Source organism: Geotrypetes seraphini, chromosome 1 (assembly GCF_902459505.1).
Source record: "Geotrypetes seraphini chromosome 1, aGeoSer1.1, whole genome shotgun sequence".
NCBI lineage: Eukaryota > Metazoa > Chordata > Amphibia > Gymnophiona > Dermophiidae > Geotrypetes > Geotrypetes seraphini.
This window is the reverse complement of record NC_047084.1, coordinates 393,881,472-394,388,872: the sequence shown is the minus strand read 5'-3', so window position 1 is coordinate 394,388,872 and position 507,401 is coordinate 393,881,472. Positions and strand designations below refer to the sequence as shown.

Below are 507,401 nucleotides of genomic sequence, written 5' to 3'. Positions count from 1 at the left end.
TAATTTTTTGGTAATGTAGATGCTTGAAATTAAGAGTATATGATATTGAATCAAGTAATGGTCCGACCAGGGAACTGGTTGACAGAAATTAAAAGTGTAGTTATCGATTTGAAATGATGATAAGTGCCATATCAATAGTATGTCCTAAATTGTGTGTAGGTTCCAGTATGAGAGGATGCATGTCTAATTGATCAATGTGTGTTAGAATGGTTTTAGTTTGAGTAGTTAGGAATGTCGAAATGGATGTTAAAGTCTCCTAAGATTAAAGGGTTTAAAGTAGAGGAACCGAAATCAAAGAGCAAAGATTGTAGTAGAATTAAATTTTCACTATTAACTGGAGGAGGTAAGTAAAGGAGTAGAGCGTCAAGTTTAGGCTTAGTTTGAAAAGAGAATTGTAAAAATTCAATAGGAGAATTAGAGGGGAGTAATCTATAGCTGTTATTAGAGATGTACGGAAAATGATGGCTAAACCTCCGCCACGTTTATACTGGCGATGATTGAAGAAATATGAGAATCCAGAGGGACAACTGTAGGAGAGGTACGCTTCCTCTCCATCGGTTAGCCAAGTTTCAGTTAAGCTCTCTCCCTTCTCCTCACCTTAGTTTGCAGGCTTTCTTTTTCGGCGACCTGCACGCTTTTCCAAAGAGCCGCGCACGCGCGCTTGCTCAGTGTTCAATCTTCTGCTCTGCTGCAACTTCCTGTTTCCGGTTGCATCAGAGCAGAAGATCGAAACTGAGCAGCAGCGGGTGCGCGGCTCTTTGATAGCGTGCGGGTCGCCGAAAAAGAAAACCTACAAACTAAGGTGAGGAGAAGGGAGAGAGCTGGCTAATCACTAGGATCGATTGGGCAGGCGGGTGTGGGCTGCGGGGACCGCGCGATCCTTCATGCCTCACTGCGGGGACAAGACCTTTCACCGCTCCACGGGGCGGTGAATGGCCTTGTCCCCGTCCCCACAGCGACTGCTAGTTTTTGTTCCCCGTTTTGGCGGGTTACCCGCGGCTAAATGCGGTGGCCGCGGGTAAACCGCCACCGTGTCATTCTCTAATGCTGGGTAATCTCTTTGGTCAAACTTCTTCTGTAATATAGTAGATCAGGGGTGTCAAACTCTATCAAATTAAGGGGCCGAAATCCAAAATACAGGTGAAACGAACGGGGTCCGTTTCTTGGTCCCGAAACCACCTTGCCCACACTCTGTCGCCCTTTCAGATATCTGGAGGCAGTCCCCTTAGGAAGGAAGGATACTCAGACTTGTCCTAAAGAGATTGCCTGTTTATTATTTGTCTTACATCCAGTTTTATACCTTTTTACATGGGTCAGTGGTATTAGCAGATGACGTGAGTACAAACCATATCTGGTGACAGGATATATAAACTTCAAAAAAGTAACCAACACAAGAAAGGGGGGTGGGTGAACAGCATATGTGCTTCATTGTCTAAAATCTAAAGGTGCTGTTTTAGCAACGGTGTCTTATCTAAAGCTTCCCTTATCTCTCTCGACCAGAACACAGCTGTGGGGGTCGAACCTCCATTGTCCCAAGCAGCTAACTTTATAACAAGATTAAATAACCTTGTCTCAGAACATATCAGCACAAACAGAGTTAGAAAACTTATAAGACATATGTGTGTCCCTTCAACAGGCTAAGTTGCAGGCCAGACCCCGTCTAATCTCTGCCCCAGACCCCGCCCCATAATAGTACTAATTATAACCTATTTTTTCCATTCATTTTTCATATATATAGACACACAATATAATCTATTAACACATAGGGCTCCTTTTACGAAGCCGCGTTAAGCAGTTTAACGCGTGTAATAGCATGCGCTAATTTGCTGGCCACGCTAGCCATTACCGCCTCCTCTTGAGCAGGCGGTAGTTTTTCGGCTAGCGCAGGGGTTAGCGCATGCTAAAAATGTGCATGTGATAAAGCCGCTAACGCAGCTTCGTAAAAGGAGACCATAATGGTTAACCACAAAATTAAACTACACAAAGTACACTGTATGCTTCTCAACATTCATTCCTACCAGAACACAGATAACCCCTATGCAAATACAGGACCAAAAACTAAAAGTACTAATATATAAAAAAGAAACCCTAAGATTCAAGAATGCATGCAGTAGAATCCCCAGTGAAAAAGAAACAAATGTATTTCTTTCTGAGCAGTGCAAAATATAGACAGCATATTAAAATTCTCAAAATGAACACAATTCAAACACTAAATTGAAAATAAAATAATTCCCCCTAACTTTATTGTCTTCCTCCCTCGATGCTGTGCCTCCCTCCAGTGGGTGTCTTACCTTCTGGCTGGCTCCCACCTGGCCGTTTTATGCGGCCCACGATCCGATGCCCCTGGTGTTATCTTGTGGCCGGCTCCCTCCTCCTCACACCATGCACGAAGCTGCATGCAGTGGCTCCTCGCGTGTTCTGTGCCTGAACTGGAAGCCTTCTCTCTGACGTTGCAACGGCAGAGGGAATGCTTCTGGATGAGGCATGGGACGCGCAACAAACCATACATGCGGCTTCGTGCACACTGCGGCTGTGAGGAGGGAGCCAGCCACAAGATAACACTAGGGACATCAGACCGCGGGCCGCATAAAACAACCAGGCGGGCCGGATTTGCCCCACAGGCCTTGAATTTGACACCTGTGAGTAGATTGTCTGCAAAATTCAGAGTTGGTACTACAGATACATCTGTACCAAAGAAACTGGGTGAATGGAATGCTGATCTTCATAGCATAAGGGTTCATACTATTAAATTGTCTGTGGGCACATCCGTGCCTTCAACACATGTGGGCTTTATTTTCCTATGGTCGCAATACAAATTTATGTGACATCTTGAGCCCAAGTGTCCTTAGATTGATATTGACTGAACAGAATTTTACAGGTGAGCTGGGACATAGATGTGGTCGTTACTCACTGTGCCCCCAGATGATGGAGTCTAGGGTGTTCATTCATCCCGGGATGAGACAGGTTTTCAAACTATGGAATGTGAGTTCATGTTTGACTGAGGGGGTCATTTACATTATTGTATACCCCTGTTCTATGTTGTATGTGGGACACATCTCTCGTCAGTTCAAGATCAGATTACTGGAGCACAGATTGTGCTTGAATACCCGACGTGTATATTGCTTGGAGGTTCAGCATGAGTTCAGTGCTTTGCGCTGTACTATCAATGAACACCTCCCTTATAAAACTAGACGCGGTGATTGGAGACACCAGCTGAGACAAGGGAACAACAATGGATTTACACACTGCAATCTGTCCATCCTGCTGGATTGAATGCCCGGATTGAGTGGGCGGCGTTGTTTGGTTGAAGCTGATTGTGGATTGGTCTGCTGGTTCAGGGAGCGGATTTTGGATAGGTTCAACAGCCTCGAACTGTAGCGTTTCTCTGCGCTAGAAGTAGATCGTGTGTAGAGTTGGTATGAGTTCTGCATGGAGGGTCCTGACCTGTTGCCTGTGATGTAGTAAGATTCAAACCCCTGACGCAGCAGAGCGAAATGGAGATTTCCCTGTCAGGTTAATTGGCTGGGGTGTCCGTGTGTAGATGCACTGATTGAGGGTGCCTTGGAGATAGCTGGGACTTCATTGGCAGCTAAGTTTTTTGCCTGTTTCTGCTCATGTAGCAATGTTGGTGAGTGTTGTGCTGAGGTGCAGATTTTTCCACACGATTGATTTATGAGATTTTTTGGCATGCTGTTCTGTACGGTGGTTTTTCTGAGGGCTGTTACAGTGCCCCTTTTTTTACCTCTCTCTCACACATGTGCAAGTGGTCTCATTTTGTCTGCTTGCTTTACAAGAAGTGGATCTTTTTTGCCATATGAAACTGAACTGAGGCTTTTTCTCCACTTCTTTTTCTGTTCTTGAGTGAGTGAGTGAAGCATGTTTGTATGATGGTGAGGCCCTGCAGTGACCCAGAGATGTGTAGGGCATAGATTGAGTAACTTTTGATTGTATATGTCCTTTTCCTGAGTTGTTTTGAGTAATTGAAATCACCCATTATTATAGTGTTGCCAATTTCTCTAGTTTTCCTAATCTCTGAAAACATGTCTTCATCTGTCTGCTCATTTTGTCCCGGGGGACGGTAGTATAACCCTACCTTTATATTCCTTCCCTTCACACATGGAATTTCTATCCATAAGGATTCCACACTGCTAGCTATGTCATGCAGAATGTTTATTTGATTTGATTCAATTCCTTCTTTAACATATAGCACAACCCCCCCTCCAATTTAGTAACATAGTAGATGACGGCAGATAAAGACCCGAATGATCCATCCAGTCTGCCCAACCTGATTCAATTTAATTTTTTTTTTCTTCTTGTTGTTAGCTATTTCTGGACAAGAATCCAAAGCTCTGTCCAGTACTGTGCTTAGGTTCCAACTACTGAAGTCTACTCTATCCTTGCAATATAATTTGTACCCAGGTAACATTGATTGTCCTCCTTCCACCAGGTCTCCGAGATGCCTATTATATCTATCTCATCATTCAGTGCTATATACTCTTAACTCTCCTATTTTATTTTTTAGGCTTCTGGCATTTGTATACAGACACTTCAAATTGTGTTTTTTCCTTGCAACTACAGTCTACCGAGAAGACGGAAAATTTGAGTCTTTTACTCTACCTTCCTCTTAAACTCTCCTGGCTTTCTTTCACCATTATTGGAACCTCTCTACCAGGACTCCCTAAATATTCTGTTTCAATAGTATCTTCGAAGGATACCTCACACTGAACCATCCCCTCCTGGGCGACTGTCAGCTTTCCCACATCTCAGTTTAAAAGCTGCTCTGTCTCCTTTTTAAACATTAGCACCAGCAACCTAGTTCCATCCCAGTTAAGGTGGAATCCATCCTTTTGGAACAAGCTCCCCCTTTCCCAGAAGGTTGCCCAGTTCCTAACAAATCTAAATCCCTCATCCCTGCACCATTTTCTCAACCACACATTGAGACTTCAGAGCTCTACCTGTCTCTTGGGTCCTGCATGTGAAACTAAATGCAACCCTAGAGTATCTGGATTTCAGCTTTCTACCTAAGCCTAAATTTGGCTTCCAGAACCTCCCACATTTTCCTATGTCATTGGTACCTATATGTATCAGGACAGCTGGCTCCTGCCCAGCACTATCTAAAATCCTATCTATATTATGCATGAGGTCCACCACCTTCACACCAGGCAGGCAAGTGACCAGGCGGAACTAGCTTTGTAGAACTTTTGACTGGTCTGAAAGTGGACATAATTGCAATAGGCGCTGATATTTGGCAAGCGGTGGTTGACATAAAACAGGATGTACAAGAGCTCACTAAGAGGCAGGAGGAAGTGGAGGCCTGAATTGATGAGATTGCAGAGGAGTTGGTGAATGTTCACTCTGATACTGGGGTCCTCCAGGCTGAAAAGATGGAACTCTGGGAGACGATAGAGGACCTGGAAAACCATTACAGGAGATGCAACTTGCACTTGCGAGGGGTTCCAGAAGAAGATAAATATAAAGATGTTCGGCAGGTGGTGAAGGACATTTGCGGGAGCTGCTACAGTTAGCAACTGGAGATTCAGCCACTTGCCTGGATGTAGTCATAGAACATGCACACAGGTCCTTGGGAAAGCCGCAGGGCAACCTGCTGCTAGACATTGTGATTCTTTTGGTGTGAAAGAATCCATTCTACAAGCGGCGAGATATCACAATAACTATCAATGGAATGAGCTCACTATCACAATCTATCAAGATCTGGTGGCAGCTACACTGCACAAAAGAAGAGAGCCTTAGGAGGTTACTAAATTTCTAAGACAGGAGGTCTACAAATACCAGTGGCTATACCCCTTTGCGATGCAGCTGATGGTTGGTTCCACAACTAAGAAAGTTAAAACCCCCGAGGAGACCTGGAACGTGCTGTCAGCATTATCCACAGAGCACTTGCCTGAGGAGGCCTGGAGAAGTGTCAGGCTGGCAAAAGGAGGAGCCTGGACAACATGGCAGAAAGTGCGCCCTGCGCAGACACAAGCTATCCCAGCTGGAGGAGCAGCAGTTGACTGGCCCGGTTAATAGGCCTTTACAGTGAATTGTAAATTACAGAGGAGGCCTTTACTATGAATGATAAATTACAGAGGAGCATCTATGCTGGTGGTTTCAATATTGTCTAGCATGGACAATGTTAGTCTGAGTATGAGTATTATGGGGGGAGGGGAAAGTATGCGAGGAGGTTGGGATGTTGATGGGTTACAGGAAGTAAGTGGGGAAGTAGGGGTGTTATCTTGGGATATAGGAAGATTTCTGGGGCAGCCTTGTCACTGAGTGGGCCTTACTCTGTTTGGAACTCCAACACCGTTGGTGGTTGTTGGCACGTGATCTAGGGGAGAGTAGGGTCTCGGTGGGGTTGGGAGGGGGATGGGGAGAGAGGAGAGGGAGGTGGGTTTGGTAAGGAAAGGGATGGATATTTTGCTTCCATCAGAGTTGGGAGGTTCTGGGACTGATGGGGTGTTACTATATAGGATTTGGGAGGTAGCTGGGGGTTGGAAGCCGCATCTCAGTTTTGCTGCTTTGGTGGTGGACAGAGCGGATGCCTTTTCCAGAATAAATGGTGAAAGTGGTTACCTGGAATGTGGCAGGCATCAACTCACCCATCAGGTGCTCCAAGATATTGTTGCAGCATTTGCAGCGTAACAAAGTAGATGTTGCAATGTTGCAGAAGACCTATCTAGATGGGATAGAGCAGGGTGTCCAACGTTTTGGCTTACCTGGGCCACATTGGCCAACAAAAAATGTTTCTGGGGCCGCACAACGCTGCAGCAAGACAGAGGAGGGAGCCGGCAAGACGGTAAACACCCGGGGCAGCAGAGGAAAACACTGCATCGCCCTTGACCAGGGCTGCACAAAATACTTCATGGGGCCACAGGTTGGACACCCCTGGGATAGAGCATGGGAAACTTAGACACTAGTGGGTGGGGGGATTGTATGACAGCAGATGCGGTAGGGAAGAAACAAGGGGATAGCAATCTTATTTTGGAAAAGGATGGTACAAATTAAACTGCTGGAATGGGACGGGGATGGGAGATATGTCCTATGTCAAGGGGAGGTTAATCGAAAGTTCTTTCTATTTGCTGCGTATTGTGATATGCAGGTTGTGCCTGCTAGGTCTGGCCCTAGTAGGAATCCTATTTCTAAAGCTGACAGGTCTCTAGGCTGTCCAGGTTAAATCTCAATCTTGCATGTTGACTGACTTTCCTGCTGTGTTCAATAGAGGGAGCCTGGTGGCTGAGCTGTAGTTTTCCCCCCATGCTATCCCAGGGTTAGTAACCAGATATCCTCTGCAATCTGAGAGTTTGGGGCGTGGTTGCAGGACTTCTAACCTGAAGTCTGAACTATTAGGGAGGCAGAGGGAGAACTGAGGGTAGAGGAGCAGCTGCAGTTGAAGAACTGGCAGCAAAGCTCAGAGCTGAGAGCTCTGCAAGGGCCGCCAACAGCCAGATATGCATGGAGCTAACAGAAGCCGGAGCAGATTTATCTCCTAACCCATTAGAAGTCTCTCAAGCATTGAGATGGAGCTAGAGCTTAATGCTAAGGTCCAAAATGAAGTCCAACCCATGGAAGTATGCTGTTCCAAGGCAAGTAAGAGAAACCTGCCTAAGTGGAGTTATAAAAGCTTGTGTTTTGTGTTGGACTATTTTTTTCTGATAGCTGTGCTTTTAATTGCCCTGTTGTGTTTGAAGCAGGGAAAGTACAAGGATTAGGACTGTAAAGAACTTACGCTGAATTGTTTGGGGGGTTTTTTTCTTTTCTTCCTTGTTGGGAAGTTGGACTATTCTAATCCAAGGTGGTGGGGGTTTGCCCCACGTTATTGAGGTGGGATAGAGGGCCTAATTTTGGCAATTATCACCACATGGAGCACACCGCCTGGCCAGCACTTTTCATTGTGGGGAAGACCAGTGCTGTGCACTGGCAGTAATCCAGGTTTACTACCTGAAGGAAAGACTGTTTCTTTTTTCAGTATTTTTTTCTTTTGTTGTTGAAAGACTTTCAAGCTGGGACTCTGCTGAACATAAGGCCCATTATTGCTTGGGAATAAAGTTTTCCTGTTTATGAATTTGAAACTCAAGGGTTTAAGGACTATATTGTTTGCTTAAGAATCCTGACAAAGTTTTATTTTTTCATTGATTGGTGACTGGTATATGAACAGACAAGTGAAACAGCCTGTTTGCTTGGATGTTAAAAATAAATCCAGTCCTGGTTTTGACCAATACTTACCTGATTCTGCTGGTGGATCCTTACACTAAATCTTTTGTTTTTCATTTTCCTTGTGTCGCCCACAGCAGCAACACAAGAGTTTCTCCTTGTCCTGGCGGCCCTGGACCCATTGCCCTGAGGCTGCCGGTGACAGTATATGCCCCTAATAATCATGACGCTAAATTCTATTCTACTTTAAAATAGCTCATTTTGAGATATTCCGAAATGCCACTGTTTTGGAGGGTGGGGGGTGGATTTCAATGCACAGATCCCCAATTGGACTGCACAGAGGAGACAGGACATAGACAATTCTCGAGCGCTAAGGAGTTGCAGAATCTTAATCATTTGAGTGACCTGGTGGATGTCTGGAGGGTGCTAGACCCGGGAGACATCTCAGTCCAGAATAGACTATTTGTTGGTCTCCAGATCCCTGTTTGGCTGGATTAGTAGAGCTGATTTGGAAAGTGATTTTGGATTATGCTTGGGTGTGGCTGGTTTTGGATGGGAATGAAGTAGGGTCACTCCTTAAATGCTGGGTTTTTCCTTTATCACTTTATAAGGATGCTATATTTCAGGAGAAACTTAAGGCCACTTGGAAAGATTATGTGCATAATAACACAACATCAAGGATACCCAATGCTTTTCTGGGAAGCGGCTAAAGCAGTCCCTACATGGAGAGGAATCATTAGCTATACCAACCACACCCATAGGATAAGAGATAATGAAATATTGCGATTGGAGAGCAGCTATGAGGGCAGGCTCGTGCTGTTTTACAGGAGAGCCTTATACAGTGGAATCAAGGGAATAATACCTGGAGCTACAGGCGGCGTCTTAATGAGCTATTGCATCAATGGGCCAGGAAGTCTATTTGCATGCTATAAATATCATGGGCAGAAGGGGGTAAAGATTGAGGCACATTTGGTGGGCCTCTGATTGGGGCCACAAACATTATTGATACAAGAGGGAGGAGGTAAGAGGGTCCTCCGCGGACCAAGAAATATACAATGGTTTTCATGGTTTATGGGCGGCTGTATACGGCTCCATAGGCGAGGGACTGAGTGCTTCCAATTCAAAATATTGTTACACCTCAGATAACCACGGAGGAGAAAGCGAAGCTGGAGGCCCCTTTTACACCTGAGGAGGTATACTTGGTCATTTCGCAATGCCCTCTGCTGAGAACACATGGAAAGGATGGGTTTTATAAATTACTGGAGGAGGAGGTGGCAGATCCCCTTGCACAGGCCTTTAATGTCATGGTGGGGGCTGAGGCTCTGCCAGAGAATTTAAATGTTGCTCACATAATGGTCTTCCTAAGCTGGGACGAGACCCAGTGCCTGCCCGAGTCATACCACCCCTATCTCATTGTTGAACACAGAAGTTAAGATGTTGGACGAGATTATGGTGAACCATTTGTCTAAAGTGTTGCCTAGGCTTCTCATGATGCTTAAGAAGGATTTGTGCAAAGCCGGTCGATTGTAAAGAATGTGCAGAAATTGTTGCTTATCTCTGGAAAGAGGGCCCATAAAGAAATGAGCTCGGTGTTGGTTAGCTTCGACGCCAAAAAAGCTTTCGACTGGGTGCAGTAGGGATTTTCTTTATGGTGTTACAGGATTATGGATTTGGGGGCTTTTTCATTTCTGGTGTGCAAGCCTTATATGCCTCCCGCGGAAAGGGACTCTGAGTTGTTATTTGATAGGCAGGAGCACTAGGCAGGGATGCCCACTGTCACCTCTGTTGTTTGCATTAATTTTAGACCCATTCTAAATGGATGTGGACATGATGCCGGCAATAGCAGGCATACCTTTCATTTTAAAATGTTTTGCTTAAGCGGACAATCTTTTGGTGCACTTTCCCGAGCCAGAGATCTCTTTGCCTGCAATTTTTTTTGAAATGGTGAAGGAATATGGTGATTACGCAGAGCTACGACTTAATCTTAATAAATCGAGGCACTTCCCTCAACTACAGAGATTTGTGAAAGTTGGGGGGTAAGCTTCCCCTTACAATGGCCATCGGGCTCCTTCCATTATTTGGGAGTGCAGATTGCTATGGAGGTGACTTCTCTATATCGACTAAATATGCCTGCATTGTTAAAGGAGACTAGTCAGATGAAGTGCGTTCCTGCTCTCACGTTGATTGGCCGCGTGAATCTTGTTAGGATTTTTATACTGCCAAAATGCTTGTACATGTTGCAGACACTTCCCGTTAGGCTTCTTAAGAAGGATGTTCTAAGCTGAATAGAATGTTGGCACAATTTTGTTGGGCATATAAAAAAAAATCTAAATTAGTTTCCCTATTTGGTGGGCAATTGGGCAATAGGGGGGCTAGGGATGCCTCATATACTGCATTATAATTATGCATGCCTGTTATGTCATTTGGGTGATTGGTTAGTCCAAACGGAGCAATATACTCCAGTATCTATGGAGAAGGAATATTATGCCCTGGATTGCAATTTTTCCCTACTGCATCTGACAGAGCACAGATGCCACCGAGGCATACTCTACACTAGGCCCACACAACCTACTAACAGGCGATCTAAATATTCACCTAGAGCAGACAGAACAGGGTGACTCCAAAGATCTAATTTCCTTCATTTCTTCACTTGATTTCTTCGTGCCACCCCCAGAAAAGACCCATCAAAAAGGCCACCAGCTAGATATAGTCACTTTTTCCACCATAGAACCAGCCAATCCCAAGATTACAATGGAATCAAGCCACATGGACCAACTCTCTATGAGTCCGACCACCGTTTATGCAGTTTCCAACTCAGCTGGCTAGTAAGACGCTCCCCATCCAAACCCAGAGTGGCAAAAAGACCTAATAAAATGGTAGCTAGCAGAGGTAGGGTGAACTCAATAAAATTCTGGTCACACTATGAACTAATGTCTAGCCCAGACTCAGCCTCCTTCTTGGCGGACTCTTGAACCAACAAGTGTAACGCAGTTATTAAACAAAATGGCCACCCACTAAACTAAGAAAAATAAGAAACAAGAAATCTGGATGGCTGGTACGATACCGAGTTAGGAAACATGAAAACGGGAATTACGGAAACTCGAAAGACAATGGGTTGAAATCAGGGGACAGTGTGGGGAAGTCAAATTGGAGACTAAATACTAAACGAATACAAAAAAACTAATAACAAAGAAGCGCTACAACTTCTACACCCAAAAAATCGGATCGCCCAAACACCAATATTAGAAATCTCTTTGAATTAGTCAATAATCTCTATGACACACTCTATATCTCTATGTCTCGCTCTACCCTTGATTCCCCCCCATCTGCAGATGAACTGGTGGAATTTTTCAACAACAAAATCATCAAATTGAGATCAAATCTAGCGAGCTCCTCAATCAACCATTTGAACTACCCGGTTTGCCCAACACAAAGATGACCCTAGGGTAGATATGGCCTGGAATAACTTCACTACACCATCCTGGCAACAATTCTCCAACCATTACGTGAAATTCGCCGTCTCCTACTGCAGATTAGACTGCTGCCCCCCAAACATTATGAAAGTCGCGCCACTCTCTTTCAAAGCCAAGCTATTCACTGGCTCTCCTCTCTCCTGCTAACCGGTACTTTCCCTGAGGATCTAGGCCAGATTCTGATCACCCCAATCGTAAAGAATCTACCAAACAGACATCTAATTACAGACCAATTGCGAGCACCTCCTTTTTCGTCAAGTTAATGGAAGGTCTGGTCAACCAGGAACTAGTAATGTATCTGGAGAAATTTAGCATACTGCACGACAATCAGTCTGGTTTCCACTCTGGATTCAGCACCAAAACTGTCATAGCATCACTACAGGATTTCCTCCACACCTTATTCAGCCAGGGTACCAGTGCTCTTATTCTGCAACTAGACTTAAGTAGTGCCTTCGATCTAGTTGACTACGCTATTCTGATTGACTGTCTGGAGTCAATTGGTCTTTCAGGTAATGTGTTAAAATGGTTTCAAGAGTTTTTGAACAAACGGTCATATCAAGTCTACAGTGACAATAAAAAATCTGTTAGTTGGGTCAACTCATGCGGAGTCCCGCAGGACTCTCCCCTCTCCCCCACTCTGTTCAACATCTACCTTGCCTCATTGGGGAACTTACTTCAAAACCTAAGGTTAAATTCTACATCTAAGCAGACGATATCACCATTGTTATTCCCATTACCACTCTGACCTCCAAGACTAAGACTCATCTTTCATCCATTCTAAAGGAAATCGAACTATGGATGACCAACTTCAAATTGAAGCTCAACACCGACAAAACTAAATTTTTCCTCGCTACCCCCAATGACAAAATCAGCGACCCATCGATCTCCTTGAACGGTCAGGTCTTCCTTATTGACCACTCCATAAAAATCCTAGGAGTCACCCTGGACTGCCACCTCACTCTTAATGCTCACACAGATCTATTAGTTAAAAAATGCTTTTCTATACTATGGAAACTCAGAACCATCAGAAAATACTTTGATGTTCTATCCTTCCGCTTACTGGTTCAATCTTCCATCCTGAGCCTGCTCGATTATTGCAACATTGTTTACTTGGCATCCTACAAAAAAACCATCCTAAGACTCAGAGTCATTCAAAACACGGCAGTTCGGCTGATCTTTAGGCTGAAGAAATGGGAACACATAAGCCCCTACTATCAGAAACTCCATTGGCTGCCCCTAGAGGCGTGGATCCTGTTTAAGTTCTCTTGTCTATGTTACAAATCAATATTTGGCCTAGCCCCCACTTACCTCATTTCCCACTTCAATCTGGCCAGTTATCTTAGACCCACACTAAGAATACATCTGTTCTCCTATCCGACAATAAAGGCCTGCCACTACAAAAGATTCATGGACAGAACTCTTGCCTTCCAGGCTTAGTAACATTTTCGCGCTCTCATTATCCTACTTCAATTTTAGAAAACAGGTAAAAACGAGCTTGTTCAATCGATTTGTTAACTAAGAATCTTCTCAGCTCTGCTTAATCAACCAGTAAACCTAATGAACTAAACAGCTTTCATATTCCTTCTTTATGTAAGATTGTATAACTCTCATATTCCTTCATTATGTAAGATTGTATTGCTGACTTTGATTGTAACCTCTTCGCTGACTTTGACTGTAACCTCTTCGCTGATTGTCCAGCACTTCTTGCTGTAAACCGCCTCGAGCTTCTATGGCTTTGGCGGTATATAAGAATAAAATTATTATTATTATTAAAGATAGTCTTTTGTTGAAATCCTCGGTGGCGGCATGGAGATAGCTGATTAGAAGTATGGATGGGCACCCCTTTATCATGGATTTGATCCTATTGAGAGGTCACTCGCTTTTCCTACTGGGGAATGAGAATACAGTGTTTGAACGTTGGGAGAGGGAGGGGTTAGTAAAACTGGATCACGTCCTGACTGAAGCTGGTGGATTTTGAGGCCCTACAGGATAGAGTTGGGGTGCAATGGAGGACTACCTTCGCCTATTGCCAGCTTAAACATTTTGGGGCAACTCTCGACCCAGTACCCTTAAGTGCTCACATGGGAGCCTGCTTGAGGAGTTTTTATAGGTGAAAGCGGGAGATGTGAACTCGGTATCTAACATATATAAGAAATTAGCGAAACTGGTAACAGATAAAGGGATGGACACTTATTGTAAGGGGTGGACACGGGAGCTGCAATTATCCTTACGATCCTGGGATATGCTTACACAAATAAAAAGCATCCCTGATTTGACGTCTGTGGCTTCCCTTTGAGAATGTTATTATATGGTGCTGTATCGGGCATATTGATCCCAACAGCAGTGCATTATTGTGGGGGCTAGATAGTGCATTGTGTATTAAATGTGAATTGGCTGAAGGAACACTGGGACATATGTTGTTGTGTTTTATACATATACAGGGGTACTGGATGGAAATCATGCAATATATGAGACATAGCCTGGAAATACATATTTCAGGAACAAAAGAACAACTGGTATTAGACCTCCCCAGGGCTTATAAACATATGACAGGGGGCAGAGACAATTGTATCGTAAACTGAGTCTCTTAGCATGTAAGGGAATCCTTAAGAGTTGGACCTCCCAGGGGAAAGTGACATCACCAGCAGTATGGAAGGCTGAGAGAAAAGCTCCGCATGCCGTCAGGTAAAAAAGCGGGTCTGGGTAAAACCAGGATTTGCAGGATCTCCAGGATCCTCATAGACTTGCATTGAGATCCTGGTAAAATTGCAGGATTTCCCGGATTTTCCAGGATCCTGGTCCATCTTAACAGCAGACCTCCTCTTTTTTTGATTGCCACAGCTCCTGCTATGCATATTTACTGGAGTCCCCTACAACGCCGTCTTCTCCTTCTCTGCCGGTCCCGCCCCTTATGACATTTTCTTCTCTTCCTGTGTGGGCGGACCAGCAGAGAAGAAGACGGACTCACTGCAGAGTGTGACAACAAGAGGGGCAGTAAAAAATAGGCTATAACTTATCACACAGAGAAAAAAAAAAGAACAGCAATACTTTGGATTTAGAATTTCAGTAACCTGGTCAACCTTATTGAAACTAATTATTCAGAATTATTCAATTTTTTATACTGTTCACCCAGGAGAGCTCTGAATGGTTTACATCAGAGGTGCCAAATGGTCGATCGCGTTGCCTTTGCGATCTTTTTCTCCCTGCTGCTTCTCCAAGCCAGGCCTGGTGCCTACAAGCGCCAGACTCACAAGACTTCACCTCTGACGTCAATTCTGACGTCGGAGAGGAAGTTCTGGGCCAGCCAATCGCTGGATGGCTGGCCTGGAATGTCCTCCCCAATGTTAGAATTGACGTCGGAGGTGAAATCTTGTGGGCCCGGCGCTTGTACGCGCCAGGCCTGGCTCGGGGAAGCAGCATGGAGAAATTGCATTGGTGGTATGGGGGTGGGGGTAGGAAAAGAATCGGGGAAGTGGAGAAATTGGCACGAAGGCTTGGGGGGGCAGAGGAACAGAGAAAGAAAGGCAGAAATAAAGAGGAGGGCAGGGGAATAGAGAAAGAAAGGTATGCAGGCAGGGGGAGAGAGAAAGAAAGAAATATTGGCTTTACAGAAGAAGGAAGTGCAACCAGAGATTCATGAAATCACCAGACAAAAAGGTAGGAAAAATGATTTTATTTTCAATTTAGTGATCAATTTGGAGGAGAGGAGGGAAAGGAATCTGGGAAGCTGCTGGGCCAGGAAAAAAGGGACAGCTGCTACTGGAGAGGGAGAAGGAGAGATGCTGCTGGGAGGGCAGGGAAGAGAATTACTGCTGGACAGGAGGAGGAGGGAAGGGAGAATGAAAAAAGGAAGGAAACAGCTGGCAGAGAGATTAGAGAAGGGGAAGGGGAGACACAGGCATGAGAAAGTAGAGAGATTGATGATAGGAAGGGGTCAGCAGAAAAATAAGCAGAGGGACAATGATGATAGATCTGGTGTAGGAGAGATAAAAATGAAGAGAGCAGTGAAGCTTGAATGAATCATAAGAACATAAGAACATAAGCAGTGCCTCCGCCGGGTCAGACCATAGGTCCATCCTGCCCAGCAGTCCGCTCCCGTGGCGGCCCAAACAGGTCACGACCTGTCTAAATCACCAGAAGGGGCCCCCCATGCCGCCTTGGTTTCCCTTCCTAGCCCTCCGGTCTTGCACATGCACGACCTGGGTTTCTATACTTATTTTCTGGTTAGCTTTCTCAATATCCCATGATCCCTTTATCCTTCAGGAATCCGTCCAGTCTCTGTTTGAATCCTTGTACCGTACTCTGCCTGATCACTTCCTCCGGTAGCGCATTCCAAGTGTCCACGACCCTTTGGGTGAAGAAAAACTTTCTTGCATTCGTTTTGAACCTATCTCCCTTCAGTTTCTCCGAATGCCCCCTCGTACCTGTTGTCCCCTTCAGCCTGAAGAATCTGTCCCTATCCACCCTCTCTATGCCCCTCATGATTTTGAAGGTCTCTATCATATCACCCCTGAGCCTCCTCTTTTCCAGAGAGAAGAGCCCCAGCCTATCCAACCTCTCGGCGTATGGGCAGTGTTCCAGCCCTTTTACCAGTTTCGTTGCTCTCCTTTGGACTCTCTCAAGTATCGCCATGTCCTTCTTGAGGTGTGGCGACCAATACTGAACGCAGTATTCCAGATGTGGACGCACCATCGCTCGATACAATGGCATGTAAAAAGGAGAGAGGGGGCACAAGCTGGATGGAAAGGGGAGAGGGGCATAGAAAGAAGACAGATACCATATGGAAGGGGGAGAGGACAGACAGTGGATGGAAGGGGCAGATGCTGGATTGAAGAGACAGAGAGGGCAGACACTGGAAGGAAGAGAGTGAAAAGAAAATTGAAACTTGAAAGCAGAAACCAGAGACGACAAAAGGTAGAAAAAAATAATTTTATTTCTATTTTGTGATTAGAATATATCAGATTTGAAATATATATCCTGCTAGAGCTGGTGTTAGACATAACTGGGGACTGCAAAACCCAGGCAGTGCTTCTTTAGCTTCCAGCTGGCTTAGGGCGCTCTCTGACCAGGGGGCAGTTGCCCTAGTTGCACTCCCCTAAACTATTCCTGTCATGTGTGACTGCAGTATTCTGTTAGCATGATATTTCTGTGTAGCATTCTGTAATAATTTGGCTTGTTCAGTTTTCTTGATAGTAGAGGGGATATATGTGAAGGGGAGGGGAGACAGGGGTTTTGTTGATCCTGCTCTGAATTATTTGTATTTATAAAATGACAATTGTACAGAATATTGTTTCTTTTTATACTTTAATAAAATACATTCAATATAAAATCATAACTGAGGCTTGTGTGGATGGGATCAGATGATTTGTGGGGACCGACTCGCGGAGATGGGGCGGAAACGGGGTTTTTAAATTTTAGTCCTAGTAGTTGCCGGTCCACAAAATAATTCTTTTTTTTCTGCCGGTCCACGGGTGTAAAAAGGTTGAAGAACACTGGGTTAGACTATAATATAGAACAATCCATAAAAATATTGGGTGTGACTGGATAAACATCTCACATTGTAGCAACATACGGATTTATTGTTTAAGAAATGTATCTCTGTTCTTTGGAAGTTTCGTACCATTAAGAAGTATTTCAATGAAACTTCCTTTCGTTTACTGGTACAGTCTTCTATCTTAAGTATTCTTGATTATTGTAATATATCTAGGTGCTTACAAGAAAATTTTCAAAAAATTGAGAGTGATTCAGAATACTGCCGTTCGCCTTATTTGTGGTTTTAAAAAAAATGGTAGCATATCACTCCTTTTTATTTAAAACTCCATTGGTTGCCGATAGAGTCGAGAATTTTGTTCAAATTTTCTTGTATTTGTTATAAATCAGTTTTGGGTTTGTTACCAGGTTATCTTGTGTCTCATTTTTCTTTGAGTCACACCAAAAAGACCACATGTAGAGTGCACTTGTTTTCATATCCCTCCATAAAAACCTGTCATTAGAACAAGTTCCTTGAGAGAACCCTCTCATTTCAAGCCGCTAAATTGAATGTATGGCTTGGAAAATTTATGTTAGAGGTCTCTTCCTATCTCGATTTTAGAAAATTGTTAAAGACTCAACTCTTTGATAGGCTGGTATCTTAATGAATTCTGCTTCATTTTTTTCAATCAAGTTCCTTATATTCAACTTGATGTATTTTATCTGTACTATATATTACTTCTTTCCCTGCCATGCCGGTATTTTCTGCATTATATTGTAAATGCTTTCTGTCTTTATCTGTATTAGAGAGCTGCACGGGAACGGGGACGATGGGAATCCCAAGGGTTCCCCCTTCGGGTCACAGGGATCCAGTGGGGACGCCCCCTAGGGTCACGGGGAACCCGTGGGGACGCCCCCTAGGGTCGCAGGGATCCTGTGGTGATGCCCCTCATGCTCTCGGGGATCCCGCAGGGTTCAATGCCGCGAGGCTCATCTGATTTTCCTACCTGCTCTGCTGCGAGGCTCATCTTCCATTTCCTACCTGCCCTGCTGCAGCACACATAGCCAATCGAAAGTCTTCTACGATGTCATCGCTGACGTCGGAGGGAGGGCTTAAGCAAAGCCCTCCCTTCCTCCGACGTTAGCGCTGACAGCAGAAAGACTTCCGGTCGGCTGTGTGCGGCAGGGCAGGTAGGAAAAAAGCAGTGGCGTACCAAAGGGGGAGCGATCCGCCCCGGGTGCACAGCCGGTCAGGTCCCCTTACCTTTGTGGCGCTTCCCCCGACCGACCAACAACAGGCCCTGCCGACAAACCTCCCTGCTCTGTAGCCGCGAATCTAAATTACCTTCTTACAGCAGCTTCAATACTCCAGCTGCTGTAAGAAGATAATTTAGATTCACGGCTACAGAGCAGGGAGGTTTGTCGGACCGGGCCTGTTCTGTTGTCGGTCGGTGGGGAAGCGCCACAAAGGTAATGGGCAGGAAGGGAGAAAGGGAGGAAAGGTGGAGTGGAGAAGAAAAGACACTTAAGGGAAATGGGTAAAACTGAGGAGGGAGAAGGACGCTGAAAGCACTGGGGAAGACAAAGGGGTGGAGAAGGACGCTGAAAGGACATGGGGAAGATGGGAGGGGGGGATAAGGACGCTGAAAGCACATGGGGAAGACAGAGGAGGGAGAAGGACGCTGAAGCACATGGGGAAGACAAAGGGGTGGAGAAGGACGCTGAAAGGACATGGGGAAGACGGGGGAGAAGGACGCTGAAAGGACATGGGGAAGACGGGGGGGGGAGAAGGATGCTGAAAGGACATGGGGAAGAGAGAGTGGGGAGAAGACACTGGCAGGGAAGAAGACAGAGATGCCAGACTATGGGGGGAGCGGAGGGAAGAAGATGGGTGCCAGACCAATTTGGAAGGGGGGAGAAATGGAGAGGCACAGTAACAAAGCAAATAGAAGATGCAGAGAGAAGAGAGACAGTGGATGGAAGGAATTGAATGAGAACATGAGATAAGCAGAAACCAGGTAACAAAGGTAGGAAAAAAATTCTTTTTTTTTTTTTTTTTTGCTTTAGGATAAAGTAGTATATTAGTTGTGTTGATAAAAATTTATAAACATTAGAGGCTCTGGTAGAAACCCATTTACAAATTATGTATTCTTCCCAATTAATATTTCCAAATTAATAAAGTCTTTTTGCTTATTTGTAAATGGGTTTCTACCAGAGCCTTTAATTCAGTAGCATAATTAACAGAAATAACTATTTCTGAAGTTTATAGGGACGGACGGGGAGGTAGGGGATTCCTCGCAGGGACAGAGGGGATTCCTCGCGAGGACGGGTGGGGGACGGAGGGATTCCTCGCGGGGACGGGTGGGGATGGGTGGGAGACCTCACGGAGTCCTCCCATGTATTAGCTCACCTTGTTGTGAACCGCCTAGAACTTTTTCGGTATGGCGGTATATAAGAATAAAATTATTATTATTATTATTATTATTCGTGTACAGCGACCAGTGCTGGACGCAGTACTCCAGGTGAGGGCATACCATGGCCCGGTACAGCGGCATGATAACCTTTTCCGATCTGTTCGTGATCCCCTTCTTTATCATTCCTAGCATTCTGTTCGCCCTTTTCGCCGCCACCGCACATTGCATGGATGGCTTCATTGACTTGTCAATCATAACTCCCAAGTCTCTCCTGGACATCCTTTATTTGTGCAGGAGATTTTTGTTACCGACATGCATCACTTTATACTTATCCACGTTGAATCTCATCTGCCATGTTGTTGCCCATTCCTCGAGCCTGATTATGTCACGTTGTAGATCTTCGCAATCCCCTGTGTCTTCACTACTCTGAATAACTTCGTATTGTCCGCAAATTTAATCACCTCACTCGTCATACCAATGTCCAGGTCGTTTATAAAGATATTGAAGAGCACGGGTCCAAACATGGGAGCTTGCTGGTGTGTGAGGAGTTGGATTCCTGCAGCTGAACCTATCCTGAGGCTGGATGTGTACTGAAATTGCAGTCTTAAACTAGGCAGTGAAGACGCTGCGATATTGTCAACGTTTAAATGACCTCACACCAACAACCCAATTGTTGTATATAATATATGTTTAATAGTAATAAACAAAAGTCAGCTTACATGAAAAATATATCAAAGTAGGATATAATAACAGCAGTTAGGCCAACGGAAGAATAGCACAGAGGGCCGGCCATCTATTGATATTAGTCCATCCTAAAGCTTAAGTCAGCACCTATGCTACTTTTATACCCAAGCTTAGTAGCCTGGGGTTAAGAGTACTGTATTGCTACTAATTACATACTTAGTTTCTATTGGATTGTCACACTTGTCATTTTTAATGATTGAATGGTATACATAATGGCAGTTGAGTCATAATGAAGCTTGGTGCCACTTGATGTCAAATATGACTTCTCTATTTTCCCTGACAATGCATTCTTAATATTAAGGTCAATGATCCCTGAGAGTGAGCCCCCTCCCTCCTAAGCTTGATTGTAGATTGTCAGCAGTTTCCACCTGTAGTTAATGTTGACCATGTCGTCCTGACATGGAGTTATGTGGTTTCTCTGGTGACCCAAGCATTTCTTGGAAAGTCTCAGAATAGAATATCCAACACTTGTCACAATCAGCAGATAATTGCTAGCTTCTAGGGCAAAGATGAAATTCTCTCAAAAACATGTTATTTGTGCTGACAGGGAAAGATATGCATTTGCACTGTTCATAAATCTTGTATAAGTTTAATTCAGTAGCACAATGTCTCTCTTGAATGTCTCTCCTGAGGGTTTCATGAAGGTCTTCTCCCCTCAGCAGTGGAGACCCTAAGTGGTTGAATGCAGAGTGCTGGTAACTACAATAAATAAGAGGATTGTACTTGAAACATCTTAGGCTCTAAACCTAAATCACTCGGCAACAAAATTACCCCACTACATTCAAATAGAATGCTTTTGTAAAAAAAATTTTAAAAAGAGCCCTGTTTTAAATTTCTGGAACAATATCTCAAATTCAAATAGCTTAACAAATCATTCCAAAGTGATAGGGTTGTGACTGCAACCGAATAGATTGGAAAGAAGGAATCATTGAAAACTTTTGTAAAAGCCTACTGAATTATATAGCATGATAAAAAGCAAAGCTGTCCAGTGTATGCCACAAACAATCAAGTTCTTCTTTGACAAACGTAACATGGTCAAAATTTTGTGATCCTATAATAAGTTTAATGGCAGTTTGTTAAATATTGTATGCCCCTGGATGCTATATATTGTGCCCAAACTTGCATACCCAAATTTATGTGCATGCCCAAGATGGCATGCTCATATTAATTGCTTAATGAACTCAATTACATCAATTATTGGGTATTAACCAATTATTGATGTTACTTGGTACTCAATATTTGTAGCTGCATGCTATTCTATAAGGCAGTGCTCCTAACTCCCATAGGGCTTGATCCTATATATGGCACCTAAAAAATTGGTGCCAACTAGAATGGCACATAGTGTAAATCTGCAAGGTGTGTATACTTTGTATAGAATTGTGCTTAGTACATGTGTCAATGCATAACTTATATGAAAGCATTGAGGCCTGATTTTAGATGGCCTAAATGCCTGCATCTAAGCTGTGCTCACATTGGACATATACTATAGCAATGCGCCTCACTTTTAGGAATGCCCCCAATCTGCCCTGGCCACACCTACAACTTTAGAATTTGAGGGACAGTGCATATCTCAAAAGAGTGCATGGCCATGGGCATATCGGAGGTGTTCCAAAAATTTGCACACATTTAGTTATAGAATACTTGCTCAGTGCATCTAACTTGGACACCAGCATTTACACCAGGTTTCAGCAGGCATAAGTTTGGCACCCTAAGTTAGGCACAAGAGCTGCACTTAAATACTATTCTATAAAGGCACGTGCCCTTACAGACTAGCAAGTAACATCAATTTTTCCAATGCCTAATTCTGAGTGCCATTAATAATCTGACCCAAGATGTCTTGGCAAGGTGAGGAGCTATGTAAAAATTAGATTTTTATTTCCTTCAGCATCACAGTTACATATTATCCCATCTTATTTCAAAAGGCTCTTCTGTTGGTTTTGGACTTCTGAGGTCAATACAGATGCCTGAATTGTTCTGCTCTGCATGCTGATGTCGAACTTCTTAGGTTTTCTGAGAGTAATGAGTATGGGGTTATTCAAGAGAGTGTATAGCAGTTGCCACCTTATCCCAGCCTTATTTGAGACTTGAGGAACTGCAATAACAAAAGTTGAAAAAAAAAAACAACAACAGTTTTAGAGACTTGAGTTTCCAAAGTGTTTTCAGTTACATATATCAAATTTGAGGATTTTTATAGACTGGTTATTCTAAAACCTCAAGTAGAGTAGAGCGAAGTGGAGGAATAGCCTAATAATTAGGGCAGTGGGTTGAGAACCTGAGGAACTTGGTTCAGTTCCCACTGCTGCTCCCTGTGGCTCTGGGCAGCAGGTACAAAACATAGGGCCCTTTTTACAAAGCCAGAATAGCAATACTGCCATGGTAAATGCACCAAAACCTATTCAATTCCTATGGGTTTTGGAACATTTACTGTGGCTTTGTAAAAAGGGCTCTTAGACTGTAAGCCAGCTAGGGACAGAGAAGGTGCAAATAATGTATGTAATCTACATTTGTTGTACCACAGAATGGTGATATATCAAATCCATGACCCTATCCAATTCCTACTGATTGCTATGGTTTAAAAAACACTATTTACTAATATTGAAAATGTCTGCAGCAGCAATAGCCTAATTGTTAAAGCAGTAGGCAGGAAAAGAGGAGAGAAAAGCAGAACAGAGAACAGGAGAGGGGAAGAAGGAGCAACAGAAGGCAGGAGAGAGCAAGGGGCATCGGCAAGAGGTAGCTCCACCTACCCCTGACATGATCCATCGGAGCTCCTTTTTAAAAGGGGAGGGGCCAACAGCAGAGCAGAGAACAGGAAAGGGTAAAAAGGAGCAACAGAAGGCAGGAGAGAGCAAGAGGCATCGGTGAGAGGTAGCTCCGCCCACCCCTGACATCATCCACCGGAGCTCTTTCTTAAAAGGGGAGGAGCCAATGGAGCTCAGTTAAACATGCTTGGGCAGGCAAGCAGGAAGCAAGAAAAGAGAAGGAGAGAAAAGCAGAGCAGAAAACAGGAGAGGGGAAGAAGGAGCAACAGAACGCAGAAGAGAGCACGGGGCATCGGTGAGAAGTAGCTCCGCCCACCTCCTGACATAATCCACCGGAGCTCCTCCTTAAAAGGGGAAGGGCTAATGGTGCTCAGCCGTTCAGTGCGCATTGAAGGCGAGCGTTAATGGCGCTTGCCTTAGCGAGAGCGCCTTTGCGAAAGGGCCTTGAGAAGGGACGAGCCACCGCTACAGGAGAGCAGAAGGAGACCACAGCAGGCACAGAGAAGACACAAACAAGTAGACAGCAGGTACAGAGGACACAGCAGGCGCAGAGGACAGCCACAGCAGGCACAGAGGACACACAGCCAGGCAGACACAGCAGGCGCAGAGGACACACAACCAGGTAGACACAGCAGGCACAGAAGACACACAACCAGGCAGACACAGAGGACACAGCAGGCACAGAGGACAAGCCACAGAAGACATCCATAGCAGACCGGCAAGCGGGCAGAAATGGAAGCAGCAGACAGAAGCAGGATGTTGAGCTACCCAGTTTTCTGCACCGTCTGCCATATGTATGACTACCTCTCCTCTGGGAGGCGGTCTTACGTATGCTGTTGACGAGGAGAACTGGAGATCCTGAAGAAACAAGTCAGACTCCTAGAAGGCAGAATACTGGAACTGGAGGCACTTCAAGCAGTGGAGGAGGAAGACAGAGATGCAGAGAACATGAAGACCACCATCGAGGAAGAAGTCCGAAAGCTGGAGAATTTCATAGAGGAGGCATACAGGGAGGCCATGGAAAGTCACTAGCAACAGTGGAACTGCCGAGATACACCTACAGAGAGTGTGGACCACCCGACGGACAACCACCAGGAAGAAATTGGTGACACAGCAGCGAGATCTGGAAACAGCAGAGGGAACCCACAAGAAGATGAGTCCAGTGCAAGCCAACGCCAGGATGAGAGAAAATGGATGGGAACGAAGGACACGGACCTACAGCTGGAGAGATGGACATAAACCAGGGACACGGACCTGCATCTAGAGAATCAAGAGAAGATAGAGAGGACAGCAATCGTCATGGGGGACTCCATCATCAGAAAAGTCGACAGCCACATAGCGGGAGGAAGACGATCGGCTGGTGACCTGCCTACCGGGAGCTGAGGTAGAAGACAGTGAGCCACATCGACAGGATCATCGACAGTGTGAAAGATATGGTGATGGTGATCCATGTGGGGACGAACAAAGTGGGCAACAGGAACTACAACAGGAAAGTACTGAAGGACTAGTTCCGGATGCTAGGAAGGAAGCTGAAGGCCAGAATGCAGAGGATAGCATTCTCAGAGATCCTATCAGTACCCAGGGCCGACGAGAAGAGGCAGATGGAGCTGCAAGCAGTCAACACGTGGATGCGGCGCTGGTGTGAGTAAGAAGGATTCCACTTTGTGCGCAACTGGATGACGTTCTGGGGGAAGAGCAAGCTATTCAGGAAGGACAGACTCCATCTCAGCAGAGATGGAATAAGGCTACTTAAAACCAACATCAAGAGAGAAGTTGAGAAGTTTTTAAACTAGGAAGAAGGGGAAAGCCGACAGTCGACCGAGAGAGAGAGTCGATGGTTCGGGAACCCCCCGGAGGATACCGTGCAGGAAGATAGAGGGGAAGACTCACCGGATCACAGGCAAGACAGATTGAAAGGGACACAAAGGGAAGGTAATGCAAGAAAGGAACATGCTGCAAACTCAAGTGTATGTACACAAACGCAAGGAGCCTAAGGAATAAGATGGATGAAATAGAAGCTATGGCACAAAAAGATAACGTGGACATCATCGGCATCACGGAAACATGGTGGACTGAGGAAAATGTCTGGGACACTGTGCTACCAGGATACAAACTATACCGCAGAGACAGAGTGGCTCAAAAAGGTGGGGGCATTGCCATATAGGTCAAAGAGGAAGTTTAATCTACTGAAGAGAACACGCCACAACAGACGGATAAGTTAGAGTCTCTATGGGTCAAAATTCTGGGAACAAATGGAATGGAAACGAAGATCAGCATCTACTACCAACCCCCAGGGCAGTCTGAAGAAACTGATGGAGAAATGCTGGACGAGATTAAACGCAACTGCAAGGGAGGCAACGCAGTTATCAGGGGTGACTTCAACTATTGTGACAAACCCAGCACCAACACTAGTTCGGTCCCTAATAGGATCGGGTGCAGAAGAGCTGATCAGATTGATTCTGGTGCTCAACTTGAGGCTGACCTCCCTTGCCCCTATAATCAAAGCAGTAGTGATCTGGAGCAGAGGCAGGCAGACTGTCAACAGCAGCCTCCGGGCTTTAGGGCAGCTAGAGAAGCCACAAGGAATATAGCTGCATTAGATAAACCCAGGCAGAGAAAAGCTGCTTTAGAGCCAAAGCCCATCCCCCGCTACAGGCTGAAGGGGATTGGCTCTGAGCTGTTTAAAAGCAGGCTGAGACAAGCAGCAGGGGGAGGAGCGAGTGACCAGGGCGAGTCATTCCCACAGCCCAAGGCAGGTGAGGAGCTGTGGAGCAGAGCAGGAGAGACAACCGTGCCAGATTGGCCCATGCAGGATTTGGAAGAAATCCTTCCCACTTCAAACTTCCAGATTCCAGATCGTGTGGAAAGCATGGAGGTACAAGTAGCTGGCCCTATGCTAGAGAGCCAGACAGAATGTATGGACACTGAATGAAGGAAGTGAGTAACTGGGAAACCATTAGTGGTTTGTGTTTTTTTTTTCCTTTTGCCTATGTTTTCCTTCTGTGCAAACCAAACCTGAAGAATGTGAGATATGTTTGGGCTTTATGAGTATTTTTGGGTTAAGAATAATACTTACCTGAAGCCTAAACTATTGGATTGATTTAAAGTCAAGTTTGGGAACAAGAAGCTCAAGTTAGAACATTTAAGTTTGTGGTTTTATACTTTGGAAATCCTGCTGTGGCTCCCGTTCCTGAGAAGCTATTAGCTTATCTCTCTCAGCTGGTTTGTTTTGCCTTCACGAGGGAGCTGAGGAAAAAGCTGAACTGTTTGCAAGACTGTGCTGTGGCTATACTGCCTAAGGAGGTATTTCAATATGATTTATGGCAAGGGTTTATTCCAAACTTCATATAGCTACTGAAATCTGCTGTTGCAGGTCTCTAATATTAGTGCTGAGAGAAAGTTTGAATTATGTGTGAACACCAGTGTAAGGCAAGCCTGAGTCAGAGCACATGATCTCAGGAATAACCAACTACAGGAGATTGCTGTTTTGGTTAAAGCTTTATTTTTACAATTGACTTTATTTTTGAATGAAATGCAAAAGTGATTTTTGTTTTATGTTGCATCTTTTTGACCACTGGGTCAGAATAAACATCATATTCTTTCTTAAGAACTTGGTTTGACATGTGATATTTTGAAACCCTTTGCTTGCCTTGTCTCTCCCAAGCCTAGGCAGTTGCCTAGTGCTACCTGAAAAGTCCTGAAGGTACCCCTGGTTAGAGGGGACACGCCAGAATCCCGGTGTTTGTCACACGACAGCCCTGCGCTGCGGAGGGTTTGTGACAGATTTGGTATCAGGAGTGCGGATCTGGTACCTCTTCAGGTGAAGATTTGGGTGTGCAAAGGTGGAAATTTTTTTTTTTCTCCTACTACTGTTTGGTTTCATGTTGTGAACTGCTGGAGTGGATTGCCAGTGCATCTTACCGGTGCTGGTGGAAACATTGTTTGGGTTCATCGGAACCGGGATTACAAATTCTGCTGAATGGAAGCGGCTTAAACATAGCAGTGCTGTGCAAGGATATCGGTTCCAGTGTCCTGAGTTAGGCGGCTGCAGGAGGTGCGGATAGCAGACCAGGAGACGAGGCCATCGTCCGGAGCTGGCGAGGAGCCAAAAGGGGGACCAGGAGGTCTCTGAAGAAGGGTGGTGCACCCTGTAATGAGCACGCAGGCGATGATTCATCAGTGCCTCTGGTAAGCATATTTGACAGAGGGTCTGGTGAAGACAGTTCTGGGGGGAAAGAAACTGAGTGGTATCGCACTTGGATTGTGTGTTTGTGATTTCCCTACAGAGCCAACATGGAGCCGGCGGCATTAGCAGTGGTGGCAGGAGAACGACAGCGGCAGAATGAGGACTTAAAGAAAGTTCTTGAGACTAGTCACGGACTATGGCAGGCAAGCCAGGAGGCTAGTGAACGTCATCAAAGTGACTTTATGAGAGTTATGGAGCAGCAATCTCAATTGATGGTGCAACTATTGAAGCCTACGTCTGGTGGACAGATACCTATGCCGGTACTGGGAACTGGTGGTACTCTACCTACGGTAGGACAAAACTCTTTAAATTTATTGAATCTGAGTAAAATAACACCACAGGATGCTCCAGATGACTTTTTAAATTATTTTGAGAGAGTTGCTGCTGCAGCAGGTTGGCCTCCAGAACAGTGGGCGGTTCGCCTTCTGCCATGTTTGGCTGGCGAGACCTTTACGGCCTTCCAGACCATTGCTGCAGATCAGGCCAATAATTATCCAGCTGTGAAAGCGCATATCCTGGATTTTCTGGGATATACAAGAGAGTTTTACAGACAAACCTTTCGTGCGCTCCAGTTAAAAGTAAAAGAAAGACCTAAGGTGCTGTTACAACGCCTAACGAAAGCTGCAGAGAGGTGGTTACAGCCTTTCTTGGCAGACCCCCGAGCTATGTTTGCTGAGTTAGTCAGGGAACAATTCCTGGAAGCTCTGCCCCAGAACATAAAGGGGTGGATCCAGAAACAGGGATGCCAGGATCTGACACAGACCCTCTCTGTGGCAGAGGCTTATTTGGATGTCCAGGGGCTTCCCGAGAAACCAGGCCCAAGTTATAGACCCCAGACACAGTTCCAGAGGGACACTACACTTCAGGCTCCTACTAATACTAACATGCCACCCAGGAACCCTCAGAATTGTGCAAAGAAACCCTTTAACCCAGCTCCCATCTATTGTTTTAGGTGTGGGGGAAAAGGTCACCGACAGGGGGATTGTGGTGAAAGAAAAGGTTTTACGGTAGCCTGTGACCTAGAAAAGGGTAAGATTACACCAGGGGGGAGATATCTGGTGGTGGTATCAATAGGAGGCAAAGACATGGAGGCCTTACTTGATACAGGGGCGGACCAGTCAATGTTAGCCCACCGGTGCTGGAACACAGTATTTCCTAAGGAAAAGGGGCATGACTTTATTGGTAAAGTAAGAATCAAGTGTGTTCATGGGGATAGTAAACAATACCCGTTGAGGCCTACCACAGTTAAGTATAAGGATAGAGTGTATCAAACTTCCTTTGCATTAGTGCCAGAGGCACCTTATGATGTTATACTGGGGAAAGATTGGAAAGGGTTCCCTGTAGCATTGAAGGAAAAACAGTGTTTAGTTAACACAAGATCACAGGGACCCTCTAATCCTGAACCTGAAGGGGGGTTAGGCAGGATATTTCCCTTTACGGGAGAAGCCTTTCAGGAATATAAACAAAGGCAGGAGCGTAGGACCCGGGCCCAGAACAAGAGACAACAGCAAGGGAGAAGTAGAGCCATGAATCGGGCAGTTGAAACTAGAGAAGTCCCATGGCTCCCCAAGGAAGTTATGGATGCCTTCCCTACATTTCGGGAGGAGCAAAAGACCGATCCGACCCTGAAAGAGGAATGGCAGAGAGTAGGAAAGGAGCGTATAGAGGGTAAACGCTGGGTCGTGAAACAGGGCTTGTTGTATAGAGAAGGCCCGGGTGACCTAGAAGGGGAAATGGAACAACAGTTATTGATTCCCCAAGGGTTTAGAAAACTGATACTCAGGATAGCCTATGATCACCCTTTATCTGGTCACAAAGGAGCAGAAGCCACAGTTAAACAGATAGAAAAACGGTTTTTCTGGCCTGGATTAAGGCAGGCTGTGATAAATTTTTGTCAGGCCTGTTCCACGTGCCAAAAACTGTCTTTGGCGAAACCGGCCAGGGCACCCCTCATTCCGGTACCAGTAGTAGAGGAACCATTAAGGCGTTTGGCCATGGATATTGTGGGACCCTTAGAGAAAACACCTAGGGGAAATAATTTCATTTTGGTAGTTATGGACGTAGCCACACGGTTCCCTTGGGCTTTTCCATTAAAGAAGGCCACATCTACTACCATTATGAAAGAACTGTTAGGATTGTTCTGCATGGTAGGGTTTCCCCGGGAGATCCTTACGGACCAGGGTAGTAATTTTTTATCTAGCGAAATGAGGATGTTTTATGAGGGATTTGGCATCCGTCATATTAAAACGTCTGCCTACCACCCTCAAGCTAACGGTATGGTTGAACGTTTTAATCAGACAATTAAGCAAATGCTGAAAAAGGGCATAGAAGGAGACTCTAAGAACTGGGATATGTTTATTCCTTTTGCGCTCTTTGCGGCGCGTAAAAAGGTGCAGGATTCTTTGGGACTTAGTCCTTACGAACTACTGTTTGGGAGACCGCCTAGGGGGGTGCTGGACATGTTGAAAGAGAAGTGGGTTTTTCCCGAGGAATCGGGGAGTAACATAATCACATATTTAGCTCAGCTTAAGGATAGGTTGCGGAGATCCCTTGAATTCGGAAAAGAAAACTTGGAGTGGAGTCAGAAACAGCAAAAGACTTATTATGACAGAAGGGCAAAGGAACGTGAATTACAGATAGGTGGTCAAGTCCTTATATTAGTACCCACAGACCCCACAAATTCTTGGCACAATGGAAGGGCCCGGCCACCATTGTGGAAAGGATAGGTGAGGTGGACTATCGTGTCAAGGATGACAAGGGGAGACTGCAGACCTATCATGTCAACCTATTGAAACCATGGAAAGATCAGGAGGTATTGGCTTTGGTAGCACAACAAGGGCAGGAAGATGACATAGGGCCTCAGGTTACGGACTTCAAGGCTGAGGGGGAAGTTAATGTAGGAACTGCCCTCACACAGATACAAGTCCATCAAGTGAAGGAAGTAGTCCAACAGTTTAGAGATGTGTTCTCTTCTGTTCCAGGGAAAACGGGTGTAGTATCCCATGATATTATAACAGTACCAGGGAAGGTGGTACGGGTACGCCCTTATAGACTGTCAGAGGAAAAGAAAGCTCTGGTGGAGGAGTTAGTACAAGAGATGCTAACTTTAGGGGTTATAGAAGCCTCGCAAAGCCCATGGTGTAGCCCTATTGTTATTGTACCTAAAGCTGACGGGACACCACGTTTTTGTATTGACTTTCGCCAGGTAAACGAGGTGTCTCAGTTTGATGCATTTCCAATGCCAAGGGTAGATGAATTACTGGATAGATTAGGATCAGCCCAGTTTTTGACTACCATTGACCTTACAAAAGGCTACTGGCAGATATCGCTTACCGAATCGGCTAAGCCTAAAACAGCATTCAGCACGCCACGGGGCCTATTCCAATTTAAGCGCATGCCATTTGGCCTTCATGGGGCGGCGGCTTTTTGCCAGCGCCTAGTCCGCGAGGTGCTACGGGATCACCATGAGTATGCGGACGCTTACATTGACGACATAGTGATCCATTCGGGTACATGGGAACAGCATTTGCAACACCTTAAGGCTGTCCTGGAAGCTCTGAGGGGGGCCGGTCTCACAATAAATTCAAAAAAGTGTTTCATAGGTCAACAAGAAGTAAAATACTTGGGATATATTGTGGGAAAGGGACAGATAAAACCTATAGTGGATAAGGTGCAATGCATTCGGGAATACCCGGCTCCTAACAACAAAAAACAACTCAGGGCTTTCTTAGGACTGGTAGGATACTACAGGAGGTTTATTCCTCACTTTTCGTCCCAGGCAGGACCCTTGACTGACATGTTGAAGAAAGGGAACCCAGAGACACTGTGTTGGGACAATATGAGTAGGCAGGCTTTTCAAAGATTGAGGGCTAGTTTGTGTGAAAGGCCCGTGCTCAAAGCCATTGATTTTGACCAACCATTGATTTTACAAACTGATGCCTCAGGCACAGGCTTAGGAGCAGTCCTAAGTCAAGAAAGCCAAGGGTTAGAACATCCCATTCTGTACCTGAGTCGTAATCTCCATCCTAATGAACGAAATTATGCGACGGTGGAGCAGGAGTGCCTAGCGGTGAAATGGGCTGTTCAAACTCTAGAGCATTATCTACAGGACAGGGAGTTTACGCTGGTGACTGACCATGCAGCCCTGAAATGGTTAAATACCATGCGAAACAATAACGCTAGACTTACCCGATGGTATTTAGCCCTTCAGGTGTTCAAATTTAAGGTGGTGCATCGGCCAGGTAAACTTAACACCAATGTAGATATTTTGTCACGTATTCCTGAGAATATAGGGACTCCTCAGGGTACAAGTGAGGGTCATCCTTTAAGGGTGGGGGAATGTGACAAACCCAGCACCAACACTAGTTCGGTCCCTAATAGGATCGGGTGCAGAAGAGCTGATCAGATTGATTCTGGTGCTCAACTTGAGGCTGACCTCCCTTGCCCCTATGATCAAAGCAGTAGTGATCTGGAGCAGAGGCAGGCAGACTGTCAACAGCAGCCTCCGGGCTTTAGGGCAGCTAGAGAAGCCACAAGGAATATAGCTGCATTAGATAAGCCCAGGCAGAGAAAAGCTGCTTTAGAGCCAAAGCCCATCCCCCGCTACAGGCTGAAGGGGATTGGCTCTGAGCTGTTTAAAAGCAAGCTGAGACAAGCAGCAGGGGGAGGAGCGAGTGACCAGGGCGAGTCACTCCCACAGCCCAAGGCAGGTGAGGAGCTGTGGAGCAGAGCAGGAGAGACAACCGTGCCAGATTGGCCCATGCAGGATTTGGAAGAAATCCTTCCCACTTCAAACTTCCAGATTCCAGATCATGTGGAAAGCATGGAGGTACAAGTAGCTGGGTACAAGTAGCTGGCCCTATGCTAGAGAGCCAGACAGAATGTATGGACACTGAATGAAGGAAGTGAGTAACTGGGAAACCATTAGTGGTTTGTGTTTTTTTTTTTTCCTTTTGCCTATGTTTTCCTTCTGTGCAAACCAAGCCTGAAGAATGTGAGATATGTTTGGGCTTTATGAGTATTTTTGGGTTAAGAATAATACTTACCTGAAGCCTAAACTATTGGATTGATTTAAAGTCAAGTTTGGGAACAAGAAGCTCAAGTTAGAACATTTAAGTTTGTGGTTTTGTACTTTGGAAATCCTGCTGTGGCTCCCGTTCCTGAGAAGCTAATTAGCTTATCTCTCTCAGCTGGTTTGTTTTGCCTTCACGAGGGAGCTGAGGAAAAAGCTGAACTGTTTGCAAGACTGTGCTGTGGCTATACTGTCTAATGAGGTATTTCAATATGATTTATGGCAAGGGTTTATTCCAAACTTCATATAGCTACTGAAATCTGCTGTTGCAGGTCTCTAATATTAGTGCTGAGAGAAAGTTTGAATTATGTGTGAACACCAGTGTAAGGCAAGCCTGAGTCAGAGCACATGATCTCAGGAATAACCAACTACAGGAGATTGCTGTTTTGGTTAAAGCTTATTTTTACAATTGACTTTATTTTTGAATGAAATGCAAAAGTGATTTTTGTTTTATGTTGCATCTTTTTGACCACTGGGTCAGAATAAACATCATATTCTTTCTTAAGAACTTGGTTTGACTGTTGATATTTTGAAACCCTTTGCTTGCCTTGTCTCTCCCAAGCCTAGGCAGTTGCCTAGTGCTACCTGAAAAGTCCTGAAGGTACCCCTGGTTAGAGGGGACACGCCAGAATCCCGGTGTTTGTCACACGACAGCCCTGCGCTGCGGAGGGTTTGTGACACTATCCAGGGATAGACTGGAACCTAGGCACCTCCGGCTGCGCTAGAGAGACCAAGTTCCTGGATGCTGTAGGCGATTGCTTCCTGGAACAACTTGTCAAGGAAAATACAAGAGGAAATGCAATTCTGGACTTAATTCTAAATGGACTGTGAGGACCAGCACAAGGTGTAGAAGTAGAAGGGACGCTGGGAAACAGAGATTACAACATGATCCGCTTCAACCTGGACGCAGGGACGAAATATCAGTCCAGAACGACGGCCACGGCACTGAACTTCTGAAAAGAGAATTACGAAGGGATGAGACTCATGGTGGGGAAGAAGATTAAGAAGAGGATAAGCACTGTAAAAACGCTAGAGCAAGCTTGTTCCCTTTTTAAGGACACAGTCACCGAGGTGCAAAATCAACATCCTTCATGACTCCCAATCCGGCTTCCGCACAAACCACAGCACAGAAATTGTCTTAGCTGCCCTTCTCCATCTGTTCTCACTGGGCAAAAGCGCCCTAGTCCTCCAATTCGACCTGAGCAGCGCCTTCGACCTGGTCGACCACGATATTCTGCTCAGCTGCCTTGACTCCATCGGCATCACCAGCCAAGTACTAAACTGGTTCTCAAGCTTCCTAACTAACCGTACTTACCAGGTCCACAGCAACGGAACCTTCTCCCATTACTGGCGCAATCCCTGTAGAGTCCCACAAGGCTCCCCCCTATCCCCTTCCCTTTTCAACATTTACTTGGCCTCTCTGGCACGGACACTAGCCGACTTAAACCTAAAATCATTCATATACGCAGACGACATCACCATTATCATTCCCCTAACTTCATTCACACAGCAGACGGAACAACTCACCTCTTCTGTCCTCACCAAATTAGAACTATGGACCTCACAATTCAAATTAAAACTGAACACCGAAAAAACAAAATTTTTCTGGCAAGTCCTACCCATAAACTAACAAACACCTCCCTGAAATTGAACGGCCTAGACTATCCAATCAACCCCACCATAAAAATCCTTTGAATCCTCCTAGACAGATGCTTGACCTTCGAAGATCATACCAGTGCCCAGGTCAAAAAATTCTTCTGCTCCCTCTGGAAACTTCGTACCATTAAACGCACTTCGACCACCTTTCCTTTCATCTTCTGGTCCAATCATTAATCTTAAGCATACTGAACTATTGTAACATCATATACCTGGGATCCTATAAAAACACCATCAAACGTATAAGAATAATCCAAAACGCTGCCGTCCGCCTCATCTTCGACCTCAAAAAATATGACCATGTTAGCCCCTATTACACTAAACTCCACTGGCTGCCGATGGAGGCAAGGATCATCTTTAAATTTGCCTGCCTCTGCTTCAAAACCCTACCTATCTGAGCATCTCGAAATTGCAGGCCCCTCTCGTACACGAAACACTTACCTGTTTTCCTTTCCTTCCCTGAAGGGCTGCCTCTACAAGAAATTCCTTGATAGATCCCTAGCATTCCAAGCGGGCAAATGGAACAAACGCCTTACTGCCCTCATCTCCAATTCCCCCACCTATCAAATATTCAGAAAGTCAATCAAAACTTACCTTTTTGACAAATTCCTCTAACTTCTCCCCCCCCTCTTCCCTGCCTCCTCCTCTTATCTCGACTCACCTCCAGTCTCTCCGACTCCCCCAATCTTGTTAGCCACTAAATGGCTTAGCAAAATGGATCACTGAATCCAACTAACTATCCCGTCTTCGTTACTCCTCATACTAAATGCCTCTGCTCTACCATATCGAACATCACTGTAAATGTAGCATCGCTGAAAATGTAACTTCGCTGTAAATGTACAGTCTCTTCATCTGTTAACCGCATAGAACTTCCATGGTAATGCGGTATACAAGAATAAAGTTATTATTATTATATATACCGCGCATCAACAAGGGATCCAAGAGGAAAAAGAACAAATAACTGGCGTGGCTCACTGTAGAGGTGAAGGAAGCGATCAGAGACAAGAAAACTTTGTTTAAGGAATGGAAAAGGTCAAGAATGGACGAAAACTGGAATAAGCACAAACAACATCAACGCAGGTGCCATAATGCGGTAAAAGGGGCCAAATGAGACTACGAGGAAAAAATAGCCAAGGAAGTGAAAAACTTCAAGCCGTATTAAGGGGAAATGACCCGCGAAGGAAGCGGTGGGACTGTTGGATGACCATGGAATAAAGGGAGTGCTAAAGGAGGACAAAGCAATCACCGACAAACTGAACACATTTTTTGCGTCTGTATTTACCGAAGAGGATATATACAGCATACCGGAACCCATCAGGCTATATGCTGAAAACGAAGACGGGAAACTGATCGGAGAGGGTTATCATGCCGTTGTACCGGGCCATGGTACGCCCTCACCTGGAATACTGCATCCAGCACTGGTCGCCATACATGAAGAAGGACACGGTACTACTCGAAAGGGTCCAGAGAAGAGCAACTAAAATAGTAAAGGAGCTGGAGGAGTTGCCGTACAGTGAGAGATTGGAGATACTGGGCCTCTTCTCCCTTGAAAAGAGGAGACTGAGAGGAGACATGATCTAAATATTCAAATAATGAAGGGAATAGACTTAGCAGATAAAGACAGATTGTTCACCCTCTCCAAGGTAGGGAGAACGAGAGAGCACTCTTTAAAGTTGAAAGGGGATAGATTCCGTATAAACGTAAGGAAGTTCCTTCTTCACCTAGAGAGTGGTATAAAACTGGAACGCTCTTCCGGAGTCTGTTATAGGGGAAAACACACTCCAAGAATTCAAGACAAAGTTGGACAAGTTCCTGCTAAACTGGAAAGTACACAGGTGAGGCTAGATTCATTTAGAGCATTGGTCTTTGACCTGGGAGCTGCCACGTGAGCGGACTGCTGGGCACGATGGACCACTGGTCTGACCCAGCAGTGGCAATTCTTATGTTCCATCTCTGTTTCCTTCCATGTCCAGCATCTCCCCTCTATCTGTATCCATATATTCCCAAGTGTCCAACATATCATCTCAGTCTCTCTATGTGCTCCTATTTCCTATGCCCCTAACTTCCTATGTCTCCCCCCCACCATGTCCAGCATCTCACCTTCATTTTCATATGCCTACCCCAGGTCTTGTGTCTTCTTTCCATTTCCATATATCCTCCTTTGTCTAGAACCTCTTCTCTATCTCTCATTTCCCACCTCTCATGTGTCCACTATTGGCACTCTCCTCATAAGAACATAAGAATTGCCTCTGCTGGATCAATCCAGTGGTCTATCGTACCCAGAAGTCCGCTCCCGCGGCAGACCCTAGGTCAAAGACCAGTGCCCTAACCAAGACCAGCCATACCTGTGTATGCTCCGGTTCAGCAGGAACTTGTCTAACTTTGTGTTGAATCCCTGGAGGGTGTTTTCCCCTATAACAGCCTCCGGAAGAGCGTTCCAGTTTTCCACCACTCTCTGGGTGAAGAAGAACTTCCTTGTGTTTGTACAGAATCTATCCCCTTTTAACTTTAGAGAGTGCCCTCTTGTTCTCCCTACCACAGACGCTGGTGCCGAACAGCAGGAGGAAGGAGAGCCGAAGGAGAGCCGAAGACTCGGGGAAGCGGCGAGAGTACGCTCCGCCCACCCCCTACACGTCAGAGGCAGCGCCGGACCCCCCCTTGAAAAGGGGAGGAGCCAACGCGGCACACAGACGCTGGTGCCGAACAGCAGGAGGAAGGAGAGCCGAAGGAGAGCCGAAGACTCGGGGAAGCGGCGAGAGTACGCTCCGCCCACCCCCTACACGTCAGAGGCAGCGCCGGACCCCCCCTTGAAAAGGGGAGGAGCCAACGCGGCACACAGACGCTGGTGCCGAACAGCAGGAGGAAGGAGAGCCGAAGGAGAGCCGAAGACTCGGGGAAGCGGCGAGAGTACGCTCCGCCCACCCCCTACACGTCAGAGGCAGCGCCGGACCCCCCCTTGAAAAGGGGAGGAGCCAACGGCGCCCAGCCGTTCGGCGCTCGGCGAAGGCGAGCGGTAAAGGCGCTCGCCTTAGCGAGAGCGCCTTCGCGAAGGGCCTTGCAAGGGACGAGCGCTACACTCTCAAGAACACCAGAGGAGAACAGACCGGTAAGGAACCGACAGACACAGAAGATAAGAAAGAGACAGACACAAAAAGAAACCAACCTGCACATACAATCAAGGTGAGGTAGAGCAGAGACAGCACACACGAGAGAGACAACAAGACAAGCAACACAAGGAAGCAGCAGGCAAGGGACACAAGCACACAAAGGCACAGGCACTGTAACATAAACAGACTCACTCAAATAGGAAGCCTGCAGTCAGGAAGTCAGAAGGTAAGGGGGAGGTAGGATCAATAGGAAAAAGAGCAGAAGTAGGTCACATCAAATCACTCAGACAATCCACGAGTAAAGCACGAAATGGAAGCCCAAGGAAGTCAGAAGATGAGCTTTCCTGTCTTCTGTATTGACTGCAATATGTATGACTACCTCCCTTCGGGGATCCAGGCATACATTTGCGACCGATGCATGGAGATGGATAGCTTGAAATGTCAGGTAAGACTATTGGAGGGAACAGTGATGGAACTAGAAGACAGAATCCGAGTACAGGAGAAGATTCTAGTGGAGTACGACCCAAACGACGAGGTCAAGGATCTAGAAATGTTCATAGAGGAAGCCCATCAGCACCACGTAGAGATCCCAGGGCTGGAAAACTGTACTCAGGAAACCCATGTGAATAGAGAAGACACCCATGCAAACACAGAAGAAAACGAAGACGAGGTAGGAGACAACCGCACACCAGGAGGAAAAATGAGAGCACAGGAAGATGTCCCCCCGCTCAAAGAACAGGAAACAATTTCAAGAGTAGCATTGGAGGAAGATGACTGGCCCTACTCCAAGGACGTGGACCTACGCCCCCCAAGGAACTCCCGAATAAAGAAGATGGGGATCATCGTAGGCGACTCCATCATACGACACGTGGACAGCCACACCGCAGGAGGAAGAGAGGACAGAGTCGTCACCTGTCTGCCTGGAGCAAGAGTAAAGGATGTGACCAACAGGATCTCCAGGATCATAGATGGCGCAGGGGGAGTGGACACCGCTGTGCTTATCCACGTGGGAACAAATGATGTGAGCGGGCGGAAGTATGACAGGGAAGAGATGAAGGGCCAGCTCCGCTCACTCGGAAGACAACTGAAGATCAGGGAGGTGAAGGTGGCCTTCTCTGAAATCCTCCCTGTACCAAGAGCAGATGGAAAGAGACAAGGGGAATTGCAAGTGATCAACGCCTGGATGAGACGATGGTGCGAAGACGAGGGCTTCGACTTCGTGCGAAACTGGACGGCGTTCTGGGGAAAAAGCAAGTACTACAGAAGGGATGGACTACACCTCAACAAGGAAGGAGCAAGAGTTTTGGCAGGCAACATGAAGAAAGCAATAGAGAAGGCTTTAAACTGAAGGACAGGGGAAAGCCGACAGTCGACGACCGGTCGATGGTACGGACAACAGGATGCCCTGACGTAGGAACAAAGGACTACTACTCATACACAAGAGAGGTCAACCTCACAGCCAACAAAGGAGAACAAGCAGGAAAGGACAACCCAGACACAGGAGGGGATGACCACACAACAAACATGGGAGATAACACAGGAGCAGTAAAGGATACCGTAAAGGAAACTGTAAGGACAACCAAGAGTAGAAAGTCCAAAAAGGTAACACGAAGGGAACTTAAATGCATGTATACAAATGCTAGAAGTCTAGGAAACAAAATGGGAGAACTAGAGACGATAGCAAGACATGAGAACATGGATATCATTGGCATAACAGAAACATGGTGGAATGAAGAGAACAAATGGGACACCGTACTGCAGGGATACAAACTATATAGAAGAGATCGAGTAGGGCAGAAAGGTGGAGGTATTGCCCTATATGTTCAGGAAGGAATAAAATCTGTTGAAGTGGCTACAACGGAAACAAAAGAGAAGCTAGAGTCCCTCTGGGTCAAGATTCCTGGCCAAAACAGCGCAGACACGAAAATTGGCCTTTATTATCGTCCCCCAGGACAGGCGGAGGAAACTGACTCAGAAATGATAGAGGAAATCAAACAAGAAAGCAAAACGGGCAATATAATAATATTGGGAGACTTCAATTTCCCGAGGATAGACTGGAAACTAGGAACCTCCAACTGCGGCAAGGAGGCCAAGTTCTTGGAGGTGCTAGGGGATTGCTTCCTGGAACAATTGGTAAAGGAGCCGACAAGAGACAACGCCACCCTGGACTTGGTACTTAATGGCCTCACGGGACCGACAAAAGAAGTAGAAGTTACGGTACCGCTGGGGACGAGCGATCACAATGTGATCAACTTTAAGCTTGACATCGGGAATAGAAAACGTGCCAAAACCTTAACCAAAACCTTTAATTTTAAAAAGGGCAAATACGATCGCATGAGAGCCATGGTGAAACAACGACTCAAGAAAAAGGTGGACAAACTTGAAACGGTAGACCAGGCATGGTCCCTACTGAAAAATACTATCTCAGAAGCACAAAATCTCCACATTCCAAGGATCTCCAAAGAGGGGAGAACAAAAGGTAAGGGAGAACCGGCATGGCTTACCAGACAGGTGAGGGTAGCCATAAAAGAAAAGAAGGACTCTTTCAAAAAATGGAAACACATGAAAACAACCGAAGCATGGAAAATACATAAAGAGGATCAAAAGAAATGTCACAAGGCGGTGAGGGAGGCCAAAAAGGACTATGAGGAAAAAATAGCGCAAGAAGCCAAAAACTTCAAACCCTTCTTTAGATACGTGAAAGGGAAAAAACCCGCAAAAGAGGCGGTGGGACCCCTGGACGACCAGGGAAGAAAAGGGTACATCAAGGAAGATAAACAAATTGCTGACAAACTAAATTCCTTCTTTGCGTCCGTCTTTACGGAGGAGGATACCGCTAAAATACCAGAAGCAGTGAAAGTGTTTAGTGGAGTAATAGAAGACAGCCTCACCACAGTTGAAGTGGAGTTGGACCAGATATACTACCAGATCGACAAACTTAAAAGTGACAAATCCCCTGGACCGGATGGAATTCACCCGAGAGTTTTAAAGGAATTGAAGGTTGAAATCGGAGAGCTATTGCAGAAACTTGCCAATCTGACAATCAGAACTGGACAGATACCAGAAGACTGGAAGATAGCGAATGTCACGCCAATTTTCAAAAAAGGATCGAGAGGGGAACCGGGCAACTACAGACCTGTGAGTCTTACGTCTGTCCCTGGAAAGATGGTTGAAGCACTGATCAAGGATAGCATAGTCCGGCACCTAGATACACACGACTTGATGAAACCCAGTCAACATGGGTTCAGGAAAGGGAAATCATGTTTGACGAATTTACTTCAATTTTTCGAGACCGTGAACAAGCAAATTGATAGTGGAATGCCGGTGGACATAATATATTTGGACTTCCAGAAAGCATTCGACAAAGTTCCACATGAAAGGCTTCTCAGGAAACTACAAAGCCATGGAATAGAGGGAGATATACAAAGGTGGATAGGCAAATGGTTGGAAAACAGAAAGCAGAGAGTGGGCATAAATGGAAAGTTCTCAGACTGGGAGAAAGTGACTAGTGGTGTGCCCCAGGGCTCCGTGCTTGGGCCGATCCTATTTAATATTTATATCAATGACCTGGAAGACGGAATATCCAGTGAGATCATTAAGTTTGCAGACGACACAAAGCTATGCCGGGCAATCAGATCGCAGGAGGATAGCGAGGAACTCCAGAGCGACTTGTATCAGTTAGAGAAATGGGCAGATCAATGGCAGATGAAGTTCAACGTGGAGAAATGCAAAGTAATGCATTTAGGTAGTAAGAATAAGGAATACGAGTATAGAATGTCAGGCGCAACTCTGGGTAAAAGCGAACAAGAAAAGGACCTGGGTGTACTGATAGATAGGACCCTGAAGCCGTCGGCACAATGCGCGGCAGCGGCAAAGAAAGCAAACAGAATGTTAGGCATGATAAAGAAAGGAATCACGAGTAGATCGGAGAAAGTCATAATGCCGCTTTATAGAGCAATGGTCAGACCACACTTGGAATACTGTGTCCAACATTGGTCTCCCAACCTAAAGAAGGATATAAAACTGTTAGAGAGGGTGCAGAGACGAGCAACGAAGTTAATAAGAGGTATGGAGAACTTGGAATATGAGGAACGACTCAAGAAACTAGGACTGTTCTCCCTTGAGAAGAGAAGGCTGCGAGGGGACATGATCGAGACGTTCAAAATGCTGAAAGGCATCGATAAAATAGAGCAGGAAAATAAATTATTTACATTGTCCAACACGACACGGACAAGAGGACATGGTTTGAAGCTAAGGGGGGACAAGTCCAGGACAAATGTCAGGAAGTTCTGTTTTACACAGCGAGTGGTAGACGCCTGGAATGCTCTCCCAAAGGAGGTTATCAAGGAATCCACTGTGCTGGGATTCAAAGGCAAATTAGATGCACATCTCCTTATGAGAGGCATAGAGGGATATGGGTGACTAAAACTACATCAGGTGTATACCTGACTGGGCCTCCGCGTGTGCGGATCGCCGGACTTGATGGACCATGGGTCTGATCCGGAGATGGCAGTTCTTATGTTCTTATGTTCTTATGTTCTGTCTTTATGTACTGTCTATTCCCTTCAGTATCTTGAATGTTTCGATCATGTCCCCTCTCAATCTCCTCTTTTCAAGGGAGAAGAGGCCCAGTTTTTCCTATCTCTCACTGTACGGCAACTCCTCCAGCCCCTTTACTATTTTAGTTGCTCTTCTCTGGACCCTTTCGAGTAGTACAGTGTCCTTCTTCATGTATGGCAACCAGTGCTGGATGCAGTATTCCAGGTGAGGGCGTACCATGGCCCAGTACAGCGGCATGATAACCCTCTCTGATCTGTTCGTGATCCCCTTCTTAATCATTCTGTTTGCCTTTTTCGCTGCTGCCGAACATTGCGCGGACGGCTTCATCTACTTGTCGACCATTACTCCCAAGTCTCATTTTATTTATTTAGATTTTTATCCCGTCCTCCCAGTAGCTCAGAATGGTCTACAAGTAAACATTCACAATGGAGTGTAATTGGATATACAAGATTATACAGTAGATTTAAATGTTTGGACATACACGACTGTGCAGCAGTTTAAATACAGGGACTATACAGCAAATTAAGAGCAGTGGTTTAAATATAAGTAATTTGGTTTAAATACAAGTTATTTGAGTACAGGCTGAGAGAGGACTATATAGGAATTAGGGGGAAGATTAGAAAGGAGAAGGAAGAGTAGAGGTGGGGCTTAAGGAGAGGGGTATAGACTGAGGTTGACTAAAGTCGGGCCTCACCAATCAGGAACTGCGTGTCAAAGCAGCTCCTGATTGGTAAGGCCCGACTTTAATGCAGGAAGAGGCAGTCGGAGCATACAGCGAGTGATTTCCTTCACTCTCCAGCGCTCCGGCTGCTCTCTCCTACCTCTCCAGCTGTCCTCTTCTGGTAGGCGGTCGCGGTCGGAAAATACCATGAATGACTGGGACCGCTGACTGCGAATGACCGGGGGAACACTGTACTTCAATTTTTCAAAACAGTAAACAATTTTTGTCTACCTGTTCCACTCCACTCAGTATTTTAAATACTTCTTTCATATCTACTCCCAGCTGAAGAGTCCTAGAGCTATATGTATTAAATAGGGTCGGTAATACCGTGTGGGTCCACAGCGATCTGATTTTTGGCCGATTCCGAAAAAGTGTTTCATGCACAAACAAGTTTGCATGCACATGATTTGCGCAGGAGGTTCGCCGTAATCCCAGTCTCTCCCATCTGATGGATGGCTGTGAGAGTGACTCACACATGCGCAGAATGGTCCAGTTGATACAGCAACAATATACACATGCACCAGGTTTGCTATATCAGTCATAGGTGTGGATTATTGTAGCGCATCATATGCGTATGTCATATGGGGTATAAATGAGGTTGGTGCTGTATAAGTTCTGGCCCAGCCTGTACATATTTTAATCATCAGGAATTAAAATTTTAGCCTTCTCTCATTGGCCCCATCTTTTTGCTGCCCTCTCTTATATATTGTATGCTGTTTAATGAGCATGCATAAGCTACGCCTTCAACACACATGCTCACAATGCGCATACAACTCTTATCTGTATCCCTGCTAATACATCCTTGCTATTGTAAGAACATATTTATGTTATAAATGTTATCAATATTATATAAATTTCAGGTTGAGCTATCGGGAAGCCATGTTAGAGCATCAATTGTTCTGCTAGTTTACATGGTATTTCAATATTAATGAGCTTATTTGCATGGCAGGATTGGAGAATGAGTGATTGTGCAGAAGACCACACGGTGTGCTGTTTCTGCATCGAGTCAGCAAATGCAATCATCACTAAATCAGTGAAAACTCGCTTATTGCTGCCTCTACTCTGCCAGCTTCTTTTTGTAGTGGAAAGTATAAAGGTCTCCGTGGTATCATGAGACTGGCAGAGCTCACTCAGGTCATTGTCCTATAGTTAACATGAGGGGCCAGCAAGAAGCCTTGCTTAGTGACTCCTGCTGATGAAAGGGATCAGGTGATGATTTATAGGTTAGAGGTGTTGATATACTTATTAGAGAATGACACGGTGACAAAATTCATCACCGTTCCCCGTCCCCGCGGATAACCGCGGGAAACCATCTTCATGTTATTCTTTAAGGAGAGAGAGAAGAATCGGAGTATGAATGGCCACAACCAATGACCCTCAAGCTTTGCTTTGAAGAATGCTGGTGTAGAACAACCTGAGGTTGAAATAGACACTAAAAAATGACATGGGATTGTTATCCACGGGGACAGGGACGGTGATGAATTTTGTCACCGTGTCATTCTCTAATACTTATGTTAGGGGAGTGGGGATATCAAGGTTTTTAAAAAGGTGTTTATATTGTGGTAGGGAATTGGGGGGGGGGGAGGAGGAAACCACATACTTGTTTGCCAAAGGCAGGGATGCAGGAGTTCAGGCTTGAGTGCTTAAAACAAGCTAGCTAGATCTACTATTTCCATGGTTTGCAAATATATCTCTTGCATATTCATTAGAGATTCCTGAAACCCTGGCCTATTTCTGACACTCAAGGCCTAAATTGTTGCATCTCTGACCCAGGTGCCCACCAAAAGGTTAATTCTTTCTGCTTTTCCTTATATAGTTTCCCTACTAGAAGGAAATAGTTAATTCTTTCACAGATAAGTCTATAGGAGTGTAGAATTATAACATGGATTCCAAAAAGTCAAACTATTTCACTAGATATATATCTTATAGGTTTACTAAAATTAGTATTGTAAAGAGTGATTTTTAAAAACAGGAAGCCTCACTAATTGCTCTTAGCAAATCTCACCTGTTGAATTTGTGAAATTATACCAGGGTGATGAAATTATACCTCTCCTTAGCATCTTTTCACTCCTTTCACTTAGCAAGATGTGACAAAAGCTAACCAAAACAGGATTATTGTGGTAGTGATCCACAAATAACATTCCAATCCAAGTGTTGTATCCTGCATAGAGAAGAAATAAATTTAAAAAATACATTTAAAAAATGGGACTGCAATTTATTTTAAAGGGAGTAAATAAGTAGGAATGGAGTGATGAAAGGGAGGATGAATATATTTTATAGATGTAGCCCCTTTCATGTGTCCTCAGTGTGAAGGAGGGGGAAGAAGGGGCTCTTGGTGAAGATCTCTTCATAAGCAGGGAGCGAGATTAAGGGGTCAGTGTTCAAAGTAATTTAACCAGTCAGGAGAAACTCCTGCTTGATTAAATTGCTTATGTGGGGCTATCTGCTGATATTCAGTGCATGCAGAGGGGTTGGAAAGTATTCCATAAGGCAGCCATGCCCTGCTTGCTTTCCTACTTGTTGGCTCTTTAAGGTTACCACATTTGGACATGAATAAAACATTATGGTTGCAGTTGTTCAGGTGATTTCATATTGCATATTTTGAAAGTCAGTTTATTTGATTTCATGCTTCATTGACATTTTATACATTTGTATTTTATGATTCTCTTTTTATGTTCATGTTTTTTCTGCATAAATAATGATGATTTTACATATACTGTATATATTTTTGTAACCTTATGTCGCCCCTTTATTAATATGCAATATGTCTATAGTGTCTCCTGAAGAAGGCATTCTTTGGACGCCAAAACTGGGATCCTTGTTGGCACCACTATTTACAATAAAGACTTTATCACTGGTTGGAAAGACTCCTTCCTTGCCTTTTTGTTTGACTATATACAGTATATCCCAAGGCGAGGTGCTCTACTACTTGCCTTTTATCATTATAGTCTACCAGACATTTCTAGGGAAATTTCAAATATAAAGTAGCTCCAATAGCCAACACTTTAGATTTTAATTGCAAAAAAGCTTTCATCCTTAATTGGGTTGGTCTAGAGACATTTGGGAAAACTCTTATCTGTCCACAAAATAAGGAATCTTTGTAAGGAAAATAAACGATCATAATATTCAACTTCTGTTTTTCAGACTGAAGAAGAACCAATAATGTTGTCCTTTTACTTGTTTGACACTTTGCATAGATTCAAGAAATTTAGAGACATCTAAACTATCTGGGGAGGAGATAACATCCATTTCCCTCTCTTTCACTTCTTTAACCATACAAGGTAGATAATAAAGATGCCTAGTGACGCCTAAGTTTACTATATCTTTTCTCCATCAGGTAGGCATTATTAGGCATTGGAGGGCACCTTGACTTAGGTATTGCTAGGTGCCAAGTGAATATATGTATGCAATCATATCAATAAAAATAATTGTTTTTAATGGGTTTTTAGTGGTGTGACCAATTGCTGTGCAATTTAACCCATTAAAATTAAATTAAGTTGCACACAGATTTTCATTAGGCATTGCTAGGTATCCACTACTAACTAGGGCGCCTAGTAGCACTGTTTGTAAAACCAGGCACAAAATGATTGTTTAAAGAAAAAAGTCTTAAGGTACCTATTAAAATGATTTAATGTCTTAAATAATGGGCTGTCAGGAGGTTGTGACTTATACAAAATATGACTGTGATGCTATTAACATCCTCAAAGTGATATGATCATGAAACTCCTCTAGTGAATAACCAGTATTGGCTTTAAATAATTTAAAGCTAAAAGCAGACTAGATGACCACTTAGGGCTAGACATCTACTTCAGGAAAGGGGCAATGCAGAGTGGCAGAGCAGCAACAGAGCACCACGCTGCTATCAGTGTGGCAGTGGGCCATTACGCACCCATATGCATGTGCATGCTCAAAGCTTGCTGCTCCTGCCCCATCTCATAGAAAATTTGCATCAGAAGGCCCTGAGTATGCACAATAAAGAAGGCCCACTACTGCACTGAGTTTCTTCTTGATGTTAGTTGTAGCTACTAGGGAGGATGGAGGTAGAGTAGCACAGAAAGCAGGCTAGTAGCAATGATGGGAAAAGGGAAAGAGGGAGATGCTGGATTCCATGGAGGGAGCTAGGAAAGGAGCAAGGTGCTAGACACGGGGGAGGGGGGAGGGAAGGGCATAGATATGCTAGATATCTTTGATTGGGTATGAAAGGGAGATGCTGGACACTTGGGGATAAGAAAGGGAAGGAGAGATGCTGGACACCTGCAAAACTATGGAAGGGGAAAGAGGTGCTTGATACTAGTAGGGATATGGAAGGGGAGGGGAAATACTGGACATGATGGAGGGGAAATGCTAGGAACCTGTAGGGAAATAGGAGAAAAGGGAAGATGTTGAACAATAGGAGAGGTAGGAAAAGGGGAAGGAAGATGCTGGACATCTGGGTGGATAGAGAAGGGAAAGAAAGATGCTGGACTATAAAGCAAGTGGATAAGGTTTTGAGCTAGTCCTTGTTAAGGGATAGTGCATGCCTGAAGGTTCACTAGGGCATCAGATACCTTTAGGCCAGCCTTGCATATAGGCTGAGACATTTGCTTCTCTTAATAAAGTTTATTATTAAAAGTGCAAAGTATGGGGGTCCTGTTAGCTTCAAAGGCAAGGGAAAAATAGCACAAACTAGTCCTTAGGTGTAAGCAAAGTCCTCCCATGATCCTGCTCCTGCAGGTCACAGCATGCATGGGTTTCTAATCAGCAAAAGTCACCAGTCAGCCTGTGGCTGGATCAAGCACTGAGACTGATTGTCATTATTGCAGGTCACACATAGGTTGTTTCTTCTAGTCCTCCTTAACCTTGTTGGGCCCTGAGATTTTATACTTCCTAATTCCTGCTCTCCTAGCTTCACCCCTCCTGTGTCACTTCTCCCTTGAGCAGGACTATGGGTAGATCTAACACTGTGAAGGAGTATCCTTAAGAGGAAGTGGCAGCATCCTATAGACTCTCTCACATGGCTCTTCTGCTATAGTACTCCCCTTTCCTCCAAGCCCTGGTAGGCTGCATCTCCCTGTTGCTGTAGCTGCTGGGATTCTGGGAGGAGGTAAATTTTAAACCATTTTATTTGTTTATACAATTAAGGGTTAAGTGACTTGCCCAAGATCACAGGGAGCAGCAATAGGAATTGATGCTTGGCTTCCCTTAGGGTTACCGGATTTTATGTATGTAAAATCTGAACCCATAGACCCGCCCCCAGGTCCGCCCAGTTCCACCCATTCCCGCCCTAATATGCCCATGCCACACCCCAGTCTTACCCATAGACCTGCCCCTAGCCTATCCCCGTTAGCCTGCTCATCTCGGTCGGGAGGTTATCTGCGCATTGTCATACCTGTGCCCCAAAGAGCATGGTGAGCAGCCAGGTAGTGACACACAACTTCGTTTTGGCGTGGTCCCCCTGGAACTAGGGGAGCCCTTCAGGACTTTTAACCATAGGCAACAGCCTAGACCTGATCTTTCAGTAACATAGAAATAGACGGCAGATAAGGGCCACGGCCCATCTAGTCTGCCCACCCCAATGACCCTCCCCTACCTTTCTCTGTGAATAGATCCCACTGACGATCCCATTTGGCTTTAAAATCAGGCATGCTGCTGGCCTCAATCACCTGAAGTGGAAGACTATTCCAGCGATCAACCACCCTTTCAGTGAAAAAGAATTTCCTGGTGTCACCGTGCAGTTTCCCGCCCCTGATTTTCCAAGGATGCCCTCTTGTTGCCGTGGGACCCTTGAAAAAGAAGATATCTTCTTCCACCTCGATGCGGCCCGTGAGATACTTGAACGTCTCGATCATGTCTCCCCTCTCTCTGCGTTCCTCAAGTGAGTATAGCTGTAATTTATCTAGCCTTTCCTCGTACGGGAGATCCTTGAGTCCCGAGAACAACCGTGTGGCCATTCTCAAGACTGACTCTAGTCTCAGCAGATCTTTGCGGTAATGTGGCCTCCAGAATTGTACACAGTATTCCAGATGGGGGTCTCACCATGGATCTATACAATGGCATAATTACTTCAGGCTTACGGCTGATGAAACTCCTGCGTATGCAACCTATGATTTGTCTAGCCTTGGATGAAGCTTGCTCCACTTGATTGGTAGTCTTCATGTCCTCACTGACGATCACCCCTAAGTCTCGTTCTGCTACAGTTCTTGTTAGGATCTCGCCATTAAGGGTGTAAGTCTTGCATGGATTTTGGCTGCCCAGGTGCATGACTTTGCATTTTTTGGCATTGAAGCTGAGTTGCCAGGTCCTAGACCAGCGCTCCAGTAGGAGTAGGTCGTGTATCATGTTGTTGGGCATTGAGTTTTTGTCTGTTGTGCTTTTGCCTACTATATTGCTTAGTTTGGCGTCATCGGCGAATAATGTTATTTTACCTCGGAGCCCCTCTGCCAAGTCTCTTATAAAGATGTTGAATAGGATCGGGCCCAAGACCGAGCCCTGCGGCACTCCACTGATCACCTCCGTTGTTTTGGAGGGGGTGCCGTTCACCACTACCCTCTGAAGCCTACCTCCAAGCCAGTTCCCAATCCATTTCGTCAATGTGTCGTCCAATCCTATAGAACTCATCTTGCTCAGCAACCTGCGGTGTAGTACGCTATCGAATGCTTTGCTGAAGTCCAGGTATACGATGTCCAGGGACTCCCCAACATCCAGCTTCCTCGTCACCCAGTCAAAGAAGCTGATCAGGTTGGATTGGCAGGATCTCCCCTTGGTAAATCCATGTTGACGGGGATCTCGTAGATTCTCCTCGTTCAGGATCATATCCAATTGGCGTTTGATTAGAGTTCCATTAGTTTGCACACTATTGATGTGAGACTTACTGGTCTGTAGTTTGCTGCCTCCATCCTGGATCCTTTCTTGTGGAGTGGAATGACGTTAGCCGTCTTCCAGTCCAACGGGACTCTACCTGTACTAAGGGAGAGATTGAAGAGCGCAGATAGCGGTTCCGCCAAGACATCACTCAACTCCCTGAGCACCCTGGGGTGTAGGTTGTCAGGCCCCATAGCCTTGTTAACCTTGAGCTTAGACAGCTCACAGTAGATACTGCTGGGCGTAAACTCGAAATTACTAAACGGGTCTACTGAGTCATCCCTTGTCTGTAGCTGAGGGCCAAGTCCTGGCGCCTCACAGGTAAAGACTGAGCAGAAGTATTCATTTAACAGTTTGGCTTTTTCCGAGTCCGTTTCTACATAGTTTCCGTCTGGTTTCCTAAGGCATACTATTCGCCTGAGTTTCTATTTCTGTCGCTGATATACCTGAAGAAGGATTTATCTCTCTTCTGGATGTTCTTCGCTAGAGACTCCTCCATGCGGAATTTGGCCTCCCTAACTGCTGTCTTCTCTAGAGTCCTGCTTCCCTGATTGTTTGTAAGAGATGAATGCTTTTTTCTTCTCTTTGATGAGGTCTGAGATCTCCGCAGAGAACCACTATAGTGGTTGGTTGCCTCCTGTATGGTGGCTTTCAGAGTCGACCACATTTCTTCCACGTTATCGGTTTCTGCTTGGTTTTGCAGCGCCTGATGAACGAAATCTCCCATGTCTTCGAAGTTTGTGTCCTTGAATTTGAGGACCTTGATCAGTGTGGTAGATGTAGTGAAACCTTTCCTGAGATTGAACCATACCATGTTGTGGTCACTGGAGGCCAATGTGTCACTCACCGAGACCTCTGTGACACTTTCTCCATTGGTAAGTATCAGGTCCAGTATTGCCTGATCCCTTGTTGGTTCCAACACCAGTTGCCTGAGTCTTGTTCCCTTCATAGAGTTTAATAGCCTCCTGCTGCTGCTGGAAGCAGAGGAAAGTGTCCCAATCCACATCAGGCATGTTGAAGTCACCTAACAATACTGTGTCCCCACGCAAGGTGATATTCTCTATATCTCCGATTAATTCCATATCTAGGTCATCCTGTTGTCTTGGGGGTCTGTATATTATGCCAAGATACAGGCATTTGTCCTTCCCCCTGGCCAAATTTACCCAAAGGGATTCCCCTGTGTACTGGACATCTGCGATTCTGGTGACCTTAATGTCATCTTTAGTATATAGTGCTACACCTCCTTCCATTTTGCCCTCCCTGTCACAGCAAAGCAAGCTGTAACCTGGTATGACTATGTCCCACCCGTGGGAGTCCGTGAGCCAGGTCTCAGATATCGCCACCACATCCAGGTCGGCGTTCCTCATTTCTATTTCCAATTCCAGGATCTTGTTTCCTAGACTGTGGGCGTTGACGTACATAGCCCTCCTTGTTGTATGTTTGTTACGTCTCAGTGGGGATATTCCCGCTTGAGCTACTTGGACACTTTTAGCATTAATTGCATGTTTTGTACTCTCCCCAGACCCAGAACTACAGTGTGCACCTATCCCAGACTCGGAAATGTGTGTACCCTGTGGGGGTATTCCTGCTTGGGCTACTTGGACTCTTTTAGTACAATTTGCAATGTGTGTACTCTCCTTATACCCAGAATTACAATGTGTACTCCCCCCCCTAGACCCAGAATTACAATGTGACCCAGAATTATAATGTGAACCTACCCCAGACTCGGAAGTGTGTATACTCGCCCCTGACCCAGACCCAGAATTGCGGTGTTTACTTACCTCAATCTCAAAAAAGTATTGGCAGCTTAGCTCGCCAGGTAGGTTGTTTGTGCCCGTACCCTCCCCCAACTTACCTAGTTTAAAGCCCTGTGAAGTAGGAGGGCTAGTCGTTATCCAAGGACGTTCTTCCCTCTTCTGGTCAGGTGTAACTCGTCTGGTCTCTGTAGTCCTTGTAATACCTCTGCATGGTGCAGGAACCCGAAGTTCATCTCTTTGCACCACCCCTGCAGCCAGTCGTTTGCCCTCTGGATGTGATCCTCCCTGGCTCTACCCTTGCCCCTCACTGGGAGGATCGAGGAGAAGATCACCTGTGCATCCATCCTCCTCAGCTTCTCGCCCAGGGCTCTGAAGTCTTCAGGTATGCTCTCCAGGGTGTTCCTGGCAGTGTCGTTGGTTCCAACATGGATGAGAAGCATGGGGAAGTGGTCTCGGGGCTTGATGAGTCTGTCCAGGCAAGCTGTTACATCCCAGATCCTGGCCCCTGGCAAACAGCAGACCTCTCTTGATTGCAAGTCTGATCTACAAATTGGTACCTTGGTGCCCCTCAGCAGCGAATCCCCTATGACCACTACTCTGCGCTTCTTAGGGGTGGGCCGACCTGTTGACTCCGGAACTGGAACCGTTTGCTGAACAACTTCCTGTACCTCGTTGTCAGGACCTTCCTGTAGCAGCTGGTATCTATTCCTCAGGGTGATTTGCGGTGTCGATGTAGAGCTGCCCTGTATGTGAGAGAAAGAGACAGAAGAAGGTCTTCTGCATTTTCCTGTGGAGGAAGTCACCAGCTGCCAGGAATCAGCGTCTCCAGCCTCTTCCTGTATTTCAACGGTTGGTCTCAAGGTTGCAGGTTTGGATGCTTTGGGTGTCTCTAGGATGGTCTTGTCAGGTTCCTGTTCGGCGATCTGAGACAGCTCCTGGATGACCCCATCGATCAAGGTCTCGTCATCTCAGATGCTTCTTAAGCGCTGAACCTCCTCTCTCAGGCTCCTCAGCTTCAGCAAAAGGCTTCCATCTGGCTGATCCATTGCTTCCGTCTGTGTGGAGACTGTAGACATCTTTGTGGGGATGGCCTCGGTCTGTACAGAGACCTCTGCCCTCCATCCTGGCTTCCCCTACATCTGCACAAGGACTATAGCCATCCCCTGAGTACTTTCAGTGACTTCTCTGCCTGTCTTGATTGAAGTCTTGCTGCTTCTAAGCTTTATTTGACCACTGGCCTCAAAATTAAAGTTAATAGGCTTCAATGAAAGCATGAAAATATAATCCAAAAGAAAAGGTTAATCAAATCAAGCTTTTTAACTCAGTCCCAAGCCCTGGGCTTTAGGAGGTAAACCATACACAGTCCTCTTCACCAGAGTCTCATTTTAGGAATTCTTGAAGTTGTGCAAAAAACAACATCAATTAACGCTCCACTATTTACAGTGGCAAAGAAAGCAATCCTCTGTCCTGAACTTCAGGATGGATTTACTACAGTGACTCCCAAACCAGCAACACTGGGCTACAGGCAGAGGTAGCCATGAGAGAGAGAGATAGCATGTTTTATACTTCTGTGAAAAAGGTTCTTATCAAGGCACACAGACAGCTTTATGGCATTCATTCAGTAGACAGCAGAAACTGGTTCTTAAAGATAAACTTAATAAAAACCAGGATGGTGGTTAACAGAGAAAACATACAAGCTTTAACCTCAGGAATTTTCAGAACCTTTCTGAGAAGCATGCAGACTCAGTGCAATCAAAGGAGCTGGTGCCTACACACGGAGCTCTGATATCAGTGATATGATTATAGGAACAAAGCACGCTGAGTTTCCTGCCTAGTTTGATTCAGTTTTAGCCACTGCTCTGGTCAGCACAAAAATACAGTTCCTTAGGTTTAAGGCACAAAGAAAAAAATGCAAAAAACTTTACAGTCCAAAATATACTTTCTCATGCAGCACCTACAGTCTGCATACCAGAAAAAAGGCACAAAGAAAACATCAAGCAAACTCGCGTTTGTTTCAAGCCACTTCCATTTTCTCCAGCCAAGCTTCAGCTGCAGCACCACTCTTTTCAAAGACTGAGATAAGAGAATCTGGAGTCAAGTTACCCTCTGCTTGCTCCTCAGTCATCTCCCAATCAGTGCTGTGTACCTCAGCTGGCTGGTCTGTATGAAGCTCTGTCCTGCTCTGAGCTTCTTCCTGTCTCTCCCTGCTCTCTACTCAACCTAGCTGTGGAAAACCACACCCCCTTGGCTTATGTGGGGAGAAGGGCTTTCCTTCCTCAGCCTGAGACATTTCTCTGAGAGAAAACTTTCTTTCTGGTTTCTGCTTTACAGGAACAGGGTAATAGCAGGATAGAAATTTCCTGCTCTGCTTTGGCACTGCCTCAGGTAAGGCAAACCTTTCCTGTTCTTGTCTATCCTGCCATTCTGTGTCAATCTCATCTTCACTGCTCATTGGGTAGTCAGCTATTTTACTGTCTCCCATTTCCTCTCTTAAAGAAATATCTCACTTATGAAAAACAAGCACCTGTTATGGCTCATAGATTTGCTAAAAGGGGTTACCCCCTGGAGGATAATACAGTATAATACATCGCGTTCTTTCCGGTCCACTAACCAAAAACTCGTAGTAGTCCCCTCTTTGAAAGTTATCAGAACTCGACGACATGATATGTTTTCAGTGATGGCTCCGCAACTTTGGAACACTTTGCTTTAGCATATAAGAGAGGAAAATGATCTCAGCCGTTTTAAAAATAACTTAAAGAGTTTCCTTTTTAAAGATGCTTTTAATCTTTAAATTATGTTTGAATTTTATATTAATTACCCACCAGGTTTCTACTTTTCCCTCCCTAATGTTCTTTCCATCTATGGTTATTTTCTGTACTTTATAACATTGAATTGTAGTTCTATCCCTCCATTCCTTGTGTATTGATTAGTCTGTAAGTCTGTTGGACTACTCTAACCCATCATTTTAAAATTTAAAATGGTATGTCTAAATATATGTTTATTTTTCTTTTACTGTAACTCGCTTAGTAAATTTGAATAAGCGATTCATCAAATTAAAATAAAACTTGAATAGGTCGAAGGCTGCTAAGAAGTCCAGTAACTCCAGCAGTACATCTTCTTCTTTCATATTGTGTTTAAGGACCAAGTTCTGTACTGCTACTAGCACGGTTTCCGTGCTTAGGTGTCTTCTGAACACTGATTGGGCCTGGTCTAGTTTTGATGAGTTTTCTAGGAAGTCTGATATTTGTTGGCAGGCTAGTTTGTCTGTTAGTTTAGATATCTGTGGTTGGTTGGCTACTGGTGTGTAGTTGGAGGGATCTTCTAGGTCTTTGTTTACTCTTCAGGATGGGCCTGATGACTGAAAGTTTCCATTTAAGTGGAATATGTCCAGACTGTAATGATTCATTGATAAGGTCTGTGAGGTGGGAGAGTCCTGGGCCTTTGAACTCTTTCATCAGGGGTATCAGGCATGTGTCAATGTGTGCCAGGTTTCACTCTTCTCAGAAGTTTCTTCACCTGGATCTCTGTAATGGGTTCAAACTCTTCCATTGTGTCTCCTATTTCCCCTGTCTCTTTGTCTATTAATATGTTGTTATTTAGGCCATTACCTTTCTGTAGCTTCATTATTTTCTCTGTGAAGAAGTTGCTGAATTCTTTACTGGTTAAGGAACATTTGTTGGTGATTTAGAAACATGATGGCAGATAAAGACCAAATGGCCCATTCAGTCTGCTCATCAATAGTAACCATTATCTCTTCTTCTCTCTAAGAGATCCCACGTGCCTATCCCAGGCTTTCTTGAATTCAGACAGTTTCTATCTCCACCACCTCTTCTGGGAGACTGTTCCATGCATCTACCACCCTTTCTGTAAAAAAGTATTTCCTTAGATTACCTCTGAGCCTATCACCTGTTAACTTCATCCTACGTCCTCTCATTCCAGAGCTTCCTTTCAAATGAAAGAGACTCGACTCATGTGCATTTACTTCAAGTAGATATTTAAACGTCTCTATCATATCTCCCCTTTCCTGCCTTTCCTCCAACGTATACATATTGTGGCCGGGCCAGTCTCCGAGTATGTGGGAAAGCTCGGCTCGGACCACAAGTAAGAATTTTGTTGCGCCCTTTATGTGGTCAGATGAAGGAAAACCCGGATACTGGATTGCTGTGAACCTCACCAGGTTTATTAGTGTTCCCAAATGAAAACAAGAAAAAAAAAAAACCCATTTAAACGGGGTCTTAGACTCTCTTAGGTGCTTCCTGTACTTTCGTATAGTTCAGTCCAGGTGAGTCATATGGAGCTTGACTCAGGAACTGGATAGTCCATCTTTATCAAAATAAACATAATTCAAAACTAAGATTTCACGGTAGTCCAGGGCTTTCACTGTCTCATATTCCCTTTTGGGATTTATCAGTCTCTCCTGACCACAGTTCCTTGCCTTACAACTGAGCACAGCTCGTGCCAGTCTTCTCACGTCTCAGCTATTTTTTTTATAGTCACAATATAAACAAGATTAACTTTGCTTCTTGCTTTAACCCACCCTGCTCCCAAAGAACCTTCACAGCCCTGCCTGACAGGCTGTGCGGGCCACGCCTCCCTTTTGTTTTAAGGTCTCCAGGCTCTCCCGATATAACCCTTATCTGCTTTATCTTCTGCTCCTAGGGAGTCTGGATACCGGTTTATTTACAGAAGCATTCTCACATAATTAAGCAGGCTGCCTCAGCCCTGCTTGCAGCCATGCTCTGGCTTGAGTTTAATCGAAACAGAAAACTTTCCTTATAAGAATGGATGGGACCCTCACACACTGCACCCTTCCAGGTCCATGTCTTCATCACACACACTATCCCTAGGGTCACTACACATTTCCCACTTACACTCTTGGGAATCCTGGCTTTCCATTCCCACATCCATCCCAAGCTTTTCCTCCCATCCCCCTCTCTGCAGGCTGGCTGGCTCTCCTGGAACATTTAACTCCGGATAAACTCCCAGCCATTCTCCCTGAGTATTGCTGGGCCAGTCCCCATACCTTCTGAGGTTTACACTGCCCCTCCTTGTGAACTGGCCTCTGGCAAGACGTCCCTGCTGAGGATTGGGCTGCCTGTGGAAGCTAGGCACACTGTGGGTTGTTTGGCTCCCGCAATCAGAGCCAGCTGTGTCCTTCTCCTTCTCCAGCTGATTTCCTCCCTGAGGCTTTTCAACCTGCTCCCTTCAGAGGCTGACTCCACCCCCTCCTAGGTTGGGTTTATGCTTCTAGGCTTGGGGAAAGGATTGATTGGGGAGATCATTAGTTTTCAGTGCTCTCCCCACCTGGCTTTTGGGCTGTACTACAACCTGTTTATGCACTTTCCCTCCTGGCTGAGCCTGCTGTCCTTGCTCTAGGCCAGATTTTACAGAGCCCCGTGCTTCATGCTGGGGAGGTTTAACAGTCCTTTCCACTGGGACAGGGGCTTCCCTGTCACAATATTGAGATCTTTAAGTCTGTCCCCATATGCTTTATGACGAAGACCATGCACAAATTTAGTAGCCTACCTCTGGACCATACATAGTATGGTATAGGGTTTTTGTGGAGTTTTTGGCTTTAAGAATCATTTTTGAGTAGAATTCTTTCTTTTCTTTTCTTCTTGATGTAAATTCTGTTTTTAGACCCCCTGTCCCTTTGTCCCCACACACAGCTTCGGGACGCAAAAATGTCCCATTTTCAGGGATAGCGTCCCGAAGCTGTGCATGGGGACAACAGGACAGGCGATCGCTTCCTGTCCCTCCCGCACAAAAAAAAAAAAAAGCCTTCCTCCAGCACCTGATTTAACCCCCCCCCCCCCACCTCCCCGGTCTGCCACTGCTGCTCTCCTTACCTCCCTACTGCTGCTAATCGCCGCCCAGAAGCCTTCTTCCCGATATCAATTCTGATGTTGGAGAGAACGTTCCGAGCCAGTCGGCGATTGGCCACGAAGGTAAGGAGGAGTGAGGGAGGGGAGCTGCTGAAAGACATCTAGTAATCCTTGCAGGCTTTACTGTGCAGGGAATTATTTTTTGTAAAATCATGTTTTGTTTTGTGACTGGCATTATTTAGACTTTAATTTCTATGAATGAATAGAATGAAAATGATATAAAATTGCTTGCTTATTTTTATGTGCGTACGCTGAAGGGAAGTGGAGAGAGAGTGGGCTGAGGACACTGAAGGGAAATGGGGACGAGAGAGTGGGGAGAAGACACCAGAATATTGTTTCTTTTTATATTTTAATATAATTTCAGTGTAAAACTATTCGAGGCTTCTGTGGATGGGATCAAATGGTTTGCGGGAACCAAGCTCGCGGGAACGGGACGGAGACAAATTTTTTCCCCGTGTCATTCTCTAGGTTCTGCCATGAATCAATTTTGACTACGTGCGGGTGAGCAGGGTGTCAGTCGGGTTGAAGTAGCCGTCGTAGCGCAAGCGGGCGCAGGGTATGGCTCTCAAAAGAAATCTTAATTGTTGTACTGCTGATCTTTGGCTCTTTTGACTAATGAGTTTGCCTACCACTGGTCTAGGTTTTGGAATCAGAGTGCGATGTACAACCTCAGCCTCTATGAGACAGACTTTATACTATTTAATGTATAGAATATTTTGGATTCCAGTGAGATTACAAAACCATATTTTATTTCACTGTCCTTTAATACTTGGGTTCTGGAAGTCCATATAGGAGGGGCTAAGGATCGCAGATCAGCTTGCTTTCAGCTTGTTCTGAGATCGGGGCAGGCAGAGGAGGAGAGGGCTGAGGAGAGAAGCAGAAGGCAGGACAGAGGAGACACGTGGAGGCAGAAGGGAAGGAGCAGGAGAGAGCCAGAGGGTGAGGGGCTGAGGCGAGAGTTAGCTCCGCCCACCCCCTGACATCACTGGAAGCAGACCCGGAGCTCCCCCTTAAAAGGGGAGGAGCCAAAGGCGCGCAGCCGTTTGGCGCGCGGCAAAGGCGCTCGCCTTAGCGAGAGCGCCTTTGCGAAGGAGCCTTGAGAAGGAGCCCAGGCAGCCCAGCAGCAAAAATCTAACTAAGGTACTTTTCTTCTCTTCTCACACTTCTCTCTCTCTACTCTTTCAGCTAGCTGCACGCCAGGCACCACCCATACGCACCGTGGGACATAGGAACAGGATAGAAGAAATGGAGGCAGTAGGAGCCCAGCAGAGCTACCCAGTGTACTGCATCGAATGTCATATGTATGACTACCTCCCCTCCGGGAGGCGGGCGTACATTTGCAGTCGATGCCAGGAACTGGATAGCCTGAAGAAGGAGGTCGGGAGACTGCAGGTTCGAGTACAGGAACTGGAGGGACTCTGCACCATAGAGGAGCAGTGCTGGGCAACGGAAGACACCGCCAGAGAGGACCACATCACAGAACAAGTTAGGGAACTCGAGAAGTTCATCGAGGAGGCCTGCAGGATGGTGGAGGCACAGGACCACAAGCACATCAGGAGGGAACTAACAGACGGACGACAAAATCTACCAGACGCCATGGGAGTAGGACCTTGCGGAGAATCTGGACAGGCAGATGAGGAGGAGACCCGACAGAACCCGGAGGAGGGACTAGAGGACTGCACCACCGATTCAGACCTGAGACCAGAGAGACAGTTGAGGAAGGGGAGATCTGCTATCGTGGTGGGAGACTCAATTCTGAGAGGAATGGACAGTCACATAGCTGGAGGGAGAGAGGACCGTCTAGTGACATGTCTCCCGGGGGCAAGAACGAAGGACGTCACCGACAGAATAGAGAGGATCCTGGAAGGGGCCGAGACGGAGGAGACAGCTGTAGTAATCCATGTTGGAACTAACGACGTCAGCAGGAGGGACTACAACAGGATTGCACTAACTGATCAGTTCAGGATCCTGGGGAGGAAACTGAAACTGAGGGCAAGGAAGATAGCCTTCTCAGAGATCCTGCCAGTACCTAGAGCGGACACAAGGAGGCAGAGCGAACTACAAGCAATAAACGGTTGGCTCAGGAGATGGTGCGAGGAGGAGGGTTTCCTTTTTGCACGGAACTGGACAACTTTCCTGGGAAAGAATAAGCTCTACAGGAGAGACGGACTGCCACCTGAGCACGACTGGGACAAGGATGCTGGCACGCAACGTCCAGAGCGTCATTCATTTGGCTTTAAACTGAGGAAGAGGGGAAAGCCGACAGTCGATTTGACACATCGGACAAAAGTATCAAGTAAGGATACTGAGCAGGGACATTGTAAAAGAGGGCTGGGGACTGAGTGGGAACTTTTGGGAAAAGGACCTAAGGATACAACACAGGGGCCCAGGGCCATGGACATAGAGCAAGGACATTGTAAAAAAAGGGATCGGGACTGAGAGGGAACTTTTGGAAAAAGAACCTAAGGACGCAATGCAGGGGACCTGGGCCAAAGATATTGAGCAAGGACACTGTAAAAGAGGGCTCAGGTCTGAATGGGAACTTTTTGAAAAAGGACCTAAGGGAGAATTGCAGGGGTCTAGTGCACGAACAAAACTGGCAAGCAGCACTAATAGAGAACAACGGAATCCAGAGGGACAACCAAAAACAGGGGAACAGGCTGAGGACAAAACAGACACACCACAGGAGGAGGATGACCGAGACGAGGCTTGGGGTCTGGCAACTCACGAGGGAGCCAGGAGCGCCAAACCACGAGGAAAAACAGCAAGAAAGGCAAACAAACGGGACTTACTTTGCCTATACACTAATGCTAGGAGCCTAAGGGCTAAAATGAGAGAGCTGGAAATCCTAGCTAGCAAAAAGGGCCTAGACATAATTGGAGTCACAGAAACGTGGTGGACTGATGACAATGAATGGGATGTGGCTTTACTAGGATTCAAACTCTACAGGAGAGATAGGTCACACAAAAAGGGTGGAGGAATAGCGCTATATATAAAAGATTAAATACCTTCAACCAGGATGGAAACAACAGTAAGGGCGGACGACTTGGAATCACTATGGGTTAAGCTACCAGGAGGAACTGGAGCAGACATAAAATTGGGTCTGTACTATCGCCCACCTGGACAAACGGAAGAAATCGACCAGGATCTGGAGGATGAACTGAGGCAGGTATGCAAAAGCGGAAGTGTGGTGGTGATGGGAGACTTCAACTACCCGGGAATAAACTGGAGTATTGGGCACTCAAACTGCATGTGGAACACCAAATTCCTGGAGGTCACGAGGGATTGTTTCATAGAACAGCTGGTCACGGAACCAACACAGGGTGATGCCACTCTTGACCTAATCCTCAACGGACTAGGGGGACCCGCTAAGGAGGTGGTGGTACTAGCCCCACTAGGAAACAGCGATCACAACACGATCCAGTACAGGCTAGAAATTAGATCATCAAAGGTGAAAAGAACTACAACGACTGCACTTAACTTCAAAAAAGGGAATTATGATGCCATGAGGAAAATGGTGGGAAAGAAACTCAACGACAGCGCAAGGAAGATGGAGTCCATAGAAAATGCCTGGACCATACTCAAGGGCACAGTGCACGAAGCACAGAACCTGTGCATCCCCAAGTACAGGAAAGGGTGCAAAAAAATAGAACAAAAAACCCAGTCTGGATAACAAATGTAGTGAAAAAGGCGATAAGTGACAAGAAAGCATCATTCAAAAAATGGAAAAAGGACAAAACAGAGGAGAACCAAAAGGAACACAAAAAACACCAAAAGGAGTGTCATCGAGTGGTTAAGAAAGCAAAAAAAGAATATGAAGAGAGACTGGCAGGGGAAGCAACAAACTTCAAATCATTCTTCAGGTACATTAAGGGGAAGCAACCAGCAAGGGAGGAAGTGGGACCCTTGGATGATGGGGACAGAAAGGGAGTGGTAAAAGAGGAAAAGGAGATAGCTGACAGGCTAAATAAGTTCTTCACGTCAGTTTTCACGAGGGAGGACACAATCAACATTCCGGAGCCCGAGGAGATCGTAAAAGGAGAGCAGGATGAAAATCTGGTCCAGCTAGAGGTGAGCAAGGTGGATGTCCTCAGGCAGATAGACAGGCTAAAGAGCGACCTCGGTCCCAGGAAAGATGATGGAAGCACTGCTTAAAGACAGCTTCTGGGAACACATCGACAACTATGGGCAGCTAAAGTCGAGCCAGCATGGCTTTTGCAAGGGCAGGTCATGCCTCACGAACTTATTATACTTCTTTGAGGGGGTAACCAGCCAGGTGGATAAAGGGGAATCCATAGATATCATTTACCTTGACTTCCAAAAAGCCTTCGACAAGGTGCCACATGAAAGACTACTAAGGAAGCTATGGAACTATGGGGTGCAAGGGGAGGTCCACCGATGGATCAAAAACTGGCTGGCGGACAGGAAACAGAGGGTTGGAGTAAAGGGACATTACTCAGACTGGCAATGGGTCACGAGCAGAGTTCCACAGGGGTCGGTGCTGGGACTGCTCTTATTCAATATATTCATTAACGACCTGGAGGCAGGAACAAAATGTGAGGTTATTAAATTTGCGGATGACACCAAACTATATCGCAAGGTCAATAACATGAAAGACTGCGAAGATCTCCAAAAAGATCTGACAACACTGGAAAAATGGGCCAAAAAGTGGCAAATGAGTTTCAACATAGGGAAATGCAAGGTCATGCATATAGGGGGAAAAAATCCGATGCTCACTTACAAAATGGGGGGATCAGCGCTAGGGGTGAGCGACCTTGAAAGAGACCTGGGAGTGATGGTAGACACAACATTGAAGGCGTCGGCTGTCACAACCCCAGCCTCAAGACTAGGGTTGTGCCAGGTCTATCTCCTCCAAATACAAGCCTTACCCTAAAAAGGGCTAATCAGAGAGACAGGCTAAACTCAGACAAACAGATAGGGTCAGAGTTCCTGTCAAACCATCAGGTTACAGAATCCTGGGGAGGGGAAGATGAGGGTGAGAACAGCCTGGAGCAGCGGGAGATGCCTTACAAAAAAGAACAGCCTAAGAGGCAGGCTCCCAGCACAGCTAAGGCACAACTGCTGGGCCCAATTAGGGCTAATCAGAAAGCTCAGCAGAAGCAACAGGTTGTACCTCCCCCTTACAGGTTAGGGCATGTCCAGCTTAGGGCTTTAGAGGCTCAGCTGAGGAGAAACAATTCAGTCTGCCCTGGGTCAGCCCAGGAAGAAGGCTCGAGTGACTGGGCTCCTGAATCCTCACTGTGTCAGGATGTTGAAATGCTTGAGGCATCCACTGTCCCTGAGGCAAACCAGCCAGCCAGCCAGGACGCCATAGAACCTATGGATACTTCCCTGGAACCAGAGGACATACACATGGATCAGAGCTAAGTTGGATTTCCTTGCTGTTTGTTTGCTTTTGGAATCTAATTTTCTTTTGAGGCTGTCTGGAAGCACAAGGCAAGTGCAGACAGCGTGAGCAGTGCTGGGCTCACTGCTGCAGCTATGCCTTATTTTGGGGACAGAGAAGAAAGTGTTTATTTTGAACATTTTGACTTTTGCCTTTTTCTATTTTGAGAGGACTTTGTGAATGACTGTGTGAAAGGGGTAGTAGCGAGGGGAGAATCCACGTAAGATCCTCAGGGCGGGATTGTGGGGCCAATTCTTTGGCAATCTTTAAATAAAGTGGATTCTGCTACTCCCCTCCCCCACCAGCTGTTTGTGAAGTTGGTTGGGGAAGGCCTGTTAAAGACCAGGCCTAGGCAGCATGTTCTGGACTGTTTAAAACCATTGGGAATAACCAGGGAAAAGGCTGGGTGTTCCGGTAGCCGTATTTTGCCTTCTTTGATTGTGAGACTGTTAGGGCAAGGCTACAATAGAACCATTTGAACTTACCTGCAAGAAAGGTGTGGGCTGTATTTTTTACAAGTCCCAATTTTCTGTTTATATTTGATTTTTGAGTTCAAAACTTGAACTGTGGCACTTTTGCTATTTGGAGAACTGTGAGTGAGATAAAGTTGGACTCAATTTTGTTAAAAACTTTATTGTTCCTGCCATGTTTTTGTTTCACTCATAAGAACCAGCAGGACCTTGAACCTCTTTTGAAGGCACGACAGAACTCGGTCTTTGTTGAGCCCTGGTCAGGAGCCGTTTGCAAATCCCGGCACCGGCAGGCTCACACGGCGCAGTGTGCCACGGCCTCAAGGAAAGCAAACAGAATGTTGGGTATCATTAAGAAGGGTATCACGACCAGGACAAAGGAAGTCATTCTGCCACTGTATCGTGCTATGGTGCGCCCACACCTGGAATACTGTGTTCAGTTCTGGTCGCCGTACCTCAAGAAGGACATGGAGGTACTTGAGAGGGTCCAGAGAAGAGCAACTAAGCTAATAAAGGGCATGGAGGACCTCTCATATACTGACAGACTGAAAAAGCTAGGGCTTTTCTCCCTGGAAAAGCGGAGACTTAGAGGAGACATGATAGAAACCTTCAAGATCATGAAGGGCATAGAAAAAATAGACAGGGACAGATTTTTCAAATTAAGGGGATCAATAAGTACAAGGGGGCACTCAGAGAAATTGAAAGGGGAGAGGTTTAGAACAAATGCCAGGAAGTTCTTTTTCACACAGAGGGTGGTGGATACATGGAACGCGCTACCAGAGGATGTGATAAACAGGAGCACGCTACAGGGGTTCAAAGAAGCTTTGGATAGGTACTTGGAAGATAAAGGGATTGAGGGGTACAGATAAGAGTAGAGGTAGATTATAGGGATGGGATTAGAGGTAAGTTACAAAATTAATCAGGGACCACTGTTCAGGCACTAGGCCTGATGGGCCGCCGCGGGAGCGGACCGCTGAGTAAGATGGACCTCTGGTCTGACTCAGTGGGGGCAACTTCTTATGTTCTTAAAATAATTTCTATTCTTGAAGTTTTCATTCCGTTATCATATGGAATTATATTGTTCGGTACTTCAGTTATGAATAGGATCCTACTTAGTAAGTTGTAGGGATGGAGGTCTGTTCTGACCCAGGGCATCAAAACACAGGCAAGGTCAGCACACAGGCAGTTCTGAACCAGGCCAGGTCGGCACACTGATCTAGACCTTGTGTGCGGATCTAGGCCCTGATTAAGGCTTTGAGGCCCTGTGTACATAAGAACATAAGAAACGCCTTCACCGGATCAGACCCTAGGTCCATCTAGTCTGGCGACCTGCACACGGGGAGGCCAAGCCAGGTGCTCCCTGATGGAGACCTTGATTACCCGTATCCCTCAATGTGATTTGCAAGAAGGTGTGCATCCAACTTGCGCTTGAATCCCAGAATGGTAGTCTCCGTCACAACTTCCCCCGGGAGTGCATTCCAAGCGTCCACCACTCGTGCGAAACAGAACTTCCTAACATTTGTCCTGAGCCTGCTGCCCCTCAGTTTCAGTCCATGAACTCTTGTCTGTGTCACATTTGACAATGTGAATAACGATGTTTCTTGCTCTATTTTGTCAAATCCTTTTAGTATTTTAAAAGTCTCTATCATACCCCTCGTAGTCTCCTCTTTTCGAGGGTGAACAGTCCCAGCTTTCCGAGGCGTTCTTTATAGCTCAAATTTTCCATACCTTTTACTAGTTTTGTGGCTCTCCTCTGCACCCTCTCCAGCAGGGTTATATCCTTCTTTAGGTATGGAGACCAGTGTTGGACACAGTATTCCAAGTGTGGTCTGACCATTGCTCTGTAAAGCGGCATTATGATGGTTGCCGATCTACTCGTGATCCCCTTCTTTATCATGCCCAACATCCTGTTTGCTTTCTTTGCTGCTGCTGCGCATTGAGCCAACTGCTTCAGGTTCCTGTCTATCAGTACCCCCAGTTCCCTCTCTTGTTCGCTTTTGCCCAATGTTACACCTAACATTTTATATTCATGTTCCTTATTTTTCCTACCCAGGTGCATCACCTTGCATTTGTCTATGTTAAACTCCATCTGCCACTTTTCCGCCCATTTCTCCAGCTGGTTCAGATCCTTCTGGAGATCCTCGCTGTCCTTTTGTGACCCAACTGCCCGACATGCAAGGCCAGCCAAAGGGAGACTGTAGGAGCTGTGCCTAGTCCTGAGCACATGGTAGAACAGTCCTGAGCACATGGCAGAACAGTGAGCGGAGCAGGGAGCAGAGAGTGTGCTAGCAGGAAGGAGCAGAGAGAGCAGCAGAGAAGGCGGTGCTAGCAGGGGAAGAGGCGAGAGCTAACTCTGCCCACCCCCGACATCACCAGCCAAACTCCCCCCATAAAAGGGGATGAGCCAACGGCCTTAGCGAGAGCGCCTTTGCGAAGGGCCTTTGTGAAGGGCCTCAAGGAAAGGCTCCGGATAACCGCCAAGAAGGAAACCAGAGAGTGGATCAGTAGAGGAGGAAGGAGAAGGAGAGCAAGGCAGGGAGGCGGAACAAGGCGCTAGGAGCGCCGGAGCACGAGGGAGACTTCGGGGCAAAGGCAGGACAAGCTCCGCCCACCCCCCGCCGCATCAGCAGCTCGCGACCGGGCTTCTCCATTAAAGGGGGAGAGCCAACGGGCGCTTCAGTGCTGACCGGCAGAAGGAGACGAGAGAGCGGATTGGTAGAGGAGGAAGGAGAAGGAGAGCAAGGTAGGGAGGCGGAACAAGGTGCTAGGAGCGCCGGAGCATGAGGGAGACTTCGGGGCAGAAGCAGAACAAGCTCCGCCCACCCCCCACCGCGTCAGCAGCTCGCGAACGGGCTCCTCCATTAAAGGAGGAGAGCCAACGGGCGCTGCAGCGCTGACCGGCAGAAGGAGACGAGAGCGGATCAGTAGATAAGGAAGGAGAAGGAGAGCAAGGCAGGGAGGCGGAACAAGGCGCTAAGAGCGCCGGAGCACGAGGGAGACTTCGGGGCAGAGGCAGGACAAGCTCCGCCCACCCCCCTCCGCGTCAGCAGCTCACGACCGGGCTCCTTCATTAAAGGAAGAGTGCCAACGGCGCGCGGCGAAGGCGAGCGGCAAAGGCGCTCACCTTAGCGAGAGCGCCTTTGCGAAGAGCCTTAAGAAGAGCCTAATCTTTACCCTATTCTTTAAACTTTATTCTAAACTTTCACCCTAACTCACAGGCAGACACCCTCTCAAATACCCTAATCTTTCAAACTCTATTCTTTAAACCTTATTCTAAAATTTCACCCTGACTCACAAACAGACACCCTCTCAAATACCCTAATCTTTCAAACTCTCACTCTGATCTTTCAATCTCTCACTTTGACTTACAGACAGATATTTCTTCTAACTCTCTAACTTACTTACTATCAGGCAGACCTACAACTTGGTTATGGCAGGGAGAACAAGAAGCGCCATGTCTGCAATCAAGACCAACTGTCCGATAACTGGGAGGACCCAGGGGGCGACCACGGTATGCGTGCAGAAGGAGGAGGACCCAGGAATGTGGACAGAGATCTCCGTGCAGACCGAGTTCATCCCCCTCTCCCCCCTGTTCTCCACAGTCTCTACACAGAGAAGGTCGACCAGCTAGACGGAGACATCATGCAGGAACTTAGGAGTCTCAGGGAGGAGGTGAAATGCCTGAGAAGCATCCGAGAGGATGAGGCCTACATTGACAGAGTCGTCCAGGAGCTGTCCCCAATCACCGAGTTGGCCCAAGAAATGTCCTCCCTCGAGACACCCAAATCACCAGCTTTGAAACCAACAATTGGGGTACAGGAGATGGCTGGAGACGCTGACTCCTGGCAGCTGGTGACCTCCTCCACGGGCAAACACCAGAGATCCCACCCCCCTCTTTCAATCTCTTCACCCTCTTCTTCTTTTTCTCACCAACAGGTTAGCTTTACATCCACCCCACAACTCACCCTGAGGAACAGATTCCAGATCCTACAGGTAGAAGATGTCGACAAGGAGCAGGAGGATGCCGACAAGGAGCAGGAGGTAGTCCAGCGCATGGCTCCAACTCTGGGGACAACTAATCGGCTCCCCCCAAAGAGCGCAGAGTAATAGTCATTGGGGACTCCATGCTGAGGGGCACCGAGGGACCAATCTGCAGACCGGATATGCAGTCAAGAGAGGTTTGCTGTCTGCCTGGAGCCAGGGTCCGAGATGTCACCGCCTGTCTTGATAGGCTTCTCAAGCCCCAAGATCACTTCCCCATGGTCCTCATCCACATTGGCACAAACGACACTGCTAAGAACACCCCAGAGAACATAACTAGAGACTTTGGAGCCCTAGGTGAGAGGCTGAAGCAGACAGGAGTGTAGGTGGTCTTCTCCTCAATCCTCCCAGTTAGAGGCAAAGGAAGTGCCAGAGATGAGCGTATATTGAGGACTAACGAGTAGCTTCAAGGATGGTGCCGGGAAATGAACTTCGGATTCCTGAACTATGGAGAGGCATTGCAAGGACTTCAGGGACCAGACGGACTCCATTTGACCAGCAGGGGTAAGCATGTCTTTGGACACTGACTAGCCCACCTGCTTCGTAGGGCTTTAAACTAGGTAAGTCGGGGTAGGGTACCCACTCAGATACAAGTGCAGTAAGGAACGATCCTGACGAGGTGAGTCAAAACTCCGATTCTAAGTCCAAAGTAAGTGCCCCCATTGCAAACAATTCTATAGGAGCAGCACTACCCCAGGTGGGAAACTCCCCGCAGGGACTTAGCAATCACGGGGTATGGAGGGCTATGTATGTTAATGCACACAGTTTAGGCAATAAGATTCTAGAATTAGAGACTGAAATAATGAATGCCAACCTTGACGTGGTGGCAATATCCGAAACTTGGTTCACAGACTCTCATGGGTGGGATATGGCTTTACCGCGATACAACTTATTTCGTCAGGACAGAAAGGGAAAGTCAGGGGGAGGGGTGGTACTATACATTAAAGAAGACATCAAAACTACCAGAATCACAGATGTCAAGTACACCGGGGAATCCCTCTGGGTGAACCTGGCCAGAGGCAGGGAAAAATGCCTGTATCTTGGTGTATATAGACCTCCAAGACAACTGGAAGACAAAGACTCCGAATTAATTGAAGATATAGAGAATATCACTCTACGGGGAGACTCTGTTCTGCTAGGGGACTTCAACATGCCTGTCGTAGATTGGAACTCATACTCAGCAACAACCAGCAGCAGCAGGAGACTGTTAACATCCATAAAGGGAGCACGACTCAAACAAATGGTATTGGAACCCACTAGGGCCCAGGCAATCCTGGACCTGGTACTCACCAACGGGGATAGCGTCTCGAAGGTCTCGGTAGGAGATACGCTAGCCTCCAGCGACCACAACATGGTGTGGTTCTACCTCAGGAAAGGTTTCCCTAGATCAAACACGAAAGTACTCAACTTCCGAGGCACTGACTTCGAACGCATGGGAGATTTCGTCCACCGGACACTGCAGAATCAAGCTACGATCGATGATGTGGAAGCTATGTGGTCATCCCTGAAATCTATCATACATGAAGCGACAAGCGTCTACATTACATCAGTACACAAATGGCAGAGAAACAACAAACCCCAATGGTACTCCGCAGAAATCTCACACCTCGTCAAGGAGAAGAAAAAAGCATTTATTTCCTACAAACAAACGGAGACTAGGGAAGCTAAACTAGAACATAGGGGGAGATCTGCAGCGGTCAAAATGGCAGTCAGGGAGGCCAAACTTCGAGTGGAAGAGACTCTGGCACAGAACATGAAGAAAGGGGACAAATCCTTCTTCAGGTATATTAGTGATAGGAAAAAGAACACAGACGGGATAGTATGCCTTAGAAAACCAGATGGGAACTGCGCAGAATCAGATTCCGATAAAGCAGAACTACTGAATGAATACTTCTGCTCGGTCTAAACCTGTGAGGTACCGGGGCACGGTCCGCAGTTGCAGGCAAGGCCCAGCGTGGAAGACCCGTTTCAGAATTTCGAGTTCACACCTGGCGATGTCTACTACGAACTGGCTAGACTCAAGGTGACCAAAGCCATGGGACCGGACAATCTACACCCCAGGGTGCTCAGTGAGCTGCGTGATGTCCTGGCAGAACTGCTATTAGGACTCTTCAATCTCTCCCTAAGTTCGGGGAGAGTCCCCATAGACTGGAAAACAGCTAATGTCGTTCCACTGCACAAAAAGGGTTGCAGGGCAGAGGCTGCAAACTACAGACCGGTGAGTCTCACATTAATAGTATGCAAACTCATGGAAACACTAATCAAACATAAATTAAACGCAATCTTGGATGAGGAGAATCTACGGGATCCCAGTCAACACAGATTCACCAAGGGTAGGTCCTGCCAATCCAATCTCATCAGCTTCTTTGACTGGGTAACAAAACAGCTAGACTTGGGAGAATCCGTGGACGTCGTATAACTAGACTTCAGCAAAGCTTTTGATAGTGTCCCACATCGCAGGCTGTTGAGCAAGATGAAATCAATGGGGCTGGGAGAAACACTAACTACATGGGTCAATGACTGGCTGAGTGGCAGACTTCAGAGGGTGGTAGTTAATGGTACCCGCTCTAAAACTTCAGAGGTGACCAGTGGAGTAACGCAGGGCTCAGTCTTGGGCCCGCTCCTTTTCAACATATTCATAGGTGACCTAACTCAGGGGCTTCAAGGTAAGGTAACGTTATTCGCTGACGACGCCAAACTATGCAATATAGTGAGAGATGGCAATTCACCCGATAGTATGACACAGGACCTACATTTGTTGGAGCTTTGGTCCTCAACCTGGCAGCTGGGCTTCAACGCTAAGAAATGCAAGATCATGCACCTTGGCAGCAGAAATACATGCAGAACTTACACCTTGAAAGGTGAGACCTTAGCTAGAACTTCAACAGAACGAGACTTGGGAGTAATCATCAGCGCAGACATGAAAACTGCTGATCATGTGGAGAAGGCTTCATCTAAGGCAAGACAGTTGTTAGGTTGCATCCGCAGGAGTTTCATCAGCCGGAAGCTTGAAGTCATAATGCCATTATACAGAACCATGGTGAGACCTCATTTGGAATACTGTGTTCAATTCTGGAGGCCACACTACCGAAAAGATGTGCTGAGAGTAGAGTCGGTGCAACGGATGGCCACCAGGATGGTCTCGGGGCTCAAGGATCTATCGTACGAGGAAAGGCTGAAAAATTTGCGGCTGTACTCCCTCGAGGAACGTAGGGAGAGAGGAGACATGATCGAGACGTTTAAGTATATTACCGGCCGTATCGAGATGGAAGAAGAGATTCTCTTTCTCAAAGGACCCTCAATCACAAGAGGGCATCCACTCAAACTCAGGGGCGGGAAATTTCATGACGACACCAGGAAATATTTCTTCACCGAGAGAGTGGTTGATCCTTGGAACGAGCTCCCGGTGCAGGTGATTGAGGCAAACAGTGTGCAAGAATTTAAGAGCAAATGGGATGCCCCTGTGGGATCCCTTAGAGAGTTAAGCAAAGGGAATCTGTCACCAGGAGTTGGATCCCTAGGATAGTAGAGTTGGGGGTGGGTCAGTAGAGTGGCCAGACCTGATGGGCTATGGCCCTTATCTGCCATCATCTTCTATGTTTCTATGACATAGTTTTGTGTCATCTGCAAACTTGATTATATCACTTGTTGTTTTCTCTTCCAGGTCATTTATGAAGATATTGAATAAGATGGGCCCAAGAACCGAGCAAGCAAGGAAAAGGTTTGCACCTTGAGACAGAATGCTGAGGCATTCCCCCCTACCTTTTGTCACAAGACTCTTGCCACATATTAACCTGACACAGGTTTACCCTTATCTTATCTCTTATCTTGTTTAAGCATCCCTTATATGGGCAACAATCAGACTTTGCTTGAGCAGGCCCTGACTTAAGGCTAATCAAGAGAGTTTAAGGAGCATGCATTATAACCTTTGGACTGTCACATATCAGAAATGTACATATTGAGAATCACTTTATTGTAACTGTTATTATGTAATAATAATAATAACTTTATTCTTATATACCGCCAACAATCTTGCGACTTCTAGGTGGTTTACAATAAAGAGAAACTGTACATACAGCGAATTACAGAGTATAGCAGTGTACATCTGATAATGGGAACATTAATGATAATAACAACAGTTCGTATGCTGCAGGGCCTTGAAGTGCCATGCGGCTTACAAAGAATTAGAAAAATTCCATAAATTGAATGGGGTATTCATAGTTTGTGATTGGGGGTTAACAGTTTACAAATTCAGTTTTGGGAATGATATTGCGAAGGGGGCTATTGTCCTGGTTCATTACCTAGGTGTTTCGAGAACAGGTACGTTTTTAGGTGTTTTCTAAATTCTCCATAGTCATTTGTGTGAGTAATTAGTTTTTCTAAGTCTTTGCCCCATAAGGCTGCTTGATATGTATTCATATGTCACGTGAGATAGTAGCTTTGAGAAGCACATGAAAAATGTAAACAATGAATTACCTAATCCTCACTGTAAATGCATTATAACCTTGTAGAGCATTAGCTAAGTAATTAAGGGAGCTATGATTCTCAATAAAAGGGGGAGAGACTATTCATTTGGAGCGCCTCCTTCCCGACTCTAAGACTGCGTGTGTGTTTCCTATGTGACATTCCTACACTAAGTCCAAGGATAAACTTCTCATTATGACAAGAGTTGATTTACAAATGATTACAAGGAATTGGAAGCAATGGGATCAGTTAAATATACAATTTTACTGGGGGACTCTGCATGTATTATCAATATGAGAAAATGCTAGCAGAGAAATTGAATGAATCCCAAAAATTCATAGGTGAAACGAACAAGGTCCATTTCTTGGTCCCGAAACCGCCCTGCAAACACCTTGTCGCCTGTTCAGACATCTGGAGGCAATTCCCCTTAGAAAGAAAGGATACGCAGACAATGTCCTAAAGAGATTGCCTGTTTTATTATTAGTGTACATCCAGTTTTATATCTTTTTACATGGGTCAGTGGTAACTAATCAGGAAAAGGGGGTTGGACAAGAGAGGGGGGGATGAGCAGGATATGTGCTTTATTGTCTAAATCTAAAGGTGTTAAAGCTTCCCTTATCTTTCAACCGGTACATGGCAGTGGGGGGTTGAACCTCCATTGTCTCAAACAGCTAACTTCATTAACAAGATTAAATGGCCCTGTCTCAGAACATCAACAGAATAAATACAAACTGTGTCTGTGTTTGAGCCCCTCCCAGCTCAGACAGAGATAGAAAACTTACCTTTCAAATGTATCCTTTCAATCCCCTCTTACGTTATGAAAATGAAGTCATAAATGCACAGCATGAGCGTGGAAGGAGAGATATTCTAGATATGTCTCTTGAGGAGGGGTTTTAGGAGCTGTACAGAGACTGCTTCTGTGTTCTTGTGAATGAGAGAGAACACACAAAGAAAGAGAGAAAAACAGGGGGGTGGGGAGGGCGATGTCCCAAGCTTCAGGTAGAGTGTGAGGGGGCTTTTATAGTTTTGTAACTTATTCTAAAATACAGAATAAACATAGTAATAGGCTTGCAGTCAAATGTAATTTCCAGTATGCCTCTGACGATAGTTTCTGATTAATCTTAGTTGTCTGTGCACCTGGACCCACCGTACATCCCAAGCTGTCCATTCCAAGCATCAGACATCAACATATTAACACCTTTTAGCTAAGCACTCAGGGTCTATCTGCATCTACATTCCAGAGTCAGATTGATATAATTTTCCATAGGCCCTTGCCGACATTAGCTATGCCAACCGAAAATGCTGATTGCTAGCAATAGCTATGCTAACATCTCCCATACTTTGTTTATTTTTTATTTTTATTCTTTGAAATGAAGACAAGCTTGTGGTACCCTTCTATAAACAGCCAGTCTGCATTTCGCAAGATGCCTTGCTTACCTCCAACATTATAGCAGCATGTCCCCTGTCCTGCAGAATCTCCAAGCTATGAAGATAACCAGTTCCCATTATGAGTTCAAACCTCTGTCTTAGGTTGTACAGTCCATCATCTGGGCGGGGATCCCAGTATGCTTATATCTTACCCGTCGTTGAGCGAATGAACGGTGCATAAGGGATGCAGGAAACTTTTCTCAGGAGGTTCAGGCATAAAGGTACAAAGATGTCATGAGAGAGTATGCAAGTATGAGGTAATTATGTCTGACCCTGGTATGCAATGCAATATGCCAGATTAAAACCAAATTAGCCAAATTAGCAAGTGTCAGAGAAGATACTGGAAATATATATATAACTGCCTTAAAAGCTAGAAGGAACTTTGTATGAAATGCGTTGTAAAGAAATGTACATGTGTTTCACTTTACAGCAAAGGAAAATCATAACAATACATAACAAAATTTGTACAATAATTAAGATAATGATAGGGTGAATTAAAACATTAAATACAGTGGTGCCTCACACAACGAACTTAATTCGTTCCAGGAGCAAGTTTGTTATGCGAAAAGTTCGTTATGTGAAACGCGTTTTCCCATAACAATACATGTTAAAAAAAATAATTCGTTCTGTAGCATAAAATATGCTAAGATGACATAAAAAAAGATAAATTTTTGGTTATTATTTTTATTTAGATACATCTAAAAACATAATTGTTTTTTAAAACAACACACATTTTTTAAATTTAAAGACAGACTAAGTAGAGTCTAATTTTACAGTGAGAGGGCAGAGTCTCAGCGGCAAAAACTGGGACTTAACTGTTCATTTTTTTTTTTTTTTCTACCGTGTTTCCCCGATGATAAGGCAGGGCCATCAAATAAGACAGCCCCCCCTTTTTAGAAAAAAATGTAAAATAAGGCACCCCCCCCCGCAAATAAGCCACCCACCGATACCTGCGCTTACCCGAATCGGGTGGTACGGTGGGTGACTCCGTGTGGTCCCTGGCACTCCCGACACGATCGGGGCAAGAGGGAGCTCAAGCCCTCTTGCCCCCCCCGACTCCCCGACACGATCGGGGCAAGAGGGAGCTCAAGCCCTCTTGCCCCCCCGACTCCCCGACACGATCGGGGCAAGAGGGAGCTCAAGCCCTCTTGCCCCCCCGACTCCCCGACACGATCGGGGCAAGAGGGAGCTCAAGCCCTCTTGCCCCCCCGACTCCCCGACACGATCGGGGCAAAAGGGAGCTCAAGCCCTCTTGCCCCCCCGACTCCCCAACACGATCGGGGCAAAAGGGAGCCCAAGCCCTCTTGCCCCGCCGATTCCCCAACTCCCCACACAATATCGGGCCAGGAGGGATCCCAGGCCCTCCTGCCCTCGACGCAAACCCCCCCTCCCCCCAACGACCGCCCCCCCCCAAGAACCTCCGACCGCCCCCCCAGCCGACCCGCGACCCCCCTGGCCGACCCCCACGACACCCCCAACCCCCTTCCCCGTACCTTTCTGTAGTTGGCCGGACAGACGGGAGCCAAACCCGCCTGTCCGGCAGGCAGCCATCGACGGAATGAGGCCGGATTGGCCCATCCGTCCCAAAGCTCCGCCTACTGGTGGGGCCTAAGGCGCCTGGGCCAATCAGAATAGGCCCGGGAGCCTTAGGTCCCTCCTGGGGGCAGGGCCTGAGGCACATGGTCGGGTTGGGCCCATGTGCCTCAGGCCCCGCCCCCAGGAGGGACCTAAGGCTCCCGGGCCTATTCTGATTGGCCCAGGCGCCTTAGGCCCCACCAGTAGGCGGAGCTTTGGGACGGATGGGCCAATCCGGCCTCATTCCGTCGTTGGCTGCCTGACGGACAGGCGGGTTTGGCTCCCGTCTGTCCGGCCAACTACAGAAAGGTACGGGGAAGGGGGTTGGGGGTGTCGTGGGGGTCGGCCAGGGGGGGTCGCGGGTCGGCTGGGGGGGCGGTCGGAGGTTCTTGGGGGGGGGGCGGTCGTTGGGGGGAGGGGGGGTTTGCGTCGAGGGCAGGAGGGCCTGGGATCCCTCCTGCCCGTAATGTAGTGCAGGGTGGGGTTAGGGGGTCGCCGTGGCCAGGAGGACTTGGGCTCCCTCCTGGCCCGATATTGTGTGGGGAGTTGGGGAATCGGCGGGGCAAGAGGGCTTGGGCTCCTTTTTGCCCCGATCGTGTCGGGGAGTCGGGGGGGGCAAGAGGGAACCAGGCGGAGAGAGGGCAGTTAAGCGCAGTACCTGCGCGGAAGGATGCAGCTCGGGCGACTTCGTTGTGTGAAACGAAGTTCGTTGTACGGATCAAGACATAAAGTTCGTTGTGCGCAGCGTTCGCTGTGCGAGGCGTCCGTTATGCGAGGCACCACTGTACATGGTTTGCAGTGGGCGAATAACCAAAGAAAAGTTCCCAAACTGAGATATGAGCGTCTCGTAGCAAATTTTCTACAGTTTGTGCAATCTGTCCATTTTAAAAAGTGATAGTATTATTCACTTCTTTGGAGGTTTTCTTAAGTTGTTCAATAAAGTTCAGCAGCTTATGAAATGTCTAGAGGTAGTGGATGTACAGCATATGAAATAAAGTCTGGAATGTCCATAGCAGTAAATAAGTTGAACTGTACAGCAAAGCGTTCTTAGGAAAGTGGCTATCATGAATCCGTAGATCCAATGAACAGGAAATAGCGAACAGGAAACATTGTGTACAGCATGTGTGAGAAGGTAGAGAAGTCTTTGCAGTCAGGGTGCAGGAAGATGAATTAGTCCAGCAAGAACCGACCCTCTCTTTAAACTGGTGAGATGCACGCTTGGGATGAAACGATGTCTGCACAGGATCTTTCAGTCACTGGAAACTGGTGGTGTTCACCCTTGGGATTAAATGATGTTTGTGCATACAGGGAGGGATACACCGGCTTGAAAAGAGTCCAGATATCATTCAGCAGCTGTACTTCAGTGTGATCCAAATAAGAGATAGAAAACGGGAGAGAAACCATGTTGCCTGTACTGAATGTAGAGAGAGAGAGAGAGAGACCAGGTTGCCTGTACTGAATGTGGCAACATGTGACAATATTAATGCATTTACTTGGTATAGTTATGGCAAAAGAGAGACAATATTCAGTTACTTAAGGTTCTTAATCGGACATTCCAAAAAGATATGTTTTTGTGTGCTACATATAACTATTATAGCACTTTAGAGAGACCATAATTCTGTACTGAATGTATTTGGAAATGTATACTGAATGGTTCATATCTAGTGAGCACCATAGAATAAACACTTTTCTTAAACATATAACCCCTAACTAAGCTACATTTAGAATATGAAAGCTATAAGTAAAAAGAATATTGCGCAATTAGGCTAGTAAAAGTGGGAAAAGAGCTCTAGAAATGGCCAATGTTATGTATCCTGGGGTACCCACTAAACTAAAACAAGTGGACAAAACACAGACCACTTGGCACAGACAAAACATAAAACACAAAGTTTTAGGCGTGAAACTATTTTTCCATCTGTCAAGTGTGCAGGGCTGAATTTAACTCTGCAAATAAACACATTGTTATAGAGAACCAAAATAAAGATGAACACATGAGTAATACAAATAATGCATATCATAACCATCTCATATTCGGAAAAGGCATAAAGCTAATATTTTCTTTGGAACGTCTCTATCTCTGCAGTGATAAAGAGGATCCTTGGAAAACACTAGAAATATCTTTGAGCCAAAACTTATCTGGGATGGCTATGTATATATCCGAACTGCTGCTAAGAAAAAGAAAAACATTTTAAGTTGGCAACATCCTAATTTCAGCTAAAACAATAGGAAGGAAATTTATTTTCCAATTCACAAACGTGCCAGCTGTGGCTTTCCAGATTTTGTCTTTAATGGTCCTGTTCATGCGTTCGACAATACCGGAACTCTGTGGGCGATATGGGAGATGAAATTTCCACTCAATGCGGAGTGCGATAGCTAAATCTTTGCATACTCTGGCAGTGAAAGCAGGACCATTATCTGAGTTGATGTGTGTGGGACATCCCCACCTAGGGATGATTTTGCGAAGTAAAATGTTCACCATAGTCTGAGCAGTTTCATTTGTAGTGGGAAAAACTTCAGGCCATCGGGAGAACATGTCAACAATAACAAGGGCGTAATCCTGGCGAGTCCCGGTGGGATGAGGAATATGAGTAAAGTCAATCTGTAAGTGTGTAAAAGGAGAAGTGGGGTAAGTAAGGTGTCGAGCTATATATGTCTGTATCAGGGAGTGAAGGTCAAGAATGAAAAAATCACTGGCAAGAAGTTGAAATGTCAAGCGAGCACTGCGGTGACCAATGCCATGATATTGGGCAATGAATAAGGGAGAGCTAGCAGCTGGTATACAGGGTTTCCCCTCTTTGCACCAAAGTCTGTCCGAAGGGCGGCTTTGGGCACCGGCCAGATGGGCATTGATTAAGCCAGTGACCAGGGTCCCCACAATTAAAACATACAGTACTTCTGGATGGATTATTACCACCTCGATCGGAGGCAGGGGCCTGCCCCCTACGAAACCTGCGACCCCCTCTTCCGCGAGGAGCGGACAGACGCGGTCCCCAGGTGGGTAGCTGGCCCTGATAATGCAGGATTTCCCGAGGCTTAGAGATCTCAAAGCAACCTGCGGCTTCTTTTTCCAATAATTTATTCGGAAATTCTGCACGAGAACTAGTGGGCCATTCTGAAATCATTTGTTTGACCAGAATTTGCAAGGGAGAACGGAGGTTAGAAAGGAAAGTCTGAATAAGTAGGGAATCCATATTTGCATGGGTACTAAGACCTGCCTCTTGGGTCCAGGTTTTAATAAACCTCTTCAACACCTATCAAGCTCTGTCTGCAATCCTGATCGAATCACATTAGATTCCTGTTGCTCATCGCATTACTTTTAAAATCCTACTTTTAGTTTTTAAAACACTGTCTTCGAACGAACCCCAATTCATTAATAAACTACTTATTCCCCATAGTATATCACGTTCTTTAGGGTCCATTAATCAAAAACTCTTAACAATTTCATCACTGAAAGTTATTGGAACTCGTCTTCATGATATCTTCTCTGTAATGGCCCCACAATTATGGAACACCTTACCTAAGAGAAGAAAATGACCTAAACCATTTTAAAATCTGAAGAGCTTCCTTTTTAAAGACTCCTTTAATTTATAATTATATTTAATTATTACCTTTTTTTTTTAATATCTTATTCCCCTTTCCTATTGTTTTCACCATTCATGTCTTCTTTTGTGCTTTATTAATACAATTGTAGTTCTGCCCTTTTTCCCTTATGTATCTGTTAGTTTGTATGTCAATATGTCAAACTCATGTAATTTATTATAAATAAGCTTATGTGTACATCTTTTGTTTTTATTTATAAATCACTTAACAAATTAAATTAAGCTATTCAATAAGTTAAAAATAAACTTGAAACTTGAATCTCACAAATTTCCATATTTTTCTGATCTCCAGTAGGAGGCGCTCTATCTTTAAAACTGATTCTGGCCCTTCTATTAATCAAATTTAATTTATCCTGACCCTCTATGGTAGTATTAACATTGGGGCAGTCGGAAGTGTCCAATACCAAAGGTGCCACATACCTCAAGCTGAATTCAGAGTCTGACTTCTTTCCCTTATCCTGCGTCTCCAAAAGTGAGTCCACAGGTAAGTGAAAGGAGTCCGGCTGGGCTGTGAAGGCCTGAGTCACCTTGGTATTTGGACACAGAGAGTCAGGACATCCCTATGCACTAACACTGTTTTTCCTAGCTGTCAAATCACTTTTTACTTTTTCCAATTCTATCTGCATTGTATCTCGATCCTGTTACAATCTCTTTTTCTAATGCTTCTGTCTGTGCTCTGAGCTCATGGAAAGGAATGTAAGTGGAGGCATTTCTGTAACTACCTCTGCCATGCTCTCTATTTCCTGTGTGTGGTGTTTTCTTGTATTGGGGTGCTCCCTCAGCACACTACCTCCTAGCTTCTGATACTGAAATAATTTGAGCTGGCTGGGTGTTCCACACAGACCCAATCCTGAGCAGTAAAGTGTAAAAAGGGTAGCTTTAGGATCCTCCGAAAACAACAGAAGGTGTTTAGTAATCTCGGGGGATAATAATTAAATCCTCTTATTCATTCGCTAGTCATTTCATGTCTAGGCTATAGCAATGTATTATATAAAGGCATCACTAAGAAAGAAAGATAAAGCCTCCAAATTATTCAAAATACTGCCATTAAAATCATTTCAACTTAAAAGCTCAAAAATTTGATCATGTCACACCACTTTTGATTAACTCCCATTGGCTTCCCATAGATCATCGAATTACGTATAAAATAATGTTACTGATACATAAAACCATAGCTTCCGGTCTACCTGATTTCATCAACAGGTTATTAATCCCCCAAAACCCCTATCGCACATTACGTTCTTCTTATCAAAACCTGTTATCCATTCCCTCTTTAAGACACATTGGCACCATGCGTACTAATATATTTTCTGTGACGGCCCCTACCATCTGGAACTCAGCACCAAATTATATAAGAGAAATTTCATCACTTGATAAATTTAAAAGTAGCTTGAAGGCCTTTCTTTTTAAAGACGCATTTGGAGTATAATAGTCCTTTTAAGGATTGTAATGGAACTTTGCTCCTTGCTTTTCTTATTCATTTTAATCTTTTCTACAAAGTGCTAGATTATTTATTTTTTGTTCCCTCCCTTTTGTTTTGATCCTTCTCCCTCTCTTTTTCATTACACAAATGTATTTCTACCCTTTTTCATTTTGTTTCGGTAAGTTAATGTTCGTCTGTGTCTGACTGTCTGTTTTAATAATTATAATTTGTTTTTGTTTTGTTTTGTGTTTTTTTTTTAATGTATGCCTTTCTACTCTTTGTCTTTATATATTATGTAAAACCGCTCTGAACCTTGACAAGGTGGTATATCAAATCCCTGAAACCTAAAACGGAATTTTTTTTTTTTTTCCAGCAACACAACACAAGAAACAGCAGAAGTTTCCTTCTTCGGCAAAAGGGAAGCAGCCGAAGAAGGAACTCAAAACATGAGTCAGAGTCAGACTATTGTACGTTCAAGAGGGAGACAAGAAACAGTTCTTGTGTACAAGCTGCGAAGGAAAAATCTTAAACTGAATACAGCTATCAAAATTCTGCTTGCAATTCAATCCACATAACAGCATGTCCTACCTCAGTGTTAAACTTATAAGCAGTGCAAACTGGTGACACAGAGAGATATGAGCTGGAAGGAGAGTGTCACACACACGGGCAACATAAATCTTACAAGTCTCATCTGTCTAGGAGGGGGAGAATCCTAAGTGCTTTTATGACCCATAACAAAAACAATATAGCAATGTACGATGCTCGCTTACCTTACCTATAAGCGAGATACATTAATAATATACAATATAATCTTATACTCTATAAAATCTTATCTAAGCGATAGAAGAGAAAAGCGCATGCAAAGAGAGGTACAGACGACAGAGTGGGCAGGCGTTTCTATAAATCCACAATAGAGAGACTTCCCAAAAGTCTTCACTTAATTTCATTCTTCCTGAAAGAACGGCAGCTGCAATACAAATAGGCTTCTCAAAAGCCTTTACTTAAAAATAAAGGGTTGGAACAGGACGCCAATACCAGTGAGTATTAAAGAACAGAATTCAAAATTCAGAAATACTCACAAGATATTGGTTATGTCCAGCCCATCCCAGACCGAGCCCCCAAATTGAAACGAACAAGGTCCGTTTCTTAGTCCCGAAACCGCCCTGCAAACACCCTGTCGCCTGTTCAGACATCTGTAGGCAATTCCCCTTAGAAAGAAAGGATACACAGACAGTGTCCTAAAGAGATTGCCTGTCTTATTATTAGTGTACATCCAGTTTTATATCTTTTTACATGGGTCAGTGGTAACCAACACAGGAAAAGGGGGTTGGACAAGAGAGGGGGGGGTGAGCAGGATATGTGCTTTATTGTCTAAATCTAAAGGTGTTAAAGCTTCCCTTATCTCTCTCAATCGGTACATGGCAGTGGGGGGTTGAACCTCCATTGTCTCAAACAGCTAACTTCATTAACAAGATTAAATGGCCCTGTCTCAGAACATCAGCAGAATAAATACAAACTGTGTCTGTGTTTGAGCTAGAGAATGACACGGTGGCGGTTTACCCGCGGCTACCGCCGGAACGGTGAAAGAAAAAAAGCAGTTGCTGCGGGGACGGGGACAAGGCCATTCACCGCCCCGTGGAGCGGTGAATGGTCTTGTCTCCGCAGTGAGGTATCAAGGATTGCGTGGTCCCCATAGCCACCGCCCGCCCGTAGCATTTAGCCAGCTCCCTCCCTCCACCTCACCTTAAATTTTGAGTTTTCCGGCTTCCTTTTTGCCGAGCCGCACGCGTTCAAAAATCCGTGCACGCGCGGCTGCGCGAGTCAATCAATCTTCTCCTCTGACGCAACTGGAAACAGGAAGTTGCAGGGCTTTAAACTAGGTAAGTTGGGGGAGGGTACGGGCACAAACAACCAATCTGACGAGCTAAATTGTCAATTCTTTTTTGAGGCTGAGGTAAGTGGTCACCGAAATTCTAGGTCAGGGGAGAGCATACACAATTTCGGTTCTGGGGTAGGTTTACATTATAATTCTGGGCCACATTGTAATTCTGGGTCTAGGGGATATACACATTGTACTTCTGGATCTAGGAAGAGTACACATTGCAATTCTGGGTCAGGGGAGAGTACACATTGTAATTCCGGGACTATGGGCAGTACACATTGTAATCCTGGGTCCAGAGGGGGTACACACATTGCATATTGTACCAAAGGAGTTCAAGTAGCCCACGCGGGAACACCCCCACAGGATACACACCCTTCCATATTTGGGATAGGTACACACTGTAGTTCTGGATCTGGGGAGTCTGGGTTAGGTACACAATATACTTCTGAGTCTAGGGAGAATACAAAATATGAGCATAATGCTAATAGTGTCCAAGTAGCTCAAACGAGAAGTAATAAAAACACATGGAGGGCTATGTACGTTAATGCACACAGTTTGGGTAACAAGATCCTGGAACTGGAAACAGAAATAAGGAATGCCGACCTGGATGTGGTGGCAATATCTGAGACCTGGCTCACGGACTCCCATGGGTGGGACATGGTCATACCGGGTTACAACTTGCTTCGCTGGGACAGGGAGGGCAGAATGGGAGGAGGTGTAGCATTATATACAAAAGATGACATTAAGGTCACAAGAATCGCAGACGTCCAGTACACTGGGGAATCTCTTTGGGTTAATTTGGCCAGAGGGAAGGACAAATGCCTGTATCTTGGCGTAATTTACAGACCCCCAAGACAACAAGATGACCTAGATATGGAGTTAATAGGAGATATAGAGAATATCACCTTGCGTGGGGACACAGTACTGTTAGGTGACTTCAACATGCCTGATGTGGATTGGGACACACTTACCGCTGCTTCCAGCAGCAGTAGGAGGCTATTGAACTCTTTGAGGGGAGCACGTCTCAGGCAACTGGTGTTGGACCCAACAAGGGATCAGGCAATACTGGACCTGTTACTTACCAATGGGGAAAGTGTCACGGAAGTCTCGGTGGGAGAAACACTGGCCTCCAGCGACCACAACATGATCTGGTTCAATATTAAGAAAGGCTTCACTAAACCTACCTCACTGACCAAGGTCCTCAAATTCAAGGACACAAACTTCCAGAACATGAGAGAATTTGTTCACCAGGTGCTACAAAGCCAAGCAGAAACCAATAGCGTAGAAGAAATGTGGTCGACTCTGAAAGCCACCATACAGGAAGCGACAAACCGCTATGTTAAATTAGTAAGTAAACGGTGTAGGAACAATAAGCCGCAGTGGTTCACTGTGGAGATCTCAGACCTCATCAAGAAGAAGAAAAAAGCATTCATCTCTTACAAACAATCAGGGAAACAAGACTCTAGAGCAGAATACCTGACCAAGTCAAAAGCCGTCAAAACTGCAGTCAGGGAGGCTAAATTCCACATGGAGGAGTCTCTAGCAAAGAACATCCAGAAGGGAGATAAATCATTCTTCAGGTACATCAGTGACAGAAGAAAAAGCTCGGGAAGGATAGTACGTCTTAGGAAACCAGACGGAGAATATGTGGAAAAGGACTCAGAAAAGGCACAACTATTAAATGAATATTTCTGCTCAGTCTTCACCCGAGAAGCGCCGGGGCAAGGCCCTCAGCTACAGACAAGGGTTAACTCGGCTGACCCATTTAGTAATTTCAAGTTTACACCCAGCAGTGTCTATGATGAACTGTCAAGGCTCAAGGTTAACAAGGCTATGGGGCCTGACAACCTACACCCCAGGGTGCTCAGGGAGTTGAGTGATGTCTTGGCAGAACCGCTGTCCGCGCTCTTCAACCTCTCCCTTAGTACAGGCAGCATCCCGTTGGACTGGAGGACGGCTAACGTCATTCCACTTCACAAGAAAGGCTCAAAAATTGAGGCAGCAAACTATAGACCGGTGAGTCTCACATCAATAGTGAGCAAACTAATGGAAACCTTAATCAAACACCAATTAGACACAATCCTTGATGAGGAGAACCTACAGGATCCCCGTCAACATGGATTTATTAAGGGGAGATCCTGCCAATCTAACCTGATCAGCTTCTTTGACTGGGTGACGAGGAAGCTAGATGTTGGGGAGTCCCTGGATATCGTATACCTGGACTTTAGCAAAGCATTCGAGATAGTGTACCACACCGCAGGTTGCTAAGCAAAATGAGTTCTATAGGATTGGGCGAGACATTGGCAAAATGGGTTGGGAACTGGCTTGGAGGTAGGCACCCCCTCTGAAATGACGGAGGTGATCAGTGGAGTGCCCCAAGGCTCGGTCTTGGGCCCGATCCTGTTCAATATCTTCATAAGTGACTTGACAGAAGGGCTCCGAGGTAAAATAACATTATTCGCCGATGACGCCAAGCTAAGCAATATAGTGGGCAAAAGCACAACGGACAAAAACTCAATGCCCGACAACATGATGCACGATCTACTACTGGAGCGCTGGTCTAGGACCTGGCAACTCAGTTTCAATGCCAAAAAATGCAAAGTTATGCACTTGGGTAGCCAAAATCCATGCAGGACTTATACTCTTAATGGTGAGATCCTAACAGAACGGTAGCAGAGCGAGACTTAGGGGTGATCGTCAGTGAGGACATGAAGGCTGCCAATCAAGTGGAGAAAGCTTCATCCAAGGCAAGACAAATCATGGGTTGCATACGCAGGGGTTTCGTCAGCCGTAAGCCGGAGGTCATTATGCCATTGTATAGATCCATGGTGAGGCCCCACCTGGAATACTGTGTGCAATTCTGGAGGCCGCATTATCGCAAGGATGTGCTGAGGATGGGGTCGGTCCAGAGAATGGCCACCCGGATGGTCTCGGGACTCAAGGATCTCCTGTACGAGGAGCAGTTAGAAAAATTACAGCTATACTCACTCGAGGAGCGCAGAGAGAGGGGAGACATGATCGAGATGTTCAAATATCTCACGGGCCGCATCGAAACAGAGGAAGATGTCTTCTTTTTCAAGGGCCCCTCGGCAACAAGAGGGCATCCGTGGAAAATCAGAGACGGGAAACTGCGGGGTGACACCAGGAAATTCTTTTTTACTGAAAGGGTAGTTGATCGCTGGAATAGTCTTCCACTTCAGGTGATTGAGGCCAGCTGTGTGCCTGATTTTAAGGCCAAATGGGATCGACACGTGGGATCTATTCACAAGGTAAAGGTAGGGGAGGGTTATTAGGGTGGGCAGACTGGATGGGTCGTGGCCCTTATCTGCCGTCTATTTCTATGACTCGCGCAGCCGTGTGTGCACGGATTTTTGAACGCGTGCGGCTCGGAAAAAAGGAAGCCGGAATACTCGAAATTTAAGGTGAGGTGGAGGGAGGGAGCTGGCTAAATGCACGGCTTTTTGAACGCATGCGGCTAGGGAAAAAGGAAGCCAGCAAACTCGGAACGAATATAAGGTGAGGTGGAGGGAGGGTGGGGGCTGCTAGACCATTCTTCATTACCTTGCCATACTAATTCCATTCTTTGTTAGGTGCCACGGACTCAGATTCGAGTCCTAGCGACGATGAGTTAAAGATCCCAAAAGAAGCCAACTTCTAAATCCAGTTGTTAGAGCTACACTACACTCCTTGTGACCCTGGGCAAGTCACTTAATCCCTATTGCTTCTGACACAATGGGCAGTTCCAAAGACCAAGACTGGCCAGTGTCAAAGACAGGATGCTGGGCTTGATAGACCCTTAGTCTCCTCTGTTTTTAGTGATCAACAAAGTTCTATGTTTCTATAATCACCCTAATTCTGTTATCATTGGACTAGATATTCAAAATGATTTAAATGGCCAGGACAGGCTCCTGGCTGTTCAAATCATCTGTCCAGGGCTAACCAGGCATTTTCAATCTTCATGTTCAGCCCAAATGGTGTCACACAATTCAGCAAAAATACCCAATGTTGTTCCTCATAATTTAAATATTGCTCATAGAAGGAACAACATTGGATATTTTTGCAAATGGAAGTTGGAGCGTTAATTCCCTTGAAACAGCCAATTGAGTGAAACATGAATTCATGTTGGGACACAAGATAGGTTGAATTTGTTTTGAATTTAAAAGGAAAAATGATCAATGAAGAATACTATAATGGCAAGAAAATATAATGATAAAACAGCAACTAATTTTGCCTATTTTTATATATTAAAAAAGTACTACATTTGAAATGTATATCACCCAGTCCATAAGGTGAATGTCCATATTGCTGTCTGTTGTTCTGCTGAGCACTGGCATTGAAACAGCAAAATGCATTTATTGCATACTTGTCCTCTGTCGGAAACATTATGGTGGTATATTAGTTGTGTTAATAAAAATTTATAAACAAAGCCCTGCCAGCTGAACATCTCTTTCTCTAGTTCAGCAGCAGGAACTTTGATTTATAAGAACGGAATAAGCTAAATATTAGAGTACTAAGGCTTATATGGATGCTGCGGAGACGGTGACGGGGCGGTGAATGGGATGGCAGTGGCGGTGACGGGGCGGTGAAAGGGATGGCGGTGAAGGGAACGGCGGTGACGGGGCGGTGCAGAGGATGGTGGGATGGGGACGGGGCGGTGACGGGGACAGATTTTTTCCCCGTGTCATTCTCTAGTTTGAGCCCCCCCAGCTCAGACAGAGACAGAAAACTTATCCTTTCAAATGTGTCCTTTCAATAGGAATAGGATTCTTTTGTTAAACAGCTTTAAAAGTATTCTTGAACCTGCCAAATTAAAGATTCATATTCTACATACAAATCCAGAGAGAGGGAGGGAGGGAGGGAAGGGGTTTGTTTATTTTTTGTTTCATGTATAGTACATAAGTGCTTTTAAGAAATTTTGATGTTTATTTTGTTGAACTTTCTGTAAGATGTTTTTACAAAATCAATAAACAGTTTAAACCAAAATAAATTGTTGCATTATTTGTGAGTCAGTTTTATGAATTAACCCATTGGAATCTACTATGTATGAAATATTAATACAATTATATTTCGTCTTTACATATTGTGTTAACATACGTCCAGATTTATTATTCCCTGCATAAGAAGATGATTTTTGAATAAAGACAGAAGTATGGGCCTCTTTAGTTAGATTGTATTGAATTTATATTTTTTAGAAAATAAATGTTGATAAGTAGTGGGAATTGGTACTATGGTAGTATCATTAGATTAGCATTTGATCTAGTTAATCATGAACTTTTATTAAATTTACACCATGAGATCATTTTAAAAGGAGTGGTTTGGGATTGGTTTGCAGCTTTTCTTCGAGGTACTTTTAGAGTAGCTACTGATGGATCAACATCTAGTGATAGATTATTGGTCTATGGGGTACCACAGGGCTCATAGCCCTATCACCTATTTTGTTTAACATATTTTTGAGTCCTCTTGTGAGATAAATTCAGGAATTAGTACATACATCTATGCAGATGACATTTTGTTGGTCTATAGATTATCTCCAACACTGGATTTGAGTTCCCTTTTGGATGGTCTAGAAAGGATAGAGGGTGAACATGGATTAGTATAGAATATGTCAAAATCAGTAGCATGTTGTATCTACGGTGATAAGGTAACACCACAATTAGATCTTTCATTACATCACCATCATATAAAGAGGATAGATAGTTTTAGGTATTTGGGAATTATAATTGATTGTCATTTGAATTTTGAAGAACAGGTCTCATCTGTAGTTGCGAAAGGATTTAGGGCATTAAGACAACTTAGAACTATTCGAGATTTTTGGGATGAGAAATCGTTACATAATTAATTCATGCTTTTGTTCTATCTAAGTTGGATTATGGTAGTTTGGTATATGCAGGAATAACAGCAGGGCAATTGAAATGTTTACAAACAGTACAAAATGCCGCAGTTCAGTTAGGCCATGTACATATCTATGATCATGCAACTCCTTTATATTTGAAATTCCATTGTGTACCATTAAATTAGAATTAAATTTAAGATTTTGATGTTGGTATATAGGGTATTGTTTGAGTTACAATCATCATATCTTTCCAACCTAGTGTTGTTTTATGTACCTAGGTGTTTATTGAGATCTTTGAATGATAGAGTAGCTGTTCCCCATATTTCGAAGGCTCATCTTGCTGTGATTAGAAATGGCACATTGGGGGTCACGTGATGCGCGCGTGGTGATCGGACGTGTGCCGCTGAGCTCCGCGCTCCGATTCCCGTATATCAGCGAATAACAGCATTTATTTTTTTTTTCTCTTTGCCTCCCTGCGCGGCCAGCGCAATTCGTCTCCCGCCGGGAACCTCGGAGGGAGTTTGCCCATTAAAGCGGCCAAAGTTGTTAAGGGCAAAATCTGCACGTCGGACCTGAAAATGGCGTCGGCTCCCTATGCTGCACCGCCGGAGGTGGGAGACTGGGCTCAGGAGATATCTCGCCTGGTCACGACCGCTCTGGAGGACCGACTAAACAAATTGCAGTCGGCGGTGGAGGGCATCCACGAGAAATTTGAAGCCCAGGCTCAAAGGTTGGGGGCGGTGGAACAGCGTGTTTCCGCCCGAGAGGATGAGGCCCTTGAGGAACGGAGGCGAGTTGATGGTCTGCAATCCCAGGTGACGGCCCTCCAAGACAAAGTGGATGACCTGGAAAACCGCCATTGGCGAAATAACCTGAGGGTTGTGGGGCTCCCGGAGCTGAAGTCCTCCGATGAACTTTATAATTTCTTTCATTCGTGGCTGCCGGAGCATCTCGGCTTGGAGGTCTCGGCGGCCAAATTTGTGTGCGAGAGAGTGCACCGGCTGGGACCGGCTACGGGGTCTAACTCTAAGCCTAGAGCGGCTATTGCCAAATATGTGAACTGGCGAGAGAAAGAACAACTGCTGAAAGCCTATCGGGCAGCCGGCAATCTGATGTACGAAGGAAGCCGGCTGCTGCTTTTCAATGACTATTTGGCACGTGTTTCTTCCCAGAGGCAGGAAATGGCGCCCATCTGCACTTCCCTACATCGCAAAGGGGTTCGCTTTGCTCTGGTTTACCCTGCCAGCCTGCGGATCTGGAGGGAAGGCAAGGTGCACACTATGCTGACCAAAGGGGAGGCACAGCGATTCCTCAACGCCCTTAATGCTGCCGGTCCCTCTGGGGAGAGTGGTGGAGACTCGGCTTCCTAAACTTGGCGATGGCATGCCCATGCAGCTGCAGGGTGCATGACTAGTTGCCCTAGTGGTTTGCACTTCTCTCTGACTGGCTGTCAGGACCGGTGCTGCTTGAGTCTCCTCTTTCTCCCTGTTCTAGTGCTTTAGCATTTCTGAAGCCGTCGGCACAATGTGCGGCAGCGGCAAAGAAAGCAAACAGAATGTTGGGCATGATAAAGAAAGGAATCACGAGTAGATCGGAGAAAGTCATAATGCCGCTTTATAGAGCAATGGTCAGACCACACTTGGAATACTGTGTACAACATTGGTCTCCCAACCTAAAGAAGGATATAAAACTGCTGGAGAGGGTGCAGAGACGAGCAACGAAACTAATAAGAGGTATGGAGAAATTGGAATATGAGGAACGACTCAAGAAACTAGGATTGTTCTCCCTTGAGAAGAGGAGGCTGCGAGGGGACATGATAGAGACGTTCAAAATACTGAAAGACATCGATAAAATAGAGCAGAAAAACAAATTATTTACATTGTCCAATGTGACACGGACAAGAGGACATGGTTTGAAGCTAAGGGGTGACAAGTCCAGGACAAATGTCAGGAAGTTCTGCTTTACGCAGCGAGTGGTGGACGCATGGAATGCTCTTCCACAGGAGGTTATTAAGGAATCCACTGTGCTAGGATTCAAAGGCAAATTAGATGCACATCTCCTTATGAGAGGCATAGAGGGATATGGGTGATTAGAACAATCAGGTGTATACCTGACTGGGCCTCCGCGTGTGCGGATCGCCGGACTCGATGGACCATGGATCTGATCCGGAGATGGCAATTCTTATGTTCTTATGTTCTTATGAGATATGAAGATGAGCTCTTGGAGGTCTTGCTGGTGCTGGCATTCACCTCTCGAGTGGAGAGTGCTGTGGGCGGTGCGTCCTCCTCGAAAACAATAAGTCATTTTGTCAATTAAAGATCAGGAGGGTCGTCTTCATACTGGAGCAGGGGACATTCAGTCCCAATTTGTGAAATTCTATGAGACTCTTTATTCCCATCGCGAATCCCTTGATCACGATCGAACGGAGTTTTTCCGGGATTTAGCTTTGCCTCAAGTGACAGCTGCCCAACTTGATCTTTTGAACGCGCCGGTTAAGGTGGAGGAAATTCAGTTGGGTATCAAAGCATTGAAACTCACGAAAGCGCCGGGACCTGATGGGTTTGGGCCCAAATTCTATAAGATAGTGGCAGACTTAATTCCTCCGGCATTGGGGGAAGCTTATAATGCGATGCATTCGGGACAGGGCTTAGGCCTGAGAAACATGGCCCATGTGGTTTTGCTTCCTAAACCGGGGAAGGATCCAGCACAGGTGGGATCCTACCGCCCGATATCTCTGCTTAATCAGGATGTCAAATTACTGGCTGCTATATTGGCCCGCCGTCTGAATGCTGTCCTCCCTTTGTTAATTCATGAAGATCAGGTGGGCTTTATTCCGGGCAGGTATGCCTCTATGAATCTTTTCCGGGCCTTGATGGCATTACACTCGAGATGGGGGACAGGGAGTACATCAGCTATAGTTGGTTTAGACATGGAAAAGGCCTTTGACAGCATTTCCTGGCATTATTTATTCTGGGTTCTGCAGCAATATGGATTGGTCGGCCGCTTTCATGAATGGATTCGTAGTTTATATCTCAACCCGCAGGCGCGTTTGCTGGTGAATGGGGGTCTTACCGCTTCTTTTCCTTTGGGTAGAGGCACTCGGCAGGGGTGTCCTCTTTCCCCTCTACTTTTTGTGTTAGCCCTCGAACCTTTGGCGGCCCGGCTGCGCACCGATCCTTCCATTCGGGGAATTCGGATAGGTGACAGGGAGAGTCGGATTAATCTCTTTGCAGATGACATCTTACTCTATCTTGATCATCCCCTCGATGATTTGGAGCGAGCGCTCGGGGTGGTTCGAACTTTCGGTAATTTCTCGGGCCTGCGGGTTAATTGTGCCAAGTCCGAGCTGTTGCCTCTGGATTCAACTCATGGGGAGGCATGGCACTCCGCTCTTTCAATACCGCCTGTCAGAGGGCCGTTGCAGTATCTAGGGGTGTATTTGACACCTGACTTATCCCTCCTGTATCAGTACAATGTCCATCGACCTCTTGAGCAAATCGCGGCTCAGTGTGAACGTTGGAGGGAGTTACCGTTGGCTTGTGGGGTAGAGTTGCCCTCACCAAAATGGTTCTCCTGCCCAAGATCTTGTATCCCTTACAGACTCTCCCCCTCTGGCTCTCTGCCCGGGATGTGCGGGCTTTTCGTTCCACTATTTCTACTTTTATTTGGAGGCGCAAGAGGGCTCGTATTAGCTATACTAAATTGATGCTGGATAGATCGCAGGGGGGCTTGAATCTCCCAGATGTTAGACATTACAATGTAGCGGCTCTGTTTCGTTTCATTCATGAGAGTTGGACTGGCCATTATAGGTATGCCCCGGGGGGCTGGCTCGCTTCCTGGTGTGCGCCGCACTCCTTCTTGGCCCTTTTACATTTGCCGCCTTTGGCGGTTCCCGGGGGCTCCTCGACACTGGCTCTCCTCCAGCCGATTCGGTTGGCGTGGAGATGGTGGAGGCGACAGCAACAGAAAACACCTGCTGCGTCGATACTCCTGCCTTTGTGTGGTAATCTTGCTTTTGTCCCGGGGATGGGCCCTTCTCGACTCAGGGTGTGGGAGGAGCGGGGGTGTCGGACCTTGAGGGATATTTGGGATGGAGGAGACGGGGTTGTATTTCCTTCTTATGCTCAAATTCAGAAGAGATGGAATCTGCCTCACACTCATTTTTGGGTGTACCTTCAGATACGCCACTATTATACTACGCTAACTCAGAAGTGGGGGGATGCTTGGCTCTGTGGTCCTCTGGATGCATTATTCTTTCTGGTTCCATCGGCTCAGAACAGACTATCCACATGGGGTTGGCTGTTGCGGGCACAATTGTGTGTGGGCGCCCTTGATGGTGTGGCTGCTGTATGGCGGAGGGAACTGGACTTCCTGGGGGATCGGAGCGCGTTTCTTGCATTGTTTGGTCCTCTTAGAACCATGGGGGGCTCCTCCGATCTCCGGGAAATGCAGTTTAAGATATTACATAGGGCATATATTTCTAGGATGCATGGGGCTCGTATGGGCCTTTGGGAGGGGGATGTCTGTATCAGGTGTTGCCGTGCTGCTGGGACTTTGACCCATCATTTTTTGGAATGCCCGTCAACTGATTTGTGGCTGCAGGCTATCCCTTTTTTGGAGCGCATAGTGCACCGTCCTATCCCACGTGATTATGGCATGCTCTTGTTGGGCGACTTGAGAGTATTGGAGGAGGCTGGTTTTTCGACTCCTCAGCAGAAATTTCTTTATTTAGCCTTCCTTTTGGTGAAAAAACTTCTCTTGCAATATTGGGTGTCTGATCAGGTGGCCTCTTTTACTCATTGGCTTCATCGGATTGCCCAGGTAGCACAATTTGAAATTCACCTTTCTCCACGGGGGGACGCATTGACCAGCGCTGCTATGTGGGGCTCTGGAAGGCGGCTTTGTTGCTGTGTCCCGGGGATATGGGGGCACAGATGGATACCTATTCTTGATTCTACAGTTCTTTCTCTTTCTTACTCTCTGTATCTCGTTCCTCTTTCTTTCTTTCCCTCTTTCTTCTTTTTTTCTTTTTCCTGGGGGCCTGATGGTGGAAGTTCATTGTGAGGGGTGTGTGGGGGGGGAGGTGTGGTTGTGGAGTGTATGTTGTGTTTTGTATGGAGTGTTGGAGGGGTGTGTGCATCTGGTATGGCTGGGGGGTTGCTTCTGTTCTTTCTTTGAATAACTAAAACTTTGCAGATTGTGACTGGATGGCTCAGAGCTTGGCCGCCTCTATTTTCTTTATTCTGAGTTTACCAGATCGTTTATTGTTAGAGTTTGTATTCTCTCTATTTGGAACTGGTGTATTTGTACTGCTGGTTATCTGTGTTGCAACTGCTTCTAATAAAAATTATTAAAAAAAAAAAAAAAGAAATGGCACATTTTTAAATTTAGGGCTCCTTTTACGAAGGTGCGCTAGCTTTAACGCACGCACTGGATTAGCACATGCTATAGCGCGCACTAGCCGAACAACTACCGCCTGCTCAAGAGGAGGCGGTAGCGGCTAGCCCTAACGCACCTTTGTAAAAGGAGCCCTTAATTCCAATATTATGGAACAATTTACAGGTAGAAGAATCACTCCAAAATTTTAAAAGACATTTAAAGGCACATTATTTTCAAATGACCTTTTTAAATTGAGTAATTGAGGGCCTGTTTTACAAAGCTGCGCTAGCGGCTACAGTGCATTATCGGCCCCGAAGCCCATAGAGATTTAAAGGGCTTCAGGGCCATTGCCGCGTGGCAGCTGCTAGTGCGGCTTTGTAAAACAGGCCCAGAGTCTGGGACTGCAGTCTACATTAATTTGTATCAGTTGGTATTAATTTATATAATTTTATATTTTATTAGCAATGTTATTTTTCCTTCTCTTTTTCTTTCCTATTTTTAATGGAGTTCTTATCACAAATTTGATTGAGTTGTGCTGTAAATTGCTTTGATCCTTTTTGGCTGTATAAGCAGTATATACTTTATGTTTCAACATTTTATTAATTTCTTTAAGAACATCATACAATAATGCATGAAAGAAAATAACTAACAATAATTCCATAAAAGCACTTATAATCTTTACATGAAACAAAAATAAAGAAACCCCCCCTTCCCATTTCTGGATGTGTGTTAAGTTTCCAAAATGGCAGGGACATATACATAAATTATTTTAGTATAGGCAGTACATAAAGATTTTAATAAACATAAACATTTAAATACTGATTCTCTAATCATTTTATTTCTTGTTCCAAAGACTTCAACTCCAATTTTTTAAATTTATTCACCCCTGCAGAATAATTTATGATTGTTCCTCTGATGGAAGCCTTAAAGGCATACCACCATATATGGATAGGGTAATCTTGAACTGAGTTGTGGAAAAAATAGTTATCAATCACCTGAGAAATAGATTGAATAAATGATGCATCTGATAAAACAAATGAGTTAAACCTCCATGCAACATTATGGTGTGGAGAGCAAATATGAGAGATAGAAAGAGATATAGCAGAATGATCTGACAGAGTTTTACAATGAATCTGAGAGATGATAATGAAAGGTAAGAGAGACTTGGAGACAAGAAAAAAGTATTTTCTAGAATAACTAGAATGTGGAGGAGAAAAGCAAGTAAAATCCCTTTTGGTAGGATTACGAAGTCTCCAAGGATCTACAAGTCCAAAATTTAGTTGAATATTATTCAAAATAATATTTGACCTAGTAGGATGATATCTACATGTGGAGTGTCTGTCTAGAATATAGACTTGTACCTGATTAAAATCCTCTCCAAAAATAATATTAGACAATGAATTGTTGATAAGCTCTGAAGCAATAGAATTAAAGGGGAATCATGATTTGGAGCATAGATATTACATTGAGTTAAAGTGGAATTATTAATAAGGACATTTAAGATGATCCATCTACCCTCCAAATCATGTGATTGTGATATAATATATAATTGAGTGAATTTGTAATATAGTATAGCAATACCATTTACCACTACAGAATATGCAACCAAAACTGGTAATTTTTATCAAAAAGATTTTTTGAAGCTGAATCACTCAAATGAGTTTCTTGTATGAAAGCAATGTCAGCATTAATATTAGATAGATAAAGAAACATCTTTTTCCTTTTTAAAGGGTTATTTAACCCTTTTATATTAATTGAAACAATTCTCATAGAGCAATAAGTAATATATGTATAATGAATAGAGCATAACAATGCAACAAGAATTTAAGAGTAATGCAGCACATAAGATACTAATCTTATATAATATATACAAAACAAACAAATCAGAGAACATATATAATACTCTCCAAAAGAAGCTCAAAATTTAAGCAAATAAGCATATCAGGGTGTGGAGAGATTACCAGGAGATTACGACCTTTGTAAAGAAAAGAACATTTGCTGAATGCATTAGAATTCAAATCTAATAATGTTTGCCCTGTGTGAAATAAGCAATCAACACATTTACTGTATTTTTTGCTCCATAAGATGTATTCCCCCCCCCCAAAAAAAAAAGTAGGTGGAAATAAAAGTGCATCTTATGGAGCAAATATCCCCTCCCCCAAGTACCTTTAAATTCTGGTGGTCCAACGGTGTATGGGCAGGAGTGAGCTTTCCACCCTCCTGCCCCTCTCTCGCTGGACAGCTGCCTCCTCATTATCTCGGGGCCAGCGGCACACAAGGCAGAAGTGAGCTTCTTGCACTCCAGCCTGGGCCCACGCCGCTCCCTGAATGGCTGCCGTCAATTCTCACGGGACTCACGAGAACTAATGGCAGCCATTCAGGAAGTGGTGCGGGCCTAAGCTGGAGCGCAAAAAGCTTGGGCAACACTGGCCCCAAGATAATGAGGAGGCAGCTGTCCAGCGAGGGAGGGGCAGGAGTGCGGAAAGCTCGCTCCTGTCGATACACCGCTGGACCACCAGAATTTAAAGGTGCCAGGGGGGCTGGAACTGCCTACCAGAAGGGGTACAGGTAGGATGGGGAGGGACAGGGTGCAGAGCCTGGCAGGGAGAGGGGCTGGCTGCATAGCCTGGTAGGGCAGGGAGGGAAGGGGGCTGAGTTCTGAACCTGGCAGGGATGGGGACAGGGTTCAGAGCCTGGCAAAGAGTGTGGGATTGGGTGCAGAGCCTAGCAGAGAGTGATGGGGACTGGGTGCAGAGCCAGGTATATATTAATACACAATTTGGGGGAGTCACGTGATGCTGAGCTAGAGAGCAGACGCGTGTGCCTCGAGCTCCCGAGCCTCTCCCGCTTTATCAGCATTTTGCCCCGGCGAGCGCGCGTCCTCTCCCGGCTCCCACATCGTTTTGTAACAATTCGCCTTTACCTGCTGCAGTTTCCCGCTGCTGAACGTCTATGGCTGCTAAGACGCTCCGGAGGGAGAAGGAGAAATTGAGGCCCGCGGATCCCAAAATGGCGGAGGGGGAGGGCTCGGAGGGCCCACCGGTGAGCTCGGCATGGCTGCAGGCGATTGTCTCCGAGGTGAAAGACGTTATTAAGACCTCTTTAGATCAGCGTCTCCAATCCATCACAGACAAGCTAGAGGTGGTGGATGGCCATTTGGAGTCCTTGAAAGGAGAGTTTTCGGGGTGTTGTCAGCGCGTGTCCATGTTGGAGGACACTGTATCTCAGGTCACCACTGCGCAGGCTGATATGCAGTCCCGGATTAGCACACTTGAAGATAAGCTTGATGACATTGAGAATCGCTCGCGCCGGGGGAATCTGCGGCTGGTTGGCTTGCCGGAATCCATCAATGAGGGGGAGCTCAGAGAATTCTTGGAGCGCTGGTTGCCCGAGACTTTAGAGTTGGGCTCAGGGGCGGGACCTCTCCGGATTGAGCGAGCGCACCGGCTAGGGCCTAAGCGTGCCCCTTCAGAAAAACCGAGGGTGGTGATCTTTAAACTTCTCAACTATGTACATAAGATGGAGATTCTCCGCGCCATCCGTCAGAAGGGGCCGCTTTTGTATGGTAACCACCGAGTTCTCTGCTTCCAGGACTATTCCCCTAGGGTATCCGGTCAGCGTCGGGCCTATTCTTCTCTCTGCGCGGATCTGCACCGCAGACATGTGCAGTTCGCCTTGCTGTATCCTGCCAAGCTCAAGATCTTCTATGAGGGGAAGCCGCATTTCTTTGACCATCTGCAGGATGCCACGCGATTTGTGGCACAGATGGCTACTCCGTCTACCAGCTCTTCGTCTCCGTGATGTTCTCTTGGCTCCTGCTGCGGACTGCTTTCCTTATCGAGATTTTTGATGGCTTGCTGACATGGAGCCTCCTGCTGGTCTCGGGGTAGTAGCCCCTGTCACTCTGGTTGGAAGGATTATAGCCTGTTTCGGTGTCCAGGGTGGTCTCTGCTTTGATGACTGCTGAGTTTCTTCCTGCCTGGCCGGTGTGCCGGCTCTTGCCCTTCCTGGTTCTACATGGCTCCCTCTTCTCTGATTTGCCGCTGACCCTGGAGTTTCAGGAGGCAGGGGGACACTCCCTTGGGCTCGAGAGACCTGCCACCTGCACTTTGCCTGATTTCTGGACTTTGGATTGGACTTCCACTATCTCTCTTGAGCTTCACTCCTTTTGGGTTTTTGATTGCCTGACAGTGTGTTTCGGGAGTGATTCGTTGTTGGGACTCGGTATGTCAGTGTGAAGAGTGTCTGGCGCGGTGTCTGTGTAGCTGGGTGGGTGGGAGCAGGCAATCCCGATTTTCTGTTTTGTTCCTGTTGCACTCTTGGGATTGCTCGCTTGAGGGGTGGGCGTGGATCTGGGTTCTGACTGGAGGGGCTCCGTTGGGACACAGGTTGGGTCACTGGCCACCCCTGGCTTGCCCTCGGCTGTTGCTCCCTGGGGCCTCCCGGTGTGTGGTTGCAGGTTGGGGGGAGTGTTTCTTTATTTTGTATAGAAATTGCTTGGCTATTGGGGGGCGGGCAGTTATAGGGGGAATTTTGCGGGGGAGCTCTCTGTGTTCTAGTTAAAGTTTTGGGCATGCGGGAGGGGTTCGGGGGGCTCGGGGCAACTCTAGAGGGTCCTCAGGGACACAGGTGTTTTGGGGGTGGTATGGGGGCTGTCCCTAGGAGGGATAAGGGGTGGGGGGGTTAGATGGGTGGGAAGGGATGGGGATTGTTTTTTTCATTTGAATTTCTCCTTTTTTGGTTTGGTGCTATGTTTTTTTCTGTTTGTTTGCTTCAGGTTTTCTTTTATTGCCATGGCAAGGAGGATTGGCCGGGGGGAGGCTCTCCGGGCTCGCCGCTCCGGTGGGCTTTCGGGGGGGCTCCTCACCGCTTGGATGGAGTTGGGGTACTGGTGGGCCTGTAGGCTGGGACAGTCTCACCATCCCTTTACTCGTGATCTGGAGTTTCTTTCATTTTGGGTCCTTTTGACTTCTGATGGTTAAATTGGTTTCTTGGAATGTTTGTGGGGTTACCTCCCCCGTTAAGTGCCAAAAAATATTGCAAACCCTGAATCGCCACAAGGCGGATATTGCCTTTTTACAGGAGACGCATCTGACCTCTCAGGAACATGACAAATTTGCTCGCTGGTGGGTGGGGAAGGTGGTGGGTGCGGCCGCGGTGCGCCGTAAGGCGGGTGTGCTTATTCTCCTTCGCAAGACCTTAGACGTGGCAGTACAGGGGGTTTAAGCGGACCCGTCTGGCCGGTTTGTATTGGCTCACATTACCTTGGCGCGAACGTCTCTTCTCCTTTGTAATATTTATGCGCCGAATGTTTATGACAAAGTATTCTACATTCGTTTGTTTAAGGCGCTGAGCACATATTCTGGATTACCTTTGTTGCTGGGGGGAGATTTTAATATTGTTCATGACCCCAGTTTGGACAAGTCGGACCCCCGTCCCCGGGACCGTATGGATTCTTCCAAGGGTATTCCTTACCTTTGTTCCTCTTTAGACCTGGTGGACGTTTGGCGCACGTTGCATCCTGGGGACCGCAACTTCACTCACTTGTCTCGGGCTCACGGAACTCAGTCTCGGATCGATTACTGGCTTTTGTCTTCTGTCCTTTTTTCTTCCACGAGAGCTGCAGGGATTGGTCCATATTGTGTTTCTGATCACGCTTTTGTTTGGTGTGTGTTGGATTTAGGGTTGGACTCGGTGGGATCTAGGAGATGGTGGTTTCCGCCGGCGCTATACACGGATCCTGGATTCTCTGATCATCTGCTTCAGAAATGGGCAGACTATAAGTTCCACAACGCGAATCATTTGGATAACCCTGTTTTGTTCTGGGATGCGGCTAAGGCTGTGCTGCGTGGGGAAATTATCGCGTATGCCAGTTTCCGGAGGAAGGCTCGGGACAGGGAGATCTTACGCCTGGAAAAACAGGTGAGGGCAGACCGGATGTGGTATGCGTGTAACCCTACCCCTCGGCGCCGTAGCAATTTGTTGGCTTCCCAGGCTTCCTTGAATGAGTTGCTACAGGCTCGAGCCTCCTGTTCTTTACAATATTTTCGTCACAAATTTTATTTACACGGGAATAAGGGAGGACGGCTTTTGGCTAATTTGGTGCGTGCTGCGGACGGCCCTCGTAGGGTGTTGCGGGTGGTGGGGGAAGGGGGCGGATTGGTTCACTCGGATGCTGAGATAGTTGAGGTTTTTCGGACATTTTACCGGCAGTTGTACTCGCAGCCCGCTGAGCCGTCTCTGCCGAGTGCTCTTTATTTGGACAATGTGCCGGTGCCGCGCGTGACTGCTCCTCAGCTCCAGCGTCTGAATGCGCCCATTTCGCCTGAAGAAGTGGCTCTGGCAATACAGTCTAGTTAGTTATGGAAGGCTCCGGGTCCTGATGGATTTTGAGCGGAATTTTATAAACTGCTTTCATTGGAGATCACCCCTCTTTTGGCCGCTACCTTTACCGTTTATGTAGAACGGGGGTCTTTGCCGCCGTCCTTGCGCGAGGCTCACATGGTGGTGTTGTTGAAGCCTGGCAGGGATCCTACTTTGCCTGGTTCTTATCGCCCGATCTCTCTCCTCAATTTGGAAGCCAAATTTTTTGCAAAAATCCTGGCTAACAGATTGGCTCGTGTTCTGCCGGACCTGGTGGAGGCCTCTCAAGTTGGGTTTGTTCGGAACCGACATAGCTCTAGGAATATCCGCCGTCTTTTGACTTCCTTGGAATTTGTTGCTTCTCGTCAGGAGCCTTCCCTGTTGGTCAGTTTTGATGCAGAGAAGGCTTTTGATAGGGTTTCGTGGCGCTTCCTGTTTGATACGTTGCGACATTATGGTTTTGAGGGGTTCTTCCTGGAGGCGATTGGTGCGCTTTATGCTTCCCCCACTGCTGCGCTTTGGATTAACGGTATACTTTCTGAGTCGTTTGATATCCGGCAGGGCACGAGACAGGGATGTCCTTTATCTCCTCTTTTGTTTGTTCTTACCATGGACCCGTTGATTCGGGATGTTCTCCATAACCCAGATATTTATGGAGTCCGTATTGGTCGGGAGTCTTTTACGGTTTCGGCTTTCGCGGATGACCTCCTTGTACATCTTACTAATCCAGTTGCCTCGTTACCTGCTCTTTTGATGGTGATGGCCGAATATGGGGACTTCTCCGGGTTTCGGTTGAATTTGGATAAGTCCTTGGCCCTGCCGACGTCTCCTGAGGTTCGGGACACTTGGCCGGGGAGCTTCCCGTTGCGTTGGGCGCCTGGTGCTTTTCGGTACTTGGGTATTCAACTGACGGCCTCGGTTGCTTCCCTCAAGCAGACTAACCTACAACTGCTTTTTGATTATACTCGTCGGCGGCTAGAAGGCTGGAGGTTTTTTTCCCCTATCGGTGCATGGTCGCATTCATCTTTTCAATATGGTTATTTTCCCAAAGTGGCTGTATGTTCTGCAGTTGTTGCCCATTCGTTTGTTAAGGAAGGACATTCGGGAGCTTCATCGACTTCTATCTAGGTTCTTTTGGAATGGGAGGAAGCCACGGATGCAGTTTCACTTTTTGATAGGGTCTTGGTTGAGGGGCGGCATGGGTGTTCCCGATATGCAGACTTATAATCAGGCTTGCCTCCTCCGTTATCTTGGTGATTGGATTTTGAAACAAGATGTGTATACGTGCTGGGATTATGAACGGGCGTACTATCATCCTTGGCAGTTATCTTCTTTGCTGCATGCGCCTCGATCGGCTCTTCCTTCTTCGCTGCGCTCTAGTTTTTTGTTGTGCTCTTTGCGGGATACTTGGAAGATGTTGGTGCTGTGTCTGATCAGTTGCCTTTGCAAGGGAATCTTCAATTCTTGCCCGGCCGCTCTTCGGCTTCCTTTCGACGCTGGGCCCAGCTTGGTTTGACTACTTTGGAACATGTACTGACCGGGGATGGGACTCTCCTTTCTTGGCCGGCATTTCTGCGTAGGCACGGGGTTTGTGACACGGATTTTTTTTGCCTATATGCAATTGGACCATTATATTCGTTCCTTGAGGATGGAGGGCCTGCGGCTAGGTTTAGGTGCTAGGCTTCGCTCCTTTTTTGCTGGTTTTGATGATGGAGGGCTTTCGGTTTCGGCGCTTCATAAGGCGCTTTGCTTGCTGTCCCAGCCTCGCTCTTGGGTCCTCTTGTGCGCTCGTTGGGCCCCGGACTTGGGTCTTCTCCCGACCGATTTGGATGTGGGCAGCCTTGTTCGTCGGATCCCGACTCTTTCTGTTTCCGCTGACCTGAGGGAGTGCCAGTTTCGGGTGCTCCATAGAGCGTACTTCACGAAGGTCCAACTGTTTCATTCTGGTTTGGCTGACTCGGACCTTTGTGAGAAATGTACAGCTTCCCCGAAGTCCTTTTTCCTCGCCTTTTGGGGATGTCCGGTAGTTAAGTCTTTTTGGAGGCGAGTAGTCCGTTATTTGGAGGCTGTGTTGGGCTGTTCCATCCCGCTTACTCCGGTGGGGTTTCTCTTAGATAAATTTGAGGCTTTTCGTTTGCCGCCTGGAGTCGGCAATTTATTCTTGCGGAAGGCGGGCTTGGTGGCTAAAAAGGTCATTTTGACGGAGTGGGTGTCAGCAGATCCTCCTGCGTATTGGGCATGGCGCAATAGGCTGCATGCTTTAATGTTACTTGAGAGGAGTCAGGTGCGTGGTTCCTTTCGACAGAAAAAAATTTTTCTGCGTGTCTGGAGGCCCTATATTTATTCACTGTCCCCAAGAAGTCGGAGCTTAATTATTAATAGGTTGCGGATTTGAGCTGTTCTGGGCGGTGGGTGCGTGGGCCTGTGGGTGCCTCTCCCCGGCTATGGCGGTTATTTTTTTATTTTTAATTTTTTTAATTTTTAATAATTTTTATTTTTATTTTTATTTTTTTTTGTTTATTTTACCGTGTTTTACTGGGGGTGGATGTAGGGGGGCTAGTGTTCCTCTCAGGGCTCATCAGAGTACAGAGCTCTGTTTGCATGATGTTTTGGACTTTGGTGCTTGGGCCTCCCCAGTAGCACTGGGTTGGGATGCTGCTGGTCCTGGGCTTGCATTTTCTTGCTTCTGCCTTTTGCTGCTTGGATGGTTTTGGTTGGGGGTGGGTTAGGGAGGAATAGGGTTTGGGGTGGGTGGGTGTTGGGGGATTTGTTACTCTTCTCACATGTTTGTATTTTTGCAGTGTTCTTTTTGCTTCAATAAAAATTGCTTTACACTAATACACAATTTGGATCAGAATGGGTTTTTTTTCTTGTTTTCCTTCTCTAAATCTAGGGTACGTCTTAATAGTGCGAAAAATATGGTAATTGCTTATAAAAGCCAATAGAAGTGTCATGCTACAAAATTAACATCAGCCTTATACGGAAGAAATGAATAACCAGTTCAGAATGTGTCCAGAAAATGTTTCCTCCGGATCTTCAAAAGAGAGTGTGGTGGTGTGCACTGTAACCTTCATTCTCCCTGGGTACAGTAAACCATATTGTGCTTTGAGTGATTTTAAATGAGCTCTCATACCAAGAAATTGTTTCCGTTTCTGCTCTATGGACTTACTGTGATCAGGAAAGATCAGGATTTTCATACCATAATGGTATATTGGAGGTTTAATTTTAGCTTTCTGTAAAACAGAAAGAGCTTGAGGATATCTTAGAATGCGGAGGACAAAAGGTTGTGGCAGTTGGTGATTAATAGGCTTAACAGAAGGAGATCTATGAGCCTTTTATATTTCAAACGGCACATCAAAGTGAAGATCTAACAGGGAAGGTAAGAGATTTTCTATATACTTAATGGAATCCAATCCTTCAGTACCCTCTTTAATACCAAGCACTCTGATGTTATTATGTATTGATGATTTTTCTAATCTAACTCCTTTAAACCGTTATCTTCCTTCACTCTAACATGCAGGAAGGAGATATCACTGGAATTCGCAATACAAAGTTGATTCAATGTTTCAATATGAGATTCCATTTGATGTAAGTTAGATTTTATCTCATTTATTTCTTCCTTTAACTCCCTAAGAGAGTTATGATTATCTTGTAAAATACCTTTTATGGAGAGGATTTCGTCCATAAGAGATTGTAAGCAATTTCTTCAGTAAAGTTGACACTCATTGAGCTGTGCAGTGAGAGATCATGTTTTGGCTTTTTTGAAGCAGGAGAAATCGGTTGTTTGACTCTGTTTTTGGAGGATTTGTTAGGCATGTTGTCTAATTCTTGTTTAAGATATCAAGACGATGTTGATGTATTTAATAACATATGCAAACAGTGGGATTCAACATCCCAAGACGGGAGCGATAACATTAAGTGGCCATCTTCCTATAATGCTCAACTGCTCGCCTCATGCACAGTTTGCTTTTCTAAACATTAAGCTACTTCTATCTCCTCAACATTCACTTTCTTCCCAGATCCTGTCTTTCATACACGCTTTCCCCAAAACATCTTATCCCCCAATCATAGTCCAATTTCCAGTCACCTCTCCTAACAGTCAGTCTCTACCATTCTGTCTCCATCACCATTGCATTCTAGCTGGTTCTTCTTCCAGTTCTTTACCATAGTAAATGACAGCAGATAAAGACCTGGATGGTCCATCCAGTCTTCCCATTAGTACATGCATTATAAATACATGATTAAATTCTCTTTTTTCTTTGATAATTCTGTGTCATAGACTGTAAAGTCCACTGGGTACCGGCCTTAGGCTCCAACTATTGGAGCTGCCGTCAAAACTCAATCCAGCCTATCCAACCATCTCACTGCATGTGAAATACATACTGTAAAATCTGCCCAGCAACATCCTTATGTTTCAAGTTACTGGAGTTCTCATCGATGCCCTCCCCAGCCCATCTAACACCAAATCGGCACATACAGGACACAAATCATGCAGGTATGCCCAGTAATGGCCTTAGTTCTTCAATTTATCCAATTCATTTTAGAATAAGAGATCCTCTGTGTTTATCTCATACTTTTTAGAATTCTGTCACCATTATCCTCTCCACCATTTCCTTTGGGAGGGCATTCCAGCCAGGCATCAACCTCTCTGTGAAAAAGAATTTCCTAACATTATTCCTAAGTCTATCACCCTGCAACCTCAGTTTATGCCCCCTAGTTTTACAATTTTCTCTTCTCTGGAAAAGATTCAGTTCTATATTAATACCTTTCAAGTATTTAAATGTTTGTCTGTATCATATCTCCTCTGTCTGTATCATATCTTCCTCTGGTAGATGTGTGGAACAGTCTCCCGGTAGAGGTGGTAGAAACAGAAACTGTGTCTGATTTCAAGAAAGCCTAGGATAATCACGTGGGATCTCTTAGAGAGAGGAAGATTACTGTGGATGGTTACTGCGGATGGGCAGACTGGATGGGCCATTTGGCCTTTATCTGCCATCATATTTCTATGTCCCTCTTCTCCTCCAGAGTACGGTATACATATTCAGGTCTTCGTCTCTTCTCCAACGTCTTTTGGTGCAAAAACCATTTTCGTTGCCTTCCTTTGGACCGCTCCAAGTCTTCTTATATGCTTTGCTAGATATAGCATCCAAAACTGAACACAATGCTCTTTTTCTTCCCTGGAGGCTTAGTAACAACTTTAACATTATCATCTACATTTTATATTTAAAAACCTACTTTTGTGAAAAAAATCATGTTTTTATGCAGCACAGTTAGAAACAGCATAACATTTGATTTCTTCTTACTGCTGATTATGATCTAAAGCAGTGTTCTTCAACCTTTTTACACCTATGGGCCGGCGGAAATAAAATAATTATTTCATGGACCGGTAAACAAATAAGACTGAAATTTTTAAAAACCACATTGCCGCCCTGTCCCCGCGAGCTCGGTCCCATTAACTATCTGATACCATCCGCACAAGCCTCAAATAGTTATGATTTTATATTGAACATATTTTATTAAAGTATAAAAAGAAACAATATTCTGTACAATTGTCATTTTATAAATATAAATAATACAGGGCAAGGATCAACAAAACCCCCGTCTCCCCTCCCCTTCACATATATCCCCTCTACTATCAAGAAAACTGAATAAGCCAAATTATTACAGAATGCTACACAAATATCATGCTAACAGAATACCACAGTCACACATGGCAGGAATGGTGTTAGGGGGAGTGCAACTAGGGCAACTGCCTCCTGGTCAGAGAGAGCCCTAAGCCAGCTGGAAGCTAAAGACACACTGCCTGGGCTTTGCACTCCCCAGTTATGTCTAACATCAGCTCTAGCAGGATACATATTTTAAATCTGATATATTCTAATCACAAGATAGAAATAAAATTATTTTTTTCTACCTTTTGTCGTCTCTGGTTTCTGCTTTCATCGTCTTTTCACTCTCTTCCATCCACTGTCTGCCCTCACCCCTCCCCCTCCCATATGGTATCTGCGTTCTTTCTATGCCCCTCTCTCCTACACCAGATCTAGCATCTTTGTCCCTCTTTCCTTATTTTTCATCTGACCCCCCTTCCCAGCATCAATCTCTCTCTACCTTATCATTCCTCTGTCTCTCCCCTTTCCCTCATCTGATCTCTCCATTCCATCCTGACTCCTTCCCCTCCTCTAATCTCCCTGCCAGCTGTTTCCTTCCAATGTTCCTCCTCCCCTGTCCAGCAGTACCTTCTCCCTTTCTTCCTCCCCTTATCTAACAGTAATTCTCGTCCCTTCCCTTCTCCCCTGTCAGAAGTAGCCCCTTCCCCTCCCTTGTCCAGGAGTACCCCTTCTCCCTTTCTTCCTCCCCTTATCCAACAGTAACTCTCTTCCCTTTCCCTTCCCCTTCTCCCCTGTCAGCAGTAGCCCCTTCTCCTCCCTTGTCCAGGAGTACCCCTTCTCCCTTTCCTCCTCCCCTTATCCAACAGTAATTCTCATCCCTTCCCTTTCCCTTCTCCCCTGTCAGCAGTAGCCTCTTCCCCTACCTTGTCCAGGAGTACCCCTTCTCCCTTCCCTCCTTCCCTCTCCAGAAAATGTTCCCTCTATGTAGGCTAGCAGCAGCTCTGTGTGCTTTTAACTTCGGCACACAGCTGCCCCTAAGCAGTATTTTAGCGCAGTTTCATGAGGCAGCCTCGGAGCCTTTGGTAGGTCGGCCCACTTTGACGATGCGATGTGGGCCGGCCTACTAAAGGCCCCGAGGCTGCCTCATGAAACCGCGCTAAAATACTGCCTAGGGGCAGCTGTGTGCCGAAGTTAAAAGCACACAGACCTGCCGCTGCTTTTCTGGGGGTGCGGAGACAAACGCGGCAGGAGTCCGTGGTGGCAGGCAGGAGTGCCGGCATAGCGACGGCAACAGGAAGTTGCACGTCAGCTGACGCCGGCATCTTTTGCTGCAGTGGGGTCCTGAATCCTTCGCGGACCGGCACGATTTTTTTGCGGATCGGCACAGGTCCACGGACCAGCGGTTGAAGAACTGTGATCTAAAGGACTAAACTTTCTTGAGCTTGTTATCGAAAGGTGCCCAACAGCAATGAAATTGGGAAGATAATTAAATCCTGGGCTAGCAGTTATACTCACCCGAATCGAAAGCTTCAAAACCTTTCTGCAGTATTGTTCGGTCTATTCGTGCAATAAGCCAGGTTCCCAAAATCAAGCTGCATAAAAGTCTGAACAGGCATGCACCCAATCCCACGATCACGTTGTAGAAGAACAAGAAGTAACTGAAGTTGTGAAATGCCTTCCTGTAAAGAAAAACATAAAACTTTCATGTTTTCTGAGAAAATTAAAAAGAGTCATGGGATAGGTGGCAAAGTTCAGTTGTGGATTAGGAATTGGTTATCAGATAGAAAACAGAAGTTAGGGTTAAATGGTCATTTTTCTCAATGGAGGAGAGTAAACAGTGGCGTGCCGCAGGGGTCTGTATTGGGACTGGTGCTATTTAACTTACCCCTATACAGAATCCGGGCCTGATAGTCTGAAAGGACACTTATCTGTGTAGATAAATCCTAATGGGGCCGGTTTCACCATTGGATTAACTTCCTCAAGGGATATTTTCAAATGGTATCCAAAAAATTAATCAGAACATCTAAAAGAATGTATACAATATTTAAATATATATAATATTTAAACAAACTCATGTTTTATCTCCAAGAATGAAAGATTATCTACATACTTTTTCATATGGTCCACTTCTCCTCACATGCAAGCTGACTCTGAAAATGGTGCCTAGATATAGAAGACGCCAGTCCATGTGCTGCTATTTATTCTAATTTGCATATATGATATTATATAAATATCATATAAACATAAAAACCATAAAAAGTTTAGATTAAACCAATTTTCAATGAAAATTCAATAAAAATACTTCAATCTATCTAGTTTGCATGATTTATCAGAATGTAAAACTCTTTGATCTGTGTAAGTAAAACAGTATATAAAATATAATAAAACAAACATATTTTGGTCCTATATATGTATTTATTTTTATAACAAACAGTATTCAGTAAAACACCAAGAGGGCCATTTACAATAGGACATCTAAGTCTGACTTTGGATGTTTCCTGAAAGACATTCAAAATTAGAGGTAGGGAACTGGTCATTTTCGAAACCAGCAAAATTGCTAGATGTCCAAATATTTTTTTTTAAATTGCCTCCTTAGTTGTTTTGGCCACCAGAATTTCCAACATAAGGATGTCCAACTTTATTCACTATTTTCAACCATAAAAATGTCCAAATCCAGACCATTTGGATATGGGAGGGGCCAGACATACCAACAGAGCAGTGGGGTACTTTAGAGGGCACTGCTATGAACTTCATATAAAGAATGCAAGATGTACATCTCACCATATACCCCTTAGAATTTATGCTGAGCCTTCCCAAACTTCCCCCAAACCTACTACCACCCCAATAGCCCTTATGGCTACAGGTGGCTCCTATATGGCAGTATAGTAGAATTTTGGTGGGCTCATACTCTCTATCAGAAATGTACTATTTAGAGTGGCTTATGGGCCTGGGTCCTCCTCTTTATGGTTTAGTAGCCCAACCATGAGGCTAAGACACCTGTGTGCAGTCTACTAGGCTTTCCTAAATCGATTAGCGCACCTTTGAAAAAGAGAGGGTTAATCCCTCCAGTGGTCATTTTTAAAATAGGTCTAGCTCAGAACATTTCTAAGTTCCATCCAGGATATCTTGGGAAAGGTTCAATTATTACCACAAGATATCCAAGTCTAAGCACACTCAAAGCCCACTCAAAGCCAGCCCAGAATATGCTTACAACATGCCCCCTTTAGTTTTGGATGCACAGCAGCTGAGACAACTTGCACGATGTCCAGAAAGACAGTTTTGAAAATCGGCACCTGGATGTCCTGGTGATTAGGACGTCCAAGTATTGATTTATGCCATTTTTTGGACATCTTAGTGTTTCTAAAATGCCCCAACAAATCCTTCTTGGTATTTACCTTATTTGAAGCTGCATTTAAACAGTGATCCAACCAACACATCTGTCTGTCATTCCCTTAATAGCTCCCTACCAACTTTAAGCCCCCTCTGTGAGTCTTGTCATAATTAGAATGTAAGCTCTTCTGAGTCTCTTGCATGTACAATGTACAGTGCTACGTGCGTCTGGTAGCGCTATAGAAATAATAAATTGTTGCTGTTGTTCTGGCCAAAATAAATTTGGATGAATCAAATCTTTACATAGTAATATCAAATCTTTACATAGTAATACAGAGGAAGGCAAATCTTTCCCCATACTACTGTGTATTTATAGAAGTGTAGTTGATTAGGCACAAAGTCACAGAAGTTCTTAAATTGTCTTAAATCACTGGATCAATCCTTTTTTCCTTCAGTCTAACTGTATCACAAAACCAATCAGTTCCTTTTATTAAATGTAATATTTAATCACTCACCTATTGTTGAGAGCCAATGGTTTGTTCTTATCTTCGAGCGACATTTTTGGTTGAAGGAAAAACTTTGAGGCTACTATAATCTGTAATTTCGTGATCAATATTGCTATCACTGGTGTAAGACTACAACAGAACACAAAAATTATATAAGGAAACTGTTGTTCAATTTTGTTAATAAGAACATAAGAATAGCCTTACTGGGTCAGACCAATGGTCCATGTAGTCCAGTATCCCATCTTCACGGAGGCCAATCTAAGTCACAAGTACCTGGTGAAAACTCAAATAGTAGCAGCATTCCATGCGACTGTCCCATGTCTGTCTCAACAGCAGACTATGGACTTTTCCTCCAGGAATTTGTCCAAACCATTTTTAAAGCCAGCTACATTAAACGCTCTTACCAGATCCTCTGGCAACACGTTCTAGAGCTTAACTATTCTCTGAGTGAAAAAATATTTCCTCCTATTGGTTTTAAAATTATTACTCTGTAATTTCATAGAGTGTTCCCTGGTCTTTGTAAATCTTGATGCAGTAAAAAATTGATCCACTTTTACCCGTTCTATACCACTCAGGATTTTGTAGACCTCAATCATATCTCCCCTCAGCCATCTCTTTTCCAAGCTGAAGAGCCCTAACCTTTTTAGTCTTTCCTCATATGAAAGCAGTTCCATTCCCTTCATTATCTTGGTCTCTCTTCTTTGAACTTCTCTAGTGCCGCTATATCTTTCTCGAGATAAGGAGACCAGAGTTGAATGCAATACTCCAGATGAGGTCGCACCATGGAGCGATACAGAGGAATTATAACATTTTTAGTCTTGTTAACCATCCCTCTTCTAATAATTCCTAGAATCCTGTTTGCTTTTTTGGCCACCGCCGCACATTTGGTGGAAGGTTTCATTGCATTGTCTATGATGACACCCAGATCTTTTTGGGCGCTAACCCAAAAGTTGGTCCCTACCATCCCGTAACTGTGATTCGGTTATTCTTCCCAATGTGCATTACTTTGCATTTGTCCACATTAAATTTAATCTATCACTTGGAAACCCAGTCTTCCAATTTCCTAAGGTCTGCCTTCAATTTGTCATAATCCACAAGAGTTTTAACAAATTTGAACAGTTTAATATCATCTGCAAACAATCACCTCACTCATAAGTTAAATAGCACTGGTCCCAGTACAGACCCCTGTGGCACTCCACTGTTTGCTATCCTCCGCTGAGAAAAATTACCATTTAACCTTACCTTCTGTTTTCTATCCGATAACCAATTCCTAATCCACAACTGAACTTTGCCTCCTATCCATGACTCTAATTTTCTCAGGAGCCTCTCATGAGGAACTTTATCAAAAGCTTTCTGAAAATCTAAATACACTACCTTTATCCACATGCTTATTCACACATTCAAAGAAGTCAATCAAATTGATAAGGCAGGACCTCCCTCAGCTGAACCCATGCTGACTCTGTCTCATTAAATTTATTTATTTAAAAGATTTCTTAACCGCCTATAACTAGGCGGTTTTATACAAAAATAATCATATAAAATATAAAACATGTTCCCCAATTTTATTTTTTATAAAGGTAATTTTATAATGGGGAGTGTATGCAAGAATGTCACACATCAGGACAGAGTCCAATTAAGAATATAAGAATAACCATACTGTGTGAGACCAATGGTCCCTCTAGCCCAGTATGCTGTCTTCACAGTGGCCAATCCAGGTCACAAGTACCTGGCAAAAACCCAAATGGAAGCATCTTGGAGAAGAGATAGCTATAAAATCATGATTGGAGTGGAATAGATGAGTATTGATTACTAAAAAGTCAGGGAAACTCCATGAAGTTACATGGTAGCACTTTTAAAACACACAGGAGAAAATATTTTATCATTCAACATATAGTTAAGCTTTAGAACTCTTTGCCAGAGTAAATTGTAAAACCAGTTAATGTACCTGGGTTTAAAAAAAGGTTTGGACAAATTAAGAACAGAATTGCCATATTGGGACAGACCGAAGGTCTATCAAGCCGAGTATCCTGTTTCCAACAATGGCCAACCCAGGTCCCAAGTACCTAGCTAGATCCCAAGTAGTAAAACAGATTTTATGCTGCTTATCCTAGGGATAAGCAGTGGATTTTCCTCAAGCCATCTCAATAATGGCCTATGGACTTCTCCTTTAGGAAATTATCCAACCCTTTTAAAAACCCTGCTAAGCTAACTGATTTGACCACATTCTTCGGTTATGAATTCTAGAGTTTAATTACACGTTGTGTGAAGAAATATTTTCTCTGGTTCATTTTAAATCTACTACTTAATAGCTTCAATGCATGACCCCTAGTCCTAGTATTTTTGGAATAAGAAATTCACATCTACCCTTTCCTAGAGTTACCATATGGTTACAGAAAAAGGAGCTCTCTCCCCTCTATAGTGATTAACTTGTCCTTTTGATCTCTCTCTCCTCAACAATGAATTTCCTGTCCTATTAATTCTCTTTCTTCCTCCCCTCTTAAAGTCAATTCAATTTGTTACCTTTGCTTAATCTTCTGTAAATCGCATAGAACTTCACGGTATTGCAGTATATAAGCTGTTATTATTATTATTATTATTATCACTGATCAGGTTAAACAGAAAAAGGAGGACATATTGAGTCATCCAGGTTTTACCTTCATTGAAAACAATGGAAATAAAACCCAGAAGTCTCAATCTGCCTTCCTTACTTCCATTGCTTTCAATGGAAGTAAAATCCGGATGTCTCATTCTGTCCTTCTTTTTCTGGAGTCATATGGTAATCCTACTATTTCTACTCAACTCATTATTTTCTAGACGTAAACTAAACTAAACCTTAAGTTTGTATACCGCATCATCTCCATAAAGATAGAGCTCGGCACGGTTTACAGGTAATTCAATAAATGAGGGAAGGACATAATAAGAAATTAGAAGTTATGAAGAGGATAGCTAGCTTTACATTTTAAACTAGTCTTTAAGCCCGTTACATTAACGGGTGCTAGAATATGTATGTGTGTGTGTATTTCTTTCTTTCTCTTTCTCTCTCCTTAGCCTGTTTCTGTATTTATTTATTTCTGTCTTTTTTTCCCCCTTGCCTGCTCCCCCTGTCCATTCTCCCTTCCTTTTTCTTCCCCTGTGTCCACCACCACCCCTTCACTGGTCCCCTTATCCAGCAGCAGCCCTTCTCCCTTTGTTTTAACTCCCCCCTGTCCAGCAGCACCTCTTTCTTGCTCCCCCTGTCCAGCAGTAGGCCTCCCTTCCTTTTTTTGCCCCCCATCCATCAGCACCTCTTCCCCTGTCCAGCAGTACCTCTTTTCTGTTCCCCTGTCCAGCAGTAGGCCTCCCTTCCTTTTTTTGCCCCCCCCCGTCCCTCAGCACCTCTTCCCCTGTCCAGCAGTACCTCTTTTCTGTTCCCCCTGTCCAGCAGTACCTCTTTTCTGTTCCCCCTGTCCAGCAGTAGGCCTCCCTTCCTTTCCCCCTGTCCATCAGCACCTCTTCCCCTGTCCAGCAGTACCTCTTTTCTGTTCCCCCTGTCCAGCAGTAGGCCTCCCTTCCTTTCCCCCAGTCCATCAGCACCTCTTCCCATGTCCAGCAGCAACCCTTACCTCCACCGACATCTGCCTAAAGCCGCCGCGGCCTGCAGGCACCGACAGCCTCTGAAGCCTGCTCCCACTCCTTCCTCGCCGTCCGTCCCCCCCCCCCCCCCCGGGAAGCTTCATTTCCGGCTTCGGCAGCCTCCTGTCTGCGGGCCGGCCGCCCGCGCCGCAGCTCCTCTCTCGATCCCCGCCTGGTGCAGTTCGAGAGAGGAGCCGCGGCGGGTGGGTGAGGAGGGTGAGAAGATCCTGGCAGGTGCGCTTGTGCCCCCCTCCCCCTCCAAATCAGCGGCAGACTGCAAACCGCCAAATGCGCCGAAGACAACAGCTGAGAAAGCTCCACAGTCGCGCGCCTTCAGCCACCGCGCACGCGCCTCCAGCCCCCGCATGCGCCCTGAGGTTTAGAATGTTGCCACAGAAGCACACCTCAGGGCGCCAGCACTCACGAATTTTCAAGAGCGCATGCGCCTCTAGCATTTTATTATTATTGATAGACCTCTATCATATCATCCCTGAGCCAACTCTCCTCCATGCTGAAGAGTCCTAGACATTTTAGTCTTTCCTCATAGGTAAGTCATCTAATCCCTTTTATAATTTTCATCACCCTTGAGATACAGAGACCAGAACTACACACAGTATTTGAGGTGTGGCTGTACCATAGAGCAATATAAGGGCATTATAACATTTTCATGTTTGTTTTCCATTCCTTTCCTGATAATTCCTAACATTCTATTTGCTTTCTTAGCTGCTGCCGCACATTGAGCTGAGAGTTTCAATATATCCTCAACAATGACACCTAGATTCTTTTCCTGGACAGTGACTAACATAGAACCCAGCATCATGTAGCTATAGTTTGGGTTCCTCTTTCTCACATGCATCACATTGCATTTTGCTCACATTAAAAGTCATCTGTCATTTTGATGCCCAGTCTCCCAGTCTTACAGGGTCCTCTTGCAATTTTTCACAATCTTCTTGCGATTTAACAACTTTGAACAACTTTGTGTCATCAGCAAATTTAATTCTTACTAGTTATTCCCATCTCTAGATCATCGATAAATATGTTAAAAAGCAGTTGTCCCAGCAGAGACCTTTGGGGGACCCCCTTCTCCATTGAGAATATTGATCATTTAAATCTACTCTGTTTTCTGTCTTTCAACCAGTTCTTACTACATAATAGGACATTATCTCCTATCCCATGACTTTCTAATTTCCTCAGAAGTCTTACATGAGTACGTTAGATAGATTGTGAGCCCACCGGGACAGATAGGGAAAATGCTTGAGTACCTGATTGTAAAAACCGCTTAGATAACCTCGATAGGCGGTATATAAAATCCTAATAAACTTGAAACTTGAATAAACTTGAAACTTTGTCAAATGCCTTTTGAAAATCCAAATACACAATATCAACCGGTTCACCTTTATCCACGTGTTCATTAACCCCTTCAAAGAAATGCAGTAGATTGGTGAGGCAAGATTTCCCTTTACTAAATCCATGTTGGCTATCTCTCATTAATCCATGCTTATGTATATGTTCTGTCATTTTGTTCTTTATAATAGTCTCTACCATTTTGCCTGGCACCAATGTCAGATTTACCAGTTTATAATTTCCTGGATCACCTGGCATCATGTTGGCCACCCTCCAAGTTTTCCTGTACTATGCTAGATTTTGGAGAAATATTTCAAATTACTAACAATAGCTTTGTAAGTTCATTTTTCAATTCTTTCAGCACTCTGGGATGTATACCGTCCAGTTCAGGTGATTTGCTACTATTCAATTTGTGAAACTGACCTATTACATCATCCAGTGTTACAGAGATTTATTTTAGTTTCTCTGATTCATCAGAATTGAATATCATTTCTGGCATCTGTAACTTTCCTATGTCTTCCTTGGTGAAGACCAAGGCAAATAATTCATTTAATCTCTCTTCTATGGCCTTGTCTTCCCTGAGAGCCTCTTTTATCCCTTGGTCATATAGTGGTCCAACTGATTCTCTTCCTGGTTTCTTGCTTTTAATATATTGTCGCACACCCGGTACTGGCTAGTCAGAATGGCTACCGGGTGCTGCGCACAAACACAGTTCCTGGACGTGCCTTCGCGAATTGAAAGGCCCTGCTGGTGATAATGTCAGGACACACAAAAATGCTCAGGATATCTGAGTTTTTAAAGATAGCACACTTTATTTAATACAGTCACTGTGCTCATGTCCCAAATCAAAAAGTAAAGGAAAACCAAAAGAAAGCTCAGTAGTCCAGCTTATTTCAGAGCTAAACATGAGCAGCCCTTTCCTCAGGGTAAGTCTTTATCAGGTAGTCCTTATTATTGCAACTTAAAGACAGTTTGTTTTAGCAAGCACACTGTGTTAGCCTGAGTTTACTATAGGCTTCTCCCCTTTTAAACCAGCCAAGCTGGCGGGGGTGGGGAGTTGCTGAATTCACTTAATTAACTTGCCAGAGAATGGCCCCTCTATCCCAACCTTGGATCTTTGTGAATTCAAACCCCACAACTCCCACTGGAAAACACACAGTAGCTCCTGATCCCAAAAGAAAAAGGAAAAACCAAACTCAAAACAGAGTTCACAGTCCTCAGAGTTTCTTTAGGGTGAGACTTAATAAAAATGCTCACACACACACCCACAGTCCCAGCCAGCACAAGTTCCAGGTGCCTCAAAACACCAATCAGCTTTGTCAGAGAAAAACAAACACAAAAGAAAAACAACTTAACTTTCTTCCATGCAGTCTTCTCCAGGCTCACAGGTAAAATCCATAGCTTCCTCAGGCAGGCTTGTCAAAGGGAAATTACTCAGGTCCTTCATCTCAATCTCGTTCCCTTGCTGAGCCACGGGAACAGCACCTGGCCATGAGTCTCCTTCCAAGGTTGGATCCAGACTGAATCTTCCCAGCTTGGACTGCTGGTTATGACCAGACTTGAGAAAGCCACGCCCTATCCTGAAAGGGGAATGGGTTGGCTTTTGCTGAGCCTTCTGGTGTTGCTCAATTAGTCTCAGGAGCTGTGTGCTAGATTGATTAAGAGCCTGCCTACCAGAGTGCTTTTTAGCAGGGACTGTTCTAGGTTCAGGGAAGTTCTCAAACTCATCCTGCTTCCCCTCCCCCCAGGGCTCCTGCTCTTGGGCACTCTCATCAGGGCTAGAATCCTGTTCTCCCCTGCTAGCACTGCTGCTACATTGATCAGCCCTTTTAAAGATTAGGGGTTTTTGTATTTTCACAGGCACAAACCTGATCTCAGTATCGGGTTTGTGACAATATATAAGAAAAGTTTTTACTGTGCATTTTTGCTTCCAGTGCAATCTTCTTTTCAAGGTCTCTTCGCCTTATTAGTGCCTTGTATTTGACTTTGTTGTGCCTTGTACTATTTACAATTATTTTCACTCAGATCCTTCTTCCACTTTCTGAAGGATTCTCTTTTAGTTCTAATAGCTTCCTTCACCTCGCTTATTAACCATGTCGGCTGCTATTTGGTCTTCCTTCCTCCTTTTTTAAAAGTTGGAATATGTCTAGTCTGGAATTCAAGGATGGTATTTTTGAATATGCACGCCTGATGTATATATTTTCAGCCTTTGCAGCTGCACCTCTAAGTTTCTTTTATACAATTCTCCTTATGTTAACATAGTCATATTTTTTTAAAGTTAAGTGCTGTTGTATTGGATTTCATGTGTGAACTTATTTCAAGGATTATATCAAATCTGATCACTTTTTTGTGTGATCACTTTTATCAAGCAGCCCCAGCACCATTATCTCCTGCATCAATTCATGTACTCCACTAAAAACTAGATCTAGAATTATTTTACCTCTTGTTGGTTCCTGAACTAGCTTCTCCATAAAGCAGTCCTTGATTTCAAAGAATGTTCTCCCTAGCATGCCTTGATGTTACATTTACCCAGTCAATATCAGGGTAGTTGAAATCACCCATTATTATTGTGTTATCCAGTTTGATAGCCTCCCTAATTTCTGATAAAATTTCATTATCTATCATCCTGGTCAAGAGTTAGATCCCTTACAAAGATATTAAATAGCATCAGGCCCAAGACCGAGCCCTGTGGCACTCCACTGGTCACTCTCGACGTTTTTGATGGAATACCGTTTACCACTACCCTTTGAAGTCTGCCGCTAAGCTAGTCTTCTACCCATTTAGCCAGTGTTTCTCCTAGTCCTATCACGTTTATCTTGTTCAATAACCTACAGTGTGGGACACTATCAAAAGCCTTGCTGAAATCTAAATACACGATGTCCAGGGACTCTCCCCCGTCAAGTTTTTTTGTTACCCAGTCAAAGAAGCTTATCAGATTGGATTGACAAGACCTTCCCTTCGTAAAGCCATGCTGGTGGGAATCCCTTAATCTTTCGTCATCCAGAATAGTGTCCAATCTGTTTTTAATCAATGTTTCCATGAGTTTACTCACTACTGATGTGAGACTCTCCGGTCTGTAATTTTAAGCCTCTGGCCTGCCTCCCTTTTTGTGGAGCGGAATAACGTTGGCAGTTTTCCAGTCCAAGGGAACTTTCCCCTTGCTTAGGGAAAGATTGAAAAGCTCGACTAACGGTTCTGCCAGGACATCTTTCAATTGTCGCTCAGTTTCTAATAAATCTAAATCCCTCCTCCCTGTACCATCGCCTCATCCAAGAAATGACTCTGGAGCTCTGCCTCTCTCTTGGGTCCTGCTTGTGGAATAGGGAGCACTTCTGAAAATGCTACCCTGGAGATTCTAGATTTTAACTTCCTACCTAAGAGTCTAAATTTGGCTTCCATAACTTCCCTACCACATTTCCCTATGTACTAAGATAGCAGTTTCCTCCTCAGCACTGTCTAAAATCTTATCTAGGTGACATGTGAAGTCTGCTACCTTCGCACCAGGCAGGTAAGTGGCCATGCGATCCTCATAGCAACCAGCCAGCTACATGCCTAATGATCAAATCGCTTATTATAACGGCCATTCTAATCCTTCCCTCCTGGGCAGAAATCCCTGGAGACATATCCTCGGTGCCAAAGGACATTGCATCCTTGAAGGAAAGGTCAATAAACTTATTAAGTTAGTTTTGAGCAAAGCCACCGTTTAGCCCTGATGTTAAGTAGAATGGAATGTTGCTACTATTTGGGCTTCTGGTAGGTATTTGTGACCTGGCTTGGCCACTATTGGAAACAGGATATTGGGCTAGATCAGTGGTCTCAAACTCAAACCCTTTGCAGGGCCACATTTTGGATTTGTAGGTACTTGGAGGGCCACAGAAAAAAATAGTTAATGTCTTATTAAAGAAATGATAACTTTGCATGAGGTAAAACTTGTTATAAGTTTATAAATCTTTCCTTAATTGCTTCTGATTATTTCAGCTATACACCGCTGAAAGCAGTGCAACATACAGAAAGTGACAAACTATCAAAGTATCAACTGTAAGAGACAAGGTACTATTTTGAGACCCTCGGTATTATAAAAAATGATTCTTTCTGGAAATTGCACTGCCTCCAATGGTTACCTTACATTCTGGAACGTTTCCCGCCTTACTGCTGTAACCTCATGCAAACGCTTTCCTGCATCTGTACGCGATTGTCGAGCATTGGTATATACTGCTTTCCAGACATTGCCCCCTTTTCCCATCCATGTAGAGGTATTCAGTGATTTACTTACCTGAGGGCTTATACTCACCCAGGAGCTTTGATCACCCTGCCACATCACTTCTAGTTTAAAACCCTCTTCAGTAGATTAGCCAGCCTGCCAGCAAAGATACGTCTTCCCTTCTTTGATAAATGCACACATCCCTACTCAGCAGCCCTTGGAAAATCATCCCATGGTCCAGGAAGCCAAAACACTTTCGATGACACCCATCCACGTAGCCACGCATTCATCTCCAGGATGCGAGCTTTTCTGCCCTGGCCTTTACCCTCGTCAGGGAGGATGGATGAGAATACCACCTAAGCACCTGACTGCTTTACCTTCTCTCCCAGAGCCACAAAGTCACTTTTGACACGTTTGCAGTATCGTGAGTGCCAATGTTGGTGAGCAGTATTGGATAGTAGTCATCGGGCTTGATATGTCTCAGCAAGCTCTCCGTAACATCTTGGATTTTGGCACCAGGTAGACAGCATACCTCTAGTGACATCATGTCTGGTCTGCAGATGCATGCTTCTGTATCCCTTAGAAGGGAATCGTCAACTACTACTACCTTATGCCTCCTAGTGGTCATGGATCCAGTAATTTCTTCCTTTCCCCATATATATCCATCTCTCTTTCCCTCTCATGCCACATACCTATGTCCAACAATTCTCTGTTCCTTTTCCCTCCCCCACCGGCAGCATATCCTTCTCTCCCTTCCCACTACTCCACCTGTGCAGCATCTCTCTTTTCCTAACCTCCCCAGCCCTTGCATTTGTCCTTCCTAACCCTCTCCCAGTGTGTGTAGTATCTGTCTTCCCAACCCCCTGAGCATCTGTCCTCCCTGCCTTCCCAACTCACTACCCCCCCCCCGGCCTCTCCCTGTCAGGCTCTATACCCAGCCCCCTTCCCTCCGCCCCGTCAGGCGCTGCACCCAGCCCCCCTCCCTCCCTCCCAACCCTTGTCAGGCTTTTCACCCAGCCCCCTTCCTTCCTTCCCTCCCTCCCCTGTCAAGTTTCAAGTTTAATAGATTCTTTGATTTGATCGCAAAATCTTATTTCAATGCGATTTACAATAAATAACAAATCAGATAAAAATAATAAAATCCACATACATCACATAGAATACTATTAGTCATTAATACATTAGACATTAATACATTAGGGAAAAGGGCAGTATAAAATACAATATTAAAAAAATAAAACTGCAAAAAAATCGGGCATAGGTTTAATACACAAAGGAAGGGAAACAAGTACCCTCATATTTCAGTGAACCTCCACGTCCTACCCTAAAGTATAATAGTACCAGTTTATTGAAAAGCGTCTTTAAAAAGCCAGCTCTTTAGAAGACTTTTAAATTTATTCAATAATTTTTCCTCTCTTAGGTTAATTGGAAGTAAGTTCCATTTTTGGGGGGCCGAAACAGAAAAAATCATGTCTATTAATAGGGCTTTATCCTCTGATCTTAAAGATTTAAATGGGGAGTAAGGTATTAAATATCTTTCTCGCTTCTGCCCGCTGCACCTCTGGATCACCAGGGATCAAAGTGGCCACCCCCGTTCCGATGCCTACACCAAGGGCCTCAAAATAGTACCTGGCGGGCCGCATGCAGCCCATGGCCCGCAAGTTTGAGACCACTGGGCTAGATGGTCCCTTAGTCTGACCTAGTATGGCCAGTGAGTGTTTTCAATTCTGATATATTTATTTCTTTATAAAGAGAATCACCCAAGGTAGTGTACGTACAGCAGGGAACATAAAGCTTACAGTTTTATTAACAGCAGAACAATAGTGAAATGACCAAATATACGCAAAAATATGGCTGAGGTAAGCTTGAAAAAGGCAAATTGAAAGCTAATAATAGGACTAACATCATAAAGCACTGTAGAACAATCATAACAGAAATATGATAAATTCTTGATATGATCGCTAATTTATTTGAAAAGGTAATGCTAATTTGAATCTGATCATTTTGACAAAAGTATGCCAGTGATTTTATTGCATTTTTTGTTAGAATGTTGTGTAGCAATTTATTTTTGACTAGTGTTTTAGCCCGTTACATTCGTTACAGTAATGGGTGCTAGAATAGCCCCACCTATACCCTGACTCTGACCCCACCCATGCCCCGCCTCTATCATGCCTGGACCCTGCCTCCCACTGATCCCAGTCCCACCACCTCACCTTTCACCATTTCCTTTGTACCCTTGCATTTATCACCCAACAGGGTCTTTACTTACCCGAGGAGGTAGCAGCAGTCCTGACGTACTAACCTTTCCTCCCTCAGTGTCCCAAAGCAGCAGTGGTCCTACCGCTTTTGCCATCTTTCCCTTTCCTGTCCCCCTCTGTCCTTCCCCAAGACCATCTCTCTCTCCTGCCCCCTCCACACTCCCTGAAGTTTATCTCTCCCTGGTCAGAGCATTGCCTGTGTTGGGTTGGTTTTTTTTGGTGTTTTTTTTTAAGACATTTAAATATAGAGCACTAATTTCTCCTCCAGATCCCAAGAGGAATGTGGTTTTTAAATGGTTTGGGCCAGTTTTCCAAACATTTGACTCAGTGCAAAGAAAAAAAAGAACAGGAAGTATTTGTCATTAGATGGAGTCTGACATTCCAGGAACCAAAAAAAAAAAAAATCACAACTTCATTGCTGTAGGCCAGAAAATGGCAAGTATTTACCAGGCGTGGGAAAAAAACTTCTGCTTGAACCGGAGATTCTAAAGAATTGTTCAAAAGATCGCCATCTATTTTCTATAGAAGGAGAAGAAGAAGAAGAAGAAAAAAAAAAAGACAGGCCGTGATGATGTTAATTCATTTGAACCCGTTACACGATTTCGCCGCTCAGGAGAAGAAGCACGCAACGTGGCCAGGCTCCGGATCGGCTCTGCACTGGGAGGCTGATCGCAGCTGGAGCACATGCTCAGGGAAGACTTTAAAAATGTGGCTCAGAGGGACACGGGCAACCCTCGCTGCAGCCACGAGCCCATCGGGTCCTCTGCCAAGGGCACAATGCCGCACCACTCACCGGCCCGTCACTCTCCACCAGCGATCTCGCCATCTTGTTGAAGAGTGCCGAGCGGTGACGGAGGCAACGGTGGATTAGCCGCTGGAGGAGGAGAAAGGCGGGGAAGGGAGAGCAGGTTCAGGGCTGCCAGGGGGGAGGGAAGAGGGGAGGAGTGAGCCCGGCTGAGATGGGCAGGAAGAGGAAGGCGGGGCAGGTGAGGCTATCAGGCAAGGGAGAGAGGGGATGCCAGGTGTGAGGCTGGGCAGTCAATGCAGATGGGGGGGTCAGGGTTGAGACTGGCAGGCAATGGGAGGAGAAAACAGCCGACGACGACGACATCCGCCTCGGGGAAGAGAGAGAGAGATTTGCGCGCATGCGCACTCCTACCTGCGGGAGACTACAGCGCATGGAAAACGGGCGCACACAGGTGGGAGTGCGAAAGTGCGGCTTAGGGTTTTATTACATTAGATGCCCTCTTGTTTTTGAAATAGTTTTATATTTTATCTAGTTTATTTACTTTCTTTTGTCTTATTGCAATAAAAAAGCTTTATTGGCTTTTGGTTTTCTTTTTTTTTTTTTTTAAATTCTTTATTCATTTTATATTTTACATCAAGTGTACAGAAAATAACATCAAAATAACACCAAAACATCACTTGAAATTCCACATTTTCCATAAATAAGAGTTATCCCCCTCCCACCCCCCATGCCAATATCAAATAAACTTCATAATAAAATACAGTATAATCTATCCATCTCTTCATATCAAATGATGAAAATTAAAAAAAAAATGGCCTTAATATGCCAATTATTGGGTCTTTCCCATATGCCAAGGCCATTTTTCATTCAGTTGTGAAAAAGGATTATTTTCTAATTTTTCAATAAATGGCTAATATTTAGCTCATACTAAATCGGCTAGTGCACCTTAGTAAAATACCCCCTTTGTCACCTACTTAAGAGATGGTAAGGGCTCCCATGTTAACCATGTGCTAACAGGTTAGTATAGGAATGACCACTCTCCACCCCTGACATGCCCCCCTAAAAAAATTACAAAAAAATAAATGATTACCATACGCACAAGCTATAATAAGGCTACTTTTGCTGTGTTAAGCATGCATTAGCACTTAAAATAGCTTAGTCAAAGGACGTAGTAGTGAGAACAGATAATTTTGTATGTTTCTCATTGTTAATGCTACATGTACTAAACTAGCATTTTTCATCTGATGCCTTGGCTGCTCCCCAAGGTGTGTTGCATAGTCTGGGGTGCACCCCAGCCATCCACAGTCCATCATCCCTCACTGCTTCCCCTCTCACAGGTCAAGGATCTCTGCCTCTTCCTTTTTTTAACCACCCCTACCACGCCAGCAGTTTATATATTTGAACTGAATGGCAGCAATTCACAAAGGCAATCTGGGGCCTTCCATCTGCCATGACCTGCCCCTCTCTGATGTAACCTCCAGGACAGGGCCGCCATCAGAAATTTCTGGGCCCCTTACTGAGCAATCCTATTGGGCCCCCCATGCACCCCTTCCCTCCCCCCGGACCCCCCCATCTTCCATGGGCCGAATACACACATACTTTTCTCTGTCGCCGCACTCTTTGACCAAAAGATTTGTAAGCCTGCAACCACGTCAAGGTAGACTCTTTCAGCAGGGCCCTAACCTAACCTAAACTAAACTAATCTATACCTATCTATTCTAAACTAACATATGTCTAATACTGAACTAATAACAAACTAACAAACATCTGCATAATAAATAACTAATAAATAATAGTGCTAGTAGCTATAATTCACTTTTGAATGTAAAATCTCAGTTAAGGATTTCTTTTGACCTTTGTAGGCCAGAAGTAGATCACAATTGCACAATATTTTTTGTAACAAGTATTAAATGTGTTTTTATAAATACTGTAAACTTAATAAATATATCAGAAAAAACTACACATCTGAGCGCATATCTGAACATACACATCTGTATGATCCCATCCTCCTCTGCTTGCCTATAGCTGCATCATGCATGTTAAAAATGTACGATATGTTGATATGTGCACCTTCCTTCCTTCCCATCCATCCTCCTCAGCCTGTCCTTACACATCCACAGCTGCATGTTAATGATGATGTATATGTTATGATGATAAATAAGTGCATATGAGCACATCATTAACATGCAGCTATGGATGAATATAAAAAAGAAACAATATTCTGTACAATTGTCAATTTATAAATCAGCGTCTTCTCCCCATTCTCTCTTCCCCATTTCCCTTCAGCGTCCTCAGCCCACTCTCTCTCCACTTTCCTTCAGCACACGCACATAAAAACAAGCAAGTAATTTATATCATTTTCATTCTATTAATTCATAGAAATTAAAGTCTAAATAATGCCAGTCACATAACAAAACATGATTTTACAAAAATAATTCCCTGCACAGTCAAGCCTTCAAGGATTACTAGATGTCTTTCAGCAGTTCCCCTCCCTCCCTCCCCGTTACCTTTGTGGCCAAGTCAAAATGATCTACCAACAATAAAATTTTAAAAACACAAAGCACGCTGTACGCAGAGAAAATGTTAATTATCATTTATATTCCGCGGGTTTTCAAAGAGGTCACGGCAGATGACTTTATGCAATGTCACCTCAGTAACAACTATACAAAAATAGACAAATATTCCTCCTCCCTTTTTACTAAAACGCGATAGCGGTTTTTAGCGCAGGGAGCTGCGCTGAATGCCCCACGCTGCTCTCAATGCTCATAGGCTCCCTGCGCTAAAAAACGCTATTTCGGTTTAGTAAAAGGGGGCCATAGTGCAAAATATAGACAGCATATATAAATTCTCAAAGCAGACACATTTTGATCACTAAATTGAAAATAAAACCATTTTTCCTACCTTTGGTAATTTCATCAGTCTCTGGTTGAACTTTATTCTTCTGACTGTGCATCCAATATTTCTTCCCTTCTTTCAGCCTCCTGTATGCTTCCTCTCCTCCAGACCTCAATCCCTCCCCAAACTTTTTCTTTGTTTCACCCTGCCCCTTCTTTCTTTTTCTCTCTCCATACCCCCTTTCTTTCTGTATGTCTGTTTTTCTCTCTCACCCTGCCCCCTTCTTTCTCTCTCCACACCCTCTTTCGTTCTGTATGTCTGTCTTTCTCTCTCTTTCCGTGCCCCATTTTTCTTTGTTTCACCCTGCCCCCTTTCTTTCTTTCTGGCTTCCTGTCCCCCCTTTCTTTCTCCCTGCCCTCCCCTATGCCACCACCATTGGGAAAATGCTGCCACCGCCACTGGGGAATAGGCTGCCACTGCCACCATCGGGAACAGGCCGGCGCCGAGTTCGCCCTGCTTCTCTTCCCCGCGGGGCCGACCAACTCTTGCCACCCGACGTCAATTCTAACGTCGGAGAGGACGTTCTAGGCCAGCCAGGCAGCGATTGGCTGGCCCAGAACGTCCTCTCCGACGTCAGAATTGACGCGAGTGGCGAGAGTTGGCCGGCCCCACAGGGAAAAGTAGGGAGAACTTGGCGCCGGCCTGTTCCCGATGGCGGCGGTGGCACTCAAGTGGCTAAAGAGCCGCAGTTTGCCGGCCTAGGGAGAACACTGGAGGGTGGCCAGCTGTGCACCTCCTTGGGATGTAAACCCGGGGTGGGGCGGACCGCCCCCCCCCCCACCCTGGTATGCCACTTTCTGTACCTCACTCCCTCCCTATGACCAAAAATTCTCCTTTCTTCTATTCCCTGTGTACACAACCATCTCTTTCCCTCCCTTCCTCTCTCCCAAGTCCATGCCTTCTGTGTCCAAAAACCCATTCTCTCCCTCACCTCAGCATCTCTTTCCCTCCCTTCCTCTCTCCCAAGTTCATGCCTTGTGTCCAAAACGCACTCCCTCCCCCATTTTGTGTTCCGCGTTTGCCTCCCAGCCCATCTTAGCAACTTTCTCAGCAAAATGGAGCTCGAGCTGCGAGGTTTGTCTTCTATTTCCTGCCTGCCCTGCCGCGCACAAATAGCTGACCGGAAGTATTCTCCGACGTCAGCACTGACGTCGGAGGGCAGGCTTTGCTTAAGCCCTCCCTCCGACGTCAGCGCTGACATCGGGGAACACTTGCGATCGACTATATGTGAGCGGCAGGGCAGGCAGGAACAGAAGACGAGCCTCGCGGCTCGAGATATATTGAACTCCGCGGGTCCCCCGTCCAGCTCTCTCCTGTCCACGTGGGGCGGACCGCCCCTCCCCCTAGACTGTGGCCTAGGACCCTGGGGGAGCCCGGGCCCCCTGTCAGCTCCGGGCCCCTGAATGCAGGACTGTTGGTACTGCCCTGATGGCGGCCCTGCTCCAGGATATGACAGAAAGAAAGCTCTGGAGTGCCTGTTTGGGTGCTGCTGGGTGGCCCAAAAATGTAAGGAGGAGTTATTAGAAGACAGAAGTAGTGATCCTGGACTTGCAGGAAGGAAGGCATTGATGGATCTTGAATTGTGAGTGGCTAGACTTGGGGAAGGCAGAGAGGTACTGGACTTATAGGAGGAGGGGGGCTAGAGTAAAGGGGGGAAATGCTGAATCCAAGGAAATAGTACTGTAGCCAGGCAGCCCATTATGAGTGGGAATGAGCACAAAGTATTCTTTGTCATACCCCTCCTCCCTCTATCCCTCCCTTCCCACCCATCCCCAGCCTGTGCAACAGCCTCTCTCTTTCTCCCCCCAACCCCCACCCATGCAGTCTCTCTCATTCCCTCCCTTCTAACCCCCCCCCACGCACACACACACTCTCTAATCTGTGCAGCATTATTTCTACAGCATTTCTCTTCAGGTCGCTAGTAGTAATTCCTACATGCTGGCGGGGGCCGAACTGGAAGCCTTCCCTCTGACACATTTTGTTTTGTATTAGAGTGAAGGCTTCTGGGTCAGTTGCCAGAAGCATGTACAGTAGGAACTACTGCCAGCGGCCTCTGAAGTCTAAGTCCTCCACTGCAGGGTGGGTGGGCCCAGGCCCAAATTGGGCAGGCCAAGGAGGAGTGTGCGGTGCAGTGGTTGAAGCTACAGCCTCAGCACCCTGGGGTTGTGGGTTCCAATCCTGTACTGCTCCTTGTTACCCTGGGCAAATCACTCAGTCCTCCATAGCCCCAGGTATGTTAGATAGATTGTGAGCCCACTGGGACAGATAGGGGAAATGTTTGAGTACCTGATTGTAAAACTGCTTAGATAACCTTGATAGGCGGTATATAAAAACCTAATAAACTTGAAGGTGAAGGGAAGGGAGAGAGATGCTGGATTTGTGGGAGAGGTGAGGGGCTGGATTTTTGAGAGGAGGGGAACTGGAGGGAAGGGATAGAGGTGCTGAACCCATAAGAGGAGAAGGGGTGGAGAGACGGGAGAGAAATGCTTTATTGATGAGAGAAGGAGGGGTCTGGGGGGAAGAAGAGGTGCTGGATGTGGGAGGAGGGGATTTGGAGGGAAGAGAAAGGTCTGTTGGACTTGTGAGAGGAAGAGGGGGCTGAAGGGAAAGGAGAGAAGTACTGGACATCTGAGAAATGGAAGGGGGCTAGAGGGAAGGGAGAAAAGTACTGGACACTTGAGAAAAGGAGGGGTTAGAGGGAAGGGAGAAAAGTACTGGACCCTAGAGAAAAGGAGGGGTTAGAGGAAAGGGAGAAAAGTACTGGACCCTTGAGAAAAGAAGGGGTTAGAGGGATGGGTGAGAAGTACTGTACCCATGATAGGAGGAGGAGGAGGGAACTGAAGGGAAGAGGGAGAGGTGCTGGACCTGTGAGAAGAAGAGAAACTGGATGGAAAGGAGAAAGGGAAATGCACATGGATAGAAGGGGAGAGGGGAAAATATTGCAAATGGATTGCAGAGAAGGGAGTGGGGGAAATACATATAGATAGAAGGGGAGAAAATGGGGGAATGCTGCACATGGATGGAAGAGAAGGGAATTAAGGGAAAACTAGATTTGAGGAGATATAAGAACATAAGAACTGCCATCTCCAGATCAGACCTTCAGGCCATCAAGTCCGGCACACGCGGAGGCCCAGCCAGGTGTACACCTGGCATAGTTCTAGTCACCCTATACCTCTCGTAAGGAGATGTGCATCTAGTTTGCTTTTGAATCCTAGAACGCTGGATTCCGCAACAACCTCCTCCGGGAGAGCATTCCAGGCGTCCACCACCCACTGCGTGAAGCAGAACTTCCTGATATCTGTCCTGGATTTGTTCCCCCTCAGCTTCAGTCCATGTCCTCTTGTCCGTGTCACATTGGACATTGTAAATAATTTTTTTTTCCTGCTCTATTTTGTCTATTCCTTTCAGTATTTTGAAAGTCTCAATCATATCCCCTCGCAGACAGAAAATGGAAAAAAGCTGAATGTGAAAGATCAGTGCTAAATATGGACCTAAGGCAAGAAATGAAAAAGAAAGAAGAGAAAAAAATAGCAAATGGCAGGAGGTCCTGAAAACAGAGTTAAGCTCACAGATAAAGGGAAGCAGAACCAGAGACTGGGAACAAGATAATTAGAAAAATAAAATCTCCAGGCCACAAAGGTATGAAAAATGATTTTATTTTGTTTAGTGATTTAATCATGTCAATTTTGAGAAACTGTATCTACCAGTGTTATTTTGTACTGTACAGTACAGGAGGACATGCGTTTCTTTTTATTTATCTGGTGTTGCATGACATACAGAGTTCAATATTTATCTATTTTGTATTAGGCGAGAGCCATGTTCTGCATCTGCAACTGAAGTTCTATTCTTAATTTCTTGTGACAATTAGGGAAAGGAAATGGAATTTGACATACTGCTTGTCTGTGGTTACAATCAAAGTGGTTTTACATATTAACAGTTACTTATCTTGTACCTGTGGCAGTGCAAAGTTAATTGACCTGCCCAGGGCCACATGGAGCTGCACTGGAAATCAAACCCAGTTCCCAAGCCAGTGAACTAAGCATTAGGCTACTCTTCCACTCAATTGAGAATCTTTGTTGCTCTATTCTTTTTCTAACATGATCAATGATTAGGTTTTCATTTAGATTTATATCAAGAAATGAAATAGAAAGACTATCCCCAGACCAGAGATAAATTAATGCATGTATAAAAGACCACACTTACACTAAAATTCCTAAACGTTTTAGCATCTTCAGACCTTGGTTGTGCTTTATGGGGTAAACAAAAGTATAGACAAATATCATTCCAAAAATGATCTGGACAAAATGCAGGATAAAATAGCCTACAAAAAGAAAACCAGTGTTAAAGGAGAAACATGAAAATGGCATATTGTATACACAATGTAGATTTTTGTGTAATTTCAAACCTACCCCATAAAATGTATGCAATTTGCCAGCCAGAGTATCTTGCTATTGATGCCTGAGATAACAAGAAAATAACAATTTACTGTGTTTTCAACTTTTGCTTAACCACCCACCGCCAACACATACATAGAGTTAACATTTTGCTATTAAACATGAAGGTAACCTATTCCAAGCTATAATTTCTTTTAGTTCAAAAAGAAATGATTTTAAAAATTTTCAGTGTATTATATTAAATTTTAAAGAAATAGATGATTAGATGCATTAATCAGTAAAACTAGTTTACTCTTTGTACGAAGGATCATCAAAATGTTTCTGCACTTTTATTTTTTTATTTTTAGTTCAATATTTTTATCAAATTATTTGTAAGAATAACAAGTAACAAATATCAGGATAGTCAACAATAAAATACATATATACAAAACAGGTCATAGATTTAGTGCCCAAGAAAAGGATCTGGGTGTCATCATAGACAATACGATGAAATCTTCCGCCCAATGTGTGGCGGCGGCCAAAAAAGCAAACAGGATGCTAGGAATTATTCAAAAAGGGATGTTAACAAGACTAAGAATGCTATAATGCTCCTGTATCGCTCCATGGTGCAACCTCATTTGGAGTATTGCGTTCAATTCTTGTCTCCTTATCTCAAAAAAGATATAGTGGCGTTACAAAAGGTTCAAAGAAGAGCAACCATGATGGTAAAGGGGATGGAATTCCTCTCGTATGAGGAAAGACTAAAATGATTAGGGCTCTTCAGCTTGGGAAAGAGATGGCTGAGGGGAGATATGATTGAAGTCTACAAAATCCTGAGTTGAGTAGAATGGGTAGAAATGGATCGATTTTTCACTCCGTCAAAAATTACAAAGATTAGGGGACACTCGATGAAGTTACAGTGAAATACTTTTAAAACCAATAGGAGGAAATTTTTTTTCCACTCGGAGAATAGTTAAGCTCTGGAACACGTTGCCAGAGGATGTGGTAAGATCGGATAGCGTAGCTGGTTTTAAGAAAGGATTGGACAAGTTCCTGGAGAAAAAGTTCATAATCTGTTATTGAGAAAAACACGGGGAAAACCACTGCTTGCCCTGTATTGGTAGCATGGAATATGGCTACACCTTGGGTTTTGGCCAGGTACTAGTGATCTCGATTGGCCACCGTGAGAACCATGTCTCTGTGATAGCAACAATATTCAGGTCTCCCTCTAATAGCAGGGCTTGCAGAACATGAACTTTGTTGCTTAGGCTGCGAGCATTTGTGGTCATCGCTTTCCAGCGGTAATCTCCTTTTTGTATAGTTTTTTGTTTTGTTTCACTTCCCGTTGCAATGCTAAGAAGTGAGTTGCTAAAATTGTTTGTGTTGGAATCTTTACTACCATCACATCTTGTATTTTGCTGCGGGTGGTCTCTATAATTGTCCATCATACAAATGCCACTCCCACCTTCTAGAAACATAGAGGGGCATAATTGAAAGGGACTTCTAAGTCGTTTACGTCCATCTCGCAAGTCGTCCAAAGTAAAAAACAGCTTAAAACACATTTTCGAAAGATACGTCCAACTTTTTTTTCGTTTCGAAAATCATCTAATTCAGTGGTTCCCAAACCTGTCCTGGGGGACCCCCAGCCAGTCAGGTTTTCAAGATATCCCTAATGAATATGCATGAGAGATTTGCATATAATGGAAGTGACAGGTATGCAAATCTCTCTCATGCATATTCATTAGGGATATCTTGAAAACCTGACTGGCTGGGGGTAGATTCCCAGGACAGGTTTGGGAACCACTGGTCTAATTAAACGTCCTGCCGATCTGATCGTCCAAGCCCCTAAATCGTCTATCTTTATACCACATTTTTGTCCAACTTTCCATCCAAGTCCAAAATGCCTAGAACAAGCCCTGTTGGACATGGGAGGGGTCTGCAAAGTGATGGACTGCACACCCAGACATGCCGCCTAAATAGTGGGGTACCTTACAGGGCACTTCAGTGAACTTCACAAAAAGGGTGCCATGTCTTCTCCTCCCTACAGTTCCCTTATAGGTCATGATGAGCCCCCCCAAACCACCTCCAGAATCCCCTAGACCCACTTATCTACCACCCCAATAGCCCTTATGTCTGGAGCCACTTATATGCCACTACAAAAGGGTTTTGGGGGTGTATAGGGGAGTGCACATGTTTAAGTATCAATGCAGTGATTACAGGGGCTTATGGGCATGGGTCCTCCTCTCTATGGGTCCCTAACCCACCCCCAAGACGACTTAAGCTGTCTCTGTGCTGGACGACTAGGCTTTCCTATGCCAGGTAGCCAGGTGATGATGGTCTGGAGGCTGAATTTTAAAGGTGTGATTAATATTTTTAGGGGGGTAGGGGGGTCGGTGATCACTGGGGTAGTGTGTGGGGGGGGGTCTGTTTTATGTGTTTGCAGTGCTTATCTGGTGACTTTAGGTGGGTTTTTGTGACTTAAAACATATTTTACATGGTCTAAGTCACAACGTCCAAGTTCCGTCTAGGCTCTGTTGTAAAACTTTCGGTTATACATGCTGTACGACTAAGTCTAAGCTGGCCCACGTCCCACCCAATTCCCGCCCTCGACATGCCTCCCGAAATGCCCCGTTTAGCTTTGGTCGTTCAGCGGCACTATGAAGGCCTAGGTCGTTTAGAAATATGTCCAAAACCCGTTTTTATTATTGGCACTTGGACGTTTTTGAGAAATGTTCGTCCAAGTGCTGACTTAGGCCGGTTTTTGGATGTTTTTCTCCTTCGATTATGAGCCCCATATTGTCTAAATATCTCTGCAAGGATTATTTTTCCTGCTGTAGTAATATGTAGCCCATCAGTACAATATAGCTTCTTGTCCTTCCATGTATCTCCCCTTTGAGCCACCTATTGAAGTCCTCTGTATTTTAACTCTTTGCTCTCCCTTTCCATATGCTGGCAGTACTTCGGAAAAAGCTACAGTCTTTACCAAAGGTTTCAAGCCCTCACCAAGCTCCTCAAAGGCTTTCTGAGCTGCAAGTGTGGAGTTGTTGGCTAGGTCATTTGTTCCCAGATGGATAACAACATCAGCTTTAAGGTGGATCTTTAAGGTGGATATCCTGCACCACCACAAAATATATAAAGGGGACCATTTAGTGAGAGAAAGGGTAATTATTTCTTTCAGTTTAGAGATATTCCTTTCCATCGCTAGCATGTGATTTTTTACTAATAAAGGTACCTAAGTACTTAACTGGGGAGGTTGACCATGACAAATCAAATTGATCAACATCGATTTTGTTAAGTAGATCATTAAGAGGGAATATTACAGATTTTCTGTGGGCAGAGGCCAAATTAGACCACTGGTGGATAAAGTTCAATCTATTCGGGAGTTTCCTCGCCCGAACTCAAAGAAACAGTTATGCGGTTCCTGGGTCTTCCTGGGGTACTATAGGAGTACTATCCTGGGGTACTATCCCGAATTTTGCCACAAGGGCCGTCCCACTGACCAATATGTTGAAAAAGGGTGGCCCTGACAGTTTACCCTGGGAGTCAGGCAGTATGAGGGCTTTCCAGGATCTAAAGGAAAGTCTTTGTAAAAAACCTGTCCTCGTGGCGGTGGATTTCAATAAGCCCTTCATTCTGCAGACAGATGCTTCTGGGTGTGGTTTAGGTGCCATTCTCAGTTAGGAGAATCAGGGCATGGAGCACCCTTTACCTGACTTGGCACCAATGCCGGTGCCCGAAGATCCTCCCTCTTCTGACGCGGCTGGGCGGTGCGTTGGAGATCCTCCTTCTGGTCTGGGCTGGGCTGGATGGCTTTGAGCATGCGCAAATGCTCAAAGCCAGTCCAGCCCAGCCCAGAAGAAGGAGGATCTCCGACACACCGCCCAGCCCAGGCCGCGCCAGAAGAGGGAGGATCTTCGGGCACCGGCACTGGTGCCAAGTCGGGTAAAGGGTGTCATTGACTGCTCGGGGGGGAAGTAGGATTGCGGTGGAGGGGGGGCAACGCGAGCAGGGGGGATGCCGGATCGCTGGGGGGGGCGCTCATACAGCGAGGCAAGATCGGTTTAAGAGGCACCAAGTTTGCGAATGTTTTGCTCGTCTTGCAAAACACTCATAAACTGGTGCACTCGTAAACCGAGGTACCACTGGGTGCTCCATGCCCTGATTCTCCTGACTGAGAATGGCACCTAACCCACACCCAGAAGCATCTGTCTGCAGAATGAAGGGCTTATTGAAATCCACCGCCACGAGGACAGGTTTTTTACAAAGACTTTCCTTTAGATCCTGGAAAGCCCTTATACTGCCTGACTCCCAGGGTAAACTGTCAGGGCCACCCTTTTTCAACATATTGGTCAGTGGGACGGCCCTTGTGGCAAAATTCGGGATAGTACCCCAGGATAGTACTCCTATAGTACCCCAGGAAGACCCAGGAACCGCATAACTGTTTCTTTGAGTTCGGGCGAGGAAACTCCCGAATAGATTGAACTTTATCCACCAGTGGTCTAATTTGGCCTCTGCCCACAGTGTACCCTAGGTATTTGACCTCCCTCTGCCCAAAGAAACATTTCTTTGGATTCACAGTGAAACCAGCTTTTCTGAGTGACTCTAGTACCGATGAAACATGCTCAAGGTGTTGAGCCCACAATGTAGAGTATATGACGATATCGTCTAGGTAGGCTTCTGAGTAGGCAGGGTGCCCCCTTAAAACCTCGTTCACTGCGCGTTGGCAAGTCGCAGCTGCCTCATGAAGTCCAAAAGGCATTTGGGTGAATTGGTAAAGCCCATAGGGGGTACTAAAGGCCGTTTTGGGTTTAGCAGCAGTCGTTAGAGGAATCTGCCAGTACCCCTTGGTTAGATCAATAGTTGACAAATACCGAGCCTGACCAAGGTGGTCTAACAGTTCATTCACCCGAGGCATGGGAAATGCATCAAATTGTGATACCTCATTGACCTGCCGAAAATCAATACAAAAACAGGGAGACCCATCCACCTTCGGGACTATCACAATTGGGCTGCACCAGGGACTTTGTGAAGGTTTAATGACACCTAGGGTTAACATTTCCTGAACTAATTCGTTAACTAATTTTTTTTTCTCTTCAGACAACCGATAAGAGTGTACCCTAACTATCCTACCTGGGTTGGTCACAATGTCATGAGCCCTTAGTACGGCCTGGAATGGAGGAGAAAACATCAGAAAACCTTTCAATCATCTCCTGCACTTGCTGTGTCTGGGTCGTGGAGAGCTCCGGACCTATATTAACCTTCTCCCTCCGACCCAGATCCGCTATCTGTGGGCCTAAATCATCTTCTTGGCACCGCTGAGCAACTAATGCTAAGACCTCCCTGTCCTTCCAGGGTTTTAGAAGGTTAACATGATAGGTCTGGAGATAATTTTTTTCATCCTTTATTCTATAACTAGTCATTAAACCCGTTACATTAACGGGTGCTAGAATACTGTTCACCCTCTATGTTGCCCCTTCCATTCACTGCCCTCTCTTCTCTTTCCATCCAGTGTCCGCCCTCTCTCTCTCTGTCCCATATGGCCTCTCTCCATCTCCTCCTTCCTTTTGCCTTGGTCTGGCATACCTTCCTCCTTCCCTCCAAGCCATTCTCTCCCCCTCTGCTCCCTTTCCTCATTTAACTACTTCATTGGTCAGCAGCAGCATTCACAATTCATTGCTGTTGCTGGCTTCAGGTCTTTCTCTCTGGCCGGTCCTGTCTTCATGAAAACAGGAAGTAGGCAGGACCGGCCAGAGAGGAAGGCCTGAAGCCAGCAACAGCAGCGAATTGTAAACACTGCTGCTGCCTGAAGCACCCGAGGCAAACGCTTCTCTCCCTTCCCAGCCCAACCCCCGCTGACTGTGCGACCCTCCCAGCAAGATGACTTTAATATCAAACCTCCCTCCAGCGTTGGCAGCCGCAGCATGCTAAACAGGCTGCTTCGGCTTTCTTCTGCCGTTGAGTCTCTCTGTCGCGTCATTGATGACGTCATCAGTGACGCGGCAGAGGGACTCAACTGCAGGAGAAAGCCCGAAGCAGCCTGTTTAACATGCAGCGACTGCCAACGCTGGAGGGATGTTTGTACCGGTGCAGAAGCGATATGTCTCTCCCCCTCCAGTATGTGCAGCATGCGGCGCATCCTCCCATCGTGAGTCGGCCACAGCGCTCGAGTCTGTTTCTCCCGCTTTGTGTAGCCGCCGCATACGCACTCTGGCCACGGATCTACGGATCAGGGATTACAGATCACGCAGGTCTGAGTGCGCATGCGCGGCTAGCGTTTTATTATATAGGATTCACCAGACCTAATTTCTCTACTATTGTGGCTGACCCTTTCCAGTGTGCCAAAAACTTGTGTGGGTCCGAGGGCACCAATATCAGCACCCGCTCCCCCATTTCAAACCGGCGTTCCTTAGCCCTCTTATCATAATATGTTTTCTGTTTACTTTGGGCCCATTCCAAATTCTCCTTACCCAACCCTGCCAGCTGGGCTAGTCTCTGCCTCAATTGGACTAAATGTGACAACATATTCAATTCAGTTTCCTCTGGGGGATCCCAGCCTTCCTTAACTACGTCCAGGAGTCCTCGGGGTGCACGCCCATACATCATCTCGAAGGGACTAACCCCCAATGAATTCTGTACCCTTTCTCTGGCCGCGAACAACACATAGGGAAGAAACAAATCCCAATCTTTCATATTCACTTTTAACCCTTTCTTCAGCATATGTTTTAGGGATTGGTTAAAGCGCTCAACCAGGCCGTTCGCTTGGGGATGGTAAGCGGACGTTCTGATATGCCTAACGCCTAGATCCTTCAAAAACTCTTCCATCTCCCTAGATAGAAAGTTACTACCCTGATCGGATAAAACCTCCTGGGGAAAACCAACCGTACAAAATAGATTCATTAGTTCCTTCATCAGCACTTTAGATGAGGTTTTACATAATTAAAGGCCCAGGGAAATCTTGTAGCCACATCCATTAACACAAAAATGAAACTATACCCCCGTGGAGTCCTTTCTAAAGGGCCCACTATGTCCATTGCTAACCTCTTAAGGGGTTCGCTCACCACTGGGATAGGGATAAGAGGGGCCCGAGCCGGCTTACTCATAGTCAATTGTTGACAGGAAGGGCAGGACTTGCAAAACTCCTCTATCACTTGCCTCACTCCTGGCCAAAAGAACCTACCCAAGACCTGCCTCTGGGTAGCCTGTATTCCCTTGTGTCCGGCCAGCGGAGAATCATGGGCTATTTGTAAAATGATCTTCGGAACCCCTTTGGGACCACCAATTGTTCATGTCTATCTCCCAAAGTCTCTGGGGCTATTTCTTCCCTATAAAGGAGACCCCTATTAATTCTCAGCCTGGTTTTACCCAACTGGAGATCTGTAGCCTGCCACCAGAGCTCTTGTAACGAGGGGTCTGATCGTTGCTCGCTTGGGAATGTGGGGAAAGTTGCAACTATCTCCCGGGGTAGTTCTGGGAATTCCTGCATCTGACCAGCTCTCTTCAATAACTGGGCCCTTTGTTGTTGTTGCCTTCGTTTTTGGGCCCTCGAAGCTCTCGCCCGCTTCTGAGTAGGCTTTTCTTCTACTTCCTCCAGAAAGGGAAATACCCTGCCCAGCTCAACCTCTGGATCGACTACCTGCAAGCCCTGTGAATGGGTGTTAACCAGGCCCTGTTTGGTCCCCAAGCATTCACCTAACCCAGTCCAATCTTGGCTCAAAATTAGGTCATACGGGGCTCTTGGGACCAAAGCCACAGAAATTTGATACACCCTATCTTGGTATAAAACTGTAGTGGGCCTAAGAGAATACGTCGCACTGTCCCCATGTATGCATTTGATCATGACTTTTCTAGTATGGGAGGCTTCTTTCTCCCCAGGGAACACTTTCTCCCGGAATTTGACTGCCATCATTAACTGATCGTCTCCTGTGTCAATCAACGCCATTGTCTCTTGCCCCCCCATGGAGACCTGTAACTTGCATGCAGACCTCAGGCCTCGCTCATGAGTATCGGCTGACTCAGTCTTACACCTAAATCCCTGGCTGGTCAAGTTTATCACTTTACCCCTATTTTGTGTATGCCCCAACCTCCCTCTCCTATAACCTTCCCTATCCTGGTTTGAGGGACTAAGTCTATGGGGAGAGGGCTGAGGAACTCTGTGAGGGGCTTTCCTCATTCTTTCCTTACCAATCTTGTCTGCGTGTGGATTATATGTCCGTATCTGGGGCTAACCCAGATTTTCTCCTAAGGGTTCGTGAGCATCGAGGTAGTCTTCTACCTCTTTTCCCCTAGCCAAGCAGGGCAAGACCCGTACCACCCCTTGTTCTGGAGGGCACCCAGTAGGTACCGCCATCCTCTCAAAAGAGTTTAAAAAATCAACAGATGCGTCTTCGGTTGCTATCGGCCATAAGCTAACACGTGAAAGATCAGATAGTCCTACCAGATCCGCAACCGACCCAACTGGTAGTGAACGTCCTTCTGGTTGTATAACTGCTGCAAAAAGTGCATAAAGAGCTTATTCTGCTGTTGCATGGCTTCCAGCAGTTCCCCCTGCCGATGCTTCATGACCTCCTGGCTAGCTTGCCAGCGTTCTTCACACGCCTTTAAGATGGCCTCCAGGTCCTCACTCTGCCGCTGATGCTCATTAGCCAACGCTGTTAACATCTGCGCCTGGTCCATAATGTCAACCTAAAAAAAAACCAACAAGAAAAGAGGAACCCAAGTGTGGCTGTATAAAGAGCGTTCCCCTCTTTATAACCTCCCCCAGTCCCCAGTCCTCCCCAACCAGCACTACCTAATCCTCACCAGCAACCCCCAGGTACTCTTACCAGAGGCACTGATGAGTCTGCACGTCTGTGCTGATTGGGTGCACCGCCTGTGCTGTCTCCGGTCCGGAACTGGGTTCGGCCTGGATTCACCGGTCCCTCTGGGCCTTGGGTCCTTCCTGGTCTGCTCTCGAACTGGAACTGGCTTCCGCTCGATCCTCCTTCGGGATTGGAACACAGTTCCTACTCGAACCACGTCTGGAACTGGAATGCTGCTCCCTGTCGATCTGTCCTCCTTCCGGTTCTGGTCACACAGACTGCTCCCACGGATAGGTCACAGGATCAGTCACACAGGTTCTCAGAATCCAACAAGCAAGCAATTGCAATCCACAAACAGTTCAGCTATGTATTACAAAACACAGCCAAAAAAAAATAAAGTCCAGAACAAAAACTTTTTTTTTTTCAACTTGCAGTTCCACAGTGTCCTGCAGGAGATGCTAGATCCCACTCCTGATACCAAGTTAATGTGACCAGCACTGTGGACCGAGCGGGACTCCACAGCTCCTCCAGTGGTTACTCAGAGAAACAGCACTAGCATGTGACCCGAAATGGAGTCACCCTGCAGGATTCAACTGTTATTAGACAGGAACTAAAAAATAAAGCAAACCAAGTCACCACAACTAAAGTTTATAGCAAAATAGTTCAGTTTTACTTAGTCTTTTCATTCAAGTAAGTAGTTCATCATACAGCTGCAAAATTGTCAATATTCAAAACAGCAATAAAGCAACAAAAATGCCAAAAGGGGACAGCAAATCAAACAGCCCCCAAAATAAAGTTCACATTAGCAGCTAAAGTCTTCAACCCTCTGTAGAGCTAGCATAAGCCTGCTCCCAAGCAGCTTGCTCAATTTTCGCAGCTAGCATTCAGGGTACTGGCTTCCCCACTTCACAGTAATTGAGAAAAAAAACCCAAATAAGTAAAGCCTCTGGCAACTTTATATTCTTGCCAGGAAAGGAGAGTGTCTCAGGTTTTGTAAAAATAAAGCCACAGGAATGGCCTTCAAAATCCCACCCAGGGTGTTAACAAAACCTCTCCCCAATCTCACACTCCTAGCTTTACAAAAACATCAAAATTAGTCCAAACAGGCAAACAATCCAAAACACTCACTCTTTGTAGCTAGAGATCAGGTCCACCTGCATGGGCTCAGGAAAATCAGTATCACACACTGCACAACTTTCTTGATAGTCCATGGGTTCTACATCCAGTACTGGCAGCTCGTCCAGCTTCCATTAACTCCATGGGTATGGGTCTATTGCTCCTATTGGCCCAGGAGGTTCCTCAGGGAGGCAAGGCTTAAACCTTCTCCCTAGCCGGCCTGCCTGTCTGATCTCCACTGCTGGCTTACATACCGGGTTACAACTTACTTCGTCAAGACAGAGAGGGCAAGTTAGGGGGAGGGGTAGCACTATACACTAGAGAAGACATTAAAACTACGAGAATCATAGATGTCAAGTACACCGGGGAATCCCTCTGGGTGAACCTAGCCAGAGGCAACGAAAAATGCCTATATCTTGGTGAAATTTACAGACCTCCTAGACAGCCGGAAAACAAAGACATTGAATTAATCAAAGACATAGAGAATATCACTTTAAGGGGGGACACTGTACTGCTAGGGGACTTCAACATGCCCAATGCAGATTGGAACACACTCTCGGCGACGACCAGTGGCAGCAGAAGGCTATTATCCGCTATCAAAGGAGCACAACTCAAACAACTGTATTGGAACCCACCAGGGCCCAGGCGATACTGGACCTGGTACTCACCAACGGAGAAAGCGTCTCGGAGGTCTCGGTAGGCGATAAGTTAGCCTCCAGCGACCACAACATGGTATGGTTCAAACTCAGGAAAGATTTCACTAGATCAAGCACGACAACAAAAGTACTCAACTTTCGTGGTGCTGACTTTAAACGCATGGGAGATTTTGTCCATCAGGCACTGCAAAACCAAGCTGTGGCCGATAATACGGAAGCTATGTGGTCAACCTTGAAATCTACCCTACACGTAGCAATGAACCGCTACATAAAATCAGCAAGCAAACGGCGAAGAAACAATAGACCCCAATGGTTCACCGCAGAGATCTCAGACCTCATTAAAGAAAAGAAACAAGCATTCATTTCCTACAAAAATTCGGAGACAAGGGAGGCTAAATTAGAATACAAGGCCAAGTCTACAGTGGTGAAAGCGGCAGTCAGAGAGGCTAAGCATCGAGTTGAAGTAAACCTTGCAAGGAACATTAAGAAAGGGGACAAATCCTTCTTCAGGTATATTAGTGACAGAAAAAGAAACACTGATGGGATAGTGCGCCTAAGGAAACCAGACGGGAATTATGTAGAATCAGATTCAGACAAAGCCGCACTACTAAATGAATACTTCTGCTCGGTCTTCACCTACGAGGCACCGGGGTCCGGTCCACAGTTGCCAGCAAAGCAATGTTCAGAAGACCCGTTTCGGAATTTTGAGTTTACTTCCGGAGATGTCTACGACGAATTATCAAGACTCAAGGTGAACAAAGCAATGGGCCCGGACAATCTACATCTGAGAGTGCTCAATGAGCTCAGAGATGTCCTAGCAGAACCGTTATCCGTACTCTTTAATCTCTCCCTGAGTACGGGAAGAGTCCCCTTGAACTGGAAAACAGCTAATGTCATTCCTCTGCACAAAAAGGGTTGCAGGACAGAGGCTGCGAATTACAGACCGGTGAGTCTCACATCGATAGTGTGTAAAATCATGGAAACACTAATCAAACGCAAGCTAGACACGATCCTGGATGAGAAGAATCTACGTGATCCCCACCAACATGGGTTCACTAAGGGTAGGTCCTGCCAATCCAACCTCATCAGTTTCCTTGCCTGGGTAACAAGAAAATCGGATCTGGGTGAGTCCCTGGATGTAGTGTATTTGGACTTCAGCAAAGCTTTTGATAGCGTCCCCCACCACAGGTTATTGAGCAAAATGAAATCGATTGGATTAGGTGATACACTAACCGCATGTGTCAAAGATTGGCTGAATGGTAGACTTCAGAGAGTGGTGGTTAACGGTACCCTCTCTAAAATGTCGGAGGTGACCAGTGGTGTGCCGCAGGGCTCGGTCTTGGGCCCAATCCTTTTCAACATATTTGTAAGAGACATGACTCAGGGGCTTCAAGGTAAAATAACTTTATTCGCTGATGATGCCAAACTATGTAACATTGTAAGTGACAGCAATTTGTCTGACAGCATGACGCTAGACCTGCTTTTATTGGAACATTGGTCCTCGACCTGGCAGCTTAGTTTTAACACTAAAAAATGCAAGGTCATGCACCTTGGCAACAATAATCCGTGCAGAACGTACACATTGAATGAAGAAACCTTGGCAAGGACTGAAGCAGAATGAGATTTGGGAGTAATCATTAGTGAAGACATGAAAACTGCCAATCAAGTGGAGAAGGCTTCTTCCAAGGCCAGGCAAATGCTGGGTTGTATCTGGAGAAGCTTTGTTAGTCGGAAACCCAATGTCATAATGCCATTGTACAGAACCATGGTGAGGCCTCATCTGGAGTACTGCGTACAGTTTTGGAGGCCACATTACCGTAAGGATGTGCTGAAGGTTGAGTCGGTTCAGCAAATGGCCACCAGGATGGTCTCGGGACTCAAAGATCTATCGTACGAAGAAAGGCTAAACAAATTGCGGCTATACTTTCTCGAAGAACGTAGGGAGAGGGGAGACATGATTGAGACGTTTAAGTATATCACTGGTCGTACTGAGGTAGAAGATGATATTTTCTTTCTGAGAGGACCTTCGACCACAAGAGGGCACCCGCTGAAAATAAAGGGCGGGAAGTTCCATGGCGATACCAGGAAGTACTTCTTCACCGAAAGAGTGGTTGGTAATTGGAATGAGCTTCCAGCACAGATTATCAAGGCCAGTAGCGTGCCAGATTTTAAGAACAGATGGGATGCTCATGTTGGATCTCTAAGAGGGAATGGGACATCAGAGTGTGATCTCTCACAGGGTAGTTAGGATGGTGGGTGGGTCAATAGAGTGGGCAGACTTGATGGGCCTTGGCCCTTTTCTGCCGTCACTTTTCTATGTTTCTATATTTCTACTTTAGGGCCACGCCCTACTCTAGCTGAGTCAGCAGTGTTCCAGGATGCTCTTGGGCTCCCCCTGTGGTGGCTTGGGTACAGCTCACCTAGCTCATTCTCAGATAGTTCAGGCTCCATCTGGTGGTCAAAGGAGATATTATCAGAGTCATGACCAGGAGAGACCTTGGAATTTGCCTTCCGGGTTTTCCCTTTTACTTTTTCTCCTGACCTAACTGGGACCTTGGGAGGCACCGTGCCTGACTGGCCACAATGCGGATGATGTTTTGGTGTTGCTAAAACAGCCAGAACAGTCATTACCGCCAGTTTTAAGGGCTTTGGAGGACTTTGATAGACTCTTTGGATTTAAAGTTAATATGGAAAAATCCAAAATTTTAAATGTGATACTGAGTGAAGCACAGGTACAGCGTTTACAGCTTTTATTTGCTTTCTCCTGGGCTGCTAACTTCATTAAATATTTGGGTATTAATTTAACTGCAGTCATATATGGTGAATTATCCAGAGAGGCTTCATCAAATTTTTGTGGAATTAGAACGATGGGAAGACTTGTCGCTGAGTTGGATTGGGCGTATTTCTGCTCTTAAAATGTTGGTTTTGCCGAAATTGTTTTATTACATTACATTAGTGATTTATATTACCTTGCGGTTCAAGGCGGATTACATCCAAACTAAAACAAAAATTATATTCAAAATTTGAAGGAATAGAATAAGCGATGACATAGAATTTTTAAGGTAATATATGTTGGATAAAGAGTTACCAAAGGGAAGTGGAGGTCTTTAGGAGATAAGAATAGGGTGAAATTATGGGTTTTAAATAACGTTTGGTAGATAGAAGAGAATTAGAGAGATCTAAGGGTAAATAGAGTGTTGGATATTGGGTTGGGATTGTTTTTTCTGGATAGGTTTTATGTGTTTTTTGAAGAATATGGTTTTAATATCTCTCCGAAGGCTTTGTAATCTGTAGTTGAAGATAACAGAGTGGTGATTTGTCTGTCCAGTTTAGCTGCTTTGGAGGCTATTAGATTATCATAAAGTTTTTTTCGTTTGACATCTTTGGATGATGGGTGAGTGAATAGTGAGTGGGATCTTCTGTGTCTGGTTGAGGAGGGTTGATTTAGTCGGTTATTCCAGTAGGTTGGGCTTTTTCCGTTGAGAGCCTTGTAAAGTAAGCAGTAGAATTTGAAGTGCACTCTCACTTCTCACTTCTATTGGAAGCCAGTGCGAGTCATGGTATGTCTCTGTGATATGGTCATATTTTTTTTAGGAAATAGACAAGTCTCAGGGCTGTATTCTGTATTGTCTGCAATTGCTTCATCATGGTCGCAGGACAAGGTAGGTATAGTATGTTGCAGTAGTCTATCATCCCAAGGATAAGAGATTGTACCAATAGTAGAAATTGCTTCTTTTCGAAGAATGTTCGGATTTTTCTTAGATTTCTCATGGTCATGAACGATGCCTTTATTATTTTGTTAATTTGAGGTTGCATGGTGCAGCCTCTGTCAATTGTGACTCCTAGCAATTTTAGTGTAGGTTGTATTGGGTATGAGATCGAGTTTATTACAAGATTAGTTAATGTTGAAGTTTTGTTGTTTTCTAGTAGGATGAAATTTGTTTTGTCAAGGTTAAGTTTTAATTTGTGCTCTGTCATCCAAATTGCAACTGAATCAAGAGTTTTGTGTATTGTGCTTGTCATGACAGGTTCTGGTTGGTCGAAGGGTAGGAGAATAGTGATGTCATCTGCGTAGCTGTATGAAATTATGCCATGATTATCTAGGTAGTAGCTGAGGGAGGCTATGTATATATTGAATAATGTAGGTGATAGGGGTGATCCTTGGGGAACTCCGCAGGGGTTGGACCATGGTTCTGATTTTTCTTGCATTGTTTTAACTCTGTAAGTTCTTGATTGTAGGAATCCTTTGAACCATGCAAGTACTTTGCCTGAGATTCCTATTGAATCGAGAGTTTGTAGAAGCATTTCGTGGTCTACCAAGTCGAAGGCTGCAGAAAGGTCTAGTTGTATCAGCAGTATTTTCTTGCCTGTACAGAGGTGTTGTCTTGCAGTGTCCATTAGTGTTCCTAGTAGTGTCTCCGTGCTATATTTGGCTCTGAATCCCAATTGTGTGGAGTGGAGTATGTTGTGATTCTCTAGGTAAGAGGCTAAATTTTTTGCTACAAGACCTTCCATCAGATTGAGGCAATGGGTCTGTAATTGGATGGTTGGTCTTTTGCTCCTCTAGGGTCCTTTAATATCAGAGTTATTATGATTTCACTGAGTTCTTGTGGGAAATAACCCTCTAGTAGTGATGAGTATATCCATTGTAGAAGTAGGGAGCGGAATAATATGCTTGAGTTTTTCAGTAGGTATGGGGGGCAATGGTTGAGGTCACAGGCTGCATGGCTGTATTTATTATAAAGATTGTTGAACTCTGCCCATTCTATAGGTGAGAAATGGGACCAGGTTCTATCTGCTGTGATTGAGTCTTTTTCTGTTGGTGGAAATGATGTCTCTATGTGTGAGGGTGTTCTGTTGAAAGAGGCTCTGATATTTGCGATTTTGTTTTTGAAGTAGGTAGCTAAGGGGGTGGCTGTAGGTGGGGGCGAATTGTTGTTCTCTATGTATGGTATTGTGTTTGTGAGGACTTTTAGTAGCTGAAATAGCTTTTTTGAGTCTTGGGTCCATCTCCAATTGGTTTCGAGTAGTATGCCCTTCTTTTTCCTTTCAGTTTTTGTTTGTACTTTCGGTTTGTTGCTATCCATGCTGTTTTTGTGGATTCTTGGTCGCTTTTTCTCCATTTTCTTTCCAGTTGTCTACATTGTCTTTTGAGTTGGAGTAGTTCATTGCCAAACCATTTGTTTGATTTTCTGTGGATTTGGGTTTTAGGTTTTTCTGGGGCTAGTTCGTCTAGTGTGGTCCTACTTAGCAGGTTCCATTTTGAGATGAAGTCTTTAGATGTGTATTGTTGGATTATGGTGTCTGTTTTTGTCCAGAATACTGAGGGATCTATATGTTTGCGTGAGAGGAAGGTAGTCTGTTGAGTAGTCGGAGTGTATTTGTTACAAGACCAATTGATTTCGAAGGAGTAGGTGTAGTGATCAGACCAAAGGGAACGGTTCCATTTTCCGTTTAAGGCTTGAATTTCTGGGTGTGAGGTCTGTTGGGACATGTATGCTACGATGTCCAGCTGGTGTCCTTTTTCATGTGTAGTTTGAGGATCTAAGATTTTATATGTTAGGGCTTCTAGGTATGCTAGTACAGTTTCAGCATTTTTGCAGGAATGGTTTTCAAGGTGAAGGTTGAAGTCTCCTAGAAGGAGGTTGTAGGTAGTGGCTAGGGAGTTTCGATAGATAATTCTTCAAATATTGGCTTGGCTGTGCTCCAGTTACTTGGGGTTATGTAGCATAGTATGCATGTGAATGTTCCTTTAAGTGATGTGCTTGAGAGTTGACAGGCAAGTAAATCCATGTATTGGTCTGTATTTTGTCTAGTAGGTGTATGTTTAATGTGTCTCTGGCTATGATGGCAATTCCTCCTTCTCTTTCTCTGCATACCAGTGTCTCTGCATTCCTTCCTCCTTATTTTCTCTGCATACGTGTCATTTTGTGGCTTTTAGGACAGACTTCAGTTATTCTGGGATCTGTATCAGAGGTGAGCCAGGTCTCTGTGAGGAAAAGGCAATCAAGGTTATCTTCTTCTATCCAGTTTTTTATGCGTTCTGTTTTAGGGCCAATGGCTCTGATGTTCATATAGGCGCATTTGAGAGGGATGTATTCTATTGGTGAGTTGTTCGTTGTTTTCAGGTATATGAGTGATCTTTGGTGGGGTAGTATTGTGGTATTGTATGGATTTGTTAGTTTTCTAGTTGTTAATTTTGGGGAGGGTTGATATGTGAAGGGCTGATAGTACGTGTTTCTGTTTAATATGAGATGCCAATTTGGCTGGGTAATTCCTCTGGAGTATGCTATGATGGGTATTGGATATATGTTGTGTACAGTTGTTTTCCAGTCTGTTAAGAGCAGGAGTATCAGAAGGATTGCTTGTGTATAACTTAAAAGTGTGGTTCTTATGGTGGTGCAAGATGCGAAGCTCATTGTACCTAACATATCTAGTATGGTATAGAACCCTGCTGGATCGGGGGAGGGCGGAGCTGTGCTCCTAGGTCCCCGCCACTGCTTTTGCTGTCTGCCGCTGGCTTCGGTGCGGCCTCGGCGTCTCCTTGTGCTCACCGCTATCCCCTGCTGGATCGGGGGAGGGGCAGAGCAGTGCTTCCAAGTCCCAGCCGCTGATTCTGCTGCCTGCCTTTGGCTTCGGTGTGGCTCCGGCGTCTATCTAGTTCAGGCTTCAGCTTCACTATTCTGCTCGTCAGTATCTGTGCTGATTTTCAACTAGCAGTCAGATAAAGTTTTCAGAGTGGGAGAGAACTGTACCAGGCTGGGAAAAAAAAAAAAAACATCAACCGACAGCCAGTTCACCAGCCACTGTCAGCACTCCAGTCAGCAGACAACAGCCACATAGCCCCCGCCAGCTCGGAAGACGAGTGGATCAAACCGTCTATCTAAAGAAGCAGGCTCCTTCCTCTGTTTCCTGTGCTGGTCTCAAGCTGTTGGATCAAAGGATCACTGTCAGTCGCCATCAGTTAACTCAAAGTACCGATACTGATTCAATCCTCTGCTGGTTAGTATTTGTGTTGATTTTCAATTAGCAGTCAGATAAAGTTTACAGAGTGCAAGAAAACTGTATTAGGCAGGCAAAAATAAACATCAGCCAACAGCCAGATCATCAGCCACTGTCAGCAATTCAAAAATCAACTGCCAATAACTTGCAATCAGCCAAATCGTACTTCTGACCTACTTCTCAATGGCAGGGAGGATTAACCAGCAGTCAGTTCTCATATTTTCTCAGCAAAAACTGCCACACTGCTGTGAGACAAATATCAAATAATAAGCAGTAAGTGTGCCCAAGGGAGTTGCTCAGCAGCCATCCCTGTTGCCACCAAGTTCCGGAATGCATTTCTCGCTTTGCCTATTACTCTTTCGGAGGATTTCTTATGGATGCTTTCCCGAAAGGTTTTTGTTTACATATGGCAAAAGAAGCCCCCCAGGGTTCGGCGTAGGTTCGGCGTAGTATACTTTATTGGGCCAAATTACAGGGTGGTATGGGGGTCCCCAATTTTCATTTATAGTATAGGGCGACGTTGTTGCAGTTGAGGATCGCCTGTGGATCCATGTGGAACAACATTTTATACCTCGTATTTTGTTGTGGAAATTACCATGAGTTCCACTGGAGCGTTTGCATATTACTTTGCGGCCTCCCAATCCTTTTTTACAAACTATTCTTACCGCATGGTATCGACTCCAGCGGGTGCTATTTCCGGAGCGGCAGTTTTTTAGTGAAATGGCAATTTTGGTGATCCTGGAGTTTTCCTCTAACCGAGAGGTGGCAATTAATTATAGGTGGGTTAATTGGGTTTACGTTTTTTGGGCCAGTTGTGGGGTGATATGCACATGTTATCCTTTGAGGAGTTATAGGCCGAATATGGGTTGGAGCCTAAAGACTTCATTTTATATACTCAGCTTCGATCTTTTGTTCATAAATGGGTTTTTAGGGATATTTCTTTAGGTGAAACGCGCATAGAACAAGCCCTGCGGATGCGAGCACTCAAAAACAAGTACTCACAACAAAATTAAATAACCAACCGGATTTCATCAACAGACTTCAAAATCTTTCCGTTCAACTTCTCAGAATCTCCTTGTCTTACCATCTTTAAAATTGATTAATACGTTGCAATCCAATAACTTTGCGGTTACTGCCCCTACCCTATGGAATTCGCTGCCTAACCACTTGCACTGTGAATCTGAAATAAAACAATTTAAAGCAAAATTAAAAACATTCTTGTTCCAAGACGCTTTTGGATAACAACTGTCCTTTTAAGGGCAAAATTTAAATCAACTGCTACTTTTTACCCTTACCTATTGTTTTTCCTTTTATATTGCACCTTTTCTATAATAATTGTAGTTCTTCCCCACTACCCTATTGTCTGAGGTAGTTCCTTATGTTTCATCAAAACCTTTTGTTATGTTCGGAAGTTATCTAGTATCCCTTGTTTTTATGTGTTTTTATGTAATTTTATATTGTAAACCGCTTAGAAATCTGAATAAGCGGTCTAAAATTTTTTTTAATAAACTTGAAACTTGATTGATTAGCAATTGTATTGTATCTACTTTAGTTTCACCATTGTTACAATTACCCACACCCCATATAGTCCACAGTCTGCTATTGAGACAGACATGGGGAAAGCCCCATAGCTTAAAGAACTTTAAATAAATAACTCTCAAATTTAATTTTTGTTGGTTTTTATAGGAATGGAGATCTGATAAGTTCTGATCCAGGGCATCAGAACACAGGCAGGGTCAACACACAGGCGGTTCTGAACGCAGGCCAGGTTGGCACACCGACCTAGGCCCTGTGTGCGGATCAAGGCCTGTGTGTGGATCCAGGCCTGGGTTTGGTTCTGAGGCCCTGTTTCTCATTTCCTCTCCCTCTCCCTCCTGCCACATATACATTCTAAGCAAGGACAAGGGTTGCACCTTGAGCAGAAGGCCGACACAGGTTTATCCCTATCTTATCTCTTATCTCTTATCTTGTTTAAGCATCCCTTATATGGGCAACAATCAGACTTTGCCTGAGCAACGCTAATCAAGAGAGCTTAAGAAGCATGCATCATAACCTTTGGACTGTCACATGCCATAGTAAGATTTGAATAAGCTTACAATGCACAATTATTATGTGATTTTTTTAGGTGGTTTTTTCAATAAATATACTGTTTAAACTCGACAGTGATCTTAACCATCTGAGATAGTAAACACCTATTATCATACAGTTTTTTTGGAACCTCAGGCCACCACTCAGAGCTCAAACTCGTTCATTGCTCTAAGCTTTATGTGGAAGCTCCTCATTGGATCCTTTTATATTTTCTAACCTCTTTTTGCTTTTGTAATAAATTTTTTGTTATTTCTTAAACAGTTTTATATAGACTCAAGGCTTAAAATATTAAGCACTACTTAGCTTGGTCTTGTGGTCTTTGGCTACGGGGAATTTCACACCAACATGTTTCGCTGGATAGCTTTATCAAGGTTTTACCCCTAGGATACAACAAAAGCCAATTACCATCTTAATACAGCACCACCAGATATTAACTTTACTAGAGTGCCCTATTATCTCGCTTACCTTTCAAATTTTCCGCCAAAACTTGTGACCACTTCTCCACAAATATGGCGGCGGCGTTTTTACTTAGAGTTTAAATAGGACGAAGCCCTCATTTGCATAAGTGACGTCATCACGCCACGTAAGCATCACGAGGTGCTACGTCTTGTCAAATTTAGTTAGATGGAATATACATGATTTGTTACTAAAAGATACCCTTTCCATCCAGATGCACGTTAGATCAGAGAACCCCATTCTAGTTCCACATTCAATCCGTGTGGAATCACTGTATTTAACGCGTATATCCAACGCTGTTCTTTATAGTTCAGTCTTTCTTCATTGTTGCCTCCCTCCCACCCACTTTCCATACTATCAATTATACGCCACTGTATCTGCTCAATTGTATGATGATGTTCCAAAAAATGCTCCACCATTGGAGCTAGAACATTTTTTGTTTTCAATCGTGATTTATGTTGAAAACAAAAAATGTTCTAGCTCCAATGGTGGAGCATTTTTTGGAACATCATCATACAATTGAGCAGATACAGTGGCGTATAATTGATAGTATGGAAAGTGGGTGGGAGGGAGGCAACAATGAAGAAAGACTGAACTATAAAGAACAGCGTTGGATATACGCGTTAAATACAGTGATTCCACACGGATTGAATGTGGAACTAGAATGGGGTTCTCTGATCTAACGTGCATCTGGATGGAAAGGGTATCTTTTAGTAACAAATCATGTATATTCCATCTAACTAAATTTGACAAGACGTAGCACCTCGTGATGCTTACGTGGCGTGATGACGTCACTTATGCAAATGAGGGCTTCGTCCTATTTAAACTCTAAGTAAAAACGCCGCCGCCATATTTGTGGAGAAGTGGTCACAAGTTTTGGCGGAAAATTTGAAAGGTAAGCGAGATAATAGGGCACTCTAGTAAAGTTAATATCTGGTGGTGCTGTATTAAGATGGTAATTGGCTTTTGTTGTATCCTAGGGGTAAAACCTTGATAAAGCTATCCAGCGAAACATGTTGGTGTGAAATTCCCCGTAGCCAAAGACCACAAGACCAAGCTAAGTAGTGCTTAATATTTTAAGCCTTGAGTCTATATAAAACTGTTTAAGAAATAACAAAAAATTTATTACAAAAGCAAAAAGAGGTTAGAAAATATAAAAGGATCCAATGAGGAGCTTCCACATAAAGCTTAGAGCAATGAACGAGTTTGAGCTCTGAGTGGTGGCCTGAGGTTCCAAAAAAACTGTATGATAATAGGTGTTTACTATCTCAGATGGTTAAGATCACTGTCGAGTTTAAACAGTATAGTAAGATTTGAGACATATCAGAAATGTACACATTGGGAATCACTTTATTATAACTGTTATTATATATTCATATGTCACGTGAGATAGTAGCTTTATTTATTTATTTATCAATTTTCTATACCGTTCTCCCAGGAGAGCTCAGAACGGTTTTACATGAATTTATTCAGATACTCAAGCATTTTTCCCTGTCTGTACCTGGGGCAATGGGGGGATTAAGTGACTTGCCCAGGGTCACAAGGAGCAGCGTGGGTTTGAACCCACAACCCCATGGTGCTGAGGCTGTAGCTTTAACCACTGCGCCACACTCTCCTCCATGATATAGATAAACAATGGTTTAATCCTCACTGTAAATGCATTATGAAATTATAACCTTGTAGAGCATTAACTAAGTAATTAATGGAGATATGATTCTCAATAAAAAAAAAAGGGAGAGACCATTCATTTGGAGCGCCTCCTCTCGACTCTAAGTCTAAGTGTTTGTGTTTCCTTTGTGGCATTCCTACAGGTTTTTCAATTTTATAATTTCAATTATAATCTGCCGTGAAAAACATTTACTCCGTTTAGTGTGTCGGAGCTAAAAAAAAGTTTGAGACACACTGATCCATCGTTTTGCTAGTCTTGTGAGTAGGTTCATTGTCTTGCAAAAAGAATTTTCCACAGCTTCCCTCTCTTTTTTTCTTTCAGTGCCTCATTTAATCAGCACAGCAAGTTACAGTGGTATTCTGCATTAATTGCTTGGCCACTTAGAAGATAGTCAATCATAACATTTCCTTATCCCAAAACACTGTGACAATGATCTTTCCTGTTGACTTTTGGGTCTTGAATTTCTGTGGCCTTGGAGAACCTGAGTCCACCATTGCATGGACTGTTGTTTTGTCTCAGGATCATAGTGGTGTGACCATGTTTTTTTGTTTGAAATATTTTTATTGAACAGAAAAGACTGAACTGCCAAAAAGGGCAACAAAGTACATACATGTCAGAGAAACAGCAAAACAAGCAGGGGATCCCACACCCAAAAGAAAGAGATACAAGCCCCGCGAGACCCGCAGGAGAACAAATCCAGAAGCTTCTTCAACAGATTCCATATAAGAATAAACAAGAAATGCAATCAAGCTGGTCAGTACATTTCAACATTTTCAATAGATAGAGAAGGCACAAACCCCCCCCCCCCCCCCAGACCCCCCCCAGCATCCAACCAAGGCAGCCACCCTAGCATCCACGCCGCAAGCATAAAGACCCCCCCACACACAGACAGACAACCCCCCCCCCCCAGCTCAATGGAAGTGAATAGGAGCGAGCCAGAAGCACTCAAAGAGCACCAACCTCCAATAAGGTGGCATCCCAGAGACAGCGATATAAGCGTCGGGACGCCGACAGTGGTCCCCGACAAGTGTGAAGCTCCCAACGGGCCACTTCAGCCAGGGAGCGCTTCCACCCCAACACCTCAGGCGCACTAGCATCCATCCACAGGCGAAGCACTCCATGTTTGGCCACAAGCAGAGCTGTGTACAAAAAACGCCAGTGCTCCAAACTCAAGCCCTGATCAAGCACCTCCCCCTCACACCCCAACACAATAAGTAGATAAGACCATTGCAAGGGCGTTCCCACTATGCGGGCCAGGAAGTCCAGCACCCCAGTCCAATAAGTCCCCAATAGCGGACACTCCAGGATCATATGCACGAGGGCGAAGCTCATACGCTGACATTTAACACAGACATCCGAGTCCCAAAGACCCGCCCGCACACCCCGGACCCTGGTAAAATAAGTACGGTGTAATAATTTGAACTGTACTTCCTGCAATTGAACATTCCGGGCCCTCCTAGAAATACTAGAAAAACAGGCCACCAACATCTCAGCTCCAACAGATTCCCCCAATTCCTCAGTCTATTGAGAGGCCAGATGCTGGAGCCAAGAGTCCGGTCTTTCCGTCCGGGCCAACCCATACCAAGTGGACAGAGAATTCGAAGAAGCAGGGAGAGAGAGAAACAAATGGTCCACTTTCAAAAAACGATAACCAGAGGGGGTACGCCTCCGAGCTTCCTCATACAAATGACGCAGTTGCAAATAAGCAAAGAAAGGCATATCAGGGAGAGACCAGTGACGACGGAGATCAGCATGGGAAGGGAAGGTCCCATCCGCAGAGGACTGAGAGCAAACATGCCCCAAACAAAAACAAGTACCAAAGCTGGCCGCCAAGCCGCACGACCCACCAACACCCGGTGGAAACGCAGGGTTTCTCCGAACAAATTGGAAAGCCCAATGATCCCGCAATCCCCCTCCTATCCGCCACCGCCACCAGAGTAGCGCACGCCACAGCGGTTCCAACCATAAAGAATTGCAGCCCACTTGGGGTCGCCGCCACTGAGGGATATCAAGACAGGCCAATGCGCTATGAGGTGCCACCCAAGAATCAAACAAGCCCGGGGGGGCAAATCGGTAACTAAGCATGAAGAGTTTATGCACCCATCGCATCAAAGCAGCCACATTGTACAACCGGAGATCCGGAAGCGCCAATCCACCCCGCTCTCTACTCTGCGTGAGTCTCCAAAACCCAACGCGGGCCCTCCGGTTCCACCTGATAAAAGAACCGATAAAGGACCTGTAGGCCCTCTTCTCCGCCCCCCCGAAGCCAGAAAGGAATCATCTGCAAGAGATAAAGAATCTTGGGCAGCAGAACCATCTTAAATAAGGAAATACGACCAAAAAGAGACATGGGAAGGTCCCCCCAGCGATGAGAAGTATCGCGGAGCTGAGCAAGTCGAAGCACAATATTGCGCCGATAAACAGCAGACCACTCAGCGCTAAGAAAGATCCCAAGATACTTAAGCTCCCCCGCAGCCCACCGAAAAGGGAAGGTGGGCAGGGAACGGGAGGCGCAGGGCGAGGAAACAGGGAGTGCCTCAGATTTACTGAAATTAATACACAGTCCCGAAAATGACCCAAAGGAGGCAATGAAAGAAGTTATACAAGGAAGGGCGACCCGGGCAACAAATAACAACATGTCATCCGCAAACATGGTGATCTTACAGAGCTCCGTACCCACTTGAATGCCCTCCACTCCCGGAGAGTCCCTGATCTTAGCCGCCAAAGGTTCAAGCGAGAGGATGAACAGCAAGGGCGATAAGGGACATCCCTGCCGGGTCCCCCTCCTCAAAGGGAAAGAGGTCATACGTTGGCGATTAATAAGCAGCTGAGCAGTTGGAGCCGTATACAGACGGACCACCCAATCATGAAACGAACCAGTAATACCAAAGCGCTGCAAGACCCAGAAGAGGTAAGGCCAAACAACCCTATCAAAGGCCTTTTCGGCGTCTAAACTAGCCAACAAACATCCCCAGGACGGACATGACCTTCCCTCAAAGCCACCAGCGCTTTAAGAATGTTGGCCGAAGAAAATCGCCCAAGCACGAACCCCACCTGGTTAGGATGGACAAGCAAGGGGACGACCTGAGCCAGTCATTTAGCCAGGATAGCCGTAAGAAGCTTCATGTCCTGATTGAGCAAGATATGGGTCTATAAGAACCCACCAGTTCAGGGTCTTTACCCGGCTTAGGAAGAACCACTAGGTGAGCGTGATTCTGCTCCGGAAGAAGTCGATCAGAAGTCTGCATGTCACCAAACATGGCGCATAAGGCAGGGCCAACATGATGTTGCAAGAGCTTATAAAACTCAGGTCCCATGCCATCTGGACCCGCTGCTTTAGCGAGTTTCAGATTGCCTATAGCTGTAGAAATCTCCTGACAAGAGATAGGGGCGTTGAGCAGAGCCCGATGCGCCTCGGAGACGTGCGGAAGAGTCAAGTCTCGAAAGAAAAGATCCCGAGCCACGGTATCATATGCACCCGAACTATACAGGTTACTGTAAAAACGCACAAATTGGGAGTGGATATCCGCATCCACTGTATGTAGCACATTGGAAGAGTCTCGAATACTGGAAACATGCGCAGCACGTCAGAATGGCCAAACCAGGTTGGCTAAGAGCTTCCCCGCCCGATTACCCCACCTATAGAGTTGTAAACATCAATATGCGTTAAAGCCCGCTCAGTGAGAATGGCATCAATATGTTTACGCAAACGAAGATATGACTGGCGAGTGTCCTCCGAGCGGTGCCGTAAATGATAGAAGCGGTGTTCCCGCAGTTGTTTTGCCAACGACGCGAGCTCAGCATCCTGCGATTTGCGCTTACGAATAGAATAGGCTATGATGCATCCACGCAAATAGGCCTTTGCCGCCTCCCAAAACACGGTGTCCGAAACAGCAGTCCCTTCATTCGTATGCGTATACTTAGTCCATTCCTCTATAAGATAAGTATGAAAATCCGAGTCCAAATACAGGGAAGGATTAAAACGCTATATGCGATCAGCAATAGGCCCACTCCCCCACTTGAGAGTCAGAGACACAGCAGCATGATCACTAAAAGGGACATCCAGGATGTGAGTGCGCGTTGCCCGGCCAATGGAGCGAGATGGAAGTAAAAAATAGTCCAAACGGGAATGGCTATGGTGCACCCCAGAAAAAAAGGTGAAATCCACCTCCCCAGGGTGATAGACCCTCCACACATCCTGGAGGTCTAACTCCCCCATCAGGAAATTCACCCCCCTATGCTCATTGTCCGCCGCCACTGGTCTCGGGAGCTTGCAGTCTATGGAAGGGTCACTAGTGATATTAAAATCCCCTCCCACCAAGAGCTCATAATTCGGTAGCGCTATCAAGTGAGCCAAGAGAGTAGGAAAAAAAGAGTGAGAATAAACATTAGGTGCATAGACGTTGCAGAGCACCACAGGTTTGTTAGACAATGTCCCCGCCCAAATAACATAACGACCCTGAGGATCCCAGATAATCCTGTGGGTGACCACCAAGACTTATGAATGAGAATGGCCACCCTCCTCTGCCTAGTAGAATATGAAGACGCAGCCACTTCACTCACCCAGTCACGCTTCAACTTCTGGTGTTCACATACCGTGAGGTGAGTCTCCTGCAGAAAAGCCACTGAGACTTTCTCCCTCTTCAAGAAGGATAGGACCTTGGTGCGTTTCACAAGAGAATTAAGGCCCGCCACATTTAACGTTACACACACAAGATCAGCCATAGCCATGGGAGGTGCCAGTCACCAATGCCCAACTCCATTGAAACATCTCACAATTCCCGAGGGTCTCCCAGACAAACCCCCAAGAATAGGCACTAGAACTCCAAACACTCCATAGAACCAGAGGTCCCCCCCTCACAGCCAACCATCCCCCCTCCCTCCCCATCCTCATCACCCAAGCAGCCACACCTAAACATACCACCCACCAACAGACACACACTCCCCCCACCCAGCCCCAGAAACCACCCCCCGGCCTCAACAAACCCCCCAACCCATCCATCCCCCCTCTTCAATAAAAAGCACAGTACTAGATGCCCCCCAACCCCCTCACGCAAACACCCAAGGAAACACCCTCCCACTCCCACCCCGAAAGAACAGGCTCCCCCAAACCCCCCAAGACCATAAAAAGAAAAGAGGAAGCAAGAGAAAAATGAGCAGAAGAATCAAGTCCTGGGGACAACAAAACCAGCAGAAGTCCAAGACGGCACCCAATGCTCAGGGATTGTAATGCAGGGTAACCAGCTCCAGCCTGCGCCTCTCTGAACAAGGACACCAGCACAAACCAGAGGGCCCAGGAGAAAGGTATCCCAGGCAAGGGGCCACTGTATGATGACATCTGGCAGACCAGGGGAGTACTCCCAGGAAATTCCTCCAGGAAAACAAAGCAGGATCACCAGCCCAGGAAGCAGGTAGTCCAGTCCACAGCCCATACCCAGTCTACCCCAAATGAACCAGGCATGGCCGCAACAGGCAGGAGAACCAGTCAGCAGCAAGAAGAGCAAGTCCATCCCAGGATCAAAGGACAGAGGCTCAAGATCAACCAAACCCCCCGCCAGAAAAGGAAACAACAAGGAGGACCCCAAAGTCAAACAAAGCTCAAGGCACTGGAGGCACAGGGGCCAAAGCTCTTATGTATGCCCGAAGCGCCTCCGCATCTTCACATATCTTCGGCCCCCCCCCGCCTCGAAGATCCGCACCCAGGCCGGGTATTGCACCACAAAGCGAAGCCCTCTATTGCGGAGCTCGGTGCAGTAGGGCGCCAGGGCATGCCGACGGGCAGCCACCTCGGCCGAATAATCGTTGAACAATAAAAGTTTGGTGCCAGCATGCTCCAGCGCGCCCTTTTTCCGATACAGGGCCATAACTTGCACTTTATCCGCGAAGGCCAGCCCTCGCCCTCCTGACGAGGGCCCAGGCGATGCACCCGCTCCACCAAGGTGCGGGACCCCGGAGGAACAAAGCCCACCGCTCCGGGAAGCCACTGCTCCACGAGCTCCCGCAGCTCAGCCTCCCGGAGAGTCTCCGCCAGGCCCACCAGCCGGATATTATTTCAGTGGCCGCGATTCTCTTGATCTTCAAGGCGCTCATGGAGGGTCGCACACTGCGCCTGCAGGGTCTGTATCTGCGTCTCCGCCACCGCCGACCGATCCTCCTGGGCTGCAATTGTAGTCTCCGCAGTCTGAAGTCGCTGGCCATAACACTCCAGGCAATCCCGGATGTCGTCTACAGTCGCTTGGAGCTTTGTAAGCCTTTCATCTATGGCTGCCGAAATGTTCTTGGTCAATTCCTTGACCGCATCGTCCTGGAGCAGAACTTTTGGTGGGGGCGGAGAAAGAGACGCCATATTGGGAGCCCCGGACACACGCTGATTCCGAGCCGACCGCGGGGTCTTTATGGGCATAACGCGCTCCAGGAACACCCGAAGAAGCCGCCCAGCGAGTCACCTGCACCGCAAACCTCTCCGCTCCGCCGGGGGACCAAGTAGACACCGGGGTGAGGCAGGAAGGTGGCAAAAAAGCGTAAAATAAAGCGCGAGAGGGTCGGAGCTAGAGCAGGGAGCCCCCGCTTAGCTCAGCATCATCACGTGACCCCGTGACCATGTTTTATCAACAGTAAATAGTCATTCCAAAAGGCTGGCACCAGCTTGGTGAAAATCTGCAAAACCAACTTGGAAGTGTCATAAGAACATAAGAAGTTGCCTCCACTGGTTCAGACCAGAGGTCCATCCTGCCCAGCAGTCCGCTCCTGCGGCGGCCCATCAGGCCTATCACCTGTGCAGTGGTCCCTGACTATTCCTATAACCTACCTCTACTCCTATCTGTATCCCTCAATTCCCTTATCTTCTAGGAACCTATCCAAACCTTCTTTGAAGCCCTGAAACATGCTCTGGCCTATCACAACCTCCGGAAGTGTGTTCCATGTGTCCACCACCCTCTGGGTAAAAAAGAATTTCCTAGCGTGTAATGAAAGGATAGATTTTCTGTCTCTGTCTATGAAAGGACACATTTTAAGTTTTCTGTCTCTGTCCATGCTGGAAGTAATCAAATGTAGAATGTTGGGTATTTACTCTCTTAATGGTTTGGGAAGAGGTCATTTAATTTATGTTAACTAGGTTAGTTGTCTGAGACAGGAAGGCTCAACCCCCCACAGCTCTTAACACCTTTAAGACTTAAACAATGAAGTACATATCCTGCTCACGCACCCCTTCCCCTCTCTTGTCCATCCCCCTTTTGTTTTGATGGTTACCACTGACCCATGTAACAGATATATAAATGTTTTGCAGACTCATAATAAATCAGGCAAAAAATCTCTTTAGAAAACTGGCTATCTATATTTCTTTCTAAGGGGAATTGCCTCCAGATGACAGAATATTTTGCAGAACGATTTCGGGGCCTAGAAACGGATCTTGTTCGTTTCAATTTGGGGGCTACGTCCGGGATGGACTTGACATTGCCAATATTTTGTGAGTATTTCTGAATTTTGAATTCTGTTCTTTAATACTCACAGGTATTGGCATCATGTTCCAACCCTTTATTTAAATTGCAGGGTTTTCGGTAAACCCGCCACGGTTATTGTCTTTTTGGTAAGGACAAATATTAATGTGGAGTTTTCGGTAAATTCCCGCCGTGAAAATCCATTCTTTCGGGAAGAATGAAATTAAGTGAAGACTTTTGGAAAGTCTCTATTGTGGATTTATAGAAACGTCTGCGCATTCTGTCATCTGTGCTATTCTTTGCATGCGCTTTCTCGTCTATTGCTTAGATAAGATTTTATAGAGTATAAGATTATATTGTATATTATTAATGTACCTCGCTTATAAGGTAAGGTAAGCGAAAATTTCTGCATTGTTACATTGTTTTTTTTATTGAAAAAATTCCTGCATTGTGATATTGTTTTTCTAATGGGTCATAAAGACACTTAGGATTTTCCACCTCCTAGACAGATGAGACTTTGTTCGCTTCAGTAATAATAATAATAATGGTAATGGCTTTGTTCTTCTATACCACCACAATCTTGCGACTCTGGGCGGTTTGCATTTAAGAGAGCTGAACATTCAGCGATTTACAATATGTAGAGGGAGTACAGAGTACACAGACTATTAGGAATCAAAATTACAAAATATAATGTTTGCTAAGAATTTCGGAGCTGACCTGTAAAGAAAAATCACAGCTTTCCTGGAAAAAAAAAAAAAAAAAAAAAAGGGAAAAAATTTGTTTAGAGATTCAGAAACAGCACGAATTAGGATTTCAGTGAGCATTGTAAAAAGAAAGAGTGCTTGGTGAGGTTCTGTTTAGGTGATGTATCTGTCAAATAGGGTAGTTTTTATGAGTTTTCTAAAGGCATTGTAGGTCAGTTCGGCTTTATTAATGTGACTAGCTTGAAACATATGCAGGAGAACTTGAATAATATTCTTGCCTCGACTGACAGCCAGTGCAGTGGTTTGTGATGGGAGATGACATGGTCATTCTTTTTTTAATCCATATATCAAGCGGACAGCTGAGTTCTGAATGATACCCAAATAAACGATATTACAATAGTTGGTAATTGGGTAATCATGGTCTTTTATATGTAGCGTTGAATTGGTAATTTTATCCGTTGGGCTTGCAAGGAAGATTTTTGTTTTTTCTGTGTTAAGTTTCAGTTTGAAGTTGCTTGTCCAATGTTCTATTTCAGTCATTATATGAGTAATGTATTTTGAGATTTCATTTGTTATGCTGTTAGGATGGAGATGTCGTCTGCATATATTGTGGCGGGGCCGGGGTTAAGCCTAGCGCTGGCAACCCAGCTCCCGCCCCAGGCGTGGGGACCAGGCGCTCCCAGGAGGATTCCCACTGGGAAACAGTGAAATAATTAGTGGAGGCTGCGTTAGTGGTAAAGTTCAGCATTTCTTTATTTCCCTCAGTTTGCAGCACTGGGGTTCCAGCGGTCCCTCTGTGTTGAGGAGACTTGGACAAAAGCATACTTTCATACAGTCCAGCCTGCTGTCCAGGCAGAAAAGCCAAAAAATAAAACCAAAAACGTTTTCTCCTGATTTTGCTTTTTCTGTTTGAAAGATCTTTGGGAAACTTTGGCACTGTCCCACCTGAAGCCCAATGCCCCCACTGCCCCGGGCTCCCAGGGTGGGGTTAGGGAACTTTATTACCCAACCATTTCAGACTGCTCTTAAGGGTTAAGAATTCTCGGGACTCTAAGTTCCGTGCAAGCTTTCGGGAGAGGTTAATTACAGGTTCTCACCTCCGGCTTTCCTCTCAGGCTCTAAGTAATTTATTCATACTAGTTCACAGTTAGACTAAGGGAGAAAGAACGCTATGGTTTCTGTCCTTGCCTCTCTGCCTTGCCCTACCTGTTGGCTCTTGGTGATGGGCACAGGGTTGCTGGGCAGTTTCCTGGGCTTAGGAATAGGGACAGCCCTTTGCAAGGCAGGGTTTAAAACCGGGTTTAAACTGCTGACAGGCACTTCCCTGTCACAATATGTATTGGATCAGGTTTGGTTTTTACAGTGGGTGTCCTAGAGAGGATATGTAAATGTTGAATAGGGTAGGTGAAAGTGGTGAACCCTGTAGGACTTAATATGAATTGAATGTGAGTGAACCAAGGCCTGCTGAGAACTTTTCAGCACAAAGGCCGGCTGAGAACTTTTCAGCACTTGTCTTTCCCGTATGTGTTTGCACTGCCTATAGGTTTAAATTTCTGCCTTTTCTTGTGCTGTGTCGCCGGAAAGAAAATTAAAAAAAAATAAAAATAAAAATAAAAAATAAATTCCGTTTTAGGTTTCAGGTTTGTTTGGGGAACTTACAGAAACAAAATGAAAAAGGGTAGAAAATACATTTGTGTAATTATTAAAACAGACAGTCAGAAAGGCATATATTTAAAAACAAAGCAAAACAAATTATAATGAAAAAGAAAAGCAAGGATGAAAACAAAAGGGAGGAAACAAAAAAAAAAAAATAATCTAGCACTTTGTAGAAAAGATTAAAATGAATAAGAAAAGCAAGGAGCAAAGTCCCATTACAGTCCTTAAAAGGACTATTATACTCCAAATGCGTCTTTAAAAAGAAAGGCCTTCAAGCTAGTTTTAAATTTATCAAGTGATGAACTTTATTAGTATGCACGGTGCCAAGGTGTTATAAAGAGGGAATGGATAACAGGTTTTGATAAGAAGAATGTAATGTGCGATGCAGGTTGTGGGAGATTAATAACCTGTTGATGAAATCAGGTAGACCGGAAGCTATGGTTTTATGTATCAGTAACATTATTTTATAAGTAAATCAATGATCTATGGGAAGCCAATGGGAGTTAATCAAAAGTAGTGTGACATGATCAAATTTTTGAGCTTTTAAGGTGAAATGATTTTGATGGCAGTATTCTGAATAATTTGGAGGCAATTGTCTTAAAGAGGGTCAGGATAAATTAACTTTAATTAATACAGGGGCCAGAATTAGTTTTACAGATAGAGCAAGAAAAATATGGAAATTTGTGAGATTCAAGTTTCAAGTTTATTTTTAACTTATTGAATAGCTTAATTTAATTTGCTAAGCGATTTACAAATCAAGTTTCAAGTTTCAGGTTTATTATTTTTCTTGATTAATCGCTTAATCAAATTCTAAGCGATGAACATATTAAAATATAGTCAAATAAGGACAATACAATACAAAAACAAACTTTAAATAATAACATTGGGTAAAATAAATTTTCCTAAATCCTGCTCATTCCGCAGATAAATGGGAAGATCGTTCCAAGTTTGAGGAGCAGTTACAGAAAAAAAAAATAAATTGACGTCTAGTGTTAATAATTTTAAGTGATAGAATGGTTAATAAGTTTTGCTCATTAGACCTCAGGGTTCTGTTTGAATGATAAGGAATTAAATGTTTAAATATGAATGCTGGGGTCTTATGAAGAAGAGATTTAAAAACAAGCAGACAGAGTTTGTACGTTATCCGAAATTAACTGGAAGCCAATGTGCATCTATCAAAAGGGGTGTAACATGGTCATATTTTCTAGACTTAGTGATGAGTTTAATGGATATGTTCTGACATAGGAATTTTGCAATAGATCGTATCCTACGTAATCTGTAAAATGTAGATTTAATTATAGTGCTAATATGATCATAAAAAACAAAAGGTGTACACATATGCTTATTTATAGTAAATTACATGAGCCTGACATATTGACATACAAACTAACAGATGCATAAGGAAGAAAGGGCAGAACTACAATTGTATTAATAGAACACAAGGGAAGACGTGAATGGTGAGGGCAATAGGAATAGGGAATAAATAAATTAAAGGCGTCTTTAAAAAGGAAGCTCTTCAGATTGCTTTTAAAATGGTTTAGGTCATTTTCTTCTTCAATAATTTTTTATAATTGTTTCTAATCCTACAAGTTTATATCTTGGTGAGAAAAGTGGCACACTCACCCCTGAGATAGAAGGGAAGTCCAGAAACTAAACAGAAATTTTCCTACAGACCAAAGTGCCAGGTGCCAAGAGCTAATTCAGTGGGAGAACTAATTCAGAATGAATTTACCTACCTATTTTACTTTTGGTGATGAAATTGTTAAGAGTTTTTGATTAATGGATCTTAAAGAAAGTGATATACTATGGGGAGTAAATAGTTATTAATGAATTGGGGTTCGTTCAAAGACAGTGTTTTAAAAACTAAAAGTAGGATTTTAAAGGTAATGCGATGAGTAACAGGAATCCAATGTGATTCGATTAGGATTGCAGACAAAGCTTGATAGGTGTGGAAGAGGCTTAATGAGTCTTAGTGCCCATGCAAATATGGATTCCCTACTTATTCAGACTTTCCTTTCTAACCTCCGTTCTCCTTTGCAGATTCTGGTCAAACAAATGATTTCAGAATGGCCCACTAGTTCTCGTGCATAATTTCAGATTGAAAAAAGGAGCAGTGCGGGGTTTGAACCCCCAAGCCTCAGGTTCCTTAGGCTGTAGCGCTAACCACTACGCAACACTCTCCTACGCTTTGAGATCTCTAAGCCTTGGGAAATCCTGCATTATTAGGGCCAGCTACCTACCTGGGGACCGCGCCTGTCTGCTCCTCGCGGAAGAGGGGGTCACGGGTTTCGTAGGGGGCGGGCCCCTGCCTCCGATTGAGGTGGCAATAATCCATCCAGAAGTACTGGATGTTTTAATTGCGGAGACCCTGGTCACTGGCTTAATCAATGCCCATCTGGCCGGTGCCCAAAGCCGCCCTTCGGACGGACTTTGGTGCAAAGAGGGGAAACCCTGTATACCAGCTGCTCTTGTTATTGTTGACATGTTCTCCTGATAACCTGAAGTTTTTTCCCACTACAAATGAAACTGCTCAGACTATGGTAAACATTTTACTTCGCGAAATCATCCCTAGGTGGGGATGTCCCACACACATCAACAGATAATGGTCCTGCTTTCACTGCCAGAGTATGCAAAGATTTAGCTATCGCATTCCGCATTGAGTGGAAATTTCATCTCCCATATCACCCACAGAGTTTCGGTATTGTCGAACGCATGAACAGGACTATTAAAGATAAAATAGGATGTTGCAAAATTAAAATGTGTTTTTCTTTTCTTTTTCTTAGCAGCGGTTCGGATGTATGCATGCCCATCCCAGTTTTGGCACTAGGATATTTCTGGTGTTTTCCAGGGATCCTCTTTGTCACTGCAGAGATAAAGACGATCCAAAGAGACATTAGCTTTTCTAAATATGAGATGGTTATGATATGCATTTCATCTCTGTTTTGTTTTTCTATAACAATGTGTTTATTTGCAGAGTTAAATTCAGCCCTGAACACTTGACAGATGGAAGAATAATGCCGACGCCTCAAAATTTGTGTTTTATGTTGTCTGTGCTATGTGGTCTGTCTCTTGTCTATTTGTTTTAGTTTAGGGGGTACCCCAGGATATATAATATTGGCCATTTCTAAAGCTAGCTCTTTTCCCCAATTTTTTTAACTAGCCAAATTGCGCAATGTTCTTTTTTCCCTATAATTTGCATATGCTAAATGTAGCTTAGTTAGGGGTTATATTTTAAGAAAAGGTTTTATTCTATATCTATATTCTATGGTGCTCACTTGATATGAACCATTCAGTACACATTTCTGACATAATTTTTTAAATACATTCAGTACAGAGTTATGGTCTCTCTGAATTGAATGGTTATATGCAGCACACAAAAACATATCTTTTTGGAATGTCTGATTAAGAACCTTAAGTACCTGATTATTGTCTGTCTTTTGCCATAACTGTGACAAGTAGATGCATTGATATTGTTACATGTTGCCACATTCAGTACAGGCAACTAGTCTCTCTCTCTCTCTCTCTATGCATTCAGTACAGGCAACCTGGTTTCTCTCTCTCTACATTCAGTACAGGCAACGTGTTTTCTCTTCCATTTTCTATCTCTTATTTGGATCACACTGGAGTACAGCTGCTGAATGATATCGGGACTCTTTTCAAATCCCTCCCTGTATGCACAGACATCATTTCATCTCAAGGGTGAACACCACTAATTTCCAGTGATCCTGTGCAAACAACAGATCCTGTGTAAACATCATTTCATCCCAAGTGTGCATCTCACCAGTTTAAAGAGACTGCCGGTTCCTGCTAGACTGTAATTCATCTTCCTGCACCCTGACTGCAAAGACTTTTCCACACATGCTGTACACAATGTTTCCTGTTCATCGGAGAAAGCCACCTTCCTAAGAACGCTTTGCTGTACAATTCCTCCTATTTAACCTATTCTATGGACATTTCAGACTTTATTTCATATGCTGTACATCCACTGCCTCTTGGAATGGGGAATGAGACATTCCAAAAGCTGCTGAACTTTACTGAACTCCATACTTACATTGAACAACTTAAGAAAACCTCCAAAGAAGTGAATCATACTATCACTTTTGAAAATGGACAGATTGCACAAAATTTGCTCCAAGATGCTCATGTCTCAAGCTTTGGAACTTTTCTTTGAGTATTCGCCCACTGCAAACCATGTATTTAATGTTTTAATTCATCCTATCTTAACTATTCTACAAATTTTGCTATGTATTGTTATGATTCTCCTTTGCTGTAGAGTGAAACACGTGTACATTTCTTTTCTCACAAAGTTCCCTCTAGCTTTTAAGGCAGTTATACATGAATTTCCAGTATCTTCTCTGACAACTTGCTAATTTGGTTCTAATTTGGTTTTAATTTGGCATGGCCTATTGCATTACCATTACCAGGGTCAGAGATAATATTATCCCATATCCCATACTTACATACTCTCTTATGACATCCTTGTACCTTTTTGCCTGGGCCTCCTGAGAAAGTTTCCTACAACCCTTATGCACGTTCACTCGCTCAACGACGGGTAAGATATAGATACGATCTATGCAACCTAAGACAGAGGTTTGAACTCATAATGGGAACTGTTCGTCTTCATAGCTTGGAGGACAGCTATGATATACTGTTAGAGATTAGCAAGGCATAAGCGAGGCAAGCTGGCTAAGGGTACCACAAGTTTGCTTTCATTTCAAAGAATATGGAAGATGTCAGCATAGCCGCTGCAGGCGTTCAGCATTTTCGGTTGGCATAGCTGGTGTCACCAAAGGCCTATGGGAAATTGTATCAATCTGACTCTGGCATGGGGATGCAGATAGACCCTGAGGGCAGGAAGACGGTTTCAAGTAGTCCTGATTAAATCATGATTAGCTAAAATGTGTTAATGTATTAATCAGAAACTATTGTCCGAGGCATACTGGAAATTTAACTACAGCCTAGTATTTTTTTTTTTTTTGGAAATTATAGGTATGCTTCACTGTTGCAGCATTAGATTTTTCTTTAGGTGATATTTACTGGCTCTGTGGAGACCTCCGGCTCCGTGTTAAACTACTCAGCCAGTAGATAGGCCAGTGCACTTTAGCTATACATAGATGAGATAGGGGTCCCAGATGAATTCAAGGCCCGAGACCAGGTTAAGGCTAGGTTTGAGTCCCTTATTACTATCAATAAGAATGTTGAACTTAAACATAATTCTGGTTTATCTAATCCTTGGGATCTGTATTTTAGTTGGATGCAGGGGTGGGTAAAAGAGACTGTTCCTGTGCTGTTTGACTCATTGCAGCCCCTAAAACCCCTCCTAAAGAGACATATCTAGAATATCTCTCCCTCCACGCTCATGCTGTGCATTTATGACGTCATTTTCATGACGTAAGAGGGGATTGTAATGAAAGGATAGATTTTCTGTCTCTGTCTATGAAAGGACACATTTTAAGTTTTCTGTCTCTGTCCATGCTGGAAGTAATCAAATGTAGAATGTTGGGTATTTACTCTCTTAATGGTTTGGGAAGAGGTCATTTAATTTATGTTAACTAGGTTAGTTGTCTGAGACAGGAAGGCTCAACCCCCCACAGCTCTTAACACCTTTAAGACTTAAACAATGAAGTACATATCCTGCTCACGCACCCCTTCCCCTCTCTTGTCCATCCCCCTTTTGTTTTGATGGTTACCACTGACCCATGTAACAGATATATAAATGTTTTGCAGACTCATAATAAATCAGGCAAAAAATCTCTTTAGAAAACTGGCTATCTATATTTCTTTCTAAGGGGAATTGCCTCCAGATGACAGAATATTTTGCAGAACGATTTCGGGGCCTAGAAACGGATCTTGTTCGTTTCACTAGCGTTTGTTCTAAACCTGCCCCCTTTTAATTTCTCCAAGTGGCCCCTTGTACTTGTGGTTCCCCACAGTGTGAAGAATTTGTCCCTGTCTACCTTTTCTATGCCCTTCAGGATTTTGAAGGTTTATATCATGTCTCCTCTAAGTCTCCGCTTTTCCAAGGAGAATAGCCCCAGCTTTTTCAACCTGTCAGCATATGAGAAGTTTTCCATACCCTTTATCAGTTTAGTCGCTCTTCGCTGGACTCCCTCAAGTACTGCCATGTCCTTCCTGAGGTACGGCGACCAGTACTGGACACAGTATTCCAGATGTGGATGCACCATTGCACGATACAGTGGCATGATGACCTCCTTTATCCTGGCCGTGATTTCCTTCTTAATGATACCCAACATTTTGTTTGCTTTCCTTGAGGCCATCACGCACTATGCCGACGCCTTCAATGTTGTGTCTACTATCACCCCCAGGTCTCTTTCAAGGTTACTTACCCCTAGCAGTGATCCCCCCATTTTGTAGCTGAACATCGGGTTCTTTTTCCCTACATGCATGACCTTGCATTTCTCTATGTTAAAGCTCATTTGCCACTTTTTTGAACACTCTTCCAGTATCGTTAGGTCCCTTTGCAGGTCTTCGCAGTCTTCCGCGGTTCTAACCCTGCTGCAGAGTTTGGTGTCATCCGCAAATTTAATAACCTCACATTTTGTTCCCGCCTCCAGGTCGTTAATAAATATATTGAACAGGAGCGGTCCCTGCACTGACCCCTGTGGAACTCCGCTCGTGACCCATAGCCACTCTTTGTTTCTTGTCAGCATTCAAACATCTGGGCACCCACTTGATTGACAGCTTCTGCATACCAGACTGCTCATGGATTATACACCCAACACATTCCCTGGATGTCTAAAGTGTATCAGCAATTGTTTTAGACAATGTTCGCCAATCGGCCAAAATCAGGTCATGGACATGGTTAACAATTTCAAGAGTTGACACTGTTTGAGGCTACCCAGACCTTGCTGCATTTCCAGTCTTGAACACTTCATAATGAAAGTTTTCATACCACTTCTTCATTGTGGAGTATGGGCATTTGTCACTCAGGCCTGAATTCTTTAAAACAGCACCATTGTCAGTTGCCGTCTTAAAAGTGGCCACCGATTGCATGTTAATCACGCAATAATGTTGTTTAGAGAATCATGCCTCTGGCAAAGGTAGACGCCAGAAATGTAGGCCAGGGTTTTCAAGGCCTACATTTCTGGTGCCTACCTTTGACGTGAATAGTGCCTATGTAGGCGCTTTATGACGCCTAATGCCACTTCTAGCATTAGCTACACCTACAGTGGCGTTAGGCACCATAAAGCACCTATGTAGGACTGATTCTTCCATGGTTTTGCTGGTAGGCACTTTGAAACTTGTTTTAAAAGGTCTTTTAAATGGTGTTTTGCACTTAACTTAGGCGCTAGTAGGGCATCTATTGGCACCTAAGTGAATGTACCATTTATAGAATATGGGCTTCAATGTTTGCATCATACATTCATGGATTTCCTTTGGTGTTTTCTTGTGCAGGAATAGGAACTTCAAGTTTCAAGTTTTTATTAGTATTTGATGAATTGCTTATTCAAGTTGCTAAGCGATTTACAACTACATAAAATAGTGTTAAATAATTTAAATAAAGTAACTTCAAACTTACAAATCTAAGACAGACACGAAACATGAGGGATAGAGGGGCAAAGTTACATGTTCTAGGTTTAAGAAAAAAGATAAAAACAAGGAAAAAACAATAGGATGGGTAAAAGACAGCCAAAAATCTTCGTCTAAAATTAGATATTAAATGCGTCTTTAAAAAGATAACTTAAGAAATTTTTTAAATTGGTTAAGGTCTTTTTCCTCTCTAATATACTGGGGAAGTGAATTCATGATGATGCCTTGGAGTTCCACCCTTTTTGTATACATAGTTCAATCAATGATCTGATACAATGTCAAAACATAGCATTGTGATTCTGCAAATTGGCACTTTGCAAAATTAAATAACACTCTTTTCAGAGATAGCGGCAAAATAGTACTCAGAATTTAGGGGGTTGGATGGGCTGAGAAATTTTCAGCACCCTCTCATATTGTGATGATGACGCTTTGTTAAAAACCTATGCTTGAGAAAACAAAATTAAAACATATTTAAGTAATTTGTGTACTTTTGCATAATTTCCTAGAAATTCCAGGTAGGTTAAAAACATATTACATAAAATTTAAAGCTAATTGTTGATTTTCCACATGAAATTGTATCATTGTTTCACTAGTGCTTTTTAAAATTATGACATCTCCAAAATTGATACACCCTCATGCAGCATGGAAACAAGAGGACAATTTTGAAAGCTCTTTTTCCCTGTCTATGAACTGTCTGAAAACTGTGCTCTCTCAATGTGGTCAATGTCCACAGAAATGTTTGCATATTTAAAGAGAGTATTTTAGAGGGCATTTACAATTCAAGTACCCACAGAAAAAGCAGTTGCAAGTGACCATGAGGCTCATTTTTAAAAAAGAAAGACATCCAAAATGTGGCATAAAGGGGCAGATGGACGTTTTTCTTACCAAACCCTTCCAATTTGCTATTTTTGAAATCTATTTTAAAGGCAGATATCTATGCTGTTCATCCGCAGTTTGTTTAAATTTCAAAGGGGCCTGTTAGAAGTGTTGTGTGGATGGGACTAGGGCTTGCTTATGACCTGGATGTTTTTTGACCATAATTGAACATTTAAGAACATGTCAGAGGCACTAGTTAGATGTCTGGGGCTAGACCTGTTTTAACAACAAATATGTGCTAAAAAAAAGTGGCCAAAATGACCAGATGACCAATGGAGAAATATAAGCATGCCCCTCCCCCACAGACCTCCAGTGGTCACTGACCCCCTCCCATCTCCCAAAAATGTAAATGAAACTGTACATACCTGCCTGTATGACAGCTTCACATGTTATAGCCAGTCCTAGTAAAGCAGCAAGCAGGTTCCTGGAGTAGCCTGGTGGATAATGTAGTGAACCATGGAACTGGGGACTTGGGTCCATATTCCACTCTAACCACTACTCTTGTAGTGGAACATGAGCCTTCCAAACCCCATCATAATCCCACTGTACCCACATCTAAGTGTCAACTGCAGGCATAAGGGCTATTGTCATGGTGTACAACTGGGTACATTGGGTTTTGGAGGACTCATCACACAATATAAGAGGATTATGGTAAAATGTGTACTTGGGCCTTTTTATGTGAAGTGTACTGCAGTGCCCCCTAAGGTTCCCCACTGCTCTGCTGGGATGTCTGTGTGACTAGCCTACTATGAATGCTGGCTCCTCCCATATCCCATAGGCTTGTTCTGTGCATTTTTCTTTTGTGGATTTTTTTTTTTTTCAAAATGGTTCAAAAAGATAGATGTATTGAGCACATTCATTTTTAGAAAAACATGATAGATGTCTTTCAGTTTTGAAAATGGGTGTGTTTGGTACTGGACTTTTGTGTGCCTTCTGCAAAACATCTAAACTTGGATTTAGGGGCCTTATTGAAAATGTCCCTTCACATATTCTGTGTACTTATGGTAGGTTGCAGTGCAAAAGTAGATGCTCTGAGAATTGATGTCAAGTCCATGGGCAGTTTGAAAATTGCTAAGGGGGTAGAGTGCAACACAGAAAATTATTTTCTTAGCTAGTCTTGAAGTGATCTCATTACAATTGTAACCAAACTACTGTATGTTTGGCTTGAATGGGGAAAAGAGCAGGAATTATTTGGGTTCTCTTATCACATGGAACCTCTTACAGATCAGTCCTGAATTCTATGCATAAAAAATACTTTGATAGAAAACTCTGGGTGCAACATTTTAAAGGAATATAAGAAACACTTACCACACTCTCAGATGGCAAGGGATTGTGACGTTTCACTGGAAGAAAACTTTTGTCTCCTTTCCACAGTCGTTTCAAATGTTTTCTGAAAAGATATTATTTTTAAAATAGTAATAGAAATAGCCATTTTATTCATATGCTTATACAGTGTTTTCTTTTGTCTAGAAAGAAAGTTGCTGGTAGTAAGGAATAACCATTCTTGGGTGGGGTTGAGCAGGTGAGAATTAGTGACAGTGCTCTGAAACCTCTGTACTTATGATAGGCCCTGCACCTTGCTACAGGCCACAGAAATTAGTCAAAACATTGTACTTCCTCTTTCCCATTTTTCCTCTGGTCCCTTTATGGCATAGAAAATAATCTAGTGAGGAGGTGGGAGGGAGAAATAATAATAATAATAATTTATTGTTTATATACTGCCAAAGCCAAAGTAGTTCGAGGCGGTTTACAATAAAGAAGAGCTGGGCATTCAGCGAAAAGAAACAATGAAGTCTTTGAGTACATGAATATTTGTACAGAGTAAGGTTATATTGTAGGGGCGGGTTTACAATAAGAAGTAGGTCGGGGCGGTTTACAATAAGAAGGGTTGGTCATACAGCGTGGGGTAAGAAGTGAAGACTTTATGAATCCTTGGTCACAAATTGGTTGAACAGGTTGGTTTTAATTAGTTTTCTGAAGTTGAGGTAGGATGAGGAGTGCTTGATGATGCTGCTTAGCCAGTCGTTCTGCAGACTTGCTTGGAAGGCAACCGTTCTGTCAAGGAATCTTTTGTATTGGCAGGTTTTTAATGTAGGGTGGCTAAACATACGTATTCTGCGTGTAGGCCTGGTGGAGCAGTCTAGATTAAAGTGGGAGACCAGGTATAAAGGGACCAAACCGAGAATGGATTTGAAACAGAGGCAGGCGACACTCGGGCTTGCAGCAGGTAGCTGGGAGGGCTGAGCCGAGCACGTGGCAACCAGAGAGAGACCAGAGCAGAGAGGAGAAATATCGGGGAGTGCAGGGAGAGACCGGAGCAGAGAGGAGGAGTACAGGGGAGTGCTGTGAGAGACTGGAGAGGAGAGGAGGAGTACCGGGGAGTGCAGAGAGAGACCGGAGAGGAGAGGAGCAGTACCGGAGAGTGCAGAGAGAGATCGGAGGAGTGCAGAGAAAGATCGGAGTGCATAGAGACTGCTAGGACAAGGAGAAGAGAGGGGCTAAGGCGAAACGGGCAGAGCAGAGCCCAGGGGAAGAGGCGAGAGATAGCTCCGCCTACCCCCGACGTCATCAGCCGATCCCTCCCATAAAAGGGGAGGAGCCAACAGTGGGGATCTCACTGGAGCCGACACTCGGGCTTGCAGCAGGTAGCTGGGAGGGCTGAGCCGAGCACGTGGCAACCAGAGAGAGACCAGAGCAGAGAGGAGAAATATCGGGGAGTGCAGGGAGAGACCGGAGCAGAGAGGAGGAGTACAGGAGAGTGCAGAGAGAGACCGGAGAGGAGAGGAGCAGTACCGGAGAGTGCAGAGAGAGATCGGAGGAGTGCAGAGAAAGATCGGAGTGCAAAGAGACTGCTAGGACAAGGAGAAGAGAGGGGCTAAGGCGAAACGGGCAGAGCAGAGCCCAGGGGAAGAGGCGAGAGATAGCTCCGCCTACCCCCGACATCATCAGCCGATCCCTCCCATAAAAGGGGAGGAGCCAACGGCGCGCAGCCGTTCGGCGTGTGGCAAAGGCGAGCGGCAAAGGCGCTCGCCTTAGCGAGAGCACCTTTGCGAAGGAGCCTTGAGAAGGAGCCCAGGCAGCCCAGCAGCAAAAATCTAACTAAGGTACTTTTCTTCTCTTCTCACTCTTCTCTCTCTCTATTCTTTTAGCTAGCTGCGCGCCAGGCACCACCCATACACACCGTGGGACATAGGAACAGGATAAAAGAAATGGAGGCAGTAGGAGCCCAACAGAGCTACCCAGTATACTGCATCGAATATCATATGTCTATGGACTATGGAGCTGTGGGGCTGATTTGTTTTGTTGGTGTGAATGGGAAGTGGGTACGTGTGGGTGTGTGAGTTCGCTTTCTTTGTTGGGGATAGGTTGTATATGAGGCTGGAGGGGGAAGGTATGGAGGGTTTGGTCAGTTGGTTTGCATGGGGAGTGCGTATGTGGGGCGGTGTGACCGAGGAACAGAGGGATGGATGGGGGGGAATGTTGGTGATGTATGTTTGGGGGTATGGGAGGGAAGGGTGGCAACCCTATAGGGTCTCGCCTTTCAGGTCAAGCTAAGTGAGAGCTTGTCAACCTGGCAATCATTTCCTCTATGGGGCCTTGTTGTTGTTTTTTTGTCAGCCCAAGGCTAGTTATAGGATGGGGGAGGGAGGGGGTTAAGAGGGATAGGGAGTGGGTTTCATGGGGACAGGGGAGGGGGGTAGTGGGCCACCCCGCCATTATATGCTTCTGGTGGTTGGGAGATTTGCAGGGTTTTGGATTTTGTTGGGATTTTATGATGATGATGGGGGTTGCCTTTCTGGGTGTTGGTGTTTACTGTGCTATACACATTCAAGACTGGGCCCTGGTGAAGTTAATGACTTAGAATGTGTGTGTGTGTAGGATTAACTCTGCATGTGTGTGGGGGAGGAGCCGGAAGCAACAGGAAGTACTTCTTCTGCGTGGTCAGGAGTTCTTTGTCACTCTGAATGTTGATTTAGCCTGGTGCAGATTCCATTTGCTATTCCTTTTGACGAAGCCGTGGAGGCGAAACAGGGGTGATCCTGTAGGATCCCGACATTGGATTTGAATAATTGCGGATGAAAGAAACACCGCCAGGGTAATCTGTTGCATTAAAGATGGGGAACGGTGATTCACCATTGAAAGCTAAGTGACTGCATTTTATTTTGTGCTATTTATATGCCATACAATTAGTAGGTGGCCTTGTCTACAGAGAGTTGTATTTTTGAAATCTTGCATTGAATTCGCCACTAACAGCTTTTGATATAAACTTCATGTGTAATAAAAGACGGGAGTTTTTTTGTCCAAATGAAGCTGAACTGAGGCCTTTATTTCACCTCTTTTTTGAGTCCTATGGAGTTTATGATTCCGAAGTAAGAGTGGAAGATAAACATATGCGGTATCTCTAAGTATTAGGGGGTCGCTGCTATTGAAAAATTGATTAAGGAATACTAACAGAAGGGGGATTAACTCCCTCATTAAACACTCTAAAATCTTACTAAATTGAAACAATGGTGGATGGGGGACCGTATTGCTGCTTCTGTGACTGTTAAACAGCGGGGAGTGGTGATATTGTTTTGTAGATGAATAGTGGATCAGTTACAATTGTTGGATAGAGATGTAGATGGGAGAATTGTGCTCTGTCAGGGGATGATCGTGAGACGGGAGCTGGTATTTTGTTGTGTGCATACTCTCAATGTTAGTGATGAAACCTTTTACAATATTCTGTTGATTAAACTGCTGCCATATAGTCACGTTCCCATAATTGTGGGGAACAATTTTAATACCCTTAGTGATCTCCTGTTGGATGGTACTGGGGGTGGCGGAACTGATAGAGTGACTGGTGCAAAAGCCTTTAACAATTTTTAGGACAGCCTTAGATCTAGTGGATGCTTGGAAGGTTTCTCCGTGGAGAGGATCAGGATTTTACACATATTTCCCAGGCTCATGGTACTCGATCTCGCATCGATTATATGTTGGTGTCCAAAAACACCTTTTCCTCGATTAGTCAAGTAGAGATTGGGACGTACACAATTTCAGATTATGCATGGGTTTGGATTTAGTGTGTGTGTGGGGGGGGGGGGGCGGAGAGAGGGGGTACCAGGCAGAGGAGACGGTGTTGGGTTTTCCCCTTAACTCTTTACAGTTATCCATGCTTTCAAGAAAAACTGCTTGCATATTGGAAGGACTACAGACAGCTTAATTCCTCTTTTGAGGAGGATCCTGTTGTTTTTTTGGGAAGCAGCCAAGGTTGTCCTGTGGGGGAAATAATTAGCTATGCATGGAGGTGCAAGATAGGGAGATTTAAAGACTAGATCAGTTGATACGAGTGGAAAGACAAAAATATGGGCGGTCGGAAACCAGTGAGCATAAACAGCGGCAGTTAGGCCTTCAGGGCTACAAGGAAGTGTACCTCAACACCTAAAGGACAACTTACCGATTGGCCAATTTTTGAGGCTGCGGCGTTTATGCACCCACATTGATGAATATAAGGAGCATGCACAGGAGATGAGGAGCCGGTTTGTGGAGAGAGGGTATCCTCATAAAGTAATTAAACATGCTTACAAGCGGGCCTTATATGCACCTCGTGAATGTTTACTGCAACCCTCTAATAGGGTTTCTGAAACAAATCTGACATGCGTATTGCCATATTCAACTCAAGCTTTTGCTATCAAGAAAATTATCAAACAGCACTGGCAGGTGCTAAGTACCCATGAGGTGTTCAAGCAAGGTCCCAGATTTGCTTTTGCACGTCAGCGTAATCTTCATGAATGTGTGACAAAATCTCAATATGTTGCTCATAACAGAAATTTGGAAAGCTCCGCGGGACACAAACCCTGTGGCCGATGCACGGTCTGTGTCCACACAATAACTATACAAGCGTTCACCCACAGAGATGTCATGTATTCCCTTCGGGAGTCTACTGACTACCTCATTGCAGCAGCTGTTTATGTTGTTATATGTCCCTGCAAGAAGATATATGTGGGGTGTACCACTAGAATTATAAGAGCACGCATACATGAACATCTCAGCAGAATACGCAAAGGAGTAACAGAAGCCCCTCTGGTGCAGCACTGGAGGGATCTAGGGCATCAGCCGTCAGATTTGCAGTTTTTTATCATTGACACAGTTACTCTGCCCCGAGGAGGGGATCTAGCTAGAATACTATGAAGGAACGAACAGCGGTGGATTCATAAACTGCAGGTTTAAACAAAGAGGTTGAGTGGTGTGAATTTTTGATATCTGGGAAGGTTTTTTTTACAATGTTCTTTGCAAAGTTTTTGCTTCCTAAAGTTTGGCTCTTCCTCTCGGTGACAGGTCAAAAACGCGCAAGACAATTGCGCGCAGACAAAATAGCGCAGACAAATAAGCGCAAAGACAATTGCGCGCAAGACAATTCAGCGCAGCGACAACTCAGCGCAAGACAATTGAGCGCAGTGACAACTCAGCGCAAGACAACTCAGCGCAAGACAACTCAGCGCAAGACAACTGAGCGCGCCACTAGAGGCCGCTTGACCATCGGAGGACACGCGCACGTACAGCATGTGAACACGTCATCACGTCAACGTGTGTTATGTATGATTCCCTTGACTCTTTGCGTTTTCAACATAAATCACGTGAATGCATTTTCGTTACCATGGTTACGTTATCTCATGATATATATTCTCCGAACAGCATTTAAATACAAGTCACGTGAATGCATTTTCGTTACCATGGTTACGTTATCTCATGATATATATTCTCCGAACAGCATTTAAATACAAGTCACGTGAATGCATTTTCGTTACTATGGTTACGTTTCTACATTATATATGTCCTCCTTCCTTTCCCGCCTTCCTTTCGCTGCCTGACCGTGTCCGTTATAGGTAAAGATCTGGTTTTGCTGGTACTTGATCTATAACGAATATTTGTCTTGCGCGGATTTTTCTCGCCTCTGGTGAGAGCGAACGTCCACATTTCTTCATTTACAGGTATGTTTATATTTACGCTTCACGCGCAAGAAAAGGGAGGGTATGATCATAAAACTCAGCGCAATTGATTATCAAGTTTATATAGGGTATGTTGATATTTACATTTTCAGTTCTTGTCTTTCGCGCAATTGTCTATGAACCACTGGTTCATAGACAATTGCGCGCAAGACAATTTCGCAATTGCGCGCAAGACAATTTTGCGCAAGACAATCGCGATCATAAAACTCAGCGCAATTGATTATCAAGTTTATATAGGGTATGTTGATATTTACATTTTCAGTTCTTGTCTTGCGCGCAATTGTCTATGAACCAGTTTATATAGGGTATGTTGATATTTACGCGCAATTGTCTATGAACCGCGATTTGGTCCCGTATCTAAACGCACAGGTCCTTAAAAATCCGCGTTCTGCGCCACTTTTCGGGTCCCTGCCACATTTAGTCTCTGGCTCTGACAGAGCTGTATGATAATTTAACTCTGAAGGATCCTAATGCTTTCCCTTCCCCATGCTAGGATCCGTCAGAGTTAAATTCCCATACGGTGCCAGGTCAAAAGCGCGCCGGCGCGCCGGGTCAAAGGCGTGCCCACCCAATTGAGCGCAGCGCGCGACGCCGCGCCTTTCTAAATTACTGTTTTTAGGGCTCCGACGGGGGTTCATAGACGGTTCATAGACAATTGCGCGCAAGACAATTTCACGCAAGACAATCGCGCGCGGACAAAATGGCGTGGGGGGGAACCCCCCACTTTACTATAATGTGGAGGGTTACGACCCCCAAACCCCCGATAACGCTGGCGCGATGTCTATTAAGTAAACAGAAGGGGGTTCCCGAACCAAACCCCCTGTCGGAGCCCCTAAAAACTGTAATTTGGTGCGGTGCGGCGGCGCGCCTTGCCTTAAATTGGCTTTCGTCTTTCGCGCCGTTGTCTATGAACCTTCTCATCCAGCCCTGTCAGGGGCAGGGACCTGAAAAGGGGCACGGAACGCGGATTTTTAAGGACACCCCGTCTTGCGCTTAGTTTTCCCGCATGTTAAAAGAGCGAGAAGGTTGAGGTATGGTATTAAGATTATGTATAATGTGATGATGGATATTAATTGGAAGCATAATTGGATGGAGTTATAGATTTTAAAAGTAATAAATATCTAAAAAAACATGTTGGCATGAGGTAAAAACTCTTATGCCAGCAACACTAGTATCTGAATATGTTTAATTTGAGGATTGTATCATGATGTAATGATACAATATTATTGGGTAAGTGCATGAGAAAAAAAAGGAAAATATCAGCACTGGAGTCACCATTCAACATATAAGTAATAATTTGAAAGTATCTAGTTTTGGGTACAATTCATTATGTCACATTATCAAAATGGAAAGAACAGTAACAATAAAAAAGGGAGACATTAACATCTTACTGTAATGAATATACACTATTTTCTATTTAAAGATACACTGTCTTATTGTTGGGAGGGTGTCTAAATTATACTATTATCATTCATATTGGGAAAAGTAAGAGTGGGGAAGTGGGGTGGGAAGGGAGGTACTTGATTGACATGTGATGTATTTCATTTTAATGTTTTGATTCTTGTACACATGATGTGTCATTTAAAATGAATAAAGATTTTTTTAAAAACCGAGTGTGCTCACGGTTTATAGTTTTATAAAGGCATTGGGTACCATTTTCTTTTGCAGGTATCATACATAAGAGGATATTCACATTTACAGGTATATGCATAGCTTCATTTTTTGGTTTTGCTAAATTGGAACAATAGGATAGGATAAATAGTCTGATGGTAGGGCTTATTGGGGTACACTTTTAGCCTTGGGTGTGTAGTGAGGGTGATTGTATACAATTGTTGTGGGTCCTTGTTTTGGGCCTCTCTGCCTTCCTTCTGTCTGCGATTAGGTATAATGACGTTCTTAATCCATGATGGTTGGCAAGCCAGATTTTCACTATTACAGGTATGATTGCAAAGGTAAGTACAGACATAGTGGGTGTTGTTTGTTATATCTATGTGCTAACCTTATAAATTTTAGTCTTGCAGTCATGTGCTGAGGGATATGAATTTGCTGAAACCCTAGTGTTGTCTAGAAGTTCAATCTTGGAGGCAACGTAAGTACAGAGGTATAGGGATTTGTATGTCCTATGTATATAATAACCTTATCTAATCTACTACTGAAGGTGACTACAATCAACAGAGGACATTCAAGAGACCACGATCAACAGAGGACACACATCTTCAGTGTTTTGCTGACAGGAATCGCACCCTTGCAGGTATATGGTGTTGTGCCATAGCACTGAACTTTACATATAGGGATTTGTATGTCCTATGTATATAATAACCTTATCTAATCTACTACTGAAGGTGACTACAATCAACAGAGGACATTCAAGAGACCACGATCAACAGAGGACACACATCTTCAGTGTTTTGCTGACAGGAATCGCACCCTTGCAGGTATATGGTGTTGTGCCATAGCACTGAACTTTACATATAGGGATTTGTATGTTCTATGTATATAATAACCTTATCTAATCTACTACTGAAGGTGACTACAATCAACAGAGGACATTCAAGAGACCACGATCAACAGAGGACACACATCTTCAGTGTTTTGCTGACAGGAATCGCACCCTTGCAGGTATATGGTGTTGTGCCATAGCACTGAACTTTACATATAGGGATTTGTATGTCCTATGTATATAATAACCTTATCTAATCTACTACTGAAGGTGACTACAATCAACAGAGGACATTCAAGAGACCACGATCAACAGAGGACACACATCTTCAGTGTTTTGCTGACAGGAATCGCACCCTTGCAGGTATATGGTGTTGTGCCATAGCACTGAACTTTACATATAGGGATTTGTATGTCCTATGTATATAATAACCTTATCTAATCTACTACTGAAGGTGACTACAATCAACAGACTACAATCAAGACACCACAGTCAACAGAGGACAGACATCTTCAGTGTTTTCCTGACAGGGATCGCACCCTTGCAGGTATATGGTGTTGTGCTATAGCACTAAACTCTACATATGTATGGCCTAACCTCACCTATTTGACCTTTGCATGTTTTTTTGTGTGCTGGAGATTGGTGGGGGGTGAACATGAAGTTTACATGCATGTTATAATTCTTGCAGGTACTGGTTCAGGGTTGAAGGTCGACTACAGTTCCTGAGGGTTTCATCGATATACTTCCAGTCTTACAGGTATGATGTTCTTTTGAGTAGTGCATTCATGATATAGGCAATTGTATATCAATTGCAAGTCAAAATAGGATAATGTTATTAATTGTATGGTTTCAGGAGTGATTTGACATAGACATGGAAGTAATAACTTCACAGCGTGGGAGAGAGCACTGGGTTAATGAGGGCTATCGATATCGGCGTGACCGAGTGATGGCAGACGGATCCACGTCCTGGAGGTGTGTGCGCCGTGACTGTGTGGGAAGAAGAAAGAGGCTCGTTGATAGATCTTCTGTTGAGATAACGGCGCATGTGCATGCACCCAACAATGCTAGAATTGAAGCTGATCGAATGATGGGAGACATACGTGAAAGAGCTGTGGCTACGGTTGAAAGGCCACGTCAGATCATTCATGGCACAACAGCTGGTACAAGTTTAGAAGCAGCTACATTATTGCCTGCATACACCTCCATGCAGAGAACAGTTAATAGAAAGAGAAATGCAGGCCATCTAGCAATGGGTAATCCCAGGTGCATAAGAGACATACAAATTCCTGAGCCGCTACAAAGAAGCACACGTGGTGAACAATTACTGTTGTGGGATTCAGGTGAAAATGATGAAAGACGCATATTCATTTTCACTACAGAATCTAATCTTGAGGTGTTGGAGCAACATGGACATTGGTTCATGGATGGGACATTCAAAGTTGCCCCCCATTTGTTTGTCCAAGTCTTTACCATCCATGCATTTTGTAGACAATCGTGCACTTCCCATGGTCTACGTGTTGTTGAACAGTAAAAGGGAGGAGGACTATGAACGTGTGTTGAGGAAACTGCTGGAAACCAGAAACACGTTGGCACCATTGACAATCTTGATGGACTTTGAGAGAGCAAGTCTGCAAGCTGCCCGCACTGTATTTCCCAATGCTACAGTTTCTGGCTGCCTGTTCCATCTGGGTCAATCATTGTGGCGCAGAATTCAACATGAGGGACTGACCGCCAGCTATAGAGATGAGGAGAGAGTAAGAATGTTCACCAAAATGCTGTTAGCATTAAGTTTTGTTCCTGTGGATGATGTTGCTGAGTGTTTCCAGACCTTGGAGGAGAGTCGACCAGATGAACTGACCCTGGTGTATGACTATTGGGAAGACAATTACATCGGGAGATTGCGGCCAAATGGGAGACGGGTGCCACCTTTTCCTATTCCTCTGTGGAATATGCGCTCCCGTGTGGAAGATGGACTGCCTCGCACCAATAATTCCGTTGAAGGTTGGCACCATGCATTTCAATCCTCTGTTGCATGCCACCATCCAACCATCTTTAAACTCCTTGAACATATACAGCGTGAGCAAGATCACACAGAACAGCTGCTTGCTCGATTCCAGGCTGGTAACCGCGCACCACCCAGCAGTAAGAGCACGTATGTGAGAGTGACGCAAAGACTAACAACGCTGCTGCCAACATAAGGACAAACACCTCTCTTTCAATATCTCCGTGGTATAGCACATAATCTGGAACTGTAGAGTTTGATGTTGAAGTTCAGGTTTTCCTGTTGCTATGCTACAATTGTGTGCACTTTGTGATTTGAAATTTGCTTTGACATGTCCATATGGTCTCCCAAGCACATATGCTGCAGGAACAGGAGAGACACTTTGAAATGTCTATGTCCCCCTCTCCTTTTGTTGGCCCGAAAGCTACAGGCCTGCAAACTGTTGTGCTCAGGATCTCTCCCCCAGGAGTTTCTCTGAAGCCCTCCTCTGACCCCTACCTAGCCTAGGTAGGGGTCAGACATGTGCCAAGCGTGAAGGTTTTTTATGCCGAGCAAGGTAACCCACTCAAGCATACTGTACTCGCTTTGACATTTTCAAGGTGTTGTGGGTGGTGTTCAAAGGCTTTTTCCTTCACGTAGGGAAGGTCAGATGGTGTCTTGGATGGAGCGGCTTCAGGGAAAGCGGCTGTGTTAAGGAAAATTTGAAAAACTTGAAATTGTACATTTCCTCCCTTGTTTTTGGTGGCCTAGAAAGTACATAAGCAGAAATGTCAGTCAGGTGCTGTCTCTGAAGCCATGAGATTCAGAAAAAGACGAGGACCCAGAATGGGTTGACAGGGGTGCAAACCTGATGGTGGCAGTCATGTGTTGGCCTTTGCAGGACCCAGAATGGGTTGACAAGGGTGCAAACGTGATGATGGCAGTCAGGTGTTGGCCTTTGCAGGACCCAGAAGCAGAGTCCCCCCCCCAGCAGAATGTCAGTCAGGTGCTGTCTCTGAAACCACTGCTCTGCCAATATCTCTCTCTCCCACTACTGTTGGTTAACTGCTCTGCCAACTGTTGCTCTCACTCCACAGATGTTGGTTAACTGCTCTGCCAATATCTCTCACTCCCACAGATGTTGGTTAACTGCTCTGCCAATATCTCTCTCTCCCACTACTGTTGGTTAACTGCTCTGCCAACTGTTGCTCTCACTCCACAGATGTTGGTTAACTGCTCTGCCAATATCTCTCTCTCCCACTACTGTTGGTTAACTGCTCTGCCAACTGTTGCTCTCACTCCACAGATGTTGGTTAACTGCTCTGCCAATATCTCTCTCTCCCACTACTGTTGGTTAACTGCTCTGCCAACTGTTGCTCTCACTCCACAGATGTTGGTTAACTGCTCTGCCAATATCTCTCTCTCCCACTACTGTTGGTTAACTGCTCTGCCAACTGTTGCTCTCACTCCACAGATGTTGGTTAACTGCTCTGCCAATATCTCTCTCTCCCACTACTGTTGGTTAACTGCTCTGCCAACTGTTGCTCTCACTCCACAGATGTTGGTTAACTGCTCTGCCAATATCTCTCTCTCCCACTACTGTTGGTTAACTGCTCTGCCAACTGTTGCTCTCACTCCACAGATGTTGGTTAACTGCTCTGCCAATATCTCTCACTCCCACTACTGTTGGTTAACTGCTCTGCCAACTGTTGCTCTCACTCCACAGATGTTGGTTAACTGCTCTGCCAATATCTCTCTCTCCCACTACTGTTGGTTAACTGCTCTGCCAACTGTTGCTCTCACTCCACAGATGTTGGTTAACTGCTCTGCCAATATCTCTCACTCCCACTACTGTTGGTTAACTGCTCTGCCAACTGTTGCTCTCACTCCACAGATGTTGGTTAACTGCTCTGCCAATATCTCTCTCTCCCACTACTGTTGGTTAACTGCTCTGCCAACTGTTGCTCTCACTCCACAGATGTTGGTTACCTGCTCTGCCAATATCTCTCTCTCCCACTACTGTTGGTTAACTGCTCTGCCAACTGTTGCTCTCACTCCACAGATGTTGGTTAACTGCTCTGCCAATATCTCTCTCTCCCACTACTGTTGGTTAACTGCTCTGCCAACTGTTGCTCTCACTCCCACAGATGTTGGTTAACTGCTCTGCCAATATCTCTCTCTCCCACTACTGTTGGTTAACTGCTCTGCCAACTGTTGCTCTCACTCCCACAGATGTTGGTTAACTGCTCTGCCAATATCTCTATCTCCCACTACTGTTGGTTAACTGCTTCTCTGAAGCCCTCCTCTGACCCCTACCAATCCTAGTATCCACTGCTCTGACATGTGCCAAGCGTGAAGGTTTTTTATGCCGAGCAAGGTAACCCATTCAAGCATACTGTACTCGCTTTGACATTTTCAAGGTGTTGTGGGTGGTGTTCAAAGGCTTTTTCCTTCACGTAGGGAAGGTCAGATGGTGTCTTGGATGGAGCGGCTTCAGGGAAAGCGGCTGTGTTAAGGAAAATTTGAAAAACTTGAAATTGTACATTTCCTCCCTTGTTTTTGGTGGCCTAGAAAGTACATAAGCAGAAATGTCAGTCAGGTGCTGTCTCTGAAGCCAGGAGATTCAGAAAAAGACGAGGACCCAGAATGGGTTGACAGGGGTGCAAACCTGATGGTGGCAGTCATGTGTTGGCCTTTGCAGGACCCAGAATGGGTTGACAAGGGTGCAAACGTGATGATGGCAGTCAGGTGTTGGCCTTTGCAGGACCCAGAAGCAGAGTCCCCCCCCCCCCCAGCAGAATGTCAGTCAGGTGCTGTCTCTGAAACCACTGCTCTCACTCTCACAGATGTTGGTTAACTGCTCTGCCAATATCTCACTCTCTCCCACTGTTGCTCATTTAATTTGAAGGGTGTGTATGGTCTTTCTTTTTCAAGGGTCGTATAGCAAAATGTGTGATTTCCACACATGGTGCATGAACAGATGAGACACTTTAAATTGTCTATGTCCAGTGGCGTACCTAGGGTATGTGGCACCCGGGGCCCATCATTTTTTGACACCCCCCCCATCTATATGAAAAATATGATTTTTAGTACCAATCTACATATCGCACCACAAGAGTGTACCTAGGAAAAGGCTGCATCTTAAACACTGCAGTGAGCACTAGAACACCAACACATACATTGTAAAACTAAACAAGCCAGATCCCGCACAGTCAATTGGTCCTGTAGTCAATGCCAACTGAAAACTATGTCTTTTTCATACACACAGAACAGAGATACACCCTCACCCAATATGGAATAATCACAAACTAAAAATAGAAATATGTAGACAAAAGTTAAACTGATCCGCCAAGAAACCAGACCCTGGATACAATGCAACACCACGAAAAACAGTAACACATGTCCTCTAATACAGTGCAAAATATAAAGACAGTAGATGTAAATTTGAAAAAACTGATACATAACAATCACCACTTTATAAATTAACAAATAAAAATAAAACAAATAATGAGAAATAAAAAAATACCATTTTATTGGACTAATCCCCGTAAGCTCGGTCCCCATCCCCGCAAACCACCTGATTCCATCCACACAAGCCTTGAATTGTTTATATTAAAGTATAAAAAGAAACAATTGTCAATTTATAAATCAGCGTCTTCTCCCCACTCTCTTCCCCATTTCCCTTCAGCATCCTCAGCCCACTCTCTCTCCACTTTCCTTCAGCGCACGCACATAAAAACAAGCAAGTAATTTTATATCATTTTCATTCTATTCATTCATAGAAATTAAAGTCTAGATAATGCCAGTCACATAACAAAACATGATTTTACAAAAATAATTCCCTGCAGTCAAGCCTGCAAGGATTACTAGATGTCTTTCAGCAGTTCCCCTCCCTCCCTCCCCCTTACCTTTGTGGCCAAGTCAAAATGATCTACCAACAATAAAATTTTAAAAACACAAAGCACGCTGTACGCAGAGAAAATGTTAATTATCATTTATATTCCGCGGGTTTTCAAAGAGGTCAAGGCAGATGACTTTATGCAATGTCACCTCAGTAACAACTATACAAAAATAGACAAATATTCCCCCTCCCTTTTTACTAAACTGCGATAGCGGTTTTTAGCGTAGGGAGCTGCGCTGAATGCCCCACGCTGCTCTCGACGCTCATAGGCTCCCTGCGCTAAAAAACTCTATTGCGGCCATAAAAGGGGGCCATAGTGCAAAATATAGACAGCAGATATAAATTTTCAAAACGGACACATTTTGATCACTAAGTTGAAAATAAAATCATTTTTCCTACTTTTTTGTCTGGTGATTTCATGAGTCTCTGGTCCTTCTTCTGGTCCTTCTTCTTTCTCTCTCCCCCTGGCCCCCCTCTTTCTTTCTGCCTTTCTTTCTCTCCCCCTTGACCCCCCTCTTTATTTCTGCCTTTCTTTCGCTCCCCTTGGTCCCCCTCTTTCTTTCTACCTTTCTTTCTCTCTCCCCCTGGCCCTCCTCTTTCTTTCTGCCTTTCTTTCTCTCCCCCTTGACCCCCTCTTTATTTCTGCCTTTCTTTCTCTCCCCTTGGTCCCCCTCTTTCTTTCTGCCTTTCTTTCTCTCTCCCCCTGACCCCTCTTTATTTCTGCCTTTCTTTCTCTCTCCCCCAGCCCCCCCTCTTTATTTTTTCCTTTCTTTCTCTCTCCCCCTAGCCCGCACAAAGCCATCGTGCCGATTTCTCCACTTCCACGATTCTTTCCCTACCCTCACCCCCAAGCCAGCAGCCGATTTCTCCCTGCTCCTTCCCCGATGTCCTGAACTTCATCGGGCAGCAGCAGCATTCACAATTCACTGCTGTTGCCCGCTTCAGGCCTTCCTCTCTGTCGGGTCCTGTCTTCATGAAAACTGGAAGTAGGCAGGACCCGGCAGAGAACAAGGCCTGAAGCCGGCAACAGCAGCGAATTGTAAACGCTGCTGCTGCCCGAAGAAGGTAATGGAGCACCGAGGCAGTCCGCTTTTCCCCCCTCCCAGCCGAACCCCCGCTGACCCTCCTATCTACCCCCCCCCCCCGTGAACCTTTCCGACCTTCCCAGCGAGAGCAGCAAACCTCCTTCGCGGCTTTCTCCTCCCTCTGCCGCGTTACTGATGACGTCATCAGTGATGCGGCAGAGGGAGGATAAAGCCGACGCTACTGGAGGGAGGTTTGCTGCTTTCGCTGGGAGGGTCGGAAAGGTTCACTTGGGGGGGGAGAGATAGGATGGTCAGCGGGGTTTCGGCTGGGAGGGGGGAGAAGCGGTCTGCCTTGGTGCTCCAAGGCCTGGCGCCATTACCTTTTTCGATAATGGCGCCGATGCTGCTTTCGCTGGGAGGGTAGGAGCGCGATAGGGACCGGGCCAGCTGTGCACCCCCCCCTAAGGCGGCACCCGGGATGGACCTCCCCCTCGCCCCCCTTGGTACGCTACTGCCCTGGGGAAACAGCCTGCAACAAGATCGCGCGATGCCAGAGATCTTTGCCTGCTTCGGCTGTTTTCTCCGCCGCGGTCCCGCCCCTCCTCTGACATCAGAGGAGGGGCAGGACCGTGGCGGAGGAAACAGTTGAAGCAGGCAAAGATCTCTGGCATCGCGATCTTGCTGCAGGCTGTTTCCAGTCGCGACACCCGGCGCAGGGGGGGGGAACTGGACCGGACCGGGAGCACCCCCTCAGGGCTTGGTACCCGGGGCGGACCGCCCCTCCCGCCCCCCTCTTGGTACGCCACTGTCTATGTCCCCCACTCCTTTTGGTGGTCCAGACTGTTGTTTCTACTGTTTCACTTAAACTGTCTGTTAATTTGCTCCTGATGTTTTTTCACGGCTATAACCACATCCTTACTCACTGTCACTGATGTTTAACTGCTGTGCCACCTTTAATGGATATATTATTGCACACTTGTTTATGATTTAAAACGAATAAAGATATAATTCAGTATGTTGTACATAAAAGATCATGAATGGTGAACTGAAAGATTTTGTGTTGTTGACACTGCATTTGAACATATGTGTATTACATGTTTATCACATATGCAATATTTTAATAAACATTTACCAATGTTTAAAACATTTTGTTGTTTTCTTTATGTTAGTATGACATTAATAACTATGCCATTAAATGTAAATTTGTATTGTACTATCCAACTAAGTAACACGTAAGGACACAATGGAAACAATTAAGTGTTAGAAAGAATTGCAAGTGCTGCATTTAAATTAAAATTTGTTTTTTTTTTAACACTTGATGTAAGATTAAAACATGAATAACATTTCCTGAAATCATATTTATTCCGACATAATTAAATACATAATTTGCCATAATACAATAATAAGTCAAGGCTACTGGATTGTCCTTCATCCTATTTATTTGAGGCAACATTGATTTCTAAACTAATAATATATATGGACAATACAATAAAAGATGATCTAATGTCCCAGCCTCAAGATGATAGTGGCAATATTTTTTAGGCCAAAGTTGTGGCCATTGAGATGCATCAATTGAATGCTTAATCTCAATGCTCCAAATGTCTCTAAGACCATGTTTTGGTGTTTTATTTACAAGTCCAGCTATTAAGTTATACCACCTGAAAGCATAAAATATTGTGATTTATTTAGACCAAATATATGTTGCAATTGTGAAAAGTCAAGCAGTTTACTATTAGTTATTACATCCTCTAAAGTACATATCCCTGCCAACATCCAATGCTTCCAAATGAATACATCTGAAGTTCTTCCACTAAATGTACATTTTATAAAAGGTTTATTTCATCCATTTTCAAGTTCACAATTCCAATAGAAAAATATAATTTTCAATTCCTTCATTTATGTAGGTTAAATCATCTCCTGTACAATTGACCTGGTGGCATATTATCAGTGCAGAGTGACTTAGATTCCATTTTCATGTTAACATTAGGTCACTTAACTTTAGGACAAAGATAAGAATGAACAAACGACCCGATACACACCTTAGGGTAATGATACCTACTTTCTGCATTGAGCAGTAAAGCACAGTTACTTACCGTAACAGGTGTTATCCAGGGACAGCAGGCAGATATTCTTAACGCATGGGTGACGTTACACACTACTCACTAGATATTCTTACGTCCCACCCTCCTCCCCGGGTTGGCTTCTTAGCTGGCTTATCCTAACTGGGGACCACGCTCTCCTCCGTCGGGCGTGAAGGCACTCGCGCATGCGCGGTGCGGCCAACTAGAACTTTCTAGTTAAAAAGGTCTGTACCGGGGCTCCTTCAGTGACGTCACCCATGCGTTAAGAATATGCTGCCTGCTTGTCCTGGGATAATGTATTTTCTCTGCATCCCTCTTCACAAACATATGTGATGTATGACTGTATTAATATATTAGGAGTGGAAAATGATGTGTAATAATTACAATAATTTACTCATGACTCCCTGATCTTTTTAAAATTAATATAATTTTATTGTTCTTATGTGTTTCCCATATACAAACACTGTAATAGCTGCGCATGCGCAGATGCGTCAATCTATCACACATTTAACTTGTACCCAATCCTTTTGCATATACAATAAATAAAATATTATTGCCAGTATTTGGTAAAGCCTTTTCTCATGTACGCTGCACTTTCATATCGGCGCAACTCACATATGAATATTTACGATCAATAGGTTAGCACATGCATAAGTTGAACTACATATGCGCATGCGCAATTAGGCCCCCCACCCGCATTTACAAATATCACCATTTATTCAGATTTCCCATTAACTCTGTTCATCCGCATTTTTAACTTGCGCTCATTATACTAAAACCCGTCAATTGCGCACTGGGAAACTAATCCGTCAATTGCGTGAAAAAGTACTATAACTTTAATATGATGATATACGTCATCATTATGCACTAATGGAGACAAGCTGATGTCATCACGCGTTTCAACACATATGCGCGCCATGCTAACGCTAATTGTGTTTCAATCAAGTACTACAAAACTATATACTATAAAATACACACATACTCAATTAATATGTGCATTTCATCACTACAATGTAGTAAAATCTGTTTGACTATTGACCATTTAACACGTGTTTTAGATAACCAATAGCAGCGCTGAAAAGGGGAAATCTCACGATATTCACACAACATCGGTCATGTGACTGGTATTTAAGCTTTGCAAAAACGTCATAGATTCACAGAGAAGATGGCATCCTATGTGGGTTTCCGTGGGCGGAAGCCCAACTTCTCCGAGCGTGAAGTACTCATATTAACTGAGTACTTCACGCTCAATGCTAAACTGCTTTTCCCCGTTAAGGGGAAAAGACGCAATATAGGTGAAATGGACAGGGCCTGGGGAAAACTTGCGCAGCAGTTCAACGCCCGCGCTATCACACCGCGCTCCGTAAGTATTTATCAAATACATGTTGTTCATAGACAATTGCGCGCTGACAAATTGGCGCGGATAAATAATTTTTTTTTTGCGCGGAAGGCAAAAATGGATACGCATCTCCTGAAATTGCGCACTGCGTCATCATGCATCTGCTGAAAAATTGTGCAGTTGATAATGGTGTCTCTCATGTACTTATTTGATTTAATTAGCTGTATTCCAGTCGGGTTTTCAAAATTTACATAATTATTATGCTTTCAATCTATTTCCATGCACTGCTTTCAATGCATATATATATATCATGTCTGCGCGATTTGTCCACGTGCTATTCTCTATGAACCATATATCATGGCTCACTCATGTCTCTCCATTATGTAATAGGTTGAGGATTTGAAGAAAAAAGCCCGCGAGCTCAGGCTACATCACCCTGCATGGGTCCGGGCTGTCCGCCGCAATCTGGACAACACCCCAGGTATGTTACAGTAAAATATCGGGTGGGTATAAGGTGTGCAGTCATAATATCTGTGTTGAACAATCATGTATTTTAAACGTTGACAGGTCAAAAACTCGCAAGACAATCGCGCGCAGACAAACATTTTAAACATTAACAGTTCTTCATATACTTCTGACACTACATGCATTTATGTCTTCAGATGCGAGTGAGGAGGAAGAGGAGGAGGAGGATCAGGAAGAGGAGGAGGAGGAGGAGGAGGAGGAGGAAGACACCCCTATCCCTGACCGGCCGTTCCTTATCCCCCGCAGACGCCCCACCTCCCAATCCCCTTCCACCTCCGCCCAGTCCCATCCAACGTCCCAACCCCCTTCCACCTCCGCCCAGTCCCATCCAACGTCCCAACCCCCTTCCACCTCCGCCCAGTCTCATCCAACTTCCCCCCACCGACGCCCTAGACCACCCTCTAGGATCCCCCTAAAAAAACGCCCCAAACCCTGCCCTGCCCCTTCATTCCCAATGCCCTGTTCTCCCTCCCTCCCACCCCCTAAACCCAAGTTCTGCCTTAAACTTTTCCCTGAAATTCGACCCTCTGTCATCACCTCTTCCCCAGCCCTCCCACGTACCTCAATGAGTACTGCCTCAACCCCCATCCTGGACAGATTTAGCGACCTCTCTGTCCAGTCCGGTAAGTGTTATGATATTTTTATTCTGTAATTTTTGTACTGTAAAATCTTTTATTCATTTTTACAACGTACATCAAGTGTACAATTAATAAACACATTTATGATTTAAGACATCACTTGAATTTTAATAATATAATATAAAATGCTTAGGTTTGTTCATATGTAACAAAAAGAACCAAGTTTGTCTCATAGATGCTTCCACTGTACATAATTGTCTTTTCAATGTCCACCTGCTTTTCATGCTCTTTTTCATTACAGATATATTGGCATCCCCCTCCTCTTCGCCGCCTTTGTCAACATCCCCACTCCCCATTCAAAGCCCCAACCGTTGTTCCACCTGTTTTGCCCCCCTCCGACCCTCAACCAGAGATTGTGGGACCAACCCTGCAACGGCCACCACCCCTGTTGCAGCGACCACTATTGTGGCTCACGCTGCCACAAACACAGATCCTCCGCCCAGTTCTGTAACAGTGGAGGACATTTACACGGCGGTGGTTACCATCTTAGCAGGGGTGGAGCACATGAACGACTGTGCTGAAGAATCCGTTCGACACATTCGTCACGTGACAGGGGCACTGCAGGTCTTGCTAGAAGCACTTCGCGGTACCCCTCCCACCCCGTGAATGGCTCCACTGTTAACGAGGGAGCTGCACCCTCTTGTCACCACTCCTCCCTCCCCTTCTTCCCCCCCTGCCTCACTCCCTCCCCCTCCTGCCCTTCGCCCTCCCGGAAAAAATACAAAAAAAGTATAAAAACAACTCCCTCCCCTTCTTCCCCCCCTGCCTCACTCTCTCCCCCTCCTGCCCTTCGCCCTCCCGGAAAAAATACAAAAAAAGTATAAAAACAACTCCCTCCCCTTCTTCCCCCCCTGCCTCACTCCCTCCCCCTCCTGCCCTTCGCCCTCCCAGAAAAAATACAAAAAAAGTATAAAAACAACTCCCTCCCCCTCCTCCCCCCCTCCCTCACTCCCTCCCCCTCCTGCCCTTCGCCCTCCCAGAAAAAATACAAAAAAAGTATAAAAACAACTCCCTCCCCTTCTTCCCCCCCTGCCTCACTCCCTCCCCCTCCTGCCCTTCGCCCTCCCAGAAAAAATACAAAAAAAGTATAAAAACAACTCCCTCCCCTTCTTCCCCCCCTTTTCATCCACCCCCCTCCACACTCCCACCCCTTCACATCCATTCACACCATACCCACCCCACTCCACCCACAGTCTCCAGCATCATGACTCGCCTGCCTCCTACCGTCTCGTGGGATCTTCAGTCCTCCTGTGAGTGGCTCGCTCTCTCTCTCTCTCCCTCCCTCCCTCCCTCTCTCTCCCTTACCACAGTGTTTTCTTTGCCCTCCAGCCTCCTGTGTCGCAGCAGTGGTGACTATAACTTCACAATTCATGTCTCCAGCATCATGACTCGCCTGCCTCCTACCGTCTCGTGGGATCTTCAGTCCTCCTGTGAGTGGCTCTCTCTCTCTCTCTCTCTCTCTCTCTCTCTCCCTCTCTCTCCCTTACCACAGTGTTTTCTTTGCCCTCCAGCCTCCTGTGTCGCAGCAGTGGTGACTATAACTTCACAATTCATGTCTCCAGCATCATGACTCGCCTGCCTCCTACCGTCTCGTGGGATCTTCAGTCCTCCTGTGAGTGGCTCTCTCTCTCTCTCTCTCTCTCTCTCTCCCTCCCTCCCTCTCTCTCCCTTACCACAGTGTTTTCTTTGCCCTCCAGCCTCCTGTGTCGCAGCAGTGGTGACTATAACTTCACAATTCATGTCTCCAGCATCATGACTCGCCTGCCTCCTACCGTCTCGTGGGATCTTCAGTCCTCCTGTGAGTGGCTCTCTCTCTCTCTCTCTCTCTCTCTCTCCCTCCCTCCCTCCCTCTCTCTCCCTTACCACAGTGTTTTCTTTGCCCTCCAGCCTCCTGTGTCGCAGCAGTGGTGACTATAACTTCATAATTCATGTCTCCAGCATCATGACTCGCCTGCCTCCTACCGTCTCAGCTCCCACATCTGGACTTGGCTTGCCAGCTCTCCTTCGATGATCAGAAAAATGTGACATCATATCTATGATACTTTTAAAAATACATTTTAATATACAACTTATTGAAAATAAAGGAAAACTGCGTACTGGATAAATGCAAAACCTTATCAAACATAAGTGTTAATTTACATGGCTGTGTCAACTAGGTAGAATTTGTAATGCTACAAGATTGACACCTTATCTTGTTTAGAGATGTTCTTAATAGAGTATAACACTTATCATGCTTAATCCTTTAAGTATAAATTAGATGAAATGCATTGAGGTGATATGTTAACATCTTTCCTTTCGTGCACACAAAATGTGATAGATGTATAAGGTGTACACCTGACATAATTTTAGTCACCCATCTCCCTGTATGCCTCTTGTAAGGAGATGCACATTTAGTTTGTTTTAAATCCTGAACTACTTACCATCAATAAAACAGGGGCACTGGTCTCCTGACGTAATAGCATGTATTTAATACGTACTTCCTGAGTGCAGTGTCAAAGCACTAGCATTGAACAGGTGCGCCAGTTTGGCCCAGGCCCAGTCCATTTCACCTATATTTCTAACTTTCCTCTTGATGGGGAATAGCAGTTTAGCATTGAGCGACATGTACTCAGTTAATCAGAGTACTTCACGCTTGGACAATTTGTGTTTCTGCACACAAAATCCATAATAGGAAGTCATCTTCTCTGTGTATCTATGACATTTTTGCAAAGTACTCAGTTAATCTAAGTACTTCCTGAGTGCAGTGTCAAAACACTAGCATTGAACAGGTGCGCCAGTTTGGCCCAGGCCCAGTCCATTTCACCTATATTTCTAACTTTCCTCTTGATGGGGAATAGCAGTTTAGCATTGAGCGACATGTACTCAGTTAATCAGAGTACTTCACGCTTGGACAATTTGTGTTTCTGCACACAAAATCCATAATAGGAAGTCATCTTCTCTGTGTATCTATGACATTTTTGCAAAGTACTCAGTTAATCTAAGTACTTCCTGAGTGCAGTGTCAAAACACTAGCATTGAACAGGTGCGCCAGTTTGGCCCAGGCCCAGTCCATTTCACCTATATTTCTAACTTTCCTCTTGATGGGGAATAGCAGTTTAGCATTGAGCGACATGTACTCAGTTAATCAGAGTACTTCACGCTTGGACAATTTGTGTTTCTGCACACAAAATCCATAATAGGAAGTCATCTTCTCTGTGTATCTATGACATTTTTGCAAAGTACTCAGTTAATCTAAGTACTTCCTGAGTGCAGTGTCAAAACACTAGCATTGAACAGGTGCGCCAGTTTGGCCCAGGCCCAGTCCATTTCACCTATATTTCTAACTTTCCTCTTGATGGGGAATAGCAGTTTAGCATTGAGCGACATGTACTCAGTTAATCAGAGTACTTCACGCTTGGACAATTTGTGTTTCTGCACACAAAATCCATAATAGGAAGTCATCTTCTCTGTGTATCTATGACATTTTTGCAAAGTACTCAGTTAATCTAAGTACTTCCTGAGTGCAGTGTCAAAACACTAGCATTGAACAGGTGCGCCAGTTTGGCCCAGGCCCAGTCCATTTCACCTATATTTCTAACTTTCCTCTTGATGGGGAATAGCAGTTTAGCATTGAGCGACATGTACTCAGTTAATCAGAGTACTTCACGCTTGGAGAACTTGTGTTTTGGCACACAAAATCCATAATAGGAAGCCATCTTCTCTGTGAATCTATGACATTTTTGCAAAGTACTCAGTTATTCTAAGTACCTCACCACAATTGTGGCTCACACTGCACACAGACACACACACACTGACTGAATGAGAGCCAAAGAGTCAGTTTTCTCCACACTATGTCCATTTTTCAAATGTTCCTGTGCTTGATGGGGAAACAATACTTTAGCATTGCACAAAACATACTCTATATGGACTAAATTTATGTATGTTTCTCTATATATGATCTTTTAAAGTTCATAGCCTTTTACATCCTCCAGTTCAAACACTGAATCTCAAGCATATAGAATACTTCTCTTTCTGTGAATTTATGCTTTCGCCCTCATCATCATCCTATTTTTAGACCAATTTCAAAATCTTTTCAATTTCAAAATTCTTATAATAATCTTTATCATTCAATGTTATTATTTGCTGTTCACATCATGTTTACTTGTGTTCAATAATACTTACTTAGCATTTAACTTTGCCCTGGGAGATCTATGTTATCCATTCTATATGTTCACTGTATTATGCTTTCTTCAATAATACAGTTACTCAGAAATAAAAACATTATAACACAACTATTGATTCCAGAATTTATTTTACACTCACAAACTCCAATGACATTATGAACTTATAATGACTAACGTTGTCATTTAACAAATTGTTTATTATTGTCTTTTAACATATTAAAACACTTCATAAAATCAATAACTAGAAAGCTGCAAACAAATTGTGGACAGTTTTGTTTGGGTTTTATTCGGTGGGGGGGGGGGCAGTGAAGCTTGTCTTTAATCTTTGAAATCTGTTGGGCCTGAAGACAACTCAGCGTGAAGACGACAGAGCATGAAGACACTTGTAAGTTTGAACATGAATAACGATTTAAACAAACAAAGAAAATGACATAATGATCGTCATAAACACTTAAAACATATATTATGTCATATAACGATTATTAAGCTAATTCAGCTTTACAAAATTTTAACAATTCATACAACAAACATATCATGCAAGACAAACAGAAATAATGAAACTTAGCATTTGCCAGATGGATCAGATGAATAGACACTGCAGGCATCAGACTATGGGCATTTCATTATGACCCCAATGCAAACACCCACTATGCCCATTTACCTTCCACTATTACAGGTCTCACAGTCCACAATTAATGTGTCTGGTAACGGGACAAAAACACCTGGGAAAAAAATTTGGAACTATCCCAAAATCTGCAGCCTGGAACTGGGTAACCTGGCCACCCTGTTACTTTGATTTATTAAACTATTTTTTCCAATATGAGAATGACACAGGAACTAAATTCACCATCCTGTCTATATGAGTTATGTAGCTGTCCTTGTCCCTCTCCCATTCCTATCATCTCTGCTTTAACAGTGTCAGGTCAAGACCACACCAAGACAAAGGCCGCTGAGCGCAGGGCAGAGGCATGTGCCTAACAAAATTAATAATGCATTTTTAAGGTCTCCAAAATAATGAGGGAAGTTGCCTTGCCTCGCGCTGAGTTGCTCGCGCTCAGTTGTCTTGCGCTCAGTTGTCTTGCGCTCAGTTGTCTTGCGCTCAGTTGTCTTGCGCTCAGTTGCTCGCGCTCAGTTGTCTTGCGCTCAGTTGTCTTGCGCTCAGTTGTCTTGCGCTCAGTTGTTTTGAGCTCAGTTGCTCGCGCTCAGTTGCTCGCGCTCAGTTGTCTTGCGCTCAGTTGCTCGCGCTCATTTGTCTTGCGCTCAGTTGTCTTGCGCTCAGTTGCTCGCGCTCATTTGTCTTGCGCTCAGTTGTCTTGCGCTCAGTTGCTCGCGCTCATTTGTCTTGCGCTCAGTTGTCTTGCGCTCAGTTGTCTCGCTCGTGCACATTTGTGAAAATAATTTGCGCTCAATTGTCTTGCGCTCAATTGTCTTGCGCTCAATTGTCTTGCGCTCAATTGTCTTCACGCTCAGTTGTCTCGCGCTCGATTGTCTGCGCGATTTTGTCCGCGCGCGATTGTCTTGCGCAAAATTGTCTTGTGCGCAATTGTCTATGAACCCTTCCTCTCTCTGCTTTTGAGCTTTTTACACTTGTGCTGTGATTCTCTCCTAAGCAGCATATCATTCTGACCAATCACAGCAAAAGTCTCTTCTCTTGGTTAGCATACTATCCTGACCAATCATAGTAAGAGTCTTCTTTCCTGAGCAGTATACAATTCTGACCAATCGCAGTAAGAGAGGCGGGTCCTCATGCTCCCTGTGGTTACTGACGTCAGCTGGGTTGCTTCTTTTTTGCAGTCTCTGTTTGGTGCCGTTCCACAGGGCGTCTTTTTTTCAACATCAAGTGTTTAGACCAAAGGACTCAGGTAACCTGCCTTGCAGCCAGACTAAAACAATGTTCTAAATACATGGTTGTTATATATTTATAATGAATTTTGTTTCGTAACTATGAGCACAATTTTCATAGCACGTTTTTATTCTTCTTAGGCACTGCACACTACAAATAAAATCAATATAAAAAGCTCATCCTTCTGGCTTCCTGATGTAGCGTAGCAAAACACAGACTGTGTTGGAGCCGTGAATTGAACTTTTCAGATAAGTGGTCTACTGTTACACAACTTTTGTAGAGCCATAACATTTGCCATTCCAGCAGAAGCGAGAATCCTTGCTCCATACAATGTGTTATGATTAAAATTCAAGCACCTTTCCAGCGACATTATACCGCTGCTGTGGCACCTTGCTGAAGAGCTTATGAGCACATTTAAATATTTAAAAGCCTTTAAATGTTATATGATGATATTATTTGAGAAACTTGCCCAGTATTGATGAGAGGGGGGTCTTTTGTGTTTTATTCTATTTTGAAAGGTGGATGTATGGCAGAAAGTGAAGGAGAGAAAAACAGCAAATGGATAAGGTGGCCCTGGATACACAGTTAAGAGCACAGACAGAAAGAAGTGCAGCCAGAGACTGTGAAAAGATTGTGTGAAAAACAAAATCACCAGACAATAAAGGTAGGGGAAATGATTTTATTTTTAATTTAGTGATTGAATTGTGTCAGTTTTGAGAATTTACATCTGCTGCCTATGGTTTTGATGGTTCCACATCTTTCCAGAAGTCTACTTTCCGTAGGCAAGCCCAAGCTTCAGTTGTTTTGAGTCAGAAGGTTTCCCACTAATAATGAAAGTCTGAATGAGTACAACCATTTGTAGCAAATACTCTATTTTTCCCTCCATAAGATGCAATTTTTCCACCCCCAAAAGGGGGTGGAAATAAGGGTGCGTATTATGAAGCAAATACCCAACCCCAACACCTGTTACCTTTTTTTCCATTCTGGTGCCCTCCCTTGCTTGATGCGGCTGCCTGCCTGGTCCCTGCAAGCAGTGACAGCTTATGCAGCTACCTCCGAGTCCTCTTCTTTTCCCTTGCAGCAGAGAGGCGCACAGGGCTGCCTGCCTGAGCCCGCGCTGCTTCCTGCGAGAACTCCCTGCCTGCCTGTCTTCTTGCCTGCTTGGGGGTCTGCCTGGAAGGGGGGAGGCCTGCCTTATTGCCTGCCTGGGAGGGGGGAGGCTGCCGGCCTGCATGGGAGGGCTGCCTGGGAGGGGGGAGGCCTGCTTCTTGCCTGCCTAGAGGGGTTGCCTGGGAAGGGGAATGCCTGCTTGCTTGGGGGGGGAGGCCTGGGAGGGGGAGGCCTGCCTGCATGCCCTGTCCCTACCTGCCAGCCAGCCACTAGGCCTGCCTGCCCACCAGCCACTAGGCCTGCCTGCCCTGTGCCATGTCCTGGCCTATCACTAGATCACCAGAGAGGGGACAGGGGACAGAGCTTTGCAAGGAGTGTGGGGTTGAGTGCAGAGCCTGGCAGGGAGAATTTGGTTCAGAATGGGTTTTTTTCTTGTTTTCCTCCTCTAAATCTAGGGTGCGTCTTATGGTCAGATGCATTTTATGGAGCAAAAAATACGGTATGTTCTCTTTGCAGTAAATGGGTACTTTTTTTAATTCTCCTTGTTTCTGCAAAGTGACACTGGAGACATCTTGATACAGTGCTATGGTGTCTAATTTGCTTTTCACAACTCCTGCCCATCTCACAGCTTTTAATACCTGTTCTTTTAATAAGAATGAGTGAGAGCAAGCTATATCTCCTTTTGTTGTTTTTTTATTGGACTGAGTCCCCAATGGGCTCTATCTAGGACAATATCTGCATTCTGATCACTTTGGGTTGTAGTAGTTATTAGCAACTGATTGCAAATATCCTGTACTATGGTCGCAAAATCTTCTGTGACTTCCAGCTTAACAATACAATGGAACATCGGTTTGCGAGTAACCTGATTTGCGAATGTTTTGCAAGATGAGCAAAACACTCAGTAAACTTTTGCCTCGCAAATCGAACATGTTCCGATATGCGAGCACCTCCCCCCCCCCCCGCTCTAGCCGGCATCGCACCCCCCGAACCGGCATCGCAACCCCCCTCCCCCGTGAACGCCCCCCCCGTGAGAACCATATTGCACCCCTGTGCTGAAAGCTGCATCCGCCCGCCCTTCCTCTCAAACATGCTCCGTACCCCTTCTGCTGGTTGTGAGAGTGAAAGCAAGCTCCCGCCTCTTGCCTGGGCCAGGCTTTGAGCATCTGTGCATGCTCAAGGCCTTCTATTCAGCAAGAGAGCACCACCTATCTCTGCTGAATACTAGTGGTTAGTGTAGGGTTACCACATGTCTGAGAAAACCCGAACATGTCCTCTGTTTATAGGATTGTCTGGGTTCCTGGACGGACTTTCCAAAACCTGGCAGTTTGTCCGGATTTTGGAAAGCCTCGCATTCTGGCTGCGTCTGGAGGGCCTTCAACAAGCATGCATGGCTGACTTCACACGCATCCGCTGCATGCTGTAGGTCCTCCAGACATGGCCTGGAGGTTGGGAAAAAAAGAGCTGAAGCTTTTTGGGGGCAGGGCTGGAAGCGGAACAGAGGCAGAAAGGGGCGGCGCTGGAGGCAAAACAGGGTAGGTTGGAGGCAGAAATGGGCGGATCTGGAGGCAGAACAGGGTGGGACCATGTATCCAGGTTTGTCTGTCATTAAATATGGTAATTCTAAGTTAATGGCTAAAACTTGGCCAGCTATATTGCATAATAGCCACTGATTTTAAGTGCTGACTGGCCAAGATTAATTACTGGGCTGCCCAAATAGCTATCTTTGGCCACTATAACTTATCCAGCCAGTGCTTAAAATAGACTTAGCTGGTTAAGTTTTGGCTCACCACAAATAGACCGGATAATTAATGCTGGTCACTGGAAATGGCCCAATATTGAACTTCTTGGCTCAGCGCCGACCACACGGGTTAGCCGACTTCCCTCCCATGGACTCAAAATTGGCCCTGTATTGCTGGCATAATCACTGCACTATCTGTATATTCAGGGGCTGTTATCTATATGGATAGCATTACAGAATATGTGGATTAAGTTAAATGCTGACATTGGAATTTAAGTAAGCTGTCTTGGCCTATAGACTTTTGTTGTGAACCTGGAGGGAAACATTTGGTGCGGTTCTTCAAAGAAGCTGCCATGCTTTAAAGGTCTATAGAGTTTGCTCAATCCCATCCAACATGGTCCCAACAATAAAAAGCCTGGTTATCCTCACTGCAACTCAATAGGCCTGGTGATTGGGTTGTCAGCCAACCAGGAATAGCTAAATGTACAAGAACTTTATTCACCATATCTGTGATACAACTGAATACTGTTCTAAGCCATTTAATAAACTTTGTTTCATAGAAAAAATGCTTTAATATCCAGTTTCATATCAGTGATTACATTTTGAAATACACTAATATTTCTATGTTGAATTTTCATGCTTGGCCTCACCTGTAGCAGGCTAAAATGTGAAATATGTAAGTTACAGATGTGAGGACGGCAGCAAACATGGTGAAATACCAGACACCTGAAAAAAATTATTTAATTATTAGACATGTATGCTGATGATATTCAGACTCTGCTTTCTTTGCAGGCAGACCATACATACTACGGTAACAAAAAAAGTTAAGACCTGTTTGAAATTGGTTTAACTTTGAATGGTTGAATAGTCCTAAATTACACACTGACAGTGTTGTTCAAAGAACTAGGTCAAACTACTTAAGTAAAAAATAAATGCACATTTTAATACTTAAATAAAAGTACTGTACAATGAAAACATTACAATTTTACTTAACTGAAGTAAAACAATTATTGCCTAATATTTTACTTTTTGGGCCTGATTCTATAAACAGCATCTAGTGGAGCCTAACTCCTGGCACCATTCAGCTTGGCTTTCAATCCACTTCTAGGCACTATTTATAGAACTGCATTTAATGCTGCCTAACTTGACTTAGGCGCCAGTAGGCATCATAATGTTAGATGCCGGTATATTAGGCCAGGGTTTTCCTAGCCTAATTTACCAGTGCCTAACACAGACGCCTAATTCACAATGCCTATTCTCCACCCCTAACCATGCCTACTTTGCATGTAGGTGCCTTGACTTAGGTGTTAGTTGGCGTTGTGCTGAATTCTGCATGCAACTTTAATGGTTTTAAAATCATTTTTTAATTAATCACACAACGGTACCATCAGTTGATTGCAGCAGGGGAATCCCCTAATCTAACATAAATTGATTCATAATATAATTCCTCCCTCCCTCCCTCCATTATAATATTGTAATTACAGATAATTTTAAAATAAAATCCACCCACCCCCCTACCCTGTACTTTAATAAATAAAAGGGGAAGAAATAAATTATTAGATATAATCAATCCATACAATATTTTGTTAATGGCTCCCAAACATCATTAAACTTTTTATAATGTCCCTGTTGAATAGCTAATATTCTTTCCATTTTAAAGATATGGCACCATGCAAATGAATTCCCCCCATCAAATGAATTCCACCAGAAATTATAACTTAGTCTATCATAATTTTTCCAATTTCTCATAATTTGTTGAATGGCAACTCCTGTCATTATGAGTAGAAGTTTATTGTTTTTAGAGGATATTTGACTCTTTTTCCTCATTCATGTACCAAATAATATCGTATCATATGAAAGTGCTACCGGATTTTCAAGTAAATTATTAACTTGACTCCAAATAGATTTCCAAAAACTATGTATTAGAGGACAAAAAAACAATAAATGATCCAATGTACCAGCTTCACGATGACAATGCCAACATCTATTAGACTTGGAGCAATCTAATTTTTGCACTGGGGTCCAGATTGCTCTATGTAACAGAAAATACCAAGTTTGTCTCATAGATGGAGGCACTGTACATATCATCCTCCAAGACCAAATCCGTGGCCATTGAGATGCATTAATTTGATGCTTAATCTCAATGCTCCAAATATCCCTAAGACCATTTTTTGGTTTTTTTATTCATAAATCCAGATATCAATTTGTACCACTGTGCAGCCTGGTGTCCCAGGAAGTCCACTTGAAAACATAAGAAAGGCAAACTGTACTTATCACTAAGATTTTTCTATTCAGGGAACCCTGCAGCCATTTATAATTTTGTGATTTATTAAGATCATATTTGTGTTGCAATTGTGAAAAGTCAAGCAGCTTACCATTAGAAATAACATCATCTATACCTGCCTTCATCCAATATTTCCAGATGACCTTATATCCGTCAATTTTAATCTTGGAGTTTAGCCATATGGTCTGATATGTTGATTTAATTATTGAAATAGGTGTTAAATCATTAACATATCTTAATGTTTTCCATGTATCTACTAGTATTCTGTGATCTTTAAATAACTTAGGCATTTTGATACTAAGGACATGACTTAATCTCAAAGGAAACACGAGTTGCCATTCCAACGTCAACCAATCCATGAGCTCAGGGAGGATCCAGTACATACTTTGATGCATAATATAGGCTTGATGGTACCTATAAAAGTTGGGAAAATTTACCCCACCCTCTGCAATTGGCTTTTGTAAAGATACAATAGCAATTCTTGCAGATTTCCCAAGCCAAATAAATTTTGTTAGAATACTATTTAATTTCTTATAGAAGGACCCCTGAAAATAAATTGGTAACATACTCATTTGATAGCAAACTACAGGCAAAATCATCATTATAACAGTCTGAACTCTCCCCCACCAAGACAGATGCATTGGGTTCCATTACTCACACATCTCTGTAACCTTTGTCAATAAAGATTTTTCATTCACCTTCATCATTTCATCGATTGTATTTTGAATCCAAATTCCTAAATATTTAATGCCTTCATCTTTCCATATAAAGGAAAATGAATCAAATAATCCTTTTTGACAATGAATATTTAATGGAAAAATCTCTGATTTATCCCAATTTATTTTATACCCTGATATTTTTCCAAATTTATTTATCAACTCCAATAGATGTGGCATGGTAGATTCCGGATTCCTCAAATGAAGCAAAATATCATCCGCTTATGCTGAAACTTTATATTCCCGACCTGAATAAGGAATACCCTGAATCTCCTTTGATTGTTGTATAGCCAATAAAAGGGGTTCCAATACAATATCAAACAATAAATGAGACAACAGACACCCTTGTCTAACTCCCCTCCGCAGGCCAAAACACTCTGAAAAATTATTATTAATATACAATTTAGCAGAAGGGGAACTATACAAGGCTTGAATCATTTGTATAAATCCTGAATCAATTCCAAACCATTCCATTGCCTGGTACATAAAGGTCCATTCCACTCGATCAAAGACCTGCTCTGCATCAAGTGACACAGAGAAGGCTGGATCTTTCAAGGTTTTTGATAAATTTAACATGTGAAAAGCCAGTCTGGTGTTATTTGAAGAATGCCTTTGAGCAACAAACCTTGTCTGGTGCATTCCAATGATATATGGGAGAGCTTTAGCCAATCTCAAAGCTAGAATTTTGGCTATTTCCCATCCACATTAATCAATGAAATAGGCCATGAAATAGGTTTGAGACCAAAGTAGGATCTTTATTTGGCTTAGGCAAAACAATAGTTAAAGATTCCGCCATAGTACCTGTAATACAACCATTATTCAGTTGATCTTGATATAAATTTAGTAAATGGGATAATAATGTGGTTTGAAATGATTTATAAAATTCAACAGTGAATCCATCACCACCTGGAGCGGATCCAACTCTAAGGGATTTCAATGCTGTCTGTATTTCCTTCAGTGTAATCTGCTTTTCAAGAAATACTTTTAAATGCTCAGGAATTTTAGGTCCTTCAATTAATTTTAAAAATTCAACTCCTTCAGTTTTCTTATTTGAATAAGCTCAGAAGAATATAATGCTTTATAAAATTTCAAAAATTGTTCCAAAATGTTATTAATTTGAAAATGAGTATCTCCTTTTTCGTCTTTTATGGCTACAATTTTTACTTTCTTTTTCTTTGCTTTAAGGTAGTTAGCTAACATTCTTCCTGCCTTATTCGAGTTATCATAATACAATGCCTGCTGATAAAATAACTCTTTTTTAGCCATTCTAGATGAAATCTCATTATATTTATATTTGCTTTTTAATAACTCTTGCAATGTGTTTTGTTCCCATTTTAAAGCCAATTTTGATTCTACATATTTAATCTTTTTTTTCCAAACTAGAGAACTCCATTTTAAGTTTTTTCCTTGTATATGCTGAAAATGAAATAATTTGTTCTCTCATAGTAATAATAATAATAATAATAATAATTTTATTTCTTATATACCGCTATACCATAAGTTCAAAGCGGTTTACAATGAGAGTCGTGCTGAGAGAGCAAGCAGTGTTTACAATAGGAGACATATGTTTACAACAAGATACATATGTTTGGAGCAGGATATAAGATACAAGCTTTTGGAATCAGAAATCTAGGATACATAAGCTTTGGGATAAGATATCTAAGATGCATAGGCTTGGGACCAGAAGTCTTGGATACAATATCTTTGGAATAAGATATCTCAGATACATAGGCTTGGAACATCTGGATGTGAACAGGGTACATCTGGATGAGAACAGGGTACATCTGGATGTGAACAAGGTATTTACAATGTGAGTAAGATTTTTACAAGATATTTACAATATGAATAAGATACAGGGTATTACCATGTGAAAGATACAGGAAGATTTTACAAGATACAGGATGATAAGATTTGAAAGATAAAAGAGATCAACGCTGTTTACAGGAAGAAATTTACCATGTGAATAAGAGAGGATAACGGCAATAGTAGCTTTAAAAGCATCCCACTGAGTTTCTAAGGAGATTTATTCTGAAGCATTTAATTGAAAATATTAATTCATTTTTAGTTGTAATTTTTCAATAAAGTTATCTTCAGCTAACAGAGCATTATTAAACCTCTAAACAGGTTATAATCTTGATCTGTCATTTGTAATTCTATCCATACTCCTCCATGATCTGAAAATATAATCGGATCAATGACGGCTTTTGTGACTTGCTGAATTAAAGTATCCGACACAAAAAAATAATCTATTCTTGAAAAAGATTTGTGTACTTGAGAACAAAACAAAAATTCCTGATCATTAAAATGTAATATCCTCCATATATCTTTCAGTCCACAAGATTGAACTAGATTATCCAAACCTAATGATTTTATTATTCTACTTGGTTTTTTATCAATCAAAGGATCAATAACTGCATTGAAATCCCCAGCCATAATCACTTTAGATGTAGCCAGTGGTAAAATCAACTGCTGAAGAGATTTAAAAACTCCATTTGATTCGAATTAGGTGCATATACATTAACAAGCGTCAAGGTATCATTTCCTAAGCTCATGCCAACTTGAACCCATCTTCCCAAGATATCTGCAGAAATTAATCTAAAACTTCCAGAACATTTCTTATTTATTAAAATAGCTACCCCTGCTTTTTTACCCATAGCCAGAGCATGAAAACATTGTTTCACCCAATTTCCCTCTAACTTTGATGATTCAATTGCCGAAAGGTGAGTTTCTTGAATGTAATATATATCAGCTTCTTCTTTCTTTAAGAAACTGAGTCTTCTTTCTTTTAATAGGATGATTGAGGCCATTAACATTTAAAGAAAAAACCTTAAATCATTTTTGATTTTAATGTATTGATATTCTAAAACATAATTCAAATAAATCCCCTTTTTTTCCAAATAGATAATGTACCTTTTCCCCACCCAATTATCCCCCCTATCTCTCTTCCCCCATGCAAATCTTGACTGCTTGGAAGTGTTTATGTGAAGCTAAACCCCAAAGCTCTCCCCCTAAACCTTATCTATATAATTTTCCCATTTTATAATAACATACTAATTGATTATAAAGAATAATATAAGTATATCCATATAACACTTAATGAAACATATTAAAAATAATATAGCCCTTAACATACAAGTTAATTAATCTCCCTAACCCCCATGTCCAATTAGAAATTTTTAAGAACATTTACAAGTTATTTAATTCCCTTCCATCTCTATCCAAATTCATTATAATTATATATTTCTGCCTTTACCTCTATCTATTATAACTTGGAAATCTCATTCCATTTTTAATTAACTGTGTTAAAAGAAAATATTTCATTTAATATCATGAAATCTCCAATGTATAATATCATATTATTCAAATTCATATTATAAATTTATTATGAAGAAACAATATAAGTATATTAATACAAGTTTCAAGTTTATTAGGATTTTATATACCGCCTATCAAGGTTATCTAAGCGGTTTTACAATCAGGTACTCAAGCATTTTCTCTATTTGTCCCAGTGGGCTCACAATCTATCTAACGTACCTGGGGCTATGGAGGACTGAGTGACTTGCCCAGGGTCACAAGGAGCAGCACGGGGTTTGAACCCACAACCCCAGGGTACTGAGGCTGTAGCTCCAACCACTGCGCCACAAACTCCGCCACTTATTTGAATCTATTTTGCACTATGTATTATATAAATATGTTGTAAAATCCATTTCATTTAATAAATAAATTATTCAAAATCTCAATTTTAATCTAAAACTTTGTATATATATATTTCCAATATTCTTTCGCTATTTAGAAACCTACATAAAAAGACATTTGAATATTTAATTCTTATTATAAAGTATCTTAATAATGAACCCCATTCAGTAAGTTTAATTTTCAAATGAACCATCCTTCTATATGCAAACAATTTAATTGAGCTTCAGTATTTCATTTTTCACTTTTCAAATTTTCTTATTTCTACACTCCTATGTATTTCCTCTTTATAACTAAAGCACATCCTAATCAATATATTTTGACAATTCTCTTCAGCATTCGTTCATTGATATCTAACCCTTTGATGAACCTCTTTTGCATTGTATTCATCAGTTTGTCTTCGGTATGAATTCTTATTGATGATATTTCTTGGCCGCTATTAAAAACGCAAACCATACTTCTCTTCAGATACCGAAGATAGTATTAAAAGAGATTTGCTTCAGTTTGAATGCTTGTTTTCCTTATATTTTATCAGTAAAATACTGTTATCAATTCTTTAGCTTTCTTTCTCCTTACAGATGACACTTCCTTTCTTCCAGTAAAAGCACTGGTTAATCCATACCGTTCCTCAGATACTGAAGATCAGACATTTCCAATTGATCACAAAAAGAATCAATGAATATGTGATAATATATATAAAAAAAGAATTTGGCACAGATAAAGAAAGGATATAAGGCACTATTTGAAAACAAGTAACTCATGAGATGAGAAAAGGAGAGATTAAAAATGCCAGAATATAGATGGACAATATTGTTTAAAAATTTTAGCTTTTAAACTGATCGATGAACACTGTGAGCAATATGGATTGAGATACATAAAGTTAAGCTGTGAAGTACTTCTACATATTGGATACGTGTATCTAGATTTTCAGAAAGTTTTTGATAAAGTTCCTCAAGAGAAGCTCCTGAGAAAATTAAAGTGTCATGGCAAAATTCAGTTGTGGATTAGGAATTGGTTAACGGATAGAAAACAGAGGGTAGGGTTAAATGGTCATTTTTCTCAATGGAGGAGAGTAAACAGTGGAGTGCTGCAGGGGTCTGTACTGGGACCGGTGCTATTTAACTTATTTATAAATGATCTGGAAATTGGAATGACGAGTGAGGTGATTAAATTTGCAGATGATACTAAACTGTTCAAAGTTGTTAAAACGCATGTGGATTGTGAAAAATTGCAGGCGGACCTTAGGAAATTGGAAGACTGGGCATCCAAGTGCCAGATTAAATTTAATGTGAACAAATGCAAAGTGATGCACATTGGGAAGAATGACCTGAATCAGTTACCGGATGAGTCCACCTTGAGGGTTAGCGCCCAAGAAAAGGATCTGGGTATCATCATAGACAATATGATGAAACCTTCTATCCAATGTGCGACGGTCACCAAAAAAGCAAACAGGATGCTAGGAATTATTAAAAAAGGGATGGTTAACAAGACTAAGAATATTATAATGCCCCTGTATCGCTCCATGCTGCGACCTCTTCTAGAGTATTGCGTTCAATTCTGGTCTCCTTATCTCAAGAAAGATATAATGGCGCTAGAAAAGGTTCAAAGAAGAGCGACCAAAATGGTAAAGGGGATGGAACTCCTCTCATATCTAATCTAATCTAAACCTTAGGTTTGTATACCGCATCATCTCTACATTCGTAAAGCTCGACACAGTTAACAAGAGTTAGGTTAGAAAGGAACTCCAGTGAAGGGAAGAGGCAAAATGAAGAGAAAATTTAGAGGACTAGAATAACCAGAGAGGGAGGAGGAGTTACATTTTTGAGAAAGACTAAAACGGTTAGGGCTCTTCAGCTTGGAAAAGAGATGGCTGAGGGGAGATATGATTGAAGTTTACAAAATCCTTAGTGGAGTAGAACAGGTACAAGTGGATTGATTTTTCACCCCGTTAAAAATTACAAAAACTAGGGGGACACTCGATTAAGTTAAAGGGAAATACTTTTAAAACCAATAGGAGGAAATTTTTTGTTTCACTCAGAGAATAGTTAAGCTCTGGAACACATTGCCAGAGGTTGTGGTAAGAGCAGATAGCGTAGCTGGTTTTAAGAAAGGTTTGGACAAGTTCCTGAAGGAAAAGTCCATAGTCTGTTATTGACAAAGACAGGGGGGAAGCACTGCTTACCCTGGATTGGTAGCATGGAATGTTGCTATTCCTTGAGTTTTGGCCAGGTACTATTGACCTAGATTGGCCACCATGAGAACGGGCTACTTGGCTTGATGGACCATTGGTCTGACCCAATAAGGCTATTCTTATGTTCTTAAACTGGCCCTGTGCATGTGTGAGAGCCAGCTTCTAAGCAAGTGATCAGATGGGAATATGATTACCTACCGCAAAACTCATTTGCATGGGCAACCGTTTGAACATTAATCGCTGTTTAGAAATCGGCCAAAAAAGAAAATCGGCCAACTCACATGGTCTTAATGACTGTGTTTTGTGCATCTAGCCCCAATTTACCCAGTTTCAAAACAGTTGGATTTGTAGTGCTTAATCTTGCTTCTTAAAATTAGCATTGCAAGTCCCATAATGCATCAAGATGGGCATCTTGGTATCTCTACCATAGCATCCATTCTATTGGAACTTGTTTCACCAGGACCTGACAGCCAGTTTAGAGCTTCTTCTTTTTTCTCTTTCTGAGTGAACATGCATTTTGGAGTAACTCGTTGAATCATCTTCCCTTTGGTTCCCCTCCCCTTTCCTTGGGGCAGAGAGTGTATTTAATTTGTCCAGAGGGGACACAAACTCCTTGTTCTCATTATCTCAACTTCTAGCATCTGCAGACTGCTAAGTGAACTAAAATTGGTGATTAGGTCTTGCCCTCCTTCTTCTGCTGAATGTGAGGGCTGCCTTTGAAACTTTCTCTTCTGTTACTATCCTCTCCCTTCTGAATCTTTTGTTTTTTGATGTGTAGTGATAAGGTTACCATATGACTCCAGAAAAAGGAGGATGGATTGAGACATCCGGGTTTTACTTCCATTGAAAGCAATGGACGTAAGGAGGACAGATTGAGACATCTGGGTTTTACATCCATTGGAGGTAAAACTCGGATGTCTCAATCCATCCTTCTTTTTTATGGAGTCATATGGTAACCCTGTATATTGATGACAGGGGATCTGTAATCTTTCTGCCTTTCTTAACTGTCACAATAGTATAAGTACAAATAATCTTGTAATCCACCCTATGCCTACTAAGTCTGTATTTTAAGACTGTATGTTATGTCTTTACTGTAAATGCTTTAACCTAAACCCCCTTGTCTATAGTGTAAATGCTATATTTCTCACTAAAGTTTGTCCTATCCATACTATGGATGTACTCCTGTAACCCATTCTGGGCTCCTTTGGGAGGACGGGCTAAATGAATGAATAAATAAATAAATAAATAAAAAAGGAGAGACAGATGCTATAACACAAGCTGCAAAAACAAAAGAAAGCAACAGCAAAGAATCTGAAGAAGCAGAGGTAACTTGAACCAAGTTTATTCAACTTAGATATTGTACCAAACATGGCCATATTTTGCTCAAAAGGGATTCATCAAAGGCCATATAACATCTGTGTAACAAATACTGTATTGTAATTTTAATTTGCTTATATACATTTACATATGCTTTTTCTGTATTTATTACAAAGATGTTATATGAATCCTGATGCAACCTACTCCGGTGAAACAGCCACATCAGGCACAATTTATAAGTTGAATAAACTTTCTTCAAGTTACTTCTGGTTTTCTTTGGGTTTTGCTTATATGGCCCTATTCAGCCACATAACTTCATAAGTATCCTTTTCTGTGTGGGTTTCCATGCTTTACATGTGGAAAAAGCTTTATAAGAGTACCCCATGTATGTTTTTGGTTAAAAAGGAAGAACACCGTTTTTTAAATTAAAACAAAATACTGACATCACCAGCACAACACAGCTTGATAATTGCAGGTGTAACATACCAGTCTTATTTGCAATCTTATTTGGGGATGTACAAATATCAGTTCAGTGAATTGGTACAGAAGATCATTGCTTTTGATGTCTGTGTTGCTGGTTCATCAGTTCACATGTGACTAAAACTTAATACTATATAATATCACTAGAGCCATCATGAAGTATGGCACCTCAGGTTTGTGGCGGAATGAGTGTGGAACTTAAACTTCTCTTGTATTGCTTATAGGGATATGTATATTTATTTAAATGAAAGAGGAGATATCAACGATATCCTCCACTCTCTCGAACCCCACGACCAGAATACTAGAGCAGACATGACCTGGGACCACTTCGAATTCCCAAATTGGCATCAATTCCTAAATTTATTCAACAAATCAAACTGCCTACTGGACGAATGTCCCCCTAAAATCATGACAACTGCCCCACCAGAATTCAAAATGGAACTATTCACCTGGCTAACAACGGCCCTCACAAACGGAACACTAAACAAAGACATGGTTCACATACTGATCACACCCAATCCCCAAGGATCAGAAAATCTCTTCAGCACTCACATCCAACTAAAGACCCATAGCAAGCATTCCCCTTTTCACAAAACTACAGGAAGGATTGGTCAACCTCCCACTGGTAAACTACCTAGACAAATTCAACACTCTCAGCGAACATCAATCAGGTTTCAGGAAAGGATATAGCACAGAAACGGTCATAGCCTCTATACTAAACCACCTCTATGATCTCTTCAGCAAAGGCAAAAGTGCAATTAGACCTCAGCAGTGCGTTTGACCTAGTGGATCACGAAATCATGATGCTGTGCCATGACGCAATGGGAATCTCGGGAAAGGTAAAGAAATGGTTCCAAGAATTCCTAACAAACAGATCCTACCGAGTAGCCAGCAATGGAAATCAGTCCAATCCATGGAATAACCCATTAGGGGTACCCCCAAGGCTCCCTTCTATCGCCTACATTATTCAACATTTACATAGCATCCCAGAAATTGTAATTTTAATTTGTTCATCGCTTTGAAATACGATTAAGCGATTAATCAAAACAACTATTAAACTTGAAACTTGACTACAAAAACTAAACTTAAAACACTACATATACGCAGATGACATATCCATCCTAATCCCCTTAAATGACATCTCAACTGAAATTATAGACATCCTTTCACACGCAATGAGAGAAATCGAAAAATGGACCACCAACTTCAAACTGAAACGAAATACAGAGAAAACAAAAGTCTTCTTAGAAAGCCCCAGCGATAAAATAACGAGAACATCATTAAAAATAAACAGCCACGAATATCCGATTTCCAAAAACCACAAAAATTCTGGGTGTCACACTCGACACACACTTGACCATGGCTGACCACACAAACTTAACAGTGAAGAAATGCTTTTATACTCTATGGAAGCTAAGGACTATTAAAAAAAATACTTTGACACTACATCCTTCAGGTTACTGGTGCAATCGCTGATCCTATCCACCCTGGACTACTGCAACATCGTCTACCTGGGTATCCCACAAAAAACAATAAAAAAACCTGAGATTAGTACATAACACTGCAGTTTGCTTAATCTTCGGACTGCGAAAACAAGACCACATTAGCCCATATTACAAAAAACTGCACTGGCTACCAATGGAAGCGCGAATACAGTTCAAATTTGCATGCATCTGCTTCAAACAAATCTGGGGCCTAGCACCTTCCTATCTGCAAACACACTTCACTCTACACAACCCCACATGAACAACCAGAAACAAAACATCTTCGCCTATTCTAAAATTACTGGCTGCAAATACAAATCTTACCTTGACAGAACCTTCATGTTCCAAGCTAACCGACAACAATCCTGGCTGGGAAACTACATGACAGACCTACAATGCATTCTGAAAATCTATCAAAACCACTCTTGTTTGACAAATTTATCACCTAAAAAGACCATTCCGCACTCTCTACACTTTTCCCCCTTCAAACCCCAAGCAATCTTCAGGCAATTCCTACCCCCCTCACTTTCCCCCCTTCCCCCCTTACTTTCCCTCCCCTTCAACCCTTTTCTTCTGTAACATTCCCTTCATGCATTTGTAATTCACTGAATGTCCAGCCTTCTTTCGATGTGAACCGCCTAGAAGTCGACTGACTATGGCGGTATAGAAAAATAAAGTTATTATTATTGTTATTATTATCCATGGACCCCCCCTAGGGGTCCACAGACCTCCATTTTAAGAACCCCTGGTCTAGAACCTATACTTTTGAATGAGTCCTCTCTATACCAAAAAGAATGAAACAATAATAGGAAAGATATTCATTAAATCCTACCCTGTAAAAATAGAAACAAAAATAAAACAACTTCGGGTAATCATAGATAATGACTTAACGTTCCATGACCAAATTAGTTCTGTGGTAAAAACTTGCTTTCACAAGCTTCGACTTATACGCTCCCTTACATCTATCCTAGACACGGGAGCAATCACGACCCTTATTCATTCCTTAGTTATTTCTCATCTTGATTACTGCAACTCTCTTTACAATGGAATTACTCAAAAAGAACACGGCAATAAAACTAATATATAAACTAGAGAAATACGATCATGTCACACCTTACCTGAAAGAAGCCCATTGGCTCCCCATCACACATTGCATTACATACAAAACCATCTTGTTGGTTTTTAAAATTAAACTTTCTCACCAACCTTCTTTTCTCGATAAATTCCTTATTCCCTTGCGTCCCTCACGAACCCTCAGATCAGCCGATCAGAACTTCCTCTTCATCCCTTCTATAAAGGAATTTTTCTATACTAGGAAAACAAACTTTTCAGTGGTAGCTCCAACCCTATGAAAATCTTTACCCTTCCATCTCCGTCATGAAAAATCTATTGATAAATTTAAGACTAATCTAAAAACGTTTTTATTTCAAGACGCATTCAATTGCTCCTGAATTTCTCTTCTTAATTCCACCAACTGCTTTCATGAAGCGATCCCATCCCTAATGTTTTATCCCCTCTCTATCCATTTCTTTTCTACCCCCTCTTTCCCCCCCCTCTTCTTATCTCTTATAATGTAACTTTACCCCATTCCTTCTCTTCAGTCATCACTCTCAAGTCTGTCTTGTCGATGTCTTCAATGTTCACCTCCCTTTCTTTCAATAGTCATTACTTTTAAGTACTATTTTTAACTCTATTTTAGTATTTTATTGTAAACCGGCTAGATACTCATTGATAGTCGGTATATTAAAAATCAATAAACTTGAAACTTGAAATTTAAACCACATGTATTAGAGAACAAATTAATATCAAGTCAAATTAATTAACCAGACCTCAAATACCCAAGGCACTACACTTAGTGAATTTTCATGCCCTTACTGGGGTGGTAATTCATCATTAGTCTTGGTAAGTGACAAGTGCTCAAATCTTTTAGATTCACTGACAATTAATAAATATAAAGTATGTTTAGTGCTTAAGGTGCTAAAAAAAGGAAGGCACTTATCTTTTGTGCCCAACAGCTGCCCAACCATTTCACATGTTTCGTCAGGGGCTATGCCTCCTTTGGATATATGCACCAAAAATTATGTGAACTGTCCTAAATACACAAAAAATATATCCGGCACCCACACAGCTTGTCTTATGTCCACAGACCCCCAGTTTAAGAACCCCTGGTCTAGAACCTTTACTTTTGAATGAGTCCTCTCTATACCTGTCGTAATATTAAACCACACCATACAGTGCTCACTGGATGCCAGATAATCCCCCTCTGTAACATGAGAAATACTTTCCCTGTTTGTAAGCACTAAGTCCAGTATGACCCCAATCTACATGGAATTCATTACCAACTGCTGGAACAGTTCTACTTGTGAAGAATCCAGGATCTCCTTACTTCTAGAAGACCCTACAATAGGGATATCCCAATCAAAATCTATTATGCTAAAATCAACTATTAGTAATGAGGTGTAATCAAAAAATATTATTATTATTATTATTATGTTCTTGTATACCGCCATACCCATCTGGGACATGCTAGCTCTCCATTGTTGGAACGTAGGGCACACACTTCCCACCCAGTGCTGCAGGATTAGCTTCTTAACGAGCCCTAGGGCCACCAGCACAAAGCGTTGCAAAGGCACAGAAATACCAGCCTCAGTCAGGGGATCCGTGACACCAAGCAGCAGAGTCTTGTACGACCATTCCAGGGAGCGCCCCAAAACATCCTCCACCTCTTGAAGTGCACGTACCCACAGCGGTCCCACCAAAGAGCATTCCAAAAAATGATGCACCAGCGTCCCCTTGAGAGCAGGACACCGGGTGCAAAAGGCATCAGGCCACAGGCCCATAGTGTGTCCAACGCAGCGGGTTACATACGCCCTATGCACGATCTTAAGATGAATTTCATGTAAAGCAACGTTAGGAGACACCCCCGCACCATCCGCAAAGCATTGTGACAACTCATCAACCGTAACCTCTTCACCCAACTCAGAACTCCAGCCATCTGCCATTCGGGACAGAAAAGCCTCAGCAGGCCTCCAGTCTCTCCCCAGTTTGTAGAGGAAACTTTTGAGCTGACATAGTTTTAGGGAGGGGAAGGCGAACAGCTGAATTCTGCGAGATTTCTTGTTGGTGCAATTCATAGTGAAGTGGGGAGAGAGGTATCTTGGTGATAGAGCAAATACTGTTTTGTAGCAGAAGCAGGCGAACTTGAAGAGGACTCTAGATTCGAAAGGCAACCAATGTAGTTGGTGGTAGAAAGGGGTGATGTGTTCCCATTTATTCAAGCCGAAAATGAGGCGGACGGCTGTGTTCTGAATCAATTTTAGTCTTCTGGTGGTTTTCTTCGTAGCGCTCAGGTAAATGATATTACAGTAATCCAGAATGCTAAGAATAGAGGATTGTACTAGTAGGCGGAATGTGGTGTCATCGAAGTATTTTTATATGGTGCGGAGTTTCCAAAGCACCGAGAAGCTTTTCTTGACAGTGAAATCTGTGTGGTTTTCCAGGGATAGGTGTTTGTCTAGCGTGACTCCCAGTATTTTTAATGTTTGTTCAAGAGGGAAAACCATTCCTTTCACTTGGATTGTGGTGTCTTTGATTTTGTCTTTTGGGGTGGTCAGGAAAAATTTAGTTTTGTCAGGGTTTAGTTTTAGTCTGAAGGAAAGCATCCAGAGTTCTATCTGAATGAGTATGTTTGTGATGTAGGCGAGAAGTTCCTGGGATAGATTGGTTAGAGGGATGACTATTGTGATGTCATTGGCATAGATGAAAAATTTGAGCTTGAGTTTATGTAGGAGGTTACTAAGGGAAGCGAGGTAGATATTAAACAGGGTGGGGGACAGGGGGGAGCCCTGCGGGACGCCACAGGAGCTATCCCAGCAGTAGGAGACAGAGTCATTTTTGCGTACCCTGTAGGATCTGTTTTGTAGGAACCCTTGGAACCAGTTGAGGACCTGGTCAGAGATGCCAATGTGGGCCAGGCATTCTAGGAGAATGGTGTGGTCGACAAGGTCAAACGCACTGCTCAGGTCGAATTGCAAGATCAGGGCGCTGGAACCCTGACTAAAGAGTGTGTGCAAGTGGTCAAGTAAGGAGGCTATTATGGTTTCTGTGCTGTGGTCCGCGTGAAAGCCCGATTGATTGTCGCTTAGGATGTTGAATTTTTCCAGGTATGCGGAGAATTCTGCTTTTACTCCCCCTTCCGCTATTTTGGTGAATAGAGGGATGCTAGCAATTGGTCTGTAATTGGAGGGGGCGTTGAGAGGTTCCTTCATGTTTTTTATGATTGGGGTTATCAGAATATGGCCTTGCTCTGGGGGGAAATTTTGGTGAATGGTGAATGTTTAAATTTTAAAAAATGTATTACAGTAAAGGACACATTGCCATTAATCCTCTTCAAAATGCTCCCCCTCGCTTCCAACACACTTATCTTATTTTTCTTGCCACTTTCTGAAGCAGTGCTAGAAGACCTCTTTCATGTCTTTTTTTTTTGTAAAGATATTTTTATTGAAAAACAGTATATCAGAACAATAGTAAGTAGAACAGGCATTAAAACATTGTCATGCACCTCTGTACAACACAAATGAGAACCATCATTTTCCAAGTCCCCTCCCCCCCCTCAAAGCATAGATCAGCTCCTTAAATTCAAAGTAGAAAAGAAACAAACTGAACTAAAGTAATCACAAGTTCAATAGTCTATTCCGAGCAACCGAAGTCAGCAAGTTCCAAAATGGTTCCCACAAGGATTGGAGTTTCCATCCTGCAGGAGTGTCCAAGTCAGAGACTCTTAGGTGTTCCATCTGCAGATATTGGATAAGCAGGGCTCTCCACTGTGCCAACAAAGGAGATTCAGAGTCCAACCAATAAGTCAAAATAGCTTTCACACCCAATAAGAGTGATAGTTTAAAAAAAACAAACAACCTCTTAACCCTTTTGGTACTGGAGCAACAATGGTACACCTAGAGAACAGTAATAGTGGGGTTAATTTACATCGCATCTTCCAAAGATCTGAAATATGGTGTAAAATTCTCTGCCAGAAACGCTGTATGCGGGAACAAGCATAAAACATATGGCCTAAGATAGCAGTGGGATGACGACACTTCAGACACACTGAGTCCTGGTGAATCTTAATTTTATAGGCTTGAGTGGGCAAGATGTAAAGACGCAAGGCCAGCTTATAACCAGTTTCCTACAGGGATACCGGAAGATGTAAAGTAGACAACAAATGAAGATATTGCTTTAAGGTATCTTCTGGAAGTGATACACCTAGGACTATCGACTAGCAGCTCTCTGGATTCGAATAAGCAAACTCAGGCTGCAAATCCTGCAAGCCACAATGATAATATCATAAAGGGATATCAGTTTGTGCCCCCGGCACAGGACCTCTGTGAGCTTTTCAAGAAAATCCGATATCCAAATGAGATGTGGCAGCTCATGAACATAATGTCTCAGCTGCCAGTACGCGTAGTGATCCGAGGGTGGTAAAGAATATGCTGCCTATAGGTCCTGAAAAGATTTAAGAGAATCATCCTCCTCTAACATTTGAAAAATATAAGTAAGACCTTTAGCTGCCCAACATTGAAATACCCGAGAGGATCTCCCTGGTTCAAATTCAGTTCCCATAGATAGGGAGCAAAGTGTAACAAATCTTTAGCAAAGCACAAACTCACTTCCAAGCCCTCCTCATAGCCATATACACAGGATATGCACAGAGGCATGAAATACCATACTAAAATGATAAGGCCGAATCATTGCAATCTCTGCCGACGTAATGAAAATTTAGTTAGATTCCGAAACCAGTCATTAACCTAACAAGATTGGCATGCCACCGCAAAGAGCTGAATATTCAAAAGTCCTAGCCCCCCTTTGTCTCATGGTGTTGCTACAACTTTATATGACACTCTAGGCTTTTTACCATTCCAGAGGAACCAGGTCAAGAGCCTAATAATCTGTCTGTGAATGCGTAAGAAATATAGATAACATTTGAAATAAATATAACCAATATGGCAGTAACAGCATATTGTACAGAGCTATCCTCCCCAATAAGGACAAAGGAAGCGCTCTCCACATTGATAGTTTCTGCTCCATATGGCAGAGCCATGGAGCCACAATAAGCGTAAACAGTTGAGAAAGATCCCTAGGTACCCATTCTCCATCAACCACCCATTTCAAAGGGAATGTGCCTTGCCCCTCAGCAGGGAACAAAGGATCTAATGGGAGGACCCCCATATAAAATCCAAATTCGTCAACAAGGCTTACTAAAGTAGTTAGGGAAGACTGTATCCAGGATAACACCAACAAAATGTCATCTGCGAAATCCAGTATCTTAACACTGTGACCTCCCAGATCCACCCTAGCACATCCTCATCCTTTTGTATAGTACAAAGAAAAGGCTCGAAATACAACAAGAGCGGGGGGATAGAGGGCATCCATGTCGAGTACCCCGAGATATTGAGAACCTGCTAGTGGGCTGTTCATTCACCAACACCGAAGCCTCTGGGTTTCAGTATAGCGCACGGAGAGCTTGTATAAACCAGCCCGTAATTCCCATGTACTCCAAGAGCGCAAACAAATAATCCCAGTGCACTTTGTTGAATGCCTTCTCAGCATCTAAGCTGACCAAGGCCGCTGGTAGGGAATTGTGTTTACAGTGCACTATAGACATCAATACTTTCCGTATGTTAACTACCAATTGCCGTCCCTTGACAAATCCAGCTTGTTCAGCACATATGAGATCAGGGAGCAGAGTAGAAAGCCTATCCGCTAAGATTCTAGACAATAGTTTTAAATCTACATTTAAGGAGAGGAAGTGATGTCAGTAGTATAATGGGTACACCTCATGTCAAAATGATTGACAGCTGTCAGAGATAAGGATCGACCAATCAGCGTTCACTTCTGGGTTAAGCACCGCCCATTGTCCCGCCTTAGTCTCTGCCCATGCCCCGCTCCTCCCATAGGAATGAATGGTGGTAGCCCCGCCCATGGCCCCGCCCCACCCATGGCCCCGCCTCACTCTTCACCTATGCCCCGCCCCTCCCATAGGAATGAATGGTGGTAGCCCCGCCCATGACCCCGCCCCCACCAATGGCCCCTTGCAGCCCCTCTCCCCTGATAAAGCCAAGGGGGGAGAGAGGTGGAGGTGTGTTTAAACATGTCTGAACTTGTCCCGGCCCCCTACTGTTGTCTTAACAATCTGAAAAAAAAAAACAAAAGCAGCTGTCACCTAACAGGGCTCTGTTAAAAAGGCAGAGCTATGAAAGAATCTTTATTGAAGCAAATTTATTATGATCCATACGCGGCAGGAAGCTATGGAGGCATTAACCCTCTACTTCAAGCGGTTAAAAAGAGTGATATAACAGTCCGGAGAAAAGATGTGGTGGATTGGATCACCGGTCAAAACGCATACAATTTACACAGACCGGCTAGAATCCATTTTAAAAGAAATAAAACAATTGTGTTGGAAGTTGACAGACAGTGGCAAAGTGACTTAGTCGACATGTCAGCCTTTGCCCGTTATAACAACGGTTACAAATACATCTTAACGGTAATAGATATCCTGTCAAAATATGCATGGGTCATTTCTTTAAAAACAAAAACCGGTCATGAAGTTACCGAAGCCTTTGAAACAATATTTAATTTAGGGCGTACACCTGAAAAACTTCAAACAGACAAGGGTAAAGAATTTTTAAATAAGTATCTGAAGAATTTATTAAAACAAAAAGGTGTTAGCCATTTTGTGACCCATAATGATGTTAAAGCAGCTGTAGTGGAAAGATTTAACAGGACTTACAGCTCATTGGTTCATCCTTCTTGATAAAGTCAAGGGGGGGAGAGGGAGGAGGTGTGTTTAAACCTGTCCCGGTCCCCCTGGTGTTGTCATAATGACGTATGATCTTTAACAGCTGTTAACATCAGAAATAAAAAGTTCTCACAGCTGTTAGCAACAGAAATAAAGGTTCTCAAGCCGTCAAACAAAATGACTGTCACGAAGGCTCGTAGATTGAGTTACTTTCTTAAAGATCGTGATGTAGAAAAAGAGGGTTACCCAAAGACAGAAAAACTGTACGAATCAGACAAAGAAAATATGGACCCCTTTAACACGCAGGTAACTGAAAAAAGGCCTACCAAGAGGCCTCGTAACTTTCTTAAAGACTGTAATGCGGAGAAAGAGGGTTACTCACCGGCTGAAAATCCGATTGACGCGACGGCAGATACCGGGGAGCATACACACGAATTAACAGATTCTGAAATACAAGAGTTTCCAGATGCTCAAAAGCTATATGATTCAGATACAGAAAATGAAGATGTAGGCTATGAACTACCAGAGGATAATACTTCAGATATTGAATTTTATGAAGCCGCTGCTGAAGCCGAAGCAACAGACATGTTGGAAAAGCCAGGTTCTTCCACGGTAAGAGAGAGACACATACGCACTTTTTATTACCAGGGGTCGTTGAAGGGTTTATGAAGCTGAATGTGTTCATGTGTTTTAAAAAGGAAAATTTATTTCTGTATGTTTGTTTTTTTGTAGGGAAGTGGCGGATCTTCACGATCACAGAAACCTGTGGACAAGGTGTACATGACGATGATAAATCTATCATGTTTGTGTTTTTTCTGCTCGTTTCAAAGAGAACCAGCGGTGAATGAGCGTAAACCTGAAGATTCTTGTGATTATGGACTGTGGACCGGCATAGGCCTTTCCAAAACACCAACAGAACTTAAATCAGTTATAAAGGTAGCTGTATACTGCATTCTAAATAAATGTCTGCAAGGCGTGAAGGATGAAAATTGTGGAGCCTGCTTAATACGTGCTGGTGGGCAAAAACACCACGATTGCTTGATATGGGGACATAAGGAAATACAGCAGAAACTCAAAAAAACTTGTGACATGCTATGCCTAGGACGTGTGGTAAATGTAGTCACTTTTGTAGGCTATAAAATGAAAATATTGATGCTTTGTAATGAAAGCATTAATATAATCATTGATTTAATCAGAGATATTAAGACCTCTATAAACGAGCCACGACTACTCAATAGATTGGTCAATTTCATGAGAGATGGTGCATATGTAGAAATTGTAAATGATTTAATCCGTGACACCGATTATAAATCATTCTTCAAAAGAAATGCTTTTTAAAACATGTTTTGTTTTTTTTTATTCTCAGGATTGTGGGAAATACAGTGTGTAACAGTATGTTTGTTTGTATAAAAGTTTAAACATTTTATTGTTGTAAAATAAAGATTTTTAAAAAAAAAAAATTATAAAATGTGTGGTGTGTTTTAGAAATGGCTAGCCACATGTATTATCAGACCAAACTAAAACAATAGAAGGTGTGACAGGTTATAAGGAACTAGGCTCTAGACACGTAGGGGTCATTTTGGTATCTAAATGACTAACCAAGACAAACAAGCTCTAGCAGAGGCCTTAGACATACAATAAAGCCTTTGTGAATGGATAACCTCTATAGAGGGGGGTGTAAGTGTATAAAATAAACTATGAGAAGACCAGCAAGCATTCTGGTTTTTGTGGGTGCTACACCGGACCCCCGGATACATCAACTGCTAACATGGTGAGTAGAAAAGGGGCTTTTATTTTTGGTGTTAGGGACATCATTTTTTCTTTCTCTGAATCTATCATTGCATTTAAAAACAGGAATGGGGATCTGATGGTAGAAATAAACTATCTCTTACCAGAAAAAGACAACAGATATTAAACAGTAAGTGACAAATGTATTATCTGGCACATATGTTGGTTTTTAAAAACAGCATCTACAAAACATTCTTTTTTTCGTTATGATTAGACCAAGAAACGGCTGGAGAGCCGACACCTTCTACATCGACAAGTTCTAACCAACAACCGGCTCCTTACCGGAAGCCAAAAGATAAACGAAATAGTAGGTATCCTGGTTTTGTAAGGAGACTAGGGTTAAAAGAAAATGTCATTACTTTTATAATGGTTGATCAAGAAAATATTAGGCAGTCAGATCCTCAAGGGTGGGGAAAAAGTATTAACGGTTATGCTATGTTATAAATTGTAGATCGGGAAAATGTTAGAAAGTCGCAAGCAGATACCATGAACCTGACGGTAAAGTATAACAGGAAAAGATCGCATAGTAAAAGCTTCTTACATGGGGAACCAGAGTCCAAAGCTGCTTACAGGAAACCAAAAGATAAACGAAATAGTAAGTATTCTGATTTTGTAAGGAGACTAGTGTAAAAGAAAATGTTATTACTTTTATAATGGTTAATGAAGAAAATGTTAAGCACAGACAGATCCTCAAGGATGGGGAAAAAGTATTAACGGTTATACTATGTTATAAATTGTAGATCGGGAAAATGTTAGAAAGTCACAAGCAGATACCGTGAAGCCGACAGAAAAGTTTAACAGCACAGAAGCACAGCCGGACAGCACAGAAGAAGGAGAATGTTATGAAGTTGATAATTATTCTGATAGCAGCAAAGTGTCAGAGGATGGTTCAAATAAGGGTGCATTAGGTCCTTCTGAAGATTCAGAACCAATCAACTATGTCCAATTTGTGAAAAGATGGGATCGTAAACTGGACAAGTTTCATGGTGTGCTTTATTCAGAAGAATTTCGTTTCATTAATTTAGACAGGATAACATCATTAAGTGATGCTCAAAATGCTATACGCCAAGGCATTCAACATATCCTGGACGATGTTAGCAACAGAGTATCGCCCAGTGACTACGTACAAGTGCACCTACATTCGTCACTTTTTCACAACTCCTTGTTTTCTGGTAAATTAAATCCCGAATCGCTAGATGCTGATGATTTCTTAGACCAGGTTGCTAAACTCCTTCAAAGTCACAGAGAAATACAGGTCTGTGATTTATTCTGTGTTGTTGTACTTGTAATAAGAAACAAGGGTGGTGGGGGTCGTAAGGTGTTAAAATCTATACTGTTTAGCCAGATTTTGCAGAAAAAAAGGATGTATTTAATAGATTTGAATAACACAGGCAATAACCTGTGTTTTGCCGGTAGCCTTACAGCCCTTATGTCCTCCGTAAAACTCACAGATGCTGAACTGTTAATAGGTGCTTAAAAGGGGTGGTCGGTACATAAAAAAGTCATGCTCGATGATGTAGCAACCATAGAACATTTAAAGATAAATATAAGAGTTGTGTTTTATACAAACTCGTGGTGTTGCTTTAAAACATCAGACCAGCCCATTTATCCAAAAACGGTTTTCTTATTGCTACATGATGATCATTTCTACGGCATAACCGATGTCAAAAAATTCTATGGGGAGCGTAATTTCTGTACTTTTTGCCAGAAGCCCTATAGTCACAATCACTCCTGTACATTATGGTGCCGTCTTTGTTTGACACAGACATGTTTGAACAATGACGGTATACAGCAGAGGTGTCCTAATTGCAAGATGTATTGTCGCTCTAAAGACTGTTTAGATAGACATATGCAGCTGGCGCAGAAAAAAGAAGTGGAGTGTTTATCTAAAACACTGTGTCTGAAATGTGAGTCCTATGTGAACATAAATGTAAGGGTAGGATGTGTAAGCTTAAGCGGTGATGACATACACTTATGTTTTATAACACCCATCGATAAACTCAAAACATCTGAAAAGTATATTATTTACGATTGCGAATGTATGCAGGAAACGGGCTGGCACATTCCTAATTACATATATGACGAGGACTTGTACGAAACAAGAAAATGGGAATTCAAGGGTCTTGAATGTATTTTTGCTTTTATACAGGTTTTTTGTGACAAAAAATTTAAAGACTATACCTTCATAACCCATAATGCCAAAGGCTATGACGGGTATTTTGTTCTTAGCCAACTGTTAAAGGAAAAGATGGACACAGATCTGTTGGTTCAAGGTGGTAAGCTTTTACAAATCACAGTAGAACCTTTAGCTATTCATTTCATAGACTCTCTAAATTTCCTACCTATGAAACTTAGCAAACTTCCAAAGGCCTTAGGTTTTCCAGGCTGTAAGGGTTATTTCCCGCATTTTTTTAATACTCAGGAAAATCAAAACTATGTGGGGTGTATGCCTGATAAGGAGCATTATGGTGTGAGAAACATGATGCCTGAAGAAAAAGAGGAATTTTTAAAATGGTACAAGGACAACCAGCACAAGACGTTTGATTTGCAAAAAGAGTTGGCTTATTACTGTCAACAGGATGTGGCTATTTTGCGACAGGCATGTGTTCTCTACAGAGCAGAAATCATGAAAATGACACAGAAAGATGTGGTTGTAGAACGTGAGGGTACTTCAGAAATTCTAATGAATTGTTTAGACCCTTTCCAATATATAATCCTAGCCTCTGTATGTATGGCCATGTTCAGATTTATGTTTTTAGAATCCAAACCGTGGCGCTCATCCCCCCGGATAACTATCACAGACACAAAAAGAGATGTTCATCCCCCTCTATTCAATGGTTGCTGTATCAAGAGGCTGCACAAAATATACAGATCATGCATGCTCTGAACGGGGGTGAAAGAAAGGTGGGGTCTTATTTTCTTGGTGGTGTCTTATTTTCTTGATGGTTACGCTGTCATTGATGGGGTAGAAACAGCTTTTGAATTTAATAGTTGCTTTTATCACGGCTGTCCGGTCTGTTATAATGATAAAAGACCAGAATCCTGTAGCAGCCACGACCTATGGCTCTCTTTATTACAAAAAGCAGCTAAAGACAGCCTACCTGGAAAGCCTGGGCTTCAAGGTCGTAAGTCTGTGGGAGCATGAGTGGAAGCGGATGGTCAAAGAAAATGATAGGGGCTGTGCAGACTTCCTGGCTAGCGCTGCATTACCGCAACCCTTGGCCCCACGAGATGCCCTTTTTGGGGGTAGAACAAATGCTGTTTCTCTATATACAAAACAAAACCTGGGGAAAAAATTCACTATTACGATTTTACCAGCCTATACCCATTTGTCAATAAAACAAAGGACTATCCAACAGGCCATCCGCAAATCATTTATGACAATTTTGGTCCACCCACAAATTACTTTGGTTTTATAAAAGCAAAAGTATATCCTCCAAGAAAGCTCTTTTTCCCGGTGTTACCCGTCAGGGTGGGGGGTAAACTTATGTTTCCTTTGTGCCGTACGTGTGCCGACGCACGGCAACAGGAAACGTGTGTCCATACGGATGAGGAGAGAGCTTTCGTGGGGACTTGGTGCACGGTGGAGATGGATGTTGCCATTGCAAAAGGTTATGTGGTTGTTGAAATCTATGAAATCTGGCATTTCGAGCAAAAATCTGACAGTCTCTTTTCTGAATACATCAAAATACACCTCCGTCAAAAACAAGAGGCTTCTGACTACCCCCGGTGGTGCAATGATACAGAAAAACAAAACATGTACATCTCTGATTTCTATAGAAAAGAAGGTGTACTTTTGCGGGCAGACCATATTCAGTTAAACCCTGCTAAATGCCAAATAGCAAAACTTTTCTTAAATTCTCTCTGGGGGAAATTTGGTCAAAGGACAAACCTGCCTACCGTTAGCATTGTCAGAGAGCCTGATGATCTCTTTAAATATCTGTTTTCCCCTGAATTTGAGGTTTCATCGTGTGACTTTATCGATGATGAAACAGCCTGCGTGTCTTGGAAGCACTCAAAAGACAGCACTACTTTGCCTGGTAACACTAATGTTTTCATAGCCTGTTTTACAACAGCCTATGCGCGTTTAGAGTTGTACAAACTTCTAGACAATCTACAAGAATGTTGTCTGTACCACGATACAGATTCTGTGATATTTGTGAGCCGGGAGGGTGACTGGAACCCCCCTCTGGGCGATTATTTAGGGGAGCTCACCAGTGAGATACCTGCCGATGAACATATAACTGAGTATGTATCAGCGGGTCCTAAAACATACGGTTACAAACTGACAAGTGGAAAGACCTGTATGAAAGTGAAAGGGATAACGTTAAATGTAGAAAACAGCCAGAAAATCAATTTTACTAGTTTAAAAGATCTAGTTTTTGACTACAAACCGGGTGCAGAGGGTTTACCCCAGAAAAAGATAGGGGTGCAACAAACTGGTATTATAAGAAACAAAAAGAGGTGGGCTATAGAGACCGGTGTGATTAAAAAAACACAGCAAGTTGTGTATGACAAAAGAGTGAAGGAGGAGGATGGGTTCAGCACACTACCCTACGGATACTAGAATGGTGGATGCCCGCTGGTCACACCCTTTCTCTTGTATATTAGCAGGACCGTCCAATTCAGGCAAGAGCTTCTTTGTTAAAAAACTGTTAGAACACGCTGGCCGTGTATTGTCTGTCATGCCTGACAATATTGTTTGGTGTTAAAGTTGTTGGCAGCCTTTGTATAAAGAAATGTTAAATAAATATCCTTTTATTACTTTTACGGACATTTTGCCTGATACTTTTAATGATGACCGAATGTTTCCAACCCATAAAGTAAACTTGGTTATTATAGATGATCTAATGGATTCTGCCTGTAAAAGCGGCGAAATAGAGAATGCCTTTACTAAGTACGTACATCACAGAAACCTGAGCATCATATATATAGTTCAGAATGTTTTCTGCCAGGGTAAAACAAGCCAGACTATAACTTTAAACACCAAATACATGGTTCTCTTTAAGAATCCTAGAGATAAGTTACAGGTAGCCATTCTAGCTAGGCAGATGTACCCTGGAAAATCACAATTCTTTTTAGAAGCCTTCGAGGATGCCACCAGCAAGCCGTACGGCTATCTCTGTGTGGACTTAAATACCACAACGCCTGAGGCTTACAGATTCAGAACGGATATTTTCCCGCCAGACTGGACAACGGTATATTGTGTAAAACCACAATCAACCCGTAAAAGGCTGTGAATACATAACCAGATCCCTTCATATACGCTGGGGCGTGTCTCAGGTAACATGTCTAGCCGTGTAAAGAGAAACCTGCCCCTTTTAAAATTTTTAGTCCAAGCCTCGCCGCAGCACAGAAAAGCCATCCTGAATACAGCCTCTGAAGATTTGGTGGCTGCTATAGCTGAAATCGCTCTCAACACCCTAAAAGGTAACATCCCGCTTTCACAAAACCAGATAAAGGTTTTAAAAGGGAAGCGTCACGCCATAAAAAGACTGTGTGATAAAAGATTAACCCTTAAGAAAAAAAAGAAGCAGTTGGTGAAACAATCGGGCGGATTTATAGGGCCCTTGTTAAGTTTTGCTATACCGTTGATAATGGGTCTTCTGACAAACCGCTGATGCATCACGCTGAAAAAATGTACCTGGTCCCTAGTCAACAATTCGAGCGCTTGAGAAACCCCATAGACCGGGAAGAAAATATTAGAACCTCAACCATACTTAGGTTAGACGAGGAAATGAAAAACATACTGCAGAGCCCTGGTATGTCCGACCATGAAAAAGTTAAACGTTATTCAGAAGTGTTACAACGTTATCTCGTGTTGAACAGACAAAGGGATATGGAAAAAGAAAAGCTAAATGTGTATCTACAGGGACCGGTTGATGCTTCAACAACCCCCGCTCCAGAAAATAGTATACCACCCGACTCTGTGGTTCAAGAAGTGTTAAACAGCATCAATATGCTCTATAGGAAAAATGCCGAAGTCCTGCTTAACAAACTGTCAAAAAACAAAAGTGTTGCATCCTGGGTGGGAGATGGTACATTTGTATACCAAGGAACACCTATCAGTGGTTCTAACCTGCTTGACCTCGTTCGCAGTGTTACGCAGACACATGCTCTTTCAGAGCAAAGAAGGCCCCTAGGCTGGGGGGAGTTCATGCAAACCTTAGCTCAATTAAATATGCCTTCCTCGGTTGTGGGTAACGCAGCCAACAGAGAGGTACTGTTACGCCTCAAGGAGAGCCCAGCTATGAAGGTTCCTGAACTATATACAAAACCTGCCAAAACCAAAGAACTCCTTCCTCATAAAATTATTACCCAGTTACCGGTGGCTGAGTGTATAAAAACATATCTTCAATAAAATAATGTTTTTTAAAAATGAAAATAAAAGACTGCAGACATTTTGATTTTAAGGTTTATTTTTTTTTATTTAGAAACAGCATGACATTCATGGTAGGAAACACAGCCCTGGGGTGTATGAAACGGGTTTTGAAAAGGTCCACACAAGACTTGTTTTTTATTTTTTACAAATTTCAGTACCATTTCATCATTTTGCATTAAATCTTCAGAATACATTTCTAAAATATTTTCAAAAGGTTGCCCTTTACAGCGATGATGTAAAAAAAACACACAGTGATAGCCACAGGCCTCAGACAGTGGGTGCTGTAACTGTCTATTATGATATAATACAGCGTTACAGTGTTTATTGAAAAAGTTCATAATGCTGTTAGGAAAGAATAAACTATCCGGTGGTTGTCCGTAAGAATCAAAAAATTCTCCTGTCCCGTCCCCGGTCACATAGAGGGCCAACCAGTGTTCACCTGGTAGGTTGTGTGGGTGTGTGTTCACGACAATTCCCACAGGTTTCCTTGGTATTTCTAATCCTGTTAACCAGTCACTGGACAGTACATCTAAAAAAGATTCTGCAACACAGGAGTCCTTCTTTAAAACACGGAAGATCTGTACGGTGTTCATGTTCAAGAATGGTCAAAAAGAACATTCCTTCTATGATTAATCTCTATCACGTTGTCGAAAACCCCATACACAATCATGTTCACAGCGTGAGGTAAAGCTCTGGCAAAACGTATTTCAGCCCGCAGGTTACCGGTTTGATCAGCGAGTAGTGGTCAGCGCACTCCTGGTCCGGCGATAGGTTAAAGGCTAGCAGCATATAACCTTTGTAAAACTCCTGACGATCAACCAGGAGGGCGTTGTCTTTCAGGTGTTTACCGGTCGCTTGAATAAGCTGCATATATTCTCTCACACAATTTCCATTTTCAAAGTCAGGTTGTAGAGGTTTTCCGGGTACTTGTTCACCATCTACATACAGAGCTGCAAAATTAATATCGTAATGTTTAAAATTGAAAGGGTTTTTAGCGTAATTACCACTGAAAGCGTCGTTATCCACAAAGCCCAACACGATGAGCTTTGCTAACTGCCCCAAAAAGAGATTTTCCTGATTAGTCACACGGGCGCTGGCCGGTATGCTAAACACCTTCAACCCATACTTGGCGTTAGCTTTCAGTAGAGCTTCAGCATGTCCCAAGCGCACTTCGGGGGCCACTTTAACTCTCTTTACAAAGAGGGCAGCGTTTAAGATAAGGAGTTTATAATTTTGGTCAGCATCACCGCTCATTAAACAGAAAGAGTTTTTGTTACGTGACAGTTTTATTTTAAGATCTACGCCGTTGATGAGTAGCTTTTCTTGAAAAAATAGATCGCTGTGTAAATGTCCCAACAGTTCCACCTTGTGGCTAGATGCTGTAAAGTGAGCCCTTTCGGTAAAACCCACATTACGTGTACCTATATCTCCAAAAATTTAGTGACAACCTGGAATTAATCGACCCCTGGAGGGTACTGCATGGCATCGAGAGGAATTACACCCATATGTCCCGGGCACACGGTATGCAGTCTCGCATAGATTATATTTGAGTGACAGAAAAGGTGTTTCGGAAGCTGGAGCGGCGGAGATAGATCCCTACACAATCTCTGATCATGCCTGGGTTCAAGTGATGTGGCAAGAAGGAGGGGGGCCTCCGGGGAAGTGGCGCTGGGTATTTCCGCTTGCATTGCATAGGGATCCGAACTATAGGGAACGGTTGCTGGGTATATGGAATGAATACAAACGGCATAATGCTCATGCAGAAGGGGACCCCATCCTATTCTGGGAAGCGGAGAAGGCGATGTTGAGGGGGGGATACCCTTAGTTATAGTAGTCACATTAAAAAAGCTTGAGATAGAGAAATTCTGCGTTTAGAGAGGGACATTACTAGGGCCCGGAGGCAGTATGGACAGACTGGCAACCCCATGCACAAACAGGAGTTGATGGAATATCAAGTGGCCCTCAATTCCCTACTACACCAACGGGCGCGCAAATCCCTCGCTTTATAGATATGGGAATAAGGGGGGAAACTACTGGCCCGACTGGTTTCTACCAGGACGGGCCCATGTAGGGTTCAAGCCCTGCGGAACGAGCAGGGGGAGAGGGTTACAACAGACCCTGAGATCTGAGACATACTTTTTCGCTATTTTAAGAACCTCTATGCCCCCGTCAGAGGAGAGAGTAACGGCAGGGCCCTATTTGGATGGGATAACGTTGCCCCGTATCTCTGAGACAGACAGGGAGCGTCTGAATGCACTAATAACGCCGGAGGAAGTGTATTGGGCAATAGGGAACAGTCCTCAGCTGAAGGCACTGGGCGAGGATGGCATGTGCATTGAATTTTATAAGCTCTTAGGTAAGGAGATTATTCAGCTGCTAGCTCAGATGTTTAATATCATGGTTGGAGCAGAGGCTTTACCGGAGGGTATGAACATGGCACGTATCTTGGTGTTGCCTAAACCGAATAAAGACCCTGAAACAGCAGGATCATATCGTCCTATTTCCTTATTGAATACGGAGGTTAAACTGCTAGCGAAAATCATGGCAAAGTGGATGGCTGCTATACTTCCCTCCCTTATCCATGAAGCTCAAGAGGGATTTGTGAAAGGACAAACCATAGCTAAAAATGTAAGAAAATTGTTGTTGTCTTTGGAACAGCGGGCGGCGTGCAATCTTCCATCTGTGCTGGATAGCTTTGATGCCGAAAAGGCGTTTGATAGGGTGTGGTGGGATTTTCTTTATGATACTTTAGCGGCCTATGGTTTTGATGGTTTTTTGTGTCGGCGGTGTGAGCATTGTATGCTCTTCCACAGGCTGGAATAGTGTTGAAAGATTTTGAAATGACCCGGTTCCGGTTTCTAGGGGGACAAGACAGGGTTGCCCCTTATCTCCGTTGTTGTTTGTGCTTACATTGGACCCCCTAATTCGGGATATACATGAGATGCCATCTGTACGGGGAATTGACATCGGAGCTACTTCTTTTAAGGTATCGGCCTTTGCAGATGATATTTTAGTACACTTTACGGATCCTTTGCCCTCCTTGACAGCCTTATTGGACTTGATTAAAGAATATGGTGAGTATGCAGGGTTCCGCTTAAATCTGGATAAATTGGAGGCGTTAGCATCTTCCGTGGTGGTTCAGGCCCAATGGGGGACTGGGTTTTCGTTGACATGGGCGCCGGGACTTTGATGACCATGCAGGTTCCCCGCTTGCATCGTCTTAATGTGGATAAGCTTCAGCAACAGATGGAGCTCTTGCTGGATACCTGGAGGGCATTGCACCTTTCTCTGATGGGGCGCATTTGCTTGGTTAAGATGTTCATCTTTCCCAAATGGCTGTATGTTTTGCAGACATAACATAAGAACATAAGAATTGCCGCTGCTGGGCCAGACCAGTGGTCCATCGTGCCCAGCAGTCCGCTCACGCAGCAGCCCTCTGGTCAAAAATGAGCACCCTAACCAAGACTAACCCTACCAGCGCCCGTTCTTCTTCAGCAGGAACTTGTCTAACTTTGTCTTGAATTCCTGGAGGGTGTTTTCCCCTATAACAGCCTTCAGAAGAGCGTTCCAGCTTTCTACCACTCTCTGGGTGAAGAAGAACTTCCTTACGTTTGTACGGAATCTATCCCCTTTCAACTTTAGAGAGTGCCCTCTCGTTCTCCCTACCTTGGAGAGGGTGAACAACCTGTCCTTATCTACTAAGTCTATCCCCTTCAGTACCTTGAATGTTTCGATCATGTGCCCTCTCAATCTCCTCTGTTTGAGGGAGAAGAGGCCCAGACTCTGCCATTATGCTTGCTTAAGAAAGGTTTACGCATTTTTTATAAAGGGGCTACTCATTTCTGTTGGGCGGCCAAGATATCGAAATTGCAGGTGTCTCAGTTGCCGGGGAATTGGCATTGGGGGAGGGTTAGGATTACTGGATGTGTGGGTCTATAATTATGTGTGTTTGCTTCGCCATTTGGAAGATTGGGTGACTATGACCAGCAGTTACACCCCTCTTCCAATGGAACATGAGTTTTTTGCTCCTTATGATGTGTTTGCGTTACTACATAGTCCTTGGAGGGAACTGCCCCCTGCTATTCGATCCAGTGTATTATTTAGCGCATTGCAAGCGGCCTGGTGTTGGCTTGTGCAAGCCCTGGGAGGGATCCAGTGGTCACTGATCTCTTGCCCTTGCGGGGTAATCCGGCCTTTCCTCCAGGTGGGGAATCCAGGGAGTATCTGTCTTGGGGAGCGAGAAGAGTTTCAAATTTAGAACATATTTTGGGGGATGGGGAGCTGTTGACCCATGCAGATTTGCTAGCTAAGGTGGGGGAGACCTGGGGAGCGCAGTTTGCATGTCATCAAGTGGAGCATTATGTGGGATCCCTCGACGGAGCACACTTGCATTTGGGGGCCAGGCTGCAGAAGTTGTTTGCTCAGGAGGAGGGGGTATCCCTCTCGGTGTCTAGCATCCATGCTAGTTTGCAGGAGTTACGCATTATAGGGTTACCTTATGCGCCTATTACACTCGTACACAGTTATATTACAGTGGAGGTCACCCTACACCACTGTGTCATAAATGTGGGTCAGGGGGGGGACACACTTTGGACCATGCCTTTTGGTCCTGCCCCATTATCCAGTGCTTCCGGAAGCGTATAATCTCTTACATGTCAGGGTTAATTGGGAAAGCCTTGCGCAGTACCTCGGCCCACTTTGTCTTGGATTTGCCAGAGGCTTTTGGCCATTTGCCTAGGGGGCATCGGGCTCTGTGTAGGAAGATGAGCTTACTGGCCAGGAAATGTGTTCTTCAGAGCTGGACAGTCCCTGACCCTCCGGTGTTTTGGCATTGGCGAAACCAGTTGCATCAGCTGGCCATCTGGGAGGTGCGAGATGCCGGAGGGGCTAGGAAGCGAAAGATGTTGTTCTTGAATATCTGGGAGCCATATCTGCAAGCCTTGCATCCAAAGGGCCGCAGTGCGGTCTTAAGATGGGTGTCCTAATCTGGACACTCAGTTCGACAGGCTGGGAGAGTAATGGTGAGTACTGGAGGGGCAGGGGTGGAGAGTATCATCGGGGGGAAGGAGGATTGGGGAGGGGAGGTAGGGGGTATTGAACGATTCTGGCACTTAGTCACGCATTGGATAAGTGGGCATAGGTGGGGGAAGGGGGTGGTATGGTATCTTCGGGGCTCATAAGAGTGCAGGGCCTCGAAGTGCCTATCCGCCCTCCTTACTCTCGCTCGCCCTATGTAGAGTAGGAAGGGGGGGGGGAGTTTGGTTGAGGTTACTCTTCTTCTGTACATGCTAGTTATATTATTGTATATGATGCATCATTGTTTGTACTGTGCACTCTTGGGTGCCCTGGCGTTGTATTTGCTGTTGTTTGCATCAATAAAAATTTGTTTGAACTTAAATCTACATTTAATAATGAGATAGGTCTATATGATTCCGGTTGTAAAAGAATTTCTAACATTCCGGGATAAAGTAATTTCTTTAGGTGCTTTTTTCCAGCTGAGATTTCCCTGTAAGTGTCATATTGTATCAAGATAATAAGTATATATTCTATGATCCAGACCAGCTTCGCTTTTTTTAGAAGGGAAACGGATTTGCACCCCAGGGAAAGCCAGAATAACTCTCGTCTGTAATTTAAAGTCGAAGTTTTGCTCTATTTCCTTTTGATTAATTATATTAATCTCTTTTCCTAGAAGAGTTTCTTTTTGCCTCCTCTCCTTAATTTGAGGACTATAAATCAAGATGTATTAGTATCCTTATTAACTTTAATTTAAATTCCAATAGATAATTGGTTGTATTAGTTTTCTTTATTTCCTGTTAAGCACAATGCTTTATACTTAATTGAAATTTAATTTTAAAAAAAAAATGAGATAGGTCTATATCAGCGGTCTCAAACACGCGGCCCATGGGCCGCATGTGGCTCTCCAGGTTTTATTTGCGGCCCGCGGTCTGGACGCGATCAACAGCATTTCTCTTCCCCTTTCCCTTCCTTTTGGACCAGCAGCGTGTCTGGCCGGCTCTTTCCTTTCAAAGCCGCGGGTTGGCGGCTCCTCGCGCTATCCACTCCTGCATCGGAAGCCTCTCTGACATCACAACATCAGAGAGGCTTCAGACGCAGGCGCGGATCTCGCAAGGAACCGCCACCCACGGCTTTGAACGGAACGAGCTGGCCAGACACGCTGCTGCTTCACAAGGAAGAGAACAGAAGGGGAGGGGAAGAGAAATGCTTCTGCTACATAGGAAAGGGGAACCCTAAGGAAATGCTGCTGCTGCTGTACAGGGAAGGAAGAGGGAGGGAAAGGGGAAGAGAAATGCCTCTCCTGCACAGGAAAGGGGGAAGGGAAATGCTGCTTCTGTTGCTGCTGCACCCAATTGGGGAAAGAGAGGGAAGAAAGGAGAAGGGAGAAGAGAGGAACAAGAGAAGAAGCCAAGTTCATGGGAGGGAGGGAAGGAAAGGAGATATCAGACCATGGAGGGGGAGGAAGAGATGCCAGGGCATGGGGGAAGGGAAGGAGACAGATGCCAGACCAGGGGAAAGGAAGGAAGGAGGGAGGGAGAGAAAGGAAGGAAAGAGATGCCAGACCATGGAAATAGGACGGAAGAAGAGAGAGATAGGAAGGGAAGGGAAGACATGGAAACGTAGATTTTGAAAAGAAAGCAGAAAAATTGAACATTATGTTAATGCCAAAGATGGATGCAAGGCAGAAAGTGAAGACGGAGAGAAAAAACAGTCAAAAGGACAAGAAGGCCCTGGAAACATAGTTGAAAGCACAGAAAAATAAAGTCACCAGACACAAAGGTAGGGAAAATGATTTTATTTTCAATATAGTGATTGAAATGTGCCAGTTTTGAGAAAGAAAAGATATTAAACTTTAAATGTGAGTGCTGCAGAAAAAATAGAGTACTTGGAGGGCCGCAGAAAAAATAGTTAATGTCTTATTAAAGAAATGACAATTTTGCATGAGGTAAAACTCTTTATAGTTTATATATCTTTCCTTTTAACTGTTAAAGGAAAGTTTTATAAACTATAAAGAGTTTTACCTCATGCAAAATTGTCATTTCTTTAATAAGACATTAACTATTTTTTCTGTGGCTCTCCAAGTACCTACAAATCTAAAATGTGGCCCCGCAAAGGGTTTGAGTTTGAGACCACTGGTCTATATGTTGTAAGAGATCCTTTCTCAGCTTAGGAATCAAAGTTATATAGGCACTATTAGACCCTCCGTTATCATCTGGTTAAAATATGATAATAGTGGTGCACAAAACTGGTGTATCATCTGGCCCTGGAGCAGTCGAGTTATGTGACCTCTTTATCACCCTCTGCACCTCAGTTTCTGTTAATGGGACATTAAGCCTCGCAGTTGTGCAGCAACGAGACGTGGCAGGCCTGAATCCTCTAAGTAATCTATTAAATTAAGTCTCAGTTAGAGGAGGGTGTAGCATACATGTCTTTAAAGAAGGTATGAAAGATATCAGCAATCTCTGGCATTCCAGTATGGAGAATTCCATTAGTGTTTCTAAGTGCTGACACATATAAAGTACCATGCCAAGACTTCGTGATTCGAGCCAGGAATTTCCCTGATCAATTGCCATAACGGTGGAAATTAAATTTCTTATACAAAAATTGTTTTTTCAAGTGTTCATATATCAATGCATTTAACAATGCCTGGGTAGCCAAAAATGTTTACTTTGTGCCAGCAGATGGAGCATACAAAAACTGCAATTTCGCTTTGCGGAGCTGCTTCTCTAAATGGACTATGCCCTGAGACATACACTTAGCCCGCGTAATCATATATTGGATAATATCTCTGCGCATTACCACTTTTAAGGTGTCCCAAAACAATAGAGGAATATCCATATGTTGTTCATTGTTTTTAGTAAAATCCTCATACCTATCCACAAAATAATCCTGAAATTACTTATCCTGTAGCAAATAGGAAGGAAATTTCCACCTGGTCCCAGCAGAACAGGGTAATTCTAACTTGACTTACAGGTGAAACTATGCCCCTAGTAGCACACTCGATGCCAAACTATGCAAGATCTTATCTCCCTACTACATGTACTACTAAGAATGCCTAAAATTGTCCTATACTTTGAATGTAGTGTATTTCTACCTGCTATACGTATAGGGCCTATCGTTTACCATGTTACTATTGTCACAACCCCAGCCTTAAGACTAGGGTTGTGCCAGATCTATCTCCTCCAAATCCAAGCCTTACCCTGAAAAGGGCTAACCAGAGTGACAGGCTAAGCTCAGACAAACAAATAGGGTCTGAGTTCCCATTGAACCACCAGGTTACAGAACCCTGGGGAGGGGAAGATGAGGGTGAGAACAGCCTGGTGCAGCAGGAGGTGCCTTACAAAAAAGGACAGCCTAAGAGGCAGGCTCACAGCTCAGCTAAGGCACAACCGCTGGGTCCAATTAAAGCTAAACAGAAAACTCAGCAGCAGCAACAGGTTGTCCTGCCCCCTTACAGGTTAGGGCGTGTCCAGCTCAGGGCTTTAGAGGCTGAGCTGAGAAGAAACAATTCAGTCTGCCCTGGGTCAGCCCAGGAAGGAGGCTCGAGGGACTGGGCTCCTGAATCATCTCAGAATCAGGACATTGAGATGGCAGATGTTACCACTGTCCCTGAGGCAAACCAGCCAAGACACCATAGAACTTATGGATACTTCACTGGAACCAGAGGAAAGCTACATGGATCAAAGCTAAGTGGGATTTCTTTGCTGTTTTGTTTGCTTTTGAATCTGGTTTTCTTTTGGGGCTGTCTGGAAGTACAAGGCGAGTGCAGGCAGCGTGAGCAATGCTAGGTTCACGGCTGCAGGTGTGCCTTATTGCCTGAGACAGTGAAGAAAGTGTTTTTGTTGAACATTTTTACTTTTGCCTTTTTCTCTGTTTGGATGGGACTTTGTGGCTGACCGGGTGAAAGGGGTTGTAGTGGGGAGAATCCACGTAAGATTCTCAGGGCGGGATTGTGTGGCCAATTTTTGGCAAAGCTTTAAATAAGTGGATTCTGCTTCTCCCCTCCCCCACCAGCTGTTTGTTAAGTTGGCTGGGGAAGGCCTGTTAAAAACCAGGCCTAGGCAGCACATTCTAACAGTCTTTAAAAACCCATGGTGAATGACCAGTGTAAAGGCTGGGTGTTCCGGTAGCCTTATTTTGCCTTCCTTGACTGTGGGACTGAAAGGGCAAGGCTACAATAGAGACATTTTGGACTTACCTGCAAGAAAGGTGTGGGCTGTATTTTTTTTGTAAGCCCAAATTTTATGTTTATGTTTGAGTGCAAAACCTAAACTGTAGCTGTTTGCTACCGGAGAAATAAAGTTGGACTCAAGTTCTTTTGAAACACTTTATTGTTCCTGACATTTGTTTTTCTTTATACCATTAAGAACCAGCAGGACCTTCAACTTCCTTTGAAGGCACGTCAAGGTCGGTCTTTACTGAGTCCTGTCGGTGGCCATCTGCAAAACCCGGCAATGGTTAGGCTCACAATTTGGTGTCAGAAGTGGGATCTTTAGTGCCTCCTGCTGGACATTATAAGGAACTTTTTTGGGGAGAAAAAAAAAAAGTTTTGGCTTTTGTTTTTTTTTAGTTTGTTTTGTTTGTTCCTGTGCTGGAGCGACTGGTCCATAAGGACTCTTCTGTCGGTGGTCACTGAGGAGGGCGAGTCTTCGGTGGAGGATAGCTTGACATCCGGACAGAAGTAGTCGGACGGAACCAATGGGACCGGGACTTATCTGCGCTGGACCTGATCTGGAAGGTGGCCGATAAGGACCAGACCCGAGTTCCAGAGGAGCAAGCCGTGCGGAGAACGACTGGAGGCCAAGGAGGCCTAATACCCAAAGGCGCAGACTCACCAGTACTGTTGGTAAGAGTACCTAAGCTAAAGGGCTGGTGAGGGATTACTACAGTATTGGCTGGACTGTCTTGTGGTACCGCACTTGGGTTTGTTTTTGTGTTTACTTCTGTTCCAGAGCCAGGAAGGATGGATCAGCAACAGTTGATGGCATTCCTCGCTGCGGAGAGACAGAAGCAGAGCGAGGACCTGCAGGCAGTTCTGAAAGCCAATCAGGATCTCTGGTATCGGTCTCAAGAACATTCGAGGAGACAACATGACGAGATGGTAATAGCAATGGGCGAGCAGATAAAGGCGCTGACCCAGCTCTTGCAGCAACCCTCGCCGACTACAGGCAGTGATCCTGGACTGAGCTATGCACAACAACCAGCGGTAGGAGCTAATCCTCTTTCCATTATGAACTTATGCAAGATAACACCTGCAGATGCACCAGATGAGTTTTTAAGTGCATTTGAAAGGGTAGCTACCGCAGCTGGTTGGCCACAGGGACAGTGGGCTGTCAGACTTTTGCCATGCCTTGCCGGGGAAACTCTGGCGGCTTTCAAACGTTGAATCCAGAGCTGGCCAATAATTATCAGGCAGTTAAAACCCATATTTTAGAATATTTAGGTTTTACCCCGGAGCATTACAGGCAGAAGTTCAGGTCCACAGTAATGCAGGACAGGGAAAGGCCCAAAGCCTTAGTACAAAAGCTATCTAAATTAGCAGAGAGGTGGTTGCACTCCTGTTTAGGGGACCCCAGAGCTCTGTTTTTAGAGATAGTTAAGGAGCAGTTTCTGGAGTCAGTCCCAAAAAACTTATGGGGCTGGGTCCGGAGACAGGGATGCAAAAACCTTGCCCAAGCTCTGGAAGTGGCTGAGGCGTACTTAGACGCCCAGGACATCGTTGAAGAGGAGAAAACAACCTTTGTTCAGAGCTTGGAGAAGGGGAAGGCAGTGCGGCCTCAAGGCCAACCTCACAAGACCACTGGGTATCCCAAGCCCAAGGAGGCCTCACACAAGGAAGGTCTCCAATGCTACCGGTGTGGGAAATCGGGTCATACCCAGAGGTTTTGTAGGGAAAGGAAGGATTTGGTGGTGATCCAAGGGACAAACATTAATATCCCCAAGGAATATAGGGTGTTGGTCTCGATAGCAAGAAAAGAGATAGCAGCCTTAGTGGACACAGGAGCAGATCAGTCCATGATGGCCACTGAATTGTATAAGCAAATGTTCCCTACGGAGGATTTGCAAAGAGAGATGGACTCAATTACAATTAAATGTGTTCACGGGGATAGCCTAAGATATCCACGGCGGGCAACTACCATCCTGTATGGGAATAAAGTCTATAGGGTGAAGCTGGCAATAGTGCCTGGATCCCCCTTTCCCCTTATATTAGGCCAGGACTGGGAATGGTTAGAAGAGTGTCTCAGCCCAAAACAGGGGCTAGTGGGCACTCGCTCCCAAGGCCCCATATCCTCGCCAGGGGAAGAGAACTTGGGTAGTGTGTTCCCTTTCGAAGGGGAGGTGATACAGGAGCAAACCCTGAGACAAACACGTCAGACTAAGGCCCAGAATCGCAAACAGAAACAACATAGGAGTCAGACCCTTAGGCAGATCAGTATGAGTAAGGGGATTCCGTGGCTGCCTAAGGAGGTAGTGGGGACATTTCCCACCTTTCCAGCAGAACAAAAAGCTGATGCCTCCTGACAAGAAGCCTGGCAGCAGGCCTCTCGACCTAGGCACGACCCTATTAGGTTTAAAGTTAGGCAGGGGTTGTTATACAGACAGATTCCAGGGGAACGTCCTAAGACAAGGATAGAACAGCTGGTAGTTCCACAAGGATTCCGTAAAGTTATACTGCAGACAGCCCATGATCATCTGCTATCCGGACATAAAGGGGCCGAGGCTACGGAGATTCAAGTAGTACGACGATTCTATTGGCCAGGATTGTCTAAAGACGTGGCCAACTTTTGTAAATCTTGCCCTATCTGCCAAAGGCTGTCTTTAAGTAAACCTGCCCGGGCCCCGCTCATCCCAATTCCGAGGGTGGAGGAGCCTTTGACCCGATGGGCGATGGATATAATAGGTCCCCTGGAAAGAACTCCACGAGGATATAGTTTTATATTGGTTATTATGGATGTGGCCACCAGGTACCCCTGGGCCTTCCCGTTGCGGAAAACCACATCAGCGGCTATTATGAAGGAGTTAATGGGTCTCTTCTGTATGATGGGGTTCCCTAGGGAAGTATTGATGGACCAGGGGAGCAATTTCCTCTCAAAAGAGATGGAGCAGTTTTGGCAGGGATTTGGTATCCGTCACATTAAAACATCAGCCTACCATCCCCAGGCCAACGGGATGGTTGAAAGGTTCAATCAATCCCTACAGCAAATGCTGAAGAAAGTCGGGGCTCAGGAGAAGAAGGATTGGGACCTTTTCATTCCCCTAGTCTTATTTGCAGCACGGGAGAAAGTGCAGGACTCCCTAGGGGTGAGCCCATTTGAAATGTTATTTGGCAGGTCCCCCGGGGTATATTGGATATTGTCAAAGAACAATGGGGGTCACAAGAGGGGGAGGATGACAATGTGGTATCCTACTTGAGCCAGTTGAGAAGGAGATTAAGTCAGATGGCCAAGGTGGGGAGTCATAATCTAGATTGGTCCCAAAGAAAACAGAAGTATTATTATGATCGGAAGGCCAAGGCTCGCCACTTAAAAGTGGGGGATAGGGTGTTAATCTTGGTACCTTCGGACCCTCACAAATTTTTAGCAGAATGGAAAGGGCCTGCTACTATTGTAGAAAAGATTAACCAGGTGGATTACCGAGTTAGGGATGAGAAGAACAGGATCCAGACCTATCACATCAACTTATTGAAGCCATGGAGGGACAGGGAGATCCTAGCCTTGATAGCAGAACAGAAACCTGATGACGACCTGGGGCCCCAGATTGCGGACATGGTACAAGATGAGGGAGTGAATCTAGGGACCAAACTATCTGATGAGCAGGCAGTGCAGGTCAGGGCACTGGTGCAGGGGTTCAAAGATGTGTTCTCACCGATACCGGGTTGGACTGAGGTCATGACCCATGATATTGTCACCACTCCGGGGAAGATAGTAAGGGTGAAACCTTATCGCTTGTCTGAGGGGAAGAAGGAGCTAGTACAGGACCTGATAGAGGAAATGCTGGCCCTGGGGGTTATCGAACCGTCTCAGAGTCCTTGGTGCTGTCCCATCGTCATTGTACCTAAGGCTGACGGTACCCCCAGGTTCTGTATAGATTTCCTACAGCTCAATGAGGTGTCTCAGTTTGACGCCTTTCCCATGCCCCGGGGTCAATGACCTGTTAGATCGGTTGGGACAGGCCCGGTATCTTTCTACACTGGATTTGACAAAGGGCTATTGGCAAATTCCCCTTGCTCCAAGTGCCAGGCCAAAAACAGCGTTTAGCACACCTCAAGGGCTGTACCAATTTATGCATATGCCCTTCGGGCTTCATGGTGCTGTGGCTTCTTGTCAAAGGGGTATCACGGAGGTCCTGCGCGGGCACCACCACTACGCAGATATACTCCTCGGAGTGGACCCAGCACCTGAAACATGTGAGGGCTGTCTTGCAATCCCTGAGGGAGGCAGGTTTCACAATCAATCCTAAGAAATGTTACTTAGGCCAGAGAGAAGTAAAATACCTGGGGTATGTGGTTGGAAGGGGACAGGTTAAACCACTGGTTGACAAGGTACGTTGCGTCAAGGATTATCCCATACCTAACACAAAGAAACAGTTAAGGGGATTCCTGGGTCTTCTTGGGTATTACCGACGGTTTATACCGGCATTTTCCACGAGGGCTGCTGTTCTTACAGATATGCTAAAGAAGGATAGGCCTGATACTCTACGGTGGGAGGATACGGGTAGACAGGCTGTGGAAGATCTGAAGGAGGCTTTGTGTACCGATCCGGTGCTAAGGTCCATTGACTTTACAAAACCTTTTGTACTTCAGACGGACGCATCAGGGATGGGGCTAGGAGCAATACTGAGCCAGGAGATTCAAGGGATAGAGCATCCGGTACTGTTTCTTAGCCGTAAACTTCACCCTGAGAGAAATTATGCCACGGTTGAACTTGAATGTTTAGCGGCTAAGTGGGCGATGCAGACCCTTGAACATTATCTGCAATAGCGAGAATTCACCCTGGTTACAGACCATGCGGCACTTAAATGGCTCAATACAATGAGAAATAATAACGCCAGGTTAACGCGGTGGTATTTGGCCCTGCAGACTTTCCGGTTTAGGGTATTGCATCGCCCAAGCAAACTTAGCGATAATGTGGATAGTCTCTCCAGAATGCAAGAGGGTAGTAAAACAACTCTAAAGGTTAGGGACGGCCAACCCTTAAAGGTGAGGGTATGTCACAACCCCAGCCTTAAGACTAGGGTTGTGCCAGGTCTATCTCCTCCAAATCCAAGCCTTACCCTGAAAAGGGCTAACCAGAGTGACAGGCTAAGCTCAGACAAACAAATAGGGTCTGAGTTCCCATTGAACCACCAGGTTACAGAACCCTGGGGAGGGGAAGATGAGGGTGAGAACAGCCTGGTGCAGCAGGAGGTGCCTTACAAAAAAGGACAGCCTAAGAGGCAGGCTCACAGCTCAGCTAAGGCACAACCGCTGGGTCCAATTAAAGCTAAACAGAAAACTCAGCAGCAGCAACAGGTTGTCCTGCCCCCTTACAGGTTAGGGCGTGTCCAGCTCAGGGCTTTAGAGGCTGAGCTGAGAAGAAACAATTCAGTCTGCCCTGGGTCAGCCCAGGAAGGAGGCTCGAGGGACTGGGCTCCTGAATCATCTCAGAATCAGGACATTGAGATGGCAGATGTTACCACTGTCCCTGAGGCAAACCAGCCAAGACACCATAGAACTTATGGATACTTCACTGGAACCAGAGGAAAGCTACATGGATCAAAGCTAAGTGGGATTTCTTTGCTGTTTTGTTTGCTTTTGAATCTGGTTTTCTTTTGGGGCTGTCTGGAAGTACAAGGCGAGTGCAGGCAGCGTGAGCAATGCTAGGTTCACGGCTGCAGGTGTGCCTTATTGCCTGAGACAGAAAGTGTTTTTGTTGAACATTTTTACTTTTGCCTTTTTTCTCTGTTTGGATGGGACTTTGTGGCTGACCGGGTGAAAGGGGTTGTAGTGGGGAGAATCCACGTAAGATTATCAGGGCGGGATTGTGGGGCCAATTTTTGGCAAAGCTTTAAATAAGTGGATTCTGCTACTCCCCTCCCCACCAGCTGTTTGTTAAGTTGGCTGGGGAAGGCCTGTTAAAAACCAGGCCTAGGCAGCACATTCTAACAGTCTTTAAAAACCCATGGTGAATGACCAGTGTAAAGGCTGGGTGTTCCGGTAGCCTTATTTTGCCTTCCTTGACTGTGGGACTGAAAGGGCAAGGCTACAATAGAGACATTTTGGACTTACCTGCAAGAAAGGTGTGGGCTGTATTTTTTTTGTAAGCCCAAATTTTATGTTTATGTTTGAGTGCAAAGCCTAACTGTAGCTGTTTGCTACCGGAGAAATAAAGTTGGACTCAAGTTCTTTTGAAACACTTTATTGTTCCTGACATTTGTTTTTCTTTATACCATTAAGAACCAGCAGGACCTTCAACTTCCTTTGAAGGCACGTCAAGGTCGGTCTTTACTGAGTCCTGTCGGTGGCCATCTGCAAAACCCGTCAACGGCAGGCTCACACTATGCTCAGCCCCCAAACCATGTATTCATTTGTACTTGCAATTCGTAATTATTATCCCTCTGTTGCTGTTCTCCCCTTAATTGGTTGTTCTGTATATCATATACTGTATTTTTTGCTCCATAAGAGGCACTTTTTCCACCCCCAAAAAGGGGGTGGAAATAAGGGTGCGTCTTATGGAGCGAATACCCAACCCCCCCAACTCCCCGTTTCCTTTTTTTCACTCCATCGCCCTCCCTCGCTAGACATGGCTGCCTGCCTGGTCCCTGCATGCAATGATGGCTGACACAGCTTGAGTCCTCTTCTTTTTCCTTACAGCAGAGCGGGACCAGGCAGTCAGCCCTGTGCGCTGCTCTGCTGCAAGAAAAAAAGAAGAGGACTCGAGCTGCATCAGACATCACTGCTTGTGGAGACCAGGCAGGCAGCCGTGTCTAGCGAGGGATGGCGAAGGAATGAAAAAAGAAGGTAATAGGAGTGGCTGGGGCCTGCCCGGCCGAATTAAAAATAGGAAGGAAGCAGGGAGAGGCTGGGCCTGTCTGCCTGTGGGGAGGCCTGGAGGGGGAGGCCTGCTTGCTTGTTTTCTTGCCTAGGGGGGCTGCCAAGGAGGGGGGAGGCCTGCCTGCCTGGGGGGGGCACCTGGGAGGGGGAGGACTGCCTGCCTGCCTGGGGGGCTGCCTGGGAGGGGGGAGGCCTACCTGCCTAGGGGGGTTGCCTGGGGGGGGATGCCTGCCTGCTTTGGGGGGTTACCTGGGAGGGGGGATGTCTGCCTGGGAAGTGGGGAAGCCTGTTTGCTTGCTTGCCTCGGGGGGGCCTGCCTGTCTGGGGGGAGGCCTGGGAGGGGGAGGCCTGCCTGTGTGCCCTGTCCCTACCTGCCTGCCAGCCACTAGGCCTGTCTGCCCTGTCCCTGTCTGACTTGTGTCCTGTCCCAACCTACCACTAAACCACCAGAGGGGGAACAGGGTGCAAAGTTTAGCGAGGAGTGTGGGGTTGGGTGCAGAGCCTGCAGGGAGAATTTGGTTCAGAATGTTTTTTTTCTTATTTTTCTCCTCTAAATCTAGGGTGCGTCTTATGGTCAGGTGCCAGGGATCCACCAACTCGAGGGCTTCACACAAAAAGGGCAATCCTTTATGAGGACCCAAAACATTTCCATGCTGCAAAGATGACCTATCAAGCTTGGGATCTAGCGGTTGTTGGCAGCTGCGGTTGTTAGAGAGATAGCTGTACTATTTTACGAAAGAAAGCATGCTCATAATTGTTAGGTGCGTATATAGTAAACAAATAAAAGGCCATATCTGGCGCTTGAACACGTAATATGAGGTACCTGCCATTGTCATCTTTTTGAACCAGGTCCACTTGGCCTACAAATCCCTTTCGGACCAACACTGCTACCCTACCCTTTTTTGGGGGGAATTAGACGAATAAAAGGCTTGTCCCACCCATGCTGTTTTAAGTTAAGATGTTCCGCATCAGTTAACTTATTTTCCTGCACACAGGCTATATCCACCGCATGACGTTTCCTGCACACAGGCTATATCCACTGCATGGCGTTTAAGTTGGGAGAGGATCTTAGTTCTTTTGATGGGCAATGTAATCCCAGCCACATTCCAAGTTAGGATTTTTAATTTAGAAGAAGCCATACAATATAAACATGAGAAAACAGTAGAACCCACTAAATAAAAGCCATCCTAGTGCCCAGCCTTCATCCAGGACCGCTGCCCCCCAAACCAACATGGGATAAAAGGAACATAAACCAGAGTAGTAGTTCAGATATTAAAATAGTATAATACTGTGAAGCTGACGCTTCCAATGTAAACTTAGTGTACATTAGCAAACATGAAAGAACCACAAACATTTGGAGCATTATCTACCAAGAAGGTCGCCCCTCCCCCACATGCACATCACCATCACCTCCCAAGACAAACCAAACCAGCTGCTACCCCCAATACCCTTTGGCCAAGCATAGCTGTCCACATTCCACACAATTAACTTAACTGGACCCTAGATTCGGCAAACCAAGTCATTCAGGCACATAAACAGAATTCTCCTTGCCTAGGAGACAGATGATGCCTCCGCTACACACCATTCCTAAGAACCCCAAATCCCATAAATCCCCTCCCGTCCTAACACAAACAGGTCCCACACTCATCTCGCCTCCACACACACCTTGAGACCTCCACCCCTCCACACCAATCCATTCATTCATGCATTCAGCAAAGCAAAAAAATGACTAATTACAATATTTCAGCACACTCCCCTCCCCCCAATCCATCCATGCACTCAGAAAACCAAAAATAGACTTGCTGCAGTTATTCAACACTCCCAAACCAGTTACAGTAAAAGCCGCAATCCAAGAAGTATTCTGAAAGGAAGCTGCCATCAACAAAAACACGTGGCGATGGGGTTAGCGATCAGGCACAAGAATACACACTATAATAGACAAAAGGCTAACAATCAAACACAGTACCCTCTTGAATCTATGACCCCCCCTCACTTAAGCATATATCACACACACTCCCATCATACAACCTGAGTATGTCTATAAACAGTATTGTCACAAACATCCCTCAGAGTGTGGTTGAACAGTGACAACAATCCACTGATCTGGCATGTCCCCTACAACCAGGGGTATCTCCAGGATTTCCACCTGGCCCTAGGCACCTGCCTGGGTCATGGGAGCACAGGTAAGTATTTGCTTTATTCACAAATGCAAGCTCAGTCACAAAGTCATGAATCAGAATGGCTTTTATTTTGACCCCAGTGGTCAAATGGATAGTATAAAGAAAACATTCAGGCCCTGATTCTACATATTGCGTCCCGATTTTAGGCAGCTGTAGGCGTCCTATAGCTGTCTAATCAGCCAATCGGGATGCATGTTTTTTTTTTAAAAAATGCTCCCCAGGCAGGCTTTCTATATTGCAGGCGAGGCCCGCAAGACACCTAAGCTCGCCTAAGGGCTTTAGGCAGGCCTTAGGCGAACCTAGGGTGCCCAATCCCTCCTGCTATAAGTATATTGACCGCACCCCCCCCCCCCCCCGACACTACCAATCGCTGGCAGGAGGGTGCCCAATCCCTCCTGCCAGAAGATGCCCCCCCCCGACACTACCGACCGCCCCACCCCCGACACTACCGATCGCTGGCAGGAGGGTGCCCAATCCCTCCTGCCAGAAGATGCCCCCCCCGACACTACCGACCGCCCCACCCCCGACACTACCGATCGCTGGCAGGAGGGTGCCCAATCCCTCCTGCCGGAAGACGCACCCCCTCCGCACCCCACCCCCCGCGCTAACAGCCCTCAAACCTCCCCACAACCAAACTAACCTTTCCTTGTTGGCCAGACGGGACTTGCCCGTCTAGCCGGCAGGCCCGTCTCGTCAAAATGAGGCGGGCCCGCCCTTTCCCGGCCCATCCTTCCGAAGCCTAAGGCCTGATTGGCCCAGGATCTAGAACTCTCCAGTGTTTGTAATAAAGAAAAAAAAAATCAGGTAAATGGAGATTGCTGTATGATCTTAGGAAAGTTAATCAGTGCATTCAACCTATGGGTCCTTTACAGTGTGGCACTCCAAATCCTAACATAATTCCAATAAAAAGGGAGGTTTTGGTAATGTTTTTTTACCATTCCTTTACATCCAGAAGATAAAGCAAATATCTTAATAAGTAGTTCCGACAATTAAAACTGAATGGAGTTCTGAATTGACCACACATTTAAAACATTACGGATTGTGCATTGCACCTGAAAAAGTTCAAAAGCGGTATCCTTATATTTATTTGGGTCACAAATTACTGCAATCATTTGCAGCTCCTATCATTATTACTTTAAAAACTTAATTAAGGCAAACAATTTTTAGATTTGCTCTATATAACACCAGACATTCAAAAGGTGATAGTGATTATTAACCAGCTATTATTAATGCAATGGGTTAATAGGATTCAAGATTCTATAGCACTTTCTTTATTAACCCTTCCACAGAAACGCCAACCTAGTGTGTTTTTAGGCCAGCTAACACCAGATAATCATTTACATATAGTGGAATGGATATATTTACCACATACACCCCCTAAGAATATCAGTTCTCCTCAATACATGTATAGTTCACTGATTTGTAAGGCACGAAATAGAGCATTAAGCATTATGGGATTTGATTTGATATCTATCACCGTTCCCCTTTCATAAATGCAATGGGAATTTCTTTTTCAATATAATGAGGAATTGCAAATTGCATTAATAAATTACATTGGTCATATTTGTCCTCATTATCCTTAAGATAGATGCTTAATTCTAGTGGCAGAATCGTTTTGGATTTTCATTCTGCACTAACCTTAACACCTCTACTTGACACTCTCACTTTCTATATAGATGGCAAAAGACATGCGGAGTCGTGCTCAGGCCCCAAGAAAATGCTTCTCAGGTCTTATTCTCTCCCCCGCAACAATCCACTCAGCGATCAGAAGTAGCTGCTGTTATTCTTACCCCTTCCATAGAGAGGCATGCATTCTTTCACAAAAATGCCAAAGCCCTGGTGAAAATGTTAAAAATTCCTTTAAATCAAGTTACAACACTAGTTCAATCCTGCTCTCATATGCTCACAGCTGCATTCTGCTGCTGCGTACAGTAAAAACCAGGAGACTTACAGTAAATTAAGTGTGGCAAATCTGTCACGCAATGTCCCCCTTTTGGGAAATGGAAATATCTGCCCATTACTATTGACACCTATTCTGGTTATCTTTGGGTAACATCACAAACAGGAGAAACAACGACTCAAGTACTTAATCATATGTTACAATACATTGCTGTTATGGGAAAGCCACAAACTTTAAAAAACAGACAATGGCTCTGCATATTCTTCCAATGCTTTACCTGAGTTTTGCCTACAGTGGGATATCCAGCTGATTCACGGTTTGCCATATTTTAGCACAGCAAATCGTATATTAACAACTTCTTTATTAAAACAGAAACCAGTGCAATATGCCATTCCTAATTTGAGACAGGTTCAAATGTCTTTGTTCACTATTTTGTTCACTATTAACCATTTGCACTATCTTTCAGAGTACTGTCTCCTAATCCTGTCTGGCATGCACCTGCTTCCTTCATAACCTGGAGAAGGGGTTATGCCGCTGTCTCAACTCCTACAGGTTCGGTTTGGGTGCCAAGCAGAAACGTCTGGCCTGCATGAAGAAAATCGAGCAGCCCCTACAGCAGAAAAGCAAGCAGCTGCAGACACCAGTGCAAGAACCACAGAGGATAATGTCGTGGAATCAATTCATGCAGAACCCCATTTCTGAATTTGATCAACAAAGTCCCATACCATAGCCAGACGATCGGAAAAGAAAGCTTTTTCTAAGACTGATCCTGTGACTTGGGCACACATTAAAAGCTTCCATTCTCGGAAAAGAAATCGTTATTCTAAGACTGATCCTGTAACTTGGGGACACCTTAAAAGCTTGAGTAACCCAGCCATTCTCACCTTGGAAAAAGACTGATAATTTTCCCATTAAGTGTGCAACTGTTGTGCTTTTTCCTTTTTTAATTTAACAAACCTGTCCTATGGTTTATTACCTTTCTGCAAAAAATATATATCCATACCATGCAAACTATTTATAGTAGCACTGCAGATCTTCAGAATCTAATAGGCCCATTATGTTATGATATTTTGTTCTGATATTTTGTTATCTGTTGTATTTTCTTTATTATTGTCTCATGCATTGTTCTCAGAAAAGAACTATTTGTTTATCCCATATTTTTATGTAATGTAACACCTGTCGCAGGTAATAGGCCTGTCCCACAGGTGGCAGTGATTTACAATTTTGATTATTTGCTGACACTTCACAAGTTCTTTTTACGAGTTACATTTAATTTGAGAACTTGGCCCTTGCACCACACTCTAAAAAGACAAAATCTGTCTTGTGTGTATCCATTGTTTGTATCACCTTCACATGAGTTAACTGTACTATTATGCATATATTTGGGGTTTTTAGGGTTTGCTCTGGGCATTTCTTCTCCATCTTAATACATTTAATTCTAGGTTACTATGCCTGGCACTTCTGGGTATATGGAAAGTAATCTTGAGGTTCTCTTATTTTAGGGACATTTAGGGATTTTTTGCTACGCATCACATATCTACTAGGGAACTTTAATTAATGCCAGACCCCTCCAACTGGCTTAGGAAGTTATAGGGACTCACATTTTGATTATGTGTCGTTATATTTGAAATGTGCATATAATAACAAAAACACTACTACCAACACATTAGATTTTGCAGCTTCCCAAGGCACTATATAGAAATGATTAAGTTAGCACCAAGGGGAATAAGAAAGATTTCCCCACTAACCAATTTTACGCCTGAAGCTGAAGTATCCTGTACTAGGTTTACATCATGGAAAAAACGTAGCCAGAAAATTACCCTGGGATGCCATGACCATTTATTTCCCCATGGTAGCAAATCACAAAAATCTGCCAGTGCTAGGGTAAGAATTGTAGTTATAGAACTATTCGCATTTTGTAAATATTTCATATATTAATGCTCACCTTGTCCTGCCTGCAGGTTGGTTTTGGACCTGTGGCACATGGACATGGAATTATATTCCTGCTAATTTAACACACAATACCCAATGCTGCTTAAGTAGATTGGTCCCAGCATTGGTATACAAACAGCAATTGATTAATCACAGGATTGCTAGAGCAAAATGCTCCGATAGCTATGCTTTAACTGATCAATGCGATAGTAATGTTAACTTGCTTTCAAAAGCTGAAATTATCTCTTTGACAGTCTCTTTAGTTGGTGTACCTGGGTTAGCATTATTTAATCAAAAAACCTTATCACAATTAGCTTGTGCTTTAGCTAAGAACATCGAACATATCTTACACAGCACTTAGCTTTTTAAATCAAAAACACGATAACTCACCAAAGTGCTGGCATGCTTTATGGGCATGGCTTCCATTTGGCCGGTGGATCCAGGTTATTCTACAAAATCTCCTCTTTGACTTAGGTCTCTTGATTGCCCTCTGTTGTTTTCTGCAATGCCTGTCTGCCTTGTTTAACTTGCCCATAAGTCCACTTTATGGTCGCTATCCAAATTCTCCCGAGCAGATTTGCCTCACCTCTTTCAGCCCTTAAATATAGTTAAGTAAGGGGAAATGTAGGGATGGAGATCTGATAAGTTCTGATCCAGGGCATCAGAACACTGGCGGGGTCCGCACGCAGGCGGTTCTGAGCGCAGGCTGGGTCGGCACACCGACCTAGGCCCTGTGTGCAGATCTGTGCCTGTGTGTGGATCTAGGCCTGGGTTTGGTTCTGAGGCCCTGTTTCTCATTTCCTCTCCCTCTCCCTCCTGCCACGTATACATTCAAGGGTTGCACCTTGAGCAGAAGGCTGAGGCATCCCTGACTCTGGCCATATATTAACCTGACCATACATTTACCCTTTTTCTCTTATCTTGTTTAAGCATCCCTTATATGGGCAACAATCAGACTTTGCCTGAGCAAGGCTAATCAAGAGAGCTTAAGAAGCATGCATTATAACCTTTGGACTGTCACATGCCATAGTAAGATTTGAGACATATCAGAAATGTACACATTGGGATTCACTTTATTGTAACTGTTATTATGTATTCATATGTCATGTGAGATAGTAGCCTTAAGACACATGATATAGATAAACAATGGTTTAATCCTCACTGTAAATGCATTATGACATCATAACCTTGTAGAGCATTAACTAAGTAATTAATGGAGATATGATTCTCAATAAAAAGAGGGAGAGACCATTCATTTGAGGCGTCTCCTCCTGACTCTAAGATCGCATGCGTGTGTTTATTGTGGGGCATTCCTACAGTGGAACCCATGGACGCGAGTCTGGCAGTTGCTATCCAATAATTTGAAATTTCCTATTTTTGGAATTTTTGTTGGGACACTCTTTGCAAAGAACTGTTTTTGTTTAAGGAAGTTATTTTTGGTGTTAAACAGCAATGGGGGCTGGGATGAAGAGCAGTGCTGTAGCCGTGCTCAGTACTGATTAAGCTGCTCCACACCAGCTGTGAGCAAGCCAGGAGAAAGCTGGTGTAAGTTTCTGTTGGTGCTTTTTACTACTGAATAACCCAGTGACTTTCAGAATTGGGGAGGATCCCCGAAGAGCTAGGGTTGGGTTTTTGCGGGGGCTTGTAAAAGCCATTATAAAAGGGGACCCAGCAATTCTGTGCCCAGTCTTCAAAGGCTGGAGAGTTGCTGCTATGTAAGAAAGCCAAGCTTACAACACTTCATTTTTTCTAAAGTGTGATTGTGTGAACTGTTTTGCAAAGAGCCTGGTGAAGAACAGGACTATTTTGGTAAAAGCCCAGGTCTGCAGGAAGACGTGGGACAGTGCTTGCTTTATTTGTGGGGGGTTTTTCTTCTGGTTTGAAGCTGTGTGAAGCTGCCAGAATAGTGACTGAGACTGATATTATTTACCTGGAACAAAACCTTAGTTTACCTACTAAACTGTATCTGGTTATTATAACTGGGTTTTTTTTTTGAAAAGCGAAAGCCAGAGTGGTAATTTTGTTCTCCTATTATTTTTTATACATTAAACCCTTGATATATGTCTGAACAGGTGTTGGCTGCTTATTGTGTGTTGTGCAGCCAAGGAACCTGATCACCGTTTGGGGTCTCCCCCATTAGGAGCCGCGCCAGGGTCATGCTGCCACCTGTTGGTGGTCCTCCGCAGTTTCCCAGCGGACCCGGCAGGTGACACTACTCACGGCTTTAGCTAATCTCCATTTGCTCTGCTTGGCTTTCTGAGATAGGGCAGGCTTCCTGGATTTCCAATCCCTCCAAAGCCTCTGGAACCTGGAAGTTAGAAGTGGGGAAACTTTCTTCCACTTCTTCCACGGGCCAGTCTGAGACTCCAGAATATCCCTGGTCTGGCCAAGGCTCCTGCTTTTCCTCAGCCTTTGAGTATGTCTGCCACATCACTCTCCACTCCCCTTACTGCTTCCTTCAGCCTGCCTTTAACCAGACCAAAGCCACTCCCCTTTAGCCTGTAGAGGAGGATGGCTCCACATTAGGCTGTGTCAGTTCAAGCTTGCCCTGCTTTTTCTGCCTTATTCTCAAAGGCACAGCTACCTTGGCTTCAGCTGTCCTAGCTGATGTACTGACAGGGTAAAGAGGCTGTGTTTCTGTTTGTTCATAATCAGCCTGATCATGTTTATTACTGTTCTACAGCATGGGCAAGGGAGGTCAGTCTCAAGCTGCTCACTAGAGCTGATCTGGTCAGCTCTTCTGCACAGGATCTTATTGCCTTCTCTAGGGGCAAAACCAGTGCGGGGGCTGGATTTGGCACAATATCAGAAAACCTAAGGTAACAGTGACACCCACTCTTGAGAAAACCGCTATCCCTTAATTCAGTGCAATATAGTGAAATAAACTCCCCGTATTCCAGATTAAGCAGCTGCAATAGGTAATAAGTCATATAGAAGAAGTAATCAGTATTGGCAGGCAATGTTACCCCCAAACAAATGTTCAAGTGCCTATAGTGTCTCTGGATTCTTAAGGCAAGTTGTTTAGATAGGCACGAGCAGCTTCTATGGTATCAAATACCTTCCATCCAGTCCCCGTAAAGATTTTGAGAATAGAAGGGTATAGAAGCATGAATTGCTGCTTGCGCAGAAAAAGCTCCAAGCAGATGGAACTAAAAGTCCACCGTTTATGTAGCAGGGATGTCGAATAATCCTGGAAGATTCGCACAATGTCTCCTTCATAGCAAAGCTGATTACTGTGGAGCTTATACTGCTTTAGTAATGTGGATTTTTGTGCATAATTATGCTCCTTGGCTATTATTACTTGTGGTCGCTGCCAATCTTCCATCCTCTGACCAAGGCAATGTGTGTGCTCCAGGCGTACTGAACCTGTTCCCGCTGGCAGGGGCAACTCTGTTTGTAGCCAAGTCTCTAAAGCAACCAGAAGATGTCCATCCGGAACAGTTTCTGGGATCCCCACTATACGGATGTAATGGGAGAGTACCTAAAGAAAGAGCTGTTAGGATGGGAGGACATAAGAGAAGTGGAAAGACAGTGGTCTAAGCTGAAAGGAGCGATAAAAATGGCTACGGACCTTTAAGTGAATAAAATCAATAAAAACAAGAGAAAAAGGAAGCTGATATAGTTCTCCAAACTAGTGGCGGAGAAAATAATGGCGAAAGAGTTGGCGTTCGTGAAATATAAAAATCCCCAAGAAGAGGAGTGCAGAAATGACCTAGAGGATGGAACATCTAGTGAGATCATCAAGTTTGCAGATGACACAAAGCTATGCCGGGCAATCAAATCACAGAAGGACAGCGAGGAACTCCAGAGCGACTTGAGCCGATTGGAAAATTGGGCAGATAAATGGCAGATGAAGTTTAATGTGGAAAAATGCAGTCATGCACTTAGGCAGAAAAAATAAGGAACACAAGTACAGTATGTCAGGTGCAACTCTGGGAAAAACCGAACAGGAAAGGGACCTGGGTGTATTAATCGATAGGACCCTGAGCCGTTGACACAATGTGCGGCGGCAGCAAAGAATGTGAATAGAATGCTAGGCATGATAAAGAAGGGAATCATGAGTAGATCGGAGAAAGTAATACTACCGCTTTATAGAGTGATGGTCAGACCACACTTGGAATACTGTGTCCAACATTGGTCTCCATACTCAAAGAAGGATTTAAAAGTACTCGAGAGGGTGCAGAGACGAGCAATGAAGCTAATAAAGGGCATGGAGAACTTGGAATATAAGGAACGACTTGAGAGACTGGGATTGTTCTCCCTTGAGAAGAGGAGACTGCGAGGAGATATGATAGAGACTTTCAAAATACTGAAAGGAATCGACCAAATAGAGCAGGATAAAAAACTATTTACAATGTCCAATGTGACACAGACAAGAGGACATGGAGTAAAGCTAAGGGGGGACAGGTTCAGGACAAATATCAGGAAGTTCTGCTTCACGCAATGAGTGGTAGAAACCTGGAATGCCCTCCCAGAAGAGGTCATTGCGGAATCCACCATTCTAGGGTTTAAGGGTAAGTTAGATGTACATCTCCTTATGAATGGCTTAAGGTGACATAGGTAAGGGTAAGCTAGATGCGCATCTCTTATGAGAAGCTTAGAATGATATGGGGACTAATACTATGCCAGGGTACACCTGGCGGGGCCTCCACGTGTGCGGATCGCCGGACTTGATGGACCTAGGGTCTGTTCCGGATATGGCACTTCTTATGTTCTTAAAGGACTACAGGGTGAAACTGAAAGAAACCAAGAGAGAGATAAGTCTGGCGAAAGCACAGGCGGAAGAACAAATGGCTAAACATGTAAAAATGGGAGACAAAAATTTTTTCTGATATATTAGTGAAAGGAGGAAGATGAAAAATGGAATTGCAAAACTAAAAGATGCTGGGAATCGATATGTGTAGAGTGATGAGGAAAAAGCAAATGTGCTAAACAAATACTTCTGTTTTGTGTTCACAGAAGTAAATCCTGGAGAAGGACCGAGATTGTCTGACAAAGTTACACGAGAAAATGGAGTAGATTCTGCACCGTTCACGAAGGAGAGTGTTTATAAGCAACTTGGAAAACTGAAGATGGACAAAGCGATGGGACCAGACAGGATCCATCCCAGGATACTATGGGAGCTCAGAGAGGTTCTGGCGAGTCCTATTAAAGACTTTTTAAACAAATCTCTGGAGACGGGAGTGATTCCTGGGAATTAGAGGAGAACGGATGTGGTTCCTATTCATAAAAGTGGTCACAGAGATGAAGCAGGAAACTACAGGCCGGTGAGACTCACTTCAGTTGTTGGAAAAATAATGGAAGTGATACTGAAAGGATAGTGTACTTCCTTGAATCTAATGGGTTACAGGATCCGAGGCAACATGGCTTTACAAAAGGTAAACTGTGCCAAACGAACCTGATTGAATTTTTTGATTGGGTGAGCAGAAAACTGGATTGAGGACATATGCTAGATGTAATTTACTTAGATTTCAGCAAAGCCTTTGATACAGTTCCTCATAGGAGGCTGCTGAACAAACTTGAAGGGCTGCAGTTAGGACCCAAAGTGGTGAACTGGGTTAGAAACTGGCTGTTGGACAGACGCCAGAGGGTGGTGGTTAATGGAAGTCGCTCGGAGGAAGGAAAGGTGAGTAGTGCAGTCCCTCAGGGTTCGGTGCTGGGGCCAATCCTGTTCAATATGTTTATGAGTGACATTGCTGAAGGGTTAGAAGGAAAAGTGTGCCTTTTTGCAGATGATACCAAGATTTGTAACAGAGTAGACACCGAAGAGGGAGTGCAAAATATGAAAAAGGATCTGCAAAAGTTAGAGGAATGGTCTAATGCCTGGCAACTAAAATTCAATGCAAAGAAATGCAGAGTAATGCATTTGGGGATTAATAATCAGAAGGAACCGTATATGCTGGGAGGAGAGAAGCTGATATGCAAGGACGGGGAGAGGGACCTTGGGGTGATAGTGTCCAAAGATCTAAAGGCGAAAAAACAGTGTGACGAGACAGTGGCTGCTGCCAGAAGAATGCTGGGCTGTATAAAGAGGGATGTAGCCAGTAGAAGGAAGAAGGTGTTGATGCCCCTGTACAGGTCATTGGTAAGGCCCCACTTGGGAGTATTGTGTTCAGTTTTGGAGACCGTATCTGGCGAAGGATATAAGAAGACTTGAAGAGGAGGGCGACGAAAATGATAGGAGGCTTGCGCCAGAAGACATATGAGGAGAGACTGGAAGCCCTGAATATTTATACCCTAGAGGAAAGGAGAGACAGGGGAGATATGATTCAGACATTTAAATACTTGAAGGGTATTAATGTAGAACATAATCTTTTCCAGAGAAAGGAAAATGGTAAAACCAGAGGACATAATTTGAGGTTGAGGGGTAGTAGATTCCAAAGGCAATGTTAGGAAATTCTACTTTACGGAGAGGGTGGTGGATGCCTGGAATGCGCTCCCGAGAGAGGTGGTGGAGAGTAAAACTGTGACTGAGTTCAAAGAAGCTTGGGATGAACACAGAGGATCTAGAATCAGAAAATAATATTAAAAATTGAACTAATGCCAGTACTGGGCAGACTTGCACTGTCTGTATCTGTATATGGCCATTTGATGGAGGATGGGCTGAGGAGGGTTTCAGTGGCTGGGAGGGTGTAGATGGGCTGGAGTAGGTTTTAACGGAGATTTCGGCAGTAGGAACCCAAGCACAGTACCGGGTGGAGCTTTGGATTCTTGCCCAGAATTAGCTAGGAAGAAGAAATTTGAAAGAATTTGGATTGGTTCAGGTTGGGCAGACTGGATGGACCATTCGGGTCTTTATCTGCCGTCATCTACTATGTTACTATGTTTTCTTTTTATCCCTCTCCTTCTCTTTTCTGTTATTTTTTCCACTCATCCCAAATTGCCAAATGCACTACAAAGTTGTCCATACACTTCTGGTAGGACCGGTGCATTAACAACAGCAGTTAGGAGACCCGATGGGGGAAGGATGAGATTCCGGGCCTAGGAGCTCAACAGAAACGCATCCTGCTGTGCTCAGTACATCACGTGACTCTCCTCTTTCATGTTTTTAATTTTATTGTCATGGCTGCCTCAGTGTCATGGTCATTTTGACTTTTGAGGGAACAGCCACAAGTCATGTGGTGCCAGATCCGATACATAAGATGGATGAGGACACACTATAATGTTTTTATTTTATTATTTTTTAAAATCTTTATTCATTTTAAAACCAGCACAAAGTGCAACATATTATTAAACAATTAACACTATAGACAGCACTCACTTCCTTCAAATGATACAATAAATACATAATCCCCTCCCCATCCCCACCCTTCCTAAAAACAGTTAATATAATGCAAATGTTCAAAATAATCAACCTTGGAATCAAAGAATTAATTACATACCCCCCTCCCACCCACCCATCCTGGATGTGTATAACTAAAGGGTTAAAACCAATAATCAATCTTTATAAAATTTTGTCAATGAGTCCCAAACATCCTTAAATTTCTCATAATATCCCAATTATATTGCTCTCATACATTCAAATTTATATATTTGTCACAAGGATTCCCACCAAAAGCTATAGTTTAAACCTGTCCCAATTTTTCCAGTTTTTCAGAATGAGTTGTATGGCAACTCCTGTCATGATGAAAAGTAAATTGTTGTTATGGGAATTTATTGGACTATTGGCCCTTATTATTGTGTCAAACAGCACTATATCATATGTCAATACTACTGGAGCTTCCAGTATTCTATTGATTTCATTCCAAATGGATTGCTAAAAAAGCACAGTTACTTACTGTAACGTTTGTTATCCAAGGACAGCAGGCAGCTATTCTCAAATATGGGTGACGTCATTCATGGAGCCCGGATGCGGATAGCCTCACCAGCATACTTGCTTGTAGAAAACTTCAGAAGTTTTGAGTCGGCCACGTCGCGAATGCGCGAGGGCCTTCCCGCCCAGCACAGGGCGAGTCTCCTCAGTTCAGATAGCTAGCAGAGAAGCCAACCAGGGGAAGTGGGTGGGTTGTGAGAATAGCTGCCTGCTGTCCCTGGATAACAACTGTTACGGTAAGTAACTGTGCTTTAACCCAGGACAAGCAGGCAGCCTATTCTCACATTTGGGTGACCTCCAAGCTAACCAGAATGGGATGGTGGGAGCGTTGGCAACTAAGGAGAATAAATTTTGTAATACTCTCTGGCCAAACTGGCCATCCCGTCTAGAGAAAACATCCAGACAATAATGAGAAGTAAATGTATGAACCGAGGACCAAGTGGCAGCTTTACAAATTTCCTCAATAGAAGTGGATCTGAGGAAAGCTACTGAAGCCGCCATTGCTCTGACTTTGTGGGCTGTGACTCGACTCTGTAGATGCAGTCCAGCCTGGGCATAGCAGAAAGATATACAAGCTAACGCTATTATTATTTGTACTGCCTTTTGCCTCTGTTACTTTGGTTTTATATAAATTTAATAAAAATTTTCATGGAAAAAAAAAATAAAAGAAATTGGATGTCCCAACTTGTTTGGATCGAAGGAGACAAAAAGTTGAGGAGTTCTGTGTGGTTTGGTGCATTCCAAGTAGAAGACCAAAGCACGTTTACAGTCCAGAGTATGAAGAGCTGATTCTCCAGGATGAGAATGAGGCCTTGGAAAAAACACTGGAAGTACAATAGATTGGTTGAAACCACTTTAGGTAAGAATTTAGGATGAGTACAGAGGACCACCTTGTCATGATGGAAAACTGTGAAAGGTGGCTCAGCAACTAACACTTGCAGCTCACTGACTCTTCGAACAGATGTGAGGGCAATGAGAAACACTACTTTCCAAGTGAGATACTTCAAATGAGCTGTAGACATTATTTCAAATGGACAATTGAGCAAGAACAACATTGAGATCCCAAACCACTGGAGGTGGTTTGAGAGGAGGTTTGACATTGAAAAGTCCTTTCATAAATTTGGAAACCACCGGATGAGCAGAGAGGGGTTTCCATCGCTTAGAATTTTGAATAAGTGATCAATCAAATTTATATTAAACTTGAATAGGCTGGTGGAAAGCAGAAATTGTACTGAGATGGACTCGAATCGATATAGACTTGAGACCAGAAGTGCAAAAGATAGTCTAGAACAGAGATAAGGAGGAATCTTGAGACTCCTTATCATGAGAGATACACCACGTAAAAAATCTAGTCCATTTTTGGTGGTAGCATTGTCTAGTGGTAGGCTTTCTAGAACCCTACCACTAGACAATGCTACCACCAAAAATGGACTAGATTTTTTACATGGTGTATCTCTCATGATAAGGAGTCTCAAGATTCCTCCTTATCTCTGTTCTAGACTATCTTTTGCACTTCTGGTCTCAAGTCTATATCGATTCGAGTCCATCTCAGTACAATTTCTGCTTTCCACCAGCCTATTCAAGTTTAATATAAATTTGATTGATCACTTATTCAAAATTCTAAGCGATGGAAACCCCTCTCTGCTCATCCGGTGGTTTCCAAATTTATGAAAGGACTTTTCAATGTCAAACCTCCTCTTACAGGTCTTAAATGTCTCTTACAGGTTGAGAAAACTGAAGAGTAGTTAAGTTGAGAGGTACCAAGCTGTCAGGTGCAGAGACTGCAGGTTGGGATGAAGTAGAGAACCTAGACTCTGTGTAAGCAGAGACGGAAAAACTGGTAGAAGGTATGGCTCCCTACTGCTGAATTGAAGTAGATGGGAGTACCAAGGTTGTCTCGGCCACCAAGGAGCTATCAGAATCATGGTGGCATAATCGTTCTTCAACTTGACAAGAGTCTTGAGAGAATGAGAGGGAATGGAGGGAATGCATACAGGAAGAGATTTGTCCATTCCAGTAGAAAAGCATCTGCCTCGAGGCAATGAGGAGAATATATCCTGGAGCAGAACTGAGGCAGTTTGTGGTTGTGGGGAGATACAAAGATCTGAGGAGTTCCCCACTGTGAAAAAATGTGATGAAGAGGCGAGGAATTGAGTGTCCATTCGTGAGGTTGCAGAACACGACTCAATTTGTCCGCCAAGCAGTTTTTAGCCCCTTGGATGTAGACAGCTTTGAGGAAGGTGTTGTGGAGGATTGCCAGCCCCAAACCTTCAGAGCTTCTTGACTAAGGGAGAGAGATCCCATCCCTCCCTGTTTGTTGACATAGTACATGGAAACTTGGTTGTCCATCCGAATAAGGACTACCTGGTCGTGAAGAAAATGTTGAAAAGCTTTGACAGCATTGAAGATCGCTCTGAGTTCCAACAGATTGATGTGACACTGACGATCCATGCTGGTCCAGTGGCCTTGAGTATGGAGACCATCAAGATGAGCCCCCCAAGCGTAGGTTGAGGAATCTATTGTGAGAACCTTCTGATGAGGGGGTGTTTGAAACAGCAAGCCTCTGGAGAGATTGGAAGAGAGCATCCACCAGCGGAGAGACTGTTTCAACGAAGGAGTGACTGTAATGTGTCGAGAGTGGTTCGCAAGCCTGCGTCCACTGAGATGCCAGGGTCCACTGAGGAATTTTGAGGTAAAGTCTGGCAAAAGGTGTAACATGTACAGTGGAGGCCATGTGACCTAGTAGTACCATCATGTGTCTCGCTGAGATTGAAGAGCGGGAAGACACTGTGTAACAGAGTTGAAGAAGAGCATCCAGACGTTGTTGAGGAAGGAATGCTCCGAGTTGGATATTGTTCAGAACAGCTCCGATGAACTGTAGATTCTGAGAGGGCTGAAGTTGGGATTTGGGAAAGTTGATTTTGAATCCCAAGCTTTGCAGGAACCACATAGTCCATTGGGTCACTACAATAACCCCCTGATATGTTCAATCTTTGATGAGCCAGTCATCCAGGTAGGGAAACACCTGAAGACCATGGCTCCGTAGAGCTGCTGCTACCACCACTAGACATTTGGTGAACACTCTTGGAGATGACACTCTTGGAGATGAAGCCAGGCCAAATGGTAGCACTCTGTATTGGTAATGCAGATTCCCCACCCGGAATCTGAGGTATTGATGGGAGGTCGGATGAATGGGGATGTGAATATAAGCCTCCTTGAGATCTAGAGAACATAACCAATCGTTCTGATCTAGAAGGGGGTAAAGAGACACCAGGGACAGCACACAAAATTTTTCTTTGACTAAAAATTTGATTAGAGCCCTGAGATCCAGAATGGGTCACAGATCGCCCATGTTCTTCGGAACTAGGAAGTAATGGGAGTAAAACCCCATGCTCTGCTGTTCCAAAGGAACTTCCTGGATGGCACGGAGATGAAGCAGAGCCTGAGCTTCCTGAAAAAGAAGGGCAGTCTGGGATGGATTGGAAGGATACTCTCTTGGAGGAAACTCTGGTGGAATCTGAGTGAAATGAAGAGAGTATCCTTCCCTGATTATTGACAGCACCCAGATGTAATGGTCTCCCATCGATGGTAAAAATGATGGAGATGACCTCCTATGAGGGAAAGGGAGGACAGAGGCAGAACGATGGAGGTTATGTTCTGTTTAAAACAGTCAAAAAGGCTGTGCAGCCTTAGGCACAGCAGAAGGCTGAGGTTTTTGTTGCTTCTGCTGCTGTGGTTTCTTGGGAGGTGGTCAAGTGTAAGGAGCCACCCTTGGAGTATAACGCCTCTGGAAAACTGGAAGAGGGCATGAAGATTTTGCAGGAGCTGGCTTTGGCCTGACAATAGCAAAAGATTTTTCATGTTCAGACAATTTCTTAGTGGCAGCCTCTATAGATTCATCAAAGAGGTCATTGCCGTCGCAAGGAATGTTAGCTAGATGATCCTGAAGATTAGGGTTCATGTCAATGGTGCGAAGCCAGGCCAAATGGCACATCTCCACAGAGAAAGCAGTGGCCCTAGCAGACAGTTCAAAGGCATCATAAGATGACTGGAGAAAACATAATCTGAGTTGTGACAAAGTATCAGTGACTTCTTGGAACTCGAAATTCCTATGTTGATCAAGGTTCTTCAGAAAACCTGGAAGAATATCAATGAGGAACTTGAGATAAGTAATGAAGACAAAATTGTAGTTGAGGACTTTGGAGGATCTCATAGCATTTTGATAAAGACGACGTCCAAACTTGTCCATGGTTTTACCCTCTCTTCCAGGAGGAACTGCAGCATAGACCCTGGAAGGATGGGTTCTTTTCAACGAGGACTCCACAAGGAGGGGTTGGTGGGATAACTGTGAATTTTCAAACCCTTCACAATGTAGAGTTCTATACCTTGAGTCCAACTTGCCTGGAACAGCGTTTGAAAGTTTGAGACAAAAGCTGGTTAAGAGGGAGTTTAAGTGACTCTGCAGGAGGTTGACGCAAATGCATTTCCTCCAGATACTCCTTGGAGTATTTAGAACCTGAATCTAATTTAATGTCCAGGTAATCAGCCATCTGACGAAAGAAGGAAGAGAAAGACAGCTGATCTGCCAAGGCCCTGCCTCGAGAGGGGCTCAATGACCTCGAGGCGTCTCGAGCTCGATGGATGCCTCGCTCGACAACGAGAGTGGTGTCTAAAAGCAGGTCTCGAGTAGGATCGAGGAGACTTTGCCCTATGTATGCAAACAGGCAATGTTGCTGTGAATGAATAGGGCTAGAAGTAGTAGATCGAAACTCAGTAGTTTGGATTGAGGAATCTCAAAGTACTCCCAAAGACTCTGCTCCTTTTATGGAGTGTGAAGATTCCTGTTGAGACACTCGCAAAGAATCTACTCCTTGCACAGAGTGTGTGGATGCCAGACCAGACACTCGCAAATACTCTTCTCCTTGCATAGAGTGTGAAGCTTCAGCCCGAGGCACAAGCAGGGACTCGACCTCTCGGGAGACTGCTGATTGCCCAGGCTGGATTACAGGAGGCAGAGTCGAGGCAGAACCATATTTGCTCAGTAACTGAACAAATTGAGGCTCCAATAAGGTTTGGAGAGAAGCCTGCAAATGTGGATCCACATCTGAAACTGGACCACTTGCAGAGGCTGAAGGCTCCAAGGTGGCAGTAGAGATATGCTTGGATTTGGAGGTCACTAAAGCATCACCATAAACTAATTTGAACATTTCATGTGTTTCTTTAGCACTTTTTTGTTAATGCATTGTTCGTGATCCATGATTTACAATCAGGGCCGGTTTTAGACATACTGGGGCCCAGGGCAGAAATTAAGGAGAGGGCCCCTGATCCCTTCTCCTCTCTGCACCTCCCCCTAATATCCCTACCTCCCATTAATACTACATATAAAACAACTTTAAATGACTTCTTCACACACAAAACACAGACTGACCTTTATCAAATATAGAACATGAGACCACAAATAGAAATTGAACTGGGAACCCCAAGATACTAAACTCAGCAAGTATTACAACACTGGAGAAATAAAATCAGATATGCACTTTCTTTCTGTACTGTACACACAAGGCCCAGGTCCACCAAAATTTAGCCACCTCCCTTGCTCTGGATAGTGGAGATCCCAAAACCCTGCCAGTTGAAGACCACCTCCTCCAGTCTGGCAGCCAGAAATCCCCAAGTTCTGCAGCTAGCAGCAGTGTCTCTGAGCTGCCACCAGCTACAGAGCTTGAAGAGTTCTGGCTGCCAGACTGGAGGAAAAGATTTTCAGCTGGCAGGGCTTTGGGAAACCCACCAATTAGGTATAGGCAGTCCCTGAGTTACAGATGCCTGACTTGTATCTAAGGAGGTGGCGGTACTAGCCCCACTAGGAAACAGCGATCACAACACGATCCAGTACAGGCTAGAAATTGGATCATCAAAGGTGAAAAGAACCACAACAACAGCACTCAACTTCAAAAAAGGGAATTATGATGCCATGAGGAAAATGGTGGGAAAGAAACTCAACGATACCGCAAGGAAGATGGGGTCCGTAGAAAAAGCCTGGACCCTACTCAAGGACATGGTGCACGAAGCACAGAACCTGTGCGTCCCCAAGTTCAGGAAAGGGTGCAAAAAAAATAGAACAAAAAACCCAGTGTGGATAACAAATGCAGTGAAAAAGGCAATAAATGATAAGAAGGCATCTTTCAAAAAATGGAAAAAGGATCAGACAGAGGACAACCAAAAGGAGCAAAAAAACACCAAAAGGAGTGTCACCAAGTGGTTAGGAAAGCAAAAAAAGAATATGAAGAGAGACTGGCGGGGGAAGCAACAAACTTCAAATCATTCTTCAGGTACATCAAGGGGAAGCAACCAGCTAGGGAGGAAGTGGGACCCTTGGATGATGGAGACAGAAAGGGAGTGGTAATAAAGGAAAAGGAGTTAGCGGACAGGTTAAATGAGTTCTTCACGTCAGTCTTCACGAGGGAGGACACAACCAACATTCTGGAACCCAAGGAGATCAGGATGAAAATCTGGTCCAATTTGAGGTGAGCAAGATGGATGTCCTCAGGCAGATAGACAGGCTAAAGAGCGATAAATCGCCAGGTCCAGACGGCATTCACCCAAGGGTACTCAAGGAACTAAGGAACGAAATAGCTGAGCCACTTCGACAAATATGCAACCTATCCTTAAAAACTGGAGAGATCCCAGAGGACTGGAAAATAGCAAATGTCACGCCCATCTTCAAGAAAGGCTCAAGGGGAGACCCGGGAAACTACAGGCCGGTGAGCTTGACCTCGGTCCCGGGAAAGATGATGGAAGCGCTGATTAAAGACAGCATCTGGGAACACATCGAAAACAATGGGCAGCTAAAGTCGAGCCAGCATGGTTTCTGCAAGGGCAGGTCATGCCTCACGAACTTATTATACTTCTTCGAGGGGGTAAACAGCGAAGTGGATAAAGGGGAATCCATAGACATCATTTACCTCGACTTCCAAAAAGCCTTCGACAAGGTGCCACACGAAAGACTGCTAAGGAAGCTATGGAACCATGGGGTGCAAGGGGAGGTCCACCGATGGATCAAAAACTGGCTGGCGGACAGGAAACAGAGGGTTGGAGTAAAGGGCCATTACTCAGACTGGCAATGGGTCACGAGTGGAGTTCCGCAGGGGTCGGTGCTGGGATATATATCTGTTCAATATATTTATTAACGACCTGGAGGCGGGAACAAAATGTGAGGTAATTAAATTTGCGGATGACACTAAATTGTACAGCAGGGTCAAAACCATGGAGGACTGCGAAGACCTCCAAAAAGATCTGACAACACTGGAAGAGTGGGCCAAAAAGTGGCACATGAGCTTCAACATAGGGAAATGCAAGGTCATGCATGTTGGGAAAAAGAACCTGATGTTCACTTACAAGATGGGGGGATCACTGCTAGGGTGAGCAACCTTGAAAGAGACCTGGGAGTGATGGTAGACACAACACTGAAGGCGTCGGCGCAGTGCGCCACAGCCTCAAGGAAAGCGAACAGAATGTTGGGTATCATTAAGAAAGGTATCACGACCAGGACGAAGGAAGTCATCCTGCCACTGTATCGTGCAATGGTGCGCCCGCACCTGGAGTACTGTGTCCAGTACTGGTCGCCGTACCTCAAGAAGGACATGGCGGTACTTGAGAGAGTCCAGAGAAGAGCAACTAAGCTAATAAAAGGTATGGGGGACCTCTCATATACTGACAGACTGAAAAAGCTGGGGCTTTTCTCGCTGGAAAAGCGACGACTTAGAGGAGACATGATAGAAACCTTCAAGATCATGAAGGGCATAGAAAAAGTGGATAGGGACAGATTTTTCAAACTATGGGGAACCACAAGCACAAGGGGACACTCAGAGAAATTGAAAGGGGAGAGGTTTAGAACAAACGCCAGGAAGTTCTTTTTCACCCAGAGGGTGGTGGATACATGGAACGCGCTACCGGAGGATGTGATATGCAGAAGCACGCTACAGGGCTTCAAAGAAGGTCTGGACAGGTACCTGGAGGACAAAGGGATAGAGGGGTACAGATAAGAGTAGAGGTAAGGTTATAGGGATAGGATTAGAGGTAAATTATAAAATAAGTCAGAGACCACTGCTCAGGCAGTGGGCCTGATGGGCCGCCGCAGGAGCGGACCTCTGGGCGAGATGGACCTCTGGTCTGCCCCAGCGGAGGCAACTTCTTATGTTCTTATGTATCATTCGTACTTAGGAACGTGATTGCGGCTTCATTTGATTTCACTGAGCAATATTTCCAGTGGAATAGACTCCTACACTTTAGCAAATTCAGGAATGATGCATGTCCACATTAAGAACAGTGTGTAGTTGTACATGCTGTACCTTAGAAGGAACACCGGTAGGGACAGTTGGTCCTTTTGTCAGCTGGGAGCAGAGGTAAGCAGCAAGAAATTTAAAATCTACAAGTTCTGAGTTACATAGAAATCTAATTTAACAGCTTTAAAAACTTAACTCATTCTTAACCCGGGGACTGCCTGTATTTATATTTTGCATTTGGGAAGGAGGCATGGTAGGAAAAAAATTTAGTGCCCACCTACTTTGGGGTCAGGTCTACTGTCCATCCTCACTCCCCCATCAGTTGTCTGGTAAGCCATTGGGCACATGTGTTGCACATATCCCAAAGCTAACATATTCTATCGGTGGCATACCTAGCATATATGACACCCAGGAACGATCATTTTTTAAACATCCCCGCCTCTCTATAATGATAATCTTTTAAAATTTGTTGTTCAAAGGTGTGTTTTTATGGTTGATATCTTTCAAATGTATACATTTGTATTGCACTGTTCATATTGGAAAATAATAAAAATTTACAAAAGAATAAAAAAACCCCCAAAAAACAACATCCCCTCCTCTTTATAAAGAACACGATTTTTGGTAATAATCCACAAGTTGCACATGAGTATACCTAGGAAAAGGCATCTTATACACTGCAGCGAGCATTAGAACATCAATACACCCAATGTAAAACAAACCCAAGCCAGATTAGAACAGATTAACCCTGCACAATCAGTGCTAACAAAAAAACGTCTTTCGTACACACAGAACACAGAAATACCCTTATCTCCACAGTGAAGGGAACATGTGCGGTCACGGATCACGCGGTCCAGGACCCCCCTTCTGCCTGATCACCGTGTCCTGCCATTTCCCTCCCTCCTTCACCTTATGTGCCGAATTTAATTGTTCTTCTCCTAGTGGCATGCTTTCAACAAGTCGCGTGTGGGCACGGCTGCTTCAGTTTAATCCTCTTCTGACGCAACCAGAAATAAGAAGTTGCATCAGAGAAGAAAATTCAACTGAAGCAACCATGTGCACGTGCGACTTGTTGAAATAGTGCTGCTGGGAGAACAATTAAGTTCACCACATAAGGTGATAGAAAGGGAGGGAGATGGTGGGACGCGGCGATCGGGCAGGAGGGGCTGCTGGACTGCACAATCCGTGACCGTGTGTATTTCCTCACAGTAGGAAGGAGGGAGTGAAAGAGATGCTGGGCCAAGTGGATGAAGAGGGAGACAAATATTGAACCCACAGCAGGAAAGAGAAAGGGGAGGACAGGCAGGTTAGCCAGATGCTGGAAGCGGAGGGAGAAAGAGGGAAAGAAGCTAGATGGGGTTGGAGAGGACAGAGACACATTGGTGTGGAAGAGGAAAAGAGGGGGAAATCTGGACACAAGAAGGTAACAGAAACAGAGGAGAAATTATATGCATGTGGGCATAGGGACAGAAACATAAAAGGGAGATACATGGAGGGGATTATGTGCATGTGGGCATAGGAACAGAGACATAAAGGGGAGATGCATGGAGATGGTATATGGACAAGGGGGGGGCAATGATGGACAAATGAGGGAGTATACAGATACAGAGGGGAGATATTAGAAATGGGGAAAATAGGAACACAGAAGGGAGATGGTTTGTGCGGATGGGATCAGATAGTTTGCGGGGACTGGATGGGAACCGAGCTTGTGGGGACGGGGACTGAGCTCACGGGCATGAGACAGGGACCAAGCTCGCGGGGATGGGACAGGGACAGGGATGAGCTCACGGGGACGGGTCGGAGACAGGGACAGATTTTTTTCCCCATGTCATTCTTCAATGCAGAATCCAGCTTCTAGGTGGTTCAGTTTAACCTTTGTCTACGTATTTCTATTTTATTCCCCCTTTTACAAAACCATAGAATGTTCTTTTTGTTCTGGCCGTGGTGGTAACAGCTTCAATGCTCAGAATTCTATGAGCATCTGAGCTGTTACCACTGTGGCTAAAAATCGCACTACAGTTTTGTAAAAGGGGGATGGGTTCATTTGTGATTACATATTCCATACTAGGCAAAGATGTTTTCTGTGTATTCAAAAGACAAGGTTTTCTGTTAGCACTGACTGTGCAGGATTGATCTGTACTAGTCTGGCTTGTTTTGTTTTACAATGGGTGTATTGATGTTGTACTGCTCACTGCAGTATGTAAGATGCTGCCTTTTCCTAGGTTCTCATTGTGACGTGTGGATTGTTACTAAAAATCATGTTTTTCATACAGATGGGGCCCAGATGTCACATATGCTAGGTATGCCACTGCAATTGGTTTCTTTTGCTTTTTATGCAACATCCAAAGTGACAAATCTTAAAATTGTCTTTTACCATGTAATGCATCGATGAACTCTTTGAATGGAAGGACAAAATCAGCATACACTTGAGAGCCATATAATGTAGCCGTCAGGTTTCCAATTTCTTCTACAAATACGTTCAGGTTTTGGAACACAAGTCTGTCTGCTTGAAACTCAACAACAACAAACTGTTGGAAGGAACAAAAATGCATTCTGCTTATTCAAGGATGATCATAAAATTTACATAATATTCAAAGTATTCATAGCCTCTGATGGTCAGGATTAACTAAGGTTTTATCTACCAATGGGTGGGCAAATGCTTAAAACTAAACGCAGGTGCTAGAGGCAATTAGCACTGTACTAGTGAGTACAGAATGCTCTGAGCGCTCTAGCGTGGGAGACAACATGTGCACCAAAGATTAGTGCAAATAGCATGCAAATGTGATGCCCTAATGCTCAGAAAAGAGCACACAAAACAAGGCTGGTTTACCGCTAAAAAAATAATGCCAGCTCGGAGCAGGCGTTAGGATATTTGAAGAAAGGTTTTTCCACAATTCTTTCTTTAAAATCTGCTTATTATTTTATTTGGAAGAAGGAAACCCCTAAGTGTTGGTAATGAGAGAGAAATGTGTGCAAGTCAGAACAAGCCTGAAAATGAAAGCAAACATAGGCACCTGTTTTCTGAACTTAAATATAAGCCTTTCAAGTGAAAATTTGAAAAACTTATAATTTTAAGGTGTAGAAGAATGGTGCCGTTATGTGCTTAACTTCCTGGTTGCCTGGGCATGCACATAAGAGTTGTGTTTACCAGAAAACTCTTCTGAGCATACCTCAGGCACAGTCCTCCCCCTTAACTTTCCAATGTTCAATGGCACACATAATTTGCATGCTATTAGTTTTGAGCATTTGGAAGGTGTTTTTCTGCAGTGCTCCCACAGTATTTTCTGGCACCTGTGTTTAGTTTTGAGCATTAGCTCATGGATAACTACTTTTAAAAATGCACAAACTAGGGTTACCAGATTTTGTAATGCTAAAACCCGGACATGTGTCCTCACCCTGTTCTATCCAAGTGACGCCCCATTCTGCCCCCCAAACCACTTCTTCTTGAGCTCGGAGCCACATCTGGAGAGCCTTTGAGCATGCGCAGATGTGATACAATGCATATAACGTCATCACATCACATGTGGTAACCCTAGAAGAAACACATACTCAAGAAAGACTGAAGAAATGTTGTTTCATATAATCTCAACTAGGGTAATCACTGATACCAGGTTTTTCAGATTCGTAGAGTTCATTTTGTTTTTACAATAATTCCTTCACTGTTTTTCACAACGAGAAACTTGCAGAGTGTTTTTCTTATGGCCTTGCATATTTTTTCCTACCCCTCTGGAGTTCTAGATCAATTAGAACAGGGATCTCAAAGTCCCTCTTTGAGGGCCGCAATCCAGTCGGGTTTTCAGGATTTCCGCAATGAATATGCACGAGATCTAAGGCTTTCCTAATTAAAGATTGGATCATCAGCAAGCAAATAGCCTGCCTCATTCTAACCGAAACATGGCTATTGTCTGAAGATGATCCAATAATAATTGATCTTCTTCCAGATAATTTTAAAATCCTTACGTTAACCCACGAGGGGAAAAAAGGAGGAGGACTAGCAATTATTCTTAAAGAAGAATTTAAGTTTGAACTATTGGATTCCAAGATAACCAACCAACTAGAAATTTTAGCCTGTAAAATCAGTAACATTCATCTAGAAGAATCATTACCCTGCATACTATTCTATGTTCCACCAAAAAGCTGGCCAAAAGCCAAAAAGGACTTCTGTGAATTTGTCCTACACAATTCAATTAGTCCTTCCTACAATATCATCGCAGGAGACATAAACATACACCTAGATGAAGAGGACAATACAGACACGAAAGAGTTCAAAAACTTTCTATCCCTACTTAACTACAACCTCCCTATACCTACACAAACACATGAAAAAGGCTATCATATAGATGTGGTAGCCATGTCCACAAAGGAAATCCTAGACCCTGTCATCTCTCTACCTGAAGGCACCTGGTGTCACGATATCTGGTCTGACCATTTTACTTATTACTTCAAGTTAATCTGGTCCCAACGAAAACTTAATATCCGATGATAAAAAGAGAACATCACACAAGAGGTTAAATTAATCCAGAAGAATACTGGTCACAATATGAACTGCAAGCGGAGACAGAGGAAGGAGTTGATTTATGGGATCACTGGACGACAACCAGCACATTCATCTATATATATAAAATCGGAGGTATGTATGTGTGTATGTATGTGTGTACGTATGTGTGTATGTGCCGCGATCACGCAAAAACGGCTTGACCGATTTGAACGAAACTTGGTATGCAGATCCCTCACTACCTGGGGTGATATGTTCTGGGGGTCACGCGGCCCACCTGCACACGTGGGCGGAGCTACAAACAGAAAATCAGATTTCACCCATTCATGTCAATGGAAAAAATGTAAAAAGCTGCCATTCTCACAGTAATTCAAAAACGGCTTGACCGATTTGAACAAAACTTGGTATGCAGATCCCTCACTACCTGGGGTGATATGTTCTGGGGGGTCTCGCGGCCCACCTGCACACGTGGCGGAGCTACAAACAGATAATCAGATTTCACCCATTCATGTCAATGGAAAAAATGTAAAAAGCTGCCATTCTCACTGTAATTCATAAACGGCTTGACCGATTTGAACGAAACTTGGTATGCAGATCCCTCACTACCTGGGGTGATATGTTCTGGGGGTCTCGCAGCCCACCTGCACACGTGGGCAGAGCTACAAACAGAAAATCAGATTTCACCCATTCATGTCAATGGAAAAAATGTAAAAAGCTGCCATTCTCACAGTAATTCCAACTACCTGGGGTGATATGTTCTGGGGGTCTCGCGGCCCACCTGCACACGTGGGCGGAGCTACAAACAGAAAATCAGATTTCACCCATTCATGTCAATGGAAAAAATGTAAAAAGCTGCCATTCTCACAGTAATTCCAACTACCTGGGGTGATATGTTCTGGGGGGTCTCGCGGCCCACCTGCACACGTGGCGGAGCTACAAACAGATAATCAGATTTCACCCATTCATGTCAATGGAAAAAATGTAAAAAGCTGCCATTCTCACTGTAATTCATAAACGGCTTGACCGATTTGAACGAAACTTGGTATGCAGATCCCTCACTACCTGGGGTGATATGTTCTGGGGGTCTCGCAGCCCACCTGCACACGTGGGCGGAGCTACAAACAGAAAATCAGATTTCACCCATTCATGTCAATGGAAAAAATGTAAAAAGCTGCCATTCTCACAGTAATTCCAACTACCTGGGGTGATATGTTCTGGGGGTCTCGCGGCCCACCTGCACACGTGGGCGGAGCTACAAACAGAACATCTGATTTCACCCATTCATGTCAATGGAAAAAATGTAAAAAGCTGCCATTCTCACAGTATTAAAAAAACTGCTTGACCGATTTGAACGAAACTTGGTATGCAGATCCCTCACTACCTGGGGTGATATGTTCTGGGGGTCTCGCGGCCCACCTGTACACGTGGGCGGAGCTACAAACAGAACATCAGATTTCACCCATTCATGTCAATGGAAAAAATGTAAAAAGCTGCCATTCTCACAGTAATTCAAAAACGGCTTGACCGATTTGAACAAAACTTGGTATGCAGATCCCTCACTACCTGGGGTGATATTTTCTGGGGGTCTCGCGGCCCACCTGCACACGTGGGCAGAGCTACAAACAGAAAATCTTATTTCACCCATTCATGTCAATGGAAAGGATGTAAAAAGCTGCCATTCTCACAGTAATTCCAACTATAAAACACTTTATATGACACTATAACCACTAGGGACATCTTTTCTATTCTACCACGGACACCATACATATAGAGTTTGTATGTTCCAACTGTGTTTGTAACTGTTTCCTTCATGCACCCCAGTTCATAATGTTATTACATTACATGAGTACTCACATATGCTGAACTAGGCACACAGGTTCCATTCTGAACCGGGAAAAAACTGCATGGAGTTTCTTTTCAACCTGAGTTTCCACATATTGAGTTGTTTAAATCAATACTGAAACTTTTGGATGCCACTTATTCCAACAGATCTTCCTTTTCAGTTTAAGAGATTGCTAATTCCAGTGAGACTTGCATTCATTCACCACTATAAAGTATCTTTATTTGAATCCATTTACAGTGTTATTGCTATAATTAAATACCCGTGCAACGCCGGGGCATCAGCTAGTTTTAGATAAAATTGCCCCTAAATGTAATAATAAAAGCAGTGCAAATAAATATAACAAATGGTTTGACACCGAACTTCTAAAAATTAAACAACTAGCTAGACGACTGGAAAGAACTTGGAAAAAAACAGGAGAATTGACAGACCGTAACAAATGGAGAGCTAACATAAAAATCTAAAAACAACTAATAAAAGACAAACGTAAAGCATTCTACTCTACTAAAATCAACTGCAATGGCTCACAAGGATTCAATACAAAAGAGCTGTTCAACCTGATTACGAATTTATTTGACACCACTCGCTACACTTTACCCATACATAATATTAAGTTACCCTCTGCGGATGATTTAGCTCTGCACTTCGATTCAAAAAGTAAAAACCTAAGAAACAACTGTTCAACAAATGACCCTAGTGATCATCACATAGCTAACTTACATGGAAATGAAACACCTGCAGATATGATCTGGAGTTCCTTTCAGGACATAGATTGGAATAATTATACCAAACTATATAACAAATACTCTAAATCATATTGCGTCCTGGACTCATGTCCCCCGGAAATTATGAAAGCGGCACCACTAGAATTCAACTATCGTGGCTGCACTACTTAGCCCGTAACCTAAAAAATGGGAAATTCCTCACTAATAACAGTCACATAATAATAACCCCAATTCTAAAAATAGTAAAGAATCTTCAGCTCTAGTAACCAACTACAGACCAGTAGCATCCATTCCACTTATTGTAAAAATCATGGAGGGATTGGTACATACCCAATTAATGGAATATCTTAATCAGTTTTCTCTCCTACATGAAACTCAATCCGGTTTTAGACCTTTATTCAGTACTGAGACAGTAATTGCAGCTATCTTAGATAATCTGCGTCTATTGTTTAGCAAAGGCCTCAATGCCCTGATCATGCAATTTGACATGAGCTCCGCCTTTGATTTAGTAGACCATGTGAAAATGATACAATGCCTAGATGCTATTGGCATCAGGGGTGAGGTGCTGAACTGGTTTCATGGCTTCCTTATGTCCCATACCTATCAAGTTCATTTCAATTATGATCTCTCCGATACCTGGAGCAATCCATCCGGTGTGCCTCAAGGGTCACCGCTATCCCCATTGCTTTTCAATGTCTACATGTCCTCACTGGGCGTGCAATTAACCCAGCTGGGGATAAAATTATTCAGTTACGCAGATGACTTTACGATCATCCTATTTGCTAACTCTGTCTCGGAAACTATTCCCAAGGCATCAGAAGCTATAAATTTGATAGAGCATTGGATGAAAGATTACAAGCTCAAACTTAATTCAGAGAAGACAAAATTTTTCATTGCTTTGCCACATCCGCTTGACACCAAACCACCACTATGCATCAATAAACTTAGTTACCCTATTCAGTCCACCATGAAGATACTGGGTGTAACCCTGGATCAATGCTTAACCATGAAAGACCAGGTGGACTCCTTAATCAGAAAGGGTTTTTTCACTCTCTGGAAACTTAAATCCATTAAATCATATTTTGATACCTCAACATTCAGAATCCTGGTACAATCCCTCGTACTTAGTCAACTTGATTACTGTAACATCGCCTATTTAGCAATCTCCCAAAAGAATATGCGACGTTTACAATTAATGCAAAATGCAGCGGTCAGACTAATCTTCGGGCTAAAGAAATTTGATCACGTGCCACCTTACTACCGGCAGTTACACTGGCTACCGATGGAAGCACGCGTAGTTTAAGTTCGCCTGCCTCTGCTTTAAAGTACTATACAGACTAGCCCCTAAATACATATCTGACCTTTTCTCCTTCTCAGCCAACAGACAAAAGAGAAGCTCACATTTGAATTTCGTTTCCCCCCCAGTTAGAGGATATAAACTAAAAAAAATACCATGAACACCTTCTCTCACATCAGGCAGCATTATGGGGGTAAAGATCTAGAACAATTGCTTTCACCCACTACTTATGAGGAATTCAGGAAGAGCCTAAAAACACATCTATTCCTGAAGTATCTAGACAGCTAACCCACACATCTCTCTCCTCATTAACGATTCTCTTGACCTATCAACCACTTGCTTTCACCTCTTTTAAGTTCAATCAATTTGTACCTTCTTTCATTCTTTTGTAAACCGCATAGAACTTCACAGTACTGCGGTATATAAACTGTTGTTATTATTATTATCATCTATGTGCATGCACTGTTTTAAATGCATATTCATTGGGGAAATCCTGAAAATCCGACTGGATTGCGGCCCTCAGGAGGGACTTTGAGATTCCTGAATTAGAACCAATGCTGGGATCCAGTGTCATGAGCCTTCATAAACAAACTACCTAGGGATTTCTGCTCTATTTTATATCATTTTATCATTCACTGATTCTAATAATTGAATTAACAGTCATCTGGCTGTCAGCCAAGTACCAGAGCTTCTGTTGGAACTCTACAATCATAGGCATCAAACCTGATTTAAGTTTACCACTGCAGCAAAATGGCTGGGATTCTTCCTTCATGGATATGAATGCTTCCATCACCCAATCCCTGACCCCAATGTCTCAGGGAGCAACACCATACTAAGGGCTATACAAGTAATGCAGCAGCACAGGATGCAAATGTAGAGGGGGGTATAAAAATTTCTCCCAGACCACCATCTCCTCTCATTGTTGGTGATGAAGTGAGTGGGGTGGGATGCACTAGTAGGTGTGCTGCACAGGGTGCACCTAGTCGCTCGGTGTGGTCCTGTCAGGGAGCAGAAGACATGGCATGGGACTCAAATCCAAGTTGTCTGCATGGCAGTGCACAATGGCACTAAGCTGGCCATCTCCGACTTCCTGTTATTAAAAAAAAGACTATTCTCATGCAGCCCATATACAAGATCAGGTGGTCACCTGACCTCAGCACTTCCCAGTAGTGCTGCCCGATTCAGGGAAAATTTTTTCATTCGATTTGGCCTATTGAATCGCTTTTTCCACCCAATCAAGCTTCTTTTTTTTCAAACATCCTGGCGGGTATATTCTGTAGCCATTTCACCCCACACTGGCGCTGTGATGTAAACAAAATAAATAAAAAAGAGACTTTTCCTCTCTGTTAGGTCTTAGCTCATGCTTGCTATCTAACACCAGCTCTGGCAGGATACACATTTCAAATCTTATATACTGTAATCACAAAATAGAAAATAAAATTATTATTTTCTCTACCTTCCACTGCCATATCCAACATTTGTTTCTTTCCCACTGTCTACCATCTCTCTCTCTTTCCCTGCCTTGTACCCTGGGTCAAACCTCTCTATTCTCCTCCATGCAGCTTCTTTCCCTTCCTCCCTTCCATTATCATGTGCAACTTTTCTTTCTCTCCTCCTATATGCACCATCACTCCCTGCCCTCCACCCTATGTCCAACATTTCTCCCCATGCACGTCTTCCTCCCCTCCACCATATGTAGGATTTCTCCCTATCACCCCTTTCTACCTTTTTGTTGCATCTCTTCCTCTTCTCCAGCCCATATCCAACAGTTCTTCTCCCCCAACCCTGTATGTGCAGCAGCTTTCCATCCATCCCTCCCATCCCCCTGTGCAACACCTCTGAACCCAACTCCCCTCCCCCCCATGAGATTTGAGATTCCTTTGGGCCTCCAATGGCAATAGCAGTGGCTGACCATTAGAAGCAGCACCAAATAGACTTTTGTGCGGGTGTTGGGTTGTTCTGGTTGGGGGGGCGGGGCACTAGCACTGTTCATGGTTCCTTATTTTGCGGGATGATTTTGATCATAGCTAGATTGTAAGTGTCTATGAGAGGTTTCATGACTTATGGTTGTATTTGACTTTTGCATTTTATATTGTGTTTTCAGTTGTCTTCTTGCTTAAAAATCCAATAAACAATTTTTGAAAAAAAAGAGCTTTTTGTGGCTTGCTCTGCTAGGGCTTCTCTCTGCCACATCATCAATGACATGACAGATGGAAGGCCCCAGCAACTGTGCCACAAGAAGCCTGTTTAGAGTTCTGCCTTCAATGGCCAGCCACCACTGCAGCTGCTTCAGAAGGCAGGTTCAGAAGGCAGGCCCAGAGGTTTGTGAGTTTTCTCTTTATCAGCAGCCTTAATGCGCTACTCTGCCAGTGTAGGGTTTTCCTCTCTGCTGTTCCCACCTACTTTAAGCTTCCGTGAAGGTAGGACCTAGCAGAGAGGAAAGACCAATGTCATCAGAGCAGTGAAATTCCCAGATCATGATGCTGATCCCGGGAGTACCCCCTCATGGTCTGCACTGTTCTTAAGGTAACCCTATATATAGGGGGAAATTCTATAAGTGGTGCCTAAAGTATAGGTGTCTACATTAATAAAAATCAATTTCAAAATTAGAGTTATTGTCATCATTAATGAGCTTTAACAAGCTCATAATGACCAAAATATTAAGGTTAAGTGTTTTTTTTTTAAAGTTAGGCGCCTCAATGTAGGCAAACCCTAGCCTACATTAAGGATGCCTTCAACGTAAGCGCGATTCTGTTAGCGATTCCTACTACATGATTGACACATCTAGGCACCTACAAGTTTAAGTGACATTAACAGAATCTGAACCTAACATCTATTTTCCTATAGATGCATTACTTTATTATTTGCAAATTCGTGGTTCATGAAGATTTTCGGGAACCATACTGCCACAAATAGTGAGAACGCACTGTATATATCTTCATTCATACATTCAACCACTCTATGCACATCAGTCAGTTAGGCCTGTTCCTGCCTTGAAACTTAGGTGCATAGGGAAAGGTATGGCGAATAGGAAAAAGGAGGTATAAGACTCTGGCGAGACTTCATTTAGAATATTGTGTGCAGTTCTGTAGGCCGCAATTTCAAAAAGATATAAAAAGGATAGAGTTGGTCCAGAGGAAGGCTATTAAAATGGTGCGTGGTCTTCGTTATAAGACTTATGGAGACAGACTTAAAGATCCCTATATGTATACTTTGGAGGACAGGTGGGAAAGGGGAGATATGATAGAGATGTTTAAATACCTACATGAAGTAAATGAGCATGAGTCAAGTCTCTTTCATTTGAAAGGAAGCTCTGGAATGAGAGGGCATAGGATGAAGTTAAGAGGTGATAGGCTCAGGAGTAATCTAAGGAAATACTTCTTTACAGAAAGGGTGGTAGATGCGTGGAACAGTCTCCCGGTAGAGGTGGAGGAGACAGAGACTGTGTTTGATTTCAAGAAAGCCTGGGACAGGCATTGGGATCTCTTAGAGAAAGGAAGAGATAATGGTTAGAGAATGACACAGTGGCTGTTACCCGTGAGTAGGCGCGGGTAACATGCCAAAATGGAAGCAGAAAAAAGTGGTTGCCGCGGGTACAGGGGCAAGGCCATTCACCACCCTGTGGAGCAGTGAATGTCCTTGTCTCCGCAGTATTTGAGAGAAAGCACGTGGTCATCAATCGTGTGGTCCAGCAGCCCCCTCCCTCCTTCCTTCCAATTTCCACCATCAGGGCATCTCCCTCCCTCCCTTCCCCTCACCTTCGTGGCAATTTTCATTTTCCAGCGGTACAAGCCTTTCAACAAGTCGTGCACGGCTGCTTCAAACTTCTCCTCTGACGCAACTGGATACAGGAAGTTGCGTCAGAGGAGATGTTTCAGGCAGGCACATGCGACTTGATGAAAAGCTCGGGTAGCTGGGAGACATAAAAAAAAGAAAATTGCCACAAAGGTTAGGTGAAGGGAGGATGGAGATTCCCAGACCGTGGTGATCGGTCGGGAGGGGGCTGCTGGACTACGAAGGGCACTGAATGGAAGTGGAGAGAGAGGGGAAGGGGAGAGAGGAACAGAAGCTGCATGGAAATGGGTAGGATAGTGAGAGGGGAACACATTGAAAGGAAGTGGAGAAAGAGGGGGAGGGAGGGAGGAGCAGACACTGCATGTTAGTGGGTAGGAGAAAGAGGTGAGAGGAGGAGGAAGATGGAAAGAAGAAAAATCATGGAAAATTCTGATATGGGAAAATCCTTTTAAGTCCTGAAGATAAAACAGGTGAAGTAGGATAACTAAGAAAAGCCAAAGCTCACAGAAGCTTTTTTCTCTCTCTCTGCAACTGACATCTACCTTATCTATCTCTGTAGCTGATGGAAATAGTAGATTAACTGTAAAAGATATTCCACACAATTTACCAGAAGGCATGCAAGAATGAAGACATACCCAGTTTTTAAGCAAAAGTTAATTACTGTGTCAGTGAAACTTGAGAGAAAATAACAGGTCCTGATGCTGCGGTCTGGTATCAGGGCCCACCCAGCCAGATACCATGAAGAGATAAACACAGACCATGGTCCGAAGATAGAATTCTCAGAAGATAGAATTCTCAAGAAATATCATCTAATAGCAAGTGTCAGAGATATTTGCAGTTGGGAGGGGGTCTTATACTCGGAAATGCTTATATGGTATAGAGAGACATTTCGGGGAAAAGGTTAGGTCTTACGGAAAACAGGGCGAACATATAACATGACGCAGGTGAAACCAGCCAATAAATGAATGTAGTTAGGCAGTAGTGCATAGGAAAATAGCCAATAAGGATGTATCATGTGATTTAGGCCAACGTGGTGTTGGCCACTAAGAAATGTATAAAAACCAAGCCTTTAGAAGGGAGAGGTCAGAACAGACATCAGAGGATCTACAGGCCTGGAGATCACCTTCTGTTACGCTATATGCTTAAAGATTTATTCCTGTAAGCTGTTACTGATTGACTAAATAATATATACTTATTGAAACCAGTATATAGCGTGCGAGATCTCATTACCGAGGTAGGCCTGGACAGCTGCCTACATCAGTGGTGACCCTTCGACGTTGAAAGAGGGGACACGCCCCTTTTAGAGACCTCACTGGATTGAAGGCCTATACTCTGCTTGTCAGATTGCCTCTCCATTACTTTTGGCCAAAAGTGTGTTTCTGGATTGCCTGCTTGTACTTATGCAGTGTCTCTACCTAAACTTCCTTATTTTCTTGCAGATTTGCTGTGTTATTTTACTTCCCTTTTTATGTGGTTTCTTTCTTTTTCTAATTTAAAACCAGCAATGGAATATGGTCTGCCTTAAACACTGTTTTCTCTTTCCTTACTAATCCTGTTTGTTTGTCGACAGCTTACGACTGGCGGGTTGGGTAGTCAGTCCATAGTTTAGGAGTCAGGATATATATTTACGACTGGCGGGTTGGGTAGTCAGTCTGTAGTTTAGGAAACATAGGTATAGTTCAGCGCAGCTGTATTGTCACTAACACTTCCCGTTATATGCCTTCTTTTTATTCTCCTTAAAATTTTCTTTTTGGTACAGACACTGATTCGATTGCTGGTTAAATTCTTTCCTTTATTTCTTGTGGTCTTGGGCCTCGCCTGACGTTTCCTCTGCTATCTCAAACTATCACTGTTATGGTATGACTGTTGAATCAGCTTTGACTGGTGGTTATGCTGTTTCTGTGGTCTCAGGCTACACCTGAGTTATTGCTACACAGGTACCTGCTCTTCTGTGATCACATTGCATCATTTTGTAAGTATTCTTATTAGTTTTATTTTTAGACTCATTAGTTTGTTACTCGTACACTTTGTAGTTGGATATATTGTTTATTTCTCCCATGTTGCCTGCTCCTGCAATCTCCCACCCCCTTCTTCTCCTGCTTCTCCGCTTTTGCTGCTAGCGTCTCAGTCCTCCCATTTGTATCACTCTCTGCCACTGTTCACTGCCCCTTTGCTCTCCCCAGCAAATACTCCTATCTTTCCACCTTCTGTTGCACACCAAGTGCAATGGCAGGCAGATCGTACTCTTACAACACATACTGGTCGTTACTCCCCTGTCCCGTGGGCCACTATCTCTCTGGCATTAGATGATATCTGTGAAACTATTCAACAGCAATGCACCCCGTCCCCCACCTTCCCCCACTTTACAGGAAAACTGTGGTTCAGCAGTGTTCCTGGCTCGGGAACCCACATCTTGAACTAGAATACCCACTATGTCTGATTTCTCCCCCTACTCTTGCTGACATTAGGAATCCCCCTGTCTTATACTTCTCTGGCTGCCAGTGCTAGCCATGATTATTTGTCTTGTGCCCCTAGCCCTAGCCTCTTTTTCTCTTGCCTGTTCCCTCTTGATTCCATCTGCTGTTAGTTTTTTACCGATCTTCTGTTAAGCCGTTGCTTAGACAATCCTGTTCCTCCTTCTGCCCCCATATTTCCTACCATTGTTGAGCCGAAAGTATACACCTCTTCTCTGCATTGTGCTTTGTGTTACCTAGCCCTTTATGATGTAGTATTATCATGTGTGGCCACTATTTTGTATGGGTTTTGGCTTATTAGTTCTGTTTTTATGGGTTTATTTCTTTACTACTAACAAGAGGGGTCTTCTAGCCTTGGCATAGCTCTGAGTCTGTGTTTTACTGTAATATTTTCAGCTTGTCATGCTGTCTGATGGCTTCCTTTGTTCTTCCGTTTATGCTAGCTGTCGCTTGTGTACTGACCTGTGTAACATATGGCGCTTTGTGAGACAGCGAAAGCATTGCTCTCGTGGTTTTTGTTTCCTGTTCTTTTGTGGTCACGAACCAGAGAAAAAAAACAAAAACTGGGGGGGGGGGTGAGGGGGATGAGATTGAATGTGACTGAAAGAGGAAGTATATATTTTAACTGCGTTTCAATGTTACCATAAGCTTTCATTAAACAATTATTTATTTCATATAAGTTTGCTGGATTATAAAGGATTGTTTTTGAGAAAGAGAAGAACGAAATTACAGAAATGATTTGGATCACTATTGTTTTTATATATATAAAGACAAACAGTATTGGAAAGAAGGGATAAGAGACAAATACCGAAAGTCAATAGAAAGTGTTATGTTAGATTGGCAATGAAGGGAATATTTAAAGATAGTGTACGTAGATAGGAAGGGTTCGTGACAAGTGATTATGTCTAACCAAATAACTGACAGGCATTAAGTATGATAACTGGCAATGTAAAAATAAACGCACCCTTTGTCTTTCTAGGTCTGGGATTTTTATTATGGGCGTTTCCCATCACCTCACTTTTTCCCATAACTAACGATCATTTGTTTTCTAGAGTTAGGAAAAACTACAGTGCACTTGAAGAGAACACTTAATGATTTTTATGAGTACTCTAAATAAAAGGAACAAAATGAAATAAAATTATACAAGCAATTAATGTCTGTCTGGTTTCCAGCACATGACATAATACAACAAATAATAACTCATATGTCAACTTCAGTGTTTATGGAAATACGAGTGGATTTCCATTTATGAGCGCTCACTATAATTACCAATATAATGAAAGAAGATTTATTTTTTCACTACTCACCACAACGATTTCAAACCTTATTCTTTGTCGGTGATCAAAGTTTAAGAAATGAGTTATGCTTCCTCTTCTTCTTTTTCCGTTACACAAACATACCGAGCTACTTCCTGGTTGATGTGTCTGTGTTTAGGGACACTGGGAAATGTAGTGCTCTATTTCTTTAACTTGAAATTATCAGCAGCTATTTTCTTTTTGTTTTTTCATTATTCATGTCTCTACAATAACTGGAACATATTGCATAGGGTTCTTATGATCCGCTTCTATCCCAAATGGTAATATTAATTAATGTCGTGCTAACACACCGAAGCAAAAGTAACTTCTGCTTTTTTCATACACTATGCTGTTTCTTTCTTTTAACCCATTGTAAGCTGTGTTAGGAAAAAATCATTTGTCTAGTTTTAGTCAATATGTAGGATTTTATTTGGTTTCTTAGCAAATATATATTATGAGTCAAACAAAATTGAACCCATGATTTGATAGAATCTCATGGGAAGGACATTTCTCCCATAAATCCTATTTTATTTTAATTTTTAGGGTTTATCCTATTTATTTTAGTATGTTTCAATATAACCTATGTGTTAATATGTCTAAGGCTATAGCTTAGCCATCTTTTTGCTTGGGTTTGACTCTTTGCTAATTCATATTTATGTTTAGCATATTACTCCTGTCCTTTGAACATCATATGTCATTGTAACTATATCTCTCTTAGGCTGACAAATATAATTCAGCCAATACATATATTAGACCTTAGTCTATTTGAATTAAAGCAGATAAGTTTTTGTTTTCTTTTGTATGTCATCTTTTAACGCTGTACCTATCCTGTTAGTAATATTGCTCAGGTATTGTTGGAAACAAGTTAAATGATATATACAGTACAGATATTTCTGCCTTATTAATTGTGGATCACTTCACAAAGACAATTGCCATATCAGAGGAAGCTGTATGCTACATGAGAATCCGTGTTTACACCCTTTTAATGTCTATTAATGACTTATTTGCATAATTATGGACTAATGCTATTTGAAATATCATCGCTGGAAGAAAGATTTTCGGCCTTATGAAACCCTGATGACGGATGAGCCCCAATGGAAGGATCTTGCTACCAGAGAAGGAACCGGATTAGCGCCTAGACTTACATTACATTACATTAGTGATTTCTATTCCGCTTGTGCCTTGCAAAGACTTCCTGACTGTTGCTACCAAAGACTAGATGACCTTTATGACCTTGAACTTCTACAGCTTTAATTATGGACTTATTAATTTGCACTTTAACTCTTTTATGGACTCATGCAGTATTAGTACATATATATATTTTCATGTGTTGATAATTATTTCTAACAGCCCTATTGCAAGATTCATGTGGTTTTCTTGATTGTGACTTTATGCATTTTCATCCTGTTTTGACTCCCGCAATAGCTCCCTAGTTATTTTCCCCTCCAGTTAGATTCTTTCCATTCCCTTTCTTGCTGCTAAGCTGAGAAGAAATGCAGTGAAGAAGAAGTGATGAGCCCAGCTGAAGGATGATGACGTAAGATTTGATGTGGTTACCTGGACTTTCACCCCTGGCGTCTGGACCCAGCCGAGTCTGCACTGATCCCAGCTATTTTGGAAGAGCATGGAAATAATCTAACTTGTTAATTTATCCCTCCATCCCTTTTGGATGTAGTATGCTCATAACAGGATGAAGCCATAAAAGGAGAATATATTAAAAAATGTATCAGGTTAAATTATGAACCCCTGCAGATGCCTAGTTGCTCGAACTATCCCAAATGTTGAAATAGAGACCCCTACACAGACCCGTACACAACATTTTTGATAATCTTGATTTGGCTGATTTTTAATGTACCTCCCTATGAAACACCAGCAGCTGATTTCCCCGCCCACAAGCTACCACCTATCCCCACTACATCAGTAATCTATGCTGAAGTTTCCAACACAGCAGTCTAACCCTAAAGGTATAAGTCATTTATTTAGAGCTTTAAATGCCTACATAATTTCTGCTTCGCACAATATCTGAATCATTGACTGTTTATCCTGGTATTGTAAGTAATTTGTGCACTGCGACATGTTATGCTGCTCTGTCCTCGGTAGTATAGTAAGGGTGGGCACTTGTCTCTTTCATTTTATCATATACAATTCCTAGCACATAGCCCTGGGCCCATGCTGTATAGTCTTTGACACAATCTAACCCTTCGTCAAATGTCCGGATGTCAAAGCCACCTGGCGGGGCTTTGAAGAGGGGATGAGAGGAGGAGGGAGATGGAAAGAAGAAAAATCATGGAAAAATTCTGATATGGGAAAATCCTTTTAAGTCCTGAAGATAAAACAGGTGAAGTAGGATAACTAAGAAAAGCCAAAGCTCACAGAAGCTTTTCTCTCTCTCTCTCTCTGCAACTGACATCTACCTTATCTATCTCTGTAGCTGATGGAAACAGTAGATTAACTGTAAAAGATATTGCACACAATTTACCAGAAGGCATGCAAGAATGAAGAAATACCCAGTTTTTAAGCAAAAGTTAACTACTGTGTCAGTGAAACTTGAGAGAAAATAACAGGTCCTGATGCTGCGGTCTGGCATCAGGGCCCATCCAGCCAGATACCATGAAGAGATAAACACAGACCATGGTCCGAAGATAGAATTCTCAGAAGATAGAATTCTCAAGAAATATCATCTAATAGCAAGTGTCAGAGATATTTGCAGTTGGGAGGGGGTCTTGTACTCGAAATGCTTATATGGTATAGAGAGACATTTCGGGGAAAAGGTTAGGTCTTACGGAAAACAGGGCGAACATATAACATGACGCAGGTGAAACCAGCCAATAAATGAATGTAGTTAGGTAGTAGTGCATAGGAAAATAGCCAATAAGGATGTATCATGTGATTTAGGCCAACGTGGTGTTGGCCACTTAGAAATGTATAAAAACCAGGCCTTTAGAAGGGAGAGGTCAGAACAGACATCAGAGGATCTACAGGCCTGGAGATCACCTTCTGTTACGCTATATGCTGAAAGATTTATTCCTGTAAGCTGTTACTGATTGACTAAATAAATATATACTTATTGAAACCAGTATATAGCGTGCGAGGTCTCATTACCGAGGTAGGCCTGGACAGCTGCCTACATCAGAGGGGAGAAGACGGTGCATGTTAGTGGGTAGGAGAGAGCATGGAGAAGACTCTGAAGGAAAGTGGGGAAAGGAGAGTGGAACAGACGCTGAACGGAAGTGGGAAGGAGAAAGAGAGGAGAGCACTTACTGGATGGAAGGAGGAACTAAAGGAAAAGAGCACATACTGGATTGGGGTAAGATGACAGATTTAGTGAGATACTGGAAGGGGTGAGGGAAAGAGGTGGCACAATGAAATGGAAATTGAGGACTAGAAAGTAAGTAGACAAGAGGCAGAAAACAAATCGTGTAGGAAGGGCAGAAAAGGAAGGGGAAGGGAGAGGAGGGAGAGATATCAGAGCATTGAGGGTGGGGGAGGAGATAGATACCAGATCTGAAGGGAGGAGAGAGATGCTAAAAATCATCTTGGAAGAGTTGGTTGATGTTTGATGCAAGGATGTTTGGGTGAGGATTAGCTCTGGGAGTCTGTGTCCCACTATCTGCTACCTTCAGTTGCCCCTGACTGGGGCCCTTCTTGCCAGTATATGGTGTGGTGTGGTGTGGTGTGGTGTGCTGTTTCCCTGTATTTGGAGATCCTGATGTTGCTGGCTGGACTTTTTGAATCCTGCATTTTCTCCATCTCAACTGTCTTGCTTCGGACTGCTTTGTTTGATTTAATTCTTACTGAATTTTTCTTTTACCTTTTTACTTTAATTTTCTACTTTGATTGTAATTTATGCATTTATTTTGTTATTCTATTCTTATGAATTTTTTTTCTTTATATACTGGGTTCCTTATAATTATATCCTTTACTTTTTTCGGGGGGTGGGGTTCTTTTTCTCTTTTTTTTTTAATCTATTCTCCAAGGCACATAGTTTAGATTGTGAGCCCAACTGGAACAGAGAGGAAAGTTTTAATGTGTCTATTTTAAATTTGTTAACCACCTTGAGCTGACTATATTGTTAAGAAATGCGGTTTATCTTAATTCTTAAAAAAACAAACATATATCAAATAAACTAATAAAGATAAAGAAAAAACCATCTGAGGGAGGGAGAGATGGAAGGGAAGAAGACAGAGATGCCAGATCATGGGGGAGCGGTGGGAAGAAGTGGGTGCCAGACTAATTGTGAGGGGAAGGGAGAGGTGGAAGAGAGAGACAGACAGTTTCTGATAGAGGCATAAAAATAGAGCAGAATGAACTTCCGGCGGAAACATGGAGCTGTAGACAGCGTGTTGCTACAGCTCCGTTATACCTTCTCACGGCGCGGCTAATAATCTGCCTTTCCCCCTCCGGTTCGGGTCTCCCGCGGCGCTGAGGAGTGTGTTGGAGACGCGGGGAAACTCGACCTTCATTTTTTTTCAGTTTTCGCAGCCCCGCAGTTGCGGTCGCGGATCGCCCGGAGACCACGTGGCGCCGCAGTCGGGGAAGGCCGCGACTTTCGGATCGCCCGGAGACTACATGGCGCTGCAGTCGGGGGCAGCCGCGACTTTGCCCACCGGCTCGCGGTGTGGCTCCTCTCCTGCGGGCCGGGGCTCGGGAGCGGCGTTTCCCGGTGCTGGGGTGTTTGATTGAGGCGCGGAGTGCCCCGGTCCTGATTTGCACAGCAACCTTGTAATTTTGGTCCCGGGTCCCCCGGCAGACACGAGGCGCCGCAGGAGGGGTGTGGCTGCGACGATATTCACCGGCACGCGGCGTGGCTTTTCCTTCCCAGGATTGAACTTGGGCTCAGTCTCCTCCCTGTACCGGGAAGCTTTTTGCTGGCGAGGACATCGGGGAGCCTAGGAGAGGGTCGCCATGGCAGCGAAGGCGGTCCGGAAGGATCGGGAGCGGAGCAGGCTGCCTGAGGCCAAGATGGCGGATCCCGGGGCGCCCCCATCGCCGGAGGCTCCTCACTCCTCCTGGGTCACCGCGGTCACGGCAGAGGTTCAGGCTGCCCTGGAGAGCTCTCTGGGGGACAAACTCCAGCGCATCCTAGATAAACTGGACACGTTGGACCAGCGCTTTGCCTTCCTTACATCAGAGGTCAAGGAGACTCAGCAGCGGGTGAGTGCGGCTGAGGATCACGTCCAGCAGCTTGCCCAGGAGCAGTCAGCCCACACCACAGCGTTGGCGGCATTGCGGGCCAAGGTGGATGACCTGGAGAATAGGTCCCGCCGTAATAATCTTCGGTTTGTTGGCCTGCCAGAATCGGTGCGAGACGTGGAGCTGGGGGCGCTATTGGAATGCTGGTTGCCGGAGTCTTTGTCTTTACCATCTTCTTCAGGCCCCCTGAGGGTGGAGAGGGCACATCGCTTGGGGCAGCGGAGAGAGAATGCTGACAGACCTCGAGTGGTCATCTGCCGTATCCTGAATTATCATCACAAGATGGAGGTCCTGCGTGCGTTGCGGCAGGGCAAGAAGCTCTCGTATGACAACAAGCCGATTCTCTGCTTTCAGGACTATTCGGCGGAGGTCTCTCAGGCACGGCGCAGGTTTTCACCTCTCTGCACCCGTCTCATCCAGCGTCACGTTGCTTTTTCTCTGCAATATCCGGCGCGCCTGAGACTGACACATCTGGGTCGTACTCATCATTTTGACACCCTGGAGGCCGCTCAGCGCTTTGTGACAGAGATGATGCCTGATGACCCGCCTCCGAGAGCTGCAGTGGACTGAGGAGACCCAATTTTGGGGACTGGTCTGTAGTTTGAGTTTGGACTGGGGGTTTCTTCCTTCTCCCCCTGCGTGGGGTCCCTGTGTTTTGTTTTTAGAGGGACTGCTTGGTTGGTGTGTGTGTAGATGGAGGGGGGTTGACCTGGTTGTTCTCTGTTAGCTTGGGTCTGTTCCTGCTCTAACCGGTTTGAGCATTGGGTATTGGGTTTGGTGTGTGGGCTTTGAGGGTTGTTGTAGTGGCTGGGGTGTTGGGGGAGGGGAGAGGTGGGTTGAGTGTTCTTGGGGGTTTGGATGATGGTGGCTGTTTCTTACTGTTTTCGGAGCTTTGGGGTTGTGGGTCGGGGGGTACTGGTCGTTATCCCGTGGGAGGGTGTTTCTAGTTTCCTGGAAGTGATGCCCTTTTTGGGGTATCTTGGGTGTAGCTCAGGGGAGGGTTGGTGGAGGAGGGGGGTTTGTGGGGTGGGGTGGGGGGAGTTGGGAGGGGGGGTGGGGTTCGCTGGGGGATGGGGATCTGGGGGAATTTTGGGGTGGGTGGGTTGGGGGTCACTGTGTTTGGGATTTGTTTTGGAGGCAGGGATATGGCTTGATTCTTGGGACAAGTGGGGGCAAGAAGCCGGGGAAGCGGTGGCTGGGACGCTTCTCTGGTATTATACTGGTTCTTTCTTTTTGTGTGACTGGGCTAATGAGAGGTTTACTCTGGAATACACTCTAACTTCTTGGAATGTTGGGGGGATTCACTCCCCTATTAAGCGTTCTAAAATATTGCAGCGTTTAAATCGTTCTAAAACCTCTATTGCCTTTTTACAGGAGACCCGTTTATCCTCAGTGGAACATGCCAAGCTCTGTACCTGGTGGGTGGGCTCTTATTTGGAGGCGCCCGCTGTGGGGGGAAAGGGAGGTGTTATCATTTTGTTCCGTAAGGGCCTGCGTTTACTCACCCAGAAGGTGTTCCGCGACCCTAGGGGGCGTTACATCGCGGCCTTGGTGTTGCTTGATAATAGGCCTCTTTTGCTCTGCAATGTTTACGCTCCTAATAATCCTTCGGCCAGGTTTTTTAGGGGGCTCCGTAATCATCTCTTACAGTTTGGAGATGTTCCGATGCTGGTGGGTGGGGACTTTAATGAGGTACCGGACCCGAAGCTGGATCGTTCTGCTTCGTCGGGTAGAGAGACCTCCAAGCTTTATACGGGTGGTCAACTATTGGAATCCACTTTGGGGTTGATTGACGTGTGGCGGGTGTTACACCCGTTGGAGAGGGATTACTCCCACTTGTCCAGGGCGCACGGGACGCTTTCGCGAATTGATTTTCTTCTTATTTCTCGCGTGCTGCTTCCACGGGTAATGGGGGTTGAAATGGGCCCCATTGAAATATCTGACCACGCTTGGGTGGGATTTCGGTGGACTTGGGGAGACTCTTTGAGCAACAGAGGGTCCTGGCGGTTTCCCTGCTACCTGTATAGGGATACCCGTTTTCACGAGTTTTTGACACAGTGCTGGCGTGATTTTCAAGTTAACAATCAGCAGCATCGGGATGACCCCATTCTCTACTGGGAGACGGCTAAAGCAGTCTTACGGGGGGATGTCATCTCTTATGTGGCCAGGGAGTCGAAGCGGAAGCAAAGGCAAATACTGGCTTTGGAGCGGAGGGTGACCGGGTTGAGACGCCAGTATGGCAGGGCGCCCTCCTTCCTGCTTCGGGCGCAGCTTTTGGAGGTCCAGCAGGAACTGAATGAACTGTTGCATCTTCGGGCTCTGCGGACGAGGGAGTACTTTAAGTTTTCTTTATTTCGGTTTGCGAATAAGAGCAGTCGATTGTTGGCCCGCCTGGCGCGTCCGAGGGGTGGACCTGAGAGCATAACGACTCTTCGGGGTTCCTCTGGGGTGCTGTATCATCGGTCGGAGGAGATATGTGAATTATTTCGGGAGTTCTTTGCTGAGGTGTACACAGATCCAGGCCCCGAGCTTTTGGATGGGCAAGTTTATCTAGATAGCCTCGACCTACCTTGTTTATCTCAGCGGGATGCAGCCGTTTTGGATCTTCCTATCACCGCAGAGGAGGTGGAGGGGGCGATAGGAGTCAGTCCGTTGGGCAAGGCGCCGGGCCCGGATGGATTTCGGAGTGAGTTCTACAAGTTGTTGGTGTCGGACGTAGCGCCAGTACTGGCTGAGGTTTACAATTTGAGTGTTGCTAAGGGCTTTCTTCCTCGCTATGTAAATCTAGCGTCTATTATAGTTCTCCCGAAGCCTGGTAAGGACCCTCTTTTGCCAGAATCGTATCGTCCTATCTCATTGTTGAATTATGAGGCGAAGCTTTTGGCTAAACTTTTGGCTAACCGCCTGGCGCGTGTTTTGCCGTCGGTGATCTCCGAATCTCAGGTGGGGTTTGTGCGGGATAGGCCGGTGGCTAAGAATATCCGGCGCATCTTGTTGGCGCTAGAACGGGTGGGACAGGACGGTAGCCCCGCCATGCTCATCAGTTTTGATGCAGAGAAGGCCTTCGATAAGGTGCGGTGGGGTTACCTTTTTGCGGTGCTGAGGACGTACGGTTTGGGCCCCTTCTTTTTCGGTGCAATCCAGGCACTGTATAGTGACCCAGAGGCGCGGATTACAGTTAATGGGACTTGCTCGGGTTTTTTTCATATTGGCCGGGGGACTCGCCAGGGCTGCCCCTTGTCTCCGCTCCTTTTTGTGCTATCTTTAGATCCTTTACTTCGGGAGCTTCAGGCAAATGCGGAGATTCGGGGTTTGGTCCTGGGTGATTCCCATTTTAAAATGGCGGCGTTTGCAGATGATCTCTTGGTCTTTTTAACGGACCCGCAGCATTCCTTGCCTGTATTGTTGGAAAGTCTTCGGGAATACGGAGATTTCTCTGGCTTCGCATTGAATTTTGCGAAATCTGAGGCGCTGGCTTCCTCGGTTCAACTGCAGCGGACGTGGGGGGATGGTTTCCCGCTGCGTTGGGCTGACACCTCTTTTAGATATCTGGAGATTGGGCTGACGATGGATGTGACCCAACTGTACCGTCTTAACATAGATAAACTCCTGGCGGATACTAAATTGTTGCTAGCCAAATGGCAGGCGTTGCCGCTGTCTTTGTTGGGGAGAATTCATTTATTTCGTATGGTGGTATTCCCGAGGTGGCTTTACGTTCTTCAGACTCTTCCCCTTTCTTTGTTGCAGAGGGATGTGCGTTCTCTTACCTCCCTATTGATCCGGTTTTGTTGGGGTGGACGTAAACCTAAACTGACATGGTCCCTATTGGTGGGGCCTGCCCGCGGGGGTTGTTTGGGGGTGCCTGACATCAGGGTTTATAACCAGGCCTGTTTGCTTCGTCATCTTAGTGATTGGGTGTTGGGTACCTCTTTTTATACGGATATCTCTCTGGAACGGGATCATTTCTATCCTCTTCATCTATTGTATCTCCTCCATGCCCCGTTGTCTAAATTGCCGAGACCCTGTAAGCGAAGTATTTTGTTTCGGTCCCTGTGGACAGTGTGGCATCAAATCCTTCGGTTGTGGAATCAGGACTCTCATACTAGTGTATTTTTACCGTTGGCGGGGAATCTAGCTTTCCCTCCGGGGGTTGGACCTTCTGTGTTCGGTCGCTGGAGGGCGCGGGGGGTGGAACAGATGCGGCATGTTCTGCGGGATGATGGGTCTCTCTTACCTTATGCTGAGCTGGTGGGGAGGGGGGTCCCTGAGATTGGCCTTCCATTTGCTTATTGTCAACTAAGTCACTATGTGGCTTCCCTTCAGGGGTCTTCCTTGCAGGGGGATTTTGGGACCCAGCTCTGTACTTTTTTGGCTGCGGATCCTGATAATAGGGTCTCTATATCAGCTTTGCATGGCCGGATTCTGGCTCTTTGCCCGCCTAGGGTTTTCCCTGTTATTTTGGGGGCATGGCAGCGGGACTTGGGTAGGGACTTGGGGGACAATTTCTTGTTAAAAACCCTGACTCGAACTGCGGGCATGGTACATAGTGCTGAGCTCCGTGAATGTCACTTTCGAACTGTCCTGCGGGCCTACGCCTCCCAGAGTCAGGCTTACCATATGGGTTGTATAGATACTCAGTTATGTATCCGCTGTTCGGTGGAGGTAAATTCTTACTTTCATGGTTTCTGGAGTTGTGAGGGGATTCAGACCTTCTGGACCGAGATGGCCTCCTTTTTACAGGGCTTGTTGCGGACCCCTGTGCCAGTCTCCGTGCAGTCTATGAAGTTTGCCCATTTTTCATTTTTGTATATGTACAATTCTTATGAAAAATTATTTCTTAGTAAATGTTTTATTTTGGGGAAGAAATGTATCTTGTGTTGCTGGCTGTCTTCTGAACCACCTTCATTCTGGTATTGGAGGAATCGCCTCCATGCACTTATGGGTTGGGAAGCCCGTTTGGCTCGTTCTTCCCGACGCCGGAGCAGAGACTTTGTTCACACTTGGACTCCATATTTGAACATTTTGCCTCCGGAGAGTCGTAGCCGGGTCTTGAATAGACTCCACCTCTGAAACTGTGCTTCTAGATTAGAGAGTTGCGCGGGGACAGAAATCCCACCCGTCCCCACCCGTCCCCGCCAAAGTCCCACCCGTCCCCACCCGTCCCCGTGAGGAATCCCACCCGTCCCCACCCGTCCCCGTGAGGAATCCCTCCGTCCCCACCCGTCCCCGCGAGGAATCCCCTCCGTCCCCACCCGTCCCCGCGAGGAATCCCCTCCATCCCCGCCCATCCATATAAACTTCAGAAATAGTTATTTCATTTAATTATGCTACTGAATTAAAGGCTCTGGTAGAAACCATTTACAAATAAGCAAAAAGACTTTATTAATTTGAAAATATTAATTGGGAAGAATACATACTTTGCAAATGGGTTTCTACCAGAGCCTCTAATGTTTATAAATTTTTATCAACACAACTAATATACTACTTTATCCTGAAGCAAAATAAAAAAAAAGAAATATAATTCTTTTCCTACCTTTGTTGCCTGGTTTCTGCTTTCCTCATGTTCTCATTCAATTCCTTCCATCCACTGTCTCTCTTCCTTCTGCATCTTCCATTTGCTCTGTTACTGTGCCTCTCCCTTTCTTCCCCCTTCCAAATTGGTCTGGCACCCATCTTCTTCTCTCCGCTCCCCCCATAGTCTGGCATCTGTCTTCTTCCCTGCCAGCGTCTTCTCCCTACTCTCTCTTCCCCATTTCCTTTCCGCGTCCTTCTCCCCCCATCTTCCCCATGTCCTGTCAGCGTCCTTCTCCCCCTCTGTCTTCCACATGTGCTTTCAGTGTCCTTCTCCCCCCTCTGCTTCCCCATGTCCTTTCAGCGTCCTTCTCCCTCTCTGTCTTCCCCATGGCCTTTCAGCGTCCTTCTCCACCCCCCCCCCGTCTTCCCCATGTCCTTTCAGCGTCCTTCTCCACCCCTTTGTCTTCCCCATGTGCTTTCAGCATCCTTCTCCCCCCTCTGTCTTCCACAAGTGCTTTCAGAGTCCTTTCCCCCCCCCCCGCCCTTCCCATGGCCTTTCAGCGTCCTTCTCCACCCCTTTGTATTCCCCCATGTGCTTTCAGCGTCCTTCTCCCTCCTCTGTCTTCAAGTGCTTTCAGCGTCCTTCTCCCCCCCTCCTTCTCTACCGCCCCAGGTGCAGCACAGCCGGCCAGGTCTCCTTACTTTTGTGGCACTTCCCCGATCGACTGACAACAGCCCCGGTCCGACAAACCTCCCTGCCCTTAACTGCGAATCTAAATTACCTTATTACAGCTGCTGTAAGAAGATAATTTAGATTCGCGGCTACAGGGCAGGGAGGACTGTCGGACCGGGGCTGTTGTCGGTCGGTCGGGGAAGTGCCACAAAAGTAAGGGGACCTGGCCGGCTGTGCTGCAACCGGGGCGGGGTGGACCGCCCCGTCCCTTGGTAGCCACTCGAACCGCGAGGCTACTCTCCTCCTTACCTGCACTGCCTGCAGCACAGAGCCGAACGGAAGTCTTCCCGACTCAGTCGCGCGGCTCTTCTCTCTACCTTCTCTGCTTGCAGCACAGAGCCGAACGGAAGTCTTCCCGACGTCAGCGCTGACGTCGGAGGGAGGGAGGGAGGGCTTTAAGCTTTAAGCCCTCCCTCCCCTCCGACGTCAGCGCTGACGTCGGGAAGACTTCCGTTCGGCTCTGTGCTGCAAGCAGAGAAGGTACAGAGAAGAGCCGCGCGACTGAGTACATCCAGCCCCGCAGGAACCCCGTGACCCTCGGAGGCGTCCCCACGGGATCCCCGCGACCCTAGGGGGCATCCCCACGGGATCCCCGCGACCCTAGGGGCGTCCCCACGGGATCCCCGTAACCCAAAAGGGGAACCCGCGGGATGCCCGCGGGTCCCGCGGGATTCCCGTCGTCCCCGTTCCCGTGCAGCTCTCTATTCTAGATGTCTCTGCTGTTCCCTGCTTGCGAGTTTTCTGTACATGTGGGGGGATGGGGAGGAGTGGGTGGGGGTAGGGTTTTCTTTGTTGGGGGGTGGGGGTATGGTGGGTCCGGGGAGGACATAAGAGTTCAGTCCTCCGCGGGTGTTTGATGAAACTGCATTCCATGGTTATTATTGCTGTTGTACTTACTGTTGCTTAATAAAATAGATTTAAACATAAAATAGAGCAGAATGATGTCATAAGGAAGAGGCAGAGAGAAGGCAGACAGGGGATGGGAGGAAGAGAATGATGAAAAGATGAGGAAAGCAGAAACCAGACAACAAAGATAGAAAAAAAAATTCTATTTCTTATCTTTTCTTTTTTTTTTTCGCTTTAGGATAAAGTAGTACTGCAGCTGTGTTCAGTACAAAACTATTTGAGGCTTGTATGGATGGGATAAGATGGTTTGCATGGGCGGGAATGGGGACCGAGCTTACTGGGACGGGGACAGAGTTCATGGGGATGGGGCGGACACGGGGACTGGATGGGCCATTTGGCCTTTATCTGCCATCATGTTTCTTAAGTTATCTGATACCTGTTGAATATCACCACTAGAAGTGGAAATTTCCTTCTAGACACCTCGATACCACACAATAAGAGCCTGTTATAGAACAGCACCTGGGCTTCCAGCTTCAGTTATAGAATACAGTATAATCTCAGTTATGAGATTCATGGTGGGGAAGAAGATTAAGTAGAGGATAAGAACTGTAAAAACGCTAGAGCAAGCATGGTCCCTTTTTAAGGACAAATGGATTACGAGGACCAGCGCAAAGCGTAGAAGTAGAAGGGACACTGGGAAGCAGTGATCACAATATCATCCGCTTCAACATGGACACAGGGGGCAAAACATCGATCCAGAATGACGGCCACGGCACTGAACCTCTGAAAAGGGAATTATGAAGGGATGAGACTCATGGTAGGGAAGATTAAGAAGAGGATAAGCATTGTAAAAATGCTAGAGCAAGCATGGTCCATTTTTAAGGACACAGTCACCGAGTTCCAAAATCTATATATACCGCTTATCAACAAGGGATCCAAGTGGAAAAAGAACGAGGAATTGGTGTGGCTCACTGTAGCAGTGAAAGAAGCGATCAGAGTCAAGAAGACTTCATTTAAGGAATGGAAAAGGTCAAAAACACAAAAACTGGAAAAAGCACAAACAACATCCAAGCAGGTACCATAAGGTGGTAAGGGGGGCCAAAAGAGATTATGAGGAAAAAATAGCCAAGGAGGCAAAAAACTTCAAACCGATCTTTCGATATATTAAGGGGAAACGACACATGAAGGAAGCTGTTGGATGACCATGGAATAAAGGGAGTGCTAAAGGAAGACAAAGCCATCGCCGATAAACTGAACACATTTTTTTTGCATCTGTATTTACCGAAGAGGATATACACAACATACCGGAAGCCGACAGGCTATACGCAGGAAACAAAGACAGGAAACTGACTGGGATGACTCGTTGGTTATAGCTAAATTGGACTACTGTAATTCTTTACTACTTAATATTTCCCAAAAAGAAAAAAGACGTCTTCAAATTATCCAAAATACTGCTATTAAATTGATTTATAACGCCAGGAAATATGACCATGTTACGCCACTATTTATCGATTCTCACTGGCTCCCTATCAGTCATTGTATTCTCTTTAAGGTCATGCTGCTAATATTTAAAACCTTAACTTATAATGAACCTCAATTTATAGCAAGAATGCTAATACCTCATAACACTGTATGCCCACTTAGATCATCTTCCTAAAATCTTCTAGCTATACCTTCCCTGAAAACAATAGGCACAAAAAGATCTGACATGTTTTCTGTAATTGGCCCTCAATGGTGGAACTCTTTACCACAATTTATTAAAAATGAAAAAGATCTCTCCTTTAAAAAATCTCTAAAAACTCATCTTTTTAAAGATGCTTTCAACACTTAATCTTAGACTTGCTTAATATTTACAAATTTTTAACTACCCCATTTCCCTATGTTTTTTTACCATCTTTGTTTTTCCACAAAAAAAAAAGAGTTGTAACTTTTACCCTCCTTCCCCCCCAATTCTAGTTTGTCTTGTTTTAAAAATTAATGTCTTTGGACTTGTCTTTTTATAATTTGACTTTCTATTATATTCTGTACATCGCTTTGCAAACAGATTTAGCGATTCATCAAATATTAATAAACTTGAAACTTGAACTTGAAACAGATAGTAGGGGCAAATGGACAATACTCAGACTGGAAAAGCATCATGAGTGGAGTGCCGCAGGGTTCGGTGTTTGGACCCGTGCTCTCCAACATATTTATAAACAACCTGGAAATTGGTACAACGAGTGAGGTAATAAAATTTGCATATGAAGTTATTCAAAGTAGTAAAGACACAGAAGATTGCAAGGACCTGCAACGTGACATAAACACGCTTGAGAAATGGGCCGCAACATGACAAATGAGGTTTAACGTGGATAAGTGTATGATGATGCATGTTGGTAACAAAAATCTTATACACGAATACAGGATGTCCAATGCAGTACTTGGAGAGACCCCCCAGGAAAGGTACTTGGGAGTAAAGGTCGACAAGTCGATGAAGCCGTCCGCACAATGTGCGGCAGCGACGAAAAGGGCAAACAGAATGCTATGAATGATTAAGAAGGGGATCATGAACAGATCAGAGAAGGTTATCATGCTGCTGTACTGGGCCATGGTACGCCCCCACCTGGAATACTGCATCCAGCACTGGTCGCCATACATGAAGAAGGACACAGTACTACTCGAAAGGGTCCAGAGAAGAGTGATTAGAATGGTTAAGGGGCTGGAGGAATTGCCGTACAGTGAGAGATTAGAGAAATTGGGCCTCTTCTTCCTTGAAAAGAGGAGACTGAGAGGGGATATGATCGAAACATTCAAGATAATGAAGGGAATAGACTTAGTAGACAAAGACAGGTTGTTCACCCTCTTCAAGGTAGGGAGAACAAGAGGGCATTCTCTAAAGTTAAAAGGGGATAGATTCCGTACAAACGTAGGGAAGTTCTTCTTCATCCAGAGAGTTGTGGAAAACTGGAACGCTCTTCCAGAGGCTGTTATAGGGAAAAGCACCCTCCAGGGATTCAAGACAAAGTTAGACAAGTTCCTGCAGAACCATAACGTATGCAGGTAAGGCTAGTCTCAGTTAGGGCACTAGTCTTTGACCTAAAGGCCGCCGCAGGAGCAGACTGCTGGGCACGATAGACCACTGGTCTGACCCAGCAGCGGCAATTCTTATGTTCTTATGGTAGATACCGGATAACTGTTTTTCTGGTTAATTGAGAGTGTGTTAGAAACCTTGTCTAACACACTCTCAATTCCTCCCCCAACCTCCTGCCCCAAAGCACCAGCATTCCTTAGCCACAAAGCTCTCCTTCCTCCCTCAAGCCCTAAGTGGCAGAAGCAAACATCGGTCCTGAGCCGCAAATTTCCTTGCTCCCTCCCTCCCTCTATCTTCTTTACCCAAAGCGCAGCAGTCACAGGCTGCTCCCAGCCAGCCCTGACAGGGCCTTTCCTCTGATGTGTAAATTTACCGTGGCGTAAGTATGAGTGTATCGGAAGTATATGATCATATTGTAAAGTTCAACAGCCAATAAAGAAGAACATGACATGACGACATCAATACAGGGAGCCTGAAATACAGTCATGTGAAAAAATTAGGACACCCACCCCATGAAATATTCAGTTCTTTCTTATAAAACGTTCACATATCGATGTCAAATCTTTTTTTTTTTTAATTTCTGAAAAAGAAAGTGATGTAATTGCAGGTAAACAACAAAAATTTTCCTTGATTTTCTCATGAAACAAAAGATAGCCACAAAAATGTATATTCTAACTGAGGAATAAATTTGGACACCCTAATAGCTAGTGTTACCCTGTGGCTAAAATAACTGCAGTGAGACTCTTCTTGTAGCCTTCTACCAATCTCTGACATCGGTCTGTGAGATTATTTGAGGGATTTCTTGCATGTACTGCCTGTTTCAATGGGATTAAGATTTAGGACTTTGACTAGGCCACTCCAGGATTCTCCATTTCTTAGTTTTCAGCCAGTCCTTAGTGGATTTACTGATATGTTCTGGGTCATTGTCGTGTAGCAGGGTCCAGTTCCATTTCAGCTTCAATTTTTTACAGATGATCTCGCATGTTCCTCCAACACTCTCATGGTGGATTCTATGATGGTGAGCTGGCTGCAGCAAAGCAACCCTAAACCATGACACTTCCACCTCCATGCTTCACAGTTAGTATGAGGTTCTTTTCCTGGAATGCTGTATTTGGTGTACACCAAGCAAGTCCTCTTTTCAGGTGTCCAAATAATTCAATTTTAGACTCATCTGTCTATAGAACACTATTCCAGAAGTCCTGGTGTTTGTCTACGTTCTCTCTGGCAAACTTCAGTCTGGCCGTGATGTTTTTCTTAGAGCGCAAAGGTTTCCTTCTTGCACATGTCCCATGCAAGTTAAATTTGTGCAGTCTCTTTCTGATTGTAGAGGCATGCACTTTCACATCAACAGTAGCAAGAGCCTGCTGTAGGTCCCGTGATGATATTTTAGAGTTTTTGGAGACTTCTTTTAGCATCATGTAGTCTGCTCTGGGGGTCAACTTGCTTAGACGGCCAGACCTGGGCATGTTGGCAGTTGTTTGGAAAGTCCCCCACTTGTACACTATTTTCCAGACTGTGAAATGGCTAATGTCAAATTCTTTCGAGATCTTTTTAAATCCCTTACCAGACTTATAAGCTGCTACAATCTTCTTTCTGAAGGCCTCAGACAGCTCTTTTGATCTCACCATGGTGTTCACTCTCACTGCAGTAGTCATGAGCATACCAAACTAAATGTCTGAGGTTTAAGTAGGGCAAACCTCCTTCAAAATGCTGAGTAACGATGTTCTAATCATGTGTACCTGATGTGATACACCTTTGTTTGATTTGAGCCACTTTAAGTTGGAGGATATGTGAGGATATCCTAATTTATTCCTCAGTTAGAATATACATTTTTGTGGATATCTTTTGTTTCATGAGTAAATCAAGGAAAATGTTTGTTGTTTACCTGCAATTACATCACTTTCTTTTTCAGAGAATTAAAAAAAAGATTTGACATCGATATGTGAACATTTCTTAAGAAAGAACTGAATATTTCATGGGAAGTCCTAATTTTTTCACATGACTAAGTTGGCGTCTGAATCAGGGCTGCGGCCATTTTGAGATGGTTGTGGCACAATGTGGGATGAAGAAAAATTGTTCTCCTTATATAGCTTGACTAAGGAGCAAAACAGGAATACTCTTGTCGGGAGCCAAATTGAGAGGAGTGTACCAGTTTAGAGTGATGATAATCTGAAAATATTAAGGATTAAGATAAGTGGTTTTGGATATTTATATGTAAAGGCACTTTTTGATTACATTGCCACAGAAATTGCTTCAAGTTGTTTACTTGAGTAGCCATGACAAATTAGAGTTTATTATTATGGACTTCCATTTAGCAATATAAATTTGAAAGAAACAAAACACTAAGGGCTAGATTCACTAAAGGCACGGATCCGATCCGATCTGTGAGCGATCAGATCCGTATTTGAGGGGCTACAGTGATCCAGACGCATGCACAGACCATCTGTAGATGGTCTGCACATGCGCTGGACCTCCGTGCTCGGCAGAGCAGGAAACCTACTTTTTTTTTTCTTTGCAAGCCCGTGGTTTTAACCCACTTTAAACCCGTGGGTTAAAACCACGGGCTTGCACTGCGGGGAAGGGCAGGAGAGTCGGGGCGAAAGCAGGAGAGATTCAGGGTGAAAGCAAGAGAAATTCGGGGCGAGAGCAGGAGATCGGGGCTGAGAGCAGACCGGGCAGAGAGCAGGGTGGCAGAAGGCAGGGCAGTTGGAAAAGACCTGAGCGACTGGTCCTCAGCAGTTGCTTATTTTTGATGGGTCAGCCCAGTCGATGTCCCTCATTTTTTTTTTAGTGAATCGCTGCCTGTCTGCATTTGAATGTTGTTCCCCCTCATTTGCATGTGCGGATTGGAGGATGATCGGGACAGAGGTTAATGAATCAGGTCAGAGAGAAATTGGGTCGCAAAGGGGTCGTTAAGTGGAGAACGAGAGAGGAGTTAAAGATAACCCTGAGATTTTGAGCTGACAAGACAGGGAGGAAGAGAGTGTTTCCCGTACACCATAATTCCATATGCAAGAAAATACTTGAAGCAAATCAAACAAAGAAACAAATTATGTACAATATCTTATAAGTAGACACTGTATAGATACAAGGGGGTGCTGGAAAGTTCTCAGTCCAACCAACTTCCTAAATTCTGAGCATTATTTTGCCACTGTAGCTGAAAAAAGTGTTATCTTATTTCGTTAAGTGCCAATTTGCAGAAACAAAATTCTATGTTTTGACATTATTTCAGATCATTGATTGAACCATATTCACATCATTCTCTTCTTGGTTCGGCTGAGAACTTTTCAGCACCAACTCGTACCTTAGATTTTCATTTTGTTGCACCTTGTAAACATAATAATGTGTATTCAAGTTTGATTCTTTAACATAGAAACATGATGGCAGATAAAGGCCAAATGGCCCATCTAGTCTGCCCAGCCGCAGTAACCAGTATCTCTTATCTCTTTCTCTCTCCAAGAAATCCCACATGCCTATCCGAGGCTCTTTTGAATTCAGTCACAGTCTGTCTCCACCACCTCTTCTGGGAGACTCTTCCATGCATCTGCCACCCTTTCTTTAAAAAAGTACTTCCTTTGATTACTCCGGAGTCTATCACCTCTTAACTTCATCTTATGCCCTCTCATTGCAGAGTTTCTTTTCAAATGAAAGAGACTTGACTCAAGCACATTTACATTACATAGGCATTTAAACGTCTCTATCATATCTCCCCTCTCCGCTTCTCCTCCAACATATACAGATTGAGATCTTTAAGTCTGTCGCCATATGCCTTATGATGAAGACCACATACCATTTTAGTAGCCTTCCTCTGGACTGACTCCATCCTTTTATATCTTTTTGAAAGTGCGGCCTCCAGAATTGTACACAATATTCTAAATGAGGTCTCACCAAAGTCTTATACAGGGGCAACATATTTTTTTACTCAACTTAGCATCAAATTTTAATAGATCTGATTCTTTGTTACAGTGGTCTAAGAGATCATTAAATCTCTATTATCACTTACATCTGTGACTGCTATCAATTCTTACACTGACAAGCAACAAAAGTTTGATTACACCAAAAATTATACGAATAGGAATAGAATAAGCTGACACATACTTTTCAAGCAGAAATGCAAAATCCAACATGTCACTTTGGGAAACCCCCCCCTCCAAATTCATACCTTCTAAGTGAGATTTACTAAAAAGATGGCTGAATCTATTAAATAATAAATATTTAGCCCAAAATAAATAAAGATGATAGCCTACAGTAGCCCAAAACAATATTAGTATCAAGAACCCAGTATGGTAGAGTCGAAAACTAGTTGCCAACTTTTGGCCATGACTGTACAGCTAATTCCCATCTTTATGGTTCATTGACCAATGGATTATTAATGCTTGTCATAGAAACATAGAAACATAGAAAGATGACGGCAGATAAGGGCCATAGCCCATCAAGTCTGCCCACACCATTTACCCACCCTCTTAAGTCTACTGACCCCTAAAGTACAATAATTGTACTGTCATTCTACTGACCCGCCAATTCAAGTCCTAGTGACCCTATCCCTTGGCATGACCTCGTAGGGATCCCACATAGGTATCCCATTTGTTCTTGAAGTCTGGGATGCTGCGTGCCTCGACCACCTGCACTGGAAGCTTGTTCCAATGCTCAATCACTCTCTCCGTGAAGAAGTACTTCCTGGCGTCTCCACGAAACTTCCCTCCCTTGAGTTTGAGCGGATGTCCTCTTGTGGTCGAGGGTCCCTTGAGAAGAAAGATATCCTCTTCCACCTCGACCCGTCCCGTGATGTACTTAAAAGTCTCAATCATGTCTCCCCTCTCCCTACGCTCTTCGAGAGTGTAGAGCTGCAATTTGCTCAATCTTTCTTCGTACGGGAGACCCTTTAGCCCCGAGACCAACCTGGTGGCCATCCGCTGAACCGATTCAATTCTGAGCACATCCTTACGGTAATGTGGCCTCCAGAATTGCACACAGTATTCCAGATGAGGTCTCACCATGGCTCTGTACAATGGCATCATGACTTCAGGTTTCCTGTTGACGAAGCTTCTCTTGATACAACCTATCATCTGCCGTGCTTTAGATGAAGCCTTCTCCACCTGAGTGGCTGCCTTCATGTCAGCACTGATGATCACTCCCAAGTCTCGTTCTTCCGTAGTCCTTGTTAAAGTTTCTCCATTCAGGGTGTAGGTTCTGCAAGGATTTCTGTTACCGAGATGCATGACCTTACATTTCTTGGCGTTGAAGCCAAGCTGCCAGATCAAGGACCATTTTTCTAAAGTACGCAGGTCTTGCTCCATAGCATCCTGTAGATTATAGCCGTTTACTATATTGCATAGTTTGGCGTCATCAGCGAATAAGGTTACCTTGCCTTGAAGCCCTTGAGTTAGATCCCCAATGAATATGTTGAAGAGGAGTGGGCCCAGGACTGAACCCTGTGGCACTCCGCTAGTCACCTCTGACATTTTAGAGAAGGTACCGTTAACCACCACCCTCTGAAGTCTGCCACTAAGCCAATCTTTAACCCATGCAGTTAGAGTCTCTCCTAATCCCATCGATTTCATCTTGTTCAGCAGCCTGCGGTGTGGGACGCTGTCAAACGCTTTGCTGAAGTCCAGGTACACGACGTCCAAGGACTCTCCTGAGTCCAGTCTTCTTGTTACCCAGTCAAAGAAGCTGATTAGATTGGACTGGCATGACCTACCCTTGGTGAATCCATGTTGGCTGGGATCCCGGAGATTTCCCTCGTTCAGGATCGTATCTAATTTATATTTAACTAGTGTTTCCATGAGTTTACACACTATTGAGGTGAGGCTTACCGGTCTATAGTTCGCAGCCTCAGCCTTGCAACCCTTTTTATGTAGAGGAACGACATTGGCTGTTTTCCAGTCCAACGGAACTATCCCCGTACTTAGTGAGAGATTGAATAGCATTGTCAACGGTTCCGCCAGAACATCTCTCAATTCTCTGAGCACTCTTGTCCCCATTAGCAGATCGAGTGGAAAGTAACCCAAGGTGACAGGTGGGGCTGCAATGTGTCATGGTAGTAGCCATGTAATATAATAGCAGGAACATCTGCAAATATATCTTTGCCATCAACTGTGTGAGTCGGGAGTCGATCGCTGCAGAGGAGGCAGAGGCAGAGGAGAGCCAGGAGGCAAAAGGAGAGAAGCGGAGGGGAGAAGGCAGGAGACAGTGAGGGGCAGCGGCGAGAGAGAGCTCCGTCCACCCCTCTGACGTCACCAAGGAGCAGAACCGGAGCGCTCCCTTAAAAGGGGAGGGGCGAACAACGATCACTGGTTAGGAGAGCAGCTGAGAGTCGGGAGGCGATCGATGCAGAGGAGAGCCGGGACGCAAAAGGAGAGAAGCGGAGGAGAGAAGGCAGGAGACAGTGAGGGCCAGCGGCGAGAGATAGCTCCGTCCACCCCTCTGACTTCACCTAGGAGCAAAACCGGAGCTCCCCCTTAAAAGGGGAGGGGCCAATGGCGCTCTGCCGTTTGGTGCGCTTCAAAGGCAAGCGTTAAAGGTGCTCACCTTAGCAAAAGCGCCTTTGCAAAAGGACGAGCCACCGCTAAAGGAGACCACAGGTATAGAGGACACAAAGCCGGGCAGACACAGAGGACACAGCAGGCGCAGGCATAGAGGACACATAACCTGGCAGACATAGCAGGTACAGAGGACTCAGAATCAGGCAGACGCAGAGGCACAGCGGGCACAGAGGACACACAACCGGGCAGACACAGACGACACAGCAGGCAAAGAGGACTCACAGCCGGACAGACACAGAGGACACAGCTGTTGCAGAGGACATCCACAACAGACGCGGAGGACAGCAATGGATGCAGCAGACAGAAGCAGGAAGTTTAGCTACCCAGTGTTTTGCACCGTCTGCCATATGTATGACTACTTCCCCTCTGGGAAGCGGTCTTACGTTTGCACTCAATGCGGAGAACTGGAGAGCCTGAAGAAACGAGTCAGACTACTGGAGGGCAGAATACTGGAACTGGAGGCACTTTGTGCAGTGGAGGAGGACAAGCATACAGAGAACATCAAGAAAGAGAAAACCATCGAAGAAGAGGTCCGAGAGCTGGAGAAGTTCATAGAGGAGGCATACAGGGAGACCGTGGAAAATCACCAGCAACAGTGGAACTGCCGGGACACATCTACAGAGAGTGAGGACTGCCAGCAGGACAGCACAGCAGCAGTGGGATCTGGAGGCAGCGGAGGGGATCGACAAGAAGACATGTCCGGTGCAAGCCAACGCCAAGATGAGAGAAGATGGGTATGCACGAAGGACACGGACCTACGGCTGGAGAGATGGACATGCACCGGGGACACAGACCTGCGGCTGGAGAAGATAGAGGGGACAGCAATCGTCGTGGGGGACTCCATTATCAGACAAGTTGATAGCTACATAGTGGGAGGAAGACAGGATTGGCTGGTGACCTGCCTACTGGGAGCCAAGGTAGAAGACATAGTGAGCCGCATCAACAGGATCATCAACAGAATGGAAAAAGACGATACGGCAGTGGTGATCCATGTAGGGACGAACATCGTGAGCAACAGGAACTATAACAGAGAAGTTCCGGATGCTAGGAAGGAAGCTGAAGATCAGAATGCAGAGGATAGCATTCTCAGAGATCCTGCCGGTACCCCGGGCAGATGAGAAGAGATAGATGGAGCTGCAAGCAGTCAACGCGTGGATGCAGCGCTGGTGTGAGGAAGAAGGATTCCACTTCGTGTGCAACTGGACACAAAATGCGGCAGTCAGGCTGATTTTGGGGTTGAAGAAGTTTGATCATGTAACTCCTTCCTACCGACTCCTGCATTGGTTGCCGATGGAGGCACGTGTGAAGTTTAAGTTTGGATGTTTTTGCTTTAAGGTACTATTCGGTTTAGCCCCTAAGTATATAACAGACCTTTTCTCTTTCTCAACCAATAGACATAAGAGAAGCTCAGCCTTGAATTTTGTTTCTCCATCGCTTAGAGGATGTAAATTAAAAAGTCATCATCAACATCTTTTCTCATATCAAGCAGCATTATGGGGTAAAGATCTGGAACAATTACTTATGCTTGCAAATACTTATTATGCTAATACATATCAGTTGTTGAAGTACTTAGGCAGCTGATCTGTACAATCTCTCCTACAATAACTGATATCTAGAGCTGTTAGTCACTAGTTTTTAACTTGTTAGTTCTACTCAATTTGTAGCATTATTAATCATTGTAAACCGCATAGAACTTCATGGTCCTGCGGTATATAAACTGTTATTATTATTATTATTAGAAATGAGGGCAGAAATTTGTACAAAAGTCATTCTCAATCCTCTGATGTTCTAGCCCTCAGGTTTGCTGTAACTAGTTTTCATTGTACAACAGTTTTAATAGGAAAATTTGTATGTCTAGGAGGCATCACTGTTAAAAGATTTCCTTGGTTAGAATACTTACCATATAGAGACAGATTAAGGATAGCACTGAGGTGCCAATCATTCTGCTTGGAAATCTGAAATATGGATCCCACTGATATATATTCCTTTGAAAACATGTCTGTTCCCGTCTGTTAATGAAAAGAAATGGACCACAAATATATTATGATATTTAATACAGAGTATAGAGAGATGTCTACTATAAAGAAAAAAAAACAAAACAGGGTTTGTAGAAATTATTAAGAGCAATAGATCCAGCAAACCATAGTGAGGCAAACTTAAATAATGAGCATAACATAAGAACATAAGAATTGCTATACTGGGACAGACCAAAAGTCCATCAAGCCCAGTATCCTGTTTCTAACAGTGGCCAACCCAGGTCCTAAGTACCTAGATAGATCCCAAGTAATAAAACAGACGAGTGAGGTGATTAAATTTGTGGACAATACAAAGTTATTCAAAGTAGTGAGGACACAGAAGGATTGCAAAGACCTACAACGAGACATAAACACACTCGAGGAATGGGCTGCGAAATGGCAAATGAGGTTCAATGTGGATAAGTGTAAGGCGATGCATGTCGGTAACAAAAATCATATGCATGAATACAGGATGTCCAGTGCTGTACTCGGACAGAGCCCCCAGAAAAAGGACTTGGGAGTACTTGTAGACAAGTCAATGAAGCTGTCTGTGCAATGTGCGGCGGCAGTGAAAAGGGTGAACAGAATGCTAGGAATGATTAAAAAGGGGATCACAAACAGATCTGAGAAGGTTATCATGCTGCTGTACCAGGCCATGGTGCGCTCCCACCTGGAATACTATGTCCAACACTGATCGCCATACATGAAAAAGGACATAACACTACTCGAAAGGGTCCAGAGAAGAGCAACAAAAATGGTTAAGGGACTGGAGGAGTTGCTGTACAAGGAGAGGCTAGAGATACAGGGCCTCTTCTCCCTTGAAAAGAGGAGATTGAGAGGCGACATGATCGAAACATTCAAGATATTGAAGGGAATTGACTTAGTAGAGAAAGGGAGATTGTTCACCCTCTCCAAGGTAGAGAGAACGAAAGGGCACTCTCTAAAGTTAAAAGGGGATAGATTCCGTACAAACTTAAGGAAGTTCTTCTTCACCCAGAGAGTGGTAGAAATCTGGAATGCTCTTCCAGAGGCTGTTATAGGGGAAAGCACCCTCCAGGGATTAAAAAAAAAAGGTTAGATAAGTTCCTGCTCAACCAGAACGTACACAGGTAAGGCTAGACTCAAATAGGCCACTGATCTTTGACCTAAGGGCCGCCGCGTGAGCGGACTGTGGGACACGATGGACCACTGGTCTGACCCAGCAGTGGCAATTCTTATGTTCTTAGATTTATGATGCTTATCCTAAGAAAAAGCTGTGGATTTCATCAAGCTATCTCAATAATGGCCTATGGACTTCTTTTTTAGGAAATTATCCAAACCTTTTTTAAAACCTGCTAAGCTAACTGATTTCACCACGTTCTCTAGCAACTAATTCCAGAGTATAAGTACACATTATGTGAAGAAATATTTTGTCCGGTTTGTTTTAAATTTACATGACTACCATCAACTTATGACTCAGTCAATATTACATTTTATTCATACAAAGAATACTTTTGGTTTTAAAACTGAAATATTCAGTTTTCAAATAAATTCATAAAATTGCCACACTTATCTTAATGAAAGCACATCAGTCCAGCAAAAAAGGACCCCATAGCTGAAATGAGGCATGTTTCACAAATACCGCCTCAAAGACTGGACATTAATCTCTATATGGGCGAACATCCCGCCACCTTACAATTCTACTGCATCTCATGAGACCCAGAAACCTGAAGCAGAAAGATGTTCACCTACACACAAATGGTCCAGCCTTTGAAGCAACACTTGTGAAACATGTCCCATATTGCCAAAGTCAGGATTTTGTTAATGGCCAAAATGTGGCAGAAAAATTCATAAGTTTAATATACTGTACATACTAGGCCCGGATTCTATAAACGGCATCTCAATTGTAGGCAGCCAAATGCGGCCTAACCAGGCAATCAGGATACACGTTTACTAAAAAAAACCTCCCGAGGCAGGCCGCCTACTTTGGAGGCGCCTCCGGGAGCCCAGGGAGGCACGCAAGCCCACCTAAGTTCACCCATGGCTAGGCGTGGGCGTGGCTTGGCCCAGAAGTAGCCTTAGGCAGCCATATGCATCTTCCCAGGCCACCGGTAGATGCATACAATGTTGCACCCAACATGAACCCCCCCCCACCCCGAACAATTGCGGCAGCCTCAGGAGCCAGAGCCTCAGGCCCCTCCCCGGTGCATCCCAACTGCATCGGGGAGGGGAAGGCCCATTTTAGACGATGCAGCTGCTGGGAGAATGGTAGCCACATCCCTCCAGGTCATATCTTTAGAGGTAAGTTTCAAGTTTTATTATAATTTAATTTGATCGCTTATCACGTTTTTCTAAGCGAAGTACAAGATAAAATTTTTTTATAAAAACAAAAAGAGTCATACAACTTAAAAGTATGGGGGAGAGTGGGCATCTCTCCCGCTGCAGGGGGGGCGTTGGGTCACGGGAGGGATTTTAAGGCAACAGGAGAGAGAGGGCACCTCTCCTGCTGCAACGACTGGGTCATGGGGATTTAGGGCAGCAGGCGAGAGTGGGCATCTCTCTTCCTGAATGGCTGGGTCGGCAGAGATTTTAGTGCAGCAGGAGAGAATGGGCATCTCCTGCTGAATGGCTGGGTCGGCGGGGATTTTAGTGCAGCAGGAGAGAGTGGGCATCTCTCCTGCTGGAGGGGGAGGGTGGTGTCGCTACCATTCTGGGGGGAAGGGGTGTTGTGATGCAGCGGAGAGAATGGACATCTCTCCTGCTGCATCACAACACAGGGCTTTCAAGCAGTCTCTGACACTGACTGGCATCCCTGGACCAGTTGCTTTTTTTTTGTTGCCAAAAGCCAACGCCGCTTTTTGAAAATGGCTCAGCATTTTTAAAGAATCCATCGGAGGGCTCATTTCAATGCTGAAGAGCCCATTTGCATGTCAGTGTCGGAGACTGTTAGAAACCTCGCTAAAGATGGAGATAATTCCTTTTGATAATCTGTCGCTTAACTGTGTACAGGCTAAATATCTAAATGGTTACAGGACAATAAATTGGCTCTTAAGGGGAAGAAACCGGCGAGGGAGGAAGTAGGACCGTTGGATGATGGAGACAAAAAGAGAGTGATAAAGGAGCAAAAAGAGGTAGCCGACAGGTTAAACAAATTCTTCTCGTCAGTCTTTACAAGCGAGGACACATCCAGTGTACCGGAACCCGACGTGATCTTCCATGGTGATCAAGAAGAAAAACTGTCAGCAATAGAGGTGAGCCATGAGGATGTCCTCCAACAGATAGATAGATTGAAAAGCGACAAATCACCAGGCCCAGACGGAATCCACCCTAGGGTACTAAAAGAACTAAGAAATGAGATAGCGGGAATACTCCAACGAGTTTGCAACCTATCCTTGAAAACTGGAGAGATTCCGGAGGACTGGAAGATAGCAAAGGGGTCAAGAGGAGACCCGGGAAACTATAGGCCGGTAAGTTTGACATCGGTTCCAGGCAAGATGGTAGAAGCACTGATAAAGGACAGCATCTGTGAGCACATTGAAAAAAATGGGCTGATGAAAGCGAGCCAACATGGCTTCTGCAAGGGAAGATCATGCCAAACAAACTTACTGCACTTCTTTGAGGGGGTAAACAGCCAGTTGGACAAAGGGGAACCTGTAGACATCATTTACCTTGACTTCCAAAAGGCCTTTGACAAGGTACCCCATGAGCGGCTACTTAGGAAGCTGTGGAACCACGGGGTGGAAGGGGACGTACACAGATGGGTCAAACACTGGTTGGCAGGTAGGAGATAGAGGGTTGGAGTGAAGGGTCACTACTCGGGCTGGAGGAAAGTCACGAGCGGAGTTCCGCAGGGGTCTGTACTTGGACCGCTGCTGTTCAATGACCTGGAAACGGGGACGAAATGTGAAGTTATAAAATTTGAGGATGATACTAAACTCTGTAGAAGGGTTAGAACTACGGAAGAGTGTGAGGACCTACAAAGGGACCTAAACAAACTGGAGGAGTGGGCGAATAAATGGCAGATGAAATTCAATGTAGGGAAATGCAAGGTCATGCATATAGGGAGAAAGAACCCGATGTTCAGCTACCAAATGGGGGGATTAGTATTAGAGGGAAGTAACCTTGAAAGAGATTTGGGTGTACTGGTGGATACAACAATGAAGTCAACGGTGCAATGTGCAGCTGCCGTGAAGAAGGCAAACAGAATGTTGGGTATTATTAAAAATGGTATTACAACCAGAACAAAAGAAGTCATCCTGCCGTTGTATCGGGCAATGGTGCGCCCACACCTGGAGTACTGTGTTCAGTATTGGTCACCGTACCTTAAGAAGGATATGGCAATACTTGAGAGGGTCCAGAGGAGAGCGACACGAATGATTAAGGGCATGGAAAACCTTTCGTACACTGAAAGATTGGAGAGGCTGGAGCTCTTCTCCCTGGAAAAGCGGAGACTCAGAGGAGACATGATATAGAAAGTAGAGAGAGATAGATTCTTCAAATTTTCAAAACATATAAGAACAAGAGGGCATTCGGAAAAATTGGAAGGGGATAGATTCAAAACAAATGCTAGGAAGTTTTTCTTTACTCAGCGGGTGGTGGACACCTGGAATGCGCTTCCAGAGGACGTAATAGGACAGAGTACAGTACTGAAGTTCAAGAAAGGATTGGACAATTTCCTGCTGAAGAAAGGGATAGAGAGGTATAGATAGGGAGCTACTGCGCAGGTCCTGGACCTGTTGGGCCGCCGCGTGAGTGGACTGCTGGGCACGATGGACCTCAGGTCTGACTCAGTGGAGGCATTGCTTATGTTCTTATGTTAACACATCTAATCTAATCTAATCTAATCCTTAGGTTTGTATACCGCATCATCTCCACGGTCGTAGAGCTAAAACAGATTATGCTATTTCCATGTAGGGAAGGTCAGGAATAGGGGAGCCAATATAACCATAAATACAACTATACTTAAGATAGTCACCAAGGTGAAAATACTCGGGGTCATATTAGACCAAAAGCTTAGTTACCACGATCAAATAAGTTCACTTGTAAGAACCTGCTTCTATAGGTTAAGGTTGATTAGATCACTAGCCGCTTTTCTTAACAAATCATCATTAAATATTTTAAAACATTCATTAGTCATATCAAAAATTGACTATTGCAACACCCTGTTACCTTAAAAGAAATGCTTAGACTGCAAATTCTCCAAAATACCGCAATAAAGCACAGTTACTTGCCGTAACAGGTGTTATTCAGGGACAGCAGGCAGATATTCTCAACATGTGGGTGATGTCACCGACGGAGCCCCCTAGCGGACATTTTCACAAGCAGACTTGCTTGAAGACCTTCAAGCTTGCGATTGGCCTGCGCATGTGTGCGAGCCCCTCCCGCCCGACCTAGGGCATGCGTCTCCTCAGCGTGTCCTCAGTTCAGATAGCTAGCAAAGAAGCCAACCACGGGGAGGTGGGTGGGTTGCGAGAATATCTGCCTGCTGTCCCTGGATAACACCTGTTACGGTAAATAACTGTGCTTTATCCTAGGACCAGCAGGCAGCATATTCTCAACATGTGGGAGACCTCCAAGCTAACCAGAATGAGATGGAGGGAGAGTTGGCAATTTAGGAGAATAGATTTTGCAAAACGGACTGGCCAAAATGGCCATCACGTCTGGAGAAAGTATCCAGACAGTAGTGAGAGGTAAACGTATGAACCGAGGTCCAAGTGGCAGCCTTACAGATTTCCTCAAGCGGAGTGGCGCGGAGGAAAACAGACGCTGCCATCGCTCTGACCTTGTGGCCCGTGACTCAACCCGGCAGGGAGAGACCAGCTTGAGCATAACAGAAAGAGATACAAGCGGCCAACCAGTTAGAAACAGAGCGACCCAAGCGATTTAGATCAAAAGAGAGGAACAGCTGGAGAGCAGAACGTTGAGGAGCGGTGTACTTCAAGTAGAAGGCCAGCGCACGCTTACAATCAAGAGAATGCAGAGCCACTTCTCCAGGGTGAGAATGGGGCTTCGGAAAAAACACAGGAAGAACAATGGATTGGTTGATGTGAAACTCAGAACCAACCTTAGGCAAGAACTTAGGATGGATACGGAGAACCACCTTATCATGATGGAAGACAGTGAAAGGTGGGTCAACAACCAAGGCTTGAAGCTCACTGACCCGACGGGCAGAAGTGAGAGCAATGAGAAACACAACTTTCCAGGTAAGATACTTCAATTGAGCCCGCGTTAGTGGCTCGAACGGGAGTTTCATCAAGTGAGCAAGAACCACGTTAAGATCCCAAACCACAGGAGGAGGTTTAAGGGGCAGATGAACATGGAAAAGGCCTTTCATGAAGCGGGAAACCACAGGATGAACAGAGATGGGCTTCCCGTCAATCGGCTGATGAAAAGCAACAATGGCACTAAGGTGGACTCGAACCGAAGAGGACTTGAGTCCAGCGCCAGACAAGTGTAACAGATAATCCAGGACACCAGATAAGGAGGCAGATAGTGGCTCCTGCTGCCAAGTAGCACACCAGGAAGAAAAGTGGGTCCACTTCTGATGGTAACATTGGCGAGTGGACTCCTTCCGAGATGCCTCCAGAACGTCCAGCACAGGCTGGGAGAACTGGAACGAGGGCATTAAGTCTCGAGGAACCAAGCCGTCAAGTGCAGAGACTGTAGGTTGGGATGAAGTAGAGAACCTCGACTCTGCATAAGCAGAGAAGGAAAAACAGGCAGAAGAAGAGGCTCCCTGGAACTGAGTTGCAATAGACGGGAGAACCAGGGCTGTCGGGGTCACCGAGGAGTTATCAGAATCATGGTGGCACGCATGGACTTGAGCCTGACGAGAGTCTTCAGAATCTGAGGGAATGGAGGGAACGCATACAGAAACAGGTTCGTCCAATCCAGCAGAAAAGCATCTGCCTCGAGCCTGAGAGGGGTGTAAACCCTGGAGCAGAAGCGGGGAAACTTGTGATTGAGAGGGGACGCAAACAAATCGACATTTGGAGACCCCCAACAAGCAAACACCTGACGCAGGGTCAAGGAATGGATGGACCACTCGTGAGGCTGCAGAAGACGACTCAACTTGTCCGCCAGACAATTGTGCTGGCCCTGAATGTAGACCGCTCGAAGAACTATGTTGTGGCGGATGGCCCAATCCTAGAGCCGTATCGCCTCCTGGCACAGGGACAGGGACCCCGTGCCCCCATGTTTGTTGACATAATACATGGCTGCCTGGTTGTCCGTGCGGACCAGCACCACTCGGTCGCGAAGCAGGTGACAAAAAGCTTTCAGGGCGAGGAAAATCGCTCAAAGCTCCAGCAGATTGATGTGACAAAGGCGGTCGGCACTGGACCAAAGACCCTGAGTGCGAAGACCATCCAGATGAGCCCCCCAAGCATAGGCCGACGAGTCCATCGTCAGGACCTTCTGCAGAGGAGGAGCATGAAACAGAAAACCTCTGGAAAGATTGGAAGAGAGCATCCACCAACGGAGAGACTGCTTCAATAAAGGAGTCACGACAATGAGTCGAGAGACAGGGTCCTGATCCTGGTTCCATTGGGACACTAGAGTCCATTGAGGAATACGGAAGTGAAGTCTGGCAAAAGGAGTCACATGAACCATAGAGGCCATGTGCCCTAGGAGGACCATCAGGAGCCGAGCCAGGGTCGAAGACAGATGGGCCACCCTCTGGCATAAACAAACATTTTTATATTTGAAGAAAACATGAGAAAGATAAGTTGCAACAAACTTTCTTTACTCTTTCATGAAATTTTCCCATGAAAGGTAAGAAATAGCAACAGGGGGCAAAGAAAGTGAGATAGAAGACAGGAGTAGATGAGGAGTGTGGGAAAGGAAAGAGGAGAGGAAAGGTGAGTGTGTGAGAGGATTGTGAAGCACTAAACACTAGAAATCCCTTCTAGGTAAGCGCACGAGTGAAGAAGGATCTTGGGGGTGTAAGGGGAGGAGTGGATGTAGCCCATGTAAGTGGGACTTGCCTTTGGGGGAGGGGCTTATCTGGGGTGGGATTAGAGCCAAAGGAATTCAGGGTTTGAAGGGGAGGTATGGTAATTGGAAGTGGGGATCAAAATTGGGTATCCTAACTGGGTTCATGGGGAGGGGTTTAGAAATTGAAGGGTGTATAATAAGGGGATTGAAGGGATCAGATCACAGAAAATTAGAGATCAAAAAACAAAACCCAAGGGTTAGAAAGCAGGAAAGCAACTTACAGCTCAGGTTTTCTCAGAAGCCTCTTCACATGTTCAGCTTGATGAATCTGCAGTAAACATTTTTCTTCCTGTTTAAAAAGAAACAATGCAGGTTAATATTCAGCTACACAAGTGCCACATTTGTGACCCACTGAGCAAAAAGATACCAAAAGTGGGGTATGTGTCTTATTTATACAATAAGATATTAACTGCACAATTTCAGCCTAAGGAATGGACTAATGACATCTTTAAAAAACAAAATATTTTTATCAATAAAAAAAGTAATTAACTCCAGAAATCACACATCCCACTTTGGAACCTGCAGTTTTTAGGCCGTAAAACATGAAAAACACCAAAATTGTGAAAACATTGCATAGTCCCATCCTAATGACCCTATAGTGCACAAAACTTTCAAACTCTATTATTTGTAACCGCACTCAGTGGCATACCAAGGGGGGGGGGGGGTCGGTCTGCCCTAGGTGCAGACCATGAGGGGGTACTCCCGGAGTCGGTGTCATAGTCCGGGAATTTTGCTGCTCTGCCGGCATCAGGCCTTCCTCTCTGCTGGGTCTTGCCTTTGAATTTTTGTATATGTTTTAGAATGTAACCCCTGATGCAGTCCATGTCAGGTATTTTTAATCACTTGCAATAAAGATTGTCTTCTATCCATTTTGGGATCAGCTACTCTTCTTGCCATCTCCCACATTGTTCCACCATTTTCAGTGTCTTCCAGCGAAGCTTTGCATTTCCCTCTCTCCCTCCCACAACTGGACTTTTTTTCTTTAAAAGAGCAGCAGCAATGATTCCTATTCACTACCTGTGGCTGACACTGAAACCTTCTGTCTGCTGCATTCTGCCCAGGTGGAAATAGTTAGTTGTGTCAGAGAGGGGCAGGATGCGGCAGACAGAAGGCTTTGGCATCAGTCGAGATGCAGGACCATGGACCTTCTCCCCCAGGCCAGCTGTCAGGTGTGCATCATTGCTGGGTGTACCTGAGCCTTTGGAGAAGCTTGTTAGGGAAAGATGTTGGACTAGGGTTACCGACATAGAAACCCAGACACATGGCGCCACCCTAATCTGCCCCCAGCCCACCTTGTCCCGCCTCCCGCCCTACCCTATACTGCCTCCAGCCATGCCCCTTTATGCCTATGGCCCCACCCCCACAAAGTCTCATCTTTCTTCTCTGACCTCTAGGCTTTGTCTGGAGGGCCTCCAAGCATGCAAGGATGTGTGTGTGCGGCCGGAGGTCAGGGCTTTCCAAAACTCAGACAAACTACCGGGTTTTGGAAAGTCTATCTGGACACCCAGACAGTCCTCCAAAACGAGGGCATGTCTGGGTTTTCCTTTACATCTGTTAACCCTATATTGGACCTAGAGTGCAAGGGAGAAGGGAAGAAAGAGAGAGAGACAGATGGTAGATAGTGGGAGAGAGAGAGGAGGTCATGTTCTATGTTTCTATGTTTCTAAGTGTTGAATATGGCAGTGGAGGGGACAGAGGGAGAGATAGTGGTCAATGGTAGAGATGCACAGGAGAGAGAGGGGAGAAAGATCCAAGATTGGATCCAGGGTTAGAAGAGACTGAAGGAAAGATGCTGGACAATGTAAGGGAGGGAAGAGAGAGGGAGAAATGCTGGACAATGGGAGAGAGGAAAAAGAGAGGGAAAATGCTGGACCATGGGAGAAGGGGGGCAAGCGGGATAAGGGACAGGAAGATGCTGGGGGGTGCAGTGAAAGGAACACTGAGATATCAGGCTATTAGGGAGGGGAGAAAGAGGGAGCAGATGCTGACCTAGAAGGGTAGAGAAGATACTGGGAATGGTGGAATAATGTGGGAGATGGCAAGAAGAGTAGCCGATCCCAAAATGGATAGAAGACAATCTTTATTGCAAGTGATTAAAAATACCCAACATGGGCCACATTTTGCCCAAACATGCTATTTATCAATTCTCAGTATGATACTCGTATTCCCTTTCAAAAATCATGGGAATTAAAACTAGGCTGCCGAATACATGCACATAAATGGTCTATGATCTGGTCTAAAACTATTAGGACTATCCCTTCTGCTAACTCAATGCAATCCATGTTTTTCTTACACCATAGAATGAATTGAATGCCTCAAAAACTTCATGTAGCGGGACTTCTCCCGTCCAACCAGTGTTGGAACTGTAAATCACTTCCAGGCACTTTATTACAAATGTTTTTTGAATGTCCCTGTTTACAAACTTTTTGGACTGATGTTTGGTCTGTTATGCGGTTAATCGTTGGCCTACAGTCCAATCTATCTACTAGTGTAATTGCATTGAAATCAGAGGCTCCTTCTATTAAGATCCCTGTGTCTCAACACGCTTTGTTTGATACTTTTCTCATCATTGCTTTGAGACTAATTTTATCCCTGGAAATCCTTTGACTCACTTAATGCGCATTTTTGGTAGCAATCTGTGTTACTGCAATATAAATGCAAAATGGTAATCTCTACCACTCTGCCTCTGATCACCAAAATTACTAAGAAATGGGCCATTTTTGCAGATTATTTGAATTCTCTTTAAATTTTTTATAGTTTTGCTTATAATATTATCTGCTTATCATTTTCTCTTTTTTCTCTCTCTTCTCCTTGGTCTCTAGGGGGTCCTCTTTTTCTTTCATCCGACAAGTCGACTGCCACATAGCGGGAGGAAGAAAGGATCGGCTGGTGGCCTGCCTACCATGAGCCAAGGTAGAGGATATAATGAGCCGCATCGACAGGATCATCGACAGTGCGGAAGGGGCAGATATGATGGTGGTGATCCATGTTCGGACAAACGACATAAACAACAGGAACTAAAGCAGGGAAACACTGAAGGACCAGTTCTGGATGCTAGGAAGGAAGCTGAAGATCAGAACGCTGAAGGTAGCATTCTCGGAGATCTTGCCGGTACCCAGGGCCAACGGGAAGAGGCAGAGAGAACTACAAGCATGGATGAGACGCTGATGTGAGGAAGAAGGATTCCACTTTGTGTGCAACTGGACAACGTTCTGGGGGAAGAGCAAGCTATAAAGGAAGGATGGACTCCACCTCAGCTGAGATGGAATGAGGCTACTTGCAAGCAACATCAAGTGAGAAATCGAGAAGTTTTTAAACTAAGAAGAAGGGGAAAGCCGACAGTCAACCAAGTCGATGGTTCAGGAAACAGTATAACCAGAGGATACCATGCAAGAAGACTGTAGGTAAGACTCACCGGATAGGCAAGATAGAAATCCCAATGGATCGAAAGGGACGGAAGCGAGGGAGACAGAAGGGGGAAGGAAATGCAAGAAAGTAACACGCCAGAAGGGGGAAGGAAATACAAGAAAGTAACAGGCCGCAAACTTAAGTGTATATACACAAATGCAAGGAGCCTAAGGAATAAAATGGGGGAATTGGAAACTATGGCACAAAAAGATAACCTAGTCATCATCGGCATCATGGAAACACGGTGAAACGAGGACAATGTATGGGACACTGCCACCGGGATACAAGCTATACTGCAGAGACAGAGTAGGACAAAAAGGTGGGGGTATTGCCTTATACATAAAAGAGGAAATTGAGTCTACCAGAGAGAACATGCTGGAAACGAACAATAAGGTAGAATCTCTATGGGCCAAAATACTGGGAACAAATGGAATGGATACAAAGATCGGCATCTACTACCAACCTCCAGGGAAGTCCAAAGAGACTGATGGAGAAAAGACGGACGAGATTAAACATGAATGCAAAGAAGGCAACACAGTTATCATGGACGACTTCAATTATCCGGGGATAGATTAGAACCTAGGCAACTCCAGCTGCAGTAGGGAAACCAAGTTCCTGGATGCTGTTGGTGATTGCTTCTTGGAACAACTTGTCAAGGAAAATACTAGAGGAAATGCAATTCTGGACTTAATTCTGAATGGACTACAATGACCGGCACAAGGTAAAGAAGTAGAAGGGACGCTGAGAAACAGTGATCACAATATGATCCACTTGAACCTAGACACAGGAACAAAAAAATTGATCCATAATGACTGCCACGGCACTAAATTTCCGAAAAGGGAACTATGAAGGGATGAGAGTCATGGTGAAGAAGGAGATTAGGAAGAGGATAAGCATTGTAAATATACTAGAGCAAGCATAGTCCCTTTTTAAGGACACAGTCACCGAGGTGCAAAATCTTTATATACTGCATATCAACATGGGTTCCAAGAGGAAAAAGATCAAGGAACCAGTGTGGCTCACTGTAGAAGTGAAGGAAGCGATCAGAGATAAGAAGTCTTTGTTTAAGGAATGGAAAGGACAAAAACGGATGAAAACTGGAAACAGCACAAACAACATCAAAGCAAGTGCCATAAGTTGGTAAGAGGGGCCAAAAGAGACTATGAGGAAAAAATAGCCAATGAGGCAAAAAATTTTAAGCTGTTATTTCGATATATTAAGGGGACACAACCTGCGAAGGAAGCAGTGGGGCCATTAGATGACCATGGAATAAAGGGAGTACTAAAGGAGGACAAAGCCATCGCCATCTGTATTTTTGCGTCTGCATTTACCGAAGAGGATATATCCAATATACCAGAAGCCAACAGGCTATACACATGAAATGAAGACGGGAGACTGACAGGGTCGATGGTCAGTCTAGAAGAGGTATGCAGACAGATTAATAGGCTTAAAAACGATAAATCCCCGGGACCGGACGGCATCCACCCAAGGGTAATCAAGGAACTGAAAGGGGTTATAGCTGAACTGCTTCAACTAATAGCCAATTTGTAGATCAAATCAGGAAAGATTCTGGAAGACTGGAAAGTGGCGAATGTTACGCCAATCTTCAAGAAAGGTTCGAGGGGAGATCCAGGAAACTACAGACCAGTGAGTCTGACTTCGGTACCGGGAAAGATGGTAGAGATGCTGATAAAGGACCGCAATCACCTTGACCGACACAAACTGATGAGGACTAGCTAGCACGGCTTCAGCAAAGGAAGATCTTGCTTGACAAACTTACTGCACTTCTTCAAAGGAGTACATAGGCAGATAGACAAGGGTGACCCAGTCGACATCGTATATCTAGATTTTCTGAAGGCGTTCAACAAGGTCCCACATGAACGTCTACTTCGAAAAATTGTGAGCCATGTAATCGAGGGTGATATACTCATGTGGATTAAAAACTGGTTGGCGGATAGGAAACAGACTGGGGTTAAGGGGACAATATTCGGACTGGAAAAGCATCACGAGTGGAGTGCCGCAGGGTTTGGTGCTCGGGCCCCTGCTCTTCAACATATTTATAAACAACTTTGAAATTGGCACAACGAGTGAAGTGATTAAATTTGCAGACGATACAAAGTTATTCAGAGTAGTGAGGACACAGAAGGATTTTGAAGACCTACAATGAGACAAACACACTCAAGGAATTGGCCGCGAAATGGTTTAACGTGGATAAGTTCAACACGATGCATGTCGGTAACAAAAATCATATGCACGAATACAGGATGTCTGGTGCTATACTCGGAGAGAGCCCCCAGGAAAGAGACTTGGGTGTACTTGTAGACAATTCAATGAAACTATCCACGCAATGTGCGGCGGCGGCAAAAAGGGCAAACAGAATGCTAGGAATGATTAAGAAGGGGATCACAAAGAAGTCTGAGAAAGTTATCATGCCGCTGTACTGGGTCATGGTATGCCCCACCTGGAATACTGTGTCCAACACTGGTCGGTGTACATGAAAAAGGACATAGTACTATTCGAAAGGGTCCACAGAAAAGCGACAAAAATGGTTAAGGGAGTGGAGGAGTTGCCATACAATGAGAGTCTAGAGAAACTGAGCTTCTTCTCCCTTGAAAAGAGGAGACAGAGGGGACATGATCGAAACAGTCAAGATACTGAAGGGAATAGACTTAGTATTAAGGCTGTACACTGCTTAGAAATTTGAATAGCGGTATAAAAAATGTTTTAATAAACTTGAAACTTGATAAAGACAGGTTGTTCACCCTCTCCAAGGTATAGAGAACGATAGGGCACTCTAAAGTTAAAAGGGAATAGATTCCATACAAACGTAAGGAAGCTCTTCTTCACCCAGAGAGTGGTAGAAATCTGGAATGCTCTTCCAGAGGCTGTTATAGGGGAAAGCACCCTTCAGGGATTCAAGAAAAGGTTAGATAAGTTCCTGCTAGACCAGAACATACGCAGGTAAGGCTAGACTCAAATAGGGCACTGGTCTTTGACCTAAGGGCTGCCACGTGAGCGGATTGCTGGGCACGATGGACTACTGGTCTGAACCTAGGTTTTTTCCCTTCTCTTTTACCCCTAGGTAGTCCTTCCCTCTTCTTTTTCCCCTTTATTATTCTCCTATTCTCCCTGTTCTTATATTATGGTGTACCACATAGATTGGAGAACTTACTGTTTATTTTTGACTTTTAAATGATGATGTTAAAGTTTCTGATTGTATTATTGAAATGATTTTATGTTGGTTTTGATTTCTTTCTGTATTTTGATAAAATTTCATGGGAAAAAAAAGGAACTATGTGGGAGAGTCCAAAAAAGGGGTGGAAAGGAAACAAATGAAAGAGGATAGAGATTACAATAAGCATTTTCCTGTACCTGGAAGGCTTGTAATCTAAGATTGCACATGAGATAATGAAGGGTTAAGTGACCTGCTCAAGATCACAAGGAACAGCTGTGGAATTTGAAACTGGCTTTCAGCTCACTTATAGACTACAGTACTTCCATCATAAATGAATACATTTCTTAATAAATTGACTGAAAGGGTATAAGTGATCTAAATAAGAAGCTATTGTTATTAAGGGACTACTTACAGGTTCTGCCTCTAATCCCATTCGAGCCCTCATAGCCTTTACAAAGATGTGGGCAAATCGACCCAGTAGAAAAAATAAACACAAAAGAGAGGGCCATTGAAAAATAACTTCTCTATAATCACCAAAAACCTGCAGGGAGAAGAGAATATAGTTTAGAAGAATGCAATGCACAGTTTTTAATTTTTGCTTTGGGGAGGGGGGAGCAATAGCCTCCTGCTTCTTTTTGGACTTTCGGCTCAGTCAGAATGGGGCTTGGATCTGGTGTCAACAGTCTTTATTCATAACTATGTGGTAATTTTATCTTATTTTATTTCCCCCAGCCAGCTCACCTAGTTCTCAGCCCTTCAAGCATTAGGTTTTGCTATTAGTAATCATATCTGGGCAGCAGCAGATGGGCAGTGTTGGAGGTGGAGGATTGCGTTTGACGCAACATCGAATTTATACTGTGCAGAAGAAAGGCTTGGCAATCTCTTCTGTATTCTGCCATGAAAACTTGATGATAAGACATAAAGAATCAACGTATAGTGCTGGAAGATGGTCCCCCTGGGTCGGAAGGCACTCACCCTGCTACTAGGGAAGAGCTGATAATCACCCAGAGTATAGCCTGATGCTGATGTTGCTGGATAGAAAAGGGAGATCAGAAGCTGTAAAGATATTCTTAACATAGGAATATGGAATGTACGAATGTACGCTGTACTAGGGAGACACGTAGGGCCACCTAAGTTCGCCTAAGGCTACCGCATAGCCTTAGGTGAGCTTAGGCAGGCCTCCCTAGGTTCCCGGAGGTGCCTTCAATATAGGCGGCCTCCCTGGGGAGCATTTGTTTTAGAAAATGTGCCACCCAATTGGCTGATTAGACAGCTGCAGAACGCCTACAGCTACCTACAATTGGGACGCACTTTGCAGAATCGGGACCAAGAAGCTGAAGATAGCAGAACACCTTTATAGTAGGGGGAAGGGGTAAAATAAATCAGTCTATCCCTACTCTCCTCCAAGCCCCTTACATGCTGATGTTGTGTGGAGCAAGATGTTAGTTGCATCGTGGTCTTGTGGCCCACCCCATTCTGCTGTCTATGCAAGAAACACAGCTAACAATATTGAACTGATACGACAAGTACAGAGATGTTTATAGCAGCTAAGTTGAAAAAGGTTCTTTTATTACTGGATTCACCACTAGATGAAACAGAAAAATTTTCTCTCAACAGTTCAAAAGGGCACTTTGGAAGATAAAAAGTTTGCTTACCCTAATAATCTATTATCATTCTGCTCAATATTCAGTGATGATAACATTTTTAAAATAACTACATGGATAGTGATTGAATAGTGTCATGGCAGCTAGATGGATATTCAGCGACACCATCCATCTAGTGATGCTAAAAATTAATGGATAGTGGACTTATCTGTTTTACAGTGGCTGCTAAATGTATAAGTCCCTTTGAATACTGGGCCAATTATGCCAAGTTTCAAAAACTAGAGCTCATAGGGGTCTTTTTACTAAGGTGCACTAATGTGCCATACAGCCCATTATATTCCTATGGGCTGTATGGCATTTAGCACACGCTAATTGTTAACACACTGTAGTAAAAGAACCTCATAGTAATGTGTCTTACTTATTTGATGTAAAAAGGCTAGGCCTCATGATATGCAAGCTTTTTTGAAAACCTGAAAACAGTTTGAAGAAGAAATTTCCTGGAAGTAGATAAATGGGTGTTTTAGGAATACATGACAAGTACTTCCAAGGCTTTATTTCTTGTACATTATTCTTCTGGTAATAGAGAATTACTAGCTCTATATGTTTACGGAGGAGTATGGTTAAATGGGGCTAAATACGAAACATTTTTATACCAAATAAACTCCAAAAATGATGTATAATTTGCCATAAAATAACAGATACTTTAGGTTAAAATATCTTAGCAAAAAAGTACCTGAAATTCCTATGGTTGTAGTTATAGCACACCTCACTTACAGCAGACAGCTTTAAATCATGTTTGGAAAGATTACTTTTCATCAAAAAGAGATAAAGGTTGGGCACTTACTTCTCCATGTGGGCACTCTGCAATGTGCATGGTAGTGACTATAACCCTGTAATAACCATGTTATTAACAAAGCATTAATAGCAATATACAGAATAGAATCATTGCACGTTTGTGTGACTTTAAAACATCTTGGAATTGACATGATCATTTGTAGACTCAACTGTGTCATGACTGGAAAAGCCAAGGTCATAGACAGTATGAATTGGATACTTTAATATATGTTATCATTAATACCAATAGAACTTGATTATTTTTAATATCCTTGTTTTCTAGCATGTTGTGAGTCTTTATGTGATGTGGAGCCCTATTTTAGAAAGGTTGCGGAGAGGAGAATTTAGACATCCTGGTCAGGACATGCACAATTCCCAGTGAATCTCATCATGTGACTGCTAAATGTAGAGTTTCCTGTAACATGTGCGTAAGGCAAGGACTGTATACATTGGCTTACTAAGGGGCAGTGGTGCCTGAGGTGGAGATGCCCAGCATCCCCTCCCCATACCTCTTGTAGTTGTTACCAGCAGCGAACAGGGTCTCCTATCCCCTGCTTGCACCAACTGAGCCTCTAATGTAAATATAAAATAGAAATACTCAGCTGATGAGAGGACCCCCAAGCTTTCAGCTGAGGACTTCCTCTGCAGTTGGCCGGGGGTCCCTTTTGCCAAGCTTGGCAGGTGGCAGTAGCATCCCTGAGTCACAAACGCTGGCACCTCAGTGGCTCATGGATGCTGCCAGCAACTGCTGCGCTTGGTGGAGGGGAGTTCTGGCCGTCTCTAGAGGAGGTCCTCTGCTGGCGGAGCTTGGGGATCCCTAGCCACAGCAAGGGCCAGCAATTACTTCAACACTGTAGAAATAAAACCAGAAATGCATTTCCTTTTCTTTTGAACACAATACAAAGTCATCTGCTATATACATTTCCCAAAGCTAACATATTTTAGTCAATAAATTCTGTTTTTTACCTTTGTTGTCTGGAAACTTATTTTTCCATCAAGATGGCCCAGTTTCTTTTTTCCGCTTTCCATCTTCTGTAAATTCTTCTGTTGCTGTCCATTGGTTCCTCCTACCATGGTCCAGCATTTATCCCTTTCTCATCTTTTGTACCTGCCCACCAGCCCCATGCTCAACATTTCTCCTTCTGTTCTATCACCCCTCTCCAGCACCATGCCACATCTCTCCCTCCATTCCCTTCACCACTATGTCCAAAATTCCTCCCTCTTGCAACCCTTTCAATCTGTCCCACTTTCCCTTTCCACCACATTTCTCATTCTCATCTTTCTCTTCCATATGATCTGTACCTCACTACCTCCCTAAGACCAGGAGAAAGAGGGGCAGATGCTGGATGGAAAGAGGGGGAGGGGCAGATGCTGGATAGAAATTGGAAAGGAGAAATAGAGAGAGGGCAGATGCTGGATGGAAATGGAGGAGAGGGAAGATGCTGGAGAGAAAGGGACCTCAGATCAGCATCAGAATAGCCGTGCTAGTCATGGGTCTAAATGGTGCCGCACGTGGCTAGTCCCTCCCCAGTCCATTGTGCCTTCTATAAGCCAGTATTGTGGTGCAGCCAGGTCCCTGCTACCACCCAGAACAGGACTGAATCTGGGTTCCCAGTGGCTGAGCGGTGAGCCGGTGCCGTGATGCAGTCCGGCCTACCGAGGCATCCCCTACTGAGAACGGAACCAACTCTGCATTCCCGGCCTTTGTGTGAGGGAGGTCTGGTGCCCCAGATGGCATCAAGGATCGACAACATGAAAAAAGTAGTCCTGGTTGCAGTCGGCATTGCTGAGGCCTCCATACTGTTTGGTGTAAGAAGACCATGTCCTGGAGTGCTTTTGCCTGTGCATGAGGGCAAGGAGATCTGCAGCCATAGAGCAAACAGGCAGTACGTACATAGCTGAGCGCCTTGCTTGCGGATCCCGCCCTGCTGTGCCGCTGGACCAATCAGCAAGCAAGGCTTTCAGCTGTGTACGTGCTGAGCTCACTGCTCAGCATGGCTGTTTCCGCCATGGTGCTGGACTTGTCTCTCAGCTGCATCGCCAAATTTAGGTAAATCGAATCCTATTTCCGTCCCCGTGGGAGTCCCGCGATCCCCGTTCCTGTGCAGACCTCTACCCTAGGCACACAAGTACACTGAGCCCCCTGCCCCCACCATGCCCCGCCCCATGTATTTACCCATTTCCTTATTTACTTCTTTATTTCCACTTTATTTCTTTTATTTTAAAATTCAAAACAAACAACAAATATTACCATACCAGTGTACAGTTTTTCTTCTATGCAACCTCCAAACATCTCTGAACAAATCTCCCCTTCCTTCCTAGATGAAGAGATCTTCAACTGGCAGGGCTTTGGGAAGCCCACCAATTTATATTTTGCATATGGGTAGGAGGCATGGGGCATGGCGGGAAGAAAATCTAGTGCCCATCATTTTATTGGACTAATACATTTCTCACTTAGCTGTCAGAGGTTAAAACCTCTTTCTTCAGATCAGTAAACTATACTGCTGTTACAGTATCCCTGTCCTGACCTGAGGAAAGGCATTAAGGTCTCTGAATTAGTAAAAAATGTAATAAAATTAGTTCAATAAAAAGTATCATCTTATTTCCATTTTCTATTAATAAACGATTATCAATACAGCTACATTAATACCTTATCCTAATACAAAAATAAATAAATAAAACAAATAGAAATTTTTTTTCTACCTTTGTTGTCTGGTTTCTGCTTTCCTCATCTTCTCATCATTCTCTTCCTTCCATCCACTGTCTGCCCTCTCTCTGCCTCTTCCATATGGCATCTGCCTTCTTTCTATGCCTCTTCCAGAAATTGTCTGCCTCTCCCTTCCATCTCTTTCTCCCTCCTCCCCATTGGTGTGGCATCCATCTTCTTCCCTTCCCTTCTCCACTGGTCTGGCATCTCTCTCCTCTCCTCTCCTTCCCTTCCCTCTCCCACATCCCCCATGGTCTGGCATTTCACTCTCTCTTCTCCCTTCCCCCCACTTCCATCAGCATCTTCCCCCTTTCTTTCCCTCCAACCCATCCAGTATCCTTCCCCCTTATGTCTCTCTCCCCTTTCCCTGCACACCAATTCCATCAGCATCTGCCCCCTTTCTCTCCCTCCACAACCCTTCCATACCATCCTTCTCACAACCCTTCCATACCACCCTGCCCCTTTTCTCTTCTCCACCAAGTTTATCAAGTTTCAAGTTCATTAAAAAAAAATTTAAACTACTTAATCAAATTTCTAAGCGGTGTACAATATAAAATTTTACATAAAAACATTAAAAGTCAGGGGATACTAGATAAAACCAAAACAACTTAATAAAACACATAATATAACAGATGGACTTACTTCAAACTATAGGGAAAAAGGGTAGAACTACAATCGTAAAAGAGAAAGCGAAACAAAAAAGGAAAATACAATAGGTAAGGATAAAAAGCAATAAAATTTGTTTGTTTTTGTCCTTAAAAGGACAGTTATCGTCCAAAGGCTTCCTGGAACAAAAATGTTTTTAATTTTTATTTGAATTGTTTTATTTCGGATTCACTGCGCAAATGATTAGGCAGTGAATTCCAGAGAATAGGAGTAGTGACAGCAAGGTTATTGGAACGCAACGTGTTGATTAATTTTAATGAAGGTATGACGAGAAGATTTTGTGACACTGAACAAAGCGATTTTAGAGAATTATAAGAAATTAAGTCTTAATAAACTCCGGTTGATTATTTAGTCTTGTTGTAAAGGTTATAAGTAAGATTTTATAACTAATTCTATGTTCCACGGGTAACCAATGTGCACTGAATAGGAGAGGTGAGACATGATCATATTTCTTAGTGCCACAAATGATCTTGATAGTTTTGTTTTGCACAATCTGAAGCCATCTAATTTCCTTTTTTGTAATGGCTTTGTAAAGGGCATTGCAGTAGTCTATGCAAGAAATTACTAAAGAATGGATCAATGTATTCAAAGAAGCTGGATCTAGTACTTTTGCAAGAGAACATATCATTCTAAGACGATAAAAACATTTCTGAACAACCATGCTAATGTGGTTGTGATAAGAAAATTTACTGTCAAAAGTGACCCCTAACAGTTTTAGAGTAGGGATGACTTTGATGGGGAGCGATTCAAACTTCAGGGGAGCCTGAAGCGTTATTCCTTCTTTGAAAGGGAAAATCATAAGTTTTGATTTGTCGATGTTAAGAGATAGTTTGAGTCTAACCATGTTTTAATTTTTTCTAATTTATGGTTTATGGATACAACCTCCTCAATGGGATCGATTAATTGTACATCATCAGCATAAGCAAACGTAGTAAAGCCAATAGATTGGCCCACCATCAAAAGGGGTAACATAAAGAAGTTAAAAAGCAATGGTAACAGAATGGAACCTTGTGGGATTCCGTGTTTGGTGGTAAAAGGTTCAGACGATGCGCCATTGAACATAACCTTGGATGATCTGTCTGAAAAGTAAGAAACGAACCAGTCCATAACCTGGTCAGATATACCGATTTCATGAAGTTGCGTTAGTAACAGGTTATGGTCGATGGTATCGACAGCAGAGAAGAGGTCTAAGGAGATAAGCAGTACTGACTGGTGATGATCAAGATGGTAAAGTATTTTAGTAGTAAGTCCTAACAGGGAAAGTTCTGTAGAATGGTAATGGCGAAAACAGGTTTGGTTAGGGTGAAGTACTTTTGTTTTTTCAACGAATTCAGAGATTTGATGAAAAACTATTTTTTCGGTAAGTTTTGCCATAAATGGTATGTTTGCTATAGGACGGTAATTTGACATGTCCTGCATGCTAATTTTTTGATCATTGATGATTGGATAAATGATCGATTGTTTCCAGGTCTTGGGCAAAGAACCTAATGATAAACTGGAATTAACCAAATCTTTGATGTAGGGGCCAAAAATGGAAAAAAAATCATTTTAAAAGGAAAGGAGGAATGACCTCTGCATTAGTACCTTTTATGTTGAGGGAATTAATGCATCTTTGAATTACCTCCAAAGTAGGAAGAGTAAAATGGGAGCATTTTGTTTATAAATCTTTATTCATTTTCTTATGTTACAACAAGTGTTTCAATAAACTCATTAGAAATTTGAATATACACACTTGATTAACTCATATACTAATATCAAATTTAACATTTCATTAGAAATTTAATATTATATAAAGTTATAATATTATGCAAGAAATCAAAATTTATATAATTCTTATTGGATATAATAATCCCCTTTCCCTCCCTCCCTCCCAATCATTAATACATAAATCAATTTTATTGTAAATTCATTCAAATATTAAATTAATATATAATAATCAGAATTAAAAGCCCACCCCATTCCCCTCTATTCAAATATCTTATCTTGGGAAAATATGTTCTGGTGGAATTCTGTATGCCATATATATAAAATGGAACTCGCTATTGCAACACATAAAGGATATATGAATAAATTTCAAAAAATATGGGGACCATTAAAAGATTTTTGTAAAGAATGATAAATTTTCTCATGAATAGAATTTGGAAAAATCTGAAGACCGTTAACAGATTTCTTTAATGGATGATTAACTTTTCCCAAGAGCATTTTGAAAAGGACAGATTACTAGAGGTATTTAAATCCGCATGATCTTCCGAGTGGCTAGAAATAGAAGTAGGCAAAAAAGTGTCTCTAATTTTCTGTACTTTATGAATGAAGTAAGTGGCAAGGGCTTGTGTTGATGGTGAGAGATTGGATTTGTTCATTTCTTTTTTCTTTGTTGTTAGAGATTTAACTATTGCATATAAAGTAGAGGAATTTTTAGCCTTCTTAATTTGTTTAGTATAATATTCTTTCTTGGTTCTGTTAATTATAGATCTATAATATGCAGCATGTTCCTTAAATTTATTAAGATTGATGAGTGTTTTATTGTGCCTCCATTTTCGTTCGAGGGAGCGTAGTTGTTTTTTTTAATAGATTCAGATTTGCTGAATACCATGGATTTTTTTGTTTACGGGGAGAAAACGTAAGAGTGGTTGCTGGTGCTATGGAATCTAAGAGTTGAGCAATGGACTGGTTCCATACTGACATTCTATCGTCAACAATAGGATGGGACAGTTGTTCTAAAGTAAGTTTGAAGTTAGATAAGATGTCTGCAGCTTCTAACTTATTATAGTTCCTAGTGGTAATTGTTTTAGGTTTTAAATTGAAGTGATAATTTAGGGTTTGTTGTTGAAAGGAAACAATAAAAAGATCCGACCATGGAACTTGTATAGTGGCTGCTATTTGAAAGTTATTTCTATGGGATGCTTGGGTAAGCATCATATCTAGGGTGTGACCAGCAATATGGGTAGAACTGATTATTAAAGGTGAAAGGTCCAAGTCATTTAAAAAAAGTAAGAACTTCTGACGTAAAGTCATTGCCGGTATCGTCGAAGTGAATATTAAAACTACCTAAAATGACGTGATTAGCAGAGGAGACACAAAAGTCCAAGATGGCAGATTGCAAACGGGTTAGTGTTAAAATGTTAACAGGAGGGGGGAGATACAGTAGTAAATAATCCGATGGAAGGGAGGCTTTAAATCTAACCTCCAAATATTCCAAAGGGCTGCTCTTGTTTGAAGAAAATTCAAAATCAGCCAATATCGTAGAGCAGTAGATTACAGCTAGACCCCCCTCCTTTATTTTACATGTCGGTGGTTGTATTGATAAGTAAATCCTTCTCACAACCCTTCCATACCAACCCGAAAGCAGAATTAGAACAGCAGATGGCAACGGGTTACCCCTCGCATCAACGGCAACGGGCCTTTCCTCACATCAACGGCAACGGGCCTTCCCCCCGCATCTACGGCAACGGGCCTTCCCCCCGCATCAATGGGCCTTCCCCCCGCATCAATGGCAATGGGCCTCCCCCCGCATCAACGGAAACGCGGCTGGATCTGTTACAGGAAGGTCCCATGATGACTGCATCTGCCGGTCCATCCCCCTCTGATGTCACTTCTTCCGGAGCAAGTAAGTGACATCAGAGGGGGATGGACTGGCAGACGCAGTCATTACAGGACCCTCCTGTAACAGAGCCAGCCGCATTGCCGTCGATTGGGGGGGCCCGTTAGCGTTGATGCCGGGAGGGGGGCCGTTGCTGTTTAAAAAAAAATGGCAAGGCGAGTCGTCCTCCTTCAGTGGGCCCCCCTCACAGTTTCGGGCCCTAGGCACGTGCCTACTGGGCCTATTGATTAATCCGGCCCTGGTTGGAATTGTCTCAGGTTGAAATTACAGCTAGGGCCACTTTATTGGTAACTTTTGTTTTTCTTCAAAACAAAGAGGCAGTGCTTCGTCTATTCTACAGGACTGATAATGTTGAATTTCATGGATTCAAAATCTCAGTTTTTCCAGATGTATCTAAGTGGATGCAAGTCAGGCGTAAGAAATTCCTGATTTATCGTCAGTCTGTTCTAAACTTAGGAGCGACCTTTCCAGTTACGTTTTCCCTGCAAATATTGCATTACATATCAAGCTGACAGATATATTTTTTATGAACCTGGATCAGTTGCAATTTTTTTTTGAAGGGAAAGCGACTACAAGAATTCCAGAGACTTCCATTGAAATTGCTAACCAGGCCATATAAGTAATCCAACTGTGCTCTATAATTTTGTTATAGTTCTTCCTTAAAATTCAACTTCCCTTGAAAGTGACTGATTTCTTCTTTCTCATTGTAGGGGTGATTCCTGCCTCACACCTAAGATTATGCCTCACTCATATCAAACAAGCCTGAACCATCTTTCCTGCATGAACCATCGTTGTTGCCTGATGCATTCTGGATGTGTTTACAAGAACTGTGTGTTTCCAGTCAAGGACATCTGCCTATTCATACATGCCCAGCTTCTGTGAACCTGGAGGAGTTATGAACTATGTTATGATCTATGTTCTGTGCTTATCATCCAAGGTAGAGAATGACACGGTGAAAAAATTGGTCCCCGTCACCGCCCCGTCCCCGTCTCACCATCCTCTGCACCGCCCCGTCACCGCCATTCCCTTCACCGCCCCGTCACCGCCACTGCCACCCCATTCACCGCCCCGTCACCGCCACTGCAACCCCATTCACCGCCCCGTCACCGTCACCGCTGCATACATAAAAGCCTCAAACGGGTACGATTTTATATACTTTTCTTTATTTACGTATAAAGGAAACATTCTTTAAAACTTTAAAACTTAGTTAAATATTAGTTAATAACTATACAAAAACAAAACACGCAGAGAAAAAATTAATTAATATAAATTCTCAAAACTGACACATTTTGATCACTAAATTTAAAATAGTTATTTTTCATACAATTTTTCAATCACTAATCTTCCACCACCCCTGGGGCTAGCAATGCAAAAACAAACACGACATGTACTTTAAATGCTAACAATGTTAACCTACATGGTAAGTAGACGCGGCCGCTGTACCTAATCGCGGCAAAGATCTCCCTGCCGTGATTAGCATAGTGACCGCGGCTACGGCTGCAAGTCTCCCCTCCCCCCAGCGATCACGGCAGGAGGGCACCCAACCCCTCCTGTAGACCCCCCCAACGGCCCTCCCGACAATCGCAGCAGAAGGGTACCCAACCCCTCCTGCCGGTCCTCCCAATGGCCTCCCCTAAGATCGCTGGCAGGAGGGTACCCAACCCCTCCTGCTGGACCCCCCCCAACGAACCCTCCCACCCCGGAACCCCCTTAGTCTTACTTTCCAAGTTGGACCGGACGGCTCCTCACACGTATGGCCAGCAGGCTTGCCTCCGTCCAAATGAGGCGGGCCCGCCCCTACCCTGCCCAACCCACAGGATCCTAGGGCCTGATTGGTCTAGGCACCTAAAGCCACTCCCGCTATAGGAGGGGCCTTAGGTGCTTGGGCCAATCAGGCCCTAGGATCCTGTGGGTTAGGCAGGGGAGGGGAGGGGCGGGCCCGCCTCATTTGGACGGAGGCAGGCCTGCTGGCCAGACGAGCGAGGAGCTGTCCGGTCCAACTTGGAAAGTAAGACTAAGGGTGGTGTTTCGGGATGGCGGGGTTTGTTGGGGGAGGGTCCGGCAGGAGGGGTTGGGCACCCTCCTATTGGCGATATAGGGGGCCGTTGGGGGGGTCGGCAGGAGGGGTTGGGCACCCTCCTACCAGTGATCATAGGGGGGCTGTTGGGGAGCTGGCAGGAGGGGTTGGATATCCTCCTGCTGCGATCGTCGGGGGGGCTGTTGGGGTAGGCAGGAGGGGATGGGTACCCTCCTGCCGCGATCGTTGGGGAGGGCTGGTTCTGTCGGCATGAAGGGCTGAGCACCTTCCTGCCGGCGATCGTCGGGGGGGGGGGGGCGGGTTCTATTGGCAGGAAGGGTTGATCTGACAAAAGAGGAGCACGGTGAAACACAGGTAAATAGCGGTTCCTAGAAGGGGGCACATTGGCCTGCGGGGACAAATCTTTTCACCGTTTTTGCGGGCGGTGAAAACTTTTGTCCCCGTGTCTGCGGTGATTTGGCTTTGGAGTCTCCATAACCCGCAGCCAAACCGCAGCCACGCCGCAGCTGCCTGCGGGGATCGCTCCCCGTGTCATTCTCTAATCCAAGGCCCCTGCACAAGAAAAGACTATTCATTCTTGCTGTTCTGCTTGGATTGATCCTGGAGGATCATCTGACACGACCTAAGGAGAAAGGTGTTTGAGGAGAATTAGACTATGTTTGGATGTGAGGGAGCTCGGATCTAAACTTAGGTTTATCTGTACACCACCGTAACAGTAAGAACTGATAAAAGTTACCTCTTGTGACCTGCTCTTGGTCGAGAGTGAAGACGCAGAACTGTCTTTTAAACAGATATGTTTTTTATCGCAAAAGGAACTCTAGCTAAAATATATTACAGCTCTTCCTGTGACAAATGGACTTTTCTGACCAGAAGAAGTTCTATCATCTGCTACACTGAGGAAACAGAAGAATTCTATCTCCCAGATCGACTAAGGCATAATCTAAAGGGTGAGAAAAGGAACTATCTCTTCATTCAGCTGGGCTAGATAGAATTGTATTGGTTATGGATAGGAATGTTAGGTCCCCTTGGTGATAAGCTATAATAGATTGCTGCTATTATCAGGACTTAATATTGTAAGGAATTATACCGTGTGTAAGAATTAGTCATATTTACTAATTTACTTAGTGATTACTGTGTAATAATTGTGTGCTGATATATATGTATGTATTCAGATATATTGTGAACAATAATTAGTTATTATTTACTGCTGGCTTGTGAATTATATTTTTATATCTATAATAAAATATTTCATATAGTTTTGGTCTCTGTTTTCGTATAAGTTGGCAAAAATCCGAATCCTTGGGTGCAGTTATGGGATATCCTAGAAACGAGAGTTGCATGTGACTTGTTTATGTTGCACTAATTAGTTATACCCATAAATCTGCCTACATCACTATTGTGGACTGTTGCTCTTGGTTTTCAGCTTTGTATATTATATTGGTTATTACCTTTATTAGATTATTTTATTTCCTTTCAAGTGATGTATTTTCAACTTGTAAAAGATTATAAATAAATAAATAAAAGAAGAATATATTACAGTGCACATACGGTGAGTAAGAGAGCATGATGGAGTGAGAGTTGGATGTAGGAGATACTATTCCAAAGAAACCTGCAGCTTTGAATTAAATTATTTGATCATTTTTGCAACTATAGTATATTACCTTATTTCTCTGGACAGTTTGTCTGACCATTTTTATTATTCTTTTCTTGTACTTACTTATCGACTGCTGGAATGCCCATTAATAGTTGTTCTTTTCTTTAAAGACACCTATTGCCTCCAGTATCCTTTCTTCTAGTATCCTTAGTGGTTGTTATTATTTTTTTCATCATAAAGATATTAATCCCATTAAGGTCTGTATGTCTTATGCAAATTTAAGAGGTTGAAGGGGATTTGGGGTTTTAGACACTATTAATTGATTATGTACTGTGACAAACCCAGCACCAGCTCTAGTTTTGACTCTGGTAAGATCCGGTGCAGAAGAGCTGACCAGGTTGATTCTGGCGGTCAACTTGAGGCTGACCTCTCTTGCCCCTATATTCAGAATGATAATAGTATGGAACAGAGGCAGACAGACTGGCAACAGCAGCCTCCGGGCTATAGGGCAGCTAGAGAAGCCACAAGGAATGTAGCTGCATTGAATAAACCCAGGCAGAGAAAAGCTGTTTTAGAACCAAAGACCATTCCCCGCTACAGGCTGAAGGGGATTGGCTCTAAGCTGCTTAAGAGCACACTGTTGCAAGCAACAAAGGGAGGGGTGAGTGACCAGGGTGAGTCACTCCCACAGCCCAAGGCAGGGCAGGAGCCGTGGAGTAGAGAGCTGCACGGGAACGGGGATGATGGGAATCCCGTGGGCATCCCGCGGGTTCCCCCATCGGATCACGGGGATCCCGTGGGGACGCTTCCGAGGGTAGCAGGGTTCCTGCGGGGCTGGATGTACTAAGTCGCGCGGCTTTTCTCCCTACCTGCTCTACTTGCAGCACAGAGCCGAACGGAAGTCTTCCCGACGTCAGCGCTGACGTCGGAAGACTTCCGTTCGGCTCTGTGCTGCAGGCAGGGTAGGTAAGGAGGAGTAGCCTCGCGGCTCGAGTGGCTACCAAGGGAGGGGGGCAGTCCGCCCCGCCCTGGGTGCAGCACAGCCGACCAGGTCCCCTTACTTTTATGGCGCTTCCCCGACCAACCGACAACAGCCCTGGTCCGACAAACCTCCCTGCCCTTAACCGCGAATCTAAATTACCTTCTTACAGCAGCTGTAAGAAGGAAATTTAGATTTGCGGTTAAGGGCAGGGAGGTTTGTCAGACCGGGGCTGTTGTCGGTCGGTCGGTCGGTCGGGGAAGCACCACAAAAGTAAGGGGACCTGGCCGGCTGTGCTGCACCCAGGGTGGGAGAAAAGGAGGGGGGAGAAGGACGCTGAAAGCACTGGGGAAGACAAAGGGGTGGAGAAGGACGCTGAAAGGCCATGGGGAAGACGGGGGGGAAGGACACTGAAAGCATTTGTGGAAGACAAGGGGGAGAAGGATGCTGACAGGACATGGGGAAGATGGGGGGGGGAAGGACGCTGAAAGCACATGGGGAAGACAAAGGGGTGGAGAAGGATGCTGAAAGGCCATGGGGAAGACGGGGGGGGGGGGGTGGAGAAGGACGCTGAAAGGCCATGGGGAAGACAGAGAGGGAGAAGAACGCTGAAAGGACATGGGGAAGACAGAGGGGGGAGAAGGACACTGAAAGGCCATGGGGAAGACAGAGGGGGGAGAAGGACACTGAAAGGACATGGGGAAGACAGAGGGAGGAGAAGGACGCTGACAGGACATGGGGAAGATGGGGGGGAGAAGGACACTGAAAGGAAATGGGGAAGAGAGAGTGGGGAGAAGACGCTGGCAGGGAAGAAGACAGAGATGCCAGACTATGGGGGGAGTGGAGGGAAGAAGATGGGTGCCAGACCAATTTGGAAGGGGGGAGAAAGGGAGAGGCACAGTAACAGAGCAAATGGAAGATGCAGTAGGAAGAGAGACAGTGGATGGAAGGAACTGAATGAGAACATGAGGAAAGCAGAAACTAGGCAATAAAGGTAGAAAAAGAATTCTATTTCTTTTTTTTTTGCTTCAGGATAAAGTAGTATATTAGTTGTGTTGATAAAAATTTACAAACAAGAGGCTCTGGTAGAAACCCGTTTACAAAGTATGTATTCTTCCCAATTAATATTTCCAAATTAATAAAGTCTTTTTGCTTATTTGTAAATGGGTTTCTACCAGAGCCTTTAATTCCGTAGCATAATTAAATGAAATAACTATTTCTGAAGTTTATAGGGACGGGCGGGGACGGAGGGGATTCCTCACGGGGACGGGTGGGATTCCTCACGGGGACGGGTGAGACTTTGGTAGGGACGGGTGGGATTTCTGTCCCCGCGCAACTCTCTATCGTGGAGCCAGGCAGCAGAGCCAGAAGTTCCAGATTGGCCCATGCAGGAGGTGGAAGAAATCCTCCCCACCTCAAACTTCCAGATTCCTGATTGTGTGGAAAGCATGGAGGTACAAGTTGCTGGTCCTATGATAGAGAGCCAGACAGAATGCATGGACATTGAATGAAAGGAAGTGAGTAACTATGAAGCAATTAGTGTTTGTTTGTTTTTTCTTTTTTCTTGTGCTTTCTTTCTGTGCAAGAAAAGCCTGAAGAATTTGCTATGTGTTTGGGCTTTATTATGATTTTTGGTTTAAGTACAATACTTACCTGAATACTGACTACTGGATTTACTTAAAGCCAAGTTTGAGCAAAAGAACCTAAAGGTTGAATATTTAAGTTTATTTTTGGAACTGTGAAAATCCTGCTGTGGCTCCCGTTCCTGGGGAAGCTAATTAGCTTATCTCCCTCAGCTGTTTTTGCCTTCCATGAGGTGGCTGAAGAAACGCTGGGCTGTTTGCAGAGCTGTGGCAAGGTTTTGTTCTAAACTTTGCCTGACTGCTGAAATTATCTGTTTCATGCTTCTAACAAATATTGCTGGAAAAAATTTGAATTGTGTTTGAACACCAGTATAAAGTGCATTTCTGAATCAGAGTACAAGATCTCAAGAAAAACCATCTGTATGAGATTTCTGTTTTGGTATATCTTTATTTTTGCAATTGACTTTATTTTGAATGAAATACTACAGTGACTTTGCTTTGTGTTGCACCCTTTTGACCGCTGAGGTCAGAATAAACACCTTATTCTTGCTTGAAGAATTTGATCTGAGTGGTGGTGTTTTGGGAACCCATACTTACCTTTTCGGTCCCAGGCCTAGGCAGCGCCTAGGGCCAACCGAAAAGTCCTGAAGATACCCCTGGTTAAAGGGGACACGCCAGAATCCCAGTGTTTGTCACACGATATCTCTGTGCTGAGAAGTGTTGGTGACAGTACCCACTTCTGGAGTAACCCACAGTCCCATCTAATGAGGGGGGCCACTACATGTTTTACCCTTAATCCAGGATTCCATTTCCCTTTTATCTTCCCCATTTCTACCCTCTCTCACTTCATTCAAAAACCTGTCTATCCATCTCTGACCTTCTCCATAAACTTCTGCCTCTGTCTCCGTTGCCCCTGCCATTCTCCATGTCTAGCACTCTTTATTCATATTTCCTTTTCACCTTCCCAACATCTGTTCACCTACCTCCTTCTCCAATATTCATTTAACATAAGTTGTCTTTACTCCTCCTTACTCCTGCATCCATCCTTCTGGCTCTCTATTTTCAACTACCCTTGCTTGACCGCTTTCTAGTATTTATTTACATTAGATAGAGTGTGAGCCCACCTGGACAGATAGGGAAAAATGCTTGAGTACCTGAATAATTTGTAATCCACATAGAATTGTAGGATATGTGGAATATAAATAAATTTATTTATTTCATTTTCTATCCCATTCTCCTCAAAGAGCTCAGAACGGGTTACAGGTTGACATATAGTGTTAACAGTTTACAATTTGCCAAAGTTACAGTACAAGTTTTTTTTAAATACAAGTTTTTAGCCTAAATTTGACACATATTAGGGATCTAATACCAATGTACAGTACATAGGAGATCAAATTCCACAAGTGACTCTTGAGGGGAGGAATGATGGCCTAGTGCCTAACTCTCAGTAAATCTGATTCTAGGAGGGAGGTTGTAGAGGATCTGCATTAAAGATAGTTTTCACAGCAACCTGTGAGCTAGTGCTGCCCGATTCAGGAAAAAAAATTTCGATTTGATTCAGCTTATTGAATTGGTTTTTCAATTCGATTCAATTTTCCTGCCCAATTGGGTGTTTTGGGGTTTTTTTTTTCCAAACATCCTGGTGGGTTTATTTTATAGCCCCTTCACCCCCTTTTCCTTCTCCTAACCACACTGGCGCTGTGGTGTAAACAGAATAAACAAACAAAAATTAAATCCTAGCTCACGTTTGCGGTCTAACACCAGCTCTGGCAGGATACATGTTTCAAATTTGACATATTGTAATCACAAAACAGAAAATGAAATTAGTTTTTCTACCTTTTGTTGTCTGGTCATTATTCAAATTTTGTTGGTCCCAGGCTCTGGTTGTCTTCTGATAACTTACTTGCCAGGGTCTCCTTTCTTCCTTCTCCATGCTAACTATCCATCTGCCATCTCTGTCCTCCCCTTCCGTTTCCCTTCCCTCGCCAGGAGGTCTGGCATCTTTCTTTTTTCGTCTCTCTCCACAGATCCACCTTTTCTTAACTCCCCTTTCATCCAGCAGCTCTCCCTCCTTCCCCACCACCCCAGGGTCCACCATCTCTCCCTTTCTTTTCCCAACTACCCTCCTATCCAGTATCTCTATCCCCCCTCCTCACCATCCCTTGTGTACAACTTCTCTCCCTTTCTGTTCCTTCCCTCCCTAAATCCCATTTTCCATCATCCCTCTTCCTCTCCTCTATTTTCAGACCCATTATTTCTTCCCCCCTAAAGTCCAGCATATGCACGTATCTTTGAACCGCCCCCTTCCCTCCCTCCCTCCCTCTGTGTACTTCTACACTAGGGCTCCCCTCCCCTGGTCTGTCCCCCCCTGAAGGCCTGCCTGTCCCCCCCTGAAGGCCTGCCTGTCCCCCCTTGAAGGCCTGTGCCACCATCCCTAAAGGCCTGTTTCCCCCTTGAAGGTCTGCCCCCCCTTGAAGGCCTGCATCCTCCCGAAGGCCTGCCTGCCTGTCCCCCCCTTGAACGTCTATCCCCCTGAAGGCTTGCACCTCCCCCTGAAGGCCTGTCCCCCACCCCCCCTTGAAGGCCTATGCTGTCCGTCTTCCCCACTGGCCTCCTGGAATCCATTTTCCTAATTTCAGCAGCCTGCAATAAGATCGTTGGCGCTAGCGATCTTTGCAAGCTGCCATATGGCTTCGGAGCTCTCTTCTCTCTGCCGCAGTCCCGCCCCTTCTCTTATGTCAGAGAGAAGAGAGCTCCGAAGCCATACGGCAGCTTGCAAAGATCGCTAGCGCCAGCGATCTTATTGCAGGCTGCTGAAATTAGGAAAATGGATTCCGTGAGGCCAGTGGGGAAGACGGACAGCACAGCAGTGGGAAGTCAGCAGGTAAGCTACTTCATAGAAACATAGAAAAGTGACGGCAGAAAAGGGCTACAGCCCATCAAGTCTGCCCACTCTACTGACCCACCCCATTAAGTCTGAGTGCTGCTCGACCCACGTAGGGATCCCACTGGATGTCCCATTTATTCTTAAAGTCGAGCACGCTTGTGGCCTTGATTACCTGCACCGGAAGTTTGTTCCAGTGATCTACCACTCTTTCTGTGAAGAAATACTTCCTGGTGTCACCACTAAATTTCCCTCCTCTGAGTTTGAGCGGGTGCCCCCTTGTGACTGAGGGTCCCTTGGGAAGGAATATATCGTTTTCCACCTCGACAAGACCTGTGACGTACTTAAAAGTCTCAATCATGTCACCCCTTTCCCTGCGCTCCTCTAGAGAGTAGAGCTGCAATTTGCCCAGTCTTTCCTCGTATGAGAGACCCTTGAGTCCGGAGACCTTCCTGGTGGCCATTCACTGGACCGACTCAGCTCGAAGCACATCTTTACGGTAATGTGGCCTCCAGAATTGCACACAGTACTCCAGATGAGGTCTCACCATGGTTCTATACAGTGGCATTATGACTTCAGATTTGCGGCTGACGAAGCTCCTATTGATACATCCCATCATTTGCCTTGCCTTGGATGAGGCCTTCTCCACTTGTTTGGCAGCCTTCATGTCTGCACTAATGATCACTCCCAAGTCCCGTTCTTCTGAAGTCCTAGCTAGTGTTTCTCCATTCAAGGTGTATGTTCTGCATGGATTTCTGCTGCCGAGATACATGACCTTACACTTCTTAGCGTTGAAGCCCAGCTGCCATGTCGAGGACCAGTTTTCCAACTTGATCAGATCCTGCGTCATACCATCCGTGAGATTGCTTCCACCCACTATATTACACAGTTTGGCGTCGTCGGCGAACAGCGCTACTTTACTCTGAAGCCCTCGGGTCAAGTCCCTTATGAATATGTTAAAAAGGGATGGTCCCAGGACTGAGCCCTGCGGCACTCCGCTTGTCACCTCCGATGTCTCAGAGAGGGTGCCATTGACCCCGACTTTCTGAAGTCTTCCACTCAGCCAATCGTTGACCCATGCCGTTAGTTTCTCACCTAACCCCATCGATTTCATCTTGTTTAATAGTCTACGGTGTGGGACACTGTCAAAAGCTTTACTGAAATCCAAGTATACTATGTCCAGAGACTCTCCCGAGTCTAGCTTTCCTGTCACCCAATCAAAGAAGCTGATGAGATTGGACTGGCATGACCTGCCCCTAGTGAATCCATGTTGACAGGGATCCCTTAGATTCCCCTCATCCAATATCGTGTCTAATTTCCCTTTAAGTAGAGTTTCCATGAGTTTACACACTATTGATGTGAGACTTACTGGTCTGTAATTCGCGGCCTCCGCTCTGCAACCCTTTTTGTGCAGAGGAACCACGTTGGCAGTTTTCCAGTCCAGGGGGACTCTCCCCATACTTAGGGAGAGATTGAAGAGTATTGCTAACAGTTCCGCCAAAACATCGCATAGCTCTCTGAGCACTCTTGGGTGCAGATTGTCCGGTCCCATGGCTTTGTTCACCTTGAGTCTTGACAGTTCTTTGTAAACATCAGCTGGCATAAACTCAAACTTCTGAAATGGGTCTTCCATGCTTTGCTTTGCTGCTAGCCGAGGCCCGTGCCCTGGTGCCTCACAGGTAAAGACTGAACAGAAGTAATCATTCAGTAGTTTGGCTTTATCGGAATCTGTTTCTACATAATTCCCATCTGGTGTTCTAAGGCGTACTATCCTGTTTGCGTTCTTTTTCCTGTCGCTAATGTATCTGAAGAAGGATTTGTCCCCTTTCTTAATGTTCTTTGCTAGAGTTTCTTCCATACGAATTTTGGCCTCCCTGACTGCTGTTTTGACCGCTGCAGACTTTTTCCTGTATTCAATGTTTGCTTCTTTTTCCCCCGTGTGTTTGTATGAGAGAAATGCTCTTTTCTTCTCCTTGACGAGGTACGATACCTCATCTGTGAACCATTGGGGTTTCTTTTTTCTTTGTTGTTTGGTTACCGATTTTATGTAGCGGATAGTTGCCTCATGAAGGATCGATTTCAAGGTTGACCACATAGCTTCCACATTAGTAGTTACTTCCTGAACCTGCAGCGTCTGATAGACGAAATCTCCCATGCGTGCGAAGTCAGTGCCCCGGAAATTGAGTACCCTTGTTTTTGTTTGTGATCTAGGGAAGCCTTTCTTAAGGTTAAACCATACCATGTTATGGTCACTGGTGGCTAGCGTCTCTCCCACCGAGACCTCTGAGACACTTTCCCCGTTTGTAAGTACCAGGTCCAGGATGGCCTGGGCCCTAGTGGGCTCTAGTACCATTTGTTTGAGCCGACAGACCCTCCCCACTCGCCCTCTAAAGCAGGAGCGGCAGGCCAGCAAGAGGCAGCGCTGCCGCTTCTGCTTTAGGGGGGAGGGTCAGTCAATGAATCAGGAGGCCGATTTTTTTTTGTCCTGGTAAATCGATTCAAATTGATTCACCCGAAGTGAATTGGTGAATCGATTCAAATTGTGAATCGGGCAGCACTACTGCCCACCTACCCACCCCTAGGCTCAAATTACTCTTATACTACTTCTAAACTACCCTTCATATTTCTCCAGCTGATCTTAACAAGGTCAATCTGCACAACCTGAAACACCTAACCCCCAAGCCCTCTCACTACATCTGGAAACTCACCCTTTTCCCTATACCTGAAGAGGTACTGAGAGGATCTGCTCTTCTGAGAAAATAAAAAACACATCCATTGGAACATTTTGTCTGGTGGTATTCAAACTTGGGAAAGGTAAACTTGGGTTTTGGTGGGCTATATTTTTGTAGTTCTCTTTTTAGCTCAGCAAAATCAGTCAGGCAGTAGTGTACTGTTAGAGAAGGAGGGAAGAGGACATTCTCCTTCTGAGAGGAGAAAAGCAGAAGACATATCTTTGGATAAGTACACATTATTTTGCTGTGAGTTTTGATAGGTTTGGAAAGAAAAGCTCAATTGTAGGTTTCCTTCTAAAGAGCTTTGGGGAGAAAAACTCAATTGTAGGTTCCCTTCTAAAGACAGTTTAAATCTTAAAAGAACAAACTTTTAATAAAATCCTAACACTCTTTGTACTAGTCTAATATATTCCTAGTAGCTTAAAAAGGTTAAATAGCTCAATAATAATATGCAGACAGTAGTCCAGCAGCAAGAGGGTTGCTATCCAGTCTTTTGCATTAAGTGTCATAAGTATGACTTTATCCTGTTTGGCGAGATGATATATGTGTGTGCTCACTGCAAAGAGCTCCTAGCTCTCAGAGGACGAGTATGTTCCCTTAAGGCTAGAGTGGCAGACTTGGAGGAGCTGAGGGAGACAGAGAAGTACAGATGTTGTATAGAAGTTCCACCTCCAGTCTGGTAGCCCCTGTGTTGCCTTGGAGGAGAGAGGTCTCCTAAAAGGAGACCATCACCCCGGTGAAGTAGGAAATAATCCTGTAGCTAGGACCCGCCCACCAGGGGATGCAATATCCTCTTGCACTGAGGATTTGTCTCCAGGGGCTTCTGCCCAGGAGGGAAAAGTTAGGACAGTGGTTGTAGTTGGTGATTCGATTATTAGGCATGTAGATAGCTGGGTGGCTGGTGGGCATGAGGTCATTTGCCTGCCTGGTGCGAAGGTGGCGGACCTCTCGTGTCACATAGATAGGATTTTAGCTGGGGAGGAGACAGCTGTCCTGGTACATGTAGGTACCAATGACATAGGAAAATGTGGGAGGGAGGTTCTGGAAGCCAAATTTAGGCTCTTAGGTAGAAAGCTGAAATCCAGATCCTCCAGGGTTGCATTGTCCGAAATGCTCCCAGTTCCACATGCAGAACTCAAGAGGCAGGTAGAGCTCCAAAGTCTCAATGCGTGGTTGAGACGATGGTGCAGGGATGAGGGCTTTAGATTTGTTAGGAACTGGGCAACCTTCTGGGAAAGGGGAACTTGTTCGAAAGGATGGACTCTACCTTAATCGGGATGGAACCAGGCTGCTAGCGCTAATGTTTAAAAAGGAGATAGAGCAGCTTTAAACTGAGATGTGGGGGAAAGCCGACAGTCATCTGGGAGCGGATGGTTCGGTGTGAGGTATCCTTGAGGATACTATTGAAACAGGATATGTAGGGAGTCCCGATAGAGAGGTCTCAATAATGGTGAAAGAAAGCCAGGAGGATTTAAGAGGAAAGCAAAGTAAAAGACTCAAATTTTACTTGCCTTCTCAGCAGCTTGTAGTTGCAAGGAAAAAACACAATTTGAAGTGTCTGTATGCAAATGCTAGAAGCCTAAAAACTAAAATAGGAGAGTTAGAGTATATAGCACTGAATGATGAGATAAATATAATAGGCATTACATTACATTACATTAGTGATTTCTATTCCGCCTTTACCTTGCGGTTCAAGGCGGATTACATAAGATTTCTCAAGAGGTTACAAGAATTGTAACTTTACATAAGAATTGTCATAAGAATTGCATAGGAATTACATAAGAATTTATGGGAATTTGATATGATACCTGTTGGGTAATTAGATACATTTTAGATTTGAAAGGGGTAGAGAGTGTGGTAGGTGGAGATTGGGAAGGAATTGGTCGTGTTAAATAGGTTTTATGTATTTTTTGAAGAGTAAAGTTTTAGTTTCTTTATTGAAGGTTTTGTAGTCTGTGGTCAAAGTCAGCAGATTGGTGATTTGTTTGTCTAGTTTTAGATTGTCATATAGTTTTCTATGTTTGACATTTTTGATTGGTGGGTGTTTGAATAGTGAGTGGGTTCTTCTGTGCCTGGTTGAGGTGGATTGAGTTAGTCGGTTGTTCCAGTAGGATGGGCTTTCTACATTAATAGCTTTGAAAAGTAGGCAGTAGAATTTGAAGTGTATTCTTGCTTGTATTGGGAGCCAATGTGAGTCGTGGTATGCTTCTATGATGTGGTCATATTTTTTCAATGAGTAGATGAGTGCGGAGACCTGGTGGAAGGAGGACAATCAATGGGACACTGTTACCTGGGTACAAATTATATAGCAAGGATAGAGTGGATCAAATTGGAAGGGGGGAGGGGGGTTGCGCTATATGTTAAAGAGAGAATTTGAATCAAATAAAATAAACATTCTGAATGACATAGATAGCAGTGTAGAATCCTTATGGATAGAAGGGAAGGAATATAAAGGTTGGGTTATACTACCGTCCCCCAGGACAAAATGAGCAGACAGATGAAGAAATGTTTTCAGAGATTAGGAAAGCTGAATAAATGGGCAACATTATAATAATAGGTGATTTCAATTACTATAATATATAATTCAATTATCAAAGAAAAAGCAAAAATTATGCTTGACACAGTAATGATCAATCCACTGACCACTATGTAGTACAATATAGGGTGAAAGAGAAACGCAGTATTTTGCACTAAGCTAAACACAGCATATGAATATGTGGAGAAAAAGCCTCAGTTAATGCTTCATGGGCTCAAAAAAATTCCACAGCAGCGTTTACTACAGTTCTATCACAAAGTCCATATAGTGTTTCATTCACAAGATCAGTCAGCATCAAAATCAAAAAGCAAACGCTACAGTGTACTAACACCAAGCACTGTTGAAACTAAGCAGAAAAAACTTATCTGTATTTTCATTCAGGGGGTATTGGTGTGTGGAAGAAACAAGCAGCAGCCTTGTGCCTGAATGAAAATACAGATAAATTTTTCTTGCTTAGTTTCCAGCAAATCCAGCAAGGGAGATCATGATGGGCTAGTTAGGGGGAGAAATGCCTGGACCGCAAGGACCCATACGGCCCTAAGCACCGCACTGGCGGGCCCCCCTGTCCATTCTGGGCCTTAGGCACGTGCCTTTAATCCGGCCCTGGTTCCTGGCCAGATTTTCTCAACGACACTCTGTATATGTACACATATACATTTCTTGACAATCTTGCCCAGGTTCTCCAATAACCCCTGTGTATTCATATATAAATACACCAACCCAGGTATTGGAAAAGGTGCAACAGAACTTTTATTCTTTCACGTAACCTGAGCTTGTTCCCTCACAAGCTCAGAGAAACCAAAACTCAATACATTAAGTTCAGTCTCTTAGTCCAGTGTAACAGTTTGTTCTATAGACGGAATCATTTCCCATTCAGTTCAGCGATCTTGTGTTTAGTCAGTTAATCAGCTTTCAGCAATTTCAAAACCTGCATGGTATATCTCAGCCACACCAGACATTAGCTGTTCCTTTCTCAGTAGTGTTAGGCTCTGCAGCACACAGCCTCAACTAAATAATAATTGGCTTACCTTAGCCAGCATCTTTACTGTCCAAGCTTCCAATACATTCAGTAGGCTTTTCATCCAGCCAAGCACACCACCACTCACCATACCAGCTCTTACCAGCTCTTCCAAGCAATCCTTTCCAGTCTTCTCAGCTTACCCCCTGGGTTCTCCTTAACCCACAGCTTCTGAGCCTTCTCTCTCAGGGAAGTCTCTGTGGAGGCTCTCACCTTATCATAGGTACCCTCTCCTAGGGACCTCCCAGAATGAATCCCAGAATTCCTGCCTGGGTTCCACCCCATGACTCAGCAGGATAGCCTGTTCATGTAGTTCAGCGTCACTTGCTGGATGAGGACTGAACTCTGAACTACAGAGCTCAATGCATTCTGGATCTTGTAGTTTACCCACTAATTGGCCAGTACCCTCTACTGTCCACTGACATAACAATGTCACTCGCAAGGGAGAATCGCCAACTCCCTCAAAGTCAATTACGATAAAAACTTATATTGATAAATCTGGCACAGTAGCTAACATAAGAACATAAGAATAGCCTTACTGGGTCAGACCAATGGTCCATCAAGTCCAGTAGCCCGTTCTCATGGTGGCCAATCCAGGTCACTACCAATACAGGGCAAGCAGTGGCTTCCCCCGTGTCTATTCTCAATAAAAGACTATGGACTTTTCCTCCAGGAACTTGTCCAAACCTTTCTTAAAACCAGCTATGCTATCCGCTCTTACCACATCCTCTGGCAACGTGTTCCACAGTGAAAAAAATTTCCTCCTATTGGTTTTAAAAGTATTTCCCTGTAACCTCAAGTGTCCCCTAGTCTTCGGAATTTTTGATGGAGTGAAAAATTGATCCACCTGTACCCGTTCTACTCCACTCAGGATTTTGTAGACTTCAATCATATCTCCCCTTAGCCATCTCTAGCCCCCTTCTTCTACCTCCAGCCTCAGCATTTTCCAGTACCTGCCTCCTTTCCTAACTCTCAACTCTAGCTCTAGCATCTTTCAGGTGTGGGAGCTCATGCTTTCACACTTCCTTTGTGATCTAGGCTAACTCCGAGCCAACACAAGGGCAGGCATTTCCTGTATCTTGCCTACCCTTGTGATGGCCTGGATGCAGCTCAGTTAATAGAGAGCAGTAGGAAGCAGAGAAGTGAGCTCCTGCTGCTCTACAGAGCCAGAACTTTAGTTGGGCTAGGACCTAAGTAAGTAGCTTGCTCTTTTTCCAGTACACTTGTTCTGTTGGTGCTGTGGTGCTAACCTTAAAAAGAGATCTTTGCATTTGGGAGGAAGCATTCCTCCCCCTTCACAATCAAGCTTAAGGACATAAGGACTGGGTCAGACCAATGGTCCATCTAGTCCAGTATCATGTTTATACAGTGGCCAATCCAGATCAGAAGTACCTGGGAGACACCCAAGTACAAAAGCATTCCATGCTACCAATTCGAGGGTAAGCAGTGGTTTCTCCCATGTCTGTCTCAATAGCAGACTGAACTTTTCCAAACCTTTTTTTAAAATCCATCTACATTAACAGCTGTTACCACTTCCTCTGGCAAAGAGTTCTAGAGCTTAACTATTTTTGAGTGAGAAATATTTCCTCCTACTGGTTTTAAAAGTATTTCCCTATAACTTCTTGAGCTTTCCTTAGCCCTTGTACTTTTTGATGGAAAAAAAAAATCAGTTCACTTGTACCCTTTCTACACCACTCAGGATTTTGTAGACTTCAATTGCATCTCCCTTTAGCTGTCTCTTTTCCAAGGTGAAGAGTCCTAACCTCTTTAGTCTTTCCTCATACAAGAGCAGTTCCATCCCCTTGATCATCTTAGTCACTCTTTTTTAAAACCTTTTCTAATTCCACTGTTTTTTTTCAGAAACGGTGACCAGAACTGAACACAATACTCAAGGTGAGGTTACACCATATAGTGGATACAGAGGCATTATAATATTCTTGGCCATTCCTTTTCTAATTACCTAGCATCCTGTTTGCTTTTTTGGCTACCGCCACACATTGGACAGAAGGTTTCAGTGTATTGTCTATGGTAACACGTAGATCTTTTTCTTGGGTGCTGACCCCTAAGGTGGCCCTAGCATCTGGTAACTATGATTTGGGTTATTCTTCCCAATATGTATTACTTTCCATTTGTCCACATTAAATTTAATTTGCTATTCCTGCAATTTTTCGCAGTCAGCAGGTGTTTTAACAACTTTGAACAGTTTAGTGTCATTTGCAAATTTAATCATCTCACTTGTCCTTCCAATTTCAAATTTATTTATAAATATTTCAAATAGCACTGGTCCCAGTACAGATCCCTGTGGCACTCTTGTTATTCACCCTCCTCCATTGAGAAAAATGGTCATTTAAACCTACCCTCTGTTTTCTATCCAATTCCTAATCCACAAAAGAACATTACCTCCTACTAGTGCTGCCCGATTCACAGTTCAAATCGATTCACTTTGGGTGAATCGATTTGAATCAATTTATTTGAAGAAAAAAATGAACTCACCGATTCGAAGACCCATTCAGGCTTTCCCTTTGCCGCTGGAGTCCTTCTAATGTAACTTCCGGTTTTGAAAAACTTGAAGTTACATCAGAAGAAAGGACTCTGGCGGCAGAGTTCAAGCTCAAAAGGGTCTCTGTGTGTGAGTGTGCAGATCAGCGGTGGCGGCAAGTACGTTGATTTTCATATTTGTTGGTTTGGCTGGCTCGTTCCTAGAAGCATTCTCCTCTCCTCCTTGCATCTGTCAGTAATTAAGTAAAGGATCTCTGCTGCAGTGCTGCTCTCTTCTTTTCCTGAGCCCATATAGGAATTGGAGGGGGGGTAGAGGGGGAATATGGGACCTCTCTCTTTGGGGATGCTCAGTGCCTGGGGAAGCTGAGAATTGGTGGAGGGGAATATAGGGCTTCTCTCTTTGGGGATGCTCTGGGCCTGGGGAAGCTGAGAATTGGGGGGAGGGAGAGCCTGAGGAGGGGGAATATGGGGCCTCTTTCTTTGGGGATGCTCTGGGCCTGGGGAAGCTGAGAATCAGAGGGATGGGGAGCCTGAGGAGGGGGAATATGGGACCTCTTTCTTTGGGGATGCTCTGGGCCTGGGGAAGCTGAGAATCAGGGAAGGGGGCTGGAGAGAAAAGGAGAGATGGTGGATCTGGAGATGGAGATGGTGGAGTCCATTGCTGCAGCAATAAAAAAAAAAAAAAAAAGGAAAGATGACTGACCTCCGGGGGAGGGAAGGGAAACGGAAGGGGAGGACAGAGATGGAAGATGGGTGGTTAGCACAGAGAAAGAAGAAGACCCTGGCAAGCCAGTTATCAGAAGACAACCAGAGCCTGGGATTTGAATAATGACCAGACAACAAAAGGTAGAAAAAATAATTTTATTTTCTGTTTTGTGATTACAATATGTCAGATTTGAAATGTGTATCCTGCCAGAGGTGGTGTTAGACCATGAATGTGAGCTAGGATTTAACAGAGAGGAAAAGTCTTTTTTGTTTATACCACAGCGCCAGTGTGGGTAGGAGAGGGCAATGGGGATGAAGAGGCTATAAAATAAACTCACCAGGATGTTTGGAAAAAGCACCCAATTGGGCAGGAAAATCGAATTAAAAAAAACAAATGATTCAATAGGCTGAATCGAATCAAAATTTTTTTTCTTGAATCAGGCAGCACTGCCTCCTACTCCATGACTTTAATTTTCTCAGAAGTCTCTCATAAGGAGTTTCGTTGAAGGCATCAACCAAATCACTTTTGTCCACGAGTTTATTCACACCTTCAAAGAAATGAAGCAAGCTGGTGAGGCAAGACTTTGCTTGGCTGAATCCATGCTGACTCTGTTCCATTAAACCATGTTTGTTCTGAAATTTTATTCTTTAAAATAGTGGTATCTTGCCCACAATTGAAGTCAGGCTTACTCCTCTGTAATTTCCCAGATCAACCCTGGAACCATTTTTTAAAAAATTGGCATTATATTAGCCACCCCTCCACCCTCCCCAATCTTCAGCTACTATGGATTATTTTAATGATGCCTATAGGTTTTCCTTTACCTTAAGTTCCACAGGTGTCTTCATGATTGCTGTAGCAGTGGTGGATACTAATCCCTCCTCTGCCATTCTCAAAGAGAGCAAGGAGTAGGATGACTGCCAATCAATCACATCTGTCTGCTCCTCCTTTGTCTTCTAGCCCTCCAAGTGGCACTAACCAGTCTCTTCTTGTCAGATTCCAGTCTGTCACTTACAGTAATTGTGTATAACTGTCTAATTTTTGTGGCTACATAACTGTGCAATTGTTCTATTTTCATTTCAAAATAAACATTGGCCTGAGCTATTGGACCCAGTTCTTGAGTTTTATACCATATAAATTAACCAGTTATTCAACCAAATCTCCTCATCCAAAACAGCATTTTGCATTATTTACCTACATGGTCAATACCATACTTACCAAATTAATGTGTACAAAAATCCCAGTATAGATCCTGTTAATCTGAAATTTGTAGAAAGGCAAGCAAAGAACGGATAATAGGAAAGTCCCACTTCAATCGCTCCAATCAAGAACACAAATGCTGAAAAACAAGCAAAATGTTTAGATTAGACCAGTAATTTGAACCAGTAATTCTCAGATCTTTGAAAAATTTGATTGTGCTTTGGTTTCTGAGACCCTTTTCCTTTCCATTCTAAGATACAGGCAGTCCCAGAGTTAATATACATCCTACCTTCTCCACATCCTTGAGGCCCCTCTTGCAACCCTTTCCATCCATCCCACTGTTCCCGCTCTACCACCACATCCAACATTACTCCCTCTCATCTCTCTCTTCCCCATACATCTCTACCTCACTCCTCTCCCACCACCATGTCTGAAAATAAGACAGTGTCTTATATTAATTTTGGGTCCAAAAAATGCATTAGGCCATATTTTCGGGGATGTAACATAGTAACATAGTAGATGACGGCAGTTAAAGACCCGAATGGTCCATCCAGTCTGCCCAACCTGATTCAATTTAAAAATTTTTAATTTTTTCTTCTTAGCTATTTCTGGGCAAAAATCCAAAGCTCTACCTGGTACTGTGCTTGGGTTCCAACTGCTGAAATCTCTGTTAAAACCTACTCCATCCCATCTAAAGTCTCCCTGTCATTGAAGCCCACTTCAACCCATCCTCCCCCAAATGGCCATATGCAGACACAGACTGTGCAAGTCTGCCCAGTACTGGCCTTAGTTCAATATTTAATATTATTTTCCAATTCTAGATCCTCTGTATTCATCCCATGCTTCTTTGAACTCAGTCACTGTTTTCCTCTCCACCACCTCTCTCGGGAGCGCATTCCAGGCATCCATCACCCTCTCCATAAAGTAGAATTTCCTAACATTGCTCTTGAATCTACCACCCCTCAACCTCAAATTATGTCCTCTGGTTTTACCATTTTCCTCTCTCTTAAAAAGATTTTGTTCTATGTTAATGCCCTTCAGTATTTTAACGTCTGAATCATATCTCCCCTGTCCCTCCTTTCCTCTAGGGTATACATATTCAGGGCTTCCAGTCTCTCCTCGTACGTCTTCCGACTTAAACCATACCTCTGGTAACCCTGGTACTCTCAATCTTCTAGATGTTCCGAAGTATATGATCAGGCAGATTCAAATGGTACAAAACACAGTAGCAAGATTTATGTTGGAAAAATCAAGGCAGACAAGTGCCACCCCACTACTGAAAGAGTTACACTGGCTCCTGGTTGAAAGCAGGATTACATTACATTACAATAGAGATTTCTAATCCGCCATTACTTTGCGGTTCAAGGCAGATTATAAAAGAAATAAAAAACGGAGGGTTACAATGGAAGAACATTTGTCCTTTCCAGAGAGGATGAAATTAAAGATCTTGTTGCTGATACACAAAATCATTCATCTCTTGGAACTGCAATATCTAGCGGCCAGACTACATAATCATACACCAGCACACGCCCTGCGCTTGAGCCAAGAATACCTGTTGGAAATACCCTTCTTTAGAGACATCAAATACAAAAGCGTTAGGAAAAGAATGTTCACAGCGATGGCTCTAAGATGGTGGAACTCCCTTCTGAAGGAATTAAAACTAGAAAAGGACACCGGAAAGTTCAAGAAAGGGATAAAGACCATTCTTTTCACAGACTACTTTAACTACCGTATTTTCACACATATAACGCGCGCGCTATACACGATTTTACAAACCGAGCATAACCATACGCGTTATATGCGTGAGCGCGTTATACAATTTGTTTTTTACATTGCTAGTTCCCCCCCCTGACGTCCGATTCATCCCCCCAGCCCCCCCACACCGTTTGTGGTGGAGAAGCAGCCTACTATGGGTTCGCGATACCAGTGAGCCCTGCACTGCTTCCTCTGCGCGGTCCCGCCCCTTCTCTGATGTCCTTCGGGGGGGGCAGAGATCCTTCGGGGTGGGGCATCAGGCTTTCAGGGTGGGGCGGGCCTTCAAGGGGGGGACAGAACTTCAAGGGGGGACAGGACTTTGGGGGGGATAGGACTTCAAGGGGGGGGACAGGTCTTCAAGGGGGGACAGGCAGACCTTTAAGGGGGGACAGGACTTCAAGGGGGGGGACAGGACTTCAAGGGGGGACAGGCAGACCTTTAAGGGGGGACAGGACTTCAAGGGGGGGGACAGGACTTCAAGGGGGGGGACAGGACTTCAAGGGGGGACAGGCAGACCTTTAAGGAGAGACAGGACTTCAAGGGGGGGACAGGCAGACCTTTAAGGGGGGACAGCACTTCAAAGGGGGACAGGCAGACCTTTAAGGGGGGACAGGACTTTGGGGGGGATAGGACTTCAAGGGGGGGAACATGTCTTCAAGGGGGGACAGGCAGACCTTTAAGGGGGGACAGGACTTCAAGGGGGGGACAGGACTTCAAGGGGGGACAGGCAGACCTTTAAGGGGGGACAGGACTTCAAGGGGGGGGGACAGGACTTCAAGGGGGGACAGGCAGACCTTTAAGGAGAGACAGGACTTCAAGGGGGGGACAGGCAGACCTTTAAGGGGGGACAGCACTTCAAAGGGGGACAGGCAGACCTTTAAGGGGGGACAGGACTTCAAGGGGGGGGGACAGGCCTTCAGGGGTGGGGGGGCAGTGTGGTTAGGAGAAGCCAAAGGAGGTGAAAAAGCTATAAAATAAACCCACCAGCGTGTCAATGTGTTGAGAGGAAGAGGTGGTCTGGGAAATTCTGCTGAGCAAACTCCGGGCCCATTTCCACCCCCCAGTTAGTCCACTCCACTCAACTGGTTCACACACTGAGTGGGTCTTTGGGTGTTGTGCCTGGGTGTTTGGGTGTCGTTTTGGGATCTCTTCTAGTGGTTTGTCAGTATCTCCTTCTGGTCCAAGGAAGGAAACTTTGTTAACCTTAGCATTGACCTTCAGAATATGTTTGTAACAGCGCTGCTTGTGTGGCATTAGGCTATGTAGTGATCGAAAGAAAAAACCAGACCTTTGCACATTTTTGCACTATATGGTGGGTGTATGAGGAGATTCACATTTCCTGCACAGCTACCGGTAAGTCCTTGTGAAGTTACCTTGTTCTTTCTGTTTGGAAGGAAAGATCTAAGCTTAAAAATGAAGTGGCCAGAAGTTATGGTAAAAGCAGATAGCATTGCTGGTTTTAAGAAAGGTTTGGACAAATTCCTGGAGGAAAAGTCCATAGTCTGTTATTAAGACATGGGGGAAGTACCGGTATCTGCTTGCCCTGGATCGGTAGCATGGAATGTTGCTACTCTTTGGGGTTTGACCAGGTACTAATGACCTGGATTACAGTAGCTACCATGAGAATGGGCTACTGGGCATGATAGACCATTGGTCTGACCCAGTTAGGCTAGTCTTATGTTCTCATCTGTAGGGGCCTTTGTTTTCACTTCTTATTTTAATGTGGTTTTTTTTCTGGGAACTTATCAGTGTTTTTTATAATGGGAACAAAAATGGAAGAGAATTACCCTAATATGTGTGGAATGGGGGGGGGGAACTACCGTAATTTCTTCAGCTAAATAATTCAATCCATCTCAACCACCTCAACCAGACATAGAAGAACTCACGCACCATTCACACACCCTCCAACCAAAAACGTCAAAAGAAAAAAACTGTTCATTCTTAAAAACTACCGTATAACTTTTAATCTAGATCAAGAGCCCTCGAGTTAGTGAGTATGAATTCAGCAACAAGAACAGAAATCACATGTTCATTCTTTTAAACTATAACATTTACCGGTAATCTAGATCAAACGAAGTATCAAGTTTCAAGTTTATTAGGATTTTATATACCGCCTATCAAGGTTATCTAAGCGGTTTTTACAATCAGGTACTTAAGGACAAAATAATCTAAATAGTTACCGTAATTACGGTAAAGTTGTAAATAAACAAAGTTTACTGGTTTATTCAGTCATCATCATCACAGTCATCTGAATTGTTGAATCCATCAAAATCCGAATTGTCATCATCGTCATTAAATAAAGTGAGCACGGCCTGCAGACGATCCTCGTTTATTTCCGAAGTGATATTGTCATCGTTGTCATCATCATCGCTGATATCCGTGTTGTTGCCTCCTTCCGCTGCATAATTACCAGTGTCATTGGTTTCATAAACAATGCCTGCTTTTCTAAATCCGTTTCGAATAGTATCTGGTGTTATTTTATCCCATGCTGAAGCCACCTACTTGCAGAATTAAGAACATATAAGAAATGCCTCTGCTGGGTCAGACCCGAGGTCCATCGTGCCCAGCAGTCCGCTCACGCGGCGGCCCAACAGGTCCAGGACCTGTGCAGTAATCTTCTATCTGTACCCCTCTATTCCCATTTCCAGTAGGAATTTGTCCAATCCTTTCTTGAACCCCAGTACCGTACTCTGCCTTATAACATCCTCTGGAAGCGCATTCCAGGTGTCCACCACACGTTGGGTAAAGAAGAACTTCCTAGCATTTGTTTTGAATCTGTCCCCTTTCAACTTTTCCGAATGCCCTCTTGTTCTCTTATTTTTCGAAAGTTTGAAGAATCTGTCCCTCTCTACTCTCTCTATGCCCTTCATGATCTTGTAAGTCTCTATCATATCCCCTCTAAGTCTCCTCTTCTCCAGGGAAAAGAGACCCAGCTTCTCCAATCTCTCAGAATATGACAGGTTTTCCATACCTATTATCAGACGTGTTGCTCTCCTTTGAACTTCTGTGAAAGTTGCCTGCTTTAGCCGCCCCGTGGGTGTGTACTCGTGCATGCCGCTCTGCATCCACTCCTCCCACTCCCTTCTAACAAAAGTCTTGAATGGATGTCAAGTGGCTGCAGCTTACACGTCAGGCCTCCAGGTATCACAGCGATGTGGGCACCAGTAGAATTAATGTAGGCCTGAACATTTTTTTCTTTGCGGGCAGCCATGGTATCAAAAATTAACAAGGATTTTTTTGGAAAAAAAAATCCACCCTGTCTTGCCCTAAAGTATTTATCTACCCACAATCTCATTCCGTCGCAGTCTATCCATCCCTTCTTGTTGCAGTGCACAACCACACTGGTGGGCAGTTTTTCACAGGGCATAGTGACCCTTTTGAAAATGACCATGGGCTTTAACTTAACCCCGCTAGCTGAGCAACCAAGAACTACTGTAAAACATGTTCTTTCATGCCCAGTTGTGGTGATGGCAACAGATTTAGCACCTGTGGGGGCTATGGTTCTTGTCTCTGGAATGTCGAATGCCATTGGAATTTCATCCATGTTGATGGCGTCCTTTGCAGTGATGACAAGTTCAGATATTTCTTTGGCGACAAAGTCACGGAAATTGCAATTTTTGCTGCCAGATATCTGGAAGTCGCTGGCCAACAGTTTTTCTCATTCTAACTGATAGTCCGTTCCTTTTCATAAATTTCGAGATCCATGTGAAGCCAGCTTTGAAGTCGGGTATTCCTCTTCCATTGGCAAGAAGTTTTGCCTTCATCTGAATTGCAACGGTAGAGACTGATTGATTTTGCTCCCTTCTCCCCAGAATCCACTGCTTCAAGTCATCCTCCAGCTGAGGCCATTTTGGTTTGGCCCCACGACGTGCCCGTTTTCGCAGATTGCATTTCTCCAGTTCCTTCTTATCTTTTCTCCATTCACGCACCGATGTTTCTCCAACATCGAACTCTCTCGCTGCGGCCCGGTTGCCTATTTCCTCACCTTTCGCAATGACTTTAAGCTTAAAGTCCGCTGTATATGACTTTCGTCTCATTCCTGGCATTATGGCGTTTTAGAAAAAACTTTACCGGTAAATTTAAATTTAATCGATAAACTCCACTAGATAAAAGCAGAATACCATTCTGAAGAGATTAAAATTAAAATGTGGGCTCTACATGCAGCATTAATGATCTTTTATAGGCTTATCCAATGGCTGGGATGCTGTTGTATACACAAAATACTATTCAATGGGTCACTGGGCCAATTACAAGGCCAGATAGACCACAGAACGGGATGAGGGGGGACACGGCCACGGTGATCAAAAGCGCACCGCGACAAAGGCCCGCCTCAGTGACAGGTCAAAAGCGCGAAGCGACAAAGGCCCACCTCGGTGACAGGTCAAAAGTGCGCCGCGACAAAGGCGCGCTGACAACCCGGCGCAGACATGCTCAGACCATCTTTCGGGGCAGAGGGCAGGGCGGCAAGAGGAGAGTCAGGGCAGCAAGACAGGAGCGGGGCAGCAAGACATGAGCAGGGCGGCGAGAGGAGAGTCGGGGCAGCAAGACAGGAGGAGGTTTTACCTCAATGAGCAGCATGCGCGGTATAGGCGTGTGCGCGCTATATGGCAATTTATTTACATACATGCTGTGTTCCCGCGCGCTATACGCGTGTGCGTGTGAGACACGTATGCGCGTTATATGCGTGAAAATACGGTAATAAAGCAACATAGAGGAGATAGTTGGCTAGTCCACATTAGGAACACAACACATAACACGATACAGGTATTATGTGTGCAAATAAGTAGGATTTAGTATGAACATAGTACATAATACTAGTATTATATGTGTATATACATAGGATAATTGACTATGGTATAAATGTGTCTGTATTGAAAACCAAGTAAAAAAAACACTAACACTATATTCTAACACTTTTACAGAAGCTCATATAAACTGCTCTGAATTCACTCCACAGTCATTAATAGAGGTATAGAAGCTTGCAACAAACATTTAGGCCCTGATTCTGCAAAGCGCGTCTAAAGTGAGGTGCTGTTTGGATGTCCAAGTTAGGCGTCCTTTGTAGAATCGCACTTAACGACGTTCAGCACTGTCCAAATTTCTAGGCGTCCTTTAGAGAATTGGGTTTTAGGTAAGAGTTAAGACGTCCAATGTCCTTAATGTTATAATATTTTATTATTATGATGTTATTAGATTGGCGATTTTATGGTGGTTTTCATTATAATTGTGATTCTGGGAGTTGGATCTGTTTAATGCTTTTATTTATTTCTCTTCCATCAAAGAGAGTGACTAGGATTTGAACCAGCAACCAGCAACATTAGGGTAGAAGGCTGTAGGTTTAACCAGTGTGCTACACAGTGAGCTAGCAAGTTGCATAGCAATTGTAAAACTAGGTCCTGTAGGCATTCTAAAGGAGGTCTACTTTTGAGCATAGTTTGGGCTTCAGATAGACCCAAGTTCTATGGATGGAACTTAGGCACAGTTTGGACGTCCTTAATGCAATCTGCTAAATAGCTCTCTGGGTTTTTATTTTTGCTTTATTAAGCTCAAAATACATTTAATAAGGCACCACATAAACAGGGCACATCAAAACAGATATTTCATGCAAAACCTTCTATTTTTGTGGACAAACAGCAATGCTATTTGCTAATTAGAGGAAAAGATCCATTAACTGAAGCACAGCACATGAAAAACACAGCTTTAGGTTTCTTGCTAAAAAGCTATCCTTATTTCTGACTAAACAATGCTCCAATCAGTTCATTACTGAAAGCAAGGAAAGCACATGAAAAAATATATAGATTGTATACATAACTTCATTTGTAAAAGCTTAAAAACTGGAAAAAAAGAAAACCAAACCCAGATACAGGTCTTAGCATGGCTTCTATTTCATTGCAAATGGAGGTGTGCAGCTATACATTGCTGATCTCATTGTGAGATCATCAAGTTGCACCTGCAAGGTAGAATGTCACAATTAAACATATTTTCCAATCATTAAAAACGGACTGCCTAATATTTAGTGCTATTTAGCCAGCTGGGAACAGCTCCTGGCCAGCTAAATAGCGCTAAGCTGGCTAACTGCTGATACTCAGCAGGAAATAGCCAGTTATCTCCCCCTGAATATCCCGGTTAGTGGCTAGGCCAGTCACCAACTATGTTGCGCAGCTTAACCAGTTAGGGCCAGATTCTGAAAACGATGCCAAAATCAGTGGCCACCTTCATAAGCAGTGCTGATCACATGTCAATCATGCTACAGTGCCATTTGCAGGATCATTTGCAGGTTCCCATTAAAGGTTGGTGCCGGTATCGTAGGCTAAGGTTTTAAAGGCCTGCATTACTGGCGCATACCTTTGACAGAGAGGCATGCCTAGTCTGACCTTAGGCGCCACTATGCACTCGTTTAAATGCAATTCTGGTGCCCTTTATGTAGGCACAGTCAATTAGTGCACCAATTAAAACAATTAAGTTAGGTGATGGTAGGGCGGTGCCAGTGGAAGAGGAGAGACACTACCAGAAGAGAAGAAATGGTAGGAATCCCAATATTACAAGGCTGGAAGGGAGGGAGGTCTCAAATATAAACTGAGATCCCCATTTTTGGGCTCAAAGTTATCAGTTTATATATGGTATGTCATCAATCTCAGGATTCAAGTTACCCTTTCTTCCACTATCCTTCCCACAATAGAATATGTGCTGTCAGAAGCCATGCTAGTAACAGGAATAGACATCCCCTTTGCTGGTTTTGGCCAGCATTTTTGCTTATTTTTTTCAAAATGGCAAAATATTATCAGCAGCATTATTTGAACATAAATAATTGTCCCATTCCTGACATGCTGAGTCATATGCATTCAGCATATTACACACATTTCTTCCCTCTTCACATGCATTCTAGCTCCCGGCCAATGTTCCCTCTACTACTGCACAGTAAGGGCACCAGGACTTTCTCCATCTCCCTCTCGCTACTGTTTATTTATTTGGTTTTATATCCCATCCTCCCAGGAGAGCTCAGAGCAGGTTACACCAGGGGTCTCAAACTCGCAGCCCGGGGGCCACATGCAGCCCGCTAGGTACTATTTTGAGGCCCTCCATATGTTTATCATAATCACAAAAGTAAAATAAAACAGTTTCATGATCAAGAAACTGTTTTATTTTACTTTTGTGATTATTTATAATTATAAATGCCAATTATTTATAATTATAAATGCCAATTATATATTATATAATATAATTATATAATTATTATATTATAATTATAATTTATAATTATAAATGCCAATTATTTATAATTATAAATGCCAATTATTTATAATTATAAATGCCAATATTATTATTAAGACTTAGCCAAAGGGAAAGATTTATAAACTATAAAGAGTTTTACCTCATGCAAAATTATCATTTCTTTAATAAAACATTAACTATGTTTTCTGAGGCCCTCCAAGTACCTACAAATCCAAAATGTGGCCCTGCAAAGGGTTTGAGTTTGAGACCACTGGGTTACACGTTTACATACATATTAAAGTGTATTTATACAAGGTGATGGCAAACATGGCATGGCAGGACATTGTCTGATCGAGATGGCAAAACATAGTTAACAAAGAGTGGCGAAACATAACATGACAAACATGATATGGTGAGATATAGTATGATGCACATTGTATGACAAAACAGCATGGCAAACATAGTATTACAAGTGTGGCTACTCCTGCCATTGTTGCTTCTTTAAATGAGGAGCAATGACAGCCAAAGAAGCTACTCTCTATAGGCGCAGCTGAAAGTCCTTCCCCCTTGGACATCACTTCTTGTCCTGAGACAGAGCTGGCAACCCGCACCAATGGAGAGTGTGGCTCTAAGGTAAGTATAGCTTCTTTTGTTGCCATTGATGTTCATCTAGAAAAACAGCAGTGGCAGAGTGAGAGGGGGGAACAGAGAGGAGGTAGACACTGAATTGGGGGGAAGGAGGGCAGACACTGGATGGAAATGAGGAGAGAGAGAGGCAGATGCTGGATTGAAGGTAGAGAGAAGGAAAGCAGATGCTAGAAGGAAGAAAGAAAAGGAGGATTGACACTAGCTGGAAGAGGAGAGAGAAAAAGGACTCATTCTGAATGAAAGAGGAGAGAGAAAGAGGATACACCCTGGGTGGAAAGGGTCAGGAAAGGACAAGACAGAAGGAAGGGAGATGCTGGTCCTGGGGGAGGGAGGACAATGCAGGCAGTATGAATCTTCCTCCAAATGAGTTAGTTTTCTGCATACCATGATAGTAATGAGCCTCATTCCTAAGGTAGAGTATTTGGGGTAACGATCTCAATCTCTCAGATTTACTGCTAATGCTAATGCTGATTGTGCTGCTTGTATCATTACAAGAGAGTTTTGTTTTGAAGTTCAGATGTTGATAACATTGCTCCATGGATGCAATATCAACTGTCCAAGTGCATCATGCTTAAGAAAATGAAGACCAAGACATTTTTTGATAATCTGATTTCAGACTGTTACATTCACAGTTTGACTAGTCTACAATTAAAAAAAAATACATATCTAGGAAACCAATCAGTGAGAGATGTGTACATACCTTTGGCCCATGCTGGAACTTGTACAGGCATGTATTCTTCAGAGAACAGGAGCATGACCTTATTAGCTATGGCTCCAATTGCAAATCCAAATGACCACCTATTGGTGAACTTTCCAATGAAATCCAATGGTCTGAAAACAAAAATCAGCTGCTTAATCACCTCTGTTAAGCAGATGTTATTTAAATATTTCTATATTTTCTATTTACTATGCTAGCAATTTACAGCTAACACATGAAATGAGAGAGAGAGAGATCAGACTAAAAAAAGTTCATAAAGACATTTAAAAAAATCTTTATTAATTTTCAAATATTAACAGTGCATTGCAAAAATTTTAAACATAAACGAATCAGGAAAAGCACTTTAAATATACAAACATTCTGAAAACAATCATTTTCTCCCCCCTTCCTCCCATTCACCAATAAAAGTATAATCACATATCACATATCAATAAACTAAATACAAGAAATAACGATGCCATCCCACCTCCCTCTCTCCCACCCTGGATGTGTAAGGAGAACAGATAAAAAGAAAAGGTACATGACAACTAATGTGATTCAACAAATGAGGTCAACGGGCTCCACACCCTTCTAAATGCATTACTATATCACCAAAATTCAGCGTTCATTCTTACATATTTGTAACTGCAACATAAGTTCGCCCACCAAAAACTATAATTAAGTCTATCATAACTCTTCCAATTGCGTGTAATCATCTGCATTGCTATTTATAATGGGAATATGAAAATAAAATGCAAACCATGCGTTTCATCTTTATTAGGCTCAACACCCAAGATGAAACCCTCTGGTTTACAGGTCCATTTATGATAAGCAGAAGAGGACATCCAACTCCAAGTCTTCGCAATAGTGCTCTCATGAAGACAGGAAATATTTGGTAAATGATTCTGAATGTGAATGTCCATGACAGAGACTTGCAGCCATGGAAGATGTCTCATAGCAAAAGACTTAGTCAGTGCTTTGGATGTCACACAAATGTATCAAAAGTTATCTTGCCATAAACTTTCTGATTTGGAGAAGACTATGAGTAGTTTTTTGAAAACTCTAGAAGTCACCCCTTCTAGAATCATGTCAAAAAGATTGAGCTTATTTTTTTGTGGATCTGATGTTCACAGAAGGTAATCATTAAAGCCATTTGCATCGAGGATTTTCAGTACCGGAAAGATGAATGTTGTCTGCTAGTCGTGGTCTGTCTGTACCAGTAGGTAGATCAATGACTGGTATGCTGAGGATAGGCTGGTACTTAGGGAGACAGTGGAGGCGTAGTTGAGTCACAGAAATAGCAATGGTACCGAGGTAAAAATTAGAATAGGTACTGAACGTCAATGGAGCACAGAGTGAGGACAAAATGGCCTCTGAAGATATTTAAGTTGGGATGGTACTGAATAGAGAGAGAGAGGGCATCGAGACCATCTTCATTGCAATTGCATGGCCAGTCCTACACCGTACAGTTACGATTGCATATGGTGAAGTGGATGTACCAGTACTCTGTGCCATACAGGCAGTACCATAGGTGCAGTATCCTCAAGAAGAGGCATGCTTCAGACATGACAGCCTGCTTCGATGAATGATGGCATCCATGAGATGCATGCATCAAGTAACTTGATGCTGGTAATGCCTATGATGCTGTGATGCTGTCGATGTTCACCAGTACCAATAGGGATTGATACTGCATAGAAGTCCGTTTTACAAAGCCGCGCTAGCAACTGCAGCACGGTAACAGCCCCAAAGCCCATAGAGATTTAAAGGGCTTTGGTACCCCATGAGCGCCTGCTGAAGAAACTGTGGAACCACGGGGTGGAAGGGGACATCCACAGATGGATCCAAAATTGGCTGGTGGATAGGAAGCAGAGGATAGTAGTAAAAGGACACTACTCTGACTGGAAAGGGGTCACGAGTGGTGTCCCGCAGGGGTCAGTGCTGGGACCGCTGCTGTTCAATATATTCATTAACGATCTGGAAACGGGCACGAAGTGCGAAGTTATCAAGTTCGCGGACGATACAAAACTCTCCAACAGGGTCAAAACTGTTGAGGAATGCAAAGAACTACAGAGCGACCTGAACAAACTGTGTGAGTGGGCAAAAAGATGGCAGATGAGCTTCAATGTGGAGAAATGTAAGGTCTTGCACATGGGGAAAGGGAACCCCATGTACAGCTATACGATGGGAGGAAGGGTGATGGGGAAAGGCACCCTAGAAAAAGACCTGGTGGTATTGGTGGATACAACAATGAAGCCAGCGGCGCAATGTGCAGCGGCCTCAAAGAAAGCGAACAGAATGCTGGGCATTATCAGAAAAGGTATCACTACCAGAACGAAGGAGGTTATCCTGCCATTGTATCGAGCAATGGTGTAACCACATCTGGAATACTGTGTCCAATACTGGTCACCATACCTTAAGAAAGACATGGCGATACTTGAGAGGGTTCAGAAAAGAGCAACTAGGATGATAAAAGGAATAGAGAACCTTTCATATGCCGAAAGGTTAGACAAACTGGGGCTCTTTACCCTGGAAAAGCGGAGACTGAGAGGAGACATGATACAGACGTATAAAATCATGAAAGGCATAGAGAGAGTGGAGAGGGACAGATTCTTCAGACTAACGGGGACAACAAAAACAAGAGGTCATCCAGAAAAACTGAGAGGGGACAGATTCAAAACGAATGCAAGGAAGTTTTTCTTCACTCAGAGGGTGGTGGACACCTGGAACACGCTTCCAAAGGAGGTAATAGGACAGAGTACAATACTGGGCTTCAAAAAGGGACTGGATGACTTCCTGGGAGCGAAGGGGATTGCAGGGTATAGATAGAAGGTTACTCTACAGGACAAAAGCGTATGTGAGTTTTAGGGTAGGAGCATTTTCAGGTCCTGGACCTGAGGGGCCGCCGCGTGAGCGGACTGCCGGGCACGATGGACCTCCGGTCTGACCCAACAGAGGCAATTCTTATGTTCTTATGTATGTTATGGGGCTGTTGCCGTGCAGCAGCCGCTAGCACGTCTTTGTAAAACAGGCCCCAAGTTGCTGGGTACCAGAAACAAGGCCTAATATTTTCTTTGAAAAAAATATGAAGGAACAAAAATAAAACATTTTGTTGATTGTTGGAGTATTTTGTTGGGAAGATCAAAGTAGGCCGAAAAGCCATTGATGCCATTGCTTTACAATTGCCTACAGCAGTGTCTCTCAAACTTTTCTAGCTCCGGCACACTAAACGGAGCAAATGTGTTTCATGACACATTATAATTGAAATTATAAAATTGTAAAACCAACAAAAAAATTAAATTTGAGAGTTATTTATTTAAAGTTCTTTAAGCTATGTATGGGTAATTTTAACAACGGTGAAACTAGCTTTGGTGCCAGTTGATAGTCGACAAGCAAACACACATTTCATCATCTGCAGTCTCCTGCATTCTAGAGCTTAAAGTTACAGTACACTTTAGCACTATCCGTACCAGGCTCTGTGGATGACGCCCATCTGTGAGAACATGCTGCCTGCTTGTTCAGGGATAATATATATATTGTTGTTCAACATACCCCAGTATGTGTCTGCATGAAAGTCAGAAAAAAAAACCCTACCTAAAAGGGGATAGGTACACACTCCCCCTTAAAAGCAAAACTCTCTCATATACACCTAAGTTTCAAAAAGGCAGATTGAAACTGCACAATTAGGGCCGGATTCTGTATAGGACACCTGGTCTCAGAAGCCGACGGGCGTCCTATACAGAATCGCACCTAAGCCTGCCTACAATGAACATAAGAATTTCCGCTGCTGGGTTAGACCAGTGGTCCATCATGCCCAGCAGTCGGCTCACGCGGCAGCCCTCTGGTCAAAGACCAGCATCCTAACCGAGACTAGCCCTAACAGCGCCTGTTCTTGTTCAGCAGGAACTTTTCTAACTTTGTCTTGAATCCCTGGAGGGTGTTTTCCCCTATAACAGCCTCCGGAAGAGCGTTATAGCTTTCTACCACTTTCTGGGTGAAGAAGAACTTCCTTACGTTTGTACGGAATCTATCCCCTTTCAACTTTAGAGTGTGCCCTCTCGTTCTCTCCACCTTGGAGAGGGTGAACAACCTGTCCTTATCTACTAAGTCTATTCCCTTCAGTATCTTGAATGTTTCGATCATGTCCCCTCTCAGTCTCCTCTTTTCAAGGGAGAAGAGGCCTAGTTTTTCTAATCTTTCGCTGTACAGCAGCTCCTCCAAACCCTTAACCATCTTAGTCACTCTTCTCTGGACCCTTTCGAGTAGTACCATGTCCTTCTTCATGTATGGCGACCAGTGCTGGATGCAGTACTCTAGGTGAGGGCGCACCATGGCCCAGTACAGCGGCTTGATAACCTTCTCTGATCTGTTCGTGATCCCCTTCTTTATCATTTCTAGCATTCTGTTTGCCCTTTTTGCCGCCGCCACACATTACGTGGATGGCTTTCCTGGGAGGTCTCTCCAAGTACCGCCCCGGACAGCCTGCATTCGTGCATTAGATTTTTGTTACCAATATGCCTCACTTTATACTTATCCACATTGAACCTCATCTGCCATGTTGATGCCCATTCCTCGAGCCTGATTATGTCACGGTGTAGATCTTCACAATTCCCCTGCATCTTCACCACTCCGAATAACTTTGTATTGTCTGCGAATTTAATCACCTCGCTCATCGTACCTATGTCCAGATTGTTTATAAAGATGTTAAAGAGCACAGGTCCAAACACCGAGCCCTGCAGCACCCCACTGGTGACGCTCTTCCAGTCCGAGTATTGTCCATTTACCCCCACTCTCTGTTTCCTATGCTCCAGCCAGTTTTTAATCCACGTGAGTATTTCACCCTCGATTCCATGGCTTGCAATTTTCCAAAGTAGTCGTTCATGTCGAACGCCTTCTGAAAATCCAGATATACAATGTCGATCAGATTGCCCTTGTCTATCTGTCTGTTTACTTCCTCAAAGAAGTGCAGCAAGTTCGTCAAACCGAAGATGCCGGTTATAGAATCAGGTTCCCACTGAGCTTATCATGGCAAGGAATCTCCCTGCCGTAATAAGTTTAGCGGCAACCTGTCCCCACCCCCTGCAAAGACTACTGGCAGGAGGGATGCCCAATTCCTCCTGCCATAAACCACCCCCCTGAACAAAAGTGTCAGGAGGAATGCCCAATTCCTCCTGACCGGAACAACCCCCACCCCCCCTGAACAGCAGCGGCAGGAGAGATGCCCAATCTTTCCTGCCCAGGACTCCCCTCCACCCTCAAACAAAAGTGGCAGGACGGATGCCCAATCCCTCCTGCCTGGAACCCCTTCCCCCGATAGATCGAGTAGCCCCCACTTGAAGCCGTCCTAACCCTACCCGCCCCCCTCTAAACTTGTAAGTTGGACGGACGGAGGGGTCCTCCCTCCGTCCAGACAGGCCCTCCCTCCGTCCGGACAGGTCCTCCCTCCATCCGTCCGTCCGTCTCGCCTCCCAGTACATTGTGAGATATACCAAGGAAGGGCCTAAGGGCCTAATTGGCCCAGGTGCCTAAGGTCATACTCATAGGAGGAGCCTTAGGCACCTGTGCCAACCAGAATCTTAGGTTGGCCCCGCCCATAGGCACATGGGATTAAGTGACTTACCCAGGGTCACAAGGAGCAGCATGTTTATTAATATATTGATATATGAGGACATACAGGATCCTACCACAACCTCTAGCAATGCGTTCCAGAGCTTAACTAGTCTATGAATGAAAAAAATTTTTGTCCTATTGGTTTTAAAAGTATTTCCCTGTAACTTCATTGAGTGCTCCCTAATCTTTGTCCCAAATTCCGATCAATCTTTGCAGAAAAAAAACTCACATTTAGAAAGAAAATCTGTCCTGAACATTTGTGGACTAATGTTTTAGATTCTCTCCCCAGCTCTCCTATGGAGCACACTATTGATGATAGCTGGCATAATTGGAGTTCTATTACAGAATGTGTCTATCATTCTTTGGCACCAGTTATCACCAAAACAATCTCCTATGTCCGGAATGCACCGTGGTTTCTACCCATTCATAGAGCCCTAAAACAAAATTGTAGGAGGTTAGAAAATAAATGGAAAAAATCTCATTCAGATACAGATAAAATGAATTGTAGATCTGCAATTAGAAAATATAATTTTGAACTTAGGAAAGCGAGAATAACCTATTATTGATGTAAAATAGCCAAGACTAACAATCAGAGCAGTACTCTTTTTAAACTGGTATTCTCTGACTCAAAGTCTGAGCAATCCTTATCTCCTTCTGCGGTTGTCCTAGCCCGTTTTTTTTCAAGACAAAATCTCTCTCATTAGGCAATCTTTTCCTGCAGGAAATATTGGATATTTATCCTCCTATTCAAATAATTCCACATTGGAGATACCAGTTAATCGTTACTGGTGCTCTTTTGATTCAGTTTCTGAATACCAAGTATCCAAATTATGTGAAAAGTTGAGAAAGTGTAAATGTTCATTAGATCCTTTTCCATCATATCTTTTTCTTAATATTCCTTTTTAGGCCATAACATGGTTGACCATTTTATTAAATTATTCACTGGAAAATGGATACTTTACCCAATCTATGGGGCAAATAACACTCCTTCCCCTTCTGAAAAAAATCAGATCTAGATCACATTATCCCCTCTCATTAATTGACCAATTGCTAATATACCATTATTGACAAAATTGTTAGAATCAATTGTAACTGGTCAACTTACTAATTATCTGGAGAAATTTTCACTACTTCAACCTTTTTAATATGGATTTCATTCTAATTTTAGTACCGAAACCTTATTGATTTTTCTTCTTTCTAAAATCCATCAATTATGACAGCAAAATAAATGTTCTATTTTGCTTCAGTTTGATTTGTCCGCAGCATTTGATGTAGTGCATCATGATATTTTACTCCAATTACTTTCAGATTTCGGACTTAATCAGGTTGTCCTTGTTTGGTTTTCTAAATTTTTACTGTCTCAATCTTATTCAGTTAATATATCTAATTCCTGGCAACCTCGTTGCGGGGTTCCTCAGGGCTCTCTGCTTTCACCAATCCTGTTTAATCTTTAAATGACAACTTTGAATACTTCAAACTGTCAGCGTGGGAAATGCTTTTTACTTATGCGGATGACATTTTTATTTTGATCAAGATTGACTCAATATTACCAACTTAGCTTTTAAAATAAACCACTGTATTTCTAAACTTCAAACTTGGGCTATATCTATCCAGATGAAGCTAAATGCAGCCAAAAGTAAACTTCTCTGGTTAGGCCCAAAATTGGATTATCTTCTTTCCACTGTACTTCTGGACTCTGGAGCCTCCCTACAAACTGAGTTCTCCTCCAAGATATTAGGAATACTTTTAGATTCTTCCCTTACCTTTAAGGATCAAATAAACTCTCTGGTTAAGAAATGTTTTTTCAGTTTACGAATGCTGAGGAAGGTAAGATCTCTTTTCCATCAACATCATTTTTCTGTCTTGATCCAATCAATTATACTATCTAGGTTAGATTATTGTAATGCCATTTATCTCGGCATCACAAAGAACTGCCTTCAAAGACTACAATTGATTCAGAATACCGCTGCAAAGCTGATTTACGGAAAGACAAAATTTTGAGTCTCCATTGGCTTCTGGTTTATCTCATAATTCAGTTTATTTTTTATTTTTTTTAAATTCTTTATTCATTTTCAAACTTACAATAAGTGTGATAAAATGTCCAAACAAATTAACAATATCTATATCACTTAATAATCATCAATGGTAACAGTGATAAATACTTAACTCCCACCCTTCCCCCCTTACCTATCAAATAAACAATACTTATACAATACATAACTATAAAATTCCTTTCCCCCTTCCCTCACAATTGAACTTGTAAATTTAAGGGAAAAGAAAATTTTATCTAATCAGTACAATACTTTGTTAATGGCTCCCAAACATCTTGAAATTTCTTGAAACTAACCCACTGTATTGCCAGAAATCTCTCCATTTCATAATCCAGTTTAAATGTTTATGTATTATTTTTAAAATTTTATATGGTATTTTTGTTCCGCTTGTTCCTCTTTTATGGAATGTTTATAGATTTTCATATGCGAGAGGCTCTCATTGATTTAAACTTTCTCTCCCTTCTAGGAAAGGAATTCAAGGAGACAATAATTTTATTATTTCTCTGGCATTTAAATTTCCCCAATTATAAGAGGAACTTCCTCTAATTCCTTCCAATCTTTTCATAAATCTTTAAAAACTTTTTTATTCGCTAAACATTTTGAAAATTAATTCTCTTGTATTTTAGCTTATCTTTTTAACTTATTGTTAACCACATCGAGCTTCCTTTGGTTGAAGACCCGGTATATAATGTTAAGTTTTTAGTTTGGTTTAGTTTAATCCACTTGTACCTGTTCTGCTCCACTCAGGATTTTGTAGACTTCAATCATATCTCCCTTCGGCCGTCTCTTTTCCAAGCTGAAGTGCCCTAACCTTTTTAGTCTTTCCTCATATGTGAGGAGTTCCATCCCCTTTATCATCTTGGTTGCACTTTTTTAAACCTTTTCTAGTGCCACTATATCTTTTTTGAGATAAGGAGACTAGAACTGAATGCAATAATACTCAAAGTGAGGTCGTACCATTTTTAGTCTTGTCTACCATCCTTTTTCTAATAATTCCTAGAATCTTGTTTGCTTTCTTGGCTGTCGCCGCACATTGGGTGGAAGGTTTCAGCGTATTGTCCACGATGACACCCAGATCTTTTACTTGAGCACTGACCTTCCCCCAAGGTGAATTATTTATTTTCAACACTATTTTTTTTTTTTCGTTATGTTTGTGTTTATTGTTTGTTTATTGTTCATTTGATATCCTGCCAAAGTCCAAATGGGCAATAAATTTTTTGCACATCACCATACTACTTGCACTACGCCCTACATAGTGTATATGTTGATCTGCCCTTGTCCTAAGATTTATATAGGGCAAACATCATGATGCCTTAAAATTAGAATGACTGAACATAAGAGCTACCTTCGCACAAATAAACTGCAAGCCCCCATTGTAGCACATTATTTAGAATATGGTCATACTTTCAAGGATCTCAGATGCTGTGCTATTGATCACATTCCTGAATTAATAGAACACAGTGTTTACTACAACGGGAGCTATTTTAGATCAATACTCTTAATACCGAAGAGCCTATGGGTTTGAATGTCCATATGGACTGGAATCAAATGTCTTAATTTTGCATTTACTAGCTCTTATTCAGAGTATTTTTTCTTAGAGCATTTTTGTTTTGGTTTCCCCTCCCCCCTCCCCCGGTCTCAAACAGGGCGGGACTTATTTGACATCTACTGTCATTGGCTGGTTCTCATGGATGTCAGGGATTTAAGAGGTGTGGTTTTCCATGGCCATGTTTGGCAGGCCACTCAGAAGCAGAGGAGTTACAAGTGGTTGGGGAAGCCTGCAGGAAAGCTTTATGGTTTTATTCCATTATGTTCCATGTATGGTTTTATGCCATTATGTTTCTTTGAGCTGGATTTTTGCATTGTTCATAGGAGCCAGCACATCCTAAAGCAGCCGTTTCCAGCAAAACGTTGGGCACCATGTTGATGTGATACTTGCTCTACATACCTACCTTCATGTGGCATAAGTACCAGTTCATTTTTTCTCTTAATGATTATTTGAAATGAAGTAATTAGCAGCTGAAAGAGCTTGAAGTAATTTTCTCTTGTTTTTTCTGCATTGCCTAAGGCTTATAACATCTCCCAACGTATAAGGTTTTTTATGCCTATAAGTTTTACCCCTGAAATATTTTCCCACTTATGTTTCACTCATTACGGTGTTTGTAGGAGGGGTTCTGAGGCTTTTGCCTTAGTAACCTCTCACATTGGTTGGCTTAATGTTTGTAAAGCCTTTGCATTGACAGAAAGTTGATTATTTGCTTCCACTTTATTCTCTGTTTTCTTTGGAGTGTGTTCTTTTGAGTATTTGAGTAGAAGGGGATAGTTTGTGTATTATATGATCCTTCCACACTTGTGTTTGGTGATCTAACAGAGAAAAGGAATGCCATAACATTATAGTAAAGTCTACTTTCATATAGGTGACCATTCATACATAAATGCAAATAGTCAGTCATACATAAAAATCAGTTGTGTTATCTTATCCAGATCAGTCTTCCTGAAGGGAACAGTTAAAAGCTATTTTTTAAAAATGCATTTTTAAAAGAGTCTTAAATTTGGGAAAGGATCGTTCCATCCTAATCAGAGGTATCAAGTTATACCATAGAACTACTACTATTTATTATTTCTATAGCGCTGAAAGGCGTACGCAGCGCTGTAAATTTTAACATACAATACAGTCCCTGAAAGGTGAGAATAAAAAATAAGCCGATTTTCTTGTAGATTCATAATGAGCTAGTTTGGGAGAAGGGAGAACTAGTCTGCTTGCATCAATTGACCTAAGTGTATGGGAAGGAGAATAGTTGAGAATAGTAGAGTGCTTTGAATGTTAGGTATAAAATTTTGAATTGGCATCTAAATTGCACCGGTAGCCAGTGCAATTGGATTAATTGTGGGGTGACATGATCATATAAGCTAGCTTTACTTAGGAAACATTTTACTTTATTTTTTCTCTTTTCTTTACTCATTTTTCTTTTAAGCTTTTTTTCATAGTTTTTTTTATTATCGAGGACAATGTAGAAAATGTGGGGGATAAATACATATTTTATTCCTCTTCTACTTTTTTTCTTTTCCTTTTTTTTTAATTTCTTTATTCATTTTAAAGCTATGAGTAAGTGCAAAATATAATACAATCATATAACTCTATAAAAGCACTTAAATACATTTACAGTTATAATTTATGACAAATAGATATAAACCTCCCCACTATTATATTCAAAAAATACACTCAAATTAAAAAAATTGAAAAATGCATTCCAACCCTCACCCGCCCTTGACATGTACACATTAGGAAACAACTTAATAAAGATTTTTCTAATTTGGAACAAAATATTAAAGACTTAGGGCTCCTTCTACAAAGCCACGCTAGCGGTTTAATGCACACAATAGCGCGTGCCAAACCGCCGGCCACACTAGCCGCTATCGCCTCCTCTTAAGCAGGCGGTAGTTTTTCGGCCAGCCCAGGGGTTAGCACGTGATGAAAAGTCACGTGCGACTTTGTAAAAGGAGCCCTTAAAGATTAGAGGCACAATTGGCCCTGAAATGGGACCCAACTACTCTGCAGGCCCTCTTAAAAGATAAATGAGCTTTCCTCTCAAATGGCTAGGAAAAAGTTGTTCTCTCAGCAAGCTCTGTATTATGGAAACTCGAATAAAGCGGGAAGAGTATTAGCTAATTACCTTAAAGCTAAAAAAAGGAAAGTAAAAATTGTGGCTATCACAGATGAGAATGAGGAGACTCAATCTCACATTGGAATTATCTTAAAACAATTTTTGAAATTTTATAAAGCTTTGTATTCTTCCGGGCCTTATTCAAATAAAGAACTAGAGGGTTTAGAATTTTTAAAATTAATTAAGGGACCAAAAATTCCTGAGCATATAAAAGGAAGTCTTGAGGAGCCTATATCGTTGAAAGAATTAAACAGCATTGAAGTCCCTTAGAGTTGGATCCGCTCCAGGTGGTGATGGTTTTACTGTAGAGTTTTACAAATGTAATGTAATGTAATGTAATTTATTTCTTATATACCAAATCATTTCAAAGTACCCTATTACCTCATCTATTAAATTTATATCAGACTCAACTGACTAAAGGTTGCGTTACAGGTTCTATAGTAGAACCTCTAACTATTGTTTTGCCGAAGCCAAATAAAGATCCTATGTTGGTTTCAAATTACAGGCCTATTTCTTTGATAAATATAGATGGTAAACTTTTGGCTAAGTAATTGGCTTTGCGCTTGGCCAAGGCTCTCTCTTATATTATTGGTATGCACCAAACGGGATTTGTTGCTCAAAGACATTCTTCAAATAACACCAGGCTGGCTTTTCATATGTTAAATTTTTACAAAACCCATGGATGATCCAGCCTTCTCGGTATCCCTGGATGCAGAGAAGGTCTTTGATCGGGTGGAATGGACCTTTATGTATCAAGCAATGGATTGGTTTGGTATTGGTTCAGGATAAAATTTATTACTAATTTAACAGATATTCCAATTCATAAATCCACTTCTCAGTCCCTTTGGTTGAACCCCAAGATTCAGATTGGTGGGTTTAAGGTCATCTGGAAACACTGGATGAAGGCGGGCATATGTATTTTAGATGATGTAATATCGGACAGAAAGCTGCTTGAGTTTCCACGACTGCTACAAAAATTTGGTATTGCTAAAACTCAAAGTTATAGGTGGTTGCAGTTGAGGCAGGCCATTCAGGAGGGGTTCCCTGACTGGAAAAATCTTAAAAATCAGTATAGTTTGCCGTTCCTGTGCTTCCAGGTGGATTTCCTGGGTCACCAAGCCACTCAGTGGTATAAATTAATATCTGGATTTTTGAAGAAGAAACCAAAAACTGGTCTTTGTGACATTTGGAGCATTGAGATAAAGCATCAGATTACTGCGTCTCAATGGCCACGAATCTGGACTTGGAGGATGAGATGTACGGTGTCTGCATCTATGAGACAAACTTGGTTATTTTTTGTTACATAGAGCAGTTTGGACCCCAGTTCGGTTACATAAATTAGATAGTTCCAAGTCTAATGGATGTTGGCACATTAGATCATTTATTATTTTATTGTCCCTTTATACTTCAATTTTGGAGATCTATTTGGAATCAGGTAAACACAGTAATGGAAAATCCACTGGCACTTACATATGACACTGTGCTATTTGGCACTATGATGAGAGCTAAAAGCTAATTATCTCACAATAATAAACTTCTATTTATTATGACAGGGGTTGCCATATAGCTTATTTTGAGAAATTGGAAAAACTGGGATAGACTGAACTATACCTTTTGGTGGAAGTTTCTATGTCATGTTTTTAAGATGGAACGAAATATGGCTATACATCAGGGACGTTATAAGAAGTTTCTGAAGATTTGGGAGCCATTGACAAAATTTTGCAAAGGAGTGATTGGTGATTTTGCCCTTTGGTCATTATTAATTTTTTCTAATTGGTATGAAATGTTCTTTGGAGGCAATACTTATAGATGACATTTCCTATTTATTTTAAATTAATATTCTTCAGGTATGTTTTTCATATCTAATTCAGTATTTGTTTCAAATGTTTTTTTTTATTTAAATCGATTAAACCTTCTTTAGGCCCACGCTGCTCCTTGTGACCCTGGGCAGGTTACTTGGTCCCCCATTGCTCCAAGTACTTTATATTAAATAGATTTTGAGTCCACTGAGACAGGGTAAAATGCTAGAGTGCCTGAACAAATTCATGTAAACCATTCTTTTTATTTTGTGTAATAATTTTTATTAGCAAATGCAACACAGATGATACAGAAATCCACCAGTACAAGGACACCAGGTCTGACAAAAGAGAATACAAACTCGAACAGTAAAATGAACTGGCAATCATAGAAAAGAAAACGGGAGCGGACAAGCTCTGTTCCATCCAGTCGCATTCCGCAAAATTTTTTTTGAGAAAGAACATGATCAACCCCTCCATGCATACCACAAGCACACAAACTCCCAACACTCCATACAAATCACAACAAACTCTCCACATACACACACCCCCACACACACTAATCCACACCTCCCACAGCGGGTTGCCCAACAGGCCTCTAGACAAGAAGAAAAACGAGAGAAAGAAAGAGAAAAAGGAAAGAGAAAAGAAAGAAACCACGGAATCAGGAGTAAGTATCCAGCTGTGCTACCGAATGTCGCCTTCCAAAGCCCCACATAGCATCGCTGGGCAATCCTCCCCCCCCCAGAAGAGCGATGAATTTCAAAGTGGGCTACCTGAGCAATCCGATGTAGTCAATGAGTAAAGGAAGCCGCCTGTTCAGACACCTAATATTGCAAGAGGAGTTTTTTTTACCAAAAGGAAGGCTAAATAAAGAAATTTCTGCTGAGGAGTCGAAAAACCCGCCTCCTCCAATACTCTCTGGTTGCCCAATAAGAGCATGCTATAGTCACGGGGAATATGTCGGTGCACAATTTGCTCCAAAAAAGGGAGAACCTTCAGCCACAAATCAGTTGAGGGGCATTCCAAAAAATGGTGAACCAAAGTCCCAGCAGCTCTACGGCACCTAGTGCAAGTAGCCCCCTCCCAGAGGCCCATAAGGGCCCCGCGCGTCCTAGAAATATACGCCCTGTGTAATATCTTAAACTGCATCTCCTGGAGATCAGAGGAGCCCCCCACGATCCTAAGATGACCAAACAGCGCAAGGAACGCGCTCCGATCCCCCAGAAAGCCCAGCTCCCTCCGCCACACAGAGGCCACTCCATCAAGGGTACCCACAGACAAGTTGGCCCTCAACAGCCGACCCCACGTAGAGAGTTTGTTCTGGGCCGATGGAACCAGAAAGAATAATGCATACAGGGGACCACAGAGCCAAGCATCCCCCCACTTCTGAACTAGTGTAGTATAATAATGGTGGATCTGAAGGTACACTCAAAAGTGTTTCGGGGGCAGATCCCATCGCTGCTGAATTTGAGCAAAGGGAGGAAATACACCCCCACCATCCATCCCAAACATCCCCCGCTGCTCCCACACCCGCAGTCGAGAAGGGCCCATCCCCAGGACAAAATCAAGATTAACACACAAAGGCAGGAGCACTGACACAGCAGGGGTCTTCCTTTGTAGTCGCCGCCACCACCTCCACGCCAACCTAATCAGCTGAAGAAGATTCAGTATTGAGGAGCCCCCAGGAACCGCCAAAGGTGGCAAGTGTAAAAGGGCCAAGAAGGAATGTGGCGCACACCAGGAAGAGAGCCATCCCCCAGGGGCATACCTATAATGTCCGATCCAGCCCTCATGGATAAAACGAAACAAAGCCGCTACATTGTAATCTCTAACATCCGGAAGATTCAAGCCCCCCTGCGATCTGTCTAGCATCAATTTAGTATAGCTAATGCGAGCTCTCTTGCGTCTCCAGATGAAAGTAGAAATAGTGGAGCGAAAAGCCCTCACATCCCAGGCGGAGAGCCACACAGGGAGAGTCTGTATGGAATACAAGATCTTTGGCAGAAGAACCATTTTGGTGAGAGCAACCCTACCCCACAAGCCCAAGGCAACTCCCGCCAACGTTCACACTGAGCCGCGATGTGCTCAAGAGGGCGTCGAACATTATACTGGTACATGAGGGATAAGTCAGGTGTCAGATACACTCCGAGGGACCGCAACGGCCCAGCGACCGGTGGTATAGAAAGAGCGGAGTGCCATACCTCCTTATGAGTAGAATCCAGAGGCAACAGCTCGGACTTGGCACAGTTAACCCGCAGACCTGAGAAGTTTCCAAAAGTGAGAACTATCCCGAGCGCTCGCTCCAGATCATCCAGGGGGTTATCAAGATAGAGTAGGATGTCATCTGCAAAGAGATTTATCCAACTCTCCCTAACTCCTATCCGAATTCCCCGAATGGAAGAAGCAGTGCATAGCTTTACCGCTAAAGGTTCGAGGGCTAGCACAAAGAGTAGAGGGGAAAGACGGCATCCCTGCCGGGTACCTCTACCCAAAGAAAAAGGAGTAGTAAGACCCCCATTCACCAACAAATGCGCCTGCGGATTAAGATATAGACTACGAATCCATTCAGGAAAGCGGCCGACCAATCCATATTGCTGCAGAACCCAAAATAAGTAGTGCCAGGAAATGCTGTCGAAGGCCATTTCCATATCTAAACCTACTATAGCCGATTTACTCCCCGTCCCCCTTCTCGAGTGTAGTGCCATCAGAGCCCGAAAAAGATTCATGGAGGCATACCGGCCCGGAACAAAGCCTACCTGATCTTCATGAATTAATAGAGGAAGGACGGCATTCAAACGACGGGCCAATATTGCAGCCAATAACTTAACATCCTGATTAAGCAGAGAGATCGGGCGCTAAGATCCCACCTGGGCTGGATCCTTCCCCGGCTTAGGGAGCAAGACCACATGGGCTATGTTTCTCTGACCCAAGCCCAGTCCTGAATGCAGCACATTAAAAGCATCCCCCAACGCCGAATGAATCAAGTCTGCCACTATCTTATAGTATTCGGGCCCAAACCCATCAGGTCCTGGCGCTTTCGTGAGTTTCAAAGCTTTGATACCCGTCTGAATTTCCTCCACCGTAACCGGCGCGTTCAAAAGATCAAGTTGTGCAGTGTTTACATGAGGCAAAGTTAAATCCCGGAAAAACTCCATTCGATCATGTTCAAAGGACTCGCAATGAGAATAAAGAGTCTCATAGAATTTCACAAATTGGGACTGAATGTCCTCTGCCCCAGTATAGAGACGTACCCCACTATCTTTAATAGACAAAATGACTTGTTGTTTCTGAGGAGGACGCACGAGGTTGACCATAAGCCGCCCGGCCTCCCCCCCCCCCATTGATGCAAGCGATAACATTGGAAATATATATCCCGATTGGCTCTCTGCATCAAAAGGACCTCCAATTGGGAACGGACATCCCCCAGCCGACGCTTATCCTCCACAGAAAGCGAAGCGACATGTCGCCGTCTCAAATTCTGCAACTCCCCAGAAAGCCTTAAAAGGTCAGCATCCTGCCTCCGCCATGCCCGAGACACGTAAGCAATAATGTATCCCCGGAGTACCACCTTAGATGCTTCCCAAAAAATCACCGGGTCAACTTCAGGGGTAGCATTATGACAACAATACTCCTGCCAGCATTCCCGTAGGTACCTGTGGAACTCCAAATCCTTATACAAATGGCTCGGGAACCGCCACCCCCCCCACGAAGTGTCGTTTGTAAGCCGAACCGACAATATCATCGGGGAATGGTCTGATAATGGAACCTCCTCAATAGAAGCATGCTCTACCCGCTGGAGCAGTGAGGGCGACGCCAAAAAATAATCCAGACAGGTGTAAACATCATGAGGGTGGGAGTAGAAAGTGTAAGTATGCTCAGTAGGATGCAAAGTCTGCCACAGATCCAACAAATGCAACTGATCCATCAAAAAATTGACCCCCCCCCTTGGCTCCATGGTCCCCCGGACACGCCTGGGCCAGTCTACAGTCCATTGAAGGGTCAGCCGAGATGTTAAAATCACCCCCCAGTAGTAGTTGGTAATCAGAGTACTGAACTACCTTGGCCAGGAGCCCAGAGAAAAATCGGTGACTATAGACATTAGGGGCGTAAAGATTACAAAACAACCATTTCTGACCCCAGAGTTCCCCCAAAACTATCACGTATCGTCCCTCTTTATCCGAAAGAGTTTTATGGATGTGTATTGGCAACTGTTTATGGAACAGAATCGCTACCCCCCTCTGTCTGGAATTAAAGGAGGAGGAACAAACCTCCCCCACCCACTCCCTGCGTAACTTGGCATGCTCAGCACCAGAGAGGTGAGTTTCCTGCAAATAGGCAATATCAATGCGCTGTCGCTTAAACCAGTTCAATAATTTCTTTCTCTTCATGGGAGAATGAATACCATCTACATTATAAGTAGAGAAGCGTAGGTTAACCAGTATCAAAGGAAGTACGAGAAGACAAGACAGGAAACACTGAAAAAAAGAAAAGAGAGGGCCCTCCCAGCTAAGACCCCCCCCCCCTTGCCACAAATAGAGCCCCCGCCTGAGAACAGCAGCCCCCAAAGTCCTCCAGCCCCGTTCGGAGAACGCGGTCCTCAAGAAAGAATATTGAGGTGCAGATCCAACACACAACTCCCCAACCACCCCAACAAGCATACCCAGACAACCCTCCGATCACCCCACACACAGCCTCCAGACTCACCCCCAAACACACAACCCCATCCCCCAACCCGAATCCAGAAAACACTCCCCCAGGACTCCCCCTGAACTCCCACCAAACCCAAAAAAAACAGAATAAAAAAACAAAATCCCATAAGGGACAGCAAAAGACGAAAAGGTCACGGATCTGGGTTATCCACGATCTGATATTAGCTGTACAAAACAACTTCATGCTATATCTCAGAACTCAGACAATTCAGGATGGAAGAATTGGTTATGAGGGGCACTGCAAAAAACAAAAAAAAACAAAAATGGCAGAAACAATATAAAACAGTAACAAACCCCCTACCCCTCTCTCAAATGTGACCAGCAAAAATGGCAACATGCAGTCTCCAGTCCAGAACCAGACCAGGCGAAGGCAGTGAAACCAGGTCCACACCCACAGCATGTCCACCCCACACAGCAGTCACCCCGCCACAAAAGAGGTGAAAACCAGCACCAGCATGGCCATTAGAAGCCCATCCTCACAGATCAGGCAAGTCCAAGGCACTGGAGCACGGAGAAAAATTAGGTCCAGGTCAGCATTAATCCTGAAAAAGAACAGCCAGTCAGAGAGAAATGCTTAGAGCAACCAAGGCGACAAGGCATACTCCCCCAGCTCCAAGGGGCAAGCCGCTGCCGATCTCAGGGAACCGAGCCTCCACCGCCCTCCCCAGAAGGACTGGCAGCATTGATGGTATCAAGAAAATGCTGTGCCTCCCCCTTATTCAGCATAGTATGCACCTTGCCCTCCCTCCAGATCCGCAGGCTGGCAGGGTAAACCAGAGCAAAGCGCGTACCCCTTTTCGATGTAAGGAGGTGCAGATGGGTGCCATCTCTCTCCTCTAAGAAGAAACTCGGGCCGAATAATCATTAAAGAGGAGCAGCCGGTTCCCGTTGTACATCAGATTGCCGGCAGACCGATAAGCTTTTAATAGTTGTTCTTTCTCCCTCCAGTTCACGTACTTGGCAATAGCCGCTCTAGGCTTAGTAGTAGACCCCGAAGCTGGACCCAGTCGGTGTGCTCTTTCGCACACAAAGTTGGCCGCCGAGATCTCCAGGCCAAGGTGCTCCGGCAGCCACGAATGAAAAAATTGATAAAGCTCATCAGCGGACTTCAGCTCCGGGAGCCCCACAACCCTCAGATTATTTCGCCGATGGCGGTTTTCCATATCGTCCAGTTTATCTTGGAGGGCTGTCACCTGGGATTGCAGGCTATCAACTCGCCTCTGTTCTAGAAGGGCCTCATCCTTCCGAGCGGAGACACGCTGTTCCACCTCCGTCAGCCGCTGAGCCTGGGCTTCAAATTTCTCGTGAATACCATCCACCGCCGACTGCAGTTTATTGAGGCGGTCCTCCAGAGCGGTCGTAACCTAGCGGGATATCTCCTGGGCCCAGTCTCCCAACTCCGGCGGCGCAATAACAGGAGCCGACGCCATTTATGGATCCTGCGTGCAGGGTTTGCCTTTAGTAGATTTAGCCGCTTTTATGGGCATACCAGGGCTCAACCGACTCTGCAAACCTCCTCCAAGTGTTCCGTTGAAGGGCAATGGGCGCCTGCCGCTCAAATGAGGGTAGAAAGGAACAATATAGCCGATATTAAGGGAATCGGAGCGCGGAGCCCAGCAGCGCACGTCCGTTCACCACGAGTGCATCACATGACCCCCCCCATGTAAACCATTCTGAGCTCACCTAGAGCTGGAGAACAGTATAGAAAACTGAATGAATGAATGAATAAATAAAGATCATATTAGCTCCATGAGATGTGATCATAGTACCTCTATGAGATGTGATATTGTATATCAAAATTTAAAATGAGTCTTAATAGATACAATAAAGGGATTGAGCACCCAAGGTCACCTTCACTGTCTTCTTTGTTTTTGAATAACATCCATACTTGATCTAAATTTTGACCTTTGCAGCTGCTCCTTTAAGTTTCATTTTTACCATTCTTCTCATGTTATCATAGTCTCCTTTTTTTTAAAGATAAATGCTATTACATTGGATTTCCTGTGTGAATTTACTCCAGGGATTATATCAAATCTGATCGTGTTATGATCACTGTTATTAAGTGGCCCAAGCACTGTACCACTTTATATACTCCACTAAAAATTAGGATAGAAAACAGAGGGTAGGTTTAAATGGTCATTTTTCTCAATGGAGGAGAGTAACAGTGGAGTGCTGCAGGGGTCTGTACTGGGACCGGTGCTATTTAACTTATTTATAAATGATCTAGAAATTGGAATAAGTGAGGTGATTAAATTTGCAGATGGCACTAAATTGTTCAAAGTTGTAAAAACACATGCAGACTGTGAAAAATTGCAGGCGAACCTTAGGAAATTGGAAGACTGGGCATCCAAGTGGAAGATGAAATTTAATGCGGACAAATGCAAAATGATGTATATTGGGAAGAATCACAGTTATCAGATGCTAGGGTCCACCTTGGGGGTTAGCGCCCAAGAAAAGGATCTGGGTATCATTGTAGACAATACGATGTAACCTTCCGCCCAATGTGTGGCTGCGGCCAAAAAAGCAAACAGGATGCTGGGAATTATTTTAAAAAAGGGATGGTTAACAAGATTAAGAATGTCATAATGCCCCTGTATCGCTCCATGGCGTGACCTCATTTAAAGTACTATGTTCAGTTCTGGTCTCTTTAGCTCAAGAAAGATGTAGTGGCGCTAGAAAAGGTTCATAGAAGAGCGACCAAGATGGTAAAGGGGATGGAACTCTCGTATGAGGAAAGACTAAAATGGTTAGGGCTCTTCAGCTTGGCAAAGAAACAGCTGAGGGGAGATATGATTGACGTCTACAAAATCCTGAGTGGAGTAGAACGGGTACAAATGGATCGATTTTTTGCTCTGTCAAAAATTACAAAGACTAGGAGATACTCGAAGTTACAGGGAAATACTCTTAAAACCAATAGGAAGAAATTTTTTTTCACTCAGAGAATAGTTAAACTCTGGAACGCACTGCTAGAGGATGTGGTAAGAGCGGATAGCGTAGCTGGTTTTAAGAAAGGTTTGGACAAGTTCCTGGAGGAAAAGTCCATAGTCTGTTATTGAGAAAGACATGGGGGAAGCCATTGCTTGCCCTGTATTGGTAGCATGGAATATTGCTATACATTGAGTTTTGGCCAGGTACTAGTGACCTGGATTGACCACTGTGAAAACAGGCTACTGGGCTTGATAGACCATTGGTCTGACTCAGTAAGGCTATTCTTATGTTCTTAAAGGTCTAGAATTGTTTCACCTCTTGTCAGTTCTCGGACCAGCTGCTCCATAAAGCAGTCCTTGATTTCATCAAGGAATTTTCTCCCTAGCATGCCCTGATGTTACTTTTACATAGTCAATATTGGGGTTCTTGTTTAACCTCCCTAATTTCTGATAACATTTCAGCATCTAATCTAATCTATCTGTTCATCCTGGTCAGCTAAATGGTAGTAAACTCTACCCCTTTACACATGAAAAATCTTGTAATGGTACTCACAGCTTTCTCATAGTCACATTGCAGCCCTTTATATGAAAAAGGTTTGAGACCACTGGTTTAAATCCTCATACCCAAATTTGGGGCAGATCCTGATACTACTATATGCTGTTCTGTAAATGGCACCCAACTTGCTCAGTGCTCATTTTTTTCACCACTCAGATTTGGGCATCATTTATAGAATGGAGTCCTTAGTGTGTATCCTTTCTCCTTGTTAATTTTCAAACAGCATTAAGAGCCCTGACATAGTTTACAACTATATGGGATATTTGAAAATCATCCTCTAAATGCATGTCAATTAAACACACACACACACAAATAAAAGCAAACTTACATAACAATTCCAAAGTGACCTCTGAGGAGATGGAGCTTTTTATCAATCTGTCTTCTGTTTAATCTTTGTTCAAGGAAGGATAGCACCAAAATTATGACAAGCTAGAAAAGAATGTCAGTCTGATTAGAGCTCAGTCAAATATGTACCATTTCCTGTTTGTGTCACTGGTAGTACTAGCAGTACTCAGATTTAAAGGGTAAACATTTCTTAGTTAATATTCAGCCCTTGGCCTATTTGGGCATTTACTGGCATCCAGAACTTAATGCAGGTCCTAGCCAATATTCAGTCAAGCTCCACAACAAAATTCAAATTTCTGACCAAATTTCTGCCAAAATTCAAATTGGTGGACTGTCCTGTTTCCAGTCAGGTCAGTGAACCCACTATTTCCAAACTCATACTGCAGACTTAAGAGCATACCCTGAAGAAAGCCACAGCATGATGACTGAAACATCAGTTTCTACCTGACAAAGACACAGTGAGACCCGGCAACCTGCAACAGGTTGCATGATCAGTGTCCCATATATGGCAATTCAGTTTAGGATGGGCTATGGAGGGCTTTGAAGGGAACTTCAATAATTTGGAACATGAAGACAGTGCTAGGCAAACTTTTACAGTCTGTAACCTGCAAATGACAAGATGGTTTGGACAGGCTGGAGTGAGCTTCGCTGACAAATCCAGTAATTGGATTTGGAACCTAAGGACAGTACTGGATGGACTTATACAGTCTATAGCCCAGACGTCTTACTATTTTTTCAGTGACTGCCCCCCAGTCTTGGAATGATCTCCCTCTCTATATAAGAGAAGAAAAGAACTTAGACAAATTCAAGACTAAGCTTAAAAGTTTCCTTTTTAATGATGCTTTTAGTGAATAAATGATTCTACTATCCCTTTTTATTTTATATTTCCTTCTCCTTATGTTCGTCTTCCATCCTAATGTTGTTATCCTTATATCTTGAACTTGATACAGATTGTACCTTTAAAGAACTTTCCTATTGTTTCTATATTGTTTGTTTTTGTAATATTGAAATATTTTTTGTCTATGTAATAATTTAGCTATGTTTTTATATATTTGTACTATTTTGTATATCGCCTAGAATATAGATTAGGCGATTAATCAAATTGTATAATAAACTTGGAAACTTGGATAAACTTGGATAAATATCAAAGAAAAAAAGACAATTTAATTTAATCATGAAAAAGAGATTAGGCTCTTACCTTGCTAATATCTTTTCTAGTAGATGTACCATTCTGATTAGTAGGGTATTCTCCCCCATGTTCACGTGCCATGCAGAAAGAATCCATTCCAGGTTTTCAATTTCTCCTCCTTCTCCAGAGGGCTCTGCGGCCCCCTTTCAGTTTGTACCTAAGCAGGCAATGGCCCTATATAGGAATATATAAGAAGGAGGGGGAGTGAAAGCAGAAGTTTATTACTGTTTGAAGGAGCTGACAGGAAGCAGCTAAGAGAGAGGGAGGATGGTAGATGACCAAGAAGTTTGAAGGTAAGGTACCATATATTCAGAACTGGAGGGTTTCTAATGGGTGAACACACACAGAAAAAAGTATGTCTAATTTAGGAGTACAGAATGGCTACTCCTTCCTCTGCTGGGAGGAATGGTTGCAGACATAATGGCGGTAACCCAAGGGTGCTGTTTGATTAAAGTATGTTGCCTTAGTGTCAAACAGACAGGTTTCAATGAGACAGCAGAGATCAAGCCCATGTGCCAAAATAAGATTATGCAACAGTGGAACCTATTGTGTAAGGAACGGCAATTTAACAGCCAAAGTGAAAGCGTAGAGAAAATGTTTGAGTCAAAGTTGAGGGGAAGGAGATTTAGGAGGATGGTGGTAAGATACCTTACCCGACAGTTAGATGAGAAAGAATGAGGTGAAGAAAACTGATTGCCCCACACAACTGTGATGATTTGAGCAAAGCACATAGTGAGATAGAGGAAACTGTCATGGTAATAGAAAGGGATAGGTGATATCATGGGACTTAAATATGGGTTGCACATGAAGGATCAAGTCCTGCTCCTTGGGCACGCTCCTTCAGCGTATGCCTACATGGTATGCACTGCTAGTAGGTTCACAAATGAAAGCATCAACATGTGTGACATCACTTCCTGGGGTGGGCTTTTTAGTGCTGAGGCCACTTTGTTTTGCAATCGCAGATTTTACTTTACCTCATTTGTATACAGATTGTGGATAACCACTGTATATAAACAATATTAATTGACTGGGTTCTGAGCTAGGACCAGGAGGCTGATAAGTAGCATATACACTCCTCACGTGCTCATTAAGCCAGTCCCCTCCAAGGGCTGTTCTGAACCAAATGTTTATTGAATGATATGAACATTTAGGGCCCCAAATTCAGCCCACAGTGCTCAATAGTTTTGCAGGCTGAATTAAGACTGGATATTCAATGTTAGCCCATTTTCAGCCTCCAGCATAGAATATCTGGGTATATGCAGTCAGTTTTGGAGACCTTATCTGGCGAAGGACACAAAAAGGCTTGAAGCGGTCCAGAGGAGGGCAACGAAAATGATAGGTTTGTGACAAGACATATGAGGAGAGACTTAAACCCTGAATATGTATATCTTAGAGCAGGGGTGCCCAACCTGCAGCCCAAGGGCCCCATGAAGTATTTTGTGTGGCCCCGGTCGAGGGCAATGCAATGTTTTCCTCTGCTGCCCCCGGGTGTTTACCGTCTTGCTGGTTCCCTCCTCTGTCTTGCTGCAGTGTTTGCACAGCCCCAGAAACATTTTTTTCGGCCAATGCGGCCCAGGGAAGCCAAAAGGTTGGACAACCCTACTTTAGAGGAAAGGAGGGACAGGGAAGATATGATTCAGACATTCAAATACTTGGAAGGTACAAAATCTTTTCCAGAGAAAGGAAAATGGTAAAACCAGAGGACATAACTTGAGGTTGAGGGGTAGGAAACTCAAGAGCAATGTAAGGAAATTCTTCTTTACGGAGAGGGTGGTGGATGCCTGGCACCCGAGAGAGGTGGTGGAGAGGAAAATTGTGACAGAGTTCAAAAAAGCGTGAGATGAACACAGAGGATCTAGAATCAGAAAATAATAGTAAATATTGAAGAACTAAGGCCAGTACCGGGCAGACTTGCAAGGTCTGTGTCTATATATGGCTGTTTGGGGGAGGATGGGCTGGGGAGGGCTTCAATGGCTGGGAGAGTATAGATGGATAGGAGTGAGCTTTGATGGAGACTTCAGTAGTTGAAACCTAAGAACAGTACTGGGCATAGCTATGGAGAAGAAGAAGAAAAAAATCCCCAACCCAAATTTTTTTTAGATTGAATCAGGTTGGGCAGACTAGATGGACCTTTCAGGTCTTTATCTGCCGTCATCTACTATATTACTATGTTACCCAAAAGATAACCGGGCACTTGCAAGTATTCAAGCAATGTTTAGCAGCACTACCCACTTAAGCACAGCTGAGTGCTGCTGGATGGCAATTTCTGTGGGGTTTTAACTGAGCAGGAACCTCTCCTGCCTGGTTAAGCCCTTTTGAATTTGGATTCCACAAATAAATTAGGGCTGCATTTTTTTACGCATTTTTAACTTGTCTTATGTTAATAATTTTAATGCATTAATCACGTTAAAAATATCACTTAATCCCCCTCCCCATCGCAAGTCCGGTATATGTGCTTTCCCTCAACCCCTGTCAAGGCAATTTAAATTTTACCTTGCCAGCAGTGATTTATACAGGCCTGCTCTGAGGACTTCTCTCTGCTGCATCATGTCCTGCTGATGCAGCTTCCTGTTTACTCAGGGCACAGCACTGCCAGCAAGGAAACATTTAAAGTGGGAGTTGAGGGACAACACAAATGCAGGACCTGAGGTGGCACTAGTGTGTGTGTGGGGGGGGGGGAAGAGAGAGAGAAGTCCAAATCTGTAATGGGTGGAGGGCTGGAGGGAAGGGGAAAAGAGATGCTGGACCTGCAGAGGATGGGACTGAAAGGAAAGGAGAGAGGTGCTGGATCTGCCAAGGAGGAGGGTGGAGGGAAAGGAAAGAGGTGCTAGATCAGGGGAAGAAGGGGTCAAATACTGAACCCACAGTGGGAGAAAGAACAAGATGGTGTAAAGGGGAGGGAAGAGAGAGAGGAAAAAAGCTGTTTGGGGTAGAGTAAGAGATGAGAGGGACACATTGGTGTGAGGGAAGGAAAGAGGGGAGCAGCTGGACACAGGGTGATATACAGAAACAGAGGGTAGATGATGGACACTAGGTGGAAGCATAGGTAATGGGATGCAAAGGGGAGATATCAATACCTCACATGGAGGGGGGAAGAAATATGGGAATAGAGAGGCAATGCTGGACACAGAAAGGAGACACTAGACACGGGGGAGAATAGGAGCACAGAAGGCAGATGTTAGACATGGGGGGGGGGCATAACAACACTGAGGGGTGATGATGAATGTAGGAATATGAACACAGGAGATGCTGAACAAGGAAATATATGGACAAAGATAAAAGATGGATGGTGAACATGGAAAGAGAGAAGTAATGTCAGATGGACAGGAGGGAAGCAGAAACTACAGCCTAGGACCAATATGATGTGAAAAATAAAATGACCAGACAACAAAAAAAATAGAAAAAAATTTATTTTCTATTTTGTGAATAGAATATGTTAGATTTAGAATGTATATCTTGCCAGAGCTAGTGTTTAGACATTGCTGGGGCCCATGACAGAAAATTGGAAAGGGATCCCAAAGTCTATTACCAGGCTGGCTGAGCTGCTTTCAACTTCTGGAAGGCTCGGGGTTCTCTCTGACCATGGAGCCAAGAACAATTGCCCTAGTTGCACCCTCTTAATATCCCTGGCATGTGTCATATAATTTATATTTTGCATAGGAAGAAATATCTTTCTTATTTCTCCGATACTGTACTACATGCAAGGCCATACAAGGGGTTTATAGTTTGTGGCCAGTCATTCTGTATGTGGCATTTGTGTTCCATGTGTGTGACTGGGGTATTCCGTTAGCATTAATTTTTTTATGTAGAATTCTGTAGTCTCGTTCAGTTTTTACACACTGTATTTTCATAAGTAGGATTCTTGTTTTGGAAATTAGTGCTAGTTTATGCTTATTTTCAGGAATTGTCATTTTCATTTAAAATACATATTAATTATGATTGCTACTGCACAATGTGATTTTCTTTTTTAATAATTTTCAATTACAATTCACAAAGAACAGTAAAGAATTAATCTACAATTATAAACTCTCCTCGCTAAAATGAGTTCAACTACAAACAAATATTTCCATCTAACTTCATCTTCCAACAAGATAAGGAAATTCAAAATCAAAATTGAGAGCACAAAAAAAAGTTTATACATCTGTCAATTAAATCAATAATAATAATAAGCTTTGTTAATATCTTGGCATCCCAAGTCCTCTAAATTTTCTTCACACTTCTACCTCTAACCCTCTGTTGTAGTTCCTTCCTATTTCTCCTACTGTAAACCGCGTCAAGCTCTACGAACGTGGAGATGATGCGGTATACAAACCTAAGGATTAGATTAGATTAATGCCATTTCTGAATTTTGAGTTCACACCAGCTGATGTTTACAGAGAACTTTCAAGACTCAAGGTGAACAAAGCCATGGGACCGGACAATTTGAACCCAAGAGTGCTCAGAGAGCTGTGCGATGTTCTGACGGAACCGTTAGCCATGCTCTTCAATCTCTCCCTAAGTACGGGGAGAGTCCCCCTGGACTGGAAAACAGCTAATGTCGTTCCTCTGCACAAAAAGGGTTGCAGAGCAGAGGCTGCGAATTACAGACCAGTGAGTCTCACATCAATAGTGTGTAAACTCATGGAAACTCTACTTAAAGGTAAATTAGACACGATAATGGATGAAGGGAATCTAAGGGATCCCTGTCAACATGGATTCACCAGAGGCAGGTCATGCCAATCCAATCTTATAAGCTTCTTCGATTGGGTGACAGGAAAGCTAGACCTGGGAGAGTCTCTGGACATAGTGTACTTGGATTTCAGTAAAGCTTTCGACAGTGTCCCACACCGTAGACTATTAAACAAGATGAAATTGATGGGTTTGGGTGAGAAACTAACTGCATGGGTCAGGGATTGGCTGAGTGGAAGACTTCAGAGGGTGGTGGTCAACGGCACCCTCTCTGAGACATCGGAGGTGACTAGTGGAGTGCCGCAGGGCTCAGTCCTGGGACCATCCCTTTTCAACATATTCATAGGGGACCTGACCCGGGGGCTTCAGGGTAAAGTAGCACTGTTCGCCGACGATGCCAAACTGTGTAACATAGTAAGTGAAAGTAACCTCCAGGATAGTATGACACAAGATCTGATCACGTTAGAAAACTGGTCCTCGACATGGCAGCTAGGCTTCAACGCTAAAAAATGTAAGGTCATGCATCTCAGCAGAGGAAATCCATGCAGAACATACTCCTTGAATGGAGAAACGCTAGCTAGGACTTCAGAGGAACGGGACTTGGGGGTAATCATCAGTGCAGACATGAAGGCTGCCAAACAAGTAGAGAAGGCCTCATCAAAGGCAAGGCAAATGATGGGATGTATCAATAGAAGCTTCGTCAGCCGTAAACATGAAGTCATTATGCCACTCTATAGAACCATGGTGAGACCCCATCTGGAATACTGTGTGCAATTCTGGAGGCCACATTACCGGAAAGATGTGCTTCAAGCTGAGTCGGTCCAGAGGATGGCCACTAGGATGGTCTCGGGGCTCAAGGGTCTCTCATACGAAGAAAGACTGGGCAAACTGCAGCTCTATACCCTAGAGGAGCGCAGGGAAAGGGGTGACATGATTGAGACATTTAAGTACGTCACGGGTCGTGTCGAGGTGGAAAACGATATATTCTTTCCCAAGGGACCCTCGGTCACAAGGGGGCACCCGCTCAAACTCAGAGGAGGAAAATTTAGTGGTGACACCAGGAAGTATTTCTTCACAGAAAGGGTGGTAGATCACTGGAACAGACTTCCGGTGCAGGTGATCAAGGCCACCAGCGTGCTCGACTTTAAGAATAAATGGGACATCCACGTGGGATCCCTACGAGGGTCGAGTTAAGGAACTAGGTCATTAGCATTCAGACTTAATGGGGTGGGTCAATAGAGTGGGCAGACTTGATGGGCTGTGGCCCTTTTCTGCCGTCATCTTTCTATGTTTCTATGATCTACATTATATGGTGAAATACTAAATTCTTCTCAATAAATCAGTACATTTATACCTTCTGTTGCTCCTATAAGCTCAAGAATTGTTCCAACTGAATAGGATCCCAAAAAACAAATTCCTTCTCTTGAAATTTTATCATACATTTGCAATGAAATTTAAAAAAGAAAGTGGCTTCTAGAGCTAAAACAAGAAATACTATCCTTCTCAATTGGTTGGCCCTTGCCACATCCGGAAAAATCAATAAAACATCCCAACAAAATTTAGTATTTTTATTCTTGAAATATGTTTTCATAATTAATGTTGTATCAACTTCACTCATACACATCATCAAAAGGGTGGACTAGTTGAGATCACATATTGTGAATCTTCTGAAATCCAATTAAATCAAAATCAATAGGAGCCAACTGGGCCAATCCTTGTTCAGACCCCATCATCTTTTTTTGTGGGATGTAGTAACAATTAGAAATAAAACAAAATGTCCACATTTGATAATCCCAATATTTCTTTGAAATATTTCCTAACGGGGAGAGTCAAGATGGCGGCAGTATAAACGGCAGCGTTAACATCATAGAGCTCTTTTGGTGGGGAAAAAAGTTTACCTTAATGCCTCACTCTAAGGGGAAGGGGACAGTTCGGCTGGACCCCTCCACAGCAAGGACTTCTACTCCAACCCAGCGCAGTATTCTGAACTTTACCCCTGCCACGCTAGACCTCATTGTTCCAGAGGGTTTCCTGAGCTTTCGCCGTTAGGAGGAGCTGCGGGCAATTTTGGGTTGGAGGTTTCTCTCTTCCCTCTGGGGATTATCCCGCCACCATGCCCTGCTCCGTTCGTGGCTCAACTGGGTGATCCCTGTATGGAAGGTCATCTGGGGAAACCCCTTTGGAAGGGGCTAAGCTCTCAAGAGAACAAGAAAAAGCAGAGAGTCCTGGGAAATGGTTCTTTGGCTGAACCAGGAAAGAAAAAACATGCCGTGGTGACTCTTGAGAGCATATGGGAGGCTCTCAAGAGGCTGAACACAACTGTTGCTAGATCTTCGCAGGAACTGACTAATCTTGTGAGTACAGTTGATGCTTTGGGAAAATCTCTGACTGTTACTAAGGAAGAGTTTACTTCAGAAGTTAAGAAGGTTAATGATAAAGTGGCCAATCTGCAAGATTACAAAGACTAGAGGATACTCGATGAAACTGCAGGGAAATACTTTTAAAACCAATAGGAGGAAATATATTTTCACTCAGAGAATAGTTAAGCTCTGGAACGCGTTGCCAGAGGTTGTGGTAAAAGCAGATAGAGTAGTTGGTTTTGAGGACAAATCAGAGAAGAATCAGGAGTAAGACCTGCATGAAAATGTAGGCAGAAGAAGACACAAGCATAAGACCTGCATATATTGTAGGGGAAGACCCCTGCAAAACCCCAAATAGTTAGATTTCTAAGAGAGACATTGTACATATGAATTCATTCTTCTAAGCAGTCATTTTCCTCTCTGTCAGTAAGAGAGATTCACCTTTGCTCTAGAAACCAGCAGTCAGATCGTCTGACTGTGGCATTATTGTTTTGGGACTTTTCAGAACAGTACAGTACATAAGAGATGCTCCTAAGAAGCACTAGCAAGGACAGTATAACTCAGGAAGGTAGGGGCCTGTTCTCCGGAGTTATTAGCCTTAGTATTGGAAATGCATTTGTCAGTTTTGGCACCAGATGATGTCACGTTTCAGTATGGCTCCATGATAAGTGTTTACACCATATAGCCAATAGAAAAGCAAGTGTGTAATCTGTATCTGAGACTACTGAGCAAAAGTATATAAATAGGAAGGAGGAGGGAAGAGAGAGGAGTCAGACCCAAAAGAACATCAGATTGCTATTTCGTATGTAGGCTTTGATTTGTAGCCAATATGCTGTACTTTGCTATTTCATGTGAGTTGCCTTTTGCTTATTACTAATAAACCTATCTTACTGTAACTGTCACGAGGTCTTTATTATGGACTGATGATATCGCAGCAACTTGTCATTTGGTAACCCCGACGTACCTTTTTTTCTCACCTATTTGACCCCTAATCGTAAGAACCTAAGCACAGTTGATTTCAGGAGTTGCTTGCTTCTGTTTGGTTTTGCTAGGTTTTGTGGCCGTGAATCCTATATTGTTTTGATACTATTTTTGCTGCTGTTGCTAAGGAAGCACTGAATATGTATTTCAAAGATTTTGTGTTTGTTTTTTGTTTTTTTAATTTCTCTCCATTGTTAACATAAGTAAAAACAGTCACTTACAAATCTATCCCTGGTAACTGTTTATATCCCTTTCCATCAGCATGCATCTTAGTGAACATGTGCTTTTGAAGTACATGGGAACCGATGTCTGACTAACTTTTTCTTTTAACTCTTAACTTTTTTCCCCCCTGAAACTTGAAACCTGCGTGTTCAAACGTATTTCTGAGAACGGACTAATGCAATTAAAATTTTCTTGGAATTTACATTTTCAAAGCTATCTTTCTAAATCTCCTTTCTTCATAAAAAGGAGCATTTCTTCAACACAAATAAAGCCTTTTCCTGGCCTTTGCCCAAAGTACCAACGAGTAGGGTAATTTAAGATATACTTTTAAATGTACACAGATTTAAACCTTCATTGTTTTGCACACTAAGGTGTGTCCCCGACCGTATTTGATTTGTATGTATGACCGAAGGACCTGAGCAGAGCTAGGGAAGCCTGCTGTTGTATATATTTGTGACAGGTCTATTAGACTGGCAAGGGAAGCCAGATTGTGTTACGGGATTTGTTAGATTGGTGAGTGAAGCCAGCTGTTATTGTGAGAATTTATTTTGTTCTTATTTAGCTGCGGCAAGAATATCGAGTGTGGGTAGAGCCCACTATGTTTCAGGTTCATGTTACTGTTTGTGTATACATTAATGAATGACCCCCGATCTTTATTGACTGATGATTTGTAGCCAGCAAACTGATTGATAACAGGCTTTCTGTAACGAGTTAACTGGCGGGTTGTAGTCAGTAACCTGTCTGCTGAATAGCCAGCCGTGTACTGTAAGTAGTTCTTTCATTATCTTATTTAGTTAGCAAGGAATTCTTAGATGAGAAGGGCACGCATCTTACTTTCTTTTTTTGAAGCTACTGTTTGTGTTAGTGACAGGCTCCAGAATATATAAAGCCATCTGCACCCTTACCTATCAGAGTGAGAGAAACTCCTGTCACGCTTCATGATGAAGCAAGCTTTATGCAGTGGCCCAAACAAGAAACCGGACAACAGACGGATGTACGTAACAAAGATCATGTTCATCAGGAACACCTTAGATATACCATCCCAACAGAACCAGATAGCAGATGCAATCAAATGACACAAACCCAGGCACATGATGAGAACTGTGTAGAAGAACCGATACAGGATAATTTGAAAAGGGACCGCTCACAGTTTGAATATCAAATCAGCTCACAAAAGCATTTAGAATCTGCACAGCCTTTAATTACTTTTGACACACCTGAGGTTAAAAACTGTAGTTCTGAGAAACTGATTTTGGAAAACTCTATTAGGCACAGGCCGTATCGAGGTGGAAGAGGATCTCTTTTTCCTTAAAGGACCCACGGCAATAAGAGGGCATCCGTTGAAAATCAGGGGTGGGAAATTTCATGGCGACACCAGAAAATATTTCTTCACGAAAGGGTGGTTGATCACTGGAATAATCTTCCACAACAGGTAATTGAGGCAAGCAGCGTGCCAGATTTTAAGAAAAGATGGGATTGGCATGTGGGATCTCTTCATGGAGGTAGTTAGGGGGTGGGCCATTAGTGTGGGCAGATCAGATGGGCCATGGCCCTTTTCTGCCATCATGTTCTATGTTTCTATCCTCTAAAATTTGAGCCCACCGAATTACACACATCTTTCACACATGCTCTTACTCATGCACAGCCATTTGCAAGCACTATCATTTTGCAGGACAAACGCCCCCCATGATATTGTCCCTCCTGAATTTTTGCATGAGGCACGTGAACAGCGTTCACGGGACTTGAATCGTCTTGAGTGTTTTGTAAAAAAATCAGTCCCCGTCACTGCCCCTTCACCGTATCACCTTCCCCTTCACTGCCCCGTCCCCGAACTCGCCGTCCCTTTCACCATCCCCGCAGCATCCACCCTTCCCTCTCGCCGCCCTTCAGTGGCCCGAGAATCTCCCTCCCTCCCCCTTACCTTCACGGCATAAAGAAACTTAAGGGAGGGAAAGTGCGCAGTCACTGATCACGCGCGGCCCCTTCCCTCCCTCCGGCCAAATCTATCTCCCTCCCTGCCTCCCCCTTACCTTCGCAGCACTTCAGAAAAGAAACTGATGCCGGCGAAGCCTGCCTACGCCGCCCTGCAGTCGTGTGTGTGTGGGCAGAAGCTTCTCCTCTGACAATTGTCATTTTATAAACACAAATAAAACAGAGCAAGGTTCAACAAAACCCATCTCCCCTCCCTTTCACAAATATCCCCTTCACTATTGTGAAAACTGAACAAACCAAATTACTACAGAATGCTACATAGAAAAATCAAGCTAACAGAATACTTCAGTCACACATGGCAAGAATAATGTTAGGGGAGTGCAACTAGGGCAACTGCCCCCTGGTGAGAGAGAGAGAGCCCTAAGCCAGCTGGAAGCTAAAGAAGCACAGCCTGAACTTTGAGGTCCTCAGTTATGTCTAATACCAGCTCTAGCAGGATACATATTTCAAATCTGAAATATTCTAATCTGTCTGGTAATTTTATTCAAATCACATTGATCTCAGGCTTTGGTTTTGGGTTCCTTCTGTCTTCATTGTGGCATGGCTGGCTCCTGAAGGTAAAATAGGCGCAAGAGGAGTTGGGGAGAAGATGCCGAGTCTGATACAGGCGCAATATTTTTTTACCACAGGAGTAAGACATTTCACCGCTCCTAGGGGGCGGTAAAAGGTCTTGTCCCCATTCCCGCGGGGCAGTGAAAGGTCTTATCCCCGTTCCTGCGGTAAACCAGTTGCAAATGTCTCCATTCCTGTGGATTTACTGCAGTGACCCAAATGGTCCCTATGTCATTCTCTAGTGTCTTGCTCAAATTCCCGTCGATCTTTCTCCACCTGCCCCCACTTTATCCGAAGCTCCTTCGTATAGTACACTTGAAATAGAGCCAGCAGAAGCCTTGTGCTCCCTCCGGGATAATGGGAGGACTTTAGTTTCTAATGATTGCCCTAATACTAAAGATTGTGCGCTTGAAAGCGAATGCATTAACAGATTTGTTCATGTCAGTTGTATTTTGCAACCCACTCCTGTCTCAGCTACACTTGTTCTACCTGTTCCAGCTGATGTCTCAATACCAACTCTGACCCAACCCACTCCACCGCAGGTACTTCAGGCCCCACTTATGATTACACAATCTAACACAGGGAAAATCAAAACTGATTATGTAGCAAGGAGCTTTGCAGATAAGTTTTCTGTTAAGGCTCAGCTTCCACTGCTACTTGCAGGAGCTTCACCTTGGATATCTAAATTTGAACAAATCACATCACAATGGGAATTAGCTCTCAGCGATGTTCATTCCCTTTTGATTGAGTGTGTAGGTAATACAACCACTGACATATTTGCCGACGCTGGCATTGCTAATTATACGATTGATGTTAAAAATTTTGAGGTGTCAGATTTAACAATTATAGGTCAGCGATGTGAAGTGCACTAAGATCCCGATACCCAGATGAGAAAAGCATGTCCAAACTCACTTCCTTAAGCAAAAACAAAAAACAAACTGCAGACTCCTATGCTTTTGTTTTACTAGTTTTTGCGTTTTGAGGGGTACAGATAGGAGTAGAGGTAGGTTATAGGGATAGGATTAGAGGATTGGAGGCAGTTACAAAATTAGTCAGGGACACTGTTCAGGCAATAGGCCTGATGGGACGCTGCGGGAGCGGACCGCTGGGCAAGATGGACCTCTGGTCTGCCTCAGCGGAGGCTACTTCTTATGTTCTTATGTTCTTAAGTGGAGAAGGATACCATACAGATGGCTGTTTTATACCTTTTATTGCAGTTTACTTTATACCTTAGCAACCATGGACCTCTGAGGAAGGAGTGTTTTCCGAAACACGGACCATGTCAGGTCCCTTGGTTTGTTATAAGGTGGTATTTTCAACTGCATAAAATATTTGGTATAATAAACATTGCCTGCATCTGGTACATAGGAGTCTGCAGTTTGTTTTTTGTTTTTGCTTTGGCTGGCTATACTGCAGTTTTCGTTGGATTCCTTTGTGTTGTCCAAACTCATTTCCCTAAATTACAAACCTGGTACAGACATATACTCTGCATTCAGGATTTTGAGGGAAAGTGGGAAATGCAAATAAGGGAACCTTGTTCCAAAGATAAAATGAGAAGCTTAGCCTTTCAGACACTCGAATATGCGATGTTGTCAGCATGATAGGCAAGTACTGGCCAGTAATCTTTTCTTATGTAATACACTACTCAACATCATTAAATAAAGCTAGCAATAAGGATCAGAGAGAACTGTTAGAACTTGAGACGAAGCCCCTAGTTCTACAGATACAGGGACAGGAAACACAAAAAGCACAAGTAGACAATAAACAGGAGCATACTGATACTGATGCAATTACGTATCTTGTCAGTTTTAAGAAAGGTTTGGACAAATTCCTGGAGGAAATGTCCATAGACTGTTATTGAGAAAGACATGGGGGAAGCCTCTGCTTGCCCTGGATCGGTAGCATGGAATGTTGCTACTCTTTGGGTTTTGGCCAGGTACTAGTGACCTGGATTGTCAACTGTGAGAACGGGCTACTGGGCTTGATGGGCCATTGGCCGGACCCAGTAAGGCTATTCTTATGTTCTTATGTAAGATTTGACTAATGGGATTCTGAAAGAAAAAATGCTTCTAAACAGAAAGATTTAACAAATAGAAAATTACAGTAGGAGGGTAAATTTACGCTTATTGAATTTTCCAAAACCTTTTTGGAGTGGTACCTCTTGAAATGTTTAAAAAGTACTTGGTAGAAATATTGAGATTTTCTCCTGAACTAGTACCATCTTTGAATCGTATATAATATCTACCTACTAAGAAGCTTTGAATGTGGCGGAACCCCCTAAATGTTACTGAATTATTGGAATCCACATTGTCCTCAGAAATGGAAAGAGCTACATTATTAATTTCCTTGGTCTTTGAACAAAACCTTAATGCTATTCTAAGAATATATTTTGTAATTCTCAAGCAGTGTTCCATGGGAAAAAAGGATGGATTTTCCCTGACGTCACAAGGAACACACAAGAGCGGAGGAAACTCTTCCTGACAATGAGATCTGAGGCATTGACCTTTGGAGCAACTTTTCTTTGGGCATACCCCTGTAAATGCTTAATTAAATTTCTTGGTGTGAAATACGTATGTCTTTTATAAGCCAGAACAATGCTCAGAGTGATCCTGGATATGAAGAAAATTACATCAGGGAAAGTTTAGTAAGAAAAGGGCCTTTGTATTATTTCTTCATTTGAGTTACTCTTCACTTTTTGTTACTCTCCTTCCCTGTTATAGTGATCTAAGAAAGAATTAAGTTTTTAGCTTTAATGGATAAATATATTAGTTTCTTTGTGAAACTTTTCTTTCTGTTTTCCTTTAACAAGACATCTTGTGAAATTATGCCAAAATTGCAATAAAAAAATGAAATATTTCCTAAGCAATATATCTGGTTGTGATAATAAATAAGTCATGGGGAAATTAACAAAACGGAGATTTTTTTGAATGATACACATTTTCCATTGATTCAGCTTTGGAATATATGAGAATCTTTAACCGCAGAGGCTGAAACTTTCTGCAGGGTTGAAATCTGTGTTTCAGAAACTAACAACCTTTTATCCAAAATCAGGTTGGAATCTACATATTCAAGCTTTTGAACAACTTCCTGTGAAAAAATTACGTATTGTTTAACAACTGATTATAACAATCCCTCAACCCTAGAGTTTATTAACCACAAGTCCTTTAATGAAATATCCTGTGGAGTCTCTTGGGATCCGAGGTCCGCAATACTATTCTCTTGAATGGAAATAATTTTAGGCAATGATTTAAAGGATATCATAGAGGTTAACTGCAGGTCATTGGATGGTCCAATAACACCTTTGGGAACCAAATCTGTACCCAAACCACTAGATACTGGTGGGGGTGGAGGAGTTTTATCAAGGGGATTTAAGAAGCCAGATTCTTTTTCGGAGGTATCATTACTTGATGCCATTATTACATTTGTCACCAAATGTCTATCCATGGGGCCAATTGTAGCAGGAGTTGAGCTCTTGGGTTTAACCTTTTACCCATACTAATATATAAGGAAAAACATTCTCACCCAATTCCTCATAGGATCATCACTTGTCACGGCTCCTCGTGGCTCCCAAGGGGCCTTATGTGCCCCTTAGTGCACACCCCTTTGGCCACACCCTTCAATCACATTCCGCAACAGCGACATCCTTTTCACATGCAGGAGATGGGCCCGGATGATGTCAGGCATCCATCTCCCACGGTGCCTGCAAACAAATTGGCACCAGTCCAAAGCAGTCAAGATGGTATCAAATGGAGCCGCTAAGGCAGTCAGGAACAGGCAAAAAGTCTCCCTTAAACACTAACAGAGCAGGTACTTCCTCTCAATGTGATTTATCGTGATTAAAATTTTTAATTTTCCTGTAGCTCTAAAATAAATCTTTTTCAGAGATGGTGAAGTGGTAGAACTAGGAGGACATGAATTGAAGTAACAGGATTGTAGACATAAGTAGCATCAGGAAATACTTTTTCATGATGAAGATGATGGATGCCTGGAATAACCTCCTAATGGAAGTAGTGATGACAAAACCAGAGATGGAATTAAAAACTCCACGGAGGAAACACAAATGATCTCTATACAGAAAGAGGATCTTGATGTGTTATGATGGGATGCTAAAAGTTCTCAGCCCAACCAACCAATTTCCTAAATTCTGAGCGTTATTTTGCCACAGTAGCTGAAAAGAGTTTTAGCTTATTTTGTTAAGTGCCAATTTGCAGAAATTAATTTTTGTATTTTTGACATTGTTTCAGATCATTGATTGAACCATATCCATGTCATTCTCTTCTTGGTTGGACTGAGAACTTTTTAGCACCTCGTTTTCTTCAAAATTAGAAATCTGCCCAATTTTTAAACAGCACATTTTAGAAGAATAGTTTGCCTATATAGAAGATAATATGTTATTGAAAAAAAGCCGTCTTTGACTTTACCTTCACATTACTCTATTTGATCTCCTATTGATATATTTTTATAGAAAGACATACATGAAAAAGGACATAGAACACAAAGGCAGGTAACATGCTGGCAACTCCCCCCTCCCGCCCTCACTCATCAACTGCTGCTGTCCTGCTGCTCCTCTTCAAAGCAGCCTGCTGAGGTTCGCCGGCCGGCTGTAGCAAACCTCGCAGGCCGCTCTCCACCTGGTAGCATGTTCCCTCTGACGCGATTGTGTCAGAGGGAATGTACTACCGATGTGGAGAATGGCCTGTGAAGTTCGCTAAAGCCAGCTGGCGAACCTCAGCAGGCTGCTTTGTTGAGGTGGAGCAGCAGCAGCAGCAACAACAGTTCGTGCCGGTGGGCCAAAAACACCAGGAACCATGGATGGAGGGAGGGTAAGAACGGGAGGGGGGGAACAGACAGGGGCCACTGAGCAGGCAGGCATGGCACAACAGGGGACCAGGGGGAGAGGAAAAGGGAGCTGCTTTGGAGGGAGGGGTGTGCTAGGGGCAGACAGCAATCATGGGGGAGGGGGAACAGAAGGGGGCCACGGAGCAGGCAGGCAGGCATGGCACAACAGGGGGCCAGGGGGAGAGGGAAAGGGGGCTGCTTTGGGGGGAGGGGTATGCTGGGGGCAGACAGCAATCATGTGTCCCATGCTGGTAAGAAGTGGAGGGGGAGAGGGAAGGGGGCTGCTTTGGGGGGAGGGGTGTGCTGAGGGACAGACAGCAATCATGCTTTGCTCTGGGAGGGGGGTGGGGAGAAACAGAAGGGGGCCATGGAGAGACAGGCAGGCATGGCGCAACAGAGAAATACAGGCAGGCAGGAGGCCAGGGAGACAAACAGACAGAAAGAATGACAGACAGACAGACAACGTCCAAGGAAAGAAAGACAAAGAAAAAGAAAAGAAAAAAAGACAGACAGACATCTACTCTAGCACTCATTAATGTAACGGGCTTAAACACTAGTTATCAATATTATTTGTCAGAATGCACCATCAGTCAATTAACATTGCACACCAGGGTTTCTCCCATTTTCACCCTGGGGTTCCTCAGTTCCAAGCAAACATACTTCATTGAAACTCAAAAAGAAAAACACTCCAGCTGATTAGTCTAAACCACAATTCCCACAATGCCCTTCATTCACCTTCCTTGGTTTGGGAACTTGTGCAGTTCATTTGCAAATTCAATAGTTCAAAAGGAAAAAATTATTCACAAACAAGGCAAGGCTTTCAGTAGCCTAACACTCTTTGCCCACAGCCAGCATGGTTGAACAGTAAAAGAAAAACCCCAGGCAAAAACATTAAAAAAACCCCATAGTTTAAGCTTCATTATTGTCGTTAAGCTGCAGCATATATTGCTCAGACCCACCTCATGAGTTCTGGCCCCATTTCCACATTCCACTCACTGGGCTCCTGCTGCATGGGCTCCCCTTGGAAGTTCAGGTCAGCTACTGGCAGAGTTTTCTCTACATCTACATCAGGAAGGATGTTGGAGACAGGTGCACTGTGGAACTCCTCCCCTCCTGAATCCTCTGTGTTGATTTTAAGTTCTTTGCTAAAGGTGTGCCCTGATTTATCCGACCTCCTTTGGCCATCAGATGTCAGGTATTTCAGAAATTCCCCCGCATGTTTCTCAGTGCTTCTACAGGGCAACTTTCCCTTCCCCCACCTGAATTCTCCTGAGTCAGGGAAAGTTTTACTCGGGAACTCTGGTTCCCCATAGCTTCTCTCTTTTCTTCCCCTCCCCCCAACTTTGTTCTTAGAGAGGATCAGGTTACCAGCAGGCTTCCTAAGACAAGGAATATAAGCGGTTTTATCTCCCAACATAGGAACCAGCTTGAGCACTGGGAATGTTTTACCAGCATGTGCAGTGCGTCTGTCACAGTACTCTTGGCTGGATTCTACAAATGGCGCCAGTATTGGTGATTGCTTAAAAGACACCCTACCTCCTCTGTTCATTCACCCGCTATGCAATCGGATGTACTCAATTTTGGATTAATCAATGCACGGTCATTAAAACACCACCTGCTCCATGACTCAGTATTACAAAACAAATATGATATACTTTGTATCATTGAAACATGGCTAGCAGAGGGTGAAAAAAGCTATCTTGCCTATTCATGTTCCCAAGGCTACTCTTACCAGTTTAACCACCAAAAAGGCAAAAAAGGAGGGGGTTTAGCAATAATCCACCGAGAATCTTTAATTTCCAAGCTAGAATTCTCTTCTGATAACAGTATCCTGGAATCTATTCAATTTAGATTGAAGTCTTACTCTTCTTCAGATTATTTACTACTCTATCTTCCTCGTCCTGTTAGTAGCCAAACTTTAATTCTTCTTCAGTCTGCTATCTTTGAGTTCTGTACCTCATCTTTCAACCCCATTATTTTAGGTGACTTCAATATTCATTTTGATGACCCTAATAATGCTGCCACTACAGATCTTTTGACCCTCCTAAACAATTTGAATCTCCTTCCTTTGCTAACCAGTCCCACTCACATAGCAGGACACATTCTAGACATGGTTCTTGTGCCAACGTCACTGAATGACCAATTTCAAGTTATGGCTTGTTAACAACTTCCTTGGTCTGACTACTTTCTCATTACTTTCTCCCAGTATACCAGGTCCCATGCACTAAACCTTAGCCCCAAGACAATAACTTCTCGTGATTATTCAAAGTTGAACAATGCAACCATCTCTTCTAACTTTGAATCCCAACTAGCGGAAATGTCAGAATCTTCCATTGAGGAGAAAGTTGCCTCATGGAAAGTCTTACCCTTATTCATAGGAATAAGGGTAAGACTTATAACCAAACTTCTAGATTCTTTAGTTTCTACTGTCACTTACACCATTTCTTCACGTAAACAAAAAAACCCTGGTATAGTCCTAATCTAACCCTTATCAAAAAGCAACTATGCTCTCTTGAGAGAAAATGGCGGCATAACAAGACTCTTTACAACCTAAATAAATTTAAGGAACAAGCCATTTACTACAAATCTGAAATCAGATCAAAAAAAGAATACTATTCCAAACAAATAAAAAAAGCTAAACACACCTCTGCGTTGTATGTAATTTCAAAATCACTAACCACACAGAAGATAGAGCCAAATCTGATGGTCCAATTACCCTCAGCTCAAGCTATTGCCTCTCATCTTATCAATAAAATCCAAAAAATTAGAGGGTCCATCTCACAAGCAAGCACTGCCAGTACAAAATCCATTTCCCCCAGTTCTGGAGATCCAGTTAATATGTCTGCTTCCACAAATCTTCCTCTCTCCAAATGCTCGAGATTTACCCTACCCACTCTTCAGGACATTCAGAGAAGTTTGAACTTATTAAACATAAAAGGCTCCAAATCAGAAACAATCCCACCATTCCTTCTGAAACGTTTTTTCTCATTCTTTGGTCCAGAGATTCTAAATCTGGTTTGTACTAGTTTAACTACAGGAACACTACCCAAAACATGGAAAGAAGCAATCATTCACCCAATAATCAAAGACCACAAAATTAGTGTACATGAAGTTTCTAACTATCGACCTATCGCAAATATCCCTTTCATGGCACAGCTTACGGAGAAAATCGTCTTCCGTCAAATCTCCGATTTTGTTAAACAAACAAAAGTTTTACATCCAAACCAAACCGGATTCCGTCAATATCATTCCACAGAACTTTCACTCATTGGGATGACCAAAAAAATACTTTATCAGCTTGATCCACACCAGTCCATTTTGCTATTCTCCTTAGACCTTTTGTCAGCATTTGACACGATAGATCACAAGCTTCTTCTGTCTCGTTTGTGCGAAATTGGAATCACAGACCAGGGCCTGGACTGGTTTTCATCTTTTTTTACTGATCGGTCCTCCAAGGTAATCTTTAAAACAACATCCTCAGATCCATTTACAACTGAATACAGTATCCCGCAGGGTTCAATTTTATCCCCTCTACTCTTCAATATCTTCCTGGGCCCTCTTAATATTAGGGCAATCTATTGGCTTCATGATGTTTGCTTACATGGACAATGTCCAACTAGTTCATCCAATAGACCTAAACAACCTAAATGAAATAAAACTCATAAATCAAAAATTGGAAAAAATTAATTCTTGACTCAATTCAAATGCGCTTTCTTTGAACATTGAAAAGTCCAAATTAATGATCTTTCCCATCAAAGAAGGGCCTTCCCTGCAGGTTCCTTTTAAACTTAAAAACTCGATCTACTAACGTTGTATCTTCATTAAAATTACTTGGAGTCACTTTTGATAGCAAATTTAATTATCATCTCCATATTAGCACAGTGGTCCAGTTCTGCTTTTATTGGCTGCGCATGATTAGATCCCTATCCAAATTGCTAGATCCCGCTTCTCTGAACATTTTGATCCACTCTCTCATGATTTCATGTATAGATTATTGTAATGCCCTCTACAAAGGCATCACAAAAAAGAAATAAGAAGACTCCAGATAGAACAGAACACTGCAGTAAAAATTATATTTAATGCAAAAAAAAAAAAATAATAATAATCTTCTTATCCCATATAACCCATTTAGGACTCTAAGATCAACCGCTCAAAATCTTCTCTCTATCCTGTCACTGAAGTACATAAATACAATGAGGTCTACCATCTTTTCTGTTAGCGCCCCCTCTCTTTGGAATAATATTCCAACTTACTTACATGAAGAATCAACTCTCAACAATTTCAAGATGAAGTTAAAGACATTTCTTTTTCTTGATGCCTTTAAGACCTAACTGTCCTTTTAAGGGCGACCTAGAATGATTTTATCTCCAGTATCCCTTCCTAGTGTTTTTTCCCTAAATGTTTTCTTTTATCTTGATAATTGTAGTTCTTGCCCATTTACCTTTCGTTCTCGTTTGTTATGGTTTTAAATGTCTCTGAATATTATTGTTATCTCTGGAGATGCTCTGTCATCTTAAACTTGTATTTTAGCCAATGTATGTTTTTATGAATTTGTAGGGTGGTATAGAGCCTGCATTTCTGTTTAAAATCCTGTGTTTTAGGGTGGTATACAGCCTGTATTTCTGACTTACTAGTTTTCAACCACTGTGTCTGCTGATTAGGTGGAGAAGGGAGGGGCTCTGATTTACTACTAAGGTTAACTGCATTATCTTTGAGACAGGCTGTGAACAAGTCTGCCCTGTGAACTTCTAAAAGCTAAGTTACTCAGCATTTCATATTCTGCTCTTTTCACTGTTTTTCAGCATTATATCTGCTTAATTTCTCTTCTCCTCCTCCCTGTTTCTTACTTTAAAAAAAACAAAAAAAAAAACCTTCTTTCCTCTGTTAAATCTTATTTCCTCTCCATAGGAATAAGGGTAAGACTTATATAGTCCCACCCACCCCAGGGACCACTGTTCATATATAGAGACCCAAATAATCAGCACTACTCAAATCAAGTCACTTCACAACCAATCAAGATGACCTTTATTCTATGCAATCACTGTGGTGCTTTAATTCCAAGACATACTATTTGGAGGTTTAAGGCTTGCCCCATCTGTCTTCAACTTGCTAGTATTAAGGAGGAGCTCTGCAAACTTAAACAGGAATTGAATACAATTAAAGCAGCTTTCATCACTCCACAAAATCATACCAACTTACCACCTCTACCTCAAAGAATAAAACAGCCCAGGCATAAATGGGTCACAGTAGGCTCAGGAAGACTGCGACATGTAACACAGAAACATCCACCTTCACTAATATTACCTCTACAGAATTCCTTTGCTCTACTAGTGCACTGCGATACTCAAGAAAACAGAAGGGAGGTGGGACTGGAACCAATGAAGGTAACTCAAGAGAACAAGCACACCCTAAGCACAAATAAAAAAGCCAAAAACAGAAAGCTATTACTGTTGGGGGATTCCATCATCAGAGGCATAACCTTGGAACACAAGGCGAGGAGACCAAAATAGTGAAATGTCTTCCAGGATCCTCAGCTACCAGGAGTTCCAGGCAAATACAGACTATAATTAAGGAAGAAACTAAGGATTTTAACACTGATGTTGTTATCCATCTGGGAACAAATGACCTGACCAACACAGACTATAATTAAGGAAGAAACTAAGGATTTTAACACTGATGTTGTTATCCATCTGGGAACAAATGACCTGGCCAACAACTCCACACTTGCAACACAGAAAGCTTTTCGGGAGCTTTGGTGAGGGCGTGAAACTTTTTGTAAAGACTTTAGCTTTTTCTGAAATACTGCCTGCATATGGAAAGGGAGAGCAAAGAGTGAAAAATACAGAGGACTTTAATAGATGGCTCAAAGCCTGGTGTCATCAAGAAGGCTTCAGGTACATAGGAGGATGAGGAAATACATGGAAGGACAAGAAGCTATATTGCACTGATGGGCTACATATTACTACAGCAGGAAAAAGAAACCTTGCAGAGAAATTTAGACAATATGTTTCTAGGCATTTAAACTAGAAGGTGGGGGTGGTGTATGTATGAAGGACAATTATAGAGGCCAACCCCGGCAAAAGAAAAGATGTGATAGTAGTAAAGATTGCAACGTAAACAATATGAGCAACTCATTTCTTAGCATTGCAACGGAAAATGAAACGAAACAAAAATCTATACGAAAAAGGAGATTACTGCTGAAAAATAGCTGGAAAGCTATGACCATAAATACTCACAGTCTAAGCAACAAAGTTCATGATCTGCAAGCCCTGATGTTAGAGGCAGATCTAGATATTGTCGCTATCTCAGAGACATGGTTCAGTGAATCACATGGATGGGATGCAAACATACCGGGATATAATCTTTTTAGGAAGGACAGAGATGGTCAAAAAGGTGGAGGAGTAGCTCTCTATGTAAAGATCAATATCCAAGTGACCGAAATGCAAGGAACCTGGGGAGAGGAAGAAGCGATATGGATCATTCTGAAAAGAGAAGATGGAACTTCTATCTACGTGGGTGTAGTCTACAGACATCTGACTCAAATCGCAGCAAATTGATAAGAATCCGATTGTGGATATCCAAAAGTTTGGAAGGAAAAAAGAGGTTCTGCTGTTGGGAGATTTCAACCTGTCAGATGCGGACTGGAATGTTCCGTCTGCGGAATTGGAAAGAAGTAGGGAGATTGTGGATGCCTTTCAAGAGGCTCTGCTCAGACAAATGGTGACGGAATCCACAAGGGAAAAAGTGATATTGGATCTGGTCCTCACATATGGAGAGAGTATCTCTAATGTTCGAGTGGGTGCTCGCCTGGGAAGCAGCGATCAAACGGTTAGGTTTGATATAACGGCTAAAATGGAGAGCAGCCGCACGATACTTAAAGTCCTAGATTTCAAATGTACGGACTTTAATGCAATGGGAGAGTACCTAAAGAAAGAGCTGTTAGGATGAGAGGACATAAGAGAAGTGGAAAGACAGTGGTCTAAGCTGAAAGGAGCGATAATAATGGCTACAGACCTTTACGTGAAGAAAATCAATAAAAACAAGAGAAAAAGGAAGCCAATATGGTTCCCAAACTAATGGCGGAGAAAATAAAGGCGAAAGAGTTGGCGTTCGTGAAATATAAAAAAAACCCAAGAAGAGGAGTGCAGAAAGGACTACAGGGTGAAACTGAAAGAAGCCAAGAGAGAGATACGTCTGGCGAAAGCACAGGCGGAAGAACAAATGGCTAAAAATGTAAAAAAGGGAGACAAAATTTTTTTTCGGATATATTAGTGAAAGGAGGAAGATGAAAAATGGAATTGCTAAACTAAAAGATGCTGGGAATCGATATGTGGAGAGTGATGATGAAAAAACAAATGTGCTAAACAAATACTTCTGTTCTGTGTTCACAGAAGAAAATCCTGGAGAAGGACCGAGACTGTCTGGCAAAGTTACACGAGAAAATGGAATAGATTCTGCTCCGTTCATGGAGGAGAGTGTTTATGAGAAACTTGAAAAACTGAAGGTGGACAAACGATGGGACCAGACGGGATCTATCCCAGGATACTAAGGGAGCTCAGAGAGGTTCTGGCGAGTCCTATTAAAGACTTGATCAACAAATCTCTGGAGATGGGAGTAATTCCTGGGGATTGGAGGAGAGTGGATGTGGTCCCTATTCATAAAAGTGGTCAAAGGGATGAAGAAGGAAACTACAGGCTGGTGAGCTTCACTTCAGTTGTTGGAAAAATAATGGAAGTGCTACTGAAAGAAAGGATAGTGTACTTTCTTAAATCTAATGGGTTACAGGATCCGAGTCAACATGGCTTTACAAAAGGTAAATCGTGCCAAATGAACCCGATTTAATTTTTTGATTGGGTGACCAGAGAGCTGGATCGAGGACATATGCTAGATGTAATTTACTTAGATTTCAGCAAAGCCTTTGATACAGTTCCTAATAGGAGGCTGTTGAATTGAACAAACTTGAAGGGCTGAAGTTAGGACCCAAAGTAGTGAACTGGGTTAGAAACTGGCTGTCGGACAGACGCCAGAGGGTGGCGGTTAATGGAAGTCGCTCAGAGGAAGGAAAGTGGAGTCCCTCGGGGTTCGATGCTGGGGCCAATCCTGTTCAATATGTTTGTGAGTGACATTGCTGAAGGGTTAGAAGGAAAAGTGTGCCTTTTTGCAGATGATACCAAGATTTGTAACAGAATAGACACTGAAGAGGGAGTGGAAATATGAAAAAGGATCTGCAAAAGTTAGAGGAATGGTTTAATGTCTGGCAACTAAAATTAAATGCAAAGAAATGCAGAGTAATGCATTTGGGGATTAATAATCGGAAGGAACCCGTATATGCTGGTAGGAGAGAAGCTGATACACACGGACGGGGAGAGGACCTTGGGGTGATAGTGTCCGAAGATCTAAAGGCGAAAAAACAGTGTGACAAGGCAGTGGCTGCTGCCAGAAGAATGCTGGGCTGTATAAAGAGAGGCGTAGCCAGTAGAAGGAAGAAGGTGTTGATGCCCCTATACAGGTCATTGGTAAGGCTCCACTTGGAGTACTGTGTTCAGTTTTGGAGACCGTAACTGGAGAAGGATGTAAGAAGACTTGAAGCAGTCCAGAGGAGGGCGACGAAAATGATAGGAGGCTTGTGCCAGAAGACATATAAGGAGAGACTGGAAGCCCTGAATATGTATACACTAGAGCAGTGGTCTCAAACACGCGACCCGTGGGCCACATGCGGCCCCCCAGGGACAATTTTGCGGCCCGTGATCTGTCCTCTCCACTTCACAAGTTTTCCGATGGTGGAGAGGACACTCGCGTACAGACTGCGAATGCTGTAATTGGACTTGCAGAAGTCTCTCTGGAGGGAATGTCGGCAAATGGCTCATGGCTCGCCTAAAGCAGGGGTCCCCAATCTGCTTCCCTTCCCTTCTCACTGCCCTCCCCCAAGCCACTGCAATCGGGGAACATGCCAGCACCGAGGTCTTAGCTCTCCCTGCTTATCTTCCCCAGCTCGGAGCCAACCAATTCTCACCACCCAACATCAATTCTAACGTCGGGGAGGAAGTTCTGGGCCAGCCAATCGCTGCCTGGCTGGCCTGGAACTTCCTCTCCGACGTTAGAATTGACGTCGGGTGGCGAGAATTGGTCGGCTCCGCGCTGGGGAAGATAAGCAGGGAGAGCTAAGACCTCAGCGCTGGCCTGTTCCCCAATTGCGGCGGTGGCGGCCTGTTCCCCAATAGTGGTGCCTTGGGGGAGGGCAGGGAGAAATAAAGAAAGAAAGGGGGGGACAGGGAGACAGAAAGAAAGAAGGGAGACAAGACACAGACAGAAAGGGGCATGGAGAGAGAAAGACAGAAAAAAAGAGTGGGCATGGAGAAAGAAAAAAAGAAAGAAAGGGGGCATGGAGAGAGAGTTAAAGAAAGAAGAGGGCAGTGTGAAAGAAATAAAAAGTTGGGGGAGGGAAGGAGACAGATGCCAGACCAGGGAAAAGGGAGGAAGAGAAATAGGGACAGAAGAAGAAAGAGATAGAAGGGAAGGTAAGACATGGAAATGTAGATTTTGAAAAGAAAGCACAAAAATTGAATATTAAGTTAATGTCAAAGATGGATGCAAGGCAGAAAGTGAAGACGGAGAGAAAACCAGTCAAAGGACAAGAAGACCCTGGAAATATAGTTAAAAGCACAGAAAAATAAAGTCACCAGCCAACAAAGGTAGGGAAAATGATTTCATTTTCAATATAGTGATTGAAATGTGTCAGTTTCGAGAAAGGAAAGATATTAAACTTTAAATGTGAGGGCTGCAGAAAAAATAGTTAATCACAATTTTGCATAAGGTAAAACTCTTTATAGTTTATAAATCTTTCCTTTAACTGTTAACTATTAACTGTTAACTATTAACTATTTTTTCTGCGGCCCTCCAAGTACCTACAAATCCAAAATGTGGCCCCACTAAGGGTTTGAGTTTGAGATCACTGCCCTAGAGGAAAGGAGAGACAGGGGAGATATGATTCAGACGTTCATATACTTGAAGGGTATTAACGTAGAACAAAATCTTTTCCAGAGAAAGAAAAATGGTAAAACCAGAGGACATAATTTGAGATTGAGGGGTGGTAGATTCAAAGGCAATGTTAGGAAATTCTACTTTACGGAGAGGGTGGTGGATGCCTGGAATACGCTCCCGAGAGAGGTGATGGAGAGTAAAACTGTGACTGAGTTCAAAGAAGCGTGGGATGAACACAGAGGATCTAGAATCAGAAAATAATATTAAAAATTGAACTAAGGCCAGTACTGGGCAGACTTGCACAGTCTGTGTCTGTATATGGCCGTTTGGTGGAAGATGGGCTGGGGAGGGCTTCAATGGCTGGGAGGGTGTAGATGGGCTGGAACAGGTTTAATGGAGATTTTGGCAGTTGGAACCCAAGCACAGTACCGGGAAGAGCTTTGGATTCTTGCCCAGAAATAGCTAAGAAGAAAAAATTTTAAAAAAAATTTAAATTGAATCAGATTGGGCAGACTGGATGAACCATTCGGGTCTTTATCTGCCGTCATCTACTATGTTACTATGTTACACCGCCTAGAAGGCTGATTGGGCGGTATAAGAAATTTTAAATAAACTTGAAACTATCAATCATGTAACGGCACCATTTATAGAAAGCACAGTTACTTACCGTAACAGGTGTTATCCAGGGACAGCAGGCAGATATTCTTAACACATGGGTGACGTCACCGACGGAGCCCTCGGTACGGACCTTTTTAACTAGAAGTTTCTAGTTGGCCGCACCGCGCGTGCGCGAGTGCCTTCCCGCCCGACGGAGGAGTGCGTGGTCCCCAGTTAGGATAAGCCAGCTAAGAAGCCAACCCGGGGAGGTGGGTGGGACTTAAGAATATCTGCCTGCTGTCCCTGGATAACACCTGTTACGGTAAGTAACTGTGCTTTATCCCAGGACAAGCAGGCAGCATATTCTTAACACATGGGTGACCTCCAAGCTAACAAAGAGGGAGGTGGGATGGTTGGCCATTAGGAAAACAAATTTTGTAACACAGATTGGCCGAAGTGTCCATCCCGTCTGGAGAATGCATCCAGACAGTAGTGAGTAGTGAACGTGTGAACTGAGGACCAAGTGGCCGCCTTGCAGATTTCCTCGATGGGCGTGGAGCGGAGGAAAGCCACGGAAGCAGCCATAGCTCGGACTCTGTGGGCCGTGACAGTTCCTTCCAGTGAGAGACCGGCCCGAGCGTAGCAGAAAGCAATACAGGCAGCAAGCCAATTTGAAAGTGTCCGTTTGGAGACAGGACGACCCAAACGGTTGGGGTCGAAAGACAAAAAGAGCTGAGGGGCTGTTCGGTGAGCTCTGGTACGATCAAGATAGTAAGCAAGGGCACGCTTACAATCCAGCGTGTGCAACGCCTGTTCCCCAGGATGCGAGTGAGGCTTAGGGAAGAAGACGGGCAGCACAATGGACTGGTTGAGGTGAAAAGCTGAGACCACCTTGGGAAGGAATTTAGGGTGGGTGCGCAAAACAACCTTGTCATGGTGAAAAATAGTGAAAGGTGGGTCGGCAACCAGTGCATGTAGTTCGCTAACCCTCCTGGCAGAGGTGATGGCAATTAGGAAAAGCACCTTCCAGGTTAGAAGCCTGAGAGAAGTTGTGGCAAGAGGCTCAAACGGAGGTTTCATAAGAGCTGAGAGAACCACATTCAGGTCCCAGACGACAGGAGGAGGCTTGAGAGGCGGTTTGATGTTGAAGAGGCCTCTCATGAATCTGGAAACCAGAGGATGAGCCGTGAGAGGTTTTCCGAAAATAGGCTCATGAAACGCAGTGATGGCACTGAGGTGGACTCTGATGGAGGTAGTTTTGAGGCCAGCGTTGGACAGAGAGAGCAAATATTCCAAGACAGTTTCCACCGCTAAGGAGGTGGGTTCCTGATGATGCCGGAGACACCAGGAGGAAAATCTGGTCCACTTCTGATGGTAACATTGGAGAGTGGCCGGTTTCCTGGATGCGTCCAAAATGAGGCGGACCGGTTGAGATAGGTTCTCCGGAGAGGTCAGCCCGAGAGAAACCAAGCTGTCAGGTGGAGCGAAGACAGATTGGGATGTAGCAGAGACTGATGCTGTTGCGTAAGTAGAGTAGGAAACACAGGAAGAGGAATGGGCTCCCTGGAGCTGAGCTGGAGCAGGAGGGAGAACCAGTGTTGGCGAGGCCACCGAGGTGCGATGAGAATCATGGTGGCGTTGTCCTTGCGGAGTTTGGACAAGGTCCGCAACATCAGAGGAAGTGGAGGGAAGGCATACAGGAACCGATCCCTCCAATCGAGCAGGAATGCATCCGGGGCCAGACGGTGAGGAGAGAAGAGTCTGGAGCAGAATAGGGGCAGCTGATGATTGTGAGGAGCTGCAAAGAGGTCCACCTGCGGAGTGCCCCATCGAGCAAAGACGGAGAGCAGAGTCGGGGGGTCCAACGTCCACTCGTGGGGTTGAAGGATGCGACTGAGATTGTCGGCCAGAGAGTTCTGTTCGCCCTGGATATAGACCGCCCTGAGAAAGAGATTGCGGTCCGTGGCCCAGGTCCAGATGCGCAGAGCCTCCAAACAAAGGGGGCGAGATCCGGTACCGCCTTGCTTGTTTATGTAGTACATGGCGACTTGATTGTCCGTGCAGAGGAGGAGGACTTGAGGGCAGAGGAGATGTTGGAAAGCCTTGAGGGCGTAGAACATGGCTCTGAGTTCCAGGAAATTGATGTGATGACGACGCTCCTGTGGGGTCCAAAGACCCTGGGTGCGTAGATCTCCTAGGTGAGCTCCCCACGCGTAGGGGGACGCATCTGTGGTGATGATCATAGAGTGGGGGGGCAGATGAAAAAGCAGACCCCTGGAAAGATTTGAGGAGTTCAACCACCATTGGAGAGATTGCTGAAGAGATGATGTCACAGATATGGGATGAGAAAGAAGGTCCGTAGTCTGTGACCATTGGTTGGCGAGAGTCCACTGAGGCGTACGAAGGTGGAGGCGTGCCAGAGGAAGGACATGCACCGTCGAGGCCATGTGGCCCAGTAGAACCATCATCTGTCGGGCAGGGATGGAGGGTTGCCTGAGTACCTGACGGCAGAGGTGGAGCAGAGTTCGCTGGCGATCGGAGGGGAGAAAGGCCCTCATTAGCGTGGTGTCCAGAACTGCTCCAATGAATTGAAGTCGCTGGGTGGGAAGCAAGTGCGACTTGGGGTAGTTGATCTCGAACCCCAGGAGGTGGAGGAGAGAGATGGTGTGATGAGTGGCTTGTAGCACGAGTTGAGATGAAGGTGCTTTCACCAACCAATCGTCCAAGTAGGGGAACACTTGGAGGTTGTGAGACCTGAGGAAGGCCGCTACCACTATAAGGCACTTGGTGAAGACCCTGGGTGAGGAAGCGAGGCCGAACGGTAGCACCTTGTACTGATAGTGATGGTGCAGTACCTGGAACCGCAGGTAGCGGCGAGAATGTTGATTGATGGAGATGTGAGTGTAGGCCTCTTTGAGGTCCAGGGAACATAGCCAGTCGTGTTGAGAAAGAAGAGGGTAGAGCGTGGCAAGGGAGAGCATTCTGAACTTTTCCTTGACCAGACACTTGTTGAGGTCCCTGAGATCGAGAATGGGACGGAGGTCTCCCGTCTTTTTGGGTACCAGAAAGTAGCGGGAGTAGAATCCCTGCCCCCTTTGATCTGGAGGTACTTCTTCGATGGCATTGAGAAGGAGGAGGGATTGAACCTCCCTCAGGAGGAGGGGGGTTTGAGATGAGTTTGAAGCAGACTCTACGGGAAGGTTGTCCGGAGGTGGAGTCTGGAAGTTGAGAGAGTAGCCGTGGCGGATGATGTTGAGGACCCACTGGTCCGATGTGATGAGTTCCCAACGGCTGGAGAAAATGGTGAGACGACCTCCGATGGGCTGTGGAAGAGGTAGCAAGGGTGGATGACTGGCTATGCCCTGGAGAGAAGAGTCAAAAGGGCTGAGATTGTTTAGCAGGCTGAGGAGGCTTAGAGGGTTGAGAGGCCTGAGATCGAGCCTGAGCGTGATGTTGCTGTTGACGGGGCCGCCTAGATTGCTGGGGAGGCGGATTGAGTGGCCTTGCTGAGAACCTCCGTTGATAAGATGTTTGTGGCCGATAAGGTCGGGTAGGCGGTGCCTTCTTTTTCGGCTTGATCAGGGTGTCCCACCTGGTCTCATGGGCAGAGAGTTTCTGGGTGGTGGAATCCAGTGACTCTCCAAAAAGCTCATCCCCGAGACAGGGGGCGTTGGCCAGACGGTCCTGGTGGTTGATGTCCAGGTCGGAGACTCTGAGCCAGGCCAAGCGACGCATGGCTACGGCCATGGCCGAGGCCCGAGAGGTGAGCTCGAAGGAGTCGTATATCGAGCGGACCATATACTTGCGCATTTGGAGAAGGCCAGAGATGTGCTGTTGGAATAGCGGGACCTTGCGCTCAGGTAGGTACTTCTGGAGGGCAGACAGCTGTTGGACCAAGTGTTTGAGATAGAAGGAAAAATGGAAGGAATAGTTGTTTGCCCTGTTGGCAAGCATGGCATTTTGGTAAAGCCTCTTGCCAAACTTGTCCATTGTCTTACCTTCTCTGCCAGGAGGGGTAGAGGCATAGACACTGGAGCCCTGAGTCTTTTTTAAGGTGGATTCCACCAGAAGGGACTCATGGGGCAATTGAGATTTGTCGAATCCAGGAATAGGGATGACACGGTAAAGGTTGTCCAGTTTACGGGGAGCTCCCGGTACCGTGAGGGGATTTTCCAAGTTTTTGTAGAATGTCTCCCGTAGGATGTCATGCACGGGAAGCTTGAGGAACTCCTTAGGAGGTTGCTCAAAGTCTAAGGCTTCTAAAAAGGCTTGGGACTTTTTGGAGTCAGATTCCAGGGGAAGGGACAGAGCAGCAGACATTTCCCTCAGAAATTTAGAAAAAGAGGACTGTTCAGGTTTAGAGGTGGCATCAGGTGCCGATGGTTCCTCATCAGATGAGGAGGGATCCTCCTCCTCCCATAAATCAGGGTCCCTGACCTCTGGTGCATGTCGGGACACCGGGGTGGAGGGTGCGGTGTGGCGAGTCTTGGACAAAGATTTACCAGAGCGCACCGAAACGGTACCGGGGGAGGACGATCGGCGTCGTTCTCGGTCCCGAGAAGAGTGCCGTACCGCCTGGTGCCGAGGAGGATCCACTGTGGGTTGAGAATGAACCACTGGATCATCATGAAGGTGTTGGGCCGAAAGGATCGGCATAGAGGTGTTTACCGGTACCGAAGGAGTGGACACCGGGGGCTCGGTGCGGGGCTCGGGCCGGTCTGGTACCGGAAGGAGCGGTGCCAGGATAGAGGGTAGCAGTTGTTCAAGTTGTTTCTTCAACTGCTCCTGAAGCTGAGTTTGCAGGATGGCCGAGATACGGTCATCTAAGGGTGGCATCGGAACCGCTTTCTTTTTCTTCGGTTCCTTGGATGCCGCTCCACGCCCCGGCGATGAGGAGGCCGATGACGAGGCACTCACCGATATCGGGGCGGAGCGTTTACGGGACCGGTGCGATGCCGGTAGGGACGGTGTCGCCACCGTAGCAGGAGGGCGCTCGAGGGAAGAGGAAGGCTTCTTAGCCGGCTTACCTGGCGCCAGTGGCGCCGATGCGGGGTCGGTCGGTGTCGAACTTGACGGTGCCGATTTTTGCGGTACCGCCGTTGAAGGTGAGGAGTCCATCGCCGACTCGGTGCCGAAGAGAAGAGTTTGCTGGATTCTTCGGTTTTTAAGAGTTCGTTTTTGCAAAGTGGCACAGCGGGTGCAAGAGTCCGCCCGATGCTCCGGACCCAGGCACTGCAAACACCAATTGTGTGGGTCAGATACGGAGATCGGGCGTGCACACCGCTGGCACTTCTTAAAACCGACCTGCGGGGGCATGAAGGGGAAGATAGCCTCCGCAAAATCGAAGTCCGAGGCCTGTATAATGGCAACAGGCCCCGCCGGGGCAAAAACGAAAGAAAAGGGAAAAAAATCCAAGTTTTTTTTTTTTTTTTTTTGCAATTCAAATAAAAGATAAACCCGAAGGTAGAAGGAGAAAAATTTAGAAAAAAAGCGCGAGCGGGAAGGCAAAAAGTGATTTCAACGGCCGTTGAAAAAATACACGCGTCTTCTTCGCTCCGCGGAAACGAAGAAACTGGGGACCACGCACTCCTCCGTCGGGCGGGAAGGCACTCGCGCACGCGCGGTGCGGCCAACTAGAAACTTCTAGTTAAAAAGGTCCGTACCGAGGGCTCCGTCGGTGACGTCACCCATGTGTTAAGAATATGCTGCCTGCTTGTCCTGGGATAATTGTAGCTACCTCGAACATAGCTGCTGGAAATGTAGGCCAGCACCTATTTTTGGCATGAATTGCATCTAATTCATCATCTAAGAATGCCTAAGGTCATTTCCAGTTAGCCATGCCTACTTCGAACTTAGGTGCCACCGTAAATGCTATCTAGGTGCCTACATTTTTGGTTTTAAATAATTTTAAGGTCGTTTTAAACTGCTTTGCCGCTTGTTAGGTTCCGGTAGGGCACCTACCAGTGCCTAACTTATGGTGCTGTTTATAGAATTATGGACCTAACATAGTAGCATAGTAATTGACCCGAGTGGTCCATCCAGTCTACCCAACCATACATGCTCCATAAATTAATTTAGTTTAAATGGTCCTTTTTCTTAGATATTTCTGCGCCAGAAACCCAGAGCCCTGCCCAGTAGTGTGCTTAGGTTCCATCTACTAGAGTCTCCATCAAAGCTCACTCCAATCCATCTTAACCATCCCAGCCATCGAAACCCTCCCCAACTGAATGTCCATATTCGGGACACAGGCCGTGCAAGTCTGCCCAGTACTGGCCTTAACTAATTCCTTCAATGTATACTCATTATTTTCTGATTAGAGATCCTCTGTGCAGTGGTGTACCTAGGGTATGTGGCACCCGGGGCCCATAATTTTTTGACACCCCCCCCCCATGGAAAAAAAATATTTTTTGTAATAACCATGAAACTGAATAAATGGTCATAATAGAAACAGGCAGTGAAAATTTTCTTTTATTGAACCTCATATATGTAACCATTAATCCAAACATAACATAAATTATGTCTGAATTGTCATGACATCAGAAGTACATACGGAGTAGTTGCAGGTGATGCTTGGGACCAGTGTTCCCGCTAAGCTGTGCTGGCCTGCGCTCGCGCACAAAATATTACATCGCAGCGCACAAGTTTCTCTTCACAGCGCACACACGCGTCGCAAAGGTAAGGGGAGGTAAGGTAAGGGGACGCATTGGGGGGATTGCACTTCCCCACAATTGCCATGCTTCGGTTCCTCTTCTTCCTTCCTTCCTCCCCCCCCGCGGGACCCTGCGGCACCATCAACTCTTACTCCCTCTAATGTCGGCCCTGCAGCTCCAGACTTCCTCGCACCTTCTCCCCTCCCCCTTTGGATCGCTATTATTTTAAATGTTATAGCCGCGGAGCTGTATCCATCAGTGGAGATGTCTAACCTCGGCCTGCCCCGGAACTCTTACTGCAACAGTGACTTCCTGTTCCTGCCTAGACGGGCGGCTGCTGCAGTAAGAGTTCCGGGGCAGGCCGAGGTTAGACATCTCCACTGATGGATACAGCTCCGCGGCTATAACAGCTCCTGCAGCTCTGCACTTCCCCACAATTGCCATGCTTCGGTTCCTCTTCTTCCTTCCTTCCTCCCCCCCCCCCCCGCGGGACCCTGCGGCACCATCAACTCTTACTCCCTCTAATGTCGGCCCTGCAGCTCCAGACTTCCTCGCACCTTCTCCCCTCCCCCTTTGGATCGCTATTATTTTAAATGTTATAGCCGCGGAGCTGTATCCATCAGTGGAGATGTCTAACCTCGGCCTGCCCCGGAACTCTTACTGCAGCAGCCGCCCGTCTAGGCAGGAACAGGAAGTCACTGTTGCAGTAAGAGTTCCGGGGCAGGCCGAGGTTAGACATCTCCACTGATGGATACAGCTCCGCGGCTATAACATTTAAAATAATAGCGATCCAAAGGGGGAGGGGAGAAGGTGCGAGGAAGTCTGGAGCTGCAGGGCCGACATTAGAGGGAGTAAGAGTTGATGGTGCCGCAGGGTCCCGCGGGGGGGGGGGGGGGGAAGGAAGGAAGAAGAGGAACCGAAGCATGGCAATTGTGGGGAAGTGCAGAGCTGCAGGGAAGAGTGTTGCGGTACCCAGCGGGAGGGAGAAGGAAGATGAGGGAGGGAATTAAAGGAGATGCCAGGGCTTGGAGCGTAGGAGGAAGGTATGCCAGTCTAAGGGAAAAGGAAGGGGGAGATGTGAGAGCATGGAGGGGGAGCGAAAGATGGAAGAAAAGGAAAGGAGAGAGATGCCAGAGAATCAGGGAAGGGGAGATACCAGACTATGAGGAGAGGTGTGGGAGAGGGAAGGCGAGGAGAGAGATGCCAGACCAATGGGGTGAAAGGAGAGATGGAAGGGGGAGGCATACAGTTTCTGGAAGGGGCATAGAAGGAGAGAAGATGCCATATAGGGGAAGAGAGACGGCAGACAGTGGATGGAAGGAAGAGAGTTACAAGAAGATGAGGAAAGGAGAAACCACAGAAGACAAAGGTAGAAAAAAATTTCTATTTATTTATTGCTTTAGGAGACATGTGTCACTGTTTCTGTGAAGCATTGTATGCAGAGTCCAGCTTCTTGCTGGTTCAATTTAACCTTTGTCTATGTATTTTTATTTTATCCCCCCTTTTACAAAACTGTGAAGCGTTTTTAGCACCAGCCTTGGTGGTAGCAGCTCTGATGCTCAGAATTTTATGAGCATCAGAGCTGTTACCTCCGTAGCTAAAATCCACACTACAGTTTTGTAAAAGAGGGAGGGGTTAGTTTGTGATTACATATTCCTTACTAGGCGAAGGTGTTTTCTGTGTTCTGTGTGTTTTCTGTTAGGATTGACGGTGTAGGATTGATCTGTGCTGGTCTGGCTTGTTTAGTTTTACAATGGGTGTATTGATGTACTGCTCACTGCAATATGTAAGATGCTGCCTTTTCCTAGGTACTCATGTGTGACGTGTGGTTTGTTACTAAAAATCATGTTTTTCTTACAGATGGGGGGGGTGCCAAAAAATGATGGGCCCCGGATGTTACATATGCTAGGTACGCCACTGTATGTAAAGATACCAGAAAGCTGGCGTAGCAAAAACTTCTAAGTTTTGAGTATTTAACCCTCCCACAATCTCACGGGCACTCGTTTCAAGTTTATTGAGATTTTGATTTAAACGCAATATCAAATATTTTCAATGCGTATAACAAAAATAAATTTGGGGAAATAAATAAAACAATTTGAACCAGTGTTCCCGCTAAGCTGCGCTGGCGCACAAAATATTACATCGCAGCGCACACGTTTCTCGTCACAGCGCACAATCGGAAGAGGCGTACGGCAGATGGCAGGGCGGCGAGAGGAGAATCGGGCGAGTTGGCTCATAACTTGCTGGCGCCCGATATTTTTGGCTCACGGTGAAAAAAGTTTGCTCACAACACCCGCCCGCTTAGAGGGAACACTGCTTGGGACAATTCTGATTGTGTTAGTTCGGTTTTATGTGTTTTTTGAATAGAAAGGTTTTTATTTCTTTTTTGAAGGTTTTGTAGTTTGTGGTCGAGGTCAATAGGTTGTAGAGTTGGGGGTCGAGTGTTGCAGCTCGAATGGCTAGGAGGTTGTCGAACTGTTTTTTTCTTTTGACGTTTTTGGTTGGAGGGTGTGTGAATGGTGCGTGAGTTCTCCTATGTCTGGTTGAGGTGGATTGAATTATTTAGCTGAAGAAATTAGTTACCCCCCCATTCCACACACATTCATTCTCTTCCATTTTTGTTCCCATTATAAAAAACACTGATAAGTTCTCAGAAAAAAAAATACATTAAAATAAGAAGTGAAAACAAAGGCCCCTACAGATGAGAACATAACATAAGAATAGCCTAACTGGGTCAGACCAATGGTCCATCATGCCCAGTAACCCATTCTCATGGAAGCCAATCCAGGTCACTAGTACCTGGTCAAAACCCAAAAAGTAGCAACATTCCATGCTATCGATCCAGGGCAAGCAGATGTTTCCCCCATGTCTTAATAACAGACTATGGACTTTTCCTCCAGGAATTTATCCAAACCTTTCTTAAAACCAGCTACGCTATCTACTTTTACCATTACTTCTGGCCACTTCATTTTTAAGCTGAGATCTTTCCTTCCAAACAGAGACTTTGCTAGATGTCAAATACAGCACAAGGTAACTTCACACGGACTTAGCTGTGCAGGAAATGTGAATCTCCTCATACACCCACCATATAGTGCAAAAATGTGCAAAGGTCTGGTTTTTTCTTTCGATCACTACATAGACTAATGCCACACAAGCAGCGCTGTTACAAACATATTCTCTAGGTCAGTGCTAAGGTTAATAAAGTTTCCTTCCTTGGACCAGAAGGAGATGCTGACAAACCACTGGAAGAGATCCCAAAACAACTACCCAGGAACAACACCCAAAGACCCACTCAGTGTGTGAACCAATTGAGTGGAGTGGACTAAATGGGGGGTGGAAATGGGCCCAGAGTTTACTCAGCAGAATTTCCCAGATCACCTCTTCCTCTCAACACATTGACACGCTGCCACCACCACCACTAGGAACACCTCACCGGGTAGGCCAGCAATGCTATAAACTTTATAAAACACATTATTATATTTTCTGATAAAGCACATATTTTAACTGAACTCTCTGACATTTTCAGCCTTTCCATTCACAAAAATAGAAGGAAGAAAAGTTCCCATTTCCTGCTGTCTCATGTCCCCGGCCTATACAATATTTTTCTTCTGCAGAGTGCAGATCCTTCAAAAATCTGACCAAATCCTCATTTCACTTGCATTATAAAGTACTGAGGATGCCATCTCTCCCCAATCTCAGGTCCTAAAGTCTAAGACAGTAGCACAAACTAGTGCTGCCAGATTCAGGAAAAAAAATTTTGATTCGATTCAGCCTATTGAATTGGTTTATCGATTCGATTTTCCTGCCCAATTGGGTGTTTTTTTCAAACATCCTGGTGGGTTTATTTTATAGCTTTTTCACCCCCCTTTGGCTTCTCCTAACCACACTGGCGCTGTGGTGTAAATAAAATAAAGAAACAAAAAGGACTTTTCCTCTCTCTGTTAAATCTTAGCTCATGTTTGCGGTCTAACACCAGCTCTGGCAGGATACACATTTCAAATCTGACATATTGTAATCACAAAACAGAAAATAAAATTAGTTTTTCTACCTTTTTGTTGTCTGGTTATTTTTCAAATCTTGTTGGTCCAAGGCTCTGGTTGTCTTCTGATAACTTGCTTGCCAGGGTCTCCTTCTTTCTCCGTGCTAACCATCCATCTGCCATCTCTGTCCTCCCCTTCTGTTTCCCTTCTCTCCCCCGGATGTCTGGCATCTTTTCTTTTTTTGTCTCCCTCCACAGATCCTCCTTTTCTTAACTACCCTTTCATTCAGCAGCTCTCCCTTTTTCCCCACCACCCCAGGGTCCACTATCTCTCCCTTTCTTTTCCCAACTACCCTTCTAACCAGTATCTCTATCCCACCCCCCTCCACACCATCCCTTGTGTCCAACTTCTCTCCCTTTCTGTTCCTTCTCTCCCTAAAACCCATGTCCATCATCTCTCTCTCTCCTCTATTTTCAGACCCATTATTTCTTCCCACCCAAAGTCCGGCATATGCACGTCTCTTTGAACCTCTCCCCCTTCCCTCTGTGTACTTCTACACCAGGGCCCCCCCTCCCCTGAAGGCCTGTCCTCCCCTTAAAGGTCTGCATCCCACCCCTGAAGGCCTATCCCTCCCCTTGTAGGCCTGCCCCCCACTGAAGGACTGTCCCCCCCTTGAAGGCCTGCTTGCCTGTTCCCCTTGAAGGCCTGCCCCCCCATGAAGGCCTGTCCCCCCCTTGAAGGCCTGCACCCCCACCCCCAAAGGCCTGCATCCCCCCCAAAGGCCTGCACCCCCACCCCCCAAAGGCCTGCATCCCCCCCGAAGGCCTGCATCCCCCCCGAAGGCCTGCATCCCCCCGAAGGCCTACATCCCCCTCGAAGGCCGGTCCCCCCTCGAAGGCCTGTCCCCCCCTTGAAGGCCTGCCTGCCTGTTCTCCTTGGAGGCCTGCCCCCCCTGAAGACCTGCCCCCCCTTGAAGGCCTGCACCCCCCCGAAGGCCTACACCCCCCTCGAAGGCCTGCCCTCCCCTTGAAGGCCTGCACCACCCCCGAAGGCCTGCACCCTCCGAAGGCCTACACCCCCCCGAAGGCCTACACCCCCCTCGAAGGCCTGTCCCCCCTTGAAGGCCTGCCTGCCTGTCCCCCTAAGGCCTGCACCCCCCCGACGGCCTACACCCCCTCTCGAAGGCCTGCACCACCCCCAAAGGCCTGCACCCCCCCGAAGGCCTACACCCCTCTCGAAGGCCTGTCCCCCCCTTGAAGGCCTGCCTGCCTGTCCCCCCCTTGAAGGTCTGTGCCCTCCCTTGAAGGCCTGTCCCCCCCTAAGGCCTGCATCCCCCCCCGACAGCCTGTCACACCCCCCCGAAGGCTTGCCTGTCCCCCTTGAAGGCCTATCCCCCCCAAGGCCTGCACCCCCCCCCGACAGCCGGTCACCCCCCCGAAGGCCTGCCTGTCCCCCTTGAAGGCCTGTCTCCCCCCCTCAACAAGGTCTGCCTGCCCGCCCCACCCTGAAGGCCTGCTGCCCCCCCCACTACCTCGAAGGACCGCTCGGCACCACCACCACGAAGCACTGCTCATTCCCTCGGCCTCCACGCTTCATTTTTTCTGGGGAAACAGCCTGCAGCAAGATCGCGCGATGCCAGCGATCTTTGCTGGCCTCGGCTGTTTCCTCCGCCACGGTCCCGCCCTCCTCTGACGTCAGAGGAGGGGCAGGACCGTGGCGGAGGAAACAGCCGAAGCAGGCAAAGATCGCTAGCATCGCGATCTTGCTGCAGGCTGTTTCCAAACGCGACACCTGGTGCAGGGGGGGGGAAATCGGACCGGACCAGGAGCACCCCCTCAGGGCTTGGCACCCGGGGCGGACCTCCCCCCACGCCCCCCCTTGGTACGCCACTGCCTCTGTGTTCATCCCATGCTTGTTTGAACTCCATCACTATTTTCTTCTCCACCACCATCCTCGGGAGCGCATTCCACGTATCAACCACCCTCTCCGTAAAGAAGAATTTCCTAACATTACTCTTGAATCTACCACCCCTCAACCTCAAATTAGACCCTCATTGTCCTCTGGAATAGATCTTGTTCTACGTTAATACCTTTGAAGTATTTGAAACTATCTAGAAATTTTCTTTGATAATGGATGGTTTGCTGCTCTTGTATAACCAAATCCCAGATGTTAGATTACACTTTAGCAGAAGTTCAAACCCCCCTTGCTGATGCAAAATGCAGATAATTCTCATAATTTTTGAGATTATGCTTTGAGTAAATATAACATTACTACTCACAGTAGACAAATTTCTCTAAGAATAGATGGACAGATCCCCTCTGGATACAGCCTCTTTGTCCCAATATGATGCAGGGGTAGTGAGGCTTGGAGAGCAGCGGGAGGGGGGAGAGGCAAAGACAGATACTGAAGGATTCAGCTTCCAGAAGAGATAGAAGGATGATTTTGCGTGAGGTCAGATGGATAAGGGGTGAAAACAAATGGCCCTTTAATCAAAGAGGGACATCAGGTAACTGAGGAAAGGATTCACCTTAAATGACCTTATCAGGCAGAGGTCAAAAAAGACCAGGAAGAAAGAGGAGTGACAAAAGAATCCAGCTAAGGGGAGAGAGAGACAGAGACAGAGACATTGCAGAATAAAGACCAATAGAAACAGGCTGCTTTGGTTCTCAAAAGTAGTAGCTATGAAGGTAAGGAATACAAAAATACAAATGGACGAAAAAATAGCCCACATGGTAAAATGGGGGGACAAAACATTTTTTAGATATATCAGTGATAGGAAGAAGTACAAAAGTAGTATTGTGAGACTCAAAAGTGAAGGGGAGGAATATGTAGAAGCTGTTAAAGAAAAGGCTGAATTATTTAACAATTCACTGCTGAAGATCCAGGAGCAGGACTGCAGAAGACAAATACGAATAAAGATAGTGAAGTAATAGACCCCAATCGATTTTCAAAGGGTTGTGTTCATGAGGAGCTAGCTAAATTAAAGATAGACATAGCAATGGGGCTGGATGATGTATATCCGATGGTGCTGAAGGAACTTAGGGAAGTTCTGGTGGCTCTGTTGACTGACCTTTTCAATGCTTCTCTAGAGTCAGGAGTGGTACCAGAGTACTGGAGAAGGGCGGATGTGGTCCCGCTTTACAAAAGTGGAAGTAAGGAAGAAGGAAATTACAGGCAGGTAAATCTGACTTTTGTGTTAAGCAAATTAATGGAAACGCTTTTAAAACAGAGAATAGTGAAGTTTCTGGAATTCGGTGGATTACAGGACCAAAGGCAACATGGATTCACTAGAGATATGTCAGACAAATCTGATCAATTTCTTTGAGAGGGAGTGTGCTAGAGTGTATTTAGATTATAGCAAAGCCTTTGACAGTGTTACACATAGACATCTAATAATTAAAATGAGTGCCCTCTGGATAGGCTGGGTCTGAACTGGTTGGGTGGAAGATGTCAGAGTGTGGTCAATGGAGATTGCTCTGAAGAAAGGGAGAGCGGACTGTTGGGCACGATGGACCACTGGTCTGACCCAAGGTTCCTTATGTGTGTCTTGGGCCTGTTTTTTGAAACATTTTTAGAAGTGATATTGGTGAAGGGCTGTCAGGTAAGATTTGTCTTTTTGCAGATGTTACCAAAATCTGCAAGAGAGTAGACACTCCGGATGGTGTGAGTAACTTGAAGCTTGAAGAATTTAGCTGCCAAATTTCAGACCAATTTAATGCTATGAAATGCAAGGTTATGCATTTGAGCTGCAAAAACCCAAAGGAACAGTACAGTTTAGGGGCTGAAGAACTTATGTGCACGACAGAACAGCGGGACTTGGGTGTGATTGTATGCGATGATCTTAAGGTGGCCAAACAGGTTGAAAAGGTGACAGTGAAAGCTAGAAGGATGCTAGGGTGCATAGGAAGCGGTATGGCCAGTAGGAAAAATGAGGTATTGATGCCCCAGAATAAGACTTTAGTGAGACCTCATTCAGAATATTGTGTACAATTCTGGAGAACGTATCTTCAAAAAGATATAAAAAAGATGGAGTCAGTCCACAGGAAGGGTACTAAAATGGTGTGTGGTCTTCACCATAAGGTATATGGGGACAGACTTAAAGATCTCAATCTGTATACTTTAGGGGAAAGGGGAGGCATGAAAGAGACATTTAAATCAGAAATTCAAACAGTTTCACGATTGTGAGTTTTTTTTGCCAATGACAATAAAAACACCAGCTGAAAATCATCAAAGATTGCTGCGTGATATAAGTTTTTGAGGCTTTTTCTCCATCTGTTTTAAATCTTAATGTTAGATCTTTGAGTGGTAACCCACTGCTGGTGAGTGACATTGTTTGAATTTTTGGTTTAATTGTCACTTCGATAGTGTTCTTGAGAAACGTTTAAATACCTACATGGTGTAAATGCGCATGAGTCAAGTCTCTTAATTTAATGTAAGCTCTGGAATGAGAGGGCATAGGATGAAGTTAAGAGGTGATGGGCTCCGGCGTAATCTAAGGAAATATTTTTTTTTACAGAAAGGGAGTAGATGCGTGGAACAGTCTCCTGGAAGAAGTGGTGAAGACAGAGACTGTCTAAATTCAAGAAAGCATGGGATCGGCATGTGGGATCTCTTAGAGAGAGAAAGAGATAATGGTTACTGCGGATGGACAGACAAGGCGGGCCATTTGGCCTTTATCTGCCATCTTGTTTCTATGTTTCTATCTCTCAGACTACATTGCCCATAATGCTTATCTCGCATGTTCTGACAGGAAATAACTATAGCAGTAAGATCCCAAAACAATACTAAATTACATAATAATAACAGTTTATATACCGAAGGACCATGAAGTTCTATGTGGTTTACAATGATTAAAAGATTGTACAAATTGAGTGAACTTAACAGAGTTAAAAGCTAGTGATTAACAGCTCTAGGGATCAGTTATTGTGGAGAAAGAATTGTAAGGGTTAGCTGACTAGATACTTCACAAACAGATATGTTTAGGTGTTTCCTAAATTCCCCATAAGTAGTAAGCGTAAGCAATTGTTCTAGATCTTTACCCCATAATGCTGCCTGATGTGAGAAAAGATGTTGATAATGTCTTTTGAGTTTACATCCTCTAACTGGAGAGGAAACAAAGTTCAAATGTGAGCTTCTCTTATGTCTGTTGGCTGAGAAAGAGAAAAGGTCAGTTATATATTTAGGGGTTAGACCCAATAGTACCTTAAAGCAAAACAAACAAACTTAAACTTCACACGTGTTTTCATCGGCAGCCAATGCAGCTGTCGGTAGTAAGGTGTCACATGATCAAACTTCTTCAGCCCGAAAATCAGTTTGACTGCTGCATTTTGCACTAGTTGTAATCGTCACATATTCTTTTGGGAAACTGCCAAATAGGCAATATTACAATAATCAAGTTGACTCAGTACGAGGGATTGTACCAGAATTCTAAATGCTGACCTATCAAAATATGCTCTATGGACCGAAGCTTCCAGAGAGTGAAAAAACCCTTTTTGATTAAGGAGTCTACCTGGTCTTTCATGGTTAGGCTCTGGTCTTAGAGTTACACCCAATACCTTCATAGTAGAATGAATAGGATAATTAAGTTTATTGATGCATAGTGATGTTTCGGTGTCAAGCAGGTGTGGCGAAGCTATGAAAAATTCTGTTTTTTCTGAATTAAGTTTCAGTCTGAATTCAGTCATCCATTGCTCCATCAAGGCTTATCTAGAGCCCTATTACACCAGGGTAAGGCTGCAGGAGGCATAACAGATTTCCAATAGCTAGAATTATGCTTATGTAATGTTGAAACAACTGTTTATATCTAAAAGTAACATACTGTGTTTCCCCGAAAATAAGACATACTCCAAAAATAAGCCTTAGCATGATTTTCGGGGTAGGCCTTAATATAAGCCCTACCCCCAAAAGTAAGCCCTGATCGCCAGCAGCAGTAGCAGCAGCAGCGGCGCTTTCTCCCCCAGCCGACCTCTCCCTCCCCACCAATCCATCTCTCCCTCCCATCCAAACCGCGAGATTAAATAAATGTACCTTATAACAAACCGGCAGCGTCGGCTGCAATCTAGACAGGCTGCTTCACGTCCTGGGAACATTACTCTGCTATGTTGCTGATGATGTCATCATCAGTGATGCGGCAGAGGAATGGCCCAGGCCACAAAGCAGTCTGTATAGATTGCTGCCGACATTGCCGGTTTGTTATAAGGTACATTTATTTCTGTCTCGCGATTTGGATGGGAGGGAGGGAGAGACGGGTCAGCGGGAGGGGGCGGGGGATGCGCTGCGGCAGTGGGGGGGATAGAAAGATGCTAAACGGGGATGGGAGGGATAGAAGCTGCAAGGGATGGGAGGGAGGGATAGAAGCTGCAAGGGTTCTGCTGCACAAGGGATGGGAGGGAGGGAAAGAAAGATACTGCACAAGGGGATGGCTGAGAGGGGAAGAAAGATGCTGCACATTAGAGAATGACACGGGGAGCGATCCCCGCAGGGAGCTGCGGCGTGGCTGCGGTTTGGCTGCGGGTTATGGAGACTCCAAAGCCAAATCGCCGCAGACACGGGGACAAAAGTTTTCACCGCCCGCAAAAACGGTGAAAAGATTTGTCCCCGCAGGCCAATGTACCCCCTTCTAGGAACCGCTATTTACCTGTGTTTCACCATGTTCGTGACCGGGTGTTTGATGTCTCCGCCATGTTGTCTGTCTCCTCCAACTCTCGATCCAACTTGCACGTTGCCGCATTGACTCCGCCCCCCAATATACTGGCTCCTCATTTGTCAGATCAACCCTTCCTGCCAATAGAACCCGCCCCCCCCCCCGACGATCGCCGGCAGGAAGGTGCTCAGCCCTTCATGCCGACAGAACCAGCCCTCCCCAACGATCGCGGCAGGAGGGTACCCATCCCCTCCTGCCTACCCCAACAGCCCCCCCGACGATCGCAGCAGGAGGATATCCAACCCCTCCTGCCAGCTCCCCAACAGTCCCCCTATGTTCACTGGTAGGAGGGTGCCCAACCCCTCCTGCCGGCCCCCCCAACGGCCCCCTATATCGCCAATAGGTGGGTGCCCAACCCCTCCTGCCGGACCCTCCCCCAACAAACCCCGCCATCCCGAAACACCACCCTTAGTCTTACTTTCCAAGTTGGACCGGACAGCTCCTCGCTCGTCTGGCCAGCAGGCCTGCCTCTGTCCAAATGAGGCGGGCCCGCCCCTCCCCTCCCCTCCCCTGCCTAACCCACAGGATCCTAGGGCCTGATTGGCCCAAGCACCTAAGACCCCTCCTATAGCGGGAGTGGCTTTAGGTGCCTAGACCAATCAGGCCCTAGGATCCTGTGGGTTGGGCAGGGTAGGGGCGGGCCCGCCTCATTTGGACGGAGGCAAGCCTGCTGGCCATACGTGTGAGGAGCCGTCCGGTCCAACTTGGAAAGTAAGACTAAGGGGGTTCCGGGGTGGGAGGGTTCGTTGGGGGGGGGGGTCCAGCAGGAGGGGTTGGGTACCCTCCTGCCGGCGATCTTAGGGGAGGCCATTGGGAGGACCGGCAGGAGGGGTTGGGTACCCTTCTGCTGCGATTGTCGGGAGGGCCGTTGGGGGGGGTCTACAGGAGGGGTTGGGTGCCCTCCTGCCGTGATCGCTGGGGGGAGGGGAGACTTGCAGCCGTAGCCGCGGTCACTATGCTAATCACGGCAGGGAGATCTTTGCCGCGATTAGGTACAGCGGCCGCGTCTACTTACCATGTAGGCTAACATTGTAAGCATTAAAAGTACATGTCGTGTTTGTTTTTCTATAGTTATTAACTAATATTTAACTAAGTTTTAAAGTTTTAAAGTTTTAAAGAATGTTTCCTTTATACGTAAATAAAGAAAAGTATTTAAAATCGTACCCGTTTGAGGCTTTTATGTATGCAGCGGTGACGGTGACGGGGCGGTGAATGGGGTTGCAGTGGCGGTGACGGGGCGGTGAATGGGGTGGCAGTGGCGGTGACGGGGCGGTGAAGGGAATGGCGGTGACGGGGCGGTGCAGAGGATGGTGAGACGGGGACGGGGCGGTGACGGGGACCAATTTTTTCACCGTGTCATTCTCTACTGCACATGTGGGGGAAAGAAAGGAAATAGGAAGAATTGGGGTGGAGGAGAGGAAGGGAGAGATGATCATTGTACATGAAAAAAATAAGACATCCCTGAAAATAAGACCTAGTGCCTTTTTTTGGACCCAAAATTAATATAAGACCGTGTCTTATTTTCAGGGAAACACGGTAATATTTTCAGTAACAACATATTTCTTTCAATAAGCAAGTAACTACATCACATATAATGTTAACCACCACAGATCTGACACTGAATCTAAATTAACCTCCATCCCCACCTAGCTGAGCCTGAAATCAGGTGGATATGTTAATTAGGGAGGATCCTCATGCATTCATGATTGAAAAACCTAAACTAAACTAAAGCTTAACTTTGTATACCGAGTCATCATTCTGAGAAGGCTCGACTCAGTTTGCAGCTATTAAATAAACAGGGAATGATTTACAAATGATAAATAGAAGATAATAGCAAAATTTCAAAAGAATTAATTTTCAAAATGTTTGGCAAATAGAGTAGTTTTTAAAGATTTACGGAAAAATTGAAACGAACTGGAACTCCTTAAAAAAAGGGGAGATCATTCCAGAATTGAGAGAGTTTAAAGACCAAAGATTGACTGAAGATTTTGACTCAAATTCCAATTAGTATTTTGATAACTGAAGTAGAATTTGTATTTACTTACTGCTGGAGCAAGGGAGCAGTGCAAAAACAAGTCCATATCCAAAATGCTTGTACAGGTGACATTTGTCTGCTGGTTTCTGCAATACATGGATGTTATTATTACTGCAATGTTTAAAAACAACATGTTCAGATAAATGTTAATATTACAAACATTCTTAAAGCAAGAACCTGGGCACTGCCATGATTTAGTATTTACTATGAGCTGAATAAGCATTACTTCCATAAACATTTGCAAAATAAAGCAACATTTCAGTAACTATGCCCAACACAGACAGAATATTCAAATCATCTGCTAGAAGAACCAGGAAAAGAATTCACCTCAGTATCTATCCTTCCCCCACATCACTAAACAGCAATGTACAGGGAAGAATTTGCTGGATCCTCTTGATAGCAAACAAATTTGTAGCACATTTCTAGTTCTCCGAAGTATCTACTATACAATATATTTCAAATTTTGTAAAAATCATTTTGGAGGTGTTGTAAGAGACTGGGATTCAGTTTCTGAGTCCAGATCCTATCACTTGGGCTAACCAGGATTGGGTGAATGGTGGAAGCTATATGAGGGGCCACTGAAAAGTTCTCAGCCCAATCAAGAAGTGAATGATGTGGAGCCATGAAACTTACAAGTTATTCACTTTTCAGTTAATTTTCCATAATTGATATAAAAGTGTGGAATAACTTGTAATTGCGTTTCATGGCTCCACATCATTTACTTCTTGGTTGGGCTGTGAACTTTTCAGTGTCCCCTGATAAGAACTGGTTACAATTAAAGGATCTTCTAGGGATGCTCTGCCTGCAGCCAATGCACCTTACTCTACCACAAAGAATAAAACAGCCCAGGAATAGATGGATAATTGTAGGCTCTGGTAGATTACGACCTGCTACACAGAGGCATTCTCCCTACCAATTATTGCCCCTACATAATTCTTTTGCTGTATTAGAACATTCTGATGCGCAAAAAATGAACTCTCGTGTGAATTTACAAAGAATGCAAGTCAAAAGAACAGAAAGCAATAACCTCTTGTTATTAAGGGACTCCATTATCGGAGGCATTAATTTAGGGACTCAATCCAGGGGTCCAAACACAGTTATCATAAATGCCTTCCAGGATCCTCAGCCTCCAGAAATACCAACTGTACGTATACTGAGTGTAAAGATTCTAAAACCATACCAATACTACAGTAGAATAAACAGAGGAATAACGAAGACAAAAAGAAAATCAAACATGTACTCTCCACTGAAAAAAATGCTGCCAAATTGCTATTTGAAAGTACATCAGAGAAACAAAGGCAAAAGCCTCATATCTCAAAAAAGAACATACTTGTTTTGCTCTGTTGTCAACATCCATCATTGGCATAAAAACCCTTTGTTTTCCCCTTATAAATCTATAGGTGATCAATGTTACTCAGCTTAAATAAACTGACATTGTAATCTATCTGGGGAACAAATGATCTGGCCAAAAGTGGCATGCTTGAAGCATAGAAAACTTTCCAGAAGCTGGGGGAGGGTCTGAAGTCTTTGGTACAGACTGTAGCCTTTTCTGAAGTAGTACTGTCTACCTGTGGAAAAGGAAGAGGAAAAGCTTCATAATATAGAAAAGTTCAATAAGTGGTTCAAAGTCTGGTGTCAATAGAAGGTTTTAGATACATAGGAGGATGGGGCAATATATGGAAAAACAAAAGGCTATATAATACGGATGGCCTACATCTTTCTATAGTGGAAAGGAGGATACTTGGTGAAAAAAACAACAGATAATTTGTTACTAAGCATTTATGTTAGAGTGCGGGAATGACAAAGGAAGCAGATGAAATCAAAGTCACACCCAGAAAATGCAAAAATACAAAAGCAGTGGGGAAGGTAATGTTAACACCACCATCAACAAAGGGGAAGGGGAGAGTAGGCAAAACACTATACAGAAGTAACTATAAAATGTTGGAAAGTAATAGGCACAAAAGCTTTTAGTTTAGGTAGTAAAATTCAGGATCTGCAAGCCCTGATGTTAGAAGCTGATTTGATATTGTTGCTATCATAGAGACATGGTTCAATGATTCCTATGAGTGAGATATAACCATAGCAGGATATAACTTTTTTTTATTTTTTAGAAAGGATAGAGATGGCCGAAAGGGTAAAGGAGTAGCGTTATATATGAAAAACAATATTAAAGCAGCTAAAATAAAGGGGTCCTAGGGAATGGAGGAAACATTATGGACCAGCTTGAGGAGAGCTGATGGAACTTTTAGATACACAGGTCATGAGGAAGGGATGAGAAGTCCTGTAAGTCCAGGTGAAGACCCCTGAGAATTTCCCCAATATAGCAGAGACAGGCCAATACAGCTAAGACCTAAAATGGTTGCTGAAAGAAGCAAAATGGACACTGACTAAAAAACAGTCAGCTCTGAAAGACACTTCTGCTTTTCTTGAAAGCAGGGTCAAACAGAAGGCACAGCTGGAGAGAAAAACAATTCTAGCCCTATAATGGTACAATTCTTAGCCCTATAATGGTACGATAAGCTTATGAAAGTTTCACAAGAAGAAAGAAGAATGCTGTGCAGGAAACACGGGAGCTGTCCACACAGCTAAAAAAACGTTAGGCTCAGGTGCTCGAGGGAGGTTCTTGATAGGACATTTTTTCGGGGAAGTAAGGGAGAAGTAGATGAAAAAAGGCGTGACACAGTATCACTCAATTATGTTAACCAATCCATAGATTAATAAATGAGATAAGGAATATGATTAACCAATGAAAGTGTGAAATGTAACATGCACCAACGTGGGCCAGAGCTGTCAGAATCATAAAAAAGAAAGCTCTTTGAACTAAGGAGTGAGAACTCATCGGAAGTTCTCCATCAGTCTGGCCAGCCTGGTGTATGCTCTATTACTCTGTATGCTGTGTGATTTGTTCTTGTAAGCTATTGCTATTTGATTATTAAATTCATTTTATTTGAACCAGCATAAAGAGAGTCGAGTGGTCTGTCAGTGAAGGCCGTAATAGCAGGGTCTTCAGTCATCTACAGGCTTCCAGCACAAACAGAGAAGATGGACAAAGAGCTGGTTGCAGATATTCAAAAACTGAGTCTGAAAGGTGAGGTGCTGCTACTAAGAGATTTCAACCTTCCTGATACAGACTGGACTAGCCCAACTGCAAAATCAAAAAGAAAAGATTATGGATGCCCTTCAAAGCGTTCTGCCCAAACAGATGGTATCAGAACCCTTGAGGGGAAGGGACGGTGCTAGATCTGGTGCTCACAAATGGAGAAAGTGTGTCTAATATCTGGATGGGTGCCACCTGGGTAGTAGTGACCATCATACAATATGGTTCAATGTAAGAGCTACAGCGGACCCTGGACACAAAAAACTCAATATCCTAGATTTAAAGCATTCTGATTTCAGTAAAATGAGAGCATTCCTGAAGAAAGAACTAATGGGATGGGAGGATATAAGAGAAAATGGAAAGACAGTGGTGCAAACTGAAAGTAAGTATAAAAATGGCAACTAAACTCTATGTAAGGAAAGTTTAATAAAAGCAAGAGAAAAAGGAAATCATTATGGTTCTCAAAAGAGATGGTTGAAAAATAAAAAAGGCAAGAGAGGAACACAACAGAACACAAGATGAGAAATGTAGAAAAGAATACCGGATAAAAAAAACCTCAAAGAAGTGAAGAGATAAATAAGATTGGCAAAAGCATATGTGGAAGAAAAATTGGCTAGAAGATGTAAAAAGAGGAGACAAGACTTTTTTCAGGTATATACTTTTTTCAGGTATAAGGAGGACTGAAAATGGAATTGTGAGAGTAAATGATGCTGAGAACTGCTATGTGGAAAGTGATGAGGAAAAAGCGGATAGTATAAACAAATGCTTCTGTTGTGTGTTCATGGAAGAAAGGTCTGGAGAAGGACCTTGTAAATGAGTCAGGGATTCTCCCTCAGTAATGATGTCATTATATCACTGGGCAGCAGAGGGCACTGGCCCAGTTGTGCAAAAACTACAGCTCCCAGGATACACTGGGCTCAGCAGGAGCAATCCTCAGGCAGGGAGAAGAATATACAGTATACCTAATCCTCGGATCAGTTCAGGGAAGTCCCTGAGTGAAGCAGAAGAACCACAACTGATTTTTCACTAGACATCAGCTGAGGATAAAGCTGTGGGAAAAGGACTGATGCATTTAACTGCTTGGCTGAGGTAAGCCAAGCTAACTGTTTGTAAAGTGTGAGGCACAGTAAAGAATAAAAAGTGTTTTGTTCTTATGAACTGGTGTTTGGTTCCAACCTTTCCTGAGTGTACAGGCTAGCTTGCCACCTGAGGCTAGCATGTTGTGGCTAGCATGTTACTTATGGTGTTTCTGCCTGATTGTCTTTAGCTTCTGCTGCAGAGAAGCTGACCAGAGGTCTGTAGACAATGGGGATCTCAATACAGAAAGGGTTTTTGGAACAGCATGAGGGAAGCTCCTGCTACAAAGATAGTGAAAGGGCTGGATAAGCAGGATTTTATTTGGGTTATTTGCTTTAAGTACTGCTTTCACCAAGGCAAAGAGGAAAAAGAAAGTGCTGACAGGCTTAAGCCACTGTGGACACCTGCTCATCCAGTAGCCTTTTTGTGCATTTCAAGCCTTTGGGAAGGGAGAGGTGACCTACCTCACCGTTTACACCTGGACATAGCTAGCAGGGCTCTAGAGAGAGAGAGATAAAAAAATAAAATGTAAAGCTGCTTTAGGAACAGGATTTGCTGGAAATCCTGGAGTGGTTTTATTAAATAAAAAAGCAATGGAATTCCTGGAGTGAAGTGCTGTGTTTTAAAAGTCAGTACTTCAGTTTGTACTTAGAAGAGACCAGAAGCAGAGACTCCAGAATGGGTATCTGGGAAGACTACATGGAAGAGGTCCAAAACCCACTTCTAGATCTAGCTATTGAGCTAGAACAGGCTAAGCACCAAATTAAAGACTTATTGGAAGACCAGCTATATCAGTGGTTCTCAACCCTATCCTACGAGACCCCCAACCAGTTGGGTTTTCTGATATCCTAATGAATATGCATGAGAGGGATTTGCATATAATGGAGGAGACAGGCATGCAAATACGTCTTATGCATATTCATTAGGGATATCTCAAAAACCCAACTGACTGGGGGTTCCTCAGGACAGGGTTGAGAACCACTGAACTATATGCTTTTGAATATGCAGCCAAGTTAAGGAAGGAAAATAACACCCTCCAGGGGCAACTGCTAATGATGGAAGACTAGTTGCAGAATCAGAAGAAAGTGAAAGCACATTGCAGAGTTTAGAGCAGTGAATCGCAAACTGTGTGCCATGCCGAGATTGAGTCACTTCTGGCATTGGCATCTCTTCTGCTCTCTGCCCGCACACGAACCTCATCTCATTTTCCCTGAACTCGGGACCATGTCTAGAGGGCCTCCGAGCATGCATGGATGTTGACGTGATGATGTGCACATACCTGCATGCCTGTGATATAATTGTGTCGATGTACATGAATGCTTGGAGGCCCTCTAGACACAGCTCTGAGCTCAGGGAAAATGAGACAAGATTTGTGTGAGGCAGGACTGGGGTTGGAGCAGGGCAGGGTTGTGGGTGTGCCACAGATAAACATTTTCTCCGTTAATGTGGCAGAGAAAAAAAAAAAAAAAAAAAGTTTGCAGGACACTGGCTTAGAGGCAGGGACTGCCAAACTTCAGGTAGCCCTAGACCAAAAGTCTAAGGCAGTGCATTGCAAACTGTGTGCTGTGGCACACTAGTGTGCTCCCGAGATGCCAGTGGGGAGGAGAGGCGCTGGCGCTGACTGACTGCTTACAGGATGTGCCACAGTCTGTGCCTGCACCTCTCCTCCTCACCAGTGCCTCTGCTCCTTCTTCTCACCTCTCCTTCTATGGCATCTCTCCCCACCCCCCACCCCCCGGCAGTAACAGGAGGCTCATTGTCATGGCTGGAGGATGTCTGCGCATTTCCAGGTGTCCTCCAGCTGCAGCCCTGAGATTAGTGTGCCAGCAGCTTAAAAGTTTGCAACACACTGGTCTAAGGTAATAAAGAGCAGAGTACCCAGTCCCAGGAGAAGGACGGGGCAATAACAGAAATACAAGTCAAATTGAAAGCCAAGATACAAGAGCTGGTGAATGTTAAAGACTGCCTGAAGCAGAAAGCAGAGGAGGTTATCCAGATGCAGGAGCAGGTAACCTATGTGAAGTCCTCAAATGCAGCACTGCAGATGCAGGTAGCAAAGCAAATTGTGGAAGGAGAAAAGGCAAAAGAGCTCACCCAAGCTGCGGAGGAACAATGGGAAAATGCCTTGTTTGAAATCAGCCAGGCGTGTGAACAGTTCAGGCAACTAGAACTGCTAGTGGAAAAACTGCGCTGTAAGGAAACCCAGTTTAATGTAGAATATAATATATTGGTGGAAGAGAAAGTCAGCTAGGAGAAAGGGAAGGAAGAAATAACCTGAAGAATGCAAGAATTGCAAGCCCAAGTCAGCCTGTTAGCAGTCCAGAGGGAGGACTTGCAAGCCAAAGCTGAAGTAGCAGGGGCCAAAGTAGAATGGCTACAACAAGACAGAGCCAGGTTGGCAGTGCACCAGACTGCAGAAGCAATTAAAGGAAGCAGTACAGAACTGTGAGACAATGAAAGCCCAAGCAAGGGGGCTGAAGAGCTGAAGGGCCAGCTCCAAAAAAAGTGACAAGAGATGCACCTCCGGGAGGAAGAGGGGGCAAAGATGGCTGGGAGAGTGTGATCGGCTAAGAAAAAAAATGATGTGTTGTTCCAGAAGTTGGAGGAGAACCAGGCTCAGCTTGCTACTAAGTCTGCCGTGGGGCAGGAGTGCCAGAAGTAAGTAGAAAAATTAGATGTGGAGCAGCAAGCCATTCAAGAGCAGCTAAAAAAAGAGACAAGCCCATTAAATAGAGGAAGAATCAGCACAAAGTCCAAGGAAGTGGCTTCCCAATGCCTTTATGGGGCTAAGAGAGACTACCTGGGAAGAGAATATCTAGGGTGACCCTGATAACCTCTACAGAATTCTGGAAGGAATTAAGATAGGCATGCATGCCTGATGATGGGCTAAGGGTAAAGAATACCACAGTGGAATTCTACAGAGGTGGCTATTGTGATATGCAGACTGTGCCTGCTAGGTCTGGCCCAAGAATTAGACCCCTTTCAAGAGCAGACAGTTCTCTGCCTGCGCAGGTTAAAACTCAGTTTGGCATTTTATCTGACTTTCCTTCTGTCTCCAGTAGAGGGAGCCTGGGGGCTAAGTTGTAGTTTTCCCCTTCCCCACGCCATCTCAGAGGAACTAACCAGATATCCTCTACACCTGAGGGTTTGGGGCATGGTTGCCAGCTCCTAAACCAAAGGTCTGAGCTGCTAAAGAGGCAGAGAGGGAGAAGCTGGGGATAGCAGCAGCTGCAAAGCTCAGGGCTGGGAGCTCTGCAGGGCCATCCATTGCCAGAATGTATGGAGCTTACAGAAGCTGGGCCATGGAATTGGATCCGGAGCCAATTGCTGAGATGCACAACAGAGTCCAACCCATGGAGGTGTGCTGGGTTAAGGCAAGGTTAATCCAACTGGAAAGGCCTAGTTGGATTACAAATAACTGTGTTTACTGTTGTGACTATTTTTGAAGTTACTCTTTGTTAATCCTGCTGTGCTGAGGATTTTTGTCAAGAGCTGTGCTGGACTTAGGTTGTCTTGGTTTAAAGTTTTTTCTTTTTCTTCCTTTTGGAAGGGTGACTGTTTGCAGGCTAAGGTGGTGGGGTATGCCCCACGTTTATGAGGTGGGATTGAGGGCCTAATTGTTGGCAGTATATCACCACGTGGAGCACACCACCTGTCCCAGCACTTCTGCTGCTGGATTGATCAGTGCCACTGCATTGATACAAGCCAAAGTCTTCCAGAAAGAAGTAAAGACTGTTTCTTTTTGAATTATTTTGTTTTGATGGAACTTTACCAGCTGGAACTCTTGATTACATGAAGAGCCCATTTTTGCTTAAAGATAAGGTTCCTTGTTTATGGGTTCAAAACCCCTTTGATGACATTGTACAACTTTGAGACTATTTAGTCATTCCAACCCTAATGTTTTTGGACTTTATTGTTTAATTCAGAATCCTGACAAAGTTTATTTTTGCTTATTTGAGGACTGGTATAAGAACAAATGAGTGAAGCAACCTGTTTATTTTGTTCTGAGGAATAAATCCAGTCCTGGTTTTGATTTTTATTTACCTGGTTTGTTTGTGGTTCCTTTTGCTAAACCTTATTTTCTTTTTCCTTGTGTCATCCGCAGTGGCACAAAAGAGCCATCCCTTGTCCCGGCGGTCCTGGACCCATTGCCCTATGACCATCGGTGACACTATCCACAGGGGTTTACAATCCAATTCTACCCTATGCCTAGGAGCCCAGATGCCAGTAAAATAACCACAGATGGGTGGTCTCCAACTGTAGGGCCTGACAAAACAGAATGCGTGCTGGATGGATGGCAGTGAAGTCTCCCCAAAAAGAATGAATACTTTGGGAGAAACTGGAGTAAGTCCAAGGAGGGGGATTGGAACCCAAATCTGAGGAAAGGATATAACATGCTAGATCCGCTTTGAGGAAAGCGAAACCTGCGAACTCTGAGAAAAAGAGCCAAGAGAAGGCTAAACCTAAATCAGGAAAGGACTCTAATTTGGTTATAGGAGGTAACCATAGTCCTAAACCAAAACCCAAGTCTACAGATACAAGTGGTAAAGTGCCCAAAGGTCAAGTATGACAGAAGCCGAAAGAGGCGTTGACCCGAGACTCTCCAGTGGGAGAGGGAACCCAGAAGGTGATGACCAGTAGCTCGATGAATACTTTGGATTATGGAAAAAAGAAGAAATGGGCTCAGCAGGAGCCACGATGGTACAGGAAGGGATGATTGGAGATTAGATGCAACAAAGACAGTGGAGAGCCCAGGAAGGCCTGGTGACTTAAGGAGGTGATTTCCAGGAACAGCATGGATGATCCAAAGTCCAAAATACAGGGCCATTGGCATGACGGGGCCTGATAGCTACAGTGCTTACTGTGCCCCGCTCACATAAGAATGCATTCTGCGCCACCAGTGGTCCATGTAAGCTTCAGGGTAGCTGGGCGGGCATATGGTTATTCTCTCCATGAATTTTCACTTGTTCAATTCATCCAGAAAATACACAAAGTAGTTGTCAGAATGGTCCTTGGCTAAGGTTCAAACAGTACCTTTTTTTCTTATGCAACAACTCCCCTCCAAAAAACCCCAAAATATGATCCAAGCTGGACAGTGGGTTACCAGTACCATTAGAGTTCAAAAACCCACATTTCTAAATTGTAAAAGACAGTGGCAAAAGAAAAATTCTTCATCTGACAAACAGGAAAAATTAGCACAGCTCCATTTCACTTTCCTGTAACAGAATTTCCCTGCACGTCCTGCGCTTCACTGCTCAAACTCCAAGGGGAATCTTTCTTTCCCTTAATCCATACCCAGTTTCCTCTCTCTGGAAAGGAATTAGCATTTACAGTAAAAAAAAAAAAAAAAAAGGAAAATAGTTTCAAATCCAAAGCACTCTTTAGCTTTCTGCTTCTGTGTTCTACATGTTCTCCAACCAGTTTAATCAATTTCACTTTTCCCTCAATCAGCCTTCCAGAGTTGCAGGCTGTAACAACACCCCCTTAGGTCAAGGCAGAAGAATATAGAATTAAACCCAAGGTTTTAAATTCCCTCCCGCCCATGCTGAATAGCATCAGTGATTTCTAACCCCTTCCCTACCCGGGCATAAGCTGGGGCACAGCAGCACTGCTTCCACAGTGCAGGAGAACAGGCACCTTACTTTAAGGCTCTAAACAAAACACTGCAGTTTCACCATTCCTAACCTTTAACTCAGCCACAGAGAACTTCTATGGGGGTTTCTCCTCCTTCCTCGTCCTGAATGCTGCTTTCACATTCCATAGCAATTTCCCTGGGAAGGGCTTACCCTAGTGAGGACCAAAGGTCATCCTCAGGAATTTCAACCATCTCCAGGTCCGTATTCTCAGGAGTACTGGTGCTCTCCTCTAAGTCCTCCCCCTTGAAAGCATTGCATTTGCATTTGCATTTAAGTTCCCTTTCAAGGGTGTAACAGGTTTCTGCCTGATATGGCTTCCCTTTTCTCTCAGTCATCTCAGCTGTGTGCCTAGCACGGCAGTTTTTATTTATTTATTTATTTAGATTTTTATCCCGTCCTCCCAGTAGCTCAGGACGGTTTACAATTGAACATACACAATGCGGAGTAACTAGACATATAAGTAGTACAACAGGTTTAGTGGTTGGATTTATAGTTTTTGGAGAGAATTAAATACAGGGGGATTGAGCAGAGAGAGAGAGGGGGGAAATACAGTAGTTTCATGTAAGGAAAGTTATAAGCGTATAGGTGCAATTTTTTTAGTGGAAAGAGTAAGAGAGGGTAATACTGGAATTTCGGGAAGGAGATAGGAGAGTGGAGGGTGGGGCTTAAGGGGGGGAGAGACAGAGGGGATCTTTAATTGAAGAGGAGGGTCTTTACCGATTTACGGAATGCTAATAATGAGTTCTGTTGTCTAAGTTGGGGGGGAAGTTGGTTCCAGAGGTGTGGAATGAAGTGGCTGTAGGATCGTTTGTGGGCAGTTTCTGTGAGCAGGGATCTTCCGGGGGGGACGCATAGGCGTGTCTCTGACAGTTAAAATCTATGGGCTCAGGTATTGCTCTCTTTTTCTTCCCCTGGGAAACTGAAGCCCAAGGCTTAGTTTGGCAACTAACTTCTCCCTTTTCAGTTCGAGAGCCTTTACTTTTGTCCACCTCATTTTCCCCCTTGTGGGTTTGGGATGCCCTGGCATCATTTGGGCAAGGAAGATAGGTCTATTTCTGGGTCTTGCCAGGGGATACAGGTGTTTTAGATCACCCTGCGCTACCCCTTCCGTAACAGTGTGTAATGGAGGGTGAAAGTTGGTGTGTATGTGATGAGAGTCCAGGGACAGGCTTGGAGATTCCGTGGGTGGGTGGAAAGACTGGCTGCCTGTAGAATGAGTACCCCTCATCCTTTTCAGGAGAATCCCCAAGTAGAAGTAGCTCAACCTGTAAGATTTGAGCTGAGGGGGAGGATATGTAAAAGCGTCAGGGATTCTTCCTCAGTAATGATGCCATTATATCACTGGGCAGCAGAGGGCGCTGTCCTAGCAGTGTGGAAACTACAGCTCCCAGGATTCACTGGGCTCAGCAGTCTTGCTGAGTTACAGTGGCAGTCCTCAGGCAGGGAGGAGAATATATACCTGAGCCTGGGATCAGTTCAGGGAGGTCCATGAGCAAGGGAGAAGAACTTGTGATTTTTCCCTAGACATCAGCTGAGGGCAGAGCTGTGGGAAAAAGACTGATCCCTGTAACTGCTTGGCTGAGGTGAAGTAAGCTAACTGTTTGTAAAGTGTAAGGCAAACTAAAGAATAAAAAGTGTTTTCTTCATATGAACTGGTGTTTGGTCCCAACCATTCCTGAGTGTACAGGCTAGCTTGCCACCTGAGGCTAGCATGTTACAGACCTCAGTTGGCTGGCAAAGTTATATCGTATTTCCCCATATATAGGCTACGGCCTATACATGTGTTTTACAAACCCATGTATGGGGCGCGGCATAGTTATATGGGGTGACCTATATAAAAATTTTTAATCATCCCCCCCACCCCCAGTACCTTTTTCAGAGCCCCCTGGATGGCTGACGGCGAATCTCCAGCGGTGCAGGGCAGCCGTGATCTCTTCGGCATCCGGTCTGCCCCCGCACTGCTTGCTGAGTGACTGACGTCAGTTCTCGTGAGTCCTGATGTTGGCCATTCAGCGGGTAGTGCAGGGGCAGGCTGGATGCTGACGAGATCGTGGCTGCCATGCACCGCTAAAGATTCGCCGTCCGCCGACCAGGGGGCTCCGAAAAAAGTACCGGGGGGGAGGGATTTTAAAAGGCAGGGGAGGTATCAGAAGATAAGCCGCAGCTAATACCATGGGGCGGCTTATCTTAATAATAATAATAACAGTTTATATACCAAAATACCGTGAAGTTCTATGCGGTTTACAAAAGATTAGGGAAGGTACAGAATAATTGGACTTGAGAGCGGAAAGAGTTAGTGAGTATGGGGGAGAACAGGTCAGTTGTCTAGGTATTTCAGGAACAGGTATGTTTTTAGACGCTTCCTAAATTCTTTGTAAGTAGTGGGCGAGAGCAATTGCTCTAGGTCTTTACCCCATAGGGCTGCCCGTTGTGAGAGAAGGTGTTCGTGGTGTTTTTTCAGTTTGTAACCTCTAACTGGAGGGGAAGTTTGAATGTGTGCTTCTCTTGCGTTTGTTGGTAGAGAATCAGAAAAGGCCCGATATGTATTGGGGGGCTAGTCCATATAGTACTTTGAAACAGAGGCAGGCGAATTTAAATTTTACATGTGCTTCCATCGGCAGCCAGTGCAACTGCCGGTAGTAGGGAGTTATATGATCGAATTTCTTTAGCCAGAAGATAAGTCTGATCGCTGCATTTTGCATTATTTGAAGACGTTGCATTTGGGAGATTGCTAAGTAGGCGTTGTTGCAGTAGTCAAGCTAACTTAGTACGAGGGATTGCACTAGGATTCTGAATGCTGACGTATCGAAATATGATTTGACGGATCTAAGTTTCCAGAGAGTGAAGAAACCCTTTCTGATTAAGGAGTCTACCTGGTCTTTCATGGACAGGCATCGATCTAGAGTTACACCCAATATCTTCATGGTGGACTGAATAGGGTAACTAAGTTCATTGATGCATAGTGGGGTTTGGTGTCAAGCGGGTGAGGAGAGGCAATGAAGAATTTTGTTTTTTCTGGGTTGAGTTTGAGCTTGAAATCTGTCATCCATTGTTCCATCACATTTATGGCTTCTGATGCCTTGGGAATGGTTTACGAGATGGAGTTAGCAAATGGGATGATTGTGAAATCATCTGCGTAACTGAATAGTTTTAAACATAGGCCGCCCTTTTCTGCGGACTATGCATGGGTGCGGCCTATGCAGAGGGGCGGCCTATATGCGGGGAAATATGGTATATGAGAATGGAGTACATATCACACTACGTACAGAAGAAAATGTTTATAAACAACTTGAAAAACTAAAAGTGGACAAAGCCATAGGACCAGATGAGATCCATCTTAGGATATTGAGGGAGCTAAGAAAAGTTCTTGTGGGTCTTCTGACAGATTTAGAAACAAAGAAACATGATGGCAGATAAAGGCCAAATGGCCCATCTAGTCTGTTCAGCCGCAGTAACCATTATCTCTTTCTCTCTCCGAGAGATCCCACGTGCCTATCCCAGGCTCTTTTGAATTCAGACACAGTCTCTGTCTTCACCACCTCTTCTAGGAGACTGTTCCATGCATCTACCACCCTTTCTGTAAAAAAAGTATTTCCTTAGATTACTCCGGAGCCTATCACCTCTTAACTTCATCCTATGCCCTCTCATTGCAGAATTTCCTTTCAAATGAGAGAGACTCAACTCATGCACATTTACATTACGTTGGAATTTAAATGTCTCATCATATCTCCCCTCTCCTGCCTTTCCTCCAAAGTATACAGATTGAGATCTTTAAGTTTTCCCCGTATGCCTTATCATCAAGACCACATACCATTTTAGTAGCCTTCCTCTGGACCAACTCCTTCCTTTTTATATCTTTTTAAAGGTGCAGCCTCCAGAATTGTACACAATATTCTAAATGAGGTCTCACCAGAATCCTTATACAGGGGCATCAATACTTCCTTTTTCCTACTAGTCATATCTCTCCCTATGCAACCTAGCATCATTCTAGCTTTCGCCGTCACCTTTTCAACCTGTTTGGCCACCTTAAGATCATCACATACAATTACACCCAAGTTCCGTTCTTCTGTTGTGCACATAAATTCTTCATCCCCTAATCTGTACCGTTCCCATGGGTTTTTGCAATCCAAATGCATGACCTTGCATTTCTTAGCATTAAATTATACCTGCCAAATTTCAGACCATTCTTCAAGCTTCGTTAGGTCTTTCTTCATGTTATTCACATAATCTGGCGTGTCTACTCTATTGCAAATTTTGGTATCATCTGCAAAGAGGCAAATCTTATCCAACAACCCTTCAGTTTAGAATAATAAATCCTTGAAGATGGGAGAGGTTCCATGGGATTGGATGAACGAATGTGGTCCCTTTTCACAAAAGTGGTAACAGAAGTCAGAAACTACAGGCTGGTAAGCCTCACTTCGTTGGTTGGAAAAGTAATGGAAGCTTTGCTGAAGGAAACAATAATGAACTACCTGGAATCAAATGGTTTACAAGATCCGATACAACGTCTTCACCACGTTTTGCTGACATTCATTATATTCCTGCTATGTCAATTAACCATTATGTTATTATCACAACTCTCACAAACTCTCAAATCGCAATAAATCACATTTCTGTTACTAATACATCTCAATACTCTGAATGATGGTCAAACAGTTTAACTTTTTGGGCTTGTAGCCTAAATATTACCAAGTCTGGATTCCGTGTTCCTTGAACAGGTCTTTTTTAATATCAATTTAGAACAAGCATGAACACTTACAAGTTTGTAGATCTTACTGCAGTGCATAGCGATGGTGAGAGGTGCCTGGGTTGGATGCGCCCTTTCCACTCACCCTCTTTTACGCCCCCACCTGCATATGATCCTTCCCCACCACTCCCTGCCACATGTGCACCACTTCCCTTCCCCTATATCTCTGTAACGTACCTGGTGCAAACAGCAACCTCCAAGCTGCTGTTGCGCCAGTGTCAGCTCTTTCTCTGATGTTACTTCCTAAGTGCAGGTCCAGGAAGTGACAACAGAGGAAGAGCCAAAACTGGTTCAATAGCAAGTTGGGATTGCTGTGTTCACCAGGAACATTATAGAGGTACAGGGGAAGGCACACGCAGTAGTGGTGGGGCGGGAAAAGAGCAAGGGGTGGAGAGGAAGATGGGTGCCTGTGCCTTCACCAAAATGGCCGCTCCCCCGCTCACAAAATCCATATACTCAACTGGCCCATCCTGTACGTAGGGGAAGCCAGGAATGTTTTGCATAGTCTGTATGTAGAAGCATAGGCAGAGACTCAAGTTAGGAGGCCAGCAAACCTAAAGTGTAGAAACAGATTGGGGAGACAAACTCTCTCTACAGCATGTGGTGGTTAAAATGGAGTCAGCTCTCTTCAGAGTTCAGAGCTGAAGAAGAAGGCGGGCTCCAGCTCAAGCTGCAGCCAATACATCTGGGAGCTGCTAAGCACTCTGGGAGCTTGAGTCCACAAGACATACAAGTGATCGGCACATGCAAATTTAGTGACCCTCCGCAACTCTCCACAAACATCATTTGCATGCATGGTTTTAAAGAATGACTTGCCTTTTTTAAATTGTTACAGAAACAGCTGCAATAGTGGCCCGTCAGAATTTACCGCAAACATTTGAGAATCTTCCCCTAGAAGTCTGGTGCAGGGGGAAATGAGAAGCAGAACAGGCTAAAAGAGGTTTAGGGATCAGGAAGAAGACTATTATACTCCCTGCCCCCAAATATAAAACCTCAAATTATGCCTGTGCAAAAGGAGAGAAAAAAAATAAAACATGCATAGGGAAGAAGTGTGTGTGTGTGTATGTATGGTGGTGGGGGTTGGGAGGACAAGGAAAAGAGAGGAAGAAGAAGAAATTAGAAGATAGTGAACAAAAACATTGAAGGAAATGAGTGTAGTGTAGATGATGAGCTGAGGTACTGGTTGGAGAAAAGTGCTGTGGATGGCCTCAATGGAGAGAGAGAATGATGCTGACAAGCTGTGAGGGGGAGAAGAGAGTGACAGGACCTTAGATTTTGATTTGCTCACATTGCCTGTCCTGCTCTTGACATTTAGATCTAGGCTGATCATTCACTACCAAATGTTTTTTTGTGGTGTGGTTTTTTTTTGTTTTTTTTTTGCAGGGTGAGGGGAAATTTGTTGCAAGTTTTGAGTTCAGAACCCCAATCATTTTCAAAAGTTGGCTTCTATGGTCACAGTTACTTAAATCCAGAATATTCCTTCTTCTTTTTTTTTTTTTTTAGGTAAGACAGAGATAAAAAGGACTTCCTGAAATCTGCTCTTAGTGAGATGGCAACATAAAACGTCATTCACTCACAGTAAGGAAGATTTAATAGTGGGGAGAGACTATCAATTAGATAACACTATCACAAATAAAACTACATCAAATTTACTTCCACACAGTAAATAAACATGCAGTTACAGGTTACATCGTTCCAATTATTGAGGCTTAAATAACAAGAGAGAAAGGATACATCTTCAAGTAATTTCCAGTTAAGAGCAATCTCTGCAATAAACAAGTCTGTATAGGAAAGACAACTACATTTCCCAGAGTTCTAAGACACTAACAACATACAAAAGCTCAGTTCTGTAGCACATTCCTCCAACAGCAAATTGAATTTAAAAAACAAACAAACCCATACTATTTACTGTATAACTCGGAGATATCATACATACACAGTCTTTCTCTCTCTCACACACACAATATTCTAAATTTTGGGATGCAAACCTATTTAACAACAGTAGAAACGTTGGACAAAGAAATTTTTTCTTCAGATAGTTTCACACTTTAATAGTCCATCAGCACCAAGACTGATGAGCAGCAAAGCAAAAGCAAAGCATTAAAAGACCAAATTTCTAGCATTTCTCTTACCCATTCATTTTGTTTTGTTGCGAAGAATTGAAAGCTATTGAGACAGGAATGAGACAGGAAACTGTTGTGTGGCAATGTGAAGGGAAGTGAAGGGGAAGCAGGCTGTCGGTTTTGCCTGCTAGTATGACTAAGTCCAGATGGAATGTTTTGTTTGGAATGAGTTGAACTGAGTACAGTATATAATGCCAGGAGATTGATTACAGCCTGGACGCCCAACTATTCCCAGGCAGTGGTGCTTGGCTGAACTTTATTGAAAAAAACTTTATTATGTTTTCAGTGCTGCTTGAATGTTAACCCTCTCAGATAGACCTCTTTTGCACAAGTGTGGATGCATTAAACTGTTTCTGCTAACCTAATCTGCCCGAGGAAGCCTACTTTTTCTTTCTTGCCTGAGTTTTATGATCCCCTACTTCCCTGACATCAGGTCTGGTTGACCCTGCCTTCTGGTGCAGGACCTGGATGTGACATAATTGTGGCAGAGGTGGGAACAAGGAGCCAACATGTCATGGGCTGGCTACACCCAAGACAAGTGGCAAGCCTGGAGAACTGCATGCAGTGAGGGGCTTGGAGATCCAGAGACTCATAGGCAGCGGAACACTTTTTTGTTTGGGGGGGGGCCCCAAAAGTTCCACCCAAGCTTCACCTTAGAACCCACCCAAGATCCATCCCAGACCCCACACCCATAATAATAGTACTAATTGTAATGCCATTGTTTCCATTCATTTTTCATATATACATACAATATAATCTTATTAACAACACATAATGGTTAACCACAAAATTAAACTACATTGTATGCTTCTCAAAATATTCATTCCTACCAGAACAACCGGCCTTGGTCACACATGCAGAACACAGATAACCTCTATGCAAACATAGGACCACAAACTAACCCCCCTTTTATAAATCTGTAGTGTGATTTTTAGTGCTGGCTATGGCGGTAACAGCTCCGATGCAAGCAGAGCAGAGGGCAACCACAGCAGCCAAGCAAGCAGAGCAGAGGGCGACCACAGCAGCCACACAAGCAACAAGCAAGCAGGGAGAAGCCACTTAAGATAGCAATAGAAGCAGCAGACAGAAGCAGGATGTTGAGCTACCCAGTTTTCTGCACCGTTTGCCATATGTATGGCTACCTCCCCTCTGGGAGAAGGTCTTATGTATGCACTCAATGCGGGGAACTGGAGGGCCTGAAGAAACAAGTCAGACTCCTGGAAGGCAGAATACTGGAACTAGAAGCACTTCGAGCAGTGAAGGAGGAGGACAGAGAGGCAGAAAACTTCAAGACAGAGGAAACCATTGAGGAAGAAGTCTGGGAGTTAGAGAAGTTCATCAAGGAGGCATACAAAGAGGCCGTGGAAAATCACCAGCAACAGTGAAACCGCCAAGATACGCCCACAATGAGTGAGGACCACCTGGAGGACAACCACAATGAAGAAATGGGTGACACAGCAGCAACACCTGGAAACAGTAAAGGGAGCCCACAGGAAGATGAGTCCGGTGTAAGCCACCACCAGGTTGAGGGAAGATTGAAGTACATGGAGGACACAAACCTACGGTTGAAGAGATGGACATACACCGGGGACATGGACCTGCGGCTGGAGAGGCAAGAGAAGACAGAGATGACAGCGATCATCATGGGGAACTCCATCATCAGACAAGTTGACAGCCACATAGCTGAAGGAAGACAGGACTGGCTGATGACCTACCTACCGGTAGCCAAGATAGAAGACATAGTGAACCACATCGACAAGATCATCGACAGCGTGGAAGAGGAAGATTCGGCGGTGGTGATCCATGTGGGAACAAACATCGTGAGCAACAGGAACTACACTAGGTAAGTACTGAAGGACCAGTTTCGGATGCTAGGAAGGAAGCTGAAGACCAGAACGCCGAAGGTAGCATTCTCAGAGATCCTGCCAGTACCCAGGGCCAATGAGAAGGGGCAGATGGAACTGCAAACAGTCAACGTGTGGATGAGGCGCTTGTGTGAGGAAGAAGGATTCCACTTCTTGCTCAACTGAACAACATTCTGGGGGAAGAGCAAGCTATTCAGGAAGGATGGACTGTACCTCAGCGGAGACAGAATGAGGCTACTTGCAAACAACATCAAGAGAGAAATTGAGAAATTTTTAAACTAGGAAGAAGGGGAACGCCGACAGTCGACCGAGAGTCAATGGTTCGGGAACCAGTATTTCCAGAAGATACTGTGCAGGAAAATAGCGGGGAAGACTCACTAAATCATTGGCAAGATAGAAATCCTGATGGATCGACAGGGACACAAGAGGGAAGGAAATGCAAGAAAGTAACAGGCCGCAAACTCAAGTGTATGTACACGAATCAAGGAGCCTAAGGAATAAGATTGGGGAATTGGAAGTAGAGAATGACACGGTGACAAAATTCATCACCGTTCCCGTCCCCACGGATAACCGCGGGAAATAATCCCATGTCATTTTCTAGTGTCTATTTCAACCTCGGTCCTTCTACACCAGCATTCTTCAAAGCAAAGCTTGTGGGACAGTGGTTGTGCCCAATTATACTCTGATTCTTCCCTCTCTCCTTAAAGAATGACATGAAGATGGTTTCCTGCGGTTATCCGCGGGGACGGGAACGGTGATTAATTTTGTCACCGTGTCATTCTCTAATTGGAAGCTATGACACAAAAAGATAACCTTGACATCATCGGCATCACGGAAACATGGTGGAATGAGGAAAACATCTGGAACACTGTGCTACTGGGATACAAGCTATACCACAGAGACGGAGTGGGTCAAAAAGGTAGGGGTATTGCCCTATACATCAAAGAGGGAATTGAGTCTACTGGAGACAACACACTGGAAACGAAAAGTAAATTAGAGTCTCTATGGATCAAAATTCCAGAAATGAATGGAATGGAAATGAAGATCAGCATCTACTACAGACCCCCAGGGCAGTCTGAAGAAATTGATGGAGAAATGACGGACGAGATTAAACGCAACTGCAAGGGAGGCAACGCAGTTATGGTGACATCAATTATCCGGGAATAGACTGGAACCTAGGCACCTCCGGCTGAGGTAGGGAGACCAAGTTCCTGGATGCTGTAGGCGATTGCTTCCTGGAACAACTTGACAAGGAAAATATGAGAGGAAATGCAATTCTGGATTTAATTCTAAATGGACTACGAGGACCGGCACAAGGTGTAGAAGTAGAAGGGACGCTGGGAAGCAGTGATCACAATATGATCTGCTTCAACCTGGACACAGGGGCAAAACATCAATCCAAAACGACAGCAACAGCACTGAACTTCTGAAAAGGGAATTACGAAAAGATGAGACTCATGGTGGGGAAGAAGATAAGCACTGTAAAAACCCTAGAGCAAGCATGGTTCCTTTTAAGGACACGGTCACCGAAGCACAAAATCTATATATACTGCGTATCAACAAGAGATCCAAGAGGAAAAAGAACAAGGAACTGGTGTGGCTCACTGTAGCGGTAAAGGAAGCGATCAGAGACAAGAAGACTTCGTTTAAGGAATGGAAACGGTCAAAAAAGGATGAAAACTGGAAAAAGCACAAACAACATCACACAGGTGCCATAAGGCGGTAAGAGGGGCCAAAAGAGACTACGAGGAAAAAATAGTCAAGGAGGCGAAAAGCTTCAAGCTTTTCTTTCGATATATCAAGGGGAAACGTCCCGCAAAGGAAGCGGTGGGGCCCTTGGATGACCATGGAATAAAGGGAGTGCTAAAGGATGACAAAACCATTGCCGACAAACTGAACGCATTTTTTGCGTCTCTATTTACTGAAGAGGATATACACAACATACCAGAAGCCGACAGGCTATACGCGGGAAACAAAGGTGGGAAACTGACTGGGTTGACAGTCAGTCTAGAAGAGGTATGCAGGCAGAGGCTTAAAAACGATAAATCCCCAGGACCGGATGGCATCCATACGAGGGTAATCAAGGGACTATAGCTAAACTGCTTCAACTAATAGCCAATCTGTCAATTAAATCGGGAAGGATTCCGGAAGACTGGAAGGTGGTGAATGTTATGCCGATCTTCAAGAAAGGTTCGCGGGGGTATCAGGAAAACTACAGACCAGTGAGTCTGACCTCGGTATTCAGAAAGATGGTAGAGGCGCTGATAAAAGACCACTTCATTGATCACCTTGACAGACACAATCAGCAAAGGAAGATCTTGCTTGACAAACTTGCTGCACTTCTTTGAGGGAGTAAACAGGCAGATAGACAAGGGTGACCCAGTCGACATTGTATATTGGGATTTTCAGAAGGTGTTCGACAAGGTCCTGCATGAATGACTACTTCAAAAAATTGCAAGCCATGGAATCAATGGTGAAATACTCACATGGATTAAAAACTGGCTGGTAGGTAGGAAATGGAGAGTGGGATTGAATGGACAATACTCGGACTGGAAAAACATCACGAGTATAGTGCCACAGGGTTCGGTGCTTGGACTCATGCTCTTCAACATATTTATAAACGACCTGGAAATTGGTACAACGGGTGAGATGATTAAATTTGCAGACGATACGAAGTTATTCAGAGTAGTGAAGACGCAGGGAGATTGCGAAGACCTGCAACATGACAAACGTGCTCGAGAAATGGGCTGCGACATGGCAAATGAGGTTTAATGTGGATCAGTGTAAGGTGATGCATATCAGTAACAAAAATCTTATACACCCCTACAGGTTGTCCGATGCGGTACTTGGAGAGACCATCCAGGAAAGAGACTTGGAGTACTGGTCGACAAGTTAATGAAGCTGTCTGTGCAATGCGCGGCGGCTGCAAAAAGGGTGAAAAGAATGCTAAGAATGATTAAAAAGGGGATCACGAACAGATCGGAGAAGGTTATCATACCGCTGTACTGGGCCATGGTACGCCCTCACCTGGAATTCTGTATCCAGCACTGGTCGCTGTACATGAAGAAGGACACTGTACTACTCGAAAGGGTCCAGAGAAGAGTGACTAAAATGGTTAAGGGGTTGGAGGAGTTGCCATACATTGAGAGATTAGAGAAACTGAGCCTCTTCTCCCTTGAAAAGAGGAAACTGATAGGGGACATGATCGAAGCATTCAAGATAATGAAGGGAATAGACTTAGTAGATAAAGACAGGTTGTTCACTCTCTCCAAGGATTAGAGAGAACGAGAGGGCACTCTCTGAACTTAAAAGGGGATAGATTCCATACAAACGTAAGGAAGTTCTTCTTCACCCAGACAGTGGTGGAAAGCTGGAACGCTCTTCCTGAGGCTATTATAGGAGAAATTGGAACCAGTGGCGTACCTGCTAAATTGGAACAGTGGCGTACCTAGGGTATGTGGCACCCGGTGCCCATCATTTTTTTACACCCCCCACCCCCCATGTAAAAAAAATATTTTTTGTAATAACCATGAAATGGAATAAATGGTCAGAATAGAAACAGGCAGTGAAAATTTTCTTTTATTGAACCTCATATATTTAACCATTATTCCAAACATAACATAACATAAATTATGTCTGAATTGTTATGACATCAGAAGTACATATGGAGTAGTTGCAGGTGATGCTTGGGACAGTTCTGATTGTGTTAGTTCAGTTCTATGTGTTTTTTTTAATAGAAGGGTTAATTTCTTTTTTGAAGGTTTTGTATTCTATGGTCGAGGTCAATAGGTTGTAGAGTTGGGGGTCGAATGTTGCAGCTTGAATGGCTAGGAGGTTGTCGAACAATTTTTTTCTTTTGACGTTTTTGGTTGGAGGGTTTGTGAATGGTGCGTGAGTTCTCCTATGTCTGGTTGAGGTGGATTGAATTATTTAGCTGAAGAAATTAGTTACCCCCCCCATTCCACACACATTAATTCTCACCCCCATTATAAAAAACACTGATAAGTTCCCAGAAAAAAAATACATTAAAATAAGAAGTGAAAACAAAGGCCCCTACAGATGAGAACATAACATAAGAATAACCTAACTGGATCAGACCAATGGTCCATCATGCCCAGTAGCCCATTCTCATGGTAGCTAATCCAGGTCACTAGTACCTGGTCAAAACCCATAAAGTAGCAACATTCCATGCTACCGATCCAGGACAAGCAGACACTTCCCCCATGTCTTAATAACAGACTATGGACTTTTCTTCCAGGAATTTGTCCAAATCTTTCTTAAAACCAGCTATGCTATCTGCTTTTACCATAACTTCTGGCCACTTCATTTTTAAGCTTAGATCTTTCCTTCCAAACAGAGACCTTGCTAAATGTCAAATACAGCACAAGGTAATTTCACACGGACTTAGCTGTGCAGGAAATATGAATCTTCTCATACACCCACCATATAGTGCAAAAATGTGTAAAGGTCTGTTTTTTTCTTTCGATCCTCAGCCTTGCCATTCACAAAAATAGAAGGAAGAAAAGTTCCCATTTCCTGCTGTCTCGTGTCCCCGGCCTATACAATATTTTTCTTCTGTAGACCCTTCAAAAGTCTGACCAAATCCTCGTTTCACTTGCATTATAAAGTACTGAGGATGCCATCTCTCCCCATTCCCAGGTCCTAAAGTCTAAGACAGTAGCGCAAGCTAGTGCTGCCCAATTCAGGAAAAAAAAGTTTGATTCAGCCTATTGAATTGGTTTTTCGATTTGATTTTTCTGCCCAATTGGGTGTTTTTTTCCAAACATCCTGGTGGGTTTATTTTATAGCTTTTTCACCCCCTTTGGCTTCTCCTAACCACACTGGCGCTGTGGTGTAAATAAAATAAAGAAACAAAAAGGATTTTTCCTCTCTCTGTTAAATCCTAGCTCACGTTTGCGGTCTAACACCAGCTCTGGCAGGATACACATTTCAAATCTGACATATTGTAATCTCAAAACAGAAAATAAAATTAGTTTTTCTACCTTTTGTTGTCTGGTTATTTTTCAAATCTTGTTGGTCCAAGGCTCTGGTTGTCTTCTGATAACTTGCTTGCCAGGGTCTCCTTCTTTTTTTCTGCATGCTAACCATCCATCTGCCATCTCTGTCCTTCCCTTCCATTTCCCTTCCCTCCCCAGGAGGTCTGGCATCTTTCCTTTTTTTGTCTCCCTCCACAGACCCACCTTTTCTTGACTACCCTTTCATCCAGCATCTCTCCCTCCTTCCCCACCACCCCAGGGTTCACCATTTCTCCCTTTCTTTTCCCAACTACCCTCCTATCCAGTATCTCTATCCCCCCTCCACATCATCCCTTGTGTCCAACTTCTCTCCCATTTTGTTCCTTCCCTCCCTAAAACCCATGGTCCATCATCTCTCTCCCTCTCCTCTATTTTCAGACCCATTATTTCTTCCCCCCCCCAAAGTCCGGCATATGCACGTCTCTTTGAACACCCCCTTCCCTCTGTGTACTTCTACACCAAGGCCCCCCCTCCCCTGAAGGCCTGTCCCCCCCTTAAAGGTCTGTGACCCCTCCTTGAAGGCCTGCACCCCCCCTTGAAGGCCTGTCTTCCCCCCTTGAAGGCCTGTCTCCCCCTAAAGGTCTGTCCCTCCCTTGAAGGCCGGCCTGCCTGCCTGTCCCTCTTGAAGGCATGTCCCCCCGAAAGCCTGTCTCCCCCCATGAAGGCTTGTCCCTCCCTTGGAGGCCTGTCTCCCCTCTTAAAGGTCTGTCCCTCCTTTGAAGGCCTGCCTGCCTGTCCCCTTTGAAGACCTGTCTCCCCCCTTAAAGGCCTGTCCCTTCCTTGAAGGCCTGCCTACCTATCACCCTTGAAGGCATGTCTGCCGAAAGCCTGTCTCCCCCCCCTGAAGGCTTATCCTCCCCTTGAAGGCCTGCATCCCCCCTGGAGGCCTATCTCCCTCATGAAGGCCTGCCTGCCTGCTCCACCCTGAAGGCCTGCTGCCCCCATCCTGAAGGACCGCTCGCCCCCCACCCTGAGAAACCGCTCGCCCCCCCTATTGCTGTGCACCATCTCCTCCCTATCTCTCCCCTTCCCCTCCATCCCTGTGCACCATCTCCTCCCTCTCTCATGGTCTGACATCTCTGTCTTCTCCCTTCCCACTCCTATGGTCTGGCATCTCTCTCCTCTCCCATTGTACGGCATCTCTCTTCTTCCCTCCCTCTTCCCATGGTCTAACATTTCTCTCCTTCTCTTCTTTCCTTCCCACAATCTGGCATATCTCTATCCTCTCATTCCTACAGTCTGGCATCTCTCTCCCCTCCTTCCCTTCCCTGGTCTGGCATCTTTCTCTCCTTTCCTTTCCAGTGGTCTGACAACTCTCTCTCTCCTTCCATCGCCCTTCTCCAGAATCTGACATCTCTCTCTTCTTTGAGTCATCTTTCCTCCCTCCCAGTGTAACATTTCTCCTTCCCTCCTCTGCACCACCATCATGTCCAACAATTCTCACTTTCTTCCTTTCCACATGTATACCATCTCTTTCCCTCCTACTCCATGCACCTATAGCCAACAATTCTCTTTTTCTCTTCCCTCCCCCACCTTCCCATCCATACAGCATCTGTCCTCCCTGTCTTCCCACCCCTACTCCCAGCCTATGGGCATGTAGTGTATGCTCTTCTTCTCTTCCCCCCTTCCCTCCCTCCGCGGGACTCTGTGGCACAATATCTCTCTTCAGCTCCCAACTCCCCCATACCTCCTCCTCGGTCACTGTTATTTTAACTCTTCGGGCAGCTGTAGTGTCAATGAGTTTAACCTCCTACCTGCCCCAGAACCCTTCATTCAGCAGCAGCCCACCTAGATGGGAACAGGAAGTCACTGATGAATGAAGACTTCCAGGGCAGGCAGAAGGCTGAACTTGATGCTGCGGCTGCCTGAAGATTTAAAATAACAGCAACTGGGGAGGAGGTGTGGAAATTTTCAGGTAGCCACAGCATCAATTAGATCAGCCTTCTGCCATTGGCCTGCTCTGGAAATCTTCATTCAGCCTAGGCAGGCTGCTGCTAAATGAAGGGTTCTGGGGCAGGCAAAAGGCTGAACTCGTTGATGCTGCAGCTGCCCAAAGATTTAAAACAACAGTGATCGTGGAGGAGGTGTGGGGGAGTCAGTAGGTGAAGAGAGGTTTTGTGCCACAGGGTCCTGCTGGGGTGGGGGAGGGGGGAAGAAGGAAAGAATGACACGTCACAAGTCAAAAATTTAAAATTATAGCAGCTATAAGAAGAGTTAGGTGGGGGAGCAGAACCACCGCCAATTTTTGTTGAGGCCACAGCCCCTGTGCGCCCCTCCCCCCATTACGACACCTATGTGGAAACTACCCTCTCACCACAGCCATGGGAGATGGACACCTCAAGGCCGGGAGTTCCAAGCACCTGTATACTGCAATGACCAAGATGCTCTAACCACAAGTAGAGCGCAGATTTGCCTGAGTGACACAGGTGGGTTAGGGAAATACTGGAGACAATTTATGCGAGCAAGGAGAAAACAGTAGATTAGTGGTGTAAAGTGCTGTGCTTGTGTCCCTTTCTTTGTGTTGCAGCAGATCCCAGAGGTGCCAGGGGTGCTGGAAGTGGCAGAATTTTTTAACAGAAGATGTAGCATGGGGCCATGAAGTGACAGAAGAAGACTACAGCTTTGGTGGCACAGCAGCAACAGTGATAGCATAAGCACAACAGAACTGGACTCACAAAACTGCCGGACTTGGAGTAGGACCAAAATTTAATGTTCCAGGCATGTAAGGTTTGGGAAGGGGACTAGGAGGCCTGCATAGGAGCCCAGGCAGGAGAATTCTAGGATTCAGGGCTGAATGTGTTTCCCTCTTAAATTAACACAACTAGAGATTCCCAGAGGGGAAGGTTGTGAGTGTGCCCGAGGAAGACTGGGTGTGGTGATAGGAAATGGTAGGTAAGAACGCCAGCTGCAGGAGAAACGTGAGGGTGACCAGAAGTCATGGGGCACTAGAAAACCTGGAGAAGCAGGAAACCCAGGGGGAGGGGATGGGCAACAGGGAGGGCCAAGAGGGGCCAGCGGTTAGGGAAGCACTGGGGGTCCCGGGAACCAGGGAGGCCTTGGATTTGGGTGGCGCAGAGGCAAGACGAAGGTGCCCTAAACCAGGTGCAGTTCTAACACCTGCAGGGAAAGCTAATACAGACCAACAAAAAAAAAAAATTTTCTTGGAGCCTTGGGTTTTTTGACCTGTTGCTGATTCAGAAAATTGCATTGGAAAACCGCATCAGCTCTAGTTTCTTAGATATGGTTGAATTTATGCCTTTGGGATAGTAGAGCCAAACATGAACATTGGGCAAAAAAAGATTGGCCTCCGAGGGAATATACTGTATGTTGGGTGGAGGACGAAATGTAATCAATGAGCCTTTGGTAGCATGAGATAGAATCATACTGCCACCACTACATATAAAGCTAGGCCTGATGAAACAATTTGTAAAGGCTTTGAATAAAGACGGTTCGTGCATTGAATACATAGCGCATATGTTACCTGGACTTACCATGGAAAAACTGAAAGCAAAAATTTTCGATGGTCCACAGATCAGCCAACTTATAAATGACCCACATTTCATAGCATCTACTATAATAAAACGCTAAGCGCGCATGCACACTCTTACCTGCGTGATCCGTGATCCCTGATCCGTAGGTCCGTGGTCGGCAATAGTGCACATGCGCGCATAGCTGTGCCAGTGGCCGAGACAATAAAAAGCACTGGACTCCCTGCTCTCCACCTCCTCAAGCCAGGAAATACGACCATACCTACTCTCCACCAACTCAAGCCAGGAAATACGGCCCTACCGGCCGAAGTTTATTTTTAAATTAAAAGCCGCCGTGGCGGCTCCTCTCACGAGCCGCACCTGCGTCAGAGAAGGCTTCCAACGCAGGCGGGGAGAGGAGCCACTGCGGCACCTTTAAATTTAAAAATAAACTCCAACAAGGGAATAATGGAGCACGCCAGAACGCGGGAAGAGAAGGAGTAGATTGCCCGGTGGGAAAGGGGTATGGACAGTGCCTCTAGCGTATCAGCGAGGGAGGACCGCTATGAAAGTAGGGCATTGGGGGACCCTAGGATTTGAGGGTATCCCAGAGCAGACAGGTAAGGGTAGTACAATGCTCCAGGAAGGGTTTGCAAGGGGTTCCCTAGCAAAAACACCCTGCTGCCCAGAATGAATATGGTATCCGAGAGGCTGCATGCCAGTATAGTCCATGTGAAATGAGATCTCCAAGAGTTAGGGGGATCTGCTGTAGGATGATTTCTGGGGGTATCAAGAGACCAGAAAAGGGATGTAGGTATTGACCATGCAGCTGTAGAAGTCATGACAAAGGTACCTAGAATTAGAGGAACAACTGCTTGGGGAGAAGGATGCTCACACTCAGAAAGTCGAGACCCTTAAGAAGGAGCAGGCCAAAGTGCAGGAGGTCCTAGAGGACTGTGAAAGGCAGCATGAGGCCCAGCATGGACCTATGGCATGGACAGGTCCAAAGGGAGGCAGAATTCTCCCTAGCCTGTGTGGAATTGGAGATACTAGGGGAGTAAAGAACAGATTTCCCAAAGTGAGAAACTGCAGAAACTCCATATCCAGAGAGGCGGTAAGTAGTCTAGAGTTGCAGGTAATGCCAGTAAAAGGACAGATTAATCTCTTTATGGAGGCAAACCAAGAGCTGAGAGCTAAGGGTAAAGAGATAAGGGTCAGGCGAGGGAATTCTTGGAAGTGAAGAAACAGGTAGGTGGCGATAAGATCAATGCAGGCACAAAAAGCAGGGCAAGATGGGGAAGGCTAGGAGTATAGTGGCCCAGAACTTGCTCAGTGCAAGGGTCTGCTGGAGAAAGCCCAGGATAAGAATTCAGCTCATGCCCCAGACTCGGGTGATGGAATTTGCCCTGGTTTCACATGAATTAAAGGTCCTGCTAGCTAAGGTGAAAGAAGTGGGCCAAGGTTTAAAGCAGGACCTGCAGTCCTGGGAAGACAAATGTCTGGGGTAGGCTTATGGAGTAGTTGGACCCTCTCAGGAGAGAATTGTTTGGAAACAGGAATTCCATGAAGCAAAGTCTAATAGACTAAAGCTTCACGATAAGCCCAAAGAGAGGCAGGTTGGAGGGTCAGAATGAACAGGGAAGAATAGTACTACTCGAAAGGGTCCAGAGAAGCCCAAGTATTAGGGTATCCCATGGAATGAAAGCCAGTCAAAGCTTAGGCCCAGGTCCCATGACCCAGACAGTGGGGAGTCCCAATAAGGGAATGACCCATACAAAAGTGACAAGGAAACAGAAAACCACTGGGTTTAATGGTTTAGGTCAGTGGTTCCCAACCCTGTTCTGGAGGACCACCAGGCCAGTCGGATTTTCAGGATAGCCGTAATGAATATGCATGAGAGAGATCTGCATATAATGGAGGTGGCAGGCATGCAAATCTGCCCCATACATATTCATTAGGGTTATCCTGAAAACCCAACTGGCCTGGTGGTCCATCAGGACAGGGTTGGGTACCACTGGTTTAGGTAACCGGTAGAGGGGTACACATAGATGTAAAGTTTATTGGCTCTACTTAAAATGATATGGTGAGGGCCTAGGATTGTTATAAAGCCTAGGAAGCCCAAGTCCAGAAGGAGCCAGATATAAATAGGAATAAAAAGGGGTCAGAGTCAAGGGCATGGAAAGTGTCCCAAAAGAAGCTCTTTCTTAAGCTGCAAGAGACCAAGTGATATTGAAAGGCCTAGCCAAGATCAGGAAAAAAATATTTGGAAGCAAAGGTGAGACTGACACCAGACCTTAGGAAAGAGGGAGGAATGAGGCCAGAAACAACTCCAGTTTGAAACTGACAAGAGTGGCTGGACCCTGTTTGTTGTAGTAAGTCTTTAAGAGGAGAAGGAAAACAGAGTAAATCCTCCAAAGGGGGATTTGAGGATCTTAAGGAGGAGGGTGACAAGCATTCAGGGAATGCTTGTCATGGTAGTAGGAAGAATCACAAATACAACGAACTTGTGTGACTTGGCTAAACAACTTTCCCAAGTCGAGTACTAGGTTAATATGAAACCCTCAGATTCCTGCGCTGTTCAGTATGATTACTGTAACAGCTGATGGTAGGTGGGCAGTTCTCTTTCATTGGGTATTCATATTTTTCTTTTTTTATTTTTATAAGTTATGCTTTAAAAACTCAACTTTAGTATGCTTTAGTCAATGTATTATGAGTGTCTAAATGACTAAAATAGCTTAGCGGCACTTATCTTATTCGTAGGCCGCTTGTGCTTCGGACACGCTCTGCTGGTGCTGGTAGAGCCCGTCGGGACCCGTTTCGCCGATTAAGGCTTTGTCAAGGGTCTAAACTGTTCTGGCTGTAAAAGAGAGTATATAACATCAATTTTTAAATACCCTAACCTTAATATGTGTAGTCAAGTACTAAAAATAACATTCTTAGAATTTATTCACTGTGCACAGCTATGCCTGTGTATGACAAGTCTAGAAAATGGCGCCGGCAAACTGCCGGATGTAAATTACTACGTTTTATAACATACAGGTGGTGACATCATCAACATTCAAAAATTATTATTATTACACTACACACTTTTTTCAATCCACAAATATTTGGAAATAAAAAAAGACATACCAATCTATGGCATTATTGAGCCCTACTGGTTTGACTGTATTCAGATTAAAAATCCACCGGCATTCTTTCTGATGTAATAGTCTTTGTCTATTTCCGCCTCTGATGTGGCTCTCAACTTTATCGATACAGAAGCATTTTAAGTCGTTGAACTTGTGATTAAACTGAACACAATGTTCAACCAAGGGTGCCGTCATTTCCCTGTTTTTTAAATTTGATTTATGTTCTATTAGTCTTATCCTGAAAGGTCGTGTTGACATTCCGACGTACCATTTTGAACAAGGACATATTATTGCATAGATGATATGAACAGAGTTGCAAGTTAGAAAGTGTCTATGCTGTAATTCTTGCCAGTAGCTGGATTAGTGAAATTTTTTGTAGGCAAAGTAACCTCACAGCAACTACACTTGCCACATTTAAAGAACCCTTTTGGAAACAAAGTGCTGTCACTAGATTGCTGATGTTTGATCATTGCTGGACTAAGGTGATCTTTCAGGTTCCTCTCTCTAGAGAAGGCAATTCTAATATCTGTTTTTTCGAAGAGTGGATGTGCCTGTATAATCCTCCAAATGTCTTTGATGATCCTCGCTGGACAATTGCCCTATGAGGTGTACCTTAATACACATGTTAGGACATCTTCAACTTTTTCATCTGTGGATTTTACAGGGGGATACAAAAGATGATCGCGATTGTAATATCTAGCTCTTTTCAGTGCTTGTTTTAAGATGTTATCAGGATATCCTCTCTCTTTTAGTTTAGTCTTTAGTTTTTTAGCTTGTTTTTTAAAGGTGGTTAAAGAAGAACAATTACGTCTTAGCCGGAGGAATTGTGAAAAAGGCAAGTTGCGTCTTAGACTCACAGGGTGGCAACTCTTGACAGAAATTTCTGGGCCCCTTACTGAGCAATCCTATTGGGCCCCCCATGCACCCCTTCCCCCCCTGACCTCCCCTTCTTCCATGGGCCAAATACACACATACTTTTCTCTGTCGCCGCACTCTTTGACCAAAAGATTTGTAAGCCTGCAACCACGTCAAGGTAGACTCTTTCAGCAGCTCCCTTCCCTCCCCCTTATCTTTGTGGCCAAGTCAAAATGATCTACCAACAATAAAATTTTAAAAACACAAAGCACGCTGTACGCAGAGAAAATGTTAATTATCATTTATATTCCGCAGGTTTTCAAAGAGGTCAAGGCAGATGACTTTATGCAATGTCACCTCAGTAACAACTATACAAAAATAGACAAATATTCCCCCTCCCTTTTTACTAAACCGCGATAGCGGTTTTTAGCGCAGGGACCTGTGCTGAATGCCCCACGCTGCTCTTGAAGCTCATAGGCTCTCTGCGCTAAAAAACGCTATTGCGGTTTAGTAAAAGGGGGCCATAGTGCAAAATATAGACAGCATATATAAATTCTCAAAACGGACACATTTTGATCACTAAATTGAAAATAAAATCATTTTCCTACCTTTGGTAATTTCATCAGTCTCTGGTTGCACTTTATTCTTCTGACTGTGCATCCAATATTTCTTCCCTTCTTTCAGCCTCCTGTATGCTTCCTCTCCTCCAGACCTCATTCCCTCCCCAAACTTTTTCTTTGTTTCACCCTGCTCCCTTCTTTCTTTTTCTCTCTCTCCATATCCCCTTTCATTCTGTATGTCTGTCTTTCTCTCTCTCTCCGTGCCCCATTTTTCTTTGTTTCACCCAGCCCCCTTTCTTTTTTTTTTTCTGGCTCCCTGTCCCCCCTTTCTTTCTTTCTCCTTGCCCTCCCCTATGCCACCACCATTGGGAAAATGCTGCCACCGCCACTGGGGAATAGGCTGCCACTGCCGCAATCGAACACAGGCCGGCGCCGAGTTCGCCCTGCTTCTCTTCCCCGCGGGGCTGACCAACTCTCGCCACTCAACATCAATTCTAACGTCGGAGAGGACGTTTTGGGCCAGCCAGGCAGTGATTGGCTGGCCCAGAATGTCCTCTCCGACGTCAGAATTGACGCGGGTGGTGAGAGTTGGTCGGCCCCACAGGGAAAAGCAGGGAGAACTTGGCACCGGCCTGTTCCCAATGGTGGCGGTGGCACTCAAGTGGCTAAAGAGAAGCAGTTTGCCAGCCTAGAGAGAACACTGAAGGGTGGCCAGCTGTGCACCTCCTTGGGGCGTAAACCCGGGGCAGACCGCCCCCCACCCCACCTTGGTATGCCACTGTCTGTACCTCACTCCCTCCCTATGACCAAAAATTCTCTTTTCTTGTATTCCCCGTGTACACAACCATCTCTTTCCCTCCCTTCCTCTCTCCCAAGTCCTTGCCTTCTGTGTCCAAAAACACATTCCCTCCCCTACCTCAGCATCTCTTTCCCTCCCTTCCTCTCTCCCAAGTTCATGCCTTCTGTGTCCAAAAATGCATTCCCTCCCCCTCCTCAGCATCTCTTTCCCTCCCTTCCTCTCTCCCAAGTCCATGCCTTCTGGGTCCAAAAATGCATTCCCTCCCCCACCTCAGCATCTCTTTCCCTCCCTTCCTCTCTCCCAAGTCCATGCCTTCTGTGTCCAAAAACCCATTCCATCCCCCACCTCAGCATCTCTTTCCTTCCCTTCCTCTCTCCCAAGTTCATGCCTTCTGTGTCCAAAAATGCATTCCCTCCCCCACCTCAGCATCTCTTTCCCTCCCTTCCTCTCTCCCAAGTAAATGCCTTGTGTCCAAAACGCACTCCCTCCCCCTTTTGTGTTCCCCGTTTGCCTCCAAGCCCATCTTAGCAACTTTCTCAGCAAAATGTAGCTCGAGCCGCATAGGCTTGTCTTCTATTTCCTGCCTGTCCCGCCTCACACACATAGCCGACCAGAAGTCTTCCCCGACTTCAGCGCTGATGTCGGAGGGCAGGCTTTGCTTAAGCCCTCCCTCCGACGTCAGCGCTGATGTCGGGGAAGACTTCCGATCGGCTGTGTGAGCGGCAGGGCAGTCGGAGTAGAAGACGAGCCTCGCGGCTCGAGCTATATTTAACCCCGCGGGTCCCCCATCATCCCCGTTCAGCTCTCTCTCCTGTGCACCCCCTTGGGGCGTGCACCTGGGGCGCATTGCCCCCCCTAGGTACGCTACTGGCCCGGGCCCCCTGTCAGCTCCGGGCCCCTGAATGCAGGACTGGTAGTACTGCCCTGATGGTGGCCCTGACTCTTGAAGTCCAAAAAGGTATTCCTGTCGGTGGTCTTAATGTGTGTGTCAAACTCAAAACAGTCGATGTGTTAAGTTATAATTAAATCCAAAAAAGTCAGAGTATTGACTGCATAATCCATGGAGAATTGTATATTCGGATCGCAACTATTTAGCCAAATTTTAAAGTTCAAGAGTTCTCTTTCGGTTCCAGACCAAAGTACAAGGACATCATCAATATATCTGAACCATTTGAAGATATTCTCTCCAAAAGGGGAATTCACAATCCAGGTCTTTTCAAAATGATCCATAAATAGGTTTGCTACCGAGGGAGCGAACGTGGCCCCCATAGCCACCCATTTGTTTTGTTTGTAAAATTTACCATCAAACATAAAGAAATTCTCCTTCATTGCTAATCTTGACAAAAAACAAAGAAATTCAGTGGAGATAGAGTGTGGGCGTGTCCGAGACTCAAACACGTTTCTGAGAATGCTTAATGCTTCGTCTTGAGGGATAGAGGTATACAATGAAGCTACATCTAGCGAAACCAGAATAAAAGGGAATTTAGTTGCTGAAATTTCACCAAGTTTAACCATTACATCTTTTGAATCCTTTATGTAAGAATCCATTTTGCAGATTTCTCCCTTCAAAAAATAGTCAATGAAAATAGACAAGGGTTCCAAAAGAGACCCTCGTGATGACATTATGGGTCTGCCCGGAGGGGCTACCAAACTCTTGTGTACTTTGGGTAGCACATACAATACCGGGACTATTGGTGATTTATTATTCAAAAATTTGTGGTCTTTATATGTCAAAAAACCCTCAGTGATACCCTTATTAGTTACAGTCATTATTTTTCTTTGTAAGCGTTTTGTGGGATTTAAAGATAATTTTTCATATACCTCTTCCACATTCAACTGCCGATGAATTTCTTTTAAATAATCTGTCTTGTTCATCACTACAATCGCTCCTCCTTTATCTGCTTTCTTTATGATAATGGACGTATCATTTTTGATGTTGTCTAAAGCTTCTTTTTCTTTTACATTTAAATTCGAATGATGATACTTATCAATAACTGTCCATTTTTTTATGTCATTTATTACACATTGTTTGAAAGCATTCACTATGGGGTCTACAGGGATCGGGGGAGACCATGTAGATGACGGGTTAACTATTGTTTTATCAAGAACACTCTCGGTGTTGTTAAAAAATACTTTTATTTGCAGTTTTCTAAGGAATTTCTCGAGGTCGATGTTAAACTGAAAAAAATTGAAGTGGGTAGAAGGCACAAAGGAAAGACCGTGTGTTAATAAAGACAACTCGTTTTCATCTAGAATTTTATCTGAAAGATTAATCACCACTGACTTTGACGAGTCTGGGATCTCATGTGAGGTCTGCTTCATTGGGATCCTCTCCGCCCTCTTCCTCTGCCCCTTCTGTTTTTCTGGCCTGCTGAATAAAAAGAAGAAGAAGAAGAACTTCCACTGGTGGTAATGGAAGTGGACGAACCATCACCGCTTCCGTGTTCGGATGTCTCATCGTTTTTTTGATTGTCTTTATGGTACATCCAGGCATAGACTCGATGATTGATGTAGTCTTGTTCGTCTCTTTTAAATTTCCTCATTTTGTTCTTTTTGATGGACTCTTTTAATTTAGAGATATTTTCATTAAGTATCCTGTATTGTGTGTCGAATTCTTCCATTGTTGATGAAGATTTTAATAGCACTAGGTCCTCATCTAGTTTGGCTTTTTGTTCATTGACCATTTTGTTGCTGTGTTGAATAATCAGCAACATAAGGTCTAATGAACATTTGTTTAGAATCTTGTTCCAAACCTCAACAAATTGTGTGTCTTCTTTAAAAATTTGTGGGGCTTTGTTCATTCGCAAACCACTAGGTATTCTTTCTATTTTACAGTATTCAATCAGCATACTGCTATTAATCTCCATGCTTGTGATGGATTTGAATAATCTGTTGATGTTAGTCCAGGGTGCAGTATTAGCATCTGGGAATTGTAATAAGTCAAATTGTGAAGGGACATTAAGTAATGTTCCTATGGTATCCTTCGTAAAGCTGTTTAGCCAAGTCACACAAGTTCGTTGTATTTGTGACTGTTTATAGTAGGAACTTGACACCATTGTATTGGTAGTAATGGTAGTAGGAAGACCCAGGAACTATGAGTCTCGGAATGCCTGGAGACAGGCTCTTTAGGGAAAGAGCTATGAAAATCAGCAATTGTCAAGTCAATCTTTAAAAAAAACGATCCTAGATCCAAATGAACCCAGCAACTGCAGACTGGTCTCCAACCTTCCCTTTATCTCAAAAATCATTGAAAAGACCATACTATCGTAATTCCAAGCCTTCATCGATAGACGGAACGCCCTTTTCCCATAACAATCTGGCTTCAGAAAATTCCATAGCACAGAAACAGCCCTAGCGGACATTATAGATGACTGCTGGAACTTACTAGACCTCAGTGTTGCCTTCGATACCATCGATCACCCCCGCCTCCTTGCCAGACTCGCAAATATTGGAATCAGTGATGAAGAACTCTGGTGGTCCTCATCATTCTTTTTTTTTTTTGTAATTGTTTATTTATAACATAAAACAGTAGAAAGAAACAGCAGTACATCACAAAAGTAATACATACAGCAGAACTCCAAAAACCCAGTGATGTCACCCCCATCCCTCAACTCCCTCCCAACCCAACCCTCCCCTGTAACAGCAAGTACAGATGCTCAACCTCCAAGATTCATAAAACACCGCAAACTACAGCCACCGTGCTAAACTTTTGAAAAGGGAATTACGAAGGGATGAGACTCATGATGGGGAAGAAGATTGAGAAGAGGATAAGCACTGTGAAAATGCTAGAACAAGCTTGGTCCCTTTTTAAGGACACAGTCACCGAGGTGCAAAGTCTATATATACTGCGTATCAAAAAAGGATCCAAGAGGAAAAAGAACAAAGAACCGGCATGACTCTCTGTAGAGGTTTTTGACCTTTTCACCATACCATGTTTTGTCATTTTATGTATCATCATACTTTAACTATGTTTGCCATCTCCATCAGACAATGGTTGCTTTGCTATTTTATACCATACAAGGTCTGAGAGTGTGATGCAGAGATAATAAAGACAAAAAAGGAGTGGGGAAGGGACACAAAGTCAAACCGCTATGAGGACAATCAATTTATTAAAACATCATATGTTCAAAACATATGTATGTGTCATATACATAAAATACGGCAGGCATAAAAATATAAATGTATAAACTGGACCCCAACACGGTCCATGTTTTGGCTGGGATAGCCTTCCTCAGGGGTGTATTAATATACAGAAAGCCTTAGCGATAAAAGAAAGGTGGATATTTAAGCAAAACTCGCTAACACCAGGAGGGATGAATAAAAGATTGATAACCACTCAATTTCTTCAAACAACTGCATTTACTTTTTTGTCTTTTGCAAACTTCCTATTTTTAAAGGATCTGATAAGAACTGTGTGTGATATCAGCTGAGTCTTTGACGCTGGTACATCACTATGTATGCGCCAAATCACCTGAGTTTAAAAGTGCAGGAAGTACAAACTGCTGCCATGATATACGGCAGTTCAATGCTCCCTCAGACGGTAAGCGCTTGTAATGTTGATTGTAGATGATAAATTATGTCATTAATGTATTAGTGGTGGACTTTGAATGTTTTAGAATATATATTAATAAAGTATCATATGCAGTTATATAGCCCCTCGACCCTGAAGAAAGATTATTTAAAACATGCATGTCGGGAAAGGTGGCAAGCTGAAGACTTAATAATGCACTGAAAAAAATGCACAAGATAAGTGGTGTATAAGTTTTATTATTTTTTGCACAAAGATAAGAAAATAAGTAAAAAGAAAAAATTCATTAATTGATGGAGACCTAAGCAGTCAGGATTATGTTGTCCCTGAAGGCATTCTGAAGATCCATATACAAAAACTATCTAACTTTTCAGACATTTGCCTAGGGGTCATCGGGTACTGTGTAGGAAGATGAGTTTATTGGCCAAAAAATGTATTTTACAATATTGGATGGTCCCTGACCCCCCAAAGTTTTGGCATTGGTGAAACCAATTACATCAGTTGGCCATCTGGGAGGCGAGAGATGCTGGAAGAATTGAGAAGCGAAAGTTGATGTTTATGAATATATGTGAACCTTACTTACAAACCTTGCATCCTAAGGGCCGTAGTGCGGTCTTAAGATGGGTTTCCTAGAGTGTATTGATGTGTCATAGTGAAGTGAATTAGAGAATACCATGGGGGGGAGGGAGAGTTTTGGGTGGGTAGGTGGAGGGTATTTATGCTTCTTATTTTATATTATTTGATGCATTGTTGTTGTATTATACATAATGTGATACTCTTATGTTTTTGATATTGTATGCATTAATAAAAATTGTTTGAATCTAAGAAGTTAAGAAATCAATGTATAAATATTCTCATGAATGATTGGGAATATAGGGCTCCTTTTACTAAGCTGCATTAGGGCATTAACACACGGAATAGCACGCACTACATTGCCCCGCGCGCTAGACGCTAACGCCAGCATTGTGCTGGTGTTAGTTCTAGCCACGTAGCGCGTGGTAATACCTTGCGTGCACTAAAACTGCTAGCGCACCTTAGGAAAAGGAGCCCATAGTCTAGCTAGCATATAAATACCTTTGAGCTATTACTATTTTTAAATAGATTTGGATGATTACATACTAAGCTAAGTGGCTTTTGAATCTGACCGCATTTGCAGACATTTTACAATTGGGGTAGAGCATGTTTTAAGAACATAAGAATTGCCGCTGCTGAGTCAGACCAGTGGTAGGTCAAAGACCAGTGCTCTAAATGAGTTCAGCCTCACCTGCATATGTTCCAATTTAGCAGGAACTTGTCCAACTTTGTCTTGAATTCCTGGAGGGTGTTTCCCCTATAACAGACTCCAGTGTTTCAAGAGCCTCCTTGTATTGCTTACACCAGACCGAAGAATATCGCCGATCAAGTAGTGAAAGGTCACTTTGGGCAGCCACAAAACTTAGAGACTTGAAGAAAGCACAGATGTTTATTAGCATATATATGCGATTCCTGAGCTCCAAGCTGGCTTCAGAAGTCCCGAAAACAGGAAGTTACAGAGATATTTATACATTCTTCTGGCTATACAACTGAATTCTAGAAAAAACTTTTCACGTGTTACTTTTCTTAACAATCATTGGTGCTAAGCTCACACTAGCAGGTCATTAGCAGGTCACTTATCTAAGCCCTGCAGTCTTTCTGTTACATGTCGTTTATGCTGAGATAGCCATAAGAAGTTAGAATGTCCAAGCTAACACCCAGTGCAGGCAGGCTAGAACATGAGATGTTAGGTCTGCAGCTAAACATAATTCAGCATTTTATTAAAGAGAAAACTTAGTTTAACACTTAGGAAAACCAGTCCCAGACTCCTTCAGTCCCCCCTTTCAGGCTAGTCGAATGAAGGAGGAAGGAGACAAGCCTGATAAAGTACAAGAAGGAGGAAGGTCAGGATCAGTTGTAGGGACTGGTCGATACTTGGGAAGCGCAAGGGCCATAGCAGCAGTGGAACGGTCAACAGCAGAGTCAACAGTTCGGAGGAGCAGCTTTATGGCTATGGGGACCACACAGGGCAGGCAGCAAAGGAGCAGAGAAGACAGGGCGGCAACCATCAAGATGGTCTTCATTGCTGAACCAGAGGGCAACCAGGAGCCGAAGGTACCAGAGAGCCAGTCTGCAGTAAGGCCACGCCAGATCTGGAAAGGAACTTAAGCCAGTTTGGTGATACGATCCACAATTTCCTCAATCACTTTACCATCGTCATCAAGTTCAAGGCAGCAGTTGGAGAGGTTGAATTTGCCACAGACACCACCTTCTGTCTAGGGCTAGGCAGTTCTGATAGATAGCACTGCGCATTTTAGCAGTTGCTCTGCCAATGGTACTCAAAGCTTGGGCGGTCTCATTAGTTATCAGTTCGAGTACAGCTTGTAGACGAAGGTTCAGCATATAGATTGGGGTCCGATAGCCCCAGGTGTCATCCTCGGCCCATGTGGCAGGTCCGTAAACAGCAATGATCCATTCTGCAGGACAGTCATCTCCCCATTCACCTATTTTAAGGGAATTAGTGGCAGTAGACCGCTTTTGGCGATCCCTGTTGTCGAATACAGGGGCTCCCAGGTGTTCACCATCGGCCAGCGGTAACAGGAAGAAGCTGGGGCGGATGCCAAGTACACTTGTACCAGTCCAGTTAGCAGGCAACCAAGAGTAGGCAAACAGATCACAGAGCCAATATCGACTATCAGGAGCTGGCCATCATTCATAGGAAGTTTCATTAAGCAGTGTCTGAAGGGCGCTGAAGACAGTGGAAAGCAACAATGGAGGTTCGCAAGGCCCATCGTGAAGGTCGTGGACCTGACGTAAAAGTGAGGGTCTGTGAAGTCAGGTTTATCATGTCCAGCTGCTTTGCCTCCCATGGCCACTGTTCTCCCATTCCAGTCCCTTCTCATACAAAACAATTGCTAACATTAAGAGTCTGACCTATAGTTTCAGCAAACTGTATAAACAGATTTCTAGTGATTACAGGAATATCAGTATCTACTTTCATAATTTCATAAAACTGGGGAAACACCAGAGTGATGGACAGGAGCACGTGAGCGGGATACAATACGGACATATACAACATACCTGGGTCTCACCTTTTACCATCAATATACAATGCCATGCGGTCTCTGGCCTTCTGGACTTGGACATTGGCATTCCAGTTATGTGGGTCAGTGATAGTGAAAACCATAGGATTGCAGTGGCCTGTAGTACACAAGAGTCGGAGCTAGGACCTATAGTAAGGGAGACAGAGGGGGTATTGGCTGGGTATTTATGAGGGTTCTTGTAGGTGGCCCACGAGACACATTCCTATAAAGGACAGGCTCCACCATTAGTGAAGGTTTCCTCATAGGGGCATTTCTTAAAAGCATCAGGTTATACAGACATATATACTTGGCACATTTGGTATAATAACGCTGCCAATCTAGGGAGCCACACAAAACTGTATTAGGGCAAAACAATGACCCTGGGCAACATCAACTAACACACGTGCATCAAAATACAAAGACACCGGGCGAGTGGGGTCTACAATAAGAGTATAGTTGATAAAGGACCCTCAACATTATCAATGCAGAATTCCGCCCACTTTTAAACTTCATCACCAGTAGGTTGGAAACAGAAAATACCCTCTGATGTTTGACAATTTCTGTACTTAACTCCATATTGCAAATAAACATCAGGCAAAGGGGCTAGGGGCACTTATTAAGTACAATAGGAAAGAAATACAGAAGAAAGAAACATAAGGCAGTGAGGGCAACACAAATATCAGATATTTAACACAAAAGGTGCCGACAATGCTAACATAGGAAGCTCATTTTTCTTTCAGGCACAACTTAGAAAACTTCAAACAGTTATACTCAAGACACTTGCTAAAGGCAGTGATGAACCACAGGCAGTCAATTAAACTCAAACACTTGTAAAGAATTATATTCAGAACACCTGCTAAGTACAGTGGTAAATATTCAGAACTTTTGTGGTCTTAGAAAGCTTCAGCTGAAGATCCGTGTTGTAGTGGAACCAAGTTTCATGTCCGGATACCTTGACAACTGTAAGAGAAGAAATTAGGACAGTAAAAGGACCTATCCATCTAGGTTTCAGGGGATCTGACTTCCAAGTTTTAGCCATACTGTATTTCCAGGGACATACCCATGGACTTGTGTAGCTATCAGTAGTGGGGCCCTTTCCAGAACCCATTTGTGGAGCTCTTGAAGGGCTTTAGCTAAGGATCTGACTCTGGAAGATATCTGATCCCAGAGTAGCAAAAGAACCAGGGTCTGGGTTCATGATGGGCGGTAGGCGGCCAAACATGAGCTGAAACGAGGACAGTCCAATGGGTTTTAACATGGTACACCTGATCTGAAAAAGAACAGAAGGCAACAAGATAGACCAGGGCAGATTGGTTTCTTCAATTCGTTTGGTGAGAATGGTCTTAAGGGTTCTGTTCATCCTTTCAGCTCTGGGGATGGGATGGTAAGCAGCATATAATTTCCATTCAATTTGGAGGGCTTGAGCAGTTTATTGTACAACATCGGCAATGAAAGTGGGGCCGTTGTCACTGCCTTTGAAAACAGGGAGACCGAAACACAGAATGATATAATTCAGGAGGTGTTTGGTTACGTCCCTGGTGCGTTCAGTGCAAGTAAGGAAGGCTTCGACCCATCTAGTCAGGGTGTCTGTGAAGACTAGGAGATGACTGAGGGAACAGGAAATGGGCATGTGGGTAAAATCTACAGATAGGACCTGCATCGAATGTGTTCCAATGGGTTGGTGTCCAAGAGGTGGCAGTCGTCTGATTGGGGAATTTATTCTAGAACCGACAACACACTGTCGGACCGTATTCTGGACTAGCTGATCAAAGTGATTGATAAAGAAATGTCTCTTGAGAGTCATTTTCATAGCTGGTTCTCCAGAGTGCGCCAGATCATAGCATCTTTTGACAATCGTGAGGGCCAGGTGTTGAGGAATGACTATGAGGGTACCCGCTGTGCTTGAGTTTGAAGTATCAGTGTGTGGGTCTGGATTGGCACTTGAATTAGCGCATATTTGTATCCACTCCCATATTTGTATCCACCCCCCTTTCAGGACAGACTGGCCCGAAAGAATGCGGACCCAAGTCTGTTCCTGAGAAGTGTACTGGGGTGTAAGGGTGTCCAGAAAAGGAATGATTGTGTACAGAGGAGCCGAAGGAGGGAGGCAGAGGCTGGCAGCTCAGACTGTGCGGTCGGCAAGGGCATTGCCACAGGAGATGAGATCAGTGACACGATGGTAGGCTCAACAGTGCATAACCGCAACACGGAAGGGCAATTTGATAGCCTCGAGGAGGTCAAGAATGAGGGGAGCATGATGGATCAAGCGGCCGGAGGCTGTAACGAAACCTCAATGTCTCCAGATGGCTCTATGGAAATGCAAGGTAAGGAAAGCATATTTGGAGTAAGTGGATATGTTGCAAGACTGAGAGGCAGAGTGGCACAGGGTAGATGGGAGGGCATACAGCTCAGCTTCTTGGGCAGAAATGCCAGAGGGCAGGGGGGCCCATGAGTAATGGGGAAGTGGCAGAGACTACTGCATAACCAGCGATACGGGCATCAGAAGGGTGACAGACGAACTGCCATCTGTGAAAAGAGTGAGATCAGGGTCCCGGAGTGGGATATCAGTAAGACCAGGACGGGAAGAATAAACTAAGTCAACGGTGTCAAGGCAGTTGTGCACGACTGACTGGGAGGAGATGGGAAGGAGAGTGGAGGGGTCAAGGAGGGAAGAGACAACAAGAGAGACCTGAGGGTTTTCGCAAAGAAGGGCTTGGTATTTAAGGAGGCATTCGTTCATGAGCCATAGGGAGCCTTTATGTTCTAGAAGAGAGGTCACACAGTGCGGAACAAAGAAGTCAATAAGCTGGCCGAAAGTGAGTTTATTAGCGTGCTGTAAGAGATCTGAGATGGCAGCAATTGCCCAAAGGCAGGGAGGCCACCCGGCAGCAACAGGATCCAAATGTCGAGAGAGATAGGCAATGGGCCTACGCCAGAAACCAAGGAACTGGGTAAGGACTCCGGCTGCAATACCGGATTTTTCATGAACATAGAGCTGGAAAGGTTTGGAGGGGTCAGGAAGGCCAAGGGCAGGAGCCAGAGTCAGAAGTTTTGCAGGCAGCGGATAGCCCGGATCCTGGAGTTGGGTCCAGAGAAAAGGGGCTGAGTCCACGACTTTGGTGGAATCATACAGAGGGCAGGCAATGGTAGAAAAATCAGAAATCCAGATGTGACAGTATCCTGCAATACTGAGGAAGGTGCGCAAAGCCTTGCGGTTATCAGGGACAGAGAGACTACAGACAGCCTGGACCTGGGTGTGAGGAAGGGACCGAGTACCCTGGGAGATTTGAAAGCCAAGGTAGGTAACACAAGGAAGGCATACTTGGAATCAGTGTAAATATGGCCACAGGAAAATTTAAAAGGCAGACCCACTATCTAAAAGACTCAAGTAAACTGTCTACTAGCACATAAGAATTGTTCTCAATCCCTATTCTGTATCAGGTTCCTACCCCATAGAGCTGACTTGTAAAAATTAAGTAAAATTCAGCTCTGGGTCCACCCACTAAGCAGGGTAGTCTGACACAAGCGTTCTCTAAAGCACCAGTCCCTTCACTATCATCTGACTGGCAAAAATATTTACTTCCATATAAGGGCGTGTCACAAAAGCATTCCTAAAAATTACATTCTTATACCTAAAAGTTACATTCTTATACTAAGCTTACATGATTTATAAAAAGAAATCCAAAACAAAGATTGGAATATACAGTAAAACTTTGGATTGCAAATAACCTGGTTTACAAGTGTTCTGCAAGACAAGCAAAACATTTTATTAAATTTTAACTTGATATACCAGCAACGTCTTGCAATACAAGTACATACAGTATACAAGCATCACATTATCACAACTGAGCCAATGGTTCCTCTCTCTATGACGCTGCAGGAGTGCAGTGACTGTTCCAAATGAGCAAGGGCTTGCAATACAAGTATGTATATTTTTGTATTATAGTTTTGGGTTGTGGAACAAATCGTCTGAGTTTCCATTATTTCCTATGGGGAAACTCGCCTTGATACATGAGTGCCCTGGACTACTAGCATGCTCCTGGAACAAATTATGCTCACAAACCAAGGTTTTACTGTACTCACAAAAGATAATCCATACACACAACTTTAAACCTTTTTTTTGTTACAATCAACGTGCGTCTCAGTAGAGACTTACTCCCCCTCCCTTCAGAATTTCACAGAGGAGAGAGAGTTGCTTAAAGATCAAAGAGATCAAATTACAGATGTAGTACTTTTCAGAATTTCCTTAGGTTTAAAAGATACATTCACACACATTGTCATTCATGGGATCCCATCACACCACTTACATAACAAAATCGGCTATTACCCTGAACTAGGTCTGCAAACCCTGATTTACCATGTATTTCAATGTACAGAAAAGATGGGCACTTAACCTCCACCTTTGTTAGGTCAAGTGTAATTAAAAGTTGATTAATCGCCTAATCAGACATTCAGGGCATTACACAATTCTAAAAATACTTTATAAAACAAACATGGAGAACAAAAATTCATATTGGACAGACAGAACCCATAAGGAATCCGGGATAAAATACAAAGGATGGAGATTTTGAATGTCATGCACACACAAAAAAACCCCACACATACATGCAGAAAACGGTCCGTGTAAAAAGCAATCTCTGTACTTTCGTACAATTTTCTTCCTTTACAAATACAGCACAATAGAAATATAACCAGTTCTAACCAATTCCCTGACTCCTGAAATGTTCAACCTAACTTCAGATCTACAGATTAGTTCAGTTTCGTTTCCCAAACAAACAGACACCATTCCTAGAATCCCTCCCCGCTGTTTCAATGATGGATCAAGTCATTTACTAGAACAATGGAAAAGAAACAGGAGAGGAATGATCAATTCCTCCACTTACCAGTTTGGTGGCCAACCTGCACTTTAACCCAGGACTCGATTAATCAGTTGAGCCGGTCAGAGCCACGAGGTCTACAAATTCCAAGAGGAATTAAGCCGGCTTAGCAGACAGGTCGGTTCTCAGACCAGACACAAGTGACCAATCGAGTAGCCGGTGGTTAAAAGACCTTCAAGTCCCTGTTCGGAAGCCAAATGAAAGGTCACTTTGGGCAGCCACAAAACTTAGAGACTTGAAGAAAGCACAGATGTTTATTAGCATACATATGTGACTCCTGAGCTCCAAGCTGGCTTCAGAAGTCCCGAAAACAGGAAGTTACAGAGATATTTATACATTCTTCTGGCTATACAACTGAATTCTAGAAAAAACTTTTCACGTGTTACTTTTCTTAACAATCATTGGTGCTAAGCTCACACTAGCAGGTCATTAGCAGGTCACTTATCTAAGCTCTGCAGTCTTTCTGTTACATGTCGTTTATGCTGAGATAGCCATAAGAAGTTAGAATGTCCAAGCTAATATCCAGTGCAGGCAGGCTAGAACATGAGATAAGTTAGGTCTGCAGCTAAACATAATTCAGCATTTTATTAAAGAGAAAACTTAGTTCAACACTTAAGAAAACCAGTCCCAGACTCCTTCAGTAGTTCACTTTACATTCATTTCCAATCCTAGAAGTGATAGAATTTCAGGGCAATATTCTCCCTACGGATGTTGTGACATGTGTACTGTCTCCCTAACTTGTATGGAGTGGATGAATCCAGTCACATAAGAACATAAGCAGTGCCTCCGCCGGGTCAGACCATAGGTCCATCCTGCCCAGCAGTCCGCTCTCGCGGCGGCCCAAACAGGTCACGACCTGTCTGAATCACCAGAAGGGGCCCCTTGCCACCTTGGTTTCTCATTAGAGTCCTATCTTCCCATCAAGGTCCTCACCCTCCGGTCTTGCCCATGCATGACCTGGTTGGCTTTCTATACTTATTACCTGGTTAGCTTTCTATACTTGTGTTACATCCCAGCACCTCTCTCAGTATCCCACGATCCCTTTATCCCTCAGGAATCCGTCCAATCCCTGTTTGAATCCATGTACCGTACTCTGCCTGATCACTTCCTCCGGTAGCGCATTCCAAGTGTTCACGACCCTTTGGGTGAAGAAAAACTTCCTTGCATTTGTTTTGAACCTATCTCCCTTCAGTTTCTCCGAATGCCCCCTCGTACCTGTTGTCCCCCTCAGTCTGAAGAATCTGTCCCTATCCACTCTCTCTATGCCCCTCATGATCTTGAAGGTCTCTATCATATCTCCCCTGAGCCTCCTTTTTTCCAGAGAGAAGAGCCCCAGCCTATCCAACCTCTCAGCGTATGGGCAGTGTTCCAGCCCTTTTACCAGTTTCGTTGCTCTCCTTTGGACTCTCTCAAGTACCGCCATGTCTTTCTTGAGGTGCGGCGACCAATACTGAATGCAGTATTCCAGATGTGGATGCACCATCGCTCGATACAATGGCATGATGACTTCCCGCGTCCTGGTTGTTATGCCCCTCTTTATGATGCTCAGCATCCTGTTGGCTTTTTTTGAGGCTGCTGTGCACTGTGCAGATGGCTTCAGTGATGCATCCACCAGCACACCCAAGTCTCTCTCAAGTCTGCTATCTCCCAACAATGCCCCCCCCAATTTGTAGTTGAACAACGGGTTCTTTTTCCCTATATGCATGACCTTGCATTTTTCCACGTTAAAGCGCATTTGCCATTTGTTTGCCCAGTCTTCCAGCTTGTCCAGGTCCCTTTGCAGGTCCTCACACTCTTCCCTGGACCTAACTCTGCTTTTGTGTTCTACCAGCCTGGTACGTATTTAACATTTAGTGCATCTTACATAAACTAGGGTGCAAGGGCAGGTAATAACATAAACAACCCAACTGGATTTACAATTTGTAACAGCCCTGAGAGTGCACACCTAAGTCTCTCTCAAGTCTGCTATCTCCCAACAATGCCCCCCCCCCAATTTGTAGTTGAACAAAGGGTTCTTTTTCCCTATATGCATGACCTTGCATTTTTCCACATTAAAGCGCATTTGCCATTTGTTTGCCCAGTCTTCCAGCTTGTCCAGGTCCCTTTGCAGGTCCTCACACTCTTCCCTGGACCTAACTCTGCCGCACAGTTTGGTATCGTCTGCAAATTTTATAACCTCGCACTTTGCCTCCTTTTCCAGGTCATTGATAAATATATTGAAGAGTAATGACCTGGAAAAGGAGGCAAAGTGTGAGGTTATAAAATTTGCAGACGATACCAAACTGTGCGGCAGAGTTAGGTCCAGGGAAGAGTGTGAGGACCTGCAAAGGGACCTGGACAAGCTGGAAGACTGGGCAAACAAATGGCAAATGCGCTTTAACGTGGAAAAATGCAAGGTCATGCATATAGGGAAAAAGAACCCTTTGTTCAACTACAAATTGGGGGGGGGGGCATTGTTGGGAGATAGCAGACTTGAGAGAGACTTGGGTGTGCACTCTCAGGGCTGTTACAAATTGTAAATCCAGTTGGGTTGTTTATGTTATTACCTGCCCTTGCACCCTAGTTTATGTAAGATGCACTAAATGTTAAATACGTACCAGGCTGGTAGAACACAAAAGCAGAATCAATACACCATCTCAGACAGCTCCTCTGGTACCTCATTGTCAGCAGTTACAACACACTTTTATAGATCTCAAATGGTTTATCACCTAAAAGATTCCTGATGATTACAATGGGAACAATTTTGGATTTTTGAATTTAAATCAGTACAACCCAGGGATTGAATGATTCCACTGAGTGGCATTCCACTATTTAATTCTTGCTGTGCTGTTCTTCTTTCATGTTTATTTATACGTATTTCTTCAACTGAAGCATTTTGTTAGTATTGATGTCATCACATTATTCCTTGATCTGCAGTGCCTACAGTGGAATGCCTAAGCGCCATTTTCAATTGTTGATCCTCTCTTCACGATCGTCTCTCCTATCCTGAACAGTGTGATTGCTCTCGAAGGAGGCTGTGTCCTCGAAATGGAGCTCTATAGAGCAAGGTGACCATCTGACATGTTATGGACAGTTATGTTATGGACGTCTTTAAGATAAGTACATTTTTTCATTCACTGTGTGGACTATATTGACCATTTAGACGGGGATATCATCAGGAGATTGGACTCTAATTTATGAACAATTATTATAAGGAAGAGTATACTTTAAGAGATTTTATAGTGTTGATTTTTTACATTATTTTTGGTTTATGAAACACATTATAAGGTCCAAGGATGTTTCAAGTTTAATTACCCTTTTGGGTATAATACAAAACTAACAACTCTTGGAGCAGGAATTTCCTGCAAATGAGTTGTGAATACTGAGGACCTTCAATTTTTCAATTTACTTTTGTTACAGAAATTGATAGTGTGGTCACTAATTAATTTTTTTTTTTTTTTAATTCTTTATTTATCATTTTAAGATATTTAACAAAATCAAAACATTTTGTACAGAAAGATTGTCAGATCAAACATAAAATAATAAGAAATCGTTTACGTAGTAATGACAAAAATTCTAATCAAACAATCTCAAGTCCTCTATAATGTGATCCAAGATTTATATGAGTGAACTTAAGGAAATCAATTTATTAATTCTATACAAAAGAAACAGTATCGTGTGCCTGGCTTGAGGAATTATTCTATTATCAAATCCAATTTGTTGTTACTATTGCATTGTTGTTATTGTAGTTGCTGTTCCTTCTTTTTCCAGACGTTTCAGTGTCAGGAAAGCTGTAAGTTGAGATGGTTCAAAAAACACATATTTATTATCTCGATACCTTATTATGCATTTACATGGAAAACGTAAAAAGAAAATACCACCCAGCTGTGTAACTCTTGCTTTCATCATAAGAAACTGACGTCTGCGGTTCTGAGTTTCTCTACTAACGTCTGGAAACATTTGAATTTTCAAACCCAAAAACTCTTTATTCTTGTTCCTAAAAAACATCTTTAGTATCCAATCTTTGTCCGGCAACAACGCCACAGATAGCAAAAGAGTTGCTGGTTTAGCCAAATCTTTATCTGATGTTGCCAGGATTGCTGTCAAATCTTGTTGAAGATCTTGTATTTCCTGTTTCTTATCCTCCGATTGTTGATCCCTTACTTTAATAGGCAAATAGTATATGAAAGGAAAGGATAAGTTTTCTGTCTCTGTCTATGCTGGAAGTAATCAAATGCAAAATGTTCTGTTTACTCTCTTAATGGTTTGGGAAGAGGTCATTTAATTTATGTTAACTAGGTTAGTTGTCTGAGACATGAAGGCTCAACCCCCCACAGCTCTTAACACCTTTAAGATTTAAACAATGAAGTACATATCCTGCTCACGCACCCCCTCCCCTCTCTTGTCCATCCCCCTTTTCCTGTGATGGTTACCACTGACCCATGTGAAAGGATATATAACTGAATGTATTCTGGAAATAAAACAGGTAATTTCTTTGGGCCTTCTGTGAATCCTTCTTACCTAAGGAAATTGCCTCCGGACGTCTGTAATAGATGACAGAATGTTTTGCAGGACGATTTTGGGACCAAGAAACGGATCCTGTTCGTTTCAATTTGGGGGCTACGTCCGTGATGGACTTGACATTACCAATATTTTGTGAGTATTTCTGAATTTTGAATTCTGTTCTTTAATACTCACAGGTATTGGCATCATGTTCCAACCCTTTATTTAAATTGTAGGGTTTTTGGTAAACCCGCCGCGGTTACTGTTTTTTTGGCAAGGACAAATATTAATGTGGAGTTTTCGGTAAATTCCCGCCGCGAAAATAAGCAGCTGCCATTCTTTTGGGAAGAATGAAATTAAGTGAAGACTTTTGGAAAGTCTCTATTGTGGAGAAACGTCTGCGCATTCTGTCATCTGTGCCATTCTTTGCATGCGCTTTTCTCTTCTATCGCTTAGATAAGATTTTATAGAGTATAAGATTATATTGTATATTATTAATGTACCTCGCTTATAAGGTAAGGTAAGCGAAAATTTCTGCATTGTTATATTGTTTTTGTTATTGAAAAAATTCCTGCATTGTGATATTGTTTTTCTAATGGGTCATAAAGGCACTTAGGATTCTCCACCTCCTAGACAGATGAGACTTTGTTCGCTTCAGTAATAATAATAATAATGGTAATAACTTTATTCTTCTATACCGCCACAATCTTGCGACTTCTAGGCAGTTTACATTTAAGAGAGCTGAACATTCAGCGATTTACAATATGTGGAGGGAGTACAGAGTACAGAGACTATTAGGAATCAAAATTACAAAATATAATGTTTGCTAAGAATTTCGGAGCGGACCTGTAAAGAAAAATCACAGCTTTCCTGAAAAAAAAAAAGGGAAAAAATTACAATGTACAGTTTGTTTAGAGATTCAGAAACAGCACGAATTAGGATTTCAGAGAGCATTGTGAAAAGAAAGAGTGCTTGGTGAGGTTCTGTTTAGGTGATGTATCTGTCAAATAGGGTAGTTTTTATGAGTTTTCTAAAAGGCATTGTAGGTCAGTTCGGCTTTATTAATGTGACTGTCTAGCCAATGTTGTTGTTTGTTTGCTTGGTGCATGAAAGTTCTGTCCAGAAAGGTTTTGTATTTACAATTGGTTATGCTTGGATATGCAAAAAGACAGCTGTTTCTGGTTTGTCTTGTTGGGTTGTGGATTGCAAAGTGGGTTTGTAGATACGTAGGTGCTAGTCCCCAAACTAGCTTGAAACATATGCAGGAGAACTTGAATAATATTCTTGCCTCAACTGACAGCCAGTGCAGTGGTTTGTGGTGGGGGTGACATGGTCATTCTTTTTTAATCCATATATCAAGCGGGCAGCTGAGTTCTGAATGATACCCAAATAAACGATATTACAATAATCCAGGGTAGAAAGCACTAGTGATTGCACTAGTAATCTAAACGATAGTGGGTCGAAGTATTTTTTGATGGTCTTTAATCTCCATAGCATCGTGAAACATTTTGTTGCCACTATATTCGTGTGGTCAATCATAGTGAGGTGTGTGTGTCCAATGTGACTCCCAATATTTTTATTGTGTTGGTAATTGGGTAATCATGGTCTTTTATATGTAGCGTTGAATTGGCAATTTTATCCGTTGGGCTTGCAAGGAAGATTTTTGTTTTTTCTGTGTTAAGTTTCAGTTTGAAGTTGCTTGTCCAATGTTCTATTTCAGTCATTATATGAGTAATGTATTTTGAGATTTCATTTGTTATGCTGTTAGGATGGAGATGTCGTCTGCATATATGTATTAGATCAGGTTTGGTTTTTGCAGTGGGTGTCCTAGAGCTGATTCTGTGGCAGTCTTTGGCGGGAAGAGGGGGAGGGCAGCCCCTCCTTCTCATCCTCTTTCTCCTTTGTTGTACTGACAAGCAGGCTGACTAATTTTCAGCACTGTTTGTAGGCCGGCTGAGAACTTTTCAGCAGCTTGTTTGATACATAGATAAATTGTCTGAAATAAGTTTTTAAGAATGATAAAAGAATATTGGAAATGTTATAAAATGTTAATGTATATTCAGTGGACAGAACGAATATGGTTTCTAAAACTTTTAAACGTAGAAGAGCTCCCTGTAAGCAGTGTTCCCTCTAAGCGGGCGGGTGTTGTGAGCAAACTTTTTTCACTGTGAGCTAAAAATATCGGGCGCCAGCAAGTTATGAGCCAAATAAATATGTTGTCAAAGTTGCTGATACATGAGGACGAGGTATTCAAAGGAATTTTAGGCCTACACGCTAAATTAAATAACGTTAAATAATATTTTTAAGAACACAAAACAACGCATTAATTCTTGAAAGTACAAAATTCTTTATTAAGATTGTTCTCTTCTGCCTTTTTCTGATTTCCAAAAATTGTAAACACTGTCTATGTTTACATTATTTCCTGTGGCTAAATAAAGTTTGATTCTAATTAGGCATTCCAAATGTTCTACTCTTAACTTATTACGAGTCTTTGTCTTTATAGCATTCATCAAGCTAAATCCTCTCTCACAATCGGCACTTGAAGCCTGAAAGGTGCCACACACGTCTAATAGAGCATTTAGTCCACTGAACTGTTTATGCTGCTGAGCAAAATTGTACATTTCCTGAAGCGTTTGTATAGCTCCTGCTTTTACTTTTTCAGCAATAATATATTTGAACTCCGAATATTCTGAAATAAGCTGCCTTTTGAAACAATGTTCATCATCTTTGTTCATTAACAGAAAATAACGGTTAGATAATCGTGAAAATTGTTCGTTTCCAAATGTAAATTCCTCTAAGTTGGACGGATTTGAGATACAGTCTTTGTCGAAAACACGCCAGTCCTCTAATTCATTGTCAGGAAATCTTTTGTCCATATGATCACAAGTTTGTGTAATAAATGTAAGAATATGATCTGTTTTAATTACAGAATTACAAGATGAAATGAGAGTTTCAACATTTTCATTGAAATGTGGTTTTTCTCCCAGATATTGAGATCTGAGTTTCCTTAATTTGGCTTTAGTGAACTGGAATGCATCCAAAGGTGCCAAACAACTCTTCTGAAGAAGCTTACACAGTGATCCAAGCTCCTCAAGAACATCGCAGAGAATAAATAGCGCAACTTTAAATTCCAGATTACTCAATTTAGTAAGGCAGTATTTGTGCACGGGATCATTGTCTTCTTCCACCTGTTCTTGACAATATTCTAACAGGATGTCATAATTTCTAACCACTGCACTTACAGCAAAGTGCCGAGACAGCCACCTAACATCATGTATAGCTTTAAATGAAATGACATCTGAGTCTGCAGCATTAGCAATATCCTCCAGTTTGGCTTTTCGTACGCTCGATCTACTGAAAATCGTATACACGGTGCGTATTAGAGTTTCGATCTCTTTCATGAATGGGATCGTTTTCCATGCATCGTCTATGCCTAGATCTTCGCGGTGAGCTACACAGTGTTGCTCTAGAAGATGAGGAACTGATTGACGTAACTTTGCAGCTACACCATTATGCTTCCCAAGCATGACTGATGCTCCATCGGACGTGAACATGACCATACGACTGAAATCTAAATCGTTCTCACTATAAAACTGCTTTATAGCATCAACTATAGCTGTGCTGTCACAAGCAGTTAGATGTTTGATGCCAGCAAAAACTGTCTCATGAATGTTGCTGCCACTTCTTCTAAATTTAATGTATATTATGAGCATTTTCGAAACAGAAATATCAGTACTTTCATCAATTATTAGGGTATGAAAAGGAGACCTCCGGATTTCTGTAAATGTTTCCCGTTTAACAATGGCATTTATGCAGTCAAGGAACTCGAAAGCATAGTTTTTGCTTCTCCAGCTATCAGGTATTTTTACGTATTTAGCCATGTGATTGTGAATTTCCTGGACGGATAGCATGGACGAATTCAACTTTACCGCTAGCAATATATTATCAATTAAAATGTTAACTCCCTCTGGACTTGATTTATATCTCTGTGCGTATTCGATTCTGTTGTTCCGACTATCGGGAGTTTCTTTCAAGAAATTCATTAGAAAACCTCGGCTTTGATTGTGAAGCTTTTGAACCGCTTCTAAATGAGAATTATGATTCAGATGACGCTTTAAATAATAAATTTTCCACTCAGACCAAGTCTTCCCTGTGCTCCATTCTCCGTTAACACCTGCTTTTCGGCATAGGGAGCAAATTAATGCGTTGTCCGTGTCGCTATATTCGAATATTTCTTTCATCGCCACTGTTTTCCGTCCACTCGCGTGCGGCAACGTGGTGTCAACCAAAAACTCGGTCAGCCATTCCTTCTTAAATTGGCTGCGCTTTTTCTTTGTGCTGCTACCAAACTCTTCATTCTCTTTACGCTTCGACATTTTCGAATGGATTTAAAAATTATTTGACTGAATCTATGGAAGATCGCAAAAGAAAGTTTATGCACACACTTCAAACGATCGAAACTTGAAAAGAACTTGCTTCATGCATGTATAGATAAACAATGGCGCTCGTGCGGCCTCAGTTTTGTAGCGCATTACTAATTTACTAGTAGTAGTACCGTGTTTCCCCGATGATAAGGCAGGGCCATCAAATAAGACAGCCCCCCCTTTTTAGACAAAAATATAAAATAAGGCACCCCCGCAAATAAGCCACCCACCGATACCTGCGCTTACCCGAATCGAGTGGTACGGTAGGTGACTTCATGTGGTGCCTAGTGCAGGAAATCACTCGCGTCTGCTCTGACCGCCTCTTCCTGCACGAAGTCGGGCCTTATCCAATCAGTAGCTGCATGTCAAAGCAGCTCCTGATTGAATAAGACCCGGCTTCTTGCAAGAAGAGGCGGTCGGAGCGTACGCGAGTCCGGCTGCCTCTCCTTGTTGGCGAGCTGAGCGGACCGTCGGGATCGACCCCCCGCACCCCCTAGGTACGCCTCTGCAAGTCTTGCCTTGCCCGGATTTGCCGCTCTCTTCCGGTGTTACTCCCCCCACCACCCGACTCTCCTCTCGCCGCCCTGCCATCTGCCGTACGCCTCTTCCGATCGCCCCCCTCCCTGCTCGCACCCCCACCCCGACGTCCGATTCCTCCCCCAGCCTCCCCTTACCTTTGCGACGCGTTACATGGACTGCCAGCTCGCTGGGGCCAGCTGAGCCTGCCTGCAAGCACGTGTGTGCGCTGTGACGAGAAACTTGTGCGCTGCGATGTAATATTTTGTGCGCCAGCGCACGCCAGCGCAGCTTAGCGGGAACACTGCCTGTAAGTAGGTTTCAGGTTTGTTTGGGGAACTTACCGAAACAAAATGAAAAAGGGTAGAAATACATTTGTGTAATTATTAAAACAGACAGTCAGAAAGGCATATATTTAAAAACAAATTATAATGAAAACAAATTATAATGAAAAAGAAAGAGAGAAGGATGAAAACAAAAGGGAGGAAACAAAAAATAAATAATCTAGCACTTTGTAGAAAAGATTAAAATGAATAAGAAAAGCAAGGAGCAAAGTCCCATTACAGTCCTTAAAAGGACTATTATACTCCAAATGCGTCTTTAAAAAGAAAGGCCTTCAAGCTAGTTTTAAATTTATCAAGTGATGAACTTTATTAGTATGCACGGTGCCAAGGTGTCTTAAAGAGGGAATGGATAACAGGTTTTGATAAGAAGAATGTAATGTGCGATGCAGGTTGTGGGAGATTAATAACCTGTTGATGAAATCAGGTAGACCGGAAGCTATGGTTTTATGTATCAGTAACATTATTTTATAAGTAAATCAATGATCTATGGGAAGCCAATGGGAGTTAATCAAAAGTGGTGTGACATGATCAAATTTTTGAGCTTTTAAGGTGAAATGATTTTAATGGCAGTATTTTGAATAATTTGGAGGCATTATCTTTCTTTCTTACTGATGCCTTTATATAATGCATTGCAACAGGATCGAGATACAATGCAGATAGAATTGGAAAGAGTAAAAAGTGATTTGACAGCCAGGAAAAAAAACAGTGTTAGTGCATAGGGATGTCCTGACTTTCTGTATCTAAATACCAAGGTCACTCAAACCTTCACAGCCCTGCCGGACTCCTATCACTTTCCTGTGGACTCAATTTTGGAGACGCAGGATAAGGGAAAGAAGTCAGACCCTGAATTCAGCTTTGATTTTGGGCACTTGTGGCCGCCCCAATGTTAATACTACCAAAGAGGGTCAGGATAAATTAACTTTAATTAATACAGGGGCCAGAATTAGTTTTACAGATAGAGCAAGAAAAATATGGAAATTTGTGAGATTAAAGTTTCAAGTTTATTTTTAACTTATTGAATAGCTTAATTTAATTTGCGAAGCGATTTACAAATAAAAACAAAAGGTGTACACATATGCTTATTTATAGTAAATTACATGAGTTTGACATTGACATACAAACTAACAGATACATAAGGAAAAAAGGGCAGAACTACAATTGTATTAATAAAGCACAAAAGAAGACATGAATGGTGAAAACAATAGGAATAGGGAATAAATAAATTAAAGGCGTCTTTAAAAAGGAAGCTCTTCAGATTGCCTTTAAAATGGTTTAGGTCATTTTCTTCTCTTAAATGCTGAGGTAAGGTGTTCCATAATTGTGGAGCCATTACAGAGAAGATATCATGATGATGAGTTCCGATAACTTTCAGTGATGGAATTGTTAAGAGTTTTTGATTAATGGATCTTAAAGAAAGTGATATACTATGGGGAGTAAATAGTTATTAATGAATTGGGGTTCATTCAAAGACAGTGTTTTAAAAACTAAAAGTAGGATTTTAAAGGTAATGTGATGAGTAACAGGAATCCAATGTGATTCGATTAGGATTGCAGACAGAGCTTGATAGGTGTGGAAGAGGTTTAATGAAACCTGGACCCAAGAGGCAGGACTTAGTGCCCATGCAAATATGGATTCCCTACTTCAGACTTTCCTTTCTAACCTCCGTTCTCCTTTGCAGATTCTGGTCAAACAAATGATTTCATAATGGCCCACTAGTTCTCGTGCATAATTTCAGATTGAAAAAAAGGAGCAGTGCGGGGTTTGAACCCCCAAGCCTCAGGTTCCTTAGGCTGTAGCGCTAACCACTACGCAACACTCTCCTACGCTTTGAGATCTCTAAGCCTCGGGAAATCCTGCATTATTAGGGCCAGCTACCTACCTGGGGACCGCGCCTGTCCGCTCCTCGCGGAAGAGGGGGTCACGGGTTTCATAGCGGGCAGGCCCCTGTCTCCGATTGAGATGGTAATAATCCATCTAGAAGTACTGGATGTTTTAATTGCGGAGACCCTGGTCACTGGTTTAATCAATGCCCATCTGGCCGGTGCCCAAAGCCGCCCTTCGGACGGACTTTGGTGCAAAGAGGGGAAACCCTGTATACCAGCTGCCCTTGTTATTGTTGACATGTTCTTCCGATAATCTGAAGTTTTTTCCCACTACAAATGAAACTGTTCAGACTATGGTGAACATTTTACTTCGCGAAATCATCCCTAGGTGGGGATGTCCCACACACATCAACTCAGATAATGGTCCTGCTTTCACTGCCAGAGTATGCAAAGATTTAGCTATCGCATTCCGCATTGAGTGGAAATTTCATCTCCCATATCACCCACAGAGTTCCGGTATTGTCGAACGCATGAACAGGACTATTAAAGATAAAATCTGGAAAGCCACAGCTGGCACATTTGTGATTTGGAAAAAAATTCCTTCCTATTGTTTTAGCTGAAATTAGGATGTTGCAAAATTAAAATGTGTTTTTCTTTTCTTTTTCTTAGCAGCGTTTCGGATATATGCATGCCCATCCCAGTTGTGGCACAAGGATATATCTGGTGTTTTCCAGGGATCCTCTTTGTCACTGCAGAGATAAAGACGATCCAAAGAGACATTAGCTTTTCTAAATATGAGATGGTTATGCTATGCATTATTTGTCCATATACTTTACTCATGTGTTCATCTCTGTTTTGTTTTTCTATAACAATGTGTTTATTTCCAGAGATAAGTTCAGCTCTGAACACTTGACCGATGGAAAAATAGTTTGAAGCCTAGAGCTATGTGTTTTGTGTCTTGTCTGTGCCATGTGGTCTTTGTTTTGTCTACTTGTTTTGGTTTGAGGGGTAATATTGGCCATTTCTAGAGCTAGCTCTTTTCCCACTTTTTACTAGCCCAAATGCGCAATGTTCTTTTTTCCCTATAATTTGCATATGCTAAATGTAGCTTAGTTAGGGGTTATATTTTTAAGAAAAGGTTTTATTCTATATCTATACAGTGTTTATTCTATGGTGCTCACTTGATATGAACCATTCAGTACACATTTCTGACTGACATAATTTTTTTTAAAATACATTCAGTACAGAATTATGGTCTCTCTGAATTGCCATAATAGTTATATGCGGCACACAAAAACATATCTTTTTGGAATGTCTGATTAAGAACCTTAAGTACTTGAATATTGTCTCTCTTTTGCCATAACTATAACAAGTAAATGTATTAATATTGTCACATGTTGCCACATTCAGTACAGGCAACCTGGTCTCTCTCTCTCTCTCTCTCTACATTCAGTACAGGCAACATGGTTTCTCCTCCATTTTCTATCTCTTATTTGGATCACACTGGAGTACAGCTGCTGAATGATATCGGGGACTCTTTTCAAATCCCTCCCTGTATGCACAAACATCATTCCATCTCAAGGGTGAATACCACTAATTTGCAGTGACTGAAAGATCCTGTGCAAACATCAGATCCTGTGCAAACATCATTTCATCCCATCTCACCAGTTTAAAGAGACTGCCGGTTCCTGCTGGACTAATTCATCTTCCTGCACCCTGACTGCAAAGACTTTTCCACACATGCTGTACACAATGTTTCCTGTTCATCGGAGATAGCCACCTTCCTAAGAACGCTTTGCTGTACAATTCCTCCTATTTAACCTATTCTATGGACATTTCAGACTTTATTTCATATGCTGTACATCCACTACCTCTTGGAATGGGGAATGAGACATTCCAAAAGCTGCTGAACTTTACTGAACTCTATACTTACATTGAACAACTTAAGAAAACCTCCAAAGAAGTGAATCATACTATCACTTTTGAAAATGGACAGATTGCACAAACTATAGAAAATTTACTACGAGACGCTCATGTCTCAGTTTGGGAACTTTTCTTTGGGTATTCGCCCACTGCAAACCATGTATTTAATGTTTTAATTCATCCTATCTTAACTATTCTACAAATTTTGCTATGTATTGTTATGATTCTCCTTTGCTGTAGAGTGAAACACGTGTACATTTCTTTTCTCACAAAGTTCCTTCTAGCTTTTAAGGCAGTTATACATGAATTTCCAGTATCTTCTCTGACAACTTGCTAATTTGGTTCTAATTTGGTTTTAATTTGGCATGGCCTATTGCATTACCATTACCAGGGTCAGAGATAATATTATCCCATATCCCATGCTTACATACTCTATTATGACATCCTTGTACCTTTTTGCCTGGGCCTCCTGAGAAAGTTTCCTGCACCTCTTATGCACCGTTCATTCGCTCAACGACGGGTAAGATATAGATACGACCTATGCAACCTAAGACAGAGGTTTGAACTCATAATGGGAACTGTTCATCTTCATAGCTTGGAGGACAGCTATGATATACTGTTAGAGATTGGCAAGGCATAAGCGAGGCAAGCTGGCTAAGGGTACCACAAGTTTGCTTTCATTTCAAAGAATATGGAAGATGTCAGCATAGCCGTTGCAGGCGTTCAGCATTTTCGGTTGGCATAGCTGGTGTCACCAAAGGCCTATGGGAAATTGTATCAATCTGACTCTGGCATGGGGATGCAGATAGACCCTGAGGGCAGGAAGACGGTTTCAAGTAGTCCTGATTAAATCATGATTAGCTAAAATGTGTTAATGTATTAATCAGAAACTATTGTCCGAGACATACTGGAAATTTAACTACAGCCTAGTATTCTTTTTTGGAAATTATAGGTATGCTTCACTGTTGCAGCATTAGATTTTTCTTTAGGTGATATTTTACTGGCTCTGTGGAGAACTTCGACTCCGTGCTAAACTACCCAGCCAGTGGATAGGCCAGTGTGCTTTAGCTAAGGTTATTATGCCCTTGCATATTCTTTCTGAAGGACACCCTTCCTATTCGTATGCTTCCCATGATTCCTTCACCCCTTTGCCTCGACATAAACGTGATCTCCTTGGTAGCTTTGACCCGCATGTATACATAGATGCTATGGGGGTCCCAGATGAATTCAAGGCTTGAGACCAGGTTAAGGCTGGGTTTGAGTCCCTTATTCCCCTTATTACTATCAATAAAAATGTTGATTGGATTAATTACATTTATTATAATCAGCAACGCTTTGTGAATTACTCTAGAGATGCCTTGCAAGGTATTGCTGATCAGTTAGGCCCCACTTCTCAGATGGCTTTTCAAAATCGCATGGCCCTTGATATGATCCTTGCTGAGAAGGGGGGTGTTTGTAAAATTCTCCCCAGTACTTTATCCTGTTGTACCTTTATTCCTGATAATACAGGTCCTACAGGAAAAGTTACTATGGCCATTAAAAAATTAGAAGACCTCTCTGCTGAACTTAAACGTAATTCTGGTTTATCTAATCCTTGGGATCTGTATTTTATTTGGATGCACGGGTGGGTGAAAGACCTTCTTATTGTTATAATCTTTATTATTATCTGCACTCTTGTTGCTTATGTAATTTTAGACTGTTCCTGCGCTGTTTGACTCATATTGTAGCCCCTAAAACCCCTCCTCAAGAGACATATCTAGAATATCTCTCCCTCCACGCTCATGCTGTGCATTTATGACGTCATTTTCATGACGTAAGAGGGGATTGAAAGGAAGTCTATGCTGGAAGTAATCAAATGCAAAATGTTCTGTTTTCTCTCTTAATGGTTTGGGAAGAGGTCATTTAATTTATGTTAACTAGGTTAGTTGTCTGAGACATGAAGGCTCAACCCCCCCACAGCTCTTAACACCTTTAAGATTTAAACAATGAAGTACATATCCTGCTCACGCACCCCCTCCCCTCTCTTGTCCATCCCCCTTTTCCTGTGATGGTTACCACTGACCCATGTGAAAGGATATATAACTGAATGTATTCTGGAAATAAAACAGGTAATTTCTTTGGGCCTTCTGTGAATCCTTCTTACCTAAGGAAATTGCCTCTGGACGTCTGTAATAGATGACAGAATGTTTTGCAGGACGATTTCGGGACCAAGAAACGGATCCTGTTCGTTTCAGTATACTCGAGTGAGAGGAGGCAATGATTCCTCAGGAATATTAAGTATCTCCATAAAATACCTTTTTATCATCTCTCTCGGGTTTATAGATAGAATTTTAGGAAAATTCAGCAATCGTAGGTTATTAGTCCGATAGTTATTTTCCATAGTCTCCAATTTTCTTCTAATAATTTGATTATCTTTTATTATTGTAGATTGAACTTGTTTAATCATTTTCACTTCATTTTCAATTTCTCCCACTTTTTCTTTAATATTTGAAATTTCCTGTTTATTTTCCTCTATTGTCTGTTTTTGAATTTTTATATTCTTTTCGCCTTCTTTAATTTGTTTAGTTAGTGAGTCTCCCAGTTTGGAAACTAAGTCCCAAATTGAGTCAAGAGTCACTTCAGCTGGTTTTTCATGTTTAAAGAAAGTCTCATGTAAAGTTGAAAATGGCTCACCTTGACTGCCTTCTGTCTGTTGGTCTGGATTTTCTCCTCCTTCTGCTCTATCCGCTGGAACTATCTCTGGGCTTAGCAAAGCCATAGAGACTTCCCCTTGCTGGCTCCCCGGTGTTACAGCCTCACGATCAGAGAGTGCTGCAGCTTCTGGCCCACTCCTTTCTCGTGGGGAACTTGCACTCAGCGGTGGGGGAGGTGGATTCCTCTGGTCGGGGCTCAGCGTGGTATCCAGCCCCAGGACTTCCGGTCCGGCGTCACTCCACGTCGCAGAGTCCAACGGGCGACTCCCCGATGCCACTGACTCCCTCTGAAGACGCTGGAGAAAATGTTCAATCGAAGCGAGAGGGGGGTGTTCAAGACGCCGCGAGGCTGCAGCGGCGCTCTTACCCCGTCTCTTCGGCATCGCGACCAACGAAAAATCTAATCGCTGTAGAAATGAGAAGCGGAAATTCCCTCAGCGTCTCACCAGACACCGGTATGTGTCGCCATCTTGGATCCCACTAATTAATATATAACTCTTAGTGAGCTCATTTTGAAAGAATAATTCTCACATAAAGATGGCAGAAAATGAAGGAGAGAAAAACAGCAATTGGATAAGAAGGCAATGGAAACAGTTAAGAGTACAGAAAAGGAAGAAAAACCAGAGACTGGGAAAAGATGAGTAGAAAAATGGAATTACCAGACAACAAAGGTAGGAAAAGTGATTTTATTTTCAATTTAGTGATTGAAATGAATCAATTTTCAGAATCTGTTGTCTATATTATGCATTGTTCAGGAAGGAATGTACTGTATTTTTCGCTCCATAAGTGGGTGGAAATCTCAGTGCATCTTATGATGCAAAGACACATAATTTGTACCTCCCCGTAGAGTTGCATAACCCCCCTTGCAGCCGCACCACCTTTTACAACACCGCCCGCCCACTGCCGCTGCAGGACCACCTTTTTAAAACAAACACCCACCCGCCGCCACCGCCGTCCCTTTTCAAGCAGCCTGGTGGTCCTGTACCTTTTTAATCATACCCTCCTGTACCTTTTAAACACCACCCCCCATACTTTTTTTTTTTTAAACCCCGTACCTTTTAAAATTCTTCCATCCCTCCCTCAATGGCTCCGTACTATTTCCGGCAGCAGGCGCACGAGTCAGGAGCGCGGAGGTCAGGACTTTCCACGCTCCCACTTGGCTCAATGCTGCTTTCTGAATGGCTGGCAGCAGTTCTTACGGGACTCACAAGAACTGCCAGCAGCATTCAGAAAGCGGCATGGGGCCAAGCGGGAGCGCAGAAAGTTCGCGGCTGACTTGTGCACCTGCTGCCGTAAATAGTACGGAGCCGTCGAGAGAGGGAAGGAATAATTTAAAAAGGTATGGGGCTTAAAAAAGAAACAAAGGTACACAGCAAAGATGTCCCGATCCAGTACGGTTGCTGTGGCACATCTGAGAATGGCAGAGACAGCGACACCTCCTGAAGTTTTTCAGATATCATTTGTGTTTCCAAATGGCGATAAGTATGAAGGAGAATGTATCAGAACAGCTTCTAGAGTGCTTGAGAGGAATGGTGTGGGAACTCATAAAACTCCTAATGGAATTATCTACAAGGAAAACTGGATGAATGATAAGATGAATGGCATTGGAAGGCTTGAACATCCTTCAGGAGCAGTGTATGAAGGAGAGTTCAGTGACAACATGTTTCATGGAACAGGGGCCTGCACTTTTCCAAATGCAGTCAAGTATACAGGAAACTTTTTTGAGAACAAACTGGAAGGGGAAGGAGAGTTCGTAGATACCCAAGGTTTAGAGTGGAAAGGCAAATTCCATTTTACAGCAGCACCAGGACTGCAGCTGAAGCATAGAATGTAGATGCTCTGTACTTTTACTAAATAGAATACATCCTTCTGCATGGAGCTGTAACCAGCACTTTCAACAGCTATGGGGATTTGTTTAGTTCAATTAGTCTGAATTCATTTTGTGTAAGAACTTATATTGTGACTATAGTGGGTGTTTAAAAGGGTACAGGAATATGGGGATGTTTTAAGGTACTGGGGGGTACATGAGGGGTATGGGACCTGCCTGGCAGTCACTAGACCACTAGGCCTGCCTGTCTGTCACTAGGCCTGCCTGTCCTGTGCCCTGTCCCTGCCTACCACTAGACCACCAGAGGGGGGGACAGGGTACAGAGCCTGGCAGGGAGGGGGGACTGGGTGCAGAGCCTGGCAATGAGTGTAGAGTTGGGTACAAAGCCTGGCAGGGAGAATTTGGTTCAGAATGTTTTTTTTCCTCCTCTAAATCTAGGGTGTGTCTTATGGTCAGGTCAGGTGCGTCTTATGGAGTGAAAAATACGGTATTTATTTCTATTTCTCTGGTGCTGTACTGCATGCAGAGCCTGGCATCTTAGGATTTTGTTTGTGTATATTAGGACTTTTAGTTTGTGGTCCTGTATTTGCATAGGGTTTATTTGTGTTTGGTGTCATAGCCCCAAGTATAAAGATATTTGTAAGCAGTTTGTCCAGGTTTTGGAAGGCCTCCAAGATCAGAGCCGCATCTGAAGGGCCACTGTGCATGTGCGGATGTCGACGTGATGACATCATATGCATGTGTGCATGAGCATGATGTCATTGCATCAACGTCCATGCATGCGCAGAGGACCTCTAGACATGGCCCAGAGTTCGGGGAAGGAAACATGAGGTTCATGTGGGGCTGGGGCTGGAATGGGGCAGGGCTGGGGGGAAGAACAGGGCAGGACGCCAGTGCCCTCTTTCTTAAAAGAAAAAAATCTGGTAATCCTACTGTGGTGTGTTTGGATGAGTGTCTCATTGAAGGACACCCTAGTACAAATAGATTGGGGGTTTATGATGGGACACTGTGAGGCTGTTCCCCACTTATTAAGTTCCTGGGCTCTCCGTAGGAAACAGCTCTGATGATTGTTCTCCCCTGGAAGCAGTTGGGAGAACTTGGTTTCCCTGGGTGTGGAAAGAGATTACAATTCCTGGTTGAGGTAGAACCTAAAAGTTGAAGTGGAGTTCAAGATCTGTTAGGGAGGGGTGAAGCCAGGAGGCTGCTGAGGGAAGGACCTATGCACATATTCTATTCCAGGGTTGGTGCTTCTGAGGTCATGCTGGGTCTAATTTGTGATTCATGCATAATGGTAGCTTGGTGAGAGGAAAAAAGGGAGAGCCTTGAAGCTGCCTGGACCTGGTTAATGTAACTGTTGGACTGCTCCATCTCCTGTAAACATACCCTGTGGACTTCCCCTGGAATTTGACTCCTGGGCAGGGGCTGGGTTTTGATTTGTGAACTGATTGAAAGGGTTGGGTTTTGTTATGTGAACAGGCAGAGAGAATGTGTGTCTGGTTACACCCGGGGTGTGGGGGGGATAGGTTTCATACTTAATATTGCAGAGATCCATGGGTGGGTGGAAGAGGTGTAAATTTTCCACAGCACCTTGTTGGTAAGGTCCATGAGCTAGCCAGAAGCTGCCAAAAAAACCCAAAACTTTATTTTGTCCCTAGTTTGGACTTTGTTTTACTGACAGAGATGGTAAATTCAGCTTAGTGGCCTGTACATAGGGTCTAAAGAAGATTTTGTCAGAATGCTGAACTGTGTTGATTTACTGTACTTGCCTTGGGAGGCTGACAGTCATATCTACTCCTGGAAGTGTTGGTTTAAGCTTTTATTTTTTTCTCCTTCTTTTGGTCCAAGTCCAGATGGAATGTTTTGTTTGGACTGAGCTGAACTGACTTTGCAATGCTGAGTGGTTGTTTACAGCCTGGACTCTCAGCTATTACTGGGCAGTGGTGCTTGGCTGAATTTGTTTAAGGAACTGTATTATGTTTTGTACGCTGTCTGAATATTAACCTGCTCAGATAACCTTTTTTGCACTTAAGTGTGGATGCATTAAACCAGGGATGCCCACACTTTTTGGGCTTGCGAGCTACTTTTAAAATGACCAAGTCAAAATGATCTACCAACAATAAAATTTAAAAAAACTACAAAGCACACTGTATGCATAGAATTGTTAATTATCATTCCTATTCCGGGGTTTTTTCAAAGAGGTCAAAGCAGATGACTCTATGCACTGTCACCTCAGTCACTACCGTACAAAAATAGACAGATACCCACCCCCTCCCTTTTTACTAAACCACAATAGCAGTTTTTAGCGCAGGGAGCTGCGCTGAATGCCCAGCGCTGCTCTCGACGCTCATAGGCTCCCTGCGCTAAAAAACCTCTATTGCGTTTAGTAAAAGGGGACCTTAGTATAAAATATAGGCAGCAGATATAAATTCAGACACATTTTGATCACTAAATTTAAAATAAAATCATTTTTCCTACCTTGTCGTGATTTCATGAGTCTCTGGTTGCACTTTCTTCTTCTGACTGTGTATCCAATCTTTCTTCCCTTCTTTTAGCCTGTATGCTTCCTCTCCTCCAGACCTCATTCCCTCTCCCAACTTTTCCTTCCTCTCTCCCTGCCTCCCTTTCTTTTTTTTCTGTTTCTCTTCTTTCCTTCTGTCTCCCTGCCTGCCCTTTTTCTTTCTTTCTCCCTGCCCTCCCCCAAGCCACTGCCACTGCCATTGGGGACCAGGACCCAAACCGCCACCAATAACAGGCCCCAAACCGCCACCAATAACAGGCCCCAAACCACCACCAATAACAGGCTCAAAAGCCGACGCCACCCCAAGCTCTCCCTGCTTCGGCCGACCAGCACTCCTCTCCCCGACATCAATTCTGCCGTCGGGGAGAGGAAGGCTGATCGGCCCAAGATCGTGATCGACCTATTGGGGGAAATGCTGCCGGGTCCTGCCTTCGCAGAAACAGAAAGTAGGCAGGACCCGGCAGCAAGAAGAGCAAATGCCTCACTAATCTGTCTCCCGCCTTAGTCCGTAGCGAACGCTTGCTTCAGGGCTCTCAACATGTGCGCGCCGGCTTCCCTTCTCCCCCCCCCTCGGACATAACTTCCGGTTTCGGAGAGACGAGAAGGGAAGTCAGCACGCACACGTTAGAGCCCGGAGCATAAGTTTGCTGCGGGCTGAAATCTCCAAGCCGGGTTTTTAAAAAAAATGTTCAGTGGCGGCAGCAGCAGCAGATGACAGCTGGGCGGACTGCCCAGCTAATAGGCCCTAGGGAGAACATTGGAGAGGAAGGCTGATTGGCCCGGTAGATCAGGACGGCAACACGAGTCTATCACGGAGCCCGGGATGGGCTTTGCGATCGACTCACGTTGCCTTCCTGAGCTACCGGTCGATCGCGATCGATGTATTGGGCACCCCTGCATTAAACCATTTCTGCTACCTGAGTTAGCCTGCTCTGTCTTTTTTACCTGAGTCTTGCAATATGCTACTTTCCTGACATCAGGTCTAGTTGACCTTGTCTTCTAAACACCTTTTAAGAAGACTTTCCTTGTGTTTACGGGTATACAGTCCCATTTCTTTACTGTGCTAACTGGAATAAAATCATTCACAATTCTTGCCTATCCTGACAGCATATATTATAATTCACATACTTTCACTTTCTTTTCTTTTTTTTTTTTTTACTTTATACATACAAGGGTGGGTTTGAAAGGTTTGGCAAAAAAAAGCACGTTAAACAACATAGGGCTAGATTCACTAACCCCCGAGTCTGTTTCCGATCAGTTCCCGATTGCATGCAGGCTGATGAATTCACAGAAGGCCTGCATGAAAATGGGGACGATCGTTGACACCCCCCGCCCCACCCACCCACCCACAGCACGGATCGCTAGAGCGATCCTGGAGCATGCGCAGACCTGGAAAGTAGTGACAGGAGAAGCAGCCTCCTGTCAGGGCTTCTGCCAGCTTTTTTTTTTTCATTTTTTTAATAGGCATCAAAATATCAGGCCTATATAAAAAAAACCTCCCGACCGGCATGAACCCTCCCCCCCCGCCCACAGGCACGGCCCAACCCGACACCCCTGTATTTAAAAGTTGGGAGCAGGAGGGGTGCTCAGTCCCTCCTGCTCCTCCTGACTCCAGCAATGCATCTGCTGGATGCATTGCTGGAGTCAGGCCACGCCCCGGTATATCATGTGATGCATAGGGAGGAGCCTAAGGCCATGATTGGCTCAGGTGCCTCAGGATCCTCCCCCCTTGGGAGAGGCCTGAGGTGCCTGAGCCAATCAGGGACTTCCTCATGGCTGAGCTGAATCAGAATGTATGCAGGTAAGGCTAGTCTCAGTTAGGGCACTGGTCTTTGACCTAAGGACCGCCGTATGAGCGGACTGCTGGGCACGATGGACCACTGGTCTGACCCAGCAGCAGCAATTCTTATGTTCTTATGTAATCTCTGACATTATGGATTGAAAAACACTGTGGGTAGAGGTCCCTTCCTGGGTGGGAAAAGGAATAGTATAAGAAGGGGCATCCGGGCCAATCAGAGCCTTAGGCCCCTTTATGATGCATCCGGGTAGGGGCCTGAGGCTCTTATTGGCCCAAGTTGTTTATATTACCTGGACCAATCAGAGTCTCAGGCCCCTCCCTGGTACATCCCAAGATGCACTGGGGAGGGGAATTCCCATTTAGACGACACAGGCAGCTGGGAGGAGTGAGTCCATGTCCCTCCTGCTCTTCAACTTTGAGGGGGAGGGGGCAGTGTAGACAGCGGTGGGGGGTTACTTGCCAGCGGAGGAGATTAGGCATCTCTCCCGCTGCAGGGGGGTTTGGGGCTGTTGTGGTGGGGATTTTAGTGCAGCGGGAGAGTGTGGGCATTTCTCCGCTGCAAGGGGGGGGGGGTTGAGTCAGTCGGGGTGAGAATTTTAGTGCAGCGGGAGAGTGTGGGTATTTTAGTGAAGTGGGATAGTGTGGGCATCTCTTCTGCTGTAGAGGGGGTTTAGGTCAGTCACGGTGGGGATTTTAGTGCAGCGGGAGAGTCTGGGCATCTCTCACACTGCAGGTGGGTGTCTCTGCTGTTCCAGGAAGAAGGTGGTGTTTACCACCGCTGATGCCAGGAAGGATTGTTGTGATGCAGCGGAGAGAATGGGCACCTCTCCTGCTGCATCATCACAACACAGGGGTTTCTAGCAATCTTGACACTGACCGACACCCCTGGATCAGTCGCTTTTTTTAGCTGCCAAAAGCCAACACTGCTTTTTAAAAATGGCTTGGCATTTTTTAAGAATCCACTGGAGGGCTCATTTAAGTGTTGAAGAGTACATTTGCATACCAGAGTCAGAGACTGCTAGAATCCTTGCTAAAAAGGGAAATAATCCCTTTTGATAATTTGTTGCTAAACTGCGTACAGGCTAAACCACCGGAAAACAGTTTAGCGAAAGCATTAAACTTTTGAGAATCAGGGCCTTGGTATATAAGTTTAAACTGGTTCAAATAGCAGTTAATAATAAAGTCACTTTAGGAACCTTGCCTTTATGCTCCCCCACTCTCTTCATGCAACTCCTTCATCCATGCAGTGAGCCACTCCTGGGTCCCATCCCCTTCCCTCAGCCTGGTGCCACTGTATCTTCCCTGCCAAGCTGAATCAGCACCACACAGTCTCTGCACAGCCCAGAGTCTGTCCACTCATAGTTTTCCTTCTCAGATTTATTTTATTTTAAAAATGTCTATTCCACTTACTGCCTAAGCAGATTACAATAATACTATCAATCTCTGTCCTCTCCTGAAAAATGAGAGGACCTTGGAAAAGTAATCTTTTTCTTCCTTTTTGGTGAACCTCACTAGAGGTTCCCTCTTTTTTCTCTCTTGTTTGTCTGCACTTCTGCAAACTCCTTTAGACTTTCTCCCCACAAGCAGTCAGTACCCTAGGACTCTGGTGGGAGACTTGGGATAATCAGAAAGCCTGGAATTTGATATGATTTCTTCTCCCCCCCCCCACCCCAGGAAGGTACCTCCAACTCCACCCACAGTCTTTTACTATCCACAAACACACACACACTGAGTGACCGCTTAGTATATCCCACATCCCTCCACACTGCAGCAGAGGCATTTTACAGGGGGGGGGCTCATATTCAAACCTTCTCTCCATTAGAACTCCCCTAATTGTTTTGGTTTTTAAATTAGATTGTAAGTTTTATTGAGCAGGGCATAGGCAGTGGAACACTTTTTTGTTTAGGGGGGCCCGCAAACTCCGCCCCAGATCCCACCCCCATAATAGTACTAATTGTAATACCATTTTTTCCATTCATTTTTCATATATACACACAATATAATCTTATTAACAATATATAATGGTTAACCACAAAATTAAACCGCGCAAAGCACATTGTTTGTTTCTCACCATTAATTTCTGGCCTTGGTCACACATGCAGAACACAGATAACCCCTAAGCAAATATAGGACCACAAACTAAAGTGTTAATATATACGAACAAAACCCTAAGATGCAAAACCTGCATGCAATACAACCCCCAGATAAATAGAAACAAATGCATTTCTTCCTGAATAGTGCAAAATATAGACAGCAGATGTCATTTTTCAAAACTGACACAATTCAATCACTAAATTGAAAATACACTTTTCCCTCAATATTCGCAGGGGTTAGGGGCAGAACTGGCCCGTGAATATTGAAAATTCGCGAATAACATTTGGGCCGGCTTTGACCTCCCCCCCCCTGCCTTCCCCTGGCATCCCAGACCTTACCTGGTGGTCTAGCGGATTTTCGGGGCAGGAGTGATCTTCCTACACTCCTGCCCCATGCAGATCACTCATACAAAATGGCTGCCTTGGGTTCCCATAGTCTCTCGAGACTATGATGGGAACTCCCCGCAGCCATTTTGTATGAGTGATTTGCACGGGGCAGGAGCGGAGGAAGATCGCTCCTGCAACGAAAGCCCACTAGACTACCAGGTAAGGTCCAGGGAGGTCCAGGATGCAGCGTTTCTTTTCTTTCCCCACCCCCAAAAAAAAAATCGCAAATAACCGAATCCGCAGATACTGAAACTGTGGATTCGGAGGGAAACGTGTAAAATCATTTCCCCCACTTTGGTTTTCAATGTAGGGATGTCACACAGGAAACACACACATGCAGTCTTAGAGTCGGGATGGAGGTGCTTGCTAATGGATGGTCTCTCACCCTTTTATTGAGAATCTTAGCTCCATTAATTACTTAGCTAATGCTCTACAACACTGTTCTTCAACCGCCAGTCCACGGACCAGTGCTGGTCCACAGGAAATTTCTGCCGGTCCATGGTAAGATCTGCAAAAAGGATAAGCTTTGCTGGAGTATGGAAAAGAAATCTCGTTGCTCTGTACCCTGTTTCAATTTTTAATAGTAGCAATGCACATTCTTCAGTACTGTCTGATTCCTCTGGAACTTCAGAGATTGGAGAAGATAAAAGATTGAATACTTTCATATGAAAAGCTATCAAATCATAAAGATAACTACATGTCTGATGGAAGTCTATCAATCCAACAGCATCAGCAAACAGATCTAATTAAATTTTCTTTTATGCAAATTACAGTGAAACTGATAGAAACAAAGTCTTGAATGTATATTGGATTTTATTATTATCCTTTCTGAAAGAGGATTAGCCTTAGCTTTCTTTGGCACAAGTCAACAGGTAACCCAGAAAATGGAAACTCTCTTGAAATCATTGAACTTCATAACAAATTTGACTTCCTGTTAACTGAACATTTTAGGAATGTTCAGGAAACAGAAACAAATACAGATTCATTATCTTTTACCAAGCATGATTAAGGTGACCATAGGTCCTGTTTTCAGACCTCCTGTCCCATTGTCCCCACACACACCTTCGGAATGCCAAAATATCCCGTTTTCAGAGACAGCATCCCGAAGCTGTGCTCGGGGACAACGGGACAGGCAATCATTTCCTGTCCCTACCTGTCGCGCAGAAAAAAAAAAGCCTCTCTCCTTCCTTTCACCCAGTCCGCTGCTATCTTACCGCCCTGCTGCTGCTGCTAAAGCCGACACGAAGTCTTCTTTCCGACATCAATTCTGACGTCCGAGAGGATGTTCTGGGCCAGCCAATCACTGCCTGGCTGGCCCAGAACGTCCTCTCGGATGTCAGAATTGACGTCGGAAAGAAGACTTTGTGTTGGCTTTAGCAGCAGCAGGGCGGTAAGATAAAAGCGGACCGGGTGAAAGGAAGGAGGGAAGCTTTTTTTTTTTTTTTTTTTGCACGGCAGGGAGGGAAAGAGGTAGGCAGGCAAGCAGTCTGGCTTTGGCCAGGGAGGTAGATAGGCTGGCTTTGGGGGTGGGGGTGGAACAACGTCTGGAAGGCAGTGAGAGGGACATGGGAAGGAGGCACTGGGGGCACTAAAGACATGGGAAGGATGCACTGGGGGCACTAAAGACATGGGAAGGAGGCACCGGGGGCACTAAGGACATAGGAAGGAAAGAGGGAGGGAATAGAAAGGGACAATTATTGGGCCTGAGTGCAGAAAGAAAGAAATTAAAGAAAGGATACACAGACAGAAGGAAACGCAACCAGAGACTCATGAAATCACCAGACAGCTAAGGTAGGAAAAATGATTTTATTTTCAATTTAGTGATCAAAACGTGTCAGTTTTGAGAATTTATATCTGCTGTCTATATTTTGCACTATATTTGTCTATTTTTCTATAGTTACTGAGGTGACCGAGCTCGCGGAGATGGGGCGGAAATGAGTTTTTTAAATTTTAGTCCTAGTAGATTGCCGGTCCACAAAATAATTCTTTTATTTCTGCCGGTCCACGGGTGTAAAAAGGTTGAAAAACAGTGCCCTACAAGGTTATAATTTCATCATGCATTTACAGTGAGGATTATAACAAGATAACTCATTTGTTTACATATTTCATGTGCTTCTCAAAGCTACTATCTCACATGACATAAGAATACATCATAACAGTTACAATAAAGTGATTTCCTTTGTGTACACTTCTGATATGTCTAAAATCTTACTATAGCATGTGACAGTCCAAAGGTTATAATGCATGCTCCTTAAGCCTCTGGGGATTAGCCTTAAACTCAAGGCCTGCTTTTGCATTAGGCAAGGTCTGATTGCTGCCCATATAAGGAATACTAAACAAGATAAGGGATAAGATAAGGGTAAACCTGTGTCAGGTTAATATGTGACAGGAGTTTAAGAGAGGGGAGGGGGGAATGCCTCAGCATTCGTCACAAGGTGCTACATGGCAGAAGGAATGAGGAATGATTCAGTATTCATTCGCAAGGGCTTAAGTTCTTACACAGGGCCTCAAATCAGTGAGCTGACCTTGCCTGTGTTGACTTTGCCTTGTATCAGACCTGCATTCCTATATTTCTCCTTATTTTACTATTTTAAGGGCTTTATGGAGGTAAGGTAAATCTGCTCGTGATAATTTGCGATAGCGATCATAAAATGGACTTATGAGCAAGTGAAACAAAGAAGGCAGGTATTGCAGAAAACAACAGAGGGTAATCAAGAGACCTATTCCAATGAGAAGACATTGCAGAATAACCTGGATCCACTGGCCAGATGGGAGCCATGCCCATAAAGCATTCCAGCACTCTGGTGAGCTATCTTGTTCTTGAGTTAACAAGCTAAGTGCTGTGTGAGGTATGATCAATGTTTTTAGCCAATGTACAAGCTAATCGGGGTAAAGTTTTTTAATTATATAATGCTAACCCAGATACCACAACTAAAGAGACAGCCAAAGAGATAATTTTAGCTTTTGAGAGCAGGTTAATATTACTATCACATTGATCATTTAAAGCATACCTATTGGAGGTTAGAGAGACACAGCGTCTTGCTCTAGCAAGCCCAGGATTAATCAATTGCTTTCTGTTTACCAAGGCTGCCCCTAATCTACTCAGGCAACCTTGGGTACTGTGTGTTAAAGTAGCAGAAATATCTTGCAGGCAGGACAAGGGGAGCATTATATATGAAATATTTATATAATGCGAACAGTTCCATAAAGCTAGTCCACTGTTAATGTAATTTCTAGTACCCTAGCACATGACGGATTTATGTGGTTTGCTACAATGGGGGTATAAATGGTCATGGCATACCAGGGTAATTTTCTGGCTACTTGTCCCCATGATGTAAACCTGGTACATGACACTTTAGCTTCAGTCATAAAATTTAGTTAGTTGGGGAATCTTTCTTATTCCCCTTGGCGCTAACTTAATCATTTCCATATAGTGCCTCTGGAAGCTTCAAAATCTAATATGTTGGTAGTAATGTTTTATTTTTATATGCAAATTTCAAATATAACGACACATCCACAATTCACACACCTAATCAAACACATTCTCACACACACAGTCTGGGGCCCCAAACATGTCACACGCATATCCATCACATATGCAATAATTACTAATAAGGTGCATATGTTAGAAGATATGTGAGGCATATAAAAAAATCCCTAAATGTCCCAAAAATAAGAGAACCCCAAAATTACGTTCCCTATACCCAGAAGTGCCAGGCATAGTAACCTAGAATTAAATGCATTAAGATGAAGGAGAAATGTCCAGTGCAAACCCTAAAAAGCCCAGATATATGCATAATAGGTACAGTTAACTCATGTGAATGTGATACAAGCAAGGAATACACACAAGACAGATTTTGTCTTCTTAAGAGTGTGGTGCAAGGGCCAAGTTCTCAAATTAAATTTAAATCGTTAAAAGAACTTCTGGTGGGTCAGCAAATAAGCAAAAATGTAAATCACTGCCACCTGTGGGACAGGCCTATTACCTGCGATAGGTGTTACAGTACATAAAATTATGGGATAAACAAAGAGTTCTTTTCTGAGAACAATGCATGAGACAATAATAAATAATACAACAGCTAACAGAATATCATAATGGGCCTATTAGATTATGCAAGAAAGCATAATTATGTTTCGGAAGTACAATTCAAAGAAGGTAAATTAAGATATAATGGCAATACAACAGTTGCACACCTAATGTGAAAATTATCAGTCTTTTTCAAGGTGAGAATGGCTTCGTTATTCAAGCTTTTAAGGTGTCCTCAAGTCACAGGATTAGTTTTAGAATAATGCTTTCTTTTCCGGTCGTCTTGCTGTGGTATGGGTAAAATCTCAGATTTTACCACATAGGGAACATGTATGTTTTCTCCCTATATTTTTGTGGCATATGGTTGTCTTTCATTGATCAAAAACCTCCTTTGAGCGGAAAAAGGAGGACACAGCCGGAGCCAGAGGGACATCCAAAAATGGGGAATCAGACTGAGGACGAGATAGACACTCCACAGGAGGGGGATGAGGACGAAACAGACACACCACAGGAGGCGGATGACAGGATGGAGACAGGAAGGGAGTGGTAAAGGAGGAAAAAGAGATAGCTGACAGATTAAACAAGTTCTTCTCATCAGTCTTCACGAGAGAGGACACATCCAATATCCCAGAACCCAAGGAAATCATAAACGGAGTCTATGATGAAAAGCTGGTCCAACTAGAGGTAAGCCAAGAGGATGTCTTCCGACAGATAGACAGACTGAAGAGCGACAAATCACCAGGTCTGGACGGCATCCACCCGAGGGTACTAAAAGAGCTGAGAAACGAAATAGCAGAAACACTTCGCCAAATATGTAACCTATCCTTAAAAACTGGGGAGATTCCAGAGGACTGGAAAATAGCAAATGTCACGCCCATCTTTAAGAAGGGATCAAGGGGTGACCCGGGAAACTACAGGCCGGTGAGCTTGACTTCGGTTCCGGGAAAGATGATGGAGGCACTGGTTAAAGACACAATCTGCGAACACATAGAAAACAAGGGACAACTAAAGGCAAGCCAGCACGGCTTCTGCAAGGGAAGGTCGTGCCTCACAAACTTACTGTACTTCTTTGAGGGAATAAACAGCCAGATGGATAAGAGGGAATCCATAGACATCATTTACCTTGACTTCCAAAAAGCCTTCAACAAGGTACCTCACGAACGGCTACTTAAAAAGCTGTGGAGCCACGGGGTGCAAGGGGATATCCACCGATGGATCAGACACTGGCTGGCAGGCAGGAAACAGAGGGTTGGAGTAAAGGGCCATTACTCAGACTGGCAATGGGTCAAGAGCGTGGTTCCACAGGGGTCGGTGCTGGGACCGCTCCTGTTCAATATATTTATTAATGACCTGGAGACGGGGACGAAATGTGAGGTTATCAAATTTGCTGATGACACCAAACTCTGCAGCAGGGTTAGAAGCAAGGAAGACTGTGAAGACCTGCAAAGGGACCTAACGAGACTGGAAGATGGGCAAAAAAGTGGCAAATGAGTTTTAACATAGAGAAATGCAAGGTCATGCATGTAGGAAAAAAGAACCCGATGTTCAGCTACAAAATGGGGGGATCATTACTAGGGGTGAGCAACCTTGAAAGAGACCTGGGGGTGATGGTGGACTCAACATTGAAAACATCGGCACAGTGTGTGACAGCCTCAAAGAAAGCGAACAGAATGTTGGGTATCATTAAAAAGGGTATCACATCCAGGACGAAGGAAGTCATCGTATCATGCAATGGTGCGCCCACATCTGGAATACTGTGTCCAGTACTGGTCGCCGCACCTCAAGAAGGACATGGCAGTACTTGAGGGGATCCAGAGGAGAGCGACTAAACTGATAAAAGGTATGGAAAACTTTTCATACGCTGACAGGTTGAAAATGCTGGGGTTGTTCTCCCTGGAAAAGCGGAGACTTAGAGGAGACATGATAGAAACCTTCAAAATCCTGAAGGGCATCGAGAGGGTAGACAGGGACAGATTCTTCAGACTGTGGGGAACCACAAGTACTAGGGGTCATTCGGAGAAACTGAAAGGGGATAGGTTTAGAACAAATGCTAGGAAGTTCTTTTTTACCCAGAGGGTGGTGAACACATGGAACGTGCTTCCGGAGGATGTGATAGGCCAGAGCACATTACAGGGGTTCAAGGAAGGTTTGGATAGGTTCCTGAAGGATAAGGGGATTGAGGGGTACAGATAGAAGTAGAGGTAGGTTATATAAATGGTCAGGAACCACTTCACAGGTCACAGACCTGATGGGCCGCCGCGGGAGCGGACTGCTGGGCGCGATGGACCTCTGGTCTGACCCAGCGGAGGCAACTTCTTAAGTTCTTGTGTTCTTACTGCTTTGATTAGTCACCCATCAGCAATCTATAAATCTCTTTGTATATAAAAAATGATCACACAAAATATGATACGTGCTTAATAGTGAACGCTCAGACCCACAACTATATCCCAGTGAAATATCACAGAGAAGCTGTGTAAAGAGACCATCATTGCTTGTTCACAGTCTCACCCACCATTATTATATAACATAAGTTCTAACAACATCCACAGCTCCTAAACAAGGAACAAAAACTACTTATCTTAGTAAGGTGGTACTGTAGTCTTTACAGCTACTCCGGGTACATTCTTAATCACCACTGCTGCACAAAATGCATGTTCACATATCCCCCAACCCAGGTTTCACCAGTTGGCTTCATCAGGAGGGGTACTACAAAACAAAATTACACCCGGTCACTCACTCTCCTCACCACACCAAACAAAGTTCACCAAACGCACTAAATCATACAATAGAATGTTAAAACTCACTCAACTTCAAATTATACTTCTTACAAATTCTTACTACAGGCTTACCGGAACAAACAACTTCCTTCCTCCAGCATACAGCACACTCTGGCATCGTGTTACACTCCCTCTACAAACATTCTGAAAAACGTCACTCCATGAGAGCTCACACAGCTGACAGCTAGATTTGAAATCAGTCAATTTCACTGTTTAACCCTACTGGAGCCAAAGTGTGCCACTGAAATATAAACCTGTGTTCACGATACAGCAAATACTGGGAAACATTCCCTGTATCTTTATAAGCATGAAGCAGCACTGTGTATCTAATATCTTCAGCTGTGTGTTTCATTTCTAGCCAATGACTGACAAGAGGAGCAGATTCCCGTTTACAGCGAATATTACTTAAATGTTCAGTTATGCACACTTTGATCACTAGCCTAGTGTGGCCTATATAATACATCCCACAGGGGCACACTATACAATACACTACACCCTGGGACAGATAATTTTAGTGCCAGTACGTAAATAAAATCTTTTACCACCAGCCTACAGTACCACCTTACTAAGATAAGTAGTTTTTGTTCCTTGTTTAGGAACTGTGGATGTTGTTAGAACTTATGTTATATAGTAATGGTGGATGAGACTGTAAACAAACAATGATGGACTCTTTACACAGCTTCTCTGTGATATTTCACTGGGATATAGTTGTGGGTTTGAGCATTCACTATTAAGTACGTATCATATTTTGTGTGGTCATTTTTTATATACAAAGAGATTTATAGATTGCTGATGGGTGACTAATCAAAGCAGTATTTTCAGTATCACCCTTGTTTTGCCATTATAATTCCCTCTTATAATAAGTTACCTAAAGGGTTCATAGACAACGGCGCGAAAGACAAAGGCGCGCGCCGCACAAAATTACAGTTTTTAGGGGCTCCAACGGGGGGTTTTGTTGGGGAGCCCCCCCAGTTTACTTAATAGACATCGCGCTGGCGTTATGGGTGGTTTGGGGGGTTGTAACCCTCCACATTTTACTGTAAACTTCACTTTTTCCCTAAAAACAGGGAAAAAGTGAAGTTTTCAGTAAAATGTGGGGGGTTATAACCCCCCACACCCCCCACAACGCCCCCACAATGCGGCGCGATGTCTATTAAGTAAAATGGGGGGTTCCCCCCCACGCCCCCCCGTCGGAGCTCTAAAAAACAGTAATTTTGTGTGGCGCGCACCTCCGCGCTGCGCTCAATTGTCTGGGCGCGCCTTTGTCCCAGCGCGCTTTTGACCTGACACCTACCTAAAGATAACCAGAATAGGTGTCAATAGTAACGTGCAGATATTTCCATTTCCCGAAAGGGGGATATTGTGTGACATCCAATTGCCACACTTGATTTACTACAAGTCCCCCCTGGGGTTCACCCGGTACTCAGCAGCCAAATGCAGCTGTGAGCATTTGTGGGCAAGATTGAACTATAGTTGTATCTTGATATTTTGGTGGAAGAATGCATGACTATCTATGGGAGTGGTAAATTGTGCAGCATCTGAAATATTATCTCCTGTATAAATGACTCCAGGAAGATTTTGATGGCTACGAATGTGAAACACACTAAGAGAGTGTTTACATGTTGACAATAACGAGCGTAATTCAAGAAACAATGATAGTAAGTTGTCATCAATTGACGGGGTGATGTAGGCACCAGGAAGCTGGTAAACTAAATTACGAACGTACAGACTGTCTGTAATCAGGTTCAATGGACAGTGAGAAGAGGTTTGCAGTGGAAGAATAACAGCGGCTACTTCTGAGCACTGAGCGGATTGTTGTGGGGGAGTCAATAAGACCCGAGAATAATTTACTTGGGTCCAGTGCACGACTCCGTGTGTCTTGTGGCCGGCTGTATAGACAGTGAGTGCGTCAATTATAGGTGTTAAGCTTAGTGCAGAATGAAAATCCCATAATGTTTAAGGCTCTATTTTGTGCCTTACTAATTAGAGAACTATACATGTATTGAGGAGAGCTGATATTCTTAGGGGGCGTATGTGGTAAATAGATCCATTTCACTTTATGTAAACGATTATCTGGGGTTAGCTGGCCTAAAATCACAATAGGTTGGCGTTTCTGTGGAAGGGTTAATAAGGAAAGTGCTAGATTATCCTGAATCCTGTCAATCCATTGTGTTAATAAATGCTGGTTAATAATCGCTATCACTTTTTGAATGTCTGGTGTTATATAGATCAAATCTGCAGGTTGTTTGCAACAAATTACCAAAATACTATTAATATACAAACATTAAGTTATGCCCAATCAAGGAGGAGTCTATTAATTCTCATAATAACATGATTCCGAAATAGCTCACCTTAATTGTAATTATCTTGGAAGGCATTCCATATCTGGGGACAGTTCATGCAGTGACTCTGAATCCCTTACCCACTTGTTCTGGAAAACATATTTCTTTTCACAAATAAAAGATGTGAGAGACAACAATTGTTAAATTGCAAGTTCCATTATATATAAACATTAATATCACCGTAGAAGGCTCCTATCTTAAAGAGATTACCTGTCAAAAAAGTTTAAATTAACCTCTGAGTAAGCCCTGCCATCCAGTTAATGATTGGCTGAACCAGAGGGAGCAAATGCTATGGAAGGACAGGTACCTAGATAACATCAAAGTTATCAGTACTGAAGAGTTGCAAACAAAGGACCTGGGGAAGAAAATGACCCTAGCCACAGTGTCAGAGAGAATCTAGAAAATTAACAACCCCCCCCCCACACACACACACACATTCAAGCAGGTAAACAGTCCTGTCTTTCCCACCCACAGGCTTTCTCACACACAGATGCAGCCTCTAAATCCTGCACCTATAAACCGCTAACCTCATCTCCTGTTTTCTTTTCCATTTTAGACAAGTATCAGGTGGGTGCCCTCTCTTCGATTTGGGCAGTTTATTACTATTTGCTGTGCAGTTTCGTTTGAAGTGTCCTGGCTTGCCACAGCCATAACAAAGGCCTTTTGGAGTGGTATTTTTCTGTACTGCAGCTGCTAGAAGGCTCATTTGATATGTTTGTGTACCAATGTCAGTGCAAGCGCACATCATATTGGCTAAGGTAACATCTGCCTTGTTGCCTAAGCCTTGCAATGCCTTAAGACAATCTAAATTGGCATTGTCTTTGGCTAATTTCATCATTAAATTACTTTGAGCCTCCTTATTATCTACTTGTCTTTGTATTACTTCCTGTAACCTGTTTATCAATTCTATTGCATAACTTTTAACTGGTGTTCCTGAGGCTAACTGATCTGTGGTATAAAGCCCTCCAGACTGTAAAGCTCTCCGTTGAGCCTCCTTATTATTTTCACTATCCCACATAACATATTGACCTGTAGTCAATATCTTTCCAATCTTGTGGTATTAAAGTATGCACTCCAGCCATGGATTCAAATAACCCGGCTGTGAAATTACTTTTTAAATCTGTCTCCGAAATAGATTTACGAATTTCTCGTAACATTGCAAAGGATAATGGTTGATAAGTAGCTATGTGTCCTGGACCATTAGGATTTTGGGCATATGTGACTGGATATGCTTGAATTAAATCTTTCATGTCCTCTGCTGCTAATTGTCCTTCCTCTTTGGCCTTTTTTATCATTGCTTGAAACGTGCTTGAAGGTTGCGCTAATGTTTCTGCCTTTTTTTTCCTGTAAAGGAGCTGGGGATACCTGTGCTGGAGGTATGATTTTTGGATATGTGTTCTGACTTGAATAGTCAGGGGGGGAACGGTTAATGAAACTGTTGCCACCTTGGAAGGCGCCTCTGTACCAACCTGCTCCAAGGCACTCGCACTGATGCCATGCCCATATGGCTGCCGAGGCCAGAGGCTCAGCATACAAAACTTCCCGACTCTAAGCCAATCTTCTAATTTTAATAATCCCTGTTCTGGATACTGGGAGCAGTGCTCTCCTATCTCTTGTACTAAACAGTTTTACTGTGAATCAGAGGCCTCTCTAACTGTATGTCTCAGAATATTCTTCAATTCTGTCACATGAGCACGCTGTAAATCTGACAGGGAATTGCCCATACTTACTCGAAGGGATCCCGGTGGATGAGGTGCACCAAGTCTTATCGCCAGACGGAGCAAGCAGGGCGAAGGGTCCCACGTTCGGGCGCCACTTGTAGGGATGTCACACAGAAAACACACACAGTCTTAGAGTCGGGATAGAGGCGCTTCCTAATGGATGGTCTCTCACCCTTTTATTGAGAATCTTAGCTCCATTAATTACTTAGCTAATGCTCTACAAGGTTATAATTTCATCATGCATTTACAGTGAGGATTATAGCAAGATAACTCATTTGTTTACATATTTCATATGCTTCTCAAAGCTACTATCTCACATGACATAAGAATACATCATAACAGTTACAATAAAGTGATTTCCTTTGTGTACACTTCTGATATGTCTAAAATCTTACTATAGCATGTGACAGTTCAAAGGTTATAATGCATGCTCCTTAAGCTTCTGGGGATTAGCCTTAAACTCAGGGCCTGCTTTTGCACTAGGCAAGGGTCTGATTGCTACCCATATAAGGAATACTAAACAAGATAAGGGATAAGATAAGGGTAAACCTGTGTCAGGTTAATATGTGACAGGAGTTTAAGAGAGGGGGAATGCCTCAGCATTTGTCACAAGGTGCACCCAGCCACCCTCTGTCAGACTCTGCACCCCCCAGCAACTCCCAGTCAGACTCTGCACCAACCAGCCATCCCCCTGTCAGACTCTGCACCCAGCCAGCCACCCCCCCATACTTTGCACCCAGCTAGCCACCCCAGTCAGACTCTGTTCCCTCCCCCTGTCTGATTGCACCCCCTCCCCTCCTCTCCCTCCTCGCTCGTTCGCTTGCTCGCTGTGCACCCTGCTCCATCATCCTACCTCCTTTGGCCTGGCCATAGTTG

The 507,401-nt window shown here is 44.1% G+C and overlaps 2 protein-coding genes and 1 long non-coding RNA gene across 11 annotated transcripts; 2 read left to right on the top strand and 1 right to left on the bottom strand.

Moving 5' to 3' along the window:
* Positions 1-20,180: 20,180 nt before the first annotated feature.
* Positions 20,181-442,765, bottom strand: LOC117347156 (stimulated by retinoic acid gene 6 protein-like). 9 transcript variants are annotated; one of them, XM_033917649.1, is made up of 19 exons: positions 442,629-442,682; positions 425,950-426,025; positions 380,389-380,553; positions 379,174-379,274; positions 357,535-357,665; positions 347,238-347,358; positions 320,490-320,535; positions 318,454-318,582; positions 311,680-311,747; positions 303,370-303,478; positions 266,025-266,178; positions 198,025-198,100; positions 168,913-168,994; positions 127,633-127,681; positions 127,427-127,544; positions 108,175-108,294; positions 105,845-106,008; positions 44,383-44,538; positions 20,181-22,346 (listed from the first exon to the last, which is right to left on the bottom strand). In XM_033917649.1, exons 3-19 carry the CDS (start codon positions 380,473-380,475, stop codon positions 22,165-22,167), a joined length of 1,893 nt encoding a protein of 630 aa, XP_033773540.1. In that variant the 5' UTR covers positions 380,476-380,553; positions 425,950-426,025; positions 442,629-442,682; the 3' UTR covers positions 20,181-22,164. The 9 variants fall into 9 exon arrangements, 7 of the variants coding, with proteins under 7 accessions (XP_033773540.1, XP_033773550.1, XP_033773519.1 ...); XM_033917659.1 differs by lacking the exon at positions 380,389-380,553 and having other exon boundaries at positions 442,629-442,759; XM_033917628.1 differs by lacking the exons at positions 380,389-380,553; positions 442,629-442,682 and adding an exon at positions 435,900-436,094.
* Positions 176,169-178,507, top strand: LOC117347176. The gene is made up of 3 exons (XR_004536737.1): positions 176,169-176,841; positions 177,719-177,787; positions 177,884-178,507. It is a non-coding gene; the product is annotated as an uncharacterized LOC117347176 (long non-coding RNA).
* Positions 442,766-488,412: 45,647 nt separating the features above from the next.
* LOC117367842 (MORN repeat-containing protein 2-like) lies at positions 488,413-488,905 on the top strand. Its single transcript, XM_033960862.1, has one exon. It carries the CDS (start codon positions 488,413-488,415, stop codon positions 488,866-488,868), a length of 456 nt encoding a protein of 151 aa, XP_033816753.1. The 3' UTR covers positions 488,869-488,905.
* Positions 488,906-507,401: the final 18,496 nt, after the last annotated feature.

Bases quoted from the DNA above. Each gene is read 5' to 3' on its own strand.
- LOC117347156 (XM_033917628.1), bottom strand. From the start codon at position 436,084: ATGACTGAGAGAAAAGGGAAGCCATATCAGGCAGAAACCTGTTACACC. The intron at 347,359-357,534 runs GTATGTACACAT...CTTGTTTTTCAG, and splicing joins AGTTCCAGCATGGGCCAAAG to CATTTGTGTTCTTGATTGGA. The intron at 127,682-168,912 runs GTAAGTGTTTCT...TTGTTATCTCAG, and splicing joins CCTTGCCATCTGAGAGTGTG to GCATCAATAGCAAGATACTC.
- LOC117367842 (XM_033960862.1), top strand. From the start codon at position 488,413: ATGTCCCGATCCAGTACGGTTGCTGTGGCACATCTGAGAATGGCAGAG.